General features: G+C 32.2%; 11 protein-coding genes and 1 non-coding gene across 28 annotated transcripts; 7 read left to right on the forward strand and 5 right to left on the reverse strand.

Annotated features, from left to right (window-relative positions):
• Positions 1-11158: 11158 nt before the first annotated feature.
• LOC143204524 (uncharacterized) lies at positions 11159-25539 on the forward strand. 7 transcript variants are annotated; one of them, XR_013007622.1, is made up of 8 exons: positions 11391-11880; positions 13116-13466; positions 15475-15774; positions 16633-16944; positions 19524-19688; positions 19746-19995; positions 24223-25063; positions 25498-25539. XR_013007622.1 is itself a non-coding variant. In XM_076417091.1 (7 exons), the coding sequence occupies exons 1-7, from the start codon at positions 11805-11807 to the stop codon at positions 24926-24928; spliced, it is 2160 nt and encodes a 719-aa protein (XP_076273206.1). In that variant the 5' UTR covers positions 11391-11804; the 3' UTR covers positions 24929-25103. The 7 variants fall into 7 exon arrangements, 3 of the variants coding, with proteins under 3 accessions (XP_076273208.1, XP_076273206.1, XP_076273207.1); XR_013007621.1 differs by having other exon boundaries at positions 25507-25539; XR_013007624.1 differs by lacking the exon at positions 13116-13466 and having other exon boundaries at positions 11159-11880.
• Positions 25540-35863: 10324 nt separating this feature from the next.
• Trpgamma (Transient receptor potential cation channel gamma) lies at positions 35864-285583 on the forward strand. Of its 3 annotated transcripts, none has more exons than XR_013007620.1 (23): positions 35864-36019; positions 49350-49495; positions 149098-149228; positions 164033-164270; positions 172359-172501; positions 181661-181822; positions 187541-187751; positions 207641-207875; positions 211200-211319; positions 217422-217731; positions 245377-245510; positions 246040-246148; positions 247736-247931; positions 247989-248180; positions 275496-275537; positions 275625-275805; positions 277925-278044; positions 278124-278283; positions 279923-280110; positions 283008-283228; positions 283283-283433; positions 284318-284548; positions 284610-284713. XR_013007620.1 is itself a non-coding variant. In XM_076417087.1 (23 exons), exons 1-23 carry the CDS (start codon positions 35983-35985, stop codon positions 284485-284487), a joined length of 3534 nt encoding a protein of 1177 aa, XP_076273202.1. In that variant the 5' UTR covers positions 35864-35982; the 3' UTR covers positions 284488-285583. The 3 variants fall into 3 exon arrangements, 2 of the variants coding, with proteins under 2 accessions (XP_076273202.1, XP_076273201.1); XM_076417087.1 differs by having other exon boundaries at positions 217422-217561; positions 217625-217731; positions 284318-285583; XM_076417086.1 differs by having other exon boundaries at positions 284318-284625.
• On the reverse strand, positions 213243-215379 carry LOC143204526 (uncharacterized). Its single transcript, XM_076417096.1, has 2 exons — positions 215295-215379; positions 213243-215192 (listed from the first exon to the last, which is right to left on the reverse strand). Exons 1-2 carry the CDS (start codon positions 215311-215313, stop codon positions 213250-213252), a joined length of 1962 nt encoding a protein of 653 aa, XP_076273211.1. The 5' UTR covers positions 215314-215379; the 3' UTR covers positions 213243-213249.
• Positions 261318-274258, reverse strand: LOC143204958 (disintegrin and metalloproteinase domain-containing protein 10-like). Its single transcript, XM_076417913.1, has 6 exons — positions 273598-274258; positions 271686-271985; positions 267190-267413; positions 265716-265907; positions 265466-265659; positions 261318-261884 (listed from the first exon to the last, which is right to left on the reverse strand). Exons 1-6 carry the CDS (start codon positions 274224-274226, stop codon positions 261327-261329), a joined length of 2097 nt encoding a protein of 698 aa, XP_076274028.1. The 5' UTR covers positions 274227-274258; the 3' UTR covers positions 261318-261326.
• A 10205-nt stretch (positions 285584-295788) lies between the features above and the next one.
• Positions 295789-337911, forward strand: LOC143204963 (kielin/chordin-like protein). 2 transcript variants are annotated; one of them, XM_076417919.1, is made up of 6 exons: positions 295789-295940; positions 326694-326864; positions 329353-329545; positions 331768-331955; positions 336680-336861; positions 337465-337911. In XM_076417919.1, exons 2-6 carry the CDS (start codon positions 326708-326710, stop codon positions 337579-337581), a joined length of 837 nt encoding a protein of 278 aa, XP_076274034.1. In that variant the 5' UTR covers positions 295789-295940; positions 326694-326707; the 3' UTR covers positions 337582-337911. The 2 variants fall into 2 exon arrangements, with proteins under 2 accessions (XP_076274034.1, XP_076274036.1); XM_076417921.1 differs by lacking the exon at positions 295789-295940 and adding an exon at positions 321098-321231.
• A 1148-nt stretch (positions 337912-339059) lies between these two features.
• LOC143205321 (uncharacterized) lies at positions 339060-363560 on the reverse strand. Of its 2 annotated transcripts, XM_076418560.1 has the most exons (6): positions 363384-363523; positions 363203-363324; positions 358476-358564; positions 339497-342023; positions 339311-339438; positions 339060-339252 (listed from the first exon to the last, which is right to left on the reverse strand). In XM_076418560.1, the coding sequence occupies exons 3-6, from the start codon at positions 358488-358490 to the stop codon at positions 339193-339195; spliced, it is 2730 nt and encodes a 909-aa protein (XP_076274675.1). In that variant the 5' UTR covers positions 358491-358564; positions 363203-363324; positions 363384-363523; the 3' UTR covers positions 339060-339192. The 2 variants fall into 2 exon arrangements, with proteins under 2 accessions (XP_076274675.1, XP_076274674.1); XM_076418559.1 differs by having other exon boundaries at positions 363203-363560.
• A 2792-nt stretch (positions 363561-366352) lies between these two features.
• LOC143204506 (uncharacterized) lies at positions 366353-370112 on the forward strand. Of its 4 annotated transcripts, none has more exons than XM_076417054.1 (3): positions 366353-366570; positions 366627-366742; positions 369908-370112. In XM_076417054.1, the coding sequence occupies exons 1-3, from the start codon at positions 366505-366507 to the stop codon at positions 370056-370058; spliced, it is 333 nt and encodes a 110-aa protein (XP_076273169.1). In that variant the 5' UTR covers positions 366353-366504; the 3' UTR covers positions 370059-370112. The 4 variants fall into 4 exon arrangements, with proteins under 4 accessions (XP_076273169.1, XP_076273171.1, XP_076273172.1 ...); XM_076417056.1 differs by having other exon boundaries at positions 366353-366561; XM_076417057.1 differs by having other exon boundaries at positions 366353-366558.
• Positions 370113-378854: 8742 nt separating this feature from the next.
• On the reverse strand, positions 378855-378926 carry TRNAC-GCA (transfer RNA cysteine (anticodon GCA)). Its single transcript has one exon. It is a non-coding gene; the product is annotated as a tRNA-Cys (tRNA).
• A 183-nt stretch (positions 378927-379109) lies between these two features.
• LOC143204629 (uncharacterized) lies at positions 379110-388537 on the forward strand. 2 transcript variants are annotated; one of them, XM_076417310.1, is made up of 7 exons: positions 379110-379415; positions 382399-382525; positions 382584-382733; positions 382797-383082; positions 384474-384832; positions 384949-385578; positions 388047-388537. In XM_076417310.1, exons 1-7 carry the CDS (start codon positions 379311-379313, stop codon positions 388400-388402), a joined length of 2013 nt encoding a protein of 670 aa, XP_076273425.1. In that variant the 5' UTR covers positions 379110-379310; the 3' UTR covers positions 388403-388537. The 2 variants fall into 2 exon arrangements, with proteins under 2 accessions (XP_076273425.1, XP_076273426.1); XM_076417311.1 differs by having other exon boundaries at positions 379278-379415; positions 382415-382525.
• Positions 388538-389159: 622 nt separating this feature from the next.
• Positions 389160-391763, forward strand: LOC143204630 (uncharacterized). The gene is made up of 6 exons (XM_076417312.1): positions 389160-390037; positions 390103-390210; positions 390270-390443; positions 390496-390703; positions 390768-390969; positions 391028-391763. The coding sequence occupies exons 1-6, from the start codon at positions 389863-389865 to the stop codon at positions 391220-391222; spliced, it is 1062 nt and encodes a 353-aa protein (XP_076273427.1). The 5' UTR covers positions 389160-389862; the 3' UTR covers positions 391223-391763.
• Positions 391585-393452, reverse strand: Rab30 (RAS oncogene family member Rab30). Its single transcript, XM_076417313.1, has 5 exons — positions 393310-393452; positions 392998-393251; positions 392760-392943; positions 392554-392705; positions 391585-392501 (listed from the first exon to the last, which is right to left on the reverse strand). Exons 2-5 carry the CDS (start codon positions 393166-393168, stop codon positions 392403-392405), a joined length of 606 nt encoding a protein of 201 aa, XP_076273428.1. The 5' UTR covers positions 393169-393251; positions 393310-393452; the 3' UTR covers positions 391585-392402.
• A 292-nt stretch (positions 393453-393744) lies between these two features.
• On the forward strand, positions 393745-403262 carry Pcf11 (Pcf11 cleavage and polyadenylation factor subunit). 3 transcript variants are annotated; one of them, XM_076417306.1, is made up of 16 exons: positions 393745-393918; positions 394300-394509; positions 395171-395296; positions 395557-395733; positions 395794-396015; positions 396074-396142; positions 396203-396926; positions 397026-397137; positions 397245-397468; positions 397531-399003; positions 399123-399755; positions 400681-400801; positions 400857-400965; positions 401038-401239; positions 401315-401578; positions 402358-403262. In XM_076417306.1, exons 2-16 carry the CDS (start codon positions 394351-394353, stop codon positions 402801-402803), a joined length of 5061 nt encoding a protein of 1686 aa, XP_076273421.1. In that variant the 5' UTR covers positions 393745-393918; positions 394300-394350; the 3' UTR covers positions 402804-403262. The 3 variants fall into 3 exon arrangements, with proteins under 3 accessions (XP_076273421.1, XP_076273424.1, XP_076273422.1); XM_076417309.1 differs by having other exon boundaries at positions 397254-397468; XM_076417307.1 differs by lacking the exon at positions 393745-393918 and adding an exon at positions 394037-394166.
• The last annotated feature ends 1620 nt before the right edge of the window (positions 403263-404882 follow it).

Here is a 404882-nt window from a genome sequence, read left to right on the forward strand (position 1 = left end):
GTTGTATATCAAACCCAAACTGAACTAAAACTCAGAGTTAATGCGGCAACATTGCAATGTTTCGACGTCACAAATATCCATGACGTATTACTAAAAAAACTTTGAATAGACTATAGTCTACACGTATCGTGCCTCGAGAGAGAACTGACAATCGCAGCTGCGGTTATTACTGTATTTTTTATTATTTCATTTCTCAAATTGTCTTCCGTTTATTTACGTAAAAAACCTTCAGCATATTTATACCGGCCTATCCTATAACCATCACAATTTGGTGTTGAGAACGATTCTTTTATACATTTCCCCACCGTATTTGAATAATTTTTATATATAAGCCGGAAAAACTCGCGACGTCGGTCTCAAACAGCGCGATCAGCTCGAGAAAGAGAACAAACAAAAATAAAAATACTATTTAAACAAACCGTAGAGGGAAAAAATCAATTTGAACAGCCCGGGCTGTGCCGTTTTTCGTAGACGAGCTTAGACGTAAAAGGAATACTTTAAATGAAATACAGTAAATCTAAATGGCGGGCCCCGTTCGAGATTTGTAGTTATTCGGCCTGGAGAGGGGGCTTTGCGCTGATTTATTCGCGAGAAAGAACGATAGAGACAACCGAAGCCTTTGATTAATTTTAATTCGGTTTACGTTTAAGTGAAATAAAAATGGCCTCTCGGTGGATTCCGTACGTTTGTGTGTGTGTTTAATTGCATATTCATGATTGACAGAATATTTTTCTACATCCAAAGTTTTTTTTAAAGTTATTTAGTAATACAGGGAATGGTAAATAACAAAATGCTCTTTCTGTTCAAAATTGGCTTTATTCATCAACGTAATCTTCATTAAGAGCCACACAATCATTCCAGCGCAGTTCTAACATTTCACTACCACTCTTGTAGAAATATTTATCTTTTGCCTCAAAATAGGCTTCAGGTGTCAGAGATAACCTCTTCATTCGACGAAAATTTCTTCCCAGCGAGCATTCGTGTGAGATCTGAGAACAGGAAATAGATCGCTGCGGCCAGATCTGGAGAATACGGAGAATGAGGAAGCAATTCGAAATCCAATTCATGGATTTTTGACACGGTGCATTGTCTTGGTGAAGCAGCACTTTCTTTTTCTTCAAATACGACCTTTTTTCGGCGATTTCGTCCTTCAAAGTGTCCAATAACGCTATGTAATAGTCGCTGTTGATGGTTCTTCCTCTTTCAAGGTAGTCAATGAAAATTATTCCATGCGCATCCCAAAATATAGACGCCATTACCATGCCAGCCGACTATTGCGTTTTCTAACGCTTTAGAGCGGGTTCATCGTATGCAGTCCACTCGGATGACTGTCGATTGGACTTCGGCGTGAAATGATGAAGCCATGTTTTTTAGTGTTTTCTTCGGTAACAACCTCTTTTGGGCGTCCACCGTCTTCGGTGCTAATTTCACCACGTCTAAACTTAGCATACCAATCCTTGATGGTTGATTTTCCTGAGGCAGTGTCCGTAAACTCGGCACCAAGCCAAGTTTTTACTTCAACTGTATTTTTGTCCTTCAAAAAGCAATATTTTTTCAACACGCAAAATTCCTTGTTATCAAATTTTTTCACAATAACAAAAGTTGCTTCACTCAAAGTGTTATAATTCACGAACTAACGATCCGACAACTGTCAAATTTATACACGTATCTATGAGGGTTAGGGCTAACTAAAAAACATATGGATTTAATTCTAGTAGCGCCGCCTATGTGTCAGGCCGGGGACTTTTCATACCTAATTTTAATACCTAATACGTTTAATAATATAAGCCATACCATAATAATCTTTCCTATATAAGTTCGAGAGATTCTGAATTCATCTACCAAAAAAAAAAAAGAAAACAAAAGCGAAATAAAACGAGGAGTAATTTTAACTCAAAGTTTTCTACATTCGGAGTTTCTGTATTTCAAGCTGTCCTTTAAAAGTTACGTCTAATTAAAAACAGGATTGTAACCATTTTGGACTATATTTGTTTTAAGTAGCGAGTTTCTATTTAAAAACTTTCTAGCGTTTTTTATTCCTCATTCAAATTCTGAGCATTTATGTCGAATTATTTCAGGTATTAAAATATGTTTAAAAAATTAGGAAAATGCATCGGTTCAATGTTCGTGTTAGTTAAACTTAAATAATGTCATAGAGAAATAGAGCTTACGACTTCATAGGCTTTAACTTCATAGGAAATTTTGGCGAAATGTTTCGCGACGTCCAATATGTAGATGTCGCTACCTTATATTTATATTTATTTATTTTTAAATATTATATTTATACGTATATTTAACTGAATTTGATTTAATAAATTTATTTCAGAAAAGTATTGTTTTTTATTTAAATTTCATTGGTCAATTAAACATGACGTCACGGCTGTCGCGTGCCAAACATTACTAATGAGCCAATAAAATGTGTTCACAGTAAAATATTTTTACAGGTGCCTATAAGATATTTAAATTGACCAATAAAATTACTTGAATGGCTTATTATGGCTCTGGATGCTGGGCAAAGCAAAACTTTGCACCAGAGTCCCCTATTGAGTTCTATCTCTATTACTATTACTAATGAATAATTTTTTTAATGTTCGTATTTACGTTGGTGCAAATCCGACTGTAAATATAATGAGAGTTTAGAAAATCTTTAAAAACATTTTCCAGTTAAACGGTTGTAATTTAATCGTATACATGTTATTAGATGTTTATGTCTATTTTAATCATCGATGTCTATTGGTGGTATTGTGAAATATCAATTTAAGCAATAGTTAACCATAGAGTAATAGAGATACAATTCGATAGAAGTTTGAAGAAAAGTTTCGCTACGTCGACTATCCAGATGGGGTTATAATCGGCAATTCAAGTAATTTTATTGGTCAATTTAAATCTCCATAGGCACCTGTAAGAAAACGTCTCGTTGTGAAGACATTTGATTCACTCTTTGACTACGATTGGCACGCAGGTGCGGCACATGATAGCCCTGACTATATATATATATATATATATATATATATATATATCCATTACATCCTCAACGAATCTAAGATACAAACGTTATCTTCCTGCCAATATATTCAGTGATTTTATTATTAAATTTGAATTATTTCCCTGCCAAGACTTATCAAACGTTTATAGAGATATGGCGATGCTGCTCAAACATATTCCAATTTGTCGGTTTTGGTTTAACAATTTAAAAGTGGTGAGTTTCATTACTTATTGGACAAAAATCGAGACTAGATGTTTAAGGACAAATTGTTTCAAAACATTTACGATGGGATTGCAAAAATCTGATCGGAAAGAAAATTGCTACCAAACATGATGACTCGAATTGTTATTTCAAACAGTTTTTACGTTGCAGTTAGTAGTAGGTAGAAAGTTTCCTGAGGCATATTGTGACCGATAAATGAAATGGGGATGATGATTGTCGAGTAGAGGCATTTTTTTTCATTTTACCCTTTTTCCAAATAACCAGGGATGTATCATCCACACCGATACTACATCAAATAATAAATTTTATGACATCGTATCTATATTTTCTACTACTTCTGAGTACAAGTATATTGACCTTATGTTTTTTTTAGTTTTCAGAATGGACGGATCATGACGACAGTGGGCCCAATCAAGGTAAGTCTTGCAAGTTTTCAAGTAGACTTTTAAAGGTATTACGATCAATTTCGATGCGAAAATATATGTAGAGGTCGCTATTCGCCGATTAGAAACCTACAGAATGATAAATACTCATTTGAAGGTTAATTGTTTTTAGATATATGGCTATATAAGAAACATTTAACTAGGCTTGGGGACTATCGACTGGAAACAGTCGAAACAGTCGATAGTCGCAAAACAGTCGATAGTCAAGAAACTAGTCTAATGCACGTTGCGGCTGTTTTTTCAATTCGTGATGTCAGACGAAGATGTTCGAACCCTTTCCTGTATAAGTTGTCAGAGGGGAAAGAACGGAGATAATTACTTGAAGCAGTTAATTTTGTATGTGCTTATATTTTCCAACGGTAGTATAAGCGAGATGGAGATACTATAATAAATATAGACAACACAATAGAAACCTAAAAATTAAAGATGTACAATAACCATAATACCAAATAAAAATAAAACATATACCTTATCATAGAAAAGAAGCTAATTCATGACATAATTAAAAATGATCGCACAATAACAACTAGAGCTTCACTACATAGTATAAAACAAAGTCGCCTTTTCTGTCCCTATATCCCTATGTGCGCTTAAATCTTTAAAACTACGCAACGGATTTTGATGCGGTTTTTTTCAATAGATAGAGTGATTCAAGAGGAAGGTTTATATGTATAATACATGCATAATATACTAAGGCAACATTGCTAATTTTAGAGGTTTCTAACGTGATGTCGTAAATTAACCTATTTTTTAGGCTTATTTAGCAATTAGCAAAAACGCTGCCTAACCCTACGAGTTAGATCAAATTAATGTACTACAGTATTGTACACCATAAAAAGGTCTACAAAAAAGTCCGCGATGGTATATGTTTATCTTTTAGGGATAACCCACATTAACCATTTTTATTGTTTACTTTTTACGTGAGAAAATGGCTTATTTACGAAGCTATTTTAAGCAATACGGCATTAATCCTTATCGAATTAAGTACCTTAAATACAGTGTGCAATTAATATAGATGAATATGGTTCCTTACAGCATGTAAATTAAACAAATATTTTCGGAGATATTACAAATTTAAAATTTGCGTTTAAAAATGTGTAATGTAATAAAAATTGTATGAATTTAGATATTCCAAAGATAGCAGGAAATCTCCATAGTAAGTATAGGGGAAGAGGAATTGTTTTACTCCAAGTTTAATGCATACTGGATCGATTTTAATCAGGTTTTCGTTGAGTGACATAGGCATATATATTTTATGCCCGTGCAAAGTCGGAGCGGGCCGCTATGTTTTTATATACAACGTTCATATTTTTTCTGTAGTGTATTTAATTTAGTATCAGCATTGCACCCGTGCGAAGCCGGGGCGGGTCGCTAGTTTTTAAATAAAGTACATGCTTTATTTATTATTGAACGGAAATTATTTTTTAACAAAAATCGAGAGATTAATCGAAATATTACCTATTATTGCCATAAAAGCAGTCAAAAGTATTTTACTATTTATCATTCACAATTTTAATCTTTTTACCCTATTACATTAACAATTTTGAAAAATATCATTCCAAAATGCTACTATATTAAAATACAATATATTGTTATTTACAAGAAAACTACCAAAAAAATCATGGAACTATATATATTACGTATAAATCTATGTAAGCATAAATTGGGTACATTTTTGTCAAGGTCGCAGCTAAGACGACAGAGCCAGAACGTTAAAAATCAGTCGAATTAAATTAGTAGAACCAAAAATAGTAATTAAAAGTTCACGACTGAAACTGTCGATAGTAAAAAGTAGTCAATTACTAAACAGTCGATAATCAGTTTCAGTGGATAGTTTCCAACACTACTTTTAACGTTTTAATTTGTGTTGACATTTTGGCGAAGGAAAATTAATGAATAAAATGTATATCTTCAAATAAATTGATGCCTCAGAAATAAGTTCGGCCGGCTTGGTGGCGCAGTGGTAAAGGCGATGGGACGGTCCTCCTACTGTTGTGATAGCCGCGGGTTCGAATCCTGCTGGCGCATGGTCGTAAATTTATGTTTGTGATCGTTTAATATTTGTGATTGTCCCAGAAAAAGAGTGCAAAATCCGACAAGGAAAATGATCCCAGTCACGCCAGTAACCAGGCTGGGTAAGACCGGATGTCTTCTGGGATGATTTTCTAAAGTTGGTCACTCGCCAGTCGGTAGGCTTAATGCCGAGGACCGTGGCCGTGTTAAACTGTGATGTAATTTTTTTTATTTAAATACTAAGATTTCAATAAAATATTTTCGATACATCAAAAATACCATTGTATATTATAATTTTAATGTTACAAATAATTAGAATATTTTTTATTAATAGCACATTAATATTTTGAATGGGAATATATTGATCTGAATAATATATGTTTTAGATATTTTTTTTCTGAATCGATTTTTCTTTGATATATATTTTTGGTTAGTATATAACTGAAAATAATCTACATTATACTTAGATTTTTGGCCTAATTCATCAAAACAGATAACGCTTAATTACAATTATTTTAATCAGTCGTGAAGTTATTATTAAAAATATTAATGACGTACCTGTTATAATAAGGACAAAAAACTGTGCAGTTATTTAAATACAATATTTTGTTAAAATGCTAAAGAAATCGATAGAGGAACTTCTGAGTTTTTGGTTTAGTCTATATTATATATTATTTTTTTATTAATATAGTTTTAAACTAATATTAACACACAATTTTAAATATCTTTGAATATAAACTCCCTTCTGCTGTCTATTTTTTTTTGGTTTATTGTACTTGATTCAAACGGTTAATCTAAAATAAATACATTTATATGTTACATGTGTTTTGCTTTATATCTCGTTTACTATAGGCTATTTTAAAGATTAATAAGTTCTACACGAGTAGAATTTAGAAGTGTACGTTATTAATGATTCAATTATATATTCATTCCATACCAGTCTCTTTAGAATATTGATAAAACTGTGTCTTATATCATGACCTAGACGACACTGGAATATATTAAACCATAATTATATTTCATATATATATTTATAATAATGTTATCAAATGAAGACAGTAATCAGCAATCATAAAATTATTGTATTTATATAAATAAATCGGAATAATAGATTGATTAAGATATATTTGTTATTTGATAAAATATAATAGAAAAAAGATCATGTTAAGTTGAATACAAATTAGAGCTTATATATTAAAAATATCAGTTTGGAAAATACATTGTTTTTTGAAAAACTATTATTTTGACGTTATTCTAACATTATTTTCCTCACACTAGGGTTAGTAGTACCCCCTAGGGTAAAGTTAAAATCTCTAATATATAAATAAATAAATAAATAAGCAACCCTTTTGCTATTGTGCATTCACTTCTCCTAACTCCGACTATGATGAACGTATAATACCGTCAAAGGCAAACACACTATAGCCTATTCAAAGTTATTTTGTACATACGCCACCTAAATTTGTGACATCTAAACGTCGCAATGTTGCCGCATGAACTTTAAGTTTTAGTTCAGTTGGGATTTGATATAAAAGAAAATTCTAATTTAAATAAAATAATTGGACAAAAATGTTATCAAATATAATTTATTTTAACAATATAATACATCTAAAAAACTACAATTAATTATATAATACATATATACAGCCACAATAGTTTATAAGTTAGAGTCATAACCTCTTATCTCTACTTGACAGGCTCATTCGTTACAAACTAATCACACAGCATTTTGTCTCTTTTTAACTAGAATAATAAAACGGGAAGGAAAATATTGTCTAATTCTGATTCTGACTTCTATATTCTAACTTGATTAGACTATAGATGTCACCAAGAGTCGACAGGAACCACTTTCGGTGGCGATAGAAATAGATCATAGCTATATATTAGTCAGCTACTTTGGTCATTTTGGCGACAGTTTCTATACTTTACAGCTGCATCCATAAAACTAAACAAATAATACTCAATAAATAAATAAATAGAGGATAAGGAGTAATAAATAGAAAATAATAAATGGAGATTTAATAAATAGTAAATGATAATTGAAAACAGAAAACTGGAATGCTCTGTGAAGAAACTCACCATTTGATGTAACTTGGTTGGGTGGCACAAAACACAGTTAAATCAAATGATTACATAAAACGTAGTGACTCAGGACGTCGCATCTTCAGATGAAGATGAAGTCTTCTGAAGTTCTAACGTCCCTTGGATATGTTAAATGTTGCCCTTTACGGAAATTAATTCTGTCGTTAAGTATTCGCAAAAGCGACAAATTCGACGATTAAAAAGAAGCGGCAATCCCGCCTAGTTCACTTTGCATTATCGTTCAAGCCTTTAAAAAATATATTACCCAAAAACATTAACCCAAAATTAAAAGGTCTAAAATATCGAACTACGAGATGGAAGTACCATAGATATTCGGAAGAATTTTTGATTTGCTTGAATGGTACATGTTTGTGTTATAACAAAAAAATGTCGAGGAACATAAATCTCGCTATTATATATGTTCTATTAATCATTTTGTGGTAATTTTTTGATACAATATAGTAACAGGTCAATTGAAAAGTCCCTGGCCTGTCACATAGATGGTGCTACTAGAATTAAATCCATATATTTTTAGTTAGCCCTAACCCTCAAAAGATGCGTGTATAAATTTGACAGCTGTCGGATCATTAGTTTGCGATTTATAACATTTTGAGTGAAGCAACTTTTGTTAATGTGAAAAAAATCGATAAAACGGATTTCGCGTGTTGATAAAATATTGCTTTTTGAAGGGAAAAAATACAGTTGAAGCAAAAACTTGCCTTGATGCCGAGTTTCCGGATGCTGTCCCAGGAAAATCAACCATTAAGGATTGGTATGCTAAGTTTAGACGCGATGAAATGAGCAAAACAGTGAACGCAGTGGATGCCCAAAATAGGTTGTTACCGACGAACACATTAAAAAAAACCACAAAATGATATTGAATGACCGTAAATTAAAATTGAATGAAATAGCAGACACCCAAAGGTATCAATTGAACGTGTACATCATATCATTTACGTATATTTGGGTATGAGAAAGCTCTCTACAAAGTGGGAGCCGCGCACGGGCTCACTTTTGACCAAAGACAACGACGAGTTGATGATTCGGAGCAGTGTTTGAAGATGATCAAGCGTAATAAACTCGAGTTTTTGCGTCGATAGATGACAATAGATCCATCACTTCATTCCGAAGTCCAATAGACAGTTACCTGAGTCGACTGCACACGATGAACCTGCTCCAAAGCGTTGGGATGTGCATAGAAAAATCTTCATTAACTACCTGAAAAAGGAAGGACCATCCATCAATAGTGATTATTACATAGCGTTATTGGACAGTTTCGATAGGACGAAATCGCCGAAAAACGACTGTATTTGAAGAAAAAGAAAGTACTGTTTCACCAAGACAATGCACCGTGTCACAAGTCATTGAAAGCGATGGCTAAAATCTATGAATTGCTTCCTCATCCATCGTATTCTCCAGATCTGGCCCCCAGCGACTATATCCTGTTCTCAGATCTCTAAAGAATGCTCACCGGGAAGAAATTTTTGTCGAATGAAGATGGTGATGGCCGAAACTGAGGCCTATTTTGAAGCAAATGACAAATCGTACTACAAAAATGGCATCGAAAAGTTGAAGGGTCGCTATAACCAGTGTATCATCCTTGAAGGGAATTATCTTGAATAAAAAAACCAATTTTGCCAAAAAAATGTGTTTTACTGTGATAGTACGGGGACTCTTCAATTGACCTGTTATATAACAATATTCGAACATCAAGATCACGCAAAATCGTTAAAGATTCCCGGAAAAAGTGAGACCTCAAATAAGGTAGATGGTCGTCATCATAAAGTTTAGCCGTTCCAATAAAGTTCACCATTTATCAGTGACGTTATACACATATCTGTTCGGCCTTAACCATATTTATGCTCGAACATTTATCAGTCGAAAATCTGTCGCGATTTGTAAACCTCCTTAGTTTATGAGCTAACACGAAGATACAGTTTTTTTCCTTCGCCAAACCCTAAACCCATTTATTTTGCATAAAATGAAACAAGGGCTTTTTTCCTCGACGAGCCTCGGCCAGCTTTACAACCCTCCTTCATCTTTCAGTCGCTTAATAAAACGGAGCTACATTGAGTATATCCTTTCGCTATTGTCCTTGTTGATAAATCTCTACTAAACTGGCGAAAAAATAACGAAAAATGTCTTGATATTAAATTGCTCGATATTTTATGATACTATCAATCGAGGATTTTTTATATTCTTAATTATTAGACAATATGTTCTGAGCCTCTGAGCGGCTCTCTGATTATTCTGATATTGTTGGAACTATGGAAGAACGAAGATTTGTAACAAGTCAATTGGAAAGTCCCCGGCATGACACATAGATGGCGCTATCAGAATTAAATCCATATGTTTTTCAGATAGCCCTAACCTTCAAAAGATGCGTGTATAAATTTGACAGCTGTCGGATCATTAGTTCCTCATCTACCGTATTCTACAGATCTGGCGCCCAGCGAGTCCTCTCCTGTTCTCAAATCTCAAAAGAATGCTCGCTGGGAAGAAATGAAGAGGTGATCGCTGAAACTGAGGCCTATTTTGAAGAAAAGAACAAATCGTATTACAAAAATGGTATCGAAAAGTTGGAGGGTCGCTATAATCAGTGTATCATCAATATATCAACTAATTTTGCCAAAAAAATGTGTTTTATTATGGTAGGCCGGGGACTTTTCCATTGACCTGTTAGACGAATAATTTGCAAGAACTATAACTTTGATTTGTTCTTATAATGTTTACATATTGATAAATAATTACAGATTGTTTTTTATTTTATTTTTTAATAATTTTTTTCAAAATTATCTTAAAATGAAAGATTTTAATAAAAGGTTTTTAACAAAGAAAATTTTAAAATTTTTTTAGCTTGACTCAACACAATAATTAGCTTATTTTGCGAATTTAAATTTCAAAAATTTATTCTACTTATGCTATATTCTTCAGATATACGTACAATTTGCAAGAACTGGCAACCTTGCAGATTCAAATCCTTGCGCGCATGCCAGAATTTTCCAGAATTAGACATTTGTTGGATATCCGTTTTGAAATTATACTCGTAAAAACTGATCGGAAACGGTTTCTAAGCCGTGATTACGTAAAAAAAAAAGAAAAAGTCTCGGGGACGATCTTCATCCTTTCCTTTTAATCGAGTCGAAACTCATTAATATAGAAAACATTTCGTTGCGTAAAAGACAATTTGCATGATTCAATTAATTCCGACAATACGAACTGCTAACTCGTTTAAGTGCTTCCTCGTTACTCCGAATCACAATCTAACCGATTGTTAATTGAAAATATTCAAATTTTATTCGGCGAATAGTTTAGCGAAAGGAAAATTATGCACCATAACGACTCGGTTTTAGACAGATACTCGACATAACCTCAATCTTTAATACCTCTAGAAGATATCTTAGCAAATAATGACAGTACTATCGGTTTGACCCAGATGTCAGCGCGCAAATATTTATTTTCGAAATACACTTGAAGATATCACAAGAAATACACAAAATAAAACGAATAATCTTGAAGTTCGTTTTCAATGAACTATTTTATGTTGTTTATAAATATGAATCGGAAATGCCAAACAGTAACGTTTTAAATCAAAGAACGCTTTTGTGTCGTAAAACAGTTCGCGGTAATTAACCCGTGAGAGTGAGTGAGACCGACAACAATACCGAAACGTCAAACCTTCGACCAGTAAATTTGTCGATACGGCGCGGTTTCTCTTACCTGTCGTTCGAAATATCAGGTAAAAAATACCATTTCTTCCGTACGCTCTACTGTCGAAAATAAATCGGATGGAAGGAAACCATTATTCGGAACGATGTATCGGTGATTTATAACGTCTAACGTCACGGTGAACTGTTTATTAAATGTCTATTTTTTCTGGTTATTCTTGGTAATTAACCGCAATCGCTCTCAGTTATCTGCTGTCGCTGAAAGTGTTCTTGGTGCTTGACCTTTCGTATGTTTGTGATCGTAGTTAGCTGATTAAGACGTATCTCGCCGATAGGATTTTGGAGTTTGTTTAGTGCCGTTCAAAACTTAAAAAAGAGTGTACCGTTTCCATGGGACCGTCAACAATATTAAAACGTTGTTTTAAGTACCTTTTGTTACTCATTGTGGTTGCGGAATGTAGAAAATGTAAGTCGTACGTGTTTTTCCATAAATCGTCCATCGAATAATATATAAAGAGCGGTAATTTAATGGCAAGTAGCAAAATAAACATGCAGCGCGATACATAACCTTGATTTTGTCCATGGTTTGTTGACATTGTGAAATAGGACACTTTAATTGGATAGAATTAGCGTTTGTTCAATGAAAAAGAAATTCTTGTAATCGAAACCGTGTGTATATTTGTATATTTTGCCATATTTTACTGGGCGATATTGTGCTGCCCGAGTTATTACAAGTTACGTTGTTTTTGGATGAGGTAGTTTCGATTTTATCAGTTTTTCTAATTTTGGTATATATTAAACAATTGGAATGTCTTCAATAAAATAGAATTTTTCTGGTTTATCGTTTGGCATTGTTTTCTACGTAAGCTCGCGGAATAACCAGTCTTTCATCAATTGAGTCACGATTATTGTTATGGTGAATAATTTATGTTTAAACGTATGTATGTGTTCATGTTTTAATAGACATCAGTGGTCGTGGATTTCATGGAACAATTTATATTTTGTTGGTATTTAAATTAATCTTCTTTTTTAATAACATCATAGGTTAAGCTTAAAACAAGAAATATTTATGATAAAATATTAAATTTTCTGCAAGGTTAAATAGGAATTTTGATTACATTTTTTGATAATACGGTTTATTATTATTTTTATATTCAATTCTAAAGGTATCTTAAAAATATCGATGCTTTATAAATAAAATAATAAGTAAATAAAATTATGAAACAAATATAACGTTATAAAATATAATTTAATTTAACATTATAGTATATCTAATGTATATTTATTCAAGGACTTAAAGAGTGAATTAAAAAGCCACAATAATTTGTAAGTTAGAGTTGTTTTAGTATATTTACATTGACATATGACAACGGTGTCGACCAGTACCAACAAAAATGGAATTTTACAGACGAATTTGGTTACATGTCCGGACGCATCAGACTTTATTCTCTCTCTTTTTAAGTAGAGTAAGGCTAATTAGTAAAATGAGAAAAAAAGTTCCGACTTTAAAAGAGAATTTACGTTTTCGTAAACTGAATTTGGAAGTACGTCGAGGGTGTTAATTGACGTTTTATTGGAAGGAAGAGTAAAGAATGAAGTGTGTTTGGCCAAATTCAATATAAAATAACCATTCAATTTCACTCAAAAGAGCGTCATCTTGTTCAACATCTTAATAAAAAACTAAACTAGGTGTTTTTGCAGCTTACGGTGGTGGAAAAAGCAGCCGATATTCTCCTTCACGCCCTTCTCCATCGAGGCCGTCGCCCTCTCATTCTAGGCCATCATCCTCTTATACTAGGCCATCACCCTCTCATACTAGGCCATCACCGAGTCACACAAGCCAATCCCATCCCAATCCCGTGTCTTTATCCTATAGTCCATCCTATGGTAGTTCTTCTGTCTCCAGACCTATCGGTTTCGCTGTAAATTCACGGCCAACTAGCTCTGGAGGCAGCGTACGTCCTGTGGGACTGGCCACTAAAAGTCCACCCATATATGGTTTCAGTGTTGGTGGTAGTGCTTTGTCAGTTGGGTCGAAGACATCTCAGGAAGGTAGGAGTGATCAGGAATTGGCATGACCTCATTTTGAAGCATCTAAGTTTTCCTTTCTTTAGTTTTTTCAATAGTTTCAATCATTGTTTTGTCTCATCTCATTTTTGCTAGGAATCGTCAAACGTCCCACAGTTTTGGCTTTTACTTGAATAATAATCAATTAACAATTTCTCTCTCTCTCTCTCTCTCTCTCTCTCTTTTATCCCAATTAAAAGGAGATTGAATGCTATATATATATATATGCAATATAAGATGGTACTGGTGGATCTTGTAGCCAAAAGCGTGCAAAATTCTCCAAAACATTTGCGGTAATAATTAGAGGTTATAAAGCGACAAACGTTGTAAAGCAGAATTCAAACGCGGCAACGTTGCAGCGTGCTAACGTAGTAGATTTTTATGACGTGCATGGGCTGTATTACTGGACGGGCCAACGAAACTAATATTGTTAAAATTTTGATCTGTTAATTTTAAGAGTTATAAAGAAGAATCCGTATGTCAAGTTTGATGTTTGACTAATTTTTCACGACAATACTGATAATTCGATTATTTTAGTTTAATAATTAACATTAATTGGATTTCTGTAGAAAAGTAACGTTGGTTTGGTGAAGATAAGCATAATTAAGTTATTTCGTTGTATTTTGACTACATAGAATATTTTTTTTGCAAAATTAGTTTTTTCTTATTCAACATAATTTCCTTCAAGGGTGATACATTGATTATAGCGACCCTCCAAATTTTCGATACCATTTTTGTAGTACGATTTTCCGTTTGCTTCAAAATAGGAATCAGTTTCGGCGATCACCTCTTCATGCAACGAAAATTTCTTCCCAGTCAGCTTTCTTTTGTGATATGAGAACAGGAAATAGTCACTGGGGGCCAGATCTGGAGAATACGGTGCATGAGGAAGCAATTCATTGATTTTTGCCATCGTTTTCACTGACTTATGACACGGTGCATTGGCTTGGTGAAGCGGCACTTTCTATTTCTTCAAATGCGGCTCTTTTTCAACTTCAAGCGGCCCAATATCACTATGTAATAGTCGCTGTTGATGGTCGTTCCTTTTTCAAGGTAGTCAATGAAAATTATTCCATGCGCATCCCAAAATACAGACGCCATAACCTTGTCAGCCGAGTGTTGGAGCGGGTTCATCGTGTGCAGTCCACTTGGATGACTGTCGATTGGACTTCGGAGTGAAATGATGGAGCCATGTTTCATCCATTGTCACATATCGATGCAAAAACTCGGGTTTATTATGCTTAATCATCTTCAAACACTGCTCCGAATCATCAACTCGTCGTTGCTTTTTGTCAAAAGTGAGCTCGCGCGGCACCTACTTTCTACAGAGCTTTCCCATACTCATACTCTCATATCATTCGTGAATGATACGATGTACACGTTCAGTTGATATCTTTAGAGTGTCTGCTATTTCATTCATTTTGAATTTACGGTCATTCAAAATCATTTTGTGGATTTTTTAAATGTTTTCATCGGTAACAACCTCTTTCGGGTGTCCACTGCGTTGACCGTTTTCGGTGCTCATTTCACCACGTCTAAACTTAGCATACCAATCCTTGATGGTTGATTTTCTTGTGGCATTGTCCGGAAACTCGACATCAAGCTAAATTTTTGTTTCAACTGTATTTTTTCCCTTCAGAAAGCAATATTATCAACATGCGAAATTCCTTTTTATCCATTTTTTCACAATAACAAAAGTTGCTTTACTCAAAATGCTATAATTCACAAACTAATAATCCGACAGCTGTCAAATTTATACACGCATATCTAGAGGGTTAGGGCTAACTAAAATGTAACTAATGTGCTAACTAATGTGTCAGGCCGGGTGACTTTTCAATTAACCTGTTAGTAGTTGAGATACATCATTAAATTATTAACTTTATAATAATCGTGACACAACATCATCCGAAAACAACAATGACTTGATCACAAACAAACTCTGATACCCGTTTCAGTAAAAGTAAAAACAAATTTTAACCCCTTATTTTTACAGGGTTTGGGGGTGGCAAAAGCGGGCGGATTTCCTCTTCGCGCCCTTCCCCGTCGAGACCCTCGACCTCCTACTCTAGACCGTCCTCACACTATCCCAGTCCGTCCCATCCTAATCCCGTTTCTCTCTCCTATAGTCCGTCCCATGGCAGTCCATCCTCGGCCTCCAGACCGATCGGTTTCGATGTCAATTCGCGACCATCTAGCTCGGGAGGTAATACGCATCCTGTGGGTCCACCCAACTATGGTTTTAACACCGGGGGTGGTAGTTCGTCGTTCGGATCGAAACCGTCATCAAACCAAGGTAGGAACCGCCACGAGAGTCTAGTTCTGGAGAATCCCGGCATGCGTACAATGATTTGAATTTTGGCAACGTTGCCGTTTGTTGAAAATTTTACGTACATTTGAAGAAATTTACCTAATATTTGTATTGGGACTCGAGTTAACATTTTTTTGCTACATATTTCATTTTCTCTGCAATTTTAAAAAGAAAACAATACGTAATTATTTATCAATATACAAATACTACAATAACAAACCAAAGTTTACGAATTCCTGATCGATTACGCCCAGATTTGGAACTGGTAATATTTTTACTAAAATGAGAAGCTCCAACCTAGAAAATCTCCAAGCCAGCTAAACTTCAACGTTTCTTGTTCAATTTTAATACCCTGGAATAACTATATGATCAACGAACCATGATTTTGTTGAGATATACTCACATAAAGATCGTCGAGTCCTATTTATCTGTACTTTTGGTTTTGCAAGGTCGACTGTGCCTAAAATATAATGAATTTGGTATAGAACTGAATCCGGTTTACAAAATCAAACTAAAAATTGATTGGATACGTACCTGGATGGATGTTCATATGTCTGTTCAGGTGAATTTGTAACAATTTTCACGAATTAATAATTTATCCATTACTGCTTACCATTTATAATTAAAATATGAAGAGTACAAGAACAAATAAACTATAAAGAATAAAAATTTTAACTTTACAAAACAGATCTCCAACCAATATCAGGGCCAAATCCAAAATGGCTGTTTTATTCGATTTACTTCCCGATTGCTTGTTAGGATTCTCCAGAAATAGCCACCACAGGGATCTGAAGGTCTTGGGAGTGGCGAGGGATTGATTGGATTGGTTAATTATTTCCGCAGAACATGTTAGTGTTGCCAAAAATGTAGGAACATCGAACACGGCAGTGGGTGGTGGTGCGCAACCTTCTCCATATGGGTTTAAACCCGCGGGGACGTCCAACACAGCAAGTGGTGGGGTTCAGCCTCCATCTTACGGATTTAAACCAAGCGCTCCTGTCGACCATGCTACCAATGCTAAACCCCTGGGCACTTCGAACACGGCGGGTGGTGGTTCACAGCCACCAGCTTACGGGTTTAAACCTAGCGCGCCGGTTGGGCCTCCCACCAATGTGAAGCCAGTCGGAAATACACAACCAGGTGTAGCTTATCCAGGTATTTTTCTTCGTTCTTTCATAAGATGTACAAATATGTCTCTTTCAGTTCAACAGCTTTAACTTGAAGAGGTTTTCAAACGAGATACATTGATGTAGTGACCTTTAATTATCTCTTGGTTGAATCGAGCAATCATCTTTTATTTCTCACTTTTTTTTAAGAGCTAACATCAAAATATCGCTAGAAATTCATCAGTGATATTCTTATTTAAATGTATAACTCAAAAATATTCTTATTCTGAATTTCTGGAGTAATTAAGAGTATTAATAGTTACAAAATCACAAATATATAAAAACAGCTTTCTCCAGAAATACACATTGGTACAGAATATGCAGAAAATAATAAGAAAAGGGCGAGTTTACAGTTCTTAACTAAATGTCATTAGTAAGAATACTAGGACTATTTAAAAAAGCCGAAACGTTATTTGGGTGATATCATATCATCAAATTTTAACAGATAAATAGTCATAACACTTTAAGTGTCTGCCTGGAGTTGGTTGACACTTGCTGGACATACAAAAACGTATTCTTCAACGCAGCCGTTTGGTTCGTCATATTGAATTTGAATTTGAAACGCAATTGATACAACCGTTGTTTCTTTCAATGATGGTTCATCAAGCCTATTTTTTTGTTTATGATGTATTTATGTACTTGATTTGAGTATTGGGAGAATATTCCAACTGAATTAAGTCTGCAGAGTGATAGAAGTTAGTCAGAGTTAAAGAGGCGACATTACAAGTTCTAGTATTTGTAAATGTCGAAAACATTTTTCTCGAACTTAGGTTTTTGAAATCAATAAGCAACAGAACTCTTAGTAATCTACCCTATCTAATTTATCTTATCTAATTAATTTTTCCTAACAGATAACCATTAGATGTACCAATTTATTTTCGTCGGCGTTTATTCTCCATGTCCGAGTCCACTTATTTATACTGTTACCCCTCTACTGTAATTTTTAGTTACCTGTTTGCTGTTTCCAGTAGCAAGTATCGACAGGATCATCAGTAAATAACAGGTCAATTTAAAAGTCCCCGATCAGACCCATAGATGGCACTACTAGAATTATATCCATATATTTTTTTAGTTAGCCCTAACCCTCAAAAAATGCGTGTTTAATTTTGACAGCTGTGAAACCATTTTTATTATTTTGAAAAAATATGGATAAAAAGGAATTTCGCCTGTTGATAAAATGTTGCTTTTTGAAGCGAAAACATACCGTTGAAGCAAAAACTTGGCTTGATGTCGAGTTTCCGGACACTGCCCCAGGAAAATCAACCATCAAGGATTGGTCTGCTAAGTTTAGACGTGGTGAATTAAGCACCGAAGACAGTGAACGCAGTGGACACCCAAAAGAGGTTGTTACCGACGAAGATATTAAAAACATCCACAAAATTATTTTGGATGACTGTAAATTGAAATTGAGTGAAATAGCAGACACTCTAAAGATATCAACTGAAGGTGTACATCATATCATTCACGAATATTTGGGTATGAGAAAACTTTGTGCAAAGTGGGTGCCGTGCGAGCTCACTTTTGACCAAAAACAACGACGAGTTGATGATTCGGAGCAGTGTTTGAAGATGATCAAGCTTAATAAGCCCGAGTTTTTGAGTCGATATGTGATGAATGGATGAAACATGGCTCTATCATTTCACTTCGAAGTCCAGTCCAGTCCAGATGAACCCGCTCCAAAGCGTGGGAAAATGCAACAGTCGGCTAGCAAGGTTATGGCGTCTGTATTTTGGGATGCGCATATAATAATTTTCATTCACTACCTTGAAAAAGGAAGTACCATCAACAGCGATTATTAGATAGCGTTGTTGAACCGTTTGAAAGACGAAATCGCCGAAGAACGGCTGCATTTGAAAAAAAGAAAGTGCTGCTTCACCAAGACAATGTACCGTGTCGCAAGTCAGCAGTAAGTGAAAACTTTGGCAAAAATCCATGGATTGGGCTTCGAATTGCTTCCTCATCCACCGTATTCTCCAGATCTGGCCCCCAGCGACTATTTTCTGTTCTCAGATCTCAAAAGAATGCTCACTGGGAAGAAATGTTCGTCGAATGAAGAGGTGATCGACGAAACTGAGGCCTATTTTGAAGCAAAAGACAAATCGTACTAGAAAAATGGTATCGAAAATTTGGAGGGTCGCTATAATCAGTGTATCATCCTTGAAGGGAATTATGTTGAATAATAAAAAAAATGATGCCAAAAAATATGTTTTACTATGGTAGGCCGGGGACTTTTTAATTGATCTGTTATTGCTATGCCGATATTTTCCATTTTCTCATCCTGGCCGCGTAAGTAAAAACTGGCCCTAGTATACTTATTATCCTGTGTTACATTTTCTTTAACTTTTTTATTATATGATATGATATATACGACTTTCTCTTCTTTGCCTCTAAAAACATTCTGGCTGAGATATAAGAGTTGAGTTGTTCAGTATATTGCTTTGGGAACATGTTCTAATGTTTGCGGATGCCAAATCTGGCCATGGACCTGGGTTGCATCTAGGAATTGTTAAATATATCAAACAGATATAACCGCTTAATTTTACAGTTCGAATATTGGATATTTTATAGTTCAACCGCCACCGTACAGTCCGTATAATCCAGGCGTTGCACCACCCGCTTACAACCCGGCACATAATCCCGCCGGTTACGGTCCACCGCCACCAGCTTACTCAGCAGGAGGATACGGTCAACATCCCTACGGTGGATACCCCCAACAGCAATACCATGCCGGAGGTTCGTGTTGAAAGGAAACGTTATTTTTTGATCGCGGATGTTCTTGTTGCCATTTAGGTTACCAGCCGCACTACGGAGCTGCCCCAAGTGGAATTACCAACATCAATATAAACAACTATAACACTCACACCAACTATGGAGGAGGTGGTTTCGGGGGAGGCTATGGAGGTTACTCGTCGTACCCAACCTATCACTATTCGCACAGTGATGTTGGAAGTGGGACTTTAGGATTCTTCCTGGGCTACTCTTTGGCTAAACTCACCACTCCAACGTATCATTTTGGGTCGTCTGGGTCTTACTCACCACGGTAAACATATCACCGGACTGTGAATTAATTTTGAGGCGTTCATGTTATCTTTTGGTTTGGTCGTTTATTTGTGATGTCAGCACGTCGCAATGTTGCCGCGATCAAATTTGACTTTTCGTTTATTTTGACCCTAAGATATAATAAAATACTAAAGTAAATAAAATAATGGAAAAAAAGTAACGTTATCAAACATAATTTATTTTAACGTTATATTACATCTTATGCCTATATTATCGAAGGACTTCAACTATGTACCACTACAGCAACAATAGTTAAAGTAGGTGTAGGTTGTTAGAGTTGTTTTATTATATATTAGCGACCCGCCAAGGCTTCGCACGGGTGCAATGCTGATACTAAATTAAATACACTACAGAAAAAATATGAACGTTGTATATAAAAACATAGCGGCCCGCTCCGACTTTGCACGGGCATAAAATATATATGCCTATGTCACTCAATGAAAACATGATTAAAATCGATCCAGTATTTTTGGTTCATTCATTACTGCCCTTGGCCTGCACGCATTAAATTTGGAGTAAAACAATTCCTCTTCCCCTATACTTACTATGAAGATTTCCTGCTATCTTTGGAGTATCTAAATTCATACAATTTTTATTACATTACACATTTTTAAACGCAAATTTTAAATTTGTAATATCTCCGAAAATATTTGTTTAATTTACATGCTGTAAGGAACCATATTGATCTATATTAATTGCACACTGTATTTAAGGTACTTAATTCGATAAGGATTAATGCCGTATTGCTTAAAATAGCTTCGTAAATAAGCCATTTTCTCACGTAAAAAGTAAACAATAAAAATGGTTAATGTGGGTTATCCCTAAAAGATAAACATATACCATCGCGGACTTTTTTGTAGACCTTTTTATGGTGTACAATACTGTAGTACATTAATTTGATCTAACTCGTAGGGTTAGGCAGCGTTTTTGCTAATTGCTAAATAAGCCTAAAAAAATAGGTTAATTTACGACATCACGTTAGAAACCTCTAAAATTAGCAATGTTGCCTTAGTATATTATGCATGTATTATACATATAAACCTTCCTCTTGAATCACTCTATCTATTGAAAAAAACCGCATCAAAATCCGTTGCGTAGTTTTAAAGATTTAAGCGCACATAGGGATATAGGGACAGAAAAGGCGACTTTGTTTTATACTATGTAGTAGTGATACATTGGACTCTTTTCCACACGAGCTATCAAGTATAGTCTATTCAAAGTTATTTTGTACATACGTCATCTAAATATGTGACGTCAAAACGCCGCAATGTTGCCGCATCAGCTATAAGTTTTAGTGCATTTTGGCTTTAACATACAACAAAATTTTAATCCAAATGAAATAATCGAACAAAAATGTTATCAAATATAATTTATTTTAACATTATGGTATATCTAAAAACTACATTTAATTATTCAGCTACAATAGTTTATAATTTAGTGTTATAACCTTTCATCGCTATTGCTTTCAAGGATTTTGTATACATCTGACAACAACCGGACGACTTTACAGACTTCGTTCGTTCGTTTACCTTTAGTTGTTTTCACTCTCCTCACTCTGTCTCAGGAATTTCCAGCATTGCACAGCATTACCACATATCCTGAAAGTTTCCTTCGGTCACTTTCACTTTCCGACTCACTGTCCAATTCAATCACTAAACTGTTAATTTCTAATCTTTCTAAAACATGTTTACGATTCCACCATTTATCAATTACTTCCTTTGTATGTCTTATCGAGTTCATCCAAACCGAAGATGTTATGGTTGACAATGATTCCCTCCACATATCCAAATAGTTATTAATGGAATATCTCGACCAGCAATGTATCTGCGATTAATTATTAATAAATATAATGACCAAAAAACCTAATCGAATGCTATTGTAACTTTTACCTTTTTTCATCAATTTTTGTTGTCTTTACACTTTTTTCTTACTGTCTTGCCAAGAGTGCCACAAGTTTCATCAAGATACACAAATTCATATCTATCTATAAACTATATCATATTTATATCTATAAACTATATCTTCCTTGGTCTTATTTTATGCCTTTAAAAGTTGAATTCTTTTTAAGGCAATGTCTGGAAGTTTCATTCTTAAGAAGCTCAAAAAGCTGCCTGTCCCAGACATGACAGACAATTTTCTCTATAATAATTTTATTAAACTACTAGCGACCCGCCCCGGCTTCGCACGGGTGCAATGATGATACTAAATTAAATACATTACAGAAAAAATATGAACGTTGTATATAAAAACATAGCGGCCTGCTCCGACTTTGCACGGGCATAAAATATATATGCCTATGTCACTCAATGAAAACATGATTAAAATCGATCCAGTATTTTTGGTTCATTCATTACTGCCCTTGGCCTGCACGCATTAAATTTGCAGTAAAACAATTCCTCCTCCCCTATACTTACTATGAAAATTTCCTGCTATCTTTGGAATATCTAAATTCATACAATTTTTATTACATTACACATTTTTAAACGTAAATTTTAAATTTGTAATATCTCCGAAAATATTTGTTTAATTTACATGCTGTAAGGAACCATATTGATCTATATTAATTGCACACTGTATTTAAGGTACTTAATTCGATAAGGATTAATGCCGTATTGCTTAAAATAGCTTCGTAAATAAGCCATTTTCTCACGTAAAAAGTAAACAATAAAAATGGTTAATGTGGGTTATCCCTAAAACATAAACATATACGATGGTCGGACTTTTTTGTAGACCTTTTTATGGTGTACAATACTGTAGTACATTAATTTGATCTAACTCGTAGGGTTAAGCAGCGTTTTTGCTAATTGCTAAATAAGCCTAAAAAATAGGTTAATTTACGACATCACGTTAGAAACCTCTAAAATTAGCAATGTTGCCTTAGTATATTATGCATGTATTATACATATAAACCTTCCTCTTGAATCACTCTATCTATTGAAAAAAACCGCATCAAAATCCGTTGCGTAGTTTTAAAGATTTAAGCGCACATAGGGATATAGGGACAGAAAAGGCGACTTTGTTTTATACTATGTAGTGATGTTCATATCGATAAAATAGTTTGTGAACTTACTGTTCTTATACATTTCGTATATTTGTATGTAGACGGGTTTTCTTGGGTGAATCTAACGTATTATACTTCATTTTGTAAGCGATGTTATTCACAGTACCCACACTAATATTTAGCGTCGTAGCAACCCGCTAAAAACATTTTCAGTACAATCGTAGGGACTTAATTAATTTAATATCATCAATAATTACCTCTATAACGGAAATTATAAGCAAAAGGGGGCCTCCACTATCTCGTTCCTTTTCGAAATAACTTATGAAAGCCGCAGTTAATTTGTGACCCTGATTTTCAAACGAAATTATATCATATATTACCGCAATTTAAAATTTATCAAAATAATCTAAGGGCTAAAATAACGTTTTTCGGTTTTTAATCCGTAGTAATAATAACTAATATTTTGATTAATTTTGTGTACGTCTGACAAGTGGCCGCCGTCGGTTTGTCAGACGTATGCAATATTCTTTAATGCAATACTGTTAAGAGGTTTTAACTCTTAACATTGCAATGTTTCGACGTCACAAATATCCATAACGCATTACTAACAAAACTTTGAATAAACTATATGTGTACTTTTCAGTCCTTGTGTTATCTAACACTTGTTCACGATTCCACGAATCAATTTCTTTTTCTGAGTGTCTGATGGAATCCATCCAGATCAGAAGATCTTATGGTATATTTCATATGAATTCGATTGTATTGAATTTGCAGTGATAGGAAGGAAGGCGTAGTACTCCAAAAATTATATTACATTAACGCAATTAAAAATTTAATTAAAAATCCGAGTAAAAATTTGAGATAGTTTACTCTTCAACATGGAATTTTCAAAACATATATTATGGTTACCAATATATTATGTATGCAAGTATTTATGATATGGTGCAGTGGTTCTCCGAGTTCTCTAACAGTTGATTTTCAAACCAGAGCTAAATCATGTTGATGAATACCAGCAACTGAATAGTTGATGAGTTGATGACGGGCAGGGACCCCAACGTTCGAGTTGAAAGTTCTTAAGTTGATTAAACATTTTTGGACGATACTGTTTTATGTCGATCTCTGAATCCATAAGAAAATCCCTCAAAATTAATTCACGTTACCTTTTCGTTCAATTTAATTCAAAATAATATGTTGCTCATATATTAGGTACGATCACTACGAGGTACATCACTACTACCACAACAAGGAATCGATCCCAGCCCAGTCCACCATTCAACCGAACGCTATCGTCGGATGTATCGGTGATAGCGGTACTATTTGTCCGTCCGGAACGACATCCTTGTGCACCAACAACGGGGCTATTCTGTGTGTGGCCAGCGCCACTAGTACCGTGCCTTGTACGGACCAGAAAGAAGGAAACTGCGTGAAAACGGTAGTACCGTGCGTGAACGGTACTGGCGACTGCAGCGCCGGTCAGAATAAATCAATTTCGATTCCCTGCATATCCAAAGCGAAAGTCATGGGAAATATTACCTACGTCAACAACACCATCATAGTTAACAACACGACTATTATTAACAACTCCATTGTCGTCAATAACAATATGACTGTTAGCAATAACAATATGACTGTTACCAGTAGCAACAGTACGGTGAACAATACATCCAGTACCGTTTCGAACACTACGACAGTGCCCACCATAATGACCACTCTTATCCCAGAAACAACCACCATGGCAGCCCTCAACAGGAGCAAACGAGATACGTCGACTTTGCCGGTCAACGATTTCTGCGTGACAATTCTGGCTTTACCAGCGGAGAGGAAACCCACTCCTCAAGAGAAATTCTTATCGGCGGGTACCACTTTCTTCTCCAAATTCTTTGTCAGAGCTTTTGGTGCCAACAACTTGTAGTTGGAGTTTCACAACGAATGAACATCGAACGAAGAATAAGATTCATTCATCTTATTTAGACATAAAATATGTTAATATATTGTTTTGAACGTGTTTACATAATTCTCTTTCTATAGTTAAATATCAATTATTTAAGTTAAAGTTATAGTAGTTAGAAAATAAATGGTTATACATACGTGTTGTTTATTTTTCATTATTTTATTTCAGGATTGTTTTTGTTTAAGTACATTTTTTTAAATATCAATATTTTTTTGACCAATATATTGATATTTTTTAATATAAAAAAACAATTAAGAATATTTAAAATTAGAATTAAGCTGCTTGGTCAAGTTTGAAGATAAATAATAATTGCTGGCAGTATTAGACCACTACTTCAGTCTAAAAATTATGGTTTTACCAGCAGAGAGAAGGCACACTTTTGGAGAAAAATCTTTATACAGCTTCTTCTCTAAATTATTTGTCAGAGTTTTGGTGCCAATAGCAGGTAGTTGGAGTTTCACAATGAATGAGCATCGAACGAAGAAAAACATTCATTCATCTTATTTAGACATAATATAGTTAAATATGAGTTATTTAAGTTATAGTAGTTAGAAAATAAATGGTTATACATACGTGTTGTTTATTTTTCATTATTTTATTTTAGGATTGTTTTTGTTTAAGTACATTTTTTTAAATATCAATATTTGTTTGACTAATATATTGATATTTTTTAATCTAAAAAAGACAATTAAGAATTTTTAAAATTAGAATTAAGAAACTTTTTAGTATGTCTTCTATATATATATATATGTAGTTGTTACACTACTAAGCTGCTTGACCATGTTCGAAGATAAATAATAATTGCTGGCAGTAATAGACCACTACTTCAGTTTAAAAATTTTGGTTTTACCAGCAAAGAGAAGGCACACTTTTGAGAAAAATCTTTATACAGCTTCTTCTCTAAATTATTTGTTATTATATTTAATAGAGTTTTTTTATTTTAGGATTGTTTTCATTTAAGTACCTTTTTTCAAATTATCGATATTTTTTTTGACTAATATATTGGTATTTTATGAAATAATAAAAAAATTAAGAATTTTTGAACTTTTTAAATACTACCGAATAAATCTTTAAAATTAAGTTTTTGGTACCTAGGTTTGTTACAGTTTTTTGGCATTTGGTTTTATAACATAAAGGTTTATTAAGAATATTGTTTTTTAAGATGTTCAAAAAATGTTTTGTTTTCCGATAATTCTCGTAGCTGTTGCAAAAGATATCTATATATTTAAAAAGAAGTGTCGATATGTCGATATTTTTCTCCGTGGCCCGTATCCCTACATTGTGTGGCTTCAAAAAATGACTGCATCAAACTTCATTTAAACAACGATTAGTTAGTTGAACTTTCGGATTTTATCAGCAGAGAAAAGTGCACTTTTAAAGAAAAGTACTTCCTAGATCAAATAATTAGATTTTTCTCCAAATCCTTTGTCATAAATTTTGGTATATTAATAATTTTCTAGTAAAAAATGGACCGGGATTGATCGGTATCTGATTCTGACTGAAGAAATTATTATTGTTTAACTATTAGATATTTTGTTTTACCCCTAAAGAACTTTGTGTGAGAACTTTTTGTTATAACTGATCATTATTCGAACCAGTTTTTTTCAGCTTTTTTCAAGGAAAACGAAAAGCTAGAAGGGTATGGCACAGGCCCAGATATACTGCAAACAAAACAATATTATGTAATGTAAGATGTAATTAATATAAAAATGGCATAACTATATTGCTTCATATATAGATCAAATAATAAACGTTTTGTGTTTTATTGTCCAGTTTCTGACACTTTTTTGATAAGATGTATAACGAAAATCACTACTAACACGAAAAATTGTTACCGGACCTGCACATTTTCAACGAAAACCAACAAACATTTCCCGTAATGTGATGCTCGATACAGTAAACATCCATTATCATCAAGAACGAAAATATCTTGAATTCTCGTCGGTTCTTTTTTCCTCTCTCCCGCCAGTATCGCCGAAACTCGTGCAGTATTTTATAGTCGTGCTAAACGTGACCAGGTGGCGTAAACGACAAGCAGCTGTGGATCGAAGTAAATACGTTTTGCGTAACGATTTTAGCTCTCCGCTAACTAACAGGAAACCGCAGGAACAGGAAAAGGCTGTAAAACGGTAATTTTTCGTTTTGCACAGTTTCAACTACACTCGTTCTAAATCCTAGTCCAATATAAATGTATAGGATGTCTCAATATAAAAACATATATTTGTTTTTTTGTTCATACTTTCTTGATAATTTTCTTTCCTTAAGACGCCACAAAAAACATGTACCGTTTACGGATATCATAAATCGTTTCGAATACTTACAATTCGATCTGATAATTCGATATTTTAGTTTGTGTTTAGTAAAATGTTTCAGTGATGATATGAAATGAATTAGGTGGGATTGTCGCTTTTTCAGTTCCTGAAATAATAAAGACAGTTGCCATGAATGGGAACATTGTTGATGTTTTTTTCACTAGAGTCTAGTCTTGGAGAAATCCCGCATGCGCATAAGATTTTGAGTTTGCAATGTTGTCAGTTGTTGAAAATTATACGTATATTTGAAGAATTTAATAAATTATCTTGAATTCATTTTCGTCCTCTATAGTATAAAACCTTTCATACACGTCTTTCATTATGAAATAGTCCTGAAAAGAAAAATACATATATACTACAATAAAAAACCAAAGTTATATATTTTTGTAAATTACTTAGTTAATTTATTTTGTTATTGTAGGCTTATATAATATATCTAAGTTATTTAACCTGGGGCCTCCCTGATGCTTTAATTCTTGCGCGAGTTGAATTTTGTAGGGGTGCAAATTTAGGTATTCGTTCAAAATACGGTGTAATGAAGGAAATTGAAAAACTTGGATTATCATGAATATACTAAAATTTTATAACCGACCTTTCGTGGACGTTGAGTATAGGACATTTTCCATGTATCTAAGGTTCTGAAGACCTTAGCCGATCGGGTTTCGGGTTCTCCATTGTTGTATTGGTCTTTCCAAGCTTCCCAGTTGAGGTTGTTATGTCACAAAAGGTAGATTGAAGTTATTCAAGTTCGCTAGCGATGAAATGTTAGAATTAGGAATCATCTATGCTATTCCTTGCAAATACTTTAGCCCTGCGAAACAGTTAAACTAATACAGTTCAGAATAGAATGGAAGTTGGTTTCCGTGACACTATAATCTGAGTCAGAAGCTAGATGGAGCTAAGAGGTCAATTGGAAAGTCCCCAGCCTACCATAGTAAAACACATTTTTTTGGCAAAATTATTTTTTTTTATTCAACATAATTTCTTTCAACGGTGGTACTCTGATTATAGCGACCCTCTAAGTTTTCGATACCATTTTTGTAGTACGATTTGTCCTTTGCTTCAAAATAGGCCTCAGTTTCGGCGATAACCTCTTCATTCGATAAAAGTTTGTTCCCAGTGAGCAATTTTTTGAGATCTGAGAACAGGAAATAGTCGCTGGGGGCTAAATCTGGAGAATACGGTGGAATACGAAGCAATTCGTAGCCCAATTCATGGATTTTTGCCATCATTTTCACTGATTTGTGACACGGTACATTATCTTGGTGAAGCAGTACTTCCTTATTCAAGATAGTCAATGAAAATTGTTCCATGCTCATCCCAAAATACAGACGTTTTCCCACGCTTTGGAGCGGGTGCATCGTGTGCAGTCCACTCGGACGACTATCGATTGGACTTCGGAATGAAATGATGGAGTCATGATTCACCGATTGTCACATTTCGACTCAAAAACTCCGGTTTATTACGTTTGATCATTTTCAAACACTGCTCCGAATCGTCAACTCGTCGTTATTTCTCATACCCAAATATTCGTGAATGATATGATGTACACGTTCAGTTGATATCTTTAGAGTGTCTGCTATTTCATTCAATTTCAAGTTACGGTCATTCAAAATCATTTTGTGAATTTTTTAAATGTTTTCGTCGGTAACAACCTGTTTTGTATGTCTACTGCGTTCACCGTCTTCGGTGCTCATTTCACCACGTCTACACTTAGCACACCAATCCTTGATGATCGATTTTCCTAGGGCAGTGTCCGGAAACTCGGTATGAAGTCAAGTTTTTGCTTCAACTGTATTTTTTCAATTGAAATTCCTTTTTATCCATTTTTTTCACAATAACAAAAGTTGCTTCACTCAAAATGCTATAATTCTCAAACTAATAATCCCACAGCTGTCACCAATTTATACGCACATATTTTTATGGTTAGGGCTAACTAAAAACATATGGGTTTAATTCTAGTAACGCCATCTATGTGTCAGGCCGCGGATAGCTTTCTGAACAATATAAGCAGAGTACTAAAACTATGATTTTCCTTCAATTTTCACAAACTGTACCATTTCAATGGGTTCAAAAAGACTACAATAATAATGTGAGTTTATCGCTTTACACCATTAAAACGAATAGTTTTTGGGTTACGTTCGAATTACCCCTGTAATTAAATTTAGCTCGGGATAATATTTGCATTTCGGTCTCAATCCGTTTCGAGGAATTGTACAATAACATAAACAGTATCAAGAGTTATGAGTTATAAATATTTGGCCAAAATTCAAACGCTCAAGGATCGATTTTCTGTTTTATCCGCCGGACAAACAGCATTTCCGTAGAAAAATGTCTTGTATATATATGTTAACGGTCACGATCACATGCCCTGGCGCATAACTGATATATGTTTTCTATTTTTCATTTTTTTAATCTAAATTATTATTATTACCGTGTTGAAAAGCTGGTTTCGGTTGTTCAATTGTTAAGAGTGGAAACGGAAATGAGAAAACAAAGGACTGAGACTGAGAACTGAGACTTTTGGTCGCTCAGGGCACTCATCTGCTATCATAGCGCCTTTTGGCTACCACATGTTTAGATCGATCACCTACCAAAGAATGTTGAAGAAGTTCGAAAATAGATCCATAATCATATCATCGCTGCCAAACCAACATCGTTCTTTCGATACAGTACCGCCATATTACCAGAGGTATGGCAAAAATTGTAGAAAATGATAATTGGAGAATATTTTGATTAATATATATTATACACATTTTTCGCAATAAAGGTCCTTTTAATAAATAAGATCATAATCCGTGCAAATATCAGTGAAATTCATGCCAATGAATTTCCTTTGAAAAACACTAAAAAACTAGATTATTTTTCACCAACCCAAAAGAAAAATATTTAGGGCAATTTTTTGTATCAATATAATTTTTCGATTCAATTTATTCTACGTATTTTTCAGCCTGTGTAATATTTTTTAATCTAGTTATTGATAGAATTATGTATATCCACAGGGCACGGTCACCGAAGAACCATAAATAAAACGGTTAAAACAACCGAGAAGGTTTTATTCATATATTTTTGTAATATCCAATAGATGTTATATGCGAGGTATTTGTTATTATATGGTAATAAAATATGATATAAATACGCGTCAAATATATCATTGTTCAAATTGATTTTTATATTTTTTGATTATGTAATATTTTCATGCATTAATTTCATATATTCAATTATGTAATTTATTTTATTCATCACCTTGATCTTTTAGATTGTATGGGCCGATTTTCGGGGCCGATATGAAAGGGTTTTTGAATATTTACATATCAAATTCAAGGCAATCTAATAGCTGTAGATGATTAGCATCTGAATCTGGATCATTTGTTAAACTCATCAATGGACCACTATAAAAAGGCTCCTGGTTATAATTTAATAAGTGGCCAAGTACTTGAAGAGCAAAAAGGGCGTAGTAAAACTTGCCCATCTAAGAGGTCAATTAAAAAGTCCCCGGCCTGACACACAGATGGCGCTACTAGAATTAAATCCATACGTTTTTCAGTTAGCCATAAACGTCTAAAGATGCATGTATAAATTTGATAGCTGTCGGATCATTAGATGGTGAATTATAGCAGATATATTATATTAGAGCGAAGCAACTTTTGTTATTGTGAAAAAAATGGATAAAAAGAAATTTCGCGTGTTGATAAAATATTGCTTTTTGAAGGGAAAAATACAGTTGAAACAAGAACTTGGTTTGATGCCGAGGTTCCGGACACTGTCCCAGGAAAATTAACCATCAAGGATTGGTATGCTATGTTTAGACGTGGTGAAATGAGAATCGAAGGCGGTGAACGCAGTGGACGCCCAAAAGGGGTTGTTAATGATGAAAACATAAAAAAAATCCACAAAATGATTTTGAATGACCGTAAATTGAAACTGAATAGCAGACACTAAAGATATCAACTGAACGTGTACATCGTATCATTCACGAATATCTGGGTGTAGGGAAGATCTGTGTAAAGTGGGTGCCGCGCGAGCTTATTTTTGACCAAAAACAACAACGAGTTGATGATTCGGAGCAGTGTTGAAGATGATCACGCGTAATAAACCCGAGATATATATACCCGAGATATATATATTCCCGTTTTTGCATCGATATGTGACAATGGATAAAACATGACTCCATCATTTCACTCCGAAGTTCAATCGACAGCCATCCAAGTGGACTGCATACTATGAACCCGCTCCAAAGCGTGGGAAAACGCAACAGTCGGCTGGCAAGGTTATGGCGTCTGTATTTTGAGATGTGCATGTAATAATTTTCATTAACCACCTTGAAAAGTCAACAGCGTCTATTACATAGCGTTATTGGACAGTTTGAAGGACGAAAAACTGCCGAATTTGGGAAAAAAGGGCTGCGTCACCAAGACAATGCACCGTATCACAAGTCAGTGAAAATGATGGCAAAAATCCAGGAATTGGGCTTCGAATTGCTTTCTCATCTACAATATTCTCCAGATCTGGCCCCCAGCGACTATTTTCGGCTCTCAGATCTCAAAAGAATGCTCGCTGAGAAGAAATTTTCTTCGAATGAAGAGGTGATCGCTGAAACTGAGGCCTATTTTGAAGCATAGGATAAATCGTACTACAAAAATAGCATCGAAAAGTTGGAGGGTTGCTATAATCAGTGTATCATCCTTGAAGGGAAATATTTTGAATAAAAAAAAACTAATTTTGCCAAAAAGAATTATTTTACTATGGTAGGCCGGGGACTTTTCAGTTGACTTATTATATTTAAACTATGTATTAAACGCTATTTGGGGTTTTGGGATATATTTTGAAACAGATTTATTTTTAACGATAAATAAATTTAACTCAACTGAAATTTGTATTCTTAATAATATTAGTCAAACTTTAGGAAACATCGAAACTACGAAAAAAAAACAAACACAAGAAATAGAAGGTAAAGAACTAACCAAACCATTAAACTAAAGCGCGCTTTCATCGGTTCCGTTTCCCAAACTTGGATAAAAACGTTAACCCATCCGGATACGCTAAATAGAACGAACTAACGGGAATTAGTGGAGCGCAAGCGAAAGGTCGCCTTCAAATTTATACAATTGGTTGATTTACTACATGGTAAAAGGGTTACCACTATCGGCCTGTTCGAGAGGAACAGAACAGGCTTGGTTTGGTTTTCCTTTAACTACAAGCAAACTCGCTTAGCTTGATCAAATATATGCAAACTCTAAATGTACAGCGTGGAAAAAACGTTTGAGCTTCCTTGGGAGATTAATTCCCAGATTTTGCATTGCGTTCATTGTTAACTACAATTTTTAAAAATATTTATAGAGGAAGAATTGGTACAAAGGTCTATTGTAAAGTCCCCAGCCTGACATATAGATGGCGCTAACAGAATTAAATCCGTAAGTTTTCTAGTTAGCCCTAACCCTCAAAAGATGCGCGTATAAATTTGACAGCTGTCGGATCATAAGTTTGTGAACCATAGCATTTTGAGTGAAGCAACTTTTGTTATTGTGAAATAAATGAACAAAAAGGAATTTCGCGTGTTGATAAAATATTGCATTTTGAAGGAAAAAATACAGTTGAAGCAAAAACATGGCTTGATGCCGAGTTTACGGACACTGCCCTAGGAAAATCAACCATCAAGGATTGGTATGCTAAGTTTAGACGTGGTGAAATGAGCACCGAAGACGGTGAACGCAGTGGGCGCTCAAAAGAGCTTGTTACCAATGAAAACATTAAAAAAATCCACAAAATGGTTTTGAATGACTGTAAATTGAAATTGAATATAATAGCAGACACTCTAAAGATATCAACTGAACGTGTACATCATATAATTCACGAATATTTGGGAATGAGAAAGCTCTGTGCAAAGTGGGGGCCGCCAGAGCTCACTTTTGATCAAAAACAACTATGAATTCCAAACCGTTCCAAAGTTCCAAAACGAAGATCGCAATGTTCTGTCTTTTGTAAGTTTACCCCGTCCCGTCTACTAGTCCTCCAACTCTATCCTGAGGTTAAGGCATTTTCCAAAAAATTGGAAACATGCGCTTGCCGCTATCATTCCAGAAAAGAAAGCTAAGTCCAATCCTTCCGACTATAGGCCCATCAATCTGATTACTTCACTATCCAAACGTACCGAAAAAGCGATATTACACGCTTTAAACAACTTCACAGACGCACACCACTTGATCCCGAACGAACAATTCGGTTTCCGTGCCAAACATTCAAGGCTTCATCGAGCTGCCCGCGCCGCAGCAACTTTCTAAAGCTTTCAATCAAGTATGGTACAATGGTCTAGTCTTCAAAGCGAACCAGCTAGGTGTACCGATTGACCTAATCTGCTGCCCTGATTCATTCATACTTGGATAGTGGATCTTTTCAAGTGAGGATAGGTGACGTAGTCCTTTCGAAAACAGATCTCCGCAGGAGTCCTAGTGCTCTACTAGCCGCTGCCCTGTTTAACCTTTATATGGCTGACATTCCATTCCACAAACGTTCCCACACAGCATTTTATGCAGATGATACAGCTTTCGTCACAGTCCCGACGCCATCCGCGACAGACTGCAAGTTCAATTGAACCATGCGATTGCGTGGTACAAATTCTGGCGATTGCAGATTAATTCGAGCTAAACTCAAGCTATTCTGTTCCACCGTAAGAAGGAGTTCCGCGCCTATCGCCTACAAATCGAGAATGTTCCTATCCCGTAGCCTCAGAAACTATTATACCTTGGTCTCCAGTTCGACCTCAGGTTAAAATTGTCAGGCCAAATTCAGCACGCTATTTGAAAAAGCAATGACGTGTACAGCCTACTATTTCTACTCTTCTGCAGACTCCCAATCCCCAGAAAGCGACTCTGTACAAAATGGTAGTGTAAGGTTCTTCCTAGGCGCCTTAGAACACGATAACAAACTGATCAAATCCCTATCCATCCACAAACCCTGCTAGTTAAAGCAATTACGACAACCCCAGTCGTACCCCAGGGTATCTGTCGCCCACAAAACACTTCTTTACCCCGAACCCGAACCGACCTCAGCAAAAGACCTGGTTGTAGTTGGTCAATGTGTAATAAGAAAAAAAAACTCCTACCAGTCAACTCTGTGCACTTCTCTGGTTGTTTGTTGAAAAAAATGTATTTTTTTATGTTATTCTTTGTAGGACATCTCCACAATTGAACTACGTATGTCCATATAGGTTTCACTATTTACTTATATAATAGCAATTTATTATGTACTGATAATTGTGATTTTCTTCCAATTAGCCAACAGATTTTTCTATATTTTAAGACTGTACATATAATACAATAACTTGAGTATGTAGATATTAAGAAATTGTTAAAATATCAGTTTTAAATAACGCCTGATTCATCTAAAGATCAAATAGTTTCTTATTAAAAAAAAAAGATTTCTGCTCTTATTTTTTTACCGGAAAAAATAACATCAATTCTTATTTTGAAACTTTTGATGCGATATGGCATCTTTATTCCCCTGGGCACAACTTGGAAATGGAAATAAATTTGAAAATATAGGACCCTAACTTTTGATGGTTTGGAAATCGTATTTTTAATAGAATGTATTATGCGTCCAGGTGGGCTGTGGGCTGAAAAATTGATGAATGAAATGAAAAATGAAAAATTGATTTGGATTAGTGGATCAACATTTTTCAGCTTGTGATATCTTTGCGGAATTAAACATTGAAGAAGCAGAGAACCTATGAAGAAATTGACAACAGAAAAGAACAGAAAGAGACAGGAGAATGAGCAAAATGAGCAAAACTGCAATCTTCAAGGATCGTTTGAAAATTTCAGTTAATTCAGTCAACAGAATATGGAATTATGGAAAGCTTAATCCACTTGTTAACTATAAGTGAGCTAGAAATAATTAAGAGTTATATAAAATATAGGTAAAAATGTAACATATAATGAAAACACAACACATATAGAACAAACAATAAATGAAATAAATGGGATAAATTGTTTGGATAAGTCACTTTCGCATCTTAATTATACAGCGACAGAATTATGACTTTGCTATATACTTATATAAAAGGATCACAATCTGCAAGAAAATTCTAAGGGCTATAGGTTTTGTGACGTAATCTTTGTTTTAGTGTATGCTGATTATATGAGTAAATACCCTTTGAATAATATGAAATATTTTTTTTGATCGATTGTATAAAATGGTTTTAGTTTAATCAATAAGGAAATTATTTATTTGCCGATCGAATATGAATATTTTATGTTAACTACATCATAAAATATAACACCAACGGCGAAAATCATATGTCAGAACTCAATCAAATCCATCTCTAAAAATATCCTTGACCAGAAATTGCTTTAAACATATTTCGATAATTCATCAGGGATCACATAAAACGTAATGTAAAAAAATGTCGTTATGATAAATATTTATATAAGTGCACCATGGAGAGACTGTACATTGCTAAGAGTGAAGTGATATAATATACTAGAAAGTATTTTTAGCATCCGAATATATATTGGCTGTATATTATTCCAACAAAATTCGTGTAAACACACTTCAAAAATCCAACAGTAGTGGTTGGATGCTCGGCCATACTGGATAAATTTTTACACTAGTCTAGTCGAATCCGCGACGGTTGCGATGTAGTGCTGGTGTGCGTGCTTTTTTCTGGTTGTGTTCGTGATGGAGATTCTTGTACGGGCGTGTTAGATGATGACCAAAGAGACTCACAGTTTCGTATGGAGAAGTAAGATAACAACTAAGCGTGGCAATATCATAAACTAAATTTTTTTATGTATATTTCGTATTGACTTTTTAATATACTTTTTTTATTATTTAATTATTACATTGTTACTAGTCGTTTCCGACTAAACTACAATTTGTCTTTATGATAACTTAAATCTAGGTATATAGGTAGGAGGACCCATCGGCCCTATCTAAGTCTCTGGTTAAATAATGTTTATACATGTCACTGCTGTATTTTCACCTCACTACACAAGATCAGATGGTTTGATTTTTTTTGTCTGTGTCCTGTTCTGGTGGTATCCAAAATCAGCAATACTTCAATATTCTCATGAGAATGGAGTCTTTCCTCATGCCCCCTTGCAATTCTCTTGATTTCTTGACTGAGTGTGGGTATCTGAAGGTCTCGATGTAGGTACTCAGTCCTACAGTATATGGATGCGCCCACAATACCTCTCAGGAGCTTGTTCTGAAAATTTTTATTTTATTTATGTTACTTTTTGCAGAACATCAGCAAAACTGTAGTTTTCTTCCTATTAGCCAGTACATTTTCCTATATTTCAATTCCAGTTCTTTTCTTTTCTTCTGTATATGTTTCTTCCAGTGAAGTTTTGCAATCAAGATTCATTCTGATATATTTAGCGTTGTTGCTATATGGACGATAGTATTATTTAATGTTATTGGTGCTTGTTTGGTTTAATTGTAGTTGAACTGCATATGCCGAGATTTACTTTCACTAATTTTTATTTTCCAAGCTTATGTCCAATAATTTATATTTCCTGTTGTAATATTCATGAGGCTTCTTCACTATTATCTCCGGCAGCTATATATTATATATTACAGCTTATATATTATTTTCGTAGGCTTTTTCAATAATATCTGTTATTCTGTGGACCTTTATCTTTTAAGGTGCTGTTTTGTATGTAATGTTTTATCATTGGAATCAGATTAGGGTTATTAGGGTCAAGTTTTAATTATTGAGAATACGTTGTTATGAAATGAATGCTCTTCTAAGTCTGTGTCCTCTTCTGGTGTTAACCGATGGAGTCCACTTGCTTATGTCTCCTTGCTCTTGATCTCCTGAGTGACAGGCGGTATCTTAAGGTCTCGTTGTAAGTAATCAGTCGTGTAGTATTTCGGTGCAACTACACTACTTCTAAGGGTTTTGTTATGGAAAATTTCCATAACCGGGTCCAATTATTTGCATTGTCTTGTTTGTCCAACTGTTTGTATTGTCCCTAATTCATTGTCTTTTACAGCAAGAATCACTGTGTTATCAGCAAATGTAGCCATCCTGTTATATATGGTATACCACATGTGTGGAGTAGGTTAAGAATTGGTCCCAATGCACGTCCTTATGGTACTTGAATTAGCTTGTTTTATTGTAGAATAGACTTCCTTTTGTTTGACTCTAAAAATTTTGGTTGTAATGTAAGTTTTCAATAGTTCAGTGTGTTGTGGCCGTTATGCTATGCCTTATCGAAGATTTTGGCTACATCTAAGAATAGAGCTGAACATACCTTTTTACTTTTACTGGCACTGAGACACGGTGTAATATGCCACGATTATAAAAATCAATTTAAGAGTTATGATTCTTGGTACAGTAAAAAACTTAGTATTTTAATGGATAAAGATACTTTGAAGCTATACAACATTATACATAACGTGCTTAAGGAATATCATTGACAAGGAATTATTTGCATTTGTTCAAATATTGTTTTTAATTTTAAAGTAAGAGTTATTCTGATATGTTGATATTAATTATGGTGAACAACTGTTCAAAGAAACATTCTTTTAATGAGTATAATAAATCTTTACTTTCGACGAGACACAAAACCTAACTAATAAAAAATTAACAAGTTTAATTAAGTAAAATCCTAATCAGAAGTATTACGAAAAATTGACATTTCATAATTTATAGACCTGCGAAGTTTTTGGCGTGCTGAGATTTTGTTTGGATTATTTATGTTATATTTCATACTTATAAACTCAAAACAATATCAATATTTTCCTTCTCATTTAACTCTAGTTAAATGGAGACGCAATGGAGTCTGATTAGTTCCAAAACTTAAACGAATGAGCCTTTCAAAGTGGTCCAGCTGTTAGACGTATGCAAAATTCTTGAATGCAATAGTGATAAGAGATTATAACTGTAACCTATAAAGCATTGTGGCTGTATAATTAACTTGTAATTTTTAGATGTCCTGTAGTGTTAAAAAAGTATATTTGATAACACTTTTGTTCAATTATTTTATTTAGATTAGAATTCTGTTGTATGTCAAAGCCAAACTGAAGTAAAACTCAGAGTTGATGCGGCAACATTACGACGTTTTGATGTCACAAATTTAAGTGACAGGTACAACATAACTTTGAATAGACTATAGCTGCAGTTGGAATGGAAAAATAGGTCTAGCAAAACCCAGCGCTCTCGCCAGATTGTACCAATTTTTTCAGTGGGCCTTTTTAAAATGAATAAAACTTATTCTAATTACTAAACTTTTAATATTTTTAATTTGTTTTTAAACTGATATATAAACTTGACACTGTTTATAGTATAATTCAATATACCACGTTATTTAATGAGATATGGCGATAGTAGACCTCAAATTCTCGCGATATTTTATTCGTTACAAGCACGTCGTTAAAATTGTTTCGGCTTCATTCGGCTACTATTGCAATTTTCTGGATTTCTCTCTCATCTGCCCTATTAACCGAGCACTGCGTAATTCAATGCCGTTCATCGATCTAGCTGAAAAGGGAGATAAATTATCGCGAATGCCAGAAAGGCAATATACTTTTGTTTTGAATCTGTTTTATGTAGTGTTGGGAACTATCGCCTGAAATCGACTATCGACTGTTTAGTAAGTGACGACTTTTTGCTATCGACTGTTTCAGTCGTTATTTTTGGTTCGACCGATTTTACTACTTTTTACTAGTGACTGTTTTCACTCGCTATTTTCAGTCCCACTGATTTTGTTACTATTTACTATAGACTGTTTCATATTAAAAGTATAGTAATTAGAATAAGTTTTATTCATTTTAAAAAGGCCCACTGAAAAAATTAGTACAATCTGGCGAGAGCGCTGGGTTTTGCTAGATCTATTTTTCCATTCCAACTGCAGCTATAGTCTGTTCAAAGTTATTTTGTACCTATGTCACTTAAATTTGTGCACTTTTAGTTACTATTTTTGGTTCTACTAGTGTCATTCGACTGATTTTTAATGTTCTGGCTCTGTCGTCCTAGCCGCGACCTTGACAAAAATATACTCAATTTATGCTTACATAGATTTATATGTTTTTTTTGGTAGTTTGCTTGTAAATATCAGTATAATGTATATTAATATAGCAGTATTTTGGAACGATATTTTTCAAGATTGTTAATGTAATAGGGTAAAAAGATTAAAACTGTGAATGATTAATAGTAAAATACTTTTTACTGTTTTTATAACAATAATATATATATAAATATAAGATAATCGGTGTTCATGAATTGTATACATATATTTGATTAAATATAGACATGATATATGGGTTTAATATTTAATTATTTTTATTGTTAAGTCACACAAAATGGAACAAAGAACTATAAAGAAATTGTTAAGGTCGATTGACATTTTTTCTACGTTCAATGGGAGACTATTGACCTCTATATATCTATCCCGTCAATAAAAAAGCTTTTAGATGGTCAAACATCTATTCAGTATACTACGAATTTATTTCATATCAATGTCTAAGGTTGCTTCTTGTATTTCCCAGCTTCCCATGACCCAATCGATCTCCATCACTTATCTTGGAGGATCGATATGTATTGTAACTGTAGATTGTGACGGATAAAGTTACTTGTTCGGAATGTCGTCAAGGCATGTTATGCCGGCGGCTGGAAATCCAGCCACTTGTTATAGCATATGATTTTTATTGATATAAAAGTATATATTAACGTTTAAATTTCTCTGAATATAGTAATTCCGTTTGTTTCTAGTAGTTAGCCTTAAAACCTGATTTCCGTAATAATAAGGCACCTTTGAATATTCACAGTAACAGGTCAATTGAAAAGTCCCCGGCCTACTATAGTAAAGCACATATTTTTGGCAAAGTTAGTTTTTTTTATTCAACATAATTCCCTTCAAGGGTGATTTGATACATTTTGTAGTACGATTTGTCCTTTGCTTCAAAATAGGCCTCAGTTTCGGCGATCACCTCTTCATTCGACGAAAATTTCTTCCCAGCGAGCATTCTTTTGAGATCTGAGAACAGAAAATAGGCGCTGGCGGACAGATCTGGATAATACGGTGGATGAGGAAGCAATTCGAAGCCCAATTAATAGATTTTTAATGTTTAATGTGTTTCCATCGCCAACATCATTAAAGCAATTGATCAATATTTTGGTATAAGATGGGGCAATATTCCGTTAAGAACTATTGAGCCACTCTATGAATATATTCTGTGAAGAATTTTCAGGTGTTTTATTATTAACACATAAATATTATGTATATGTTAGATCTTTATATTATTTTGTACTATGTTTACTATTATATTCAATGGTATAAAATCTTTAAATTAACACTTGTATAAATAACGCTCTGTATTCTATACAGACGATGTATAAGCTAATTTTTTAAAATACGGTAAAATATGAAAAAACATAATAAAACAAAGAAGTTATGGGACTTTTTATACCTAAGAATCTTAACAGATTTCGGAACAGTCGAGATTTTACTACATATTTTCCACGTTTATTAACTCCAACATTTATTTTTCTTGGCGTTAGTCTCACCTAACCTGTTCAACAGCTTCAAAAAATAATTAAAATTAATGAGCTCATAAAATCTCATCTCTGGCTTCTGGTTTAATTCAACATTTTGTGACAATTATTAATATATTGGTATAATTTTTGATGAATTTGAGATTGATATTATAATCAGTCTTATAATTTAGCACAAACAATTAATTTTTAATTGCGATCCTAGTGTTACAAGATTAATTAAAGGTTATATACACTAGTAATATCTTTGTGTTTGTATTTTTAATATTTACAGAATACTCTCGCCTAATACAAATATAATTTTGTTAAGCTATTTATGGAGATATTTCTGGAAGTTTTGTTTAAGTTTTGCTGTGTCAATATCGACTGCTATGTAATTATATATAGAGCCAACGCTTAAGGCAACCTTTGGCTTTAATAAACATGTGTTTAAAATGTCATTGCTCTTTCAATTAAATGTTAATATATAATAAGGGTTTTGTCTTAAATTTATTTACACTCTAGAATTTTTTTTATAACATTTTTATTAGATACGTTTAGTACAATCTTAATTATAAATTAATTTATTACTACTTTTCATTTGTACTCGGATTAATTCACAAGCAAGACGGGTGCGAGAAGATACATCAATATATATTCCTCAATTATAAAATTATAATAACTTATAGCTATAGTTTACACTAAAGGTATACCCTTTATATATTTTCGTATGGTTTTGTTCGTTTCAGTCTCCTGACATCCTGCGCGCTGTTCAGCAGTTGTATTGCTTCCACGTTAGTATGATTTAGTAACCTTCTTTCGTGTTTCAAGGCGAAATCTTGGATAACTTTGCAAATACATTTGATTTCCAGGTCATCGTGCAGTTCTTCGTTGGTTGCATAGCGATAGACATTGGTAATCAATCGAAGAACCTTTGAATTTTTAGTGCAACCCGATATTTACACCTCATAGATCCAATTGGCTTTATGATAATGTTATAAATCAACCTCTTTGATTTTAGATCAAGTTGAGTGTATATTTCGACTAACCAGTATAGTTGTTTTATTTTGGTTCCAATGTGTTTTGCTTTTAATCTAACATGATATTTCGAATTTAATCTACTGTCCAGATGGATTCCGAGGTATGTAGCTGCTTGGGGAATCGGGCATCCATTGTAGATTTTGTTAACTGCCATTTCTACTTTTTCTACTGCCCTCGGCAGAGATATGTTGTTTGCCATAATAATTGTGTCATCGGCAAAGGTTCCAAGTAGTGTTCTTTTTGTTGTTGTAATATCAGCAGTGTAGAGCAGATACAGGAGAGGTCCTAAGACGCTACCTTGTGGAACTCCAGGCGAAAAGATATGATTCGAAAAGATATATAAAAGATATGAGTTGAGTTATTGGTAATATGGGGTTGAATTATAGGAACATGTATTTTTTTACTGGAAACTTGATGGTCATACTTGGAATTAAAATTTTTTTTAGATTCTTTCTATACTTCTTTTCGAAATATTCTGTGGTTCTTTATTATTATCTTCAACCCCAAGTGATTTACACAATTATGTCATCTTTACACTTTTCTGGAAATCGTAACAAGTTGTAATCAAATAGAACAAAGTCTGTACTTCACGTGGATCCGTTATAACTTCCCAGTTAGTCTCTCTCAATTTTTGTTGGGTCATTAATTCATTTGTTTATCATTCTTGTCCTTTCGAAACTTCAAATCCTAAAAAATATTTCCAATTTAAATATAATTTTTTCTATCAGAATATCAGATCGGTTAAGGAGTTTGTAGCGTCATATTGAATGCCATACTTGTTTTCAATCACGTTTTGTATAATTGCATCCACTACCACGCTGCAAGCCAGTGTAGAGACGATATTTTATTGAAAAACATTCAAATAAATGGCTTGTAGAACCAGCGCAAAACGAAACAGACGCAAGATAATTAAATGCAATTATATATAATTTATTCCTCTACCTATAAAATCGGTAATTTCAAATCTAGAGTTCAAATAATATATAACACAGAAAATTTAATCAAAGTTTTAGTAAAAGAACGATTATTTTGCTGCAGTTCGTTTACTTACAAACGGAACTATTTTTGTTATCTGTATAATAGTCTTTTTGTGATTGTCTCTAACTAGAATTCCAGCCGATAGCCAGGTCGTTTTTCATAGCTTAATTGTTCGCTTGTTTCTAACTTTATTCTTTTGCAACATAATCTTGACTGAAATATTTTTAATAATTCTCGAATAACTGATTTCAATTATTTCTGTGATTTGTTTTGATCTTATTGATATATAGTTTCTCAAAGACCAGTATACGAGGAGAAGTTCTTTTACTTTCTCTCGAGTTTTATTTTAGTAATTATTCTTTTTTTTTCTAGGTGATAGGGAAGTATTTTAGTTGTGTTGTAAGTGTTAGGAATTTAATATATTTTTGTTACACTTTTTATCAGATTCAGATTTTTTCGGATATTAAATCAAAGTCAATAGCTTTTTCAGTTACTTTTAGAGAATACTTACATTTGTTGGTGGACTACAACAGCAAAATTACATTATGTCATAGGCATCTTATTGAACAATTTTATGGATATTCCTCTATGTCCTTTATCATCTGGTTGTTTTATGTTGGTCTTATAGCTTATAATATGTGAAAAAATTCTTATTGGATGTTGGAAAATATGTGGTGGTATGTAAATTATGTGGTATTATTAAAGTAATATCTGATCAAAAATAGATACAGCATGGTGGTTTCAAAAAATACAAATGCAAATAAAACAAGAAAGGACAATTAGGATAAACTATCTGAATGAGGTGTCAATCTACAAAAGCTACGAAATCTACAAAAAAATCAGAGCAGAAGTAAAACGAATAATAGAAGAAACAAAAAAGGAAACATTGATACAATCTGGTGAATGGAAAGAGACACGAAATAAAAAAGCTAATACTTTTTTTTAGAAAACTAAAAGTGTATTACAAGTATTTAGTGTAAGACACATTGTGAAAATATCTCAACTATTTGATAAAGTAAGAATGAAAAAACTGTGGGTATATTAGAACAAAAATCGATTTGCGTTAATTTGTAAGTATTACATTTTTTGTTTTGAGCTGATCTTTGTTCATAATATAGGGTGTAAAAATATGAAAATAAGATAAATGGTGGTAGGAACTTTTGTACATGATGTAATGAAAATAACTCATAAGCCAGAACATTTCTAGAGAAAGTATAGTGATGGGCAAACGATAGGAAATAAATATGCAGCTGAGGATATAAAAATAGAATTACTAAGTGTATTTAAGTATCTGAGTGTAGAAATACAAAGCAACAAATACCAGTGGATGGAAGTGAATGCCAAAATTCATTAGTAAAAAGAAATCATTAATGAAACCTAAAATGGAATTGTACAAAGCAATTCACAGACCAAACCTAACTTAACAAACAAGCATCGGAAATTAGTGATTTGAGAGATGTTACGGGTATAAAAAAGATGAACAGAATGATAAGTAAATACATAGAAAGGAGACAACTCAGTTGGTGCGGATACTTACAGCTCATGGAGAACTCAAAAGAAATTAGAGAGTAAACTTTAAGTGCAACTGTATTGAATGTATCAGAGAAATACTTAAGAAGACAGAAGAAACTTGGACCGAAGCAAGAAGACTGAGTGGAGACAGAAAAATGGAAGGAACTAATACATGGAGAAGGAGAGAATTAGACAATAAACATAACATACCTATACCAGTATATGATACACTTGAAGTATAGACCATTTGTCTATGGCTCTGGTGCTTGTTAAAGCTCTGAGCTGGTCTTTCCTACATTAATCTCGGAAACGGTTCACGGACGGGTCTCCGAGCGCCTGTTCAGTACCGTCGTGACGTTATTGCGCTTTTTATTCGCTAGTTCCCTGTCACGTTCAATCCCTGATCTCTAGCTTGGCCGCTTTCTTGCGCGCCAGCATTCGTCTCCTCTTGGCTGCCATTCTGGGTATCCCTTTCCTCGAAGTCAATTACCGTATCGGCCCAAGCGTTGATCCTTGTGACGGTTTCCTCATTGACTATCCCGTCTGCATTTCTTATCTGGTAGTTCCCGTCGGCTGTCCGATGCCTGTTTCGGGCCTCTACCCTTTTCCCAATTTCGCATGTCTCCAATATATGTGTAGTGTCTTCTGGACCTGTGCGACACTCGCAGAGTTCATCGGTCTCCTTCAATTTAAATCTGTGCAGGTAAGCTTGCATATTCCGGTGGCCTGTCATCAGTTGCACAGCCTTCCTACTCAGTCCTGTGTTTCCTGTCCCTACTTGTTGGCAGTATTTGTAAAGGGTTCTTCCTTTAATGGATTGCTCCCAATGCATTTGCCACCTTCTTTTTACCTCTCCTTCTTTGATACTATTGATGGTTCTGGTGTTGATCCATCCGTGGTTTTTCAGTCCTATTTCTTCCTTTACAGTATATTAGATGATTTCCAGTATATGATACAAAAGGTGTTTTTGATTTTTTGGTAGCTATTGTTTGCGTATCATTTTATCTATCTTATTCTGTATCTGTTCATCTTGAATTAAGATTAAAATCATATATAAACATAATAATTACGGTTGTTCTATTACTGTTAATATCTTCCATTTATTTACGTCACCACAGATGACCGATTTCATTTAAACCACCCGTTAAATTTTAAATGGCCCACTCAATTTCTCATTAAATCTTCTCGAGAAAGTCACGTCCGAAAAGAAAATGAGCGACCGCTGTCGGTTTTTTCCCCATCAGTCCCCCGCAAATTTATTAACCTTTTTACCTAAGCCGTCGCAAAACATAAAATCTCGAATAGGCCGGTTAAAAGTCTAACGATACAACGCGAAATATGGAGGACCGAGATGTTTCAAAGGCCCCCGGGGCTTCTTGTGCGGTGTTATAATTCTCCTTGGCAGTCGGGAATGAAAGGAAATAAAAGGACGCCAAAGAAATCGTGGCATAGTTACGGCTTGTTTAATTTTAGGTTATTTGTATATTATTTGAATCTCGTTAATCATCTTTATAATATTATTAGCGGGTAGATCTAATTCTCAGTTTGTTTTTGGTATCGTTTAAATTGTTTATATTTTAAAGCCTCTTTATTTATCAACTAGGGTTTATCTGGAGTGAAACTAATGCTCTACGCAAGCTCCGAACCATGATCCACGGATCCTCAAATCCTCCAGGTCTTACCCAGCTTGTGTGCGAAAGTAGAAGAATCGACTGGAAAGGTTATGGACTCGGTATTTTGGAATATCCGTGGTGTAATATTTATCGACTATTTTGAGAAGGGAAATACTAACAACTGTGAATATTATATAGTGTTATTGTAGCGTTCGAAGGCCGAAATTGTAATGAAACGACCGCATATGGTAAAGAAACATTTTTTGTTCATCAAAACAACGCACCGTGTCACAAGTCATTCAGTGACTACTGGCTGTTCGCAGACCTCAAAAAAATGCTCGCTGGGAAGAAATTTCGATCGAATGAAAAGGTTATCGCTGAAACTGAGGACTATTTTGAGGCAAAAGATAAATCGTTATACAAAAGTGGTATTAAAATGTTAGAACGGCACTGGAATTATTATGTAGCTCTTGATGCAGATCACGTTGTTGAATAAATAATCAATTTTGAAAAAAAACTCGTTTTCTTTGTTACGCTCGGGACTTTTTAGCTCATGTATTATATTTGATTATTAAAATTGTGAAAACCATTCAAACAATATTGATAATAATTAATACCTAGTATTTTTGCTCAATAATGGTGAATAGTTAAAGATGGTTTCTTGGGATTTCATTCTACTTACTCCCGAAATTCTTTTGTGTGCTTTGTGCATTTGGTATTCATCAAAAATCAATAATATTATGTATTTTATTATGCTCCTTTAGACTAAAATCCCTTGAGTAATCTAGATAATGCTGACGATGTAAAGAAAAAGTATAATACTTTACTGCAATCGTCAGAATACATTCGGAAAAGCTTATTTAAAATATAATCAAAACTAATTCAGTTACCAACTGATTTTTCGGCTACAATGAGCTTGAAAGAGCATCTCATCAGTTGAAAAAGTGTTTAATCCTCTTTCGGGGGAGGGTCTCAAATCTGGAACTGACCAAACAAAAAGAGAAACCGACCATTTTGCGAGCGGTCAATACTAAAGCGGATATGATTAAACGAGTTTTCACTTTGTTGATGTTCGCTTTTATACTCGCGAATTTATTAAACGAATTCGAATCGGGAGTATAGCATTCATTTTGCAGATGTGCAGACGCAGCGGATAATTTGTCAATGTAGCCGACGCCATAATTATCGGTATATATCATTGGTATCCGTTTTGGATCCGTTAGAGCTCATGATTGGATCTATAAACCAAATCGTTTTAGGTGAAACTGAATTACGGCGCCATTTGTTGGCCATTTTTTGAATTCGTATATACATTTTTTTTGAACTTTCGGGATTTTTGTCCAAGCCTCTTGTTTGTCGAAACTTTTTTCCTAAAATCTTGAAAACTAAAATTAGGTTCCAAAGGTTTCAGAAATCTATCTATGCAATCCAAAAGATTTAAAGAATTTTTTACAGTAGCAGTTGTTAAAATTCTTTTAAAATTATTAACCGTAAAGAGGTGAATAAAGTATATTAAATATTTGTAATAAATATATTTTCTGATAGGAAAATTGTACTTTAATATTCAACAATTTATTTTGTTGGCTATTAAGAAGAGCACCACAGGTTTTATTTGTTAACGAATGGACTATCTTAACAGAATGTGTTGAACTTTTAGAGCTCATTGAAATAATAACCACCGAGTTATCTGGTGGAAGATATGCCAACGATGTCTTTAATTATACGGTTAATAAGAGGACTGCAACATTCCATCAAATCCAGGATTTTAACAAGTGAATGGGGAAAAATGACAAAATTGTGTATTAGATGTCATCAGTAAAAGATTGACAACTTTAGAAATGAATACGATATGCGAGAAATCCACATTTTTGGATCCTAGATTTAAAAAAGCAGGATTTGGTATTGCTGAGGCGATACAAAAAGTTATCACAAAAGAGGTATCTTCCATTCTAACTTCAAAAAATACAAATATAATTCCACAATAAGAAATTCAAGACAAAACTACTGACCAAGAATGTATTGACATCTGGAGATATTTTGGTAAAAAAATGGATGGAATGAAAGAAATAATTACTCCAAGTACTGCCGCAACTTTAGAGATTTAGCAGTATTTGGAAATTTCATTTATTGGGCGTTTAGAAAACACATTGAATTTTTGGCAAACCCATAAAATGAAATTACCTGAATTATATCAGTTACGCGTAAAATATTGCTCTATACCCGCAACATCTGTCCCCTGGGAATGAGTTTTTTCAAAATCTGGGCAAATAATTAACGATCGAAGAAACCGCCTCACGGAAGAAAAGTTGAACATGATAATATTCACAGTAATTTAAAAATATTTCTGTTCAAAAATAAATAAAACTTTTATTTAAAAAGGGTCTGGTAGTTATTGTACGATTATTTTTAGGTTGATCATGGATTAGATTTTTCAATGATTAGGTATATTTTTCCACTTTATTTAGTAGTTATGGTTATTGAAAATCATTAGTTCTTCGGTTTTGTTTAAGTTATATTGTACTATTTATATTTATTACGCTATGTTATTTAAAAATAGCAATTAATATATTAAAACACGATAAAACCTTTGTGGTATTATTATTCCATTCCTTTTTACACATCCACAGAACATTCAGTATAAAAGTAATCCCACTTCCTTTAAAATTATATTATTTATTACATGATAATAGAAATTAGTAATTTTGTTTTCCTTTTCTTTTTTAAAGTTATCATGTGGATGAATATATATACATCTCTGTCTCGCTTATACTACCATTGGAGAATATAAATATATTTAATATTCACTGCTCCAAGCATTTATCTCCGTCCTTTCCTCTCTCACATTTTATACAGACAAGAATTCGTACATCTTCGTCTGACATCACGAATGGAAAACAAAAGTCGAACCGTGCTTTTAACTGAAAATAGTAATTACTATTTTCAGTCGATAGTTCTCAACGTCTCAATTATATATATATATATATATATATATATATATATATATATATATATATATATATATATATATATAATTTTATAATTTTTGATCCCGCTCGGTAACATCCGCTTTTAAATGCTTCAAGATCCATCCGCTGAAACGTTCTCAAAACCACTCTTAGATATCGGCGATGGAACAGTCACTACAAATGAAAACTTTTTCTCCATTTTTTTCACAATAATAAAAGTTGCTTCACTCAAAATGCTATAATTCACAAACAAATGATCCGACAGCTGTCAAATTTATACACACATCTTTTGAAGGTTAGGACTAACTAAAAAACATATGGATTTAAATCTAGTAGGGCCATCTATGTGTCGGGCCGGGGACTTCAACTGATCTGTTATAAAGTCTTAAAGCACTAGAATCTTTACCTTTACTAATAATAATGATAACAATATTTTAAATGATATGACTGACTAGTAATTAATCTTAATCTTCTTATTTCTAGAAAACCCGCCCGAAGATGAGGAAGAGAAAGAAAAAGAGGAGGATCCTCTGGACGCGATGGGGGACAGAGAGACCTGTATTGACATTCCTAGAACTGACAACTGTACCAGTTTATTAGATAGACCGCCCATTGATAAAAAAGTAAAAGTAAGTACAGCAATATATAACTAACAAGTTTTGGTAACTTTGCTCGTTTTCTCTACATCGAAGATGATACATTGGTATTAGAAATACGGCTTCTGACCTCTGTTTTCGTACGAATTTTATATTGAGATTTCTCTGCTTTATTTACACTGAAAGTTAGTTATCAAGTACTTTCGTACTAGATTCTAGAGTTCTCCAACAAGATATCCGCTTAATTTCTTTTACTTTACTTGACTTCTGTGACAACATTTGGTTCATACATTGTCTTTACATAAGTATTGTTCGAAATGTTAGAAATTTCTGTTCATAATATACCAGATTGTAAAGTCTTGATAAAATTTTACATTGTTCAACCAAGCATGTCTACTCTTAAGTAGTATGTCTCATTCTTAACTGAATGAAGAATTGCCCATCGAATTATTTGATTCACAAGAAACCCGATAGTTGTTATTGGTCTTTCGTAATCTAACCATAATGGGCTTTGATTGAGACTGGCTGAAAGCTTGAATTTAATTAATATTCTTTGTTGTTGTATTTTGAGAACATATGGCCGGTAGTGAACAACAGTGAATGTTTAGTGAGTTCAGTTAACGCCCATTTTTTTCTTTATAGTTTGCAATCGAATCTTTTAAAAACATACATTGACTTCATATATACTTGTACGACTTAACCAGTCACACTATAGACATATACACAATAAACAAGACAAGTGAAAGAGTAACCTCAAATGTTAATGTTAATGTCTTATGTTATCAACAGTGTTGTTTGCCTCGATATAACGTTAATTACACTTTAGACATAATTAAAGATAATTAGAATAATAAATACTTACATTAGAATGATATTATTGCAGTGAATAAATGACCGATATTCAAACGATACTGACTATTTCAATGTTTTAAAAAATAAGGTTTAAATTAAATGTTTTCGTTTATTTTTATTTAGTTATTACAACTTTTCAATATTTTCCTACCTTGAAATGAAAATACACAGCTTGTTTGAAGCTTTTAGCGATCTATAAAAGTATCTTAGGGGTCCTGATACCATCGATACGCGATTAAATATCTAATTATAATATAAAATTATTAAAATAATGTATAAATAAGATCAGTACTTATACAAACCGTCCAGTGCGACCAAAAAAACTACGTCACGGCGCAGATTTTAAGCGGTTTAGGGCGCATTTAAAATGTAAATACGTAGAATTGCTATAAAGTCGTTTTTTAAAAATGGTTATTTAGCCTACTTTCATAAATACTATTTCAATAATTGATAGAGTATTATGTTTTTCGAAATAAATGATCGACCCTATACAAATTTACTAAAACTACTAGGCCTTTCCGTATATTTATTAAACGAAGTAATTTTATAAAACTGTTTGTGCTAATTGACTATTTAGGTTTTAATTTTTTTCATTTTTAAAGTGTCATAGAGAATTATACGTTTTTTTCCTGCAGTCAAGCTTAATATTCAAAAATTAACATTTTTGCAAGTTTAAAACAATAAAGCCCGAACGGCCCGAAAGTCAATTATTGCGGTCTCTCCTTTCCCGACCTCGTTTCGGCCGACGCGAATTTGCAAATAAAGAATTATCCAAAAAAAAGTCTCTCCCCTTTCCCTTACTTTTAATCAACCGGAACATTTAATAAATATTTCGTTTTAATTTAATATCAAATGCTTTCGTTTATATTGCCGGTTACTATCTGTATTATTAGTGCTGTTAAGACATGGTTTCAGAAATGTTGAAATTTTCAATTATGTGAAGCGAAAAGTTCTTGGTTTGATACAGAGAAGGAGTCCTGATCAGCAAAAATTTATATTACTTTTGGCAACAGACCAATTGTTGGTTTTCAATCCTGATGGAGACTCCATATCAATCGTTAAAAAGCAAAGTCAGCTGAATTTGCACCCTTTAACGTAAAAAGTTATGTTCAATTACATTCTCACATGTAGCACAAGCCTTTGATAAGGTATAGCATGGCTTGTTCATAAGTTACAGAAAATGTTACCGAAACAACCCACTGAGCCATTAAAATCTTACGTTACAGCCAGAATGTTTAAAATCCAACAAGGATAAGCTTACTCTACAATAAAACAAGCTAGATCAATTAACACTGGCTAAAAATAACCAATCCATTTGATCTTGTGTAGTATAGTGTGGTGAGGTGAATTTAATAGAATAACTATAGTTTTAACACATAAACGTTGTTACACCAGATAGTAAAATAGGGCTCAGATGTCCTTCTAGATATATACTAGCGTTGGGAACTATCGACTGAAAACAGTCGATAGTCGCAAAACATCGATAGTCAAAAAACTTTTTTAACTAAAATATTTACTATTATTGCCATAAAAACAGTCAAAAGTATTTTACTATTTATCATTCACAATTTTAATCTTTTTACCCTATTACGTTAAGAGTCTTAAAAATACCGTTCCAAAATGGTGCTATATTAATATACAATATATTGTTATTTACAAGAAAACTACCAAAAAATCATAAAATTATAGAAACTATAGAATAAACTAGTAGAACCAAAAATAGTAACTAAAAGTGCACGACTGAAGCAGTCGATAGTAAATAGTAACAAAATCAGTCGGACCGAAAATAGCGACTGAAAACAGTCGACTGAAACAGTCACTAGTAAAAAGTAGTAAAATCAATCCAAGCAAAAATAACGGCGGAAACAGTCGATAGTAAAAAGTAGTCAATTTGGGTCGAAAGTGCCCAACGCTAATTTATACCTGCATTTAAGTTATTGTAAAGACAAATTGTAGGATAGTGGGAAACGATTAGTAACAATGTAATAAATAAATTTAAAAAGTCTAAATTTGAACTTGTTTACACATTCCTTGTCCACCATCGATCAAACCATCATGAAAGAGTTTATAAATCACATATGCGGCTTTTATATGCGGAAAGTTGAAATTACTTTTTCCCCAATTTATTATAATATTATTCTAATATCGGTATACATATCCATAACATACCAAGTTACGTAAAATATAAAATTTCTTAAAATTATAATGGTACAAACTAGTATTGGAAAGTATCGACTGAAATCGACTATCGACTGTTTAGTAATTGACTACTTTTTACTATCGACTGTTTCAGTCGCTATTTTCGGTACGACTAATTCCGTTACTATTTACTATTGACTGTTTCAGTCGTGTACGTTTAGTTACCAGTTTTGCAGTTATGTATATATATATATATATATATATATATATATATATATATATATATATATATATATATGCTGATTAAAAGTGACTTTTAGTACCAACGCCGTTAACAGCAAAAAGACAAATATTTACACGGAACCTTAAATTTGCCTCGTAAATATTCGCTACTGCATAAATAATATTTGTTCCGAAACACTTGATATTAGAAAAGTTCTTTTCCAACGTTTACCGTCGAATAGCACGTCTCGGGACGGCGATAGCACACGTCCTCGACTCTCTCTCCCTCTAGCTCCGTCTCGTTCTCGCCGCCCTTCAAAACATCTTTGGTATACAGTCGAACGGGCGTGGATTTATTACCGAAATTTTTGTTTTTCGAGCACTTCCAGCGGGGACGTTAAATCGGTTAAAATATGGTCGATTTTATTGCGGCCGCCATTCTTTTAGGATCGCTTACTTTTCAGTGGAAATTTCGGATCGGATATCGCGCTGCTTTCAGTCGACGAAAATATTGTTTCAATCGCGTTTCTTCGATTCGTTTTAATCGCATTACTTAAGCAATTATCCCCGACTGAAACGTACGAAGCGATCGGATACGGATTTCTGGCTCTGATTCGGCGAAAATATTTAGTTAAAGTATGATACCGCACCAGATTTTGAAGTTTTACATCATACAAACAGTAATATTAGATTCTTGCACGTATTTTAATCGGCGGTATCAATCCAAGTTTATTTATATATGTGTCATCGAAATTTGTGACGTCAAAACGTTGCAATCTTGCCTCCTCAACACTGAGTTTTAGTTCGTTTTGGCTTTGACATACAACTAGTGTTGGGAACAATCGACTGAAATCGACTATCGACTGTTCAGTAATTGACTACTTTTTGCTATCAACTATTTCAGTCGCTATTTTCGGTTCGACTGATTTTATTACTATTTACTATCGACTGTTTCAGTCGTTTACTTTTAGTTACTATTTTCGGTTCTACTAGTTCATTCGACTGATTTTTAACGTTCTGACCTTCCGTCCTAGCCGCGACCCTGAAAGTAATGCGTCGAATTCATACTTATATAGATTTATATGTAATATATGTGGTTTTATGTTTTTTTGTAGTTTGCTTTTGAATAACTATATATTGTAAATTAATATAGCAGCCAGCATCTTGGAACGCTAGTTTTCGAGGGCAAAAAAATTTGACTGGCATAATAGGTAATAATTTTTTGATAAACTTTCCCGATTCTTGTCCAAGCCTCTTGTTTGTCGAAACTTTTTTCCTAAAATCTTGAGAACTAAAATTAGGTTCCAAAGGTTTCAGAAATTGCATAGATCCAAACGATTTGAAGAATTTTTTACAGTAGCAGTTGTTAAATTTCTTTTAAAAATATTAACCGTAAAGAGAGGAATAAAGTATATTAGATATTTTTAATAAATACATTTTCTGATATATTTCTCGTATATTGAGAATACGGTGAAAACAAGTTTTAGTAACATTTTAAAGTTATTATGTTTACTGTATTATGACAGACTACAGGGCGATCACTAGTAATATTTATTCCGGTTAAAGCAGATACGTAGAATGGTCATGAAGTAATTTTTGAAAATTAATCATCATGCCCACTGCTTCAATATCAATTATATAAAGTTCAGTATTAACTTCAAAATTTGAATAGGAGCAAAGTGTTGTTTTATTAACAGTAATAATATAATGGCTAAAAAACATTGCCTCGTGTAATCGCCGAAAGTTATTATCTTATACCTTTCGAGCGATAAAGTCGAGTACTTAAAAGATAATTATTGTGGATTTTCCTTTATCATTCAATTTCGGCGGGTATAAACGGAAATTTACAAACAAAGAAATGACAGGGGGGTCTCTGGGAGGGGGAGTTAGGTACTCCATCTCCGATCTATTAACGGGGATAATTGAAATAAAAATATAGATCACCAGGAATAAAATTTCGGGTAAAAGTTTTTCGACGAGTCGGCGGAAAGCTTCATATTATCTAAATTGTTAAATCATTTCAGGACATCCGAAAACGACTTTTCAAAAGTTTCCAGTATTTATCTGTAACGAAGTTTGCTTATTTCTCTGTAATTAAGCTTAAACAGAATTACTTTTGGGAGGGACGGTGTTTGAGTTCGGATATTTTTCATTTAATTTGGCCAAAGACGATCTTAAGGCTAATTGCTACTGATACTGAGAGGATCCATTTTCAAAGAATGATGCCACAGTACGTTTTCTCATTATCTGGCAGCTGATATGGGAAACAGTCCAGTCCAGTCCAGTTTTTTAAATCGTCTTTGATGGTTTATTATCACTACATAGTATAAAACAAAGTCGCCTTTTCTGTCCCTATATCCCTATGTGCGCTTAAATCTTTAAAACTACGCAACGGATTTTGATGCGGTTTTTTTCAGTAGATAGAGTGATTCAAGAGGAAGGTTTATATGTATAATACATGCATCATATACTAAGGCAACATTGCTAATTTTAGAGGTTTCTAACGTGATGTCGTAAATTAACCTATTTTTTTAGGCTTATTTAGCAATTAGCAAAAACGCTGCCTAACCCTACGAGTTAGATCAAATTAATGTACTACAGTATTGTACACCATAAAAAGGTCTACAAAAAAGTCCGCGATGGTATATGTTTATCTTTTAGGGATAACCCACATTAACCATTTTTATTGTTTACTTTTCACGTGAGAAAATGGCTTATTTACGAAGCTGTTTTAAGCAATACGGCATTAATCCTTATCGAATTAAGTACCTTAAATACAGTGTGCAATTAATATAGATCAATATGGTTCCTTACAGCATGTAAATTAAACAAATATTTTCGGAGATATTACAAATTTAAAATTTGCGTTTAAAAATGTGTAATGTAATAAAAATTGTATGAATTTAGATATTCCAAAGATAGCAGGAAATCTTCATAGTAATTATAGGGAAAGAGGAATTGTTTTACTCCAAATTTAATGCGTGCAGGCCAAGGGCAGTAATGAATGAACCAAAAATACTGGATCGATTTTAATCACGTTTTCATTGAGTGACATAGGCATATATAGTTTATGCCGGTGCAAAGTCGGAGCGGGCCGCTATGTTTTTATATACAACATTCATATTTTTTCTGTAGTGTATTTAATTTAGTATCAGCATTGCACCCGTGCGAAGCCGGGGCGGGTCGCTAGTACTATAATAAATTCTAACAGGTCCCCGGCCTACCACAGTCAAACACAAAAATTGTTGGCAAAATAATTTTTTTTTATTCAACATAATTTCCGTCAAGGGTGATACACTGATTATAGCGCCTCTCCAACTTTTCGATCCCATTTTTGTAGTACGATATGTCCTTTGCTTCAAAATAGGCCTCAGTTTCGGCGATCACCTCTTCATTCGACGAATATTTCTACCCAGCGAGTATAATTTTGAGATCTGAGAACAGGAAATAGTCACTGGGGATCAGATCTGGAGATTATGGTGGATGAGGAAGCAATTCGAAGCACAATTCATTGATTTTGTCATCGTTTTCACTGACTTGTGACACTGTGCATTGTCTTGGTAAAGCGGTACTTTCTTTTTCTTCAAATGCGGCCGTTCTTGGGCGATTTCGTCCTTCAAACGGTCCAATAACACTATTTAATAGACGCTGTTGATGGTCCTTCCATTTTCAAGATAGTTAATGAAAATTATTCCATGCGCGTCTCAAAATATAGACGATAAACCCTTGCCAACCGACTGTTGCGTTGTCCCACGCTTTGGAGCGGGTTCATCATTTGTAGTCCACTCTGATGACTGTTGATAGGACTTTGGAGTAAAATAATAGAGCCATGTTACATCCATTGTCACATATCGATGCAAAAAATCGGGTTTATTACGCTTGATCATAGTCAAACACTGCTCCGAATCATCAACTCGTCGTTGTTTTTGATCTCACGCGGGGCCCAATTTACAGAGAGCTTTCTCATACACAAATATTCGTGAATGTATGATGATATCTTTAGAGTGTCTGCTATTTCACTTAATTTCGATTTACGGTCATGCAAAATCAAATGTTTTCGTCGAAATCAAACTCTTTTGGGCGTCTACTGCGTTCACCGCCTTCGGTGCTCATTTCATCACGTCTAAACTTAAAATACCAATCCTTGATGGTTGATTTTTCTGGGAAAGTGTCCGAAAACTCGCCATCAAGCCAAGTTTTTGCTTTTTTTGTCCACTTTTTCACAATAACCTTTTATCACTATTGCTTTCAAGAATTTTACATATATCTGACAGCCGGACGACTCTGACAGGCTCATTCGTTTAGATGTTCGAACTAATCAGACAGCATTGTGTCTCTTTTTACCTGGAATAAAATGAGAAGGAAAATATTGTCTTGATTCTGAAACTAATTTAAAAATTGTGGCAAGCAATAAATTAAACGTCTTGATGACGCATGTACAAAAAAACTTTGAATAGACTATATATAATATATAATTTTGAATACAAATACAGATATATAATTCTTCGGTCAAACTTATTCCGGAGTCTATTTCTTTGAATATTAAAATGATAAAAATATAATAAGCTATCGAAACAGTACTTTAAAATATAAATCTCAAACTTTTTTTTTTTTTTGATCTGCCCCATTCATAGATAAACGGCCATATTTACAAGAACGTCTTTTTTGTGGCTAATAAAAGGAGGGCCGTCCAACGTATCATCTATTACTCCGAGATTAAGTGAAATGAAAAATGAGTACGTCCTGTACACCGAATGGATTTATAAAGCCGATAAAGGATGTCCTGGTCAGAGAGGAAAGGAAAATGATTTGAGAACCCCACCAAAGGGCAAATTGAATTGAAGTAAAAAATTACCACAAAAAACCATAAAGACATACTCTGTATATATATATATATATATATATATATATATATATATATTTACCAGCAAACGTAACAATAAAGAAACACCAAACATTATTTTTTTAAATTTATTATAATTTACTTTCAGCAAAAATTATTTATATCATTAATTCATTATATAAGTTTAATCTCATAATGCTACAGCATGAACAATAGTTTATGTTAGCCCGTCTTTAGCTAAAACAAACAAATTCGAGACAGTCGATAGTCGCAAAACAGTCGAAACCGTTGATAGTCAAAAAAGATAGTCAAATGCACGGTTCGTGTAGGAAAGGATGGAGATAATTGCCTGGAGAATTTAATTTAATATGTGCTTATATTCTATAACAGTAGTATAAGCGAGACAGATATTCCTTCACAACTTTAAAAAAGAAAATCTAATTACTGAATACTATTAACATGCAATTAATAAATTCATTTTAAACGAAGTATAATTACTTTTATATTTGAATGTTCTGTGGATCTGTAAAAAGGAATGGAATTTTTCTATGGAATGGAATAATACCCCACAAATGTTTTATAGTATTTTAATATGTTAATTACTATTTTCAAATAATATACTATAATAGATATAGACAATAAAATAGAACTTAAACATATACCTAATCATAGAAAAAAATCTAATTCATGACATAACTAAAAATTATCTCACAATAATTACTAGAGCTTTTTTAAATAAAGTAAATGATTTATTTCTTATTGAACGGAAACATTTTTTAACAAAAATCGAGATAGTTATCGCAATATTACCTATTTTTGCCATAAAAATAGTTAAGAGTATTTTATTATTTATTATTAACAATCTTGAAAAATATCATTTCAAAATGCTGCTATATTAATATACAATATAATGTTATTTATAAGAAAACTACCAAAAAAAAAATCATAAAACTATATATATTACATATAAATCTATGTAAGCATAAATTGGGTACATTTTTGTCAAGGTCACGGCTAAGACGACAGAGCCAGAACGTCAAAAATCAGTCTAATGAAACTAGTAGAACCAAAAATAGTAACTAAAAGTACACAACTGAAACAGTCGATAGTAAATAGTAACAAAATCAGTCGGACCGAATATAGCGACTGAAAACAGTCATTAGGAAAAAGTACTAAAATCAGTCGAACCAAAAGTAGCGACTGAAACAGTCGATAGTAAAAATTAGTCAATTACTAAACGGTCGATAGTTGATTTCAGTCGATAGTTCCTAACACTACTAAAAACGATTTACCACCCACCTTTTAGTCCAGATCCCACACTAAGTGAATACTGGAAGATGAATTTTGAATAAAAATTCCTGATTTGTCAGTTAGGTCGGGCTAAAGGAGTCCATGGGTTAGAGATAAACCACGACAAAAGTTAAAAGGATCAACTTTATTTCAAAAGACAACTTACCAAATACCAGGTGTCTTCTCTAGCAGTTCACGGAAGTTAACTTCTCGAACGCAATGAGATTTATCCGTTTTTTTTTCGGATTTAACTCGTCCGCCAATTTTAGGGGTAATCTACCGTGACGTTTGACACAGGAAACAAATGAAAAACGAACCGGCAGATTGATTTTAAAACGATGGCCAACGACAGCTTCAGCAATCGAATGCAGGCATTGTTTAACGAATCCAATTTAGCGTGGAGATTCGGAATTTAAAGTTTGATGGTGATTTCGCATGGGTGGATCGAATGGTGATATTATAAATTGTGTACAATGTTTAGTTCCTAAGATATATGATAAAAAGTGTATTTTCAAAAAACAGATGGGTCTCGGTTTTCCTTACATATTTTTGAAACGGTCAGTTCTAGAGCAATTTAACATGGATTTTCGTTTCTCTCATCCCAAAATACATATATTCTGAGAATTTTATCCTTTTCCGAAATATTAAAAAATATCACAGTTTTTCCATGCAAATGCTCGGAAATTTTGCGATTTTTTGCCATTTTCAATATTTTTGTTCCCATTTCTGTTCAAGTAATCTCAGGTCAATATAAATTACCACGTTTATAAAGAATTTTACGCTGAATCGAATGGTGATATAATAAATTGTGTACAATGTTTAGTTTCTAAGATATATGATAAAAAGTGTATTTTCAAAAAACAGATGGATCTCGGTTTTCCTTACATATTTTTGAAACGGTCAGTTCTAGAGCAATTTAACATGGATTTTCGTTTCTCGCACCCCCAAATAAATATATTCTGAGAATTTTACCTTTTTCCGAAATATTAAAAAATATCGCAGTTTTTCCATGCAAATGGTCGGAAATTTTGCGATTTTTTGCCATTTTCAATATTTTTGTTCCCATTTCTGTTCAAGTAATCTCAGGTTAATATAAATTACCACGTTTATAAAGAATTTTATGCTGAATCGAATGGTGATATATTAAATTGTGTACAATGTTTAGTTTCTAAGATATATGATAAAAAGTGTATTTTCAAAAAACAGATGGATTTCGGTTTTCCTTACATATTTTTGAAACGGTAAGTTCTAGAGCAATTTAACATGGATTTTCGTTTCTCTCATCCCAAAATACATATATTCTGAGAATTTTATCTTTTTCCGAAATATTAAAAAATATCGCAGTTTTTCCATGCAAATGGTCGGAAATTTTGCGATTTTTTGCCATTTTCAATATTTTTGTTCCCATTTCTGTTCAAGTAATCTCAGGTTAATATAAATTACCACGTTTATAAAGAATTTTACGCTGAATCGAATGGTGATATAATAAATTGTGTACAATGTTTAGTTTCTAAGATATATGATAAAAAGTGTATTTTCAAAAAACAGATGGATCTCGGTTTTCCTTACATATTTTTGAAACGGTCAGTTCTAGAGCAATTTAACATGGATTTTCGTTTCTCTCATCCTAAAATACATATATTCTGAGAATTTTATCCATTTCCGAAATATTAAAAAATCTCGCAGTTTTTCCATGCAAATGCTCGGAAATTTTGCGATTTTTTGCCATTTTCAATATTTTTGTTCCCATTTCTGTTCAAGTAATCTCAGGTTAATATAAATTACCACGTTTATAAAGAATTTTACGCTGAATCGAATGGTGATATAATAAATTGTGTACAATGTTTAGTTTCTAAGATATATGATAAAAAGTGTATTTTCAAAAAACAGATGGATCTCGGTTTTCCTTACATATTTTTGAAACGGTCAGTTCTAGAGCAATTTAACATGGATTTTCGTTTCTCTCATCCTAAAATACATATATTCTGAGAATTTTATCCATTTCCGAAATATTAAAAAATCTCGCAGTTTTTCCATGCAAATGCTCGGAAATTTTGCGATTTTTTGCCATTTTCAATATTTTTGTTCCCATTTCTGTCAAGTAATCTCAGGTTAATATAAATTACCACGTTTATAAAGAATTTTACGCTGAATCGAATGGTGATATAATAAATTGTGTACAATGTTTAGTTTCTAAGATATATGATAAAAAGTGTATTTTCAAAAAACAGATGGATTTCGGTTTTCCTTACATATTTTTGAAACGGTCAGTTCTAGAGCAATTTAACATGGATTTTCGTTTCTCTCATCCCAAAATACATATATTCTGAGAATTTTATCTTTTTCCGAAATATTAAAAAATATCGCAGTTTTTCCATGCAAATGGTCGGAAATTTTGCGATTTTTTGCCATTTTCAATATTTTTGTTCCCATTTCTGTTCAAGTAATCTCAGGTTAATATAAATTAACCACGTTTATAAAGAATTTTACGCTGAATCGAATGGTGATATAATAAATTGTGTACAATGTTTAGTTTCTAAGATATATGATAAAAAGTGTATTTTCAAAAAACAGATGGATCTCGGTTTTCCTTACATATTTTTGAAACGGTCAGTTCTAGAGCAATTTAACATGGATTTTCGTTTCTCTCATCCCAAAATACATATATTCTGAGAATTTTATCCATTTCCGAAATATTAAAAAATATCGCAGTTTTTCCATGCAAATGCTCGGAAATTTTGCGATTTTTTGCCATTTTCAATATTTTTGTTCCCATTTCTGTTCAAGTAATCTCAGGTTAATATAAATTACCACGTTTATAAAGAATTTTACGCTGAATCGAATGGTGATATAATAAATTGTGTACAATGTTTAGTTTCTAAGATATATGATAAAAAGTGTATTTTCAAAAAACAGATGGATCTCGGTTTTCCTTACATATTTTTGAAACGGTCAGTTCTAGAGCAATTTAACATGGATTTTCGTTTCTCTCATCCTAAAATACATATATTCTGAGAATTTTATCCATTTCCGAAATATTAAAAAATCTCGCAGTTTTTCCATGCAAATGCTCGGAAATTTTGCGATTTTTTGCCATTTTCAATATTTTTGTTCCCATTTCTGTCAAGTAATCTCAGGTTAATATAAATTACCACGTTTATAAAGAATTTTACGCTGAATCGAATGGTGATATATTAAATTGTGTACAATGTTTAGTTTCTAAGATATATGATAAAAAATGTATTTTCAAAAAACAGATGGATCTCGGTTTTCCTTACATATTTTTGAAACTGTCAGTTCTAGAGCAATTTAACATGGATTTTCGTTTCTCTCATCCCAAAATACATATATTCTGAGAATTTTATCCATTTCCGAAATATTAAAAAATATCACAGTTTTTCCATGCAAATGGTCGGAAATTTTGCGATTTTTTGCCATTTTCAATATTTTTGTTCCCATTTCTGTTCAAGTAATCTCAGGTTAATATAAATTACCACGTTTATAAAGAATTTTACGCTGAATCGAATGGTGATATAATAAATTGTGTACAATGTTTAGTTTCTAAGATATATGATAAAAAGTGTATTTTCAAAAAACAGATGGATCTCGGTTTTCCTTACATATTTTTGAAACGGTCAGTTCTAGAGCAATTTAACATGGATTTTCGTTTCTCTCATCCCAAAATACATATATTCTGAGAATTTTATCCATTTCCGAAATATTAAAAAATATCGCAGTTTTTCCATGCAAATGCTCGGAAATTTTGCGATTTTTTGCCATTTTCAATATTTTTGTTCCCATTTCTGTTCAAGTAATCTCAGGTTAATATAAATTACCACGTTTATAAAGAATTTTACGCTGAATCGAATGGTGATATAATAAATTGTGTACAATGTTTAGTTTCTAAGATATATGATAAAAAGTGTATTTTCAAAAAACAGATGGATCTCGGTTTTCCTTACATATTTTTGAAACGGTCAGTTCTAGAGCAATTTAACATGGATTTTCGTTTCTCTCATCCTAAAATACATATATTCTGAGAATTTTATCCATTTCCGAAATATTAAAAAATCTCGCAGTTTTTCCATGCAAATGCTCGGAAATTTTGCGATTTTTTGCCATTTTCAATATTTTTGTTCCCATTTCTGTTCAAGTAATCTCAGGTTAATATAAATTACCACGTTTATAAAGAATTTTACGCTGAATCGAATGGTGATATACTAAATTGTGTACAATGTTTAGTTTCTAAGATATATGATAAAAAGTGTATTTTCAAAAAACAGATGGATCTCGGTTTTCCTTACATATTTTTGAAACGGTCAGTTCTAGAGCAATTTAACATGGATTTTCGTTTCTCTCATCCAAAAATACATATATTCTGAGAATTTTATCCATTTCCGAAATATTAAAAAATATCGCAGTTTTTCCATGCAAATGCTCGGAAATTTTGCGATTTTTTGCCATTTTCAATATTTTTGTTCCCATTTCTGTTCAAGTAATCTCAGGTTAATATAAATTACCACGTTTATAAAGAATTTTACGCTGAATCGAATGGTGATATAATAAATTGTGTACAATGTTTAGTTTCTAAGATATATGATAAAAAGTGTATTTTCAAAAAACAGATGGATCTCGGTTTTCCTTACATATTTTTGAAACGGTCAGTTCTAGAGCAATTTAACATGGATTTTCGTTTCTCTCATCCTAAAATACATATATTCTGAGAATTTTATCCATTTCCGAAATATTAAAAAATCTCGCAGTTTTTCCATGCAAATGCTCGGAAATTTTGCGATTTTTTGCCATTTTCAATATTTTTGTTCCCATTTCTGTCAAGTAATCTCAGGTTAATATAAATTACCACGTTTATAAAGAATTTTACGCTGAATCGAATGGTGATATAATAAATTGTGTACAATGTTTAGTTTCTAAGATATATGATAAAAAGTGTATTTTCAAAAAACAGATGGATTTCGGTTTTCCTTACATATTTTTGAAACGGTCAGTTCTAGAGCAATTTAACATGGATTTTCGTTTCTCTCATCCCAAAATACATATATTCTGAGAATTTTATCTTTTTCCGAAATATTAAAAAATATCGCAGTTTTTCCATGCAAATGGTCGGAAATTTTGCGATTTTTTGCCATTTTCAATATTTTTGTTCCCATTTCTGTTCAAGTAATCTCAGGTTAATATAAATTACCACGTTTATAAAGAATTTTACGCTGAATCGAATGGTGATATAATAAATTGTGTACAATGTTTAGTTTCTAAGATATATGATAAAAAGTGTATTTTCAAAAAACAGATGGATCTCGGTTTTCCTTACATATTTTTGAAACGGTCAGTTCTAGAGCAATTTAACATGGATTTTCGTTTCTCTCATCCCAAAATACATATATTCTGAGAATTTTATCCATTTCCGAAATATTAAAAAATATCGCAGTTTTTCCATGCAAATGCTCGGAAATTTTGCGATTTTTTGCCATTTTCAATATTTTTGTTCCCATTTCTGTTCAAGTAATCTCAGGTTAATATAAATTACCACGTTTATAAAGAATTTTACGCTGAATCGAATGGTGATATAATAAATTGTGTACAATGTTTAGTTTCTAAGATATATGATAAAAAGTGTATTTTCAAAAAACAGATGGATCTCGGTTTTCCTTACATATTTTTGAAACGGTCAGTTCTAGAGCAATTTAACATGGATTTTCGTTTCTCTCATCCTAAAATACATATATTCTGAGAATTTTATCCATTTCCGAAATATTAAAAAATCTCGCAGTTTTTCCATGCAAATGCTCGGAAATTTTGCGATTTTTTGCCATTTTCAATATTTTTGTTCCCATTTCTGTCAAGTAATCTCAGGTTAATATAAATTACCACGTTTATAAAGAATTTTACGCTGAATCGAATGGTGATATATTAAATTGTGTACAATGTTTAGTTTCTAAGATATATGATAAAAAATGTATTTTCAAAAAACAGATGGATCTCGGTTTTCCTTACATATTTTTGAAACTGTCAGTTCTAGAGCAATTTAACATGGATTTTCGTTTCTCTCATCCCAAAATACATATATTCTGAGAATTTTATCCATTTCCGAAATATTAAAAAATATCACAGTTTTTCCATGCAAATGGTCGGAAATTTTGCGATTTTTTGCCATTTTCAATATTTTTGTTCCCATTTCTGTTCAAGTAATCTCAGGTTAATATAAATTACCACGTTTATAAAGAATTTTACGCTGAATCGAATGGTGATATAATAAATTGTGTACAATGTTTAGTTTCTAAGATATATGATAAAAAGTGTATTTTCAAAAAACAGATGGATCTCGGTTTTCCTTACATATTTTTGATACGGTCAGTTCTAGAGCAATTTAACATGGATTTTCGTTTCTCTCATCCCAAAATACATATATTCTGAGAATTTTATCCATTTCCGAAATATTTAAAAATCTCGTAGTTTTTCCATGCAAATGGTCGGAAATTTTGCAATTTTTTGCCATTTTCAATATTTTTGTTCCCATTTCTGTTCAAGTAATCTTAGGTTAATATAAATTACCACGTTTATAAAGAATTTTACGCTGAATCGAATGGTGATATAATAAATTATGTACAATGTTTAGTTTCTAAGATATATGATAAAAAGTGTATTTTCAAAAAACAGATGGATCTCGGTTTTCCTTACATATTTTTGAAACGGTCAGTTCTAGAGCAATTTAACATGGATTTTCGTTTCTCTCATCCCAAAATACATATATTCTGAGAATTTTATCCATTTCCGAAATATTGAAAAATATCGCAGTTTTTCCATGCAAATGCTCGGAAATTTTGCGATTTTTTGCCATTTTCAATATTTTTGTTCCCATTTCTGTTCAAGTAATCTCAGGTTAATATAAATTACCACGTTTATAAAGAATTTTACGCTGAATCGAATGGTGATATAATAAATTGTGTACAATGTTTAGTTTCTAAGATATATGATAAAAAGTGTATTTTTACAAAACAGATGGATCTCGGTTTTCCTTACATATTTTTGAAACGGTCAGTTCTAGAGCAATTTAACATGGATTTTCGTTTCTCTCATCCCAAAATACATATATTCTGAGAATTTTATCCATTTCCGAAATATTAAAAAATCTCTCAGTTTTTCCATGCAAATGCTCGGAAATTTTGCGATTTTTTGCCATTTTCAATATTTTTGTTCCCATTTCTGTTCAAGTAATCTCAGGTTAATATAAATTACCACGTTTATAAAGAATTTTACGCTGAATCGAATGGTGATATAATAAATTGTGTACAATGTTTAGTTTCTAAGATATATGATAAAAAGTGTATTTTCAAAAAACAGATGGATCTCGGTTTTCCTTACATATTTTTGAAACGGTCAGTTCTAGAGCAATTTAACATGGATTTTCGTTTCTCTCATCCCAAAATACATATATTCTGAGAATTTTATCCATTTCCAAATATATTAAAAAATATCGCAGTTTTTCCATGCAAATGCTCGGAAATTTTGCGATTTTTTGCCATTTTCAATATTTTTGTTCCCATTTCTGTTCAAGTAATCTCAGGTTAATATAAATTACCACGTTTATAAAGAATTTTACGCTGAATCGAATGGTGATATATTAAATTGTGTACAATGTTTAGTTTCTAAGATATATGATAAAAAGTGTATTTTCAAAAAACAGATGGATTTCGGTTTTCCTTACATATTTTTGAAACGGTCAGTTCTAGAGCAATTTAACATGGATTTTCATTTCTCTCATCCCAAAATACATATATTCTGAGAATTTTATCTTTTTCCGAAATATTAAAAAATATCGCAGTTTTTCCATGCAAATGGTCGGAAATTTTGCGATTTTTTGCCATTTTCAATATTTTTGTTCCCATTTCTGTTCAAGTAATCTCAGGTTAATATAAATTACCACGTTTATAAAGAATTTTACGCTGAATCGAATGGTGATATAATAAATTGTGTACAATGTTTAGTTTCTAAGATATATGATAAAAAGTGTATTTTCAAAAAACAGATGGATCTCGGTTTTCCTTACATATTTTTGAAACGGTCAGTTCTAGAGCAATTTAACATGGATTTTCGTTTCTCTCATCCCAAAATACATATATTCTGAGAATTTTATCCATTTCCGAAATATTAAAAAATCTCGCAGTTTTTCCATGCAAATGCTCGGAAATTTTGCGATTTTTTGCCATTTTCAATATTTTTGTTCCCATTTCTGTTCAAGTAATCTCAGGTTAATATAAATTACCACGTTTATAAAGAATTTTACGCTGAATCGAATGGTGATATAATAAATTGTGTACAATGTTTAGTTTCTAAGATATATGATAAAAAGTGTATTTTCAAAAAACAGATGGATCTCGGTTTTCCTTACATATTTTTGAAACGGTCAGTTCTAGAGCAATTTAACATGGATTTTCGTTTCTCTCATCCCAAAATACATATATTCTGAGAATTTTATCCATTTCCGAAATATTAAAAAATATCGCAGTTTTTCCATGCAAATGCTCGGAAATTTTGCGATTTTTTGCCATTTTCAATATTTTTGTTCCCATTTCTGTTCAAGTAATCTCAGGTTAATATAAATTACCACGTTTATAAAGAATTTTACGCTGAATCGAATGGTGATATATTAAATTGTGTACAATGTTTAGTTTCTAAGATATATGATAAAAAGTGTATTTTCAAAAAACAGATGGATTTCGGTTTTCCTTACATATTTTTGAAACGGTCAGTTCTAGAGCAATTTAACATGGATTTTCGTTTCTCTCATCCCAAAATACATATATTCTGAGAATTTTATCTTTTTCCGAAATATTAAAAAATATCGCAGTTTTTCCATGCAAATGCTCGGAAATTTTGCGATTTTTTGCCATTTTCAATATTTTTGTTCCCATTTCTGTTCAAGTAATCTCAGGTTAATATAAATTACCACGTTTATAAAGAATTTTACGCTGAATCGAATGGTGATATATTAAATTGTGTACAATGTTTAGTTTCTAAGATATATGATAAAAAGTGTATTTTCAAAAAACAGATGGATTTCGGTTTTCCTTACATATTTTTGAAACGGTCAGTTCTAGAGCAATTTAACATGGATTTTCGTTTCTCTCATCCCAAAATACATATATTCTGAGAATTTTATCTCTTTCCGAAATATTAAAAAATATCGCAGTTTTTCCATGCAAATGGTCGGAAATTTTGCGATTTTTTGCTATTTTCAATATTTTTGTTCCCATTTCTGTTCAAGTAATCTCAGGTTAATATAAATTACCACGTTTATAAAGAATTTTACGCTGAATCGAATGGTGATATAATAAATTGTGTACAATGTTTAGTTTCTAAGATATATGATAAAAAGTGTATTTTCAAAAAACAGATGGATCTCGGTTTTCCTTACATATTTTTGAAACAGTCAGTTCTAGAGCAATTTAACATGGATTTTCGTTTCTCTCATCCCAAAATACATATATTCTGAGAATTTTATCCATTTCCGAAATATTAAAAAATCTCGCAGTTTTTCCATGCAAATGCTCGGAAATTTTGCGATTTTTTGCCATTTTCAATATTTTTGTTCCCATTTCTGTTCAAGTAATCTCAGGTTAATATAAATTACCACGTTTATAAAGAATTTTACGCTGAATCGAATGGTGATATAATAAATTGTGTACAATGTTTAGTTTCTAAGATATATGATAAAAAGTGTATTTTCAAAAAACAGATGGATCTCGGTTTTCCTTACATATTTTTGAAACGGTCAGTTCTAGAGCAATTTAACATGGATTTTCGTTTCTCTCATCCCAAAATACATATATTCTGAGAATTTTATCCATTTCCGAAATATTAAAAAATCTCGCAGTTTTTCCATGCAAATGCTCGGAAATTTTGCGATTTTTTGCCATTTTCAATATTTTTGTTCCCATTTCTGTTCAAGTAATCTCAGGTTAATATAAATTACCACGTTTATAAAGAATTTTACGCTGAATCGAATGGTGATATAATAAATTGTGTACAATGTTTAGTTTCTAAGATATATGATAAAAAGTGTATTTTCAAAAAACAGATGGATCTCGGTTTTCCTTACATATTTTTGAAACGGTCAGTTCTAGAGCAATTTAACATGGATTTTCGTTTCTCTCATCCCAAAATACATATATTCTGAGAATTTTATCCATTTCCGAAATATTAAAAAGTCTCGCAGTTTTTCCATGCAAATGCTCGGAAATTTTGCGATTTTTTGCCATTTTCAATATTTTTGTTCCCATTTCTGTTCAAGTAATCTCAGGTTAATATAAATTACCACGTTTATAAAGAATTTTACGCTGAATCGAATGGTGATATATTAAATTGTGTACAATGTTTAGTTCCTAAGATATATGATAAAAAGTGTATTTTCAAAAAACAGATGGATTTCGGTTTTCCTTACATATTTTTGAAACGGTCAGTTCTAGAGCAATTTAACATGGATTTTCGTTTCTCTCATCCCAAAATACATATATTCTGAGAATTTTATCTTTTTCCGAAATATTAAAAAATATCGCAGTTTTTCCATGCAAATGGTCGGAAATTTTGCGATTTTTTGCCATTTTCAATATTTTTGTTCCCATTTCTGTTCAAGTAATCTCAGGTTAATATAAATTACCACGTTTATAAAGAATTTTACGCTGAATCGAATGGTGATATAATAAATTGTGTACAATGTTTAGTTTCTAAGATATATGATAAAAAGTGTATTTTCAAAAAACAGATGGATCTCGGTTTTCCTTACATATTTTTGAAACGGTCAGTTCTAGAGCAATTTAACATGGATTTTCGTTTCTCTCATCCCAAAATACATATATTCTGAGAATTTTATCCATTTCCGAAATATTAAAAAATCTCGCAGTTTTTCCATGCAAATGCTCGGAAATTTTGCGATTTTTTGCCATTTTCAATATTTTTGTTCCCATTTCTGTTCAAGTAATCTCAGGTTAATATAAATTACCACGTTTATAAAGAATTTTACGCTGAATCGAATGGTGATATAATAAATTGTGTACAATGTTTAGTTTCTAAGATATATGATAAAAAGTGTATTTTCAAAAAACAGATGGATCTCGGTTTTCCTTACATATTTTTGAAACGGTCAGTTCTAGAGCAATTTAACATGGATTTTCGTTTCTCTCATCCCAAAATACATATATTCTGAGAATTTTATCCATTTCTGAAATATTAAAAAGTCTCGCAGTTTTTCCATGCAAATGCTCGGAAATTTTGCGATTTTTTGCCATTTTCAATATTTTTGTTCCCATTTCTGTTCAAGTAATCTCAGGTTAATATAAATTACCACGTTTATAAAGAATTTTACGCTGAATCGAATGGTGATATATTAAATTGTGTACAATGTTTATTTCCTAAGATATATGATAAAAAGTGTATTTTCAAAAAACAGATGGATTTCGGTTTTCCTTACATATTTTTGAAACGGTCAGTTCTAGAGCAATTTAACATGGATTTTCGTTTCTCTCATCCCAAAATACATATATTCTGAGAATTTTATCTTTTTCCGAAATATTAAAAAATATCGCAGTTTTTCCATGCAAATGGTCGGAAATTTTGCGATTTTTTGCCATTTTCAATATTTTTGTTCCCATTTCTGTTCAAGTAATCTCAGGTTAATATAAATTACCACGTTTATAAAGAATTTTACGCTGAATCGAATGGTGATATAATAAATTGTGTACAATGTTTAGCTTCTAAGATATATGATAAAAAGTGTATTTTCAAAAAACAGATGGATCTCGGTTTTCCTTACATATTTTTGAAACGGTCAGTTCTAGAGCAATTTAACATGGATTTTCGTTTCTCTCATCCCAAAATACATATATTCTGAGAATTTTATCCATTTCCGAAATATTAAAAAGTCTCGCAGTTTTTCCATGCAAATGCTCGGAAATTTTGCGATTTTTTGCCATTTTCAATATTTTTGTTCCCATTTCTGTTCAAGTAATCTCAGGTTAATATAAATTACCACGTTTATAAAGAATTTTACGCTGAATCGAATGGTGATATAATAAATTGTGTACAATGTTTAGTTCCTAAGATATATGATAAAAAGTGTATTTTCAAAAAACAGATGGATTTCGGTTTTCCTTACATATTTTTGAAACGGTCAGTTCTAGAGCAATTTAACATGGATTTTCGTTTCTCTCATCCCAAAATACATATATTCTGAGAATTTTATCCATTTCCGAAATATTAAAAAATCTCGCAGTTTTTCCATGCAAATGCTCGGAAATTTTGCGATTTTTTGCCATTTTCAATATTTTTGTTCCCATTTCTGTTCAAGTAATCTCAGGTTAATATAAATTACCACGTTTATAAAGAATTTTACGCTGAATCGAATGGTGATATAATAAATTGTGTACAATGTTTAGTTTCTAAGATATATGATAAAAAGTGTATTTTCAAAAAACAGATGGATCTCGGTTTTCCTTACATATTTTTGAAACGGTCAGTTCTAGAGCAATTTAACATGGATTTTCGTTTCTCTCATCCCAAAATACATATATTCTGAGAATTTTATCCATTTCCGAAATATTAAAAAATATCGCAGTTTTTCCATGCAAATGCTCAGAAATTTTGCGATTTTTTGCCATTTTCAATATTTTTGTTCCCATTTCTGTTCAAGTAATCTCAGGTTAATATAAATTACCACGTTTATAAAGAATTTTACGCTGAATCGAATGGTGATATATTAAATTGTGTACAATGTTTAGTTTCTAAGATATATGATAAAAAGTGTATTTTCAAAAAACAGATGGATTTCGGTTTTCCTTACATATTTTTGAAACGGTCAGTTCTAGAGCAATTTAACATGGATTTTCGTTTCTCTCATCCCAAAATACATATATTCTGAGAATTTTATCTTTTTCCGAAATATTAAAAAATATCGCAGTTTTTCCATGCAAATGGTCGGAAATTTTGCGATTTTTTGCTATTTTCAATATTTTTGTTCCCATTTCTGTTCAAGTAATCTCAGGTTAATATAAATTACCACGTTTATAAAGAATTTTACGCTGAATCGAATGGTGATATAATAAATTGTGTACAATGTTTAGTTTCTAAGATATATGATAAAAAGTGTATTTTCAAAAAACAGATGGATCTCGGTTTTCCTTACATATTTTTGAAACAGTCAGTTCTAGAGCAATTTAACATGGATTTTCGTTTCTCTCATCCCAAAATACATATATTCTGAGAATTTTATCCATTTCCGAAATATTAAAAAATCTCGCAGTTTTTCCATGCAAATGCTCGGAAATTTTGCGATTTTTTGCCATTTTCAATATTTTTGTTCCCATTTCTGTTCAAGTAATCTCAGGTTAATATAAATTACCACGTTTATAAAGAATTTTACGCTAAATCGAATGGTGATATAATAAATTGTGTACAATGTTTAGTTTCTAAGATATATGATAAAAAGTGTATTTTCAAAAAACAGATGGATCTCGGTTTTCCTTACATATTTTTGAAACGGTCAGTTCTAGAGCAATTTAACATGGATTTTCGTTTCTCTCATCCCAAAATACATATATTCTGAGAATTTTATCCATTTCTGAAATATTAAAAAATATCGCAGTTTTTCCATGCAAATGCTCGGAAATTTTGCGATTTTTTGCCATTTTCAATATTTTTGTTCCCATTTCTGTTCAAGTAATCTCAGGTTAATATAAATTACCACGTTTATAAAGAATTTTACGCTGAATCGAATGGTGATATAATAAATTGTGTACAATGTTTAGTTACTAAGATATATGATAAAAAGTGTATTTTCAAAAAACAGATGGATCTCGGTTTTCCTTACATATTTTTGAAACGGTCAGTTCTAGAGCAATTTAACATGGATTTTCGTTTCTCTCATCCCAAAATACATATATTCTGAGAATTTTATCCATTTCCGAAATATTAAAAAGTCTCGCAGTTTTTCCATGCAAATGCTCGGAAATTTTGCGATTTTTTGCCATTTTCAATATTTTTGTTCCCATTTCTGTTCAAGTAATCTCAGGTTAATATAAATTACCACGTTTATAAAGAATTTTACGCTGAATCGAATGGTGATATAATAAATTGTGTACAATGTTTAGTTCCTAAGATATATGATAAAAAGTGTATTTTCAAAAAACAGATGGATTTCGGTTTTCCTTACATATTTTTGAAACGGTCAGTTCTAGAGCAATTTAACATGGATTTTCGTTTCTCTCATTCCAAAATACATATATTCTGAGAATTTTATCCATTTCCGAAATATTAAAAAATCTCGCAGTTTTTCCATGCAAATGCTCGGAAATTTTGCGATTTTTTGCCATTTTCAATATTTTTGTTCCCATTTCTGTTCAAGTAATCTCAGGTTAATATAAATTACCACGTTTATAAAGAATTTTACGCTGAATCGAATGGTGATATAATAAATTGTGTACAATGTTTAGTTTCTAAGATATATGATAAAAAGTGTATTTTCAAAAAACAGATGGATCTCGGTTTTCCTTACATATTTTTGAAACGGTCAGTTCTAGAGCAATTTAACATGGATTTTCGTTTCTCTCATCCCAAAATACATATATTCTGAGAATTTTATCCATTTCCGAAATATTAAAAAATATCGCAGTTTTTCCATGCAAATGCTCAGAAATTTTGCGATTTTTTGCCATTTTCAATATTTTTGTTCCCATTTCTGTTCAAGTAATCTCAGGTTAATATAAATTACCACGTTTATAAAGAATTTTACGCTGAATCGAATGGTGATATATTAAATTGTGTACAATGTTTAGTTTCTAAGATATATGATAAAAAGTGTATTTTCAAAAAACAGATGGATTTCGGTTTTCCTTACATATTTTTGAAACGGTCAGTTCTAGAGCAATTTAACATGGATTTTCGTTTCTCTCATCCCAAAATACATATATTCTGAGAATTTTATCTTTTTCCGAAATATTAAAAAATATCGCAGTTTTTCCATGCAAATGGTCGGAAATTTTGCGATTTTTTGCTATTTTCAATATTTTTGTTCCCATTTCTGTTCAAGTAATCTCAGGTTAATATAAATTACCACGTTTATAAAGAATTTTACGCTGAATCGAATGGTGATATAATAAATTGTGTACAATGTTTAGTTTCTAAGATATATGATAAAAAGTGTATTTTCAAAAAACAGATGGATCTCGGTTTTCCTTACATATTTTTGAAACAGTCAGTTCTAGAGCAATTTAACATGGATTTTCGTTTCTCTCATCCCAAAATACATATATTCTGAGAATTTTATCCATTTCCGAAATATTAAAAAATCTCGCAGTTTTTCCATGCAAATGCTCGGAAATTTTGCGATTTTTTGCCATTTGCAATATTTTTGTTCCCATTTCTGTTCAAGTAATCTCAGGTTAATATAAATTACCACGTTTATAAAGAATTTTACGCTAAATCGAATGGTGATATAATAAATTGTGTACAATGTTTAGTTTCTAAGATATATGATAAAAAGTGTATTTTCAAAAAACAGATGGATCTCGGTTTTCCTTACATATTTTTGAAACGGTCAGTTCTAGAGCAATTTAACATGGATTTTCGTTTCTCTCATCCCAAAATACATATATTCTGAGAATTTTATCCATTTCTGAAATATTAAAAAATATCGCAGTTTTTCCATGCAAATGCTCGGAAATTTTGCGATTTTTTGCCATTTTCAATATTTTTGTTCCCATTTCTGTTCAAGTAATCTCAGGTTAATATAAATTACCACGTTTATAAAGAATTTTACGCTGAATCGAATGGTGATATAATAAATTGTGTACAATGTTTAGTTTCTAAGATATATGATAAAAAGTGTATTTTCAAAAAACAGATGGATCTCGGTTTTCCTTACATATTTTTGAAACGGTCAGTTCTAGAGCAATTTAACATGGATTTTCGTTTCTCTCATCCCAAAATACATATATTCTGAGAATTTTATCCATTTCCGAAATATTAAAAAATCTCGCAGTTTTTCCATGCAAATGCTCGGAAATTTTGCGATTTTTTGCCATTTTCAATATTTTTGTTCCCATTTCTGTTCAAGTAATCTCAGGTTAATATAAATTACCACGTTTATAAAGAATTTTACGCTGAATCGAATGGTGATATAATAAATTGTGTACAATGTTTAGTTTCTAAGATATATGATAAAAAGTGTATTTTCAAAAAACAGATGGATCTCGGTTTTCCTTACATATTTTTGAAACGGTCAGTTCTAGAGCAATTTAACATGGATTTTCGTTTCTCTCATCCCAAAATACATATATTCTGAGAATTTTATCCATTTCCGAAATATTAAAAAGTCTCGCAGTTTTTCCATGCAAATGCTCGGAAATTTTGCGATTTTTTGCCATTTTCAATATTTTTGTTCCCATTTCTGTTCAAGTAATCTCAGGTTAATATAAATTACCACGTTTATAAAGAATTTTACGCTGAATCGAATGGTGATATATTAAATTGTGTACAATGTTTAGTTCCTAAGATATATGATAAAAAGTGTATTTTCAAAAAACAGATGGATTTCGGTTTTCCTTACATATTTTTGAAACGGTCAGTTCTAGAGCAATTTAACATGGATTTTCGTTTCTCTCATCCCAAAATACATATATTCTGAGAATTTTATCTTTTTCCGAAATATTAAAAAATATCGCAGTTTTTCCATGCAAATGGTCGGAAATTTTGCGATTTTTTGCCATTTTCAATATTTTTGTTCCCATTTCTGTTCAAGTAATCTCAGGTTAATATAAATTACCACGTTTATAAAGAATTTTACGCTGAATCGAATGGTGATATAATAAATTGTGTACAATGTTTAGTTTCTAAGATATATGATAAAAAGTGTATTTTCAAAAAACAGATGGATCTCGGTTTTCCTTACATATTTTTGAAACTGTCAGTTCTAGAGCAATTTAACATGGATTTTCGTTTCTCTCATCCCAAAATACATATATTCTGAGAATTTTATCCATTTCCGAAATATTAAAAAATCTCGCAGTTTTTCCATGCAAATGCTCGGAAATTTTGCGATTTTTTGCCATTTTCAATATTTTTGTTCCCATTTCTGTTCAAGTAATCTCAGGTTAATATAAATTACCACGTTTATAAAGAATTTTACGCTGAATCGAATGGTGATATAATAAATTGTGTACAATGTTTAGTTTCTAAGATATATGATAAAAAGTGTATTTTCAAAAAACAGATGGATCTCGGTTTTCCTTACATATTTTTGAAACGGTCAGTTCTAGAGCAATTTAACATGGATTTTCGTTTCTCTCATCCCAAAATACATATATTCTGAGAATTTTATCCATTTCTGAAATATTAAAAAGTCTCGCAGTTTTTCCATGCAAATGCTCGGAAATTTTGCGATTTTTTGCCATTTTCAATATTTTTGTTCCCATTTCTGTTCAAGTAATCTCAGGTTAATATAAATTACCACGTTTATAAAGAATTTTACGCTGAATCGAATGGTGATATATTAAATTGTGTACAATGTTTAGTTCCTAAGATATATGATAAAAAGTGTATTTTCAAAAAACAGATGGATTTCGGTTTTCCTTACATATTTTTGAAACGGTCAGTTCTAGAGCAATTTAACATGGATTTTCGTTTCTCTCATCCCAAAATACATATATTCTGAGAATTTTATCTTTTTCCGAAATATTAAAAAATATCGCAGTTTTTCCATGCAAATGGTCGGAAATTTTGCGATTTTTTGCCATTTTCAATATTTTTGTTCCCATTTCTGTTCAAGTAATCTCAGGTTAATATAAATTACCACGTTTATAAAGAATTTTACGCTGAATCGAATGGTGATATAATAAATTGTGTACAATGTTTAGTTTCTAAGATATATGATAAAAAGTGTATTTTCAAAAAACAGATGGATCTCGGTTTTCCTTACATATTTTTGAAACGGTCAGTTCTAGAGCAATTTAACATGGATTTTCGTTTCTCTCATCCCAAAATACATATATTCTGAGAATTTTATCCATTTCCGAAATATTAAAAAGTCTCGCAGTTTTTCCATGCAAATGCTCGGAAATTTTGCGATTTTTTGCCATTTTCAATATTTTTGTTCCCATTTCTGTTCAAGTAATCTCAGGTTAATATAAATTACCACGTTTATAAAGAATTTTACGCTGAATCGAATGGTGATATAATAAATTGTGTACAATGTTTAGTTCCTAAGATATATGATAAAAAGTGTATTTTCAAAAAACAGATGGATTTCGGTTTTCCTTACATATTTTTGAAACGGTCAGTTCTAGAGCAATTTAACATGGATTTTCGTTTCTCTCATCCCAAAATACATATATTCTGAGAATTTTATCCATTTCCGAAATATTAAAAAATCTCGCAGTTTTTCCATGCAAATGCTCGGAAATTTTGCGATTTTTTGCCATTTTCAATATTTTTGTTCCCATTTCTGTTCAAGTAATCTCAGGTTAATATAAATTACCACGTTTATAAAGAATTTTACGCTGAATCGAATGGTGATATAATAAATTGTGTACAATGTTTAGTTTCTAAGATATATGATAAAAAGTGTATTTTCAAAAAACAGATGGATCTCGGTTTTCCTTACATATTTTTGAAACGGTCAGTTCTAGAGCAATTTAACATGGATTTTCGTTTCTCTCATCCCAAAATACATATATTCTGAGAATTTTATCCATTTCCGAAATATTAAAAAATATCGCAGTTTTTCCATGCAAATGCTCGGAAATTTTGCGATTTTTTGCCATTTTCAATATTTTTGTTCCCATTTCTGTTCAAGTAATCTCAGGTTAATATAAATTACCACGTTTATAAAGAATTTTACGCTGAATCGAATGGTGATATAATAAATTGTGTACAATGTTTAGTTTCTAAGATATATGATAAAAAGTGTATTTTCAAAAAACAGATGGATCTCGGTTTTCCTTACATATTTTTGAAACGGTCAGTTCTAGAGCAATTTAACATGGATTTTCGTTTCTCTCATCCCAAAATACATATATTCTGAGAATTTTATCCATTTCCGAAATATTAAAAAGTCTCGCAGTTTTTCCATGCAAATGCTCGGAAATTTTGCGATTTTTTGCCATTTTCAATTTTTTGTTCCCATTTCTGTTCAAGTAATCTCAGGTTAATATAAATTACCACGTTTATAAAGAATTTTACGCTGAATCGAATGGTGATATATTAAATTGTGTACAATGTTTAGTTCCTAAGATATATGATAAAAAGTGTATTTTCAAAAAACAGATGGATTTCGGTTTTCCTTACATATTTTTGAAACGGTCAGTTCTAGAGCAATTTAACATGGATTTTCGTTTCTCTCATCCCAAAATACATATATTCTGAGAATTTTATCTTTTTCCGAAATATTAAAAAATATCGCAGTTTTTCCATGCAAATGGTCGGAAATTTTGCGATTTTTTGCCATTTTCAATATTTTTGTTCCCATTTCTGTTCAAGTAATCTCAGGTTAATATAAATTACCACGTTTATAAAGAATTTTACGCTGAATCGAATGGTGATATAATAAATTGTGTACAATGTTGAGTTTCTAAGATATATGATAAAAAGTGTATTTTCAAAAAACAGATGGATCTCGGTTTTCCTTACATATTTTTGAAACGGTCAGTTCTAGAGCAATTTAACATGGATTTTCGTTTCTCTCATCCCAAAATACATATATTCTGAGAATTTTATCCATTTCCGAAATATTAAAAAATCTCGCAGTTTTTCCATGCAAATGCTCGGAAATTTTGCGATTTTTTGCCATTTTCAATATTTTTGTTCCCATTTCTGTTCAAGTAATCTCAGGTTAATATAAATTACCACGTTTATAAAGAATTTTACGCTGAATCGAATGGTGATATAATAAATTGTGTACAATGTTTAGTTCCTAAGATATATGATAAAAAGTGTATTTTCAAAAAACAGATGGATTTCGGTTTTCCTTACATATTTTTGAAACGGTCAGTTCTAGAGCAATTTAACATGGATTTTCGTTTCTCTCATCCCAAAATACATATATTCTGAGAATTTTATCCATTTCCGAAATATTAAAAAATCTCGCAGTTTTTCCATGCAAATGCTCGGAAATTTTGCGATTTTTTGCCATTTTCAATATTTTTGTTCCCATTTCTGTTCAAGTAATCTCAGGTTAATATAAATTACCACGTTTATAAAGAATTTTACGCTGAATCGAATGGTGATATAATAAATTGTGTACAATGTTTAGTTTCTAAGATATATGATAAAAAGTGTATTTTCAAAAAACAGATGGATCTCGGTTTTCCTTACATATTTTTGAAACGGTCAGTTCTAGAGCAATTTAACATGGATTTTCGTTTCTCTCATCCCAAAATACATATATTCTGAGAATTTTATCCATTTCCGAAATATTAAAAAGTCTCGCAGTTTTTCCATGCAAATGCTCGGAAATTTTGCGATTTTTTGCCATTTTCAATATTTTTGTTCCCATTTCTGTTCAAGTAATCTCAGGTTAATATAAATTACCACGTTTATAAAGAATTTTACGCTGAATCGAATGGTGATATAATAAATTGTGTACAATGTTTAGTTCCTAAGATATATGATAAAAAGTGTATTTTCAAAAAACAGATGGATTTCGGTTTTCCTTACATATTTTTGAAACGGTCAGTTCTAGAGCAATTTAACATGGATTTTCGTTTCTCTCATCCCAAAATACATATATTCTGAGAATTTTATCCATTTCCGAAATATTAAAAAATCTCGCAGTTTTTCCATGCAAATGCTCGGAAATTTTGCGATTTTTTGCCATTTTCAATATTTTTGTTCCCATTTCTGTTCAAGTAATCTCAGGTTAATATAAATTACCACGTTTATAAAGAATTTTACGCTGAATCGAATGGTGATATAATAAATTGTGTACAATGTTTAGTTTCTAAGATATATGATAAAAAGTGTATTTTCAAAAAACAGATGGATCTCGGTTTTCCTTACATATTTTTGAAACGGTCAGTTCTAGAGCAATTTAACATGGATTTTCGTTTCTCTCATCCCAAAATACATATATTCTGAGAATTTTATCCATTTCCGAAATATTAAAAAATATCGCAGTTTTTCCATGCAAATGCTCGGAAATTTTGCGATTTTTTGCCATTTTCAATATTTTTGTTCCCATTTCTGTTCAAGTAATCTCAGGTTAATATAAATTACCACGTTTATAAAGAATTTTACGCTGAATCGAATGGTGATATAATAAATTGTGTACAATGTTTAGTTTCTAAGATATATGATAAAAAGTGTATTTTCAAAAAACAGATGGATCTCGGTTTTCCTTACATATTTTTGAAACGGTCAGTTCTAGAGCAATTTAACATGGATTTTCGTTTCTCTCATCCCAAAATACATATATTCTGAGAATTTTATCCATTTCTGAAATATTAAAAAATATCGCAGTTTTTCCATGCAAATGCTCGGAAATTTTGCGATTTTTTGCCATTTTCAATATTTTTGTTCCCATTTCTGTTCAAGTAATCTCAGGTTAATATAAATTACCACGTTTATAAAGAATTTTACGCTGAATCGAATGGTGATATAATAAATTGTGTACAATGTTTAGTTTCTAAGATATATGATAAAAAGTGTATTTTCAAAAAACAGATGGATCTCGGTTTTCCTTACATATTTTTGAAACGGTCAGTTCTAGAGCAATTTAACATGGATTTTCGTTTCTCTCATCCCAAAATACATATATTCTGAGAATTTTATCCATTTCCGAAATATTAAAAAATCTCGCAGTTTTTCCATGCAAATGCTCGGAAATTTTGCGATTTTTTGCCATTTTCAATATTTTTGTTCCCATTTCTGTTCAAGTAATCTCAGGTTAATATAAATTACCACGTTTATAAAGAATTTTACGCTGAATCGAATGGTGATATAATAAATTGTGTACAATGTTTAGTTTCTAAGATATATGATAAAAAGTGTATTTTCAAAAAACAGATGGATCTCGGTTTTCCTTACATATTTTTGAAACGGTCAGTTCTAGAGCAATTTAACATGGATTTTCGTTTCTCTCATCCCAAAATACATATATTCTGAGAATTTTATCCATTTCCGAAATATTAAAAAGTCTCGCAGTTTTTCCATGCAAATGCTCGGAAATTTTGCGATTTTTTGCCATTTTCAATATTTTTGTTCCCATTTCTGTTCAAGTAATCTCAGGTTAATATAAATTACCACGTTTATAAAGAATTTTACGCTGAATCGAATGGTGATATATTAAATTGTGTACAATGTTTAGTTCCTAAGATATATGATAAAAAGTGTATTTTCAAAAAACAGATGGATTTCGGTTTTCCTTACATATTTTTGAAACGGTCAGTTCTAGAGCAATTTAACATGGATTTTCGTTTCTCTCATCCCAAAATACATATATTCTGAGAATTTTATCTTTTTCCGAAATATTAAAAAATATCGCAGTTTTTCCATGCAAATGGTCGGAAATTTTGCGATTTTTTGCCATTTTCAATATTTTTGTTCCCATTTCTGTTCAAGTAATCTCAGGTTAATATAAATTACCACGTTTATAAAGAATTTTACGCTGAATCGAATGGTGATATAATAAATTGTGTACAATGTTTAGTTTCTAAGATATATGATAAAAAGTGTATTTTCAAAAAACAGATGGATCTCGGTTTTCCTTACATATTTTTGAAACGGTCAGTTCTAGAGCAATTTAACATGGATTTTCGTTTCTCTCATCCCAAAATACATATATTCTGAGAATTTTATCCATTTCCGAAATATTAAAAAATCTCGCAGTTTTTCCATGCAAATGCTCGGAAATTTTGCGATTTTTTGCCATTTTCAATATTTTTGTTCCCATTTCTGTTCAAGTAATCTCAGGTTAATATAAATTACCACGTTTATAAAGAATTTTACGCTGAATCGAATGGTGATATAATAAATTGTGTACAATGTTTAGTTTCTAAGATATATGATAAAAAGTGTATTTTCAAAAAACAGATGGATCTCGGTTTTCCTTACATATTTTTGAAACGGTCAGTTCTAGAGCAATTTAACATGGATTTTCGTTTCTCTCATCCCAAAATACATATATTCTGAGAATTTTATCCATTTCTGAAATATTAAAAAGTCTCGCAGTTTTTCCATGCAAATGCTCGGAAATTTTGCGATTTTTTGCCATTTTCAATATTTTTGTTCCCATTTCTGTTCAAGTAATCTCAGGTTAATATAAATTACCACGTTTATAAAGAATTTTACGCTGAATCGAATGGTGATATATTAAATTGTGTACAATGTTTAGTTCCTAAGATATATGATAAAAAGTGTATTTTCAAAAAACAGATGGATTTCGGTTTTCCTTACATATTTTTGAAACGGTCAGTTCTAGAGCAATTTAACATGGATTTTCGTTTCTCTCATCCCAAAATACATATATTCTGAGAATTTTATCTTTTTCCGAAATATTAAAAAATATCGCAGTTTTTCCATGCAAATGGTCGGAAATTTTGCGATTTTTTGCCATTTTCAATATTTTTGTTCCCATTTCTGTTCAAGTAATCTCAGGTTAATATAAATTACCACGTTTATAAAGAATTTTACGCTGAATCGAATGGTGATATAATAAATTGTGTACAATGTTTAGTTTCTAAGATATATGATAAAAAGTGTATTTTCAAAAAACAGATGGATCTCGGTTTTCCTTACATATTTTTGAAACGGTCAGTTCTAGAGCAATTTAACATGGATTTTCGTTTCTCTCATCCCAAAATACATATATTCTGAGAATTTTATCCATTTCCGAAATATTAAAAAGTCTCGCAGTTTTTCCATGCAAATGCTCGGAAATTTTGCGATTTTTTGCCATTTTCAATATTTTTGTTCCCATTTCTGTTCAAGTAATCTCAGGTTAATATAAATTACCACGTTTATAAAGAATTTTACGCTGAATCGAATGGTGATATAATAAATTGTGTACAATGTTTAGTTTCTAAGATATATGATAAAAAGTGTATTTTCAAAAAACAGATGGATCTCGGTTTTCCTTACATATTTTTGAAACGGTCAGTTCTAGAGCAATTTAACATGGATTTTCGTTTCTCTCATCCCAAAATACATATATTCTGAGAATTTTATCCATTTCCGAAATATTAAAAAATATCGCAGTTTTTCCATGCAAATGCTCGGAAATTTTGCGATTTTTTGCCATTTTCAATATTTTTGTTCCCATTTCTGTTCAAGTAATCTCAGGTTAATATAAATTACCACGTTTATAAAGAATTTTACGCTGAATCGAATGGTGATATAATAAATTGTGTACAATGTTTAGTTTCTAAGATATATGATAAAAAGTGTATTTTCAAAAAACAGATGGATCTCGGTTTTCCTTACATATTTTTGAAACGGTCAGTTCTAGAGCAATTTAACATGGATTTTCGTTTCTCTCATCCCAAAATACATATATTCTGAGAATTTTATCCATTTCCGAAATATTAAAAAGTCTCGCAGTTTTTCCATGCAAATGCTCGGAAATTTTGCGATTTTTTGCCATTTTCAATTTTTTGTTCCCATTTCTGTTCAAGTAATCTCAGGTTAATATAAATTACCACGTTTATAAAGAATTTTACGCTGAATCGAATGGTGATATATTAAATTGTGTACAATGTTTAGTTCCTAAGATATATGATAAAAAGTGTATTTTCAAAAAACAGATGGATTTCGGTTTTCCTTACATATTTTTGAAACGGTCAGTTCTAGAGCAATTTAACATGGATTTTCGTTTCTCTCATCCCAAAATACATATATTCTGAGAATTTTATCCATTTCCGAAATATTAAAAAATCTCGCAGTTTTTCCATGCAAATGCTCGGAAATTTTGCGATTTTTTGCCATTTTCAATATTTTTGTTCCCATTTCTGTTCAAGTAATCTCAGGTTAATATAAATTACCACGTTTATAAAGAATTTTACGCTGAATCGAATGGTGATATAATAAATTGTGTACAATGTTTAGTTTCTAAGATATATGATAAAAAGTGTATTTTCAAAAAACAGATGGATCTCGGTTTTCCTTACATATTTTTGAAACGGTCAGTTCTAGAGCAATTTAACATGGATTTTCGTTTCTCTCATCCCAAAATACATATATTCTGAGAATTTTATCCATTTCCGAAATATTAAAAAATATCGCAGTTTTTCCATGCAAATGCTCAGAAATTTTGCGATTTTTTGCCATTTTCAATATTTTTGTTCCCATTTCTGTTCAAGTAATCTCAGGTTAATATAAATTACCACGTTTATAAAGAATTTTACGCTGAATCGAATGGTGATATATTAAATTGTGTACAATGTTTAGTTTCTAAGATATATGATAAAAAGTGTATTTTCAAAAAACAGATGGATTTCGGTTTTCCTTACATATTTTTGAAACGGTCAGTTCTAGAGCAATTTAACATGGATTTTCGTTTCTCTCATCCCAAAATACATATATTCTGAGGATTTTATCTTTTTCCGAAATATTAAAAAATATCGCAGTTTTTCCATGCAAATGGTCGGAAATTTTGCGATTTTTTGCTATTTTCAATATTTTTGTTCCCATTTCTGTTCAAGTAATCTCAGGTTAATATAAATTACCACGTTTATAAAGAATTTTACGCTGAATCGAATGGTGATATAATAAATTGTGTACAATGTTTAGTTTCTAAGATATATGATAAAAAGTGTATTTTCAAAAAACAGATGGATCTCGGTTTTCCTTACATATTTTTGAAACAGTCAGTTCTAGAGCAATTTAACATGGATTTTCGTTTCTCTCATCCCAAAATACATATATTCTGAGAATTTTATCCATTTCCGAAATATTAAAAAATCTCGCAGTTTTTCCATGCAAACGCTCGGAAATTTTGCGATTTTTTGCCATTTTCAATATTTTTGTTCCCATTTCTGTTCAAGTAATCTCAGGTTAATATAAATTACCACGTTTATAAAGAATTTTACGCTAAATCGAATGGTGATATAATAAATTGTGTACAATGTTTAGTTTCTAAGATATATGATAAAAAGTGTATTTTCAAAAAACAGATGGATCTCGGTTTTCCTTACATATTTTTGAAACGGTCAGTTCTAGAGCAATTTAACATGGATTTTCGTTTCTCTCATCCCAAAATACATATATTCTGAGAATTTTATCCATTTCTGAAATATTAAAAAATATCGCAGTTTTTCCATGCAAATGCTCGGAAATTTTGCGATTTTTTGCCATTTTCAATATTTTTGTTCCCATTTCTGTTCAAGTAATCTCAGGTTAATATAAATTACCACGTTTATAAAGAATTTTACGCTGAATCGAATGGTGATATAATAGTTTGTGTACAATGTTTAGTTTCTAAGATATATGATAAAAAGTGTATTTTCAAAAAACAGATGGATTTCGGTTTTCCTTACATATTTTTGAAACGGTCAGTTCTAGAGCAATTTAACATGGATTTTCGTTTCTCTCATCCCAAAATACATATATTCTGAGAATTTTATCTTTTTCCGAAATATTAAAAAATATCGCAGTTTTTCCATGCAAATGGTCGGAAATTTTGCGATTTTTTGCCATTTTCAATATTTTTGTTCCCATTTCTGTTCAAGTAATCTCAGGTTAATATAAATTACCACGTTTATAAAGAATTTTACGCTGAATCGAATGGTGATATAATAAATTGTGTACAATGTTGAGTTTCTAAGATATATGATAAAAAGTGTATTTTCAAAAAACAGATGGATCTCGGTTTTCCTTACATATTTTTGAAACGGTCAGTTCTAGAGCAATTTAACATGGATTTTCGTTTCTCTCATCCCAAAATACATATATTCTGAGAATTTTATCCATGCAAATGCTCGGAAATTTTGCGATTTTTTGCCATTTTCAATATTTTTGTTCCCATTTCTGTTCAAGTAATCTCAGGTTAATATAAATTACCACGTTTATAAAGAATTTTACGCTGAATCGAATGGTGATATAATAAATTGTGTACAATGTTTAGTTCCTAAGATATATGATAAAAAGTGTATTTTCAAAAAACAGATGGATTTCGGTTTTCCTTACATATTTTTGAAACGGTCAGTTCTAGAGCAATTTAACATGGATTTTCGTTTCTCTCATCCCAAAATACATATATTCTGAGAATTTTATCCATTTCCGAAATATTAAAAAATCTCGCAGTTTTTCCATGCAAATGCTCGGAAATTTTGCGATTTTTTGCCATTTTCAATATTTTTGTTCCCATTTCTGTTCAAGTAATCTCAGGTTAATATAAATTACCACGTTTATAAAGAATTTTACGCTGAATCGAATGGTGATATAATAAATTGTGTACAATGTTTAGTTTCTAAGATATATGATAAAAAGTGTATTTTCAAAAAACAGATGGATTTCGGTTTTCCTTACATATTTTTGAAACGGTCAGTTCTAGAGCAATTTAACATGGATTTTCGTTTCTCTCATCCCAAAATACATATATTCTGAGAATTTTATCCATTTCCGAAATATTAAAAAATCTCGCAGTTTTTCCATGCAAATGCTCGGAAATTTTGCGATTTTTTGCCATTTTCAATATTTTTGTTCCCATTTCTGTTCAAGTAATCTCAGGTTAATATAAATTACCACGTTTATAAAGAATTTTACGCTGAATCGAATGGTGATATAATAAATTGTGTACAATGTTTAGTTTCTAAGATATATGATAAAAAGTGTATTTTCAAAAAACAGATGGATCTCGGTTTTCCTTACATATTTTTGAAACGGTCAGTTCTAGAGCAATTTAACATGGATTTTCGTTTCTCTCATCCCAAAATACATATATTCTGAGAATTTTATCCATTTCCGAAATATTAAAAAATATCGCAGTTTTTCCATGCAAATGCTCGGAAATTTTGCGATTTTTTGCCATTTTCAATATTTTTGTTCCCATTTCTGTTCAAGTAATCTCAGGTTAATATAAATTACCACGTTTATAAAGAATTTTACGCTGAATCGAATGGTGATATAATAAATTGTGTACAATGTTTAGTTTCTAAGATATATGATAAAAAGTGTATTTTCAAAAAACAGATGGATCTCGGTTTTCCTTACATATTTTTGAAACGGTCAGTTCTAGAGCAATTTAACATGGATTTTCGTTTCTCTCATCCCAAAATACATATATTCTGAGAATTTTATCCATTTCTGAAATATTAAAAAATATCGCAGTTTTTCCATGCAAATGCTCGGAAATTTTGCGATTTTTTGCCATTTTCAATATTTTTGTTCCCATTTCTGTTCAAGTAATCTCAGGTTAATATAAATTACCACGTTTATAAAGAATTTTACGCTGAATCGAATGGTGATATAATAAATTGTGTACAATGTTTAGTTTCTAAGATATATGATAAAAAGTGTATTTTCAAAAAACAGATGGATCTCGGTTTTCCTTACATATTTTTGAAACGGTCAGTTCTAGAGCAATTTAACATGGATTTTCGTTTCTCTCATCCCAAAATACATATATTCTGAGAATTTTATCCATTTCCGAAATATTAAAAAATCTCGCAGTTTTTCCATGCAAATGCTCGGAAATTTTGCGATTTTTTGCCATTTTCAATATTTTTGTTCCCATTTCTGTTCAAGTAATCTCAGGTTAATATAAATTACCACGTTTATAAAGAATTTTACGCTGAATCGAATGGTGATATAATAAATTGTGTACAATGTTTAGTTTCTAAGATATATGATAAAAAGTGTATTTTCAAAAAACAGATGGATCTCGGTTTTCCTTACATATTTTTGAAACGGTCAGTTCTAGAGCAATTTAACATGGATTTTCGTTTCTCTCATCCCAAAATACATATATTCTGAGAATTTTATCCATTTCCGAAATATTAAAAAGTCTCGCAGTTTTTCCATGCAAATGCTCGGAAATTTTGCGATTTTTTGCCATTTTCAATATTTTTGTTCCCATTTCTGTTCAAGTAATCTCAGGTTAATATAAATTACCACGTTTATAAAGAATTTTACGCTGAATCGAATGGTGATATATTAAATTGTGTACAATGTTTAGTTCCTAAGATATATGATAAAAAGTGTATTTTCAAAAAACAGATGGATTTCGGTTTTCCTTACATATTTTTGAAACGGTCAGTTCTAGAGCAATTTAACATGGATTTTCGTTTCTCTCATCCCAAAATACATATATTCTGAGAATTTTATCTTTTTCCGAAATATTAAAAAATATCGCAGTTTTTCCATGCAAATGGTCGGAAATTTTGCGATTTTTTGCCATTTTCAATATTTTTGTTCCCATTTCTGTTCAAGTAATCTCAGGTTAATATAAATTACCACGTTTATAAAGAATTTTACGCTGAATCGAATGGTGATATAATAAATTGTGTACAATGTTTAGTTTCTAAGATATATGATAAAAAGTGTATTTTCAAAAAACAGATGGATCTCGGTTTTCCTTACATATTTTTGAAACGGTCAGTTCTAGAGCAATTTAACATGGATTTTCGTTTCTCTCATCCCAAAATACATATATTCTGAGAATTTTATCCATTTCCGAAATATTAAAAAATCTCGCAGTTTTTCCATGCAAATGCTCGGAAATTTTGCGATTTTTTGCCATTTTCAATATTTTTGTTCCCATTTCTGTTCAAGTAATCTCAGGTTAATATAAATTACCACGTTTATAAAGAATTTTACGCTGAATCGAATGGTGATATAATAAATTGTGTACAATGTTTAGTTTCTAAGATATATGATAAAAAGTGTATTTTCAAAAAACAGATGGATCTCGGTTTTCCTTACATATTTTTGAAACGGTCAGTTCTAGAGCAATTTAACATGGATTTTCGTTTCTCTCATCCCAAAATACATATATTCTGAGAATTTTATCCATTTCTGAAATATTAAAAAGTCTCGCAGTTTTTCCATGCAAATGCTCGGAAATTTTGCGATTTTTTGCCATTTTCAATATTTTTGTTCCCATTTCTGTTCAAGTAATCTCAGGTTAATATAAATTACCACGTTTATAAAGAATTTTACGCTGAATCGAATGGTGATATATTAAATTGTGTACAATGTTTAGTTCCTAAGATATATGGTAAAAAGTGTATTTTCAAAAAACAGATGGATTTCGGTTTTCCTTACATATTTTTGAAACGGTCAGTTCTAGAGCAATTTAACATGGATTTTCGTTTCTCTCATCCCAAAATACATATATTCTGAGAATTTTATCTTTTTCCGAAATATTAAAAAATATCGCAGTTTTTCCATGCAAATGGTCGGAAATTTTGCGATTTTTTGCCATTTTCAATATTTTTGTTCCCATTTCTGTTCAAGTAATCTCAGGTTAATATAAATTACCACGTTTATAAAGAATTTTACGCTGAATCGAATGGTGATATAATAAATTGTGTACAATGTTTAGTTTCTAAGATATATGATAAAAAGTGTATTTTCAAAAAACAGATGGATCTCGGTTTTCCTTACATATTTTTGAAACGGTCAGTTCTAGAGCAATTTAACATGGATTTTCGTTTCTCTCATCCCAAAATACATATATTCTGAGAATTTTATCCATTTCCGAAATATTAAAAAGTCTCGCAGTTTTTCCATGCAAATGCTCGGAAATTTTGCGATTTTTTGCCATTTTCAATATTTTTGTTCCCATTTCTGTTCAAGTAATCTCAGGTTAATATAAATTACCACGTTTATAAAGAATTTTACGCTGAATCGAATGGTGATATAATAAATTGTGTACAATGTTTAGTTTCTAAGATATATGATAAAAAGTGTATTTTCAAAAAACAGATGGATCTCGGTTTTCCTTACATATTTTTGAAACGGTCAGTTCTAGAGCAATTTAACATGGATTTTCGTTTCTCTCATCCCAAAATACATATATTCTGAGAATTTTATCCATTTCCGAAATATTAAAAAATATCGCAGTTTTTCCATGCAAATGCTCGGAAATTTTGCGATTTTTTGCCATTTTCAATATTTTTGTTCCCATTTCTGTTCAAGTAATCTCAGGTTAATATAAATTACCACGTTTATAAAGAATTTTACGCTGAATCGAATGGTGATATAATAAATTGTGTACAATGTTTAGTTTCTAAGATATATGATAAAAAGTGTATTTTCAAAAAACAGATGGATCTCGGTTTTCCTTACATATTTTTGAAACGGTCAGTTCTAGAGCAATTTAACATGGATTTTCGTTTCTCTCATCCCAAAATACATATATTCTGAGAATTTTATCCATTTCCGAAATATTAAAAAGTCTCGCAGTTTTTCCATGCAAATGCTCGGAAATTTTGCGATTTTTTGCCATTTTCAATTTTTTGTTCCCATTTCTGTTCAAGTAATCTCAGGTTAATATAAATTACCACGTTTATAAAGAATTTTACGCTGAATCGAATGGTGATATATTAAATTGTGTACAATGTTTAGTTCCTAAGATATATGATAAAAAGTGTATTTTCAAAAAACAGATGGATTTCGGTTTTCCTTACATATTTTTGAAACGGTCAGTTCTAGAGCAATTTAACATGGGTTTTCGTTTCTCTCATCCCAAAATACATATATTCTGAGAATTTTATCCATTTCCGAAATATTAAAAAATCTCGCAGTTTTTCCATGCAAATGCTCGGAAATTTTGCGATTTTTTGCCATTTTCAATATTTTTGTTCCCATTTCTGTTCAAGTAATCTCAGGTTAATATAAATTACCACGTTTATAAAGAATTTTACGCTGAATCGAATGGTGATATAATAAATTGTGTACAATGTTTAGTTTCTAAGATATATGATAAAAAGTGTATTTTCAAAAAACAGATGGATCTCGGTTTTCCTTACATATTTTTGAAACGGTCAGTTCTAGAGCAATTTAACATGGATTTTCGTTTCTCTCATCCCAAAATACATATATTCTGAGAATTTTATCCATTTCCGAAATATTAAAAAATATCGCAGTTTTTCCATGCAAATGCTCAGAAATTTTGCGATTTTTTGCCATTTTCAATATTTTTGTTCCCATTTCTGTTCAAGTAATCTCAGGTTAATATAAATTACCACGTTTATAAAGAATTTTACGCTGAATCGAATGGTGATATATTAAATTGTGTACAATGTTTAGTTTCTAAGATATATGATAAAAAGTGTATTTTCAAAAAACAGATGGATTTCGGTTTTCCTTACATATTTTTGAAACGGTCAGTTCTAGAGCAATTTAACATGGATTTTCGTTTCTCTCATCCCAAAATACATATATTCTGAGGATTTTATCTTTTTCCGAAATATTAAAAAATATCGCAGTTTTTCCATGCAAATGGTCGGAAATTTTGCGATTTTTTGCTATTTTCAATATTTTTGTTCCCATTTCTGTTCAAGTAATCTCAGGTTAATATAAATTACCACGTTTATAAAGAATTTTACGCTGAATCGAATGGTGATATAATAAATTGTGTACAATGTTTAGTTTCTAAGATATATGATAAAAAGTGTATTTTCAAAAAACAGATGGATCTCGGTTTTCCTTACATATTTTTGAAACAGTCAGTTCTAGAGCAATTTAACATGGATTTTCGTTTCTCTCATCCCAAAATACATATATTCTGAGAATTTTATCCATTTCCGAAATATTAAAAAATCTCGCAGTTTTTCCATGCAAACGCTCGGAAATTTTGCGATTTTTTGCCATTTTCAATATTTTTGTTCCCATTTCTGTTCAAGTAATCTCAGGTTAATATAAATTACCACGTTTATAAAGAATTTTACGCTAAATCGAATGGTGATATAATAAATTGTGTACAATGTTTAGTTTCTAAGATATATGATAAAAAGTGTATTTTCAAAAAACAGATGGATCTCGGTTTTCCTTACATATTTTTGAAACGGTCAGTTCTAGAGCAATTTAACATGGATTTTCGTTTCTCTCATCCCAAAATACATATATTCTGAGAATTTTATCCATTTCTGAAATATTAAAAAATATCGCAGTTTTTCCATGCAAATGCTCGGAAATTTTGCGATTTTTTGCCATTTTCAATATTTTTGTTCCCATTTCTGTTCAAGTAATCTCAGGTTAATATAAATTACCACGTTTATAAAGAATTTTACGCTGAATCGAATGGTGATATAATAGTTTGTGTACAATGTTTAGTTTCTAAGATATATGATAAAAAGTGTATTTTCAAAAAACAGATGGATCTCGGTTTTCCTTACATATTTTTGAAACGGTCAGTTCTAGAGCAATTTAACATGGATTTTCGTTTCTCTCATCCCAAAATACATATATTCTGAGAATTTTATCCATTTCCGAAATATTAAAAAATCTCGCAGTTTTTCCATGCAAATGCTCGGAAATTTTGCGATTTTTTGCCATTTTCAATATTTTTGTTCCCATTTCTGTTCAAGTAATCTCAGGTTAATATAAATTACCACGTTTATAAAGAATTTTACGCTGAATCGAATGGTGATATAATAAATTGTGTACAATGTTTAGTTTCTAGGATATATGATAAAAAGTGTATTTTCAAAAAACAGATGGATCTCGGTTTTCCTTACATATTTTTGAAACGGTCAGTTCTAGAGCAATTTAACATGGATTTTCGTTTCTCTCATCCCAAAATACATATATTCTGAGAATTTTATCCATTTCCGAAATATTAAAAAGTCTCGCAGTTTTTCCATGCAAATGCTCGGAAATTTTGCGATTTTTTGCCATTTTCAATATTTTTGTTCCCATTTCTGTTCAAGTAATCTCAGGTTAATATAAATTACCACGTTTATAAAGAATTTTACGCTGAATCGAATGGTGATATATTAAATTGTGTACAATGTTTAGTTCCTAAGATATATGATAAAAAGTGTATTTTCAAAAAACAGATGGATTTCGGTTTTCCTTACATATTTTTGAAACGGTCAGTTCTAGAGCAATTTAACATGGATTTTCGTTTCTCTCATCCCAAAATACATATATTCTGAGAATTTTATCTTTTTCCGAAATATTAAAAAATATCGCAGTTTTTCCATGCAAATGGTCGGAAATTTTGCGATTTTTTGCCATTTTCAATATTTTTGTTCCCATTTCTGTTCAAGTAATCTCAGGTTAATATAAATTACCACGTTTATAAAGAATTTTACGCTGAATCGAATGGTGATATAATAAATTGTGTACAATGTTTAGTTTCTAAGATATATGATAAAAAGTGTATTTTCAAAAAACAGATGGATCTCGGTTTTCCTTACATATTTTTGAAACGGTCAGTTCTAGAGCAATTTAACATGGATTTTCGTTTCTCTCATCCCAAAATACATATATTCTGAGAATTTTATCCATTTCCGAAATATTAAAAAATCTCGCAGTTTTTCCATGCAAATGCTCGGAAATTTTGCGATTTTTTGCCATTTTCAATATTTTTGTTCCCATTTCTGTTCAAGTAATCTCAGGTTAATATAAATTACCACGTTTATAAAGAATTTTACGCTGAATCGAATGGTGATATAATAAATTGTGTACAATGTTTAGTTTCTAAGATATATGATAAAAAGTGTATTTTCAAAAAACAGATGGATCTCGGTTTTCCTTACATATTTTTGAAACGGTCAGTTCTAGAGCAATTTAACATGGATTTTCGTTTCTCTCATCCCAAAATACATATATTCTGAGAATTTTATCCATTTCTGAAATATTAAAAAGTCTCGCAGTTTTTCCATGCAAATGCTCGGAAATTTTGCGATTTTTTGCCATTTTCAATATTTTTGTTCCCATTTCTGTTCAAGTAATCTCAGGTTAATATAAATTACCACGTTTATAAAGAATTTTACGCTGAATCGAATGGTGATATATTAAATTGTGTACAATGTTTAGTTCCTAAGATATATGATAAAAAGTGTATTTTCAAAAAACAGATGGATTTCGGTTTTCCTTACATATTTTTGAAACGGTCAGTTCTAGAGCAATTTAACATGGATTTTCGTTTCTCTCATCCCAAAATACATATATTCTGAGAATTTTATCTTTTTCCGAAATATTAAAAAATATCGCAGTTTTTCCATGCAAATGGTCGGAAATTTTGCGATTTTTTGCCATTTTCAATATTTTTGTTCCCATTTCTGTTCAAGTAATCTCAGGTTAATATAAATTACCACGTTTATAAAGAATTTTACGCTGAATCGAATGGTGATATAATAAATTGTGTACAATGTTTAGTTTCTAAGATATATGATAAAAAGTGTATTTTCAAAAAACAGATGGATCTCGGTTTTCCTTACATATTTTTGAAACGGTCAGTTCTAGAGCAATTTAACATGGATTTTCGTTTCTCTCATCCCAAAATACATATATTCTGAGAATTTTATCCATTTCCGAAATATTAAAAAGTCTCGCAGTTTTTCCATGCAAATGCTCGGAAATTTTGCGATTTTTTGCCATTTTCAATATTTTTGTTCCCATTTCTGTTCAAGTAATCTCAGGTTAATATAAATTACCACGTTTATAAAGAATTTTACGCTGAATCGAATGGTGATATAATAAATTGTGTACAATGTTTAGTTCCTAAGATATATGATAAAAAGTGTATTTTCAAAAAACAGATGGATTTCGGTTTTCCTTACATATTTTTGAAACGGTCAGTTCTAGAGCAATTTAACATGGATTTTCGTTTCTCTCATCCCAAAATACATATATTCTGAGAATTTTATCCATTTCCGAAATATTAAAAAATCTCGCAGTTTTTCCATGCAAATGCTCGGAAATTTTGCGATTTTTTGCCATTTTCAATATTTTTGTTCCCATTTCTGTTCAAGTAATCTCAGGTTAATATAAATTACCACGTTTATAAAGAATTTTACGCTGAATCGAATGGTGATATAATAAATTGTGTACAATGTTTAGTTTCTAAGATATATGATAAAAAGTGTATTTTCAAAAAACAGATGGATCTCGGTTTTCCTTACATATTTTTGAAACGGTCAGTTCTAGAGCAATTTAACATGGATTTTCGTTTCTCTCATCCCAAAATACATATATTCTGAGAATTTTATCCATTTCCGAAATATTAAAAAGTCTCGCAGTTTTTCCATGCAAATGCTCGGAAATTTTGCGATTTTTTGCCATTTTCAATATTTTTGTTCCCATTTCTGTTCAAGTAATCTCAGGTTAATATAAATTACCACGTTTATAAAGAATTTTACGCTGAATCGAATGGTGATATAATAAATTGTGTACAATGTTTAGTTTCTAAGATATATGATAAAAAGTGTATTTTCAAAAAACAGATGGATCTCGGTTTTCCTTACATATTTTTGAAACGGTCAGTTCTAGAGCAATTTAACATGGATTTTCGTTTCTCTCATCCCAAAATACATATATTCTGAGAATTTTATCCATTTCCGAAATATTAAAAAGTCTCGCAGTTTTTCCATGCAAATGCTCGGAAATTTTGCGATTTTTTGCCATTTTCAATATTTTTGTTCTCATTTCTGTTCAAGTAATCTCAGGTTAATATAAATTACCACGTTTATAAAGAATTTTACGCTGAATCGAATGGTGATATATTAAATTGTGTACAATGTTTAGTTCCTAAGATATATGATAAAAAGTGTATTTTCAAAAAACAGATGGATTTCGGTTTTCCTTACATATTTTTGAAACGGTCAGTTCTAGAGCAATTTAACATGGATTTTCGTTTCTCTCATCCCAAAATACATATATTCTGAGAATTTTATCTTTTTCCGAAATATTAAAAAATATCGCAGTTTTTCCATGCAAATGGTCGGAAATTTTGCGATTTTTTGCCATTTTCAATATTTTTGTTCCCATTTCTGTTCAAGTAATCTCAGGTTAATATAAATTACCACGTTTATAAATAATTTTACGCTGAATCGAATGGTGATATAATAAATTGTGTACAATGTTTAGTTTCTAAGATATATGATAAAAAGTGTATTTTCAAAAAACAGATGGATCTCGGTTTTCCTTACATATTTTTGAAACGGTCAGTTCTAGAGCAATTTAACATGGATTTTCGTTTCTCTCATCCCAAAATACATATATTCTGAGAATTTTATCTTTTTCCGAAATATTAAAAAATATCGCAGTTTTTCCATGCAAATGGTCGGAAATTTTGCAATTTTTTGCCATTTTCAATATTTTTGTTCCCATTTCTGTTCAAGTAATCTCAGGTTAATATAAATTACCACGTTTATAAAGAATTTTACGCTGAATCGAATGGTGATATAATAAATGTGTACAATGTTTAGTTCCTAAGATATATGATAAAAAGTGTATTTTCAAAAAACAGATGGATTTCGGTTTTCCTTACATATTTTTGAAACGGTCAGTTCTAGAGCAATTTAACATGGATTTTCGTTTCTCTCATCCCAAAATACATATATTCTGAGAATTTTATCTTTTTCCGAAATATTAAAAAATATCGCAGTTTTTCCATGCAAATGGTCGGAAATTTTGCGATTTTTTGCCATTTTCAATATTTTTGTTCCCATTTCTGTTCAAGTAATCTCAGGTTAACATAAATTACCACGTTTATAAAGAATTTTACGCTGAATCGAATGGTGATATAATAAATTGTGTACAATGTTTACTTTCTAAGATATATGATAAAAAGTGTATTTTCAAAAAACAGATGGATCTCGGTTTTCCTTACATATTTTTGAAACGGTCAGTTCTAGAGCAATTTAACATGGATTTTCGTTTCTCTCATCCCAAAATACATATATTCTGAGAATTTTATCCATTTCCGAAATATTAAAAAATTTCGCAGTTTTTCCATGCAAATGCTCGGAAATTTTGCGATTTTTTGCCATTTTCAATATTTTTGTTCCCATTTCTATTCAAGTAATCTCAGGTTAATATAAATTACCACGTTTATAAAGAATTTTACGCTGAATCGAATGGCGATATATTAAATTGTGTACAATGTTTAGTTTCTAAGATATATCATAAAAAGTGTATTTTCAAAAAACAGATGGATTTCGGTTTTCCTTACATATTTTTGAAACGGTCAGTTCTAGAGCAATTTAACATGGATTTTCGTTTCTCTCATCCCAAAATACATATATTCTGAGAATTTTATCTTTTTCCGAAATATTAAAAAATATCGCAGTTTTTCCATGCAAATGGTCGGAAATTTTGCGATTTTTTGCCATTTTCAATATTTTTGTTCCCATTTCTGTTCAAGTAATCTCAGGTTAATATAAATTACCACGTTTATAAAGAATTTTACGCTGAATCGAATGGTGATATAATAAATTGTGTACAATGTTTAGTTTCTAAGATATATGATAAAAAGTGTATTTTCAAAAAACAGATGGATCTCGGTTTTCCTTACATATTTTTGAAACGGTCAGTTCTAGAGCAATTTAACATGGATTTTCGTTTCTCTCATCCCAAAATACATATATTCTGAGAATTTTATCCATTTCCGAAATATTAAAAAATCTCGCTGTTTTTCCATGCAAATGGTCGGAAATTTTGCGATTTTTTGCCATTTTCAATATTTTTGTTCCCATTTCTGTTCAAGTAATCTCAGGTTAATATAAATTACCACGTTTATAAAGAATTTTACGCTGAATCGAATGGTGATATAATAAATTGTGTACAATGTTTAGTTTCTAAGATATATGATAAAAAGTGTATTTTCAAAAAACAGATGGATCTCGGTTTTCCTTACATATTTTTGAAACGGTCAGTTCTAGAGCAATTTAACATGGATTTTCGTTTCTCTCATCCCAAAATACATATATTCTGAGAATTTTATCCATTTCCGAAATATTAAAAAATATCGCAGTTTTTCCATGCAAATGCTCGGAAATTTTGCGATTTTTTGCCATTTTCAATATTTTTGTTCCCATTTCTGTTCAAGTAATCTCAGGTTAATATAAATTACCACGTTTATAAAGAATTTTACGCTGAATCGAATGGCGATATATTAAATTGTGTACAATGTTTAGTTTCTAAGATATATAATAAAAAGTGTATTTTCAAAAAACAGATGGATTTCGGTTTTCCTTACATATTTTTGAAACGGTCAGTTCTAGAGCAATTTAACATGGATTTTCGTTTCTCTCATCCCAAAATACATATATTCTGAGAATTTTATCTTTTTCCGAAATATTAAAAAATATCGCAGTTTTTCCATGCAAATGGTCGGAAATTTTGCGATTTTTTGCCATTTTCAATATTTTTGTTCCCATTTCTGTTCAAGTAATCTCAGGTTAATATAAATTACCACGTTTATAAAGAATTTTACGCTGAATCGAATGGTGATATAATAAATTGTGTACAATGTTTAGTTTCTAAGATATATGATAAAAAGTGTATTTTCAAAAAACAGATGGATCTCGGTTTTCCTTACATATTTTTGAAACGGTCAGTTCTAGAGCAATTTAACATGGATTTTCGTTTCTCTCATCCCAAAATACATATATTCTGAGAATTTTATCCATTTCCGAAATATTAAAAAATCTCGCTGTTTTTCCATGCAAATGGTCGGAAATTTTGCGATTTTTTGCCATTTTCAATATTTTTGTTCCCATTTCTGTTCAAGTAATCTCAGGTTAATATAAATTACCACGTTTATAAAGAATTTTACGCTGAATCGAATGGTGATATAATAAATTGTGTACAATGTTTAGTTTCTAAGATATATGATAAAAAGTGTATTTTCAAAAAACAGATGGATCTCGGTTTTCCTTACATATTTTTGAAACGGTCAGTTCTAGAGCAATTTAACATGGATTTTCGTTTCTCTCATCCCAAAATACGTATATTCTGAGAATTTTATCTTTTTCCGAAATATTAAAAAATATCGCAGTTTTTCCATGCAAATGCTCGGAAATTTTGCGATTTTTTGCCATTTTCAATATTTTCGTTCCCATTTCTGTTCAAGTAATCTCAGGTTAATATAAATTACCACGTTTATAAAGAATTTTACGCTGAATCGAATGGTGATATAATAAATTGTGTACAATATTTAGTTCCTAAGATATATGATAAAAAGTGTATTTTCAAAAAACAGATGGATCTCGGTTTTCCTTACATATTTTTGAAACGGTCAGTTCTAGAGCAATTTAACATGGATTTTCGTTTCTCTCATCCCAAAATACATATATTCTGAGAATTTTATCCATTTCCGAAATATTAAAAAATATCGCAGTTTTTCCATGCAAATGCTCGGAAATTTTGCGATTTTTTGCCATTTTCAATATTTTTGTTCCCATTTCTGTTCAAGTAATCTCAGGTTAATATAAATTACCACGTTTATAAAGAATTTTACGCTGAATCGAATGGTGATATATTAAATTGTGTACAATGTTTAGTTCCTAAGATATATGATAAAAAGTGTATTTTCAAAAAACAGATGGATTTCGGTTTTCCTTACATATTTTTGAAACGGTCAGTTCTAGAGCAATTTAACATGGATTTTCGTTTCTCTCATCCCAAAATACATATATTCTGAGAATTTTATCCATTTCCGAAATATTAAAAAATATCGGAGTTTTTCCATGCAAATGGTCGGAAATTTTGCGATTTTTTGACATTTTCAATATTTTTGTTCCCATTTCTGTTCAAGTAATCTCAGGTTAATATAAATTACCACGTTTATAAAGAATTTTATGCTGAATCGAATGGTGATATAGTAAATTGTGTACAATGTTTAGTTTCTAAGATATATGATAAAAAGTGTATTTTCAAAAAACAGATGGATCTCGGTTTTCCTTACATATTTTTGAAACGGTCAGTTCTAGAGCAATTTAACATGGATTTTCGTTTCTCTCATCCCAAAATACATATATTCTGAGAATTTTATCCATTTCCGAAATATTAAAAAATTTCGCAGTTTTTCCATGCAAATGCTCGGAAATTTTGCGATTTTTTGCCATTTTCAATATTTTTGTTCCCATTTCTGTTCAAGTAATCTCAGGTTAATATAAATTACCACGTTTATAAAGAATTTTACGCTGAATCGAATGGCGATATATTAAATTGTGTACAATGTTTAGTTTCTAAGATATATCATAAAAAGTGTATTTTCAAAAAACAGATGGATTTCGGTTTTCCTTACATATTTTTGAAACGGTCAGTTCTAGAGCAATTTAACATGGATTTTCGTTTCTCTCATCCCAAAATACATATATTCTGAGAATTTTATCTTTTTCCGAAATATTAAAAAATATCGCAGTTTTTCCATGCAAATGCTCGGAAATTTTGCGATTTTTTGCCATTTTCAATATTTTCGTTCCCATTTCTGTTCAAGTAATCTCAGGTTAATATAAATTACCACGTTTATAAAGAATTTTACGCTGAATCGAATGGTGATATAATAAATTGTGTACAATACTTAGTTCCTAAGATATATGATAAAAAGTGTATTTTCAAAAAACAGATGGATCTCGGTTTTCCTTACATATTTTTGAAACGGTCAGTTCTAGAGCAATTTAACATGGATTTTCGTTTCTCTCATCCCAAAATACATATATTCTGAGAATTTTATCCATTTCCGAAATATTAAAAAATATCGCAGTTTTTCCATGCAAATGCTCGGAAATTTTGCGATTTTTTGCCATTTTCAATATTTTTGTTCCCATTTCTGTTCAAGTAATCTCAGGTTAATATAAATTACCACGTTTATAAAGAATTTTACGCTGAATCGAATGGTGATATATTAAATTGTGTACAATGTTTAGTTCCTAAGATATATGATAAAAAGTGTATTTTCAAAAAACAGATGGATTTCGGTTTTCCTTACATATTTTTGAAACGGTCAGTTCTAGAGCAATTTAACATGGATTTTCGTTTCTCTCATCCCAAAATACATATATTCTGAGAATTTTATCCATTTCCGAAATATTAAAAAATATCGGAGTTTTTCCATGCAAATGGTGGGAAATTTTGCGATTTTTTGACATTTTCAATATTTTTGTTCCCATTTCTGTTCAAGTAATCTCAGGTTAATATAAATTACCACGTTTATAAAGAATTTTATGCTGAATCGAATGGTGATATAGTAAATTGTGTACAATGTTTAGTTTCTAAGATATATGATAAAAAGTGTATTTTCAAAAAACAGATGGATCTCGGTTTTCCTTACATATTTTTGAAACGGTCAGTTCTAGAGCAATTTAACATGGATTTTCGTTTCTCTCATCCCAAAATACATATATTCTGAGAATTTTATCCATTTCCGAAATATTAAAAAATTTCGCAGTTTTTCCATGCAAATGCTCGGAAATTTTGCGATTTTTTGCCATTTTCAATATTTTTGTTCCCATTTCTGTTCAAGTAATCTCAGGTTAATATAAATTACCACGTTTATAAAGAATTTTACGCTGAATCGAATGGCGATATATTAAATTGTGTACAATGTTTAGTTTCTAAGATATATCATAAAAAGTGTATTTTCAAAAAACAGATGGATTTCGGTTTTCCTTACATATTTTTGAAACGGTCAGTTCTAGAGCAATTTAACATGGATTTTCGTTTCTCTCATCCCAAAATACATATATTCTGAGAATTTTATCTTTTTCCGAAATATTAAAAAATATCGCAGTTTTTCCATGCAAATGGTCGGAAATTTTGCGATTTTTTGCCATTTTCAATATTTTTGTTCCCATTTCTGTTCAAGTAATCTCAGGTTAATATAAATTACCACGTTTATAAAGAATTTTACGCTGAATCGAATGGTGATATAATAAATTGTGTACAATGTTTAGTTTCTAAGATATATGATAAAAAGTGTATTTTCAAAAAACAGATGGATCTCGGTTTTCCTTACATATTTTTGAAACGGTCAGTTCTAGAGCAATTTAACATGGATTGTCGTTTCTCTCATCCCAAAATACATATATTCTGAGAATTTTATCCATTTCCGAAATATTAAAAAATCTCGCAGTTTTTCCACGCAAATGCTCGGAAATTTTGCGATTTTTTGCCATTTTCAATATTTTTGTTCCCATTTCTGTTCAAGTAATCTCAGGTTAATATAAATTACCACGTTTATAAAGAATTTTACGCTGAATCGAATGGTGATATATTAAATTGTGTACAATGTTTAGTTTCTAAGATATATGATAAAAAGTGTATTTTCAAAAAACAGATGGATTTCGGTTTTCCTTACATATTTTTGAAACGGTCAGTTCTAGAGCAATTTAACATGGATTTTCGTTTCTCTCATCCCAAAATACATATATTCTGAGAATTTTATCCATTTCCGAAATATTAAAAAATCTCGCTGTTTTTCCATGCAAATGGTCGGAAATTTTGCGATTTTTTGCCATTTTCAATATTTTTGTTCCCATTTCTGTTCAAGTAATCTCAGGTTAATATAAATTACCACGTTTATAAAGAATTTTACGCTGAATCGAATGGTGATATAATAAATTGTGTACAATGTTTAGTTTCTAAGATATATGATAAAAAGTGTATTTTCAAAAAACAGATGGATCTCGGTTTTCCTTACATATTTTTGAAACGGTCAGTTCTAGAGCAATTTAACATGGATTTTCGTTTCTCTCATCCCAAAATACGTATATTCTGAGAATTTTATCTTTTTCCGAAATATTAAAAAATATCGCAGTTTTTCCATGCAAATGCTCGGAAATTTTGCGATTTTTTGCCATTTTCAATATTTTCGTTCCCATTTCTGTTCAAGTAATCTCAGGTTAATATAAATTACCACGTTTATAAAGAATTTTACGCTGAATCGAATGGTGATATAATAAATTGTGTACAATATTTAGTTCCTAAGATATATGATAAAAAGTGTATTTTCAAAAAACAGATGGATCTCGGTTTTCCTTACATATTTTTGAAACGGTCAGTTCTAGAGCAATTTAACATGGATTTTCGTTTCTCTCATCCCAAAATACATATATTCTGAGAATTTTATCCATTTCCGAAATATTAAAAAATATCGCAGTTTTTCCATGCAAATGCTCGGAAATTTTGCGATTTTTTGCCATTTTCAATATTTTTGTTCCCATTTCTGTTCAAGTAATCTCAGGTTAATATAAATTACCACGTTTATAAAGAATTTTACGCTGAATCGAATGGTGATATATTAAATTGTGTACAATGTTTAGTTCCTAAGATATATGATAAAAAGTGTATTTTCAAAAAACAGATGGATTTCGGTTTTCCTTACATATTTTTGAAACGGTCAGTTCTAGAGCAATTTAACATGGATTTTCGTTTCTCTCATCCCAAAATACATATATTCTGAGAATTTTATCCATTTCCGAAATATTAAAAAATATCGGAGTTTTTCCATGCAAATGGTCGGAAATTTTGCGATTTTTTGACATTTTCAATATTTTTGTTCCCATTTCTGTTCAAGTAATCTCAGGTTAATATAAATTACCACGTTTATAAAGAATTTTATGCTGAATCGAATGGTGATATAGTAAATTGTGTACAATGTTTAGTTTCTAAGATATATGATAAAAAGTGTATTTTCAAAAAACAGATGGATCTCGGTTTTCCTTACATATTTTTGAAACGGTCAGTTCTAGAGCAATTTAACATGGATTTTCGTTTCTCTCATCCCAAAATACATATATTCTGAGAATTTTATCCATTTCCGAAATATTAAAAAATTTCGCAGTTTTTCCATGCAAATGCTCGGAAATTTTGCGATTTTTTGCCATTTTCAATATTTTTGTTCCCATTTCTGTTCAAGTAATCTCAGGTTAATATAAATTACCACGTTTATAAAGAATTTTACGCTGAATCGAATGGCGATATATTAAATTGTGTACAATGTTTAGTTTCTAAGATATATCATAAAAAGTGTATTTTCAAAAAACAGATGGATTTCGGTTTTCCTTACATATTTTTGAAACGGTCAGTTCTAGAGCAATTTAACATGGATTTTCGTTTCTCTCATCCCAAAATACATATATTCTGAGAATTTTATCTTTTTCCGAAATATTAAAAAATATCGCAGTTTTTCCATGCAAATGCTCGGAAATTTTGCGATTTTTTGCCATTTTCAATATTTTCGTTCCCATTTCTGTTCAAGTAATCTCAGGTTAATATAAATTACCACGTTTATAAAGAATTTTACGCTGAATCGAATGGTGATATAATAAATTGTGTACAATATTTAGTTCCTAAGATATATGATAAAAAGTGTATTTTCAAAAAACAGATGGATCTCGGTTTTCCTTACATATTTTTGAAACGGTCAGTTCTAGAGCAATTTAACATGGATTTTCGTTTCTCTCATCCCAAAATACATATATTCTGAGAATTTTATCCATTTCCGAAATATTAAAAAATATCGCAGTTTTTCCATGCAAATGCTCGGAAATTTTGCGATTTTTTGCCATTTTCAATATTTTTGTTCCCATTTCTGTTCAAGTAATCTCAGGTTAATATAAATTACCACGTTTATAAAGAATTTTACGCTGAATCGAATGGTGATATATTAAATTGTGTACAATGTTTAATTCCTAAGATATATGATAAAAAGTGTATTTTCAAAAAACAGATGGATTTCGGTTTTCCTTACATATTTTTGAAACGGTCAGTTCTAGAGCAATTTAACATGGATTTTCGTTTCTCTCATCCCAAAATACATATATTCTGAGAATTTTATCCATTTCCGAAATATTAAAAAATATCGGAGTTTTTCCATGCAAATGGTGGGAAATTTTGCGATTTTTTGACATTTTCAATATTTTTGTTCCCATTTCTGTTCAAGTAATCTCAGGTTAATATAAATTACCACGTTTATAAAGAATTTTATGCTGAATCGAATGGTGATATAGTAAATTGTGTACAATGTTTAGTTTCTAAGATATATGATAAAAAGTGTATTTTCAAAAAACAGATGGATCTCGGTTTTCCTTACATATTTTTGAAACGGTCAGTTCTAGAGCAATTTAACATGGATTTTCGTTTCTCTCATCCCAAAATACATATATTCTGAGAATTTTATCCATTTCCGAAATATTAAAAAATTTCGCAGTTTTTCCATGCAAATGCTCGGAAATTTTGCGATTTTTTGCCATTTTCAATATTTTTGTTCCCATTTCTGTTCAAGTAATCTCAGGTTAATATAAATTACCACGTTTATAAAGAATTTTACGCTGAATCGAATGGCGATATATTAAATTGTGTACAATGTTTAGTTTCTAAGATATATCATAAAAAGTGTATTTTCAAAAAACAGATGGATTTCGGTTTTCCTTACATATTTTTGAAACGGTCAGTTCTAGAGCAATTTAACATGGATTTTCGTTTCTCTCATCCCAAAATACATATATTCTGAGAATTTTATCTTTTTCCGAAATATTAAAAAATATCGCAGTTTTTCCATGCAAATGGTCGGAAATTTTGCGATTTTTTGCCATTTTCAATATTTTTGTTCCCATTTCTGTTCAAGTAATCTCAGGTTAATATAAATTACCACGTTTATAAAGAATTTTACGCTGAATCGAATGGTGATATAATAAATTGTGTACAATGTTTAGTTTCTAAGATATATGATAAAAAGTGTATTTTCAAAAAACAGATGGATCTCGGTTTTCCTTACATATTTTTGAAACGGTCAGTTCTAGAGCAATTTAACATGGATTGTCGTTTCTCTCATCCCAAAATACATATATTCTGAGAATTTTATCCATTTCCGAAATATTAAAAAATCTCGCAGTTTTTCCACGCAAATGCTCGGAAATTTTGCGATTTTTTTGCCATTTTCAATATTTTTGTTCCCATTTCTGTTCAAGTAATCTCAGGTTAATATAAATTACCACGTTTATAAAGAATTTTACGCTGAATCGAATGGTGATATATTAAATTGTGTACAATGTTTAGTTTCTAAGATATATGATAAAAAGTGTATTTTCAAAAAACAGATGGATTTCGGTTTTCCTTACATATTTTTGAAACGGTCAGTTCTAGAGCAATTTAACATGGATTTTCGTTTCTCTCATCCCAAAATACATATATTCTGAGAATTTTATCTTTTTCTGAAATATTAAAAAATATCGCAGTTTTTCCATGCAAATGGTCGGAAATTTTGCGATTTTTTGCCATTTTCAATATTTTTGTTCCCATTTCTGTTCAAGTAATCTCAGGTTAATATAAATTACCACGTTTATAAAGAATTTTACGCTGAATCGAATGGTGATATAATAAATTGTGTACAATGTTTAGTTTCTAAGATATATGATAAAAAGTGTATTTTCAAAAAACAGATGGATCTCGGTTTTCCTTACATATTTTTGAAACGGTCAGTTCTAGAGCAATTTAACATGGATTTTCGTTTCTCTCATCCCAAAATACATATATTCTGAGAATTTTATCTTTTTCCGAAATATTAAAAAATATCGCAGTTTTTCCATGCAAATGGTCGGAAATTTTGCGATTTTTTGCCATTTTCAATATTTTTGTTCCCATTTCTGTTCAAGTAATCTCAGGTTAATATAAATTACCACGTTTATAAAGAATTTTACGCTGAATCGAATGGTGATATTATAAATTGTGTACAATGTTTAGTTCCTAAGATATATGATAAAAAGTGTATTTTCAAAAAACAGATGGATCTCGGTTTTCCTTACATATTTTTGAAACGGTCAGTTCTAGAGCAATTTAACATGGATTTTCGTTTCTCTCATCCCAAAATACATATATTCTGAGAATTTTATCCATTTCCGAAATATTAAAAAATATCGCAGTTTTTCCATGCAAATGGTCGGAAATTTTGCGATTTTTTGCCATTTTCTTCAATATTTTTGTTCCCATTTCTGTTCAAGTAATCTCAGGTTAATATAAATTACCACGTTTATAAAGAATTTTACGCTGAATCGAATGGTGATATAATAAATTGTGTACAATGTTTAGTTTCTATGATATATGATAAAAAGTGTATTTTCAAAAAACAGATGGATCTCGGTTTTCCTTACATATTTTTAAAACGGTCAGTTCTAGAGCAATTTAACATGGATTTTCGTTTCTCTCATCCCAAAATACATATATTCTGAGAATTTTATCCATTTCCGAAATATTAAAAAATTTCGCAGTTTTTCCATGCAAATGCTCGGAAATTTTGCGATTTTTTGCCATTTTCAATATTTTTGTTCCCATTTCTGTTCAAGTAATCTCAGGTTAATATAAATTACCACGTTTATAAAGAATTTTACGCTGAATCGAATGGTGATATATTAAATTGTGTACAATGTTTAGTTCCTAAGATATATGATAAAAAGTGTATTTTCAAAAAACAGATGGATTTCGGTTTTCCTTACATATTTTTGAAACGGTCAGTTCTAGAGCAATTTAACATGGATTTTCGTTTCTCTCATCCCAAAATACATATATTCTGAGAATTTTATCTTTTTCCGAAATATTAAAAAATATCGCAGTTTTTCCATGCAAATGGTCGGAAATTTTGCAATTTTTTGCCATTTTCAATATTTTTGTTCCCATTTCTGTTCAAGTAATTTCAGGTTAATATAAATTACCACGTTTATAAAGAATTTTACGCTGAATCGAATGGTGATATAATAAATTGCGTACAATGTTTAGTTTCTAAGATATATGATAAAAAGTGTATTTTCAAAAAACAGATGGATCTCGGTTTTCCTTACATATTTTTGAAACGGTCAGTTCTAGAGCAATTTAACATGGATTTTCGTTTCTCTCATCCCAAAATACATATATTCTGAGAATTTTATCCATTTCCGAAATATTAAAAAATTTCGCAGTTTTTCCATGCAAATGCTCGGAAATTTTGCGATTTTTTGCCATTTTCAATATTTTTGTTCCCATTTCTGTTCAAGTAATCTCAGGTTAATATAAATTACCACGTTTATAAAGAATTTTACGCTGAATCGAATGGTGATATAATAAATTGTGTACAATGTTTAGTTTCTAAGATATATGATAAAAAGTGTATTTTCAAAAAACAGATGGATCTCGGTTTTCCTTACATATTTTTGAAACGGTCAGTTCTAGAGCAATTTAACATGGATTTTCGTTTCTCTCATCCCAAAATACATATATTCTGAGAATTTTATCCATTTCCGAAATATTAAAAAATTTCGCAGTTTTTCCATGCAAATGCTCGGAAATTTTGCGATTTTTTGCCATTTTCAATATTTTTGTTCCCATTTCTGTTCAAGTAATCTCAGGTTAATATAAATTACCACGTTTATAAAGAATTTTACGCTGAATCGACTGGCGATATATTAAATTGTGTACAATGTTTAGTTTCTAAGATATATAATAAAAAGTGTATTTTCAAAAAACAGATGGATTTCGGTTTTCCTTACATATTTTTGAAACGGTCAGTTCTAGAGCAATTTAACATGGATTTTCGTTTCTCTCATCCCAAAATACATATATTCTGAGAATTTTATCTTTTTCCGAAATATTAAAAAATATCGCAGTTTTTCCATGCAAATGGTCGGAAATTTTGCAATTTTTTGCCATTTTCAATATTTTTGTTCCCATTTCTGTTCAAGTAATCTCAGGTTAATATAAATTACCACGTTTATAAAGAATTTTACGCTGAATCGAATGGTGATATATTAAATTGTGTACAATGTTTAGTTCCTAAGATATATGATAAAAAGTGTATTTTCAAAAAACAGATGGATTTCGGTTTTCCTTACATATTTTTGAAACGGTCAGTTCTAGAGCAATTTAACATGGATTTTCGTTTCTCTCATCCCAAAATACATATATTCTGAGAATTTTATCTTTTTCCGAAATATTAAAAAATATCGCAGTTTTTCCATGCAAATGGTCGGAAATTTTGCAATTTTTTGCCATTTTCAATATTTTTGTTCCCATTTCTGTTCAAGTAATCTCAGGTTAATATAAATTACCACGTTTATAAAGAATTTTACGCTGAATCGAATGGTGATATAATAAATTGTGTACAATGTTTAGTTTCTAAGATATATGATAAAAAGTGTATTTTCAAAAAACAGATGGATCTCGGTTTTCCTTACATATTTTTGAAACGGTCAGTTCTAGAGCGATTTAACATGGATTTTCGTTTCTCTCATCCCAAAATACATATATTCTGAGAATTTTATCCATTTCCGAAATATTAAAAAATCTCGCAGTTTTTCCATGCAAATGCTCGGAAATTTTGCGATTTTTTGCCATTTTCAATATTTTTGTTCCCATTTCTGTTCAAGTAATCTCAGGTTAAAATAAATTACCACGTTTATAAAGAATTTTACGCTGAATCGAATGGTGATACAATAAATTGTGTACAATGTTTAGTTTCTAAGATATATGATAAAAAGTGTATTTTCAAAAAACAGATGGATCTCGGTTTTCCTTACATATTTTTGAAGCGGTCAGTTCTAGAGCAATTTAACATGGATTTTCGTTTCTCTCATCCCAAAATACATATATTCTGAGAATTTTATCCATTTCCGAAATATTAAAAAATATCGCAGTTTTTCCATGCAAATGCTCGGAAATTTTGCGATTTTTTGCCATTTTCAATATTTTTGTTCCCATTTCTGTTCAAGTAATCTCAGATTAATATAAATTACCACCTTTATAAAGAATTTTACGCTGAATCGAATGGTGATATAATAAATTGTGTACAATGTTTAGTTTCTAAGATATATGATAAAAAGTGTATTTTCAAAAAACAGATGGATCTCGGTTTTCCTTACATATTTTTGAAACGGTCAGTTCTAGAGCAATTTAACATGGATTTTCGTTTCTCTCATCCCAAAATACATATATTCTGAGAACTTTATCTTTTTCCGAAATATTAAAAAATATCGCAGTTTTTCCATGAAAATGGTCGGAAATTTTGCGATTTTTTGCCATTTTCAATATTTTTGTTCCCATTTCTGTTCAAGTAATCTCAGGTTAATATAAATTACCACGTTTATAAAGAATTTTACGCTGAATCGAATGGTGATATAATAAATTGTGTACAATGTTTAGTTCCTAAGATATATGATAAAAAGTGTATTTTCAAAAAACAGACGGATCTCGGTTTTCCTTACATATTTTTGAAACGGTCAGTTCTAGAGCAATTTAACATGGATTTTCGTTTCTCTCATCCCAAAATACATATATTCTGAGAATTTTATCCATTTCCGAAATATTAAAAAATATCGCAGTTTTTCCATGCAAATGCTCGGAAATTTTGCGATTTTTTGCCATTTTCAATATTTTTGTTCCCATTTCTGTTCAGGTAATCTCAGGTTAATATAAATTACCACGTTTATAAAGAATTTTACGCTGAATCGAATGGTGATATATTAAATTGTGTACAATGTTTAGTTTCTAAGATATATGATAAAAAGTGTATTTTCAAAAAACAGATGGATTTCGGTTTTCCTTACATATTTTTGAAACGGTCAGTTCTAGAGCAATTTAACATGGATTTTCGTTTCTCTCATCCCAAAATACATATATTCTGAGAATTTTATCTTTTTCCGAAATATTAAAAAATATCGCAGTTTTTCCATGCAAATGGTCGGAAATTTTGCGATTTTTTGCCATTTTCAATATTTTTGTTCCCATTTCTGTTCAAGTAATCTCAGGTTAATATAAATTACCACGTTTATAAAGAATTTTACGCTGAATCGAATGGTGATATAATAAATTGTGTACAATGTTTAGTTTCTAAGATATATGATAAAAAGTGTATTTTCAAAAAACAGATGGATCTCGGTTTTCCTTACATATTTTTGAAGCGGTCAGTTCTAGAGCAATTTAACATGGATTTTCGTTTCTCTCATCCCAAAATACATATATTCTGAGAATTTTATCCATTTCCGAAATATTAAAAAATATCGCAGTTTTTCCATGCAAATGCTCGGAAATTTTGCGATTTTTTGCCATTTTCAATATTTTTGTTCCCATTTCTGTTCAAGTAATCTCAGGTTAATATAAATTACCACGTTTATAAAGAATTTTACGCTGAATCGAATGGTGATATAATAAATTGTGTACAATGTTTAGTTCCTAAGATATATGATAAAAAGTGTATTTTCAAAAAACAGATGGATCTCGGTTTTCCTTACATATTTTTGAAACGGTCAATTCTAGAGCAATTTAACATGGATTTTCGTTTCTCTCATCCCAAAATACATATATTCTGAGAATTTTATCCATTTCCGAAATATTAAAAAATATCGCAGTTTTTCCATGCAAATGCTCGGAAATTTTGCGATTTTTTGCCATTTTCAATATTTTTGTTCCCTTTTCTGTTCAAGTAATCTCAGGTTAATATAAATTACCACGTTTATAAAGAATTTTACGCTGAATCGAATGGTGATATATTAAATTGTGTACAATGTTTAGTTTCTAAGATATATGATAAAAAGTGTATTTTCAAAAAACAGATGGATTTCGGTTTTCCTTACATATTTTTGAAACGGTCAGTTCTAGAGCAATTTAACATGGATTTTCGTTTCTCTCATCCCAAAATGCATATATTCTGAGAATTTTATCTTTTTCCGAAATATTAAAAAATATCGCAGTTTTTCCATGCAAATGGTCGGAAATTTTGCGATTTTCTGCCATTTTCAATATTTTTGTTCCCATTTCTGTTCAAGTAATCTCAGGTTAATATAAATTACCACGTTTATAAAGAATTTTACGCTGAATCGAATGGTGATATAATAAATTGTGTACAATGTTTAGTTACTAAGATATATGATAAAAAGTGTATTTTCAAAAAACAGATGGATCTCGGTTTTCCTTACATATTTTTGAAACGGTCAGTTCTAGAGCAATTTAACATGGATTTTCGTTTCTCTCATCCCAAAATACATATATTCTGAGAATTTTATCCATTTCCGATATATTAAAATATCTCGCAGTTTTTCCATGCAAATGCTCGGAAATTTTGCGATTTTTTGCCATTTTCAATATCTTTGTTCCCATTTCTGTTCAAGTAATCTCAGGTTAATATAAATTACCACGTTTATAAAGAATTTTACGCTGAATCGAATGGTGATATAATAAATTGTGTACAATGTTTAGTTTCTAAGATATATGATAAGAAGTGTATTTTCAAAAAACAGATGGATCTCGGTTTCCCTTACATATTTTTGAAACGGTCAGTTCTAGAGCAATTTAACATGGATTTTCGTTTCTCTCATCCCAAAATACATATATTCTGAGAATTTTATCTTTTTCCGAAATATTAAAAAATATCGCAGTTTTTCCATGCAAATGCTCGGAAATTTTGCGATTTTTTGCCATTTTCAATATTTTTGTTCCCATTTCTGTTCAAGTAATCTCAGGTTAATATAAATTACCACGTTTATAAAGAATTTTACGCTGAATCGAATGGTGATATAATAAATTGTGTACAATGTTTAGTTACTAAGATATATGATAAAAAGTGTATTTTCAAAAAACAGATGGATCTCGGTTTTCCTTACATATTTTTGAAACGGTCAGTTCTAGAGCAATTTAACATGGATTTTCGTTTCTCTCATCCCAAAATACATATATTCTGAGAATTTTATCCATTTCCGATATATTAAAATATCTCGCAGTTTTTCCATGCAAATGCTCGGAAATTTTGCGATTTTTTGCCATTTTCAATATCTTTGTTCCCATTTCTGTTCAAGTAATCTCAGGTTAATATAAATTACCACGTTTATAAAGAATTTTACGCTGAATCGAATGGTGATATAATAAATTGTGTACAATGTTTAGTTTCTAAGATATATGATAAAAAGTGTATTTTCAAAAAACAGATGGATCTCGGTTTTCCTTACATATTTTTGAAACGGTAAGTTCTAGAGCAATTTAACATGGATTTTCGTTTCTCTCATCCCAAAATACATATATTCTGAGAATTTTATCCATTTCCGAAATATTAAAAAATCTCGCAGTTTTTCCATGCAAATGCTCGGAAATTTTGCGATTTTTTGCCATTTTCAATATTTTTGTTCCCATTTCTGTTCAAGTAATCTCAGGTTAATATAAATTACCACGTTTATAAAGAATTTTACGCTGAATCGAATGGTGATATATTAAATTGTGTACAATGTTTAGTTTCTAAGATATATGATAAAAAGTGTATTTTCAAAAAACAGATGGATTTCGGTTTTCCTTACATATTTTTGAAACGGTGAGTTCTAGAGCAATTTAACATGGATTTTCGTTTCTCTCATCCCAAAATACATATATTCTGAGAATTTTATCTTTTTCCGAAATATTAAAAAATATCGCAGTTTTTCCATGCAAATGGTCGGAAATTTTGCGATTTTTTGCCATTTTCAATATTTTTGTTCCCATTTCTGTTCAAGTAATCTCAGGTTAATATAAATTACCACGTTTATAAAGAATTTTACGCTGAATCGAATGGTGATATAATAAATTGTGTACAATGTTTAGTTTCTAAGATATATGATAAAAAGTGTATTTTCAAAAAACAGATGGATCTCGGTTTTCCTTACATATTTTTGAAACGGTCAGTTCTAGAGCAATTTAACATGGATTTTCGTTTCTCTCATCCCAAAATACATATATTCTGAGAATTTTATCCATTTCCGAAATATTAAAAAATATCGCAGTTTTTCCATGCAAATGCTCGGAAATTTTGCGATTTTTTGCCATTTTCAATATTTTTGTTCCCATTTCTATTCAAGTAATCTCAGGTTAATATAAATTACCACGTTTATAAAGAATTTTACGCTGAATCGAATGGTGATATATTAAATTGTGTACAATGTTTAGTTCCTAAGATATATGATAAAAAGTGTATTTTCAAAAAACAGATGGATTTCGGTTTTTCTTACATATTTTTGAAACGGTCAGTTCTAGAGCAATTTAACATGGATTTTCGTTTCTCTCATCCCAAAATACATATATTCTGAGAATTTTATCCATTTCCGAAATATTAAAAAATATCGCAGTTTTTCCATGCAAATGCTCGGAAATTTTGCGATTTTTTGCCATTTTCAATATTTTTGTTCCCATTTCTGTTCAAGTAATCTCAGGTTAATATAAATTACCACGTTTATAAAGAATTTTACGCTGAATCGAATGGTGATATAATAAATTGTGTACAATGTTTAGTTTCTAAGATATATGATAAAAAGTGTATTTTCAAAAAACAGATGGATCTCGGTTTCCCTTACATATTTTTGAAACGGTCAGTTCTAGAGCAATTTAACATGGATTTTCGTTTCTCTCATCCCAAAATACATATATTCTGAGAATTTTATCTTTTTCCGAAATATTAAAAAATATCGCAGTTTTTCCATGCAAATGGTCGGAAATTTTGCGATTTTTTGCCATTTTCAATATTTTTGTTCCCATTTCTGTTCAAGTAATCTCAGGTTAATATAAATTACCACGTTTATAAAGAATTTTACGCTGAATCGAATGGTGATATAATAAATTGTGTACAATGTTTAGTTTCTAAGATATATGATAAAAAGTGTATTTTCAAAAAACAGATGGATCTCGGTTTTCCTTACATATTTTTGAAGCGGTCAGTTCTAGAGCAATTTAACATGGATTTTCGTTTCTCTCATCCCAAAATACATATATTCTGAGAATTTTATCCATTTCCGAAATATTAAAAAATATCGCAGTTTTTCCATGCAAATGCTCGGAAATTTTGCGATTTTTTGCCATTTTCAATATTTTTGTTCCCATTTCTGTTCAAGTAATCTCAGGTTAATATAAATTACCACGTTTATAAAGAATTTTACGCTGAATCGAATGGTGATATAATAAATTGTGTACAATGTTTAGTTCCTAAGATATATGATAAAAAGTGTATTTTCAAAAAACAGATGGATCTCGGTTTTCCTTACATATTTTTGAAACGGTCAATTCTAGAGCAATTTAACATGGATTTTCGTTTCTCTCATCCCAAAATACATATATTCTGAGAATTTTATCCATTTCCGAAATATTAAAAAATATCGCAGTTTTTCCATGCAAATGCTCGGAAATTTTGCGATTTTTTGCCATTTTCAATATTTTTGTTCCCTTTTCTGTTCAAGTAATCTCAGGTTAATATAAATTACCACGTTTATAAAGAATTTTACGCTGAATCGAATGGTGATATATTAAATTGTGTACAATGTTTAGTTTCTAAGATATATGATAAAAAGTGTATTTTCAAAAAACAGATGGATTTCGGTTTTCCTTACATATTTTTGAAACGGTCAGTTCTAGAGCAATTTAACATGGATTTTCGTTTCTCTCATCCCAAAATACATATATTCTGAGAATTTTATCTTTTTCCGAAATATTAAAAAATATCGCAGTTTTTCCATGCAAATGGTCGGAAATTTTGCGATTTTCTGCCATTTTCAATATTTTTGTTCCCATTTCTGTTCAAGTAATCTCAGGTTAATATAAATTACCACGTTTATAAAGAATTTTACGCTGAATCGAATGGTGATATAATAAATTGTGTACAATGTTTAGTTACTAAGATATATGATAAAAAGTGTATTTTCAAAAAACAGATGGATCTCGGTTTTCCTTACATATTTTTGAAACGGTCAGTTCTAGAGCAATTTAACATGGATTTTCGTTTCTCTCATCCCAAAATACATATATTCTGAGAATTTTATCCATTTCCGATATATTAAAATATCTCGCAGTTTTTCCATGCAAATGCTCGGAAATTTTGCGATTTTTTGCCATTTTCAATATCTTTGTTCCCATTTCTGTTCAAGTAATCTCAGGTTAATATAAATTACCACGTTTATAAAGAATTTTACGCTGAATCGAATGGTGATATAATAAATTGTGTACAATGTTTAGTTTCTAAGATATATGATAAAAAGTGTATTTTCAAAAAACAGATGGATCTCGGTTTCCCTTACATATTTTTGAAACGGTCAGTTCTAGAGCAATTTAACATGGATTTTCGTTTCTCTCATCCCAAAATACATATATTCTGAGAATTTTATCTTTTTCCGAAATATTAAAAAATATCGCAGTTTTTCCATGCAAATGCTCGGAAATTTTGCGATTTTTTGCCATTTTCAATATTTTTGTTCCCATTTCTGTTCAAGTAATCTCAGGTTAATATAAATTACCACGTTTATAAAGAATTTTACGCTGAATCGAATGGTGATATAATAAATTGTGTACAATGTTTAGTTACTAAGATATATGATAAAAAGTGTATTTTCAAAAAACAGATGGATCTCGGTTTTCCTTACATATTTTTGAAACGGTCAGTTCTAGAGCAATTTAACATGGATTTTCGTTTCTCTCATCCCAAAATACATATATTCTGAGAATTTTATCCATTTCCGATATATTAAAATATCTCGCAGTTTTTCCATGCAAATGCTCGGAAATTTTGCGATTTTTTGCCATTTTCAATATCTTTGTTCCCATTTCTGTTCAAGTAATCTCAGGTTAATATAAATTACCACGTTTATAAAGAATTTTACGCTGAATCGAATGGTGATATAATAAATTGTGTACAATGTTTAGTTTCTAAGATATATGATAAAAAGTGTATTTTCAAAAAACAGATGGATCTCGGTTTTCCTTACATATTTTTGAAACGGTAAGTTCTAGAGCAATTTAACATGGATTTTCGTTTCTCTCATCCCAAAATACATATATTCTGAGAATTTTATCCATTTCCGAAATATTAAAAAATCTCGCAGTTTTTCCATGCAAATGCTCGGAAATTTTGCGATTTTTTGCCATTTTCAATATTTTTGTTCCCATTTCTGTTCAAGTAATCTCAGGTTAATATAAATTACCACGTTTATAAAGAATTTTACGCTGAATCGAATGGTGATATATTAAATTGTGTACAATGTTTAGTTTCTAAGATATATGATAAAAAGTGTATTTTCAAAAAACAGATGGATTTCGGTTTTCCTTACATATTTTTGAAACGGTGAGTTCTAGAGCAATTTAACATGGATTTTCGTTTCTCTCATCCCAAAATACATATATTCTGAGAATTTTATCTTTTTCCGAAATATTAAAAAATATCGCAGTTTTTCCATGCAAATGGTCGGAAATTTTGCGATTTTTTGCCATTTTCAATATTTTTGTTCCCATTTCTGTTCAAGTAATCTCAGGTTAATATAAATTACCACGTTTATAAAGAATTTTACGCTGAATCGAATGGTGATATAATAAATTGTGTACAATGTTTAGTTTCTAAGATATATGATAAAAAGTGTATTTTCAAAAAACAGATGGATCTCGGTTTTCCTTACATATTTTTGAAACGGTCAGTTCTAGAGCAATTTAACATGGATTTTCGTTTCTCTCATCCCAAAATACATATATTCTGAGAATTTTATCCATTTCCGAAATATTAAAAAATATCGCAGTTTTTCCATGCAAATGCTCGGAAATTTTGCGATTTTTTGCCATTTTCAATATTTTTGTTCCCATTTCTATTCAAGTAATCTCAGGTTAATATAAATTACCACGTTTATAAAGAATTTTACGCTGAATCGAATGGTGATATATTAAATTGTGTACAATGTTTAGTTCCTAAGATATATGATAAAAAGTGTATTTTCAAAAAACAGATGGATTTCGGTTTTTCTTACATATTTTTGAAACGGTCAGTTCTAGAGCAATTTAACATGGATTTTCGTTTCTCTCATCCCAAAATACATATATTCTGAGAATTTTATCCATTTCCGAAATATTAAAAAATATCGCAGTTTTTCCATGCAAATGCTCGGAAATTTTGCGATTTTTTGCCATTTTCAATATTTTTGTTCCCATTTCTGTTCAAGTAATCTCAGGTTAATATAAATTACCACGTTTATAAAGAATTTTACGCTGAATCGAATGGTGATATAATAAATTGTGTACAATGTTTAGTTTCTAAGATATATGATAAAAAGTGTATTTTCAAAAAACAGATGGATCTCGGTTTCCCTTACATATTTTTGAAACGGTCAGTTCTAGAGCAATTTAACATGGATTTTCGTTTCTCTCATCCCAAAATACATATATTCTGAGAATTTTATCTTTTTCCGAAATATTAAAAAATATCGCAGTTTTTCCATGCAAATGGTCGGAAATTTTGCGATTTTTTGCCATTTTCAATATTTTTGTTCCCATTTCTGTTCAAGTAATCTCAGGTTAATATAAATTACCACGTTTATAAAGAATTTTACGCTGAATCGAATGGTGATATAATAAATTGTGTACAATGTTTAGTTTCTAAGATATATGATAAAAAGTGTATTTTCAAAAAACAGATGGATCTCGGTTTTCCTTACATATTTTTGAAGCGGTCAGTTCTAGAGCAATTTAACATGGATTTTCGTTTCTCTCATCCCAAAATACATATATTCTGAGAATTTTATCCATTTCCGAAATATTAAAAAATATCGCAGTTTTTCCATGCAAATGCTCGGAAATTTTGCGATTTTTTGCCATTTTCAATATTTTTGTTCCCATTTCTGTTCAAGTAATCTCAGGTTAATATAAATTACCACGTTTATAAAGAATTTTACGCTGAATCGAATGGTGATATAATAAATTGTGTACAATGTTTAGTTCCTAAGATATATGATAAAAAGTGTATTTTCAAAAAACAGATGGATCTCGGTTTTCCTTACATATTTTTGAAACGGTCAATTCTAGAGCAATTTAACATGGATTTTCGTTTCTCTCATCCCAAAATACATATATTCTGAGAATTTTATCCATTTCCGAAATATTAAAAAATATCGCAGTTTTTCCATGCAAATGCTCGGAAATTTTGCGATTTTTTGCCATTTTCAATATTTTTGTTCCCTTTTCTGTTCAAGTAATCTCAGGTTAACATAAATTACCACGTTTATAAAGAATTTTACGCTGAATCGAATGGTGATATATTAAATTGTGTACAATGTTTAGTTTCTAAGATATATGATAAAAAGTGTATTTTCAAAAAACAGATGGATTTCGGTTTTCCTTACATATTTTTGAAACGGTCAGTTCTAGAGCAATTTAACATGGATTTTCGTTTCTCTCATCCCAAAATACATATATTCTGAGAATTTTATCTTTTTCCGAAATATTAAAAAATATCGCAGTTTTTCCATGCAAATGGTCGGAAATTTTGCGATTTTCTGCCATTTTCAATATTTTTGTTCCCATTTCTGTTCAAGTAATCTCAGGTTAATATAAATTACCACGTTTATAAAGAATTTTACGCTGAATCGAATGGTGATATAATAAATTGTGTACAATGTTTAGTTACTAAGATATATGATAAAAAGTGTATTTTCAAAAAACAGATGGATCTCGGTTTTCCTTACATATTTTTGAAACGGTCAGTTCTAGAGCAATTTAACATGGATTTTCGTTTCTCTCATCCCAAAATACATATATTCTGAGAATTTTATCCATTTCCGATATATTAAAATATCTCGCAGTTTTTCCATGCAAATGCTCGGAAATTTTGCGATTTTTTGCCATTTTCAATATCTTTGTTCCCATTTCTGTTCAAGTAATCTCAGGTTAATATAAATTACCACGTTTATAAAGAATTTTACGCTGAATCGAATGGTGATATAATAAATTGTGTACAATGTTTAGTTTCTAAGATATATGATAAAAAGTGTATTTTCAAAAAACAGATGGATCTCGGTTTCCCTTACATATTTTTGAAACGGTCAGTTCTAGAGCAATTTAACATGGATTTTCGTTTCTCTCATCCCAAAATACATATATTCTGAGAATTTTATCTTTTTCCGAAATATTAAAAAATATCGCAGTTTTTCCATGCAAATGCTCGGAAATTTTGCGATTTTTTGCCATTTTCAATATTTTTGTTCCCATTTCTGTTCAAGTAATCTCAGGTTAATATAAATTACCACGTTTATAAAGAATTTTACGCTGAATCGAATGGTGATATAATAAATTGTGTACAATGTTTAGTTACTAAGATATATGATAAAAAGTGTATTTTCAAAAAACAGATGGATCTCGGTTTTCCTTACATATTTTTGAAACGGTCAGTTCTAGAGCAATTTAACATGGATTTTCGTTTCTCTCATCCCAAAATACATATATTCTGAGAATTTTATCCATTTCCGATATATTAAAATATCTCGCAGTTTTTCCATGCAAATGCTCGGAAATTTTGCGATTTTTTGCCATTTTCAATATCTTTGTTCCCATTTCTGTTCAAGTAATCTCAGGTTAATATAAATTACCACGTTTATAAAGAATTTTACGCTGAATCGAATGGTGATATAATAAATTGTGTACAATGTTTAGTTTCTAAGATATATGATAAAAAGTGTATTTTCAAAAAACAGATGGATCTCGGTTTTCCTTACATATTTTTGAAACGGTAAGTTCTAGAGCAATTTAACATGGATTTTCGTTTCTCTCATCCCAAAATACATATATTCTGAGAATTTTATCCATTTCCGAAATATTAAAAAATCTCGCAGTTTTTCCATGCAAATGCTCGGAAATTTTGCGATTTTTTGCCATTTTCAATATTTTTGTTCCCATTTCTGTTCAAGTAATCTCAGGTTAATATAAATTACCACGTTTATAAAGAATTTTACGCTGAATCGAATGGTGATATATTAAATTGTGTACAATGTTTAGTTTCTAAGATATATGATAAAAAGTGTATTTTCAAAAAACAGATGGATTTCGGTTTTCCTTACATATTTTTGAAACGGTGAGTTCTAGAGCAATTTAACATGGATTTTCGTTTCTCTCATCCCAAAATACATATATTCTGAGAATTTTATCTTTTTCCGAAATATTAAAAAATATCGCAGTTTTTCCATGCAAATGGTCGGAAATTTTGCGATTTTTTGCCATTTTCAATATTTTTGTTCCCATTTCTGTTCAAGTAATCTCAGGTTAATATAAATTACCACGTTTATAAAGAATTTTACGCTGAATCGAATGGTGATATAATAAATTGTGTACAATGTTTAGTTTCTAAGATATATGATAAAAAGTGTATTTTCAAAAAACAGATGGATCTCGGTTTTCCTTACATATTTTTGAAACGGTCAGTTCTAGAGCAATTTAACATGGATTTTCGTTTCTCTCATCCCAAAATACATATATTCTGAGAATTTTATCCATTTCCGAAATATTAAAAAATATCGCAGTTTTTCCATGCAAATGCTCGGAAATTTTGCGATTTTTTGCCATTTTCAATATTTTTGTTCCCATTTCTATTCAAGTAATCTCAGGTTAATATAAATTACCACGTTTATAAAGAATTTTACGCTGAATCGAATGGTGATATATTAAATTGTGTACAATGTTTAGTTCCTAAGATATATGATAAAAAGTGTATTTTCAAAAAACAGATGGATTTCGGTTTTTCTTACATATTTTTGAAACGGTCAGTTCTAGAGCAATTTAACATGGATTTTCGTTTCTCTCATCCCAAAATACATATATTCTGAGAATTTTATCCATTTCCGAAATATTAAAAAATATCGCAGTTTTTCCATGCAAATGCTCGGAAATTTTGCGATTTTTTGCCATTTTCAATATTTTTGTTCCCATTTCTGTTCAAGTAATCTCAGGTTAATATAAATTACCACGTTTATAAAGAATTTTACGCTGAATCGAATGGTGATATAATAAATTGTGTACAATGTTTAGTTTCTAAGATATATGATAAAAAGTGTATTTTCAAAAAACAGATGGATCTCGGTTTTCCTTACATATTTTTGAAACGGTCAGTTCTAGAGCAATTTAACATGGATTTTCGTTTCTCTCATCCCAAAATACATATATTCTGAGAATTTTATCCATTTCCGAAATATTAAAAAATCTCGCTGTTTTTCCATGCAAATGGTCGGAAATTTTGCGATTTTTTGCCATTTTCAATATTTTTGTTCCCATTTCTGTTCAAGTAATCTCAGGTTAATATAAATTACCACGTTTATAAAGAATTTTACGCTGAATCGAATGGTGATACAATAAATTGTGTACAATGTTTAGTTTCTAAGATATATGATAAAAAGTGTATTTTCAAAAAACAGATGGATCTCGGTTTTCCTTACATATTTTTGAAACGGTCAGTTCTAGAGCAATTTAACATGGATTTTCGTTTCTCTCATCCCAAAATACATATATTCTGAGAATTTTATCCATTTCCGAAATATTAAAAAATATCGCAGTTTTTCCATGCAAATGCTCGGAAATTTTGCGATTTTTTGCCATTTTCAATATTTTTGTTCCCATTTCTGTTCAAGTAATCTCAGGTTAATATAAATTATCACGTTTATAAAGAATTTTACGCTGAATCGAATGGTGATATAATAAATTGTGTACAATGTTTAGTTTCTAAGATATATGATAAAAAGTGTATTTTCAAAAAACAGATGGATCTCGGTTTTCCTTACATATTTTTGAAACGGTCAGTTCTAGAGCAATTTAACATGGATTTTCATTTCTCTCATCCCAAAATACATAAATTCTGAGAATTTTATCTTTTTCCGAAATATTAAAAAATATCGCAGTTTTTCCATGCAAATGCTCGGAAATTTTGCGATTTTTTGCCATTTTCAATATTTTTGTTCCCATTTCTGTTCAAGTAATCTCAGGTTAATATAAATTACCACGTTTATAAAGAATTTTACGCTGAATCGAATGGTGATATAATAAATTGTGTACAATGTTTAGTTTCTAAGATATATGATAAAAAGTGTATTTTCAAAAAACAGATGGATCTCGGTTTTCCCTACATATTTTTGAAACGGTCAGTTCTAGAGCAATTTAACATGGATTTTCGTTTCTCTCATCCCAAAATACATATATTCTGAGAATTTTATCCATTTCCGAAATATTAAAAAATCTCGCTGTTTTTCCATGCAAATGGTCGGAAATTTTGCGATTTTTTGCCATTTTCAATATTTTTGTTCCCATTTCTGTTCAAGTAATCTCAGGTTAATATAAATTACCACGTTTATAAAGAATTTTACGCTGAATCGAATGGTGATATAATAAATTGTGTACAATGTTTAGTTTCTAAGATATATGATAAAAAGTGTATTTTCAAAAAACAGATGGATCTCGGTTTCCCTTACATATTTTTGAAACGGTCAGTTCTAGAGCAATTTAACATGGATTTTCGTTTCTCTCATCCCAAAATACATATATTCTGAGAATTTTATCTTTTTCCGAAATATTAAAAAATATCGCAGTTTTTCCATGCAAATGTCGGAAATTTTGCGATTTTTTGCCATTTTCAATATTTTTGTTCCCATTTCTGTTCAAGTAATCTCAGGTTAATATAAATTACCACGTTTATAAAGAATTTTACGCTGAATCGAATGGTGATATTATAAGTTGTGTACAATGTTTAGTTCCTAAGATATATGATAAAAAGTGTATTTTCAAAAAACAGATGGATTTCGGTTTTCCTTACATATTTTTGAAACGGTCAGTTCTAGAGCAATTTAACATGGATTTTCGTTTCTCTCATCCCAAAATACATATATTCTGAGAATTTTATCCATTTCCGAAATATTAAAAAATCTCGCTGTTTTTCCATGCAAATGGTCGGAAATTTTGCGATTTTTTGCCATTTTCAATATTTTTGTTCCCATTTCTGTTCAAGTAATCTCAGGTTAATATAAATTACCACGTTTATAAAGAATTTTACGCTGAATCGAATGGTGATATAATAAATTGTGTACAATGTTTAGTTTCTAAGATATATGATAAAAAGTGTATTTTCAAAAAACAGATGGATCTCGGTTTTCCTTACATATTTTTGAAACGGTCAGTTCTAGAGCAATTTAACATGGATTTTCGTTTCTCTCATCCCAAAATACATATATTCTGAGAATTTTATCCATTTCCGAAATATTAAAAAATCTCGCAGTTTTTCCATGCAAATGCTCGGAAATTTTGCGATTTTTTGCCATTTTCAATATTTTTGTTCCCATTTCTGTTCAAGTAATCTCAGGTTAATATAAATTACCACGTTTATAAAGACTTTTACGCTGAATCGAATGGTGATATAATAAATTGTGTACAATGTTTAGTTTCTAAGATATATGATAAAAAGTGTATTTTCAAAAAACAGATGGATTTCGGTTTTCCTTACATATTTTTGAAACGGTCAGTTCTAGAGCAATTTAACATGGATTTTCGTTTCTCTCATCCCAAAATACATATATTCTGAGAATTTTATCTTTTTCCGAAATATTAAAAAATATCGCAGTTTTTCCATGCAAATGCTCGGAAATTTTGCGATTTTTTGCCATTTTCAATATTTTTGTTCCCATTTCTGTTCAAGTAATCTCAGGTTAATATAAATTACAACGTTTATAAAGAATTTTACGCTGAATCGAATGGTGATATAATAAATTGTGTACAATGTTTAGTTACTAAGATATATGATAAAAAGTGTATTTTCAAAAAACAGATGGATCTCGGTTTTCCTTACATATTTTTGAAACGGTCAGTTCTAGAGCAATTTAACATGGATTTTCGTTTCTCTCATCCCAAAATACATATATTCTGAGAATTTTATCCATTTCCGAAATATTAAAAAATCTCGCAGTTTTTCCATGCAAATGCTCGGAAATTTTGCGATTTTTTGCCATTTTCAATATTTTTGTTCCCATTTCTGTTCAAGTAATCTCAGGTTAATATAAATTACCACGTTTATAAAGAATTTTACGCTGAATCGAATGGCGATATATTAAATTGTGTACAATGTTTAGTTTCTAAGATATATAATAAAAAGTGTATTTTCAAAAAACAGATGGATTTCGGTTTTCCTTACATATTTTTGAAACGGTCAGTTCTAGGGCAATTTAACATGGATTTTCGTTTCTCTCATCCCAAAATACATATATTCTGAGAATTTTATCCATTTCCGAAATATTAAAAAATCTCGCAGTTTTTCCATGCAAATGCTCGGAAATTTTGCGATTTTTTGCCATTTTCAATATTTTTGTTCCCATTTCTGTTCAAGTAATCTCAGGTTAATATAAATTACCACGTTTATAAAGACTTTTACGCTGAATCGAATGGTGATATAATAAATTGTGTACAATGTTTAGTTTCTAAGATATATGATAAAAAGTGTATTTTCAAAAAACAGATGGATTTCGGTTTTCCTTACATATTTTTGAAACGATCAGTTCTAGAGCAATTTAACATGGATTTTCGTTTCTCTCATCCCAAAATACATATATTCTGAGAATTTTATCTTTTTCCGAAATATTAAAAAATATCGCAGTTTTTCCATGCAAATGCTCGGAAATTTTGCGATTTTTTGCCATTTTCAATATTTTTGTTCCCATTTCTGTTCAAGTAATCTCAGGTTAATATAAATTACCACGTTTATAAAGAATTTTACGCTGAATCGAATGGTGATATAATAAATTGTGTACAGTGTTTAGTTACTAAGATATATGATAAAAAGTGTATTTTCAAAAAACAGATGGATCTCGGTTTTCCTTACATATTTTTGAAACGGTCAGTTCTAGAGCAATTTAACATGGATTTTCGTTTCTCTCATCCCAAAATACATATATTCTGAGAATTTTATCCATTTCCGAAATATTAAAAAATCTCGCAGTTTTTCCATGCAAATGCTCGGAAATTTTGCGATTTTTTGCCATTTTCAATATTTTTGTTCCCATTTCTGTTCAAGTAATCTCAGGTTAATATAAATTACCACGTTTATAAAGAATTTTACGCTGAATCGAATGGTGATATAATAAATTGTGTACAATGTTTAGTTTCTTAGATATATGATAAAAAGTGTATTTTCAAAAAACAAATGGATCTCGGTTTTCCTTACATATTTTTGAAACGGTCAGTTCTAGAGCAATTTAACATGGATTTTCGTTTCTCTCATCCCAAAATACATATATTCTGAGAATTTTATCCATTTCCGAAATATTAAAAAATCTCGCAGTTTTTCCATGCAAATGCTCGGAAATTTTGCGATTTTTTGCCATTTTCAATATTTTTGTTCCCATTTCTGTTCAAGTAATCTCAGGTTAATATAAATTACCACGTTTATAAAGAATTTTACGCTGAATCGAATGGTGATATAATAAATTGTGTACAAAGTTTAGTTTCTAAGATATATGATAAAAAGTGTATTTTCAAAAAACAGATGGATCTCGGATTTCCTTACATATTTTTGAAACGGTCAGTTCTAGAGCAATTTAACATGGATTTTCGTTTCTCTCATCCCGAAATACATATATTCTGAGAATTTTATCCATTTCCGAAATATTAAAAAATCTCGCAGTTTTTCCATGCAAATGCTCGGAAATTTTGCGATTTTTTGCCATTTTCAATATTTTTGTTCCCATTTCTGTTCAAGTAATCTCAGGTTAATATAAATTACCACGTTTATAAAGAATTTTACGCTGAATCGAATGGTGATATAATAAATTGTGTACAATGTTTAGTTTCTAAGATATATGATAAAAAGTGTATTTTCAAAAAACAGATGGATTTCGGTTTTCCTTACATATTTTTGAAACGGTCAGTTCTAGAGCAATTTAACATGGATTTTCCTTTCTCTCATCCCAAAATACATATATTCTGAGAATTTTATCTTTTTCCGAAATATTAAAAAATATCGCAGTTTTTCCATGCAAATGCTCGGAAATTTTGCGATTTTTTGCCATTTTCAATATTTTTGTTCCCATTTCTGTTCAAGTAATCTCAGGTTAATATAAATTACCACGTTTATAAAGAATTTTACGCTGAATCGAATGGTGATATAATAAATTGTGTACAATGTTTAGTTTCTAAGATATATGATAAAAAGTGTATTTTCAAAAAACAGATGGATCTCGGATTTCCTTACATATTTTTGAAACGGTCAGTTCTAGAGCAATTTAACATGGATTTTCGTTTCTCTCATCCCAAAATACATATATTCTGAGAATTTTATCTTTTTCCGAAATATTAAAAAATGTCGCAGTTTTTCCATGCAAATGGTCGGAAATTTTGCGATTTTTTGCCATTTTCAATATTTTTGTTCCCATTTCTGTTCAAGTAATCTCAGGTTAATATAAATTACCTCGTTTATAAAGAATTTTACGCTGAATCGAATGGTGATATAATAAATTGTGTACAATGTTTAGTTTCTAAGATATATGATAAAAAGTGTATTTTCAAAAAACAGATGGATTTCGGTTTTCCTTACATATTTTTGAAACGGTCAGTTCTAGAGCAATTTAACATGGATTTTCGTTTCTCTCATCCCAAAATACATGAATTTTATCTTTTTCTGAAATATTAAAAAATATCGCAGTTTTTCCATGCAAATGCTCGGAAATTTTGCGATTTTTTGCCATTTTCAATATTTTTGTTCCCATTTCTGTTCAAGTAATCTCAGGTTATTATAAATTACCACGTTTATAAAGAATTTTACGCTGAATCGAATGGTGATATAATAAATTGTGTACAATGTTTAGTTACTAAGATATATGATAAAAAGTGTATTTTCAAAAAACAGATGGATCTCGGTTTTCCTTACATATTTTTGAAACGGTCAGTTCTAGAGCAATTTAACATGGATTTTCGTTTCTCTCATCCCAAAATACATATATTCTGAGAATTTTATCCATTTCCGAAATATTAAAAAATCTCGCAGTTTTTCCATGCAAATGCTCGGAAATTTTGCGATTTTTTGCCATTTTCAATATTTTTGTTCCCATTTCTGTTCAAGTAATCTCAGGTTATTATAAATTACCACGTTTATAAAGAATTTTACGCTGAATCGAATGGTGATATAATAAATTGTGTACAATGTTCAGTTTCTAAGATATATGATAAAAAGTGTATTTTCAAAAAACAGATGGATCTCGGTTTTCCTTACATATTTTTGAAACGGTCAGTTCTAGAGCAATTTAACATGGATTTTCGTTTCTCTCATCCCAAAATACATATATTCTGAGAATTTTATCCATTTCCGAAATATTAAAAAATCTCGCAGTTTTTCCATGCAAATGCTCGGAAATTTTGCGATTTTTTACCATTTTCAATATTTTTGTTCCCATTTCTGTTCAAGTAATCTCAGGTTATTATAAATTACCACGTTTATAAAGAATTTTACGCTGAATCGAATGGTGATATAATAAATTGTGTACAATGTTTAGTTTCTAAGATATATGATAAAAAGTGTATTTTCAAAAAACAGATGGATCTCGGTTTTCCTTACATATTTTTGAAACGGTCAGTTCTAGAGCAATTTAACATGGATTTTCGTTTCTCTCATCCCGAAATACATATATTCTGAGAATTTTATCCATTTCCGAAATATTAAAAATCTCGCAGTTTTTCCATGCAAATGGTCGGAAATTTTGCAATTTTTTGCCATTTTCAATATTTTTGTTCCCATTTCTGTTCAAGTAATCTCAGGTTAATATAAATTACCACGTTTATAAAGAATTTTACGCTGAATCGAATGGTGATATAATAAATTGTGTACAATGTTCAGTTACTAAGATATATGATAAAAAGTGTATTTTCAAAAAACAGATGGATCTCGGTTTTCCTTACATATTTTTGAAACGGTCAGTTCTAGAGCAATTTAACATGGATTTTCGTTTCTCTCATCCCAAAATACATATATTCTGAGAATTTTATCCATTTCCGAAATATTAAAAAATCTCGCAGTTTTTCCATGCAAATGCTCGGAAATTTTGCGATTTTTTGCCATTTTCAATATTTTTGTTCCCATTTCTGTTCAAGTAATCTCAGGTTATTATAAATTACCACGTTTATAAAGAATTTTACGCTGAATCAAATGGTGATATAATAAATTGTGTACAATGTTTAGTTTCTAAGATATATGATAAAAAGTGTATTTTCAAAAAACAGATGGATCTCGGTTTTCCTTACATATTTTTGAAACGGTCAGTTCTAGAGCAATTTAACATGGATTTTCGTTTCTCTCATCCCGAAATACATATATTCTGAGAATTTTATCCATTTCCGAAATATTAAAAATCTCGCAGTTTTTCCATGCAAATGGTCGGAAATTTTGCAATTTTTTGCCATTTTCAATATTTTTGTTCCCATTTCTGTTCAAGTAATCTCAGGTTAATATAAATTACCACGTTTATAAAGAATTTTACGCTGAATCGAATGGTGATATAATAAATTGTGTACAATGTTTAGTTTCTAAGATGTATGATAAAAAGTGTATTTTCAAAAAACAGATGGATTTCGGTTTTCCTTACATATTTTTGAAACGGTCAGTTCTAGAGCAATTTAATATGGATTTTCATTTCTCTCATCCCAAAATACATATATTCTGAGAATTTTATCTTTTTCCGAAATATTAAAAAATATCGCAGTTTTTCCATGCAAATGCTCGGAAATTTTGCGATTTTTTGCCATTTTCAATATTTTTGTTCCCATTTCTGTTCAAGTAATCTCAGGTTAATATAAATTACCACGTTTATAAAGAATTTTACGCTGAATCGAATGGTGATATAATAAATTGTGTACAATGTTTAGTTTCTAAGATATATGATAAAAAGTGTATTTTCAAAAAAGAGATGGATCTCGGATTTCCTTACATATTTTTGAAACGGTCAGTTCTAGAGCAATTTAACATGGATTTTCGTTTCTCTCATCCCGAAATACATATATTCTGAGAATTTTATCCATTTCCGAAATATTAAAAATCTCGCAGTTTTTCCATGCAAATGGTCGGAAATTTTGCAATTTTTTGCCATTTTCAATATTTTTGTTCCCATTTCTGTTCAAGTAATCTCAGGTTAATATAAATTACCACGTTTATAAAGAATTTTACGCTGAATCGAATGGTGATATAATAAATTGTGTACAATGTTTAGTTTCTAAGATGTATGATAAAAAGTGTATTTTCAAAAAACAGATGGATTTCGGTTTTCCTTACATATTTTTGAAACGGTCAGTTCTAGAGCAATTTAATATGGATTTTCATTTCTCTCATCCCAAAATACATATATTCTGAGAATTTTATCTTTTTCCGAAATATTAAAAAATATCGCAGTTTTTCCATGCAAATGCTCGGAAATTTTGCGATTTTTTGCCATTTTCAATATTTTTGATCCCATTTCTGTTCAAGTAATCTCAGGTTAATATAAATTACCACGTTTATAAAGAATTTTACGCTGAATCGAATGGTGATATAATAAATTGTGTACAATGTTTAGTTTCTAAGATATATGATAAAAAGTGTATTTTCAAAAAACAGATGGATTTCGGTTTTCCTTACATATTTTTGAAACGGTCAGTTCTAGAGCAATTTAACATGGATTTTCGTTTCTCTCATCCCAAAATACATATATTCTGAGAATTTTATCTTTTTCCGAAATATTAAAAAATGTCGCAGTTTTTCCATGCAAATGGTCGGAAATTTTGCGATTTTTTGCCATTTTCAATATTTTTGTTCCCATTTCTGTTCAAGTAATCTCAGGTTAATATAAATTACCTCGTTTATAAAGAATTTTACGCTGAATCGAATGGTGATATAATAAATTGTGTACAATGTTTAGTTTCTAAGATATATGATAAAAAGTGTATTTTCAAAAAACAGATGGATTTCGGTTTTCCTTACATATTTTTGAAACGGTCAGTTCTAGAGCAATTTAACATGGATTTTCGTTTCTTCATCCCAAAATACATGAATTTTATCTTTTTCTGAAATATTAAAAAATATCGCAGTTTTTCCATGCAAATGCTCGGAAATTTTGCGATTTTTTGCCATTTTCAATATTTTTGTTCCCATTTCTGTTCAAGTAATCTCAGGTTATTATAAATTACCACGTTTATAAAGAATTTTACGCTGAATCGAATGGTGATATAATAAATTGTGTACAATGTTTAGTTTCTAAGATATATGATAAAAAGTGTATTTTCAAAAAACAGATGGATCTCGGTTTTCCTTACATATTTTTGAAACGGTCAGTTCTAGAGCAATTTAACATGGATTTTCGTTTCTCTCATCCCAAAATACATATATTCTGAGAATTTTATCTTTTTCCGAAATATTAAAAAATATCGCAATTTTTCCATACAAATGCTCGGAAATTTTGCGATTTTTTGCCATTTTCAATATTTTTGTTCCCATTTCTGTTCAAGTAATCTCAGGTTAATATAAATTATCACGTTTATAAAGAATTTTACGCTGAATCGAATGGTGGTATAATAAATTGTGTACAATGTTTAGTTTCTAAGATATATGATATAAAGTGTATTTTCAAAAAACAGATGGAATTTTGACAAGAAGTGTTTTACTATGGTAGGCCGTAGATGTTAAAAAAACAGTTAAATTACAAATTTCTGTCTTATCATATTTAGAGTTATATATTTAAATTGTACTGTACAACATTCATCTAGCTTTCCCTCGTTTCCACGTTCGATATCTTGATATATTCAGGCGACAAACGCTCGGCCATAAACCTTTACTATTCTCCCAAAACTTTCTCGGCCAATTCACTTTAGCGAAACGACCGTACTGTGCGGGGGTTAAATTTAAGATGAATGGGGTTGTTACAGACCAGTTGAAGTGCGAACGTTTTGTTTCTATTGCGTGACAAAGTAAACGTTTTCAATTTAAATTCAAGCTTCTTAGTGAGACGCGTATACGTTATATAGCACGGTTAATACAATACTGGATATTTTAAGAAAATTTTGTAAGGTCTGGTGATGTAATGTCCCGTGCAGTGCGTTGAAAATATAAGAATCACTACATAGTATAAAACAAAGTCGCCTTTTCTGTCCCTATATCCCTATGTGCGCTTAAATCTTTAAAACTACGCAACGGATTTTGATGCGGTTTTTTTCAATAGATAGAGTGATTCAAGAGGAAGGTTTATATGTATAATACATGCATAATATACTAAGGCAACATTGCTAATTTTAGAGGTTTATTTTTTTAGGCTTATTTAGCAATTAGCAAAAACGCTGCCTAACCCTACGAGTTAGATCAAATTAATGTACTACAGTATTGTACACCATAAAAAGGTCTACAAAAAAATCCGCGATGGTATATGTTTATCTTTTAGGGATAACCCACATTAACCATTTTTATTGTTTACTTTTTACGTGAGAAAATGGCTTATTTACGAAGCTATTTTAAGCAATACGGCATTAATCCTTATAGAATTAAGTACCTTAAATACAGTGTGCAATTAATATAGATCAATATGGTTCCTTACAGCATGTAAATTAAACAAATATTTTCGGAGATATTACAAATTTAAAATTTGCGTTTAAAAATGTGTAATGTAATAAAAAGTGTATGAATTTAGATATTCCAAAGATAACAGGAAATCTTCATAGTAAGTATAGGGGAAGAGGAATTGTTTTACTCCAAATTTAATGCGTGCAGGCCAAGGGCAGTAATGAATGAACCAAAAATACTGGATCGATTTTAATCATGTTTTCATTGAGTGACATAGGCATATATATATTATGCCCGTGCAAAGTCGGAGCGGGCCGCTATGTTTTTATATACAACGTTCATATTTTTTCTGTAGTGTATTTAATTTAGTATCAGCATTGCACCCGTGCGAAGCCGGGGCGGGTCGCTAGTTTTATATAAATTAGAGGGGAACTATCTCTGCGCGGTCTTTTTAGACCTATAAAAAGCATTCCACAAAGTTTGGTACGACGACCTAGTATACAAAGCCAAGTAGGAATCCCACAAGTTTCCCCATTAGCCCCAGCATTATTCAACCTCTTTATGTCAGACACTCCAATGAAGCAATATGTTGAAATCGCCCAGTACGCGAATGACACAGTTCTTCACCAGTTCCCGTTCTGTAGATGCCGCTCAGAGAAAAATTCAAATAAATGCCACGGTTCAATGGTTAAATTTTTGGACGTTGCAAATCAACTATCAAAAAAACCCACGTCATAATCTTTCACAATATGAGAGACATCCGCGCCTACCAACTGAGAGCGGAAAAAGTCGAAGGAGACGAAAAGCCACATATCTCGGCCTCATCTTTGATGGTAAATTCCTATGGTCGATACAGATTATTAAAGCAATCTCCAAAGGCTACAGTGTCGTCACAGTGCTTAACCCTCTCATCTGCATAAAAAGTAAATTGTCTCCGATGATCAAAAGTTTTGCTTTACAAGTTGTTTATCAGATCCGTCATGTAACACGTGATATCGGTTGATCAAGCCGGAATTAGAGGAAGAGCTTCAGGTAATGCAAAATAAACTTTTCAGACAAAATCTGAACGTGCCATGGCTCGTCAGAAATATCCAAATTCATCGGGAAACTGTCCCACCAGAAATAAGACCGTGCGTTTTCTTCTTATACAAGAAATTCCATGAAACCACAGCTCTCCCCAAAAATTTCGACATCAGATCGCTGTCAGAGGCGTTCCCAATCCGGTAACCCCGAAGACTATACCCCTAAAAGCGGTTCTCCAAGCCGCCTAACAATCCGCTCTTCTAAATTGTGTTAACATCAGCAAGGAAACCTTTTTAGCTGATAAATTAGGCCAGCAAGAAAAAAATGTGCAGTGGCGTTCGTACAGGCGACTCAACAAGTTACAACTTACATTTCTGAATCTTCTATATATTAATCAGCTTCGCAAAAAGCATCACGTTAGACAAAAAGCAAAACACATTAGAACCAAAATAAAACAACTTTACTGGTTAGTCAGAAGATACTCTCAACTTGATCTAAAATCAAAGAGGTTGATCTATAACACAATTATAAAGCCAATTTGGACCTATGGGGTGCAAATATGGGGTTGTACTAAAAATTCAAATCAGTTAGTCATACAGCGCTGTCAAAACAAGGTTCTTCGATTGATTACCAATGCCTATCGCTATGTAACCAATGAAGGACTACACGATGACCTGGAAATTAAATGGATTTGCGAAGTTGTGCAGGATTTCGCCTTGAAACACGAAAGAATATTACTAAATCATACTAACGTGGAAGCAATACAACTGCAGGACAGCGCGCAGGATGTCAGGAGATTGAAACGAACAAAACCATACGAACTTGTGTGAACATTTAGTGTGTAATATTAGTGTAAACTATAGCTATAAGTTAATAATTAATAAATAATTATAATTTTATAATTGAGGAATACATACTGATGTATTTTCTCGCACTCGTCTTGCTTGTTAATTAAACCAAGCACATAGGAAAAGTAGTAATAAATTAATTGAAAATTAAGATTGTACCAAGCGTATCTAATAAAGATATTATGAAAAAAAAGCTTCGCGAAAATTTTACCTTCCTTTATGAGGAAAACAAGAGTTCTGTGAAGATTGACATTTGGCATATTGAAAGCTTGAACGGACGATCAATTTTTAGTCCTAATATTTTTGTGTAATATGCGCTACAAACAAGTAAATTTAAATAAAACGAAATACGCCTAAATCAAGCAACCAGGAATAGCCGTCAGAGAAGAATTTTCCAACTTTTACACGGTAGATTATTTATCATTTTTATTGTGTGTAAATCAACGACGGGTGTTGCACGACGGTGAAAGCACTATTGTTTAAGATTTTGTGTTACTTTCGGTTATTCCTGTATTGTTAGAACTGTTAAAGAGTTATGACACGTTAGGATAAAAACGATTAAGATTATTACGATCATGTAAGGTTACATTTTACATTTTTTGTGGAGAGGACAAACTGATGTCGTTTTTATCGGAAGTTTTCATTCGAGAAAAACAAGAATCGTCTGTCTTCTTTATTTTCAAAGTAGATCTACTTTAGTAATAGCAGCTGTTGATTTCATCATATTTCTTGTGAACACCGAATAGCTAAGAAACATTGTTCTTGCTTAAGAACAGATAAAATGGTTCTGGAGACATCATATATCATTGAATATAAATTCTGAAGGCTATTAAGATTTTTCTAATAAACTTTCTAACTAATTTCAGGTTTCATTCGCAATTCCATTTGTTAATGAAGCAGTAACCGAATATTGGTAATAAATACGTTAATTTGTTGTAAATAATATTAAAAATCATGAAATAGCTCCATTGAATTTGATTTCCTCATTTGTAAGATGTTGGTTAGATGTTAGTTCCCACGTGGAATAAAAGACAAAGTAGAAAGCAGTAGACTAGCAAAATCTGATGTAACTCATTTCCGAAAACATTAAATCCGGGAAAAAGAAATTCCAAGGCGCAAAACTGGAAACCCATGAAGGGACTTTTTAATAAAGGAGACTGATTGTGAGAAACCACGCGTCTACGCCTTTTCGGATTTTGATTAATGTGCGAAATTAATAACACATAAAACTGATAATTAGATTATTAATATGAGTTTATTAATCAAGAGTCCGGTATATATATATATATATATATATATATATATATATATATATATATATATATACATATATATATATATATATATATATAATATATATATATATATATATATATATATATATATATATATATATATATATATATATATGTCGGCTGCTACTGGCTAATATTGAGTAACGACAAACTATTAAACGTATTAATAACCCTATCGAAATTTGCGTGTTCTTCTTTACGTTACTCAACAACATGAAATTTATACGTCCAGAGAGACTATGCAAATTCATTTAGGGAACCAATTAGATTAAAGGAAGAATGACTATTATTCATTAGCTAAATTGTTTTGGAATTAAGGTCAATAAAGTGTCGGTAACTTTTACGGCTTCTATTTATATCTGGATTGTGATTTCGTTCCGATATGATCTCAACTCGTTTTGGTTTAGAATGCATAGAGTCTTCAAAAGCGTTCTTAACGGTATATAGTATATATTGGAATTATAATAATATTAGTCATCGTCGAAATATATGGGATAGTTAAATGTTGTATTAATTAGGTTGATAAGTTTTATAAATCCCTTTTAGACGTTTTTTCTGCATGTTATTTTAAAATTTTAGTGATTTCTTGTCATTCTGTTAGGTTTCGCAGATAGTTATTTATGAATTTTCTTTTAACTTCCAATATTTTCCTTTCCATCAGTTTTTCAGCTGATAAATTTAATGGTGTTAATATGTTGATCAGATATAACAGGTGAACTGAAAAGTCCTCGGCCTACCATAATAAAACACAATTTTTTGGCAAAATTAGTTTTTTTATTCAACATAATTCCCTTCAAGGGTGATTTTTGTAGTACGATTTATCCTTTGCTTCAAAATCGGCCTCAGTTTCGGCGATCACCTCTTCATTCGACGAAGTTTTTTTCCCAGGGAGCATTCTTTTGAACTCTAAGAACAGGAAATAGTCGCTGGTGGCCAGATCTAGAGAACACGGTGCATGAGGAAGCAATTAGAACCCAATTCATGGATTTTTGCCATCGTTTTCACTGACTTGTGACACGGTGCATTGTTTTGGTGAAGCAGCACTTTCTTTTTCTTCAAATGCGGCCGTTTCTCGGCGATTTCGTACTTCAGACGGTCTAATAGCGCTATGTAATAGTTGCTGTTGATGGTCCTTCTTTTTTCAAGGTAGTCAATGAAAATTAGTCTATGCGCATACCAAAATACAGACGCTATAACCTTGCCAGCCGACTGTTGCGTTTTTCCACGCTCTGGAGTAGATTCATCGTGTGCAGTCCTCTTGAATAACTGTAGATTGGACTTCGGAGTGAAATGATGGAGCCATGTTTGAGCTCGCGCGCACCCACTTTGCACGGATCTTTCTCATACTGAAATATTCGTGAATGATATGATGTACACGTTCAATTGATATTTCTAGAGTGTCTGCTATTTCATTCAATTTCAATTTACGGTCGTTCAAAATCATTTTGTGGATTTTTTAAATGTTTTTGGTCGGTAACAAGCTCTATTTGAAGTCCACTGCGTTCACCGTCTTCGGTGCTTATTTCGCCACGTCTAAACTTAACATGTCAATCCTTGTTGGTTGATTGTCCTGGGGCAGTATCGGGAAACTTGGTATTAAGTCAACTTTTTTCTTCAACTGTATTTTTTCCCATTAAAAAGCAATATTTTATCAACACGCGAAATTCCTTTTTATCCATTTTTTTCGCAATAACAAAAGTTGCTTCACTCAAAATGCTATAATTCACAAACTAATGATCCGAAAGCTGTTAAATTTATACACGCATCTTTTGAGAGTTAGGGCTAACTAAAAAAGATATGGATTTAATTCTAGTAGCGCCATCTATGTGTCAGGCCAGGGACTTTTCAATTGACATGTTAAAGTGTTGGAGCGCAACTCTAGATTGTGGATATACTATAGTATGTAAATTGTAATGATAATTTTTAGCAATAAATTAATGGTTGGTCTAATAGACCAATATTAATAACAAATAAATTAAAAATAAAAAAAATTGAAATTTGACACCATTAGGATTTTTATCTCCAACGTTCATCTCAGAGGTCGACTATTTGACTAATTTTAACAAATTCGAATTATGATAGTAATTTTAGCATAATATTTTCCTGATACCCCATTATATTGTACTCGTTTAAATTCCCTCAAGGTACGACTAATAATCGAAAAGCAATTGTTTCGTAAGCCGGTGCCATAAATCCCGACCGATCGACAACTTCGTCCTCTTTTAAATAATAGTTTAATATCCAAAAGAGCCTCGCGGGACCGACTCGAATTTAGTCCATCATTATTTAATAACATCGATGGGGGGAAATGGCTGCTATGAGAGGGGAAATTATCGGAGGCCTGGGTTTCGACCCCCAAGATATCGGGAAAGAGTTCTTTCCTTTCGTAATTTCGTCGTTAAAATATATTATTTAGAACCGCTGATTTATGCTCTATGTCAAACATAAAAACAATAAATTTATGAAGTTTCTGAAAGGTATTTTGAAAACACAGGTAATAAAATGAGTTTTAATTTGTTTTTTTTTAATGTTTCTTTTCTTTATTATCTTCATTAAATCTTGATACTGTTTCAATTATTTTATGAATTCTATTATATATACTCCAAGTAAGTAATAAATTTGTTCTAGTGTCAGCATTTGTTTAACCATGTGTTAACTTATTTCTGATATAGATTTGAATTTTATAAAAAACCCTTATGGTATAATACGAGGGTCGCTGTTTATATTTCGGGAATAACAAAGAATAACAAAGAAGTTAAGGTATCTCCAAAACATGATTTTTGAATGCTTCAATAGCCCCGTCGGACGATGAAAATAGTTGACCACGCAGTTTATTCTTCACGGATGGGAACAAAAAGAAATAATTGGGTGCCAAATCAGCGCTGTATGGCAGATGAGCCATTAATTCGATGATTTGAGTGCTCAAATAGTCTCTTGTTTGAGTCGTGTGAGAGCTCGCATTGTCATAATGAAGAACAATGCCGCGTCACTTGTTTGTTTTCTTTATTTCATCGAAAACTTCCGGCAAATAAATGGTTGTGTACCAATCATAATGTACTGTTCTACGATCCTCTAGAGTCACTGTTGCAATATGACCAGTTTTCCCCAAGAAACAGGCCACTATTTTCCTTGAAGCGCTTCGTGCGCGAACAACTTTTGTTGGATTTGGTTCATTTTGGAACACCCATACAATCGACTGCTGCTTACTTTCGGGCTCATACGAATATATCCATGATTCGTCACCTATCACAATTTTATAAACGTCTTTTGAAGCACCGTCATTTAATTTCTTAAGCATTTCTTTGCACCAATCGACACGGGCCTTTTTTGAGCGATTTTCAAATTGTGTCGCATCCAACGTGAACATAATTTTCGCACAGCTAAGTGTTCATGTAAAATCGCATATATGCTGTTGGAACATTAGTTCCAACGGCATATACTAATATCATATTTTAATAGTAACAGCATATTCTAACCATTAGCTTAGAGATACCACAATCTCACGATAGGTGACATAGTGATCTTGCTTAATCATTTCGCAGACAGCATCGATGCTTTTTGGCACAACAGTCGATTTTGCACGACCTTCATGAAACTCGTCGGACAGCGAACTACGACCACGATTGGATTCACTAAACCAGCAATATACGGTGGTGCTTCATAGAGCTTCATCACCAAAAGACAAATTAAGTTGATTGATGCACTCTTGTTGTGTTACTCCACGTCGAAAATCGTAAAAAATCATCGCTCGAAAATGTTCACGATTCAGTTTCATTTTTTGCCGAGGATGACATGGACTCACATGACAAAAGTGTTACCAATTCCCAGAATATAAATAGTGACCCTCAGTCCTTGAAGGTGGACATAAAATTGTCATATGCAGGAATCGCTGATCCTTGACGTTCTCTGGAAGCAACAAGTATATTTTTGAATGTTTGCCAAAAAGCGGTTAGAAACCATTTCCATTCTAGAAACTAATGAGCGTAATGGATATGGAAATGGAGCCAATTGTGACAATTTTGCCTTTCCATCGACATAACATAACCTAGTAGATTCAGCACTGTTTTTTAATGTTTGCCAAAACAATATTGACAAACGTCTGTCATTTCCACAACTCTAACTAATTTGGTATTACTATAATGTATTTTTATTGCTTAAGAATTGAGAGGAATTGATGAGGTTCTGGAGACATAATCTATTATTGAATGGTAATTCTAAAGTTTATTAGGATTTTTCTGTACATTTTACTTGTATTAACTTCTAATTTATTGCACGTTTGATTGGTAAATGCCTTTCTTAACCAAACACTAATCGAATATTGCAGGTAGTAAATATGTTAATTTATGCATCAAGAGTTAATATGAATGTTGCAAAGAATATTAACAATGATAAAACTTTAATTCTTCATTTGTAAGTTGTTGCTCATTTGGTGGTTCGCACATGGGACATAAGAGAAGAGGTAGAAAGTAGTAGATAAAAAAATCCAAAGAAGGCAAAATATAAATATTATGTCAATACATAAATAAGATAAAAAAACTAAGCAATGAATGAGCGAGCTCACTTTTGACCAAAAACAACGACGAGTTGATGATTCTGAGAAGTGTTTGAAGATGATCAAGCGTAATAAACTCCAGTTTCTGCGTCGATATGTGACAAAGGGTGAAACATGGCCCCATCATTTCACTCCGAAGGCCAATCGAGAGTCATCCGAGTGGACTGCACACGATGAATCCGCTCCAAAGCGTGGGAAAACGCAACAGTCGTCTGGTTAAGGTTATGGTGTCCGTATTTTGGGAAGCACATGAAGTAATTTTCATTGACTATCATGAAAAAAGAAGGACCATCAACAACGACTATTATATAGCGTTATTGAACCGTTTGAAGGCCGAAATCGCCGAAAAACGGCCGCATTTAAAGAAAAAAAAAGTGCTGCTTCACCAAGAATGCTCGCTGGGAAGAAATTTTCGTCGAAATGAAGAGGTGATCGCCAAAACTGAGGCCTATTGTCAAGCAAAGGACAAATCGTACTACAAAAATGGTATCGAAAAGTTGGAGGGTCGCTATAATTACTGTATCAACCCTTGAAGGGAATTATGTTAAATAAGAAAAACTAATTTTTCCAGAAAAATGTGTTTTACTATGGTAGGCCGGGACTTTTCAATTGGCCTTTTAATTGATTTTTGATAGACCACTTATATAATATACTTATATATAAGACTTATAGCACGATATTTTTTACAATATTTGCTATCACATGGTAGGGATATGCCCTTTCCGATTATCTGTTTTGTGTGAGTAGCATCTGAAACCATTGTTTGCCCACCGACCTTGATCATTTGTGTGGTCACCTGGCCAACTCCAGCAGGCTTACCACACTTTAGTTCAGTTCACAGTACATTTATTGTTGACTAGTTAACAGGAAATTAATTGCTGGCAAAGTTGCTAAGCCATATGAGGATCATAATTTTAGAGCAGCATGAGGAAGTCCTTCCATCGTTAGAGACCCTCATGGTGAGACTACGCAGTTTCTTATTTGTATATGATTTTTTCACACTATTCATATTAAATCGAATTTAAAGTAATATTAAAAATTTTCTTTCATTTAATAAATAATATCGAGAGGGGTAGGGGGAACAGTGGTCGAGGTTTCGATTTCCGACGAGAAATTGCTCTAAAAAATCAAGAAAAACTTGTTTACTCTCCTACATTTCGTTTATTAAAATATATATATTTCAGTACAGTTAATTAATGCTTTATATTAAACACAAAAACAATAGACTTGTGGTGTTTTGAAAAGGTATACTGAAAACACAAGTTTGAATTTGTTTTTCAGTGTTTGTCTTGTTCGTCCTCCTTTATTAAATCCTAACATTGTTTTCTTCATTACATGGGTTATTTTATGCCTTGGATTATTATTTTGTATGATGTTTTAACGTTATTCAATTAAAACATCATCAGAAACTCGTGGATATTCGATTGCTTTATTCAAGTTGGGTTTAAAAAGTATTAAATGTTTTCTAATTTCAACGATAAAGAGAATAAAGTTTCGAACAGTTACAATATTTAGAAGATAAGATATTTCAGTGACAATATAAAGATATGTAACATGCGCAAAAAATTAGAGATAAGTTATGATCTCGTGAATTAACTGTTGAGAAAGGTTTATATGGCTTAGAAATGATCTTTTTATACTATGAGAATAAAACCTATAAGATATTAAGGATATTCCTATGGAAATGTAGAAAAATAGTTCTAAGATAAATCTGTATTAACCATCAAAAAGAAGTTAGATTTTTGTTTTGTGTTTAAAATAAAGCATAAATTAGCTGTACAGATATATATATTATATATATATATATATATATATATATATATATATATATATATATATATATATATATATATATATATATACATATATATATATTATATATATATATATATATATATATATATATATATATATATATACATATATATATATATATATATATATATATATTTTTTTTTTTTTTTGTTTTTCCTCCTTTATTAAATCCTAACATTGTTTTCTTCATTACATATATATATATTATATATACATATATACACATATATATATATATTATATATATATATATATATATATATATATATACATATATATATATTATATATATATATATATATATATATATATATATACATATATATATATATATATATATATATATATATATATATATATATATTTTTTTTTGTTTTTCCTCCTTTATTAAATCCTAACATTGTTTTCTTCATTACATGGATTATTTTATGCCTTGAATTATTATTTTGTATATTTTAACATTATTCAATTAAATATCATCAAAAACTCGTGGTTAATAGCTTCCATTATTCAAGTTGGGTTTAAAAAGTTGACCGTATTAAATGTTTTCTAATTTCAACGATAAAAAGAATAAAGTTTCGAACAGTTACAATATTTAGAAGATAAGATTAGAAATGATCTTTTTATACTATGAGAATAAAACCTATAAGATGTTAAGGATATTCCTATGGAAATGTAGAAAAATAGTTCTAAGATAAATCTGTATTAACCATCAAAAAGGAGCTAGTTGAGCCGGATAAAGTGGAATACATTAAGACCCAGTGGTAATCTCATTTTATCTTCGATTTGGAAATGGATTTTCGGGGTAACTTTTTTTAGATATTCTATTAGACATTAGTAGAGATACTGGTTTGGTCAATACTAAGATATGTGGAGGAAATGACAATTATTGCGAACACGAATTCGAATTGAATCGAAGGAACCCAGCTTAATTTAGTAATAAAATAAAATGTTGGTAGATTCTATAATATATTGTATATACATATATACATCAACATGATAAGTTACCTAATTGACTGATTGATTATAACTCTGACATTTCTCCTTATGAACAGTTTTTTATTTATTGTTATTAAGTTATTCAGAGTCAATGTTGTATTTTTGACATTAGTTACTTTTGTTGTTCATTTAAAGTAATTTGAAGTCGAATGCCATAAAGCTCCTTTAAAAATAATTTATAAATTTATATTTACGCTTAATAGGAATTTCTGGCATATTCAACGTGCCATTGGCTCAGTTCGATGCAGTGCATCTTTCTTTTGACACGGAACTTTTTGTCTTGAATACAGTGAAAAGATATGCAGCATAGCTGAAAACTTATATTAAATAAAGACTTTGAGTTCAGAAGACAGAACTCAGAGAACTTGAGAACTTGAGAACTCAGACGTTGAGAGAAGACAGCTTTTTGTTACTTCTGTTTTATAATTTTTATAATTAATTTTTTGATTTTTCTACGTTTTCTAATTTTTTCTAAGTTTGATCAGTCAATTTGTATCAAATAATGTACTATCTCAACTAATTACATGAATTTACCCTTTACAATTCCAGTTTGTAGGCTGAAATATCTCCTCTCGTGCTGTATCTTTATGATTTATTGTTCAAATGTTTTTTAAATGTTTAAATGAGACCGTTGTTTACGTATTTCGACCTAATAACCTCCAGAACCCCATGAATATTATCATTAAATTGATAAACATTTTAACGTGTTTTACAGCTTCATTTTTAGGATGTAAATTACGATGTTAGATTTGGTTAATTACATTAAATGCTTCGTATAATCTTACTTTACAAATTAACAGGTCAATTGAAAAGTCACCGTCCTACCATAGTGAAACAAATTTTTTTGGCAATTTTTTTATTCAACATAATTCCCGCCAAGGGTGATATAGTGATTATAGCGACCCTCCAACTTTTCGATACCATTTTTGTAGTACGATTTGTCCTTTGCTTCAAATTAGGCCTCAGTTTCGGCGATCACCTCTTCATTCGACGAAAATTTCTTCCCAGCGAGCATTCTTTTGAGATCTGAGAACAGGAAATAGTCTCTGGGGGCCAAATCCGGAGAATACAGCTGATGAGGAAACAATTCGAAGCCCAATTCATGGATTATTGCCATCGTTTTCACTGACTTGTGACACGGTGCACTGTCTTGGTGAAACAGCACTTTCTTTTTCTTCAAATGCTAATCCTTGATGGTGGATTTTCCTGGGGCAGTGTCCGGAAATACGGCATCAAGCCAAGTTTTTGCTTCAACTATATTTTTTCCCTGCAAAAAGCAATATTTTATCAACCCGTGAAATTCATTTTTATCCATTTTTTTCACGATAACAAGAGTTGCTTCACTCAAAATGCTATAATTCACAAACTAATGATTACCGACAGCTGTCAAATTTATATGCGCATCTTTTGAGGATTAGGACTAAGTAAAAAACATATGGATTTAATTCTAGTATCGCCATCTATGTGTCAGACCGGGGACTATTCAATTGATTTGTTAATTTGGTTAGTACCGTTCTGTTGAACTTGCATTAATATATTTCGTCATAATAAGTTTGTCGTCAGCAAATATTCGAAGTACTGTTTCTTTTGTTGTTGGGATTTTAGTAGTGTGGAGCAGATATAGACACCCAATACATACAGTCCCAAGACACTACTATTTTAATATTACATTAATTCAATTTAATTCTTTTGAAAATATATGGAATAATTGGAATGTATAAAATTCTTTTGACGACATGTTTCTAAAGGTATAAACTTAAAATATTTTAATCCGAATTCGTAAAAATAAGGCTACGGATTAAATTATGAAATATAAGACATATTATTGGATATTGACGCGCACGGGATATTTTTTATTTGTCGAACACGGGACGTGGGAATAAAAAGAAAACAAGACCGACAACTACCCCGGGGGGACGTGTTTACTAGTGTCATATTACACACGCATCCATGCTGCCTACGTATTATTTTGCATCCAATAAAATTAATTGAACCTGGCAAGACAGAAACACGATCTCCTTTGGCGTAAAGTGGCCTTTTTAATTTATCATTGGCTGTCAGATGGCGTCTCGAGAGGGTCGTGGACTTTCGCCAATGCCTTGGATGCCTAATGACCCTCTGCGGCTTGTATCTGCGAATAAATCGACTTGCCCGATAGGTAGCCTCCGTTTTTTAAACTTTTCCTTGGTGATAGGGTTGGTTTTATACATAGTACGTTGGCATGAAAGAAATCAATGCCTAAATCTCTAATGCACCAGAGTAAAATTATACGAAATTTGTGAAGCATCATAATGGTATCTTAATATGTTTTACTAACAGTGTGAATTAATATTTCGAATTGTACAGCCTACAAATATATATAGTGTGTTCAAAGTTACTTTGTACAGACGTCATTTAAATTTGTGACATCAAAACGTCGCAATATTGGCGCATCAGCTCTGAGTTTTAGTTCAGTTTGACTTTGTATGTCACAAAAGTCTAATCTAAATAAAATAATTGAACAAAAATGTTATCAAATATAATTCATTTTAAAATTATAGTACATTTAAAAACTACAATTAGTTATACAGTCGTCATAGTTTACAGGTTAGAGTTGCATACGTCTGGCAACTAGACGACTTTGACATACTCATTCATTTACGTGCTCGAACTAATCAGACATCATCGTGTCTTTTTTTAACTAGAATAAAATGAGAAGGAAAATATTGTCAGATTCAAAAGCGAATTTACAAATTGCGGCAGGCAATACATTAAACATCTTAATGACGTACGTACAAAAGAATTTTGAAGAGACTATATAAATGAATTGATGTTCGGTGGTCTCGGTAAAACCCGAGAATAGTTAAACCGATTTCCTGCGTGTTGTCCAGTAGCTGTATCGCTTCCACGTTGCTGTTATTTAGCAACCTTATTTCATGTTTTAAGACCAGATTTTGGATAGCTTCACAAATTCATTTGATTTTGAGATAATTATGCAGCTCTTAATTGATTACGTAGCGATACTCATAGGCAATTAATCGTAGAACTTTGTTTTGGCTGCCTTGTATTACTAGTTGGTATGATGTGTTAGTGCAACCTCATATTTGCACCACATAAGTCCAAATTGGTTTAATGATTGACTGATAAACCAATATTTTTGATTTTAGGTCAAGTTGAGAGTATATTCCAACTAACCAGTACAGTTGCTCACTTTGAGTCAAATTTTGATATCTTATTTTTCAGCGAAATAGGGCTGTAAGATCCAACTTGTTCTGATGGTTTGCCAAGGTTTTTAAGCATAATTATTAGAGCAATCTTAAGATATTCCGGAGAATGTTTTAGTCTCAAACAGGCATTGAATATAATTGTCAACATGATTATTGCTTTTCGTGGCAGCTGTTTCAAATAACGTAATTCTAGAGGCCTTTTTAGAATTGAGATTATTGTCTATTACTGTGACGACTTCCGTTGGAGAAATAAGCTGCATCGGGTTGATAAACAGGATTTATATCTATTGTAGAATCTATATCATTCATTTGGAATACGTTAGCCAAATTTTGTGGTAATTCTTGTTTAAAAATGCCGATTGCTACTATAAAAGCCATTTTTAGAGTCATTTACACCAGGATTAAGTTAACAAAATCTTAAATAGTCGTACATGCAGGAACACATTTATCATTTACTAGCAGCGCTGTTACCACTACAATCATCAATTCTTACAAATTTATTTTAGGAGTAATCTGGAGATAGAAATTTATTTTATAGTCAAGCAAGATGGACGTAGGTTATACGAAGCTCACCGGGCACCTATTTTAGTACACAATCAATAATTTGCAATTGCCACTAACAATTGTCTCTTACACTAGGCCTTAGTTTATATCGTCTTCCTTATAACTATCTTTTCAATGGATTTCGAACCATTCTCTGAAATAAATTATTAACCAAATTCGATCACAATTATTATTTGTATTGATATAATTAGTTTAATTGTTGAAAAGGTAGTATGGTCATTTTAATATTAGATGATATAAGTTGTTTAATAAAAAAGCAATATTTCTTAAGTCATACCCAGCGTCATCAGTTTATATAATTATACAATAACATCAAGATACCAATAAGACCAAATAATATTTAAAGATTTACTAAGACTTGAAATAAAGGTGTCCGTAAAAATGGTTGAAAACAATCCATTATATTCAATTTTGTTCAACGTAATTCCTTTCAAGGGTGATACACTGATTATTTACAAACCCCCTCAACTTTTCGACGATCACCTCTTAATTCGATGAAAATTTCTTCCCAGCGAGCATTCTTTTGAGATCTAAGAACATGAAATAGTCACTGGGAGCCAGATCTGGGAAATATGGTGAATGAGAAAGCAATTCTAAGCCCAATTCATGGATTTTTGACACGATGCATTGTCTTGGTAAAGAAGCACTTTCTTTTTCTTCAAATGCGGGAGTTTTCGGCGATTTCGTCCTTCAAACGGTCCAATAACGCTATGTGTGTCGCTCTTGATGCTTCTTCCTTTTTCAAGGTAGTTAATGAAAATTATTCTAAGCACATTCCAAAATACAGACGCCATACCTTTGCCAGCCGACTCTTGCGTATTTCCACGCTTTGGAGTTTGGTTCATCGTGTGCAGTCCACTGGGATGACTGTCGATTGGACTTCAGAGTGAAATAATGGAGCCATGTTTCATCCATTGTCACATATGGATACAAAAACTCGGGTTTATTACGCTTGATTATCTTTAAACACTGCTCCGAATCATCAACTCGTCGTTATTTTTGGTCAAAAGTGAGCTCGCGCAGTACCCACTTTGCACAGAACTTTCTCATACGTTCACTTGATATCTTTAGAGTGTCCGCTATTTCATTTAATTTTAATTTACGGTCATTCAAAATCATTTCGTGGATTTTTTAAATGTTTTCGTCGGTAACAACCCCTTTTGGGCGCCCACTGCAGTCATCGCTTTCGGTGCTCACTTCACCATGTCTAAACTTAGCATACCAACCATTGATGGTTGATTTTCCTGGGGCAGTGTCCGGAAACTCGGCATCAACCCAAGATTTTACTTCAACTGTATTTGTTCCCTTCAAAAAGCAATATTTTATCAACACGCTAAATTCTTTTTTATCCATTTTTTCCATAATAACAAAAGTTGCTTCACTCAAAAAGCTATAATTCTCAAAGCAATGATCCGACAGCTGTACAATTTATACACGCATCTTTTGAGGGTTAGGGCTAACTTATGGATTTAATTCTAGTAGCGCCATCTATGTGTCAGGCCGAGGACTTTTCAATTGACTTGTTATGGATGCCATAAATGAATTTTATCCCAGACGATAAAGTTTGGGGCAATAAGTAACTTCTTTATATTTTATAAATTTCAAAAATATTTCTATTTTTAATAACAGCGTCCTCTAAAAGTTAATTTAATTGTTTATACAAACAAATGATACTCCTACAAGGCCATAAAATAAAATCGATCAGACAACAGTTTTCAATCTGAAGGCGAATATTATTATAATTTCAGAGATATTTCTGAAATATTTGGTAAATATTTACTCTTAAATTTTTTGAGTTTGGGCGCACAAGGAAATCCTTTGTCGGAAACTTATAATGAAAGCTGAATAAAGCAGTTCTATGCGAGATTTTCCAATGAAACTTTTCTATTAGTTTATTCATATCTCGGGAACGTATTTCATCGGAATTTTCTATTTTTCCATTTCACTCGCTTATTTCTTGTAAATAAAAATGTAAATATTGATTTAAATGCCTAACGGTTCAGTTATTTCGCAGTTCATTGTTCCTTGTTATACGGAATGCTATTTTCTTGCTCGAATAACGGATTTTAGACAATAACTTTCACTATTCTTGTTCAATTCTAAGCTTTTGTTTGAAATTTTGTTATTGTTATCAACTACACAAGTTGTAATTAAATCCATCTTCAGCCGGCTTGGTGGCGCAGTGGTAAAGGCGATCCTTCTACTGTTGCGATAGCCACGGGTTCGGATCCTGCTGGGGCATGGTCGTAAATTTATGTTTGTGATTGTTCTGATATTGTGATTGTTCTTTATGTTCTGGGCAACAGTGTAAAATCCGAAAAGGAAAATGATCTCAGTCATGCCAGTAACCAGGCTGGGTAAGACCGGATGTTTTCTGGGATGATTTCTAAAGTTGGTCACTCGCCAGTCGGTAGGCTTAATGCTGAGGACCGTGGTTCGGGGCCCACGTTAAACTTTAGGCCCAGTCCAGATAAACTCATAATTGGTAAAAGGAGACTTTAAAATATATATAAAAAAATTACCTTCAATTAGTTGTTATGGGTTGGGGATGGGGAATTTTGTTTATTCTTGAAAAAAAAATGTAAAGACCAAATAAACTCTTTGTGAAAACCAAACTTTCTTATCTTTTCTTTGAGCAAATTTACAGGCAGTCAAAAGGGTAGCGGGACTTTTGTCCCACGTTGTATTAATCTAATTATAATAAATATTTCCATTTTTAGACATAAGCTATAAATGAGTAAATTATTTTCTGAATTTTATTTCTACAATGAAACATTTTTTATTTTCAGAGACACAGTATTCATGGAATGATGGAGGAAGAGACTGGAACCAGGCCTCATCAAGAAATTGCACAACTAACATTAGATGAAAAAAAGTTCCTTTTAGCTGTAGAACGTGGAGATGTTGCATCAACGAGAAGGTATGTCGAGCCGAGTTGGTTTAACATTTTTTGGTGTTTTTAGTTTTTAATAAAAAATAATAATTTCTTAATTATTACTAAATATCTATGAGTCAGTAACTGTATATGTTATACTACACTACCTAACCTACAAAATCATGTCAGGTATCATTTTGTTACATATATATTTTTGTATAAAAAAACAAATTATAAAGCAAACAAAAAGTATAGAGTTTGCGACAAAACTTATGCACACTACAGATTTTTCATTTCAGCTCTCTACAAAAATACATCTTTATCCTTTAGCTTCTACGACTCATCTGAGCATTATATAGCTATTCTTCATTTATGTGATATTCACGCGGAACCTATAACTGAATAATATATTTGGCATTCGAAAACCGTGACAAAACTGTAGCGCCTAACTGTGAAGAAAGATTGATCAATATTTTAAATATTTATTCCAATTGTGTGTACATCCTTCTTTGTATAGGTTTTTTCTGTAGACGTTTCTTGTAGAATTTTTGAATTGTTCACCATTGTTAAATTACTTAGCATCTGAGTACAGCGAGATGACCAATTTAAAACCTGAATATTGTGTTTGAGTACCAAAAGCTCCTTTCAGTTTATTTCAGTTTCGATCGACTAGTGTAAGGTTATGTCATATCGAATCGTCAATATCGAAATTTCATCGACCAAAACGTAAGTACAATAATTTTTAACTGAGTAAAGGAAATACGTTACGATAGATATTTAAATGTAATATCAGACAAACAGTATCCTGTTGAGGAATGAATAAAATCTGTTACCTCTTCATTCGACGAAAATTTCTTCCCAGCGAACATTCTTTTGAGATCCGGCAACAAGAGATAGTCACTGGGAGCCAGATCTGGAGAATACAGTGGATGAGGAAGCAATTCGAAGCCCAATTCATGGATTTTTGCCATCGTTTTCACTGACTTGTGGGGCCATGTTTCATCCATTGTCACATATCGACACACAAACTAGGGTTTATTACGCTTGATCATTTTCACTCACTACTCCGTATCATCAACTCTTTGTTTATGGTCAAAAGTGGGCTCACGGGGCACCCGCTCATAGAGCTTTCTCATACCCAAATATTCGTGAATGATAAGATGTACACGTTCAGTTAATATCTTTAGAGGGTCTGCTATTTCATTCAATTTCAATTTACGGTCATTCAAAATCATTTTGTGGATTTTTTAAATGTTTTTGTCGGTAACAACCTCTTTTGAGCGTCCACTGCGTTCACCGTCTTCGGGGCTCATTTCACCACATCTAATTAGCATACCAATCCTTGGTAGTTGATTTTCCTGGGGCAATGTCCGCAAACTCGGCATCAAGCCAAGTTTTTGCTTCAACTGTATTTTTTCTCTTCAAAAAGCTATATTTTATCAACACATATAATTCCTTTTTATTAATTTTTTTCACAATAACTAAAGTTGCTTCACTCAAAATGCTGCAATTCGCAAACTAATGATCTAACAGGTGTCAAATTTATACACGCATCTTTTGAGGATTAGGGCAAACTTACAAATATATGGATTTAATTCTAGTAGCGCCATCTACGGCCATCAGGTCGGGGACTTTTCAATTGACCTGTTTGCGTTTGAGCCTATATACTACACTGTCATCGCGCACATTTAACTCTTTGGCGAATGCATTGGGATGCACTAATAGTCTTTCAGAGTACTTCGCACTAAGCATCTCTGGACAGAAGTTAGTTAACTGGGTAAAAATAACTAATATTTATTGCTTTTATCCGATGAAAAGCAACATGTTTGCATTTTAATAGACCGTCCCAACACATAAAACATCATCCATAAAAACAACGAAAATATGACCCGCTAAAAATCTCCTTCAACACGCGCGTTATGACCGAAACTTCTCGACGGCTATTGGGAGTTTGTTGGGAGGTATGAGGGGAGTTGGCGAAACTTGATTAAGAATTTGCCGAGCGAAATTAATTCTCGAACGAGGGCGAGAAAAATGCGGCCGAAAGTTGAAGCGTTCTCCACATTAATCGAACTGTTGATTAGTTTAAAGTATCGGCGAGTTGGGTTTTTGAGATTCCCGAGAGGATTCGACTTGTTTTGGCTTCAGTGATGACAATGGGCGAATTGCGAGCGGCAATAAAATCAGTTGTTGTGTTCAAAGTTCAGTAAGATCGCTGGAGTCGACCATGCTGCAACAAAAACGATTAGGACCGGCGGGGAAACTTTGGTTTAATGGCTTCACGTGCTGTTCACACAATTTTGGCTACTGGAAAGAGTAATGTCAGCATGGATGAACGCAATAATTGTTCCTAAAACGAAAAGATGCGACAGTAAATAGGTTAAGAACTATCAAGGCCACCACTTGTCCAGAAGGCGTGCATAAAGATTATTCAAATAATACTTCAAAGAATCCACAAAAAGAACAGCGTGACAGAGTAGAACAGGTGACATTTAGATACCATATTAGTTGTCTAGTTAAGATTTTCACGCTAAGACAACCAATGAACAGTGTTGTGTAGCTTTGTGTACTTTTCAACATAGTAGAGTATAAAATTATGTTAAACTTTTTAAAAACATACATATAATACAATATAATGTTACACACTTCTTGACCGATCAGATATTTCCTAATGATAGATAGATATGATAGATAGATGATAGATCTTCGCTGATGCCAACGTTGAGGATTCTTAATGATATCATTCCCACCATTAATCCATGTGGCTTGAGAATTAAGGAAGAAAAGACAACATTATTAACAACTATTGGATCATGTGCCATTATTAACGGGTATCAGTTATAACAAAATAGCATGAGTTCAAATATTTGGGATCAGTAAAACAGGAGATGTTATCTACTGCCGAAATAATAAGCCCAGTCGGCTAAGCTGAAGCAACTTTTGGTTCTATAATGGGGTTCGTGTGGAAGAGAGGAAATATTACAGGATAAAAAATGGAAATAATATAATCAAGACTAAACTATAGAAATGATCGGTGATTGACGTTGACGCCTTAATCCAAGTGCCATCTTAATATATACATTTCAGCTCTCGTATGTTTACGTTCGCAAAACTGTGGAAATAGTTAATGGATTCGGCTGAAATTGTTACGTAACATTTAATTTTAACCAAAGATGTTTCTATGTACCTTTACTTTGAAACTCCAACAGAAACAGACATTTCTAGGTGTTTTAGATTAACTTGTAATTTGCAATAATTACTCACTAACGTAATTGTAGGTAAATATTTAAAGGGATTTCAAAGAGTTCAATTGGGTTAATTTACAAAAGTAATTTGTTTTATATATTATCCGGGTCTTCTTAAAAACATCTTGTTCTTGACATCGTCAAGTGTCCATGTTTTATAATGGCTGCGCTACTTCTTTTGCAGTTTAGCGTTTGATTGCGTTATAAAGAGTTTCGCAGTTGTAGCTCTTCTATGAATGTTAGCTTTATAAAAGCTTTAAATTAAAATAGTTCTACTGAAGTGAGTGCTGAGTACATATATAAGTTACAAGATATGAAAGGGTTTAGAAAACAAAAACTATTAGTTTACTTTTAGAAAAATGAGTGTCTGTTTACTAGAATTACATACTAGAAAATACACATTACTATTTTGACCCATTTTGAAAACAATATGTCAAATTATAAAGTGACTATATTGAGCCTACATTAGATGGCAATAACTCTAAAATATTGTCTCTTATTGTAGCAAAATTTGGAGTCTGATAGAGCACGTTATAAAGAAAATAACCAGTTCTTTCTATTTATAGTCTCAAATAAGCTTTTCAATTACTTCTAGACATCTGCAATAACAGTATCATTCGGTTCATAATAGACCACACTTTGCTGATCCCACTAGATGTATAGCAAGACTAATATAATTGCTTCGGTATCCATGTGGATGCCTCTCTCACGCAGGAAACCTGACATGACAAGTCAATTGAAAAGTCTCCGGCTTACAACAGTAAAACACATTTTATTGGCAAAATTAGTTTTTTTATTCAACATAATTCTCTTCAAGGGTTATCACTGATTATAGCGACCTTCCAACTTTTCGATATAATTTTTGTTGTACTATTTGATATTTGCTTCAATATAGGCCTCAGTTTCAGCGATCACCTCTTCATTCGACGAAAATTTCTTACCGGGGAGCATTCTTTTGAGATCTGACAACAGGAAATAGTCGCTGATGAAAGTTTTGGAGAATACGGTGGATGAGGAAGCAATTCGAAGCCCAATTCATCGATTCGTACTATCGTTTTCACTGACTTGTGACACGGTGCATTGTCTTGGTGAAGAAGAAGAAGAAGAAGAAGTTGCACTTTCATTTTCTTCAATTGCGGCCGTTTTTTCTGCGATTTCGTACTTCAAACGGTCCAATAACGCTATGCAATAGTCGCTGTTGATGGTCTTTCCTTTTCCAAGGTAGTCAATGAAAATTATTCCATGCGCATCTCAAAATACAGATGCCATAACCTTGCCAGCCAACTGTTGCGTTTTTCCACGCATTGGAGCGGGTTCATCATGTGCAGTCTACTCAGATATGTGTCGATTGGACTTCGAAGTGAAATGATGGAGCCATATTTCAACCATTTCCACATATCGACGCAAAAACTCGATTTTATTATGCTTGATCATCTTCAAATACTGCTCCTAATCATCAACACGTCGTTGTTTATGGTCAAAAGTGAGCTAGCGCGGCACCCACTTAGCACAGAGCTTTCTCATACCCAAGTTTTCGTGAATAATATGATGTACACGTTCAGTTGATATCTTTAGAGTGTCTGCTATTTCATTCAATTTCAATTTACGGTAATCCAAAATCATTTTGTGGATTTTTTAATGTTTTCAATGGTAACAACCTCTTTCGGCCGTCCACAGCATTCACCATCTTCGATGCTCATTTCATCACGTCTAAACTTAGCATACCAATCCTTGGTAGTTGATTTTTGATCTTTGATGGTTGATTTTCCTGAGGCAGTGGTTGAAAACTCGGCATCAAGCCAAGTTTTAGCTTCAACTGTTTTTTTCCTTCAAAAAGCAATATTTTATCAACACGCGAAATTCCTTTTTATCGATTTTTTTTCGCAATAACAAGTTGTTTCACTCAAAATGCTATAATTCACAAACTAATGATCCGAGAGCTGTAAACTTTTTACACGCATCTTTTGAGGGTTAGGGCTAACTAAAAAACCTATGGATTTAATTCTAGTAGCGCCATCTATATGTCAGGCCGTGGACATTTCAATTCACCTGTTACGCTTTAATATTCTACAAATATATTATAAAGATGCATTCTTTTATTCGGCACTTTTTATGAATGAGATTAAGTTTAAGTTATGAAGTTTAATTAACGTACAGATTTCTTTTAATCCATAAAAACAACTGGCCCCCCTTTTTAGTATGCCGGCACAAGAAGAACCGACGCAAATTTTCCTTTAATTACTTTATCAATTTAATCCGAAACAGAAAAAAGCCGGGGCTTGATCTTTGCAAAATCTTGATTTTTCTTTAATTAAATATTATGAAAGCGTTTCTCTTTCTTTTTTGTCGTTGTTGAGGATGAATTTTAAAATACATGTAATGAATTAAAATTTAAAACTTAAGTAATTATACATAGTACCCAAGAAACTATACTATATAAATACAAAGTTTATGAAATAGTTGTATTATGTTGCTGAACATGCTTATAAATGTAAGCATTTGTTAAACAAAATTAAACTTACTCCCAAATTCAATGATTTTGGCAGTATTCCATTTAGTATTATTGAGTTATCTAGCGTATAGAGGCGCTAGTTTGTTACTTGTGTTGCTTGATTGGAAGCAATTTGCCACCGAATCTCATCAACGTCTTTAGAAACATATGGCAATATTGCTTCAGCATATCCCAACGTTAGTTTTAAGGATTCGAAGGTGATGACTTTGATGCAAATAGCAAAGTACAGACCGAGAAGACAAAATATAAACTGAACACAATGAATGGCAAGACTTATTGGATGTAGATCCAGCTCAAGCTCTCGACGAACTTTTAAATAGGTTGGTACTTGATCAGTTAATTGTTTCCAAATATTTCTATGTGATGGGAAATATCCAGAAGAAGAACAGAGGGCTATAGCACAAATTGACTGAAAATGTCACTTACAAATGTTTCAAAATGGTGGTTTTTACTGTGGCAACATATTCAGACGACACGGCAGTCCTTAGCCTCTTATGAAAATCCAACCATACCATCAATTAACCTACAAACACACCTAAACCAAATACAAATGTGGCTGAGAATATGGCGCATTAGAGCCAACGAAACAAAATCCAGTGACATAACATTTACGTTCCGTAGAAGAACATGTCCACCAGTCTGTATCAGTAATGGTAACTTCCTCAAAGAGAGGATCTATATCGTTCTATATATGTTGGAATGCATCTATATCGACGATTAACTTGAAAGAAGCACACACTCACCAAATGGAAACAACTTAAACTTAAACTCTACTAAATGTATTAACGCATCAGGCTCAAATGTTATCATTAAATAACAAGATATTGCTGTATAAATCTATACTCAAGCCTATTTGGTTATATGGAATTCAACTATGGGGAATCGTTAGCAAGTCTAATATATCCATCATAGAACGGTTCCAAAATAAAGTGTTGTGTGCCATTGTTGATGCTCCGTACTCTGTTTCAAATGAAGTGATGCAACGCGATATTCCTCTAGAATCAATTACGAGTGTAATTCAACGTGTTTGTGTGAAGTTCTTTGAAAGACTGTCAGTGCATCCCAACGTAAACAGCTAAATATGCGAAATGACAGTAAGGTGCGTAGACTAAAAAGTCTAACACCATTCGATCTGGTTATTGGACACATATAGAGCATATACAGAATAAGCTTTAGAATAAGACTAATTAATTAAAATAGTTTTTTATACAGGAGATTATTTATTGGAGTGATTTTCTACATGCCATGTATATATAATATAAATACAACTAATAGGTATTGCCCTGTGGGCAGATAGTGGAACTACTAAGAGTCATAAACAATGGTGGTTTCATTGCTTGCCAGGCAAAAAAAAGAAGTGCTTTTTGTGGCGTAATGCAATCGATGAAAAATAGATCTACAACGACAATTTCAAGTTTCAAAGGCTTTAAAGTATGCCGTATTACGAGATCCTAAAAGCCGAAAGCAGTTATACTAAAAAATAAAGTTTTTTAAGCTCTTATACATACATAATTTCATTTTGTTTCATTTATATTATATCATTTATAGGAGTGTAAAATAAGAAGCAACCAAAGCATTAGAATTTCGTAATATTCCCATTATTTAAAAAAAAACAACGTATTTGCAGATATTTTAAAAAATAATTAAAATTAATATTGCTCTTAAAAGAACAACAAATCATATAAAGCAGTCTCTTAGGATCATTAAGCAGACAAAAATGTGGAACATTTCGAAAACTTCTGTACGTATACACGGATCCCAGTTTGGTACTTATATTTTGCTAAAACGACACGGTATATAAATTTTAGAGGGTTTTTTTTCGAATAGAAAACGCGTTCTGAATGGTCAGGAGGGAGAGAATGAAATCGAAAAAGGAAAATTGAATTTTCTCATATTACGTTACAGTCATAAATACTTCAACGAAATTCCTATATTGAATATTGCATCCAATATGTGAAGTGCCAGCAACAGAAACCTTTGATTTCTTTTAAAGAATATTCATGTATCATACAAATTGATATACGGGTTTACTGAATATTTTATTTTCTAGGCTATTACTGGCGGACAGTGGCTGAAACGAATTAAAACCTTAACAGATTTTTAAAAATATTTAATGGTTTTTGCAATATTAATACATTGGTTAACTACAATAATTACGGGTGAAATAACTAAGAAATGTCAGATCGAAAAGGTACCCAGGATAGAAGATGCAGAAAATTCTTAGCAGATAGGGCACAGTGTTTGTGGTAGATGTAATTATACTAAACAAAACGAAAATGGCGATGGGACAGTTAGATAGAGGATACGAATATCCAAATTGGAAACATATAGATAACATAAATACATTCACTTAGATATCTGTGATGAGAACTTGAAAGTAGTGGAAGATACGAGATGGAAATTAATACCAGAAATGTTAAAATTATAAATTTATACTGTGAAATAAACAAAATCCATATAACGTAAACTAAATGTGTTAGAAGAGCGAAAAGAGTAACATAGATGAAGAGAACGAGAATATAAGTCATTAGAAGATTATATAGAAAATAGACAAATTTGTTGCAACTCTACTTACAGCTTATGGATGATACAAGAGAGGTCCCAATCCCAATAGCAACTTAAAATCAAATCGTCGTCAATTTTTGGGAACACAGAATCCTCATTTAATTTATGAAACATCATTGTATCCGCTAACAACAACTGTATGGTGTGCTATTCATACTAGCAACATCATTGGTCCCTATTTATTTGAAAATGGCCAAAGTGTTGCAGTTATTGTTACTGCTGAGCGGTACCATGACATGATTCGAAATTTTCTTGTGCCTGAAATGGTAGATCAAGGACTAGAGGACATGTGGTTTCTGTAAGATGGGACCACAGCAAAACACAGCTCGATCAACAATTCAATTATTGAATGATATTTTTCCACGAAGACATTTAAAATCAAGAGTTTTTGTGAATAAAACCGAAACGATTCAACATCTTAAAGATAATATTCGTTACGAAATTGCAGAAATTCAGGCTCAGATGTTGCAGGATGTCGTGAAAAATGCCTTAAAAATAGCTGAAAGTTGCATAGCGGATCGAACGACCATATAAAACGAGACTGAGGATTTAAATATATTCTAAACCAAACTCCTATGTCTCCCTCATCACTCCAGTCAGTCTAATCATAAACACAGGGCAATTTTCTATCAGAACACACTCTTCATAACTCTAGTATCAAACTTTTTCTGCATTATTTCATCTACATAACCTGCCCAGTGGTCTTCAACCCTTTTAGTTCATCATATTTTCCACCTGGTATTTCTATATTAAATCTATTTCTATATTAGGTCTATATTAAATGAAAATGAATTGTTTTTTCATATTTATTCCACTCTATTCCCTTTAAGATGTGAAGTAAAATTTAAACTAAGGTAGTTGTTATATTATCATGTCAGTCATTTTCTGGAACTTCCTTTTTTAAATTTCCCTTTTTTATGGTACAATTAACAATTTTTACATTTCTATATTGTGTACTACACTAGCATCGATCTGAACAATTCATTGGGTTGTAATAACCCTTGCAAGGTATGACCAAGCTAAGAAATAGATAGAAAAGCTGAGTTTTTATCCAATAAGTCTTGCGATTCATTGTTTTTGAACTTGTTTAGTTATCCAGGCTGTTCTTTGTCATTAACATCAAAAGCACCTCTGTTAAGTCGTTGAAACCAAAACCAACCATTGGAATATGAAGGAACAGCATCACCGTAAGTCTCCGAAAAGGTCCGTTGAGCTTCGCTAGAAGATTTATTCAAACCAAACCACAAAAGTAACGATTATAGGAAATTCAATTTTGATCTTTTCTTGAACTTTCATTTTCACCACTAAATATCGCTGATCAAAATACATGCGATAACCTAAAGTTTTATATATATCCTCTATATGTTAAAACTTTTTTGTTCACGTCAGCTTTATTGAAAATTTAATTTCAAATCAAGGCACTCATTTGTGAAATAAAAGTAACCTTCGCTCCTTTAACTAATTTCAAAGAAAAACGCGCATATTCTGTGTTAATCACTTTATAATTTTTTCTGCAAAATTAAGGACCCTCGAAGTGATTTTCCTCCGTAGAAAATTAATATTCCCCCGTTTTCGACTACAAATTTGTTAAATTATGAAGCAAACTTGTTAGATTTTTAATATGTCCTATATTATAACGACAGTGTCTGCAAGGTCGGGTTTTGTTCAATACACACAAAAGTTTGCATTTTTGTCGTAATTAAGTAGTAACAAGTAAATTTTCTTTCTTAGTTTAACAACTTTCTCTTATTACATTTTTCATTATTTTAAATGAAGCTTATCGAAGCAGGACTATGTTGATAAAGGAAAAATGCTGTAATATTTGGACTACAATATAGTCGACCCTCCTATTCTCCAGGTTTGGTACCACCAGACCTCCATCTAAACTTGAAGAAATTTTATGAATGAGTTTCTGCAGCACTCATCTACTAAAAATTTAAACGATAATGATGTTTTACCTGAAAATCCTAATCTTTCTTTATCAGATCAACAGCTTCGCACATATGTCTTGAAGTACCAAATGAAGCTGAGTTTGATCATAATATACTGACCAACGAGTGCCAACATATCTTGCTACTTCTTAAAGCAAAAGGGGTCGCCAAATTTCAAAAATTATAAAAGATAAAAAGTGTCATCAATTCAAAGAAAACACCAGAATGCTGACACTGACACTGACACTGACAAATAAGTACAACGAAAGTCAAAAAGTATGCTCAGCTTTATTCTTAGATGTAGCACAATCCTTCGATAAGGTTTGGCATGAAGGTCTTGTTCATAAACTACAGAAAATGTTACTAAAACAACACACCAAACTATTAAAATCGTACATTACGACCAGAATGTTTAAAGTAAAACAAGAAGAAGTTTACTCTTCAATACAAAAAGCTAAAGCAGGTATGCCAAAAGGAAGTGTACTGGGGCCAATGCTTTATCTACTCTACACTTGTGATATACCGCAAATGGAGTATATTACGATGGCTACATTTGCTGATGATACTGCGATTATAGCTGTCGGAGACAATAGTGAAGAAGCTTCACGAAAATTACAACAGGCAAGTGACAATATAAATAATTGGACACAAGCTTGGAAAATATAGATTAACGAAAGTAAATTTGTGCATGTGCAGTTCACTTACAATCAGACCGTACAAGCCCCAATAACATTATATAATAATATCATTCCATGTAGCAACCACGCTAAATAACTCGGAATGAATATTCATGCAAAACTTCGCTGAAAGAACATATAAAGAAGAAAAGAAAAGAACTGGAATTGAAATATAAGAAAATTTACTGGCTACTTGGATGAAAATAACAATTTTCAGTACATAATAAATTGCTTTATATATTATAAGCAAATACTGAAACCTATATGGACATACGGAGTTCAATTATGGAGATGTTGATGCAAAATACAAATTTTTCAGAACAAAGTCCTGAGAGGTATTGTGGGTGCACCCAAATACTATAGGACTGATTACCTACATCGAGACTCTCACATACCCACAGTTAGTAAAGGAATCAAGAGGATTTCAAGGGGACATGAGGAAAGACCCCATTCTCATGAGTATATTGAAGTATTGCAGCTTTTGTATACCACCAGAATAAGACACAAACTCAAAAGAATCAAACATCTGATCTTGTATAGTGTTGTGTATTGAGTTGCATATAATAAAAAATCTAATACCTGAACCATCAGTTTGGATCTGGGAGCAAATATTCAACAATTGACAAAGTCCGTAGAATCAGAGACATCGAAAACGCCTAATCTGTATCCTTGGACGTAGACCAAGCCTTCAATAAAGTCTGGCAAGAGTATAAACTTGTATAACTCATGCGTGACTACGGCTATGACTATATTCGCTGATACTTCTTACTGGAGACAACAGTGAGGATCCAAACAGAAAATTGGAACAAAATTGAAAATAATAATATAAATAAGTGGGCTCAGATACAGAGAATAAATGTGCTCTTGTATAACACTGAACTAGGATCCAGTCCCAAGAGAACCAAACTGCTTTATGTTTTATGATGAAGTGTAGTAAATGGTAAAAACCAATCTGTATCCAGTTTTAGTTCTCGCTGATCAATCATACATGAATACATTTTAAAAAATTGGTTATGAAATGTAGAGTTTAGAAAGGTTTTTCCATTATGTATCAAATCCTGCGGATATTTCTCTGTCGCGAATGTAACAACGGTGTTTATCTGTCGCGAGTAAACTGAGAACCCATCTCTTCGAACTGTAAAACAGAGACTTCTTAGCTTCTCAGCATAAAAACTCACTTTTCGCTTTATGAAATATTATTAAAGCTTTGTCGCGAAAATAGTGTACTCTCAGCGAAAGATGTCGTCGACTCTACACCGGAAAATATTTCTTCGTCTCTAAAAGCATCTGATGGGAGGCAGCAAAGTGAAGGGAGTGTGGCGTTGAGGAGAAGGGGTCGATGGAGGTTATTAAATTCTCGTAACACGTTAAGATTTAATTATTAAATGAGATAAAGAAAATCTCCGACGGTTTACTAAGGCGCGAATTATTACTGACAGGTCTTTGGTTTCCATAAAGCGTGAAGGCTTTATGGACATGAAAGATGGTGGGTTTACTTTGGCTTTTTGTATTATTGGCGAGGTTTTATAATATAAGATTTTTCAACTTATCTTTTTATACATGAATAGAATATCTGGTAAATGGCAATAGAAACTGCCCAAAAATTTCGAATCCATTTGATAGAAATAAATTAAATTACATTTGTTCTTTTTTAATCTGTTAGAACTTCAACAATCTGCTCGTGGGCTATAATAAGTGATCTGCTGTACAAACTTTTAATATAAGTCTTATTATAAACACTATTCTAAAATTTAATTGACTTACTCTAAAGACAATTCTTATTCTAAAAGTTGTTCTTATTTAACTTATTCTAGAAATTATTATTTCTTACTCTATCTATTAATCAGTTCGTATGGTAGTATTCGTTTGAGCCTACACACTTCACAGTCATCGTGCGCATTTAACTGTTTGGCGAGTGCATTAGGATGCACTAACAGTATTTCAAAGTACTTTGCAATAACACTTTTAATCACACTCGTTGTGGATTCCAAGAGGATATCTCGCTGAATTAGTTTGTCATACTTCCACTGAAGTCACTTCCGCTGAAGGATAGCTACGTTAGGCTTACTAGTAATACCCCACAGTTTAATTCCATAAGTCCAAATGGACCTAAGTACTGTCTTATACAGCAAAACCTTGTTATCTATGGATTGACAGCATGCGAACAGCTTGGTAGATTAATTGAATTTTATAACCACTAATATCTTCATAAGTAGGTTTTGATTTTCTGTAAACAAACAATATATAAACGGACATGTAGTAGATAGATAATTTTATATGTATCTGATAAAAACAATGTTGGATATGCATTTACCCTAATATCTGTTCGTGAAGGAAAATGTCCATAACAGACACCATGATGTTGATATATTTACATTGTGGTTTATCCAGGTAACTTACTACTATTTACTTGATTAAACCATTTTTGAAATGGAGCGAGATCATTCTTTGGGAAACGATGTCTAATTTCCGTAGATTTTTACCCCGGAACACTACATCTTTTACTACACTGACGCATTGTCATCAATTTTTATATTATCACTCCATAAGAATTAATGTAAAACATAAGATATGCACAACGTAAAACGAAGATTTATTGATCTAAATAAAAACCAAAACCTTCAAACAACAAACTTAAAAATGGACTCCCATAGAAAATGCTGACTTCACACAATTTGATCGACCAACGTTCCATGTTAGTGGCGGCACCAGGAATTTAAACTAGCCAATCACAATTTGCGATCGCAGTTCTACCGTTGATTGAACTAAACTAAACATTTCCCCAAGGTCGCCTATACCGTGAAATTTCTATTTTTTTCTATGCATTATGTATTCTAATCGCGGTTTTAGTCACATAATAAATTTTAGAACGCACCTGTCAATATTTGACAGCCTACTTATAGATAAGCTACTTTATACTACTTATAGATAAGCTACTTTTAATTGTAAAATATCCCTAAAATATTTGTAATAAAAGGGCACATCATCACTTCCATTTTTTCACATCATTCTCCCGGAGAAAATTGTGAAGAAGATGAACATGTTAGATAACTGATATTCTTTTTTAACGGGAGATCTAGTACCACTTGAGGTTGTTAAATCACCGGTTAAATCTATATTTTCAGTTCCAGAGAACTTTGCTCTGAGATAAACAAGAGTCTAATATTGCATTTTAGTCTTATTTAACAAAACTTCTGAAAAAGAGACAACATGCAATATTTATCTACATTCTATATTAAGCAGTTCCACAGATTAAATACTCTAAAATCTAAATATATTTAAAAAACACATAAATTTTTAGTGTTTCAACTGTCCAATCCATAATATTTTCAAGACCAAATTTTAAAAGTTATTATGAGGTGTGATTGTATTTTTGGTTTAATGAAGTTAATGCAGTATCAACAGGGAAGGATTTAAAGTTTACCTTCAAATAATTGTTTTTTTTTGATTTTTGTTTATATATATTTATATTATATATACTTATATATATTTGTATAGGATTTTATTTTAATAAAGTAATTTTAAAAATTAAATTTGATTTTCATTTAAATACTATTGGCCAATACATGTGTCGTCACAAAGTAATCAGGCGAAATGGCAGACCAATCAAAGCAAAGCATGTTCCTTACAGGTTTCTACATAACTATTTTAAACTAACCAATCAAATTCACATTATCAGCGCCGCCAATGATTGAACTAAGCAACATTTTGCCCCACTACTTACCATTGGAGTTGTACACCCCTGGTGACAGTGACAGTAACACTGATATTTTATATGGAAAAATAAAATTGTTATTGCTATATTCCTCGGCATTGTTCCATATTCTCTCACAGTACAAAAAGAAAACCTTAACCTAAAACCTCCGTCAAATACGTCAAAATAAATCCTTTCACAGTTACATTCTCGTTTTTGTTGCAGGATGCTGCAGAGGGCGCGCGACACCAACTACATCAACATCAATTGCGTCGACCCCTTAGGCAGGAGCGCGTTATTGATGGCGATCGACAACGAAAACCTGGAGATGGTGGAGCTGTTGATCGGATACAAGGTAGAAACTAAAGACGCCCTCTTACATGCCATTTCGGAGGAATTTGTCGAAGCCGTGGAGGTCCTGTTGGATCACGAAAAGACCATCCACAAGATGGGAGAGCCACATGCAAGTACTCTTTGGTCTATTGAATTTGGATTAGGCATTAGTATAGTGCAGAATACGTTGTAGTTTGTGTCGTTCTGTCTTTAGTATCTAGTATAGAAATGTTCATTCCGTAGAAAGTATTTTTGTATAACGTACGGCATCGACAAACAGTGGTTTTGCATTATAAAATTCGTTATTAGTTTTTTCGTAAGTTAAGGTCTCGTACTGACCGGAGAATCGCGGGTTTAAGTACCGTTCAATTATTTTATAGTTGACTTTTTTGGTTTGTAATACGAAGGTAACTATTTATATTTCGTTAATTGGCAACGCTGTTGTCATGTGAGTCCATCTGACGGTTCCATCGTAAAGTCTGACATTTTTGACGATATACGTACTCAGAACATTTTGTCCCACGGACGCTATTTATTTATTTTATATTCAGTTGAAAGTTTTGTCTGGGCAAAAAATAGAACTGAATCGTGAACATTTTTGTACGATGATTTTTTACGATTTTCGACATGGATTATCACAACAAGAGTGCATCAATCAACTTAATTTGTCTTTTGGCGATGAAGCTCCATGTATCGCACCGTGTATCGCAGGTTTAGTGAATTCAACCGTGGTCGTCGAGTTTCGTGAAGGTCGTCCAAAATTGGCTGTTGTACCAGAAAACATCGATACTGTGTGCGGAATGATTAAGCAAGATCGTCATGTCACCTATTTTGAGATTGAGGTATCCATAAGAATTAGTTCCACCAGCATATAAGCGATTTTACATGAATACTTAGCTGTGTGAAAGTTATGTTCTCGTTGGATCCCACACAAGTTGACAATCGCTCAAAAAATGCTCGTATCTATTGGTGCAAAGAAATTTTTAATAAATTGAATCACGGTGCTTCGAAAGACGTTTATAAAATCATAATAGGTAACATATCATGTATATATTCGTATGAGCGCGAAAATAATTAGAAGTTGACTGTATGGGAGTTCCAAGATGAACCAAATTCAACAAAATTTGTTCGCACACAAAGCACTTCAAAGAAAATAGTGGCTTGTTTCTTCGGGAAAACTGGTCATATTGCAACAGTGCCATATTGCAAGAGTATCGTAGAACAGTAAATTCTGCTTGGTACACAACCATTTGATTGTTAGAAGTCCTCGGTTAAATAAGGAAAAAAAAACAGAGACGGAGGATTGTTTTTCATCATGACAATGCGAGCTAATGCAACAAGAGACTATTTGAGCACTCACAAGATCGACTTGTTGGGTCATACGCTGTACAGCGCTGATTTGGCACTCAATGACTTCTTTTTGTTCCCATCCGTGAAGAATAAACTGCGTGGTCAACGATTTTTGATCGCCCGAAGAAGCTATTGAAGCGTTCAAAAATCATGTTTAGAAGATATCTCATTCGAAGCGTATGCAGATATATATTGATCATTGTGGCGAGTACTTATAAACAAAAAAAATATATATTAACCGTATTCCCGAAATATAAATCCTGATCCTCGTATGTTATGGAAATTTGTATATACAGATGTATAACATCAGGTTACATATTAGGTGTGTTGGTAATTATTGTTCGGTCTTTAGAATAGCTTTCTTATTCTGTTAGCGTTATACATGTAGGAATGTTCGTCGGGTCGGTCAGTCGGTCGAAATGTGTGGCTGCCGCTGCGATTATTTGTCAGAACACTCACTATTATTTTTGGAAGGAATTTGCACGAGAACTGAAAAACACTGGTTGAAGAAATACTGTTTATTTTTAATATTAAATTATACATGTGGTCGACGGGAGAATTGACAGGATATTAGGTTAGGTAGAGGAAGTACGGTAGCGCTGTGGAAGTGGTACTATTACAAGGGGAGAGAGAAAAGAAAAGAGAGCGAGACGTCGTCGTGATGGTCTTTTATCGTCTGGAACTGCATGGTACCAATCCACCGGCGTTGCCATCCTTTGTTCTTGCTGGTGGTGAATTAGTGGTGGCCTAAAGGGTCGTGGCGGTCGCCACATACATTTATACTTTTTTTAGTCCGGTTTTGTGATGCTACAAGCCATTATTTGCTGGTAGAAACATAAACACGCCCAACCATGAGAATATGTGACTCACTCTTCAAGATATAATAACGTCCAGTGGGATGAAAACATTTAGATGAAGATGCCACACAAAATAAACTATTGGCGGAAAAGTTGAATGTGTACAGAATCCCAATTTGTGAACTATTACAAGCAATGGGAAGATCAGTTCTAGATGAATTAAATGAGGTATTATAAATGTGGTGGCAGTGAGTTATAACGTATCATGTGTGAAGCCAAACTATCGACTGCAAGGTTGGTGTCGTATATTATGAACAGTTAAAATCCGAAAAAATAATATTGATCGTCACCTGAGTTAAAATAAAACATTTAAGAAGTTAAAAAATGGCTAGACGAATGTTTTTTTTTTGTAGGAGGTTAACTGTCCTCTACATACAAATAGCGGCAAGTTTTACGTATATTTTGGGAAATACTTAACGAAAAAGGTGTAATATAAATTATGTTAACGAATAACGAATTTTATATTGTTAAATTATTTTTAGACCCTTAGTAACTAGTAAATATTATATTAGGAGTGGAGTTTCGATTGTTTCTGTTTGGTTATTCGCAGATATCTCTGAAATTGGTATGTACTTTTTGATGTATGTTTGGTGTTGTAGCATTTTGTTGTATATGGGACAAAATAATAATAAATAGTAAATGCCTGAAAGTTAGAAGTATATATTAAGTGTTAAAGTCGGATCACAAGTAATTAAACAAACTACAATGTGTAGACAAATATATTTATTAATATAATTAATATAAATATATAATATATAGTTCAAAAGCTTTTGTCGATAAGTATTAATGAATTATTCTGTGTATATAGACGCTAATCATAGAATATCCTAAAGTTAATTTTCTAAACTCATTATTTTTGTTGTCTGATAGGAAGAAATTTGTTGCCCAAGTACATCAAAAGATGTCAGAAAATTGCGGTGACGGCACTCTATCGGTTTTGACGGCTTAAAATATTGGATACTGTACTAAAATTTAATATTTTCTCACTGTATAAACCTTACCTGTACTTTCACAAATATTTGAAAATGAAATTAGCCCAATCGGTACAGCCGTTCTCAAGTAACAGGTTAATTGAAATGTTCCCGGCCTGACATATAGATGGCGCCACTAGAATTAAAGCCATATGTTTTTTAGTTAGCACTATTCCTCAGAAGATGCGTGTATAAATTCTACAGCTGTCGGATCGTTAGTTTCTGAATTATAGCATTTTGAGTGTAGCAATTTTTGTTATTGTGAAAAAAATGGATAAAAAGGAATTTCGCGTGTTTATAAAATATTGCTTTTTGAAAGGAAAAATTACAGTTGAAGCAAAACACTTGGCTCGATGCCGAGTTCACGGATACTCCTTCAGGAAAATCCACCATCAAGTATTGGTATGCTAAGTTTAGACGTGGTGGAATGAGCACCGAAGACGGTGAACGCAGTGGACGCCCAAAAGAGGTTGTTATCGACGAAAACATTTATAATATCCACAAAATGATTTTGAATTATTGTAAATTGAAATTGAATGAAATGGGAGACACTCTAAATATATAAATTGAACGTGTACATCATATTATTCATGAATATTTGGGTATGAGAAAGCTCTGTGCAAAGTGGGTGCTTCGCGAGCTCACTTTTGACCAAAAACAAGGACGAGTTGATGATTCGGAGCAGTGTGTGAATGCGACGTGTGACAATGGATGAAACATAGTTTCATTATTTCACTCCGAAGTCCAATCGACAGTCATACGAGTGGACTGCACACGATGAACCCTCTCCAAAGCGTGGAAAAACGCAACAGTCGACTGGCAAGGTTATGGCGTCTGTATTTTGGGATGCGCATAGAATAATTTTCATTGACTACATTGAAAAGGAAGGACCATTAACAGTGACTATTACATAGCGTTATTGGACAGTTTGAAGGACGATATCGTCGAAAAACGACTGCATTAGAAGAAACAGAAAGTGCTGCTCCACCAAGACAATGCACTGTGTCACAAGTCAGTGAAAACGATGGCAAAAATCCATGAATTGGGCTTCGAATTGCTTCCTCATCCACCGTATTCTCCAGATCTGCCCCCTAGCGACTATTTTCTGTTTTCAGATCTCAAAAGAATGCTCGCTGGGAAGTAATTTTTGTCGAATAAAGAGGTGATCGCCGAAAGTGAAGCCTATTTTGAAGCGAAAGTCAAATCATACTTCAATAATGGTATAGAAAAGTTAGAGGTCGCTATAATCAGTGTATTACTCTTGAAGGGAATTATATGGAATAAAAAAAACTAATTTAGCCAAAAATATGTGTTTTACTATGGTAGGCCAGGGACTTTTCAATTGACCTGTTATTAGCGAGACCAACGAACAGCAATATATCGATTTAAAATACTTAATCCGCGATTCTTTCCAGTAAGCATTCCGAATATTTCCAGCATTAACTGACGGAGTAAAACGATGGAAATGAAATGAGGTCGTTCGGATGGAAAGATGAAAGAGCGTCATTGTCAGGAATTGCCTTTTTCTTTGTCTCTAATGACCTTGCGGTCGGAACCTAAACAAATCCTGTCCGAGGAGCCTTTGCGATCCCGGCAATCTTAACGCGAAACAATAACAGTTTTAAAGGCGAATCGCAAGAAAAAATAAACCAAAATCTCTTTCTGAATACGAAATAAAAGGATCTGCGGATATTACTTCATATATGGGGAGTATCCATATTACATCACGAGCAGCTTGCATTTTCCTTTACATTATTATCAAGTGACCAAAAAACAACTTTGTTAAATTTTTATATGTAAAATTTCGACTTAAATTTTTCTTACGTTAATCTAATGTTATAATAGAAATATCCATAATGTTTAAAAAAAAACAATGTTTAATATTTGTGACTGTTCTAGACAAGAGTGTAAAATCGGACAAGGATCATGATCCCAGTCAGGGGGTCAGTAACCAAATACAAAAGTAAACAAAAAATTAACCAAAAATTAAAAGTGTCATCAGGCCAATTATTACATAAATACGTATATGTGAATATAATTTATTTTAATCCAGATAACCGAGACCAAACAAGATAGACCTCTAAAATTACATATGTACAATTAAAAGCTTATTAATATAGCGTAGTTTCTTGTACTATATATTTGATAGTTACTTTTTATATAAATTTTTAGATACATCTGAAGACTTTAAGAACTATGCCTAAAAGTTGTTTTTACTGAAAATTCGAATTTCGCTCGTATTTCTAAAAATATTTGATATACATTAAAATAATGGCATGTTTTTATGCCGCCATATTTACCAGATATGAACATATCAGCCCATTTGGAGAGATTTTTTTGCCATCTATTTTCCAAGAAAAGTATTAAACAAGTCACTGTCGAAATTCATTAAAGATACCTTAATGAAAGTGTCAGTACATAAGCTAAATTAGCTGCTAGATAGGGTTGCTTTACTTTTTATTTTATTGATTTGAAAGTTCTAGAAAATAATGACAAAATATCAGTTCAGTAAGAAATAATTTTTATTAAATTTGTCTTGTATTTCTATCGTATTTGAACTAAATTATTAGTATATATAAAGAAGTACATGTTCAACAAGACGGCTTATATAAATATATGATGTATATCTATAAAAGTTATAAAAAATAATTATAGAAATATCTTTGCAGGTATAAATAGCTTTGACTAATTTTTCGTCTCTTCTTGCTTATAATTATTGTAAAGTTTACAATATGGTAATGCTAATGTCAATTTTGGCTAATTAAATATAAATTATTATCACTTTCTGAAAAAATATGGAAGAACTTAAGGTATTTATAGTTATAATATTTTTGTTTGACACTATATTTTTCTGGGCACTGTTTTGTACTGAAAATGTTGAGTTTAACACCTATCCAAAGGCAAACTTAACTTTTCTGTATCACGTTGGTGCAACTTATTTGGCTCATCAGTTTCTTTGACGTCACATCCGTTAACTGTTTCTGAATTAAATTCTTTAGGCAATAACGTCGAAGTTACTTTCTTGTCGACTAGATACGTTAACAGCATGTCGATCTCTGGCAAATGGCATCGATACAATTATATTTAAACTCAGGCCTGTACATCGCCGCTTAAATTTATTACCCAGTCCTATCGAGTCCAAAGATTCATTTGCGTTCGAACACATATCCTTAACAATAAACATTTTACCGTTCGTGACGGACAATGGAAAACGGATCTGATAAGAACGTTGTTTGCGGTTTGTTTTGTACCAATTTGGAGCAGAAGATGATAGAAAGTGACACTAAACGGACAACGATTGTTTGAGTTGTCCGGGATAACGATATGCAAACAGGACGACGGGAAACCGGGCAGAGGGATGGGGCGGCGGTCGTAGCGAGTGAGACGTAATGTGCGAGACTGACGGTCCACATAGTTGAGCCGTTGTTTTGATTGGTGAACAATATGTACGCCTTTTTTATAATCAGAGTTGTTTACAGATCGCGAGGTTTAAAAAACCGTTAAAAATATCTTATGTCTTAGTATAATTTTAGTTATATATATATTATTATTTTATAAAATATTACCGATCAATTGTATTTATTTTATCTTTATATGTTTTATCTCTACGAGAATTATGATGATTAATCAATTGGTGTTAGTTAGTCTCGGTTAATTTCGAGAATGGCTGGACCGATTTGGCACAAAAATATGGAATAATTGTCTAAATAAAAAGAAACAATTGTGTTTTCCCATATAGTGTATTAACACGTCAATTGAAATGTCACCGGCCTACCGTAGTAAAACACATTTTTTGGCAAAATTATAATTTTTTATTCAACATAATTCCCTTCAAGGGTGATATACTGATTATAGCGACCCTCCAACGATTTGTTCTTTGCTTCAAAATAGGCCTCAGTTTCGACGATCATCTCTTCATTCGACAAAAATGTATTCTTAACGAGCGTTCTTTTGAGATCTGAGAACAGGAAATAGTCGTTGTTTTTGGTCAAAAGTGAGCTTGCGCTGCACCCACTTTGCACAGCGCTTTCTCATACCCAAATATACGTGAATGATTTGATGTACATGTTCAGTTGATATCTTTAGAGTGTCTGCTATTTCATTTAATTTCAATTTACGGTCATTCAAAATCATTTTGTAGATTTTTTAAATGTTTTCGTCGGTAACAACCTCTTTGGGCGTCCACTCCATTCGCCGTCTTCGGTGATCATTTCACCACGTCTAAACTTAGCATTCCAATCCTTGATTGTTGATTTTCCTGGGGCAGTGTCCGAAAAATCGGCATCAAGTCAAGTTGTAGCTTCAACTGTATTTTTTCCTTTAAAAATCAATATTTTATTAACACACGAAATTCCTTTCTATCAATTTTTTTCACAACAAAAGATGCTTCACTCAAAATGCTATACTTCGCAAACTAATAATTCAACAGATCTCAAGTTTATACACGCATCTTTTGAGGGTTAGCGCTAACTAAAATTCATGGATTTAATTCTAGTAGGGCCATCTATGTGTTATGCCGGTAACTTTTAAATTGACCTGTTATATACCTAGAACTTTATATAGCTTTAAAATCCGAAAATACTAGATTATCAGCACTTAACCGAGGTTGGTGTCAAAATATTGGATGATGTTTATATTATTTAAGAAGTTATAGGCATTTTGGGAGATATGTTCCTTTGTGCTAGCCAGTAATAATTTTAAAACAGTAATTAGTGAGAATGAACACTATTATTTATTAGCATTTGGTTATTTAGAGCAGGAGGGTAAGAGTTAAGTTTTATTAATTGAAAGACATTGCAACTTAATTTCGATATCAATGTTGGGAACTTAAATAATATTAATGAATTATTGTTAGATAGGAACAAGCTTTAGCGCAACTTTACTTTGATTAGGTATGAATAGGTGTCTTTTATAAAGGAAACATAGTTAACTTGAATAAATATCAGTAGAATTTCGAGCGTTAATTCTCAATAAATTAATAAAGTAAACTAGATAAAGTCCACAATTTCTATGCGTTTATTTTGCTCCTTTTTCTTCCAGAGCTGGGAAGCTTTACCGCCAGATACTGCCACTTTCACCCCCGACATAACCCCGCTGATTTTATCGGCACATCGAGACAACTATGAAATAATCAAGATACTCCTCGATCGGGGCGCCACCCTACCGATGCCTCATGACGTACGGTAAGTTCATCCCAGATCAATAAACGCCATTAAACCCCGGTACAAAGTACTGGGACGGTTGTTTTTTTTTCTCGAGCCAACCGACTGGATGGTCGCCGAAATCTACGTCGATATAAAACGGGTGAATTAAATTTCTTCATTAAATTGATCACGTTTTAAACGGAGCGCCCTTTTTAAGTAGAAAGCTCCGGTCGTGCCCAGACCCATAAAAACGGATATCTCCAATAAATTTATTTCGAATAGAAGCGTAATTTCGTGTGCATGAATATTTTAAAGCGTATGAACCGACGGGAACTGTCATTTTCAATTAATTTTCGCAGTGGCTTTATGAAAACTTTTATTTCAGTTTCGACACATTGACTGAAAAGTCCCGAGCGTAACAAGGAAAGCGCTTTTTTTTTGTTCGAAGCTAGCCTTATTCCTCAACGTATTCTCCATCAAGAACCACACAATCATTCCAGCGCTTGCCTCAAAATAGGCTTGTCATCGGTTTCTCCTCACTCAAATGACGATCATTTTGATTCTGCAATGATTGATCCATTTTTCATTCACTGTCACTTATCGCCGCAAAAATTCTGGTTTGTAACATTTCAACATGGTGAAACACTAATCAGAATCATCAACACGTTCTCGTTTTTGGTCAAAAGTGAGCTCGCGCGGTACCCACTTTGAATAGAGCTTTACACAAATACTTATGCAATATAAAACCGACACGTTCTTCTAATATTCTTACGAGGTTTTCTAACTTATGCAAGTTCACTTTTCCATTATTCAAAACGATTTTGTGGATTTTTTTATGTTTTCTGGTGTTACCACCTCATTTGGACGTCAACTGCGTGCTGTATAATCGGTGTCTCTACCATCACGTTTGAAGGCGGCAAGCCATCGTTTTATTATTGTTTCTGATGGTGCGGGGTCCTTATAACACTATTCAAGCCATTGCTACGTTTGAACGGTGTTTTTTCCCATCAAGAAGCAGTGTAAGATGAAAACACGAAATTGTTTTTTATCCATTGTTTGAAAATAACAAAGGTAGTATCACTCTTAGAATATCATGAAATTGTAACAACTGCCAATGCGCAATAAAATTAGTGCCATGTATGTGTTAGACCTGGGGCTTTCAACCAATTACGGATCTATAAATGCTGATCATAATGCATCATCTTAGCATCACTTGCAGATCTTTACGACGAACTAGTGACAAAGATTACTATAACTAAATTTCGCAATTCATTTAGAGAATAATAGAAGATTAAAACTAAAGCACATGAATAAATAATGACCGTGACAGCCACAAAAATATTGCTTTATAATTATAATATAGGCTGCTACTAAGTTTTAGTAGAAATAAAAGTAGAAAATTAAAAAATTCGTTATGTAAGTCAAATACTACCAACCAGAAACGTTACGAAATATTGAAGACATTTATCAGTCATTCAAACATCCAAACCCAACGTCTGAATCGTTTGACTTACTTCGATTTTGTTTGGATTATTTATCTTAAATTAATTGCAATTAGCGGCTCGGTTTTATGCAATTAATGGGAAGATTGTAAAAAACTAAAGAAATTTAACTGGGATCTAACAAGGCAAATAACCTAAATTTTCCACAATCGATTTGTCGATGCTAATAAGTGTGACTGTACATGAGTTGATAGTAACTAAAACACAAAAAGGTATAAATTGAATAAAATTGATCAATATTATTTTATTCTTTAACTTTTAGTGCTTATGTTAAATGAAAAATGTATCCGCTATTATTTGCAAATACTTCATAAAGTACCTTAGAAAATCTGTGTTTAGACATTTCAACGTATTAAATTCTCCTATATATTTTTAAACTAGATCTTTGATTAGTTTCTTACACTGCAGTTTTAATACATGGTCTACCGTGACCTTATTAACAAGACACTTTTACACCTTAAGACATAGTAAAAGAAGAAAATCTTTGTTGTCTTTAGGGATGAAATAAAAATTAATTCTAAAACAACAAAGCCTTCAATCGGATCTTCAATTTGTAGGCTTATTGTTTTCATTTAATGTGTTTCTATCAAATAATCAAAGATTGCCAGTCACCAGAATATAATTGCTGCAGATTAGGCAACAGTAAATTTAATTATCGAATTTTTGTATTAAGGGTCAATCATATCATTACAAATTGTGAGAAAATGTAATTCAGGGGCCGAATATAAAGTTAGATAAAATAATATGAACATCATGTAATATAGTCATCCTGTTGCTTATTGGAAACACTGGTTCCCTGTAAATAATGCGACTCCTATGTATTGCTTAGTTTAAATGCTAAGCCTTGTATATGTCATGCTTGGTTCTGTAATCATCTCGGTTAGCAGGAACATCTGTGATGAAAACAGCTCAATTGTTTAACGTTTCAGGAGCTATAGTATCCACAGTAATAACAGTATATAGAAAACATTATCGATGAAGAGGAATAGTGAGCCTACAAACCGGATTGCTTGATTTCTACAGTTAAACACGGCTCTGTTTTGATTCAAAGGGAAGCATGTAAAAGTATTTTGTTCACTTTCGTCCAGAACTTTTTCACTATAAATAGTCACTTACAGTTTATTAAAGAAAACTCCACAAACCCACTTCCGAATCAAAAATTAATTGAACTTATTTCATTACCATTTAAATTATCCAATAAATATTTAACAGTTCATATTTGCAGTTCTACCTATATTCTCAGGAAAATAAAAAATTTTATATAAAATTCGGAAACATTAAAGAAATATTAGAGCTCGATACATTTTATCAAAAGTTGTAAGTCATCAGAAAAGAAACGCAAAAATTCAACCAACAGTAAATTTTATAACCGAATATTTACATTAAAAGTGTATCATATTTTTGTATATATATATGTATATATTATGTATATATTTGAATCATATAACAGTTCATTTTTGCAGTCCTAGCTATAATCCTAAAAAGATTTTTAAAAAATATACCAGGAAAACTCGATATAAAACGCTGAAAAATTTGAAAAATATTAGAGCCCGATACACTTAAATGTAAAGCTAATTCTCAGGACTCCCATCTCGTAAAAACCAATATCAAACGTATATAATACTCGGGACGTACGAACGAACTTATTAATATAAACGAATGGGTTTCCGTCGACGTTTCTAGCTGCTCGACAACGTTCCCAATGGCATTTATTTCGTATTATCTGATGTAAAAATTCCTAATTGATTAAATAAACAGTTTCACGCCCTCCATTTTCGCCACGACTTTATCGGAAATAACGATTTTAATTAGTAGAGATAACGCAACAATAGACGACGAGTTTTTTGTGCGTTTATCGAATTGGTTCTCGCTTTTGAGCGATCAATTTTAACAGATTCGGAGGTTCGTTCACTCCTTGGCTGTGGTTTTTTCTTCTAAATGTTGTGTCTAGTATGTAATGATAATACATGGCTAACATTAAACCGTTGTTTTTTTTTAAATTATTGAATTTATGGATCTTTAACTCTCAAACAAATTCAGATACTCCAGTCGCTGAATTTCATTGGTTAGCTTAAATTACCACTACAGGCAGCTGTAATGAAAATATTTTATTAACACAGCATTTTATTGGTCGGCAATTTCATACGCATCACGTGACTAAACTCTGACGTCACATACTACTGACCAATTAAATTTCAAATAAAACCAAAACGTAGTTTTTCCGAACCATTTATTAATATAAAATTCTATATAAATACAAATATTATACAATATTAAAAAGCTAAAAATGGCTGCAATCTAATTGGAAACATAACATATCTCGTGGCAAATATAATCAAAATTGTCTATAGCTCTTTCCCCTTTATTATATATTTTAAAGTGCTATCAATTTAAATAAGATGTATTAAGGTTTCTATATTTTTGTTGCCTCATACTCAAAACATAGCGGGACAGCTGAAAATCTGTGCCTGTTAATTTACTTACTTGTTCAACACAAAAATGTATTGTGGCAAGTTATAATTATTTTTACAGTGTTATTACGAAAATTATGAAAGGGATAATTGACAGAGTTAAATCATATGATACACGCCAGTATGCATAAAACACTAAGAAGTAATATTATAAAGAACAGCAACAAAAAACTAAAACGTATGATATATATCTAAATTACATTTGTGCTATTATTATAATAAAATCAACAAGTTAAAAAGACAGCCTAAATATCTATTAACAATATAATAAACAAAATATTTCCTCGATTTCGCCTATTTCAGTTTAGTTAAGCTAAAGTTAAGAATATACTTATACACTAAACAAATTCATGTGGTTTGGTTCTCTTCGATCTTCTGATATCCTACGTGTTTTCCAGTAGCTGTATTGCTTCCATATTGCTGTGATTTTGCAACTTTATTTCATGTTTTAAGGCCAAATCTTGTATCACTTCTTGAATTCATTTGATTCCAAGGTCATCCTACACCTCTTCATTGGTTACGCAGCGATAAGTATTGGTAATAACTTGTAGGGCTTTGTTTTGGGTTCCTTGGATTACTGCTTGGTTTGATGTCTTAGTGCAACGCCATATTTGTACCCCATGGGTCTAAATTGGCTTTATGATTGACTGATAAACCAGTATCTTTGAGTTTAGGTCAAGTTGAGAGAATCTCACGACTCACCAGTACAGTTACTCGACTTTCCGTCTAATCTTCTCCGCTTTTTGTATGTCTATATCGACTTGTATTTCTAGGTATTTAATTGATTCTGTCTCAGGAATCGGGCATCTGTCAAGTGATATAACTAGGTTTTTATCATTTCGCCGCAAAGCAGAATTAACATGAGCGATTAAGTTGTATTTTGCAGTCCCAAGTCCATTTGTAGATCTTATTGACCACTACTGTGGAAAAATATTCTCTAGTTATATGTAGATGATAAGTTTACCAAGTCATCTAACAATTATATAAAAATATAAGTAAAACAAATAGTTATATTGGTTATATTGCTTGTGAATATATAAATAAAATAAAGTATTCATAAACAAAGTGAGCAAACATAAAAGGTGTGTAGTATACCAGAAGGAAATTCCAAAGAACTTCGGCCAAATAATATTCCAGCTGTGCAACGATTAAGACTTGAACTCGACAAAACTTAAAATTCTCTCAAACAGGGTAGATAGATCAGAAAAGTCCCAATACAAGATGAAGGAACATAAAAATGAGTAATTCGTAATAAATCGGTCCATGTTAATTTGGTGTTGCTGCGAAATGACAAAAACCAAATTTTGTCACTTGGGGGATACTTGATTGCTCAAGCAGAATTACCTAAGCACCTCAGAATACTTCTCGGTGATTGGTTAAATTAGAAACATCAAGTTAGGAATAAAGCAAGCTTTTTTTCTTCAAATGCGGCCAGTTTTCGGCAATTTCGTCCTTCAAACGGTCCAATAACGCTATGTAATAGTCGCTGTTGATGGTCCTTGCTTTTTCAATGTAGTCAATGAAAACTACTCGATGGGCATCCCAAAATACAGACGCCATAACCTTGCCAGCCGACTGTTGCGTTTTCCCACGCTTTGGAGCGGGTTCATCGTATGCAGTCCACTCGAATGACTGTCGATTGGACTTCAGCGTGAAATGATGGAGCCATGTTTCATACATTGTCGCATATCGGCGCAAAAACCCGGGTTTATTACGCTTGATCATCTTCAAATACTGCTGCGAATCATCAACTTGTCGTTGTTTTTGACAAAAGTGAGCTCGCTCATATCGCTGATATAGATTTAATCCTAGTAGCACCTTCTATGTGTCAGGCCGGGGGACTTTTCAATTGACCTCTTATCAGTATTAATCCCATACTCGCCTTGCTTGTGTTTTAATGTAAATAAAACAAACTAAACATAAAAACTAAAGTAAACAGCTTCATAACAATTGTTTTTATAGATATTCAAGTCAATTAGTCTGCTGTTTTTAAATATTTACGTACCTGGAAAAAGGAATCGGAAAATAAAAAAACTTAGGAGCATATCCTCGACGACAATGGCGCAATTTATTGTCATCACATCAAACGCAAACAACATTTTATTACGTTATCTTCCTAATTAGAATCGTTATCGTCGATACAGTGGATGGAGAAAGTGAAGGGCGTGGTACTGTTTATCCAATCAATTAAAGGAGACGTTTTTTACAGCAGATATTACGAGACAAATAGGATAGGTGATATCGACGGTTAAACACGTCACGGGACAGAATATCGATAGATCTTAAGAAGATTATTTCGCTATATTATAATATCATATTAAACGATAATATGTCTCGGGTCTACGATATTAGAGGAACTGATGAAGAGCAAGCTTAAAGTAGTATTGATTAATAATATTAATATACTGGGTCGTTCAGTAATTTTGTGGAATTTTCGGAGACTTGGTCTTTTTCATATTTTCATATATTCTTTATTCATTATTCAGTACTAATAATCCTACCTATAAGATGTAATTCGTAATTATGTTCAATACTTAATATAATGCGTGGAAAACAAAGTAATTTCATTTTTTAAGTTTTTCGAATATAACAGGGCATTTGGAAAATCCCCAGCCTGACACATAGATGGAGCTATTAGGATTAAATCCATATATTTTTTAGTTAGCCCTAACCCTCAGAAGATGCGTGTATACATTTGACAGCCGTCGGATCATTAGTTTGTGAATTATAGCATCTCGAGTGAAGCAACTTTTGTTATTGTGAAAAAAAAAATGGTAAAAAGGAATTTCGCGTGTTGATAAAATATTGCTTTTTGCTCATCCACCGTATTCTCCAAATCTGACCCCCAGCGATTATTTCCTGTTGTCAGATCTCTATAGAATGGTCACTGGGAAGAAATTTTCGTCGAATGGGAAGGTGATCGCCGAAACTGTGGCGCATTTTGAAGCAAAGGACAAATCGTACTAAAAAAATGGTATCGAAAAGTTGTAGGGTCGCTATAATCAGTGTATGATGACCGTTGAAGGGAATTATGCTGAATAAAAAAAATTAATTTTGTTAAAAAATGTGTTTTACTCTGTTAGGCCGGGGACTTTTCAATTGACTGGTTACACAAATTAACTAATATTAGTTGATGAAACCCCTTTAGTTTTCTTTGTAATAATTTATTTTATTTACAATTTTTAGAAATGTTTAATAATAATAAAAAAAATACATTTGCTAAATGAAAGCCTAAATCCTTGCTGACTGAACTGAGTTTTGTTAATTGTCATCACACATATTTGATAATATTCATTTAATTTAGGAAAATTACTTACAACATACTAATAACAAGAAAAACATCCAATTTACATCGTATCAAATTATATTTACAGAGTAACATGTACATTTTGTCTCGCAATATTTAGAGAAATTAGGCTAAAACCGTCACAATGTTTTACGATGATTTTCTGCTCGAACTCTCGCTGGTGCAATAGCAGCGTTTCGCTCTGGTGACGTATAATTTTCAAATTTAGCCATGCATCCAGTCTCTGGGGTAAAATTCCATAACATGCACGGCCTTCGAACAATGGATAACAAATGAGAGTCGAGATCTTAACAGTTACCGTGAATTGTTGGCGCTGGAAGTCGTTTAGCTCTAAACGTTTCGGGCAGATTAGCGTAATTGCTATTGGAAAAATGTTCATGTACACTACTCCGTACTGGATGGATATTTTCTCCAAATCAGTTAAAAATTAAAATGAAAATGGATCAAAAAATCTAAAACACGTTTTAGTTTATTTTCTTGTATATACAATAACTTTTGAACCACAAAGTGGTGTAGGTGTGTTATGTTTATTGTCAATAATGTGTATTGGGATCAATTATTTACTAACTCTAACAGGTCAATTGAAAAGTCCACGGCCTATCATAGTAAAACACATTTTTGTTTTGGCAAAATTAGTTCTTTTTATTCAACATATTTCCCTTAAATAGTTCTGGACTAGTTCTGGAGAATACAGTGGATGAGAAAGCAATTCGAAACCTAATTCATGGATTTTTGCTATCATTTTCACTGACTTGTGACACGGTGAATTGTCTTGGTGAAACAGTACTTTCTTTTTCTTCAAATGCGGCCCATTTCGTTCTTCACACGTCCAATAGCGCTATGTAATAGTCGCCGTTGATGGTCGTTTCTTTTTCAAGGTAGTCAATGAAAATTATTTCATGCGCATCCCAAAATACAGACGCCATAACCTTGGCAGCCGATTCTTGGGTTTTCCCACGCTTTGGAGCGAGTTCATCGTGTGCACTCCATTTGGATGGCTATCGATTGGACTTCGATGTGAAATAATGCAGCCATGTTTCATCCATTTCACATATCGACGCAAAAACTCGGTTTTATTATGGTTGATCATCTTCAAACACTTCTCCGAATCATCAACTTGTCGTTGTTTTTGATCAAAAGTGAGCTCTCGCGACACCCGCTTTGCACAAAGCTTTCTCATACTTAAATATTCGTGAATGATATGATGTACACGTTCAGTTGATATCTTTGAGTGTCTGCAATTTCATTCAATTTCAATTTACGGTCATTCAAAATCATTTTGTGGATTTTTTAAATGTTTTCGTCGGTAACAACCTCTTTTGGGCGTCCACTGCGTTCACCGTTTTCGATGCTCATTTCACCACGTCTAAACTTAGCATACCAATCCTTAATGGTTGATTTTTCTGGGACAGTGTCCGTAATCTCGGCATCAAGCCAAGTTTTTGCTTCAACTGTATTTTTTCCCTTCAAAAAGCAATATTTTATCAACACGCGAAATTCCTTTTTATACATTTTTTTCACAATAACAAAAGTTGCTTCACTCAAAATGTTATAATTCACAAACTAATGATCCGACAGCTGTCAAATGTATACATCTTTTGAGGGTTAGGGCTAACTAAAAACATATGGATCTAATTCTAGTAGAGCCATCTATGTATCAGGCCAGGGACTTTGTAATTAACTTGTTATTATGCAAAACATTTCCTGTGAAACCAAAACGTTTATATTAACGTTTAAACAAAACAATCAAACTACTATTTCAGTCGATACGATGCTATTTTTGCGGTTAATTTAAAAAATGCCAACGCTTTGCTCTCTCACTGTCAAACATCGATATATACGTTAGCGTTTCAACTCAAACAAACCGTAATGAACGTTCCTCATCGAACCGGCTAATTGAAAGGAAACTTCGTTCCAGGTGCGGATGCGACGAGTGCGTCACCTCCAGACTGGAGGACTCTCTACGACACTCCAGGTCGAGAATCAACGCGTACAGGGCACTGGCATCCCCGTCCCTCATTGCCCTGTCGTCAAAGGACCCGATATTGACGGCGTTCGAACTCTCCTGGGAACTGAGAAGGTAAAAATCGTCCACCCTTTCGGCTTCCGGTCTGGCCGGAAGACGAGGGGATGGATAATTGGATGGATGTGTGAATATGAATCGTGTTAAGGCGTTTTTGTCGACATGGTCATATGGGGTCGAAATTCAGTAGGTTTGTTTTATCGCAGAAACTAACATCTTTAGCGCTATACATATATATATATATATATATATATATATATATATATATATATATATATATATATATATATACATAAGTTTTTTTGTACATGCGTCATCAAGATGCTTAATGTATTGCCTGCAGCAGTTTGAAAATTCATTTTAGTATCATAGAATATTTTCCTTCTCATTTTATTCTAGTTAAAAAGAGACATAATGCTCTCTGATTAGTTTGAACACGTAAACGAATGAGCCTGTCATAGTCGCGCGGTTGCCAGACGTAAGCAATATTCTTGGAAAGAATAGTGATAAGTGGTTATATCCCTAACCTATAACCTATAATTGTGGCTGTATAATTAACTGTAGTTTTTAGATAAACTATAATGTTAAAATAAATTATATTTGATAACATTTTCGTTCAAATATTTTATTTAGATTAGAATTTTTTGAATGTCAAAGCCAGACTGAACTAACGAAACGAAAATAAGCTAGCCAAATCAGTCACAGGCATGGATTTGATCACTGACCATCATTAAATGAGCCTGTGTTGTTTAATTCCTTTTATACGATAAGCACAATAACTTTTGCTGTCATTATTCATACGTACCTTCAAGCAACTTGTCTATGCGAAAGCCATGTATTAGAGAATATCAAAATTGGGTTTTTGTAATCTCAACTAACATCAAAATAGGATTGAAATTTTCAAGGTTTTTCTCTCCTCGATTTTCCAAGAATTGCTTGTGCAGATTATTTATTTTTATGATTTGTCTATTTACAGTTAACTCGTGTGTTACCCACACATCAGAATAACGCTGTTCTTCCACAGCACAATGTCTTTTTTCCATCAGATTGTCGACTGTCTCCTCTATTAGAAATAAAATAAATAAAGATTTCTGAGGTATGAATAGGACTCTGGAAATGTATAAAGCGGACATAAAAATTTATGGAGCGTAAGGTTCTTTATATGGTTATATAAAAAAGCCAGTTCATTTATTATGGCTGACTAAACTGTGTTATGGCGCCTTAATTGAAGCTTCTGAGGTTTCAGTGACCCTGGAACATAAAAAAATTAACAATGGCAAGATCAAATAAATTTCTCTTGACAAACATCGATGCAAAAAAGGAAATGGTTTAATTATTGAGGTTCCAAATCTGTTTCCACTTCTTTATATTGGTTTCAATATAAGATATTTGCTTGCTGATACTGTGGGCTAAAAACTAATTTTAAATTTTAAATATCTTTCGGTGATATAGCTGTTTTAGTGACGTGGTTTCCAAAACGAAACTTTAAATCCATTTTTCTCAAAAGTACTTTTTTCGAGACAGTTGCCATAATACCTCAAGTTTCACTAAACTGATTTACTTAAAATTTAGAGTGAGCTATCTCTGAAAATTCTCTATTGGATGCAAAAGAGAAGGAATGTTTTTTTGAACAACTGAAATGAAAATAAATCGAAAAAGCTATATTTATGGATAGAAAAGTGTTTTAAATAATAACGACGAGCCATCTTACAACGCGTGAATCAATTTCTGTCCAAATAGTCAATAAACATCATTTAATAACTAGTTGCAGACGTTTTCATGCATTAAGAGATATCCAATATAAGGAGAAATGTCTACCACACAATTGACTGAAAATGCCATCTCATATCGTTTGTACATTGCCATATCATTGCTTCCCAGATAAAACTAAGAGTTTTCTATAACTTGTTGTAACTGGTAAAGAAAAACGGATATATTATGAAAATCCTAAGCGCAAAAGGTCATGTGTTAATTCATGAGCACTATCCACATTAACACTGAAGAGTATTAATGGCCATAAAATTTTATAGTGCTGTTAGTATATTACCAGCCAAAAATCGAATAAAACTGTTACTGTAATAGGTAGGGCAAAAGTTCTGCTACTATTTTGATTACATGCCATCTTGGTTATATGACCTTTAGCTCAGTTTCGCTTTAACAATGGTGTTGTGTAGACGTCCAGATTTTGTTATATATAAATATACGCCACAAGAACGAGCAGAAATAGTGGTAATATTTATAGAAAATAATCATTTCATTATTACCACTCAGAGGAAATTACGTCAAAAATATCCTAATCGTCCAGTATCTCACGAAACCACAATTTATCGTTTTCATGCATGGCCAGTTTGATCTCCGGATTTAACAGCACCAGACTTTTTCTTATGGGGTTTTTTAAATTCAAATGTTTATGTGACTAAACCCCAAACGATTCAACATCTTAAATATAATATTCGTCACGAAATGGAAGAGATTCAGCCTCAGTTGTTGCAGGATGTCATGAAAATTGCCTTAGAAACAGCTGAAAGTTGTATAACGAATCGCGGTCACCATTTAGCCGATATAATTTTTCAATGATAAGTAAACTTTTTATTGAAACCAAACTTATCGTTTCTTTAAGCAAAGTTATAGATAATCAAAATGGTAGCTGGAACTTTTTCAATTGAACAACAAATTGTTGCAAAAAAAAAACGTATAGTTGAACAAAGCAATGGGGCCTTGTATTATAATCCTCTGCTAAATTAACCTTCGTAAAACGACCAGTTTCAAGTGAGCAGCAATAGATAATATTGAAATAATTTGACAGTTTGGATTGACCACAAAAATTCATCATGAAAAACGCCACAATTGTTACGTCTTTATATTTATTATATTACAACTTATTAGTACTTAATTAATGTCAGCTTTATATTCAAATAACTCTATTACAGCCTACTATTTAATTATATCCACAATAATAACGAAAACAAAGATCTCTGCTTCCCAGAATAATAAAATTAAATAGGTCAAATATTTTTGCTGGTGACATAGTAATTATCGGAATTATGTACAAAATTTAGTGTTTAATTTCCCTGGCAGAATTCATATTTCATAATTAATAGCAGTTGATGTGAATTTTACGTATGAAATAGCAAAATAGAACCAGACAAGACTTTTAATAAACAATTTCTAGTATCATAATGGCATTTGCGAAAAGTTTTAGTTAGTAATGAATTATCTATATATTCTTGTAATAAAAATACTGTCCAGTTAAGATACTTTCCTCATTTTATTATTTAATAAAATATCATATAAAAAAATATATGTAAGAATATCGTTCGTATTTCGTGCCCTTATTGTAAACTCGAAGTATTTCTTTGGAGATATAGGGTTTTCTTGTATTCTGTATTGCATTTTGAAACGATATTCATAATTTAGTTCAACTGTGATATCTTATAATAACTAGTTTCCTTCCAACTGTAGCTTCTTCCAATACAACTGGACTTTTTAGTTTTTACTAGCCATTAGATCGCAAATTTGCCGACCTAATTAGTACTTCGCTGTTCTTAGTGAGCAGAGTGTCTTAGTTTGCATGTTGTAACAGGTCAATAGAAAAGTCCCCGGCCTGCCATAGTAAAACACATATTTTTGGCTAAATTAGTTTTTTTTTATTCCACATAATTCCCTTCAAGGGTGATACACTGATTATAGTGACCCTCCAAATTTTCGATACCATTTTTCTAGTACGATTTGTCTCTTGCTTCAAAATAGGCCTCAGTTTCGTCGATTACCTTCATTCGGCGACAATTTCTTCCCAACGAGCACTCTTTTGAGATCTGAGAACAATAAATAGTCGCTGGGGGCCAGATCTGGAAAATACGGTGGATGAGGAAGCAATTCGAAGCCTAATTCATGGATTTTTGGCACGGTGCATTGTCTTGGTGAAGCACTACTTTCTTTTTCTTCAAATGCGGCCGTTTTTCGCCGATTTCGTCCTTCAAAAGGTTCAATAATGCTATGTAATAGTTGCTGTTAATGGTCCTTCTTTTTTCAAGGTAGGCAATGAAAATAATTCCATGCGCATCCCATAATACAGACGCCATAACCTTGCCAATCGACTGTTGCGTTTTCACACGTTTTGGAGCGGGTACATCGTGTGCAGTCCATTCGGATGACTGTCGATTGGACTTCGGAGCGAAATGATGGAGCCACGTTTCATCCATTGTCACATATCGACGCAAAAACTAGGATTTATTACGCTTGATCATCTCAAAAAACTGCTCCGAATCATCAACTCGTCGTTGTTTTTGTCAAAAGTGAACCCGCGCAGGGCACCCACTTTACACAGCCCTTTCTTATACCTAAATATTCGTGAATGATATAATGTACATCTTTATTTGATATCTTCAAGGTGTGTGTTATTCATTCCATTTCAATTTACGGCCATTTAAAATCATTTTGTGGATTTTTTTATTGTTTGCGTCGGTAACAACCTCTTTTGAGCGTCCACTGCGTTCACCGTCTCCTGTGCTAATTTCACCACCTCTAAACTTAGCATACCAATCCTTGATGGTTGATGTTCTTGAGGAATTATCCGGAAACTCGGCATCAAGCCAAGTTTTTGCTTCAACTGTACTTTTTTCCTTCAAAGAGCAATATTTTATCAACACGCGAAATTCCTTTTTATCCACTTTTTTCACAATAACAAAAGTTGCTTCACTTAAAACACTATAATTGACAAACATACACACAAAGTTATACACCCAACTTTTGAGGGCTAAGGCTAACTAAAGAACATATGGATTTAGTTCTAGCAACGTCATCTATGTCAGGCCGGGGACTTTTCTATTGACCTGTTACCAGCAAGCATTGCAAAGCTACGTAAAGTAAAATAGTATTTGGTAAAATGGTATTTGATTAAATGATTTCTATAGCCTAGAATAATGCACATTTTCATGATACAGTTTTTATTCAACAGCTTCGTCCAAACTATTTCAATCTATGTCTCTTAGTTACCTCATCAACTGTGCAATAAATATTTTAATTCAAAAATATATTTCATATTTTATAATTAAAAAAAACAAACGATTTAAGATAATTTTCTGATTTTCTTAAGTAATTTGAAATGTGATACAAATAGGAAAGATTAAGTCGTCATTTGCCCTTATATTAATATTTATAGAGGAATCTTTAATAATTATTTTCAGATAGTTATCTTAAATAATCAACTCCATTGGATTAAATTTGCAGTGATAGGGAGGAAGACGTAATACTCTGTGGACATAACGTTCTTTTTAAACAGAATCAAACCAGAAGGAAAATATTGTCTGACTGTAAAACGAATTTACAACTTTTGATAGGCACATATTGATGACGTGCGTTTTGTATAGACTAGCATATATACCAGGTGTTCATATTATTTCCTTCGTTTCTGTAGTATTGAAGCTTTCGAAACAATTAATTATCATAAAGACGCATTTCATCAGATAAGTTTAACATAAATTATTGTCGGCAAGGTATTTTGTCCAGCGTTGGACAAATATTGGTACGCCTGTTACTAGGCAAAGTAAAACGCCAGCCCAGGATAGCAATAATATTCCTGCAATTAACACCCCGTCACGAACTAACAATATGTCGAAAATTACCGAGATTTGAGCGTCCTTAACGTATTGTTTTCCCATCAAGCGTCGAGTTAAATTGGTCGGCTAATTCTCGAGAATCTCGCGATTTAATTTTACGTTTATTACGTCGACCAAATGACGATATTAATCATCGCCGTTCCGCTTGCGTTCGCAGGTTGAGTTTCATGGAGCACGAGTTCCGCGGCGAGTATCAGGAACTGCGTAAGCAGTGCCAGGACTTCGCCACCGCTCTGCTGGACCACACGCGCAGTTCCTACGAGCTGGAGGTCCTGCTCAATCACGATCCGACGGGGCCGGCGTTCGAGCACGGCGACAGGATGCACCTGAACCGGCTGAAGTTGGCGATAAAATTACGTCAAAAGAAGGTAATTAACGCAATAATTTTTATGTTGATGTGATACTAGCAGACCCAACAGACGTTATCTTCACTGAATGTTTCCACAATAAAGAATATACCATAATATTATTACGATAACTTCTAATTAGTATAGAAAATTTGTTGTGATATATGTTTGTATAAAACTTAGTATCTCCTACACATTTACATTCTAAAGTGATATAAAAACTACCAGGTGGTTATTTTATTCTTTGTAATAAATTAATAGGTTATGAAACCCTTGATTTATATATTTTCCTTTAAGCAAATCTTGTTGGCTGTATTTGTACTTACAGGTCCTGTCATCATTCTTGAAAGGAGTATATTGCCATAAGAGAACACTTTATTTAATTTTGACATATTTTTTTAGGTGTTTACATATTAATAACGTGGATATTAATATTTACACCAAAGGTATTAGGCTATTTTTCTTCTAAAACTGAATAATTATAGATATACCTTGGTGCAAATATCCAAACCATTATTTAAAGTTGAACATCTATCCAAGTTCTTAATTAAAGGGGAACATCTATTAGGTATTTTTAAGTTATTTAGTCTTTTCATACGGTGGATGCCAATATTTGCACCAAGGAAAATATTCTAGTAAATTATAACGAAATATCCTAAAATGTGACACCTTTCTCACCTTACCAATTTTGTAAATTGTTAAATGAACAGTATTCCTGTGTTAGCTTTAAAAAATCAAGATTCCTGCGAAAATTTTAATTAGTTTAACGATGTATATAGTAAAGGACACGTGCTATTGTGTTACAGCAATTAACCACATCCACGAAAATAACATTTTGCTTCTCTGGGTCGGAATAAATGTTATTTGAACGGCAGGGCCCTGGCAAATGAACAGTTTGACACATAGAGAGCCTCCGTTTAATGGAATAGAGGACTTGCTCAGTTAATTGAGAAGGTTTTACATGACTAAGCTTGTAGAAAATGTCCAGTTTTAGACAGTAGAGGAAGCGGACGAAATACATCCTGTGGATTTAGTAACGTAGCTTCGTCATGGAAACCGAAAAAACGATGTTTAATTTCGAGTAATTTAATTTTAGCTGAGATTATATCTTTTCGGATATTAAATAAATTATTTTCTCTGATATAATCTCGATTGGGCAAAAACTATATATAGTCTCGATTGAAATCAAAAATACTTGTGAATAATTAAATTTCTAGGAAAATTCATATAAAACGTTTTAACTATTACCTTTTATTAATTAATTTCATTTTTATTACATTTCCACTCCCTTTGTGTACTTACTATTTCACAAAAGCCGTTAATTAATTAATTACTAAACTCTTTGTGGCGAAATGACAAAAACATAATTATAAGACTTGACGGATGTCTTATTCCTCAAGCAGAATCAACCAAATACTTACTACGGAGTGTATCTCGATGTTAGCACAAAGTTAGAAGCATCACGTTAGAAAAAAAACAGAGCAGATTAGACGATGACCTCGAAATCAAATGGATACACGAAATGATCCAAAATCCATGAAGCCATGAAAACGTGAAATAAGTTTTCTAAATCATAGCAACGTGGAAGCAATACAGCTACAGGGCAGCATGCAGGAAATTAGGAGCATCATCCTTTTTGAGGGTTAAATCAAGTTAAATCAAATGTTTGTCAATTGTTTACATTAATATTTGGCTTTTTTAACAATAGTTTGATCAAAATACATGCAAATACTTAATATTTTAGTCTATTATTTTATAACGATTTTGGGCTGCGTAAACAGGTAAATTTTCTTAATGACCATTCTTCCAATTTTGCAGAATTTAGATTCTTGCTATGAGTTCGATTCAAAGAAGAGCTAAACTTCATTGAGAAGAAACGATGCAAAATTCCTTTTAATCCCTTAGAAATATTGCATTAGAATATGCTTTGTGTCATCGAAAATAAATATTTTTTATTAATCTAAACTTAATTGCGTTATTTAGGTTATGTTATGAAAGGTAGAAGAGTTAAACTTCATTGAGAAGAAACGATGCAAAAGTCCTTTTAATCCTTCAGCAATATTGCACTAGAATATGCTTTGAGCCATCGAAAATTAATCATTTTTAATTAATCTAATCTTAATTACGATATTTCGCTTATGTTAGGTTATGTTATGAAAGGTGGCAACTTTCTAGGACCTATTCTCTATCTGATTTATACTAGTGACATACGAAAACTCGAGAGAATAACGATAACTATATTTGAGGATGATACACCGCTGTTAGCAGTGGGTATAAAGCAAGAAACTTTCATAAAAAGACTATGGAAATTAACATTTAATGAGCTAAAGTCTTATTAATTTTACAAATAAGAAACTAAACAACACGCTAGTCTTGAAATTGAATGGTGTTATAGTATCATATGTAAATATAGATTATATGGAAGAATATATTATAAATATATGAAAGACGAAATGTTATTATGGTTGTGTTATTTTCCCGGCCTACCACAGTAAAATAAATTTTTTGCCAAAATTATTTTTTTATTCAACATAATTCCCTTCATATACACTAATTATAGTGTCCATCAAACTCTTCGATAACATTTTTGTAGTACGATTAATCCTTTGCTTCAAAATATGCCTGAATTTCGGCGATTACCTTTTCATTCGACGAAAATTTCTTCCCAGCGAACATACTTTCGAGATCTGAGAACAGGAAATAGTCGCTGGGGGCCAGATCTGGAAAGTAAGGTGTATGAGGAAGCAATTTCGAAGCCCAATTCATGGTGCATTGTCTTGATGAAGCAGCGCTTCCTTTTTCTTTAAATGCCGCCGTTTTCGGCGATTTCGTCCTTGAAACGGTCCAATAACGCTATGTAATAGACGTTGTTGATGGTCCTTTCCTTTTTCGAGGTAGAAAATTACTCCAGGCGCATCCTAAAATACAGACCTTGCCAGCCGAGTGTTGCGTTTTCCCACCCTTTGAACCTGGTTCATCTTGGGCACTCTACTCGGAACACAGTCAATTGGACTTCGGAGTAAAATGATGGCGCCATGTTTCATCCATTATGACATATCGATGCAAAAAGTCGGGATTATTACACTTGATCATCTTCAAACACTGCTCCGAATCATCTCGTCGTTTGTTTTTTGGTTAAAAGGAAGCTCGCGCGGCACCCACGTTGCAGAAATCTTTCTCATACCCAAATATTCGTGAATGGTAAGATGTACACGTTCAGTTGATATCTTTAGAGTATCTCCTATTTCATTCAATTTCAATTTACCGTCATTCAAAATCATTTTGTGGATTTTTAAGTGTTTTCGTCGGTAACAACTCTTTTGGGCGTCCACTACGTTCGCCGTCTTCGGTGCTCATTTCACCACGTCTAAACTTAGCATACCTATCCTTGATGGTTGATCTTCCTGGTGCAGTGCCTGGACACTCGGCATCAAGCCAAGTTTTTGCTTCAACTGTATTTTTTCCCTTCAAAAAGCAATATTTTAACAGCAGGCGAAATTCCAATTTATCAATATTTTTCAAAATAACAAATATTGTTTTACTCAAAATGCTATAATTCACAAACTAATGATCCGACAGCTGTCAAATTTATACACGCATCTTTTGAGGGTTAGGGATCACACTTAACTAAAAAAAAACATATGGATTTAATTCTAGTAGTGCTATCTATGTGTCAGGCCGGGGACTTTTCAATTAACCTGTTATGCATTCAAATCAAAGAAGATTAAAATAAACAAAATTTTCTACGAATCTGAAAAATTCGAAAACATTTTAATTAACATACGAATATAGGGTGGTTCAAAAGTCCAGCTACCATTGACGCAATTTCCGCCGAGTGGCAATAATGGAAATATTATTTTCAGTAAGTATTGTCACTATTTCTGCTCACTGTTGTTTTGGCGTATATTTATCCATAATAAAATTTGGACGTCTACACAACAATATGGTTGAAGCGAAACTGAGCTAAATCTCACATAACCAAGTTGGCGTGCAGTCAAAATGGTAGCGGGACCTTTGCCCCACCCTATATAAGCATTTCAACAAATAATAATGAATCCATAAAGTTTCAATATAAACTAGGATTGGAAATGAATAATACTACCCCATAAAATTCTAGGGGATTTTTACGTTTTACTAAAGTTTCGGATACGGAGTACAAACTGAAAATTGAAATTTGAAAGTTAAACGAACGGAACATAAAATATTATCGATTCAGGTTTTTAAATCTGCTCCGGAAATCCCCATGGCTTTGCGAAATCATGTCGCATATCTTTGGATGAATAGTTCTTTATGGAGAAAGAGTTTTTTTATGTACCTGCTATAATCCGGAATATGTCGGTAGTTTTTATCTTCGACATCGATGATAGGACTTGGAAATAGTAGATTTTTTTATTACTGTTAGTAGTTTCACAATTTGCACACACACCCGACTTTGCACGGGCATAAAATATATATGCCTATGTCACTCAATGAAAACATGATTAAAATCGATCCAGTATTTTTGGTTCATTCATTACTGCCCTTGGCCTGCACGCATTAAATTTGGAGTAAAACAATTCCTCTTCCCCTATACTTACTATGAAGATTTCCTGCTATCTTTGGAATATCTAAATTCATACAATTTTTATTACATTACACATTTTTAAACGCAAATTTTAAATTTGTAATATCTCCGAAAATATTTGTTTAATTTACATGCTGTAAGGAACCATATTGATCTATATTAATTGCACACTGTATTTAAGGTACTTAATTCGATAAGGATTAATGCCGTATTGCTTAAAATAGCTTCGTAAATAAGCCATTTTCTCACGTAAAAAGTAAACAATAAAAATGGTTAATGTGGGTTATCCCTAAAAGATAAACATATACCATCGCGGACTTTTTTGTAGACCTTTTTATGGTGTACAATACTGTAGTACATTAATTTGATCTAACTCGTAGGGTTAGGCAGCGTTTTTGCTAATTGCTAAATAAGCCTAAAAAAATAGGTTAATTTACGACATCACGTTAGAAACCTCTAAAATTAGCAATGTTGCCTTAGTATATTATGCATGTATTATACATATAAACCTTCCTCTTGAATCACTCTATCTATTGAAAAAAACCGCATCAAAATCCGTTGCGTAGTTTTAAAGATTTAAGCGCACATAGGGATATAGGGACAGAAAAGGCGACTTTGTTTTATACTATATAGTGATAGTGATATATATGGCATGTATAAATCTACTTCACTACTAAATCTCGCGTATAAAATATAATTAATTATTTAGTCTTATTCTCTAAAGTCTATATTTATCCCATAATCAGATCGGATGGTATTAAACCTTATAGTCTTCGCAATTCAATGTCACTTCGCATATTTAGCTGATTAGCGAGTACATTGTAATGATTTACACTCTTTCGAAATAACAGGTGGGGCAAAAGTTCCGCTACCGTTTTGTTTTTGTTTATGTGACATTTAGCTCACTTTCGCTTTAACCATTGTGTTGTGTCGGCGTCCAAATTTTATTATGGATAAATATTCGCCACAAGGACGAGCAGAAATAGTGACAATATTTATTGAATATAATCGCTCCATTATTGCCACTCAGCGAAAATTGCGTCAAAAATATCTTAATCGTCCAGTGCCTCAAAAAAACACAATTTATCGTTTACATGCGAATTTTTTGATAGTACGATACGACAGGAGACAGGCCTCGTTCTGGAAGACAATGGACGTCTTGTAGTGCTGAAAATATGGCTCTGGTGCGCGATAGTATTGCAGAGTCTCCAGAAACATCAATTCGGAGTCGTGTTTCCCAGTTACATATTTCTGCACGCACTTTAAGGGGAATTTTGAAAACCTATTTGAAAATGTTGCCGCGCAAAATTCAATTAGTCCAAAAATTGCTACCTAGAGATACTGATCAACGACTTGTATACAGTAATGCAATGCAATCCTTAAGCTGTCTGGTGAAATTGAATATTTTTTATCTAAATTGGTAATGAGAGATGAAACCCATTTTCTTCTCGGTGGCCACGTTAATAACATCATTGGTTCCTATTTTTTTCGAAAATGACCAAGGTGTTGCAGCTATTGCTACTGCTGAACGGTACCAAGACATGATTCGAAATTTTCTTGTACCTGAAATGAAAGAACAAATACTAGATGACATGAAGGTTCAGCAAGATGGGGCCACAGCATACACAGGGTCAGTCAGATCTCCAGATTTAACAACACTAGAATTTATCTTATGGGGTTTTTTTAAATCAAAAGTTTATGTGAATTAGCCCCAAACGATTCAACATCTTACAAACAATATTTGTTAGAAAATTGAAGAAATTCACTCTTCAATGTTGCAGGATGTCATGAAAAATTCCTTAGAAAGAGCCGGAAATTTCATAACGAATCGTGGTCACCAATTAGTCGATATAATTGTTCAATCATAACGAAAAAAATGTAAAAACCAAATAAACTTTTTACAAAAACTAAACTTACTTATCTTTTCTTTGATCAAAGTTATTGACAATCGAAATGGTAGCGGGACTTTGCCCCACGTTGTACTAGTATTCTAAACTGAGACGTCAAGTTTCACAAAGTTTTCGAATAATAATCGATAAATCACAAGAACTACAATTTTACAACTTGCTACAAATATATTAACGCTAAAGATCAGAATGTATCTGATATGTGAAAGATTGAAAGGATCGTCCCTGTGGGGTACCGTAAGAAAACTAATTTAAGTAATCTTTCATTTTTGCAACATAAATTTTGTTCTCATCATCAAAAATCTTATTTGCTTTGGGACGTACTTAATATACGTACATAAACAGAAAAATATAAACGTGTAAAGTAATATAGTCTTAATAAAAGTCGAGTTAAATTTTACTGCTAATCAATAATATCCTCGGCATAAAACAAAACACGGCTCCTTTCTTTCCTGCGGGATGATCTTAAAACGATTTTATGTTCGTCCTTATCGACAGAACGAAAAAAATTACCGCTACCCGAACGAAACGTGTCCGAAATATTGAGATAAATCAAGCGGCTATATATTTTAATAGATCGTTTCACAAGAAAATTGCCTTAAAAATTGAAAGTCTACTTTTCGATAAAGTTTAAACAGGGATACTAGGCTTTTTATTCGATAAAAGACGACTCTATTTGGTTCAGTTCGAACAACAAACGATTTATTTTTTATGGTTAGAGCTCTTTAGATTTATGCTACAAGATAAATGTACCAATATTTGCTTGTTTGTTATTTAATATTAACAGGAACTTGAAAGAGATATATTTAAAAACGTTTAAAAGCTCACAAAATTGAAATATTCGGACATTATTTCAAATAGACTTTTTTAATCAGTAATTTCCATTTCTTATTAATCTTTAACTATTCGATGGCTAAATTACTTCATTTTATATACTTGAAGCCGCATTTCCTGTCATACAATTCATGTATTGCTCATCTTCATCGTATGTGTCATGTGTTTTTTCTCTGTTTTGCATCACTTAGAGTCATTCTTTTTTTTTGTTTGCTTGTGGTGGGTCTTGATTCGATAACTCCTGTTATTCCACACCTTTCAGTCTACTAGCATGCCATTTGTCTTGAACGTTGATGTGGATGATGTAGATCACCACATTTTAATTGTCCAAACAAAGTTTCACATGTTTTAATGGTTGAAGTATGCTCACTGTCCATCTATACAATCAATTCGTACCGCAAATGCATGTTTTTAGACAGAACATTTAACATTTGATATTATTTGAAAGCGTTATTTTGGCAGAACGCAGCCAGTTGTGTGAAAAATAAGCTAGTGGAATATGTTACAAAAATCGTAAAATAAATAACAACATATCTGTTAGTAATTATATAGCATCTTTAATTATAATCAGTTGAGATAAACCACAAAATTTTTCTAGAGAGGAAGCTTTAAAATACAAAAATAAAAGTATCCTACATGGTAAAAGACCCAACTGATGAAGAACTATCACTTTAATTGCAAAAAATCATGGACAATTTAGGTTAAGTCACCAATTAATAACAAGAACGGTGAATCGTAACTACCTTTATTATGAAAAAATATACAATTTACCTATATTTAATATAAGGATAAATTTAATGAAGTTTTCTATCGTACTACTGTTTTGATGCAAAGTATGTGTATATTTATGAAGGCAGACCTTTCAATCGTAATCTATATGACACATGTATCGTCAGTTGTAGTGAGCTCCGTCTAAATGAATGAAGATAGCACCCATGTCCACAAAATCATAAATATACAGCAATCCGTCTTAACTAATTTTCATTACTTTACTGGATTTATAGTTTGTTTATTGAAGTTTTAAATAAATAATCAATAATGAAGAGAACTGCAAATCTTGACTAGCACTATTATGAAAAATATGGAAAACTAATAAAACAATAATTTAAACGTTAATTGTTTTAAATAAAATTTTGTCAACAAATTATGGTAATTACAAACATAATTAGCATGCTTGTCGGACATATATTCACAGAAATGTTTTTGTTGGTCTAAAATGAATAAGGGTGAATATCAATGAGACGCAGGCTTATGAAATTTATGCATTAATAAGGTCTTTGCTTATAAAAATACGTATTTTCGCAGAAAATGAAAAAGGAGACCTAAAAAATACAATGAATAATCCAATGAATACCTAATTTTGAATATAACACATCGGCTGGAAAATATTCTACTATACTTATTGAAGGTACAAATATATATATATATATATATATATATATATATATATATATATATATATATATATATATATATATATATATATATATATATATATATATATATATATATATATATATGTTTCCTTTATTATTTAAATTGTAAGGTTGAATAACTACTCTTTACATTTTACATGTAGTTTTCCATGTGCTTCTACGTGACAACTGTTTCTTATATTTGTATTTTGTGGTGATTGTATTTACTTGAAATAACTTGTAGCGACCTTGAGACAGGTCGAATTGTACATCGTGAAATAACGGTCAACAAAGTACCCAGAAATATAATCCCAAATGTTGAACACGGACGGGGTGCCAGCAGCGACAACTAGAATACGATGACGAATAGCTGGCAACCCCGAGACGTTTATCTGGGATGTTATTGAAGGATATTTCCAATATTTCAGTAACCAACCATCGTTTGGTTCAGACGTGCCACCATCGACTGCCCAAGCCTGGTCACCAGATAACACCGCTGCCAGCCTTTTTTTATCATTTATATTTTTACATTTTTATATTACTTCAATAAATAACGGTCACTCATTGTAAACAACACTATTTCATTTCGTTTTACCTCCTTTCACCGAGCCACATCATTTACCCTAAAAACTAATAACAAACCATCAAAAATCTTCAAAATTAAAATAATTATGTTTTATGAACCAACATTGTTATATTGTAGCTGCAAATATAGGTAAAACAGAGTATATGTTTTTCCTCAAATATTCTATTTTGGGACATCAAACAAAGTTCATTAGTATTTTCTTTACTACCTATCAAGCCTTTCAAACGCCAACTATAAGTGAAGAATTGTCAAAGGGTCAACATCTGTATCTGCGAATGTAGCGCTATCTTCAGCTATCATCAATATCAGATCAGTGTTTATAGCATTATATCGAACGTCTTGAATTTTTGAAAATGTTCTTCGTATAATTGCATATTGATAACAAGTCCAAGTTGATACCAAAGATTTGACACCAATCTTCATTGATAATTCCCCGCAATTCTTCATCGCTCTTGGCTGTTCTATTATCAGTTTGACTAATTAGTTCATTAAAATACAAGACATATTTTCGTAGTAAAATATCTTCGCTTATTATAATATCTTCTTATAGTAGGGCAATTGGAAAATATAGTTTATCAAACGACTAACTTCATGGACACTACACACCTGGACAATGTACTGCAAATTTCTTAAATTAAATAAAATTATTTAATACAATCATATTAACGTATTTTTTGTGCTTATAAGATAAACAAAACGGGATCTGAACAATATACTTTGTGCTTTTAATGTAAACTCATCCGAAATATATATTAAACAATCCATATTTAGGTAAAAGGGGAAATTAAAAAGTTTTTATATAAACTTGTTAAATACTTGTATAAGCACGATTCGTATTTCAAGCGTTATACGCAAGGAAAAGAACAACGAGTTACCGAGCCCAAACTTCCGAAAGTTCCACGAAAAGCACAAACAAAAATAATAAATTTTCGTTAAACTTTTCATTCCGTGTTAAAAAAAAACGACTCATATTTCATCTCGCTTGTCATTTTTTGTTGTTTCGCAGCTTATATAATTAATAAACATAGACAAAATTGTGTATTTTAAAGGTTGTTTTTTGCAATTTTCGTTTAACAACTTTATTATTGAAGAAATATAATATACGTCTTGTAACATTTTTGTTATATAACCCGTCCAATAAAATAGCCAATGCAGGTCATTAAAATTTCTGATGTCAGCTCATTTCACAATCTTCAGTCACAATTTTCTTTACACATATATATTTTGAGTTTTCCAGTTTTGATTCTGAACATAACAATGAAAATGAAATCTGTAAGCTGCTCTAAGAATTATCTTAAATATTACACACAAAATTAAACAATAAAACCTCCTTATTTTCATGATATCTTTTTGAAATATTATTATATATTTTTTACACACATTTTTTAAAATCACTACTCAAAAATCGACTAGGTGCACAGACTAGCAGCGGTTGTTGAAAAGCCATTCGACGAAAAAAATACTGCCCTGAAATATTCCTGAACTGGGTATGGAGTTTGGGATTAACCCCGGAATTACTGTCTACTGCTGGAATCATATATTTTCGAAAGAAAATTTGGAGTCCCGCACGAAGAGGAAATACTCAACACCTAAACCTATTTCGGCTGGAGTTCCACAGGGTAGTATCCTGGACGACATTTGCTCTATACTGCTGATATCCCAACAACAAAAGAAACAGTACTTGGAACATTTGCCGACGACACTGTTATCATAGCAAAATATACATCTCTGTCTAAAACTGTAGAAGTGTAACGGTCAACAAAATCAACAAATAAACCCAGAGACTGGAAAATACAGCTTAAAAGCTCCGAAACTATCCATGTTAATTTTGACGAAACATAATTATATCACTTGAGAGATGAGCGATGACTCAAGCAAAATCAGCCAAATACCTCAGAATCGGATGGAAGATTAACCTGGAAACATCACGTTAAACAAAAATCAGAGCAGATTAGACTCAAAATCAAACAACTGTACTGGTTAATCGGAAGATACTCTCAACTTGGCCTAACATCAAAGAGATTGGTCTATCAGTCAATCGTAAAGCCAATTTGGACCTATGGAGAAGCAAATAATGGGTTTCACTACTGCACCAAACCAACTAGTAATCCAACGCACCTAAAACAAAGTTCTACGATTAATTACCAATGCTTATCACTACGTAACCAACGAAGAGCAGCACGGTGACCTCGACATTAAATAGAAACACGAGGTGCTCCAAGGTTTCGCTCTAAAACATGAAATAAGGTTGTTAAATCATAGCAAACTGGAAGCAATTCAGCTGCTGGACATCAGCATCAAGAAATCATATCTATGTCTGCAAAAATAAATTGAATTATAATATCTAGACCGGAAATCATTGTATACATTGAACAACCTTGTAAACTTTGTTAGTAAAGTTATTTAAATTATCGTTACTAAATTAGTATTTTTTAAAATATATTTTAAAGCCTCCTTTTACCAACTAGGGGTTTATCTGGGCTGGACCTACAGTTTAACGTGGACTCCGAACTACGGTCCTCAGCATTAAGCCTACCAACTGGCGAGTGACCAACTTTGTAAATCATCCCAGAAGGTATCCGGTCTTACCCAGCCTGGTTACTGCCGTGACTGGGATCATTTTCCTTGTCGGATTTTATAATCTTGCCTAGGACAATCACAAACATAAATTTACGACCATGCCCCAGCAGGATTCGAACCTGCGGCTATCGCAACAGTAGAAGGACCGCCCTATCGCCTTTACCACTTCACTACCAAGCTGCTAAATTAGTATTATTATTATCACTGATATAATACTAGCGACCCGCCCCGGCTTCGCACGGGTGCAATGCTGATACTAAATTAAATACACTACAGAAAAAATATGAACGTTGTATATAAAAACATAGCGGCCCGCTCCGACTTTGCACGGGCATAAAATATATATGCCTATGTCACTCAATGAAAACATGATTAAAATCGATCCAGTATTTTTGGTTCATTCATTACTGCCCTTGGCCTGCACGCATTAAATTTGGAGTAAAACAATTCCTCTTCCCCTATACTTACTATGAAGATTTCCTGCTATCTTTGGAATATCTAAATTCATACAATTTTTATTACATTACACATTTTTAAACGCAAATTTTAAATTTGTAATATCTCCGAAAATATTTGTTTAATTTACATGCTGTAAGGAACCATATTGATCTATATTAATTGCACACTGTATTTAAGGTACTTAATTCGATAAGGATTAATGCCGTATTGCTTAAAATAGCTTCGTAAATAAGCCATTTTCTCATGTAAAAAGTAAACAATAAAAATGGTTAATGTGGGTTATCCCTAAAAGATAAACATATACCATCCCGGACTTTTTTGTAGACCTTTTTATGGTGTACAATACTGTAGTACATTAATTTGATCTAACTCGTAGGGTTAGGCAGCGTTTTTACTAATTGCTAAATAAGCCTAAAAAAATAGGTTAATTTACGACATCACGTTAGAAACCTCTAAAATTAGCAATGTTGCCTTACTATATTATGCATGTATTATACATATAAACCTTCCTCTTGAATCACTCTATCTATTGAAAAAAACCGCATCAAAATCCGTTGCGTAGTTTTAAAGATTTAAGCGCACATAGGGATATAGGGACAGAAAAGGCGACTTTGTTTTATACTATGTAGTGTTTATACAACATGGAACATGCACCAGGCTCTATAATATACTAATGCACGAATTATTAATAATCCATAACACGACCGAGACGCTACACTGTAGTGATTTATGGCACTTTTGCAATATGCAATTTGTGCTGGTATAACAGCTAAGTTGTCGCGAAATTATCCAGGCTTTTTGCGGCGTCGGTAATGGCAGGATTCTAGGTCAGCCTTAGTTCCCAAACGCCCGCATTCATATTTAAATTCGTTCCACATCTGGGTTCTGGAGGAGTTTCGCAGACACTAAGCCTGAAGCCATTGTTCTAGAGTCATTCTTGTGTAACCGTCCGGAAAAGTTCGTTACGCGATACCGTTCGAAAAAAAGACTATTGATTAAAATCGTGAGCTTTATTGTTGTTTGGTTTCCTACACTTTCCGGAATATTTTCTGTTTTTTTTTTTCGAACGTAGTTCGATCTTAAAAATACGGATTCTTATATACTGTTGTACAGAAAAGCAAGTATTATTTTAAATTTGTTCGTAATATTTCCGTTATTATGTTGAATTTGAATTCTTGGATGGTCTTTAAATCATTCTTTGATTCGGTATCGGATTCACTCTCCTTAGACGAGCCACAACTATGTCGTTGAAGTAAATTTTAATAGGTCAATTGGAGGAAAGTACCCGGCCTGACCCGTAGATGGCGCTACTAGAAATAAATCCATATGATTTTTAGTTAGCCCTAACAAAAATTTGACAGCTGTCGGATCATTAGTTTGTGAATTATAGCATTATGACTGAAGCAACTTTTGTTATAGTGAAAAAATGGATAAAAAGGAATTTCGCGTGTTGATAAAATAATGCTTTTTGAAAGGACAAAATACAGTTGAAGCGAAAACTTAGTTTGATGCCGAGTTTCTGGACACTGCCCCAGGAAAATCAACCATCAAGGATTGGTATGCTAATTTTAGATGAAATGAGCACCTGAAACGATGAACGCATTGGACGCCCAAAAGAGGTTGTTACCGACGGAAACATTGAAAAAATCCACAAAATGATTTTGGATTACCGTAAATTGAAATTGAATGAAATAGCAGACACTCTAAAGATATTAACTGAACGTGTACATCGTATCATTCACGAATATTTGGGTATGAGAAAATTCTGTGCAAAGTGCTCACATTTGACCAAAAACAACGACGAGTTGATGATTCGGAGCAGTGTTTGAAGATGATCAAGCGTAATAAACCCGAGATTTTGCATCGATATGTGACAATGGATAAAACATTTTACGAAACTGAATGAAATAGCAGACACTCTAAAGATATCATCTGGACATGTAGATCATATCATTAACGAATATTTGGGTACGAGGAAGATGTGCGCAAAGAGGGGGCCGCGCGAGCTCACTTTTGATCAAAAACAACGACGGGTTGATGATTCTGAGCAGTGTTTGAAGATAAGTTTGAATTGAAGTAAGCATAATACCCGAGTTTTTGCGTCGATATGTAACAATGGATGAAACATGGCTCCATCATTTCACTCTGAAGTTCAATCGACAATCATCCGAGTGAACTGCACACGATGAACCCATTCCAAAGCGTGGCAAAAAAGCAAAGGTCGTCTGGCACAGTTATGGCTTCTGTATTTTGGGATCCCCATGGATTAATTTTCATTGAGTATTTTGAAAAAGAAAGGACCATCAACACAGTATTACATACCGTTATTGGACCGTTTGAAGGACGAAATTGCTTAAAAACGGCCGCATTTGAAGAAAACGAAAGTGCTGCTTTACCAAGTCAATGTACCATATCAAAAATCCATGAATTGTACTTGGAATTACTTCCTCATCCACCGTATTCTCCAGATCTGACCCCCAACCACTAATTCCTGTTCTCACATCACAAAAGAACGTTTGCTGGGAGGAAGTTTTTGACGAATGAAGACGTGATCGCCGAAAATGAGTTTTATTTTGAAGTAAAAGACAAATCATACTACAAAAACGGTATCGAAAAGTATGCTCGCTGGGTGGTCGCTATAATCAGTGTGTCACCCTTGAAGGGAATTATGTTGAATAAAAAAAACGAATTTAGCCAAAAAATGTATTTTACTATGGTAGATCGGAGACTTTTCAATTGAACTGTTATATATACTACAAAATATGTAACAAAGGCCCTAAGTCCAAGAGTCTTATGGCTCTTTAATGAATTTAACGAATTAAAAATAATAACCTAGAAAGGGGGAGAAATAATATTACCGATATTACGACTCTTGCAGAACTTCATTCGGTCCGCCTATGAAGTAATAAATTGCAGTTGCATCGCTCCCTAGGCTGGCCAGACCGTCAAACGTAAAGGTGGTAGTGGCGGCCACGGTGGTTCAATAAACCTACGGCTTACTTTTCGGTCATCGAACTCTTCAGCCCGGCCCCTCTAAGCTCACTAACCGACATCCGATGTAGGCCAACCTTTCCAAAAGAAAAACCCGTTAATATCATTCGACCCATTACGTTCCTTAATGTTCGATTGGTCTTGTTTTTATTCCGTCTCGGCGTCGGGGGAGGTGGGGGGATTTGATAGGTTTGCAGCCTAATTACGCTGCAGCCGGCACGCAATTTCGGCACTCGGAATTTTGTATTTATGCCGGCGAAAGAGAACGCGGCTAATTGGGTTAGGTTCTTTGTGCCGTTCGCATGCGAAACCTTATTAACGGTCGATGTATGATTTAATTTCGACATATTTTTTCTACATGAGTTTTTTGAAGAATATCTTCTATAAATTAAGGTTTCTAACATAACGAAACAAGGATTTTAAAGCACAGTAAATATTCTATAGTCTATTCAAAGTTTTTTTAGTAATGCGTCATGGATATTTGTGACGTCGAAACATTGCAATGTTGCCTCATCAACTCTGAGTTTTAGTTCAGTTTGGCTTTGACATACAAGAAAATTCTAACCTAAATAAAATATTTGAATAAAAATATTATCAAATATAATTTATTTCAACATTATAGTACATCTAATACATATATCATTAAGAGCTTAAAACTATAATTAAGAATAAAGATATAATAGTTTGTGGGTTAGATTTGTTTTGTTTATATTGAACTCTTTTCTACACCACCCATGAGGTAGAGTTTTTGGGGGCCTTTTTCTATGTAGTGGTATCCCCCTGGAAGTATAATCCACCTAATTAACAATTGCATATCTGAGAAACGTATTTTACTTTTATTCGAGAGCATTTTTACCTTTTTATATTTAGCTATTGTTTCCTTCGATGTTGTGTTATGTTGTCAAATCATCTTAGTATCACTGCATATTTTATTTCTTCTGCTAATATCTGTGTACACCATTCTTCATAATATTAATCACTGAATTATTTCCAATTCATTTGCCATACCTAGAAAACAGTTAGTATTTATTCTCTCCTCAAACCTTCTAACCAAATGTTCAGGTTTAATTTTGAACAATTACAATCATATCTGTGGACACAAATCTTTCACGCCCTACAATACTATTTTCTACTGTTATATTCAATTAATTATGTGCATACCTTCAGTTGTTTCCACTCTCATCACTCTGTCTCAAAAATATTCAGCATTGCACAGCATTATCACATATCATGAAAATTTCCTTCAGTCACGTTCAATTTCCAATTAAATCAAGTCCAATTAAATCACTAAACTGATAATCTCTAATCTGTCTAAAACATATTTACGATTCTATCATTTATCAATTACTTCCTCTGTGTGTCTTATAGATTTCATCCAAACAGAAGGTGTTATGGTTGACAATGCTTCCTTCCACATATCTAAATAGCTTTTGATAGAATATCCTTCTCGACCAGCAATATATCTGCCATTAATTATTAATAAATCTAATGACCAACAAAACCTAATCGAATGCTATTGTAACATTTTCATTTTTCCATAAATTTTTGTTGTCTTTGTTGTCTTTTGTCACTTTTCATGCCTGTAAGTTCCATTGAAACTCTCCGAGGATTATTTTTATATGTGTATGAAAGGACGTTTTACATCCGTCAAAAAGCTGCATGTCCCTAACTCTTTTATGTATACGTTCCAGGCAGACAATTTTCTCTAAATTAATTTTACTAAATTATATTTATTTCGTTAAAATAGTTTGTGTCCTTAAATAGAGCCAATATCAAGATGGCCAAGATTCGTCACTCACTTTGTATGTAGACGGGGGTTGAATAGACTATATATATTAAGCGGCTTAACGAAAATTTTGCATCCTTTTTTTATGAAGACGGGAGAACCTAGAGGATTGCAATTTAACACTGTTAAAACTAATACGGAAAAAGAACTTTAAGGCCTAAAATTTTTGTATACTATGCCCTACACATAAGTAAATTCAAATCAAGCAACCAGGAATATCCGTCAGATTGGTGATGCATAATATATACACAAGTATTTTAAGTTCTATTTTCATTGGACTTGGCCGAACCTTTGTCCGTTTCAATCCTAATACAGTAGATTATTCGCCATTTATTTTGTACGAAACCTTAGAATGGACGTGTAATTTTACGTTGTATCTTAAATTTGGCAACGCTGTACCGCAAAATGCCGGCAGAATAATTTTAAATCGGAATAATAAGCAATGTTATTTAAGATTTTGTATTACTTGTGGTAACTCGCATATTGTTAGAGCTATTATACTTACGATATATGATCATATAAAGTTACAATTTGCATTATTTGTGGAGTTAACACATTAATGGGACCGTTTTACTGGAAGGTATATTCAACTATGAAAGAAAAACACGACATATGCGAACATTTCATTCTAGTATATATTAACAAAATTCCAGAATAACAAAAATTGTTTGTACTCTGTTTACAAAGTATTTAGATTTTCAGAAGCAGCTTTTTTAGATGCATAATATAAATATCAATCAATCCATTTTTAGTTCATAACAAAATCATAATCAAATATGATGGCACATGAAGTTCTGCCGAAACATCGTCAAAATATTTATTGTATACTATATAACAATTAATTGTTAGTTTTCGGGTACCTATCATATAATCCGAATACTTTTTATATTTATTAGCTTTTCAGATTTCATGACTTGATAATTATTGTACTTTTCTTGCCATATGAGACCCTAATAGCATCAAAGATGTTTTCCTTCGTAATGAGAAATAACTTATTGACTAAAAGTGATTATTGTTAGTTATAATTAAAAGTTAGTTTTATTTTAATTGCCATCTGAATATTCTAAACATGATTTTTTTACGAAACCAACAAAATTTTAGGAATAAATATTATAAAATTGTTAGTAATATATTTAAAATCCTACTAAATATATTTCATTATCATATTTGCAATGTCCAAAGTTTTATTTAATGCCAACGATAAAATTTAGTACAAATTTCTACAATCTTCAGAGTACATCAATGAGCAAGGGAAATATAATTTTATATCAATCTCGACTAACTTCAGCACAATACATATATTTTAAGTAGCGATTAAACGAAAGTTATCGATTGAAACAATACGGTTTTATTAACTTTTCTCAGATATAATGGCCCCATTCAGTTCGACCGAACAATGGCTGTTTCAAAATACTCGAACGACCGCAAGAAATTGTTATCAAACTCAAATAATCAATCATCGCTGGGGGGATGAATATTAAACGCTTGGAAAAAATCAGTAGCAGCGCGATTTCAGTTAATTGAAGTTGCTTTTTTGAGAGTCACAATCTGTGTTTGGAAATAACAGAACTTTAACATTCCTTAGATAATTTTTAGGAAATTTGGTATTTTATTTTAGTCATAATTTATGTGTATATGATTCGCACGTTGTAATATTTTATAATTTTTATATTTAATTTGGATTTAAATTGATCGAATATCTACTTAATACACAACAAACAGTTCGCTCCTCATTATTATTTCAAGATAATGAACCAAAATAATGAACACATAACTGCTAATGTTTTCATGTCATTTTCTACGCAGAATTGGTACTAACACACATCGAGTCATATTTTTCTGAACTTTTACTTTAAAAACTGAATTATATCTCAAATGTAATAAACTTGCTATGGAATTGAATAAAATAAAAATAAAAATTATATAGACACAGATCTGGATGGGACTTCATCATATGTTTCTTCATATTAAAACTGCTACAAAAGTTTTTTGACAACACATTCTGAACTTTACTTAAACAATTATATTTAAACCAACTTATTGTGAAATCAAATAAAATATAAATATGTGAAAATAAATATAATTTATGATAATAATAGCACACTAGTTGTTACAACTATAAGGGTACATACCAAACTGGTTATAACGTTGCAAGATCAGGCGGAAACTGCCGAAGTTTACCGAATAATGATCGTAAGCTCCAAACTTTTAAAGATGTATATGAAATAATATCTTAGTTATTAGTAAAACTTTGTATAGGCAAGCAAAAAATATTGTGAGGCAAAAGTCCCGCTACCTTTTTGATTGTAAGGTTTAGCTCAGTTTCGCTTTAACCATTGTGTTGTGTAGACGTCCAAATTTTATTATGGACAGGATATTTATATACTACAAGAACGAGCGAAAATAGTGACAATATTTATTGAAAATAATCGTTCCATTATTGGGCTTTTACCCCACATTGTATAAAGATAATTTTATATAAAGGTAACAATTTTTGAGGTAACGTGTGTTTTGATGACTTTTCAATCAGCATGATTCACGAATTCTCGAACTTTTTTGAGACGTTCGTTCATTTAACTAATCGATTCTTCAGAGTAAAGGTTATAGAATATGTTTTGCTTTAGCTAAATTTATATTTATATAAAAACAGCTAACTACTAACTAGATATCATATATTGTGTAATAAACTGTTTTAATTTCCTTTTTATATTATTAATATGATTTTACTTTTAAATAAAATATATCGAAAGAAAATGATATTTTAACAATTTTCTTGTTTCTCTTCCAGTTCGTCGCTCATTCGAACGTCCAGCAACTACTGGCCTCCATCTGGTACGAAGGCCTGCCCGGTTTCCGTCGAAAAAATATGGTGCTCCAAGCCCTGGAAATTGTGCGAATCGGTATCCTGTTCCCATTCTTCTCCATTGCTTATATCGTTGCCCCCCATTCTGTCATTGGCCAGACAATGAGGAAACCCTTTATCAAATTCATCTGTCATTCGGCGAGTTATTTTACATTTCTTTGTAAGTAAATCGATAAACACTAGTAAATGTTCGTAAGTACATTAAATTTCAGTCATATAACATTACATGATAATATTTATTTACAATTTATTTGATTGTTTATTAATTGATTGCTTTACTCCATATTATTGAAGAAAAGTATAAAAGTTTAAAAACGTGTAAATCACGTACACACCAATTATGACTAAAACTCAACTTCTATTCTAATAATAATTTTTTAACAAAAATAAGATTACGTGTTTTGAATTTTATTCTATTTAAACCATTAAACGTTGTAGACCAAAAGTCAAATTTGATGCGGCAACATTGCAAATTTGCGTACCATAAATTTGATGACGTGAATTAATTGTTATTTTGAACAGACTATATGTTACATTTCATGCGTGCTTCATTGCACGCCTAAGATAAAGCGATGCTCTTCGGCCAACACAACTCAGGCCATGACTGAATTTGATTCAGTCGGATGAATGAGCCAGAATCATTGAAAAATGAACTTTTCAGATGCTTGCCATCGCGAGAATCTGCGATAGACATTCTAACGATGTATTAATCCACATTCATAACCCCGTCCTTATTGAGAGCCCCTATATTTCTTTAACGTAAACATCTCGTCTGGATAGTGGAGTAGTTAATGAATGAGACCAATCGCCATATATTCTTGTGGCACCGTTGCGGCTTTGGGAAGTGTTTGAAAGCTTAGTTGTAAGGAGTCCATTAGACGTCGTAATAGCCATAAAGTAAGGCGGCCAAACCAATTTGGGAGGTGGGTCATAATATAAATTCCACGTCAGCTAGCGGACTATTTAGTGTATAATACTTGGCGACAGTTCAGGTTGTGAGATATTTAATTAGTAAAGTCTCTAAGTTTCCACATAGTTTAATTATAATTAAAAATAATATTATTAATATTCGGTAACATCTTGTAGCGGATATTAAAATTGAGACTGAACAGTATTTTCTTTAGTATTGGGATAGGATTTTTGTCTCCAGAACTTATTAATAGATTGAAATGATATTTTGAGCAACATATTTTGGTACGAAATGGCGTCAAGCCACTAGGAATTTGTGATATGTACTTACAACATATAAACGGTTGGAAAAAATAATTTTTCCCTCTTTTTGAAGGCCACTTTATTCATATGAATTTCAAGCAGTATTGATGATTTTATATATCCACATTTTCGATAATGAAAAACTTTTCTGTGGACAAAACAAATCAGTCAAATGGGACATATGTCTGGGGCTATAATAAGCTACATCAAAGCTTCCCAGATATTTTTTCTTTATTTGTACCAAATTGGGAGAAAGGAGTGTGTAGTCTAGCATTATCGAAGACAACGCCCTTTCTATTGATTAGGCTAGAATAATTTTGTTCAGTTCTGTGTCTGGGTCGAGCTGCCTTTCTAAACCTTCCTCCGGTTCTAACCACGATCATATATATGCTGTATATGATCCATATTCATCGCTTGTAGTTATTCGTTTAAAAAATAACTCAATTTGATTTTATTGCAGATGCGCTTTATAAATGGAAGCTTCATCCATTCTGTTAATTTACATGAACCCCAAGTATCAGACTTCTTTTGGTATCTAATCTAATTTAAATGATTCAGAGGCGTTATATTGTCGATTATTAGTTCAGTGTCAATGATGCGGAACGAAATATGTCATTGACCTTTTCAAAGAATAGCCAATCAGAAATGTCTAGAACCAAAACGCTCAAACCAATTTTGACACTTGAAGCAGTCATCACCATAGGTATCAATCAAGTTCTGGAATCTAATGCATTTAAAGTGGTACTTGAAGTGGAGGCGTCTGAAGTTTTTGTTATTTTGTAATTGGCAAGGCGTAAAACTCGGAGTAACATACAGTCCCATCAGTCTACCGGCTCTTATCGTATCTCATGACTTATGTAATATTTATTATTGCGATCTCCACACATCTTCAAAGAGTATAACCAATTTATGATTCTACCAATAAAGCCATAATAGAACTCAAAAATATATCGTAAACTAAGCTACAAAAGTTTTTCCATTGAATTTTCTTCGGCAAAATATCTCCAAGGTATCATTTTTGAATAGTTTACGCATCATTTAAGTTAATAAATTCCGAAAAAAAAACAAGTTAGTATAGCCTCTTAGTGCGCGTAAGTTTTCTGATGGAGGTTAAACTTTGGAAGCTGCTACAAAATAACTTAAGAACAAAGGGAATTCCACCATTCAAAATGTCCGATAGTTAAATTTGGATTAGGATTACTTTAAAAGGGCATTTATTTTAAAAAATTGGTACCCTATACAAACAGTCCTTAACATCATTAATGAAAGTAATGAAAGTGAAGATAGTTCTGCACCAAATTTGTGACTAAATAATAGCAAATATGAAGCACATTTACGAAATATGCTTCACCATAAACAGTCACTATATTTTTGAACTCTGTTGTTGATTAATTTTTACTCGAGAGTTATTATAATACGATTAAAAATTATCGTTAGTACAGTTATAATCGTATCATATTTGAATTCAATGTTTAATATATTATATAATAAGTTATATAATCCAAGAGCAGTTTGTGATTTGCAGTTTTAGTCAGTAATCAACATATTTAGTTACCAAATGAATTTCTGAAGGCACTCATTAATATTTGACAACCAAAAATGTTGATCCAGTGTATGGAAATGACAGTGTATGTATGTGTGTGATGTTCTCAATTATTTGATATTTTCTCACCATATAATCCTTCCATGGACTTCCCCAAATATTTTAAAACCAACATTAGCTAAATCGATCTGACCATTCTCATGTTTTAGCGACACTAACGAACAATAATTAATTTATATCTATATAGACGCTATTCCATTGAGTCACCAAAGATGTTTATATCAGAAAGATAGGAAAAAATATATAATGTCTTAAATTAACAAGAAAAACATAAAATTTCATCATAATTGAAAAAGGTCTTGTAACAATATAAAAATTAATTATGACACTGCCGTTTGCTATGACTCATTGCTAATCACCATGACACATATTTCAAGAAGCCTGTGTTGTTTTTCACTTCTTGGAAGTTGATCCTATGGAACATTTTCCTATCTACTAGTATGGTTTCATTGAACAAATATTACTAGAGTTAGATGACTTTAAATCCAGGCCTGTTAAAAAAAATGAAATTACTCTTATTCAACAAAATATTTTGATTAAAAAAAACATGTTACCCTCGATAGAGCTTGATAGAATTTCGAATTACGAGTTTCAAAGATAACTAAGTTTAGTAGCGCACTAACTAAACAATTATCCCCGTTTTCACGCATTAACGTTCTCTCTTTGCAGTCATGTTGATTTTGGCGTCTCAGCGTCAATTGTTCTTCGACGGCAGCGAGAGCGACATTGTCATCCAACGCGGCGCCGAGCCGTCTCTGGTAGAGTGGATCATTTTAGCATACGTAAGTGGTAAGTCATTTATCCATAATCATTTTTAGATTAACGTGGGAGGGCTTTGAGTAAATGCAAGTTTAAAGAAAACAATAAAAGGACGATTAGCCGAGGATCTATCTTAATTAAACTTCAATCGGTTTGGAGGGCGCGTCAGTAACATGGAGGATATTAATTTGGTAGCAAATTGTGGACTTTCTCGATATTTTAAAGGAATAATGAGGCGATATCTCGGCGTAATTTTACTTCAATTATATTTTAATTCGTTTCAAATGAAAGAATAGGAACATTTTAATTGATTTCGTGTTGAATACCTTTCATTCGGAACATTTTGTAAAAATTTAAAATTTAATAATTTGCATTGAAATTATTTTTCTAGTTTTAATTATGAAATATCTTTAATATTACTTTTGATTTCGATCGCAGAATATAGAAAATATAGTGGGAAGAGTTTAGAATTGTTTTGCTACCAGAGGGCCTATCAATACTCAAGAATCAATACTTCTAGAACCTTTAATTAAAGACATTAAATATTGTTTATTGTATGTTTTATAAAGTAAGCAATTCTAATACATTAGACTGAACATCATCGACGATAATTTAACAATATTGCTATTGCTGCCTAACAATATTTTTCCATAAAAAAAAACACGAGATGCATTTCATTTAGTGATATTAAATTTCTCGTTTTATGCGGTGAAAGAGAGGGGAAAATTGTTTTTATTTTCGAGAAAATATGTTTATGAGGAAGCAGGGCGACGAATGTGCAGGAGATTTATGATAAATTTCACCCTCTTTGCAGGAAAGAGTTATGGCATACCCCAGTTGCTCTTTAGGAAAAATGTTCTGTAATATTTTATGGTTATACTAGCTGACCCGACAGACTTCGTCCTGTCAAAAAGATTTGTAATGTGGCAGTTTTTGTGCCTACGTATTTTAAAAAATTCTCCTGAACAGAACCATCACCCTGGTGATAGGGCGTTGTGAATAAAAAATAATTAAATAAAACATATATAAGGATTGAAAAGTAAGTAATCGCTTTATTGTTAATCATGTGAATCATAATTATTATTATTATTATCATTATATTGCTTTGTGGTATACGATGTTTTTTGTTTGATTACCTGGCGCATAGATAAACAAATCTGATGGTTTTCCAACACGGGAACAGGCAACATACAATTGACCATGTGAGAAACATGGGTTTTCTAGATTAATACCACAAACACTTAATGATTGCCCCTGGGACTTGTTTATAGTCATAGCAAAAGCAAGCCGTCAACATGTCTATAGGAAATTTGCCATTACCAATGTCAATGAGTTGTTTAGAGAATATGTTTCCAGATTGGTCATTTTGCAACTCGACACGCATATTCTTGCTTAAATGAAGTACTTTAACATGTTTCCACAAATTGGAGGACTTTAGACATGCATTGAGTTCATCAGCTGGCGTTGATCGTGGAATCACTGGCAATGTTTGACGAAAATCTCCTGCTAATAAAATCATTGCACCACCAAATCGGTTATTATTGCTACGTAGATCTTTTAAGGTTCTGTCTAAAGCCTCCAAAGATTTTTTATGTGCCATCGTGCATTCATCCCAAACAATCAATTTACAGTGCTGCAAAACCTTTGCCATTGCAGAGTTCTTCGAAACGTTGCAGGTTGGAGTTTCATTGCTTTGCATATTTAATGGCAATTTTAGTGCTGAATGGGCTGTTCGACCACCTTCAAGCAAAGTTGCTGCGATTCCCGACGAAGCGAGTGCAAGTGCAATTTTATTTTGTGAGCGAATTGTTGCTAATATTAATGAAATAAAAAAAGTTTTTCCTGTACCACCAGGTGCATCTAAGAAATAAATCCCTCCAGTTTCATCATTTGTTACTTTCATAAGAGTTTCAAATACATACTTCTGTTGTTCATTTAACAGTGGAAGATTTGTTTGAATTTATTCTTTCAAAGCGTTGAGATCATACAGTCTTTCTCGATGCAACTCTTGGTTAAAAGCGTCATGCATTGGACGATTGGGCGCGGTCAGGCCTAATTGAATTAATAGTTTGTTTGACATTATCAAGCACATGTCCTCAATTGAAATCAATGCTTCATTGTAAATTTCTTCACTGATTTGTATATTTGGATTTCCCATTCTATTCCGTATTTGATATAAAATATCATCACACATATAATATTTGTACTTCATCCACAAATCAATTGGGTTTGATGGGAAGCATGTAGATATGATTATAGAAAACAATGTTCGTATTTGATGAGTGTGTGATGATATTACAGCATCATTGAGAGTTTGATCCCAATGAGCGTCATTTTCAAGCAATTGCAAACGTTGACAGGCTTCTCTGTAGGATCCACACAATTCACCATCAACAGTTCGTAACTGTTGGAATGATGTTGGGCCACGTACATTGACTAATAGCAGTCGTAAATAAAAACATTCATCATTGCTTGGATGTACTGAATAAATCCGGCCAATCGCATCGGTGGAATATACATCTGTATATCCTGGAACTGGTTTTCCTTGTTTCCGTCGTATAAATCTCCTTGAGGATTGATTCCAGGTATAATATTTTGGCATTTCAGAATATAGCAATGTTTGTGCGAAATCATCGTTTTGGCATGTCTCAAAAAAACTGGTTAATGTAGTAGATGGTGGCTGAGCAGCTCTTTGTACTGCGTTCTGTGCTGTAAAATACACTCTTTGTCCATTTTCTAAATGCACAGCTAAGTGAACAACAGAAGGGTGTCTCTCATGAATAGGAAAAGAAAATATTCGCCAAACTGCTTCATTACTACTGACATAGCGGCCCATTTGGTATTGGGTAACTTCATCATTAGAATTCTCTGCACCAATTCCAATCACAGCCATATCACTCCCTTTGGTTACATATTTGCAAATGTATTTAATCGATTTCACTGAATGGCAAGATTCAACGTTGATGTGTGCTTTGAATGTCTTTGATAAAATGGGTGAATATGGAACAATCCAACGATTATCTATTTCAATATCTTGTTGATTTAATTTGACAATTGTTGATTTTCCATTGTCTGCTGTCGATCTGCGACGATACAATGGATAACCGTCATTACCAGTAATTGTTTCCGATATTAATGTCCGTGGATATCGTTTTGAACATTTACCATCCATCATACACGGTGAATTTTGATTAAGAGTTCTACAGGGACCATGTATCATGTTTTTGATAACTACCTCATGCAATCCAGGATCTACTTGTACATTAGGGATTTCAGCTGATATCACTGCATCAACTTCATTTGGCCTTATCTTTTCAACCAACCAAACCAAAATGTGTGCATGTGGCAATCCTCGTTTCTGCCACTCCACAGAATACATCCAGCAGCGTGTCCCACCAAACACATTATGTTTTACGATGAAATTCATTAAAGATTTCAACTTTTGTCTAAAGACTCTGGCTGTAATATCATGACGATCAATGGATGATTTCCCAGGTAATAACTCCTGCTTAATTTGTATCCATTGCGGATTGCATGTAAATGTGATGAACAAATCTGCTGTACCATAATGACGAACATACGACATGGCATCTTGAGCATATTCGTGCATATGCCGAGGGCTTCCGATGTATGTTGCTGGAAGAATAGTCATCCGACCGACATTCTGTGCATTTCCATCAGTATTAATCGCATCTCGAAGGTGAATATACTCTTCAGATCGGAGTTTGGTTTGATTCAACCTGATGAATGTTAATCTCTCCGTTTCAATTTTAACATACATGTCACCAACATATTTGTGATATAATCGCCGACATTTCAATATGTGATTATCTGCATTTTCCCGAATCATTAGGCGGTATGAATAATAGTTCATTGAACTGACTTTTTTGTTGGTTTCAGAACCTGTAAACAGATTTTGTTTTAATAACATTCAAATATAAAATTAAAATACATAATATAGTGACTGAGATATTATCGCCATAGCTAAACTAATATTTTAGTTACCTGTAATGGGATTTATCATTTTTATTGATAAATCGTAGCCATCTTCACCTTGCCAAAATATAATGGGATATTGCAGTGCATCATATGAGCGGTGTGTTTCCTTTATAGGTTGTAATTGAAAATTCCGACGATGTAAAAAATATCACGGGATTCCAAGTTTTCTCCAACTACAACGATAGCAACTTCATCAATAGTTGGTGCATTAAAACGTCTTGTATGTTGACCTGCAGGTGTTTTATCAGCTCTGATTACAATTTTGTGATTATCGGATGGCATCAGATCCAGGGCAGTTTTAAACAATATAATCAATTGATTGTGTTGATGAAATAAAGTTTGTAATTGTTCTACAATAGACCTTTTTACTAAATTGTTATGTGCACAACGCAGATCAATTTCTTGTGGTGAATTGCCCATAAAATAAATTTGCAGGAATTTGTTGTCGCTATCTGACACTGGTAACAGTGAACCTGCTCTGTGATATATTTGCCCTTGTATCTGTAAATAAAAAAAATATTATGGTGTGGTATAAATTAATGGATTGTCAATGATCAAACTTAAATAATATTTGATCTTAAAAAGTATATATTTAGTTTTAACTAATATCTATCAAATATAAAATATAATAAAAGTGTCACTGAAACTGAATCACCATATAATATGATGACTAAGTGATATATTTCGTAATGATTAAGAAATTGAAGATTAGTAACACATCTTAACTTTGGTGACAGAAAATTTTGTTCGCTAAAATAATTATGAGTAACTGCTATAATACATACCTTGAAAGTTGGCATAAAATTTTCCCGAACTGCATTTGTTGCCCCAAATGAAGTCATTTGAAAGCAATTGTTATATTGTTGAATATGTGTCAAAAAGTGTATAGAATCTGTTCCTATTCCTGAAACCAATGAGTACAATGGTTCTGGTGGTGGATCCAATTGTATCAATTTCACTTTACCATTTGCGCAACACAATCCATTGGCTTCGTTTTTGTATTTTAATGCCTTACAGTGTGAGCAAACCAAGTTCATAGAACCAATAACAACACATTGGTAGTTACTGTAGTCAATTGACACATCGTAACTGAAAGCAGCTGGATTCAAACTTGCGCGATTATTAGTTGAATGTCGCGCTCGCGCTTCACGCGTTTGTGATATCCGAATTCTTTCACGTTCATTTCCGTCGTCACGTTCTTGTGCAGTACGATTAGATCGGTAATTAGCTTGGTTTATAGCATTTCTGGTTCTTCTACCTAAATTGCTTCGTCTTATAGGAGGCATATCAAATATAAATTATTTTTTCACTAATCACGAACTAAACAAACACTAACTAACTAAACACTCTGCACAAAACACGATATACGAATTTGTTTCGTGTATCACTTGACAATTCATCTGTCATCTGTCAAAAGTCATCTGTAACAGACAACTTTTTTTTTTTAAATTTGATATGACTTGAACTCAAATCCTTTTAATCCGTACGAATTGTTTTATTTATTTAAAATTTTTTATTTGTTTAAAATTTAATTCAAATTTTAAATAAATAAAACAATTCGTACGGCTTAAAAGGATTTGAGTTCAAGTCATATCAAATTTAAAAAAAAAGTTGTCTGTTACAGATGACTTTTGACAGATGACAGATGAATTGTCAACTGATACACGAAACAAATTCAAACAAAAAGGGCTATTTTTAGGGTTTTTCCAGCAATAATTCTAATTTTTCTCGCCGTAAAAACCATCCCTGAACTTCAACGAACATTTTAAAAAAAGATTTGGCCAAATTGGTCCAGGCGTTGTTGAGTTATGCGCTTAGGAACATATTTTGCGATTCATTTTTATATATAAGATTGTGTGGCTTTCGTTAATATGACGTATTGTTTCTTTTGTACCCTCCCAGTATTTATTGCTAAATATGTTTTTAGTCAAATTATATCATTAGGTAACTAAATAATTGACCTCTTACAACACACAGATAACTCTTATACAACCATTAAAGTTTTTCATTTAAGGAGATAAAAATAGGTTAAATTTCCTTTATATGAACATATCACAACAACAAAGAAGTGTTTAGATTATATACGCTCTATATATTAACAGTTTAATGTATCCCTATAATAATTTATTCCAGGATTGATATGGAGCGAGATAAAACAGTTGTGGGACGTGGGATTAGAAGAATACGTCAGAGACATGTGGAACGTTATAGATTTCATCACAAATTCGTTATATGTCGCTACAGTGGCCTTAAGAGTTGTTTCATATTACGAGGTAATCCTACTGCTCGAACAAAAAATGAATATTGTTGAAATTAACTTGCCGTTCGTCTTCCAGACTTTGCAAATGCAACAAGCGGCAAGGAACTTAGCCAGGAAAGACTGGGACGCGTGGGATCCGATGCTAATATCTGAAGGACTGTTTTCAGCAGCTAATATATTCAGGTAAGTAATATTGAAAGTTATGGTCTAGCAACTAAGGTATAAAATTGTTATGTTATTAGTTATACTAGGTTCAGGACTTTCAATTCCAAATTATTCAATAATACAAATCAAACTCCCTTCAAAATTATTTTAAGACATTAAACAAGCTTTAACCGTTTAAAATATTACTAATTTCTATCAAGCACTTCTGCTCACATAGCTAAAAGCATGTTGGCCAGGTTTAAGTCCTTGTGAGTTCTTATTCTAAAAAAAAATTAAACAGTACTAAAAAATATGCTTAATTTTGCGACTGCCAAATTTTTTTCCATTTTTACGAGGGTGGTTCAAACATGATGGAGACAAATACTCTGACAGCTTTGCTAAGTATTTCCCCTCACTAGTTACGCATTTTGTCCATCTTTCCGGAAGTTTTTTGATGCCGGTATCGAATAATTTCTTGGGCAACTAGGAGAGCTATATGCGCACGAACTCCTCTACCTCGTCATCGGTGTTGAATCTTTGCCAACCGAAAGCATCTTTCAGTGGTACAAACATGTGCTAGTCGCAGAGTGATAAATCCGGACTTTAGGGGAGGCGGACTTCCCACCTTAATTAAGATATTGTATCGAGCCTGAGACGCGCGGTTTGATGGCGCGCGTTATCCTGGAGAAGAATCGCACTTCGTGCTGGAATGCTCCTGGAATGGTTCTGTTCGTGGATGATAGACTCTACACTACCAATACTGATGCCGAAAGTTCAGCCGAAATGTCTCGAACATTCATCCTACGGTCATCCAAAATGTATTGTACTACGCAGCGAATGTTGTCTGGTATGATGCTTGTTCGCGGTCGGCGATCATGCGGCTCATTCTCGACGGTTTTGCAGCCTGTCTTGAAAGCTTTGGCCCATTTAAACACGGTAGCCCTACTCAGGCACTCATTGCCGAACTGATATCGCAAACGCAGAAAAATCTCCGTCTTTTTAACGTCCTTCCCACACCGAGAAAGAATGACTTGACGTTCACTCATGGTCATAGTACGCGCGTGAAACGTGCGCTCCCGACGAACGCGATTCCACACTGTTCGTACGGCACCCAGCTATCACATACTCAAGCCACGATCTTCAAAACATATATGCGCACTATCTACAGCATATTTGAACCACCCTTGTATTTCCAGAAATAGCTGTTAAATTTTCGCGAATTCATTGAATCTTATAATCTAATACAATTTGAACCAAAAGATGTATGCTGGCCATTAAGTTATAAAAGATTATTAAATAAGTTAGGTTAATTTGTTAACAGTTTTATCAATATCGATATGATTATTGAAATGACTATTGACTATATCGTTGATATTTTTAAAATAATAAATGTACGTCAGGTACTCCGTATGGCCTTGATTAATCAACATCTGATTGTTAAAATATTTCCAAATGTATAGGCATGAAATTGTAAAAATATCCAGCAAACAGTGTACAGTGGGTGGCCAAATTAATTGGATTTTTGTCATAAATTATCAGTTAGCGCTCTCATATTTTTTTATTTGTATCTTTAGTTTATTGGGATCACAAAAATATTCAAAACATTTTTATAATCTTCTTTTTAGTAGTTTTAATATTATTAAATAATAATAGAGTTAATTTTAATATATAGTGACGCCATCCTTGCTACAATAAGAGCTTCTATGCGTCGGAGCATGTTGTGGTGCCATTCTTTGATGAAAGCTTCAATTAACTACTGCTTGGTGGTAATCACTTCTTTTGCAATCACCCGTTTTGTATACACGTTTTTGGCTTTGCAACACGGTGCCGAATCATTCATAAAAATAATGTTGTTGTCGTCAGGGAACCATTCATTAATCTGGGTTAATCATAAGTAATTGGGTTTCTAGTACTTGCTTGTATTGGTCTTGTTTCATTGTCCCTTTTACAATGTATAGGCGTCCCATGTCTTTGGCTGAGATAACAGACGACACCATGATACACTAACCGGGTGAATAACCCTCTCTAGAAGGCAATTGAAGTCGAATTATTCACCAGGGCGTCGTATTTTAAAAGAAATTTTGTCAGTTAAAATTTGGAAGGTTGATTCGTCGAAAAACTACACCTGTATATTGATCGAATTATACTAGAAAATCGTTATTGATCAATTATATTGTTAAAAAAAGTTATACTTACTAGACTTGTTAGTTTGTAATAGTTATATTTCGATGTTGTCTATTATATTCTGTTCAATCAACCGCTTCCGGATTATCCTCTTCAAGTTCATTACAACGTCGTCATTTATTATCGTAGTAAAATAAGCAGAAAGTATCTGAGCTAACAACTTTCTAACACTTATAAAAACCCTTTATTAATTAACAAATGTGTTGGCCACAGTGGGGTGTTCCTTCAAATTAATTTTTCAGGCTTTTACCTCTTTTACACACTATTAAACCATTTTAAGTCGTAGGGATTTTTGATCCTAAGAAAGCAAACTAATTTTCATTTAGACCTACGCCGGTATAGAAGGTCGAAATACATTTGATCTCTATACCTGATATAAATTTTACAATGAAATATTAATTTTAAAATCGACAGTGTTTAATAATTGAGGAGATATATTCCGGCGTTTTACATATAGATTAAATGATTAAAAGGGAGTCGTTACTCCAAAAGATATTAGCGAGGAAGATGAAACGTTTAAATTGGAATATTAGGAAACTAGTTTCCATCTCCACCTTTTATTGACATTAATATTAAATTCTGAATTAGAGGAATCACTAAAATGAGAATTATAATGGTAAGTCTTCGCTCTTTTTATTCTTTTGGTTTTCATTTTGTTCGATGGCTGGTAGCAAGGAAATTGCGAAATGCGAGATTCAATTTAAAATATATTCTGCCGGCTTGATTGGCGCAGTGGTAAAGGCGACGGGACGATCCACCTACTGTGTGTTTAATATTTGTGATCGTCCTAGGCAAGAGTGCAATAACTGACAATGAAAATGATCTCAGTCACGCCAGTAACCAGGCTGGGTAAGACCGGATGTCTATTGGGATGATTTCTAAGTTGGTCACTCGCCAGTCGGTAGGCTTAATGCCTAGAACCGTGGTTCGAGCCCGCGTTAAACTGTAGGCCCTGTCCATATAAAGCCATAGTTGGTAAAACGAAACATTACACTCAAAATTATCACTACATAGTATAAAACAAAGTCGCCTTTTCTATCCCTATATCCATATGTGCGCTTAAATCTTTAAATCTACGCAACGGATATTGATGCGGTTTTTCTCAATAGATAGAGTGATTCAAGAGGAAGGTTTATATGTATAATACATGCATAATATACTAAGGCAACATTGCTAATTTTAGAGGTTTCTAACGTGATGTAAATTAACCTATTTTTTTAGGCTTATTTAGCAATTAGCAAAAACGCTGCCTAACCCTACGAGTTAGATCAAATTAATGTACTACAGTATTGTACACCATAAAAACGTCTACAAAAAAGTCCGCGATGGTATATGTTTATCTTTTAGGGATAACCCACATTAACCATTTTTATTGTTTACTTTTTACGTGAGAAAATGGCTTATTTACGAAGCTATTTTAAGCAATACGGCATTAATCCTTATCGAATTAAATACCTTAAATACAGTGTGCAATTAATATAGATCAATAAGGTTCCTTACAGCATGTAAATTAAACAAATATTTTCGGAGATATTACAAATTTAAAATTTGCGTTTAAAAATGTGTAATGTAATAAAAATTGTATGAATTTAGATATTCCAAAGATAGCAGGAAATCTTCATAGTAAGTATAGGGGAAGAGGAATTGTTTTACTCCAAATTTAATGCGTGCAGGCCAAGGGCAGTAATGAATGAACCAAAAATACTGGATCGATTTTAATCATGTTTTCATTGAGTGACATAGGCATGTATATTTTATGCCCGTGCAAAGTCGGAGCGGGCCGCTATGTTTTTATATACAACGTTCATATTTTTTCTGTAGTGTATTTAATTTAGTATCAGCATTGCACCCGTGCGAAGCCGGGGCGGGTCGCTAGTTCGGTTATACGATATAAATTATAACTATTTTATAAGCCAGAAAATGATGCTAAAGTGGCCAAAGTTTTCCCGTGATTTCACATTACAGATTCATCATAGCCGGAGTAAGGAAGGAGAAGTAACAGCACTAATTTGCTCCTTAATTGTCCCTTCCTTTGATTTCCTGACACTTCCTTTATTTATCTTTTGTATTTTAGTTCTCTTTCCAACTGTTTTGACTTATGATTTTGTTGTTTTAAAGACAGATTTTATATTATCTAATCCTCTGTATATAACTAGTTTAGATAAATGAAATATCGACATATATATAATGAAACCGCATGTTATCTTCAACCCTCATTAGCTCTCCTACGGAAATTAGATTCCAATCTAATTTAGGCCCATTTACTTCCGCACTATTCGCAAACTTAGTAAATCTTGATTTCACCCCCTAAACCCGGGAGTAACGTCCTTTCTTTACTACACAACACCTTTTCTGTTACTAAAAAATAGAATAAAACTGTTTTTACGGATACGCATTTGTATATCCAGCATTGTATGTATATTTTTCTGCTAATTATAGTGAAGAAAACAAATAATTTTAATGAACAGGGGATAAACAAAATAATATAATGCAATATAGTACATCTTGTTGTAGGTTGACAACACTGCTTCAGTATAAATAATGCGAAGAGGATGTATTACTAATTTTACATACCAAATCTTGTAGTTTGTGCTTCAGCCTTTTACACCTTGTTTTGCAATAGATAAAACAAGCGATTGGTGAAATGTGTGATCTCTTCAGACTTCGAAACAGGGGAGATCTTTGATACTCATCTAGCGTCATCGTCTGTGATGAATACAGTTTAATTAGAGGTAGAAACATTTGCCAAAATTCTGTTGGAAACTAGACATTCTATGTATCTACCCGCGAAGAACTGTAACCATAATAAAGTCAAATGGTGGCTCAACAACATAACAGGTCAATGGAAAAGTCCCCCGCCTGACACATAGATGGCGCTAATAGAATTAAATACATATGTTTTTTAGTTCGCTCTGACCCTCACAAGATGCATGTATGTACTTGACAACTGTCGTATTATTAGTTTGTGAATTATAGCATTTTGAGTGAAGCAATTTTCCAAAAAGAATGGACAAAAAGTAATTTCGCCTGTTGATAAAATATTACTTTTTGAAGGGAAAAAATACTAAAAATACTTAAAACTTGGTTTGATGCCGAGTTTCCAGACACTGCCCCAGGAAAATCAACCATCAAGGATTGGTATGCTAAGTTTAGACGTGGTGAAATGAACACCGAAGACGGCGAACGCAATGGACGCCCAAAAGAGGTTGTTGCCGACGGAAACAATAAATAAAATGACTTTGAATGACTGTAAATTGAAATTGAAATAGCAGACATTCTAAAGACTATCAACTGAACGTGTACATCATATCATTCACGAATATTTGGGTATGATAAAGCTATGTCCAAAGTGAGTGCCGCGCGAGGTCACTTTTGACCAAAAACAACGACGAGTTGATGATTCGGAGCAGTGTTTGAAGATGATCAAGCATAATATACCCGAATTTTTGCATCTATATGTAACAAAGAATGAAATATAGCTCCATCATTTCACTCCAAAGTCCAATCGACACTCATCTGAGTGGACTGCACACGATGAACCCGCTCCAAAACGTGGGGAATAGCAGCAGTCGGCTGACAAGGTTATGGCGTCTGTATTTTGGGATGCGCATGGAATAATTTTCATTGACTACCTTGAAAAAAGAAGGACCACCAACAGCGACTATTTCATAGCGTAATTAGACCGTTTGAAGGACGAAATCGTCGAAAAACGGCCGCATTTGAAGAAAAAGAAAGTATTGCTTCACCAAGATGGCAAAAGTGCATGAATTGGGCTTCGAATTGTTTCCTCATCCACCGTATTCTCCAGATCTCATCGCTAGCAACTCCTTGCCGTTCTCAGATCAAAAACAATGCTCGCTAGGAAGAAATTTCCGTCGAATGAAGAGGTGATCGCCAAAACTAAGGCCTATTTTGAAGCAAAGTACAAATCGGACTACACAGATGTTATCGAACAGTTGGAGGGTCGCTATAATCAGTGTATCACACCCTTGAAGGCAATTATGTTGAATAAAAAGAACTAATTTTCCCAAAAAAATGTGTTCTTGTTGTGTTGAAATGTGTTTCAATTGACCGGTTATTAATAATTAAATATTGTTTGGTCTGGTTTTCAGATTATCTTGTACATCTCTCGTATTTAGCAATATTGTAAGTTCCATAGTTCCGTAATTGCGAACAACAGGATTATATCATCTAAATCTCAATTATATGAAGTGGATAAACTAATAACTGAGGATGATTTAGATTTTGGTCTCCCGTAGTACTTTACATGCAGATTAAACAATTAAACCCTCGAATCTACCATAATATTCGAACTAAATATCAGGATTATTCTGTTTTGTACGTATCCCTCGGAACCAATTATAAAAATGAGATTTTCAGCACGGGTGCGCCGTAATTTCGGAATATCCCGTTTCATCTTCAGTTTTACCGATTCATAAACATTTAATTTGGTTTAAAAGGGGTCGACCTCGATTATTTCTTTATCCCTTTTTCCCTGGTATTAGCGTACATAGATGGATTTTGTGGGATCTAATTCGGTAATACGGGAGGTTTTCCAAATTATGCGGACCAGTACTCGTATTTATCTAATTTATAGTTTATTATAATTGTTTAAATAAGTGATGTCGTTTTTGAAGGGTTATTTTATCTTAAATAGGCACTGATATCATTATAATTGTTTTTTTATGAAGTGGCAAGGCAGTATACGCACGCCATTTGTTAATTATTGAACGTTTCTTCCCATTCAGTAATCATAGAATAAAGAAACTCGGAATCCCCGTGTGAGGGCGCTTACGCATGCGCCGTATGACAGTTAGTAACGGCAGAAAATTTAAAAATGTTTAGTAAAAATTTTTAGCGGGAAATTAAAAAAATTCTTTTAATTTTAATGGGAAAATAAAAAAAATATTTTTAAATATATTTTATTGATATATTACAATTACATTATATATATTACCTTACATTATATATATATATATATATATATATATATATATATATATATATATACAATCACAGAGATATCTCCACTATCCAAAACACATAATCCACTGATATTATCTTCTCTCTAATATTTAAAACAAACATTAAAATAAGATAATATAACTATTAATGGTTCTGTTGTATTATTTTTTAGAATCAACTAAATTAACAACCTACCTAAATTGGGGTACATTTTATCAAATATGACAACTGAAGTTCGGTCTATACAGTCAAGTTTCTGAACTAACGAGTAAAATTAGAGGTTACTACTCCAGCAGCAAAAAGGAATCTTATTCAGTATCTGCATTAATGTTCTTCTAGAAGGCAAGCAGAATATCTTCGATAACAGTTTATATCCTCCGCCACTGCATTTCAATAAGGATAAAGCCATTAGTGTTTCATCGAAACTGAAAAGAAACTGATGGGACAGGCTGAGGCTTTCTTATTATATACTTATCTTGTTGGGGTAAATGAACATATAAATTTCAAGTTAGAACCTCCATTGGGGGCATATGTTCCTTAACTTGTAGTAAAGGTAAAGAATCTCAATAAATATTGCTTAATTATTTCAATGCAATAAATCATTATTATTTAACAAAATACTTACTAATTAAATTACTGGTAGGAATTACATCTTATTTCAGCCATGGCTTTCCACATTTTGGTCTAGTCTTCATCTTTAAAATGATTACAAACTTTCCTGGACCTACATAGGAGATCATAAGAGATCTCCTTAAGGTTTTCTTTCTATTACACTAATAAATTAAAATACACAGAATAATCTAAAGTAATTGTCAAATATATATAAAAACACATACCGAAAAACTTGACGTAAATAAACAATAAAAATTATATTATCTAAAAATGGCCGTTAACTACTTAGGTTAGAATTATTAATACCGAGGCCGAACGAGAGAGAAACACACATATAGCTGTTGCATTTTTCATTTACATTTGGCCGCGTAACGGGGATTCCGAAAAGCTTAAACGTGGGACCCGATTTTTCCATACAACTTTCACTATATTTCTTTATTCTATATTCAGTAATTGTCATAGAGTATACTCTATGTATATTACTCTATGGTCATTGTCCGTTAAAACGTGTGCCTTGCACTATTGTTGTTGTATTGTCTAGATATTATAATTTCATTATTTTTAACCGATTTTTGTACCTAAAACAATCAAAAGTTAAGTAGTGCTCGGTATAGTATATTTTCGCTATGTTTTGTCTACGAATTTACATTTTATTAATCATTCTTTTCTGGATGGGTAAGGCTTTGGACACGTCTCCAAGAAAATGTAGAGAGATGCAAGTATTGTTACTACACTCCATACATTCCTAGAGAGGGATAGCAGCTATTGGTGTAGTTTCAAAATATATCTTTAATCAAATTAAAATTAAAATTGATAATAAAAAACCTTTTGAGTCAAATCAAATTGGCAAAATGATTACAGCAGAAAATTAATCACCGCACCTCATACCAATCGAAAAATCAGAAACATCTACCTCAATAATCGTAAAAAGAACTAAATATAAAGAACTTATTTGACTTAAAAAAGAGAAATTAAGCATATGATAAAAAAATATAAGAACTTACAGATATGTATTGAAAAAGTTAAGTAAATTTTTAATACATTTTTAATTATACAGGGCATCAGATTTTTTTAGAAAATGCAAAGTTATTATAGAAATAGGCATTTTGTTCCTTGGAACAAGAGAAAAAAAAGGAAAACGAACAAAGACACAGCAAATAGATCAAAGAATTACAGCAACAAAATATCGATATTTAAGCTATAATAGTTCTTTCTCCATATGTAAAAAATGTCTAAAATATCGAATTATCAGATGAAAGCCATCAGAATCAGAAATAAATATCAGGAAATAAATATTCACCACGATTTATGATTTTCTTGGATGATACACTTCTTTATCTGCATTTTAAGAAAAAGATATTAAGAAAACATGTAAACATATCATAAAAATAAAGCTCGCTTTTGTAGTATTAAATAATTCAGATTTCTTCACTTAATTCCTTCAATTTCCTTGCCATCAGCTATCCAACAGAATGAAACCCGAATAACGGGATAATGAAAAAAGAATAACGAGCGAAGAGTTACCATTATAATTCCCATTTTAGTGATTCTTTTAATTCCAAATTTAATATTAACGTTAATAAGAGGGGTAGATCGAAACTATTTTCCTAATATTCCAATTTAGACGGTTTTTCTTCCTCGCTAATATCTTTTTGAGTAACGGCTCCCTTTTAATCATTTAATCTATATGTAAAACGCCGGAATATATCTCCTCAATTATTAACCACTGTTGATTTTAAAATTAATATTTTATTGTAAAATTTATGTCAGGTATAAAGATCAAGTTCATTTCACCCTTTTAAACCGACGTAGATATAAATGAAAATTAGTTTGCTTTCTTAATATCTAAAATCCCTAGTACATAAAATGGCTTAATAGAGTGTAAAAGAGGTAAAAGCTTGAAAAATTAATTTGAAGGAACACCCCAATGTATCCAACACATTTATTAATTAATAGAGGGTTTTTATAAGAAGCGTTAGCCCAGATACTTCAGATAATTAATTGACTTAATAAAGAGAAATTGAGCTTGTGATAAAAAAAACATAATAAATTCCAAATATGTATTAAAAATGTTAAGTACATTTTTAATACATTTTTAATTGCACAAGGGATCCGATTTTTCAGAAAATTATTATAAAAATAGGCTTGTACTTGTGCTTTGTATCTTGGAACAAAAAGAACAAATTCACATCAAGCAGAACAAAGGATTAGAATTGATGTGGTGATCAAAGACGCAGAAAATAGAAAGAAATAAACGCAAAGGTAAAAATCAACCAAAACATACTATGTCTGTTCAATCAAATATGAATCAGTTATCCCCAGCCTGATGAAGTATAACTCATCGAATTATTTAAGGTACAAAGAACCATTATTAGCCTGATCAGATGTTAATATAACTATGATGGATTAGAAATACCCTTGTTAAGGGTTTATATTTAATTAAAAGTCTTCTTTGAAAAACGAGAGGCTTTTGCCTGTTCGGCTACCATTTTGATTGCCTATAACTTTGTTTAAAGAAAAGATCAGTAAGATTGGTTTTCATCAGAAGTTTATTTGGTCTTTACATTTTGTTTCCATTATAAATTGAAATTATATCGGCTAAATGGGGATCACGATTCGCTATGAAACTTTCGGCACTTTTTAAAGCATTTTTCATGACCTCCTATAACATCTGAGGCCGAATTTCTTCAATTTCGTGACAAATTTTCGTCTTGAAGATGTTGAATCCTTTGGGACTTATTCACATAAACTTTTGATTTTAAAATACACCATAAAAGAAAGTCGGGTGCTGTTAAATCCGGAGATCTGGCTGGCCAAATCGCCACTTCGCGAAATTAGTCTTCGTGGGAAAACGTCATTCAATAATTGAATTATTGAACGAGCTGTGTGTGTTGTGGCCCCATCTTGCTGAAACCACATATCCTCTAGTCCTTGCTCTTCCATTCTAGGCACAAAAAAATGTCGAATCATGCCTTGGTACCGTTCAGCAGTAACAGTAATGGCAACACCTATGTAATTTATAAAAAAATCAGGGATCAATGATGTTTCAAGCATGAATACCACGCCATAGAGTTGTTTTTAGTGGATCCAATGATGTTTCATGAATTAATTGAGGATTCTGCGTTCCCCAAAACTGACTGAACCTATTGACGTAGCCACTGAGAAGAAAATGGGCTTCATCGCTCATTATCAAACTAGACGATAAACCAATTTCACCAGACAGTCTTGGAATTGGATTACTGTACTCAAATCGTTGATCAGGATCCCTCGGTGGCAATTTTCCGACTAATTGAATTTTGTACGGGAACATTTTCAAATCAGTTTTCAAAATTTTCCTTAGAGTGTGTGTAGAAACGTGCAACTGGGAACCACCTCTCCAAATTGATGTTTCTGGAGGCTCTGCAACACCATCGCGCACCAGAGCTACATTTTCAACGTTACGAAGCTAGTTTGCTGTCTTACCATGTTCTAAAAAATTCGCATGTAAACGGTAAATTGTGGTTTTGTTAGTCACTGGACGATTAAGATACATTTGACGCAATTTCCGCTGAGTGGCAATAATGCAACGATTATTTTCAATAAACATTGTCACTATTTCACTATTTATAATAAAATTTGGACGTCTACATAATAATGGTTAAAACGAAGCTGAGCCAAACATCACATAAACAAGATCTCGCGGAATCAAAATGGTAGCGGGACTTTTGCCCCACGTGTTACTTATACGTACATACTTATGAGAATATATGGTCGTTCAATAGTCTTAGAAGGCCATTCAGTGGAAAATCTGAAATATACATTAGATCTTACATTCTACAGAAATAACTTTTATTCCGGATAAAACAAACAGAAAAAATTGTGTCAAAGTTGTTTTTCAAAATTAGTCATCATGCCCATTTCCTTGATTACGCACTACAAGTAACGTTATTGGAAAAACGCCGCGAACTTTTTCCCAGCCCCAACCAAGAACAGTGTACAGTGTAAAGCAGCAACCACAAAATTGGATTACAGGTAAAATATGGTGCTGACTCGGCAGTCAGTTTTATTAATATTAAATTTAGAATTATTAAAATTGCTATGCGGAAAATAACAATATAATCTTCGCCATATCTCCTCCCCTGCTTCCGGACACATAACATGAATAAATCACATTTTAACAAACCAAAAATGTAGGACGCTTATTAGAAAGACTTTTTTTTCTGCACAAAGTAACCCTAATAACATACAAAAATAAAATGTATTAAACAATTTATCTAAAAAATGACTTGAACAAATGTTAAAAGGGATAAAATTCGTTATTGTCTGTGTTATATGTCATCAATAACACACCCACTGGTCGTAGTATCGACCAGCGATTCATTTATATCAATGTATTAAGTGAAAACTCCAGATTAGTACCATAAAGAACGAAAACAAATGAGTTTCGGATTTTCGGGGTAGGATTTTAGCCTTTGATCTCTGGCGCTGGAGGGATTTATTTGGAATATCCTGACCTTTATTAACAGACAGGTCCGCGCATTTATCGAAAATAAATGTGTTGTTGATGTTAACCCTCGTCGACAGCCTTTAATTTCTGTTCTAATATAAATAAAGTGCGGTACAAAAAAAATGTTAAATATATTAAAATATTTAATATGTTTAACAAAAAATATTTATAGTCTATCCAAAATAGCACTGATCTCAGGTCTTCTAAATGTATACGAACCATCGCAATGTTGCCGCAGTTAACTTTGACTTTGATATTTAACAATATTCTAATGTAAATAAAATAACTAAACAAAAATGTTATAAATATAATTTATTTTAACATTATAGTACATCTAATGCATATTTATCAAAAGATTTAAACTACAATTAATTATACAGTCACAATAGCTTGTAGGTTAGAGTTGTTTTATTATATTTACATTAAATTATATTCCAAAGCCCCTACGGCATCCCCTGCATATCCAAATAATGTATTTTGCTTTACTTACCGAGCATATTTAACTTTTTTATTTAGTTCTTTTTTCCTTCGTTTTTGTATTTCCTTGTCAAGTCATTCTAATATTACCGTAGTTCTTCTGCTACTACCTGTGCACATATTTCTTGATATGCGTTCTTCCTAATCCATTTTTCATCTGCTAAACAGTCAGTATTAACTCTCTTCAATCATTTTAAACAAATGCTCATGTATATTCGGAAAAATCACGTACATATCTATGAATATAAATCTTTCACACTCTACAATACATATTTCTACAGTTATCCTACCTTTTTGTTTTCGCTCTTTTCCAATGTCTTGGTAATTGTCAGCATTGCAATCCCACATCCCGAAAGTTTCATTCAGTCCTGAGCCTTTATTCAAGTCAATAACTACACTGTTATTTTCCAATCTGTACCTAGATCACAATTTCACCATTTGTCAATGTCAAATCTACCTTATAAACAATCCTTCCTTCCACATATCCAAATATTTGTTGCTTGTGTATATTTCTCGGCTCGTAAAATTGCATTGTATTAATTCTTTACTACATCCAATAATAATTCGATATGATTGAATATACAGTGATACAGAGGAAGACGTTATACTCTATTTTCATATTGTTTAACCATCTAATCTACTGTCTATTTCTTTCAGGCTTACTTCAAAAAGGATAAATTACATGAAACGCAATTAAACATTTCTTTAGTTTTTACCAAAACAATTTGAAATACTTCACTCACTTACTTATATGTTATTTTCTTTTTTTGAGACATTTTAGTGCATTTTAGAGAATATTCAGTGCAACTGCAACACCATAAAATAGAGGGAGCCCCCATTACCTCGTTCTTGTTCGACGTTACTGACTAGAGACGTAATCTGTTTCTAACTATTTATTGGCTTCGGAATTTTCAATCAGAGTAATAATAAGTAGCGATTTGACATTTATAAAAACAATTAAAGCGCCAAAATAATTAATGAAGAGTTTTGAAGAATTTTGTAGACATTTGACAACTGTGTTCGAACGCATCAGACAGCATCACACAGAATATATTGTCAACGAATTTACAAACTGCAATTGGCAATACATTTTACATTTTGACGGCATGATTTCACTTTTTTTTTATAGACTATATAATAAATAATGTTTAATTAATTAAAAGCACTATATGGGGTTGACAAGAAAGTTATGTAATTTATTTCATTTCTTTTATATACGAAGGATGAAAGTTAATTAACCAAAGCGTAAAATACACTGAAATATATACTATAAGAATAAACTTTACGTTATTTACACGATTTCAGTGGTGCCACTGTGTTCATACTCTGGTTCTTCCACCAATTGTATTTTGTAGGGGTACCGTTTAAGATTCTTGGGCAAAATATGGCGTAATGACGATTTATGCACATTCCTATGGTAATGGAATTCTCTAAAGAGTTTCTCTCAATTTCTTGTAAAAAAGTACAGTTTCTTTTAAGACAGTTTGTATAATTTATGAGTCACAAAGTAATTAAATACACTGGATGAAATATTCTTTCTATACAATAAATTGATTAAAATAGAACAAAACTGTTTATCCAGTTGTTTATCAAAGAAAGCTGAACTATAATGAAGATGTCAGCATATCGCAAAGTTCTAGCTTGTTTATAGGGTTTCAATAGCTCTGATATAAACTATCTTTTATGTAAACATTTACTATTACTTAGATCGATAAGGATCTTAATAACAAAATCGGCAGCGTCATGTCGAATAGTTAAAGAAACAGAGACAAAAAGAGAAAAGCAACGGTTTTATTTTTCTTATCATTAAAAATATTTGTATCTTTTTCGATTTCTTAATAAGGAAAATGATTTAAATGGTAATTATTCGCTTATATGAAATAATGAGACCGAAATAAAAATATTTCGATTCCTTTTTCGTGTTTTTTAAATCGAATTTTTTCATGTATGGTTAAACTAACACTACTTAATGACATCAAGTGCTTACATATATTTTGATCACTAATATATATTTAAAGTAAATATGCGGAGTATCAATATAAATAGAGAAAATGGCCAAGGGGACTAAACAATTTCAAATGCAATGAATTGCAAGACTAACTGCATGACACCCGAGCTCAAGCTATCAAAAATAAAGAATTAAAAAGCAAGAGTTGTCTCTGGCATATTGTGACTGATGATGAAAGTGCATCTACTACAATAATCCCTAGGGCAAAAAGTAATGGGTTAGTCTAGGAAAGCTATCCAGTTCATGAATATTCATAGCCATGGATAGTTTATGTGCTCTAAAACTATAATTCATTTAGAACAATAAAAACAGTTTCTTCTAGCTGAACTTCATCGAAACACTTCATAGTTAATAACTAGAGTTGGGAACTATCGACTGAAAACAGTCGAAACAATCGATAGTTGCAAAAAAGTCGGAACAGTCGATAGTCAAAAAACTACGAAACTACTAAGACTATTTTCAGTCAAATGCACGGTTCGTCTGTTTTGTTCAATTCCTGATGTCAGACGAAGTTGTACGAACCCTTTCTTGTATAAATTGCTAGAGAGGAAAGGACGGAGATAATTGCTTGACCAGTTAATTTTATATGTATTTATATTTTCTAACGGTAGAATAAGCGAGACGGAGATACATATTCCTTCACGTACTAACTAAAAAGAAAGAAAAGGAAAAAAAATACTACTGAATATAAATTATTAACATGCAATTAATAATTTTATCTTAAACAAAGTAAAATTACTTTTATATTTAAGTGTTCAGTGGATTTGTAAAAAGGAATGTAATATGGAAAGGAATAATACCCCACAAATATTTTATCGTATTTTACATGTTAATTGCTATTTCCAAATAATATACTATAATAACTATAGACAATACAATAGAACTTAAAGAAAACCTAAAAACTAAAAATGTACAATATATAAATACATAAATACTAAATAAAAATTAAACATATACCTAATCATAGAAAAAACCGAATTTATTCAAACCTCAACGTTAAAAATCATTCAAGTGAAACTAGTATAACCAAAAATAGTAACTAAAAGTAGACGACTGAAACAGTCGATAGTGAATAGTAACAAAATCAGTCGGACCGAAAATCGAGAATGAAAACAGTCGATTGAAATAGTCACTAGTAAAAAGTAATAAGACTGAAACAGTCGGTAGTGAAAATTAGTCAATTACTAAACAGTCGATAGTCGATTTCAGTCAATAGTTCCCAACAGTAGCAATAACCTACTACACACATGATTTGTAGTTGAGCACAAATAACTGGAAACAAAACTGTTTCTATATTTACTAATTGAATAACAATTCTCCTTGATATTTTGAAGATTAACAATTAAAAATTGAATTATCTTCAAGGCAATGTCTGGAAGTTTTATTAAACCTCTCCGAGGGTTATCTTTACACCATTTAAACCCTATGCCCTGTAAGAGTGTATAAAAGGATGTCTTATATCCCGCAGAAAGCTACATATCCCCAACTCTTTTGTGTTTACTTTCCAGAGAGAGAATTTTCTCTAAAGTAATTTTATTAAGTTATGTTTATATCGATAAAATAGTTTGTACTTGTTTGTTTTAGATTAGAATATTTTTGTATGTCAAAGCCAAACTGATCTAAAACTCAGAGTTGATGCAACATTGCAATGTTTCGACGTCACAAATATCCATGACGTATTACTAAACAAAACTTTGAATAGACTATATGTTCAAATATATTTAGAATATTTGAGTATTTGAATATTAGTATTTGGACTGTTCACTGCAAAATACCTCAGCGTCAGGTATTTGAAATGCCAATTAAAATGCAAAATACGTATTTCAACTACGTATTTTAATTGCAAGTAATTAAAATACTACCCAACTGTAACAACTGTAATTGCAACAGAGGTAAAGTTAAGCTGCCTCTGTTGGAAAAAGTAAACAACACAAAAATCGAAGAAATGGGTAACTTGTGTTCGCTTGTGGATTAATTAAATCATTGTGTAGACCGAAATAATCTTTGAATTCTAAGCACGAGCTTCAGTTTTAATTTATTTCTGAGTCGCGACCGTTCGACTATAAATGTTTGGCACAACGAAAATTAAACTGGTACCCTGGCTACATATTAATGCAAATCATGTTATACTAAAAGTACGGAGACCCACGAGAAAAATAACGACAGCGTGAGAAGCGCGAATTTTACCATATTTCGATTGATATTAAAAACAGAATCGAGAGGTACAACGACTAGACTAGAAAATAAAACCATCATATGTTTCTAGGGAAATGGCTGTTTCACTACTCGTTCTATTCGGGATTTTTACTACCGAAGGTCGTAAAATAAAATTGCCCCATTCTCACTGTAAATCGGAAATTGCCGGAGCGTAACACATTACCAGATTTTGAAAAATATTATAAGAGAAATGTGATTTTAAATCGAAATTGGGTTCGTAGACAGAAAGGCAATAACACACACAAGATTCTGATAAACAACAGGTATTATGGCACTTCCTCTATAATTTTCGATATATTTTATTTTTACCCTAAATATTTAATGAAAATAATGTTGTGCAGATAAATATTGGATAGGGGAAAAAGTAATTTCGTATTTTAAGTTTTCTAAAAGCTAACTTATGAATATACATATCAATCACTAATAACTATTCAGATATATGTATGGTTTTGATTACAATAACTGTTAAGGATGTCAGAGAGATGAGTTAGTAAAATTGTTAATTTTTTTTAATAAAATTCTCATACTTCTTTCCAAAACTAAAGTTTTTATAAAATTTTGTACATATAGTATTTGGGGTCCCAGGCAAATCATAAGGCAGTACTTGGTTACCTTTTATTGCCACCGTCTGGCTTCAAGTTTATTTTCAGAATAGATGTGACATACACGCCATCTTAAATAGGGCGAACCAACAGGTTCTCATTCATTCACGTTATTATTCACAATTCACGTTATTTTACGTTTATATTCATACCAGATCCATGTTGAAGTTATAAATCAAATAAGAATGGATAATAATATGCTCCCAAGAAACAGTTACTTTTATTTCAAGAAAAATAGTGAATACGTAAGGAACTAATTGATATCGGTTTCGTGAAATACTTATATCCTTCAGGATGACTTATTAATTAACCTTATTGAACCAGCGTCTGATATTATTTTATAAATAACAGAAAGTAATTCAATTTAGTCTTTCAGGCTGGATAAAATTACCAAACACTACTGATTATATTGATCTACTGATGATAATAAATTAGTACATCAACGATTACTTCTTTCCACTTTCAGTTAAAACCATTGCAATGTAGTCCAGTAGAATAATGTGTAATTAAACGATTAAAATTATAATAAAGAATGAGTAGATTAACAAGGATGGTTAGTTAATAAAAGAAACATTTCTTGGTATAATACAGGGTGTATTTTAAGTACCTGCATTATTACATATTAATGACGTCTTGAAAATGCGTTGCCATATCAGGAATTTTAGTAAACTGAACCTGTCTACTCAGCTGTCAGCTCTACTTGTTAACAAACCATAATCCGACACTATTAATCTGGCAGTCATAACGGTTTAGGTCCCGATTGTACGGTTGATGCATCAAAACTTCGCAACCGATCTCTCTCAATTTTTTAAAAGGCTTAACTAAAACTGGATGCCAAAAGAAGCTCGATATATGGATCAGCCATAGTAAGGAACTAACGCAGTCATCTTTTGCATGACGATATGATGGTTGCAGCTGGAATGGGAACCCCTGCTGTATTCAACGTACTTACTGGATATAGTGCCTTCTGATTACTATTTCAGATCGATGTGACATGGCTTGACTACTACACGGTTTCGAAATGCTGTAGAAGTTCTAAAATTGATCGATGATTGGAACGTGGACATAGCAACATCGTTCTTTAGAATTTTCATTTCATGAAATAATTCGTCAAATTAGGCTATTAATTAGGAACTCAATTTAATCAAAAGCAATTTGCTTTACTTTAAAACAACTACAGTACAATTCAAAGGAATGGCCGATCTAACAGAAGCAATTATGCTACTCACGCATTTGCATCTGTGAAACAGTGTTGCTAAGTCGGCGGAGAAATAATTCATACGCACCACGTGACAATATAAAGCAAGCCCATCTCGTAAATGGTGCAGTTTCGTTTTACGAGCCTGTACGTTTCGGATTCGGAATCGTCAACAGTAGCCGAATAACTTCATAATGTTTTACGATACAACTACCGTTTTCTATCTAATTTACCAAGCTATGTGAGTCGTTAAAAATATGAACATATGCACTTTTAAAATTGGGACACCAAGATTGTAACCATTTGCTTTATTGCGCAAATGCCGTGAAATGAAGCCTGACAATACTTTTAAGAGACCTCCTGATTAGATTATTTTAAATTGCAACTACAATGTGTATGAATACTAGGACTGATTAAGTTAAAACCGATCTCGATAAAGTTGAAGCTCTTAATATATTACCATCAGTGTACAGAACCACCGTTTATTGGAAATGCAAAAGGATATCTACTATATCTTATCAAGGATATGTTAATATCAATCACTAGTAACTATTTTTTCTATAGTTCCGACACCATATGGTTACATATCGCATATTATCTCTAGTAATACTTATTCAATAACGGCATACCATAGAACCTTAAAACAGTTTTGATATAAAACTAGTGTCATACATTTACCGAGGTAAAAGTTATATCAGTTTTAAAATAAATATTCCAGATGAAAAATAAATATTCTGGAGGAAAAGGGGAAGAATACAGGACAGTTTGATCGAAAGTTGAGTGGCGATAAGTGCATAACTGAAGGAGCAGTGTGAGAATTGCTTTATCTCTTTCGTACTGGACAGCCAATCGTTAAAAAACTCACTGAAATTATTGAATAAGTCATTACAATTACAAACAAGACACTTAAACATTCATTAAAAACAAGGAAGACGATGTAAATGCTTGTTGGGATTGAAAAATAATTAACTTAAACCTAGTCAAACCATTAAATCCAATTCCTATTATCAACAACTGATACGATTGAAGGATGCGATTAAATAAAATACAAGAATTGAGTAGTAAGAAAGACTTTGTCTTCCATCACGACAATAATCCCAAAATATGTCTCAAATTCAAATCAAAATTTAATCCTTCCAGTGATCATATCCGTTGAGTTAATATCATCATCAATAGTATAAAGTTGGCACTAGAGAGTCCTGTAAAAATAACTTGGGTAGTTCTTCGAGCAGTAATTTCTGAAGTTCCATCAATCAAAAGGATACTTCCGCTTCAATCAATAATGGCGTTGACATTGGTTGTAGAGATATTGTATGAGATAAGCATTTTCAAATTTTAATATATATGGCATATATTTATGGCGCTGTAGTCAAAGCACCAGGACCATCCTGATGTTGCGATAGTAGCAAGTTCGAATCCTGCTGTATTTTAACTATTTTTATTTAGAATGCAAAATACAAATTATAAATATAATACAGTCAGGTGTTAGGTTATGTAAACGGAATAAAACTAATACACCCTATCCTATTAATCACAGAAAGAAGAATTTCCTTTTATGAATACTAGATTTTAAAATATATTATCATACAAACAGCCTCTCATTAGGAAATTAATATTATCTTCTAAAACAACAACCATTTTCAGGTCTTGATAGACACAAACTTGTTTTATGTGGTATGAACATATTTATTATATTTGGAGTTTGATCACTATCCCTATTTACAAAAACATTAAAATCGTCATCTTTTTTGCCAATATTGCTACTCTTTTTACTGCCAACTATAGCTTCATTTCCTTTTATAACAGCTTAATTGAAAAATCTCCGGACTACCGCAGTAAAACACATTTTTTTTGGCAGAATTATTTTTTTTATTCAACATAATTCCCTTCAAGGGTGATACACTGATTTTAGCGACCCTCCAACTTTTCGATATTATTTTTGTAGTACTATTTGTCCTTCGCTCCAAAATAGGCTTCAGTTTCGGCGATCACCTCTTCATTCGACGAACATTTCTTCCCAGCGAGCATTATTTTGAGATCTGAGAACAGGAAATAGTCGGTGGGGACCAGATTTAGAAAATAAGGTGGATGAGGAAGCAATTCGAAGCCCAATTCATGGATTTTTGTCATCGTTTTCCCTGACTTGTGACATGGTTCTTGTCTTCGTGAAGTAGCACTTTCTTTTTCTACAAATGCGGCCGTTTTTCGGCGATTTCGTCTTTCAAACGGTCCAATAACGTTATGTAATAGTCGTTGTTCATAGTCCTTCCTTTTTCGAGGTAGTAAATGAAAATTATTCCATGTGTATCCAAAAATACAGACGCCATAACCTTGCCAGCCGACTGTTGCGCTTTTCCAGGCTTGGAGGAGGTTCATCGGGTACAGTCCAGTCGGATGACTTTCTATTAGACTTCGAAGTGAAGTGATGGAGTCATGTTTCATCTACTGTCACATATCGATGCAAAAACTCGAGTTTATTACGCTTGATCAGCTTCAAACACTCCGAATCATCAACTCGTCGTTGTTTTTGGTAAAAGTGAGCTCGCGTGGCACCCACTTTGCACAGAGCTTTCTCATACCCAAATATTTGTGAATGATATGATGTACACATTCAGTTGATATCTTTAGAGGTGTCTGCTATTTCATTCAGTTTCAATTTACATTAATTCAAAATCAGTGGATTTTTAAAATGTTTTCGTCGGTAACAACCTCTTTTGGGCGTCCACTGCGTTCACCGTCTTCGGTGCTTATTTCACCACGTCTAAACTTAGCATACCAATCCTTGACGGTTGATTTTCCTTGGGTAGTGTCCGAAAACTCGGCATCAAACCAATTTTTTACTTCAACCGTATTTTTTCCCTTCAAAAAGTAATATTTTATCAACACGCGAAATTCCTTTTTATCCATTTTTTCACAATAACAAAAGTTGCTTCACTCAAAATGCTATAATTCACAAACTAATGATCCGACAGCTGTCGTTAGGGTTAACTAAAAAACATATGGATTTAATTCTAGTAGCGCCATCTATGTATCAGGCCAGAGAGTTTTCAATTGACCTGTTAATTTACCTCTAAGGCATTCATTATAACATTTTAAATTATTTTCTCCTCAGCGGCACTGATACCATCTACCAACCAATAGGTTTTGTAACTAGAATAATTTCATGACGCCAATACAGCTCCAAGTGAAAACTTATCAAAAGTCCTTTCTAAGCACTCTTTTTGTTGTGATACAACAACAGTGAAATGCCTCAAATTGCAATCCTGCAGTCGATTTAATCTAGTTCTTATGGATATTGAGGTAGGCAAAAATTTGTATTAGTAACAATTATTACCATAGCCAATGACAACATTCACACTATTAAACTGAATTAATATGCAGAGGTTTTGAAGAACGAAATTGACTATTCAGAAGATACTTGTCAATAGGTGCAGTCTTGTCAACTTTCAAGATGACCATATTTGGCATTCGCCATTTCACTTACGAAAACTATCGAGCATTATTTTCATAATGCAACTATTGATATAATACGAAACACCTCAGTACTTAATTACAAGTAATTCAAATACTGTCCAACTCTGCTGACAAAACAAATGATCCCAGCTACGTCAGTAACCAGGCCGGGTAAGACCGGTTGTGTTTTGGAATTATCTTCAAGTATGTCACTCGCCAGTCGGTAGGTTTAATACCTAGTAGGTCCGGTTAAGATAAACTCTAGTTAATACAAAGGAGATGTTAAGATATAACAAAAGAAATAGACCTTATAACAGAGCAAATAGGCTTAATGTCACGCATTCCTAATCTCGCGACACTAAAAACTGTAATTGATTTTTTTTAAATCGTTTGTAGCTGCAAAAATTCAATGTTATGACCGCATACCGTATTTATTAGTTCACTAAAATTCCAGATGCTAATAATAAATCGCCAGTCAACTTAGCATGGCTAGCTAGATTTTACGACCAAACTCGAAAAACATTGAATCACAAATATAAACGGGACGGTCGCTGAAGACCGAGAGAAAAAAAACGGGATTCGGATTAATAGGAGGCTGGATATGGTACGGTCCTCCAGAAATGTATATGATTTTCCCATTGGTTTGGTTTCTCTTCACCGTCGACCTTTATTTTTATATTTCTCCTTACAGATCGTTGGTTATTCTCGAATTGTTTTGTATATTTTAAAGCATTCATGGCTCAAAATTAGCATTAAGCTATAATACTGTAATTTTGTATTTCAAAATATTGTTTTTTATTCTAAGTGTGTAGGTTGGGGAGAAAACAGTTTCATTTTGTCATAAATGATAACTTTAGTCGTTAACAACTATTTTAGTTATAGATGTATTAGTACACTTTCAATGAAACGATACTAAAGAGCTTGGCAATTAGGAAGATAGTTTCCAGAAGATAATTTTCGTCATATTTTGATTTTCTCCTTCCGAAATGGAAAATGCAGCGAAGGTTCATCGAAAATTGTAGGTATTTATGATGATCAGACTTAACTAAGACTAAATGCCAAAATAAGCTAAATACTTGGATGCTATATGAATAAACAATGATGTATATGTATAAGTTAGCTATCAACATTTTAAAAAGAAAAAATCCCTATTACTCGACCTAATATTGGATTGTTAGATGTTAGTCTTGATAATCATCAAAAAATAACCGATATTTTATTATCGAATCTATTGAATTTAAAAACTTAAATACACAGGCGGTTGAGTGTACAATGGCTATATAAATTGCTAATAATGACTGTAAGGAAAATGAAAACAGTGTTGCGCTTAATTATATCATTATAAATAAGACAAGAATTTGTCAGCATTATGCGGGCTATGGAGTGCTGTGGATACAATGGAAACGGAATTCTGTGAATGATAACTTACGTTTCACTCCCGCTAATTTACTGAACACTAGTTATAGATCATGTTTGGTAGCCGCAGTGGTCAAGGGGAAATTTCTTCCACTTCTTCTAAAGTCGAGGATTCGAATCCTACTGGGGTATGGATATACTTATGTTTGTGATTTTAGTTGTAAATGTTTTTAAAGGCCACAAGAAATAACCGATGTCTTCTAGCCTCTATGTTAAGCCCTGGCCATTTGTAAACTAAATATCGAGGAAGGTGCTCCGAAGCCAATATTAAACTCTAATATAGTCCGAATAAACTCTAATTAGTACAAAAGAGACTAAACATTTCTTCAATTGTTAGTTAATCGACTCAGACTGAGCCGACTGCTCTAAAATGGCCTATGTTTTTTGTCATATCCTAAGTGAATACATTCTAACCTCTATTAGACCAAGTTAGTGCCATTAATTATACAATATTTTACTAATTTAAAAAAAAATGTTGTACTATAGTATCCTGCTTATTAAGTAAATTATATTGTGATCAAAATCATTAGGGTGTTCTTTTTAACTATTTTTTTATAATGATCGGCATTATACAAATAACAATAATAACTATCAACAAAACTAAAACTATTTTCTATAGCATTCAGTTGGTACCAATCTTCAAAAGAAAGCTGTTAAAATTCTATGATCTTTTACTCATACGCTTGTGACTAACTAAGCTAAGAGTGGCACTACTTTTATAGTGTTTAAAACATTGAATTATAAACAATTGCGTGTTTTATTTTTACAATTCTTCTTGATAAGGAAAAATGCCGTTCAAGCGAAACAATGACTTAAAAAATGTTATAATGTCTGCGCTCCATCAGAAACAATAATAAAACGTTGATTTATTTACTTCAAACGTGGTCGTAGAGACACCGCTGATGCAGAACGCAGTGGACGTCCAAATGAGGTGGTAACACCAGAAAACAAAAAAATCCACAAAGTCGTTTTGAATGATCGAAAAGTGAAGTTGCGCGAGGTATCTAGCATCGTAAAGATATCAAAAGATGGTGTTAGTTTGATATTACATGAGCACTTGACATTGAGAGAAATCTGTTCAAAATAGATGCGGCATTTGCACACTGTTGACCAAAAACAAGAAAGTGTTGATGATTCTGAGCAGTGTTTGAACATGTTTAAACGTAACAAAGCGAAATTTTTGCATCAATATGTGATAATGGATAAAACGAATTAAAACAATCCTCATCTGAGTGAACAGCAACTGGTGACTGGCCTATTTAAAGGCAAAAAATAAATCGATCTACAAAATTGTTACTACAAAAGTGTTATGAGCGGCGCTGGAATGATTGTGTGGTTCTTGACGGCCCTCTTGTCTAACCTCGGGTGCTCCTATTTGTGTGTTCTGGCTTCTAATGTTATCAAAATACTCTATACACCTTTCATATGTACCTTTTAATATCGACATTCTGATACATAGAATCGTTATCTTCCACATATTGATTTTTCCAAATTCATTACCTTTATTGTTTTATTTGAGGAGATCTACTACGAAGGCCGATCACATACTTTCGGAAACCTATGGTGATGGATCTCCTGATTGTCATGTCTCAATTATCAGTTTTGATTTCAGGGGTTTAAATTTGTTGATTTTGCTAACAGTAAAAAGAAATAGTTAGGAAGACCAAACGGTTCTTAAACTCCCAAAGAACTTATAGGCATATTAGAAGTTCCAAGCAGCTATTTCACATCCGCTTATATGCAATAGGAAAGACCCAAAGGGTTGAAAATGGCTATCATACGAATTAAGTTAAAATTCCACTTCAACATCGTCGTTTCAACGCTTTCCATGCAAGATGGAAGAGTTTTCTGTTGAAAATTGTAACTGGCGGTGAAAAGTAGCCCACTTATGATTATTCTAAACACAAAATATTGATCCACATTGATAACAAAGAGTCTATATAAGTGGCACACGGTTTGTAAACTCTGGGGATGTGTGAATGTTCCATGAAAGAAAATCTAAAAATTATTTTGAATATTTTTAATAGGTCGGCTAATTTTGTAGCTGGTTTACTCAGTTTTATTCATTATATTTAAGAGCGAGTATACCCCGCGTTGTAATAATTTATTATTGGTTCATTGGATAAATGGCCCAATTCTATTTTACGGTTCGCTATTAAATTTGGAGCAATAGGGAAATGCCTTCGCCGTAATTCCGTCGAGGAAACGTTCGTCTATGTCGTTTAATAACATGCCTCCTTATAACTCTTCATGTAATACTTAGTTTGTGTATTAAAATTTATATAATACCCTTTCATTTTAACCCGAATATATTTTCGTTTAAAAATCAATAGAAGATTCTGATTTGTTAAAGTAATTGGATATTTTTAAAGTAATCAAAACATGTTTTATTCTGTTTTATAAACTATATAACTTATGTTGGACTACTGTTTTTTGTTTTTAGATAAAATAAGTATCTAGAGAATTAAAGATTGCCTTTTCATTATATATGAATATATAATTTTGTTAAAATATATTTTAAAGTCTCCTTTTACCAACTATGAGTTTATCTGGACTGGGCCTAAAGTTTAACGTGGGCTCCGAACCACGGTCCACAGTATTAAGCCTACCGACCGGCGAGTGACCAACTTTAGAAATCATCCCAGAACACATCCGGTCTTACCCAGCCTAGTTACTGGCGTGGCTGGAATCATTCTCCTTCTGTCCTTTGTTTCAAAATAAGCCTCAGTTACGGCGATCACCTCTTCATTCGACAAACATTTCTTCCCAGCGAACATTCTTTAGAGATCTGAGAACAGAAAGTAGTCGCTGGTGGTCAGACCTAGAGAATACGGTGGATGAGGAAGCAATTCGAATCCCAATTCATCGATTTTTGTCACGATGCATTGTCTTAGTGAAGAAGCACTTTTTTTTCTTCAAATGCGGCCGTTTTTCGGCGATTTCGTTCTTCAAATGGTCCAATAACGCTTTGTAATAGTCACTGTTGATGGTCCTTCCAATTTTAAGGTAGTCTATGAAAATTATACAGACGCCATAACCTTGCCAGCCGACTGTTGCGTTTTCCCACGCTTTGGAGCGGGTTCATCGTATGCAATTCACTCGGATGACAGTCGATTAGACTTCGGAGTGGAATGATGGAGCCATGTTTTATCCAATGTCACATATCGATGCAAAATCTCGAGTTTATTACCCTTGATCATCTTCAAACACTGCTCATAATCATCAACTCGTCGTTGTTTTTGGTCAAATGTGAGCACTTTGCACAGAATTTTCTTATATCCAAATATTCGTGAATGATACGATGTACACGTTCATTTAATATCTTTAGAGTGTCTGCTATTTCACTCAATTTCAATTTACGGTCACTCAAAATCATTTTGTGGATTTTGTTAAATGTTATCGTCGGTAACAACCTCTTTTGAGCGTCCAATGTGTTCACTTTCTTCGGTGCTTATTTCACCAAGTCTAAACTTAACACAGCAATCCTTGTTGGTTGATTTTCTTGGTGCAGTATCCGCAAAGTCGGCATCAAGCCAAATTTTTACTTCTATATTTTTTCCCTTTAAAAAGCAATATTTTATTAACACGCGAAATTCATTTTCATCCATTTTTTCACAATTGTTGCTTCACTCAAAATGCTGCAATTCACAAACTAATGATCCGACAGTTGTCAACATTAATTGTCGCTCGTAAAATATTACAGCATCGGAGAGATAACACATTTCACCAGAACAGAGTATATAAAACAGTAGAAAATCCTACAAGGAATAACCATCTTGAGTCACGCCAATAACCAGGTTGGGTAACACCGAACGTCTTCTGAGATGGTCCCTAAGTTGGTCACTGGCCAATCGGTAGGCTTAAAGCCGAGACCGTGGTTCGGAGCCCCCGTTAAACAGTAGGTCCAGTTCAGATAAACCCTGGTTGGTAAAAAGGAGACTTTGAAATATATGAAAAAAAATTATTAGAACAAATTCATAGCCCCGATAGGTTAAAAAAATTAAATTTAAAAATTGATATAGCAATATTTATTACCAATTGTTTGACCTATGAATGTTTGTTTCAGCTCTTTGAAATTGGTCTACATATTTTCCGTCAATCCCCATCTAGGACCCTTACAAGTATCGCTATCGAGAATGGTAATGGACATCATGAAATTCTTCTTCTTATACGTTCTGGTCCTATTCGCCTTCTCCTGTGGTAAGTTCTGGATATTTTTGTTACCATCCCGATAATCCCCGAGAGTATAATTAGCAATAAACTAAAATGTTTTTTCTTCATTGCTGTGAGAACGTTTCACAGAAAACATTAATTGGAAATAAATTAGTCGCGCGTTTATAGACGGCGTAATTGTGTTTATAAGGTTTGATTAATCTTAACGAACAATGCACGCGATATTAATTAAATCGAGAGAAGATGATAGACGTGACGAGAACCTCCGTCGATATCATTCCTCGAAATTGCCGTCAATATTTTGTGGGATATCAAGGATGCTCGCTTTTACTGGCCCTTTATTGGCCCCATTCCGTTTTTAAGTGGAACGGTAATAGATAGACGGGAAAAGTAATAACTAACGGTTAGTGTGTTACGGTAATAAAACACGAAAAAAAAATGTTATTCGTCATAATCACGCCGACGTTCCTTTAAGATGATAATTGTCTGAAATAATTCTGGATATATTTTAACTATGTGTAGGAACTATATTTGTTTATTTTTTGTTATTTCCTAGGTCTGAATCAACTTTTGTGGTACTACGCATTGGCTGAGAAAAGGAAATGTAAAGAAGAACCATCCATCAACGATACTAACGCCTGTACTATATGGAGACGCTTTTCTAAGTAAGATTTCCCTTATTGTTATATTGCAATATACTACAAGTAAGGTAATGGAACACCCAATAAATCCCTTTAAATTTATTAAATCCCATATCAAATAATTGTAAATCAAAGACGCAATTAAAACAAAAATTCTCAAGTATATTCACTTTTATTTGAATGAAATAACTGGTTTAACAAACTTACCCTAATTGTCAAGAAAAGTATCATTCTATGACAAGAAGGAAGTCATTTTTGGATTCAGAAAATTCAAAAATTTCAAGGATTGCAACACAAAATATGACAGGTCAATTGAAATCAACCATCAAGGGTTTCTATGCTAAGTTTAGACCTAGTGAAATGAGCACCGAAGACGGTGAATGCAGTGGACGCCCAAAAGAGGTTGTTACCGACGAAAACATTTTAAAAATCCACAAAATGATTTTGAATGACCATAAATTGAAACTGAATGAAATAGCTGACAGTTTAAGGATATCAACTGATCGTGTAAATCATACAATTCACGAATATATGGGTATGAGAAAGCTCTGTGCAAAATGGGTGCCGCGTGAGCTCACTTTTGACCAAAAACAACGACGAGTTGATGATTCGGAGCAGTGTTTGAAGATGATCAAGCATAATAAACCCGAGTTTCCGTGTGGATACGTGACAATGGATGAAACATAGCTGCACCATTTCATTCTGAAGTCCAATCGACAGTCATCCGAGTGGACTACATACGATGATCCCTCTTCAAAGCGTGGGAAAACGCAACAGTCAGCTAGCAAGGTTATTGCGTCTGCATTCTGGGATGCGCATGGAATAATTTTCATTGCCTACCTTGAAAAATGAAGAACCATCAACAGCGATTATTACATAACGTTATTGGACCGTTTTAAGTACGAAATAGCCGAAAAACTGCCACATTTGAAGAAAAAGAAAGTGCTGCTTCACAAAGAAAATGCACTGTGTCACAAGTCAGTGAAAACGATGTCAAAAATCCATGATTTGGGCTTCTAATTGCTTCCTCATCCACCGTATTCTCCAGATCTGCCCCCCAACGACTATTTTCTGCTCTCAGATCTCAAAAAATGCTCGCTGGGAAGAAATTCTCGTCGAATGAAGAGGTGATCGTCGAAACTGAGGTCAATTTCGAAGCAAATGACAAATTGTGCTACAAAAATGGTATCGAAAAATTGGAAGGTCGTTATAATCAGTGTATAACCCTTGAAATTAATTATGTTGAATAAAAAAAAACTAATTTTGCTAAAAAATGTGATTTACTATGGTAGGCCGGGAACTTTTCAATTGACCTGTTACAAACAAACCTGTATTATTAATGTACTAGCTGTTAACTGATCTTAAGGAATAATTATTTTAATTATTTAGTATACTATGTTATTGAAATATATTTTTCTTATTATTATTTTTAATTTTGTCCTTTTCCTGTTATATTTTTAAATAATAAGACATAATCTGTTGCTGTATCCTTTACATAAAAAAAACCTTTCGCAACCTTTATCTCACCTTTGTTTCACAGCTGAATTTTAAATAATTCGCTTATTTTTATGTAGAGAAAATCACATGATAACGAAACGATGCTTGTTCCAGCTTATTCGAGACGGTACAAACGCTATTCTGGGCAGTATTTGGCTTGATTGACCTCGACAGTTTCGACTTGAACGAGATAAAGATCTTCACTCGGTTCTGGGGAATGTTGATGTTCGGAACCTACTCAGTTATTAACATCGTGGTCCTCCTCAATCTTCTCATCGCCATGATGAACCATTCATATCAGTTGATCTCAGTAAGTAGTTGTCGCGAGCATATCTAACACGGATTTATGTTTAACTTGCTGTAACAGGAACGAGCGGATACGGAGTGGAAATTTGCTCGGAGCAAATTGTGGATCAGTTATTTCGAGGAAGGGGGCACGGTACCGCCTCCGTTCAACATCATCCCCACTCCCAAGAGCGCCTGGTACGTGATACAGTGGGTGAGGAGGAAATTTTTCGGATCGAGAGCGGCGAAGAAAGAGCACATGAGAACTATCAGAGTAAGTTTCTGAATTTTGACGATTTCTGAAATTTATGGAAAAGATATCCATGTAGTGTAACCAGTTCTAAGCTATTCTATAAATTTGGCATAGTTACTCCCTCCTCAACACCAAAAGAAGTTTAATAATTAACACCATATTTATAGAAAATAGATAAATCCAAATTATATACGTTTTTGTTCTCAAAATTTGGACAAAAATCGATGGATAAACATTATTTTTTGATAGAGTGGTGTTTCTGTACACTCGTTATTAATTATTGTTAAAAAAGGAACTGAATATATAACTATACATTGTTTGCTTAACTATTTTCACACATTGCTATTTTTACCCATTTATTTCCAAATAATCAAATATTAAAACGCAAATAACAGTGAGTTGATTTCATAGAATCAGAAAATGTCTTTTATAATCATTAATTTAAATATAATGTGTTTTTTTTCTGTAAAAATCTATTCGCCAGTATAATTTCAGTGAATCGGTCAACATTTCTAACACTGAAGATATATTACCCCTTCAAACAAAGAAGATATTTACAATTTCAGTTGAGAATAATCAAATAAGTCAAGTTTTATTTATTTTAAATATTTAGTTGAAACCATCCTGTGGTAAATAAACAGCTTTAAAAAATATTCTTTATATCTACCATATATGTAATATAATAGCCCACAAAAAAAAACAGTTAAGGTTAGTTACATACTTGGTCTTCTTTATCTGGTCTTAAATGAAACACAAATGTTGATTATTCAGATGATAAAATTGTAGTTTTGAACATTGTCTCCAGAGACATCAATATCTGCCTTCAGAAAATTGTCTTTATACTATTAATTGGTGAAATGAGATTTTTCGATGAGCGAAATAATGTTCTTCGGTTCAAAAGAAATAAAGGAGAAAAACTTACCACCATCTATAAAGACAAATATATCATAAAATAGGTACTCATATAGCTGAACTTTATCAACAATCTTCATTTATTTAATTTACTGTACTTAGGATTCATTAACTCACTGATCCATTCACTGAATGGATGGTTAATAATTAACAAAATAATATACTAAGTCAAATAATGACAAATAAAAATTAATGAGCTTTTTTATTAGATCAATTAGATGTTAGATGTTATTGAGTTATTATTGAGCAAATCACTATCTGAAACTACATAATGTGGAAGAATATTCAAATCAATGAACTGTATTAGCAAAAATTGTATCAATTTCGAGCTACATGTCAATTAAAAAAACATATATATTTAGATGGTAAAAAACCAGGGTATGTAAAAAAAATTTGCGACATTTTATCTTTATTGCTTCGTAAAAAAGCTTTCGGTAAGCTCATAAAAAGTTATATCATCTGTATCGTCGAAACCGCTTCTAAAATCTAAAATCACAATATTACGTGGCTTCCGGTTTTTCATCCTGGTTATCTTGATGTCTAGAGCGTTCGGTATAGAGAAAACTCAATTAAACTTGATGAGATTGAAAAGCAATAAAATTTAACGACATAATGTACGAATTTTCAAGGATTGTAGTGTAGGAATTGCAGATATCTTTAACAATTTATATTTTAAATAAATAATATTGTTTCCGCAGTTATTAATGTCAATGTGAATTAAGAAATTTAGAGGAAATGATTATTGAATTAGTTATTATATAAAATATTTTTCTTAATATTTTTATTCGTTTACTAATTTGAAATTTTTCGTTTTGAAAACTGCACAGAAGATCATTTGCTTACAAATGTATTATGTAAAAATCGAACTTAGGTTGGTTTTTATATCATTGTTAGTGATTTGCGACACTCATCGATGATGACTGGTCAGTGTTAAATACTGATAAACAGCCTTTATTCAGCCCAAAGTATGATTACGTTAAATGTAAATGTCCGTCAAGTTTTTATTATCGTTAACCCTTTAACTTTTACATGATTTGATAAATGTGTTAAGTAAAAATCGAACTTAGGTTGGTTTTTGTATCAGTGATTTGCGACACTTATCTATGATGACTGTCAGTGTGAAATACTGATAAACAGCCTTTATTCAGCCCAAAGTATGATTACGTTAAATGTAAATGTCCGTCAAGTTTTTATTATCGTTAACCCTCTAACTTTTACGTGATTTGAAACAGGCAAAAATTTAATAATAGTTCTCATTTAACATAAGTTGTTTTTTATATAAACAGTATAATACACAAAAAAGTATTATATTTTTTTATTGAATAGTAACAAGAGAACAGTGTTAACGTTATAACATGTATTTCAAATTATTAAAAAATAAATTGTTGAATAAAGTATATTTAGATTGTCCACTTTTTATAATTTCTTTATTAGATTTATTTTGGTCTGAATCGTTCATACATGCATTTCCTTAATCGTTCATAAATATTTTCCAAATCTAGATGCTTTAATATTTCTATGGAACTATTTTCTATAGCTACATAAATTGGTGTACTTGATGTTCCATCTATATCGTTTATATTTTTGGCGATTAAATATTCATCAAGCTTTCTACAAAAATTAAATTGTTCTTAGCCAGAAATAATATTTTCCAAAATTCTCAATACACGAAATTTTAAAATATGATAAGATAATCGCTCAAAAAGAAAAAGAAGTAATAAGTTATTATTCGTGACGCAATAGGTCGGAGCTGTAGCAGTTAAACTATAAAATTATAATAATGACATATTTTTCAATGTCTCAAATTTGTTGCTTTAGCTACTTTTGTTTTTATTTTAGTCATTTGTTTGTTTGTCGAGTACCGAAGTATAACAAATCAATTAATATATTTTATGTTTTATGATAACATAGTAAATTAAGTGGGTTCGATTTTCCACCAGTTATGAACCCATTGAAGTGCGAATAATAATGTACAATTGATTCGCAAAATGATTTCTGACTGATAATTAATAATAAATAAAGTTATTGCCGTTATTATCAAGCACATAAAGGAAATCAAATAGAAATGTGCTGTTGCCAAGTTTTAATGTCTTGGCAACTTCGTTCAGATACTGTAACGAGAAATAGAGCAAGATGTTCTGAGCTGACCTGTCTGATGTTTCCTTATTCCAACGTTTCTGTACAACCATTTATACCATGTGTTAATTAAACGTATATATATATATATATATATATATATATATATATATATATATATATATATATATATATTGTATACTGACTAGTATATTAATTGTATACTGACCTTTAGTTGTTTTCTCTTTCATCACCCTGTCTTGGTAATTGTCAGTATTGGATCATAAACCAACATTCAGAAACCTTCACACTTTCAACACACAAAAACTCGCTGGGTTTATAATTCGTAATTATAATATTTTGAAGAATTTTGCAGACGTTTGACAAACGGACAACTTTAGCAGATTCTTTCGGTTACATGTTCGATCTTCTCGCTCAGCCATCTATCTCTTTATGATATTATATATGTATATAATATTATGTATATAGTCTATTCAAAACAGTAGTGACACACGCGATCAATATACGTCTGTCGAAAGTTATAAATTCGTTTTACAGTCAGACAATGTTTTCCTTCTCATTTTATTCTATTTAAAAAGAGATAGATGGCTGAGCGAGAAGATCGAATATGTAACCGAAAGAATCTGCTAAAGTTGTCCGTTTGTCAAACGTCTGCAAAATTCTTCAAAATATTATAATTACGAATTATAAACCCAGCGAGTTTTTGTGTGTTGAAAGTGTGAAAGTTCCTGAATGTTGGTTTATGATACAATAGTGACAATTACCAAGACAGGGTGATGAAAGAGAAAACAACTAAAGGTCAGTATACAATTAATATACTTTCATTGTAGGAAATTGTATTACAGAGTGTGAAAGCTCTATGAGCATGTTCAGAATATACATGAACATTTGGTTAAAATGTATGAGGATAGAAAGAATAGTAACTGTTTTGCAGATATAGCAAATGCATTAAGGAGAATGCAGTGATTAAATGTAACTTTATCGAGAAAGATGTATACAAGTAGTAACAGGACAAACTAAGGAGAAATATAGTAATATCATAATGACTTTACAAGGAAACATTGCATCGAAGGAAAGAACTAAGCGCAGAACACAAATATACAATCACTAAGATATACAAATGTTAATTAGGTGGATTAAGCCTTCGGGGGATACCACTCCATTAAAAAACCTACCTAGAACCTCTACCTATACTAGTGTGAAAAAAATTTTAATGTATATATAATAAAACAACTGAAACCTATCAATTATTATGGCTGTATAATTAATTGTAGTTTAAAGTTATTCGATAATATATGCATTAGATGTAGTATAATGTTAAAATTAATTATAATACATGACATTTTTATTTCATTATCTTATTTAGATTAGAATTTTGTTATATGTCAGAGTCAAAATGTACTAAAACTCAAGAGTTGCTGCGGAAACATTTCGACGTTTTGATGCCACGTGTGTCACTACTGTTTTGAATATATATACATACTAGCGACCCGCCCCGGCCTCACACGGGCGCAATGCTGATACTAAATTAAATACACTACAGAAAAAATATGAACGTTGTATATAAAAACATAGCGGCCCGCTCCGACTTTGCACGGGCATAAAATATATATGCCTATGTCACTCAATGAAAACATGATTAAAATCGATCCAGTATTTTTGGTTCATTCATTACTGCCCTTGGCCTGCACGCATTAAATTTGGAGTAAAACAATTCCTCTTCCCCTATACTTACTATGAAGATTTCCTGCTATCTTTGGAATATCTAAATTCATACAATTTTTATTACATTACACATTTTTAAACGCAAATTTTAAATTTGTAATATCTCCGAAAATATTTGTTTAATTTACATGATGTAAGGAACCATATTGATCTATATTAATTGCACACTGTATTTAAGGTACTTAATTCGATAAGGATTAATGCCGTATTGCTTAAAATAGCTTCGTAAATAAGCCATTTTCTCACGTAAAAAGTAAACATTAAAAATGGTTAATGTGGGTTATCCCTAAAAGATAAACATATACCATCGCGGACTTTTTTGTAGACCTTTTTATGGTGTACAATACTGTAGTACATTAATTTGATCTAACTCGTAGGGTTAGGCAGCGTTTTTGCTAATTGCTAAATAAGCCTAAAAAAATAGGTTAATTTACGACATCACGTTAGAAACCTCTAAAATTAGCAATGTTGCCTTAGTGTATTAATATATATATATATATATATATATATATATATATATATATATATATATATATTATTTGTAGCATTCACAAGCAAAGTAGCATGTAATGTTAATACAACAAAATAGATCGAACTAGAACGAATATTACTTAGAGTTTCCTGACCTATACGTCGAGCGATATCACGTTTACTCAAAAGAACAAAAAGGAATTTAATCTCTTGTCGAACGGTTCGCTTATTAAATCGTCCACGCCACAAGGACTATTTGTTTCGCAAGTATGGGTTCTCACATATCGGGGTCTAATTTGTCGCGGCTTGGAAACGTCGAGAATTTCTAATGCGTCTTCGAGAACGGAGAATAGCAGAGACTTTTCAACGGCGGTTTATAAATGTCCGCAAATTTATATTGAGCGGGTATAGTTGTCGATAATCACCTTTGGTTTTGATCCATTATTGTACGTATTATAACAGGTCAATTGAAAAATACGCGGCCTACCACAGTAAAACACAGATTTTTGGCAATTTTTTTTATTCAATATAATTCCCTTCAAGGGGGATACACTGATTATAGCGACCCTCCAACTTTTCGATATTATTTTTGTAGTACGATTTGTCCTTTGCTTCAATAGGCTTCAGTTTCGGCGATCACCTCTTCATTCGACGAAAATTTCTTCTCAGCGAGCATTCTTTTGAGATCTGAGAACAGGAAATAGTCACTGGGGGCCAGATCTGGAGAATACGGTGGATGGGGAAGCAATTCGAAGCCCAGTTCATGGATTTTTGCCATCGTTTTCACTGACTTTTGACACGGTACATTGTCTTGGTGAAGCAGCACTTCCTTTTACATCCTTCAAACGGCCCAATTACGTTATATAATAGTCGCTATTGATGGTCCTTTTTCAAGCTTGTCAATGAATATTATTCCATGCGGATCCCAAAATACAGACGCCATAAACTTGCCAGCCGATTGTTATGTTTTCCCACGTTTTGGAGCGGGTTCATCGTAGGCAGTCCACTCGGATGACTGTCGACTAGACATCGACGCAAAAACTCGGGTTGATTACGCTTGATCATCTTCAAACACTGCTCCGAATCATCAACTCGTTGTTGCTTTTGGTCAAAAGTGAGCTCGCGAGGCACCCACTTTGCACAGAGCTTTCTCATACCCAAATATTTGTGAATGATATGATATACACCTTCAGTTAATATCTTTAAAGTGTCTGCTATTTCATTCAATTTCAATTTACAGTCATTCAAAATCATTTTGTGGATTTTCTAAATATTTTCGTCGGTAATAACCTCTTCCGGACGTCCATTGCGTTCACCGACTTCGATGCTCATTTCACCCTATCTAAACTTAGCATACCAATCCTTGATGGTTGATTTTCCTGGGATAGTGTACGGAAACTCGACATCAAACCAAGTTTTTGCTTCAACCGTATTTTTTCAAAACAACAAGAGTGGCTTCACTCAAAATGCTATAATTCACAAACTAATGATCCGACAGCTGTCAAATTTATACACGCGTCTTTTGAGGGTTGGGGCTAACTAACAGACATATGGATTTAATTCTATTAGCTCCATCTATGTATCAAGCCGGGGACTTTTTAATTGACTTGTTATGTAATATTTACTGTGTTAATTAATTTTACCACCATCCAACCATATTTCAGTAACTTTCGTCTACTTTTCTCAGAGCCGTGGATTAACTCACTAGCTTATTGACAGGTGACAATACAAAATCAGCTAACATTCGTTCAAAAATGTTTTTTATGAAACACACTAGAGACATTTCAGTTCGTAATGTTATAAATAAAAATAAAGACATTGTTGACATAGCATAACTTTAGTTGGGCACTTCTTTTCGTATTTTTCTATATCGTAATTTAAGACACGTATTTCGACATTTTTCTATTACTTCATAAGGCAGACGAAAAGTTTCTTGTGCCGCCGACGAGACCTCCGAAACGCGAAAAAAGTACCTCCAGATCCGAAACACGAAATTGGAATTCTTCTGAGACTGTTTATAAATATTTCAAAAGCTTTGATGACTCGACCCTTTTATTTTCTCCTCGATAAGTAAAGAGAACTATATTTATTCAGATTTTTTCGTAAACAGTCTCGAGGGTAGTACATATTTCGCTGGTAAAACTAAGTTTAACGCTAACATATGATAATGGTGCCTTTCTTTTTAAGTTTTTTAAATAAGTTATTTGTTAACGACAAAGCAATATATTAGTTTAATAAAAAACGGTTCGAAAACAGTAAGATAAAGTTATCTCTCATAGGCATATTGATGAATTTCATTTATGGAATAGTCTTGTAGTCTTGTAATTTTTTCAATTATTTAAACTCTCAAGATAAATATGTACGACTAGTTTTTACAATCTAGTGATTTTGTGTAAAAAATAGTATTCAAGCTCATGTCTAAGATCTAAAATAGATATATTTGGCAACTCTCGAAGCTTTTTAAACACATAATTTAAATTAATAGCTCTATTTGGAAGATTTATTGTTCCTTCAGCCTCCCAATGAATCCACTGCTGTCATATAATTATAGTACTTCGATGTTATTAAGGTACAATCGTGATTTGTCGTTCGTTTTTTGCAAAACCATTATGAAAACAACTTCAAACATTAGATAAGTTGTCAAATGAAATATAAATAAGACATCCAAAGGCTGTATGTAATCACATTAATGAGCACTTCATTTTACTGGCAAGAGGCAGCTCCATAATATATTTTCTGTTCAAATCAATTGATTAAATACACAATCTGTATCTGACTCTGACTAATGACTAATCACATATACATTCGTTCAAATATGTTTTTTATTAAAGACACTAGAGACATTTCAGTTCGTAATGTTATAAATAAAAATAAAGATATTGTTGACATGGCATAACTTTAGTTGGGCACTTCTTTTCGTATTTTTCTGCTCGTAATCCAAGATACCTATTTCGACATTTTTATATTAATTCATAGGGCAGGGGAAAAATTTCTTGTTTTCGCAATCTAGTAATTTTGTCTAAAAAATATTATTCGAGCTCATATCTAAGATCTAAAAGAAATATAGTTGACAACTCGAAGCATTTTAAACACATAATTCAGCTTAATAGCTCTATTTGGAAGATTTATTGTTTCTTCAGCCTCCGAATGAATACACTGCTGTCATATAATTATAGTACTTCGATGTTATTAAGGTAGAATGGGCATTTGTCGTTCGTTTTTTTTTACAAAACTGTGTAAACAACTTCAAAAATTAAATAAGTTTTAAAAGAAACATAAATGAGACATCCAAAGACTGCATGTAATCACATTAATGAGCACTTCATTTTACTGGCAAGAGGCAGCTCCATAATATATTTTCTGTTCAAATCAATTGATTAAATACACAATCTGTATCTGACTTTGACTAGTTATTCTCTTTGGTGTTGTCAGTCAGACTAATCACATATACATGCGTTCAAAAATGTTTTTTATTAAAGACACTAGAGACATTTCATTTCGTGATGTTATAAATAAAAATAAAGACATTGTTGACATGGCATAACTTTAGTTGGGCACTTCTTTTCGTATTTTTCTATATCGTAATCCAAGACACCTATTTCGACATTTTTATATTAATTCATAAGTCAGGCGAAAAATTTCTTGTTTTCGCAATCTAGTGGTTTTGTGTAAAAAATATTATTCGAGCTCATATCTAAGATCTAAAATAAATGTAGTTGACAACTCGAAGCATTTTAGACACATAATTCAGCTTAATAGCTCTATTTGGAAGATGTATTCTTTATTCAGCCTCCGAATAAACCCACGGCTGTCATATTATTATAGTACTTCGACGTTATTAAGGTAAAATGGGCATATGTCATTCGTTTTTTTTTGCAAAACTGTGTAAACAACTTCAAAAATTAAATAAGTTTTAAAAGTAACATAAATGAGACATCCAAAGACTGCATGTAATCACATTAATGAGCACTTCATTTTACTGGCAAGAGGGAGCTCCATAATATATTTTCTGTTCAAATTAATTGATTGAATACACAATCTGTATCTGACTCTGAGCAGTTATTCTCTTTGGTGTTGTCAGTCAGACTAATCACATATACATTCGTTCAAAAATGTTTTTTATTAAAGACACTAGAGACATTTCAGTTCGTAATGTTATAAATAAAAATAAAGATATAGTTGACATGGCATAACTTTAGTTGGGCACTTCTTCTCGTATTTTTCTGTATCGTAATCCAAGACACCTATTTCAACATTTTTATATCACTTCATAGGGCAGGCGAAAAATTTCTTGTTTTCGCAATCTAATAATTTTGTCTAAAAAATATTATTCGAGCTCATATTTAAGATCTAAAATAAATATAGTTGACAACTCGAAGCATTTTAAACACATAATTCAGCTTAATAGCTCTATTTGGAAGATTTATTGTTTCTTCAGCCTCCGAATCAATCTACTGCTGTCATATAATTATAGTACTTCGATGTTATTAAGGTAGAATGGGCATTTGTCGTTCGTTTTTTCTTGCAAAACTGTGTAAACAACTTCAAAAATTAAATAAGTTTTAAAAGTAACATAAATGAGACATCCAAAGACTGCATGTAATCACATTAATGAGCACTTCATTTTACTGGCAAGAGGGAGCTCCATAATATATTTTCTGTTCAAATTAATTGATTGAATACACAATCTGTATCTGACTCTGAGCAGTTATTCTCTTTGGTGTTGTCAGTCAGACTAATCACATATACATTCGTTCAAAAATGTTTTTTATTAAAGACACTAGAGACATTTCAGTTCGTAATGTTATAAATAAAAATAAAGATATAGTTGACATGGCATAACTTTAGTTGGGCACTTCTTCTCGTATTTTTCTGTATCGTAATCCAAGACACCTATTTCAACATTTTTATATCACTTCATAGGGCAGGCGAAAAATTTCTTGTTTTCGCAATCTAATAATTTTGTCTAAAAAATATTATTCGAGCTCATATTTAAGATCTAAAATAAATATAGTTGACAACTCGAAGCATTTTAAACACATAATTCAGCTTAATAGCTCTATTTGGAAGATTTATTGTTTCTTCAGCCTCCGAATCAATCTACTGCTGTCATATAATTATAGTACTTCGATGTTATTAAGGTAGAATGGGCATTTGTCGTTCGTTTTTTCTTGCAAAACTGTGTAAACAACTTCAAAAATTAAATAAGTTTTAAAAGTAACATAAATGAGACATCCAAAGACTGCATGTAATCACATTAATGAACACTTCATTTTACTGGCAAGAGGGAGCTCCATAATATATTTTCTGTTCAAATTAATTGATTAAATACACAATCTGTATCTGACTCTGAGCAGTTATTCTCTTTGGTGTTGTCAGTCAGACTAATCACATATACATTCGTTCAAAAATGTTTTTTATTAAAGACACTAGAGACATTTCAGTTCGTAATGTTATAAATAAAAATAAAGATATAGTTGACATGGCATAACTTTAGTTGGGCACTTCTTCTCGTATTTTTCTGTATCGTAATCCAAGACACCTATTTCAACATTTTTATATCACTTCATAGGGCAGGCGAAAAATTTCTTGTTTTCGCAATCTAATAATTTTGTCTAAAAAATATTATTCGAGCTCATATTTAAGATCTAAAATAAATATAGTTGACAACTCGAAGCATTTTAAACACATAATTCAGCTTAATAGCTCTATTTGGAAGATTTATTGTTTCTTCAGCCTCCGAATCAATCCACTGCTGTCATATAATTATAGTACTTCGATGTTATTAAGGTAGAATGGGCATTTGTCGTTTGTTTTTTTTTGCAAAACTGTGTAATCAACTTCAAAAATTAAGTAAGTTTTAAAAGAAACATAAGTGAGACATCCAAAGACTGCATGTAATCATATTAATGAGCACTTCATTTTACTGACAAGAGGGAGCTCCATAATATCTTTTCTGTTCAAAACAATTGATTAAAGACTCAATCTGTATCTTACTCTGACTAGTTATTGTCGTTGGCGTTGTCAGTCAAAGTAATCACAATATTAAACAATATTTAAAGTTCATCAAAACATGCAAAGGGGAAAAATAACGATTGCCGGTTTAAATAATATTTCATTATTATCACTAAAGTGTTTTGAAGAATTTTGCAGACATTTGACAACCAGGCAAATTTTTCAGACTTAGACACTGTTACAGTATGACATATGTAGGCGTAAGGCAAATTCAGGCATTTCAGATCATATTAGAAATTTACATTCGAGAGTTATTCGTTTATAATACAAATTTGCACTGTTGATATAATGAGAAATTCGGAGGCGCAAGTTGCAATGATTTTGAAAATGTAATAGAAATAAAATTAAATCTGATAAGTTTGAAGCAAGTATTAAATTCAAATTGTCGTTATAGTGATAGATATACTACAAAGTAATACTGTAAAATAATTCGGTTACTGATGGCTCAGCTTTTACTTTTTTTTTCCTTACGAATGTACCTTATATTAATTTGAATTTATTAACAAACGTTCAATTAGATACCAGATACCATAAAATACCAGATGTACATTCTTAGACGGAGCATAAGTCTCCGATTAGGTCTGGCATAACCGTCTTGTCCATAAAGTTCGACAAAGTAGCCTAAATAATACATTGAACTATTAAAATCCTACATTATAGCCAGAATGTTCAGATTCAAAGAAGAGGAAGCCTACTCCACAATAAAAGAAGCTAAAATAGATATACCACCAAGAAGAGTAATGGGGTCAATTCTTTATCTACCCCACGCATACATAATATGTCGCAAATGTAAAATATCACAACGGTTACATTTTCTGATGATGAACAAGCCACACGAAAATTACAACGAGGAAATAATAATATAAATAATTAGAACCAAATATGGAAATTATACATTAACAAAAGTAAATTTGTGCATGTACAGTTCACCGCATGTATAATCAGACAACTCAAGAAAACAATTACTATAAATAATACTATCATTCCATTTAGCAACAACGCTAAGTATCTGGGAATGAAAATGGATGCAAAGGTTCTCTAGAAGGAACACGTAAAAAAGAAAAGGAAAGAACTGTAGTTAAAATATAAGAACTGTAGAATGTAAAATATAGAATTTATTGGGTAAGTGTGATTTTATCACAATTATCAGTACTTAACAAATTGCTATTAGACAAGCACGAAACATATATAGACATACGGAATTCAACTATAGGGATGTTCCGCGAAAAGTAATATAAGTTTCGCAGGGAAGTCCTAAGAAGTTTTGTATATGCACCGAGATCCTGGAGGACTGATTACTTACTTTGAGACCTTCACATACCGACTGTCGCCCAGGAAATCAAGAGAATTGAAAGGATACATGAGGACAAGCTCCATTCTCATGACAATATCGAAGTAATTAAACTCTTGACCAATGAAACAATTTGTTCTTATATAGTATAATGTAGTGAGGTATATAAACATGATGGAATACATAAACAATTTTACATCAGAGACTAAGATCGGGTTTATGTAACGATATGGTCTATATAACAATATGTAGGAATGTTCGTCTGGTCAGTTGGAATATGTGGCTGTCCGTGCGATTATTTGTCCAAACACTACTACTATTCTGTAGAAGGAATTCACATGATAACTGAAAACACTGATTGAATAAAACTTGTTTATTTTAATATTGAATGATACATGTGGTCAACGGGAGAATAGACAGGATATTAGGTTAGGTAAAGGAAGTACGGTAGCGCTATGGAAATGGTACGGTTACAAAGGGCTAGAAAAAAAGAAAAATGAGCGAGACGTCGTCATGGTGGTCTTAAAAAGTTGTCTTGTATCTAAGAGTTGTGATTTTATTACAAACTTTTTATTTGCTATCAGCTAAATAAATCAGGTCGAAAAATAATTTAAATTCAATATGACTAACAAATTAAAAGAATGGAGAAAATTGCATCAATATATATTTCCCTGTAAAACAATACGTAATACAATGACATACAATAATATCCGAATATACCCAGGCGGCATAAAGCTCACACCCGAACTTCTTATAAGCGGAAAACTTTGCTGGTTCTGAAAGATATCGCACTCCAGTCGTTGATTGCATCGTCCAAGTTTGCCGCTTCTTAAACAATATCCTCCGGCTTTGCCCTGAAAGAAATATAAATTCACGCAGGACTTCTCGTTTTTCTGGCAGAAGGTCTCTCGTTTTCCTTGTTTCGCGCCACGTTCGTCCGATTTCCTCAGCAGCCGCTGATATATCGGTTTGCTGGACGAGTCGGTTAGCACTTGGCGGGATGCCTGGACCGCTGGTAGACAATAGTTGTTTAGGAGACAACAGATTTGGCAGGTAGAGTTTAGTTTATCCGCCTGGCAACGGCACTCGGTTAATTCTAACCTGGTGCATTCCGTGCTGTGGCACTCGTTCTTGATGCAGCGCCCGTTTATTCCGCAGTTACAACGAGGCTGATTTTCGGGACAGGGACATTTGTGGTCAAAATTGTTACAGTCCTAGAAATACGTACATTCTTAAGAAGTGATATACGGTTTGGTAGATATACGGAAAAATAGATGGATATGCAACATGTTCAGCACGATTTTATCACATTAGCGAACTGACACTAATTTTTCACTAGACAATAATTAATTTAACAGTTTTGCGAGAGACTGGCTCAGTTTTGTTTCAAATCACATCAAAGATAGACTTACGTAAATGTAAAATTACCAAGTATAGTATAAAACTATAACCATAAATAGTATAATGCCAAGTAGCTGAAAATATGAATTACAGCTATCATACGCACTATATAATTTGCGCTTTACCTCCAATAAATTAAAGCACAAAGTGTATTCGTCAAATTTATTTCAAAAACCTTCTTTGGTGAGAAATTGTTTTTATCAAACAAAGAGGGAGCAACTACCATGGACATTAAGGACAGTAAACTAAATGAAGAATCTAGTACATACTAGGACATATACTATTTTGAGATACCACTTATATTAACAGCGTTACGCGTAAACTTCTAAAATACTAAAATATAATGATACAATTTTAAACAAATATTAATAGCCCGATGAACTCTTGTTATCACTACATAGTATAAAACAAAGTCGCCTTTTCTGTCCCTATATCCCTATGTGCGCTTAAATCTTTAAAACTACGCAACGGATTTTGATGCGGTTTTTTTCAATAGATAGAGTGATTCAAGAGGAAGGTTTATATGTATAATACATGCATAATATACTAAGGCAACATTGCTAATTTTAGAGGTTTCTAACGTGATGTCGTAAATTAACCTATTTTTTTAGGCTTATTTAGCAATTAGCAAAAACGCTGCCTAACCCTACGAGTTAGATCAAATTAATGTACTACAGTATTGTACACCATAAAAAAGTCTACAAAAAAGTCCGCGATGGTATATGTTTATCTTTTAGGGATAACCCACATTAACCATTTTTAATGTTTACTTTTTACGTGAGAAAATGGCTTATTTACGAAGCTATTTTAAGCAATACGGCATTAATCCTTATCGAATTAAGTACCTTAAATACAGTGTGCAATTAATATAGATCAATATGGTTCCTTACAGCATGTAAATTAAACAAATATTTTCGGAGATATTACAAATTTAAAATTTGCGTTTAAAAATGTGTAATGTAATAAAAATTGTACGAATTTAGATATTCCAAAGATAGCAGGAAATCTTCATAGTAAGTATAGGGGAAGAGGAATTGTTTTACTCCAAATTTAATGCGTGCAGGCCAAGGGCAGTAATGAATGAACCAAAAATACTGGATCGATTTTAATCATGTTTTCATTGAGTGACATAGGCATATATATTTTATGCCCGTGCAAAGTCGGAGCGGGCCGCTATGTTTTTATATACAACGTTCATATTTTTTCTGTAGTGTATTTAATTTAGTATCAGCATTGCACCCGTGCGAAGCCGGGGCGGGTCGCTAGTTGTTAATAAAATTTAAAAAATTAGCACTATTTAATATATAGTCATGTATATAGGACATTACTAATTCAATAAATTGCGATTATAATAGAAGCGTTAAAAATTCTCAGTGCGAATTATGATTATAATAAAACATTTCTCTTATCAAAATACGACTTAAAATAAATGTATGCTCATTATTCGATTTTAAAGTGATTTCGGTGGTAAAATATATGACCCTGATTTATAAAATATATTTTAGCCAACGTACATAAAATTAATTAACTATAAGCGAAATTATCGGTTATAAATATTCAATTTGAGCCTAATATAATATATTTCATTAAAAAAAAACATATACGGTATAAAATACACATATAAATTTTAAAAGAGTATACATATTTTTACAGAGAATAGAGACAACAATAACAGAGAACATTTATCTGCAATGAGCATAATAATAACAATAAATAATCCTAAAATGATTGTAAATTGCAAGTATAACTTTAAGGTAACTGTGGCCCATATTAAACAAACAAAACATAGTGTATATAAATATATAACATATATAGTCTATTCAAAGTTTTTCATACATACGCCATCAAGATGTCTGATTAGTTCGAGCGCGTAAAAGAAAAGCCTGTCAAAGTCGTCCGGTGGTCGGACGTGTGCAAAATTCTTAAAAGCAATAGTGAGAAGAAGTTATAACTCTAACCTTTAAACTATCATGGCTGTATAGTTAACTATAGTTTTTAGTTGTCCTATAATGTTAAAATAAATTATATTTGATAAAATTCTTGTTCAATTATTTTATTTAGATTAGAATTTTGTTGCATGTCAAAACCGAATTGAACTAAGACTCGGTTTGTTGTTTGATTTCATGCGGCAACATTGGGACGTTTTGACGTCACAAATTTAGATGACGTATGTACAAAATAACTTTAAATATACTATAATGCATAGTACGAGGATGGTTCAAATATGATCGAGACAAATACTCTGACACGTTTAGTGACTGACTAGTTACGCATTTTGTCCATATTTTCCGAAGTTTTTTGATGCCGGTATCAAAGAATTCCTTGGACAACTCGGGCAGCCATGGCACAGGAACTACTCTACCTCGTCGTCGTTGTTGAATCTTTGACCTCCGAGGACTTCTTTCTGTGGTCCAAACATGTGGTAGTCGCAGGATGATAAATCCGGACTATAGAGGGGTGTTACAGTACCTCCCACCCTAATTGCGATATTGTATCTAGCGTGAGACTTTATTTACAATTTTTAATTGTGAAATTGTATGAAGGCGCGCGTTATCCTGGAGAAGAATCGCATTTCGTGCTGGAATACTTCTCCGTTTTGAGCGATAAGCAGGTTTCACGTGTATTTTCAGAAGGTTAGAATAGTATGCAGCATTAATAGTACGTTGGGTGGGCAGGAAATGAATGTACAGTACACCCGCTGGTCACAGAACACCGTAAAAAGAACCTTACCCGCGGACCTGGTTGTCTTCGCTTTGACTGGCGCCCCTTCCTCCTTCCTTACACTTTAGACGACATCTTGCTTTCGGAAGTGTAATAGTGTACAAATGTCTCATGTGTAGTGAAGATTCGCGTTAAAAACTGTTCCCCTCCGCATCTTATAGCGTCAGCAAGCGACAACAAACTTTCAACCGCGTAAATTTTTGCTCGAAGTTCAACAATTTAGAAACCCATCGCGCCGTTATTTTGCGATTTTTAAGGTATTCGTGGATGATAGACTCTACACTACCAATACTGATGTCGAGTTCAGCCGAAACGTCTCGAAAATTCATCCTACGGTCCTCCAAAATGAGGTCCTCCATTCTCAACGGTTTCGAAGCCATCTGTGAATGTTTTGGCCCATTTAAACATGGAAGCCCTACTTAGGCACTCGCTATCGAACTGATTTTACAAACGTAGAAAAATTTCCGTCTATTTAACGCCTTCCCACAATAAAAAACGAATCACAATACGTTGCGGTACGGCGGTCGGCACTTGACGTTCATTCGTGGTCGTAGTTTCGTTTGTTTTCATATTCATATCATATTTGAAACACCCTCGTATATAGAAAATACATCCAAAAATATTCAGAAAATCATCAAAATCACAATATTAATAAATACTAAATGATTATTACCACATTCGGAATATCTTTTGCATAAGTACATGCCTTACTGCAACACCTTCCTTGAGAAGGATGACACTGAAAGCCCTGTTTCTTGTTGACTTTACAAGGAAGCCCTCTGGCCCTCCTTGGATTGCAACAAGGATCTTTCTGCAAACAGTCCAATGTGACTCCACAGTCGCATTCTTCTCCTTCCTCCAGTATTCCTGACAAGTAATCATCGAAGTAACGAAGATAAAAATGAAGGAAACTAGCATAATACCATTTCCGCAAAACGGAGAGGTGATGGGTTCAAAACAACTCCCTTTTTTCACCAATATCGGTAATATTTGATCCTTACTGCACGATGAGAAGGTAATATGTTTCTTCGACTTGTGATCGTTGAAAGTCTGTGGTGACATTATGTAGCCGAAACAATTCGGCGTTATATCATGATAACTACCGAAGCTGTGACCTAAAATTAATAGGTCAATTGAAAAGTCTACGGCCTGACACATAGATGGCGCTACTACAATTAAATTCGTATGTTTTTAGTGAGCCCTCACACTTAAAAGATGCGTGTATAAATTTGACAGTTGTCGTATCATTAATTTGTGATTTATAGCATTTTGAGTGAGGCAACTTTTGTTATTGTGAAAAAAATGGATAAAAGGGAATTTCGCGTATTGATAAAATATTGCTTTTTGAAGGAAAAAATACAGTTGAAGCAAAAAGTTGGCTTGATGCCGAATTTCCGGACACTGCCCCAGGAAAATCAACCATCAAGAATTGGTATGCTAAGTTTAGATGTGGTGAAATGAGCACCAGAAACGGTGAACGCAGTGGACGATCAAAAAAGGTTGTTATTGACGAAAACATTTAAAAAATCCACAAAATGCTTTTGAATGACCGTAAATTGAAACTGAATGAAATAGCTAACACTTTAAAGATATCAACTGATCGTGTAAATCATATAATTCACGAATATTTGGGTATGAGAAAGCTCTATGTAATATAGGTGCCGCGCGAGCTCACTTTTGACCAAAAACAACGACGAGTTGATGGTTCGGATCAGTGTTTGAAGATTATCAAGCGTAATAAACCCGAGTTTTTGCATGGATATGTGACAACGGATGAAACATGGCTCCATCATTTCACTCCGAAGTCCAATCGACGCGGACTTCACACGATGAATCCGTTCCAAAACGGGGGAAAACGCAACAGTCGGCTGGCAAGGTTATGACGTCTGTATTTTGGGATGCGTATGGAGTAATTTTCATTGACTACCTTGGAAAAAGAAAGAAATGAACAGCGACTGTTACATAGCGTTATTGGACCGTTTGAAGGACGAAATCGACGAAAAACAGTCGCATTTGAAGAAAAAGAAAGTGCTGCTTCACCAAGACAATGCACCGTGTCAAAAATCATATCGATCATATCGGTCCCCAGCGACTATTTCCTGTTCTCAGATCTCAAAGGAATGCTCGCTGAGAGGAAATTTTGTGAATGAAATGATAATCGCCGAAACTGTGGCCTATTCTGAAGCAAAGGACAAATCGTACTACAAAAATGGTATCGAAAAGTTGGAACATCGACATAATCAATGTATCACCCTTGAAGAGAATTATATTGAATAAAAAAAAAATAATTTTGCCAAAAAAGTGTGTTTTACTATGGTAGTCCGGGGACTTTTCAATTGACCTGTTACAGTGATGGTTTATCTCAATTAGTGAATTAATTGCGGGAATTAAAGGTACCTATTTCATGCGCCACCGTAGTATCTAGGATTATCTGTGGTACCCGGTGCCCTCTGGTAGTCATGGAGGTCACAATAAGAATATTGAACGCATTATTTATTATGGGTTTTGCACACACACCACCAGGAAACGGATCCGGCATAAAACTGGCGCCGAGGATTTTGTTTTCGAAACTCTGCGCAGTAAACTGTATACCCAGACAATACTTTGATAGTTCTTTGTACCTACAGAAATACACATTTAGTGAACTTCCTCATAAACTAGAAACGAACTCCATAGAGTCAAAAACGTGTAATTTAAAGACTGCCACGAGAAATATAGAACGTTGAATATTATTCTGATTTAATGTCAGTAGAACTAAAAAAATTAATTTTGATTCGCCCTAGTAAAAATTGCTGGATTGTATATATTATATACAATCTATACCACTAATATGATCGCCAAGCAATTAACTAAATTCGTTCAGTTACATCACTTGAAATATGAAAATAACGTTCATAAATTCACCTGGTTATCAGGCTACTTTATTTGGAAAAAAATTTAATAAGGCAGTGAAACCATAGAATTTGAAAATTAAGATTTTCCACCGTAATAAAGCCAGAGGTGACGTGTTTTTTATTTAACGAAACAAAATTGCCTGAGAAATAAAACTTAAACGAAAAAGGTACTATGTAAATATATGTAACAGGTGATGCAAAAGTCCCGCTACTATTTTGCACAGTTTCGCTTCAACCATTATGTTGTGTAAACCTCCAAATTTTATTATGGATAAATAAACGCCACAAGAACGAGCAGAAGTAGTGACAATATTTATTACAACTACTCGTTCCATTATCGCCATTCAGCGAAAATTGCGTTAAAAATATCCTAATCGTCCAGTGCCTCATAAAACCACAATTTATCGTTTACACGCGAATTTTCGACGGTACGATACGACACTGGTGCGCGATACTGTCCAGAAACATCAATGCGGAGACGTAGAAAAATGATTTGAAAATGTTCTCACACATAATCAATTAGTCCAACATTTTTTTTTATAACATCTTTATTAGATACGCTTAGTACAATCTTAATTATTATTATTACAATTAATTTATTACTACTTTTCCTATGTGCTTGGATTAATTAACAAGCAAGACGAGTACGAGAAAATACATCAGTATGTATTCCTCAATTATAAAATTATAATTATTTATTAATTATTAACTTATAGCTATAGTTTACACTAATAATACACACTAAATGTTCACACAAGTTCGTATGGTTTTGTTCGTTTCAGTCTCCTGACATCCTGTGCGCTGTCCAGCAGTTGTATTGCTTCCACGTTAGAATGATTTAGTAATCTTCTTTCGTGTTTCAAGGCGAATTCCTGCACAACTTCGCAAATCCATTTGATTTCCAGGTCATTGTGCAGTTCTTCATTGGTTACATAGCGATAGGCATTGGTAATCAATCGAAGAATCTTGTTTTGACAGCGCTGTATGACTAACTGATTTGAATATTTAGTGCAACCCCATATTTGCACCCCATAGGTCCAAATTGGCTTTATAATTGTATTATAGATCAACCTCTTTGACTTTAGATCAAGTTGGGAGTATCTTCCGACTAACCAGTATAGTTGTTTTATTTTGGTTCTAATGTGTTTTGCTTTTTGTCTAACGTGATGCTTCCAATTTAATCTACCGTCAAGATGGATTCCAAGGTATTTTGCTGATTCTGCTTGAGGAATCGGGCATCCATTGAGTGATATAATTAAGTTTTTATTATTTCGCCTTAATGCAAAATTTACGTGGACAGATTTGGAGCTATTAAGTTGAATTTTCCAATCTTTTGTCCATTTGTAGATTTTGTTGACTGCCACTTGCACTTTTTCTATTGCCCTAGGTAAAGATCTCTTCCATAATAACTGTGTCATCAGCAAAGGTTCCAAGAAGTGTTTCTTTTGTTGTTGGAATGTTAGCAGTATAGAGCAGATACAGGAGAGGTCCTAAGACGCTACCTTGTGGAACTCCAGCCGAGATATTTTTAAATGTCGAGAACTCCTTTTCGTGCGATACTCTACATTTTCTTCCTAATAAGTATGACTCCAGCAATTGACAATAGTTACGCGGTAACAATTTGCTCATCTTACAGATTAATCCCAAATGCCAAACCCGATCAAAAGCTTGTGAGACATCCTGGAATATTGCAGGGCAGTATTTCTTTTCTTCAAATGCTCTTTCAATAGCCGCAGTTACTCTGTGCACTTGATCGATAGTTGAATGGTGATTTCGAAAACCAAACTGGAAATCTGGTATTGCTACCAAATGTTTAACACGTTTATATATCAGCTTCTCAAATAGCTTTGATATTGCAGGTAGTAGCGAAATAGGCCTGTAAGATTCGACTTGTTCTGCAGGTTTGTCAGGTTTTTTGAGCATTATTTGTGCAACTTTAAAGCATTCCGGGACATGCTTCAACCTTAAACAGGCATTAAATATATATGTCAACATGATGATTGCTTTTCGTGGCAGTTCTTTCAATAATCCAGGTGAAATGTCATCTATACCAGGTGCCTTTTTAGGATTGAGGTTATCAATTTCAGTGGCAACTTCCAGTGGATAAATTAAATTTAGATCTACATCGGGTTGATAAATAGGAGTTGTATCCGTGGTAGATTCTATATCATTAGGCCGAAAAATGTTAGCTAAATATTCTGCGAACAATTCAGCTTTTTCATTGTCGCGTCGAACCCATTCATTTCTATCATTTTTAATTGGCGGTACTCGAATAATTGGTCTTTTAAATCTTCGAGTTGCTTTCCATAGCGAATAATCTTTGTCCGCTTGTGGGCTTAATTCACATAAATACTTTTGAAAGCAATTCTGTTTATACTCTTTGATCTTTTGATTCGTTTGATTACTAATTCTATTAAACGTAGTTTTGTCAGCAGCATTTCTCGTCCTGTGCCATACTCTTCTAGCTTTTCGCCTTTCTTTTATCATTTCTCTAATTTCGAGGGGGTAAAGTACTTCATATTCTGATTTCTCTCTTGCTATTGGGGTAGCATCTTTTGCATCTGACCGAATTTGTTTAGTTATATGTTTGGTTTGTTGCTCAAGATCATCTATAGTTTTAAGTCTTACTTTTAAACTGATTTGTTCCTGCAGTATTAATCTGAATTTGTCCCAGTCAGTATATTTGTTGGTAAGATTAGGCTTTTTTGCTTTTCTTAGGATTGTCGCGCCCAGTGTTAACAATACTGGAGTGTGATCAGATGTTAGATCGCACAAGCTTTCTGTACTAATTTGATTTAATGAAATGCCTTTTGTAATGTAGAAATCCAGCAGGTTTTTGTTAGGACTTTGTTACTGTCTGTAGGCCAGTCCAAAAATTGCTACCGAGAGATACTGGTCAACGAATTGAGTACAATAATGCAATCCTAAGGCTCTCTGGTGATATTCAACAGTTTTCGTCTAAATTGATAATGAACGATGAAGCCCATTTTCTTCTCAATGGCCCCGTCAATAAACAGAACAGTCTGATTTTTGGGAACACAGAATCCTCAGTTAATTCATGAAATATCATTGCATCCACTAAAAAGAACTGTATGCTGTGGAATTGATGCTGGAAACATCATTAGTCCCTATTTTTTTGAAAATTACCAAGGTGTAGCAGTTTGTGTTATTGCTAAACGATACCAGGACATCGAAATTTTCTTGTGCCTGAAATGGACTAGCGGACACGTGGTTGCAGCAAGATGGGACCACAAAGACTAATTTCGCGAAGTGGCGATTTAACATGGCCAGCCAGATCTCCAGATTTAACAGCACCAGACCTTTTCTTATGGATTTTGTTTAAACAAAAGTTTATGTGAATAAGCCCCAAACGATCCAACATCTTAAAGACAATATTCATCACGAAATTGAACAAATTCAGCCTCAGATGTTGCAGGATGTCATGAAAAATACCTTAAAGGGAGCCGAAAGTTTCATAGCCAATCGCGGTCACCATTTAGCAGATATAATTTTTCAATCATAACGAAAAAAAATAAAAGAGAAAATAAATAAACCTTTTATGAAAACCAAACTAACTTATCTTTTCTTTAGAGCTAAGTTATAGGTAATCAAAATGGTAGCGGGATTTTTGCCCCACGTTGTATAATCTGGATTGTTTTCGAATTAGTAATAAATTTATTATCCACAATTTTTGCTCGAATAACATTTACTTTTTCTTCTATTGCATTTCTTAAATAATCTTACAATTCAGTCTAGAAGAAATTCACATCAAAGACCACTGTTAGAACCCATGTATAAACTTATAGATATAACCCTGTGAAGATAAGAATTCTTTGGTATTGAAATCTTATTTAGAAGAGAATTATAATTTATTTTTATCGTCGATAGTAACAGGAAAATCTTGTTCTTCCCAAAAGGATATCTACTATTGTATTATATGAAAAAAATCCTACTTGCCAAGCCAAACTATGCTAAATTAAAATCAAAGCAAAATATCACTTGAAAATAAAAAGTGTTACTTGCGTTGTAAATCTGAAGAAGACGTTATTGATGCTTCTAGGATCTCTCCGATAGTTCACCATGAAATATGGAGCATCCTCTGTGTCAATTACAACCAGGTTCTTCACGTAGAACCCTATGTTATCCGGTTGGTTGTCGTCGTCGAAATCGGTGGTTCTGAATATAGCATTGGCCTCTTCCAGTGACAGCAGGCTCTGGTAAATGGCGGCCGCTCGATTTCCACCATGCAGCACCCTTAAAAACGAATTGTCTATTACGACAACAAGAGAGCACAGCATCCTAGAAAAATAATATGGTTAGGTATATAAAACATGATCTTGCTCATGGAATGGATGTTCTCTGTAGAATATAAGTTGTTATAAAAACTCGTAATTTTCTAATGCTGTACAAAGCGTTAATGTATTCATCCTGTACACTAACTACTGTAATATTAACTAATTACTGTAAAATACTACTAGATGCTAAAATAATAGGTAATTATAGGTTTTATCTGCATATATGTAGGAAGGCTATTGTTGATATCTTGTTGAATTGACCTTCTAAATGGAATTGCAGTATAAAAGACAGATCATATCTGCCCTCAGTTCATAGACAATAGATAATTAACTTAGTACACAACCAAACATAATATTGATCTACCTGCTTATCCTATAATCTCATCTTTCATACATCTAAATACTTATTCAACTTCTCTTTCTTAGTTCCGCAAGGTAGTGTACTGGGTCCAGTACTGTATCTTCTGTATACGGCTAATCTGCTCACCACAAAAATAACTACTGTGGCAACATATGCAGACGATACAGCAGTCTTAGCATCCCATAAAGATCCAGTCACAGCATCAATAAACCTACAAACCCACCTGGAGCAAATACAATTATGGTTGAAGACATGGCGTATTAAAGCCAATGAATCAAAATCCACGCATATAACGTTTACCCTGCGTAGAAGAACATGTCCACCAGTGAACATCAATCATCGTCAACTCCCCCAAGCAGAGCATGTTAAATATCTTGGTATGCATTTAGATCGACGCCTAACCTGGAAGAAGCACATACTCTCTAAACGGAAACAACTGGCACTAAAATTATATCAAATGTATTGGCTCATTGGGCACAAATCCAAGTTATCATTAGATAACAAGGTATTGCTGTATGAGTCTATACTCAAGCCCATTTGGACATATGGAATTCAACTATGGGGTACCGCTAGCAAATCTAATATATCCATCATTCAACGGTTCCAAAATAAGGTGTTGCGTGCCATTGTTGATGCTCCGTACTATATTTCAGATAAAGCGATACAACGCGATATTCCTCTAGAACCTATAACGAGTGTAATTCAACGTGCTTGTGTGAAGTACTTCGAAAGAGTGTCAGTGCATCCCAATGTACTCGCTAATCAGCTAAATATGCGACGTGATAGTGAAGTGCGTAGACTAAAACGTTTAACACCACTTGATCTGATTACTGGACATATGTAGACTTTAGAATAAGCATTAGAATAAGACTAATTAATTAAGATAATATTTTATACAGAAAATTGCTTAATGAAGTGATTTTCTACATGCCATGAATATATAATATAGACAGAAGAAATACTTATTGCCAATAGGGCAGATTGTGGACTCACGAAGTGTAATAAAAAAAAACTTCTCTTTCTTAAAGTTTCTCTAAAGCATATCATATGCATATGTTATATTAACTTCGTTATGACCTAATGATAGCCTATGTTATATTATAAGACTGCAACGCCATTAATTACCTAAGAGAATGCGCATGAGAGCTTCGTTGAAAGCATATTGAGTGATGAAAGTGTTCAAATTCAAAATTCCAATAAAACACTGGACAATAACAAAAGTAAAGCAAAACTAATTGAAACTATTTATAGTTACCCCTTTTGTTTCCACCGAACATACGCTTCCTTGACATCACTCCCAACAGACTGTCGCCTATCGTAAAACTGATTGGAGGGAAATCCGAACTTGTGCTTGCCGCCCAACTCTTTGTTTAAATCATCCAGAGAATCGATCGCCACATAATTCGTTACGTCTCGTCCGTCGCCGATATAGTAGAAATCATAATCTATCAGCACGTGGCCGCAGAAAGAACCATCCGTGACGTACCCGTCCAGGGAGCTATTCTTCGGTTTCTCCATTATATACCCTTCGTAAAGTTGGGCAATCTCTATTTTTTCGGTATGGCTCGTGTTGCGGTCGAGGTAAATGGTGAGCGACGACTTATTAGGGAGAATCAAGTCGCTGTTTCGTTTTCTTATCACGGCGTGATAAATGTTATCATCCGACATGATGTTAAACCAATACTCCGGGCTCGAGTCTTCGGTATCATCGTTTCTGGCGGGTTTAGTTTTCATTTTCGTGGACGATAAGTAGTACTTATCGATGTTTAGGTCCTTTAACTGATATAAACTAGATACCGGGCAAGTGGAACTTAATATAGACAATAAAAGGGACAATTTAAGTATGATACATGTGATTTTTAAAACAAAAATATTAATCAACATTACAAAAAAAATGGTTAAAAAAATAAACTGATATAAATATAAATTAAAAGTCAAAGTTAGACATGTTTGTCACTGAATTGTCAATATATCATGGGTGTCATCACTACATAGTATAAAACAAAGTCGCCTTTTCTGTCCCTATATCCCTATGTGCGCTTAAATCTTTAAAACTACGCAACGGATTTTGATGCGGTTTTTTTCAATACATAGAGTGATTCAAGAGGAAGGTTTATATGTATAATACATGCATAATATACTAAGGCAACATTGCTAATTTTAGAGGTTTCTAACGTGATGTCGTAAATTAACCTATTTTTTAGGCTTATTTAGCAATTAGCAAAAACGCTGTCTAACCCTACGAGTTAGATCAAATTAATGTACTACAGTATTGTACACCATAAAAAGGTCTACAAAAAAGTCCGCGATGGTATATGTTTATCTTTTAGGGATAACCCACATTAACCATTTTTATTGTTTACTTTTTACGTGAGAAAATGGCTTATTTACGAAGCTATTTTAAGCAATACGGCATTAATCCTTATCGAATTAAGTACCTTAAATACAGTGTGCAATTAATATAGATCAATATGGTTCCTTACAGCATGTAAATTAAACAAATATTTTCGGAGATATTACAAATTTAAAATTTGTGTTTAAAAATGTGTAATGTAATAAAAATTGTATGAATTTAGATATTCCAAAGATAGCAGGAGATCTTCATAGTAAGTATAGGGGAAGAGGAATTGTTTTACTCTAAATTTAATGCGTGCAGGCCAAGGGCAGTAATGAATGAACCAAAAATACTGGATCGATTTTAATCATGTTTTCATTGAGTGACATAGGCATATATATTTTATGCCCGTGCAAAGTCGGAGCGGGCCGCTATGTTTTTATATACAACGTTCATATTTTTTCTGTAGTGTATTTAATTTAGTATCAGCATTGCACCCGTGCGAAGCCGTGGCGGGTCGCTAGTTTTTATATATAATCCAATAGTGTTACGATGTTTTAACACTTACCTATAAATTATTGTAGCTGTATAATGTATGTCAAAGCCAAACTGAACTAAAACCCGGAGTTGAAGCGGCAACATTGCAACGTTTCGACGTCACAAATTTCTATAACGCATTACGAAAAAACTTTGTATAGACTATACACTTATTCTATCCCGAACTATATCAAATATCACACTCTTACGGGGGTACATACTAAATTGTCGAAAACACTAAAAAAAGAAACATGATATTTGATCAAGACTTTTTTTTTCAGAGGAAAGTGAAACAGGCCAACGAGCGCGACTTCAGATACCAAGTGAGTATAACAAGAACCACAGTTTAATTAATTGTGAGCTTATGAACGGGATCATTTCGGGTATGTCTCACAATACGTGTGTTTCAGAGTATAATGCGGAACCTAGTACGACGCTACGTCACCGTCGAACAAAGGAAGGCTGAAAACCAGGGCGTCACCGAGGACGATGTCAACGAAATCAAACAGGACATCTCGGCTTTCCGGTTCGAATTGATCGAGATCCTGAAAAATTCCGGAATGAACACCAGCACGGCGCACAGTAGCATGGGTAGGCAATTTAATTTACATTATTTTAGTACTTAATAACAGGTCAACTGAAAAGTGCCTTTCCTGACATATAGATGGCGCTACTAGAATTAAATTCATATGTTTTTTAGTTAGCACCAACTCTCAAAAGATACGTGTATAAATTTGACAGCTGTCGGATCATTAATTTGTGAATTATAACATTTTCAGTGAAGCAACATTTGTTATTGTGAAATAATTGATAAAAAAGAATTTCGCATGTTGATAATATTGCTTTTTGAAGGGTAAAAAATACAGTTGAAGCAATAACTTGGCTTGCTGTCGAGTTTACGGACACTGCCCCAGGAAAATCAACCATCAATGATGGATATGCTAAGTTTAGACGTGGTGAAATGAGCACCTAAATCGATGAAGGCAGTGGGTGCCCAAAAGACAACCTCTTTTCAGAGAAAAATGATTTTGAATGACCGTAAATTAAAGTTGAATGAAATAGCAGACACTCTAAAGATATTAAATGAACGTGTACATCATATCATTCACGAATATTTGGGTATGAGAAAGCTCTGTGCAAAGTGGGTGCATCTCGAGCTCACTTTTGACCAAAAACAACGACGAGTCGATGATTCGGAGCAATGTTTGAAGATGATCAAGCGTAATAAACCCGTGTTTTTGCGTCGATATGTTACAATGGATGAAACATGACTCCATTATTTCACTCCGTCCAATAGACTATATACATCTATATCCAGATTCCTGTCAGAGATTTCATCATGAAATGAATAGTTTAAAGTAATTTAAATAATGTGATAATGTCTCTCTGATCTTAATTCCTTTAATAAAGTATTCATTTAAATATATGAAGCATAGTTTCATTGGCGATTAAGATATTTTGACAGTACTCTACTGTGTACTGTGTGTATCCGTTAAAATTATTCCTCCGAAATATGTGTTAATGGGGAACATAAAAGTCATTTCTTCAATTTCATAAATGTATAGCCCATTCAATCAATAACACAACAATTTATGATGAACTTTATATATAATGACATTTATACCATTACTAGATATTCTATTATCATGCACGTTCTATAGCTATTCTTTAAAAAGTTTAATCACAAATAGGCATTAAGAGATATCATGTTCTCTAGTAAAATTGCTTGGGTAAATTATGGTGAATTAAAAAAACGCATTAAGCCATTTAAGAGACGATAATGGATTTAATTTGCTTCGGTTATAGAAATAACAGCAATCAAAAGAATCAAGAAACGTAACCATTAAAATGTTTTTCTGGAAACTGTGAAATATCCAATTTTGACCAATAAGAGGCTTTAGTACAGCCTCAGTGATTCTTTACATCCAATTACGTTGTCATCAGTTCTGTTGAATAAGAATACATATTAATGTATTCTAAATTTATCATTTCTGACATTATTTAATAATATCTTAGTTTAACAACAGAAGAAAGAGGTTTTTTAAACTATATCAACTACATCAATCGCTATATAATGAAATTAGTTCAATATAACTTTCAATAAAGAAATAACAGACACAATTTACATTTATTTTATCACACAATCTGTACATATAAAGTCTTATATCTTTGTTTTTCTTTTTAACTTGGATATTCTGAGTCAAATTTTTGAAGTCTACAATAAAAACATAGAAGTTGTAGGCTAGATTTATAGGCCACTAGAACTAACTATTATTTACATCCAAAATCTTTTGTATCAATGGTATATTTACCCAAATATCGACCATATAGCTAGTGTAGAGTAGTTTTATAAAGTTTGGTGCCTTCAAGTTCAAACTTTACAAAAAAAATTTTAAAACAAAAACATAGATTTTATAAGCAAATTCTTAACACTAATTAGTAACACCATTTACATATATTATATGAGCCCTCAGACGACTTCTTTGTTAATTAAAATATATTAATCGCTTCATACTTAATGTAATAACTAATGTTAGTAAATATTATAAATATACATGAAGCTGAATGGATTTTGTTGGAATCTGCGTTAACTCTTCAGATACACCAACTTCCAACTTTAGGATAACTTTATTAGGGGTTTAATTTTAATCAAAGTTTCCGATTTTCCTCTTTAGCCGACGATATTATTATATTTCTCATCTATTTTCAGGGACAGGAGGTAAGAAAAATCGACAGAAGGAGCGAAGGTTGATGAAAGGCTTTAACATCGCGCCGCAGCCTTCGACAACGGCAAATTCTTCACCGCCAGAATCTCTAGCATCATTACATGGTAAGTGGTGAAGTTTAATGTGGTTATTTAAATTTTTAAATTATACAGTTATATTATAAAGTTATTACGACAATTTTAGGTCATCATCATGAAGGTCATCACTACGAGTTCTTCGGTTCAACAATCTCTGGTATATTCAATTCAACTTCGAGAAAGCTTTTACATCATAGCAGTACAGTGTCATCTAGCCAGGGAAATATAAATGAGGGTCATGGACACAATCAAAGAAGCGTAGACAGGTAATATAATTCTAATCATTTATTTCTTTACTATTCATTTCTTTTTTATCAGCACATTATTTTAGACGGTTACTATTTTTTTAATAACATATGTGACCAAGAACAATTTAAATCTTATTGTATTTATTAAATAATAACAAAACTATCTCTATTTCTGGTGTAAGTTGATCAAACCCACTAATACTTCCAATAGTATATGACATTGATGACGTGGAAATCATGAAAGATAACTCCACCACTACATTATTGGGATGCGCATAATATGCTTAAGATTCTTTACCACTTTTATTGCGGAATAAATAAAAATACCCTTCAAATGAGCAATTAGATCCAATCCTCAATACTACAAAATGTAAAACAAAAGATGATAAGAGCGAAAAAATTTCCTAACTGTATTACCTCAAAACCACATTAGGAGGATACTAAAAAAATGTGATATCAACATTATATTCAAATACACAATATTCCAAAATCCTTTAGTTTCCAAAATTAGCGTATCGATCTTAGTCACAAAATCATCTCAAAAGAATTGAGCGAAGTTTATCTCCAGCTTGGACCTTGTAACTCCGCAAATCCACGAGTAGTAGTAGTGAAGCCAAGAAGAAGATGTTAAAAAGGCCTGTTTAAGAGCGACGGTAAATAGATCTGTAGGTAATTGTTTTAACAAGTTTTCAGTGTTTAAATCGAATCTCGGACTTTCTTTTGATTCAGATTTATTCTTATCTTCTTGCATAGTTTATTTTGGATTAGTGTTCGTTTTTGGATTTTAAGTTAAAGATTATAAGATTGGAGATAAGATATACTTTAGCCAAATGTTTGGCAAAGAGTTCAGCTTTTTGTTCAGTATTTTTAGTCTGTGGTTCATAGATACTTCTTATAAAAGGAGTAGATATCGCAGGACTCTTAATTTTCTTGGTTGCCCTCCAGAGTGGACATTCAAACTCTTTATATCCTTATAGCTATTAGAGGCTCATCACTAGTTCTTATTTCTGCTTTTGCATTATTGTTAATTATGTTCTTGTTAGAGTGGCAATAAATTAGGAGCCTAATTTATTGCCACTCTCTTCTGATTTTCTATTTTTTTTTTTACTGATTCTCCTGTTTCTGCTGAACAATTAACATATTTACTTACGTGCGTAATTACTTTGCACATTTTTAGGTAATCCCTAAAAACTATTAGCTCGTTATTCTATATTTTGCGCTGTTAAGACTGGATCGTAAGTTGATGTTGTACCGGAGATTCATTCAAACAATCAATAGTTTTACTTGTAAATATTCTGCTTGAAATATCCACCCCAATGGATCTGAAATAGTTTAAACTTATTTTGAAACCACATATTTTAAAAGACACTAGAAACTACTATCAATATTCTAATCAATAAAATTGTTACTCATATATTACACCCAACACGTCCGATATTATTCATTTTTCGCTTTACTTTTTTAACATTGGACGATACCAGACAGTTTAACCGAAACTTATTACCACGGTTTAGCCCATCGCTCATAGATGTTTCTTTCGTATTAGAGAAAAATAGGGACCGTACTAAAAAAGACAAAGTGGCTTCTCATCGTATCTGGAGCGTAATAAAAGCGATTCGTACGTGAAAGCTATTTTAACAGGCGTAATTTCCCTTAGGTTACATTTAAAGAGGAGCCATTCCCACAAAAGACGTTGGGGTACATTAATTGAAGCGGCCAAGACTGCGAAAGTTTCGCGTTTGATGGGCCGCTCCAGATCGGAGGATTCGGTTTGCAATAATTGTCGGGAGAGCGGTCACAATCACAGCCACAGTCACAGCAATAGTCCAGCGTCTGATGAAAATGGTAAGCTGATCTATTTTCTTATTTATTATATTAAATTTCAACAGACACAATCAATATATTAAGTCAGCTTAATATATTGATATACAGAATAATTTCCATTGGTTTAGGCTTTCCATAGACAGCTGTAAAATATTATATCTCTAGTACAAGTCCTTCAGTAAAGCCATATCTCTAAGTTATAAAAAAAATTTAATTCCAGCTATAGTTTAAACAACATTTTCCAAAAAATATATAAGAGCTATATTTTAAAACCTATAACCTAATCTTCGCTTTTATTAAATTTCATAGATGGGTATATAAATGGAAAATATCTTAAGATTTCTAATCAAGCTTCTTTTGATAATATATGAATATATTTTTATGAGAAATAGAATTAAAATACTAACTTTAGTACACGAGGAATATTGTTGGAGATATTGGTGAATTTATACTTTAAATAATATCTTACAAAAAATAAATCTGTGACATATATTAAAAGCTACAGTGAATAGAAGAAACACGATTCACGATTCATGATTTTAATCATCAAATTTAACATAAGTGATTTTTTTCATCAATTAATCTTTGGTTTTGTTAAAGTTACAAGAGATCTTCTGAAAATAGCGAAAGCTTCTCAGTTTTTCTGAGTGTATGTATGGAAAAAATGCAATATAACCTAGAGTTTCTAATCGAGCTGATACATTACTATTACGCGAACATTCAGATGAGAAATAGGATGAAAATGCCAACTTTATGCATTTAAATAGTACCAACAACAGTTAAAATATCTATGAATTAATGGTTAAAAAAATATACTGCGAAAAATAAATGAGTGCTTTGTTTATAACCTATAATGTATAGGAAAACAACGATTATAATGGGGAACAAACAAAAAGCGCGTTACAATGAAGTGGGTTATTTTGAAAATTAATTTTTCTATCTGCATAATTTTCAAAGAATTTGCTTTAAATGGTCGAGCATTAGCAATAACCTTATCGGAATTATATAGGAAATATATTTCGAGAATATAATCTTTAGAGTTTAAACTAAAGTAAAAACTAAACTTAAAAGTCTTACACAACCAATTTAATGTAACAGGAATGTTACAGGCAAAAAACTGAAAAACTTGGAAAAACTTAAACTAAAACTTATGACCGAAGAACGCTGGCGAAAGGGAAACTTATCATGCTTTAAAATATTATTAAAAGCTTTACAGTCCGAAAAAACATGAGAGTTTTTTTTATTTATTAAAACTAATAAATAAGTACCAATTAAATTTAATCTGACTTAACCTACTAACAAACAAGCTACAACTAAGCTTTTTTGTACTGAACCACTTAGCATAGAAATATTTACAAGATGTGAAGATTTATTTCCATTAACGACGTCTAATGGCATTATACACCTTTAGAAATCTGCACTTTTCCTTCCTGACAAGGTTCTGGAGTCTTTTTCGTTGGGAATCGGCAAATCTTCTACTACTGACTGACTAATACTGAGATTTTGCTTCATTTCATTTTATTTGCCATTTTTTACACCAGATGGCAACTTTATCAAGAAAAGATTCAGGTTTCCGTGTTGAGCTCTCTACAGGCTCTGCTACTGCTAATATTACCGTGTCATCAGCAAAGGTAGCGGTTGTGCTATATGATGTTGTCTGTTGATTTAATAGCACTGGCCCAACCAACACACTTCCGAGATCAGAGTATTCCTTCATGTTTAACATAGAAGTATCAATTAACCAAATAAGATTTTAATAGCAGGACCAAATGCTTAGGAATAAATGACTTTATTTTATATAGAAGGCCTCCATGTTGTAGTCTTTCTAAAGCCTGTGTAATATCAAGAAAGACAGCAAAGCACATACCTTTATTTTCTAGAGATTTTTCAATTATATCTGTACTTAGACATACTTGGTCAGTTGCGAGAGTATGTTAATGCAAAAAAATAATCTGAACAGGTTTAATCTAATTATAAAATACTAGCGACCCGCCCCGGCTTCGCACGGGTGCAATGCTGATACTAAATTAAATACACTACAGAAAAAATATGAACTTTGTATATAAAAACATAGCGGCCCGCTCCGACTTTGCACGGGCATAAAATATATATGCCTATGTCACTCAATGAAAACATGATTAAAATCGATCCATTATTTTTGGTTCATTCATTACTGCCCTTGGCCTGCACGCATTAAATTTGGAGTAAAACAATTCCTCTTCCCCTATACTTACTATGAAGATTTCCTGCTATCTTTGGAATATCTAAATTCATACAATTTTTATTACCTTACACATTTTTAAACGTAAATTTTAAATTTGTAATATCTCCGAAAATATTTGTTTAATTTACATGCTGTAAGGAACCATATTGATCTATATTAATTGCACACTGTATTTAAGGTACTTAATTCGATAAGGATCAATGCCGTATTGCTTAAAATACCTTCGTAAATAAGCCATTTTCTCACGTAAAAAGTAAACAATAAAAATGGTTAATGTGGGTTATCCCTAAAAGATAAACATATACCATCGCGGACTTTTTTGTAGACCTTTTTATGGTGTACAATACTGTAGTACATTAATTTGATCTAACTCGTAGGGTTAGGCAGCGTTTTTGCTAATTGCTAAATAAACCTAAAAAAATAGGTTAATTTACGACATCACGTTAGAAACCTCTAAAATTAGCAATGTTGCCTTAGTATATTATGCATGTATATAAACCTTCCTCTTGAATCACTCTATCTATTGAAAAAAACCGCATCAAAATCCGTTGCGTAGTTTTAAAGATTTAAGCGCACATAGGGATATAGGAACAGAAAAGGCGACTTTGTTTTATACTATGTAGTGATTATTAATTTCAATAAAATACTCAAAGATATACAAGATATTAGAAACTAACAACCACTGATGTTTCAGAATCTCTAAGTCAGTCTGACTCGAACCCCAGCATTGATGTAACCATGAGCCGTGAATCAGCTGAACCGCCGGAGCCAGAACTGCACGGATTGGCCCATGGACTGGCGCTGCTGAAGAAGAAACGGAAAAAGTTCTCGGCCTCCAGGAACACCAGTCCCATCGTGATGCCGCCGAGTTCCATCAGCGAGAGCATCAGCAAGAAACTGTATCTCACGAAAAAGGTGACGCTGTTATAGGATTACATTATAGAATGTCCGTCTGAAGGATGTCTCCAGTTTCCGCAGGTGCTGAAACGGGCTTCCAGTGTGCCAACTAGGGTACCTGAGGTGAGTCAGCTGGCTGGACGTCATGAAAAGGCCCAATCTCAGCAGGATTCCATCGAAATCACACCAGTTGGTGGATCGAATACCACTCCATCTAATACAGGTACGTAATAATAAGTTAAGGTAAAAATAATATCGGCTTTTACTTATAAATAGTTTTAAAATCGCGTCTATCTAATACAATGTTTAGTCAGTGAAGTCGTACTATAGCGTGTTCGAAATGTAACAGCCCATAGAACAGTCTACATATAGAGGTTCAAAACGGAAGCTTCGAAACTAACATATACATGAGGCAACCTTTTAACTAAACTTAACAAAAGAAAACATCTTCAAAAGCTCCATGTCTACTCTTGTGATAGTGAGCTTCCAACTTTCTCTACGCAATCTAAAGAAAGATAATTACATAGAGTAGACGACAAACGATATATATATATATATATATATATATATATATATATATATATATATATATATATATATATATATATATATATATCATGGTTGACATAATAAAAAACAATAACGAATCTGACAATTGGTGTTTAACAAATATAGACAACTTTTCATTAGGTTAAAAGGTTTCAATAGGTCAATTTTGAAAGAGAATATATTAGAATATTTGTGTTATACTTGAATAATTGGAAACAAGTTTACAATATAATGTGAAAATTTGAACACATATAAATTTTGGCTGCTACATTTACTAATACAAAACTGAAAAGCAGATTGACAGTTCGAAGCGGTATGTAGACGTATTTATGCGATATGAAAAGGATTTGCTACACCAATATGTCACGATAGATGAAACATTTATACTGTACTATATACCTGGTCTAAAAAAGAAAGATATCCAACCCAACAAAAGGCCAAAAAATGTTATCCTTGGTTAAACCGGGGACTTATTCAATGTAATGTTTTATATTGTGTATTAAGAATTTTATTTCGCAAGAGAAAGTCTTTACTTAACCAAACGAAACGATTTCGCAGGCCCAAATGACTCCTTCAAAGAACCCCTACTATACACATCATCATCCAGCAACCCGGCAACCGGATCCACCCAGACACCCGAAGAAGACGTCAAACAAAATCCACACTCGCTTCCCAAGCTGCCCGGCGTCATCCCGCTAAGCGGACAGAACAACGCAGGATGGCTCTAATCGATTCAAACACTTCACCATAGACTAGCGTTTAAGATTACTGAATAACGATTAAGATTAAGTGAGAACCGTCAACAGGTTTATTATTATTATAATTTATTCTTCCGTCGTTATTCTTCCAGAACGTCGATACTTAGTTGTATTAAATTAAAAAAAAACAACGTAAACGTAAGAAAATTTCATATGAATAACGACACAAACGAAAACTTGGAATTGTTAAAGGACCACATACACGTTTAAGACAGGGTTAATATCCTTATATCCCGCATAGATGCCCCCATCGTTTATTTCATCAAGACCCGCCATTTTTTTACGATGGTCCCAGCTTTCTGCAGGAATTATCTAACCCAACAATGTAAATCAACGTAGTAAAGAACGTCTTCCAGGTCACCTAACTAAACAAATACAAGAAAGAAGAAGATGTAAAAAATAATGTCATAAAAGTTTTGTTTAAAAGTGTATTTATATTTATAATACAGCCAGACCAATGTACGCCATTAATATTTATGACGTCAGCATGTCGCAATGTTGCCGCGTCAACTTAGAATTTCGGTTTCAATGTTTCAAAAATTTTGCAGACATTTGGCAACATAGTCCACCAGTACCAGCATATAATAAATATACAATTAAATCTTGTTAAAATAGAATGTATCTTTAAAATAAAATGTTGAATATAAAATAAAGATAACTGTACAACCAATACAGTAAAAGGTTAACGGAAATTGTCGGTTAGATAATTCATGAGCTATTTTTTAAAACTCATTTAATTTATTTTACAAGCTGCTAAATAAATACGAAAACTACTAAGAGTAAGTTGTACATATTTAAAAAAAAAACGAGGCCTTTTTACATTGAAGAAAATGCAAAATATAGTAATTTATAGATTTAGCGACAAACTAGACAAATTAACAGATGATCTGTTTAGTGTTAAACGAGGTGAAAACATAAAAATAAATATATATATTATCAGTGTAAACGTTTACCATTAATAAAAACTTGTCAAAACGAAGGGGGGACTTCGTAAGTTTTTATTAGTAATTTCGGTAAAGTATCGTGCCTTTGAGTTAGATTTTCTTAACTACTAACTAAAAAAAAAGAATTAAATATCCGCCATATGTACCCGAAGACTTTAGAACTATATATTTGATGATATTTAGGAGCATGATGTCGTTAAAGACCGAAGCGTTAACGTTAGGAAAGGTTTCTGTTCGAAATATTTAAATTAGTTCTTAGTAAGGTAACTGTCCGAATAGGTTATAGGCATATTTATATAAATTACCGGTAGATGTCTAGCAAACTCGTATTTTATGTAGGTGATTTGTTACCAAAGATTAACCAATTTAAAAGAGGCGTCAGTAATTCCAGAAATCCATCCGTATAGTAATTGTGCTGTTAAATATTAAATTATATTTTTAACATTTCGACGTAATTTGTAAAACTTGAAAAAACACTCGTTTAACGAAAAACCCTTACGAATTTTGTTATTTTATTCAGTTAGCTAATGAGTATCCGCATTTTTCTAATAAAAACGTATAGAATTAAAACTATAACAATAAGAGAAAAAGAAATGCGAATCATAGCCACATAAATTGTGTACGACGAAATAATAGGAATCGATAGCCAGTGATATAAATTATGATTAGACCTATTATTAATAAACCTCCTGTTATTTTGATACTTTTTATATATTTAATAATATTGCATTATTCTTCGTTTTAGTACTTTGAAGTTGGTAACTTGTCCTCGTAACACATCTTTCTTAGCATATAGCAATTTATACAGCAAATGTTTATCAAAACTACATCAAATATGTTGCTTAGCTTTATTTCTATAGAAATAAAGAGTCATTCTAATCCTTCAGTATATAATCCCCAACAAAAAGCAAATTTTGGAATATGGAATAATTTCTAATAAATTTTCAGATAATTATCTAATTTCAAAATGAACAAATCTACTTTATCTCTTTATATAATAACTTAATAAAAAAAAAGACAAAGAAAACACATATTGACGAATATGAAAATATATAAATGATGGTATATGCTAAACATAAATGAGCATAGCTAAAATATAACAAGCATAGGCTTACCATAATTACTAATAGATATCTTAGATCCACTATTAATTTAGTTCTATTCTACCAATTATTTTCGGAAGTGCAAACAATATGTTTTTTTAGCTGAAGTTCCATGTGATAGCTGAAAAACTTGTGAGTTTTTGTACAGGTATAACATTTGGCTTTCTTTCTTAACAGTAACTGTTTAACACTATATTTTAATACAAATATAAGTATAATATAATAAACAAAGTGCATATCATAGTAGCAGAAATTATGCGTAATGAAATAATATATAAAAACCAAGGTGACTATTAAAGAAACTTCAATCTCTATACATTTATATGCTTGATGATGTTTACTGTGATGCGTGGTTTAATCAAGAAAATGTTCCTTGTTATATTTTCAAATTGGCATTGATGTTTTATGTCAGTATCTCCAGTGATTTACTGTAAATACGACTCTTAATCAAGATCTTTATTTTACTTTACTTTATCACTCACTTTATTATAGGTTTTAATATGTGCTACAAAGCTAGTAACTTGCTGCTTTCGTTCTATTGATAGAGATACATGAAGGTTACCGTTGTCATTTCAAAATCAACACTTATATTTCTTTACATAATTAAGTAAAAAATCACAAGAAAAACACAACATTTGCTCGGCACAAAACGTTTTTAATTACACAAATTCCCAACGAAGCATTGTTCATCTAGTAACTATTTTTCTGAAGATGTCTCCTAGACATGCTCCTCCTGCAAATATGCTGACGTGTTCTTTCACTATATATATCTCCAAATCTTATTAGATATTAATATTTTAAATTATATTCCTGAGGAAACCAATAGAGCTAACCTTATTTTATTTTGAGCTCATTTATTTTATTACTTCCTTTTAAATTGGACATCTAATATCATTTTGTATTATTTGGTGCTACTGAAGCACGTGGTTTTTTAAATATTTTGTTGGTGTGTATGCATTATTTGATTCACCCTATTATTTAATCGCTTCATTGACGTTTATATATGAATATTCCTTGGCTCTTCTTGACTGTTTTTCAACCGTGGCTATTATGGTTCCTTTATATTTAAATATATCACTAATATAGAGTAGACAAAAATAGGATGTTTAAGGTTACCTGCAAATCCAAAGATATTACTACTAAAATAGATACGAAAAATGCTGGTATTCATTAGACAACTCCTATTTACAAATCATGTTCCTCCTCAAGTAAGAGCATAGCGTCAATCTTGAGATAAACGTTGGTAGAATACACCACATACACAATAATATTATTCAGCCATGCTTCTCATGTATGAAGTACGAGAGTTCACTTTCAATTATGGTTCCTGTTAACTGTAGTTCGAAGCAGAAAACTCGAGAGCCATAGAAGAAGAGGTAGTGAAATATTGTAACGATAAAACTAGTAGTGAACGAGAATAATATTATATCGCCTAAAATGTAAAACAATAAATTTAGATTATTACTACTTATGCAAGACGAAAACATTGTGTACGCACAAAGAATCCATTCTGTATACATTTAATTTTAGTGATCACATCGGCTAAGTTATATCGATAGTTGGTAACGTACGTTGGCTTCTTCCAAGAGGGAATAAATCGTCTAAACCGTTATGTTTGCGCTTACTTTTAAAGACTATTTATGAGAAGAGTTTCTTTTTCTGTTCCGTGGAATTGTTATAATTAAGACGGATCCCTGAAGTATTTTCGTTAATGTGTTTCAGTATCGTTAGTTGAATCAAGAGTATGTATGTTTGTTGTCAATATTATAAGATTTTTAATAAATATATAGTTAATACTAAGATGGTTGTGTTTAATTTTTATACTCCCTTATAAACAAATTTGCAAAACTGAGATGAAAACATTTATAATCGTTTTAGATAAAATACATCTATATAGGTATGCTGCAAAATATCGATATAACATTAATTGAAAAAAAAACTATATTGACACAACATTTTTGGTCACCAATATTTTACGATATTTTTTTTAATATAGATAGTTGTAAAGTTTACTATTGAACTGCTATTGGGCTTCATTGTAGAAATTAGGAATGTTTCAAATAAATATCGATAAAAGAAGTATCGATAAATTTCCCCACAATCAACATCTCTAACTCTATGGCAACTAATACCTTCTCGTTTGATTCGAATCACATAGAAGATTTTTTTGAGGAATGAGAAGAGCCAGATATCAGAAGAATAGAAATCTGCTGAATGTTCAAACAACAGGTAGGTTATTTTTTTACCTCAGTCATTTCAAAATCAACACTTATATTTCTTTACGTAATCAAGTGAAAAATCACAAGATAAACACAAAATTTGCTCGGCACAAAACTTTTTTAATTACACAAATTCCCAACGAAGCATTGTTCATCTAGTAACCATTTTTATGAAGATGTCTCCTAGAACCTCATTTCCCAGCAAATATGCTGACGTGTTCTTTCACTATAGATATCTCCAAATCTTATTAGGTATAAATATTTTAAATTATATTCGTGAGGAAACCAATAGAGCTACACTTATTTTATTTTGAGCTCATTTATTTTATTACTTCCTTTTAAATTGGACATCTAATATCATTCTGTATTATTTGGTGCTACTGAAGCTCGTGGTTTTTTAAATCTTTTGTTGGTGTGTGTGCATTGTTTGATTCACCCTATTATTTAATCGCTTCATTGACGTTTATATATGGATGTTCCTTGGCTCTGCCTGTTTTTTCAACCGTGGCTATTATGATTCCTTTATATTTAAATATATCACTAATATAGAGTAGGCAAAAATAGGATGTTTAAGGTTACCTGCAAATCCAAAGATATTACTACTAAAATAGATACGAAAAATGCTGGTATTCATTAGACAACTCCTATTTACAAAACATGTTCCTTCTCAAGTAAGAGCATAGCGTCAATCTTGAGATAAATGTTGGTAGAATATACCACATACACAATAATATTATTCAGCCATGCTTCTCATGTATGAAGTACGAGAGTTCACTTTCAATTATAGTTCCTGCTAACTGTAGTTCGAAGCAGAAAACTCGAGAGCCATAGAAGAAGAGGTAGTGAAATATTGTAACGATAAAACTAGTAGTGAACGAGAATAATATTATATCGCCTAAAATGTAAAACAATAAATTTAGATTATTACTACATATGCAAGACGAAAACATTGTGTACGCACAAAGAATCCATTCTGTATACATTTAATTTTAGTGATCACATCGGCTAAGTTATATCGATAGTTGGTAACGTACGTTGGCTTCTTCCAAGAGGGAATAAATCGTCTAAACCGTTATGTTTGCGCTTACTTTTAGAGACTATTTATGAGAAGAGTTTCTTTTTCTGTTCCGTGGAATTGTTATAATTAAGACGGATCCCTGAAGTATTTTCGTTAATGTGTTTCAGTATCGTTAGTTGAATCAAGAGTATGTATGTTTGTTGTCAATATTATAAGATTTTTAATAAATATATAGTTAATACTAAGATGGATTGTGTTTAATTTTTATACTCCCTTATAAACAAATTTGCGAAACTGAGAAATTATTCCAGAAATCCTCCAATTTGTTTAGATAGAATACATATAGGTATGCTGCAAAATATGGATATAACATTAATTGGAAAAAACAATATCGACACAACATTTTTGGTTACCAATTTTTTACGATATTTTTTTAATATAGATAGTTGTAAAATATACTATTGAACTGCTATTGGGCTTCATTGTAGAAATTAGGAATGTTGCAAAGAAATGTCGATAAAAGAAGTATCGATAAATTTCCCCACAATCAACATCTCTAACTCTATGGCAACTAATACCTTCTCGTTTGATTCGAATCACATAAGAGATTTTTTTGAGGAATGAGAAGAGCCAGATATCAGAAGAATAGAAATCTGCTGAATGTTCAAACAACAGGTAGGTTATTTTTATACCTCAGTCATTTCAAAATCAACACTTATATTTCTTTACGTAATCAAGTGAAAAATCACAAGATAAACACAAAATTTGCTCGGCACAAAACTTTTTTAATTACACAAATTCCCAACGAAGCATTGTTCATCTAGTAACCATTTTTATGAAGATGTCTCCTAGATCTTCATTTCCCAGCAAATATGCTGACGTGTTCTTTCACTATAGATATCTCCAAATCTTATTAGGTATTAATATTTTAAATTATATTCCTGAGGAAACCAATAGAGCTACACTTATTTTATTTTGAGCTCATTTATTTTATTACTTCCTTTTAAATTGGACATCTAATATCATTCTGTATTATTTGGTGCTACTGAAGCTCGTGGTTTTTTAAATATTTTATTGGTGTGCGTGCATTGTTTGATTCACCCTATTATTTAATCGCTTCATTGACGTTTATATATGCATGTTTCTTGGCTCTTCCTGACTATTTTTTCAACCGTGGCTATTATGATTCCTTTATATTTAAATATATCACTAATATGGAGCAGACAAAAATAGGATGTTTAAGGTTACCTGCAAATCCAAAGATGTTACTACTAAAATAGATACGAAAAATGCTGGTATTCATTAGACAACTCCTATTTACAAATCATGTTCCTCCTCAAGTAAGAGCATAGCGTCAATCTTGAGATAAACGTTGGTAGAATACACCACATACACAATAATATTATTCAGCCATGCTTCTCATGTATGAAGTACGAGAGTTCACTTTCAATTATGGTTCCTGTTAACTATAGTTCGAAGCAGAAAACTCGAGAGCCATAGAAGAAGAGGTAGTGAAATATTGTAACGATAAAACTAGTAGTGAACGAGAATATTATTATATCGCCTAAAATGTAAAACAATAAATTTAGATTATTACTACATATGCAAGACGAAAACATTGTGTACGCACAAAGAATCCATTCTGTATACATTTAATTTTAGTGATCACATCGGCTAAGTTATATCGATAGTTGGTAACGTACGTTGGCTTCTTCCAAGAGGGAATAAATCGTCTAAACCGTTATGTTTGCGCTTACTTTTAGAGACTATTTATGAGAAGAGTTTCTTTTTCTGTTCCGTGGAATTGTTATAATTAAGACGGATCCCTGAAGTATTTTCGTTAATGTGTTTCAGTATCGTTAGTTGAATCAAGAGTATGTATGTTTGTTGTCAATATTATAAGATTTTTAATAAATATATAGTTAATACTAAGATGATTGTGTTTAATTTTTATACTCCCTTATAAACAAATTTGCGAAACTGAGATGAAAACATTTATAATCGTTTTAGATAAAATACATCTATATATGTATGCTGCAAAATATCGATATAACATTAATTGAAAAAAAAACGATATTGACACAACATTTTTGGTCACCAATTTTTTACGATATTTTTTTTAATATAGATAGTTGTAAAGTTTACTATTGAACTGCTATTGGGCTTCATTGTAGAAATTAGGAATGTTGCAAAGAAATGTCGATAAAAGAAGTATCGATAAATTTCCCCACAATCAACATCTCTAACTCTATGGCAACTAATACCTTCTCGTTTGATTCGAATCACATAAAAGATTTTTTTGAGGAATGAGAAGAGCCAGATATTAGAAGGATAGAATAGAAATCTGCTGAATGTTCAAACAACAGGTAGGTTATTTTTATACTTAACATATTACACACTGTTCATGCATAAATCCAATACGATTAATAGATGATAACTAACAAGTATGAATTTGGGGATAACTTTCTTTTCAAGGAGAAAATTATTATTAGTGTTATAGTGATGTTAGGAATATTATAGGAATACTATGAGGCTTACATAACGCTGTCTATACCGAATAACTGGAATAAAATATTGTAATATGACCCATTATCATACTGAAATAATTTTTCAACAAGTAGAAAAACATTGACAAAAAGATAAAAAAAACAACGAAATAGACAACTATTCTTAATCTAGGGAAGAACAGCTATATTTTTTCACTATAATATGACTGTTTCTTTGCCATTTCTTTTAACATTTCCGAAATTTCAAAAATAGTGAAAATCCCAGTCATGTTATAGTGTTACTTTGTTAGGGTAAAGACTATATATGACTATGTTCTGTAGAACTTGAGGTATCATGTCAACTGTTTAGGATAAAGCAGTTTAAAGAAAAATGCGTTTCAAGTTTCATCTTTAGATACCGCGTTACTAAAACAGCTATATCTACGATAATTTCTTTTTATAAATCTCTTAGAACTTCAACAATCTGCTCGTGGGCAATAAGTATATTATATGATTTCCGTTATATAATATAACTATCCTGACATGTAGAAAATCGCTTCAGTAAGTGTAAAACTCACTCAATTTAACATACAATCCAGTGTGCCACACCTTATCGAAGGCCTGATATATATCGAGAATCTCCGAAAATAATTTAAATTTTGAAAATCCTCATAAGATCACCGTGTCCTGGGTTAAGCTTTGAAAAAAAGAAAAAAAAACAGTGTATCTAATCTCATAACATTAAATATCATTGAAATAATTCGATAATATTGCAGCAGCCACTAAAAATGCTGCTTAGACTGGAAATTTTTCAGCAAATACATTTCGTATTAGGCCATTTTAAAAATATTGCTAATATCCAAAACTTTACCGGTTTTTCTTAAGATATTAACCGAAACGGAAATGTACAAATCCCATCGAATGTAGAACAAATTTTCCGCCAAGATCATTACGCAAGCGATTGCGTCCTGACGGTAAAAAATTAATTTAATGTTTGCCGGTTGGTTGGTTGCGTCGTAAAAATCGCATTTCTCTGGTAAATTGATATTGCAAAACAGTAGAGGTGGCTATGTAAACAATGGAAATGCATCGATTACAAAAATAAATCGATTTCTATTCCAGTAAAGTTGTAATGTAATGATAATATTTAGTATCATTTTTATCTTATCTAGCTGTACCCGGCTTGATTTTCTATTTCACTATGTCGATGAGATGAATAAAAGAGACATAAAATCTTAACTCATCGGTTTTACCATAATAAAACATAGCAAACATTGATATATAACATTTTTTAACGGGTTTAATTAATAATTACACATTTTAAAAATAATTAACTTGCCTCAATACACTTTTTTGTTGAATAACTAAATAAAATATTAACAGACACAGACATAGTCTGCTTTCAGTATGAACGAACAAAAAATGGCGACAGGACGGTCCTCCTACTGTTACGATAGCCGCGGGCTCGAATCCTGCTGGGGAATGGTAGTAAATTTATATTTGTGATTGTTTAATATTTGTGATTGTCCTATGTAAGAGTGTAAAATTCGACAAGGAAAATGATCCCAGTCACGCCAGTAGCCAGGCTGGGTAAGACCGGATGTCTTCTGGGGTGATTTCTAGAGTTGGTCACTCGCCAGTCGGTAGGCTTAATGCCGAGGGCCGTGGTTCGGAGCCCACGTTAAAACTGTGTTAGATCCAGTCCAGAGAAACCACTAGTTGCTAAAAGGAGACCTTAAAAATATGTAAAAAAAGATAAGAACTTTAATACATCTTATTTAAATTGATAGCACCAAAGAAATTTGAAAAAGGGAAGGCGGTATAGGCAAATTGGATATATTTGCCAGGATATGTGTTGTATTCTCAATTAAGCTGTATTCTCAATTATCTTTTATTTACATTTTTATTGTTAATTATTTTTATTTATATATTTATATTTAATTATTTTCACTACATAGTATAAAACAAAGTCGCCTTTTCTGTCCCTATATCCCTATGTGCGCTTAAATCTTTAGAACTATGCAACGGATTTTGATGCGGTTTTTTTCAATAGATAGAGTGATTCAAGAGGAAGGTTTATATGTATAATACATGCATAATATACTAAGGCAACATTGCTAATTTTAGAGGTTTCTAACGTGATGTCGTAAATTAACCTATTTTTTTAAGCTTATTTAGCAATTAGCAAAAACGCTGCCTAACCCTACGAGTTAGATCAAATTAATGTACTACAGTATTGTACACCATAAAAAGGTCTACAAAAAAGTCCGCGATGGTATATGTTTATCTTTTAAGGATAACCCACATTAACCATTTTTATTGTTTACATTTTACGTGAGAAAATGGCTTATTTACGAAGCTATTTTAAGCAATACGACATTAATCCTTATCGAATTAAGTACCTTAAATACAGTGTGCAATTAATATAGATCAATATGGTTCCTTACAGCATGTAAATTAAACAAATATTTTCGGAGATATTACAAATTTAAAATTTGCGTTTAAAAATGTGTAATGTAATAAAAATTGTACGAATTTAGATATTCCAAAGATAGCAGGAAATCTTCATAGTAAGTATAGGGGAAGAGGAATTGTTTTACTCCAAATTTAATGCGTGCAGGCCAAGGGCAGTAATGTATGAACCAAAAATACTGGATCGATTTTAATCATGTTTTCATTGAGTGACATAGGCATATATATATATTTTATGCTCGTGCAAAGTCGGAGCGGGCCGCTATGTTTTTATATACAACGTTCATATTTTTTCTGTAGTGTATTTAATTTAGTATCAGCATTGCACCCGTGGGAAGCCGGGGCGGATCGCTAGTGTATTTATATACATTATATATAATGGGATGGCTTCCTAATAAAATATTTTCTTTACAGGTGTCTGTAATGGTAATTTAAACTAACCAATGAAATACAAATAAATAGCGTTCTCAGCACCTTCCTGCTAAAACCACGCAGACAATTCTGAAATCATATATGTTAAGTTAACACTCTTTATATTACCCTATGAATCAAACCACAACAACATTGAATATTAAATATGCAGTCTTGAGAATTTCATGGAAACTGTTTTATGTAGAGAAATGTCAAAACCGTCGTATAGGTTAGGTTATTTAACAGTTGTCTGTGTTGAGATTTCGTAATTTTACCAACAGGTATCGCTGATCACAACAGATGTTTATACAACAATATAGGCAACACCTGATGGCACAGCGCTGCCATAGGCTGAGACCATGGCTGTCAAGTTCAAAACAATCATGATGAGGTAAAAATAATAACCATTAATGAAGCGTTCTTTATTAATAAACACACCGTTTAAGCCATATCATCGTAATATTTATATTTCGTTAATTGTATCCGCATTTAAGCGATACTCGACTCCTTTCCGTCCACAAGGAAAACATCCACGGTCTATTTGGTCGATACGATGAGAGGGCGCACGCGCACTTCATAGAATGCCTCGCTCCGAGGTTAGAAAATAATCCCACTGTTGTCGATCCTTCATAGTTCGGTATACGCGTCTCTGCCTCGTCGGTATCGTGCTGAACGACGATGTTGCGACTTTGAAAAACGCGACGAAGAACAAGAAACGGACGTGCCGACCGACACACGAACCCCAGGACACCCAAATTCAAAAACGCCGGGTAAGACAGTCCGATTTTGATTTCGATTGTTTTATTGTTTTGGTGGATCGAGTAGGCCGCGACGGTCGCGTTTTATTGTTGTGTAGTCGTTCGCTGGTCAGAAACAAACATCAATGGTGTTAATTTAACGTCACCGGTGATGAATAAACTAATTACGTAACATAAAAAAAAGATTGTTTGATTTGGAGTCTATTTTTATCTCATTTGGCAAGTGACAAATTTAATTTTTAATTATTAACTTATATATAACGCAATAGTCATTAATATCAATTATTCGATAATTTATTATTTATCAGAAATTGGCCGATAAACTTTGAACTTAATTAATTAAAACGTATATTTGCTTATTATACGTCAATATTGCTTTTAGTGGTCGTTTAAACACACATTAAAATGTATAAAAAATATTGGGTTTATCTTATGTACGTCGAAAATAGCAATTTAAGGATTTGATGTTATTACTCGATCGTAAGAAAGAAAGAACGTGGAAATTATGTACTATATAGCAGCAGGAAATGTTATTTTCTTGATACTCTTGTATTAGAATAATCAAACGGATCAAATGATAATAATGTTCACTTGTACTTAAAAGTTAACTTTAAATACTTAAGCTTAAGTTAAGATCCTTATACACTTCAATCTTCAGATTTCCTGCGTGTTGTCCAGTAGCTTTATTGCCTCTATGTGGCCATGATCTAGTTTAAATCTTGGATAAGTTCTTAGATCCATTTGTTGTTCAGATCATCGTGTAGTTCTTCGTTGCTTACGTAGCCGTAAAAATTGACAATATTTTCGATTATTCTACTTGAGGAATCGGGCGTCCGCAAATGATATACTTAAGTTTACATTATTTCGCCGCAACGCAAAATTAACATGCGCAGATTTAGAACTATTAAGTCGTAATTTGAAGTCTCTAGTCTATTTGTCGATCTTGTTGACTTGTGTCTTTGGTCATAATAAACACCAAGAACTATTTCCTTTTTTATTAGGATATCAGCTGTGTACAACAGTTACAGGAATGATCTCAAAAACTCCAACTGAAATGGCATTCTTCATGAGAAATTCAACTTTCGTACGAAAAGATATGATTACAGAGGGTCTATGGTAACTTACACTCACCTTGTTAATTTTAACTACGTAAGCTTAAGTTAAGACGCTTAAGACGCAAAGTAACCTTATAATTATATAGTTTTATTAGAAAAATTGCATATTACCGTTGGCGGATATGTTAATATCCCTATTTCGCAATAATGTAAACATCTAAATAATATTTTTTAATTAAATAAATTGTTTTTTTTTAATAGAAAAAATAAACATAATCCATATATGCATATAAATGAGGAGTTAGGAATTTCGACCTTATTGACACTATAATAGATTAGTTTTAATAGAAAAATTGCATATTATGATTATCGGATATATTAATATCCCAATTAGGAAATAATGTAAACATCTAAAATAATGTAAACAACCACAGGAATAGGTCATAACAAAATTAATTGATTTTTTAAGGAAAAAATAAACAATAGATTTTTTCCTTCATATAAGGAGTGGGGAATTTGCACCAAAGTAACCTTATAATTATATGATTTTATTAGAAAAATTGCATATTACCGTTGGCGGATATGTTAATATCCCTATTATGCAATAATGTAAACATCTAAATAATATTTCTTAATTAAATAAATTGTTTTTTTTTTTAATAGAAAAAATAAACATAATCCATATATGGATATAAATGAGGAGTTAGGAATTTCGACCAAAATGACACTATAATAGATTAGTTTTAATAGAAAAATTGCATATTATGATTATCGGATATATTAATATCCCAATTAGGAAATAATGTAAACATCTAAAATAATGTAAACAACCACAGGAATAGGTCATAACAAAATTAATTGATTTTTTAAGGAAAAAATAAACAATAGATTTTTTCCTTCATATAAGGAGTGGGGAATTTGCACCAAAGTAACCTTATAATTATATGATTTTATTAGAAAAATTGCATATTACCGTTGGCGGATATGTTAATATCCCTATTACGCAATAATGTAAACATCTAAATAATATTTCATAATTAAATAAATTGTTTTTTTTTAATAGAAAAAATAAACATAATCCATATATGGATTTAAATGAGGAGTTAGGAATTTCGACCTTATTGACACTATAATAGATTAGTTTTAATAGAAAAATTGCATATTATGGTTATCGGATATATTAATATCCCAATTAGGAAATAATGTAAACATATAAAATAATGTAAACAAACACAGAAATATGTCATAACAAAATTAATTGATTTTTTAAGGGAAAAATAAACAATAGATTTTTTCCTTCATATAAGGAGTGGGGAATTTGCACCAAAGTAACCCCATAATTATATAGTTTTATTAGAAAAATTGCATATTACCGTTGGCGGATATGTTAATATCCCTATTACGCAATAATGTAAACATCTAAATAATATTTCATAATTAAATAAATTGTTTTTTTTTTAATAGAAAAAATAAACATAATCCATATATGCATATAAATGAGGAGTTAGGAATTTCGACCTTATTGACACTATAATAGATTAGTTTTAATAGAAAAATTGCATATTACCGTTGGCGGATATGTTAATATCCCTATTACGCAATAATGTAAACATCTAAATAATATTTCATAATTAAATAAATTGTTTTTTTTTAATAGAAAAAATAAACATAATCCATATATGCATATAAATGAGGAGTTAGGAATTTCGACCTTATTGACACTATAATAGATTAGTTTTAATAGAAAAATTGCATATTATGGTTATCGGATATATTAAAATCCCAATTAGGAAATAATGTAAACATCTAGAATAATGTAAACAACCACAGAAATATGTCATAACAAAATTAATTGATTTTTTAAGGGAAAAATAAACAATAGATTTTTTCCTTCATATAAGGTGTAAGGAATTTGCACCAAAGTAACCTTATAATTATATAGTTTTATTAGAAAAATTGCATTTTACCGTTGGCGGATATGTTAATATCCCTATTATGCAATAATGTAAACATCTAAATAATATTTCATAATTAAATAAATTGTTTTTTTTTTAATAGAAAAAATAAACATAATCCATATATGGATATAAATGAGGAGTTAGGAATTTCGACCATAATGACACTATAATAGATTAGTTTTAATAGAAAAATTGCATATTATGATTATCGGATATATTAATATCCCAATTAGGAAATAATGTAAACATCTAAAATAATGTAAACAACCACAGGAATAGGTCATAACAAAATTAATTGATTTTTTAAGGAAAAAATAAACAATAGATTTTTTCCTTCATATAAGGAGTGAGGAATTTGCACCAAAGTAACCTTATAATTATATGATTTTATTAGAAAAATTGCATATTACCGTTGGCGGATATGTTAATATCCCTATTATGCAATAATGTAAACATCTAAATAATATTTTTTAATTAAATAAATTGTTTTTTTTTAAGAGAAAAAATAAACATAATCCATATATGGATATAAATGAGGAGTTAGGAATTTCGACCATAATGACACTATAATAGATTAGTTTTAATAGAAAAATTGCATATTATGGTTATCCGATATATTAATATCCCAATTAGGAAATAATGTAAACATCTAAAATAATGTAAACAACCACAGCAATAGGTCATAACAAAATTAATTGATTTTTTAAGGAAAAAATAAACAATAGATTTTTTCCTTCATATAAGGAGTGAGGAATTTGCACCAAAGTAACCTTATAATTATATGATTTTATTAGAAAAATTGCATATTACCGTTGGCGGATATGTTAATATCCCTATTATGCAATAATGTAAACATCTAAATAATATTTCATAATTAAATAAATTGTTTTTTTTTTAATAGAAAAAATAAACATAATCCATATATGGATATAAATGAGGAGTTAGGAATTTCGACCATAATGACACTATAATAGATTAGTTTTAATAGAAAAATTGCATATTATGATTATCGGATATATTAATATCCCAATTAGGAAATAATGTAAACATCTAAAATAATGTAAACAACCACAGAAATATGTCATAACAAAATTAATTGATTTTTTAAGGAAAAAATAAACAATAGATTTTTTCCTTCATATAAGGAGTGGGGAATTTGCACCAAAGTAACCTTATAATTATATAGTTTTATTAGAAAAATTGCATATTACCGTTGGCGGATATGTTAATATCCCTATTATGCAATCATGTAAACATCTAAATAATATTTCTTAATTAAATAAATTGTTTTTTTTTAATAGAAAAAATAAACATAATCCATATATGGATATAAATGAGGAGTTAGGAATTTCGACCATAATGACACTATAATAGATTAGTTTTAATAGAAAAATTGCATATTATGGCTATCTGATATATTAATATCCCAATTAGGAAATAATGTAAACATCTAAAATAATGTAAACAACCACAGAAATATGTCATAACAAAATTAATTGATTTTTTAAGGAAAAAATAAACAATAGATTTTTTCCTTCATATAAGGAGTGGGGAATTTGCACCAAAGTAACCTTATAATTATATAGTTTTATTAGAAAAATTGCATATTACCGTTGGCGGATATGTTAATATCCCTATTATGCAATAATGTAAACATCTAAATAATATTTCTTAATTAAATAAATTGTTTTTTTTTAATAGAAAAAATAAACATAATCCATATATGGATATAAATGAGGAGTTAGGAATTTCGACCATAATGACACTATAATAGATTAGTTTTAATAGAAAAATTGCATATTATGGTTATCGGATATATTAATATCCCAATTAGGAAATAATGTAAACATATAAAATAATGTAAACAAACACAGAAATATGTCATAACAAAATTAATTGATTTTTTAAGGGAAAAATAAACAATAGATTTTTTCCTTCATATAAGGAGTGGGGAATTTGCACCAAAGTAACCCCATAATTATATAGTTTTATTAGAAAAATTGCATATTACCGTTGGCGGATATGTTAATATCCCTATTACGCAATAATGTAAACATCTAAATAATATTTCATAATTAAATAAATTGTTTTTTTTTAATAGAAAAAATAAACATAATCCATATATGCATATAAATGAGGAGTTAGGAATTTCGACCTTATTGACACTATAATAGATTAGTTTTAATAGAAAAATTGCATATTACCGTTGGCGGATATGTTAATATCCCTATTACGCAATAATGTAAACATCTAAATAATATTTCATAATTAAATAAATTGTTTTTTTTTAATAGAAAAAATAAACATAATCCATATATGCATATAAATGAGGAGTTAGGAATTTCGACCTTATTGACACTATAATAGATTAGTTTTAATAGAAAAATTGCATATTATGATTATCGGATATATTAATATCCCAATTAGGAAATAATGTAAACATCTAAAATAATGTAAACAACCACAGAAATATGTCATAACAAAATTAATTGATTTTTTAAGGAAAAAATAAACAATAGATTTTTTCCTTCATATAAGGAGTGAGGAATTTGCACCAAAGTAACCTTATAATTATATAGTTTTATTAGAAAAATTGCATTTTACCGTTGGCGGATATGTTAATATCCCTATTATGCAATCATGTAAACATCTAAATAATATTTCTTAATTAAATAAATTGTTTTTTTTTAATAGAAAAAATAAACATAATCCATATATGGATATAAATGAGGAGTTAGGAATTTCGACCATAATGACACTATAATAGATTAGTTTTAATAGAAAAATTGCATATTATGGCTATCTGATATATTAATATCCCAATTAGGAAATAATGTAAACATCTAAAATAATGTAAACAACCACAGAAATATGTCATAACAAAATTAATTGATTTTTTAAGGAAAAAATAAACAATAGATTTTTTCCTTCATATAAGGAGTGGGGAATTTGCACCAAAGTAACCTTATAATTATATAGTTTTATTAGAAAAATTGCATATTACCGTTGGCGGATATGTTAATATCCCTATTATGCAATAATGTAAACATCTAAATAATATTTCTTAATTAAATAAATTGTTTTTTTTTAATAGAAAAAATAAACATAATCCATATATGGATATAAATGAGGAGTTAGGAATTTCGACCATAATGACACTATAATAGATTAGTTTTAATAGAAAAATTGCATATTATGGTTATCGGATATATTAATATCCCAATTAGGAAATAATGTAAACATATAAAATAATGTAAACAAACACAGAAATATGTCATAACAAAATTAATTGATTTTTTAAGGGAAAAATAAACAATAGATTTTTTCCTTCATATAAGGAGTGGGGAATTTGCACCAAAGTAACCCCATAATTATATAGTTTTATTAGAAAAATTGCATATTACCGTTGGCGGATATGTTAATATCCCTATTACGCAATAATGTAAACATCTAAATAATATTTCATAATTAAATAAATTGTTTTTTTTTAATAGAAAAAATAAACATAATCCATATATGCATATAAATGAGGAGTTAGGAATTTCGACCTTATTGACACTATAATAGATTAGTTTTAATAGAAAAATTGCATATTACCGTTGGCGGATATGTTAATATCCCTATTACGCAATAATGTAAACATCTAAATAATATTTCATAATTAAATAAATTGTTTTTTTTTAATAGAAAAAATAAACATAATCCATATATGCATATAAATGAGGAGTTAGGAATTTCGACCTTATTGACACTATAATAGATTAGTTTTAATAGAAAAATTGCATATTATGGTTATCGGATATATTAAAATCCCAATTAGGAAATAATGTAAACATCTAGAATAATGTAAACAACCACAGAAATATGTCATAACAAAATTAATTGATTTTTTAAGGGAAAAATAAACAATAGATTTTTTCCTTCATATAAGGTGTAAGGAATTTGCACCAAAGTAACCTTATAATTATATAGTTTTATTAGAAAAATTGCATTTTACCGTTGGCGGATATGTTAATATCCCTATTATGCAATAATGTAAACATCTAAATAATATTTCATAATTAAATAAATTGTTTTTTTTTTAATAGAAAAAATAAACATAATCCATATATGGATATAAATGAGGAGTTAGGAATTTCGACCATAATGACACTATAATAGATTAGTTTTAATAGAAAAATTGCATATTATGATTATCGGATATATTAATATCCCAATTAGGAAATAATGTAAACATCTAAAATAATGTAAACAACCACAGGAATAGGTCATAACAAAATTAATTGATTTTTTAAGGAAAAAATAAACAATAGATTTTTTCCTTCATATAAGGAGTGAGGAATTTGCACCAAAGTAACCTTATAATTATATGATTTTATTAGAAAAATTGCATATTACCGTTGGCGGATATGTTAATATCCCTATTATGCAATAATGTAAACATCTAAATAATATTTTTTAATTAAATAAATTGTTTTTTTTTAAGAGAAAAAATAAACATAATCCATATATGGATATAAATGAGGAGTTAGGAATTTCGACCATAATGACACTATAATAGATTAGTTTTAATAGAAAAATTGCATATTATGGTTATCCGATATATTAATATCCCAATTAGGAAATAATGTAAACATCTAAAATAATGTAAACAACCACAGCAATAGGTCATAACAAAATTAATTGATTTTTTAAGGAAAAAATAAACAATAGATTTTTTCCTTCATATAAGGAGTGAGGAATTTGCACCAAAGTAACCTTATAATTATATGATTTTATTAGAAAAATTGCATATTACCGTTGGCGGATATGTTAATATCCCTATTATGCAATAATGTAAACATCTAAATAATATTTCATAATTAAATAAATTGTTTTTTTTTTAATAGAAAAAATAAACATAATCCATATATGGATATAAATGAGGAGTTAGGAATTTCGACCATAATGACACTATAATAGATTAGTTTTAATAGAAAAATTGCATATTATGATTATCGGATATATTAATATCCCAATTAGGAAATAATGTAAACATCTAAAATAATGTAAACAACCACAGAAATATGTCATAACAAAATTAATTGATTTTTTAAGGAAAAAATAAACAATAGATTTTTTCCTTCATATAAGGAGTGGGGAATTTGCACCAAAGTAACCTTATAATTATATAGTTTTATTAGAAAAATTGCATATTACCGTTGGCGGATATGTTAATATCCCTATTATGCAATAATGTAAACATCTAAATAATATTTCTTAATTAAATAAATTGTTTTTTTTTAATAGAAAAAATAAACATAATCCATATATGGATATAAATGAGGAGTTAGGAATTTCGACCATAATGACACTATAATAGATTAGTTTTAATAGAAAAATTGCATATTATGGCTATCTGATATATTAATATCCCAATTAGGAAATAATGTAAACATCTAAAATAATGTAAACAACCACAGAAATATGTCATAACAAAATTAATTGATTTTTTAAGGAAAAAATAAACAATAGATTTTTTCCTTCATATAAGGAGTGGGGAATTTGCACCAAAGTAACCTTATAATTATATAGTTTTATTAGAAAAATTGCATATTACCGTTGGCGGATATGTTAATATCCCTATTATGCAATAATGTAAACATCTAAATAATATTTCTTAATTAAATAAATTGTTTTTTTTTAATAGAAAAAATAAACATAATCCATATATGGATATAAATGAGGAGTTAGGAATTTCGACCATAATGACACTATAATAGATTAGTTTTAATAGAAAAATTGCATATTATGGCTATCTGATATATTAATATCCCAATTAGGAAATAATGTAAACATCTAAAATAATGTAAACAACCACAGAAATATGTCATAACAAAATTAATTGATTTTTTAAGGAAAAAATAAACAATAGATTTTTTCCTTCATATAAGGAGTGGGGAATTTGCACCAAAGTAACCTTATAATTATATAGTTTTATTAGAAAAATTGCATATTACCGTTGGCGGATATGTTAATATCCCTATTATGCAATAATGTAAACATCTAAATAATATTTCTTAATTAAATAAATTGTTTTTTTTTAATAGAAAAAATAAACATAATCCATATATGGATATAAATGAGGAGTTAGGAATTTCGACCATAATGACACTATAATAGATTAGTTTTAATAGAAAAATTGCATATTATGGCTATCTGATATATTAATATCCCAATTAGGAAATAATGTAAACATCTAAAATAATGTAAACAACCACAGAAATATGTCATAACAAAATTAATTGATTTTTTAAGGAAAAAATAAACAATAGATTTTTTCCTTCATATAAGAAGTGGGGAATTTGCACCAAAGTAACCTTATAATTATATAGTTTTATTAGAAAAATTGCATATTACCGTTGGCGGATATGTTAATATCCCTATTATGCAATAATGTAAACATCTAAATAATATTTCTTAATTAAATAAATTGTTTTTTTTATAGAAAAAATAAACATAATCCATATATGGATATAAATGAGGAGTTAGGAATTTCGACCAAAATGACACTATAATAGATTAGTTTTAATAGAAAAATTGCATATTATGATTATCGGATATATTAAAATCCCAATTAGGAAATAATGTAAACATCTAAAATAATGTAAACAACCACAGAAATATGTCATAACAAAATTAATTGATTTTTTAAGGAAAAAATAAACAATAGATTTTTTCCTTCATATAAGGAGTGGGGAATTTGCACCAAAGTAACCTTATAATTATATAGTTTTATTAGAAAAATTGCATATTACCGTTGGCGGATATGTTAATATCCCTATTACCCAATAATGTAAACATCTAAATAATATTTCATAATGAAATAAATTGTTTTTTTTTAATAGAAAAAATAAACATAATCCATATATGGATATAAATGAGGAGTTAGGAATTTCGACCAAAATGACACTATAATAGATTAGTTTTAATAGAAAAATTGCATATTATGGTTATCGGATATATTAATATCCCAATTAGGAAATAATGTAAACATCTAAAATAATGTAAACAACCACAGAAATATGTCATAACAAAATAAATTGATTTTTTAAAGAAAAAATAAACAATAAATTTTTTCCTTCATATAAGGAGTGGGGAATTTGCACCAAAGTTACCTTATAATTATATAGTTTTATTAGAAAAATTGCATATTACCGTTGGCGGATATGTTAATATCCCTATTACCCAATAATGTAAACATCTAAATAATATTTCATAATGAAATAAATTGTTTTTTTTTAATAGAAAAAATAAACATAATCCATATATGGATATAAATGAGGAGTTAGGAATTTCGACCATAATGACACTATAATAGATTAGTTTTAATAGAAAAATTGCATATTATGGCTATCTGATATATTAATATCCCAATTAGGAAATAATGTAAACATCTAAAATAATGTAAACAACCACAGAAATATGTCATAACAAAATTAATTGATTTTTTAAGGAAAAAATAAACAATAGATTTTTTCCTTCATATAAGAAGTGGGGAATTTGCACCAAAGTAACCTTATAATTATATAGTTTTATTAGAAAAATTGCATATTACCGTTGGCGGATATGTTAATATCCCTATTATGCAATAATGTAAACATCTAAATAATATTTCTTAATTAAATAAATTGTTTTTTTTATAGAAAAAATAAACATAATCCATATATGGATATAAATGAGGAGTTAGGAATTTCGACCAAAATGACACTATAATAGATTAGTTTTAATAGAAAAATTGCATATTATGATTATCGGATATATTAAAATCCCAATTAGGAAATAATGTAAACATCTAAAATAATGTAAACAACCACAGAAATATGTCATAACAAAATTAATTGATTTTTTAAGGAAAAAATAAACAATAGATTTTTTCCTTCATATAAGGAGTGGGGAATTTGCACCAAAGTAACCTTATAATTATATAGTTTTATTAGAAAAATTGCATATTACCGTTGGCGGATATGTTAATATCCCTATTACCCAATAATGTAAACATCTAAATAATATTTCATAATGAAATAAATTGTTTTTTTTTAATAGAAAAAATAAACATAATCCATATATGGATATAAATGAGGAGTTAGGAATTTCGACCAAAATGACACTATAATAGATTAGTTTTAATAGAAAAATTGCATATTATGGTTATCGGATATATTAATATCCCAATTAGGAAATAATGTAAACATCTAAAATAATGTAAACAACCACAGAAATATGTCATAACAAAATAAATTGATTTTTTAAAGAAAAAATAAACAATAGATTTTTTCCTTCATATAAGGAGTGGGGAATTTGCACCAAAGTTACCTTATAATTATATAGTTTTATTAGAAAAATTGCATATTACCGTTGGCGGATATGTTAATATCCCTATTACCCAATAATGTAAACATCTAAATAATATTTCATAATGAAATAAATTGTTTTTTTTTAATAGAAAAAATAAACATAATCCATATATGGATATAAATGAGGAGTTAGGAATTTCGACCAAAATGACACTATAATAGATTAGTTTTAATAGAAAAATTGCATATTATGGTTATCGGATATATTAATATCCCAATTAGGAAATAATGTAAACATCTAAAATAATGTAAACAACCACAGAAATATGTCATAACAAAATTAATTGATTTTTTAAGGAAAAAATAAACAATAGATTTTTTCCTTCATATAAGGAGTGAGGAATTTGCACCAAAGTAACCTTATAATTATATAGTTTTATTAGAAAAATTGCATTTTACCGTTGGCGGATATGTTAATATCCCTATTATGCAATAATGTAAACATCTAAATAATATTTTTTAATTAAATAAATTGTTTTTTTTTAAGAGAAAAAATAAACATAATCCATATATGGATATAAATGAGGAGTTAGGAATTTCGACCATAATGACACTATAATAGATTAGTTTTAATAGAAAAATTGCATATTATGGCTATCTGATATATTAATATCCCAATTAGGAAATAATGTAAACATCTAAAATAATGTAAACAACCACAGAAATATGTCATAACAAAATTAATTGATTTTTTAAGGAAAAAATAAAGAATAGATTTTTTCCTTCATATAAGGAGTGGGGAATTTGCACCAAAGTAACCTTATAATTATATAGTTTTATTAGAAAAATTGCATATTACCGTTGGCGGATATGTTAATATCCCTATTATGCAATAATGTAAACATCTAAATAATATTTCTTAATTAAATAAATTGTTTTTTTTTAATAGAAAAAATAAACATAATCCATATATGGATATAAATGAGGAGTTAGGAATTTCGACCATAATGAAACTATAATAGATTAGTTTTAATAGAAAAATTGCATATTATGATTATCGGATATATTAATATCCCAATTAGGAAATAATGTAAACATCTAAAATAATGTAAACAACCACAGAAATATGTCATAACAAAATTAATTGATTTTTTAAGGAAAAAATAAACAATAGATTTTTTCCTTCATATAAGGAGTGGGAAATTTGCACCAAAGTAACCTTATAATTATATAGTTTTATTAGAAAAATTGCATATTACCGTTGGCGGATATGTTAATATCCCTATTATGCAATAATGTAAACATCTAAATAATATTTTTTAATTAAATAAATTGTTTTTTTTTAAGAGAAAAAATAAACATAATCCATATATGGATATAAATGAGGAGTTAGGAATTTCGACCATAATGACACTATAACAGATTAGTTTTAATAGAAAAATTGCATATTATGGTTATCGGATATATTAATATCCCAATTAGGAAATAATGTAAACATCTAAAATAATGTAAACAACCACAGAAATATGTCATAACAAAATTAATTGATTTTTTAAGGAAAAAATAAACAATAGATTTTTTCCTTCATATAAGGAGTGGGGAATTTGCACCAAAGTAACCTTATAATTATATAGTTTTATTAGAAAAATTGCATTTTACCGTTGGCGGATATGTTAATATCCCTATTATGCAATAATGTAAACATCTAAATAATATTTTTTAATTAAATAAATTGTTTTTTTTTAAGAGAAAAAATAAACATAATCCATATATGGATATAAATGAGGAGTTAGGAATTTCGACCATAATGACACTATAATAGATTAGTTTTAATAGAAAAATTGCATATTATGGTTATCGGATATATTAATATCCCAATTAGGAAATAATGTAAACATCTAAAATAATGTAAACAACCACAGAAATATGTCATAACAAAATTAATTGATTTTTTAAGGAAAAAATAAACAATAGATTTTTTCCTTCATATAAGGAGTGGGGAATTTGCACCAAAGTAACCTTATAATTATATAGTTTTATTAGAAAAATTGCATATTACCGTTGGCGGATATGTTAATATCCCTATTATGCAATAATGTAAACATCTAAATAATATTTCTTAATTAAATAAATTGTTTTTTTTTAATAGAAAAAATAAACATAATCCATATATGGATATAAATGAGGAGTTAGGAATTTCGACCATAATGACACTATAATAGATTAGTTTTAATAGAAAAATTGCATATTATGGCTATCTGATATATTAATATCCCAATTAGGAAATAATGTAAACATCTAAAATAATGTAAACAACCACAGAAATATGTCATAACAAAATTAATTGATTTTTTAAGGAAAAAATAAACAATAGATTTTTTCCTTCATATAAGAAGTGGGGAATTTGCACCAAAGTAACCTTATAATTATATAGTTTTATTAGAAAAATTGCATATTACCGTTGGCGGATATGTTAATATCCCTATTATGCAATAATGTAAACATCTAAATAATATTTTTTAATTAAATAAATTGTTTTTTTTTAAGAGAAAAAATAAACATAATCCATATATGGATATAAATGAGGAGTTAGGAATTTCGACCATAATGACACTATAATAGATTAGTTTTAATAGAAAAATTGCATATTATGATTATCGGATATATTAATATCCCAATTAGGAAATAATGTAAACATCTAAAATAATGTAAACAACCACAGAAATATGTCATAACAAAATTAATTGATTTTTTAAGGAAAAAATAAACAATAGATTTTTTCCTTCATATAAGAAGTGGGGAATTTGCACCAAAGTAACCTTATAATTATATAGTTTTATTAGAAAAATTGCATATTACCGTTGGCGGATATGTTAATATCCCTATTATGCAATAATGTAAACATCTAAATAATATTTCTTAATTAAATAAATTGTTTTTTTTTAATAGAAAAAATAAACATAATCCATATATGGATATAAATGAGGAGTTAGGAATTTCGACCATAATGACACTATAATAGATTAGTTTTAATAGAAAAATTGCATATTATGGCTATCTGATATATTAATATCCCAATTAGGAAATAATGTAAACATCTAAAATAATGTAAACAACCACAGAAATATGTCATAACAAAATTAATTGATTTTTTAAGGAAAAAATAAACAATAGATTTTTTCCTTCATATAAGGAGTGAGGAATTTGCACCAAAGTAACCTTATAATTATATAGTTTTATTAGAAAAATTGCATATTACCGTTGGCGGATATGTTAATATCCCTATTATGCAATAATGTAAACATCTAAATAATATTTTTTAATTAAATAAATTGTTTTTTTTTAAGAGAAAAAATAAACATAATCCATATATGGATATAAATGAGGAGTTGGGAATTTCGACCATAATGACACTATAATAGATTAGTTTTAATAGAAAAATTGCATATTATGATTATCGGATATATTAATATCCCAATTAGGAAATAATGTAAACATCTAAAATAATGTAAACAACCACAGAAATATGTCATAACAAAATTAATTGATTTTTTAAGGAAAAAATAAACAATAGATTTTTTCCTTCATATAAGGAGTGAGGAATTTGCACCAAAGTAACCTTATAATTATATAGTTTTATTAGAAAAATTGCATTTTACCGTTGGCGGATATGTTAATATCCCTATTATGCAATAATGTAAACATCTAAATAATATTTTTTAATTAAATAAATTGTTTTTTTTTAAGAGAAAAAATAAACATAATCCATATATGGATATAAATGAGGAGTTAGGAATTTCGACCATAATGACACTATAATAGATTAGTTTTAATAGAAAAATTGCATATTATGATTATCGGATATATTAATATCCCAATTAGGAAATAATGTAAACATCTAAAATAATGTAAACAACCACAGAAATATGTCATAACAAAATTAATTGATTTTTTAAGGAAAAAATAAACAATAGATTTTTTCCTTCATATAAGGAGTGAGGAATTTGCACCAAAGTAACCTTATAATTATATAGTTTTATTAGAAAAATTGCATTTTACCGTTGGCGGATATGTTAATATCCCTATTATGCAATAATGTAAACATCTAAATAATATTTTTTAATTAAATAAATTGTTTTTTTTTAAGAGAAAAAATAAACATAATCTATATATGGATATAAATGAGGAGTTAGGAATTTCGACCATAATGACACTATAATAGATTAGTTTTAATAGAAAAATTGCATATTATGATTATCGGATATATTAAAATCCCAATTAGGAAATAATGTAAACATCTAAAATAATGTAAACAACCACAGAAATATGTCATAACAAAATTAATTGATTTTTTAAGGAAAAAATAAACAATAGATTTTTTCCTTCATATAAGAAGTGGGGAATTTGCACCAAAGTAACCTTATAATTATATAGTTTTATTAGAAAAATTGCATATTACCGTTGGCGGATATGTTAATATCCCTATTATGCAATAATGTAAACATCTAAATAATATTTTTTAATTAAATAAATTGTTTTTTTTTAAGAGAAAAAATAAACATAATCCATATATGGATATAAATGAGGAGTTAGGAATTTCGACCATAATGACACTATAATAGATTAGTTTTAATAGAAAAATTGCATATTATGATTATCGGATATATTAATATCCCAATTAGGAAATAATGTAAACATCTAAAATAATGTAAACAACCACAGAAATATGCCATAACAAAATTAATTGATTTTTTAAGGAAAAAATAAACAATAGATTTTTTCCTTCATATAAGGAGTGAGGAATTTGCACCAAAGTAACCTTATAATTATATAGTTTTATTAGAAAAATTGCATTTTACCGTTGGCGGATATGTTAATATCCCTATTATGCAATAATGTAAAAATCTAAATAATATTTTTTAATTAAATAAATTGTTTTTTTTTAAGAGAAAAAATAAACATAATCCATATATGGATATAAATGAGGAGTTAGGAATTTCGACCATAATGACACTATAATAGATTAGTTTTAATAGAAAAATTGCATATTATGATTATCGGATATATTAATATCCCAATTAGGAAATAATGTAAACATCTAAAATAATGTAAACAACCACAGAAATATGTCATAACAAAATTAATTGATTTTTTAAGGAAAAAATAAACAATAGATTTTTTCCTTCATATAAGGAGTGAGGAATTTGCACCAAAGTAACCTTATAATTATATAGTTTTATTAGAAAAATTGCATTTTACCGTTGGCGGATATGTTAATATCCCTATTATGCAATAATGTAAACATCTAAATAATATTTTTTAATTAAATAAATTGTTTTTTTTTAAGAGAAAAAATAAACATAATCCATATATGGATATAAATGAGGAGTTAGGAATTTCGACCATAATGACACTATAATAGATTAGTTTTAATAGAAAAATTGCATATTATGATTATCGGATATATTAATATCCCAATTAGGAAATAATGTAAACATCTAAAATAATGTAAACAACCACAGAAATATGTCATAACAAAATTAATTGATTTTTTAAGGAAAAAATAAACAATAGATTTTTTCCTTCATATAAGGAGTGAGGAATTTGCACCAAAGTAACCTTATAATTATATAGTTTTATTAGAAAAATTGCATTTTACCGTTGGCGGATATGTTAATATCCCTATTATGCAATAATGTAAACATCTAAATAATATTTTTTAATTAAATAAATTGTTTTTTTTTAAGAGAAAAAATAAACATAATCCATATATGGATATAAATGAGGAGTTAGGAATTTCGACCATAATGAAACTATAATAGATTAGTTTTAATAGAAAAATTGCATATTATGATTATCGGATATATTAATATCCCAATTAGGAAATAATGTAAACAACCACAGAAATATGTCATAACAAAATTAATTGATTTTTTAAGGAAAAAATAAACAATAGATTTTTTCCTTCATATAAGGAGTGAGGAATTTGCACCAAAGTAACCTTATAATTATATAGTTTTATTAGAAAAATTGCATTTTACCGTTGGCGGATATGTTAATATCCCTATTATGCAATAATGTAAACATCTAAATAATATTTTTTAATTAAATAAATTGTTTTTTTAAGAGAAAAAATAAACATAATCCATATATGGATATAAATGAGGAGTTAGGAATTTCGACCAAAATGACACTATAATAGATTAGTTTTAATAGAAAAATTGCATATTATGATTATCGGATATATTAATATCCCAATTAGGAAATAATGTAAACATCTAAAATAATGTAAACAACCACAGAAATATGTCATAACAAAATTAATTGTTTTTTTAAGGAAAAAATAAACAATAGATTTTTTCCTTCATATAAGGAGTGAGGAATTTGCACCAAAGTAACCTTATAATTATATAGTTTTATTAGAAAAATTGCATATTACCGTTGGCGGATATGTTAATATCCCTATTATGCAATAATGTAAACATCTAAATAATATTTTTTAATTAAATAAATTGTTTTTTTTTAAGAGAAAAAATAAACATAATCCATATATGGATATAAATGAGGAGTTAGGAATTTCGACCATAATGAAACTATAATAGATTAGTTTTAATAGAAAAATTGCATATTATGATTATCGGATATATTAATATCCCAATTAGGAAATAATGTAAACATCTAAAATAATGTAAACAACCACAGAAATATGTCATAACAAAATTAATTGATTTTTTAAGGAAAAAATAAACAATAGATTTTTTCCTTCATATAAGGAGTGAGGAATTTGCACCAAAGTAACCTTATAATTATATAGTTTTATTAGAAAAATTGCATTTTACCGTTGGCGGATATGTTAATATCCCTATTATGCAATAATGTAAACATCTAAATAATATTTTTTAATTAAATAAATTGTTTTTTTTTAAGAGAAAAAATAAACATAATCCATATATGGATATAAATGAGGAGTTAGGAATTTCGACCATAATGACACTATAATAGATTAGTTTTAATAGAAAAATTGCATATTATGATTATCGGATATATTAATATCCCAATTAGGAAATAATGTAAACATCTAAAATAATGTAAACAACCACAGAAATATGTCATAACAAAATTAATTGATTTTTTAAGGAAAAAATAAACAATAGATTTTTTCCTTCATATAAGGAGTGAGGAATTTGCACCAAAGTAACCTTATAATTATATAGTTTTATTAGAAAAATTGCATATTACCGTTGGCGGATATGTTAATATCCCTATTATGCAATAATGTAAACATCTAAATAATATTTTTTAATTAAATAAATTGTTTTTTTTTAAGAGAAAAAATAAACATAATCCATATATGGATATAAATGAGGAGTTAGGAATTTCGACCATAATGACACTATAATAGATTAGTTTTAATAGAAAAATTGCATATTATGATTATCGGATATATTAATATCCCAATTAGGAAATAATGTAAACATCTAAAATAATGTAAACAACCACAGAAATATGTCATAACAAAATTAATTGATTTTTTAAGGAAAAAATAAACAATAGATTTTTTCCTTCATATAAGGAGTGAGGAATTTGCACCAAAGTAACCTTATAATTATATAGTTTTATTAGAAAAATTGCATTTTACCGTTGGCGGATATGTTAATATCCCTATTATGCAATAATGTAAACATCTAAATAATATTTTTTAATTAAATAAATTGTTTTTTTTTAAGAGAAAAAATAAACATAATCCATATATGGATATAAATGAGGAGTTAGGAATTTCGACCATAATGAAACTATAATAGATTAGTTTTAATAGAAAAATTGCATATTATGATTATCGGATATATTAATATCCCAATTAGGAAATAATGTAAACATCTAAAATAATGTAAACAACCACAGAAATATGTCATAACAAAATTAATTGATTTTTTAAGGAAAAAATAAACAATAGATTTTTTCCTTCATATAAGGAGTGAGGAATTTGCACCAAAGTAACCTTATAATTATATAGTTTTATTAGAAAAATTGCATTTTACCGTTGGCGGATATGTTAATATCCCTATTATGCAATAATGTAAACATCTAAATAATATTTTTTAATTAAATAAATTGTTTTTTTTTAAGAGAAAAAATAAACATAATCCATATATGGATATAAATGAGGAGTTAGGAATTTCGACCATAATGAAACTATAATAGATTAGTTTTAATAGAAAAATTGCATATTATGATTATCGGATATATTAATATCCCAATTAGGAAATAATGTAAACATCTAAAATAATGTAAACAACCACAGAAATATGTCATAACAAAATTAATGGATTTTTTAAGGAAAAAATAAACAATAGATTTTTTCCTTCATATAAGGAGTGAGGAATTTGCACCAAAGTAACCTTATAATTATATAGTTTTATTAGAAAAATTGCATTTTACCGTTGGCGGATATGTTAATATCCCTATTATGCAATAATGTAAACATCTAAATAATATTTTTTAATTAAATAAATTGTTTTTTTTTAAGAGAAAAAATAAACATAATCCATATATGGATATAAATGAGGAGTTAGGAATTTCGACCATAATGAAACTATAATAGATTAGTTTTAATAGAAAAATTGCATATTATGATTATCGGATATATTAATATCCCAATTAGGAAATAATGTAAACATCTAAAATAATGTAAACAACCACAGAAATATGTCATAACAAAATTAATTGATTTTTTAAGGAAAAAATAAACAATAGATTTTTTCCTTCATATAAGGAGTGAGGAATTTGCACCAAAGTAACCTTATAATTATATAGTTTTATTAGAAAAATTGCATATTACCGTTGGCGGATATGTTAATATCCCTATTATGCAATAATGTAAACATCTAAATAATATTTTTTAATTAAATAAATTGTTTTTTTTTAAGAGAAAAAATAAACATAATCCATATATGGATATAAATGAGGAGTTAGGAATTTCGACCATAATGAAACTATAATAGATTAGTTTTAATAGAAAAATTGCATATTATGATTATCGGATATATTAATATCCCAATTAGGAAATAATGTAAACATCTAAAATAATGTAAACAACCACAGAAATATGTCATAACAAAATTAATTGATTTTTTAAGGAAAAAATAAACAATAGATTTTTTCCTTCATATAAGGAGTGAGGAATTTGCACCAAAGTAACCTTATAATTATATAGTTTTATTAGAAAAATTGCATTTTACCGTTGGCGGATATGTTAATATCCCTATTATGCAATAATGTAAACATCTAAATAATATTTTTTAATTAAATAAATTGTTTTTTTTTAAGAGAAAAAATAAACATAATCCATATATGGATATAAATGAGGAGTTAGGAATTTCGACCATAATGAAACTATAATAGATTAGTTTTAATAGAAAAATTGCATATTATGATTATCGGATATATTAATATCCCAATTAGGAAATAATGTAAACATCTAAAATAATGTAAACAACCACAGAAATATGTCATAACAAAATTAATTGATTTTTTAAGGAAAAAATAAACAATAGATTTTTTCCTTCATATAAGGAGTGAGGAATTTGCACCAAAGTAACCTTATAATTATATAGTTTTATTAGAAAAATTGCATTTTACCGTTGGCGGATATGTTAATATCCCTATTATGCAATAATGTAAACATCTAAATAATATTTTTTAATTAAATAAATTGTTTTTTTTTAAGAGAAAAAATAAACATAATCCATATATGGATATAAATGAGGAGTTAGGAATTTCGACCATAATGAAACTATAATAGATTAGTTTTAATAGAAAAATTGCATATTATGATTATCGGATATATTAATATCCCAATTAGGAAATAATGTAAACATCTAAAATAATGTAAACAACCACAGAAATATGTCATAACAAAATTAATTGATTTTTTAAGGAAAAAATAAACAATAGATTTTTTCCTTCATATAAGGAGTGAGGAATTTGCACCAAAGTAACCTTATAATTATATAGTTTTATTAGAAAAATTGCATTTTACCGTTGGCGGATATGTTAATATCCCTATTATGCAATAATGTAAACATCTAAATAATATTTTTTAATTAAATAAATTGTTTTTTTTTAAGAGAAAAAATAAACATAATCCATATATGGATATAAATGAGGAGTTAGGAATTTCGACCATAATGAAACTATAATAGATTAGTTTTAATAGAAAAATTGCATATTATGATTATCGGATATATTAATATCCCAATTAGGAAATAATGTAAACATCTAAAATAATGTAAACAACCACAGAAATATGTCATAACAAAATTAATTGATTTTTTAAGGAAAAAATAAACAATAGATTTTTTCCTTCATATAAGGAGTGAGGAATTTGCACCAAAGTAACCTTATAATTATATAGTTTTATTAGAAAAATTGCATTTTACCGTTGGCGGATATGTTAATATCCCTATTATGCAATAATGTAAACATCTAAATAATATTTTTTAATTAAATAAATTGTTTTTTTTTAAGAGAAAAAATAAACATAATCCATATATGGATATAAATGAGGAGTTAGGAATTTCGACCATAATGAAACTATAATAGATTAGTTTTAATAGAAAAATTGCATATTATGATTATCGGATATATTAATATCCCAATTAGGAAATAATGTAAACATCTAAAATAATGTAAACAACCACAGAAATATGTCATAACAAAATTAATTGATTTTTTAAGGAAAAAATAAACAATAGATTTTTTCCTTCATATAAGGAGTGAGGAATTTGCACCAAAGTAACCTTATAATTATATAGTTTTATTAGAAAAATTGCATATTACCGTTGGCGGATATGTTAATATCCCTATTATGCAATAATGTAAACATCTAAATAATATTTTTTAATTAAATAAATTGTTTTTTTTTAAGAGAAAAAATAAACATAATCCATATATGGATATAAATGAGGAGTTAGGAATTTCGACCATAATGAAACTATAATAGATTAGTTTTAATAGAAAAATTGCATATTATGATTATCGGATATATTAATATCCCAATTAGGAAATAATGTAAACATCTAAAATAATGTAAACAACCACAGAAATATGTCATAACAAAATTAATTGATTTTTTAAGGAAAAAATAAACAATAGATTTTTTCCTTCATATAAGGAGTGAGGAATTTGCACCAAAGTAACCTTATAATTATATAGTTTTATTAGAAAAATTGCATTTTACCGTTGGCGGATATGTTAATATCCCTATTATGCAATAATGTAAACATCTAAATAATATTTTTTAATTAAATAAATTGTTTTTTTTTAAGAGAAAAAATAAACATAATCCATATATGGATATAAATGAGGAGTTAGGAATTTCGACCATAATGACACTATAATAGATTAGTTTTAATAGAAAAATTGCATATTATGATTATCGGATATATTAATATCCCAATTAGGAAATAATGTAAACATCTAAAATAATGTAAACAACCACAGAAATATGTCATAACAAAATTAATTGATTTTTTAAGGAAAAAATAAACAATAGATTTTTTCCTTCATATAAGGAGTGAGGAATTTGCACCAAAGTAACCTTATAATTATATAGTTTTATTAGAAAAATTGCATTTTACCGTTGGCGGATATGTTAATATCCCTATTATGCAATAATGTAAACATCTAAATAATATTTTTTAATTAAATAAATTGTTTTTTTTTAAGAGAAAAAATAAACATAATCCATATATGGATATAAATGAGGAGTTAGGAATTTCGACCATAATGAAACTATAATAGATTAGTTTTAATAGAAAAATTGCATATTATGATTATCGGATATATTAATATCCCAATTAGGAAATAATGTAAACATCTAAAATAATGTAAACAACCACAGAAATATGTCATAACAAAATTAATTGATTTTTTAAGGAAAAAATAAACAATAGATTTTTTCCTTCATATAAGGAGTGAGGAATTTGCACCAAAGTAACCTTATAATTATATAGTTTTATTAGAAAAATTGCATTTTACCGTTGGCGGATATGTTAATATCCCTATTATGCAATAATGTAAACATCTAAATAATATTTTTTAATTAAATAAATTGTTTTTTTTTAAGAGAAAAAATAAACATAATCCATATATGGATATAAATGAGGAGTTAGGAATTTCGACCATAATGAAACTATAATAGATTAGTTTTAATAGAAAAATTGCATATTATGATTATCGGATATATTAATATCCCAATTAGGAAATAATGTAAACATCTAAAATAATGTAAACAACCACAGAAATATGTCATAACAAAATTAATTGATTTTTTAAGGAAAAAATAAACAATAGATTTTTTCCTTCATATAAGGAGTGAGGAATTTGCACCAAAGTAACCTTATAATTATATAGTTTTATTAGAAAAATTGCATTTTACCGTTGGCGGATATGTTAATATCCCTATTATGCAATAATGTAAACATCTAAATAATATTTTTTAATTAAATAAATTGTTTTTTTTTAAGAGAAAAAATAAACATAATCCATATATGGATATAAATGAGGAGTTAGGAATTTCGACCATAATGACACTATAATAGATTAGTTTTAATAGAAAAATTGCATATTATGATTATCGGATATATTAAAATCCCAATTAGGAAATAATGTAAACATCTAAAATAATGTAAACAACCACAGAAATATGTCATAACAAAATTAATTGATTTTTTAAGGAAAAAATAAACAATAGATTTTTTCCTTCATATAAGGAGTGAGGAATTTGCACCAAAGTAACCTTATAATTATATAGTTTTATTAGAAAAATTGCATTTTACCGTTGGCGGATATGTTAATATCCCTATTATGCAATAATGTAAACATCTAAATAATATTTTTTAATTAAATAAATTGTTTTTTTTTAAGAGAAAAAATAAACATAATCCATATATGGATATAAATGAGGAGTTAGGAATTTCGACCATAATGAAACTATAATAGATTAGTTTTAATAGAAAAATTGCATATTATGATTATCGGATATATTAATATCCCAATTAGGAAATAATGTAAACAACCACAGAAATATGTCATAACAAAATTAATTGATTTTTTAAGGAAAAAATAAACAATAGATTTTTTCCTTCATATAAGGAGTGAGGAATTTGCACCAAAGTAACCTTATAATTATATAGTTTTATTAGAAAAATTGCATATTACCGTTTTCGGATATATTAATATCCCTATTATGGAATAATGTAAACACTTAAAAAATATTTCTTAATTAAATAAATTGTTTTTTTAATAGAAAGATTAAACATAATCCAATGATAGATTTAAATGAGGAGTTAGTTATCCCATATATTAATATCCTTATAAGGAAATAATGTAAACATCCAAAATAATGTAAACAACCAAAGAAATAAGTCATAACAAAATTAATTGATTTTTTTATAACACTTCCGAGATCAGAGTATATATATATATATATATATATATATATATATATATATATATATATATATATATATATATATATATCTAAAATTCTCGTCAATACAGAGTACTACTGAGAAAGATCCGCTTTTGTCCTGTAAAAAGACTTTCCCTGTTTTTCCCGATGTTTTTACCCTTTTCTCTCCCGGAATCGGTTTTTTATGTGATACCTTAGGTTTTTCCGTTGTCACCGAACCCCTTTATGCTGTAAAAAGCTTTGCGTGTATACCAAAATCATTATCAAGTTATCACGTTAACAAGTCCGTGGCAAACATATATGTTTGCAAATGTCTACATATTAAAATGGTGAATGCGCAGGATTTAGCACAATAACCGTGTATCCACCTGCATCTTATATTTAGAAGTGTTCTAGTCATATATGCGGAAATATTATGTCAGGTGATTCATTCGATCGTCGAGCCGGCAAGTGCATCGTACATCGCAGATCAACTTCAAGGTATTTTATTATTTGTTGTGTATATTTTGATAAGATATTAATTTCTTTATTCCTGTTTATTTTGATATATTTGAAAACGGAAAAACGGAAAGGATTTCAGTGTCAAATACAGAAAGACTACGTTAATTTACTACAATTTATATTAGTAGAACTGTGAGTTACATAGTTACATAGTTACGTGACTAGGGCAACCGTTGTCATGCTAGCCATCGTTCTGGAAGAAATTATAATTGGAGTTCCAATTTAGTCTTAGCAAAATCTTCAGCTGACATATATTTATGTCTGCAAACAAACAAAAAATGGGACCATGGATCCACTTGAATGATTATTTAGATAAGAACTGATGACAATTATATTATAGAATTGATATATTATTTATAGATATAGAGGATGATGACTATCATGGATATCAGGTGCTTGCACATATTTTGATCGACGATATCTATTGGCAAAATTGCGAAATAATCATTGAAACAATCTAACCTAACTATTAAATTTCATGAATTTCACATATTATACATAAATTAACAGTTTTTGACTTAGTTTATTTTAATTATTCAGTACATATAGATGTTCATCAGAAAATATTCGAAATTGCATTTTCGAAGTTCGTTGCGTTTGTTTGATTAAAGAACTAAGCTGCCAGTAAAATACTTGTAGAACCTAGTGATGCACTGAGATGTTTCTGTATTTGCGATAATATGTTTTCTGGCTGATTCTCGATTCCTGTTTCCTACCTTGGAACATTAACTTCATCACGCAAGGTACTGAGCTTTGGCTGCCGATTGAACTTTTGTTTCTTACGCCGATAATAATTGGATTTCACTAAGATGCTCTTAGATTTTTTGTTGGATAGGACCCATGCTAAATCCCTTGTTAAACTGTAAGCAGATTTTTCGCCATACTTTACTCACGTTTTGTATCTTCTCGAGCAGTCATTTTAGTTTCGTTTCACTCGTTTTATCATATCTGAATCTTATTACATAATATCATGAAACTCTCTGTCCTAGATTTGATTTGAACTTTTAATGAGGTTATCTTATACATAGGATTCATGATTGATGGTTCGTTGAATAATTTAAGGAACCGAGAGGATAATATGCGAGATATGATTGGCCTCACAGCCCTTGTCTTTGTTGAGATTGATTGAACCGATTGTGAGTCATTCAGCATTCAGCCAAAGCTGACTAAACATTGATCTTCTCTTTTATCCATATACTGATCATCCTTTCAATTTCTCCTATGTAGACCTTCCCACACTCACAGAAGACCTTATACCTGCCTTTTGCCCTCAACAACCCTTTTAGCTAATGAATTACAGAAAGTTCGAGACGGTTTGAACTAATATTGATTGAATTTTTGTTCTTTGAGGAACTGCCTCTTCTCTTCGTGCTTTGCCACAAACCTTATCCACATTGCTGCTGCAATCTCACAATTGCTCAAAGTCTTTAAGAGCATCAACTATTGATTTTCTGCCTTAGACAAAATTGTTCTGATAAATTTCCATACCCTCAAATTTAACCGTTGCAAACACCGTCACTAAATTATTATATTAACTAGCGACCCGCCCCGGCTTCGCACGGGTGCAATGCTGATACTAAATTAAATACACTACAGAAAAAATATGAACGTTGTATATAAAAACATAGCGGCCCGCTCCGACTTTGCACGGGCATAAAATATATATGCCTATGTCACTCAATGAAAACATGATTAAAATCGATCCAGTATTTTTGGTTCATTCATTACTGCCCTTGGCCTGCACGCATTAAATTTGGAGTAAAACAATTCCTCTTCCCCTATACTTACTACGAAGATTTCCTGCTATCTTTGGAATATCTAAATTCATACAATTTTTATTACATTACACATTTTTAAACGCAAATTTTAAATTTGTGATATCTCCGAAAATATTTGTTAGGAACCATATTGATCTATATTAATTGCACACTGTATTTAAGGTACTTAATTCGATAAGGATTAATGCCGTATTGCTTAAAATAGCTTCGTAAATAAGCCATTTTCTCACGTAAAAAGTAAACAATAAAAATGGTTAATGTGGGTTATCCCTAAAAGATAAACATATACCAACGCGGACTTTTTTGTAGACCTTTTTATGGTGTACAATACTGTAGTATATTAATTTGATCTAACTCGTAGGGTTAGGCAGCGTTTTTGCTAATTGCACGTCAGAAACCTCTAAAATTAGCAATGTTGCCTTAGTATATTATGCATGTATTATACATATAAACCTTCCTCTTGAATCGCTCTATCTATTGAAAAAAACCGCATCAAAATCCGTTGCGTAGTTTTAAAGATTTAAGCGCACATAGGGATATAGGGAAAGAAAAGGCGACTTTGTTTTATACTATGTAGTGATTAAATCTCCATTTATTGTATATAATAAATAGATTATTATTTTATATTTATTGGTGTTCATTTATTTATGTTTCTACTCGACTAACGTACATTCATTCACATAGATTCACATTCATTTACTTTGGTTGTTTGAATTTTCCAGTTTTGAATACTACAGTATTGTACACCATGAAAAGGTCTACAAAAAAGTCCGCGATGGTATATGTTTATCTTTTAGGGATAACCCACATTAACCATTTTTATTGTTTACTTTTTACGTGAGAAAATGGCTTATTTAAGAAGCTATTTTAAGCAATACGGCATTAATCCTTATCGAATTAAGTACCTTAAATACAGTGTGCAATTAATATAGATCAATATGGTTCCTTACAGCATGTAAATTAAACAAATATTTTCGGAGATATTACAAATTTAAAATTTGCCTTTAAAAAATGTGTAATGTAATAAAAATTGTATGAATTTAGATATTCCAAAGATAGCAGGAAATCTTCATAGTAAGTATAGGGGAAGAGGAATTGTTTTACTCCAAATTTAATGCGTGCAGGCCAAGTGCAGTAATGATTGAACCAAAAATACTGGATCGATTTTAATCATGTTTTCATTGAGTGACATAGGCATATATATTTTATGCCCGTGCAAAGTCGGAGCGGGCCGCTATGTTTTTATATACAACGTTCATATTTTTTCTGTAGTGTGTTTAATTTAGTATCAGCATTGCACCCGTGCGAAGCCGGGGCGGGTCGCTAGTAAATAATAAATGATAATTAAAACGAGAAAACAGCAAACAGAGCATTTCAACAAACTCGCCATTTGATGAAACTCAGCTTGTACGGTACAAGACGCAGCAAAATAAACCGAATACGAATAACGTAGTGACGCTGACCGTCGCGTCTTTAGAAATGAACTCTTATGAAGTTCTACCATTCCTGGGACGTGTAGTCATTCATGGTAATTACTAAGTATTCGCAAATGCAACAAACTCTACAATTGGAAAGAAGCCCCAATCTCGACAGTTACCTTTACATTCTCGTTCAAACCTTCTCAAAAGAAAACATAAACAACCCAATATTAAAAGCTCTAAAATATCGTACACTAGGGTAAGGTTTATGGCTCGGTGAATGAAGATAAGAAGAAATGAAACAATGATGTTTAATATTATGTATACATTATGGAAAATACAATTAATAAAAAAGTGGTTCCACGACTGAACACAACAGGTAGATACTGAATGCACTAATGTATCCTTCAATAATCTCCCAGACAAACGTCTCGGGGTTGTCAGCTATTCGTTTTTTTTTTTGCCTGGAACCGGGTAGGGGAATCCTGTTACGGATACCTGGTCGGGAAGACCCGCAAGAATAAGCGAGTTGGACTGGTTATGTGGAGGCTGCCTCTGGGCTACCCACTAAACCCCACCCTATCAGCTGATCCAATGACCCTAACTGATACTTCTTACTGTTAGTAAGGAGGGTGCCCGTAACCGGTAACACCGTTAAGAGGCACAAGGGCCAGGCAAGGACGTGGCGTCGTTATCACACCACGCAGCTTGCGGTACGAGTTAATCGCTCGCCGGAGAAGGTCGAGACAATTAGGAGTTAGAGCACGACGGGGTAGTGTCGGCTGTGATAGAATAAGACTACGAAGAGCCGAATGAGTTATTGGCCTGAGATATCGGCCAGCTCGGTAATACATCTATTGTCCGAGAGACGAAGAGTGAAGAAATATCTCGAATAAACCTCGGATATAAAATCGTGAACTTGGGGGACGTCTGTTTCTCTATGAATTTGATATTCTCCTGAGAATTTTGTTTTGAAACACTTGGAGACGTTCCACCTGGCTAGGGGAGACGTATTTTAGATAGACACTGGAGCCGTATAGAACGACTGATCGAACCAGCATCTTGTACAGGAGAGATTTTATAGATAGAGGAAGCCTGCTGGCTCTGTTGATAAGCGGGAACAGCAAATTAACAATACCTTGACCTTTATGGAAGGACTTTTGAATGTGGGAATTCCACCTAAATTTGCGATCGAAAACAAGAGCGAGATAGGTGGCTTCTTCTGACCATGGGATTTCTGCGTTCTCGATTTTAAGACGCGAAATGCTCGGTGCAAAACGCTTCTTGTGGAAGAAGATGGCCTGGGTTTTCTGTGAGTTGACCTGCAACCTCCAGAAATGTAACCACTGGACCGTCTCATCGAGTTGTTTTTGGAGTCTGCTTCGGATGTGCGGTGCTACTCTTGAAGAAGCAAAGTAAGCAGTGTCGTCTGCGTAAAAAGCAGCTTCAACTTGTGGTCTCCTAGGGATATCTGAAAGAAAGATATTAAATAGAGCGGGTGCCAGTGGGGAGTCTTGTGGAACTCCTGCGTCGATGGTTTTCCGGCTAGAGAGAATATCTTTAATCTTCACCTGGAACGATCGTCCTGACAGAAATGATTTGATAAGAGCTGTTAGGTCATCAGGTAGACCTGATCGGATGCATTTCGCCACTAAGCCTTCGTGCCAAATCTTGTCAAAGGCTTTGGTTAGGTCCAAGAAGACCGCTCCAAGTCTTTCACGTCGGTTAAAAGCACAATTGATTTTTGCGGCCAGCCGATGGGCCTGATGAACGGCTGAATGTTTAGCGCGGAACCCGAATTGCTCATCTGGAATGATATTGTTTGTCTTCGTAAAATCATTGAGGGCATAAAGAATTGCTCTTTCAGCCAGTTTGGAAATGGATGTCAGCTATTCGTTATCGTGTTCTAGTTGGCGCTGCTGGCACTCCGCTCATGTTCAACATCTGGGATTATTTTTCTGGGTATTTTATAGACAGTTATTCCACTATGTAAAATTTGAAATGCCTCAAGGTAGATAGTCCGAACTATTTGATGATTTCCTTGATTGGTACATGTCTCGGTGTTTTAGGAAAATATTTATCGAGAAAATACAAACATATAAAACTCGCATTTACATTACTTACATTAATACTTCGTATTTTAATCAATAACTATCGCTAATTAAACTACGTGAAGGCACTTAACAAATCACCCTTTTTATACGATAATAATAATCGATATATACGTATTCGATGATTGTTCCAGATATCGTTTGGAAAATGAAGTCTCGTATTCGACTGGCGCTATGTTTCTTCGCCGTCCAATGCATCGTGGTGCTGACCCAGGCCGTAAATCTGTCAGAGAACGAAATAGACCAGGAGGAAGCGTCGTCCGGGAACCACCCAAATCCGAAAATGCCAGCCAGCGAGATGCCCCGTAAGTAATTTATCGACCAACGGCGGCGAGGATCCTGATTTATGTGTCGTACGTAACGGCGAAGGTACGATCGGATTTATCGAGTTATGAACGTCCGCCCCGACGGCCTATGGATCTCTTCCGTACGGTACAGAAAAACAGCTTTCTTAGAGGACCGTTATTTATTATGTCGATCCCATATTTTCAACAATAACAAATTTATTATATTTCTGGTGGGTTTTATTGAACTTATTTGTTGTCGCGGTAATAAATATGATTCATATTGACGTATTCTTTAGAAATTTTTATAATATGGTGAATGCGACGAAATATTGCCCCTTATTTATTAATGTAAATATCCATGTTCCGTTTCCAAACACTTGTCTTTGACAAAGCTAGTATAAATATTTTTATATAATCGTAAACCAAATAGTTTTGTGTTAAAGAAAAGTTTCATTCGGAGTTTTATTGGATTATTTTATTGAAAACAGAATACGCAATTAAAGTACGTCAAGTTCTTGTAAAATTTATCCAAAAATTTGATTAAATGAGATTAGTTTAATGAGTTCAAAAATTACTATCTTTTATTATGAGATGCTTGTGTGTATTTTAATCATAAATATACAGTACATGGACAAAATAATATGAACACTTCGCATATACACAATGTGTATTTATTATTAAGGTATTGTGAGCCACCATTTGCAATTACGTTGAGATCTGACGATTGTGCCAGTAAGGGAAGATGTTTAACGAGATTTTGATGTTACTCATATTAAGAATGAACATTTTTGGCTAATTGTGTGGACGTATTAATATTTTGGAATATGGCGGTGTTTGGCAGCAATATGTTATATAGTAGCAATATATAGTCATAGTAAGAACTTCATCATTGGGAATGTTGATACATTAATTCGTAGTAGTCCGTCTATGTGAATGAATACGACGATATTGACCCAAATCATAACGAAATCCCTCCACTACATTCCAACTTGTAGGAAACAATACAAATTATGATTCTTATGACCATGTCACATTATTTCGATGAAGAACCTAAGTTGTAAAGTTGTTGACCACTATATGTATTGATAAAATTGTAGAATATCGATTCAAAAATTGTTAAGCAACCAAAGTTGACTGTTAAATTTGATATATGAAGTTATAGTTATAGTGATGCTGCTCCGTTATATCTCAACTGTCAGATTTGGCACCAACGATATAGAAATGGTGATTTTCATGTTAACAAAATTGCCTGGAGGACCAAAAACCTTCGAAGACTTATTCCACAAAAACCCAGTTCAAACTGCCAATGAATTTCAGACACATTAACAGTTGATCAAACAACTGTTTTGAGACGTTTACAAGACGTGGATGAGATCCAAAAGAAATCAAAATGGCTAGGCTACAAAATTGGCTGAACATGTCATTTCGGACTGCTTCATCATCTCCATTTTATTGCTTGAAAGGCAAAAGAGGTTAATTTTCTGCGACGTATTGTAACTGGTGATGCATCTAATACGACAGTCCCAAGCTGGTAAAGTCATAAGTTAGTCCAGGGGCGTCATTCACATAAACACTGCAGTGGAGTATCCATGCACATAACGGATCAAATGAAAAGTCCCCGGCCTACCATAGTTAAACACATTTTTTTGGCAAAATTAGTTTTTTTATTCAACATAATTCCCTTCAAGGGTGATACACTGATTATAGCGACCCTCCAACTTTTCGATATCAAATTTGTACCGATTTGTTCTTTGCTTCAAAATAGGCCTCAGTTTCGACGATCACCTCTTCATTCGACGAAAATTTCTTCCCAGCGAGCATTCTTTTGAAATCTGAAGACAGGAAATAGTCGCTGTGGGGCAGATCTGGAGAATACGGTGGGTTGGTGGATTTTTACCATCGTTTTCACTGCCTTCTGACACGGTGCATTGTCTTGGTAAAGCAGCACTCAAATGAAGCCATTTTTCGCCAAAAAATGGCCGCAAAGTATAATACACAACAGTGTTGGTGCGATTATAAATAAATAAATTAAAAAGCACCATGTAGCGTAGTACTTACGCTTAAATTTGAGGGTATGGAAATTTATCAGAACAATTTTGTCTAAGGCAGAAAATCTAATATCAATAGTTGATGCTCTTAAAGGCTTTGAGCAATTGTGATATTGCAGCAGCAGTGTGGATAAGGTTTGTGGCAAAGCACGAAGAGAAGAGGCAGTTCCTCAAAGAACGAAAATTCAATTACGTACGCTCCAAACCAACATGATCCTTTGACACGATTTCCCCATATTGTCAGAAACATTGAAACAACTGTAAAAAATGGCGGAAAATATTGTTTTTAATATATTGTACCCATTTTTTCAATAAACACTTTTATAATGTGAAAAATGATTATAATACATGCAAGCATATAATACGTTATTCCTTTTTTTAGATTGAAATTTATTTTTTTTAATTTGGTCTATGATTGCTGTATGTTATATAGACAAGTAAATATCTCCTTCTTTTAGTTGAAGTTGACATTTTAAAACTGATGAAGGTGTCGCATAAGGATCAAGGAGTGTCAGCAGTGGAAGGACCGATAGCGAAGTTTCCAGCGTATAAGTTCCGGCTTCCATATGGAAACGTGCCCATGATGAACGCCGAGACCGTTACCGAAGCAATGAATAAAACGAACGGTTTCACCGTTATATTTTTATACAGGTTTGTTCATGTCGTTATATTGAAATATATACAATTTTTGATTCCTTTCAGTAAATATTATTCATTGAAAATATTGCGATATAATGGATTGAGGAAAAAGTACTTTCGGTTTTTACATCTGCCGTTGTGATCAACGACTTTATGTATTTTTTTGTAAAGACTTTTGATTGTAGCTTTATACAATTAATAGATTTTTACAGACTCAAAATAAGTGGAAGTAGCATAGAGCAAGAAATCGCCCACATTTTTTCGAACATAAAAATACAAAATGTGAAGAAAATTGCCTTCTTATCCAATTTCAAAATACAATAAGTTTAGACTAAGTCAACCAATGGAGCTAGGTTTTATATGAAACGTTCTATGGGCTGTTACCTTTTAAGTGCGCTAAAGTATGGCTTGATTGAATAACCATCAATATAAGAATAACAGACAGATGAAAAAATAATGTGTTGGAGAATAATATTTTCGTTTTTATTCACGGCTTTCAAGGCGAATGTGAATATAGGCCCTTTCCATAGGTTTTATCTGTTCTGGTAAAACCCTAATTGCGTCATTTTAAACATAATTACCAAAAATAGTCGAACTAACGGTCTGACGAAGTTCGAGCAACTAATCTGTTAAATTAAATAAAACCGAAATTACTTCCCTCAACATTATAAGATCTATGAAACCAAATAATTGAGTTTTTCTTATTGAACTAAGAGTGTATCCTAGTAGCTGCGAAGAACTTGAGTCCAATTTTTTTAACACATATAATAATAATTGTATATATATTACTAGCGACCCGCCCCGGCTTCGCACGGGTGCAATGCTGATACTAAATTAAATACACTACAGAAAAAATATGAACGTTGTATATAAAAACATAGCGGCCCGCTCCGACTTTGCACGGGCATAAAATATATATGCCTATGTCACTCAATGAAAACATGATTAGAATCGATCCAGTATTTTTGGTTCATTCATTACTGCCCTTGGCCTGCACGCATTAAATTTGGAGTAAAACAATTCCTCTTCCCCTATACTTACTATGAAGATTTCCTGCTATCTTTGGAATATCTAAATTCATACAATTTTTATTACATTACACATTTTTAAACGCAAATTTTAAATTTGTAATATCTCCGAAAATATTTGTTTAATTTACATGCTGTAAGGAACCATATTGATCTATATTAATTGCACACTGTATTTAAGGTACTTAATTCGATAAGGATTAATGCCGTATTGCTTAAAATAGCTTCGTAAATAAGCCATTTTCTCACGTAAAAAGTAAACAATAAAAATGGTTAATGTGGGTTATCCCTAAAAGATAAACATATACCATCGCGGACTTTTTTGTAGACCTTTTTATGGTGTACAATACTGTAGTACATTAATTTGATCTAACTCGTAGGGTTAGGCAGCGTTTTTGCTAATTGCTAAATAAGCCTAAAAAAATAGGTTAATTTACAACATCACATAATACTTTTTACGTGAGAAAATGGCTTATTTACGAAGCTATTTTAAGCAATACGGCGTTAATCCTTATCGAATTAAGTACCTTAAATACAGTGTGCAATTAATATATATCAATATGGTTCCTTACAGCATGTAAATTAAACAAATATTTTCGGAGATATTACAAATTTAAAATTTACGTTTAAAAATGTGTAATGTAATAAAAATTGTATGAATTTAGATATTCCAAAGATAGCAGGAAATCTTCATAATAAGTATAGGGGAAGAGGAATTGTTTTACTCCAAATTTAATGCGTGCAGGCCAAGGACAGTAATGAATGAACCAAAAATACTGGATCGATTTTAATCATGTTTTCATTGAGTGACATAGGCATATATATTTTATGCCCGTGCAAAGTCGGAGCGGGCCGCTATGTTTTTATATACAACGTTCATATTTTTTCTGTAGTGTATTTAATTTAGTATCAGCATTGCACCCGTGCGAAGCTGGGGCGGGTCGCTAGTGTTATATAAAAATAGCAATTAATATATTAAAACACGATAAAACATTTGTTTCGACTGTTTCAGGACTATCTACTGTTTCGACTGTTTTCATTCGATAGTTCCCAACTCTAGTAAATAGTAGCAAAATCAGTCGGACCGAAAATAGCGACTGAAACAGTCGATATAAAAAGTAGTCAATTACTAAACAGTTGATAGTTTCCAACACTAACATATACTGTTCAATATCACCCGCTAAATGTTTTATTTGAATCTTTCAGACAGCAGAAAAACAACTTAGGCACGCTGATCTCTATCAATTCGCCGGGCAGACTGACGCCCTGGTTTCAGCTTACTTCCAATTTGAAAACTGGCATTTTAACGTTGAAATACCGCCTCCAGAATTCGACCAAATTAAATCAGAAGGATTGGGAATTGCCCAGGCATCACAGGAAAGCACCGCTGGCTGGTAAGTTACGAGCTAATTCGGATCTAACGGGATTAAACGTCAGTTTGGCTGAAGGGTGCCCATTCCGTATTCAATTAGAACAAGGAATCTGACAATTCGGGGGTCTTCCTCTAAAGTTAATTGTCGGGCTCGGTCTCAATTATCGATAAAAATTGAGACATGCGTCCTCTATAAGTTAATCAAAGAAAAATGTACCAAACATTTTATTATTCCTTTATTCAAATCTAGTAAATTTAGAGAAATAAATTTTTTGTACCCGTACCAGCACAATATTATTTAGACGTAAAATTTTAGACCCTTTATAAGGTTTAAACAAAATATTTTACTTAGCGCCTTCACCAAATTCCTTCGCCATTTTATAAAAATTGTATTTCAGCTCTACTCGATACTTTTAAATGTCCACGGTCTACATAATTCAATACGCGTTCAAATATCTGACACGTCGAGCAGCTAAATAAAACAATAGTGTGAGATTTTGTCACGTCATTCATCGTGCGGCGGTCGCATTCGAGCTCGAGTCCCATCTTGCAAAGTCTGGAATCCCATTAAAGGCCGAAACTTTTCGAATTACGCGGCAATGGATAGCGCGCTGTATTTATACATTTTTAAACAAAGATATATCGGGCCGGGCTCCCCTGTTGTCGCTGTTTAATTTTCTGCTCTTTGTTTCGTCGCTTCCGTCGCGAACTGAGACCTCAGCGTAAAAGTTATTCGTTCTGCGCGAGCCGCTGAAGCCGCTCCCGTCACCGGCTCGAGATAATGGGATTATGTATATATTCCCAAGGCGAAAAACCCTGATGTAAATGAAAATATGAAGCCGATATATAATACCCTGAGTATAACCAGCCATATGAGATTCTCATCGCTCCAGTTCAATTAAAGCCTGATTATTCGAGATATTTTATAAATATATGTTATCGTATTTTTATTTAATTAACAGAGGAAATTTTATAAACAACTTAATTTTTCCCGAAAAATACTGAGTTTCTAAACCACATAATTTGCGGGCGCCTTCACCAAACGCATTCGCCATTTTATTATTACAAAAATTAAATACTTAATGCCTTTCCAGCTACGATCTACTATCTAAACAATACTTGTTCAATGAATAATTTTGGGTTTCATCAACTTGTTTACGCTAATATTAACGTGTACACTGGCACTGTGCTCTGCTTTTTCACTAACATCACACAACACCAGCTCAAAAAGCTTAATCCTCTTGTGTTGAGAGGCCTAACTACCTTACATTACTTGATCTTTGTTCACTACTCGGTGTTCATTTCCAAATCTCTGTGGAGGTCACTATTTCTGAAGTTTTACGAATCACTTATGATTCGGGACGGGACGGAATTAATACACCACTTATGGTCTTGGAACAAAAGAGAAACTTTATTTTGATACCTGGTAATTTATACCCACTAGATACAAGTCACAGCGCCCTCTACTAACTTTTCTTCCTCCTTTCTATACTGGCTCTTGTATCGAGACAAGTCATATATTTAACATGAAGTACCACGGGGCCTTAACAGAAGTCCTCAATATCGACAAATTATGTCCAAATTAATCTTATTAGCAATCTGAATAGCAACCCAATTCTGAATACCATATAACCATAAGTGCTTAAGGATTTTGTTGCAGCTCATTACTTCATTGTATGTTGACAAAATAAATTATTTTCTGTATCCTTCCTTACATGAGTCTTTTACTCCAATTTTGCATCACTACATAGTATAAAACAAAGTCGCCTTTTCTGTCCCTATATCCCTATGTGCGCTTAAATCTTTAAAACTACGCAACGGATTTTGATGCGGTTTTTTTCAATAGATAGAGTGATTCAAGAGGAAGGTTTATATGTATAATACATGCATAATATACTAAGGCAACATTGCTAATTTTAGAGGTTTCTAACGTGATGTCGTAAATTAACCTATTTTTTTAGGCTTATTTAGCAATTAGCAAAAACGCTGCCTAACCCTACGAGTTAGATCAAATTAATGTACTACAGTATTGTACACCATAAAAAGGTCTACAAAAAAGTCCGCGATGGTATATGTTTATCTTTTAGGGATAACCCACATTAACCATTTTTATTGTTTACTTTTTACGTAAGAAAATGGCTTATTTACGAAGTTATTTTAAGCAATACGGCATTAATCCTTATCGAATTAAGTACCTTAAATACAGTGTGCAATTAATATAGATCAATATGGTTCCTTACAGCATATAAATTAAACAAATATTTTCGGAGATATTACAAATTTAAAATTTGCGTTTAAAAATGTGTAATGTAATAAAAAGTGTATGAATTTAGATATTCCAAAGATAGCAGGAAATCTTCATAGTAAGTATAGGGGAAGAGGAATTGTTTTACTCCAAATTTAATGCGTGCAGGCCAAGGGCAGTAATGAATGAACCAAAAATACTGGATCGATTTTAATCATGTTTTCATTGAGTATTTTATGCCCGTGCAAAGTCGGAGCGGGCCGCTATGTTTTTATATACAACGTTCATATTTTTCTGTAGTGTATTTAATTTAGTATCAGCATTGCACCCATGCGAAGCCGGGGCGGGTCGCTAGTTGAGTATAATTCCTAAATATTTTAATTTGTCAATATATGGCTCTAGGATATTATGTGTTCTAATGGAAATGTGTTGGTTTTTCTCATATATAAAATTGACATAAACAGATTTAATCTGTTGTTAGTGTAACTACCACTGACGCTTGCTATGTCCTTTCTGCTTCAGCATACAAAGGACTGGTTCAGCATACTATCTAGACATTCCCGTTTTTATTTATTTTAATTCCAAATAGGCATTCCGCATGCTTAGCCCTGAAAGCTCTATCCGAAATGAACAATTAATAATTCTGCAAAATGTCTGGCTATTCCTTTCAAATTAATGTTCCTCATGCCACACTATCCAAATCCCGCATCATATTTGAGAGAACTATTTTTGATGTTTCATTTATAACCATAATGTTATGAATTGAATTTTTGAAGTTCAAATATATTTGAAATTTTATTTAATTATATTTTAATAGTTCAGTGTTTTTCTCTGCAGCCAAATTGCCACGTCGTTGTGCTGGTATCATGCTGTTAACCTCTATTAGTGATGACAGCCTATTAAGTAGATTTTTTTTTATGAAAGATGCCTGTAAGATGAAACTTTTTTCTGTAAATACTTAAAAAGAAATCTAAAGTTTTGTTTTATTAATAATAATACATATATTTTAGTCCCAGATTAATCGACAAGCACGCGTTCGACGTGTTTGTACTTGCTGCAATTTCCCGATAAAAAATTTTACTAAAACTGAGAAAGCGATGAGACTAGAGACGAATTTTCAAACTTAATTAAAACTCTTCTAACTCAATTGCGATTTTCAACAACATCTAGACGCCAGGGAACATTTCCAAAGTCGCTCTATATCATAGAGAATACCCTGGGTATTAACATATTAATTGATTTTAAAAAAATGTAGACAGAAATAATTAAAAATCTCTACAAAAATGTAAATAATTATCAATTATATTTTTAAATAATTTTTTTATATAATTTAATTTTTTTGATTTGATATTAAGGATATACTTGAATAACTTTTATATAATGCGTGGGGGAAAAGTCCCGCTACTATTGACGCAATTTCCGCTGAGTGGTAATAATGAAACAATTATTTTCATTAAATATTATCACTATTTATGCTCGTTCTTATGGCGTATATTTACCCATAATAAAATTTGAACGTCTACACAACACAATGGTTAAAACGAAACTGAACTAAACGTCACGTAAGCAAGATGGTGCGCAATCATTATGGTAGTGGAACTTTTGCCCTATATAACCGTAGAAAAAAAGTAATTTCGATTACGCCTAATGGACAGTTTTGAAATGAAGCCAATAATATAGCGTATTTGAGAGACAACAGACCAACTCAAAAATTAACATTCACGTTCAACGGTAGTTGCGAATGTTTGAGAGCGTTGTTTGATTTAAACGCGTACAAAACTGGTGTGGCGACCGCCACGACCCTTTAGGCCACTTTAGGTTCCAGGGTATAAAAGACCATCACGTCGACGTCTCGCGCTCTTTTCTTATCACCGTCCCCCTGTAACAGTACCACTTCCACAGCGCTACCGTACTTCCTCTACCTTAACCTAATATCCTGTCAATTCTCCCATCGACCACATGTATCAATCGTAAGTTAGAATAAACAACTTTGATTCAACCAGTGTTTTTAGTTCCCGTGCAAATTCTTTCCAAAAATAGTAGTGTGTGTTCTGATAAATAATCGCAGCGGCAGCCACACATTTCGACCGACCGACCGACCCGACGAACATTCCTACACTGGGTTTTCATAATTCTCTAAAATGTCGTTCTCTAAGTAATATAGACACCAACGACAGAATCAAAATTTAAATTTCGAAACCAATCTGAAATAAATTCTGGGACTAAAATAATAATATTAAAACCGTCAGAACAGTTGGCCAGTTCTGTATGAATGAGTTTTTGTATTAAAGTTTTTAATTGAATGAATACTAAAATAGAAACATTCGTGTATCCAACTCCATGAAATTTTAGATGTGCCTTCACTATTCTCCTTCGCCATATTGTTCAAAGAATTATCAATCGTTAACAACTTCCCGAGCATTTATATTTAAAAAAATCTTAACAAACCACATTTTGTAATAAATAACACATTTAATTTTTAATTATCGCTTCATTTCTAGCTTGGATATGGCTGTCACTCTCTATGGACCTGCAGGAAGATCTCATTCGTTTGGACCTAGACTGTAGCCCCAGTAAATTCGAAACTGTTTCATCCAGAAAGGGCGTACATCCAAAATTGGCGATAGCCTCCGACGCCCTAGTTTATTTCAGGCAGGAACCAGGAAGGAAAAAGAAATTCTTGGTAAGATCGTTGAGCAAAGAAAACGCATATTACGTACAATATATAGCAGCGTTCGGAACTATCGACTGAAAACAGTCCAAACAGTCGATAGTGACAAAAATGTCGAAACAGTCGATAGTGACAAAACAGTCTAAACTTAACAAAAAATACACGAATAAAAACTCAATAGTAAATAGTAACAAAATCAGTCGGACCGAAAATAGCGACCGAAACAGTCGATAGTAAAAAGTAGTCAATTACTAAACAGTCGATAGTCGTATTCAGTCGATAGTTCCCAACCCTAATATATAGTATTAAAAAGATTGCTTTTATAGTTTAGTGCCTGGGAGATGGAACCAAAGTTCCTAAGCCACTTGAAAGTTTGATTTTTTGTCGTTAACTAAATGGTTAAAAGTTTAATTCTGAACCTTTACTATAGTATCTTGTGATCAGAAATGAAAATACCTGCTATATCAAGTGTCGGCAGGATTGCTAGTCTCTGTCATGACTTTTTTAATATTATCTTATCAACAAAGCTTATAAAACTAATAGAGAATAAGTAATAATTAATTAAAATTGATTTTACGTAAAAGTATTGATCATTGTCGATCATGTGTTGTATAGGGCTCCATGCAAGTAGCGAAGATTCTACCCTACGTCACCCACGAAAGGTTATGGAATTGTTACGAAATCTCATCCCACCTGGCACCAGAATTCCAAAAACCTATCGTCCAAGAATAGGCTCCATCCCAGAGTTGGAAACAGTAGGAGATATCTTAGCTTAGATATCCACGAAAAGACATGAGACTGGTATGGTTGAGATTATAAAACACGCGCTATTTATTGACGATATAAGTGATAAGAATATCGGGTTTTCTTTGATTATATACTCACCAAACTTATATTGCGTTGTAACTGTTTTGTTTATTGTTTAAATGTCTAAATCGAGTGACTGATTGAGACCTTAAAATGTGTATCCAACGAATAAAATATACAATAATGAATGTTGATTGTGTTACAAATGATAAGGTTTATATTTAAGATATTTCGACAATATATAATAAAAATTTCTTTGAGCTGTTTTATTTCTAAACTTTGTTTTCGATATATTAGACAGTTGCTTGTACAATGTCCAAGTCTCGCTACCATTGACGCAATTTATTTTCAATAAATATTGTCACTATTTCTGCCCGCTCTTGTAGCGTATATTTATTCGTAATAAAATTTAGAGATCTACACAACACAGTGGTTAAAGTGAAACTGAGATGAACGTCACATAACCAAAATGGCGTGAAATCAAAATGGTAGCGAGACTTTTGCAACTCTATATTGGATACAACGATATCTATTGGTAAAAACGTGTATCAGTGTCAAAGTAATCAAGAGTTAAACGACCTAACCTAACTGTTAAATTCGATGGTTTTGACATTCACCTTCGAAAAATAGCATTTAGTGTTTTCCCTATAGGGTTATTTAGTGTTACAGAATGCTCAGGATATTATTTTCGGTACTCATCATTTTTTTTTGCTTCAATTAAAAAATATATCAAAGCCTACAGACACATTGAGAAACCCAGGGCGATTCTGCATCATAATATCCTAATGTTTTGCTTTGATTTCAACGATTTCATAATGATGATTTTAGTGTCAGCGAAAAAAGTTCGAAGATAATGTATTACAAGTCTTATTCAACGAAAGCCTAACTCAAAAGTTTCAATGTACTTTCACAAGTCAGCAACTGTTTTGTAGAAGTTGAATGTATTGAATAAGACCCAAATGGAGGGTATCAACATTGCAGAAGTTATGAGGGATACATTGTTGCAGCTCAACCAAACATAGCACCCACTAATTCGGTCGCTGCCAAACCAACATCATTCTTTCGTGACGGTATAGCCAAGTTAGCAGAAAGTTGGGAAGAATTTTTTTTCTATAACCTGTAACAGAATCGTATTTTCAGTAACTGTTAGTATAAAAATAGAAAACTTCACCCAACGTCATATAAGCTATGTTCTAAAATCTTTAACGACGATACGTTTCTCAGATTCGTAGATATTGAATTATTGAATTGTACACTAATTTATTTAAAAGAATACTTCCTCTATAACACTATGTTATTAAGTACAAAAAAATGTCGAACTTTATCGATGAAAAAAATAATTTTAAGAAATTTCTAAAAGCGCATTCGCCAAACTCCTTCGCCATTTCATTAAAACAATAGAGTCACTTTTATCAACATATTTTATTACCATAAATAATTACTTATAAAACTAAGTGTAAATAAATAATATTATAATATAACATTATATTATATAAGTCTCATTGCTTAATAATAAAGAAATATTTACATGGGTGTTCAAACTGTTTTCTGGGTTGTGCTGCTAGTGTTCGGCTCGATGCTTATAAAGTTAGCGACCTAAAACAATCGCTATAACATTACGGAATGAAAACACACATGCAAATCATTGGGATACCTTAGAATGTCCATCTAAAGTATCGACAGGATTATTGGGTGATTCAGTATAAGGTGCAAGATCCATTAAACCAAACAGTGGATGTCTGGATGTCGGTTTAGGTGGTGTAGTTGTCTCCAGATCATTAACTGCAAAAAAAATTAATCACTATAGTTCATAACTTGTTTAAGCAAATGAGAAACTTACTGAGATGGGGCCATTCACTGTACACAACCTTCAATGGTTGTCCAGCGGTTCTATTTTCCTTATCGCCATCAACACCCTCAACTCTCACCGTAATTTTCGTGATTCCTGTATCGTTGTTGACCTTACCGTTTTGGATTTTCGGCGCCATGCTGAACGCTGTCGCTGGAGTACTGGTTATGACGTTGGTATAGATCTGGGGCGTGACCACGTAGACTTTTTCGTGAGTGGAGTTTGACAGGGTCACTTTATTGGCATCCCAAGTTGGTTTAGGATCTTTCACCACCAGTTTGTAACTCAGGGTGGTCTTGTACTTGACGGTACTGTCGAGCTGGGGTGGTACCGTGGTGGAATCGGAAGTACTGTCGTCGATTTCATTGCTGATTATTTCCCTGTTGTTGGAACTGGACGCTAAGTGATCATCTATATCATTAAAATTCTTAAAATCGTTAGGGGACCGATCTTGGTAACTGATAGTTGTTGTTAAGTACTCCTGTGGGATGTTCTTGATTTGCGTCAGTTTCGTCGTCAGTTTGTCAGCTATGGTCAACCCATTAGCGTAAGACTGTCGAGTCCAGTCATCAATATTCTTCTGTAAAATGGTGCCGTCATACTCATCCTTATACTCCTTGAAGCCATTTGATTCTGTAGTAGTTCTCGTAAAACCCTGAGCTTGATTGTTTTTCGCCGCTATGGCCTCGATATCTTCAGCCAGCTCGATCCAAAGATTCGAATTCTCGGTGACCATGGGTGGAGGTACGAAAACCGGTGCCAGGGTGGTGTAATTTTTGTTATAAATGACAGAGGGATTCGACGGAAACTTCGTCCAAGATTCCTCCTTATCCGGAGCCTTCAGATAAGGAACTATAATCTGAATAGTCTTTGGTGGTAGCGGAGTGACGTAGGTGAGGTTCTGGTTAATCAACTTGGTAGATTTAACTGTGTTTTGAGTAGTTACCCAGTTGTTGTAGATCGATGGTGATGGTGTCTTATACTCCATCTTACCTTGTTCTGGATTATAATAATTTTTCTCTATGTTCACTATCTTATTTTGGGCATCCGGTATAATATTCTGCTGTATAATCAATTTGTGAATGATTTTATTCCCGAAATCGTCACCAATACCTTGGTTTATTGAAGAATCGTACCCTTCGTTGACTTGGTTTATAGTAGAGTAATTAGTATTGGACGTATAAGTGCTGTTTACATTACTGGCTGATGTGTATGTGTCTTCATCAAGCTTATGTTCGTGCTCTTCGATGTTATTGGCTTGCAGGAAGTCGTCTTTGGATTTGAAATAAACGGGAGTATCGTGTATTTCCTGTTTGGTGTGTTCTTGATCGTTCACACTGAGGTCTAAGATCGGAGACTGTATCAGATTGATGGGATGTTGAATGGAAGCGGTGAAATCAGCCAGTCTGACGCTGGGTACCACCTGGACATCGGTGGCCTTTTGTCGAAAATACGCCAACGGTAACCGATGGCTATAGGCTGCACTGTCACCACTACCTGAAGCGACGGGATCCGGGAACCGATACTTGAGATGATTTCCATGCTCGGTCACTAATGGGGCAACGTTTTGTAGTGGCTCCCCGTAACTATCACTGGGAACTGCCGGAGGTAATCCCGTAGATTCCAAAGGCAGAGCCTGATGATTATTCTGTGGAAGAAGAGGTTGTCCATTCCCGGCTAGAGGTCTTAAGTAAGTTGTTGCTATTTGATTATTACCAGCGTATCTGTTAGGTTGACCATACGCTAGAGGTGGTCCACGGTTTGGCGATGAAATAGGAAAACTCTGCACGTTTTTGAACGAGTTACCTGGAGGATACAAAGGTGGTGGCGGTTGTATACCAGCGAAATTATTGTAGTTATTGTAGTTATACAAGGCATTCGGTGCCTTGTATAAAGACTTGGACTGACTAAAGGTAGTTCTCGTTGGTAAATACAGAGGTTTCGGAGGTCCGTAAGTCTTCCCCGTAAAACTCTGACCTCTAAAAGGTGGAGGAACCATATAATCAACTACACCCCCGGGACGCGGGTATTTAAAAGCTCCTCGGGGAGCACCGTACTGGTCCACCGGGGGGCCGTAGTTCTTGGCTGGAACCTGTTTCTCCTTAAAATACGGAACGTTGTTCTGGAAATGTCGTGGAGGCGGTTGTATATCGTTAGATCGACTGGCTGGGGGGAAATTAAGACTGCGTCCCAACAGGGGGATCCAAGGCACGCTGTTGCACGAGTAACAACTGCCGGGGTACTCGTTGAAGTACGTTCTGGCGGAGAGAAGGCGAGCGCTGACATGCTCCGAAGCGGAGGCGGCTAGATCGTTGTCGTTTCGATCATTGGTATATTGAGGCTGTTTGATGAGGTTCGAGAGGTCGTTGAGGAGCTCTTCAGTGTTCTTGCGGTAGGTTATGTTCTTGCTGGTGTGGCCGTGAGTGAAGTTACCGCGATTCAACTGATTGTTGGCAATAATATCTTCACCAAATGTGAAGAGCGCTTGGTAGAAAAGAGATAAAAGAATAATGGAAACCTGCAACAAAAAAAATTATATTTGCTGTTATTATCTATATTATTTCATACCGATTTTTGAAATATACAGATGTGATAAGTAATTTATTTCATTAAAATATTTTTAATTAAAGGGCTAAAGGCATTTTTGGCATCAAGCTATTGCAACAAAATGAGATAGAGTTCCATTAAATGAAGCAATATTTGACCCAAATTTCAGTAATACATAGGGTAACCTGATAAGGCTCGGTGAATGGAGGTAAAACGAAATGAAACAGTGGTGTTTACATTGTGTGACCGTTATTTATTGAAGTAATATAAAAATGTGGAAAATACAAAAAAGATAAAACGGATGGCAGCGGTGTTACCTGGTGACGAGGCTTGGGAAGTCGATGGTGGCACGTCTAAACCAAACGATGGTCGGGTACTGAATGATCGGAAATACCCTTCAATAACATCCCAGATAAACGTCTCGGGGTTGCCATCTATTCGTTATCGGGTTCGAGTTGGCACTGCTGGCACCCCGCCCGTGTTCAACATCTGGGATTATATTTCTAGGTATTTTGTAGACCGTTATTCCACTATGTAAAATTCGACATACCTCAAGGTCGCTACACATTGTAATAATAATGGTAATATGATACACTGTAAACAACAACTACCCCTTTTTTATGCAGAGGAAATCATAATGTTATTTTAATTTCTTGTTATTGGAACTTCTATAAACTATTGGGACAAAGACTTGCGAAAAATCACAAGCAATAATTCCACACAGTGAACGAACTTGATAAGAAGCCATTTAGTACGCAAGAAAATCATAGATGAATCATATTTCTTCAAGACAAAGCGTGATATCATGTTGGTCTGGTAAATGAAGGGAAGTTCCATGTGCACGATGATTAATTTTTAAACAGTTCAAAACGATGATATGCGTCAAATCGTCAACGATATTATTACCTTGAAGTCTGGAAGTTTATTTCACGATGGCATTCGTATATTACTTGAAATATGACTTGAAATAAACACGGAACTATAGAACAGATACATAGATTAGTCAACCAAATTAACAAAAACTTAAACGATAAAAAATATTGGTCCGCTGCACTTCACAGTAAGTGATCACTTCATCAATAATCTTCTACATGTTAGGATAGTTATATTATATTACTGAAATCATATAATAATACTTATTGCCCACGGGCAGATTTTTGACGTTCTCGGAGATTAATAAAAAAAATTATTATACAAAATAAATCGTATAAAAATCTATAAAAAACATACTTTAATTTACTTTCATCCTAAATATGAATATGTAAATCGCTATGCCCTATTTCTGCTTACAAATAATGAATGAATAAAGAATTTTGAATATCTGAAATGTTTCTAGTAGTAAATAAATGCAAATTAAACTCTTAAAAACATAATAAATGTTTATATATAAGTAATATTATATCAAAATATCACTTTTACTTGATTATTTTATGATGATATATTTAGCGGAAATATCAAATAAATCACAATTAATTATAATAAAATTGGCAAGATGAAATCGATTCGAAAACGTGACAAGTAAAAGCCAATTCTTGTTAGCCAATGAAATATCCTAAACAGAGTTAATTCGACAGTATAATCGTTAAATTCATAAATTTATATTGATGAAAATATCGTCCGAAGTTACAGAGGATATTTATCAGGCACGTTTCAGATTTCTCTAAATAATTTTGTGGAAAAGTTGAACTAGACTGGTTTTAGTATAATTGATTACTAATGAATAGTAAGTGAATAGATACGCGACCGTGACAAAATGAAAAGTAAAACCGAATTAACTAATGTTTACAGATAAAAATTGATAAAATTCTCTCAACTGATAAAAGAAAACCAGACAAAAAATGATACAAGAAATACGGGGATGAACAAAAGAGAATACTAGAAAATATGAAAGTAGGAAAACAAAAGATAGAAAATAAAAATATTAAGGAGACAAATAATGGGAATTATAGCCAAAGTGGACATAGACGTAAATAAGGACGATATTTGCACAAAAATAGAATGGAAAATACCATAGAATTAAAAATGTGAAAAAAAAGGAAGAAACCAAAAAATAACAATAGAATAAAAAATTAAGAATATAAAGAGTTATTAGTGTCATTAACATCAAAAGATACAGTAAAAGAAATAAAGAACTAAGGGAATATTAATAGTAAAGATTTTACCAGAAAAACAACAAAAAGATATGGGACTGAAAAATGAAGAAAGAGAAATATAAAATAATAATTAAACAAAAAGCGATGTACTCCAGCCTCAAAACAAAGGGAATATTGGGGTTTCAAGTTTCAAGTTCTTTATGAATAGTAAGTTTCTTTAAGCTTCTAGTACTGTGAATTATTTTTGATCGGTTTGTATCGAATTTATCTGTTACATGTACAAATATTTCTATTTTATTTGTAAAAGGATCAAATTTGTTAATTTTGCAGCTATCTAATCATCAACATATTTTCTTCATCAGCATTTCAAAGCAATGCTACATCGATAAATCGTAATGAGCAGATGGAGCTATAGGACGGAGACTATTGGAGCTGCGTCAATGCAGTTCTTGTAACATATACGATGCTAAAAGATGATCAAGTTAAGGCATATGAAATGTCTGAAAATTTGAGCTGGCTTAAACAAAACTGATAATTGACACAAGACGGAGAAGCATCAGCGTAAGTTTCAAAGTTTTCAAACAAAGAATAAAAGTAATGAAATTTTGAGCGATCCAGAAATATGTTGAAACAACGCATTTAATAGTTACGTTATTAGTCCGTTTAACAGTTATTTACATTGATAAAGAGTGGGGCATGGTACGACAGCAGACAGGCCTTGTTTTGGAAGACAACGGATATCTCGTAATGCTGAAAATGTGGCTCTGGTGCGCGATAGTGTTGCAGAGTCTCTAGAAACATCAACACGGAGACGTGGTTCCCAGTTACACATTTGAGTAACAGTAATGCAATCCTAAAGCTGTCTGATGAAATTGAAGGTTTTTCGTCTAAATTGATAATGAACAATGAAGCCCATTTTCTTCTCAATGGCCACGTCAATAAGCAGAACAGTCGGTTTTGGGGAACACATAATCCTCAATTAATTCATGAAACATCATTGCATCTACTAAAAACAATTTTGTGGTGTGGTATTTATGCTGGAAACATCATTGGTCCCTATTTTTTTTATGACCAAGGTGTTTCATTTACTGTTACTTCTGAACGGATCCTTTTACCTGAAATGGAATAGTAAGAACTAGAGGGTATATGGTTTAAGCAAGATGGGGCACAGCACACACAGCTCGCTCAACAGTTCAATTATTGAATGACGTTTTCCCACGAAGACTTATTCTGCGAAGTGGCGATGTAGCATGGCCAGCCAGATCTCCGGATTTACAAGCACCAGACGTTTGCTCGTGTTTTTTTTTTAATTTATGTGAATAAGCTTCGAACGATTCAACATCTTAAAGACAATATTCGTCACGAAATTGAGGAAATTCAGCCTCAGATGTTGAAATAACATGACATCCTGTCACGAAAAATGCCTTGAAAAGAGCCGAAAATTGTATAGCGATATTAGCCGATACAATTTTTCAGTCTGTGGCGACCGCCACGACCCTTTAGGCCACCAGGAATTCATCAACAACTACAAAGGTTGGCAACGCCGGTGGATTGATACCATTCAGTTCCAGATTATAAAAGACCATCACGACGACGTCTCGTTCTCTTTTCTTTTCTCTATCTCCTTATAATAGTACCACTTCCACAGCGCTACCGTACTTCCTCTACCTAACCTAATATCCTTTCAATTCTCCCGTCGACCACATGTATCATTTAACATTGAAATAAACAGTATTTCTTCAACCAGTGTTTTCAGTGCTCATGCAAATTCCGTCCAAAAATAGTAGTGAGTGTTCTGACAAATAATCGCAGCGGCAGCCACACATTTCGACAGACTGACCGACCCGACGAACATTCCTACAAGTCATAACTAAAAAAAATGTAAAGACCACATAAACTTTTTTATGAAAACCAAACTTACTTATCATTTCTTTGAGCAAAGTTATAGGCAATTAAAATGGAAGCGGGACTTTTGCTCCACGTTGAACTTTGCATTTTCACCGATAGATATGACTGATAATATATTTAATGCCTATGTAATTTCAATAAGCATAGTCCTACAGCAAATAGCTCGAAAGTACACATACTACAAAGCATCCATTAATTCTGTATCATTCTTAATTCAGCTCTCGTTAATAGCTAACATCATAAACGAACGGATATTAAAAACTTTCGCTTAATACTCGCCAAACAACAATATGCATGCCACCTGACGAACAATACCTAATAATTAAGAAGTGATGTATCGCCCAGCACGCGAGCTCTTCCATTTTTTCTCAGTAATTTCACTTTCCGCAGGATAAAATTTCGACGACGTTCAAAACTCGCAGTTCCCACGTCCAGTTTCGCGCATTTTCCGAACGGATCGACGCCCGCGATACGAAACGACTCGTTAATGGTACCCGGTAATTAATTTTCAGCTTTCCTGCCGACCATCTCCAAGGTTCTCGTTTCTGCGAACCGCTTTGTTGTTCTCAAGTTCGGGGTCAAGTGCGATATTGCAGAGAGCGCGTTCTTAATTCAAGATGATGCCGCCAGACCGGACGACGGTGTCTCTTCGCTTCCTGTCTTTGTTGGAGCTTATCGTTTTTATCAAGAAATTTCTGTAAACTTTTTATCACTATACTATATGATATCGTTTACGTCACGGTACAAATATCTTGGTTTTATAGTGTGAAATACAACGTCTAACAAAGCGAATTTATTTTTAAATACCCATTTAAAATTAATTCATAACAGGTGAATTGAGAAGTCCCCAGCCTGACACTTAGATGGCGCTACTAGAATTAAATTCATATGTTTTTTAGTTAGCCCTAACCCTCAAAAGATGCGTGTATAAATTTGACAGCTGTAGGATCATTAGTTCGTGAATTATCGCATTTTGAGTGAAGCAACTTTTGTTTTTGTGAAAAAAATTAATAAAAAGGAATTTCGTGTGTTGTGTAAAATATGCTTCTTGACGGGAACAAATACAGTTGAAGCAAAAACTTAATGCCGAATTTCCGGACATTGCCCCAGGAAAATCAACCATCAAGGATTGGTATGTTAAGTTTAGACTAGTGGTGGTGAAATGAGAACCGAAGACGATGAACGCAGTGAAGGCCCAAAAGGGGTTGTTACCGACGAAAACATTTAAAAAATCCAGAAAATTATTTTGAATAACCGTAAATTGAAATTGAATGAAATAGCAGATACTCTAAAGATATCAACTGAATGTGTACATCATATTATTAACGAATATTTGGGTATGAGAAAGTTCTGTGCAAAGTGGATGCCGCGCGAACTCACTTTTGACCAAAAACAACGACGAGTTGATGATTCGGAACAGTTTTTGAAAATGATCAAACGTAATAAACCCGAGTTTTTACTTCGATATGTAACAATGGATGAAACATAGCTCCCTCATTTCACTCCGAAGTCTAATAGACAGTTATCTGAGTGGACTGTATACGATGAACCCGCTCCAAAGCGTGAGAAAACGCAACAGTCGACTGGCAAGGTTATGGCGCCTGTATTTTGTGATGCCCATGGAATTATTTTCATTGACTACCTTGAAAAAGGAAGGACCATAAACAACGAGTATTACATAGCGTTATTGGACCGTTTGAAGGACGAAATCGCCGAAAAAAGGCCGCATTTGAAGAAAAAGAAAGTGCAAGACAATGCACCGTGTCACAAGTCAGTGAAAACGATGGCAAAAATCCATAAATTGGGCTTCGAATTGCTTCGTCATCCCGGTATTCTTCAAATCTGGCCTCCAGCGGCTATTTCCTATTCTCAGATCTCAACAGAATGCTCGCTGGGAAGAAATTTTCGTCGAATGAAGAGATGATCGCCGAGGCTTATTTTGAAGCAAAGGACAAATCGTACTACAAAAATGGTATCGAAAAGTTGGAGGGTCGCTATAATCAGTGTATCACCCTTGAAGGGAATTATGTTGAATAAAAAAACTAATTTTTCCAAAAATGCGTTTTACTATGGCAGGCCGGGAACTTTTAAATTCACCTGTTATATAGGGATACCCATCCTTATAATTTTTCCAGTTTAAAAAGGAAATTGATGAGAAAATAAACCAATTTATTATATTATTATATAATATCCGACATTCTCCATAATTTTCTACAAATATGACATGGCTATTCTTCAGCATTTTGAAACTGTATGTCAACCAAGACAGCCTATGTGTATATGTGGAATGATCCGACTGTTACTCGCTATTTATGATCTTTTTTGTAACAATACGTCATTTAACTTGCTCGATTGACATCGGTAGATATCTGCAGTAACAATAGCATTCGAATTTAGTAGTCTTAATATATTACACCTTGCTGAACCTACCACATTCATACCAGCAAGACTTTATGACCATGAAGGGATCTCGTCGACTAACCCAAGACTTTTTGCGGTAACCATCTTCTGGATCTTAATAATCTCATGCAAATGGTTATTTTATGTAAAGAAATGTAAAAATCATAGAATCTAACAGTTAGGTTAGGTTGTTTAACAATTGTTTACATTGTGGGGTACAACTAGTACAACAAATCTAGGATAGCCGTCCTCCACAGGTTCCAGAATAAAGTGTTGCGAGTCATTATCGATTTCCCATATTACGTCTCCAACAAACTGATTCAGCGCGATATCCTCTTAGAACCCATAACGAGTGTAATTCGAAGTGTTAGTGCGAAGTACTCTGAAAGACTATTGGTGCATCCCAATGCACTCGCTAAACAGATAATGTGCGCCATGATAATATAGTGCACAGGCTCAAACGCAAACCACCATACGAACTGATTAATATACACATAGAGTGAGATTTAATAATCTCTAACATAAGTTAGAATAGTCTTTAGAATAAGTTAGGATAGACCTTACAAAAATGGTAGATTTCACTACATAGTATAAAACAAAGTCGCCTTTTCTGTCCCTATATCCCTATGTGCGCTTAAATCTTTAAAACTACGCAACGGATTTTGATGCGTTTTTCAATAGATAGAGTGATTCAAGAGGAAGGTTTATATGTATAATACATGCATAATATACTAAGGCAACATTGCTAATTTTAGAGGTTTCTAACGTGATATCGTAAATTAACCTATTTTTTAGGCTTATTTAGCAATTAGCAAAAACGCTGCCTAACCCTACGAGTTAGATCAAATTAATGTACTACAGTATTGTACACCATAAAAAGGTCTACAAAAAAATCCGCGATGGTATATGTTTATCTTTTAGGGATAACCCACATTAACCATTTTTATTGTTTACTTTTTACGTGAGAAAATGGCTTATTTACGAAGCTATTTTAAGCAATACGGCATTAATCCTTATCGAATTAAGTACCTTAAATACAGTGTGCAATTAACATAGATCAATATGGTTCCTTACAACATGTAAATTAAACAAATATTTTCGGAGATATTACAAATTTAAAATTTGCGTTTAAAAATATGTAATGTAATAAAAATTGTATGAATTTAGATATTCCAAAGATAGCAGGAAATCTTCATAGTAAGTATAGGGGAAGAGGAATTGTTTTACTCCAAATTTAATGCGTGCAGGCCAAGGGCAGTAATGAATGAACCAAAAATACTGGATCGGTTTTAATCATGTTTTCATTGAGTGACATAGGCATATATATTTTATGCCCGTGCAAAGTCGGAGCGGGCCGCTATGTTTTTATATACAACGTTCATATTTTTTCTGTAGTGTATTTAATTTAGTATGAGCATTGCACCCGTGCGAAGCCGGGGCGGGTCGCTAGTAGATTATAATTTGTACAGCAGATCACTTAATGAAGCGATCATCTACATGTCAGGATAGTTACATTATATAACGGATATCATATGATAATACTTATTGCCCACGGGCAGTTTTGAGATTTTTGAAGTTCTAAGAGATTAATTTTAAAAAAATTTACATTGATACTTAGTATTTTTAGCAATGGATATCGCTGACAAAATCAAGTCTGTCTATTGTGTTATCTATTATCTATTTATCTATCTGATTTTGACCTTATAGATAAGTTCCCAACGATATACAACTTGGGATACCGCTTAGCTCGCAACAAGAATTGAGCAACATAGCTTAAGCAACAATAAAGCGAATATGACTTGTCCTATCTCCGAGCTTGAATTTAAATATTACAAATGAGTCAAATGATGCGCATAAGAGTGAGTGTTGTGTTGCTCTTAAACTCCTCATGAAATATTACCATGCAATAATTATTACACGAACTATATCTAATAAAGATATATAATATATCTATTGCAAAGTGTTATTGTTATCCGACCTATCTAAAACTATATAACATATGTTATCTACAAACTATCCTTTCGATATCTTACTGTATATTCTATAACACTTATAACTGGAAAAGGATAACAATAGATATTAAATGTGTGTAGGTAACAGTTGTTCTTCAGCGCAACTAGCAATTAGTACTTCATACTAACGTTAATAAGTGTTATTAAATACGTTATACGCTTTATTCTCATTTTGGAATTACGGGTGTTCATGTTTGATACAGCTAAATAAAAAGGCAAAATACAATATAGAGATTGCAAATCACTGCAACAGATGGTATTGACAGGAAGTTATTTCTAGTTTAAAAATACAATAATTTGTTCTCGCTTTAATTGATAAAGTTTTATTGAAATTAATAGACCATTTTGTATAGCATATGTCTTTAATTTCATTTTTATAAGGAATTTCATCGCTGTTCCTTCCTAACATGGAAAAATCCTCGTAATCTGCGTTTATTGATTCGTTCCTCAAGACTGCATTTCTCTGCATTTTTAGTACGACGTCGTAGTTAAACATGTAGAATTTGAGATTATAGATGCCAGACTATAACAATACACAATCACAATAACGAAGAATAAGCTTTCGAAAAATCAGACATGCAAAGCCTCCATCAGCTTGGTCAGTTCGAGTTACCACTCCAAACGTAGATGCCACTCCTCTTTCTGTATTACTGATCTCTACCAAAAACACCTGCATTTTTATTAGCTGGACTGGGTCTTAAAATAGCTGATACACACTGACACACTGACAAACAGATGGCGCTGCTAGCATTACATATATTTTTTATATATTTATTAGTTAGCTCTAAACCTCAAAAGATGCGTGTATAAATTTGACAGCTGTCGGATCATTAGTTTGTGAATTATCGCATTTTGAGTGAAGCAACTTTTGATATTGTGAAAAAAATTGATGAAAAGGAATTTCGCGTGTTGATAAAACACTGCTTTCAAGGAAAAAATACTGTTGAAGGCACAGAAGTTGAAAATACAGGAAAATCACCCATCAAGCATTGGTATGCTAAGTTTAGACGCGGTGTAATGAGCACCGAAGACAGTGAACGCAGTGGACGCCCAAAAGAGGTTGTTTAGGAACGAAAACATTTGAAAAATCCACAAAATGATTTTGAATGACCGTAAATTGAAATTTAACTAAATAGCAGATACTCTAAAGATATCAACTGAACATGTACACCATTTCGTTCACGAATATTTGGGTATGAGAAAGCTCTGCGCAAAGTGGTACCGCGCAAGCTCATTTTTGACCAGAAACAACAAGTTGATGATTCGGAGCGGTGTTTGAAGATACAAAGCGTAATAAACCCGAGTTTTTGCATCGATATGTGACAATGGATGAAACATGGTTCCGTCATTTCACTCCAATCGACAGTCATCCGAGACACGATGAACCCGCTCCAAAGCGTGGGAAAACGCAACAGTCGGCTGGCAAGGTTATGGCGTCTGTATTTTGGAATGCGTATGTAATAATTATCATTAACTACCTTGAAAAAGGAAGGACCATCATTACGCAGAAAAACAACCGCATCTAAAGAAAGTGCTGCTTCATCAAGACAGTACACACAAATCAGTGAAAACGATAGCAAAAATCCATGGACTGGGCTTCAAATTACTTCCTCACCTACTGTATTCTCCAGATCTGGCCCCAAGTGACTATTTCCTGTTCTCAGATCTCAAAAACGCTCGTTGGGAAGAAATTTTCGTCGAATGAAGAGGTGATCGCCGAAACTGAGGCCTATTTTGACAAATCGTACTACAAAAATGGTGTCGAAAAGTTGAAGGGTCGCTATAATCAGTGTATCATCGTTGAAGGGGGCTTTTCAGTTAACCTGTTAGAAAACCATCTAATAATTTTTAATAAACTCTTAAAATTAGTACTTAATTTTAAATGATTAGTATGTTTTGGTATTTAATTGTAAGGGTTTATTAAAAATATCAATATATATTGCAAAAAAATATCGATATTTTTCTTGGTGGCCGACACCCCCATCACTTTGTACAACTTTGAAGCTTAATCAACTCAATTCAAACTCAGTTTCATTTGGTTTAATGTCCGTGGAACGAGCCGAATGATAAAAAATAATCAGCCACGATAATTTGAGGTCGATCTCTAGGCATCGCGTAAAAACCGATCGAACGAGCGTCGACGACTTAACCTACAAAATAGAAATTCTTCTTCGTCCCGCTGCCGCGCGACACGTACCGGCTACGTATATGGATTTTAATCGGCCGCGGTGCAACCGGCAGCCTAGGAAAAAAGATGTTCTCTATTTTCTTTTTTCCTTTAATTCACGAAACGAAAACGCCAGACAGTAGAAAGTGTATTTCGATTAAATCGCCCAGAATCACTGGCGGCATGGAGATCTTTAATTAATGCGGATTTTTTACGTATCGCTTTTCATGCGACAAGTTTATCAACGATGCTGCTGCTGCAGTGATTTCTAATGTCTGAAGTAATATTAGGCAAATGATTTCTACTATACTAGAATAAACATGAATGATTAAACTTTGAGGGTTATTTGAGTTGATATATTGTAGCAATCAGTCATTAGAATTATTACGTAGTATACTAAATAAGTTGTGTTTCATTTAAAGTCATTTTGGTATTAAGCCATAAGGACTCCTTAACTTGTAACCTACGTAATGCTATATAAAATGTGCTGGCACTTCATCTGGTAAAATTTTCCTGTAAAGTTTCAAGTTTTTATTAAACAACATTCAAATGGCAAAAATTAGGGTTGGCAAATATCGACTCAAAACAGTCGATAGTCGCAAAACAGTCGAAACAGTCGATAGTCAAAAAATAGAGACCGAAAATAGTAATAGTACTATTTTCAATAAGATGCACGGTTCGACTGTTTTTTTCAATTCGTGATGTCATACGAAGATGACCAAACTGAGCTATGGTAACAATATAAATTTTGAGAGAGGAAGGGATGGAGATAATTGCTGAAACAGTTAATTTTATACGTGCTTATATTTTCTAAATGGAGAATGGATAAAAAGGAATTTCGCGTGTTGATAACATATTGCTTTTTGAAGGAAAAAAAATACACTTCAAGCAAAAACTTCGCTTGATGCCGAGTTTCTAGCCGGTATGCTAAGTTTAGACGTAGTGAATTGAGCACCGAAGACCGTGAACGCCCAAAAGAGGTTGTTACCGACGAAAACACTAGAAAAAACACAAAATGATTTGGCAAAGAAATACCGATATGGTTAAAAAAGCATCGACAATTTATTATCCTCATATATATATATATATATATATATATATATATATATATATATATATATATATATATATATACATATATATATATATATATATATATATATATATATATATATATATATATATATATATATATATATATCTTTCTCTGCGGCCAATATCTCTACGCTATGGAGCGGATGAAAGTTAATTTTATCTAATCAAAAGATACGATTGATGATTAACGTATTGAAATGAGTCACAAGGCCGCGTGATTATTAAGTTTCATTGGCCTTCAATTAATTTTATTAAGGGGCTATTCTAGTTTAAAAATTGATTTTTCATATTTCATAGTTCCAAAGCTTAATACTTTAAGAACATGCATCTTTTTTTGGGTGATATAGTTGTTTTGGTGACGAGGAAACTACTTTCTTAGAGACCATTGGCATCATATCTTAAGTTCTGCTGTATTGATTTATTTTAAATTTAATGTGAACCTTCTCTATACATTCTTATATCATACGAAGCAAAAAAATTTTACGCCACAGTTTTGAGACCCCTCCACTTCATCACCCTGTAACTTATTGGATTTTTTATTTTTTCACTTACTTACTTTTTAAACATTAATAAACATTTAGTAAAGAAATGTATAGTAAAAATAATGTTTTTTTCCTTGCCTCTGGACTAGAATACCCCCTTAACCTGTTTTTATACTTTATTATTAGTAGGAATTAGCTATATTTGATTAGTTTATCCAAGTCCAATGATAAAAAACAAATGACATACATGTGGTTTTAGTATTAGTAATTCAGTAATGTCAGTATAAATAATAATGGTAAATGAATGACAGAACATAGTTATTCCAGAGTTACTTATTAAATATTATTTTGAAATATTTGATTAGAAATAATAAATAGAATGCGAATGCGAATATTCGGTTTTAAAATTGAAAAATTATTAGAAGAAGCAAGAAAGAAAAATGAGGATGGAACTAAATAGAAGATGGCCACACATTTTTGTCGTTTGACTCTCGCTTAAAACAAACCTAAACCGTTACGGGAAAGGTTTATCAGAGCAAACAGCACATTTTATATACCAGAACGCATTTTACAAGTACTTATCCCTTAATTTGTTTAGAAATAATATCACATTGTGATTATTTTTTCACTTTTTGAGGCATTCATATCTTTAAGGATAATATATGGATATAAATCATGATATGTGAAGAATTTAACAACAAGAATATTTTACTTGAAAAAATATTTTATTTAATGGAAAGAAGTGGCGAATTGTTGAACGATAATACAAAACGACGTTAAAAATAAGAGTTTAAACCTATTCAAACTTAAACCAAGATAAAACAGTGTATCTGCTACAGTATTATAAGTAATAGAAACCTCAGATAAATACTGTTTACATAGAGACTACAAGTAGCAAAACAAACGTAGTTCAGTTAAAGATTATTTTAAGATAAATTAGATAATTAAAACATGTAATTGCCGGCTTGCCGGAAAGGCGATGGGACAGACTGCTGCGATAGCCGCGTGTTCGAATCCTGTTGGGGTATGGTCGTATATTTATGTTTGTGATTGTTTAAAATTTGCGAATGTTCTAGGCAAGTGTAAAATCCGACAAGGAAAATGATCCCAGTCACGCCAGTAACCAGGCTGGGTAAGACCGGATGTCTTCTGGGACTATTTCTAAAGTTGGTCACTCGCCAGTCGGTAGGCTTTAACACTGAGGACCGTGGTTCGGAGCCCACGTTAAACTGTAGGTCCAGTTCAGATAAACACATAGTTGGTAAAAGGAGACTTTAAAATATATTTTAAAAAAAAACATGTAATTGTCAAAAAAAATGTGAAATACCTGCATATTCATAAATGAATATTATTAAATTAGTATATACCAATTGACTTCGTAAAGACTATTGGATGAAAAACTTTTGAAACGATAGAAGCACAGAATAGTAAATGGATAACTACTGAGAGCAAATTGATAGTAAACGAAATTTAAATAAATATTCTTAAACAAAAACTTGTATCAATCTTTCTCTTCGAAATAGTACCACTGGCCAATGATATAAAAAAATGTAGTAAATACATTTTTCATATTTTGATATTGCTATATAACATTAATACGTATCTTTCAAAGTTTATAGTTTTTCTGTCCATATGGACGAAATTTATGAAAATATTGATATTAGAGTTTTCGCTATACTCAGATTCAGCGATTTACAAAGTTGTAGTTGTATAGTGAATTATACTCAATGGTAAAAACAGTGAAAAATGCTAGCAATTTTTTATTTTATTTTGTTTCATTAGGGTCCAAGTAAGGACCAATGGATTTCTACTTCTTTCTACAGTCACTGTGGAGGAACATTCTAAATTAGTCGGCAAATATTAGTGATAACACATTAATTTTAAAAAAATTGTCACATATATATATATATATATATATATATATATATATATATATATATATATATATATATATATATATGTATCACTACATAGTATAAAACAAAGTCGCCTTTTCTGTCCCTATATCTCTATGTGCGCTTAAATCTTTAAAACTACGCAAGGGATTTTGATGCGGTTTTTTCCAATAGATAGAGTGATTCAAGAGGAAGGTTTATATGTATAATACATGCATAATATACTAAGGCAACATTGCTAATAAGAGGTTTCTAACGTGATGTCGTAAATTAACCTATTTTTTAGGCTTATTTAGCAATTAGCAAATACGCTGCCTAACCCTACGAGTTAGATCAAATTAATGTACTATAGTATTGTACACCATAAAAAGGTCTACAGAAAAGTCCGCGATGGTATATGTTTATCTTTTAGGGATAACCCACATTACCATTTTTATTGTTTACTTTTTACGTGAGAAAATGGCTTATTTACGAAGCTATTTTAAGCAATACGGCATTAATCCTTATCGAATTAAGTACCTTAAATACAGTGTGCAATTAATATAGATCAATATGGTTCCTTACAGCATGTAAATTAAACAAATATTTTCGGAGATATTACAAATTTAAAATTTGCGTTTAAAAATATGTAATGTAATAAAAATTGTATGAATTTAGATATTCCAAAGATAGCAGGAAATCTTCATAGTAAGTATAGGGGAAGAGGAATTGTTTTACTCCAAATTTAATGCGTGCAGGCCAAGGGCAGTAATCAATGAACCAAAAATACTGGATCGATTTTAATCATGTTTTCATTGAGTGACATAGGCATATATATTTTATGCCCGTGCAAAAAAGTCATATTTTTTCTGTAGTGTATTTAATTTAGTATCAGCATTGCACCCGTGCGAAGCCGGGGCGGGTCGCTAGTATATATATATATATATATATATATATATATATATATATATATATATATATATATATATAATATATGATTTAGATAAATTGATTCAAAACCAATTGTTTTATTGTTCGTCTATGTTATTACTTAACCTTTGGCCTTTTAAATATCGAATTTAAACAAAATATATACGAATTATTAATTAATTATATCGAACATATGAAAATTCGTTTTATCTCAGGTAAATATACCAATCAGCTTGTTAAACTGACTCAGATCTATTGCGATTATGAACCTATGACTAACTTAGTATTTATTCCTCTTCAATAAAAATTGTTTTGATATAGCTGATATCATATAAATATACAATGGTTAATAATTTTATCTTAATTATTAATAAAAAATATGTATATTAACATAGCGTTCTTAAATTAAAAAAGGTCTTCATAATATCTGGAATAAATTTTATCTTTTCTGTACTTCAGACATAGATATCGTCCTTTATGTTATACCGATGTACACAGTTTGGCTAGTGACAGTCTATTGCTAGTAGTATCTCAGAGAAATATCTTAGAGAGTACAAAGAAACAAATAAGGAAAGATCTCATATAAAAAACAACTTCGTTGGTGAGGACACTTACAGCATACTTATAGCAGAGACAGAAAAAATGAAAGAAATTTAATACATGAAGAAAGAAAAAATAGACAGTAAACATAACACACCTACATCACAAAGTGATACAAAGGCGTTCTCAAAATTAGCATTCCATTGGTATGCTATAGTAATTCAGTTAAAAAAGTGTTTAAATTTAAATATTTAAAAGATGGTTTCATCACTAATTAACAGTCTGCGTTGCACGAACTGTTGCTCGTATTTTAAACTAAATGAAAGCTTCAAAACAAACACTACGGGAATGTCATACTAGTCACACCTCGTAATATATTTTGTTTACTTTATTGTGCTATTGCTTCCAAAACATATTTCTCTCAAAAATATAAAGCACCACGGTGAATAGTTGTAATTTCAAAGGATCCTAAGCTTTAATACACCATGTCAGTATCTTTTGAGCATTCTCTATCAGTCTATAGCATTAGCATCCTTCCAAGCTCAATTTTCCTTATAGAGGACGTTCTAGGAGCTTAATAAACAAAATATCGATCTTAAAGATATCTCCATATTTTTCAACAAGCTTAGAATGCAAACATCATTTTGTTCTTTACGACAATCTACAATCTCGAGATGTTTTATGGATTTATCATTTTATCAGCGGATAAATCAGGATTTATCAATGCTTGTACAACTCATATAACTTAAAAGCTTTAAAATCGATAATTATCACGCAAAACGATATTGATGCTTTCGCAACATACCATAGATATTTATTACAATTTATTACAACTAAGTAACATAACATGATACCAACTATTGTTCTATTCCGAAATGAAGCTAATTCCCTATCACATCTCACTATATTAAAAACTACTTACCCTAATTCTAAACATATTGTTTGCTTGTTTTATCTATCTGGCATTGTTAACAAACTCTGGGAACCATTCTGCAGGTGAACGGTATGAATCTATAAAAAAACATAAGAACTGAGATATGTTAATTGGTGGTTAACAATGAATATAAACAATGCACTCAAAATGTTGCATTATATTTCATTTATTATCTGATACGTTTAAAAAATTATTGATACTAAAAATGTTTCTTTTAGTATAACTTGCTAATCTTGACCGATTAGGAATTAAATAAAAATTTATGAAATATATAAAAAATGTTATAATAATGGAGTGTTTGATTCAACTGTCTAATTTTACTTGATTACTTGATTTGACTTGACTTGATTACAAAATAAATTTTGAAGCATCTTCCAGATGAAGCAATTATAAGACTTACGCTTAATAAATGTAAATATGTACCTATATGCAGAAATAGATGCCACTGATGAATCTGAGAAGTCCTGAAATCACTAGAGTATAAAACCATAACTACTATATCAGCTTGCATTTAGAGAAAAACACTCAGATTTCTGTTAAGATGCGTCATGATAGGAGCTTAATTTTCAATTAAACAACATGTCACCCAAACGGTTTGCAGATTTGTTAAAAATCTGTATCTCTCGTAAAGCCTTAAAAACTTAAGCATGAAGATGCCTAGTCGGAAATGACGCAGGGTATTGGGTTGGTGCCGGTCCTTTGTCTGATGTACATCGATGATGCTTTTGAGTTGCGACTAGCACAAAAGCTACTTTTGCTGACGATATTGCCATAATATCATTAGGCAAGGACCAGGACGAAGTAGCTATAAAATTGCAATGATTAACAATTTGACCTGGTAATGAAGAATCAGACTGAATGAAACTAAATATATAAAAATAGAAAAGTCGGCTTGGTGGCACAGTGGTAAAGGCGACAGGACGGTCCACCTTCTATTGCGATAGTCGCAGATTCGAGTCCTGCTTGGGCATGGTCGTAAATGTATGTTTGTGATTGTTTAATATTTGTGAATGTTCTAGGCAAGAGTGTAAAATCTGACAAGGAAAATGATCCCAGTCACGCCAGTAACCAGACTGGGTAAGACCGGATATCTTCTAGGATGATTTCCAAGTTGGTCACTCGCCAATCGGTAGGCTTAATGCGGAGGACTGTGATTCGAAGCCCACGTTAAACTATAGGTCCTATATATATCATGCTATGATCTTCATTTGCTGGTGTTCAGGGGTCTGTTCAACCAACGGTTCTCAAACTTTTCCCGCTATGCATGTTTATTAAATTTATTTCTTGTATCAAATGAACTTAAACATGGAGCCACACATCTTTAGTAAATGTCACACACATTTGAACGGCTTGTTATTGAAGAATCAATATCAACCACACTATTTCTCACATGTGTATCACCGTCAAGCTTTAGTTACTTTTGAAACATGGACGAACGAACAATTGTTCTCTCTTGTAACATGCCATTTCAGTACTCTAAAGTGTGAGCTATGAAAATGTTTCATTTTTTAGTTACCATTTAATTTAATACTCTAGTGAACATGTAAAAACCAATTCAAATCCTGTGTGAGTTTTGGGATACATCTTATAAAGATATCAAAAATCTCATCAACACATAAAAATAAATGTATTGGTTTAAACCCCTATAGAATTTGTGAAATAATGGTGAATGGTCGAAGCAAAGTTGAAAGAATCTCTCACCGGACTCTGTGGTGAAATCGACATTTTGGATGGAAGACCCAGAGAGCAGATCCGAAACAAATATAGATTAAGACCATAGGAAACGAGCCAACTTATTATGCCAACTCTATAGTGGCTGAAGCCTGGAATAGTTTTACAAACAGTTACAAACACCGCAGTGTTGCCAAGAACCATATTACAATCACCACAATCACTTCAATCTGTTCCTGAATCGGACTCACTAGATATCTTAAAGCCAGGACAAATTATAACAAATATAATCTCGGAAAACCTGCAGAAATCACCTTATTAAGAAATGATACCTTAGCAGGCATAGAGATAAGGTTTTATATGACCCGTAACGCAAGGAAGAACGAATCAACTTCATTATATAACATCATTAATTATGGATTCATGTAACATCACTTTTGAACATTCCGATATATAATGTAGCAGGACTTCCACAAATGAAAGGACATGTTTATTAGCAATAACATCGTTAAACTATTTGAATGAAAGTCGTTTGATCGACTGACGATGAGAAGATCTCACACGTGACTTTCTAAAACATTGAAAAAAAAATTAAGGACGCCTTAAACTTAATATAATATCAATAAATAACCCAAACTGTCAGGTGTCCTCTTTCCTTCGATCTTGTTACTAATTCAACGAAAGTACAGTTTTGATCGATTTGTTTGTCTTGCAGTTAACGTTATTCTTATGCAATGGTGCATTTTTGTTTGTCGTTGCATAAACTGATTTACATATAGTTGCTATTTATCGTCATCATCGTATATATCGGTGTCGCAACAACATTCTAAATAGTTTTATGTAATTTCTTGAAATAAAAGGAACTAACGTAAATTTAAACACTTCTAGGTTCATCCGAGTAATCTTCTAACAGCATAAGTGTTATGCGAATAGTTTAGCTCAAAATTAAGTAAACTAATATATCGAAATAATCAAATAATTGTAATGTTTATAGTCTTTTGGAAATATTTTAAAACTTGTTGAAAATTGTCTAATATATATATATATATATATAGTTTACTGCCTACGTAAAAAGTTAAAGAAACATTGGACATTAAAAGAACATGAATGAATACTTACTGAACAACTTAATATATACGTACTAAATTTATTTAAACATAACATCAGGTATCAAAAATCAACCGAATTGGAATTTGATTATTCTGAACATAAAGTACATTTTCACTATGAATAAATAAATACATTTATAGAAAGTTGAACTTTTGCATCAGCTGTTGTTACTAGTAGAACAAATGGACTTTTATTGATTCAGATGTCCATTGTTCGATTGTCAGCCAGCCCGCGTAAAAGCAACCAGTCATTTTATATTTTTTAAGTATGTTATGTGTGAATTATTAAATTGTCAAAGAATATATTGACCAATTTCATGACTTTTTAAAGTACTTTGTAAAGAGCACAATTGTTTTATGTTTTACGATTTAAACACCAAAATAAAAGACTTAAAATTGTATTAAAAATCGTAAAGAATATTTAAATTTTGTAATTATTAATTAGCATTTTTATTTTTCCTATATAGCTAATAGTATTATTGTTATTGTCAGAAAAACATTAATTAAACATAAAACAAACAAAATCTTAATAACATAAAACTGACAACAAAAATAATTAATTGTTATTTTCTAGACAAAATTAGTAAAACACACTAATTATAATATCAACCAAATATAACATAAACAGTATAAGTTAAGACATAAATGGTTAGGTTAATGGGAAAATAATTTATCATGGTAATTTTGTTTTTTGTTGTTAGTTTATAGCCAATTTGCAGTAAAATACATAAAATCAGAATTACCTTCATACAAATAAAATACTGAAAATATGAACAACAATTGATTATTATCAGACATTCGAAACATGAACATTTTTCTAAAAAATCAAAAACAATCAAGCAATAAAAAATAGCTCTGCTACACTTTCTTGATATTGTTTTTCCTTTGTAACATCAAATAAATTGCAATAAAAACAGTTTTTTAGCGTTTTTCAAGTATCAACAATCCTGTTATCAAATGAAATGAAAAGTGTCCAAAATCAAATACAGTTTTGGCGAATGATTTCATCCAGATGGGGGAGAAGGTTACAATGATAACAGTTAGTAAAATAATTCCAAAAAAATGGTTCTTTCCGAATGTCTCAATATGAATTAGCGGCACAGTTAAGAAGCTGAGTTAGAAGCAAAGAATGATAAAAGAATGATCTTAATGATGATTACATTTCTTTTATGAATTAAACAAAATAAGTCATGACCTTAGCCGACAAGTATTTACTGAATTCACGTGCAATAATTTTATTTTTAACAACTAATTGAAAGCAATTTGCATTAGAAAAAAACATAAAGCCCAAATAATTAAATATTATCAAAAATTAATTACTTTCTCAAACCATAATTTTCTAATTTTCTAATAAGTACACAATTTATTATTTAATATTTTTAAATAATAACATCAACTCCAATTAGGTAAATAAATAAAGTAATAAAAGTTAAACAACTAATTGTGACGTATGATTCTCTGTTTGTTATTACTATGCAAATAATTTTCTTATAGCAGAAAGATAGAGTTTGTCATTTTAAGAAAAATGTTCTAAATTATATTAAATATATAATAATAATAATACCTAACTGTACCTTGTTATCTTGGATCAAATGTATCTCTCGTAATTTTTAAATGAAATTATCAAATTGATGAGATAGTATTTTCATAAAAAAGAAAAATATAAAACCATTTATAATGTTTTAAAAAAGAAATCTAAACTATGCACAGTGTGTCTTTTTCTGTGTGTGTCTTTTTGTCTTTTGTCTTAAAAATAAATTAATTCTCAATATTTAAAAAAATGTTTAGAAAGAGAAAAGAATTTGATTTTAAAAAATATCTTATAGTTCCTGGTGAAAAGGTGAATTAACACTACATTTCCAATTATTTATTTCATTTAATACTTCAATAATAACTCTGCTTTAACAATAAATTAATAATGAAAAAGGAACTTACCAAATAGAACCTATTAAATATAAAATGTTCGTTCTTCCTTTTAACAACACCGTAAAAACAGCACTCGGTCACTCTTTAAAGAAAAAACAGCCACTGGTCACAAACCATCCTCCACGGGCAACCTTGAATGTGTATATGTAAAAAAATCAACAAGAGAAAGCAACTAGTCTTCGCACTATACCAATGGTAATCTTCTTCCGCAGTATAGGTACCGCTGAAATGTGTGTAAGTAGTACCCGGTTCTTCTTAACGACGCACCGCCAATATCCCTGCTTCCAACTAATTTCTCACCAATAATTTCTATTGTTTCCTAGTGGATTTTTGTTATCGCAGCAGCGCGCCATAAAACTGAAGCCCATAAAATTATCGGCGGGTGGTTTTATACGACGGTCGGGGGAAGGGGCACTCGCTCGAGTTCCGCCCCCATACTGATACCACCACGATAAGAAAATGTTAGTAATGAGATCAAATTTACTTTTCAGCGTGGTATGCGAAAAAGGGAAATTTTTTCCGTGATGTCACACCACCTTGGTGTTGTTGCGAAATTGATCGGATTTTGTCTTCAGTGCTTTCTCATCGAAAATGCGGGAAAGGTATAGGTACGACGTTCCATTCGAAGCCCTGATCCATATTCATGACTCGCGGCGATTTTTTACGGTTTTGCTGGTCGGAATGATGACTAACGCTGGTTCTTGTATAACTCTATTGCAAAATAGCATTTTTCTAGTGATATCTGATCGCGTTCTATTCTGGAACTGTATATCGATGAACAGTGGTTTACATATTTGATCCCAACGTTTTAAAGTTGATTATTTTGATGTCAATAACAAAGAACAGTCACAAAAAGTTGGAAAATAACGAATTTTAATACCTGTGTCTTGTTTTCGGGCTACACGACCTGCTTTTGTCTTGGAAAGATTCACCCAATTCTGTTTTGTTACTAATGAAGCATGATGAACAAAGCAATGGAATTAGTATCTTCACGTTTTCAATATATTGCCCTCAATCTCAAGTACTCTCGACTATGTTAGATAGATTTTCATTTCACCAATATACTCTGAATAAGATATATTTTCAAAATATGTAAAACATTTTTTGATTATAAGTTATTTTCGTTCCCTTTCCTTCATTTGGTTCTTCTTCGCGAAATAAATCTTAAACATACCAGAAAAGGACTCTAAAGTAAGATTCTGAAGAAAATCTAATGAAACTTCCAGGCATTGCCTTAAAAATAATTCAATTTTTAAATGTATAAAGACAATAACACCAAGGAAGATAAATTAAAGATAAAAGAAACTTGGATATATCAAAATGGTTCATTGGGGCACTCTTGGCAAGACAGTAACAAAAAAAAGTGTAAAGACAACAAAAATTGCTAGAAAAAGGTAAAAGTAGCAATAGCATTCATGTAGGGAATAAGAATGGTTTCATTCCTGGTACAGAATTAGTATTTTCCTCCAAATTTAAGGGCAACTACCATGGAGAAATGAACCATAACATGTCTTTGTTATGCTTTGAAAATCAATTGTTAAAAAACCTGGAGGAATCATCAGTTATTATTTTGAAGACATACAGATGAAGTAATTGATAAATGGTGGATCGTGAACATGTTTTAGACAGATTGGAAATGAACAGTTTAGTGATTGACTTGGACAGTGACTCGGAAAGTTACAGTGACTAAAGGAAACTTTCAGGATATATGATAATGCTGGAAATTCCTGAGACAGAGTGATGAGAGTGGAAACAACTAAGGGTATGCACATAATTAATTGTATATAACTGTAGAAAATGGTGTTGTAGGCCGTGAAAGATTTGTGTGCACAGATATGATTGTAATTGTTGAGAATTAGACATGAGCATTAGGTTAGAATGTATGAGGAAAGTATGACTACTAACTGTTTTGTGGTAGTCATACCTTAATGGATTAGGTAGAACTTAGTGATTAATTTTATCAAGAATGGTGTACACAGGTAGTAGCAGAAGAAATAAGAAATACAGTGATATCAAGATGAGTTGACAAGTAAACATGAAGAAGCAAGAACTAAATGTAAAAAGGTAAATATGCGCTCAAATGAAAGTAAAATACATTACTTTGATATACAATCGTTAATTAGGTGGATTAGGCCTCCAGGGGGATACCACTACTTATAAATATGTGCTTAGAACTCTACCTCATGGGTGGTGTGGCAAAGAGTTCAATGTAAATATAATTAAAACAACTCTAACCTACAAAATATTATACCTTTGTTCTTAATTGTAGTTTTACGTCCTTCAATAAATACGCATTAGATGTACTATAATGTTGAAATAAATTATATTTGAAAACAGTTTTGTTTAATTAGTCTATTCCGATTAGATCTTTTTTGGATGTCAAAGCTGAACTGAACTGAAACTCAGACTTGGTGCGGCATCATTGCAAATTTTTGACGTCACAAATTTCGATGACGCATATATTAAAAACTTTGAATAGTATATATTGTATAAATTCAATTATGTACTATTATACAATTTAAATTCCAATTAGGAAATAGCAAATTGGTTTAGAATGCAAATTTGGAATGTTTGGATCTATAATCATCTTAAAACCTATAACATGAGCAAGAGAAGGATTCTTTGGAAGAGAATGTAGACCATTTATAACACGGTTGTTTCGTTTTTTCATTTAAGCAAATCATCTTTAACGTAAATGCTTGAAAAATTACGTAAACTAAGGTATAACAATAAATAAACAAATAACCAAAGATATACTATCAAATTTCAAACTAAAAGCAATAAATCTGACAGTGACTTTAGACCCTCTTCTAAATCTAATTTTTCTATGATGAAACTATTAATTTTGATCATATCCAGATCAGGTCCTGGTTCCACAGATGCTTTTATTCTTTATCCTAATAATATTAATTTTAATTAAAAATATATAGTAAATCATAACATCTTATAAAACATGTTAAAAACGATACTTATATTGCACATATGCTAATTTCTGCGAATAACAGAACAATAAAAACAATATTTACATTAAACATTTTTAAAATAACCAAACCGAACTGGCTTTATGTTTAGGCGTATTAAAAGAACACCAAATGGTATCGACTAAATAAACAATCAGCTGCCTCGATGGTGTCTGAGTAGATACCCACACAGTTCTAAAAAAGACTTCCTTCATACACAGAGAGATATTTGATTTATTTATATTATAAACAATCTGAAAATAGACTTTATAGTCAGCGCTGTATTAGAGGAATCGAAACATATTCAGTGCGATAAATTCGACTCATATAGAGACGGATATTTTCGCAAATATGCGTAAAATCTCGGTATCTGTTTCATGTGCGTTGGTGGTGATGATGGTGGTGGTGGTAGTGGTGGTAAATTTTGAGATTTATTTTAAAAATATCGGCGCATTTAATGATAAGGTTTTCAGGTGTCTATAGTAGAGTGTAACGAAATCAGTTGTGGACGGAAACCGTTTGTTTGTCTCGACGAAGAGAAGTTTTACCAGTGCGTCAAATCGAGCAACCAGCAATATATAGTGCAAGGGTTATGTATTTTTTAGTAGTAAATACAATAATAATACAAATTATTTTCATAATTTTTTTACACTAACTAGTAATTCATCCATGATTCCTACAGGACTTTTTACTGCAATTTGAAAAATAATGTTCTTAATTTCCTTTCCTGTTTTGTGAATAGGTTCTTCCAGTAGCTTTTTCTTCATTGCTTTTTGGTATATCTTAGAGTCTCCTTTTTTACCAATTAGGATCGATCTAGGCTTAATTAAGCCTACAGACTAGCGAGTGACCGGCTTAGAAATAATTCCATAAGACATCCTGTTCTGGCTAGCCTGGTTACCGACGTGACTAGGATGATTTCTTTTATCGAATTTTGCACTACTGTCTAATGGATAATCACAATGGTAAATATAAATTTACAACCATGCTTCAGCACACATTAACGCAACTGTAGGAGGATTGTCCTGTTGTCTTGACCACTGCACCAACCAAGTCGGCATCTATTATAATGTGGTGACGAAATACTTGCTCTTCGGTCAGTTTTTATGAAAAGAGTCAAGACAGTTGTGTAAGAAGACGCTTAAATAACCTGGAAATTTAAAATAAAATTACGGGCTGTCGCATTCTCCAAAAACTGTTTATGAGTCCAACTTAATTAACTTGTTCTTCTTATCAAGTTAATTATATTTTTCTTAATTATATCTTAATATTTTTCTTAGGGGCCATTGTTTTTTAAAGATGATACTGCTCTGCTCTGCTGTCCCACTCATTTATAAAACATGGAAACTTCGTAAATCCCTTTTTTTAACCAAGGAATAACAGGTCAATTGAAAAGTCTCCGGCCTACCATAGTAAAACACATTTTTTTGCCAAAATTAGTTTTTTTTTATTCAATATAATTCTCTTCAAGGGTGGTACACTGATTATAGCGACCTTCCAACTTTTCGATGCCTTTCTTGTAGTACGATTTGTCCTTTGCTTCAAAATAGCCCTTAGTTTTGGAGATCAAATCGAAAATTTCATTGTCTTCGTGAAGCAACACTTCCTTTTTCTTCAAATGCGGCCGTTTTTAGACGATTTCGACCTTTAAACGGTCCAATAACGCTATGTAATAGTTGTTGTTGATGGTCCTTCCTTTTTCAAGGCAGTCAATGAAAATTGTTCCATGCGCATCCCAAAATACAGACACCATAATCTTGTCAGTCGATTGTTGCGTTGTCCCACGCTTTGGAGCGGGTTCATCGTGTGCAGTCTATTCGGATGACTGTCGATTGGACTTCAGAGTGAAATGATAGAGCCATGTTTCATCCATTGTCAAATATCGACGCAAAAACTCGGGTTTATTACGCTTGATCATATTCAAACACTGCTCCGAATCATCAACTCGTCGTTGTTTTTGGTCAAAAGTGCGCTCGCGCTGCACCCACATTGCACAGAGGTTTCTCATAACCAAATATTCTTAAATGATATGATGTACACGTTCAGTTGATATCTTTAGAGTGTCTGCTGTTTCAATTTCAATTTACGGTCAATCAAAATCATTTTATGCATTTTTTTATGGATGATATTTTGTGGATGCTTCCGTCTCAACAACCCCTTTTGGGCGTCCACTGAATTCACAGTCTTCGGTGCTCATTTCACCACGTCTAAACTTAGCATACCAATCCTTGATGGTTGATTTTCCTGGAGCAGTGTCCGGAAACTCGTCATCAAGCCTAGTTTTTGCTTCAACTGTATTTTTTTCCTTTCAAAAATCAATATTTTATCAACACGCGAAATTCCTTTTTATCCATTTTTTCACAATAACAAAAGTTGCTTCACTCAAATACTATAATTCACAAACTAATGATCCAACAGCTATCAAATTTATACACGCATCTTTTGAGGGTTAGGTCAAACTAAAAAAGATATGGATTTAATTCTAGTAGCGCCATCTATGTGTCAGGCCGAGGACTTTTCAATTGACCTAATAAGTCACGGGTTAACAAATCTAATAAATGGGATAATTATTTGTCTTTGATTCTAATGTCTTTGATATTATAGCGTCTCTAGTGTAATAATGTTTTTGTATTAACACAACAGTTTTTTCTATTAAATGCACCTAACTATACTTATAAGATCATATATAAGATCAAGTGGTCTGATTCTTTTGAGTTTGGTGTAAGTAATCAGTCCTGCAGTATTTGGGTACATGTACAATACTACTCAAAACTTTGTTCTGGTAAACGTGTGCTGTTTTTATATTACTTTTCGCGAGACACCCCCATAATTGTATTCCATATGTCCATATAGGTTTCAATACTTGGTTGTATAATAACAAATTATTACTTAGTAATATTTCTAATTTTTTTTTTTCAATTAACCTATACATTTTCCTATATTTTAACTCTAGTTCTTTCCTTTTATTTTTTACATATTCCTTCCAGCGAAGTTTTGCATCAAAATTTATTCCAAGATACTTTGTGTTGTTGTGATATGGAGTAATAGTATTATTTATTATTGTTAGTGCTTGTGCTGTCTGATAATATATAAACTGCATGTGGCCTTATATCGTCACTTGCTTGTTGTAATTTTTGTGTGACTTCTTCACTGTTGTCTCCGACAGCAAGAATCGCATTGTCATCAGCAAAAGTAACCATTTTTATATATTCCATTTGTGGTATATCACATGTGCTTTAACTTCTTTTGTTGTAGTGTAGGCTTCCTGTTATTTGACTCTAAACATACTGGCTGTAATGTAAAATTTTAATGTCATACCTTATCGAAGGTTTGTACTATATCTGAGAATATCAGTTACATCTGTTATTCTGTGGACCTGGTCAATTGTTGCTCGTTAATAAACCCAAAGTGGTGTGTAGGTATTAGGTTTTTCTCTCTATAATATCATTGTTAATTGAAGAAATTCCTAAACAAGTCATCTGGTTCACATGGATGTAGCACAAATTAGTTGGGCCACGGTTTGGAAATGCTAAAGATTTTGTTGACCAACATTTTGTTGACCAAAAGTTGGAAAAGAAATGATATTTTAATTAATATACATTGTACCATTTTTTCTCAATAAATGTCTTTTAAAATGAATAAATAATCAGAGTATGTGCAAACACCTAATAAATAATTGTAAAATAACAAACAAAAAAATAAATCTGTTACTCATACATAAATGATAACAGAACTGTTTTGTTTTCCTTTGTAGAAATATTCAAGTATGTCCCATAGGAACATCATGTACCGAGAGTGGTAACGAAGCTTGCGACGATGGCATCTCGAAGGAGTACCTCACCGACGACACGCTCCTGTTCAAGTTCGGTGACAAGGAAGGCCGGAGGCACATCATAGACGACTAACACCGACATTACGCAACGTTATCTATATCACGGCAATAAATAAGCGAAATTTAACACTTTTCTTTTTTATTTACCATCATGTATCGCCCGAGAATCCCATTTATTTATTGTTGTAGCAAAACCGCATAACCGTTAAACTTTCCAAAATTAATTATGCTTGCGCACACAAATTAACAGATAAAAATGATAAACGGAATTAAAAAGTTCCGTCAGGAAGGCATCATAAAACTCATATCAAAAATACGACTAACGAACCATGAACCCGGCCGTTCATAACACTTTCCATTTTTTCTACTGGGAAGAATAACTTAATAAGAGGATGAGTCGATGTTATATGTTAATCAGGCGAAAAATCCTCGGTCTGATGGCATTTCTTGTTTGATTAAATTAAGGAAAAAAATTACCAACGACAACATTCAAAAGCAGATGCAACCTTCTCAAAGTTAGACGATGGAAAAATTTCTTCAGGCAATACGGGATTTAGCTTTGACGGGCTTCAAATGCTAGTATATGTAAGTTTATGGTTTCAGCATTTTAGCGCTAGAAATCTCGCTCCAGACAAACCTACAGGTTCATTAGTTTGTGAATTATAGCATTTTGAGTGAAGCAAATTATGTTATTGTGAAAAAAATGGATAAAAAGGAATTTCGCGTTGATAAATTATTGCTTTTTGAAGGGAAAATATACAGATGGAGCAAAAAATTGGCTTGATGCCGAGTTTCCAGATACTGCGCAGGAAAATCAACCAACAAGGATTGGTATGCTAAGTTTAGACGTTGTGAACTGAGCACCGAAGACGGTAAGCACAGTGGACGCCCAGAAGAGGTTGTCACCGACGAAAGCATTAAAAATCCACACAATTATTTTGAATGACCGTAAATTGAAATTGAATTTTGACCAAAAACGACGAGTTGATGATTCGGAGCAGTGTTTCAAGCGTAATAAACCCGAGTTTTTGAGTCGGTATGTGACAATGGATGAAACATGGTTTCATCATTTCACTCCGAAGTCCAATCAACGGTCATCCGAGTGGACAGCACATGATGAACCCGCTCCAAAGCGTGGGAAAACACAACAGTCGGCTGGCTAAGTTATGACGTCTGTATTTTGGGATGCGCATAGAATAATTTTCATTGACTACTTTAAAAAAGGAAGGTACAGCGACTATTACATAGCGATATTGGACAGTTTGTTTGACGATATCGCCGAAAAACGGCCGCATTTAAAAAAAGAGAAAGTGCTGCTTCATCAAGACAATACACCGTATCACAACTCAGTGAAAACGGTGGCAAAAATTCATGAATTGGACTTCGAATTGCTTCCTCATCCACCGTATTCTCCAGATCTGGCGCCCAGCGACTATTTCTTGTTCTCAGATCTCAAAAGAATGCTCGCTGGGAAGAAATGTTCGTCGAATGAAGAGGTGATCGCCGAAACTGAGGCCTATTTTGAAGCAAAGAACAAATCGTACTACAAAAATGGTATCGAAAAGTTGGAGGGTCGCTATAATCAGTGTATCACCCTTGAAGGGAATTATATTGAATTTTTTATTTATAGTTATATATATACTTATTTATAGTTTATTTATAAAACAAATTTTGCCAAAAAATGTTTTACTATGGTAGGCCGGGGACTTTTCAATTGACCTGTTACTGTTCTGTTGTACTTGCATCAATACAAAAGCAAGACGAATAAAAGATTAATACATCAGTATATATTTGCCAGATTAAAATAAAACTAACCTACTTAAGCTAAAGTTAAGAATACATTTATACACTAAACAAATTCGTGTGGTTTGATTCTCTTTAATCTTCTGATTTGCTGCGTGTTGTCCAGTAGCTGTATCGCTCCCAAGTTGCTGCAACCTTATTTCATATCTTAAATCGAAATCTTGAATTACTTCGTGTATCTTCGTGCAGCTCTTCGTTGATTACGTAATGATTTGTGTTGGTTAATGTTTTAGTGAAACCCCATATTTGCATCCCATAAGTCCAAATCGGTTTTATGATTGACTGATAAACCAATCTTTTCGGTCAAGTTGAGAGTATCTTTCGACTTACAAGTACAGTTGTTTGACTTTACTGTACTCGAATCTGCTCTGTTTTTTGTCTAATGTGATGTTTCCAGTTTTACCTCCCATCGAGATATATTGCGAGGTGTTTAACAGATTCCGTTTGAGGAGTTGGGTATCCGCCAAATGATTTAATTAAGTATTTATCATTTGGCCACAACGCAAAATTAACATGGATAGATTTGGAGCTATTAAACTTTTAGGGTAAATGATGTGGCTCGGTGAATGGAGGTAAAACGAAATGAAACAGTGGTGTTTACATTATGTGACCGTTATTTATTGGCTATTTAAAAAAATGTGAAAAATACAATTAGATAAAATGGATGGCAGCGGTATTACCTGGGGACGAGGCTTGGGCAGTCGTCGGTGGCACGTCTAAACCAAACGAGGGTTGAGCACTGAATGATCCGAAATATCCTTCAATAAAATCCCAGATAAACGTCTCGGGGTTGCCGCCAGCTATTCGTTATCGGATCCTAGTTGGCGCTGCTGGCAATCCGCCCGTATGGGTATTTTGTAGACCGTTATTCCCTGATATTATTAAGTGATTATGATTTATGATTATTAAGTGATTACAAAGAATCATTTAATGAATTAATTTCCTACATGTCATTTACATAATATTATTATCATAAAAAATACTGCTAAGTAACATAATAATGATAATAATTTATATATGTATGTCATATAGCCAAAGACGAACTTTTACTTCACTGTGTGTTTAAAATGAATTACTACACCAAAATTTAAGTGTCATTAATGGGGCATATCTTCGATAGTTTTTATGACAAAGTTTACGCAACACAGGCGAGGCATCCACCATATCGTGATAGTTTTACGCAATTCCAAATAATATTAATGTTAATTTCTTTTGTCGGACAGTTTGCCGCCACGAATTCGGAAAAATAACCATAACAATCGACTCCGCGACGTTTCTACTCGACTCGGCACCGCATGCATACATTTCATCGCTTTAGAAAATGAAGGTGTACGTACACTTTGCATATTTATTCATCTTTTATTCACCAGCAACGACGAATTTCAAATATGTGACTGTCATAACATTAAAAAGGGAAAATCGTTCGTTCGTTTCACTATATACGGACAGAATTTTTATTCGCCTGCATGTGTGTATGTGATGGCCGTTAGATATTCGACAATGCGCGAAATTCGTTCATGGAATTTCGACTGAGGGGCTAGCCGCTGGAAAGTGTGGCCCGTCTTTTGCTGTTTTGTTAAATTTTATCGTCGAGCGCTCCGCAGATTTTCAATTAACTCCGGCTTTGAATTTGATTTTTTCCTAATGGGATGGAAAGTTTATTGACTCTGATATAAAATTACAATCGCTGTTTTACGCTATACAATATTAATTAAACGGAGATATTGATGAAATTGTGGTTCTGTCGTTGCGTTTTCTTGTTTATCAAATATTACATTATATTTCAGTTGTGATATTTATTTTATTTTACAGGATACCCATAAATTGTTAAGTAAATTCAAATAAACTAATTAAAATAGACAACGACTTAATTAAAACTGATTATAAAATATTTTTAATAAACAAATCGAACCGACTTCAAAAAATAAATAAGGAACTCAAAAGAACTGAATATAATAACTATATTTTAATATGTAACGACCTTGAGGCATGTCGAATTTTACATCCTGGAATAACTGTCTACAAAATACCCAGAAATATAATCCCAGATGTTGAACACGAGCGGGGTGCCAGCAGCGACAACTAGAATCCGATAATGAATAGCTGGCGGCAACCCTGAGACGTTCATCTGGGATGTTATTGAAGGGTATTTCGATTCATTCAGTGCTCAACCCTCGTTTGGTTTAAACGTTCCACCGTCGACTGCCCAAGCCTCGTCACCAGGTAACACCGCTGCCATCCGTTTTATCTAATTGTATTTTTCACATTTTCTTATATAGCCAATAAATAACGGTCACATAATGTAAACACCACTGTTTCATTTGGTTTTGCCTTCATTCAAAGAGCTATATAATTTACCCTAAAAAAAACAAAAACCTTATTTAACCTATCTACTGCATGTATTTTATATTGTACTATATACACGCAATTTAGCTTAATAGTTACCTAAACCAATTTATCTATTTACAATTTTATTTTAACCACTATCAACTGATCACTTTTTGGAAATCGGTTCAATTTTTTTGATAAAAATATTTTATTTTTCTCTTTTTAGTATTATATATTTACTCAATAAATTACGAAGTTATTTTATTTAATATTACAATAGGTAGGCCAAGTAACGGTGTAGCCCGGATGGGGTAAAATGGGGATAAAGAAACAATGATTGAAATTAAAGAACGTTTCAGGCCCTGGGGTCCGCTACCTAGTCTAGGTGATTTTACAAATGTTCTAACTAGAACAACGAAAAGTTATTATCCGTACGTCAGGAATCGAACCCACGACCTCCGTTTGAGAGCTAAACGCTTTAACAATTACACCATAGAAGCAATCGCCTACAATATTTCTACGATTCATATTTTAGTTAGTGCTTAAAAAACAAAATGAACGGCTTTTGCCTGAATGATTTCCGATTTTCCGTCACATCAGCTCGGCAGTAACATTATAAACCAAATCCAAATAGGTAGCAACGTTAATGCCAGCGGTAAACAATTTATTGTAGCGACAGAATAAATAGTCCTTAGTTACGAGTATAAATACGCATAAAAAATTCTTTCCTCCCGCCGTTATAGAGGGCACGGGTGTACTTTTCACGAGGAGTAAATGTTTAACCTTCTTCCCTGTTATTAGGGACGAAAGTACGCACTTTCGACCGAGGTATAAAAAAAAGTCTGTCATAAACATGTCCTTTTGCATTTTTTATAGCAGATATGTGTTATCACTTCACGAACTTATCTACCATCCTGGCATTCTTAATATTATTAATCAAATACCTTAAAATTTACTTTCGGCTAATAGAAAAAAAATACTATATGCAAACAACAAAAATACTCTCTTGCCTACCAGACAAACAAGAAGAAAACTATAAGCACAAGCGGCTGAAAAAGAAAGAAAAAAAGCAGCGGTTCTTTTTTACTATTGTGGTGTGGTATCTGAAAAATCGAACAGCAGGTGTGAAGCGTCTGATCTAGGTAAAGCAGTGAAAACAGCCACGACGGCTTACGCTGTTGTGTACACATCGGAGACTAATTAAGGTTTTTTTTCTTTTCACTTCATAGATTCGACCTAAAATCTCAATAAACGCGTACCTACAATAGGATGTAAGGTTTGACACTCACAATATACCACACTAATCGTTAAGGGCTTGATTTTTATAAAATGTCTTTTCTATTTGGCGCTTGTATGTATTATGATCATTGAGAAAAGTGGGTACAATGTACAACTTCCTACGATTTCTCTGTCATCATCTAATAAGAACTTCTCTTATTGGATCTTGGTCCAATAAGTCTTGCGATTCACTGTTTTTCAACATTCTTAGTTCTCTAGAGAGAAAAAACGTAATACCAACACACCGGTTTAGGCTTATTAAAAAGCATTCAACAATTTACCAGGTCCACTGAATAACAGATGTTATTGAAAAAGCCTACGAAAATAAAAAGTATGCTCAGCTATATTCTTAGATGTAGCACAAGCCTTTGATAAAGATTGGCATGAAGGCCTTGCTCATAAACTACAGAAAATGTTACCAAAACAACAACCGAACTATTAAAATCGTACATTACAACCAGAATGTTTAGAGTCAAACAAGAAGAAGCTTACTCTACAATAAAAGAAGCTAAAGCAGGTATACCACAAGTAAGTGTACTGAGGTCAATGCTTTATCTACTCTACACTTATGATATACTACAAATGGGCAATATTACGATGACTACACTTGCTGATGATACTGCGATTTTAGCTGTCGCGGAGACAATAGTGAAGAAGCGTCACAAAAATTACAATAGGTAAGTGACAATATAAATAATTGGATACAAGTTTGGAAAATAAAAATTAATGAAAGTAAATCTGTGCATATGTAGTTCACCTACAATCAGACCGTAGAAGCACCAATAACATTAAATAATACTATCAATCAATATAGCAACAATTATGGCTAATTGGCAGAAAAGTTATCAGTAGATAATAAATTGCCATTATATAAGCAAATACTGAAACATATATGGACATACGGAGTTCAATTATGGGGATGTTCTGCAAAGAGTAACATAAATAAAATGCAAATTTTTCAGAACAAAGTCCTGAGAGGTATTGTGGGCACAACCAAATACTATAGGACTGATTACCTACATCGAGACCTACAGATATCCACAGTCAGTCAAAAAATCAAGAGAATTGCAAGGGGGCATGAGGAAAAACTCAATTCTTATGAGAATATTGAAGTATTGCAGCTTTTGGATACCACCAGAACAGGACACGGGCTCAAAAGAATCAAGCCATCCGATCTTGTGTAGTGTTGTGTATTGAGGTGCATATAATAAAAAATACAGCAGAGACATGTATAAACATTATTTCACCAGAGACTGAGATAGGGCCGATGGGTCCTCCTAGTTATATACCTAGATTTAAGTTATATCAGTTATCAAGACAAATTGTAGGTTAGACGGAAACGACTAATAACAATGTAGTAATAAAATAATAATTAAATTAGTAATAATTAAATAATAAAAAAATGATTCTTTGTTCTGCTGGCAATTTTTTGACAATTACCTCAAAATTATCACTTTTAAGTCGTTAAAACCAAATCGTTAATTATGGTATGGGCAGGCAGCATCTCCATAAGTTTCCAAAAGTGATGTATAGACTTGGGCAACATATTCTTCTAAACCGATCAGCAAAAGCAACGAATATCCAAAAACAAAATTGTTTTTACTATTCCCTTCGCAATTATTCCATATCTTCTCACCATGTAAACCTTCCCTGGACTTCTACAGATATTCCAAAACCAAAATTAGACAAATCGGTCCAGCCGTTCGAGTTTTAGCAAGACTAACGAGTGTAAATGTAAACAAATCAGATAATATTTTTGACAAATCAATAACTAGGGAATTAAAGCTTGAAGTTTGTTTATCTACTAAAATGTTTTTACTATAGTATCAGTGTCTATACTATTAAATTTTAGAAAGACGAAAGAAACTCAAAGGCTTTTTAAGGAATGAGAAAGATTATAACTACACTTATTTGGTTACAGATATGACATCTGTTCCCTAAAAACTTATGTTCTCGACTCCTATCCACCTACATTTTCGTACTAAATTGTAAATTAGTCAGAAATAAGCATGGGGAATGTCTCCACCAAGGAAACGTACTAAAACCTTAACATAACTTTACAAAACATTATAATTCCAAAGACAATGTACGGATAATATACGTAGAATTAAGAGTTGTCGGCATGCTCCTGGCAAAGGATCAACCTTGGTTCAAAGAATCAGTAACCTCTATCTAAAACTTTGACATCCAACAAATTTGCATAAAACATCCCAAAACGGCTCTTCTATAATCACTGCATATAAAATTGGGCTCTATGGAATATGGATACAGCTTAGTAGCAGCTTTTCCTAAAGATGGTGATTTCAATTTCAAACAATATTGTAAGAATTATTTCATCATTTTTCATCATCATTTTTTATTAAAAATGTGTGAGCTAAAGTGAAGCTCAAAGAGAACGGTTTCATCAGCACATTTATATCAGGACAGTAAAAACTGGCTAACAATTAGTTATCGATAATTACTTATAATAGATAATAAGGGATATATAAACGTGAAGTACAGAATCGATGTCATACTGTGAGAGAATCGTGGGTAATAAAACAAAATGCATATAAAATGCGATTACGACATTTTTTTATTGGCCTATATTTTATCAACAAATAAATCAAATAGTTCTCAAAGAATCCACCAAAGACAAATTACATCCTCAAAGTCTCCCTGTACAGTGGTTTATATGATGAAAAGTTAGCCCTAGTAGACACTCGTCAACGATATCACATTATCTTTCACATATAAAAACATTCTTCGTCATTTTTTTTATCTCGATCTTGAAAATAATGTGCCGAATTTATACTTACATATATTTATATAAGTGTTGGGAACTATCCACTGAAATCGACTATCGACTGTTTAGTAATTGACTACTTTTTACTATCGACTATTTCAGTCGCTATTTTTGGTTCGACTGATTTTACTACTTTTTACCAGCGGCGACTGTTTCAGTCGACTGTTTTCTGTCGCTATTTTCGGTCCGACTGATTTTGTTACTATTTACTATCGACTGTTTCAGTTGTGTACTTTTAGTTACTATTTTTGGTTCTACTAGTTTCATTCGACTGATTTTTAACCTTCTGGCTCTGTCGCCCTAGCCGCGGTATTGACAAAAATGTACCCAATTTATGCTTACATAGATTTATAGGTAATATATATAGTTTTATGATTTGTTTAGTAGTTGCTTGTAAATAACAATATATTGTATAATGACATAGCAGTATTTTGGAACGATATTTTCATACGAAAAATCAGTCGAATGAACTAGTAGAACCGAAAATAGTAACTAAAAGTAAGCATCAGAAACAGTCGATAGTAAATAGTAATAAAATCAGTCGGACCGAAAATAGCGACTGTCAATAGCAAAAAGGAGTCAATTACTGAACAGTCGACAGTCGATTTCAGTCGATTGTTCCCAACACTACTTATAACATAAATTTAAATAAACCACGAGATGAAAAAGTAAGCGAGGGGGCACCCGGGTTTGAACCGGGGACCTCTCGATCTGCAGTCGAATGCTCTACCACTGAGCTATACCCCCACGTAAACATAGTTTTATTACTTCTATAATAACAAAATGGCTTTGCATTAAAAAGTTAATTCAAAGTTAAAAAAATATAAACATTTAACTTCTTTCAAATATGTTTTAAAAAATTATTTAGCTATATTTATACAGTGCTGTTATACACGCATTACTTTTCCTATTAATTTACAGAACATAAACGCAATCATTTTGTGATAAGGATAAGATAATACTGTATTTAGATATTCTAGTGTTTTATTTAACATTTACGAGGTTACACTATAGTTTCGCCGAGCTCGATCTTGAACAGGTGGTATATGAAGTTGGACAGTTTTCCGTGTCCGTCAAGTAGTGTTAGGTTTAGTGTGTTGAAAATGTAGTGGATGCGAAATCGTCGACAACATGCATAAGAATATCACGCTGTCAAACCTGAGTATAGAGAACAGTGGCAGCGGCAACCACTACAAAAAGCATGTAGCGTCGAAAATAGGAATAGCCGTCACCGAGGTAATTTCGTTATCTAACCATACGTCGAGACAAATATTTATAAACCGAGGTCATATTTCGCGCCCTTAGAATCAAGTTAACTTGATAAGCAATACGTCTTGTAGGTTATGTGTCAAATATTAATGACAACTTTCATGACACTGACAAATGAGGTTAGGAATTATCGCGACTGTCACAAGGAGAATGTATTAATTCTAATGCGAGTTCTGTCAAGTCGTGATTCATTTATTTCACTTCTGCGTCGCTGTAAGAAATACCGATAAGCGCTTTTATGGAACTAAAAGTATGATTGACAGTATTAGGTAGTATTAACTTCCGTTAAGTTATAACATAAGAAAATTTTATTACACATTAACTAAAGAACAAAATTAAAATGTGTGTGTGTATGTTAAAATTATAAAATATATTTTTATTAATTATTAATTAAAGAATTAATTTATTACTACTGCTCTATTGTACTTATATCAATACATCAGCAAAAGATTATGGGATTAATACATTATTATGTAAGAACAAAAGATCTATTTTATTTGATCTTTCGAAAATCAGTATATAACTGCTTTAAAAAATCAGACTCTATAGAAATGATCTAGATCATAAATATTCCTTAATTTTAATGTAGAGAATGATCTCTCAGCTATAGCTACAAAAATTACTATAGTTATTAGGGCATTATATCCTGTATCATAATATAATTGAGTCCTTACAGAAATAGTAATCCATGTAAAATCTGTTCCGTGTATACCTTTTCTGTTTTGACCTGCGGAAGTTTTCAACAAAAATTAAATTGGCCTTGGTCAGGATACTTGCTAAAATATTTAATATTCAATAATAATTTTAAGACATCTGTAGGATAATAGGTTAAATCTTTCATTAATAGATGGAAGAGTATTATCTGTTATTACCACTTATCTCCACTTTTGTTGTTTTTTACTTTTTGTGGTCTTAAATTGGTTGAGGCAAAAGCAATTATTACAGCCAATGCACGTCATCAAAATTTATAATGCAACGTTGCCGCATCAAATTTAATTTCCGGTTTATTTTAAGTCTGACAACAAAATACTGATGAAAATAAAATAACCAAGCAAAAATAAATACGTTCTAAAATATAATTTATTTGAACATTATACTACATCTATTGCGTATTTATTGAATGACTTAAACTTCAGTTAACAGTTTGTAGGTTATATTTGTTTTAGTATAACATATTTATATTGACATATGACAACGGTACCAACAAAAATCGAATTATACAGACCGATTTGGCTACATATTCGGAAGCATCAGACTTCTTCGATATACGAGGGTCACTATTTATATTTCAGGAATTGGCAATACTGTTGTCATGTGAGTCCATCTGACGGGTCCATCATAAAGTTTGACATTTTTGACGATATACCTACTCAGAACATTTTGTCGCACGGACGCTATTTGTTTATTATATATTTAGTTGAAAGTTTCGTCTTGGAAAAAAATGGAAATGAATCGTAAACATTTTCGTGCGATGATTTTTTACGATTTTCGACGCGGATTTTCACAACAAGAGTGCATCAATCAACTTAATTTGACTTTTGACGATGAAGCTCCATCAAAAACCACCGTGCATCGCTGGTTTAGTGAATTCAATCGTGGTCGTAGTTCTCTGTCCAACGAATTCCGTGAAGATCGTCCAATATCGGCTGTTGTGCCAGGAAACATCGATGCTGTGTGCGAAATGATTCAGCAAGATCGTCATGTCACCTATTGTGAGACTGAGGCATCCCTAAGCATTAGTTCCACCCGCATATATGCGATTTTACATGAACACTTAACTGTGCGAAAATTATGTTCGCGTTGGATCCAACACAATTTGACAATCGGTCAAAAAAAAAGCTCGTGTCGATTGATGCAAAGAAATGCTTAAGAAATTCAATCGCGGTGCTTCGAAAGACGTTTATAAAATCGTGACAAGTGACGAATCATAGATATATTCGTATGAGCCCGAAAGTAAGCAGCAGTCGGCTGGGTTTTCCAAAATGAACCAAATCCAACAAAAGTTGTTCGCGCTCGAAACACTTTAAAAAAAATGGTGGCCTGTTTCTTCGGGAAAACTGGTCATATTGCAACAGTGCCTCTAGAGGACCGTAGAACAGTAAATTCAGATTGGTACACAACCATTTGTCTGTCAGAAGTCTTCGGTGAAATAAGGAAAACGAACAAGAGACGCCGGATTGTTCTTCATCATGACAATGCGAGCTCTCACACATCGACTCAAACAAGAGACTATTTGAGCACTCAAAACATCCAATTGATGGGTCATCCGCCGTACAGTCCTGATTTGGCACCAAATGACTTCTTTTTGTTCCCATCCATGAAGAATAAACTGCATGGTCAACGATTTCCTTCGCCCGAAGAAGCTATAGAAGCGTTTAAAAATCATGTTTCGAAGATATCTCATTCGGAATGGAATAAATTCATTGAAAATTGGTTTAAGAGTATGCAAAAGTGTATGGATCATCGTGGCGAGTACTTTGAAAAACTATAACAATATATTGGCAGCTCAACTATTTGTTTTTTTCCTATTCCCGAAATATAAATAGTGACCCTCGTAGTAGAATGATGCTAGTAAAATGAGAAAGGAAATGCTCCGACTTTATAGGGGATTTTACGTGTTTATAAACTGAATTTGCCAATATGTTCGACGGTGTTGATGGCGTGCGTTAACTATTTTATTGAAAGGATTATAATTATTTAACCTCTATATAACTAAACCATAATCTTTCAAAACTCACATGAAAAAAGCGTTATTCAACGTTAAATCAATAAGTGGAAAATGGCAGATAATAAAATAACACCACTAGTACTAATAAATAGTCTTTGGTTTCATGTAAATTTGTTCTAATAAAGTTTAAAAAAACGTTTTCATAACTATTCACTTTTATCACATCTCATCCTAACTAATCAGCTTCATTAAGCTATTTAGCATTTATATTATTAATTTCAGTTCTTTTTATCGTCAGTATTATATTGTTATGGCATCATTTTTTGCGAATACATCAGTCTGGAATATGACAAGTTCGGAACAGGGATATTCGCGGCTATTATGCTTATAGTTTCCTGGAATTTCACAGGTAAATATGCGTTTGTTGAGAAACTGTCTTATATACATGACGGGCATTTTTATTGTAGATCCCATTAGCAGGTTCATCGTCGATACGTTGGATGACCGGAAGGGTATCCTCATGAAGTACCTGCTGATAGTTGGAAGTTGTACATTGTTCATGTGCATCTCGATACCATACGATACGTATAGTCTGCTATTATACACTGTGTCTTCAGGTTAGCACCATAAATAAAATTAAACTCGCCTGGTGAAAATATTATTCGATTAAATGTTTCCAGGTATTATATATAATATATTATCCAATCAGCTGTACTCGTATGCTGTCGACAAACTTGATATGGACCACCGGATCTATGAAGTAATTCGACAAATTTCACACGCCGTTAGTTTGGTATCCATGCCGCATCTCGCGTTCTTCTTGGTGGATCATTTTCAACTAAATCATGCGAAACTCGTATATGGGACCTTGCTGTTGCTCATTATACCCGCCAGTTTGCTGATTAAGCTCATGCATGACTTAAATACCTCCAGGTATCCCGAAATGAGCAGATACGAAACGATTGGGTGAGTAAACCATTTACAAAATGTTAAGTGCTTATTTGCGTGTCGATTTGTTCACTTTAAACAAGAACTTCTTGGGAATAATTGCTGCAATATGTATTCTTCAATATATTTATCGTTTTTTTACAATTTTTTTGCCACATTTCTGGTAACGTGGCCATACTGTGTCGAAGAAACAATGTTGGTTGAACGGAGATCCAATTATCAACCCATTTTCACAAATCTTCAGTCAAATCATAGTGCGTCGGTCTAATAGTACTAATCAGAAGATGCTATATCTGGTTAGTACGTTGGGTGCAGCAGAATTTCCCGTCTGAGCTGCAGAAATGTATCCTTCACAACTCTTGCAACGTGTGATCGATGTTATGTAGGAGATTGACTTTGCGAGTCTCTATTACTTGCCTTATTGTCGATATTGTCAATACTAACAATATTGTCGATTTATAACCTCTAATTAGTCTATGGAATTTTAAAGAATTTTTCAGACATTTGGCAACATCACCCACTAGTACCAATCCAGATGGAATTTTATAAACTGATTCTGTTACGTGTTCCCACGCTTTTTAATTAGAATAAAATGAAAAGGAAAAATCCGCTGAGAGTATAAAACGAATTCTCTATTTTACAATCTGCAATTAGCTACATAATCAACGTCGTTTATGACGTGTTTCGGTTATTTTATATGACGAGCTCAAGAATTAAATATATATCGAATATGTAACTTTAGATTTAAAAATTAACCAAAAGCTTCCCCTTAAACTGAATTTAATTTTTGTTATCCTCTTTTGTTTTGTTAAAAAAATCTAGTTAGACTTCCATATAACTTACTACAACTAATGGCAAGAACTTTTATATAACAGTTTTTTATTAAGAGAAACAAAGAAAATAATAAAATATGTATGATAAGATTATAATTTATTTATCAATATATAAACATTACATTACAAATATTAATTGCAACCATCCAATAAAGATAATCGATTTAAAAATATTTTTCTTATATATTTTTTTTACATTTTACATTGTTTCTTTCATTTTCTTTAAAACCAAGTGTTAATCGGAATATCATATGATGTCAAATGGTACAAACCGTTGTGTTTACAACAATTGAATTTCAAGTCCATTTTTCAGATCGCAATGTTGCCAAATGTACGAATTGTATTTATTTATGAACAAAACAGAATATACATGTATAAATATAAGACTGAACGTTGAATGTATCATAATGAAAGTATTTTAAAATTCTATATATAATATTAATATATAATATTACAATGTTGTATATGTGCAAACTGACATCATCCTGTACCCTTCAATTATAAAAATGAGCAATACTGTCAAATAAATGACGTGTTTTTGTAAACCCTAACCTACAAAAACTATTTTGTTTCTAGACGTTATAACTATCAACTAAACGATCTTAAAACATTCGACAACGGTCTTGAACGCGAATCGAGCAAATCGTCTCTGACCAGCGCCGAAGAATCTCTCGATGATCAAACCAACTTTTTCCTAAATCAAGAAAAACCTGAGGGTGCCGTATCAAATGTCGAACCGAGAGATAACTTCGAGGAGGGGCCATTCTTCGGGACGAGCTTCGAGGAAACGGTGCCGAATTCGCCCGATGAAATGAAATTCGAAAATTACGGCATGGAAGAGACATACATCGTGCCATCTCCAGATCCTAGCACGTCGATGAATCCTGTCAGCTCGAAATACTACGTGCAGAAATGCGGAGTTTGTATTTTGCCAGGTAAATAGCACAATTTATCATCGATTATATATGTAACCAGCAAAACGCCGATTGTTCTGGCGCGTTCGCCAATTCCTAGTCAGCTATATTAACGTAATGTTTTATTTACATTTTAGATATTCCGGAAGAAAGCGAGGATGAGGATGAACACGAATATATGTATATAGATCCGAAACGGCTCAGCATGATAAGTTCCAAACTGGAAGAGTTGAACATCCAAGAACAGTCCAGGAAAGAGAGTCTGAAAGAAGTGTTCAGCATTGACGAGATCATCAGGGAGTCCAAGCCAGAACCTATCAAGCACATTGAATATATCTCCAACTTCAAGAACGACAACCGCGTGTCCCTCATGGATGAGCTGAAGAGGATCAAGAAGTCCCGGTACTGTTGCAGCTGCTCGCCCTACAAAAAGTACATCTGGACCAGGCGATTGCGAGTGATGAAGGACTTTATGAACGACAACTTTCTTCGCCCGTTTTACTACTCGATAAAAAATATTTATTTCTACCCGTGTCTGACGACGAAAACGGTCAATAACCTGATGACCACCTTATACATAACGTTGGGTCCGAAAATGGTGTTAGAAAAGGGCGATTGTTCGCACGAGGGGAGGTTTCTGCTGTCTTACGTCGCTTTCGCTTGGGCGTTCTTTTTATTCGGGCTGCCCCTGTTCGTCCGACTGAATCGGCCGAAGATGAGAATCATGTTCTCCTTGGGACTCGCCGTTTCGGGATCCAGCTTTTTACGTAAGTATTGTTTGATAATAGTAACAGGTCAATTGAAAAGTGACACATAGATGACGCTACTAGAATTAAATCCATATATATTTTAATTAGCCGTAACCCTCAAAAGATGCGTGTATAAATTTGGCAGCTATCGGACCATTAGTTTGTGAATTATAGCATTTTGAGTGAAGCAACTTTTATTATTGTGCAAAAAACTGGATAAAAAGGAATTTCGCGTGTTGATAAAATATTGCTTTTTGGAGGGAAAAATACAGTTGAAGCAAAAACTTGGCTTGATGCCGAGTTTCCGGACACTGCCCCAGGAAAATTAACCATCAAGGATTGGTATGCTATGTTTAGACGTGGTGAAATGAGCACCGAAGACGGTGAACGCAGTGGACGGCCAAAAGAGGTTGTTACCGACGAAATGATTTTGAATTACCGTAAATTGAAATTGATTGAAGATCAGACACTAAAAAGATATCAACTGAACGTGCACATTATATCATTCACGAATATTTGGGTATGAGAGAGCTCTGTGAAACGTGGGTGCCGCGCGAGCTCAGTTTTGACCAAAAATAACGATGAGTTGATAATTCGGAGCAGTGTTTGAAGATGATCAAGCGTAATAATCCCGAGTTTTTGCGTCGATATGTGACAATGAATGAAACATGGCTCCATCATTTCACTCCGAAGTCCAATCGACAGTCATCCAAGTGGACTGCATACACCCCGATAAACCCGCTCCAAAGCGTTGGAAAACGCAACAGTCGGCTGGCAAGTGTATGGCGTCTGTATTCTGGGATACGCATGGAATAATTTTCATTGACTACCTTGAAAAAGGAAAAACCATCAACAGCGACTATTACATATCGTTATTGGAGCGTTTGAATGACGAAATTGCCGAGAAACGGCCGCATTTGAAGAGAAAGAAAGTGCTGCTTCACCAAGACAATGCACCGTGTCACAAGTCGGTGAAAACGATGGCAAAAATCCATGAATTGGGCTTGGAATTGCTTCCTCATCCACAGTGTTAATCAGTGATACGCCCTTTCGATCAATTATCTTTCTTATAAAACCACAATTTCGTCACTGTAAAACTGTGCAAAGTCTGGGCTAGACGGCGGATATTTGCCGAGTCACCAAAGCTGCTTCAACCCGCATGGGCTGTTGACAGTACAGCGTCAACGCAATGTTTTTACAAGATTCACGCTGCTCATAATGAACAATCCTTTCCCATCGCCACTAAATATTTAACAACATATTCGTCTTGGCGCACTCATCATCATAATAATTGCGCTGCATGCTTTCGATGAACCTGAACTGAATTTTTCCCTTTTTCAGAGCTTAACAAGCAAGGAATCTCCATTTTCAAAATGCAATAGCTTTCGACTATGTAAATAACGACTGCTATAACGCTACCTCTATATCTAGAATATTCTATTAACTGTTACATTTCAAAAACGCTATAATATGTGATGAAGTGTCACTCACTTAATAATATTGTTAGATGCACTGTCACCCACTTTAGGTATGCACCCCCCTCCAATATCCATCTGTTGTAATAAGAACTTTTTAGGAACCAACGAATTTTGTAATATGACTCCATTTATTCGAAGGGGTAGTTTAAAAACCTTATCACAACTTCTTTCTATCCTCACTCAATTGTGAAACATTACTCTAGTTCTTAGAGCGACTAAAAGAACCAACATATAATCTAAAGCTGTAATAATTGGTTTCACTACTTTAACGACTTCCTCCAACTATTTTAGTTCTAATTTTATTTACTACCCAAAAGTTGCATTATGGAATTGTAAGTTATATGGTAAGCTGTTCACTGCGAGAGATACCATCTAGCGGGGCAGGGAAATACTAACTAACTATGTCCAAGACATTTTGTTATGATTTTAGCTAAATGATACATGTATTTATATGCATTTATACATATATTCATATGTATTTTGAAACCATACATATCTGAAATACTAACTACAAAATACATCAGCCCATGTAATTGAAATACCAATTACAAATTATATTTTGACTGTAATAATATAACATAACACCAAAAATGTATTTGTATTTCAATTAGGTATTTTAATCACAAGTAATTCAAATATAGCCCGTCCAATAAAACATCCAATGCGCGTGATCGAAACGTATGACGTCAGTAGGTCGCAATGTTGCCGCATCGACTTAGAATTTTGGTTTACAACTTTTACGGGTTAAAGTTTTTTTAAAGAATTTTGAAGACATTTGACAAGATGGTCCAGTGGTATCAGCTGAAACAGCAGCAGACAACATTTTAACTAGAATAAAGTGCGAAGGAAATATCCGCTCCGGGTTTGAGCTAGTTTAAACTGAATTGGCAATATATTCGACGTCATCTATGACGTGCATTGGCTGTTCCATTGGACGTGCTATAGTACTCACCCATGATTATTACTAAATTGATTTATCATTAAGCTCAATGACGTTATTCCTTTCAGTGCTCTCTGTCAAATGGACAAACGATGTGATAACCCTCAGCAGTTTACTGTTCGGTTTCGGATATGGCCTGACAAGATACTCGGAGAAGATAGTTTACAGATCTTCCGTGGGCATGAGACCTTGGTATTTTATACAGGGTCCGTTAGAAGTACTATCAGCGATATTCATACTTGTTATTTATTACGTACTATATATGTATCACTTAAATTGTAGAATATTGTTAGCTATCGCCGCCATATCATATTTTACCAATGCCTTTTTATGGTTGTGTCTACCGTTAATGAATGGTGTCGCTAGTTTATTGAAAAGACTAGTATTCGACCAGAGAAGCCAACAAGAGGACCTCTTTCAATAATAATTAATTATATAATTCAAATAAAGACTAATATTGATTTTTAGTACAGAAGGATTTTTGTAACATACACAAATATTTGTACTATTCTGATGTAATAAAAGAATTATAAAATATTTAATATATTCGAGATAACTATATAAATAATGGTATAGAATTTTTTTAATACCCTTTATAAAAGCATAAGTACGGAATTTCAACGAATTCTAAACAGTAACTGTAGTAATGTTGGTAAAAATGATTTTAAAATAAATATACTGAAAATAAATTTTACTTCCAACTAAATTAAACTAATGTAAGAAATATTAGGTATTTGCGTGATTTTGCTCAGTGACACCTATTGGTGAAAATACGAATAACAATTCGATAATATGAAAAATCCATATAAAATAAACAATTTCTAATATTTACACAATCTTGAATTACATGGCAAGTTGACAAATGATGTTATAATCATTAGCCACTGCTTGATATAATATTTATAGACCAATAGCTTACAAGCCTTTCTTATGTTAATTATAAGACAATGATTATTTTATGATTGTATTACCCAAAGTATTCAAGATATTAATACTTTTTTATTTTACACAATACATTTGTAATATACAAATTACAACTCAATTGAACACAATAAAAGTATCATAAAATATATAATAAATTCGAGATAATTAAATGATGTTCCAAAAATACTTTATTACCTCATAAAAAATGTAAATACACAACAATTTTTGTTATCATCAGCAGTAATAACATGTCTGCATTTATTTTTAATTAAGATTTTGTAATAAAATTTTAAATTAATCGTAAGTGCTTAATAATGATATAATTTTACATATTTAAATAGTATAAAATTTTAAGCCTCGTTTATTTAATAAATTAATTAATAATTTTAAAATGAATTTTGTAACGTGTCATTTCAACATATTAGAAACGAGATAACCTAACCTCTAAATGGTCCAGAATATATTAAAAGTTAAACAAATGCATATATATAAAATAAAATTGAAATGTGAAGGACATTTTCTTAATAATATAAGACTAATAACCTCGCGTAATATTTTTGTCTTTAATATATTCATGTAATAGAAATAAATTATAATAATTTAAAACTAATATATTAGTTGCCCCTTGTGTGTGTATTTAGTAGATAATAATCGCCGTACAACTGTTCAAAATTCGAAATAATATTGATTAATAATAACGGGTATTTCACTAGCGGTTTTTCATTAAAAAAATTTCATTTCCACACCAAACGGCCAAGAAAATAAAGGAACTCGCGCATGATCAGCTCGAAAAGAGAAAGCCGCACCGTTAAGAAAGTGTGCTGAATGTATTTACGAGAAAATAATCGCGTTTTGTAAATTATAAAGCTGTTTTATATTAAATAAGAAATAAACAAACGAGAAACCGTGTCTTCCGTGTCACCGTGCCACCTGTGATTGTGCAAAAATTCGTCAGATAAGATGATAGTAGCTATAGGGTGTTTAGTGATAATATGTGCAACAACGGTGGCGATAATCAGGTCGAAAAAGCCGTTCAAATTAATAGTCGCTGAAGCTAAATATGAAATAATGTACAATATAATCGGATCAAAATACATGATGAATGACATTATCATGAGGAAGAAAAACAAAACAGGTCAGTGTAACGCTTCGCTTATCGCTATGGCAACGAAAACATCAACAATGCAAATATAATTCCAGATTTACCATCTAATTTGGAAAAAACCGCCATAATAACGGGCGGAACCAGAGGAATTGGTTCAGAGGTCATCAGGTTATTACTCACCTGTGATATTAATGTGATAATAGGTAAATATTTGCAATAACGTCCAAGCGCGAGTGTATAATTACAGACTGTGTTATTCAAGGTTGCCGGAACGTCCAACAAGGCGAGGCTTTATTGAAAAACATACGAGATATGGGAATTACTACCGGCAATATCACGGTGTACCAACTCAATATAAGCGTGATCGAATCGGTGAAGAAATTCGCCAACCAAGTCAAAGAGGATTACCAAAAAATAGACTACTTGATTAATAACGGTAATAATCAAAGGCGCCGTCAGAAACGAGAAGTTAAAATTCTATATTTTAGCTGGTATAATGTTTGGGCCATATGTAGAGTCCCTGGATGGGTATGAGTCGCAGTTTTCCACGAATTATTTGGGACATTTCTTGTTAACACACCTTCTGTTGCCCGAATTAAAGCGAGCTGGCTCGGAGAAAAGTTATTCCAGGGTGGTCAACGTCTCATCTTGTGCTCACGTATTGGGAAGGATCAATTTTGACGACATAAATTGCAGGTATCGACAGAGAAAACGCAGATAGATGGATGAATCAGTTTAATTAACTGTACTTTTATTCTAGGAATCGATACATCGCCTCCGAGGCGTATGCCCAATCTAAATTAGCTCAGGTCATGTTTTCGGTTTACCTAAACGATTTGTTGAAGAAGGAAAATGAATGCGTCCAAATACACTCTGTCCATCCGGGTATCGTTAATACGGAACTGTTCAACGGTACCTCGTTAAAGAAGCTAGCACCGTGGGTACCAAACTTATTTTTCAAGGTATGTTGTAGTGTTGAATTTGATTAGATAATACATATAACAATATGTTATGTTATAGACGCCAGAACAAGGCGCTATGCCTATTCTGTACGCCTGTCTTTCTCCAGATCTAGAGGGCAAAGGAGGAACCTATATAGACAATTGCCAGGTGATATCACCCAGTAATAGTGCTTTAGACAAGGATGTTCAGGAAAAATTGTTTTCATTCACCAAAAACTTGCTTAACATAGAAAAATACAGTACCCTATTGTGATAATCGATGACTACTCGATTTTTTATTACGTTATTAATACTCAATGAACTTACGCATCAGATAATATTCGATAATCTTTACCACACCATTAAAACAAATAAATGTATTTACTTTTAAATTATCTATGAGAAAAATTTAAATGTTTTTTTTTAATTAAATATCCATGAAACTCTTGACCGGTATTAATTCTTCTTTACAAAAATTTTTTACATAATCAATATTTAAATCACAATATTTTTGATAAACATATTAATACTTAATGGATGCAATGTATTAGAAGAAAAAAATTAAGACAATATTTAAACTACTTGATTTTTTCCTTTATAATTAATTATAATTTATAATAATAAAAAACCACAAACTATCCTTGCAATAATTTATTACCTAAATCGTTCTTAATTGTAACCAGAAAGAAAAAAAACAGGTTTTTGTTAGTTTTAATATTTACTCTTTGGCTTCAATTGTAAATATATATATATAAATACAAAAAGAATTGTATAACACCTACACCACTAATACAAAATAAATATAAAAACAAAATACTGGTGATTTAAGTACATTTCAAAAATGAATACATTCCTATTAATAAACTCTATATATAACGAAACCAGAACATAATAGAGTCATTAACGATGATATAAGGAAAGACAACACCTACATGCTGGAATTTATTAAGGAAAAACAGTGAGTGCTGTTACCAAACAAGGAAGAACCGCTTCATTGTATGAAGGCAATTTTGCTAACACCATAAAGAAGAGAGTATAAAAGCACCACATTATATATAGTTAAAAAAATATAGGAAGATTTAAACAAAATGCTGCGCTGGCAATGTATTATTTAAAAAATATAAAATCTTAACAAGGCATCTCAATAAACAATATTATAATCCTAGTATTTTTGTCTTCTCTTGTAATGCTACAAATATATATAACGATCAATATATAAAAGAATAAAATTAAAGCTTTAGTAAAAAAAAAAACAACCTCGGCGAAATCCTGGGTGGGAAAATGTTTCACAAACATTTCCTCTATATAAAAATACTCCATAAAGTCATTATTGCACATTAGTAGTAGAAAATATGATTGGCCCAATAAATTACCAGGAATTATAAAATTTAAGCCATAGCCAATTAACCAAGATATCAGTCAAAGGAACAATGGGAATTATGAAGAAAACACATCTAGGTTAATCTGTTGCAACAGCTTGACTCTTGACCAGATGAATCATTTATGTTCTGACTATTGGAGTCATATCTGGGTACATTGGTCATTCTTGCTTGCTGAAATCAAAATTTTAATACAAAACAGTTTATTAATAAGCTGTAATGCTACCTTCATAAGATCCTCTGCTATTTGCATAAACAATCTCTCCACATTATCAGATTCCTTTGCTGATGTCTCCAGAAAGTACATATTATGCCTTTCTGCAAATTCTTCACCTACATGAGTAGGTATCTCTCTGTCTTCTCTGTCAATTTTATTACCTAAAAGCAGGTGTTAAACATATTTCAATTCTTGAAATAAATTAACCTATTTACCAACTAAAACTCTCAACACTTTACTACTAGCATATTCCTCAATTTCTCTAAGCCAATCTGGCAGACAATCAAAAGTAGGTTGACAAGAGATGTCATAAACTAATATAAGAGCATGAGCTGATCTATAATAGCTCTGTGTAATTGACCTAAAGCGTTCCTGTCCTGCCGTGTCCCATATTTGAAGCTAGAAGAAACCCAAATATAAATAAGTTCATTTAAATGTAAAATTATAGTTAACCTTGACTTTTTCATTTCCAACTTCTACAGTTTTTATCATAAAATCTACCCCTATGGTGGCCCCTTGTCCTGGCGGAAATAACCCCTGTGTGAATCTTCTTACTAGACAAGTTTTACCTACACCAGCATTTCCTACCAAAACTACTTTGAACAAAAACTTGTAATCATCCATGTTAATAAATACAGTTTGTAGTAAAGTACTATTACAAAATAATGAACATATCTTCGTCAGATGCCCCTAACGTTTACAACTGCCTATCAATAAAATATATTTTTTTAATGTCCAAATTTCATGGTTGATGATCACACCTACCTGTCCAAATTCTTTATATATCTGTTGTACATTTTTCAAGATATGTAATTATAAACTGTTTTAATTTTATGATAGATCTGTACATATAATATGAATAATTACGTTTTTATATTATTTATTCATATTATAACTAAAGATAACAACAGCTGGTGATAAATTAACTAATCCTTCGATTTGTTGATGCAATTTTATAACTGGATGGCATATGCCATTTAATATGAAGAATAAAAACAGTATGTTCGATAATTTTTTTGACAGTAAATAAACCTTAAAATACGATTTTCAAAATCTCTTGAAAAAAATAATATATAAACTGCATATCACAAAAAGGTTCATATTAATTATACACAGAATATAATGAAATTTTGAAAGGAACCAAACGATTACGGAACATTTAATCTTCGACAGATGTCGTCCGAGCTGTCAGTTACGATCAGTTACGATTACTAACGGAGGTAGATAATACATACGGTCGCCATTTTGTGAGTATTATTGGTGTAAAAGGTTTTGTGTGTAGAAGATACTTTCATAAAAGCTTTCACTTATTCAATACAAAAATGAGCTTATAGTGGTTAATACAAAGTGCAATGGACACTAACTATTAATTTGGTAAGTAACATTAATTTTTATAAGAACTAATAATATATCTTTTTGTTTTTGTTACACCATATGACGTTCGAGCCTAATAGTTATCTTTAAACAAGGTTAAAGTTTTACTTTTTGTATTTGAATATTTTCTGTTTTTATCCAAACAATACATAGTTTCTGATTAGTATTTAAGTTTTTTGAACCTTAAAACCAATATCAATAATAACGTGGCGTGTTTGCAACGACTCATGGCAACATGTAACAACAAGGTATTAATAACCTGAAAATTAGTTTGTATTGCCTTAACCAGGCAACATTGTTACGTCGATTTGATAGAATAGTGCTGATAGAAGTCACGAAAAACATTTACTCTGAAACATTAATATAAGTTTTATTTTTCAGTTTTCATAATTGATTTCTGTTTGGATGTTATACCTGTGATATCAATGCAAAATGACCAGTACAGACGAGATAAAAGCCGAATATACCTCCAGTTTGGCAGACTTGACATTCAATAGCAAGCCTTTAATTAATGTATTGACCATACTTGCTGAAGAAAATCTGCCAAATGCTAAAGTTATTGTTGAAGCAATTGAAGAGCATCTTTCTAAGGTTATTATTTATGTTATTTAGAAATATAGAAATATTTTGTAGGCTTTCAATGTTAACATACATTTTAAGCCCTACAGAATCATATATCTATGAATTTTGTTGTAAATAATTTTATTAAATCTTTAAAGCCTATAATTAATTATTGACTGTATACTGTAAATAATTGTAGGTATATGGTTCTGTATATTTTATTATTTACTAAGACTCCTAGTTTTTGTGATATTTATTGCAATAAAACATTTTGAAGTAAGGTCAGCTATTTTTACATTGCTATTTTATTTCATTTTTTTATTTTTTCAATTTTGTTTCCCATAACAAGACTGAACTATTGCCATAATTAGTTATGATGCATGTTTTCAAGGATTTTCGAGTTGAATTATCTTTTGATTAAGGGCAGATCAAAAGATTGAGGTCATAGTAAAGTGAAACACAAGTGTTTTCAATATAAAAGTTTTAAAAAATATCTATGAAATTTAGTGTATAAAAAAAATAAATGAGAAATTAATATACATTCTTAAACGAAATGTATATAGTCAAAAAGAAGTCTAGTAGTTAATAAGTAGTCGTTTAGTGTAATCACAAGTGAGTATATACTTGAAAATATCCATTAGAAATTGAATGTAAACAAGTGTTGCTACTACAGATAGGTTTTTTCATACAGGTCTCAACAGATGTAAAACTGCCAATTCTTTACCTCATAGACTGCATAGTGAAAAATGTTGGTCAAAGATACACAAGCTTGTTTAGCCATAACATTGTTTCAACATTTTCCAATGTATTTAAAGTGGTAAGTACTATATGTTTACAGTTTGCAGAAAGTATTTTTATAATCATATAGTCATGTGACATGGTAATTTAATACTATTCGGTTTCTACATATTTTTCAGTACAGCAATTATTTTAAAAATATGTATTGATATCTATTTGTTATTGTTTGGTTGGCAGTGATTTGTTAGCCATGATTATCCTTTGGCTCGATAATAAATATAAAAATACTGCTTGTCTTGTATTGTGACATAGGCACTCAATATTTTGTATATTCTAAAGGTGGATGAAAAAACAAGATCCGAGATGTTCAAGCTTCGACAAACGTGGAACGAGGTGTTTCCTCCGTTAAAACTTTATGCAATTGACGTACAAATTAACACGATCGATCCTGCATGGCCTGTAACTGCCCAACCCACAAACAGTATTCATCTGAATCCCAAATTTCTTAAAGGAACGGTAGGTGTTGCATTAGCATTATGTGAATGTGGCCGACTAGACGTGGTGTTATCATTTCAGCACACTTCAGTTAAATCCAAGCCACCAAGTGAACCGATAACACCATTAATTCCGAAGCCCACGGCCGACTTAGATAAAGAAACGCTACTGATGCAGGAGCAGTTGTTACAGAAACAGAAAGAATTGTTGGAGCTCCAGAGAAAAACTCTGGAACTGGAAGTGTTACAGACGCAGGTCAAGCTTCAGGAACAGATGAAAGCTGGAACCGCGCCTGTGGCAACTGTAAGTACATTCTTGGATAGTTGCTTATGGACCTGTGACTATTGTTTTCGGTTTACAGAACATCCTTTTGAAACCGGAGGTGGCGAAGCAATTGATTCCTGACGCCATGTCCAAAAATAGACCAACAGTAAGTACAAAAATGTAGCATCCTAATACAGCGATGCTGAGGCGTGTTTATTTATTTTAGGCTCTAGGTCAAAGATTGCCGGCTATTAACAGCAGTCTGCCCAAAGTTAATCCCGTGAATGCTGCCTTGGCAGCCGCGAAGCCCATCAGGGATCCGAGGCTGCTGCGACAGCAGAAGACGGTTCCGAATCACAAATCGAACGACGTGGAGCTCCCAGGAGGTTGCGTCGGTGTAGTGTCTTTTCAAAAAACTCAAGTTTCTGAAAATAATAAAAATGTATCGAGTAAACAAGGTGTCCGAGATATTCATAAAGATCCTCGTTTATCAAATAAACCCGACAAAAAATCCAAAACATCCCCCAAATCCCACCCATCCCCCAACTGCGACTTAACTAAGTCCGATCACTCGCCCATTAAGAGCGACAAGTCTAGTTCGAGCAGTAGCACTAGCAGTTTAGACTCGCCCACCAAAAGTAAGTCTAGGTCGTCGAGCAGTAGCAACAGCAGTAGTAGCGGCGGCGGCAAGCATCGAAAACGAGACAAACCGGAAAGCGGAAACCAAGAGGCGGTTGCGCCCGGCAAACGCGGTAAAATGTCGTCGGTCAAGCCGGACAACGGTGTCTACGGTAAAGGTTCGGACGAGATCTCGTCGGCGTTTAAAAATATCAAAAACTCGACCAAGGGTCGCAACTACATCAGGAGGAATGTGAACGACAGTCCCGTCCTACAACAGGACGAGGATCTTCGCGGAATGGGCAAGGCCAAAGACGACGCCAAATCATCAGGTACGTACGGTGGGGCGGCGGTTAGAATCTCCCTTCGTCTGGGAATAATAAGTCACCGGATTTCCGTGAAAATCGTATTATCGAGCGTTTTCGTTTCAGACCCTCTCAAACCAATGGACGTAGATCTGAGACAATTCCACCCCAACATGAAGAAGAGGTCGTCAGCAGAGGGTTCCGAGCAACCCTCGAAGAAAAGCAAAAGTTTTGACATGTAAGTAGTGGCAATGTCGAGTCGGATGGATAACCGACAGTCGACCTTTTTGTTGGTTGTCCGCCAACGTTTCACAAATAACAATCGCGCAATGAAATGACTAATAGTTTTGATAGGCTTTTCGGCAACGAGGACACCGATTTGAGACAGTTGGCTGCGGGCAACGAGCAGAAGACCCAAAACAGGCCTCCTACTCCACCGCCCCCGATCATATCATCTAAGGAAGTCGACTCGGCCGAGTACAAGGCCCAAGCGCAGAAGAATAACCTGGACGCTGTCAGGGCTAAACTGGCCAACGCGACGAATCGCGAGAAGGTCCTCTCCAAGTCATGTAAGTACCAGCGGCGACGCGATCATAGGAAGGACGAATCTAAACTCGACTTAACGTTACAGTTAACAAGAAGAGGCTTCAGGGCGAGTCCGTCGGTGACTTAGACCTGAGATCCAGCACGCAGACCCCGCCAAACAACATAAAAAGCAAAATAATGATCTCGCCAGAGGAGGAGGAGAGCATCAAGTCCGGCCACATGACCAAGGAGCAGGAGAAGAACATCCTGAACAAGATCTTCTTCCAAATCGAGAAGGACAAGTTGCGGGAGGCGAAGCAGAAAGACAACGAGGAGGCGCACAACGTTTCCTTGCAGCCGATCAGCGATGATGAGTTCGCCTCCGAGGAGGACGACGGCGAGCGGTCGTCGCGAGCGGTGAACGCCAACGAGAAGGAAGAACGGTTCGCCAAGGTGGGCCCGGCGTCGACGATCGAGGACGCGAACCTCGGTCCGAGCCAGTTCTACCCGCGAGACGGCATTGTGTTCAGGCCCGGCCTGCCCTGGAGGAGCAGGGGCAGGGGAATGGTGCCTCAGATGGGCCCTCAAATTCGTCCACCGCGACCGTGGATGCACCAGCAGCCGATGCGCAAGTGGCGGGGACCGTGGAGCAACCAGTCGCCGGATTACAACCAGATGTCCATCGACGACGAGTCGTCCCGCAGTCCCGGTCAAGAGTTCGGCAATCACGAGTTCACGGTCCACCAGGAAGACAACAAAACGCTGAGCATAGACGGCATGCCCAGGGACATTCGCATTTACAACTCCAGTGCTGTTATTTTCCTAAACTGGGACGATCCCCGCGAGATATCCTTCCAGAGCGGCATGCGTCGCGTCATCTTCAACAACAAGGAGTCGTACGTGCTGTCGTTCGGTGACGGTTACAAAGAGTGTCTCGTCAACGGTTACACGTTCCGCGTGAAACTGGGCGTGCCTAGCCGTGAGATCTTCATCAACGACGTGGGTTTCGAGTGTTTCTTCGGCGGCGCACCGGTCAGCGTAACCGTGAACGATATCAATCTGAACGTACAGCTCGAAGGACCCCCTCCCCAAGTGAAGATCAGCGACAATAAGCGGACTGATCTCGTGCTCGGCAAGATCAACCTTATTATTAATGCTAAGATAATTGTCCCTGTTTTCCTTGATGCTAAAGTACAAAAGTTTGTTATCGATGGCGAAACAAGTACACTAAAATTTGTAGATTCACTGAAAAGAGTTTTAATAAATGATGTACCTTTTAACGTTGAATTTGGTGGTCTTCCTAAACCTTTTATTGTTCATGGTAAAAAACACTTTATCAGGTTTTCAGTCTTGCCTAAGGGCGTTAAACCGGGCTCCGTTAGAATCCTTGACATGGACGGGCAAGGTAATCTAAGTCCGCGGGGGGCGGAATCGGGCGAGGCTGCGCCCGTGAGTCCCCTCTTGCCGGATGTCAAGCCAGAGGCCGGCGCGGTTAGATCTAACAAGACCGGACTGGAGTCGCCGGAGAACAGGAGCAACTCCCCGAGCCTCTTCAATAATATCTTACAGCAAGGCTTAAGTGAGTATAGGATCTTTTTCTTGTCCGTAAATAACCGCAATCTTGTCAACAAGCATCAGACTCTACGTTTCCGTCGCCTTTTAACACGATCGTTAAACTAATTTTCAATTTTATTATAGATAATTTCGACGTTCTATCTAACGTGTTGTCGACCTCTTTCACGTCCGCCCCCAGTTCCGGCAGTTACCAGGTAGAAAACGGGGAACAAGGCACCTCCTCCGCCGAGGTGCAGAAGGACGCCGTCCCTCAGCCGACTCTCTCTCAGCTACCTCCCATCAATATCAACGACCTGTTCCAGAAACTGGTCGCTTCCGGATTCGTGAAGACCGCCGAGAGTCAGAAGGCGCAGAACAGCAACAATAACCTGCATCCTGCGATCGATGCGATCAACAACAGAAACCAGTCGGTTATCGAGGCGACTAAAAAGTCCATCGAGAAGGCTAATAATTTGGCGAAACCCTATAAAAAAGCGCTCGGCGACATCCTGAAACCGCTCAGTTTCGGCAAGCCGGAAACCTTGAAAATCAGACAGGCGCCGTTGTATTCTGTATTGTATTCGGGCATGCAGTGTTCCAGTTGCGGTATGAGGTTCCCGCCTGAGGCCAGCATGTTATATAGTCAACACTTAGACTGGCACTTCAGGCAGAACCGAAGGGGCAAGAAAAACGCTAGGGTAGCCAGTAGTCGAAGGTGGTACTACTCGCTAGCGGACTGGAAAAATTACGAGGAAATTGAGGATCTGGAGGAAAGAGGTGAGTTTAATTATCACAATATCTTAATTATTGCATTGTAGCTACCATCCATCCTTCCCAGAATGCTTAATTTTCCTTCAGCTTTGTCAGTAATCTGTAGCTATATGGCATATGGTTGGCTGTTATTTTTTTTATAAAGCTCAAAACCCCTCTTGTTCTTGTCTCTTTTGTTGTTTATGTTCACAAAACACAGGGGAATTAGAAGTGTATCTCCCATGTATTACCTGTGAAAAAGTATAGTGTTCATTTGCCACCGGGCGCGATTGACAATATGTGTATCGGGAAATTTAAAACATTATTAATAATAATAGCAGTAATAAAAATTGTAAAAATAAAAATGCAATAGAAGATAAATTTACATTGCAAGTATTATTTCAGAGGAGAATTCTTAGAATTTTCTGTTTAATGACAATATATCTTACTAACAATACATTAAAACGTAATATAACAGATTTAACACAAAACTTATACTTTTAAATATACAAAGTTTAATAAACTATTGAATATGGAACATTTTATAATATCTTAAAAATAATTCGGCAAAATAAAGAGTACAGTCAAATTCGAAAGAGACCCTTTCAACAAAAGCTTTGTCGAAAAAAAATTAAACCGAAGTTCTTTGAATATAAATCAAATTGTTTATATAGGAAGTATAGAATTACCAAAAAAGTCCAAAATATCCAGTAACTTTTTGATTATTTCCACCAAATATAAACGCACGCACTCTACGCCTTCTTATTTTTTACAACAGCCTTCTGAAAACAGAAAGTGTCAAATTTCAGCTTTGCTACTAAATTTATACCTCGAGCCACCTAGAGATGTCGATCTATTTACTTCTCGTATCTTGTCTTTAATGTTTTGACCTTCCAACGCTTTATTTATTGTCCCTTGTATTTATCTTCTATAATCATGTTATTAATTTCAGAAAAGAACTATTTCGATCAACAACAACAGGCTGAGATGTCAGAGGATGGTGACGAGGATACGGAAATACCAACGGTACCGGCCGATCCTGGGCGAACCGATGAAACGTGCCAAGTGTGCAGGTAACTATATGAAAAAGAAAACCTCCGGGACTCTTCTTCATTCTAATATTTTTAGAGATACTTTCGAACAATTCTTCAACGAAGAAAAGGAAGAGTGGCACCTTAAGAATGCCATTAAAGTTGATGATAAAACTTATCATCCGGTATGTTTCGAGGACTACAACGTAAGTATTTTCCCACCGCCTAAATGCAACATATTTTCTTAAAACATTTGCATTTCGTTATCTCATTTACAGCAATCTATCTTGGAAACCAGCCAAGACGAGGGCAAGTTAGAGGAGGAACCAGCGGCACAGAATAAAATCATACCAGGCCTGGAAATCATCCTCGACGATGACGATGACGAAGATGAAGATGATCGGCCAGTGATGGCAAACGAAGTGGTTTCGTTGCCGGAAAGCGATGAATCTAAGAATCAGGAGGATGACAAAAATAAGGGTAAGTTTTCGTCCAAACTCCTCATCTCGGTGTAGTTTACGGTTGTCTTCACGATAGTTTACTGTCTATGTTTAGACGTAGCCCAGGACGAAAAATTGGACGATGATGATGATGACGGCGACGATGACGATGTAATTTTAAATGAGGTCGCCCCCATCAAGATCGTGGTGGACGACGATGACGATGATGATGACGACCGACCCTTCAACGGACCCACGGAACCGACAGGTCTGAAGAAGGAGAACCATTTCGACGATGGTTTCGTCGACGTCGGCGAAGGATTCGTCAGCTTAAACAGTGTGGGTCAGATTAAGATTAAAAGCGAACCTGTTGATGAAGGTAAGAGCATGAATATTGGCCGGTAATTATACATTGGGACAAGGGTAATTAAGTGCTTTCCGAAGCGAATTTACAGGGGACGACCTGTTGTCACTATTCTAGTAAAGCCATTGTTCCATCACAGTAGAGCTTCTGGGTGATAAACTGAACTAACGTTGATTTATGAAGCTTTTTCTACCCTCGACTATGATTTTCCGTACATCAATGTCGTACGTGATCACTTTTCATCCCTGTCTTGATTTCCAACAGTGAAATGTAGAATTCGTGTAGAATCCAAGTATCGATTTCGCTTTAATGTAAAGAGAAAAAATTTATGATCGAAAATTAATTCCGTAGCTACGTCTCCCCCCTAGATATTTTAAAGAATTTCATCCACTTTTTCGACAACTGAAAAGCAAAGGTGAACCACATGATAAGCATGTGTATGTTTCTCTTTTCAAAAGCAAAATATGATACTTAGAGATCTGCGAAAAGCCTTCAATTAGGGAAAAACATTTTTTCCAACCTTGGTCTTGCTATTATTAATATAATGAATGTTGAACTAATCAAACTATGTCAATAATAAAAAAATGTAGAATGTCTAAGTGATGATGTCATTTAATAATTCTGTGCAGTTTTATCTTAATGCAATGTAGTTTTCTCGAAGGAGTTATTAGGATAAGTTCAGCTGTATTCACTATATCAGCGTGTGCATAGCGTAAGACGTAAAGTTAAGTGACGTTTCGATGCTTTATTGATAAATTCATCAATCGTATATCTAGTATCCACTTATTTTTTAGATGAGATCCCATCAATTCCACAGGACACGGATATGGTTGATGTTTCCGAACAGTTGGACGAGCACAAAACGTCCATGGCAGATCCAGAACCGACCGTTGCGGCCGAACCGGAACAGTCGGCTCCCTCTCACCTTCAAATGATCACGTCCATAGACGGGAACGTGGAACTGGTGTCGAATACGCCGATGGGAACGGCCTCGTCGATGTCCGGTGTCGGTAAAATAAAAATAAACATTTCGAAATCTTTGCCTGTGATACCCCCGAAAGAATCTAGTGAGACTAGTGTTAGTAGTGAACCCGATCGGAACGCGGACGATAGTGAGGAAACTGTGCTCGAGGAACCGGAGACGCTTCACTGTAAGCCAGATCTGAAGGACACGCAATTGAAAAAACTACCCAAAGTCGCGAAAGGCAGTGAACTAACGGGTTTATGTTCCATAATGTAAACCGTTCCCTCTCTCTCCAGTATGATTGTTGAATATGAAGGAGAATACGTATTCGGGCGTGTTTGGGTGTTTTGCTCGGAAACAACCATCGTTATTGATGGTCCCGGTGTACATTGAATTAGACGAATGCCCAAGCAGGTTTCGAGCTCTCCGGCGTGAAATAGATACATGAAAATATGTAAATAAGACTATTTATTACAAAAAGATACCGTTTTTTTATTGTTCCTTTGTTATTACAAGGAATTGTTGTGAACTACCTGTTGTTGAATAAAACTTTTTTTAATAATGCGTTTATTTCATTATAATGGGTAAAGAATAGCGGAAAGTGTAAAATCTATTTTGTGGTAATGGTTATCTGCTTTATATATAATATGGAAGATTTCTTTTATTTTTAACCTATATTCTAGGTATTGTACGTACTTTTGCGACTTAGAAAATATATATCTACATTAACCTGCAGATTTTGTTTTATTTTCTAAAATACCCGATCAAAGTTGACCTTGAATTAAAAAAAGGTATTATGGTGGCCATTGAAGAAAACATTTTGTCAATGTTATGTAAAATGCTAATAAAAGCAAAAATATGAATGTCTTTTGGGGTTCTTAAAAAAAAAACTTACGGTTCTGGAAGTAAAGAGTGATAAAAGTTGAAAACATTTTGAAATTCCTGGAAAAAATGACATAGATATACGTCTGTAGTACTAGGACGTTTAATAAGAACCACAGAGTAATAAAGATGCAACTCAATAGGGGTCTCTGGCGCAAAGTTTTGCTTTGCCCAACATCCAGAGGGCGCATAATTAGCCAGTCAAGTATTTTGATAGGTCAATGTACATCTCCATTATAAGCACCCATAAGAAAAATATTTTACTGTGAAGACATTTGATTATGTCATTTATAATGTTTGGCTCGTGACAGCCCTGACGTCATGTCTAATTGACCAATGAAATTTAAATAAAAACAATTTTTTTCTGAAATAAGTTTATTAAAAAAAATTCAATTAAATATAAATATAATATGTAAAAATAAATAAATATAAATATAAACTGTAACAATAAATATATAATGTAAATTTACCTATAAAATATAAAAATAAATATATCTATAAGCAAAAAACGTTGGTGCATTGCATATGTGTGCATATTTGTTTAGTGCCATCAATTTAATCTATTAGATATCTATTATGGGTTTACCCAAAAGTATATAGCACACCTTTATATATATATATATATATATATATATATATATATATATATATATATATATATATATATGCATATATCTTAAAGTCTCTTTTTACCAACTAGGGGTTTATCTGGACTGGACCTACGTTTAACGTGGGCTCCGAATCACAGTCCTCAGCATTAAGCCTACCGACTGGCGAGTGACCAACTTTAGAGAAATCATCCCAGAAGACATCCGGCCTTACCCAGCCTGGTTACTGGAGTGCCTGGAATCATTTTCCTTGTCGGATTTTACACACTTGCCTAGAACAATCACAAACATAAATTTACGATCATGCCCCAGCAGGATTCGAACCCGCGGCTATCGCAACAGAAGGAGGACCGTCCTATCGCCTTTACCACTGCGCCACCAAGCCGGCTTATAGCACATATTATTTGTAATATTCTATTTTGAAAATCATTATGTAGTGTACAATTAAAAGGTTTTGAATTTACATTTTTAAAAGATATTTGCAAAAATATGTTATATTATCGACGTGGCGATATCGCACTATTCCTTATGTCAGCCATACTGAAAATGGCGCTCAAAATAAATAAACAACAAACCTACCATAGAAACGAATGAGCCAAACAGATCCCGTCGCGGCTTATAGCATAGCGATTAATGCAAGTAAAAGTCAAAAGTGGCGACATCTACATGTTGGACGCCGCGAAACATTTCCCCAAAATTTCCTATATATAAAGTTAAATCTCTATTTCTCTATGATAACAGCAACGAAAATGATAAAACATTTCTCTTAACTTCAATATATTTATTCCAACGCTCATCCATGATTAATTATTAATCTTCCTTTGCTATTAGTACCAAAAAATCACTTTAGAACAAATTAATCCTT

The sequence above is a fragment of the Rhynchophorus ferrugineus genome, unplaced genomic scaffold, assembly GCF_030347505.1.
Source record: "Rhynchophorus ferrugineus isolate W39M unplaced genomic scaffold, kcgeb_rfMv2 rfM11, whole genome shotgun sequence".
NCBI lineage: Eukaryota > Metazoa > Arthropoda > Insecta > Coleoptera > Curculionidae > Rhynchophorus > Rhynchophorus ferrugineus.

Coding starts and splice junctions, on each gene's coding strand:
- LOC143204524 (XM_076417091.1), top strand. CDS start 11,805: ATGGGACCGTCAACAATATTAAAACGTTGTTTTAAGTACCTTTTGTTA. Junction 11,881..13,115: donor GGTTGCGGAATGTAGAAAAT/GTAAGTCGTACG, acceptor GTGTTTTTGCAG/CTTACGGTGGTGGAAAAAGC. Junction 16,945..19,523: donor ACCAGGTGTAGCTTATCCAG/GTATTTTTCTTC, acceptor GATATTTTATAG/TTCAACCGCCACCGTACAGT.
- Trpgamma (XM_076417086.1), top strand. CDS start 35,983: ATGATGACCAAAGAGACTCACAGTTTCGTATGGAGAA. Junction 187,752..207,640: donor TAAAATTACGTCAAAAGAAG/GTAATTAACGCA, acceptor TTTCTCTTCCAG/TTCGTCGCTCATTCGAACGT. Junction 278,284..279,922: donor AATCAAAGAAGCGTAGACAG/GTAATATAATTC, acceptor AATTTCCCTTAG/GTTACATTTAAAGAGGAGCC.
- LOC143204958 (XM_076417913.1), bottom strand. CDS start 274,226: ATGTTGATTAATATTTTTGTTTTAAAAATCACATGTATCATACTTAAA. Junction 265,908..267,189: donor TACGGTGGCGCATGAAATAG/GTACCTTTAATT, acceptor TATTAATTTTAG/GTCACAGCTTCGGTAGTTAT. Junction 265,660..265,715: donor CTCTCCGTTTTGCGGAAATG/GTATTATGCTAG, acceptor ATTACTTGTCAG/GAATACTGGAGGAAGGAGAA.
- LOC143204963 (XM_076417919.1), top strand. CDS start 326,708: ATGAAGTCTCGTATTCGACTGGCGCTATGTTTCTTCGCCGTCCAATGC. Junction 331,956..336,679: donor CAGGAAAGCACCGCTGGCTG/GTAAGTTACGAG, acceptor CTTCATTTCTAG/CTTGGATATGGCTGTCACTC. Junction 336,862..337,464: donor GAAGGAAAAAGAAATTCTTG/GTAAGATCGTTG, acceptor TGTGTTGTATAG/GGCTCCATGCAAGTAGCGAA.
- LOC143205321 (XM_076418559.1), bottom strand. Junction 339,439..339,496: donor CAGTGAATGGCCCCATCTCA/GTAAGTTTCTCA, acceptor TTTTTTTTGCAG/TTAATGATCTGGAGACAACT. Junction 339,253..339,310: donor CTTTAGATGGACATTCTAAG/GTATCCCAATGA, acceptor CGATTGTTTTAG/GTCGCTAACTTTATAAGCAT.
- LOC143204506 (XM_076417054.1), top strand. CDS start 366,505: ATGCGTAAAATCTCGGTATCTGTTTCATGTGCGTTGGTGGTGATGATG. Junction 366,571..366,626: donor TGGTGGTGGTGGTAGTGGTG/GTAAATTTTGAG, acceptor TAAGGTTTTCAG/GTGTCTATAGTAGAGTGTAA. Junction 366,743..369,907: donor CAGCAATATATAGTGCAAGG/GTTATGTATTTT, acceptor TTTCCTTTGTAG/AAATATTCAAGTATGTCCCA.
- LOC143204629 (XM_076417310.1), top strand. CDS start 379,311: ATGCATAAGAATATCACGCTGTCAAACCTGAGTATAGAGAACAGTGGC. Junction 379,416..382,398: donor TAGGAATAGCCGTCACCGAG/GTAATTTCGTTA, acceptor TATTAATTTCAG/TTCTTTTTATCGTCAGTATT. Junction 384,833..384,948: donor CGGAGTTTGTATTTTGCCAG/GTAAATAGCACA, acceptor TTTACATTTTAG/ATATTCCGGAAGAAAGCGAG.
- LOC143204630 (XM_076417312.1), top strand. CDS start 389,863: ATGATAGTAGCTATAGGGTGTTTAGTGATAATATGTGCAACAACGGTG. Junction 390,444..390,495: donor AGACTACTTGATTAATAACG/GTAATAATCAAA, acceptor TCTATATTTTAG/CTGGTATAATGTTTGGGCCA. Junction 390,704..390,767: donor TTTGACGACATAAATTGCAG/GTATCGACAGAG, acceptor CTTTTATTCTAG/GAATCGATACATCGCCTCCG.
- Rab30 (XM_076417313.1), bottom strand. CDS start 393,168: ATGGATGATTACAAGTTTTTGTTCAAAGTAGTTTTGGTAGGAAATGCT. Junction 392,706..392,759: donor AGTGTTGAGAGTTTTAGTTG/GTAAATAGGTTA, acceptor ACCTGCTTTTAG/GTAATAAAATTGACAGAGAA. Junction 392,502..392,553: donor TAGCAGAGGATCTTATGAAG/GTAGCATTACAG, acceptor TTTTGATTTCAG/CAAGCAAGAATGACCAATGT.
- Pcf11 (XM_076417306.1), top strand. CDS start 394,351: ATGACCAGTACAGACGAGATAAAAGCCGAATATACCTCCAGTTTGGCA. Junction 395,734..395,793: donor CCAAATTTCTTAAAGGAACG/GTAGGTGTTGCA, acceptor TTATCATTTCAG/CACACTTCAGTTAAATCCAA. Junction 401,579..402,357: donor AAGCGAACCTGTTGATGAAG/GTAAGAGCATGA, acceptor CTTATTTTTTAG/ATGAGATCCCATCAATTCCA.